General features: G+C 45.8%; 6 protein-coding genes and 1 pseudogene across 11 annotated transcripts; 4 read left to right on the top strand and 3 right to left on the bottom strand.

Moving 5' to 3' along the window:
* Positions 1-16,452: 16,452 nt before the first annotated feature.
* Positions 16,453-335,987, top strand: Msra (methionine sulfoxide reductase A). 6 transcript variants are annotated; one of them, XM_074055267.1, is made up of 7 exons: positions 16,456-16,665; positions 143,097-143,165; positions 169,599-169,718; positions 222,198-222,302; positions 245,971-246,077; positions 335,202-335,352; positions 335,671-335,979. In XM_074055267.1, the coding sequence occupies exons 1-7, from the start codon at positions 16,530-16,532 to the stop codon at positions 335,703-335,705; spliced, it is 723 nt and encodes a 240-aa protein (XP_073911368.1). In that variant the 5' UTR covers positions 16,456-16,529; the 3' UTR covers positions 335,706-335,979. The 6 variants fall into 6 exon arrangements, with proteins under 6 accessions (XP_073911370.1, XP_073911372.1, XP_073911368.1 ...); XM_074055270.1 differs by lacking the exon at positions 16,456-16,665 and adding an exon at positions 44,793-45,548; XM_074055269.1 differs by lacking the exon at positions 169,599-169,718 and having other exon boundaries at positions 16,453-16,665; positions 335,671-335,982.
* LOC109687676 (large ribosomal subunit protein uL22m pseudogene) lies at positions 236,230-237,637 on the top strand (annotated as a pseudogene).
* A 167-nt stretch (positions 335,988-336,154) lies between the features above and the next one.
* Prss55 (serine protease 55) lies at positions 336,155-401,468 on the top strand. Its single transcript, XM_074055272.1, has 6 exons — positions 336,155-336,370; positions 346,358-346,442; positions 393,161-393,353; positions 396,115-396,365; positions 397,386-397,528; positions 399,991-401,468. The coding sequence occupies exons 2-6, from the start codon at positions 346,364-346,366 to the stop codon at positions 400,315-400,317; spliced, it is 993 nt and encodes a 330-aa protein (XP_073911373.1). The 5' UTR covers positions 336,155-336,370; positions 346,358-346,363; the 3' UTR covers positions 400,318-401,468.
* Positions 366,573-375,947, bottom strand: Prss51 (serine protease 51). Its single transcript, XM_020154304.2, has 5 exons — positions 375,887-375,947; positions 369,187-369,373; positions 368,304-368,563; positions 367,279-367,421; positions 366,573-367,105 (listed from the first exon to the last, which is right to left on the bottom strand). The coding sequence occupies exons 1-5, from the start codon at positions 375,945-375,947 to the stop codon at positions 366,809-366,811; spliced, it is 948 nt and encodes a 315-aa protein (XP_020009893.2). The 3' UTR covers positions 366,573-366,808.
* Positions 401,469-448,890: 47,422 nt separating the features above from the next.
* Positions 448,891-460,780, bottom strand: Rp1l1 (RP1 like 1). Its single transcript, XM_074053329.1, has 3 exons — positions 460,167-460,780; positions 454,964-455,105; positions 448,891-453,308 (listed from the first exon to the last, which is right to left on the bottom strand). Exons 1-3 carry the CDS (start codon positions 460,773-460,775, stop codon positions 449,119-449,121), a joined length of 4,941 nt encoding a protein of 1,646 aa, XP_073909430.1. The 5' UTR covers positions 460,776-460,780; the 3' UTR covers positions 448,891-449,118.
* Positions 460,781-498,942: 38,162 nt separating this feature from the next.
* C14H8orf74 (chromosome 14 C8orf74 homolog) lies at positions 498,943-519,244 on the top strand. Its single transcript, XM_020185452.2, has 4 exons — positions 498,943-498,990; positions 499,940-500,132; positions 516,408-516,817; positions 519,008-519,244. Exons 1-4 carry the CDS (start codon positions 498,943-498,945, stop codon positions 519,242-519,244), a joined length of 888 nt encoding a protein of 295 aa, XP_020041041.2.
* An 18,984-nt stretch (positions 519,245-538,228) lies between these two features.
* On the bottom strand, positions 538,229-544,854 carry Sox7 (SRY-box transcription factor 7). Its single transcript, XM_020185456.2, has 2 exons — positions 544,513-544,854; positions 538,229-540,829 (listed from the first exon to the last, which is right to left on the bottom strand). The coding sequence occupies exons 1-2, from the start codon at positions 544,748-544,750 to the stop codon at positions 539,907-539,909; spliced, it is 1,161 nt and encodes a 386-aa protein (XP_020041045.2). The 5' UTR covers positions 544,751-544,854; the 3' UTR covers positions 538,229-539,906.
* Positions 544,855-555,098: the final 10,244 nt, after the last annotated feature.

Here is a 555,098-nt window from a genome sequence, read left to right on the forward strand (position 1 = left end):
CTCCTGATACCATCACCTTGGGGGTTAGGATGTCAACAAGTATTTTGAGGGTACACAGCATTTAGACTAAGGTGTTCAGCGCATAGTCTCCCAAATTCATGTACTTCTCACATGCAAAATTCATTCATTTCCTCTCAATAGCTCCCGAAGCCTTCCGTTGACCCAGTATCAAGTCTGAATACCACCAAAATCAGATATGGGTGAGACTTGACTATGACCAATTCTGAGGCAAATTCCCCTCCACCTGTGAACCTGTGAAATCAAGCATGTTAGTTGGTTCCAAATTACAGTGTGGACTGGACACAGGACAACCATTCCTATTCTGAAGAGAGAAATAGGAAAGAAGAAAGGGGTAGCAGGTCTTCAGCAAGTCCAAACATTAAGGCTTGCGATGATTTTCTGTGAGTTGAGGCTCTGCTCTCCAGACCACCGAGGTAGATGTCCTGCCTCTGCAGCTTTCCCAGGCATGGGTGGTGTCCCCAAGGTTCTAGACAGTCCTGCCCCATGGATCCTGCCTATAACTTTGCTGAGCTCAGTCCTCACTACAGCTCTTATGTGTTGGAGGCACTTGCCCTCAGCTTTCCTGGACTAGAATTGCATGGCTTTAACATTCTGAGGGTGAGGGGGCAATCCTGTTCCCATGGATACACAGGGCACTAACCTAGTGGGGACTCTGTGGTAGCCCTCTTCCTTGGTCTTAAGTGGGGCTTCATCCTTTGAAATCTAGTTGGAGTAGCCACATCTCTATGGTCTGTGCAAATTGTGCTTTGATGGAGATGGCACTGTGTTAATGTCACCAAAGTTTATTGCCTGTGCCTCTGGAGGAGAGGCCAACACAGCCCACAGCATATGGGGGTCAGCCCACTATATTGGGAAGCAGAGAGTGGAGCCTTGACATTGTTCTGCACGTTAAGGTCCTTGCATGCTTAGCCTGTGATGTGGGTTGAGAGGGACAGACTGGGCTGGAGAAGTTGCTCAAGCAATAAGAGCATCTGCCTAGCAAGTGTAGGCCCTGAGTTCAAACTCCAGTGCTGCCAAAAAGAATGAGAAAGAGAAATACCAAGAAATAGAGGGGACAGACCTACTAGTCTCCAAAAATGTCTGGAAAAGGTGAGGTGGACTGGCCAGCTGTCTGAGGTGTCTTTCATGAACTCTTTTGTTCTGTTCATGAGGGCTCTCCCTTATGATCAGTCAGAGGTCTCGCCTTCCAAGACCATCACCCTGGGTGGGGGGATAAGATTTCAAAGTATAAGTTTTGGGGGACAGAGACATTCGGAGCATATATACATTTACAAACCAATCTTAATGTGGCATACATCTTCATTTCTGTTGAGTAACACAGGTTAGCCACAGAGGGCCCTGTTCTCAGAAAGGTCCCATGCTTGGTTTAACATTACCATCTTGAAATTCTTAGTTATTTTTTTAAAATAGATCCCATATTTTCATCGTATGCTGGGCACACACATTTTATAGTCAGTCCTGAATAAATACCTAGGGACAGACTTGTGGGTCATAAGAAAAATATAGTTTTAACTTTGTAAGATGCTTACAAAACATTCTTCAAAGTGGTCACACTATTTTGCATCCCTGTCAGCAATGTACAAGCATTCCAGTTGCTCTGTGTCCTCATCAGGTTCCAGTGCTTTCTGCCATGGTGATCTCTTCACACTTTTCTAGAGGAAGGATTAGTATGTGTCTTAACGCTTATCTGTGAAAAACCCCTTCCTATCCACCACTGTCCCCCATTTCTCCTTTGCATTTTGACTTGCATATGCTGATTAGAGACTGACAAACTCTTGGGAACAGGAAAAGCAGAATGCATGGAATAGTGGAGTTACATAACTGTGGTCTCTTAAGAGACATTGCCATGTTGTCTGGAATGTACGGATGTAGTTGGGGATTTAGGTAAAATGTTTTTCAAGCTAATAGACTGAGAGAATTAAACTACTTTTTAATCCATGACCAACAGCAACTCTAAAAAATAAAGGTATTTGAGTTCTGCTGTTAGCTGTGTATTTGGCATTGAGGCTGTTTTTCTTTTAATTTAATAAAAATAAACATGGAGTTGAAAAAATGTCCTCTTTTCAAGTACACCTTCACCAACAATGCAGCCAATGCCACTCTGGTTTCTACATTCTTTGCTGCAGAATCATATTCGTTAGAACAAAGACATTCTGAAATTCTGGTATTTCACATATAATTTTTGCCCTCATATAAAAAAGCTATCTTGCTCTAGAAGGAAATTAGACAGATCTGATAGACCGTGCTCTTCATTTGCTGTGGTCACATTGTGATTTTGTAGATGTTTCCAAAAAGCAATCAAAATACAATTTGTGAGATGAATTGTTTCCGCATAACAAAAGATGAATACTACATTTTCCTCTATTTTCCATGATTTCTTAAAATACTATAATAGAAATATTTCTATCCCTTAAGTGTCCTGGCAAATACAGCACTCTGGCTTTCACTTTTGGATTCATTTTAAGGGCAGGAAGCTATTGTAAAATAACAATAAATGAACTTCATTGAAACATGTAGATCTGAATAAAAACTGCAAAATTAACTGGAAAAAAAAAGACTTAAGTGGAGAGACATTACAGTCATGGATTGGAAGACTGAAGATGCGTGTTTACTCCAGTCTATGACATAGGCATAAAACAATTCCAATCAAAACCCCAGAGGATTTTGCGAAGAAATTGACAAACTCATGCAAAGATCTATCAACAAGAATAACATGAGAGAACAGCTCGAAAAATGTCAAAAAGATTTAACAAAGGAATTCTTACCTCATCAGTTATCAAACGTTTTATAGAAAGTACTTGGTCTTATTGGGAAATTTCTATTTTTTTGTTTATCTTACTGTCTGAGGTTTGGTAAAAACAATGATAAATGTTTGAGCAGCAAGTAATGAAATCAACTGATCAATTGATCTATCTATCTATCATCATCTATCTACCCACCATTCTATTTGTCTACCCACTGACCTATCTATCATCTATCTATCTATCCATCCATCCATCCATCTGTCCCTCCATCCATCTACTCATCTGTCTGTCCATCCATCTATCCATCCATCCATCTATCATCTATCTATCTACTGGTATATCTATCTATCCATCCATCTACCTTCCTGTCTGTCTATCTATCTATTTATTTATCCACTGATCTATCTACCCGTCTATCTGTCCATCTATCTATCTATCTATCTATCTATCTATCTATCTATCTATCTATCTATAAATACTTTTACTTCTGCACATTGCAATAAGGAAAAGTGAACCCTAGTTGACTTCTTGTTGGCTGAGACTTTTTTTTTCATAAGAGTCAGGTTCATTTCAATACTGTTCTTGTGTGAACATCAGTCCACACTTTAGGATAGTCCCTACTGATTTCCTGAAAGTGGCATGGAGCTTTTAATATTAATAAAGGGCTTAGTATCTTTCCATTAGTGGATTCCATATGATGCTAGGATGTTCAGACTGGTTCCAAGAGCAGATGGATACTGAGAGCATTTAAATAACAGAAAAATAAGTGTAATACTGATACCTCGAGTAACCGACAGATTCAGTGAATCACTAGAACTGTTTCCATAAAGCGTCCTTCATAATTTCTGGAGTCTCATTTTCATATTAACTGGAGTGAATTTTTTCTAAAATATAATTGGCTGGAAGATGAGAGGGGAAAATTGACTTATTGATGAAAGGGGAAACAATCACAACCCCCACAAAAGAATTAGGTTGCCTTTTAATTTTAAATTCCAGCTGATGAATAATGCTGGTATTTCCCTAGGGTGACTTTGACTGGGATTTCTACCCAGTCAGAGAGAGCCAGGGAAAAGAAGAGGCACATTTTTCTCACTTCACACCTGTGAAATCCTTTGTCCTTCCTCACAAGCCATCCGAGTGCTGGCTGGGTCCTGGGCTCAGTGCTCCTGTCAAGGGTAAAGAGAACGAGCGACAGCCAGCCCTGGACAAAGATGATGTAGCACAGTGACTTCAGCTATAGGGTGCTCACACAGACACACACTTGGCAGAAATACTTAGTTTTAGAATTATTCACACTACTGTGTGACTCCAGAGCTGTACTTCCTTTGAACTTCCCAGGTGCCTCTATCCAACCTCATTTCCAGGCCCTGCAGACCATGTTAGGATGGCTCCTTCCTGGTTATTCAGGTTACCTGAGTATACTTAGGCATGTGGAAGGATGTATACTTATTTCTTTGACGTATATTTACCACATCCCTTCTGAGCAGGAATGACCGCTTCCTTTCCTATGGCATTGGTTTTGATCGTTCCAGATTTACGCCTTCTGCCCTGACCTCCCGTGGTGTTTCAGACCTGTGCAGCCTGCTCCTGGTGGAGCATCAACGCTGTCCCAGGGGAAGGCTAACACGACTGGCTCCCAAACCAGTCTTCTTATGTCCTCTGCTCCCTTCTCTGCTCATTCCCTGTTTTCTATCTCAGTGAAAAGCACCTGGTGAATCTCAGTGAAATCTTCCCTCTCTAGGTTTAGAGGCCAGAAAGCTGGTAATCACCCTAAGCTCCTCTATATAGCAAATCTCTCTCTCTTTTATTACAGTGCTGGGGATGGAACCCGGGGCCTCATGAATGCTAGGCAAGCGCTCTACCATTGAGCTACATTCCCCGGCCTTATAGCTAATCTTTTACATTCAAGTTATAAAAACCTGTTTGTTTTGCTTGTTAGTGTTTCTCAGATCCTATCTCTACTTCTCCTTCTTCTTCTTCTTCTTTTTTTTTTTTTTTTCTCAGTACTGGGGTTTGAACTCAGGGTCTCCCATTCACTAGATAGGTGTTCTACTGCTAGAGCCATGATCCCAGCCTTGCTCCACCTTTTTAAAAAATTTAATTAATTTTTTTGAGACAGGTTCTCACTATGTATGTAGCCCAGGTTGGTCTCAAACTCACAATTTTCCTGCCTCAGCTTCCTAAGCCTGGAATTACAGGTGTGTACCACCATACCTGGCCTGCTTCTCCATCTTTATTACCACTTACTTCATCTGAAAACTCTCATACTGTCTATCCTGTCTGGAGAATAGTTACAGCTACCTAACAGGCTTTCTAGTTCTTGTGTGTCCTTTTAGCCTACTAACACCTTCCTTCCAGGATGGGCTTCTACAATGCAAGTGATTATGCCTGTCCCATTTAAAATGTCTCAGAGGCCCTGTTATCAGCAACACAGAGGGCTTATGCTATGAACACCCTCCACTTCGACTAGTGGGCTCCTCCCTACCGTTCCTTCTCTTTGTCCACTCTCTTGCTCAGTGAGTGAACAGAACCTGACCCTGCACTGTGCAGCCTGTCCTCCCTCCTGCAAGAGCTGGGTGGAGCTGGCATTTGACTAAGTTAGGTCTGCACCTGGGAGCTTATTTACCAACCCTGGGGTCCCTGTTCCCTGGTTATGACCCAGTTTAGGGTGCCATGACCTTGGGGTTGTACATTACACAAAGGTATGAATATTTTCAGCTTTTGCAGAAGGTAGGTGTGTTGTGACTTACACAACACACTTGCAACTCCATCTTCTTGTGAACTGAGTTTTAAAAACAATTTGATTTGATTTGGGTGGATGTTGCAACTATTTTCCTGGGAGGAAATAGTTGCCATTTCCAGGTGTTCAATCTGGGGTAGAAGAGATGTACTCAGAGGTTTTCTCTGTCTCTTCTAAGATTTTTCCCTGTGGGATTATCGTTTTGCCTGTGTTCCCTGAGAACGCAGTTTTTATCATCGGCTTTTATAGCCCCAAAGCCAGGGACACCTCTGGCACATGAGAGGATGTGCAATAAGGCTCCCCTTCTTATATAAACAATTTGTTTCTCTTACCCTATCATCCGCGGCCTATACTACGTTGCTCTTGATATTAAAGCGGTCCTGACTTTAGAACCATGAAGATTTCTCTTGGACTTTTAGTCCTTGCACACTACTTTGGTGCCACTTCATCATAACACACCTGTGAGTGACAAAGAGAAAATGACAGAAGCTGCAGGTACCAAACATGTCCGGATGATTCTGTAGGATGCTGTAGTTACAAGTGAAAGCCACCAGATGGCTTAAGGAAATGAATTTGTTTTCAGTGGAGATGTTTAGCTTAGAAATCTAGGACCAAAATAAAGAAAGAAAGAAAGAAAGAAAGAAAGCAGTGACTGGAGAGGAATCTTATTGAACTCCCCCACCCCCCTAATCAACAAAAGCCCTAGTATAACCTGATGTCTGAAAGGGGTTTGTAGAGGTTTTTCAGTCTTCATAGTGAGCACACTGAACCCTGTGTCATCCTTTACCTTCCAGTCTGTACATGCTTTAAGAATTACAGAATAATTACTGAAACTCAATTCAATTCTGCAAATATTTATTGAGTGCTTAAGTCTCAATTAAACCTTAAGAGCGACTTATTGGAGCATATGCCACACGAAATGCAGCTTGCTGGTCATGGAAAAGCGTATGGTAGGCTCAGAGTAAGAATGAATTTCTTTTTCCTTTGTGTACATGAGCGCTGGTCACCATCTCAAGGAGAAGTGCTGGAGGAAAAAAAATCATTGTGACCTAGAAAATTTCTGCATATTATCTGTAGGCAAAATGGGAAAAATCAAACAAAACAAAGCAAAAAACCTATAACTATGACATTTATAAAGGAAGATGTATTCTATGTGGTATTTGCACAGCAAAATCAGAGTTGAAATTAGTAGAGGAAAAAAGTTAATGAGGTGACTTAAAAGTAAACCTATGAAGAACATCTGATAGGATGCACACCACCGTGGAATATGCGCAAAATGAATGTTTTCATTTTTCTTGTGGATGCTTGGTGCTGTGTGGTATTTTTGGAAAGAGTCCATGCTTCTTTATCATTTTAGAATGTAAGAAAAGAAAGACAACCTAGTTAAAGACATTTGCATTCATTTACTTGACAAACATAGCGTGAGGCAGGTTTTGGTGAGGGGGAGAGACCTCAAAGGCAGATCCATAATTAGAGATCCTAGTTTTAAATTCTGTTAACATCAAGATAGTAAACTTCGTCAGCCTGTTTGGACAATTAAAAAAATTAGGCCAGTCTGTAGTGCCTGTTTTTAAAAAATATATATTAAAGAGGCCCTTTAGAAATATTCAATATCAAATCATTCTTTAAGTTTCTGAACAAAAGCTGAAGCCCATATAAAGGAATTCAGATAAGATTCCTCCATGTTGCTGAGGACATAATCCATTCTTAAAAATTTTGAGACAGGATCATGCTATGCAGTCAGTGTTGGCTTTGAACTTGAGATCCTCCTGCCTCTGCCGTCTGTGTGCTGGAATTGCAGGCATGTACCATCCTGCCTGGCTACATAACACATTTCATTATAACTATTGGATAGTAACTTAAGATATTATTTAGTAATGAGAATTTATTAATCTCCCCTCCCAAAATAGGGAATCTTTGGGCAGAGGGCATAGTTCAAGTGGTGGAGCACCTGCTTGTCAAGTGTGAGACCCTGAGTTCAAGCCCCATTAACACATGCACATACACACACATCCAAAAATAGGGAGCTAGCTTCTTTTCAAACAAAAAAAAAAATCGGACAATTAACTATTAAAAGCATTAATTTCTTTTAAAGGTGTGGAAAGAAATTTTTATTTGATAAGGTTAAAGTTTTTTATCTTTCTCTCAGGCTATGAATAAAGCAAAGGAGCTAAGAATCTAGATTAATAAGGTAACCCGGTATTTGTGATTAAAGGAAAAATACTGAACTGATTGAGATTATTTACTTAGTTTTCTTTTTTATTAATCTACAATTCATCTTCACACAATGTATTTTTTGTTAAATAAAGTTTTTACTTCCTGATTAGAAACATCATATGGAATCTAGGAAATTTTAAAGTAGAAAACAATAATGGAAAAATAACAATTCCACCCAATCCCATTAGAGAGAGGTAACCCTGTTGGCATTTTGAGTTACTTTTCTTTCATTCTTTTCCCCAGTAAATCTAATATGGCAGATATGTAAACGGATGTTGAGGGAAATTTCACTGTTTCCCTGGAGGTGGCCAAGAGGACCCAGAACTCAGGGCAGAGAGCCTTCAAGTACTCCACAGTCAAAAGAGTCTCCAGACAAGTGGGGTCCAACAGGTCACTCACTTTGTCAAGAAGCAGCCAACTCCCTCAGTGTATAGGAGCAAATGGTCTACCCTGTGTGGAAGCCTCCAGATCTCTTCCTCCAAGGCTAACAGGGCTAGACTTGCCCATGGTAGAGCAGGGGTGGGTGAAGGGGAAATCACACTTTCCCAGGGGAAAGGCCTGCTGATGCCCTGTGCCTGCAGGTCTGCTTTGTGCTCTGCCTAGCAGGGAAAAGGAGAATTGGGGGACACTAAGGTAAGGTGGAGAGAGGAGCTGTCCTACTGTTTGGCATGGTAAGCATGTATACACTCCTCCTGGACTGAGGGACACCTTGGAAGGAGGCTGAGCTGGATTCTGCTCGACTCCAGGACACTCATGAGCTCAGGTTTCCTAGGCCAAAGGATTCCTAGCAGCCCAAGGGGTTTTTTTTGGCAGTTATCCTCAGAGTCTGCAAGTGGCACCTGCTCCACAGTTCTATGGCCATGAACCTGGAATGCCAGCAGAGTAACCTACAGAGATGCTGCTGGTAGTCTAGTCATGGATATCTGGGCCTGTTTTTTTCATCGTTATTCCCAGCCTAAAAGAGCTTGACTTCAGAAAGGGGAGAAGAAAAAGGAAGGAAAAGTGGGTCCCTCGTCCTCTGTTTCTTTTGGGAGATGAGTGGGGTCTGTGCTGGGCTGGGAGAGAGAAGATGAGTGAAGTCTGAGTGTGGACCGGACTGACTGGAGACAGCAGAGCACTCAGGGAACCTCTGGACATCTTAAGGGTGAGAGGAACACTGACCTACTGCACTGTAAGGTAGGTTATGTTTTCTCAACTTCAAACTTTATCAAAAAATAGTTTCTCAAAGAAGAAAGTTCACTAACTGCATATTACATGGCCCAGATTCAGACTAATAAGCTTTATCATCTTTCTCTGAATTAAAAAAAATACATACTCTTAGTAAAGAAAATAATTAAGGAAGTGAAAATTATCTATATTTCTATCATCCAGAGTTAACGCCTGGATATATTATACTTTAAACCCCCCCCCACTCTCTCTTTTACACACACACACACACACACACACACACACACACACACTCCTAAAATAATGAAAGTAACTGCATTAACAAATGCAGAAAGGTGGACTACATTTATATTTTGAGGTAAAAATGTCCCCTAGAAAAATATGATGAACAGATTGACTTATCTTCATTTGGGAGTCAACTGGATTACCAATGATAATTAAGCTTTAAAGTAATTAACATAAAGCAGCTTTAAATGCGACAAGGCCATCCCATTCACCAGCTCACACAGCTTCCTGAGGACCCAGCATGTGTCTGGAAGGTATTGTCTTGTGCACTGAGAACCAGCCAGCCACAGTATCAAACCGGTGACTCTGGGTGAATTTGATGGTCTACCTGCTAACTGTCTGCCAGATGCCCCCTCAGCTTAAAAAGTTTGTGATTCAGTGAGTTTAGAGAACTTGTAATTTCTCTTTCTTGTCCCCTCCACTTCACAGAAGAGAAAATGAAGAGATGGTAAGTTACTAGTTGAAAGGTCATGAAACTAGTTAATCCAAACCAGATTATCATCCAGACCTCCTCTTGTGTACTCATTCACCTTGACATTTGTTCATTTAATCAACAAATGTACAGTGGCAGCTCAGTGCTTTGGGCTTGTCTTGACTTTATACTAAAGGTAACAATATAGTCACAGCTTTAAGCATTATGCAATTTAGTAAGGGTGATCACTTGGATTATTTTGTTTTGTACTCTTACATTTTTAGTAAGTGACTAGAGAAGAAAAGGATAATGTTGATGAATTACAGTCTTACAAAAACAAAATCTCCCTACATCACCAAAGGGTGGACTCTGTGATGCTTGCAGTCCTCCTGCCTCAGCCTCCCCAGGGCTGTAGGAGTCCTATTTGCATCTAAATGACTGAGCATCTTGGACAAGTGACTAAGAAGACTTAGTGATGCATGTGGTTGGTCAGGAGAGGCCATGACTGGTTGGCACAGTGGTTCAGTCAATGTCGATTAGATGCTTACTATGTGTCTGCAACTGAGTCAACACTCGGGACATGATCAGCAAATACAGACACAATCCCTGCCTGCAGAGTTTACTTCCTGCTGGAGGAGACAGATTTCAAATGAAAGTACAAATAAATGCCTATTATAATCATAGCTAGTGTTTGTGGAGGGCTTCCTGCTTGTCAGGTGCTATTCTAAGTGCTTTCCCATATTAACCTATTTAATCCTCACCAAGATAAAATGACAAATAGAAAAAAATATTTGGTGCTACTATGATTGTTTCCAATTGCATTTCTGATGGAGCTGCAAAGGGAAGGTTCATGGTGACATGATATCATTTGGGGAGACCTGACCTAGCATTGAGGGTGGAGGAGGCTGAGGAAGAGCTCCCCTCTGAACAAAGGGAAGGAGGGTTGCCAAAGGGTGCCCACTTGCAGTCAGGCAGGGTGTTCACCAGGTGGTAGGGAAGTGCCCAAAGCCTGTGGTTGGGGGCACTGGTGAACTGTTAGCAGTAAGCCAAGGTGTGAAAAAAAATTCACATTTATTAGAAGTCTACTCCCTCTTACACTCCAAAGTCAGTGCTGTCTGGAATGCTGTCCTTGGATTGTTCTCTTACCTGGTATCAGGGTGTTGACCCTGAGCCCCTAAGCTGGGCATTCAGAGATGGAGGGTATCAGCTGCACAGGGAGGGCGATTGAAGCCAAGGTACCCCCATGGTGTGGCAGCAGCATGGAGTTAGCCGTGTCAGATGTTCTGATGGTGGCAATTTGTGGTGGTGGAGGGGGGCATTGGTGACAGCTGAGGCAAGCTTAGAGTTGCCTGAGACCCTGCTGGGGAGGAAGGGTACCTCTCACTGGACACTCCCGAAGGCCCTGGGTTTGGGAAGTGTGTGTTGCACACAGGAAAGTTTCCTTTCGTATACTCTTACACCATCTTGCATGCTTCCTGCTGTCAAAATATTCGGCTTGTCACTGGCTGCATTGTCTGCTGAGCACTGCTGCTACTGCAATATTCCCCCTTGAGGTTTCATCTTCCAGCCGTGGCTTCATGTGATTTAACTTCTTTGCAGCTTTGGATAGGATTCAACAATGTGGTTGGTTTAGGAAGAGAAATTACTGAAAATCAGAGCTTAATTTAACATATAACAAACACCTGGGTATTAAAAAATCTTTAATTTCCAGTTGTAATTCTGAAAATGATAGCCATTATGGCAGAGAAGTTTTAACTCATCTAGGTTCTGGAATCCAGATTTTGAGGGTCCAACGGATTCTGTCTAGAGCTATTAAATTAGCCATCCATATCTGTGGGCTCCCTATTCACAAATACAATCAAATTCTGAGTGAAAATATTTGAAAAAATATGTGTCTGCAAGCTGGGTGTCAGTGGCTCACACCTGTAATCTGAACTACTTGGGAGGCTGAAATTGGGAGGATTGTGTTTCGAGGCCAGCCTATACAAGTAATTCTTAATACCCCATCTCCAAAACAACCAGAGCAAAATGGAGTGGAGGTGTGGCTCAAGTGGTAGAGTGCCTGCTTTGTAAGTGCAAGGCCCTGAGTTCAAACCCCAATCTTATACACACACACACACACACACACACACACACACACATACACGTCTATACTGAATAAGAACAGGTTTTCTTTTTGTCATTATCCCTAAGCTATATAGCGAGCCCATTTATTACACACAGTTTGACTAAGCAAGGTCAAAAAATAAGTAAAAATCAAAAGAAACTTCACAAACAAAAATTTTCAATTCCTGCATGCACTCATTAGCCAGTTCAGTGGATGTGGAGAAGCTCCCAGTCAGTCCTGCTTTATTGTCAGTTGTGTTTAAATCTTTTGTGTAATCTGCTGAGTGATTCCTGCCCTTAATTTTGTGAAAATCTACCTCTCCAAAAGCAAATGGTGCCCCAAATGCAAGGCCAAAGTTGATGTGCTTAATTAAAGTACTGAAGTGACCTTCTGAGATTTGTTGAAGGGCAGCCTGTCTACAGCAGAGGTTGGGAGATGGTGTAGGGAAAATGAATCAATCTTCCACAGTACAGGCTGAACTCCACTGCTCTGAGCATGCCTGGCTTTTCCTCAATGGTGGACTCCTTGGAACCACTTACTCGTGGATGATTTAAAGTGTGGGAGGAAGTTTATAGCTTCTGTATTAATACTATGACTTAGCATCAGTGGATTTTGGTGTCCGTGGCGGGTCTTGGAATCAATCTCTGAGAATACAGAGATGACTATGCTGTATTTTCTAGCTCTTGCACGGTTTTTGGATATTCCAAATCTCTTTATATTAGCAATGATGGCTTTCAATAAATGACAGTGAGGCAAGCTTTGTTTTGGATCCAGTGTACAAGGTGGAATGACAAAGGCAGTTGAGAACTGGCGATTTGCTCTGGAGGCTGCAGAGGTAGGTTTAGTGAGTGGGTCTGGGTTCAGCTAGAGAGGTGGTTTTCAAAGTTTGCTGCCTGCACCACCACCTGGGCATTTGATAGAAATACTGTTTTAGGCCTCACCCAAACTATTGAATCAGAAACTCTGGGTTGGAACCCAGAAATTTGTGTTGTAGCAAATCCTCCACAAGATTTGGATGCATGTTGGAGTTTGATAACCACTTAGCTACTCAAAACCATGGTGACTAAAACAAAATAGAAGTTCATTTCTTAACAGTTGTCTTAGTTTGCTCGAGCTACTGTAACAGAATACAATGGACTGGGCAGTTTCTAAACAACAGACACTTATTTCTCACAGTTTTGGAGGCAGGAGGTCCAAGATCAAGGTGGTGGTAGATTTGGTGTCAGCTAAAGCCTCACTTCCTGGCTTGTAGATAACTGTCTTCTTGCTGTGTCTTGACCTGGTGGAAGGGGTGAGGGAGCTCTTTGGGGCTCCTTTTATAAGGGCACTAATTCTGTTCACAAGGACTCCACCTTCATGACCTAATCACCTTCCAACTGTCACAGCCCCAAATACCATCACACTGAGGGTTAGGATTTCAATATAATGAACTTTGTGGAAACACAAATAGTCTACAGAACTAAGCAGTCAAGGAGTGGTGATATTGGAGAGCCTCTCTCATGCTGTCCCTTCAAAATGTGGCTTCCATCTCATGGGCTGCAGTGGCTACTGAGTTCTGGCTCTGACAACATGTCATCCAGTCTGAGAGGAGATAGGTCAGAAGCAGAATGTGCCCCCTGCTTCTAAGGTCATGACCTTGAAATTGCATACAGTACTCCCACTCATTCACCATCATCTTTAGTTTCATGGTCACACCTACTCATCTTTACCTGGGAGCTTAGGACCAATTACAACATGGTGGTTCTACCACTGACCAAAGAAGGGAAGAATGGATGTTGGGAGACAACTGGACATCTCTTAGGAAGGTCCCAAAAGGGGAGTTTTACTTTTTGCTCAAATCATTCCATTCTCTTTTCTATTCAGATACAAAAACTTCAAAATAAGCGTTTTAAGAACAAAGAAGTTTATCAAAGGGAGATCTAGTCAACCTATTTTTTGTAAAAGAATGGTTCTGAACTTGGGAATTAGGGTGGATTTGAATCATTCTTCTCTTTAGAAGCTGTTTGTTTGGGTACCACTTTGAGCCTAAGTGTCTTCATCTGTAAAACTGAAAATGGGTCAGAGTGAAAGTTAAGGACAATGCGTGTAAAGTTAATAGGTACTCAACAGTTACAATGATGGCTATTCTTATTCCTATTTCCCTTTTAAAATTCGGTAAAATAATCCATGCAATTAATGAAAAGCTTTAGACAGGTTTGTATCTTCTACTGATAGGCCATACATAAGGCCACTTGTTTTTAAGTAGGCAAATGTAAAGTGTCACTTAAGCTTTTTATTTATTCATTTATAAGGTGTCTCTCTACCTACTAAGTGGCTTTTTATGAAAAAAGGCCAAAAAGCCTTACCTCTGTTTGATTGTGCCAGGGTATCCCTGCAGCATTAATGGTTTAATAAAGATAAGAGCTAAACGCCTGTCACACAGTTGGTTCTTGAGCTCCTTCTCTGTGTTTTGGCATTCCTTTCTACAGTACTGACAGTCAGGATCCTCCATGTCCCAACCTGTAACTTCCAAGGTCATGGACTTGGTCTTCCTTCTCTGCACCCCACACTCCTTGTCCAGTTCTGTGCTATGGAGACCATGCAGGCCACATGTGTGGTACAGTGGCAGGCTCTGTGTGGGTTGTGTCCTCACTGCATGGTGGGCCTTGGAGAAGGCCTGACTTCTCAATGTGTGCCATCCTGTTGGTGCCCAGCATGGGGCATGAGGCATTAACTATCCACCAAACAACTGAAGCAGAGGGGCAATACCAAAAGCACATGAAAGCCACACAACAAAACACTGCTTAATATTTGTGACCAAAAAGCAAATATGTTCTCATAATTTAAATGTTATATCCTATCCTATACAACAATCAATTTCCCAATTCTTTCTAAATGAAAAATGTCTTCATGTAGTATTTGACTTCAAGGAACATCTTTTTCTTTCCTAGTGTTTTCTTTTTAGTAGTCCTGATATATACATGGATTTATGAAAAAAAATCAATTAGTGAAATAAAAGAAAGACTATCTCACCAGAGATGAGAGAAGTAGGTGGCGTTCTAAGAAAAGCAAGGGTTAGCAGTGAAAATGTCATCACTGGAGGAGGACTACTGAATTCTCTCCTAAAAACAACAAAACAAAACATTTCAACTATTGCAGCTATTTTGGTGAGCTAGGAAACCTGTTTTAGGAAAAGAAGCCTTGAAGTAAGTAAAGGTCTGTTTTTTAAAATATTTATTTTTATGATCATATAAGTAACATAGCCATTGGAACACTTGAGAGCACTTTATCATTAATGAAGAACATTTGAAAATGTTTAAAGAAAAAAAAAAAAGAAAATGTTTAAAGAGAACTTTAGTAGAATGACAGCACTCTGATCGACACATTTGCAAGCTCTGTTTATTCCCTCTTTTTCTTCAGTGGGTAAGTGGGACTAGTCCATGCATTTTACACATTCTTCATGCTACATATACACAAACTGGTCTGTTGTGCCTTTTCAGTGAACATCAAGTAAGTACTTCCCTTTAACATTATAAATTCTTCCCTTTAACATTATAAATTCTTCTGTTCTTAGTTGCAGAGTATTTCTAGCATGTTACACTTCACTCAACCACAAAACAAAAAGCAAACCAGTGTGTATCAATAATTTAGAAGAAATTTAAACTATTGCTATTGGCAGAATGATTTTTTTCAAATGCTTAACAGTAACTAGGCCCTCACAAGCATAGAACTCACACTTTGAATTGTTTTTTTTTTTTTTTCCTTCCAGGAAAGGGCTTGTCTCACTGCAAGATCAAACCAAAAGTAAAAACTGGGGCATGATTTGGTCCAGGGAAATCTACATTACAAAATAAATGTTTTAATCGTTTAATGTTGGATGTTAACATTCTAGACAGCAGGTAATCCACTTGTCCTTCTTACATTAATCAGCCCCACGTTAAAACAGAGCAGTAACTGAACCCAGGCAGGAGCTCAGCTCAAAGCCTCTCACTCCCTGGGTGCTCTTTGGAAGTTCCTTCCTTCCTATGAGACTGTCTGCCCACTTTGGCAGAGTATTTGTGTAAAAACAAAATTTCACATGTGGAACTGCAAAGTGACTCATCTGGCTCTTTATATTTAGGCTGGAAACTTGTCACAGGAATAAATGTTATCTCCTGTGATTTCAGAAAAAAAAGTGACTCAATATTACCACCAACATCACCTAAATTGTGCTGACGGAGGTATTTATGCCTAGCTCCTTCATCTTATGGCTTGTAAAATAGGTTGAAGGGCGCGTTTACACCTATGCAAACATCCATCCACCCACCCATCACGTACATGCAACCGTACACCTTCTATCATCTATCTATTGTGCTGAACACATAATCCCTAGTCTGTGCTTTCTGAGATGTGGGCTTTGCTTTTACTTTGGACCAACAGAAATTCATGTGATGATGTGTTACTACAAAGGCTCCAGGGACAACGGTCGGACATTTCCTAGGTCCTCTTCCGGCTCACAGCTTACACACTGAGGAACTGCTAAGGAGCTGGTGACTCGGCAGGAAACTTCGGAATCACACGACGCCAGCAGGCGAGGCTGGCCAGTTTTGGCTCCTGCCGCTTCACGTACTTGTCGGCAACCAGGACACTTGCTCTCCCGGGGAGAACTTTGTCCCCAGGCAGGCAGCCAAAGCCTGGGCAGGGGCTGGCCGGCGCGGCACCCCTGGGGAAGAACACGCCCTCGGTGACGGCCGCCCGCCCGGCCTTGGGCAATCGCGGCTCCAGGCGCCCGCCGTCCGCGGCTCCAGGCGCCCGCCCGCCCTCCCGGTGAGCGCCCGCCCCAAGCCCCGCTCCTCGCGCGGCCGCGCCGTCCCGCCCATGCTCTCGGCCACCAGGGGGGCTCGCCAGCTCTTCTGCAGCCTCCTTCCCAACCCGAGGATGGGCGACTCCGCCTCGAAGATCGTCAGCCCCCAAGAGGCCTTGCCGGGCCGGAAGGAGCCGACCCCCGTAGCAGGTAAAGAGCCGCACGCCGAGGGCGCGGGCGTCGCCGCGGCGCATGCGCGCCGGACCGGAAGGAAGCCGCGGGCGCCTCGGGCGGGGCGTGGGCCGGGCTCTGCGCAGGCGCACAGAGGCGCGGGCTCGCCGGGCGCGGGGCTCTGCGGGCGTTTCTCCCTTTGTTTAGCTTTTCACGTGTTAGTACAAAACAGAGGGTGCACGCCTGCAGTCCTACCTACTTGGGAGGCTGAGGTCGGGAGGATCGCGGTTCGAGGACAGCCCAGGCAAATAGTTCTACCCCTTTCCCCATCTCCAAAATAACCGGAGCAAAATGGGCTGGAGGTGTGGCTCAAGTAGTGGAGTGCCTGTGCAAAGTCCTGAGTCCAAACCCCAGTACTACAAAAAAAAAAAGTACAGTACCTGGCCGGACCCCCGCTTTGGGCAGGAAAGGTACGACGGGGGTGCCCTGCACCGAGGTGCTCTGCTTCCCTGTTCTTTTTTGGCAAGGTCACCTGCAGTGATGGTGCCACTTGGATTTTGAAGCTGAGTCTCAGGCCAGTGTCCCAGCTTCCCTTGTCCTTCAGGGATCGGGGCCATCAGTCGCATGGAGGTGTCATTTTAGAGCAGTGCTTCTCATGACTTTCAAACTGTCCGGTCATTCTGTTTTTGGAATGTACAATAAAGAGGAGATGCAAAGAAAATGGTCCCATGCTTGAATGCTCAGTAATGTCAGCTTGCTACAACAGTTTTCAAAAGCGCTTTCTTAGTTTCTGTCACGGACAGCACGAGTTCACCAGGACTAGGGCCATATTGAGCAACCCTAAGTCTGAACTCTGAAATGATCCAGAATACAAAACTTTTTCAGCACCCGTGGAAAATTCCAAACCAGATCTCATGCTATAGGTCACAGTCAAAATGCAGGTGCGTTAATGTAAGTATAAAACTTCCTGCAGGCTGTGTGCAAAAGGTGTGCATGAAGCATAAATGAATTTCGTGTTTAGCCCACTGTATCTCATTATGTGTATACTAATCTAAAATCTGAAAAAAACCCCAAATCTGAACTACCTCCAGTCCCAAGCATTTCTGATGAGTGGTATTCAACCTGTATTACCTCAGGGCAGTACTTCATAAAGTGTGTCTCCCCTCCCCCACTCCAGCACCATTAACATCAACAGAGGTGGTCATGGCTCCTCACACCTGGCTACTGAATCAGATTGTGGAACCCCAACAATCTGTCTTTGAAATAAGTTTTCCAGGTGATTCTAATGCCTGCTGTATTTTGTAAGCCACTGCCATGGAGGTATTGAGGCATTAAGTGATGTTTAATCTTTTACATATGGCTCAATGCCAAAGAAATCCTGGATTAAAGAATTATCTAACAATTCTTCTATTTTTCTCGTCCTTAAATAATGTTGAGTGGAGGCAGAGGTCATTTTGAGGGTTTTTCATATCACAGAATACTCAGTGTGAGATTAGAAAAGGTAGAGGTTTGGGGGGGTCTGAAGCAGTTTTGAAATGTGTGACCTTTTTCTCATTCATCTAATTATCAGTTTCTGTTTCCTGTCCCCTATCATTTTATCTAATCAAACTCAGTTCTAGAAGTTTATTTTTGACTCAAATTCAGAGACTGAGCATTGAAAAAAATTCCAGATTATTTAACAAATACAAACTACATAACCAGCTTATCTAAACTTCATAAATTTATCTTAAAGAATTATCTTTTAAAAGCCAGTATTCATAGACAAACATCTAAAGTAAGCTATCTAAATACTTAGTTGTTCCAATCTTCCTTTTTGCACACTACAGTGTCTTTGCTATGCCCTCCAGACACCAAAAAAATGAAGAATCTGAAACCTTTTTTCATTTAAAATGTTTCCCACATTATTTTTTAAAAATTAGCATATGTTAATTGTAAAAGGGGTTTCATTGTGATATTTCCATACATGCAATATAACGTATTTTGGTCATGTTTACTCCCCCCCATTATGCTCTTCTTTCATGTCCCCTCAAGCCCCCTTTTATAGTCATGTCTTTTTTTCTTCTTCTTTTTTTTTAGATTCTACATACAAGAGTTGTCTTTCTGAGTCTGGCTTATTTCATTTCACAGGATGATCCCCAGTTCCACTCATTTTCCTACAGATAACAAGATGATGTAATTTCCTTCTTCTTTATGGCTTCATAATACTCCATTGTGTATATATACTACATTTTCTTTATCCATTGTCAGTTGTTGGACATCTGAGCTGATATCTTGGCTATTGTGAATAGTGCTGCAATGAACATGGGCATACAGGTGTCTCTGTTTTGGATTTTATGCTCAGGAGTGGCATAGTGGGATCATATGGTAGCTCTGTTTTTGGTGTTTTGAGGAAACTCCATACTGACGTTCATAGTGGCTGCACTGGCACTAGTTTATATCTCCATCCATAGTGTGTAAGCGTTCCTTTTTCTTCATATCCTTGTCAGCATTTGTTGTTTGTTTTCTTTCCATTATCTTATTGAATAGTTTTGCTAGGTTTTTTAACTTGATCTTCTCCTTCTCCTATGCCCATGACTTTTAAATGATATCTGAGAGGTCTTCCCTCCCTTCTCTCCTCCCTCCCTCCCCTCCTTTCTGTCATTGTCTGAATGTTCTAATTCAGCTACCTTGTTTCAAAGTCCTGATATTCTCTTTTCACCTTTATCAGTCTGTTGTCAAAGCTTTCAACTGAGTTTTTTATTTGATTTATTGAGCTTTTTTCATTTCCAGAATAGGACTTTTAGGTCTTTATTGAATTCCTCTTTCATATCCTCTATTGTCTTCCTTATTTCATTGAGCTCTTTATTTGTATTCTCTTGGAATTAATTCAGGAGTTCATTCATGTCCTCTTTAATTTCATTGATCACTCTTATAATTACTCTGAGATTTCATCCACTTTGCTATCATTAGAGTCCATTATTAATGGAGTTGTTGACTTTTGGAGGAGTCATGTTGCTGTGTTTTTTCATTTTTCTTGTGTTTCTGTATAAAGATTTGAGCATCTGAGGCCAACTTACTGGTTGGAGGTTTTAACCACCCGTAATCTTTCAGTTGAAGCAGTCTCTGTCCGGACAAGAATGGATAGTGGCAGGGTTGATGTGCAGTTCCTCACCACTGGACTGGGGGTTGTAGCTCATATGCTTACAGCACTGTCCCAATCTCCAGCACCACTCAGGGAGGGAGAAGAAAATCAACCGCAGTCTCTTGTAGTGCCTAGTGTACAGATATGTGAGTTGAGGGCCAGGTCAAACAAAAGTCAGTTATTGACTGCAGAGCTGTATTCACTTGGACGCTTGTCTTCTTGTCTTCTTTGTGTATTGGGAGCTGCTGCTGGCTGTAGCTTTGTGACCTGTGGTTCAGGAAGGTTCCCACTTATTCTACTAGTCCGCCTGATTGTGTCCCTAGTGGAGGTAAATGTCCCCCAGATGTGTTGGAAAGTGGGGAGTGGAACAAACAGAGCACAGAAATCTGGACTGAAGGGAGAGAACTGAGGGACTCAGGCTTTCTGCCTGTCAGTCTTAGTGTTTTCAGACATGCCAGCAGTTAACCATGCTGTGGGAGGAAGGAGGCTAGGGAAATTGTATGATCCAGGGGACCTGGGCTCAGAGCTCACAGTCCTGCTTGGTAAAAAACTCCATGCAGCTGGGAAGCAGAGGCTGAGGAACCTGCCCATGACAGGCTCAGCTTGAATCTCTGTTCCTGCAGTGACCTTCAGGAGATGAGTCTCCTTTCTCTCTAGAGAGTGGGGCTGCAGGCCACTGTGCCCATCACTGCCTGGGTTCCTGCTACTTAAAATTCTCTGTGTGTCCACATTAGACTTTCTCTCTCTCCACACCCTGCTCAGGGCCTGACACTGTAGTGGGCTGTCCCCAGTTCCTGTGGCATGATTGTTCCTTGCTTCCAGGTCCCCAGAGTAGCTCAGTCTCAAATAATAGGTCCTCTTTCAAGATAGTGTCTGGCTATAACACTCTGAGATATGGGGAGTGACAAAATGTCTTTGTTCTCCAATGCTAGCTTGCTATGCTGGAGTAATCACTGTTACACCAAATCCCTACTTTTGAGTTTTAAGACTTGTGGGGCTGGGCACAGGTGGCTCATGCCTATAATCCAAGCTACTTGAGAGGCTGAGATCAGGAGAATTGAGGCTTGAGGCCAGCGCAGGCAAATAGTTCATGAGACCCCCCCATCTCTGAAATAACCAAAGCAAAATAGACTGGAATTGTGGTTCAAGCGTTTGCTTTGTAAGTGTGAAGTCCTGCATTCAAACCCCAGACCCACAAAAAAGAAAAGAAAACAAACGCACACACACAGAAAAAAACTTGTGAGAAGCATGGACTTATCCTGAGGCTGGGTCTGCCAGTTTGTCAATGTGTCACCAAGACTTCCTAACTTACTACCTTGTGGTTATGTCCTTGGCTCCCTGACTCCTTTTATTGGGAGCCAGGATTGTAGTTACTGTTTCCTACTTTCTGTCACCTTTCTGCTTTTCAGCTGTCCTGTCCTTCTTTTGTGATTCATGAAGCTCTTCCTTGTTTTCCCTCTTCAGAATATTCTTTGATACCCTGACTCTTCTCATTCACAGAGTAAAATGGAAGAAACTTCTAATATGCCATCTTTCCCTCTGTTCCCAAAAACTCTTAATAATCAGTTTTCCAAGCTAGTTCAAGATCAAGAATTAGTAGAACAAGATTTAGTTTAGCTTTATCTTAATCAAAGTCTTCCCAAGCAATTTCTTAGCATATAAATGGCACTTTTGGTGAAAGAACAACAAACATTGTAGGAGGAAGCCAACAGTTTCTTTTTATATCACATAATAACTACCTGCAAAATCTCAGGACCTGGTTCCCTCAAGGCTCTCTGTCTTTTCATATAGCTGTGTTTGTTTTTGTTTAGGGCCAAGCCTACAATGCCCATGTCTGGAGTGAGCTTTCTCTTGCTCCTGTTTCTCCTGAACCTAACTGGCCTAACTGGAGGTGATAGGAGATGCAGAAAGGACAAAGGATAGAAGACAGACATGAATAAAGTTGGGGCCAGGTGTGCTGGGCGCTCGGATGGAGGTGCACAACAGCCTCATTGCTTCTTTACTCTAATAACTCTTTTTTTTACTTTGCTTCCTTTCTCTGTCTTTATTCTTTAAGGCCTTACTCCTTTATAATTCTTTAAAACCTTGCTTCTAAAGTCTTTCTTTAAAACCTTGTTTCTTTTCTATTCTTTAAAATCTCTTTCCTTAGATTTGCACTGCTCCATGTTTTCTTTAGCATAATCTCTCTTAGAGTCTTTGCCCTCAGACTTGCACTGTTCCATCAGACTTGCACTGTCCCATGTTCACTCTTTAGCTTTCTTAAAGCCTCGGTGCTCAGACTTGCAAACAACCTCAGTCGCGCCTAAAAACTGCATATGCATAACTCTTAAAGTCCCAGTCCTTAGATTTGCACTGTTCTCTTTAGCTTTTCTTTAGCTTAGCTTTTCTAAAGCCTATGTATAAAGTTCTTGGTGCAGACTTGCACTGTCCCATGTTCTCTTTAATCTCTAGCATAAGTCGGCAGTCCACCAGCAGCATCATTCTCGAAAGCAGCCCACCAATCAATCCATCCCCCATCAAAAATCCCTGCGACCTCCTTCAGTGAGTCTTCTATATCCAGTGGTAAACAAGGAGGTGGAGCAACAGCTGGTGGGATGGGGTGTGACACTGTAACAATAGAAACCTGTGATCTTCCTCTCTGAACATAAACAACTTAGGAAAAGCAGCTGAGCTGCGTTCTGCCTTGCTCTCTTCTGTGGTTGGGGCTGTGCCAAACTCAGCCTGTCATTGAGCACAACTGTGCTTATGACAAGTTCTCATAGGCTTCTCATAATCCACTCCCTACACATGTCCTTATTGTTTAGCTGTTGTAACTTTTTTCCTCCAAAGTATTTACATTTTAGACTGTGGTGTTTCCACTCTCCAGTCCTGGGAGTACTCTTGCCTTGAAGGGTTGCTGAGAACTCTGACTCGTCCATTATGGAAAGCAATGCCATTTACTTGCTGCTTGAAAAGGGCCCCAGTGAATCAAGGAAAAGTTGATGGGGGCAAAGAATATGATTTATTTAATAATACAGAAAAAAAGATGGTGGTCCTGAAAGACCATCTTAACTCAGCACAAATCTCATGTTTGTTTTATTTTTAGGCAAGGAAGAAGGGAGGCTAGTTTAAGTTAGGAAACGATAACTGTAGACCTCTGGGCCTCTCTCCATTAGTTTGGAGTAGATAACTGTAGACCTCTGGGCCTCTCTCCATTAGTTTGGAGTAGATAACTGTAGACCTCTGGGCCTCTCTCCATTAGTTTGGAGTAGGATGTTGTAACCTGTTGACTGGCAGTCTGTTGATTTGGCACACAATCACAGGGTCATGATACCCCCTATATATATTGAAAATATCTTAGTTATTCTTACTTTGGTGTCATCAGACTTGAAAGCAGGAGGAGAGAGATCAGGGAAGTTTGGATAAATCCATCTTGTGCTGCTTGTTTCAGACAAACATTCCTTAAGTGATTAACAAGGGCTGTATGTGTAGGGAGGCAAAACTTCTAGAAAAGAATAGTGGGCTAAGTTTTCTATGAATTATCAGCACAGCCACAACCATAACACACACACACATCAGAGGTGTTGTCTGCAGCAAATCCATTGGGAGACTAATAATACATTACTTAGTTGTGTGACCTACAAAATTAATGATAAAGTCAACTAATAAAAGTAACTAAAAGCAAGCGAAACTAGAGGGTTTATTTAGGGTTTCTCTTGGTTTCAGACCCAGGAACAAGCATTCTTATCTTTAGTGGGTTTCAGTGACTTCAAGCTTGAAAGTTACAAACTTCATGTTATTATTTTGAACATTGAATTCTTTTTGTTCTCAAAATTTATCCTACCTAGCAGCTCCTCACTTCTCTCTGTCAGCTATATATCTTTGTTGTTATCTACACCTGACTCTTTCAAAAGCTCTGTCCCTAAAGTGTCATCTTCTGGAAGATAAGACCTACCTGTTGAGTGACATTGCTCAGCCTAGTACCAGATATGCACTATTACCAAATGCTTTTGGTGCTAAGGGTTATCCTGTTGGTCTTAATCTTTCCTTCTTTGCTTCTTAAGAAAAACTCTATCCTTTTTATCAGCTGCAACCCAGTATAGATTTTCACTAAAAGAAGGTAAGATTCAAATCCTCACACCTTTTTAATGTTTAATTTCTCCCAAGCTACCTAAAGTGGATCAAAACATAAATAGGTGGCTTTGGTGATTGGTTATTATTTTTACATTGTCTTGTAGGTACTAGCTAGTGCAGTCAGATAAGAAAGACAATCAGACGTACAAAAGAAAGGGAAAAGATCAGAAGTTCTTAAATACATATAGGAATATAGCAAGTGGTAAAGGTGATTTCTCAGATCTGTGGAGAATAGATGAAATATGCAGGAAATGATGGTGGGACAAAAAATGTTGAATCCATACTTTGCATCATAAACCAAGTTAATTTCCAAACAGACATATAATGACAATAATAGCTCATTCTTACTGAGTGTACTATGTGCCTGGAACTGTACTAACATTTACTAACATGTTCAATTTTCACTGTAACCTGAGGAAGCAGTAACTATTATTATTCCCATTTATGGGTGTGGAAACTGAGGCCCAGGGAGGTTAGGGAACTTATCTAAGGTGACATAACTGATAATGGGGATGGGGTTGGGTGTGCACCTGGGCAGATTGACTCTAGAGTTTCCAGATGTAACCACTGTACTTTTTTCTAATTAGTTCAATGTAAAAAATGAGACAATTTAAGCAAAAGAAAAGAATTCCTTTATAACCTTGATGTGAAAAATCTGAACATAGTTCTACCATATGATCCAGCAATACCACTCTTGGGAATATACCCAAAAGAATGTGACTCAGATTACTCCAGAGGCACCTGCACACCCATGTTTATTGCAGCACTATTCACAATAGCCAAGTTATGGAAACAGCCAAGATGCCCCAGCACTGACGAATGGATTAAGAAAATGTGGTATCTATACACAATGGAATTTTATGCAGCTATGAAGAAGAATGAAATGTTATCATTCGCAGGTAAATGGATGGAATTGGAGAACATCATTCTGAGTGAGATTAGCCTGGCCCAAAAGACCAAAAATCTTATGTTCTCCCTCATATGTGGATGTTAGATCAAGGGCAAACACAGCAAGGGGATTGGACTTTGATCACATGATAAAGTGAGAGCACACAAGGGAGGGGTGAGGATAGGTAAGACACCAAAAAAACTAGATAGCATTTGTTGCCCTCAATGCAAAGAAACTAATGCAGATACTTTAAAGCAACTGAGGCCAATAGGAGAAGGGGACCAGGAACTAGAGAAAAGGTTAGTTTGAGAAGAATTAACTTAGAAGGTAACACACATGCACAGGAAATCAATGCCAGTCAACTCCCTGAATAGCTATCCTATCTCAACTAGCAAAAACCCTTGGTCCTTCCTATTATTGCTTATACTCTCTCTACAACAAAATTAGAGATAAGGGCAAAATAGTTTCTGCCCTAATAGCGAGGGGTTGGGAGGGTAAGGGAGGGGGTGGGGGGAAGGGGGGAGAAATGACCCAAACATTGTATGCACATATGAATGAAAAAAAAAACAACCTTGGTGTGAGGAAAGCCTTTGCAACTATGATTTGAAAACCAGAAGATGTAAAAGATTGATAAATTAAGTCACACCAAACCTAAAAGTTTGCATGTAGCAAAAATCATATAACCAATGTCAAAAGACAGCCTGTGATACATATGTGCGCACATATGGGGAAGAACTGATCTCCCTAGTACAAAAGAGACATCTGGGAATTAGTAAGAAAGACACCAGCATCCACTAGAAATCCAGGCAAAGGTTTAGGACAGATTTTATGGCAAAGGAAGTACAGTTGGCTCTTAAACATATAAAAGAGTGCTCGACTTCACTCACAATGAGGAGACTGCAAGTACCATTTTTCATTTTTCCGATTGGCAAAAGTCCAGAAGTTTGATGATGCACTCTTTTGGTGAATTCTTAGGGAAACTTGCACTCTTGTATATTGTTGACAAGAGTATACAACTTAGCAGTATCTGTCAAGGATTTAAACGTGTACACCTTTAGATGCAGGAATACACTTACACACATGCCAAGTGATGATGGTAGTAAGCTTCATTTGCAGTAGCCAAAGACTAGAATCAGCCCAAACGCCCACCAATAAGGGGCTAGTTAAATAAGCGATGGTCCACCTCACAATGGAGTACATATCTTTAAGAGCAGGTGTGGAAAAGCAAGGTCAGGACGGCACAGATATGCGCTAACTTTTGTGCAGATAATAATGCCTATGTATAAGGAAACCGAAAGCCGAGCTCAGAGACCAGGAGCTGGGGGTGGGGTGCTGGGCAAAGAGATGAGGATGGCTGGGATACATAGACTTTTTTACAACTTCTGATTTTTCTGATGTGACTACATTATTGAGTTAAATAACTCCACATTGCTGTTTTTAGTCTAATTGACCATTTTATCATCCTTTGTCATACTTAATTTCAAGTTTTTTTTTTAAAATTTGCTCTCTTTTTCTTGTCAAGTATTACTTCCCCCCCAACTTACTTTTGTAATCAAAATCTACATTTTGGCGTGATTTAAAAATCTAAATTTAGAGGGTGAAATTGTAATAAGTTAATCCAAGCCATTTTACATTTCATAAATATTCATTTTTATTGAAGCATCAATTGTGGTGGCATCATTTATACAAAGAAAAGACCTTTGGGGACAAATTCCTTCCTCTATTATGTAGAAAGTATTATGTGTTATTTCTTTTACAATGAGTGATGTACATAGATTTTTTTAAAAAGAAAATGATAGGAAATAGTTTTTCTTTAAAAAATTTTCCCCAGTGTGTGATTAATTTCTAAATTGTAAGACACAAAGCTGTTATTTTTCCTCTTTGCATCCTGCCCAAAGCTCTTAGAATGTTTTATTCTCTCTTCCAGAAGCTTCTGTTTCCCTGACTTCCCTGGGAGGAGACATTCCGTCCCTCCCAGCGTCTGATCCTTGTCTCCCTCCCCAGCGCTGTGTTGTCATCCCCCGTGGAGCCCATCTTCTGCCTGACACAGTGCAGTGTTCTGCCTCGGCAGTGACTCACGTGATTGTGCCCATGTGCATATTCTGATCTTTTTATTCATTCCCTCATTAAATATCTATTAAATGGCTACTTAGGTAAAGCATTGTTTTCCGTATCTTTCCTTATCTTATTCCTTGCTCAAAATTTGCCTGAATTCCATGTCTCCCACGAACCCATCCCTCTTCTCTCAAGCTGAAGTGATTCCTTTCTTCTCTACTGACCCAATCTGTGTCTTACAGTAATGTGATAATGATCTTCTAGAGGGAAAAGCCATGTCCTCTTTGAAGAGAACCCTGTGTTCACTTCATAAAGGGCTCTGCCCACACTAGGCACTCAGTGATGGTTTATTGATATTGGGTAGGGTATGGTCAGTGCCTAAAAACAAAGACCAAAAAGGTGGTCTTTCTGTGTGTCATCATGTGGGCACTGTGACACACAGAAACCAACATAGTTAAACCCTTTGTCCATGGGGCATGTGCTCTCAGTCATTGTTCCAGTGGTGGTGATGGGTTTGTGTCAGTTTCTTCAGACTTTCCCCCATCACTCTTGTGACCTGTAGGAAGCTTTGCTTCTGGCCAGATTGGAGGCGGGTCTCCTCTGTCTGAACCCTAAGCAGAGACTTGCTGAGACTGTGCAGCAGTGGTGGGGAGAGGGTCCCAAGCTTAGTATCATTCAGGCAGGGCCTTGGCCTGCACCTGACGTCCAGGAGTCCCCAGGAGCTCTGCCTAGGGCACAGCAGGGAAGGAGGGCAGGAGGAAAGAGATGGCTGTGACTAACTCTGGGAGGCTGGGTAGGTGAGGAGACACCAGGCTGGTGCATGGGCTTTAGGGAGTGAGTGGGTGCCAGGCCCTCGCAAGGATGGAGTGAAGACCTCTTTGCTGAGGTGCTCTGGTCTTTCCACTGGTCTTGGCAGCCTCCAGCATCTACCCCTGCTGCCTTGGGAGATGACCAGGTCCCTTTCTGCAAAAGAAAAGCCATGGAACCTCTGGTAATATCTGAAAGATGAATCTGGCAAGAAGTGGTTTCAAGGTGTCAATGTGTGCATGATGAATGAAAGCCGTGGATCTTCTACATGCATCTTTCTTCCCGTCATAAACTCGTAGTTGGTCTGAGAGCATCACAATTGTCTGTTTTGCGAATGGGTACTATCTAAGCTGTGAACTACTCAAGGGTTGAAGTGTCTTATTCTTTGTGTGTGGAAGAGTAGGCAGACAACACACACTTGTTGAATGACTGTAGCAAATTACCTTGTGAGGTAGGAGCCCCTCAGAGCAGATAAAAAATTTGCTCTCTTTTTCTTGTCAAGAAAAATATGCATGTGACGTATTGTAGCACATAGCAGACAGTTGAGAAGTGTTGGCATGAGTAGTGGGGAGAATAGTGCAGTGAAGAATACTGAATGAGTGGGTTTGGGGACTTTGGTCTGTCATTGCTTGCTGGTTTGCATGTTACTGGTTTACCCCATCACATCTTAAAACTACATTAACTAAGAATTTCCACAACCAAGTGTAAGTGTGCGTGATAAGGACTAGAGATGCCACTTGTCCTGTACAACCATGGTGGTCTCCTTAACCTGCACTTGCTCTTCTTCCCTCACTCAGAAATCCAGCCCAGGATTGACTGCATGGGGCTGAGTTTTTGCCATGCTGTCCAGAGCTTGTCAGGTTTCCAGTGAGCACAGGGGTGCCGTCATATAGCAAATCAGCAATTTCAGCTTGTATCCATAGCCTTGCCACTTTTTAAGTGAAAAGAGGTTAAAAGGATGGGAGTGTGATTGTGGCCTTTGCTGGCATCGTCCCCCTTTGCTGTTCTCCCTTGTTCTTCTGGATAGCTGGCTTCTTTCATGACTTCAGTCACTCTTGTCTGTCCGTAGTTCCTGAAACCTTTCGCACATCTTGTGAAAGTTCTGTTTTCCATTTCCAAACACTGACAGGATGTGTAGGTCTGTCACAACCCTTCACCCAGTTCTATGATGCAATGTGCCATTTCCTCTTCAAATAACTGGCTGTTCATTTTAACATCCCTGTCTTTGTCACTGGCACTGCCTCCTATTTCTCTTTAGGGAGAAGAAGGTAGATTCCCTTTCCTATATTTGAAGCTCAGTGATAGTTACATTTCTCCCTTGTGTCTTCTGAACTCTTAGCCTGGATACAGCACTCACTGTCACCACCAGAGTCTTAGATTCCAACTGTATGTCCTCCTGATGTCTATCCAAACACTTGCCTTTTGGTGAGCTACATGACTGTGTTGACTCATAATGCCAAATTCTTGATTTTTGGGTCACCCGGAATCTTTTCTGTAAGCTGGACCTGTCACAAAGGGTGACATAAAGTTATTGTATAGCACAAGAAAGACATGATTCCTTCTATTTCTGTAGGCGTTTCTATGGTGTTTCTCAGCAGGATTTATTTCTGACCTATTACCTTGTTGAATAAATTTATTAAGTTTGCTCTGTAATCTAACAAATATTGGTAATAGTGAAACTGAAGGAAATGCCACAATTTGATGACTATATTACCATTATTTTTTAAAGTGAAGAATAAAATTTAAGAACATTTTACAATGAGTTGTTTAAAAAATGTTACCATGGGAAAGTAATATTAGTGTTGAATTATACTTTGTAAAATTTTCATATTTTATCTTTGATTTTTAAAAAAAGTATTTGTATATACTTTCAGGTAATTTATAGTTTGCTCAGGTTAGATACAATGTGAAAAGTTCAAAAGCATTGTTCAGATGAAGCCACAAATTATTCTATGGCCTACTGAAAAAATGTGATGTTTTGATAGATTGTACCCAAAAGGAAGAGTTGTGAAAATGAAATACTTTGAGGGGGTTCATAGCTTTCCAGTTGGAGGAAAAGAAATCCCAAGTAAAGAATTCTGAGTGCACTGTTGGTAGCGGATGAGAAGGAACTCATGTTAGAGTTTGCCAAAGAGTAGCCGGATGGCAAATAAGGGCCCCAAGAAAACACTGTGTGGTTGAAGCCTGCATTGCCTTTCTTCTTAAGTATGGTTGTAAGAGTTGCATCATGTAGCAGCCAGCCTCTGCAGGAACTTCTGCCAGCCTGGAGTGCCAGCTTACCACTTGGCATTACCTACATCGAGATGAGTGCCCTGCTGCCGGGGCTCTCATGCCCAGCTGGGACCGTGAGGGATGCTGATGATGGGTGCAGGTCTAGGTTGCCTTGGACAGCCCCATTCAGGTGACTGGGAAATTATAGACTCCTCGAGTGGAAACCTCACCCAACTGCCAGTTTGCTGAATGAAAGAGAGGTTTTGAAGAACCCATGGCAGATAACTTAAAAAAATAAGTTCAAATATATAGATTTTTCTTCTTCAGGATCATGTTCCTACTAGGAAGCTATGTGGATTTATTCCAATATGTGAGAGAAAAAGGAGTAATTTTTTCTGGTGAAGATTAAAAGTTTTAAAAACCTGCTTGCTACGTATAGATCCACTTTGGTGAAATGTCTTGGTACAATGTTGGATACTCCCAATCGGATTATCATTATTTGTACTGTTCAGATGAGTTGTTTATGTATTCCAAACAGTAGTTCTTTGTCAAATATGGGTTTGCATATTTTCTCCTAGTCTGTGGCTTGCCTTTTTATCTTTGTAATAAGGTCTTTTTACTGAGCAAAAGTTTTTAGTTTTGATGAGTTCCATTTGATCTGGTTTTCCTTTTGTGGTTCATACTTTTTGTTTCAAGTCCAAGAACTCTCTCTTGCTGTGATACTGAAGATTTTATCCTATGCATTTTTTTCTAAAAGTTTTCTACTTGTAATTTTATGTTTAAGGCTGTTGATCCATACTGAGTTGATTGATTTTTGTTTCAGGGTAAAGTTGAGGTTGGGACTCATTTTGTTAGGCAAATCACTGTACCCTGGAGAAGGATCCCAAGTCCATGGGGACAGCCAAGATCCTCACTCACTATACTGACCTCCAGAAATATGAGTCCAAACACTACCCATGGAATCTTGGTATCAGAGTCACCCAGGAAAGCATTGCCTGTCACATGGAGAAGAGACTGAGCAAGATCAGCTTCAATAGTGTGGGGTCCCCCAGGGACCCATGCAGGGCAATTTGCTTATGGGCACCCTTCTCATGCTGCAGTCAAAGGACCCTATTCCCTGTCTCCCCCCCAGAGAGGACAGATATAGCAGTGGGGTTGGCCAGGTGCCATGGGATGCCCTTACTCAAGCAAAACAAAAGCATATACACTGAGATTGCAACGGGAAGGATACTCTCACCCAAGGCATGAGCCTGGCACAGTTGGTGTGAGCTCGTTATCTGTTGGTAAGAAGCATTTTGGGTTCAAGGTTTGTTCTTAGGTAGTTGAGTAGGTGTATGAGACTGCCTTTCCCAACAATTTTCCTAGATAAACTCTGACCTAAGTCCTTAAGATAGGAAATAGGCAAAGGTGCTGCTTTGGTCCCGGGGAAGTAAGCCATTGTGGTTTGTGCTTTTTGGTTATCAACTGGTAACCAATATTATGAAGATATTATGACCTGCATCTCTACATTCATGTTTTATTCCAGCTTGCTTGATCTACCCTCTATCCAAGGCTTTATGACAGTACTATTTTCTTCTTTCTGCTACAGTTCCTTTCACCCTCACCACCTCTCTCAGTGATGTCTTCTCTTATTCTCCCACCAAATTTGACCTTTTCCTGTGAACTCTCCTACTCACTTTCTTTACTCTCATTTGGCATACAACTGTATTGCCAAATATTTATTATTTCTAATTTTTAAGTTTTTGAGACAGAGTCTTGCTGTGTAACACAGGCTGGCCTGGAGCTACCAAGGACTTACTGTTTAATTTTACCCTAGTGACTTAACTTTAAATGTATGCGTATGTTTTTTTTTCTAATAGCATCACAAGTTTGGTGAGGGCTTATTTATTTATTTGGGTCTCCTGCATGCCTACACATGTTTATAGTACACAATAACTATTAGTTAAATGAATGAAAGAATGATTGAGCTTATATTTGGTGTAACAGTATGTTTGGATGTTGTCTGTTCAATAAAATCCTTTTAGCATGGTACAGGTCAATAAATATTAATATTAATGAATCTCAATAAATGGATACTTTATTCTTAACCTACCTTCCAGAGCAAACTATCCATCTTTAGAAATTTGATTATGGCTGCTTGTGTGTGCCCAATGGCTGACTTCCCAAATAGTTATTAGAGGAGATCTGAGCTTTTAGCTTCCACATCACAATTTGCGTTGAATATTTATGAAAGGGATGTCTTTCCACAAATATGTAAAAATATTTGCGAGTGAAGGAAATGGCTCCCAGTTCGACAGAAGAAAATATCAGAAAAAGATCCTCAGTTATCTGCCCTTTCCCCAAGGTTGTGTTAACATAAAAAAGACATTGTTTTATGATCTAGAATCAAGAGGTGATTTTATGATTTAACAAGTTCCATGCAGAACTTCTGTAAGGTTATCAGCACCAACATAAGTGCTCCAGAGACCACCTAGCAATATTACTCTCTGGATTTATTTATTGTGTTTGCTGCACTCCTTCGGTATCATTCATGCTCTTCTCCCGAGGGTACCACTTTCCTCTCTTGAGCTATGGAAACTCATTTACGCTGTGGCATGTGATTCTTGGAAATGAGTGCTTGTTTATTATCTCTCGCTACAGGACTTTTCATGACCGTAGGTAGAGGTTTGCTGCCTCTGTATGAAAAGCTGGCTTTTACAGGTGGATTGTCTAGTGGGGGACCAGTTGGTCTGGGGGAAACACAGGCGCTGCACCTTTGGATAGTGGGTCTGAACTGCGCTGCATGTGGTAACTAAGTTGCATGCCCTTGGGTGAATTTGCCTTAGTTTTGTCATTTATAAAACGAAGACAGTGGCACCTACCTCACCTGGGCATTTCTGGAACAGAAGAGATGATGAGAAATGAGACCTACCATGGCACCTGGCTCCTGGAGTGTGCACAGAGCATCTCTTTTGCAGTGTGATGTGTCCAGGGACATTTAGAGGACAGCTTATTGCCGTGTTGTTGCTTCCTGTTCTGTAAACATGGCTGACGGATGTGTCATATCCCCATGCTCACTGAAGGGCTGTGGTGTGAGACAGGGAGGCAGCAAAGCCACAGACTGACACTGACCTTGACCTCAGTCTTCCTTTCAGAAGAACGGGTCCCTGGACGTGCCTGTGAGTCAGGATGGTTGATGACTATTTACGCCCATGCCCTTTTCTCATCTTTTGGGAAAAGAAAGCCCCTCAAAGTGTCTTTGGTGGCCAGCATGAACATGCATTTCCTCAGCATTTCCCCACTTTCCAGAGATGATCTTCTCATCGCTCCAGTAGGGTTTCTCTGAGTGAATGGCTGTGGAGGAGATTTGTTCTCAGACACCAGTCCCCCAAGTTCCTGCACTTAGCTTACCACGTTGTCTGGGTGTCAAGGTAGTCCAGGTGAACTATTGTCCTAGGTAGGTGAGTGGTGATCAGATCCCAGAGGCTGCTCAGGCTGGGGCTAGGAAATGCCTATGTGCAGGTGTCACAATGCAGCTTGAAGCACAAGGTAGCAGGGCAGGGCAGGGCCAGGTGCCAGTCAATACAGACCCAGTCAGGGCTGCACACAAGGTCCTGGTCAAGGGTGACCACATAGCAACATCAGAGTTGACCAGTAAGCATTGGAGGAGAACAAGTGGGAAAGGAGGCCTGTCTGGATGATTCCTTTGAAGCTCCTGCCAACCTTCAGTGACCCAACCTGGCATCCTACAGCTGGTTTATCCAAGCTACTTGCCGTGGCCCATGTGCTAGGAGTCCAAAGCAATGCTTGAGATTGGAACACAATCTGGACTGTGCGTGCATGTTGTGACACCTATGTTCTCACACTTGCTTCTGCTCCAGGCTCTTCTACCTTCAGATTCTATCTCGTCTTCACACTAAATTGACCCTTTTAGTAAGACCTCACCCATGAGACGTGTGCGAATGTCCCTGACTTCCTGAAGCCTGGGCCAGCGGTGATGGAGAAGGTAGCACAGCCGAGAGATAGCTTGTCCTGGCCATTCCTGCTCCCAGGGCCTGCAGTCTGCCCTCTGCTCTCTGCTCTTGCCGCCTCCTGGTGCTGCCCAACTTACAGGAGAAAAACCTCTCACCCTGCTCAGCCCTTCTGTGAAATGTAAATCTGTTGTCTACACAGAAGATTCTCCACTGGGATCTTGCCAATGTCCATGCTGTCAGAGTCTCACCTTCAAAACTCTGTCAGGTTATTTTCTCAGACCAAGACCAAGGATTCAGTTTTGTAATATTGGTGCTTGAACATATGCCCAACTAAGAGGGAGATTGGGAGAGGGGATGGGCTGTGACTGTGCTTGGAAGGCCACTCTGTAATACTCCATGGTGTCGTGTACTCCCTTAATTTTGCCATACATACATATACATTTTATTCCACCCCCATCCTGTCCTGTCACTAGGCAATGACATCTTTAAAGACAAAGACTGTGTCATCATCACCATCTTGTTTATTCCTGGAAGACCTACAACGTACCTTGAACATTGTAGAAATTCAATAAATATTTGCTGAACAAGCAGATGTGCTCAGCATGGTTGGAATGGATGATAAAAAATGAATAATCCTATTCTTAAGAAGTTTCTAAAGTATTCAGAAAGACAAAAATACCACAGATGAGAATTAAGCCTGGAACCTCGTGACACTGACTAATAGATGTATTTATCCAGAATTTGAAACAGGTCCTGTCTGGGGAATGGGTACCAATGGGAGCGGGGGAGGATAAATGTATAGGATCAAGGAAGGAGAAAATGGCTGATGTACTTTGTAAATGTCTATGAAAATAGAACAATGAAACCTGTTGAAATTGTTTTAAGAATGGGGGCAGAGAGATGAGGGAGAATGATGGAGGAGGTGGATCTAATTAAGACACATTGTAAACACGTATGTAAATGTCACAATGAACCACCATGAACCACCTCTGTACAACTAATATATGCTGATAAAATGTAAAAAAGTTAGTAGGTATTACTATTTTTATGGATATTGGCACAAAAAAAATAGAAGACCAATTTGTTTAAAAAAATTAAACTTTCCTTTTGCTTTAAAAATAAAAAGAATTTGGAAGCACTTAGCCACATTCACATCCTTTGTTGTAGACATAGTGTTTAAATAAAATTGTGACTCTAATCCAGCTTATCAGTCATTCTGATACATTCTTTCCCATATGAAAGATAAAAGTGTAAAGCCATATTTTAGAGACTTTTAAGTGCACCAAAGATTATGAATTTCATCTTAGCAACATCAAATAACAATTAGTATTGATAAATTACTTTGAATTTAGGAAAATCTAAAAGTCAGGTGAGTTTTGTTTTCTGACTAACGTTCCAATGCAGAGACATTTCCAACAGGGTATTCAGATAAAATATTGTTTTTGGATATGTGACACATTTCCTTGTATTTCAAAAATCTCATGGGTATTTTAAGGGAAATTTAATCCATCTGATTTTGATCCAAATATAATTTACTCACAATAATGGAGAAATATTTGATATCCAGACAAATCTATTGATGCTCTTAAAGCTTTTCTCCTGGGAAATAAGAAATCACATTTTTCCAAGAGTGAATCACAAACCTACCAAGTCTGATTTTGCTGCCTATTTAACAAAGCCTGAATGCAGAATCAAACTGGGCAGTTCCAGATAGGTTATTTTTGTTTTTAATTTTTAAGTCTTTCTTCTTAACCATGCAAAGGTTATTTTCTTTGAGTAGTTTTCTTTCCCCTTTTTTTTCTTCTTATTCTAATAGTTTTATCTGCTATACTTTGTTTTAATTGCTAAACAATGATTTTGGAAGATTTAAGGTAATAAAACAATTTTGATGTCTGTGGATTAGTGGTGTCTGCGTTCAAGATGTTTCAGACCCGTCAGAGGCTTGGAAATAGCATTTAAATGTGTCACTTAATTTTAGTTTTAAAATATATTCTCTGAGAATTAGCTACCAATCCTAAATGAGTATTTTGAATTTAAAAGAGGGGATTTAGGCCAGGGTACGGCCAAATTTTGTATTCCCCAAAACACAAAACTCATTTACAAATAAAATAAAGGTCTTCATATCAATATTATGTTTTGGAAATGGAAACTATAAGAACTTGGGATGGTCAGATGATCTTGGGGTGGCCATTGGGAATTGGGGGCCAGGCCCTACCTAGCTGCTCTGGGTGCCCCCTGAGCTCTCTCAGTTTCCCTCTGCACTTGTCCCCATTTCTGGGTGCAGACTTCTAGTCTCTAAGGATGGAGGTGTTCCAGCTGTTCTCTTCCTCAGAGTGGGTTTTGCATCTCGAGCCTTGACCTTGGCCTGGTTCCTTAAGGACCACCTTCTCTCCCATAAGCCCTCTGGTCAGCAGCCTGAGCTGGAGCTTTGCTGTTGCCCCACAGCACTTTGCTGCCCTCTGCTGCCCACAGCAAATGACAATGAACCCTGCAGGCTCTGCTGGGATCTCAATAATCTTCCTTTAATTCATCAAACCAATCATAGCCATATACCTCTTCTTAAAATATTTCACACGAGAGGCTCAATTGTGGTGTGAGATACACAGACAGCCCTGCCACTTAGCATTATGACCTTGAACAAGTTTTATGTATGACCTTGGGTAAGTTACTCAAATTCTCTCAGTGCTTCAGTTGCCTAGCCTGAAAAATGGAGTTGATGATGCTTGTACGAGGCAGTCATTATTATAACAAGAATGCAATCAAATAAAAGGAGGAGTGGTTAGAACAGTGCTAAATAAATACCAGATATTGTTATATTTACTGCCCTTCTTTTTAGGATTTGCTGTAGACCAGCATTTCCCAAGGTGTAGGACTCATAGTGATACTAGATAGTTCAAGGGCATGCCATTAAACAACACTTGCCCACAGTGAGAAAATAATTCCTTTTTCAACTATCTTTCAGCTCTTCTGATTATAGCAAGGTGAAAGCATCTGGCTGGTGCTAGGATGTTTTTAACTTCTCTCCCACGCTTGCTGATTTCTCTTTGTCAATGAGATTGGCCTTGAGCTTGGAGACAGCTCCAAGCTTTGTGAATTTAATAGCATCCTTTTGATGTTGTTGTTAAAAGTTTTTTCTATTTCTGGCAAATAATACTTATATTTAACAGAAAGTTTCCTTTAAAAATAATCTAGGCAAAAGAAGTGTTTAAAGAATATTAAGTGATAATAAATTGTGCCATAGTTTTAGATAATGCAAACATCACCAACATGGTGCCCAAAGGTCTGAAGTCCAAGAACACTTTGTAACAGAGCAGGTACTGCAGGCGGCCGTGCTGGGTCCTCAGGGAGCCTGCAATGCTTTCTGCTCTCTTTGTGGGCCTCTGTTCTATCCAGACTGTCCCACTGATAGTGGAACATTCCATGTCCCTTTGGGCTTTGTTTTCAAGAATGCCCACTCCCTGTTCTACCTTCTGACTTTCATTCATCCTCAAGACTTGCATTTAAACCAAACACCTCTATGTTCTTGAGGCGTTCCTGCTCCTCACTCCAGTCCTCTCTCCTTCCTCCAGACTTTCTCCTGCTCTTTGCTGTCTCAGGAATGTGGCATCTTTTTTTTTTTAGATGTGATGTATAATATTTCCTGTGTCTGTAGCTGGCAAAAAAAGGACCAGCACTACTGCTGTGTATCTACTGCAAGGCTGTTCCAGTGTCCTGGAGGAAGTCAATGTTAGGAAGTATTTGATATTAATTGTTGTGCGTCCCTGCCTCGAGCTGTCACTTATATACCATGAACTTGCCCTGCTGAGTGTAGTTTGATTACTCTTCCTAAGTTCGTTCTGTTGTGAAGCCATCGACACTGTCCAGTTCAGAAGACTTCATCACCTGCAGAGTCAATCTGCTCCCCACCCCCAGCATCTGTCTCTTTCGTTTTCTCTGATTGAAGAAATGTCATCGAAAAGTATGCTGTCTTTTTTCTCTCTGACTTCTTTCACCCAGTCTAATGTTCCTGCAGTTCCACTGATGTTGTTGCACATGTTAGTGGTTTGCTTCTTTTTATTGCTTAGTGACAAGAGATAGACCACAACAATGGACATTTGGATTGTTTCAGTTTTGGGCTATTATGAATAATTCTTCTATGAATATTCACGTACTGGTATTTTTGTTGGAGATGCACTTTCATTTCTCATGAGGAAACTTAGGAGTGGAGTTGGTTGGTTCCTATGATAAAGGCAGGCTTAAATTTTTAAGAATTACCAATCATTGTGCATTCCCAGCAGCTATGTGTGAGCATTCCAGCGTCTCCCTGTGCTCTTCAGCACTTGGTATTGTCTGTTTTTATTTATATGGTGGTGATGAGGGATGAGCTAAGGACGGCCCTTAGAGTTTCAGGTTTAACAGGCAGATGTTTGGTGCTGTTGTTGAATGGGAGGCTGAGTGAGGCGTGAGTGTTTTGTGTTTCTGGGAAATCAAACCCCAGGACCTTGTATATGCTAACTGTGTCCTCTACTGGTGAGCCACAGCCCCAGTGCCCTGAGTATTTTTTTTTGGTGGCACTGGGGTTTGAACTGAGAGCCTCATGCTTGCTAGGCAGGTGCTCTTACTGCTTGGGCCACTCTGCCAGCCCGTGAGCACTTTTAAGAGAAATTAAGAGCTCCCCTTTGCGCCAGGTTGAGTTTGAGTTGTTAAGTAGGTGGTTGGATGTATGAGGTCACCTGTGTTCATCCCATCTTCCTGTGTTCACTAAATAATGGGAGCTGGGGTGGGTGCTTCAATTTTCTATATTCTAGATATGTGTCTGATGATGTGGGCAAGTCACATAACTTCTTCCGATGCGGTTTCCTCATCTGTAAGGTAAAATAATACCTGTATTCCTGCAAAACTTGGACAAGGACTGAAAGATAAGGAATGCAAAAGGGCCTTTTATCATACCTGTTATTAGTAATGCATAGTCCCTTGTGTTTACTTCATTTTTGGGTCTGTCGTGGCTTCTAACTCTCTGATTTGCACATAGCAGGTGCTCAGTAAATACTGACTCAGTAGCAGGTAAGCATCAGGGAGAAAACCATAGGGACAGAAGAGAGGGATGTGATGGGGCTGAGCCAGCAAGTGGGTCAGCACTGACGCTCTGCTGGCCTCCTGAGATTCTGAGCACCAGTAGGGAGCAAGGTGCATCCTGGGAAGAGATGGTTTGGTGACGCACAGAGGGGAGCTGGCTGTGCATATTCTGATTTCACTAGGACCTGGCAGCAAGGGAGGAAAGACAAAAATGACTGGATGCTCAACGAGGCCTGGCAGACCAGAACAGCAAGAGGTGTCCCGGGAGTCAGAACGACAAGAGCTGGCAGGGGGAGCTGGGTATGGATGGAGCCAAGAATGTGGACTTTGCTGGGGTGGATCCAAGAAGCCAAGACAGACAGTCAGGGGCTAAGACCTGCTGGGTGGATTTCTGTAGCAGCTTCAAAAGGACAAAGGTTAAGCTAATGTTTAACATTTCCTCTATGGTAAGAGGTTAAGATGGGCTTTTGACTTCAGTTAGGGATGTAATCATTTACAGTCCTTTTAAATATTGAAGAGATGGACTGCAAAATTTTAAAAGATTCAGTTCCTGTAACATAAATCTCACCTTTTTTTAGTAGGAGGGTGGCAGTCCTGGGGTTTGAACACCAGGCCTTGTGTTTGGTAGGCAGGTGCTATACTACCAGAGCCACATTCCCGGCCCTTTTTGCTTTAGTTATTTTTTCTAAGAGGGTCTTGTGATTTTTTTCCTAGGCAGGCTTGGACTCTGATCCTCCAATTTATACCTCCATGTAACTGGGATGACAGCCATGAGCCACCATATCCAACTTTATTGGTTGAGCTGGGGGGTTCTCATGAACCTCTAACCACGATCCTTCTGATCTCTGCCTCCCAAGTAGCTAGGATTATAGACATGAGCCACTGCACTTAGCTAAAACTCACCATTTTATAGTATATAATCCAGTGGTGTTTAGTATGTTCATTTGGTTGTGCAACTGGCACCACTAAACATTTTCACTACTCTGAAAAAGAGACCCTGGCCCCATTAGCGACCACTCCTCATTCTTCACTCTGCCAGCCTCTGGCAACCACTAAGACATTTCTGTCTGCAGATTTGTCTGCTCTGAACCTTTCATGTAAAGAGAGTTATGTAATAGGTGAACTTTCAAAATTTCATCCATGTTGTAGCATGTATCAGTGCTTCCTTCCTTTTTATTGTTGAGTAATATTCCATTATATGTTTATGTCACTTTTTTTAATTCATTCATAAGTTAAAACATTTGGATTATTTTCACTTTTGGCTATTATAAATCATCTTGCCATAAACATCTGCATACAAGTTTTTGTGTAGACATATGTTTTAATATCTCTTGGTGTTACAACCAGGAATAGAACTGTCAGGTCACATGTAATTTTATATTTAATTTTTTGAGGAAGAAACCAACAGTTTTCCACAGGAACTATATCACTTTATATTTCCACCAGCAATGGATGAAGGTGCCAAGTTTTCCATATCCTATGCAACTCTCAAACTTTTCCTTTTTTTTTTAGATTATAGTCATCCTATTGGGTGTGAAGTGGTATTTTATGGTAGTTTTAATTTGCATTTTTTAATGACTGAGATGATATTGATGAATTGATTTTTTTGTGCTTTTGACTATCAGTGGATCTTCTTTGGAGAAATGTCTATTCAAGTTATTTATACTTTTTAAAACTGGATTGTCTTTAAGACTGGAAGTTTAAGAGTTCTTCATATATTTTGTCTGCTAGCCATTTATCAGATACATGATTTGAAAATACTTTTCCCATTCTGTAGCTTGTCTTTTCATTTTCATTTTACAAAATTTTTAATTTTGATGGAATTCAGTTTTTCTGTTTTTTTCTTTGGTTGTTTGTTCGGTAGGTATCTGATTTAAGAAACTGTTATCTAATCAAAGTCTGAAGATATACACTGTGTTTTCTTCTAAGCTCTTTGTGGTTTTAGCTCTTCTATATAAGTCTTCGATCCACTTCGAGTTAAGTTTTGTCTGTGGTTTGAGGTATGGATCCAAATACTTTCTTTCACGTATGGATATCCACTTGTCCTAGCACCATGTGAAAAAAGGAGTTTTCTTACTTTTTCAAATTTTCTTGCCATCTTTGTCAAAACCAATTGATTATTGAATTTTTTTTTTAATTTGGACTCTCAGTTTTACTCCATTGATCTGTATGTCTGTTCTTATCTGAGTACCCCATTGTCAGGATTAGTGCAACTTTGTGGTAAGTTATGAAATTGGAAAGTGTGACTCCTCCACCTTTGTTCTTCTTTTTAATTATTTTGACTGTTCTAAGTCTTTGCTTTTCCATAAACATTTTCATATGAAATTTAGGATTGCTGTGCCAATTTCTGCAAAGACGTCAGCTGGGATTTTGATAGGTATTGTGTTGAATCTGTAGATCAATTTGGAGAGTAGGGTCATCTTAACCGTTAATTCCTCAATTCATGAACATGGGGTGCCTTTCTACTTACATAAGTTGGCTTTAATTTCTTTCAGTAATGTTTTATACTTTTCACTGCACAAGTCTTATAATTCTTTGGCCAAATTTATTTATTTTCTTATGTGGTGCTGGGACTCAAACCCAGAGCTTGTACATACTAAGCATGTACTCTACCATTGAGATAGATCTCCAACCCTATTCTTAAGTATTTTACTTTTTTATTCCATTATAAGTATAATGATTTTCTTAATTTTTCAGGTTGTTTATTGCTAGTATGTAGAAATGCAACTGTGTATTGATTTTGTATCTGAACTCATTTATTAGTTCTAATGCTTTTTGAGTATATTCTAGAAGATTTCTATGTGTAAGAGCACATCATCCACAAACAGAGGTAGTTTCACTTCTTCCTTCCCAATCAAGATGCCCCTTCCCACCTTATCCTGCCTAATTGCCTGTCTAGACCTGCAGTGGTGTTGAGTTAGAGAGGCGAGGGCAGACTTCATCATCTCGCTCTTGGCTTCAAGCTTTCGTGTAAGGTGTGACGATTGCTGCTGTTGGTCATAGATGCCCTTTGTTAGGTTGGGGAGGGCCCCTCTAGTCTGAGTTTAAGTGTTTCAGTCCTTTTCTTTTTTTAAAATTGTGAAGACTATTGGATTTTGTTAATACTTTTCTTTTTGTATCTCCATAGAGATTCTAATAAATCCTTTCCTTTATTCTAATAAAAGAAATCTGTCCTTTATTCTAATAATATGGAATAGTATATTGATTTATTTTTATATGTCAAGCTGACCTTGTACAACTAGGATAAATCCTGCTTGGTCATAGTTTGTAATCCTTTTTATATGTTACTGGATTCTGTTACTATTATGTTCAGAACTTTTGCAACTATATTTACAAGGGATATTGGTTTGGTGTTATTTTTATTTTATTATTCTTTGAAAAAATTGATGTAAGGTTATGTATATGTATGTGTATATATATTTATGATGTACAACATGGTATTTTGAAATAGGTATACATCGTGGAATGGCTAAGGCAAGCTGATTAACATATACATTGGGTTTGAGGTGTGGCTCAAGCGGTAGAGCACTTGCCTAGTAAGAGCAAAACACTGATTTCAACCCTCAGTACCACCAAAAAAATATAAGACAAAAAAGCCCATATATTTTACCTAATGTACTTATTTCATGTGTGTGGTAAAAACACTGGAATACTACTCTCATAGCAATTTTTAGGTACACAGTATATTGTTATTAACTACATTCCCTATATGGCTAACTTTTACCTGGGCTGGCCTGGAACTGAAATCCTCTTGATCTTCACCTCCTGAGCAGCTGGGATTACAGGGTTGAACCACCATGCCTGGCTAATCGCTGCCTTTTAATTGGAGTGCTTAACTAACTTAAGTCTAATGTGATTGCTGATGCAGTGGGATTTACTTCTGCTACTTTGCTATCATCTTTTTCCTCACCTGTGGTTGTAGTTGACATTGCCAGGGATCAAACCTGGGGCCTTGCTCTTGCTAGGCAAGTGCTCTCCCACTGAGTTATCCCTCTAGTCCCTGTATTGTGATTTTCCATTTTTCTTTGTCTTTTTTTGTTCTTTCTTTTTCCATTACTGCCTTCTTTTGTGGTGAAGAAATCTTTTCTAACATTTTAATTCCCTTGTCATTTATTTACTATATATACTTGAACTTGATGACTGCTCTAGGGATTGCAGTTAACATTTTTAATTATAACCATCTAATTCAGATTAGTGCCAGCTTAATTCTGATAGTACACAAACCTTTGCTCCTGCCTAGCTCTCTTTCACTCCTCCTTTATCCTCTTACTGTCACAAATTACATCATTATAGATCATGTGGCCATCAACAGGTATTTATTTATAATAGCAGCTTTATGCTGTTATCATTTAATCAGACAGAAAAGTTTTAAAAAGAGTGTTTATACCATCTTTAATATTCACTTATGTAGTTACTTTTACTTGTTTATTTCTTCTTTTAGCTTTGAGTTACTGTCTAGTGCCCTTCCACTTCAGTAAAGTTTCTTTACTTTTTCTTATATGGCAGGTCTTCTAGTGACAAACTGTATGTTTTTGTTTATCTAGGAATGTCTTAATATTTTTTTCATTTTCAAAAACCAGTATTGCTGATAGAGCTCTTGATTGACAGCTTCTGTTCCCTTTCAGTGCATTGAATGAGTTATCCCACTGCTTTTTGGCCTCCATGGTTTCCAAGGAGAAGTCAGCTGTTAGTCTTATTGAGTCTTCCTTGTTCTCAATGAGTCACTTCTCTCACTGCTTTTAAGATTCTCTCTTTGTCTTTGGCTATCAACAGTTTGATTATGAATTTACAATCCACTGAGGTCCTGTCCATATGTCATCATTCCTATTTGAAAGGATATCATGAAGCAATTATTTTAGTGCTTTAATTCAACTTTCAAGATATCTCTGTAGTATTTCCCTAATCTGTCAACTTTATGATATAGTAATATGTGTTTTTGCTTTTCACTATCACAATTCATAGTTTTATAGAACTTCAGATTGATATTTATGTGATCAGTTCTCATAATTCATTCACTTAATAGGTTTCAGAAACATCTGCATATGGAAGACTTTATTAGGGCTTTCAGTTTCCTTAGATGAGTGACACATGGTCTGGTGTACCATGATGACACATTTGGTTGACAACTAACAGCTATGTAATGAGGATGAAGGGGTGCTGTGTGTATAAACTGGATGTTCTGTGAACACTGGAGAAAGTCACTGGTTTTTACATTTGGGAGATGAGAAAACTGGTTATCCTATACATTAAGCAATTTAAGATGTTGAGGTTATCTAAACTACAAAGTGGGGGATCCAAGGACAGGAACTCACAATTCTGGGTTCTTTCTATGAAACCATGATGATTCTAGTGTGTGGCTATTTCCCATTTGAAATCATCAGTGATAAAAGTGATTTCTTAAAGCAGGTGAACATGAAGTATAGACTGACTATTTTGCTTCAAAAAGTGTATATGCCACAAATAAAAATAAACAGTGGTTTTTGAGCTTATTAAATTATACTTGTAAGAATTTAGTAAACAATTGACTATTTAGAAAGTTCAGGTGTCAAAATATAAAAGATTATTTTACTAAATCAATCCTAAGTTTTTTTTCCTTTCCCTTTTTGAAATTGATATTTCTCTTCTCCTTCATTTCCACTAAAACTTTGGATAGATATAGTTTATATTACAGTTTCCTGAAAAAATAAGAGCTACTGATCAATCAGAATTGTGCTCATCCCTATAGAATAAAGCATGACTGATTTGTGCATAGAGTTTTAATTTTAATCTGCAAGCCTCCTTTTCTATTCTCCCATGATTCTTTGCAGCAGGACAAGGAAAGGCAAGTCTTATAAAAAGAAATACAGTATGTGGTGCTTATTAAAGTTACATACATCTCCTCTCACAGGAGAATTCTGATTTACTGCAGGTTGTGCATATGTCGCATATGGACATTTCTGGGGAACAGATTCCTCATCGCTGAGCAGTGAGTGGCTTCTGGTCCTCCATTATTGCTCCGGGAACATGTTAGTAATGATTATGAAAGATAAGATACCATGAAATCTGTAAGGTAATTTGGCAGAAGTCGATGCTGTTGGTGCCAGGATTTGGGTACCGTACCACAGTTTCCTGTTTTCAAATGTATTAATTGATCCGCACAGGACATCTTTTGGAGACAAGAATTCAGACAGACTGGCACAGCCTGGACCTCCGCCAAGACTGCTCGGAAGGTTGCCATACTGGGAGCAAAGGAGTGAGAGAGAGAAAGAGGGAGAGAGAGGCAGAGGGAGAGCTGGGGAAAGAAAAAAAGGCAAGACTTGGCACAGCTCAGTCAAATCAGCTTCTTTTGTCTGCTTTCTCGGCTTGAGCTTCAGGAAAGAAAACCGTCCTGGGGTACAGAAAAACTCAGAACTTTTTGGTTTTCAAACTTAGAAGCCTTTTTAAGTCTCTTAGGCTATTTGAAAGTGTTGGTACATACAATGACGTTTAGTCACCAGTATTAAGGGGAATAAAAGCCTTTTTCAAAACAAGGCTTCCACAGTGTCCATGCATTTGGGAAATACAGTATTTGATTTTTTTTGCATATAAGATTATACCATGAGAGACAGGATTAATATAGAAGATGGCAAGGCAAATTTCTAATTAGAGAGAATTTTAATTTTCTACAAAATAAAACTTGCTCATCAGTACAAACCTGCTTTCAAATCAAATCAGACATCCTTCGGAATGTGTTCAGAACGTAAGTTTTTATAGACTTTATTTTATATTTTTCCCATTTGTAGATATGAAGTGATCAAGTAGCCTTTCTAAGATTTTCTGCAACCCAGCCAGGAAGTCAGAGTAAAAGTTGGTTTATCCATGTGTTTAAGACAACGTTTTCTTAAAGCAACAGCTTTTATTTCTGCTGCTTCATGCTGTCCTAAACTACATTCCCCATCAATTAGTGACAACACTGAAGACCAGAAAGGCAAGCTGAAGACACCAGACTTCGCTTGAAGGGCAAACAAGAAATGTGAGCTTGGTCATTAATTTTTTTGTGTGTCTTTGCTCTGAACCATTTTTGGGAGGTGGGTGGGGAGGTGGGTGGGTAGGTGTCTATGTTTAAAGATGTATGTGATTAGTGAATTCTCATTGTGAGGAGGAAATGATAAAGGTAATTTTTATGATGTTGGCAGAAATGGCTGGGAGCAGGAGAGGACAGAAATTTAAATCTTTTGGAGAGGGAGTAGTGAGCAGTGTCTGAAATAGTTGGAGAAAAATTCGATTATTTTTTAGTTGATTAGATTTTATAATTCAATGATTACAATAGCCTGGCTCTCTCAAAATGTTTCCAGTAAAAGGAAAATCTAGAAAGTTAATCGATTTTCTTTTTAATTCTACCTGATGTTGTACTTTAGCTATGTACTTTCTATCTAATTTCTTAACAATAAACACTTCCTATCAGGCCTGGTTGTGGTTGGATTGTGATAGTTATGATCATAACAATCAGCATTATTGTAGGAGAGGTTAACTGTAAGGCACGTTTTTTGTGGACCTCCCTTATTGTCAGTAAGTATTGTATTTCTAAAAAAGAGGGTGTGCATTGTAGGATTACATGATGACTTCCTGCGATCCTGTGTTTTCTTTTTGATCATCTGTCCTGAGAGGATAGTGGAAAATTGTATTTTTCACAGAAGTACTAATCATTTTGGGCAGTATCAAAGACTGCTTCCGGACCTCTGCTTTTTGTTTTGAGTATGTAATTTGGTTTCATTTGATTTGTTAATCCTTGGACAAAAACAAATTGTTTATTGCTTTCTATTAACGCGCGACTTAAATGATCAATTGTTTAAGATGGTTTTTATAAAATTATAGGGACACACCAGCAATCCTGAAAATGGCACTTAATGTACAAATACGATATTAATATATATGAAATCTAAGATAGGTGTTTGAATAGTTAAGCTGAACTATTTTCTTTTACTTTTTTACTGATCAACATTTTGATCTTCAATAAAATGAAGTCACTTAGTGTCTATGTGGGTTGCCAAAAAGACAATCTTTGTTTTGTAAGCTCCTTTATCTGCTACCTCGCTGATACTCCTAAAATGGACGCCAAGCCATGAAAGACAGGCTGCTGGCCCCTGGGAAAGTAGTGTTTGCATGACCACAGTCTTCATTTTTCAATTGAACATGGTATCATTCACGACCACACTGAAAACAGCAACATATGAAACAGAAAGAAAGTTCAGGAAATAAGCTCAAATTAGAGCTACATTTTAATACTGACCGTTTTATTACCGTTTATATTTTCTTCTTAACAATTTAACATAACCTTTTGTCATTTCGAATTGTCAAATGTAGAGTTTAGTTTATTTAAGAGCATTTTTTTCTTCAAGTTAAAAGAATTATTTGCTAGCTTATTTCTTAACTTTTTTGCAGCGGACTCAGTAAGAACAAACTTATATCCAAATTATTTTATGTGCAATTAATTTCAAACAGTATAATCAAAGGTAGGCAAATTAAAAACAAAGAAATTAGAGTATGCCTTAAGAAATATTAAATTTTTTGATACTGGTAAAACTACATTTTCATAGTGTAATTAACTTAAGAATTGGTAAATGCTAGCTTTTTTACCCAGTAAAGATTTTTTTACCTATACATTCTCTCTGGCCTACTTGTTACATATCTTAAAACGAAAAAGTTCCCTATTAGGATGTTCATTGTGAACTGGCTGTAAAAGACACTTTGTGCACAACTTTTTTTTTAAAGGTCTGATTAAAAAAATCATGTTGATTACATTTTTCAGAAACAAACAGTTGGGCTTAATATATGTTTCTTTCTTTTTGATCTTTCATACTACAGACACATCAACATTTGTTATTAGCTATTTCTATAGTCCTATTAATATTTTATTTCTTAAGGTAGCTAATTACTAGTAGTTTGACTGTAAATGAACCATATCTCAATCACATACTCATTGTTTATTGCCTTGTATAATATTTTGAAGTAGAATTATTAAGACAGGAATGGATTAGTATTTAACTGCTACTTGATGCTTATTATTAAGTCTGATTTCAGTGGAGATACCTGAACTTAGAAGCACATTATTCTATAAACTCATGCAAACCTCTCCGGGGACTTCAGTCCAGCATTTTATAATTATTCACTCATTTATTCATTTATTCAACAAATGTCTGTGGAGCACCCACTTAAGTATGCTAATATTTTACTGATGAAATTATTTTGGGTGACAGGGAAGGAAGTTACATACATGGATGGAAGAGAGAATAGATTTACAATAAAGCTCAAAAGGCCCATATAGAAAAGAGCAGGACCGTTATGAGATTTATTTCACTAGATTAAAGGATGTTAACTTTGACTGCACAATATACACATTCTAAAGTGCTGTTATAAAAAAAAGTCAGGAGGTTAGGTGTAGTCTACACAGCTATAGAAATTTTGTTTTGCCTCTATTTTGGTTGCCATATCTCTTTGGCCAAAGCGCCTTAGTGGTTCAAGTCTCTGAATTGTGGTGTGAACAATTCAAATTGCAAGGAAGAGATTAAATAGGGAAGGTCAATTTACCTGTGTTAAAGTAGGTGTCATTTAACTTTCGAAGATGCGATTGTAAAATAAAACACAGGCGTCGCCTATGAAAGGGTTTTTGTTGTTATCGTTGTTTGTTTCCTTTGTTTTCTGTCCTGAGACAGAGGACAAGATGGCCAATTTGGCATCACTAAACTAGCGTGGCCTCTGAAAGTAAGTTTGCTAGGGGGCGGTGTACTGCAAAGGGACCAATCAGGTCACCTTCTGTATTTAACAGGGACTTTCCTTTTCTCCCTTCCTCTCTTGCTTCCTTCCTTCCTCCCTCCCTCCATCCCTCCCACCTCCCTCTCTTCCTCCCTCCATCCCTTTCTTTCTTTCTTTCATTCTTTCCTTTTTCCTTCCTTCTTCCCTCACTCCCTCTTTTCTTCTCCTTCTTCCTCTCCTCCTCCTCCTTCTACTTCTTTTTCAAGCACGGAACTTAGTGACCCAACTTTATCCCTCGTGTTCCCTAGCGTAAATAAAGAGGAGGTATGGGCTCTGAAGAGGAGGCCAACGTCACATGCATTAGGAAGACGGCCTCGGAGGCTGCGGTGGTGGCCACTGGAATGGCCGTGGGAAAGGGTTCCACACAGGTGTGCACTGGCTTCCAGAGGGCTTGCTCTGACCAGGCAGAAGATATCACGAGGAATCCTTGTCTTGCAGGGTGTGGGGAGAGGATAAGAGTGACTCAAAAATCTGTCTCCGCTTCCACTGTTACCTATCTAATCCCAGCACCACTGCCACGGACCAAAGAATACTTATAAAATAGTGGCCATTTAACAATGTTCATTGAAGGAATAAAGCATGTTAGGAACCTGATTCTTACCTTCCCATTTCTCCCCCCATGGCTGAAAAACAAAAATTATTGTGCTTATTTTTATTCCGTGTTGCTGGTTATGGGTTTAGAGAGGGTGGAGCGTAGAGTCCCATTCATCCTGACTGTGTTAGAGTCCCCTGAGATCGCCTTTGGAGACAATGTAAAGTAAGGGCTTGACTGATCCACAATGCCTGGACCACCTTTTTCCTCTCCAGCAGGCCCTCCCTTGTTTTGCATTCTTCCTGTTCTCATTTTCCTAAAGGATCCCATCGCTGTACCATAGGACTTTGTGGTGTGGCCTAGGTAGGGGGCAGACCAAGTAGGTTGCCAGGTGAGTTTAAAGTGTTCTTATGAGAATGGGAAGAAGAACTGGTGAGAGAAAGTAGAGGAGAGCTGAGAGTGCAGCTCCGTTGCCAGCCTCAGGCCTGTGAGGAGCTCCTGAGGCCCAGGGCAGAGGTACAATCTGCGTTTAGACTGGATATCAGCAACAGCCCACACCAAGAATTTATAAGGCTTCATTGAGTTATGTAAAAGGATTGTTGAAGCCAGGTTGTGTAGAATGGCATCTTTCCAGGTCTTTCTCCAGGGTGCTGCAAGGCTCAGGAGAGGGAAAAGCAGAATCAGGACCACTGAGTGGCAAGTAAAGGTTCAGATCCATTTTCCTGTGCAAGGCCTCGTTCTGCCAGAGCCCCATGGTGCCAGTGGTGGCCCCAGGGTGAGTCCAGGCTTGGAACTGGAAGAGCTGAGAGAGAAGAGGGTCAAAGGGTGGCATTCCAGTATGGGACCACAGGCCCAGGTGGAGGTGTGTGTGGGGGGAGATGTGACTGGGGAGTTCTAGAGCATGTGGTGACCTTTGCCCCAGTGCTCTCATGGGAACACTGCCTTTGAAACAAGCAGTCCTTTGCCATCACCGGGCAGAGAGAATGGGTCTTGGAGTCTCACAAGCTGGGGTGGGAAGCTTGGCCCCACTCTTTAGCAGTGGGCCTTTGGTCAAGTTACGAACACCCAGTTTCTTCATCTGTGCACAGGGGCCAAGATATCACCCACAAAGGCCATTGGGAGGAGAAATAGGAAATATATGCAAAACACTCGGCGTAGTGTCGGGTATATAGGGAGTACTGGATAAATGGTAAATGTTGTTAATTAGTTAAATTTTCTAATTAAAAAAATTTACAATGTGTGGTAGAATGTGCATTGTATAAAATTGACCATTTTACCCATTTTTAAGTGCAGCTCATTGGTATTAAGCACATCCACATCGAAATGTTCCCATACCACCGGTTAGCCCAGAAATTGTTTCATTTGACAAAACTAACTCTGTACCATTAGCAAGGACTCCCCATTCCTCTCTTCTGGAAACCAGCATTATGTGTTCTTGTCTCTTGACAAGTAGAACCATACAGTGTTCATTCTTTTGTTACTGTCTTATGTCACCTAATGTAGTACCTTCACACATTACCCATGCTATATCCTGTGTCAGAATTCCCTACCTTTTTAAGACTTAATGATATTCTGTGGTGCCTGTATTCTACATTTTGTTTATCCATTCATCTGTTGATGAACACCTTCCACCTTTTGTCTATTGTAAATAATGCTGCCATGGCCTGGGTGTGCAAATATCTCTTTGACACCCTGCTTTCAGTTCTTTGGGGGCATATAACTAGAAGTGGAATTGTTGGATTAATAGTCAGTTTTTAGAGATCATGGCTGATTGCAATATTTGGAAACATGCATTTGAAATCATGAATGTTGAATTTGACCTTCTAGGACAGATGATGGTCGAATGGGAGGTCTTGACTGGGAGTTCCTGATGTCTATCTAGCTTTTTATGGAGAAATACAAACACTATGTTGAATCATTTCAACTTTATTTTATATTGTAGAGTCTGCATGCGTGTTAATTGGGGCAATATTTGTATCACTCCCATGAAGCAATATTTATGCATTGCCTTAGGATATACTAGTCAGATTTAATTTTTAATACCAAGTGATTTCTTCTGCATTCTTACACCATTCCTGGAGCCATTCTTTTAGGGAGGGTCTTCTGGCAACAGATCTTTTAATTCTCCTGCATCTGGAAATGTCTTGACTCCCCCTTCATTCCTGAAGGATATCTTTGCAGGGTATAGAATTATAGACAACGGTTCCTTTCTTCTAGTACTTGAAGCACTTGAAGTTGTGCCCTTTCTTCTGCTTGTGGTTTCTAAAGGCAAATCTTTTGTTCTTTCATTTGTTTCACCCTTGTAGGTAAAGATTTAATTTCTCTCACTACTTTCAAAGTTCTTCTTGTTGTTGGTTTTCAAGGAGTTTCATTAATCTGTGTCTTGTCGTGTATTCCTCTGGGTTTATTCTGTTATAAGCTCACTCACCTTCTTGAACATGTAGCTTTATGTCTTTTGCTAAATTTGGGAACTTTTCAGCCATATTTCTTCAAGTACTTCTCCAGGTCTGCCTTCCTTCTCCTTTCCTTCCAGGCTTTGGAGGGTGTGGATGTTAGACCTTTGTTGCAGTCCTACCTGTGCTGTACATTGATCACATTTTAGTCTGTTTTCTCATTCTTGTTCAAATTGGGTAGCTTTTGTTGTTTGAGTCTTCAGGTTCACTAATTTCTTCCTCTGTCATCTTTATTCTGCTGGTGATCCTACCCACTGAGTTTTAATGTCAGTTTACACTGCATTTTATTTGATCTTGTTGAGACTTTCTGTCATTTCCATTTGTTTCCTAAGTGTTTGTAATTATTTATTGAAGCATATCTGTGGTGGCTACTTTAAAATCTAACCTCAGCATGCTGTCATCTTGGCGTTGGTATCTAGTCATCATCTTTTCTCATTTTAATTTTCTTGTTTCTTGATAGGACAAGATTATATCCTAGACATTTGGGTACTATGTTATGAGTCTCTGAGTCTTTTCTAAGCCTTCTGTTTGAACAAATGCCTCTGACACAGCCATCCTGGAAGGGTATCCTCTCATTACTATGAGGTGGTGAAGAAGTCCTACCCTATGTACAATCTGGTGTGGGAGGGTGCCTGGCTACTGGTAGGTATGTGAGGACAGGCTCCCCTAGGTAGTACTATTGTTTTTATGGTTACTTTTGTACTTGGTGCCATAACCTGGACAGGGCCTGGTCTGTGTATGTCTTAAGTTTAGCTTATATTTATTGGTGTGTCTATTGATAACTAAACTCTCAAAATAGGGACTGAGCCCACTTTCACCTAGCTTCCCTGAGATTAGTGTGTATTTAACACCAGTATGCTGAATAAAAGGTCCTTTTTTTGGTGGTGGTGGGTGAAATTAGGGATTGAACTCAGCACTTTACATTTGTAAAGCAGGTGCGCTACTATCTTGAACCACCCCTTCATCCCTGAATAAAGATGATAAGAGACAAAATGACAGTTTCTACTTTATTAACTTTGAAATTTTATTTTTTAAAAATAAATAAATAAGACAAAATACATAAATAAAACAGAAAAGCCTGTGGGGCAAGATTTCCACTTTCCTCCTTATTAACACACTGATTTTATCAGATGTTTATAATTTATTTTTAGAAGGTCACTGTATTAGAAATACTAGTCAGAAGAAATAAATTTGACTGGATGCTGTAAGAATTTCAGTGATGTGAAACCAGGCACAGTGGCTCATGCCTGTACTCCTAGCTACTCACAGGCAGAGATTGGAAGGATTAAATATTGAGGTCAGCCAAGCAAAAAGTTAGGGAGACTCCCTCCCATCTCAATCAATAAAAAGTTGAGTGTGTTGGTGCACACCTATCATCTCAGCTCTGTGGGAGGCATAAATGGGAGGATTGTGGTTCAGGCTGGTCCAAGTATAAACAAGAGACCCTATTAGAAAAATAAATAAAGCAAAAAGGGCTGGAGGTGTGGCTTAAGTGGTACAGCACCTGCCTAGCAAGTGTGAGGTGCTGAGTTAAAACTTAGTACTGCTTCCTGACCCTCCCCCCCCAAAAAAAAAAAAGAATTTCTGTGATGAAGTGTTTCATTTTACTTGCTAATTTATGCCTGTGGCTTCAGATGCTTTTTTTGTGGTACTGGGTTTGAACTCAGTTGCTAGGCAGCGCTCTGCCGTGACCCCAGCCCTCAGTGCCTAACACACATCCTAAAGATGACGTGTTTATCGTTAGATGCACAGGTTTTCAGGTTTCACTGGGCATCTATCCATGGTGGTGACAGCACTGGATCCCTTTAATAACTGAGTGGTCTTGGGAAAACCCTCAAACTCTAATGGTAGACTTTTCCTGTCAGCAAAATGTCTGTCTTGATACCTGTATCCAAGGGGTTGTCAAGAATATTAAATGAGGTATGGCGCCTGGCAGCAATTTAGCTGATGGGTATGACACAAACGTGAGAGATAATTATCTAGTTTAGCTACCCCACGCACGTGGTGGTGATGGAAAACGATAATGTCCCTAATTCTGTGTGCTTTCCAGCCGCGCATGCCAATAGACTATGGGTTATACTTGTATATTTTTAAAATGCTTTACCATTTTTTAATTAGAAAAACTTTCAAACAGTGAAGTACTGAGAAAGCCTGGATGAGTACCCATTTTCTCATTATCCAGAATTAACATATTGCCATATTTATTTGCCTCAAATCTTTTATTTTTTTTAAAGTAAAAAAATTAGAGATACAACTAAAAGTTTATTCTCTTATCCCTGAAATTGGTGAATATTTTCATGTCTATTTTTGTAGCATTTACTATATATATAAACCATGTAACTATTACTTTACATGATTTAAAACTTGTATGATTTTGTGTGTGTGTGTGTGTGTGTACATGGTTCTGGGGTCTGAACTCAGGGACTCATGCTTGCTAGCTAGGCACTATCACTGAGCCACACACCTACCCTTTTGTGCTTTAGTTATTTTTTTGGATAAAGTCTTGCATTTTTGCTGGGACTCAGACTGTATCCTCCTACCTATGCTTCCTGCATATTACAGGTGTGCGGCACCATGTCTAGCACGTTGGTTGAGAAGGGACTCACTAACTTTTTGCTGGGGCTGGTCTTGAACCTTGATCTTCCTGATCTCTACCTCCTGAGTAGCTGGGATTACAGGTGTGCCCCAACCTAAAACTTACATGATCTTAAAATGGTTTTGAATTGCTGTTTTCCTTTTTGCAAAGCAGACTGTTGCTAACCTGGGGCAAAGGCTATAGAGTAAGCACTCCATTGTAGAGAGTCATTCTGTGCACGGACCTTGAGGTCTTTGCCTGTTGCTGAGAGTGCTGTCACAGCCCTCCCTCACCTGTGCATGTATGGGATCTCTCGGGGAGGGCCTGGACATGGAGTCGAGTCAGCTTTACTCCTTAACGCTGTGTCCTTCCAAGCAGCCATCTCTGCGCTAGAGGAATCAAAGCTCTCAGCCCACCCCACCTTCACCAATACCCGCTAGTGTATGTCTTGAACGTTTTTGCCCGTCTGACAGCCAGGAAATACTCTGCTGTTCCTTCTTAGCAAGACGGGCATCTATCTGCGTTGGCAATTTAGATTTCCGTTCCCTCCATACCCTCTGCATAATTTTCTTTATTCTTATTAATTTGTAGCATATTTTATACTAATCTTTTCTCATATGAGTTGAATATGTCTTCTCAGTCTTTGTTTTCCGTTTTCCTCGTGGTGACTTTTGACGTATACTGTGATATATGTCTGGAAAATTGGAAAGCTTTTGTTTTTCATTTTCCAGGATGGTTTTCACGATATAAATGCACCAGACTTTTATCCCCTTCACTAACATCGAGGGGATGTGTTTCTTATTTTTCATACAGACATTTGGTCAATTTGTTGAAATCCTGGGTAGATCCTTAGTTCCAAGGAGCCATTTACTGACTCAATGACTATTGTGAAGTTTTATTTTGCTATTTGTAGAGACTCTTACAACCCACCAATAATATGGGCACGTTCCCAAACAGGAGCTTTCTGGCCTATAGAAAGAATGTTCTTTTGATCTGATTACTGTGATTTCTATACAGTGAATGCTCTCGGTGAAGTAAGTGCTTTCTCCTTTCCCTCACTGGTAGTCCTGCTAACAAAATAACTTAATTGAGAAAAGCAAACTGTTGGGGCAAGAAGAGTTGAGTTGTGGCTGAGGCTCCCTGCTTCTCTTTTGTTGTGCAATCAAGTAGCACTTATTCCCCAACTTTCTGCCATCCCGCCCAAACAAAACCCACCTAATCTTCCAAATCACTTTGCAAAACAAAAGAATCCACAAGAGACACAGACCAGGCAGGGGCTGGTGCTGTGTGCTGCACACAGCACTCCCTCTTCTCTTCCTGCTGAGGACTACAGCATATAAGGGGTCTCTTCTACACTGTCTTCACTGTACCGACAAGAACTCTGGTTATTCAGGTCACCTGGCACCACAACCAATCTGGTGATAGTTTGCTGCAGTCAGAAGTAATGTTCCAAGGAGAGATGGACAACCGGTGGGGGGGCTGGCCTATAAGGGAGCCTCAGAACTGGATGTGGCAGGCTGACCTTTCCCAAAGGCAGTGGCCCATGCCTGGCTCAGGACATACTGGCCTTCTTACACTTGCTTACTACTCACTGGGATGAGTGAGCCTCCTGATAGGAACCAGGGATGTGCCCTTTCATGGCTGAGCCTTGGCCATTCTTCCTTCACTTACTGAATTCTTCCTAGGACTCAGCATCTCTAACCAGTCCCTCACTGTCACGGTTTGATGGGAAATCTTTGTAAAGACTGAAAATAATACTGTTTGACTACAAATTCTGTTTTCTCCATGCTACCTAAGCTCTCTGAGACAGATAGACAGACACTACAGGTGAGACAGTTGCCGCTCAGAGAAGTGGAGTGCCTGGACTTGTGAGTGACAAGACTAGGGCTTAGACCAGCCCCCTGCTTCTAGCTCCCTTGTTCCTGCCATTGTGTTATCCTTGCTTACTCTGTGAAGGGGGTCACCAGAATGGCTATCACTCCATACATACCATATCACTCCATATCACTTGGGACTGTTTCTTTAGGTAGATCCTTGGCTCTCCATCCTACCACCCACCCACCCATCCATCCATCCATCCATCCATCCAATAAGTCAGTTAATTTTCTGTTGGAGCTGCCTTCACACAGCTTGTATAGCAGAGTGGGGAAGGACCACAACCAAAGGAATACACTCCAGTGTGTGACAATCGGGACAGCAGAGGGAAAAGAGCCGGGTTTTAGGGGATGCTCTCCCTCAGGTTCTTTTGCCTGCTCTACACAGAGGGAGAATAGAGATTCAGATAGTTTAGCGAACATCACTTTCAGAAAATGAGACTTGATTAAAAAAAAAAAAGTAACACGGAATACTAGAGCTTAAAAAAGGTTCCAGAATTTCAGAATTTTAGAATCTTAGAGGTCATTTAGTTGGCCTCTTTGCAGTAAACCAATGAGAATCTTCTTTCTTGGCTTCTGGAGACACAGCTCCTGGCATCTGTGGGCAGCAGCTTCTGTGACAAACAATGCCTGGTGCAGGGGTGCGGAATGAGCTTCCTGTGCCTCTGACTCAGAGCATCTGTCCCCACTCAGTCCTCCTCCCGCGTCCCTTTTAACACTTTGGGATCACAGACCAGTCAGTGGTGGTGAGCTTTGGCCATTTCTAGAGATAAGCATTTAAAAAGAAGAAAAAGGAAAAAAAAGAAAAAAGCCCCACGTGCTGTTTAAATAAAGAAAAATGCATTTTACTTCCAAGAGAGCTTTTGCCATTTTCCCAATTCTTACTCTCCTTCCGAGAGCTTATTATGGAGTGAGGGTGACAGTAGCTTACTGTGGTGAGCGTGCCTTATCTGGGCCAGGGGATGAATTGGAGCCCTGCTAAAGGCCAGAGTTGCGGGCAGAACTGCACCTAGATTACCCCAGGTGGTTGCCACGCAATTCTCCTCTTTTAAAGCCCTCCAGAGAGCATCCCTAATCTCCTCTGGCTCCTTTTCCACTGCTTAATAACCTTCGCTGTCAGGAGATTCTTCCTTGTATTTAACCCGGTTCTCCCCTGCCACAGTTCAATCCATTTCTCTTGTCCTTGGTGACGACGGAATAGCGGGTCATTATCTTCTTGATGACATCCTTGATGTTCTGCAAGGCAGTCAGGAGGCTTCCCTAGGCCTCCACTTCTGTAAGTGAGCTAAATACATTCTTTTCCTCCCTCACCTCTTTTCTCAAGGGTCCTATTTGGAAAAAATCAATCTCCCTGGATCCAAATATCCCATCAGAGCCAGTTTTAAGAGAGCCATTGGTTCCATTTTTACTCAAAGAACAGATCTTTTTATGTTTTCAATTAAACTGCAGTTTGTTGACCTAGATGTGAGGGCCATTCTGGAGGCAGAGGAGGTGTGACAAGAGACTGCCTCCCTTACTCAGGAGGAGGAGCCCCAGTGCCTCTCACCAGGGATGTCCTGTGACATATGGATTGGAGCTGCTGGCTTCTGTTTTCCATGGAAGCATTTTTTTTCCCTCTGATTTACATTTTGCTGCATATAGAATTTCCATTGATCTCATTCACAGACATTTATAGTACTTCCAGGCTATCAAGGCCTCTCTCATTTTTTTGGGGAGCAGGGGTTCAGACCCAGGGCTTCACAGATGCCAGGCAAGGGCCGCTCCCCATTCTTGATTCATCTTAGAAATGCCACAAGGAAAGCTGGCAGGTAAATTTTGCTCTGTAAGTGACTAGTGAACTGCTTCCTGTCAGGTTCTGCTCAATTCTCACGAGCGGTGTGATTAGGTTTTTGTGTCTCCCCAGCCCTTATCAGAAACGCCTGACTGCCTGATCCATCGTAAACTTCATGTCTGTTGGTTGTCATATGAGTTGCTGGGGGAATTTGCTTCATTTTATTTTATCTTATTGTATTAGTTTTTAGTTCTCTATCCCTCCACTCCTCTCACTTAAACACAAAAGCAGCACAGAGCTTTCGCCTGGCTGCTGGCATAGGCAGCCCTCCTACCTCGGCTGCCAAGCTTTTAGCAGATGAAATAAAAGTCTATTTATAACTGGTCTCCGATGGGTTTCCTCCCTACCTGTGCTTGTGCTCCATCAGCAGGTGCACTGAGCAGATGGAGAGGGTTTGAATTTTTTCAGTTCTATGAGATCAACTCTCCAGGTTCAGACCAGTGCCTTCCCTTCTTCACTTAGTTTCTTCCTCTTGGCACCAAAACTGTTGAGCACAGCAAAACCGAAATTAAGTCCAGGAGATAAAATGCATTTGCGACTGCTTTTAAAATAAGCACTTTGGCAAAGAAGCCGCATTGCACACCATAAGCTAAATCAGGTTTAACCCTTTCCTTCCTGGCGCTGAATCTTGAATGGGATTTCGATTAAAAATGCTAAAACCATAAATGCTTCCTTAGTTTCTTGTGATGCACTTTTTAACATTTAAGCGTCTGGATTTTGAAACTATATTATACCATCTTTGAAGAAACACTTTGTAATGGCTTCTTTTATGTGGTAAAGAATTTTAATGAGGTAGTAGGGCTCCATGACTCACACCTATAATCCTGGATCCTAGGAGGTGGAGATTGGAACAATCATGGTTGAAGGCCAGCCCACAGCAGAATAATAATAATAATAATAAATAAATAAATAAAATAAAATAAAGAGAAAGTGGTTTTGGGTCCCTGTCTCAGCCAATGGCTACATGCAGTGGATATGCGCCTGTCATCCCAGCTACATGGCATGAATAGGATTCCTGTCCAGTCCAGCTCTGGTGTAAAGTGAGACCTTTTCTTAAAAATAACACAAAACGGCTGGGATGTGTGGCTCAAGTAGTAGAGTGCCTGCCTAGCAAAAAAATTATTTTTGATGAGATGAAGTCATTAATTTCATGAAGTTCATTTCACATCTTTTTTCATGGACAGTTGAATTGTCCAGGAAAGTGATGAAATAGTCCCCTGCAGTTGAAGGCCAGTCTGGACATGGTTTTCCTAGCTCTGAGCTTAGCATCATGAGTCAGTGAAAGGTCCTGTCTTCCACAGGTGTGCAGGTAGGTTATATAGAGCACACTCACTCTTAGTAGGGGTTTCATCTCTTGCTCTCAAGAGCCTCTGAGATTTCTTATCACCGACTCTCAGGTGGGAGGCCAGGTCTGATTGCAGCCACATATTCACACATGCCACGGACATTTTGAGCTCCTGGCCAGGAACAGCTTGCCTACTATGAGACTCAGATTCAGGCCTTTTGTTCCCTCTAGCACTGTCAAAATGACTGAATTAATACCTATTTGAAGTTGGGTTTGAAGCAAGCAAGATCTGGCCTACTTGAGGTATAAACACCAGACTATAATACAAGCAGTCTTTATTTTCCCTGTTTTATTCAATTTTTACTTACTTCTAGATGATTTTTTTTGAGGGGGAGGGTGTTGATGATGCAGATTTGTGGATTATTTGTAGCCTGTGTCTTGGTTTATTGGCCATCAAGATTCATATGGGGGCGTGTGTCTGAAGCCAAAAGAGTCTTGACCACATCAGCCTCACTGCTGGTAGCAGGGGGTGCAGTTTCATTGGGGACTGGTGCAAACAAGAGTCTGCTCTCACAAGCTCAGAGTCTGATGAGTGCATTGGAAGATTCCCCGAAATTGTTTTCTGGGTTTTTTTCACACTCTCATGTTTGGAGGATAGCTTAAATATTGTCCAGGAAAGTCACCCTTTGGTCCTCCCATCTCCTCAGCAGAGTCTGTGTCAAGTGCCTGTCTCCAGTCTGATGATGGAGGTCTCACTTTCTCACGGGTGCCTGACCTGGGCTCCCTTTGGAAAGCTATTTTCCTGAGCTGTGATGTTGTGATCTTTCTTCCTATTATTTTCATCTGCCGATCTTCCTTTTACCTTTGGGGTCATCTGGCACAAAATCTAATTTCCACATGTAAAGCCTTTCACGCAGTTCAAAAATGCCCCTTCTGTATTCAGCCATTTTTGTATGACATGGCGTAGTTCCTCAGCTTCCTCTAGACCTGCTCCAGCTTAGCCAGCCTTTTATTATGGCAAAAAAGGAAGGTAGCATTGTATCTAAGTGCAGTCAACATCACAGACCATCACTGTCCCTGTCGTCTGATTTCCAGCAGGATGGCAGGGAGTTGTTGCATCCCAGGACAGGAAGAATGTTCCAGGCTGTGATGAATTCATTTTGATCCTCTAGACCTGGCTTCAGCCATCTTTTGGTACCCCCTTACATGGCTGTGTGATTGGGCATGTGAATGTATGGAGAAGGATGTCGAAAGAGGTATTTAATGTCAACTTAGGGCTCATCTGGAATGTTTATGTGTCCTGGGTACATGAATCATTCCCTCCAGTCAAACCTGTACCTCTCCCTTCCCCTCATTGCTAGGCGACACCACTGCTTGTCTCTTCCCTGGGGCCACTTAATCTTGTCTCCTTTATAGAAGCCAAAACAATAGGATACTGGGTTCTCCAGGCATAGAAAATAGATCTCCCAGTTAGTCCATTTGCGATATGGCCATCTCTTTGCCTGTCTACTCCTGCAGCTGGTGGAACCATCACATGGGGTGACCATTAGTCAGGGCTTTGGGGATGTTGTCATATACATTAACATGTCCTGCCCTATTCCCAAGAGAAAGGGTCTCAGAGTGGGATGTTCAGTTTCTGGAGCCTGCTGGCTCAGAGAGGCTGTTCTGTGAGTGAATGAGTCAGACACTTTGATTCTACCTGTTGACACTGTTGTTTCAAAAGCCACCATGCTATGGGTGACAGTTTCCTCAGTTTGAGCCTCCCCCTGGGTGCCCTCTGAACTACAATGTTTGGGAGGCTGTAGCAGTAGGGTCTCTCAATTTTCTATGAATGTGTCACATTCCCAAGTTGTCTTAGATCTGTCTTTCTTACTACAGATATTAATGGATTTTTTTTTGCATGTTCACTTTGTGTCATGTGTTAGAGCTGGTTATAAGTGGGAAACAAAACATTCAATCCTCTGTCTTCAGAATAGTGGAGGAACAAGCAGTGATCAAATATATATATATATATATAGTGTGTGTGTGTGTGTGTGTGTGTGTAATACATCACAACAAATTATAAAGGAAGAGTTTAAGGTGCTATGGGAACATTTGTTGAGCTATGAGTACCTGCCAGACATTCTGCTGTGTACTGGATTATGCAGAGCAAAGACATTTTGAAGGAATAGAAGTTAATTAGATATCGTCTATCATCAGATAACTCAAAGGTTAGCTGCAGAGAAGCAGAAATAAGCAATGATGGCACAGTGTGAGTGGTCCTCTGAGAAGCAGCGTGATAGAGTTACCCAAACCCAGAAACGTAGGCATGTGTCAGTTTTGTAGACACACTGACTTTTGAGACAGATCTTGAGTGATAAGTAAAATTGCCTCAGGTATAGGAACTTGAAGGAAATATTCCAGGTGGGAGAAAAGCTTGAGTCAAGATGTAGTGACAAAACCTATAAAATATTCTGCATGACTAGAACATAGGCTGAGGGGCAGGGTGCTAGGGACAACATGGGACAGAGATGCTGGGGACTTTGCCTGAGGAAATTGGGGTGGGGTCCTTGCAATAGAGGCAGCCTCGGAAGTGGAGAAAGAATCACAGAGAAGACTATGAAAACTTCATTTGGAAATCTTATTGGAGCCAGGCGTGGTTGTGCACTCTCCTAATCCCAGTACTCAGGAGGTTAAGGCAACAGGATCTTGAGTTCCAGGCCAGTCTGTACCACATAGGGCTACTCCATCTGGAAAACTAACAAACAACCCAAGAAACAAAAAACCAAAAAACGACCCTCTCTCCAAAACTTAGATTAAATGGACGATTTTGCAAGTAAATTTAAAAAATACCAAAATTGCCCTGAAGGTAAGTAGAACAGATAAGGATCAAGAATAAGGAAAGAAGTAGAAAAAGCTTCTTAGGTAAAAACCTAGAATCTGAAGTGCCATTGGGACCATTGGGCTTTCAAGGTAAATTGTATGAACAGAGAACATGTAAGTTATTTCAGATCTTTCAGAACATGGAGAAAGAATGAAATTACTCTTGTTTGTGTCATTAAACTAATATAACTTGATAAAGACAGTCAAAATAAAAGCTTCAATAAAACATCAGCACATGGAGAGTTCAGTTTTTAGAGAGACTGTCTTCTGACTCCTTTGTATAGCTGGCCCTGGGTGTGTGCTTAGCAAACGCAACTTAGGCGAACCTCATGACCACCAGGGAAGCACAGTCACCATCACTAAGGGAGGCGATGCCAAGACAAGTGTGGACTGGCTGCTGCTCCCGCTGCTCAGGTTAGAGGCTAAGCATTAGAGAATGCTGTGATTTTGCAGTTGTTCTTGGTCAGATTCATCAGAGGTTTGTCTACTTTAATTAATTAATTAATTTATGTTTTTGCTCCTAGGGATGGAACCCAGGTGAGCGCTCTACCACTGAGCTACATCTCTAGCCCCTGTCTACTTATTTCTTAATTTCTTAGTTGTACTTGTGAATCTTTTCCTTATTTGCATGTTGCTTGTTCCCTGATTCATTGGTCACTTCTACCCAGGTCCCAGCTCTGCTCCTCTTTTAAAGAACCACTTACCACCACCATGTAGCGTTTATTCCAGCAACGCAAGGGCAGCTGGTAGTAGGAAAGCCAGTATTGTGAGGGAGCCTATTAATTCATCACAGAGAAAACTGTGGTCATCCTAATAGTCAAAAACCATTTGATTTAACCTCACCTACTTTTTCTTAAAAATAAACAGAAGATCTTTGGAAATGAGAAGTCAAAGGCCACTTGTCGCACATGATAGACAGCATTGATGACGAGTTGTTAGCAATGACACTGACTTGCTGGTGAACAAAAGCATTCTTACTAAAGTTATGACCCAATAAAAATACCTGCTATTCTCACATTTCTTTCACCTGGTTTTGCAAATTATAGCTAATGCCACTGAACAATATAAAGAGATAGGAAGTATAAATCTTTTTAAAAAATATGGATTTATATTTCACACCACTCTTTTTTTCTAGTAATTATTTTTTGTTATTGTTTTTGAGACAGGGTCTTACTATGTAGCCTAGACTGGCTTTGAACTCTTCATCTTCCTGCCTCAGTTACAGGCTTATACCACCACACTTAGCTTAAGTAGTACAAATCTTTTTTTGGCTGCACTGGGGTTTGAACTCAGGGCTGCACACTTGTGAGGCAGGTGCTCTTACCTCTTGAGCCACTCTGCCAGCAATAGTACAAATCTTAATGCTGTGCATCAAAGAAGGAATGAGCTGTCTTTGCAACTGCAACCAATGACACTAAAAGCCAAGTTGGATTATGGTATAAATCCCCCAAATAGTTCATTAGTTTCCCATAGTGAGAAGCTATCATGAGTACCTGCTGTGTGCTGAGTGCTGTGTGGGCTCTGGAGGTGCTGAGATCAAAATGAGGTGCCTACCCTCTAAGTTATCTGCAGGTTGGTGTAGGGGAGGTGAGATAAGTAGACAAATCATCTTGATGTCATGTGATAGCATGGGCTTGGGATGCCACTGGAGCCTAGAATAGAGTCTGCTAAAATGAAAGCATACATTTGAGAATTTAAAAAAATAACATTCCATTTGTTCTGGACTGAGGTAGAGGATTTCACAGAGGTGAGATAGTTGGTTTCCCCAGTGGAGTAATATGAGAGCATGCTGAAAGTGTGCCCTGCCCCTACTTCCTCTGGGTAAATAAACTTGAAATGCTACTTGGAAAGCAATTTCTTTGCCTTACCATTTCTAGGAGTTTTTTCTTAAAATGCATTCCTTTGCAGAATCTCACAAGCCAACTGAATCACCAGGCTGATTTTCAAGGGAAAAGCCGATGACAGAGAATGGGACAAAGATGGAGAAATCTGGGGAGAGGTTGGGAAAAGAGGCCTCTTGGGTCTCCAGGGAGAGCACTGGGCACCTCAGGAGAATTGCTAAGACAGAGAGGAGAGAGACCCCAGAAGGGGCAGCAAAGATGGTCTGAAAACTTCACGTCTTTCTCTTGGTGGGGTCTGTGGGGACCCAGATCTTGGACACAATATGCTTGGAAAGGGGAGTGGGGGCTGTTTTTTTCCTGTGGAAGTGTGAACTTTGGGAAGGAGGAGGAGGAGACTGGCTGTAAATAGGTGCGAGTTTCTGTGTTCTGGGTACTAGGATGAATCTAAGCTGCTGTGATCAGTCATTCCACAGTACAGATGTGAATGAAATAGATGGATGTGCATGGTTACACACAACCATACAAAGGTACTGGGGCTCTTTTCTTGTGGTAGCTGTGAGGGCTACTTGCTAGTAGTGAAACTTTAATTTTCAGTATATTGGACTGTTTTCTGTGATGAGACAATTGAGAATTTGCCAGAATAAAGCTCAAATTTACCCTAATTTTCAGTCACGAGTGAAACTCTGATTGCCTTGATGAGAAAAGGTCCACGGTCCCTGCTTCCTTATTTGAAGCCACACAAATGTGACATTGCCGTGACCAGGGGCACCAAGCGTGGAGTGCAAGCACCAACATACCAAGCCCAGTGCCACTCTGAGTAGCTGCTTAGTTTTCATCAATCAGGAGTGACACAGACACCGAGCCAAAGGTGTCTGCAGGAGGTTACTGAGTTTCTGGTTGTAATAAATCCATTGGATTTTAGCAAACCTTGAGCAGATGCTGTGGTTTTTCTGAGTCTGCATTCCCGCATTGGAGTACTGGACTTACTTCGTTACCTAGATACCCTGGCGGGGATGGTCAGTCTCCCAGCGTGCATCCCTGATTGCAGGAAGGACGTTAGTAGCTGTGCACCATGAACTATGAGAACTAGGGGGAAACAAAATTATGTAAATCACGTTTCCGGCTCTGTATAAAGTCTCTTAGATGACAAATGTCCACAGAAGACATATCTTTACCTTATGTGGCTTGTGAACTCACTGAGGAAATGCTGTGGGCCTAATCGTGTCTCTCCTCAAAGATCCTTAGTGGCTCCCCATGGCCCCATAATGAAGTCCAAACTCATCAGCCCAGTGTCTGAAGTTCTTCATAGCCCAGCCGCAGGGCATATCGATGTCCTCATCTCCCGCTGCTCCTCCCCCCACACTCTCTGCTCTGTCTTTCATCCTTTCTTAGTATGTCATACTTTCTTCTACCCCTGGGCCTTTGCACCTTCTGTTTTCTGGGCGGACCTTGCCCTATCTCATTTTCACAGGCCAGTTACCTTCTCCATATTCCTCAAAATCAGCTGTTAGCCTTCCGTGTGAAACTCTTTCTTGATCTTCTTCCCTCTCTCCTCCCCAAGGCAGAGTTGCTGTCTGAGTTGGTGCTAGACCATCTTTGGATTCAGGGCTCTTTTGGGGAAAGGCCATTTTTTCCTGGAATATTGGAAGGCAGGAATCCTCAACATCCCTGGCCTAGCTCCAGCTGGTCCAGTCCCTTCTAAGAGGATCTTGGTTCGGAAAGCTCTGGAGGAGAGAACCCTATTCCCAGGGACTTTGGGAGTCCCTGGTGAGCATGTGAGACCTGTGGTGTGCCTTTCAGCCTCCTGATCATCTGCACAGATCATATTCTGCCTCTTTAGGCATAGTTACATCCACATAAGCACTGAGTGAATTAAAGCTATTAACTTCATGGAGATCCATTAGCTTGGATACTATTTCTGGCATATTTTACTATTGCTATATAATTTGTCCATAAAATGTAAGTCTTCATCATAAAATATGAATGGGTCTTGGTTGGAGGAAAAGGATTTTTGATGAACAAGATGCTGACAGGTCACCATAGCCCTTTGCCTTTTGGAGAGAAAACTATTCAAAAAGCGTTGTGACAAAGAAAATATCAGAAAATAGGTGTGCACTTGATTCTTGGAGTGATCCAAGTGGTAGTGAAGATAAGTGGTTGAGGGATGACTTCCCAAATCGGGCCTGTAGTAGAATACTGAGAACAATGAAGTTTGGGGTTCTCGCTGCATAACAGACAAAGGCACTTGGGGTCCTGGCAGAAATGCACTGGGGAGGGGTGCTTGGAAAAAGTTGAAAGAAGGCACTACTGACAAATGGCTTAAGAAAAACCACCAAGGGATGGCAGAGCCTCCAGGAGCTGGCTATAGCTTTGCCACTCCTAGGCCCAAAGAGGCAGTGAAGGGAGCAGTTATAGAATGAACTGAGGCTACTGGAGAGGGTTGCCCGCCAGGAATTGTGCCCTTCAACAGAGGAATTCAACTACTGTCAAATTGTGGCTAAGAGCTGGGGATATATTCCCAACCAGTCCTTTGGCTGTCCAGTCTCCCACAACTGTCTCCCACTGGCCAGAGAGCAAGAGAGAGCATGGTGGTACATGTAGCCCACCCAGGGCACAGGTCAGAGGGAGGGAGGTTCTCAAAGAGCAGAGAGTGACCTGCAGAAGGACTGATTAGGCACAAGTAAAAGTGATACTCAGCAACCTTGAGGGCTTGGTGGTGGGTAGAAACAGTGAATTTTTAACTGTACCAAATCAGAGGGCTGGGAATTCTCCCGAGGCGAGCAAACACTGCTTTCTCAGTTATTTGGAAGAGGTACCATGCAAAGACTGTAATTTGCTCCCTGGTGTCTGGCTTTAGACACTAGCACCATGGAATGTGTACAGGCAGAACGGGACCTGCCTGGAACAAAATGGGGGAGGTATGGGCCCAATGAGGATCTTGACACAGAAAAATTTGTTGCTGGCGAGTGATTTCCAGATTTTTCTGTGAGGTAGGAGTAAGCAGTGACATGACAGATGGGATCTTGAGGAAAGTGAAGAAGGCTTGAGGAAGATGAGGTGGAGATCCAGAGAGGGGGGCACATTGGAGGCTGGGAGAAGGACATTTAGGTTGACTGGTGGCTGGAGGCCATGACTGTCATGACACCTACCTAGTGACTGTGGTGTCCTCTGGCCATATGCAGTAAGCTGGGGTGAAGGAAAAACTGAGATGCTTGAAGAAATCCAGGATTGGGATTTTTGTGGGACAGGTGTTTTTAAAAGGGAAAAGAGATTTGGAAGTTGGGGCAGAAGTGATTTGAAAGTGGTTTAAGTGTTTGGGCTGGACCACCATCTTCCAGGAATTTGCCAAAATGACAAACACAGAAGGAAGTGAGGCATCTACTTTGTGTTCTTTAGGTCTATTAGAAATACTCAGTTGTGTCTTTGGCCACCATGGGCATATTAACCTACCAAAAAGGTGGCACTATGACATTAAAGGAATGGGTACTGTTGTAAAGGGAAGTCCCCCCTCCCATTGCCATGGCAAAGCCCCAAGAGCCAGTGGTGTTACCCAGCATGCTGCAGATGCTGTTAACAAACAAGTTATGGGTAAGATTCTTGCCAAGAAAATTAATGTATGTATCAAGCGTATTAAGTACCTAAGAACTGAGATCGCTTCCTGAAACTGGAAAGTGATCCGAGAAAGGAGGAAGCCTAAGAGAAAGGAACCTGGGTTCCAGGGGAGCACCAGCCTGATCCACCCAGAGCAGTCCACTGCCAGTGGAGAGCTCCTAAGCCGCTGGAGAGTGGCACCTGTGAACTCATGGCAGGATAGGTGTGAAAAAGGAAAAGATGGCTGGACTGTAAAGAAAAAAGCACAGTTGAAGTGATGAATCGTGAGGTGATTCTGATGAGGAGACACGGAGCACAGAGGAGGGCCAAGGGAGGACAAGTTCAACATGGCAGGGAGCAGGTGTGGTTGCAGGGAGTGTGTGAGGCTGCATCAGAGAACGGTTTGTGGGCCTCTGGACTGTAGGTGCTTTGGGGGCTCTGGTTTGGGTAAGGCTGCAGCTCTGGGTGGTAAAAGCAACATGGATCAGAAGACATGGGTGGGATTTACAGGCCAGGAGGTTTCCAGGCCTTCCTTGAAGACATTGAGACCACAACAAATGATGCTAGAATTTGGGATGGAGTAGTGGATGGGGAGACAAGTAGCAAATGTATGGACATTGTCAAGGAGGTCATAGGGTAAGACAATAACTGAGTAGAGGATTGCGTGATGGCCTGGCCCACAAATGACTTCTCTCTAACGAGGCAGGGGGGATGGTTTTCCCTGTTTTGATTTCACTGGGGTAAATCAGATCTGTGTTCTGTAAGTACAGAATTCATGCTTTTCATTGGGCATGGTATTGCAACGGGGAAGGGGGGAGGCATCTGCCATACGTGTGAACCTTATGAGAAATCTAAAAAACTCACTACTTGTTCCTCTGATTCGACTTCAATATTAAATAAGTCTTCCTTTATGAGACATTAGTCAGTAAATAGAAGAGGAGGTATGGTTAAATAAAGTTATTTTCATCATTGCAATTATAATGTCTTACCATTTCAAACCAAATATCCACTTATCTTTCTTGAAATTTTGCAAGAAATCTATTATTCAAGGATGCAGACATGATTTTTCGGGGGGGGGATGGAGTTAAACATTTTTATGGATTAGATATGAATTCAGTAAAAATAATTGAATTAAATTGGATGACATGAATAATTCATGACATGTAATTTCACATCAGTTCTCGTATAAAAGTAAATCTATTGGTTTATGTGCTTGGAAAATGTATTTTATTATTTAGAGAGGTAGTGAACATTTATTATTTTGGAAGATAATTCTCCTTGTGATTAAATCGAGATATTAAATTGTGATTGAAAGAAAGCATTCGATTCAAACTAAGAGCCTTTTGATCAACTCAGCACTTCCATCAACTTGGCGAAGCACTTATAGCTGGGTGTTGATCACTAGTGACTTCAGAAGGTACATTGGCTAGCCTTCCAGATCTTAAGATAAGTCCAATAGTTGTGCCAGAACATTCTAGGGAGCACAAAGGCTGCCAGATGCTTCCTTGGAGGAGCGAAAGGCAGCTTTCTGACTAGCTCTGTCCTCTGGAACTGAACTCTGAGGCTCCCTGTCGCCTGCTTCCCTGGGTGAGGCTGAGTACCTCTCCTTTGATGGCTCATCTCAAAATCCTTGCCAGGAGAGAGTGTAAAATTGAGTCACTGTGTTGACTGTCAGTGGGCAGAGAACTGGCCCTTCCACGTTTCTCACCATGGTCTGACTGTGGAACTGGGTGCTGCTTGGGACGGAAAACCCAATCGTGTGCAGTTCTCTTAGCATGAAAGATTATTAATTCTGTGACATCACACTCATTTTTTCAAAAGCATAGACTGTGTGCAGACCAGGGTCCAAGGGACAGGGCTTGGGGAGATTCTCTTGGGGTGGCATGGTGGCACCAACAAAGTCTTGGTAGCAAAGGGAACTTCACATAGTCAAAGTCTTGGTCTAAGCTTTGAGGAGGCAGACTTGGCTCCACAGAGGAGGACTTGAGAGAAGAGTATGGTTCAGGGGACTAACCTGTGCTGTGGAACTTGGGGAGAAGGCATTGATTTGGTCCTGCTCGCTGTTCCGGAGGGAGGGTGTGAAGTATGGAGGGAGACGAGCACTGTCATGACCAGGTTTGTCACCAGGCTAAGGGGAAAAGCAGAGGGGGAAGCACTGCGCCAAATGATAGAAACATTCTGTGCTGCTGTCACAGCCATCGGGGACTCTCAGTGAAGGCGCTTCCTCTTTAACTTTTGGGTGGTTCACAGTACCAGTGTGTCCATAGAAGTGATGCACAGAAGATGACAGTATTTTGACCTCCGCTGTCATTTAACTGTGACCAGAATTTCCTTGGCAGAAATAGACGCCAGTGTTTGTTGTGACGGTGTACACCAGCGCATCATCTTCCATTAGGCTGCTTGGCCATTTTCTACCAAGACAAAACTAGCAGCTCCTTCAGAAGGCCTCACAACAATTTTTATCATTTCGCATTCATCACAGGCATGGAGGGAAAAAGTTTCCTATAGAATTCAGCGAAATTTTGGAGCAAGTCTCTGTCTTTGCCCATCTCCAAAGGCAAACAACAGAAAACCCTGGAAATCATGTTACCTCTATACCTAGAAGACTATCCCCTCAGTAGGAGTTCAGGTTCTTATATTTAAAAGTTATAATTAGTAAACACTGCCTGGTGAGAGAAGTTGTGTCTTAGATCCAAGTTGTCAAATCTATACAAAGAGGAGGAAAAAGGCAGGGCAGAATAGGCTTAGTGTTTTAGTCTCTTTTTCCCTTTTAAATTCTGTATTGCTTAGATAAATAATCCATGTTTGCTATGAACCAATACTGTCCCTACTGCAAATGCAGAAAAAGTAAAAATTACCTCCAGTCCCATCCTCTGGAGTTAACCACAGGTGATAGTTCAGTGAACTAGTTGCCAGACATCCCTGTAAATGTGTCCTTAGCTACTCTTAGTTTACAAATTGACTTTGTCCTCTCTGAACTATTGTGATTGTCTAGATTTTTAAAATGTTTTTATTCCTCAAGTTTCTAAAGTTAGGGATTATGTTTAATTCTGCTTCTTCTCTTTATAAGGCTTGGCCTATTTTGAAACGAATGAAATAAATGTGGAATATATAATGGAATGGATTCTGAGCCATTTGTACCACCCTTGTTTGGATGCCCCCTGTCCCCTGTTGAACTTGGTTTGGAGCTCGTGCTGTGTTGGTGGTCGCTCTGGTCATTACATTTGTTCCACAAGAGGAGCTATTGCTAGACTAGAATCAGCCAGATGCCCCATGTGACCAAATGGTGTATATGAAATGGTTTCCAGGCTCTTTCCTGCAGCTTACTCCCTAATACCCAAATGACCAATGAATATTGTATACTGGGATTCAGGCATTTGTTCTATTTATTTTTAAAAGCGAATGTATTACTTTAGTTAACTTGATTAAAATTCAAAAGGTTGTCACGAAGTAGAAGGAGTAGGTAATTTAAAAATGCCAGAGTTTGAGTCAGTACAGGAAATCCAGATATGAAAAGGTAATCTTTTTATTCCTGTGGTGTGGACATTTAAGACTTACTGAATTTCAGGGTTCTTTTTTTCTTTTTTTCAACATTCTGGAAGTGTGTTGTTGCCCTCATGGGAACGGTCTCTCTGCATTGATGAGTGTGCTGTCTGCTCAGTCTTTTCTTGGGATGTTCCTAAACCATAGCAGGCCATGAACCCACCTGTGGACCGTAGTGTATCTGGGGAGAGGAGGACGGTAGATACACACTCACTGTAGCCAGATGGTTTTGAGGAAGTGTCTAAAGTTCCTTTTTTAGCATCACAATGCTGATAAAACATTGACACATTCAGGGTCATGTGGCATCACTGGGTTTTCCAGTTGGGATTTTGATCATCTTTTAGGCTCACTGAATATCCCTGAGGCCTGTTAATCTATGGTTCTCCGGAGTTGGAACCTTTGAGGTTGTGCAGCTCACTCAAGGTATAGATAAGCTCAGTACCTGCCTTCTGCCAGGCGCTGGAGGAGGGGAGCCCTCATGCCAGTGCCCCGAGTCTCTGAGTCTCTAGAATGTGAACAGGTGGCTGCTTTGCACCTGGTTCCTGTAGACCTGCTGCAAAGGGTCTTTGCTACTTGACTGTTCTTTCTCATCTGTCTTTCATCCAACAAATGTTTGCTGCACATTTACTCTGTAGTGGACCTGTGATAGCAAGTCACATCACTAGAATGCCTTTTCCCTCTTGTGTCTGGGTGACCAAGGCAACGTTTTTTAGAGACAATTGGACACAAATTTGCTGTAGTTTCTCCCCGGTCATGGACACCGTTTGGCATTATTGTTCCTCTTGTCATTGTCATTAGTTGCAGTGGTGGTAGTGTGACACTGTAGAGACAGAAATGTAAGCAGGTACAGGCTTCAGAGGGAAAAAATTTGACTCCTCTACTTGGAAAATGTACTTGACCTTAAAAATGAGAATTAAAGTACACATGTATCTTTCAGGGTTATTTAGAAAGTTAAATAAAATAATACATGTGTAAAGTGATGAGGTAAAGAAACTTCTTGGTTTACCCTTGAACTGATGCCCCCCTCCCCAACCTAGCCCTATAGCCTGTGTTCAGGGGACGCATGAGTATTGAGATGCAGAACTCTGGGGAGCAGGAGAAAGGTCAGCAGAGGGAAGGAAGCCCAGTGCCAATACAGAATTGGAGAACAGACTTCACTGGGTTGGACTGTACCCATCAGAAGGGTGGAAATGTTGTCAGTTGCAGCATTAAGTTTTCTTTCTTCATTCTTCTGTCCTGGAGTCACAGGAGGCTCAAAAGCAAAGGACCAGGAATTGGGAAAAACAAAGATATTCTGTGTTTGGAATGGCTGAGTTGAGTCTATGCCCAAACCTGCTCATCCTGGTGAAGCTCAGTATCTTTGAGTTGCAGATTCCACACCGGGTAAATTGTTGTATTGCTGCATTTCCCTTGCCCTCCTCTCTGTAGTGATGCGTACATAGCTGTAACATGTGATCTATAATTCATGGTGGCAGTATGGGTTTTCTAACGTGCGTGTGTGTACATCCCCACCCATCCAAATTGATGTGGGTGATGGATGTTGGAGGGTGCATTTCTGGTCATCACAATGACTGGGGAGCATTACTGGCATACCAGGAATGTTCTCATTCAGCAGAGTGCAGGTCAGACCCCCCCAAGCAGAGAGTGTTGCACCCCAATGCCAGGAGCACCCCCAGCAGGAAACGCTGTCAATCTGCAGTGTGGAAGAATCCCAGCCACCCAGAGCTGCTCATAATTCTACCATAAAGGATAACAACTGTCAGAAAAAGTCAGGACCCTGTGCCTGGGATGATGGTATTACTTGATGGAAATATTGACTGAGTCTTGATCCCCACTGTGAGATTCTAGATATGTCAAATTCCAACATATATTCGTGTATGTATATATGCATGTTATTCCAGATTTTAGGGCATTTCTCTCATTGTTCTTTTTTCTATCAGCATGGGTGAAATAATGGTTGTTACTGTTTGGATTATTTCCCCTAGACATTTTTTTTTCATTGGGAAGCTATTAGAGAAAAATTAGGTTAGCTTTATGGACAAGGCATTTTGCCAGAAAAATAATCTTAGCGTCACTCTGCACACACAGAGACGGCACACACAAAGAAACTTTGGAGAGCTCCTTTGACATGACGCAGGGAGACCGACAGCATCAATAATAGCACAGGGTCGACTCTCTCTTTCTATGCCTTTGAAGGCATAGAAAGCAAACGACAGTTCCAGTGGTAGCTAAGATACATTTTTGCAGTGGCTAGAAAGAAACTGGCATTCTTAGCAGAGTCCAGCAAATTGTCTTCGAGCCTTTGAAGGCACACAGAAAGCTAATGACACCTCAGAGGAATAGCCTTCTCAGGTTTTAGCTGCCAGCGATGCAAAAGCCAGGGTGTAAAACCTTTCTTATAGGGCCTTTAAGAATCCTCCGCGTGCTTTTATTAGCAGGCTGAGTGTGGATATAGAAATGTAATGGTCTGTGGCACTAGCTCAGCTTGTTTTTGAAAATTACAGAACTATAAAAGTTATCGGAGAGGACACGCATTCTTGCTCCTTCTTTTGTCCCATTTGTTTCTTATTTATTTGCTTCTCCATGGAATAATGGAGCACCCATCACGTGCTGAGCTCTGTAGATACAAAGGGGAGCCGATGTTGATATTCTGGTCCTGAAGCTTGTCCTGCAGCAAAGGAGAAACGTGTACATTGCACACCCACGATGCAAAGAGTGATGCAAACGCAGCACAAATTCAATGGCAATTCAGCCACGGAAGAAATTACTTCTGACTGATAGGATCAGAGACAGCAACACAGAGGAAAGAGGAGAGATGGTATTTAACTGTTTCCGAGACTGTAGGATCTGGGCAGGCAGCAATTAGCTGGTAGGGGGTGAAGACTGCTGGAGGGGAGACCCTCCATGCTGCTGGGACAGCATTTGTAAGGTCAGGCAGCTGAGGTCAGGTGGTTGCTGTTGTGTCCTTCTGAGGCTTCAGAGCAGAAACCTGGGTTTATTGACTGTTCTGAATGGTCTGGAACTCTAGTCCCCACACAGAAATTCCTGTGGAGCTTATTCTCAGAAGATCCCAGAGAGATCCTGCCCAGTGTCAACATCAACCTGCAGCACTTGGTCAATCTGTCACCCTGTGTTTTCCTGAACTGGACAGAACACCAGGGTGCCCAGAGCAAGACGGACATGAACATCATTTTTCTAAGAAGTATAATCCCCAAGTTTCCTCTTAAGCAACTATAATAACATCTCTTACTTTATGTAATTTTCTTTTAATGGAAAACCCAGTCTTACTAAATGAAGCCAATGTCTGGTAGAGAAGATGTGAGCTCTGCTTATAAACCTTTTATGTGATTTCTGATTGAGGTTTTTGGTCTCTTAATTGATTAATAAAGGGGAAGACTGATATGTGTTATCATCCATCGTGGGTCATAGAGTAAAACTGTTCCTATCTTGCTAATAAAGTGTACAAGGTCGATTACTAGTTTTCATTCACCCGAGTTTGCTTTCAACAAAGCGTCATTGGCTCTGATCATTCTGTAAATAGGGAGTTGCACGGGAGGAAGCCAGACCTCCCCTTCACAAAATAAATCTGGACTCTGCTGGAAGCTCTGACATTAATAGTGCCATATCCTTGCTCTGCTACTGTCCTGCCAGGTCACTCCCTGATGTGTTTGTGGCTGGATTCCCTGTAGCATTTTTGGTCCTGCTTGGGCCAAACCTAGGGTCTGACTGCCGTGACATCTTAGTTTGGGCTGCTTTAGAATACCATAGATTGAGAAGCTTAGAAAAGCTTAGAAAGCAGACATTTACAGTTCTGGAGTCTGGAAGTTCAAGAGCAGGGCACTTGTGGGGCTTCAGTGTCTGGTGAGGGCCTAATGTCAGTTTTTCAGATGGCCACCTTCTTGCTGAGCAGAGAGGAGGCTCTCTTCTTACAAAGGCACTACTAATCCCATCTTGAGGGCTCCATCCTTGTGACCTAAGCCCCACCACCACCAGCACTCCTAATACCGTCACTTTGAAGATTTTGGCTTTAACATTTGAATTTTGAGGGAAGTCAACATTCAGTCCATAGAAAGTAACCCATCCAAGTACAAAACCATTCTGCCAAGCAATGAGCCCCATGGTCTTATCCAAAACATGAAGGGCTCCTGCTCCAGTAGCCTGACTTAGCAATGTGGATAGACTTCCAGAACATGTAAAAATGCAACAACAGTCCTACAAGACAAATAATAGTAATGAACACACTGCTGGTAAGCTGTTGAGTGCCCACTGTGTGCCAGATCCTGTGCTACACTCAGAAAGGTTTAGTCATAAGGTAGATAGGGTGCAGAGTGAGGATACAAAGACGGGTCTTTTGACTTTTAGTCTGGATGGATCTCACACTTTGGGGGAACAGGTCTTGCCATTTGCATACAGACACTTGGGCTAGGAGGCTTTTGGAAAGACATTTGGCATGACACTTTGGGAAGATACCTAGGGTCCCTGGATGCACTGTAATCAAGGTTACATTTTTTTCTTTTTTTGAGACAAGGTCTTTCTGGGTAGCTCAGGTTGGCTTTGAACTCCCAATCCTCTTGCTTTAGCCTCCCAAGTGCTGGGGTTATAGGTGTGCACCTCCATGCCTGGCTAAGGTGTATATTCTGAAGCATGTCTTTCTGTGGGTTATCAGGGAGGCAGTAAGGCTTGTTGGAGGTGGGTGGGATGGGGGAAATGTTGATTAAGCATCAGCTGTGTGTTGCTGAGTGCTATACATTGTCGGGTACTAAACCCTCATGACGGCTTCCTAATATTTGTATTACTGACAGGTGTCAGGAAGAGGACAGTCCACGGGGTTGCCCTGGCTCCTGGGCTCCCTACCAGGAAAGTGCTTGGTCCAGAGCCAGGCCCTGCTCCTGCCAGAGTCATGCGGTGGTGTTGGGCCTCATCACCTGGGTACTACCATGGACATGCTTGGTTCCCCTGCCAGTTCAAACCTAAGCTCCACTGCCTACCAGCTGTGTGGCCCATCGGGTGTGAACCTGTCCACACTCGAGCTTTAGCATCTGTAGAGACAGGAAAGACACCTGTGTTATGGGGCCAGTGTTCAGCTTAAAACCAGATGACTGATGTAAGGGGCCAGGCACATGGCCTGGTGAGTGCTCAGAAAATGGGAATGACTATTGTAATAGTGACTTTTGAGGCTAACTCTTACCTGGATACATATCCCGACCCATCAGTCTACCTGTTCAGATCCTGACATAGAAGAACTTCTGTCAGTGTGAACTATCAAGTGCCTTTTCCTGACCATCTGGCTTCCTTCGTTTATTCTTCCCCTCTCTTTACATCGTCAGTGTGGGCTTGCTGGAATCATGCCGCCCATAAGAGCTGCTCAGCCCAACTGGTTGGTACAAAAAAGTGGAAATTTTGTGTCAGTGTTGTGCTCATGTCCAGTGACAGTATAGCCTAGCCATGCTGCTGTCACTCACACACCAGCACTGTCAGTGTTGTCTTCTGCTCATGGACTTTTGGGCTTCAAGAATTCATTGTCCTGCACAGGCTCTGGTCTTAATGTACACATGGCCTGTGGCCATGTCATGGTGAGTGGACTGTCATGACTGTGTGCTTTGTGTCAGGGTGTTCAAAGCTTGGCAATGACCCCCAGAAAAGCCTAACTTGTTCAGGAGGAAAAAACTTTCCCTCTGGCAGAATACAGCAGCTAAACCAAATGCTTGGTTGAAATGTGTCTGCAATGAACCCACTCCAACTCTTTGTTTAAAAATGTCATTACAGGTTCTGTTCAAATCCTGGTTTACAAGCTGTGCTCTGACTACAGTGTAGGCTTTCTAAGAAATCCACCCTGAAGAAATCTTGCTGGTGGGCTGTGAAAGTTACTGCTGTTGCCAAGGGAACCAATGGAGGAACTTTAATGTATAAATCTCACAAATACATTTAAATTTTGTGTAACATCTGACCTCAGCTTTGCTTTAAGGTAGAGAAGAAAATGGAGTAGAATTACATCAGTCAAAGATCAATGAGGTAGGCAACCTCATTTTTAGGGCTTGATACTTAAACTTCAGTGTTGGTATTTCACTCTTTCAGTGCAAAATTCTCTTTTTCTTTTTAAGAGCCCTAGATGAGTATTCCCTGCAGTGTTTTCCCTCTCAGGCCCTGCTCTCGGCTATGACAGTATCCATGACTTGTGTTCCCCCCCACCTCCCCTATTTCAGAGCGAGGCTGACTGAGGCTGTGGTTCTGTGTTTTAACCACTGAGACAGAAATCTCTAAGGTGACAGAATAAATTCCAGTTTATTTGGTATTCTGTTCTCCCTAAAAATTTTTTTTTTTGCTCTGTTGTGTGTTAGACAGGAAGAATTAATGTCATGTAGTGAAGAACAGTGGACAGAATATTTCCAACAGTTAATATTACTTATCAGGCAGTTTTTATATTGGAATGTAACTAATGCCTGGAATTATACTGGCATGTAACTACACTTATCACCTTTAAATTTATACTGTGATAAGATACAGATGTGGCTCATGATTGCAGCACAGAATATGCCCGCATCTGAATAAGAGTTGACAGCAATCTTCTGTGGTTTTGTATGACCTTGTGCCAAATATACTTAGGCTGTACCATAAGAAATTGCCACTTTTTGTAAGCTGAGAGGGCCAGCTATTGGCAGTTTGGTGTGGTTTAACCCAACACACGTGTGGTATACTGAAACTAGCAGACATCATTCTGGAATTTCCTCCCTGACATGTTGCACAGGCCTAAAGCCATGTGGGATTTAACGTTTCATCTAATAATCACAGAAGTGAAGAGCCAGGTGGATCCTCAGGAGTTGTACAGTGGTGCTGCCAGGTCCTGGGAAGTGAGGCTGTGACCTATGCCTGTGGCTTCCTGGACACTCTGTACCACGTTCCCCTACTGGGTTTAGATTTTAGGCCATCAAAGTAAACATCACCTCTGATGTCCCTAGCTTAGAAGAAAACAGCTACCTGGTAGAGTCCTGTGGTTAGACTGGGCCTCGGGCTCTAGGCAGTGGGGAGTTCTGCAGTGCCTGGGGGAACAGTGGGGAAGGGGCCAAGCAGCATGGAAGTAAAGGGTGCCTGCAGCTGGGAAGGAGGTGTAGGCAGCGCCCTGGGAGGGCCAGCCCCAGAGGCTGCATGTGAGAACCAGGCCTGGTCAGGAGAGGTGACTTCAGGCCTGAGGTTCTACACAGGGCTGCTTGGCCAGAAGGCAGCCTGCACTGTGGACTGGGGAGGTTAACACCCATCCGTCTCACTAGGCTTCAGGAAGCTAGTCTGGGGGAGAAAGGGCTCAGGTTCGTGCCCTCTGTTTCCTGTCCTCTCTGAAGGTTCACCTATGACTACATTTTTATCTCCGTGGAAGGTCCACCCTGCTGGCTGCCCACTGCAGAAATGGAGCAGCCCATCGGAAGTAACTCTGTCCTTGCTCACATGGGCCAGGAAGGCCGTTTGCCCTTCACCCTATGGATGGATCAAGTACAGATTTCTGTGGAATTCCACAGAAACGGAAACCTTAATGCATGTTGGCCTGAGACCAAAGCTTGCTTCCATCACAAATCCTTCATGTACATTGAAGACCACACATGTGTAACAGACAGAAGAAACCTGTCCTTGTGGCTGGGATTCTGGGTAGCTTGTGTAGTGAACCATCCTTACTTTCTTCTCTTTCTGACACCAGCTTTCAAAAAGCAGCATTTCTGCCTCTACTTTCCAACTTACCTTACACATGTGTTTCTGCAATGGTGTAAAGGAGTTGCTTGTGGTTTTGTTTAATTTAGGACTTATGTGCTGCCTGCCAACATCCATGACAAACACGTGAAAGATGCTTTTGACATTTAGAAGCTGTTATCTGCCTTCTTTGACAGAAAAAAAATGGTTGCCTCAAATATACAGTTGGAGCTAGCATTTACTCCATTATTCTGGGCCTAGCTGATTCTAAGAGGATTGTGTTATACTAGGGAATAAAAAAATTCAGTGCAAAAATCACTTCAAAATAGCTGAACTAACCCACTAGAAAGATTTGACCATAAACTTGTGGGAATCAGTCCTGGGAAAGCAGTTCATGTGTTTTCCAAACTGTTCTGAAGTGGGAGGACCTATTTCTCAATGGACATCTTATTTGGAACCCGTATTAGTCATCTTTCTGTCACTATAAAAAAATATCTGAGATAATGAACTTACGAAGGGAAAGGGTTTTTTTGTTTTTTTTGGCTCATGATTTTAGATGACTTAGTGCATGACAGGGAGACCCTGTCATTGCTTTGAGGCCTCTGGTGGGGTGCTGGAGTGTGATGGCAGGAGCCCATCATGGAAGGAACTGCCCACCTCATGGCCAGGAAGCAAAAGAGGAAGAGGGGACCAGGACCCCACAATCCCCTCAAGGGTATGCCCTAGTGACAGAATGATCCCCCACTAGGCTCCTCCTCCTAAGCTTCCAACACCTCCCCAAAGCATCACTGTGGGTGCCTTAACACATGGGCCTTTAGGGTGACATTTAAATCCAGACTGTAGCAGAACCCTGTGCATAAAACAGATGGGAGTCTTGTGTGACAACTGGGGAGGCATGAGGAGCCCGGGGCCTGGATGGCGCAGCCTGATCTGCCCTTGCTTTTTTTCTTTTTTTAAAGTAACTTTCTGCCCAGAAATTTGAAACCTATTATGTTAATATATTCACTACTTAGATATATTATCCTCAAGTAAATGTCAAGTTTTATAATTTTAGAGGCGTATGTTTATTCAATGTTTTATTTCACCCTGAAGGGGGAAAACAGCCAAGGCCTAATTATGCCCCTCGTTCTAATTTTTCTTTAAAAGAAACTGAGATCAGAGAGGTTAGTGACATGACTAAGGCCACACTGCTGATGTGCAGGGCAGCAGGGATTTGCAGTGTGGTCTGAGTCTTATTCAGTGCTCATGCACTGGGCCACGAGATGAAAGCTGGCTTCTTGGAGCTGCCTGACATTTCTGGAATGTTCTGTTGAGTGGTGGTAAATGGGGGGTGTGCAGAGGCTGACCAGGCTATACTTCTGAGCGACATAGACAGAGGTACAGGGTTTGAACGCAGAGCTCTTTGAGATCAGTTCATGAAGTTAGCAGGTGCAGCACGGGGACCAGAGCTGCCCAGGAGGACCGGGAGCCCAGTACAGGGTGCAGATGTGAAGGGAGGGTGCGCAGGGGGCTGGGTGGGGAGGGGGCTCAGCACAAGGACACAGCCTTCCTGCAACCTCAATCCTGAACAGCCTGCAGTCTGTGGGACGCAGGGGCCACCGGCTTCTGGCTTCCAAAGTGCTGCCTTTGTCCCTTTTCCAGGATAAGAAATTAGAAGGTTGCTTTCATGTTGCTCCTTCTCAAATATGTCACTTTTTCAGTGACATTCTTTTATTCAATATAGTGGTTAATTTGAATTGTAGGAATATTGTGTATTTCTCCATGGGACTAGACTACGCCATTTGCATTTTGAATGTAGTGAGGCTGTCACCTCCCCCACTCCCTAACATCCTTTGAAAGAGAGGTTGCCCACTGATTAATTCCATAACTTTCTCTGGGTAAAAGTCATCCGTGATGCCCTGCTCGCCCCCTCCCCTACCCCTGACCACCTATCTTAGTACAGCTGCGGCAGAACCAGGCACGGGGGAAATACATCTTTGACTGCAGTTCCATGAGCAGCAGCAGTCACAGTGACAGAGCCAGGTGGCCAAGAGCTCCCCTAGGTTCCTTGTGCAGACAGAGGCTGATTGTCGTCTGTCCTGACCTCTAAGAATGGACCTCCTTGTTGGGGCGTCCACTAGACCATTCTGTCCTTTTGAGACCCAAAGAGTCCATCATTTTAGAGGGTTTCATTACCACCACAATTAGAAGGTGCAACGTGAGTTCTCTGTACTTGAATAGATAATGCAGGAGAATACTCAGGTTTGAGCTTATGTCCTGTTAATTTCTCACTGTTGACATTTATTTCGTCAGAAAGAATCTAGAACGTTGGAATGGTAATTGGGCCAGATCCGCTAGTATATATGAAGCACATGTGATCTGTGAATGGTAAAACAATATTCTGCATACTTCTTATTTTGAATTTTGGAACGACACAGGTACTCATAAGTGTGTCCCTAGTATAAAATATACTGAGCAGTTGTGTTCCCTCAAGCTGTGTGAAGAGCCCCTGGTTTCTGTTGATTTTTGCAGGGAGAGTGGATTCCTCTTCTTACACACTGGTGGGTTCATGCCTGAGGCACCTGTAAAAAAGGACGTGAGCAGGAGAAAAGCAGATGGATTTCCCTAGCACAAGTTTTAGGTGACATAGGAACCTCCAGAAGTGAGGACCAAAGTCCAGGGAAGCCTGTGTGCTGTTGTGTGTAGGTGTGATGGGAAGTGGGTGGCCGTGGAGAAGTGAGAGGACAGAGAGGGAGTGAGCTAACAGTGGAAAGCTGGGGTCCTAGCAGATCCTGCTCTGTGGCCAGTGTCTGCAGAGATGAGGATGCTGCTTCTCCTTGGGTACAGGGAGGGCGGGGGACAAGGGTGGGGGAAGGTAGAGGGACCATCCTCTCCTGCTGTCTTCTCAGATCCAAGGGACCATATATGGTGTCCCATGTTGCAACCCCATCATTTATGTAGGTCTTTGAAGATTTACTTTTTTTTTTTTTTTTTTTTACTTCATTTTCAGATTTCGGGCATTTTATCCTAAATATTTGGCTTTAGCCTCATCTCCCTCTCAGCTGTGCTATTTGACAATCCATAATAAGCTCAGGTGGCAGTGTGCTCAGGGCCTGACATTAAAAGCAAAACAAATGAACACGCAAATGGAACCCCCAAGCGAGCTGTCTTGTAATACACAGTTTCCTGATTTCTCTGTTTGATGATGGACTTTTCCTGTGTCAGGGGCGAGCGCACCTTCTCCATCAGACACTCCCAGTATGCAGAAAGCATGGGGCAAGGTCTTCTGAGTGAAGCATGACTTAATTTCTTAAGATGAAAACGTATTCTACTTCTCTGCTTTAAAAAACAGGAGCAGGGAACATAAAACTATTTAGTAAATGCTAAAAATAAAAACTAAGATTGAGGACGAAAATAAAGAAGAGGAAAGAGATGGATCAAGACAACACACACACACAGAGGCTTAACAGAAATGAAGGAAAAATGGAAGACCCGGAGGAGAGGAGACAGTAGGAACCCTACACTCAGGGTTGAGTATGTGCAGGGCTGAAAAACTGAGTTTTCTGGGGGCCAGGCAGGTACTAAGAGGTGGCAGGTAAAGCTGGAGAATGTCAGAGGGACTGTCCTGAAGCAAAACACTGTGCCAACCTAAGGAAGTTATGTGTCTCCCACTAGCCACAAACTAGGCCTCTGGGTTCCGAGTACCCACAGGAACCAGAGTTCATACTCGCCTGGAGCTCACTGCGTGCCCAGCCTTACGCTGTGTGCCTTACCCTTAATGACACAGTCCTCACAACATCCCCAGTGTAATGATCCCATGTCAGAGATGAAGAAGCTGGACTGGGACAAGCTCTGAGTTCAATCTTCTGTTCAGCCCCTTCCCCAACCCCGCCAAAATACATACCCCACAAAATCTCAGAAACAAGGAAACAGGTACAACTCGTACAATATCAGAAACCTGGTAGGTGATGAGCTGAGATCTGAAACCAAGGCATCTGGCTCCAGGAGGGCAAATCCACACAAATATGACCTGCGCTGTCACCCACATAGGCCCGGCCCTCTCCTCACCCTCTTCCCCCTACTATGTGGAAGTGCAGAGGTCACCAGGCAGAGGTAAAGGGGACACAGCCAGACACTCCACGAAATGACATCCCAGCCTTCTGACTCGTTGTGCACATGACTTGTGTTATGATTTGAAAGCACTGAACACTATTTTATGTCTCCCCAAGGTACACAGATGGGGCCAGGGTGAAGGAATTCACCCTTGGCAAATGCTTGCTTTTAAAAAAAAATTGTTTGCCTGTTTGGCCTGGCATAAAGTTAAAGTGACAAAGCAGATTTTCCAGAGACAGTGAAAACTTGGCAGCTCTTTCTCTTCCAGATGGAAATGGTACTGCACGGTTATCATGGTCACCTTGTGCCTAGCAAGGAGAGGCAACCAGGAAGTGTTGAATAAGTGAATCACAAGAGAGGATATCCAACAATAAATGCCTTCATGGTTAGCAGAATGTTTTTATTGTGTTCTATTTTGCTAGTTAGCTCAGAAACTTCTCTAGGCAAGCAAGGTAGGTGTCATGATTCCCATTTCCCAGGTGGGGAAACTAAGACCCAGAGGGCTAAACTGCTAGCAGGTGAGGGAGCTGGTTCCTAAGGGTTTCTGGTTCTTTCCACTGGGCTGCACTGTCCTTCAATGACTGAAAAAAATGTGAAGCTCTGAATTTTTTCTTTTCTTTTTTGAAGGAGGTATATTACATATCTACAGTGTGCAAATTTCTTTCATCCTCCTTCTGATCTTTCTCTCCTTTTTAAGGACATTGGGGGCTGAGACTTACCTGTGTGTTTTTGTGTCACACAGCACATGGAGTCTGATGTTCAAATGTGGTAGATTGTTCCGAGGCTACTTTGCAAGATCGGTTTTAGAAAGGTTCACTTCCAAATGGCCATCATAATTTTAAAGTGCTTTTCGTGTAATGTAGATTCTCCCATAGTATAGTTTTGGATTTTATTTTGAGCAAATGCTGGGAAAGACATTATTTTAAAACCATGTTCTTCTTTTTTTTTAAATCCCAATTAAAAATGAAGCATCCTTGGGAACAAAGGATACCTTGCCGACCCCTCTCGGAGGTGTCATTGTCTTCCTCTCTCCTTCCTAGGAGGACCCTGTTTCCTGGAGTGAGCCGTAGGGTATTCCTCCAGGATGTGCTTTAATTCCGGCAGCCTAGGAATTAAGCACAATTTTATCAAAAGACTGATATGAAAGGGAGCTCCCTTCCCATAATTTTGTTTTGTCCCTTCTTTCCAGGAGAAAGAGGAGCTGAAATGTTTGCTCCATTCCCTCTGTGTATGTGTTTATCCCTCGCATTATCCAGACCCACTGACGGGGGAGCACTTAGAAGAAAGAGAGGACAGCTAATGCCTGTTGAAAGCAAGTGCTCGCACCTTAATTTTAAGACAGCACAGAGAGCCAAATGCTTTCAGCCAGGGCCCCTTCCTGCAGTAATCGGCCTGGTATGGCATCCCAGTTTGTTGTATAATTTCAGCCCCGTTACCATGGTAACCTGCTTTAGTGTAGCTGCGATTGTTAATCAGGATTTGTCGTTATTTCCCTTTCATCACGAGGCTCTATATCCTTATGGATTAAATCACAGTTCTCATTGACAATGGCATAGATCAAACATTATTGCCAGACATAAAACCCGTGGCGCTGCCTGTCATTTGCCCCCCATTACCAGAAGTGGTGAACACAGTCTGAAGTCCAACTTTTACAAGGAAATCGGGGCTCCTCTGGCTGCTAATGGCTACCTTCAGACAGGATTCCAACCCACTTTATTCTAAAATGGAGGCGGGCTTCATTTCATGGCATCTCCGCCCTGACTTTGCAAAGGCAAATTCAGGCAAGAATGTGACCCAGAATTTCTCCCATTCTTTCATCCGTGTTTTAATGCCAGGCATTTAACCAAACCCTGATGCTCCCAGCAGCCCAATGTTCCTTCCTTTCCAACCGATTTTCTGGATTCCTCTCTGGTGCTTTTCAAAAGGAAGACTTGCATCTGGAAGGGAGGCCAGGGCTACCCCAGCGTGAGGCTGCGCCCTGGTGAGCCCAGGGAGGCCTCTGGGGCTGCTGCCTTCCCAGTGTGGCCTGGGAAGGTGGCAACCCTACAGTTCAGTGATTGAACTCAGTAGCGTTCCTCCGTCTTTGGGAAAAGCAGTTGAAAGGAGCATGGGCCAGTGAAGGTGCCGGTGAAGTGCACAGTGTCAGCCAGGTCACACCTTCTGACCACTAGTTGCTTTTTCAGGAGCAAGATCCTTGCTATGGTTAGCAGCGCAGCCTCTGGCACCAGCCTGCCTCGGTTCCATGTCTGGCTCTGCCCCTTTCTCGCTGTGTGACTTTGACAAGTTTTTGAACCTCTCTGAGCTTCAGTATGTACAAACGGTGTAATAATAGCACGTACCTCCGAGTCATAGGATTAGAGAAGCCGTTATTTGTAAAGTGCTCAGCTAGTGACTTGGCACAGTGTGAACGCTGTATAGATGTTTGTAAATAAATGAAAAAGGAACAACATTGAAAAAGGAACAACACTGTTGCAACGGATATCTTCAAGATCTGATGATCCAAATACCAGTAAGGTGTGGAACCAGTGCTCCCCTCCCCCAGCCGGCTCCCCCCTTCCGCTCCCTTCCCGGCCCTCCCTCCTTGATCTCTGCAATGTGCCCAACCCCCAAGTATCATTCTGATTGGCTAAATTAATTCTGCAGCATCCTGCTGTGAATAATTATGTTGATCCAGTCTGTATTCTGATGCCTCCCCCCTTTGCCTAAATTATAATGTGACAATCCAGGCCCACAGCTGGCTCATCCGAGGTGGGCAGTTTGGGAATTGATGCATCTGAATGTGCTTCTGTTAACTCTCTGTCTTGATTGCTTAAGACAAGACATATGTAAACCCATGATTATTGCCGTTTTTTTTGGACTTTGCAAAGACTCTGCCTTCAAACGTAAAGCTGCCGGTTTGTTTTGGGGGAGGGGGACGTGCCGGAGTCCCCCTCTCTTTCCTCCCTCCCCCTCCCTGCCTTTCCCTTTCAGACAATAAATAGCTGTCAGGCTTATGTCAAGGATGAAATTATAGGTGCACACGAGGCCTTGATTACATTGTTTTGGAGCGATTGCTATTAGCATACTGAAATGAAGTCTAATTTTTCACTGACAGAGCCGAGTCAAACTCAAGTGACAGTGGCAGGGCGGACAGTGTGAGCAAAGAGCCATCCGGTAGAGATGGGCCCCTGTTCTGTATCAGGATCGGCTCTTTCATCTTTAAAACTAACAACACAAATAAAATAATTAATGCAAAGGATAGCTCTGCTCTGAGAGAGAGCGACCAACTGATACAGAGTGGGGGTGGCATGGATTAGATAAGGGGTTCCGTTTGCTTCAGGGGAAGCAGCAAGTACTGGGTACAGGAGTCTGGGCTTTAGCTGAGGCCGGAGTCGGCTGAGTTTTATGTTTTGTTCACTGTCTGCACAGTTTATTTCTACTGTCCAATGTAGCACGCCCTGTGCGTGTCCTCCACCTGCAGGGGCAGGGCACACACCCTCTTGGACTTTCCCTCTATCAGTTCTGAGGGTGTGAACATGTAGTGTGCTCACTTTCAAAAGTCCTTCATTAAAAAACAAAAAGTCGTTGCATGTGGTCTCCCTGAAATGCTTCAAAGGTAGATTGTGTTATTCTAATTGTCCCCGCCTGCAGTGGAAACTTAAAACCACACACATGCTTGTGTAAATGGACGTATGTCACATCTGTGTTGATGCACGTGTGTATGTGTAAAAATTTTGGGGTTGTGTCTTGAAAGGTTAGAAAGGTTAATCCCATTGTTTCATGGTTGCTATTATTATTGATTATCCTTATCATTAAAACAAAAACAGAGGAATTAATGCAGGTAGAAAGGAGTAGAGGGTGTTCTCAGATGTGAAATCTGTACAAGTTGAGAAGAGTTGGCAGACCATGTTTGTATTTGGAATGTCACCGTGTGATCACTCATGATCACTCGTGATCGCATATGACCGCAGCAGGGCACAGTGGGATTGGAGAGGGCCAGTGCTGTTTGCTTGAGGGGTTTCTCCCTGGCTGGTTAGGCAACAGAAGGGTAAGTTGAGGAAGAGGAGGGCTGGTCTGGGCTAACGGAGCAGGTGCACTGGAGGTATGCTTTGAAATGTGGGGAGAATGTTAAACCCAGCAATGGAAGTACAAGTCAGGAGAGACCTGCTGTGGCCAGTGACTATCACCCTGGTGACACCCTTGTGTCACTGGAGAATCTGATAGTAAAATGACTGCTGCCTGACATCCTTAGAGATGGAAAGTAGATTGGTGGTGGCGACCTGGGGGAAATGGGAAGTGATTGTGGGTCTGGGGGTTCCTGGGAGGTGACGAAAATGTTGTAAAAATGGAATGTGACATGCATTGTACAATTCTGGGAATAGCCTGAAACTGTTGGATCATTTACTTTAAATGGGTCTATTGTAGGATATGTGAATTATATTTCAATAAAGCAGTTATTGAAAAAAAAAAAGTACTGCTGGCTGGTTCCCACTCCAGCCCCATAGAGTCAGGCTGGGGAGTCCTGGCATTTTACAGAAGGTCTTTAAGTGATTGGACTGAGCCTGGAGTCACATTGGAGCCCTGGGGTGGCCTGGGTGGACAGAGGTGAGCACAGTGCCATGGATACGTGGCCTTTCCCTAGCCTGAGCGTCTGTGCATCTCCCAGCAAAGCCAAGCCTCTGGGGCTCAGCAGGCTCAGACTGCCCTTTCAAATCTCTTAAGGCTGATAGTGTAGAGGACGGTTTCTGGAAGCTGGGTGCTAGTTGGAGGCTATTTCGGGTTGAGGGGGCAAGTGACTCTGCCCTGGCACAGATGAGAGAGGGCAGAGATGAGTGGAAAGGAGGAGACAGGGAAGAGACACTGGGAACACAGAATCTTTATAACCTAGTATGGGAAGTGACACACCAACACTTGTGATGGATCCTGTCAGTCAGTTCAGCCACGGGGACCACACAAACATGAGAACCAGGAGGCAGGGACCTTAGGACCTGTCTGGAGAGGATCACTCCAGGAGGACTGGCCACTGCCTCCCCCAGTTCCTGGCACTGCACCAGAAATCATCACAGGGCAGTGTTCGGAGGGAGAGCCCAGCTTCGAGCTGCAGGGCTGGTGGAGCTTCCCTGTGCGGAAGCCCATGCTCTCTGGGGGGGCGGGGAGAGAACCATCATGTGCCAAAGAGGGATTTGCAGAGCCCCATCTCCCTGGACTGTCCCTTCTGGAAAGTTGCAGTCCCCCAACTCTGAACAGGGCATGACTCCTGACTGCTACAGTTGCCTTCAACACCAGGTCATAATTCGGAGCTCCAAAAGAAGGGCATGATGACCTCAGAGGGCTGGGAAGAGGAAGCAAGTCTTCCCTTGTCTGAGGCCCTGCTGCGGGTTCCTGTGCATTTTTGCCATGTCCCACGGTGACTTCCCTTGTGGGCGCTGCCATGGGCTGCCTGCGAGGGTCTGCACAGGCCTGGGCTGACCTCTGACCTGAGCCCAGTCAGGCTGAGTGCAGAAGGCAGCCAGCAGAAGTGACTGCCAGGCTCAGCAGCTTGGGTGTTCCATGCTCTGAGGCTTTTCAGAGGAAGGGCCTCAAATGAGATTCTACTTCTGGAAACACAGGGACGGGGTGTCCTTAAAGGCACTAAAAAGTGCTTTGAAATAATCCCCAGAAGTTCCGCTTAACACCTGATTTTAATTATACGGTTGGGGCTGGAGAGTTTTTGGGTTTTTTTTTCAATTGAGGAAGGGAAAATGTGGCTTTTTTATCTATATCTATCTGTCTGGCATTACTGGGGTTTGAACTCAGGGCTGAGAGCTTGCATACTCTATCACTTGAACAACACCCCAGCCAGCCTCAGACTGCAGTCCCCCTACCTATGCCTCCCAAGTAGCTGGGATCATAGATGTGCCTCACTGTGCCTGGCTTATTGATTAAGATGGCCTCAAACCACAATTCTATCTTTGCTTCCCAAGTAGCTGCAATTTCAGGCATCTACCACTGTGCCTGGTTTATTTGTTGAGATGGGGGTCTTGGTAACTTTTTGCCTGGGCTGGCCTGGACCCTCCATCAACCTGATCTGCAACTCTGGAGTAGCTGTAAATCCAGGTGTGAGCCACTGTATGTGCCCCAAAACGTTGCTTTAAAATCAAGACTAGGGGTTCAGTCCCATTTTAAAGGTCATGAGTTCTGGGTGCTTAGTTTGGTTGTAACCAGAGGCGAGATAATTGAAGATGGACCAAGTAGAGCAGGTGGAAGGACCAAAGTTGAGTCTCAGGGAGGGGACCCTGTATGAGGGCGGTGTGAGGACATGGGTCCCAGGCAAGTGCATTCGTGGTCAACTGTCACTTCCACCAACTTGTGTCTCTGCCCTGGTGGCTCCCAGGTCTCTTGTTTTCCTCCTGCTTTTTGAAGAGAAGGGCTCACCTTATCCCACCCCATCGTCACCTCTCCAATAATTGCTAATATCCCCTTTTCACAAGAGGGGCAGGAAACTGGGAGGATGATGTTTTATGGCATCCATAGGCTAAATCGTGTTTCTTACAGAACTGCCTTCCCCCTGGCTGCACACTGGCTTTCCATCCAGGTGGAGCTGTGGGCTTCTCCCTGGGAGAGGGTCACAGTTTCATTTACAGAGTGGTTTCCATGAAAGAGCACGTAAATAATAGGACAGCTGGCAGGACCACTAAGGGAGTCTGGAAATGACCCACACTTGGGGAGCACTGCCTTAGGTCACCTCACTTTGGCTGACACCCCTAGTCGGCGAGAGGGTGTGGTGCTCTGTTTGTGCACCATGAGAAATGGTGCTCAGAACTCTGATCAGTTGAGCTGTGGTTACCACTGTCACCTCTCAGGCGTGGTTAGGAGCATGTCACTCAGCCTCAGTTTCCACATCTCTGCAATGGAGCAGTTCCACCTGTTGTCCTCGCATCACTTAGGGCTGGCCACAGGCCTTTCTGTTAAATGGGGTTTCTCACCCAAAGGATTAGGGGTTTCCATATATGCAAGATGACTGAGCTTAAGCTATTCTACATTTCTATAGAAGTTTAGAAAGTATTTAAAAATACATTTAGAACAAGAGCAAGCAAATCATGTTTCACCTGTGGCTTCTGGATTTTCAGATGACTTACTGATCTCAAGGCCTCATTATTTTTTCACACAAAGTAGGAAAGAGTCATGGACTCCCTCCTCCCCTGCCATTTCTGGCTGGTTTCATTGCTTTCTCCTCCGTTCTTTTTTTTTTTTTTTTTTTTTTTTGAGCTCTAAGTGTTATCTTTATTTTAATTTTATTTTATTTATTTATTTATTTATTTATTTCTATTATTCATATGTGCATACAAGGCTTGGGTCATTTCTCCCCCCTGTCCCCACCCCCTCTCTCTCCCCCCTACCCCCTCAATATCCAGCAGAAACTATTTTGCCCTTATTTCTAATTTTGTTGTAGAGAGAGTATAAGCAATAATAGGAAGGAACAAGGGTTTTTGCTGGTTGAGATAAGGATAGCTGTACAGGGAGTTGACTCACATTGATTACCTGTGCGTGGGTGTTACCTTCTAGGTTAATTCTTTTTGATCTCACCTTTTCTCTAGTTCCTGGTCCCCTTTTCCTATTGGCCTCAGTTGCTTTAAGGTATCTGCTTTAGTTTCTCTGCGTTGAGGGCAACAAATGCTAGCTAATTTTTTAGGTGTCTTACCTATCCGCACCCCTCCCTTGTGTGCTCTCGCTTTTATCATGTGCTCAAAGTCCAATCCCCTTGTTGTGTTTGCCCTGATCTGATGTCCGCATATGAGTCTCCTCCATTCTTGAAGGCTCCTAAGTGAAGGCTGTTGGCTGTTTGCTCACTTTTCTTTTCTTTTGGTCTTTTTGAGGGCAGCAGCTGGGCAGCCACACAGTAGGGAGACAGATTGCCCCTTCTGCTGTCCTGGGAGGCCAGGGGACGGAGCAGGTGGTTACCAGGAGACCAAGTCCCTTCTTTCTTTCACCACAACTGCTTCTGAGTTCCCATGAAGGCAGAGCGCAAGACCAGGCAGGGGAAGACAGGGGGACTTCAAGGATGACCCCGCCACCACCCAGGACCCCAGGCCACACCCTGGCTCCTGCTGCGCCCTCTGGATTAGCAGATGGGGAGTGAGGATGGGGTCCCTGGCTTTAGCATTAACAGCAGTGTCGCAGAGGTGCAGAACTTTACAATTGGAGCCCATAATGTTTATGCCTATTCAAGTGGAGGAGATATTTTGTCTGGGAGATTAAGTTAAAAAGCACCGAGGGTTTTTTTTTTGCCAACTTTTGGAGGCTTTTGTCCATTTATAAGTAGTTGGTGCTGGGCCCACTGCTAAGTGCTGTGGATTTTACTGAATTTAGTTCCTCTGGGAAGGGAGGTGTTGGTCCTCTTGGACTGCCAGTACTCTGTGGGTCTGAGGACCCAGGTGCACGTTCGTGGAAAGGTTCATGCTGAGAGCCAATGGCAACTGCAAAGAAGCTCTCAGAGTAACCTGCAAGCGGGGACATGGCGCACAGGGTAGCTTTTAGGATGTCCTTTGTCCCTGTGGATTCTCAGCTCCTTTCAAATCAAAGGAAGTGGTGAGACAGAGATATCGCTAATTACAGCTGTGAAGAAAGTGAACCAGTGTGTCGGCTTGGAGCAGGACCTGGGCGACTTGAGAGAGAAAATTCATCTGTCATATTTGTACAAATCTGTGCACTTGGGCGATAATTACCATAGTCATTGTTTCCTATTGCTACACTATATTATCTACTCAATGATAATTAAACACGTAACTCTAAACATCAGCCCTAAGCAAATTACCTTTTATCAATTGAAACAAACCAATTAAAAATTTCAAAATGCAACCATGTAATCAACAGCTTAATTCATGATAATTATGACCAAAATTTCAATTAATGTGTTAATATATGACCTGAAATCTCCAGAAACAAACAACAAAAACAACCCAGCTTCACACAGCAATTATGGCCTGGTTTGATTGACAGGTATCTGTGAGTTTGTTTTTCTGTCTGACTTGGTCTAATGTCATTTGTATCGAGAAAAGCCAGCCTGTTTGCCTCTCTGTTCTGAAGTCACTGACTGGAACATGACTGTGATCTCTCGCTTTGTAGAAGGGACAGTGTGGCAGGAATAGATCCATACAGCAACCTGAACACCACTGGTGCCGGTGGAGCCCAGGCTGGTACATGCGGGTGCGTGGTGTTAGTTCATGGCACGCCCTCTGCTCTAGTGGGGAGCTCTAAATGAAGAGGACTGGTCATTTAGAAGATTTTCTGGTCCAATGGCTGGGATGTCTTCAGGGGCTGAGTACCTGCCTAGCAAGTGAGAGGCCCTGAGTTCAAACTCCCATCCTGATTTTTTCTTTTTTCTTTGGTACTGGGAATTGAACCCAGGGCCTTTTGCTTTCTAGGCAAGTGCTCTACCCTTTGAGTTGTGCCCCAGCCCTTTTGTTTTTATTATTATTTTTTTTGGTGGGACTAGGGTTTGAACTCAGGGCTTTGTGTTTGCAAAGCAGGTACTCCACTGCTTGAGCTACACCTCTAACCCCTTTATTTTGTTTTTGAGAAAGGTTCTCACTACTTTTACCCTGGCCGGCCTCCTGCTTCTGCCTCCATAGTAGCTGGGACTACAGACGTATGTCACCACACCTGCCCAAAGATTCCCTGGTCTTTTAATCTGATTTGAAAAGCTTGACAAAATGTCACACCATCAGTGTCCCATCATCTGAGTCTTATTTCCTAGATTTCTGGTGCTCAGCTTGTTGTGAGACTAGATTTTGTTTGAAAGAAAACTAAGGGCACGTGTCAAATAGTTCTTTATTTTAATTTGTACATGCCTCCACTCTGAAACATAGCTCACTTACCTGTCTGGCAATCTTATTGTACGCACTTAAGCTGTGAGCATTTTTTTGTGTGTGTTATATGTGTATTGAAGTGACAAATGTCCTAGAAAAACCAGCAAATGGGATTTCAACTTGAGAAGTATAGAGAACAGACTTATGTCAATATATGTACATGCAGGTGTAAAAACATTGCACACATAAACACATAGTATACATATATGTATACAAGTAAAATAAAGCAAAATAAAATTGGATCAGGTCATAAAAGTATAAACATATCAAATGTGAGGTCTACTAGACAAAGAATTTGTTTTTGTGACTCAAAGGAGCTATAATAAAGGGAGATCTTGTTTGTTTATGGTACTGGGGTTTGAACTCAGGTATTCACACTTGTCAGGCAGGTGCTGTACCACTAAGCCACACCTCCAAGCCAAGAGGGATATTTAAGACCAAGAACACAGGTGTGTCCACTTCATTTTTCCCAGTCCTCATCTCCCCAGCAGGAAGATGTGTCACTGGCCTAATCCTAAAGCCGTGACTGGCACAGTTGTCTCGGGCTGGGTATCTAAGCTGGTGACAGAGCTAATACCTCTCTTCAATTTTTAGATTCTGTGTATCTCCTGCTCAGTTAAAAAAAAAGTACCATTTAAAAAAATTATATTAAGATAGAGGTAACACTGTGCCTTCCGAAAGAGGTTGTTTCAAATGAGGAAACTGCCTCAAGTTCATTGCACTGTCACGGAAAAGGAGGAGACAACCCAGTGTCCATCGGTGGATGGGTGGATAAGCGCAATGGCATCTGTTCTGCAGCAGAATATTACTCAGCCTTGAACAGGACGCTACGTCGCTTTCGGACATGCTCCAGCATGGGTGAACTTGAAGACTGTGTTCGGAGAAATAAGCCAGAACAAATATTGTGTGATTCCATGATGTGATGCTCCTGGAGTGGCCAAGTCGGATCTGAATGGGGGTTACCAGTGGCAGGGGAGGTGAAACTGAGAGTTTTGGTTTTACAACATGAAAAAGTTCGAGAGATGGATTGTACAACACTGGGAATATTTATCATTACTGAGTGAAAGACTTAGAAATGGGAAAAGGCAAGTTTTATGTTGTGTGCATTTTACTACAATTTAAAGAAAAAGAAGGGAGGGAAAGCAGAAGACCACGATCTGGCCCAGCCAGGCCTTGGTCTGCAGCAGATGAACTGATGGAGGCTGGAGTGGGGAAGAGGGCACCTCTTGTTTTGGTGGGCTAGGGACATTGATGTGGTCACTTCCCTCTTAGCACGGGGGAGGGGACTGTCCATGATGGTGGACAACTGGCTGCTTCCTACAACCGTGTGCATCCAAATACAGACCAGGGCTGTGGCTCAAGTGTAGAGCGCCCGCCTGGCAAGCTCAAGGCCCTGAGTTCAAATCCCAGGCCCACAAAGAAAAAAAAGTCTTTACAAATACACAGACCAAATTCTAGAAAGAGACCCTGAATTTGGTTTTTGAATCTTGTATGTTCATTCTCAATCATTTTACTTAGGATAATTTAAAGAAAATTACTTATATGTTGAAAAATATTTTTTTCTTGGAGACAATGATCTATTTTTTCTGTGGCAATTAGGAGGGTTTTGTGATGTCTCTTTCTGACATCAGCAATTGAAAATTGCCAGGATGTTTAACATCATACGGAAAGAAGCCCACACGTAGTCAAGGTGAAGCCGAGGCTGGTATGACCACTGGCTGCCACAGAAACTGAAGGGAGGAGGATCCAACAGTCCGGGGTCCGACACCCATCCTATTGCTTCATTTGTGGACCCAGAATACAGGACAGGTAGGGCCAGAGCTGCCGGGGGTGATGAGTAGTCAGACACTTGCTAATTAAAGAGGGAAAGAGCGGTGCTGTAGCTGGAGAATGGTGCCTAGCAGCACCCACCAAAGCCACTTGTGACTGTCACCAAGGCTGCAGGAGCTGTGACCCCCCACTTACAAAGCAGTGGCGGGCATGATGGTATCCATACTTGCTTTGAGAAGGTGCAAACCTCACGGCCACATTTGTGTTTTGTAGAAACAATAGGTTTCTGTTTTAAATGGAACAATTTCATGTATTTCTTGTGAAATAACAAAGTATGGGTCAAACATGAATTGTTTGAAGATCATTTAAAGAAAATTACCCATGTTTTGAAATTTTTCCCTTGGAAATAGTGATCTATTTTTTTTATGGAAATGGGAACCCTAGCCTTCAGTGATTTGTAATGTTGATTTATAAAAAGCTTAATATTACCTATTTAAATAAGGTCCTGGAAAATTTAGTGTCAAGCCTAATTTTAATAGAGTTTGGTTCTTAGATGTGTGTGTATGCATTCGCATTATCTTTTTAAGAGAAGAACATTGACAGACTAAATTTTAAAAATCTTTTTATTGTAAGTTTGCCAAAGAGAGCTTTGGGAGACAATCTCAAATATTATATATATCTACGGGGTGCAGTGTGATAAATCAGAATAGGTGTATGATGGGTAAAAGTCAAGTCAAGGTCATTAGCGTCTCTTTAAACATTTATCCTCTCCTTGTGAACACTTAAAAATTAAAAAAAATATATACCTTGAATTTTAAAAAAGTAAGAGTCTTGAGTTAAAAAAAAATAAACTAAGTTTGTCTAGTGACAAAGGAACACATAGAGAAACGCTGAGCTTTGTTTCAGTGGGCTCGTGTAGGGATGTTGATGATGGAATTCTCAAGAAATTTAGTAGAGAGAAAAGAGGTAAACGGATTCATTGGTGACCAGAATTGCCACTGTGGTGGAAGGAGGGACACAGATATGGAAAGTGGGGGATGGGAGGGAGGACCTCACTTTTTTTTTCAGTACTGGGATTTGAACCCAGGGCCTTCACCTCGAGCTTCCACCAGTCCTTTTTTGTGAAGGGTTTTTATGAGATAGGGTCTCATGAACTGTTTGCCCAGGGTTGGCTTTGAACCATGATCCTCCTGATATCTGCTTCCTGAGTAGCTAGGATTACAGGTGTGAGCCACCGGCACCTGGCTGTGGTTTTGGATTTGAGTGGAAGGCATCAGTGTGAACTCGTGTTCAAATAACACACGTGTGCACACAGCTCCCAGCTGTGTCAGCCAACAAACTATGGAAGCCTCACTCATTCATCGATAAGTACTTACTGAGCTCTAACTGTATTCTAGGCACCTTTGTAGCATTGAGGATCGAGCAGGGACAATAAAGACCTCTGGCACCATGGACTTTCAGCTCAGTTGAAGGGGTGCTGGAGTGTCAGACTGCAAACATCAAGTTAGTTCTGGGCCACGTTAGGAGGCTCTGAGGCCTAGGGCAAGGGGGCGTGTGTGGAATGGGGGGCAGTTTGAAGTAGGATGGCCAGATGAGAAGAACAAAGACTTGGAAGTAATGAGGAAGAGTGCTGTGTAGATATGTAGGGTGCGTGAGAGAGAACATTCCTGGCAAAGGGGAGGTTAGTGCAAAGGTCCTGCGGTAGGACTGTATACAGAATGTTCAGGAAATAGCCAGTGTGGCTGGAGCAGGGTGAGGGAATTTAGGATGGTAGGGCACAAGTTCAAAGAGAAGGGTTAGGGATTTGGGTAGGGGAGAAGTAGGTGCCAGATTGTATATGAGACCTTGAGGTCATTATATGGATTTCGGATGCTATTCTGAAATAGGACTTTCCTGGAAGGCTGGACCAGAGGAGCGACACGATATGACTCCATGGCTTAAAATGCCTCTCTGGCTACTGTACTGATGCTTTGCTGGGATGGAGTCGGGAGGCCGGCTGGGACCCTAAGTAGGTATTCATGGGAGATGAGAGTGGCTTGGTCGCCATCATGGGTAAAGGTTGAATTCCAGCTGATGGGGCTCCTGAAGGAGTCAAAGAGACAGAAGTCTATGGTTGCCATCTGAGCCAGGGTGGGAAGAAGAGTGGTGGTGGTAGTGAGTGAGGGCTGAGGTTGTTGCAGGAGCAGCAGCGGCCAGTTTGGGGCATGTGGAGTTTGAGACATGCACTAGTGATCTCAGCTGGCTGCACAGGGATGGAAGTCATCAGTCCCCAGGGGCCTGGAGGTCAGGGGAAGAGTGACAGACGGTGTAAATGTGGGGCTTAGTTCCATCCCTGCAGCCACCCATGCGGCCAGCACCCCCTACAGGGGGAGAAAGATGAGGAAGAAAAGGCCACCCCTCCTTCTCTTCCCTGCCCCAGGCTGGACCAGGTGACTCCTAAGCCCTTCCCAGGTCTCAGGATGGGCAGAAGGCCCATCTCTTACTTCTGGCACTTTTTCTGCTGTTAACAGAAGCCACTGTACTTCACTTGATGGAGACTACAGTGACTACATTTCCTTCAGTCCTCTGGAGTTTGTCCCAGATACAAACAGAACAAACAGAGGCGCTCCCTCTGTGAGGACGAATGGATTGTCTCTGAAAACCTTCGTTGCCCACAGAAGCCTTGTCGACACGCTGTTTGGGTTTAAATGAGGAGGGGGCTGAGAGAAGTCAGTCTCAGTGTCTAACTGACCAGCGGTGCCCCCAGGACAGGGTGCTTTGTTTCTCTGCTTGTTTTTCCTGGGACACATTCCTGATTGGGGCTATTAATTTTTTCCATTTTTATTTTATTTTATTTTATTTTATTTTACTAGGGTGAGAGCTCAGGACTTCCCTCTGGCTAGGCAGGTGCTGTACACTTGAGCCACACCTCTGGCCCTTTTTGCTTTAGTTATTTTTCAGACAGGGCCTCACACTTCACACTTTTTGCCCAGGCTGGCCTTGGACAACAGTCCTCTTACAAACGGCCTCCCACGTAGCTGGGAGCACAGACGCACACCCCCACGCCTAGCTTGTTCTTTGAGAAGGGTCTTACAACTGTTTTTTTTTTTTTTTTTTGCCCTAGCTGGCCTCAAACCATGATTCTTCTATCTCTGCATCCTCAATAGCTAGGGTTACAGGTGTGAGCCACTATGCCCTGTCTTGTTTGATTTTTAATTGACATGTACTAATTATACATGTTTATAGGATACAATGTGATACTTCAGTGCAAGTATACATTGTGTAATAATCAGGGTAGTTAGCTCACCCAGCACATCAAGCACTTACTGTTTCGTTGTGATGTAACATTCAGAGCCCTCCTTTCTAGCTACTTTGCATACAATACTGCAGAACCTTATTCTTCCTTTCTATTCTTACTTCTTACCCATTCCCTCTTCCCTCTCCAGCCTCTGGTAACCACCATCTGCTCGCTTCTTCTGTGAGTCAGTCTTCTTTCGTGGATGCCATGTAGCATGAGATGATCAGGAGTTCGTCTGTCTGTGCCTTGCTTATTTCACATAACACAGATGTCCCCCAGGTCCATCCAAGTTGTTGAAAATGACAGAATGTCTTCTTTTTCATGGCTGAGTAATATTCTATTGTGCATATGTACCACAGTTAAAAAAATCCATTCATCAGCTTGGGCACTTAGACTGAGTTTTTGTCTTGGCTCTGTGAAGAGTGCGCAGTGAACATGGGGGTATCTCTTCAACATAGTTGTTTCATCTTCTTTGGGTATTTATTCAGGAGAGGAATTACTGGGACATATGGAAGTTCTATCAGGTACTTCTGTACTATTTTCTCTAATTACTGTAATAAGTTAAGTTCCCACCGACACTTTATAAGAGTTCCCTTTTCTCCACATCCTCACCAGGCACCTGGTTTTGTTGTTTTGTTTTGTTTTTCAGTGCTGGAGCTGGAACCCCGGGGCCTCAAGCATGCTAGGCCAGTGCTCTGCCGCACCCCAGGTCTTTTCCTTAGTAACCACTGGGAGCGAGGTGATAATCACTGTGATTTTGATTTGCATTTCCATGGTGATCACAGATGTTGAACATGTTTTAATATGTCTGCTGAAGGTGTTATATGTCTTCTTTTGCCCTTATTTATTTGGCATTACTGGGATTTGAACTCAGGGCATCAGTTGTGCTTGCTAAGCAGTCACTCTGCCATTTGAGCCATGTCCCCAGCCCTTTTTGCTTTCTTTATTTTTCAGGTAGGGTGTCATGTTTATGACTGGGCCAGCCTGGACCACAGTCCTCTTATTTATGAGTCCCATGTAGCTGGGATAGTGGACATGTGCTACCATACCCAGCTTCTTGTTTGAGATGGGAGTCTCATGAACTTTTGAACCTCAGTCTTCCCATCTCCACCTCCCCAGTAGCTAGGATTGCAGGTGGAGCCACCATGCCTAACCTTTTTGTCCATTTTTAAATGAAATGATTTTTTTCTTATCCTTTCTTTCTTTTGTACTATTTAGTTGTTTGGGTTCCTAATATTTTCTAGATATTAACCCTTATCAGATATGTAGTTTGCAAGTATTTTCTCTCATTCTGTAGAACGTGTCTTTGCTCTGTTGACTGTTTCCTTTGCTGTGCAGAAGCTTTTAAGCCTGATGTAATCCCATTTGTCTGTTTTTGCTTTTGCTGTCTGTGTCTTTGAATTCTTATCTAAAAAAACAGCAAACCCTGTCCAGTTCAATCTTGTGAAGCATTCTCCCATGGCTTCGTCTAGTAATCTCATGTCTTGTGTTTAAGTCTTTAATTCACTTTGAATTGGTGTCTTTTCTACAGTAAAAGACAGGGTCTAGTTTAATTGTCCTTTGCATGTGGTTATCCAGTTTTCCCAGCATCAGTCACTGAAGAGGCGGTCTTTCCCCCAATGTGTATTCTTGACACCTCTGTCCAAAATCAGTTGGCTGTAGGTGAGTGGACTTATTTCTGGGCTGTCCGTTCTGCTCTATTGGTCCATGTGTCTGTTTGTATCCCACTGCCATGCTGCTTTGCTTACTATAGCTGTGCAGAATAGTTGAGCTCAGGTGCTGTGATGCCTCCAGCTGCCTAAGTGTGGAGGATTGCTTTGGCTTTTTGGGTCTTTTGTGGTTCCATATGAATTTTGAGATTGTTTTTCCTATTTCTGTGAGTCATGTCATTGATATTAAATGTGTAGGTTGATTTGGGATATTTTAATAATATTAGTTGATTCATGGACATTTTCACAATATTAACTCTTGCCATCCATGAACATGGGATATCTTTCCTTTTATCTGTGTATTATGGCTTTCATTGTAGAGGTCTTCAGCCTCCTTGGTTAAATTTATTTCTATTATTGAATTATTTTTGTAGTTATTATAAATGAGATTGCTTTCTTGATTATTCTTCAGATAGTTCACTGTGGAAATACAGAAGTACTGCTAATTTTGTATGTTGATTTTGTATCCTGCAACCTTACCAGATTCATTTATTAATTTTAACAGTTTTTTTTTGTGGAATATTTAGGGTTTTCTGTATGAATAATCACGTCATTTGCAAACAGGGACAAATTGACGTACTCCTTTCTGATTCGAATGCCTTTATGTCTTTCTCTTGTCTGATTGCTCTGGCTAGGACTTTCAGTTCTATGTTGGATAGAGTTGATACAATGAACACTCTTACCTTGTGACATATTGGTTCTTAGTGGGCTTTTTCCTCTTAAACTTGGAAGAAAATGCTTATAATGTTTTTCCTAGAAAAGTATCTTTATAATTTGAAATATTTTTAAATTTTAAAGAAATTTTAAAAGAAAAATCATTATTATAATTCTTAGCAGGGTGTTGAAATCAAGCACTTTTCTTCTCTTCATTCTTTAAAGTTTGTCAACAGAAAATGTGCAAAGAAGTTCACTGGAAATGCTCTTTGAGCCCAGCCTTGCTACAGTAGAAGTGGGTTTAAAGTAATATTTTAAAACCCAAATCAGGTGACTAGACATATACTGAGGATGCGCCAATAGCTCATCCTAGTGGTTTTATTTTCCATTTCATGAATTTAGCAGGGGTGCGGAGTGTTCCTAATTAGCTAGCCTCCAGGCAGCCTTTTTCCTCCACAGGGTTAGTTAGAAAGGATAGGTTTGATTTTTTAAAATGTGAATGTAATAAGTCACTTGAATTCCAAATAAATAAATTTTAAAATTCACTTATGTTCTGGAATAAATGGAAGTAATTAGGACTGCATTAGTGCAGCATTAATTAACATTGCTAATTCTCGGTATGTAATTATGCCAAATAATAATAACGCTAATAAAATGTAAATACGAATGAATAAGCGAGCACCTCCCCCTTCTCTTTATCAAGCCACCATATTACAGCATCAGATTGGAGCCCGCCAGCTTCCAGAAACCCACTTTCTAAGTACAGGCTGTGTGAATTCTAATGAAAACGTGAACCCAGTGCTATAAATCTCCTTTGCTGCCTGATTCAATGAGGGGCTGCCCAGCAAGGAAATAACTCCATTCCGCAGAGCATTGCTGCAAATATTTATATAATTAAATATCATCTGTGTCCCCGTTTAATTCCTGGTGGCTTCCCCCCTGGCTGTTTCCTTGGGCGGGAATGGCCCAATAAAGTTGTGTGGTGCTGATGGATCATCTTCATTAGGTCCTTGGGTGATGAATCCCCAAGCAATGCTGATGTGATTTACCATGGACAGCCCCAAACCTCTTGCAGAAGCCCTAAGTAGGGCAGGCGTTATGCAGCTTTAAACTGGTTTCTTTGAAAAAGGGGGCAAAATAAAGTTGTTTTTAGGAAACAATTTTTTTTCTCCCTGGAAAACCCCCTTTACAGCATGTCAACAAGCTGGTGACACTGAAAATTCTTTTTGATGAAGAAGAGGTGAGTGAAGAGAGAACACGGGGTTCAGAGACTGGGGTTCTGCTTGTAGCGTATACTTGACGCCAGCCAGAGCTTCCTTTGGTCTCCGTGCCTGTGTCTGGGAAGCAAGGTAGCTGGATTATGGCTTTCCAAGAGTTTTTCAGCAAGAATCTGAGGACAGAAGAGTTCAGACTTTGGAGCCTGTAGACCTGTGTGTCAGTCTTGGTCCTGGTCCCATAGCTATGGGTACTGCTTATCCATCCATCTCTCATGGCCTCAGGCTCTCCATCTTTAAAATAGGAACCTGCCACTCATTGGGCTCACTTGTTTACAGGGTGCTCAGGAGGTTTAAACAGGAAGACGTATTAGAAGCACATTCAGAGAGCGTGGCCTGCAGCCCATATCCATGGGACAGGGCGAAGGATGTCCACTGTCCCCTCCTGCCCGAGGTTCCTTGAGGCAAGGCATGTAGCACTTTGATGCAGGGTCTTAGGACTTCTGATGTGTAGTGGTTGAAGAATAAACAAAGCAGCAGAGTTGGGCTGGAAACAGAGAAGTGGTCTGCAGTTGTTCCCACAACTCTGAGCCCAGGCTCTTGTTTATTCTTGTTTTGGAGAGACCTTGGCGGGGGGTGCCATATGGTCATGGTGCAGCCTGCTGTCACTATGAGTATCTGCAACCACTGAGGGCCACTAGGACTTCTCCTTTAGTACACTCATGCTTGATTTCAGTGGGGGTCTTTCCTGCTGAACTGGTAGTGTGATAATGGACATCAGTGGCTGGTTACCATGAGGGACAGGAGGCCTTGTCACACTCTGGCAAAAGGGAAACCTGTAGCCCTGTTGGTGGGCCTAGAGAATCAAGGTAAGGCAGACTGAAAGGATGGGTCTCTTTTCCTGGATCCAGCAGTGTGAGTCTTTCTAGTGGACTTGGAGTACCAGGTGTATTCCTGGTATTCCAGCTCATGAGTGGATCCAACCCAGCGGCTACCATTGCTCCAGGAAGAGTCACTCTCTTGGTATTTTGTCATTTCATTGGCTCCAGATGTCCCTAGTGTTTCTGGAGTTCTTCCCTGCCTTTCTGCACTCAGGGACATTGGGAGCAGGGATGGGAGTGGAATTGGAACAGGGCAGGGACTTCTGAAGAACAGAGAAGCAGGAATGCAAAACCTAACAGCCTCCTCAGTCAAGGTCATTTGAACTAAATAGCAGTAGAGGAAGAGGTTCAGGAGATCCAGAGAGCCTGACAGAGGGCCCAGCATGAGCGCACAGAAGCATGAATACGCCTATGAGCCAATGACATCCAACAGCAAGAGCAGCTTATGCTCTCTCGACAGCTTAGTATGTCTTACGCATTGTGCTAACAACTTGATACACACCTCACTTAATTTCCACCACTTCCCATGATGGAGGCACGACACATTTGTAGATGGGGAGACTAAGTCTTAAAGAGTGTTAATGATTCTTTCATGGTCACACAGATCATAGACAGAGGAACTGACTGATGTTTTCCCACTTAGCTGCAACAGAGTTGTGTATAATGAGAGTTCGTATAACTTGGTGCCTACCCAGGGCCCCATTTCCAAGTCATGTGTTGAAATCCCCACCCCCAAAGTGATGGTAATTGGAGGTGAGGCTTTGGGAGGTGACTAGGTCATTCATGAGGGTCGACCCTCATGAATGAGATTAGTGCCCTTGTGACAGGGAGTCTAGAGATCTCCCAGTCTCTGTGTGCTGTGTGATGACACAGTAAGAGGTGGTGGTCTGTAACCTAGAAGAGGGATTTCACAAACTGGCCACAAAATGGCCCCTGACCTTGGACTTCCAGTCAATAGAACTGTAAGAGATACACTTCAGCTGTTTATAAACCATCCAGTCTTTGGCAGTTTGTTACAGTAGTCTGAATGGCCTAAGACTGTGTCTTGGAGTCGGACATGGTGTGCTATGAACCTCGGGTAGTACCTTAGCTGTGTCAGCTCGCCTCTGCCATCATCTCAGAGCCTCTTTGACAGGGCTGTTGTGAGATGAGGCCATGTGTGTGAAGCTGCTTCGTGCACTGTTTACCTTTTGTGACTTCTGGTCCCATTTCAGAAGCCGTGAGACCAGTGATTATTGAGTGAAAACTGCTTCTGCTGCCATTGACCTTGGTTGGTGGTACATTGTGTCTTGTAGAGTCATAGAGAAGAATTACTGTTTTGGTGATATACCTTAAAATCAGACAAAGCAGTGCATACCTGGATGTCAGAGGATTAACTGTAAAATCACTATGGCATGGGGTAGAAACAACTCTATTGCATGATAGGGATGTCTGAGATGAAAGGTACATCTGCTTATTAATAAGAAAGAGGCACAAAGAGGCACCATGTAGGAGCCAGAGGCACCATCAAGGGACAAAGTAGGCCTGGGTAAACACGTTAGATGGACCACAGACCCTGCACAGATGGACACTGCTTGCTGGAGTGGCAGTGAATGGCCCACTGGACAAGAGGCAGGACGCAGAACCAACAAGACCGATATGGCACATCCACCCCGCCTGGGTCAGTGTTGGCAGCTGCCACAACACTGGGTGCCTTAAAGAATCAGCCTTTCTGTTCTCTGTACTTGAGCCCACAGGGGGACGAATATTGCCAGGTCCACCCCTGGAAATATTTTTTAAAAAATCTCTCTGTGTTCTCTTGTTCTTGACTTGACTCTTTACATCCTTCTCTTAAGTTTTTTTTTTTAAATTCCACTCTCTTCTTAAGAAATCCTGTGTTTCTTCTTAAAGCCATACACCACAGCTAAACTTTTATCACAGAACAGTGCTGTTAACTGGACTTAAAGAGCAAAGCGACCCTATGTGTGGTGTGTGGTGGTGTTTTTGTCACTCGTCGCTCACAGTTTGATGCAAGCCCAGTGATGGTACCTATTGCTTTTGATTAGAATGTTAACATTCACCTTCCCCTAACTCCTTCCCAGGGGATCAGTCCTTCCATGGACTGCGCACAGCTGGGGGCCTCCTGGGATCTTGGCACAAGATCCCTTCCCTTAACTGTGGTTGGGTTCCCCATGCCAGAGCTGTTTAGCACAACCAGAGATGCCTGGTGTTGACTTCTGGAGCTTTTGGAAAGCTTTGTGCTGATTTTAACTTCTTCCCCTAGCTCTCTCCAGGACTCCCCAGTAGGCTAACCAAAAATTCAATATTTAATAAGCAACCCAATATCACAGAGAATGGGGAAGCTGTTGGGATTACAGACTTGTAAACCTAATAGATTTTTTTACTTTTAATGTTAATAAAATACTACATTTAAAAGCAGAGCACCATACCTGGAACATAGAAGGACTTTAAAAAATACTAGTTTTTCTTCCCTCTAGAATAGCTATCCTCAACCCAGCTGCACACAAGAAACATCCTAGATACGTTAAAACCACTACTGATGCCTGGGCTCCATCCTGGACCAATTAGATCAGAATCTCAGGTCCAGGTGTTGGGAACTTTCAAAAGTGTGCAGCCTAGGTGGTAAGTTTTTGCTTGGAGAAGAATGCAGCTGGCCTCCTTTTTGCTTTGTTCTTTTCAAGCTGCTTACTTCCAATTATGGTTAATATTGTTACCAAATGAGTTCATTTTGCATTAAACTTAATGAAAACTCACACCTCTCTCTCCACTTTCTCTGGCTTAAGCAGTGTTTTTTTTTTTTTTTTTTAAACTGGGTTGCAATTAAAAAAAGCCCAAACTCACATAAGAACAGAATCTTTGAACTGTGCTTGAATAAGACTTTAGAACATGGGTCCTGGCAAACCCAGTTAGGTTTACCCGTAGGCAAGAGGGTAGGAGCTGGGTGGATGGTGTGAGCAGGGAAATGAGTGGCAGTTTGGATATGGTGGCTTTAGTTTCCTAATGACACTTCACAAAGTTCTACAGGTCTTTACAGGCTATCTGTGTTCTGAGTCCCAAATTAGGACATACAGTCTTCGGGGCCTCACACTTGCTAGGCAACCACTCTACTACCTGAGCCATGCTCCCAGTCCTTTTGCTTTCATTTTTCAGATAGGGTCTCTTGCTTTTACCTAAGTCCAGCCTCAGACTTTGCTCCTCCTACCTCTCTTGCCAGAGTGGCTGTGATTATAGGCATATACCACCATGTCCTTCAGGGCATAGAGCCTTCATAGTGCAATAGCATACACGAGGTTGTTGCATCTGAACCTTGGTTTCCTTGTCTGTAGATTGGAGGTGCTGAGGAGTCCCTCCTAGGATTGCAGGGAGGGTGGAGTTTGGATGGTTGCACCCAAAACCATCCTAAGTTTAGAAGAAAATTTATGAAATAACTGAGAGTAGGTACCACGACCATCTCCCTCTGTAGCCAAAGAAACCAATGCCCAGAGAAGCTAAACAGCTTGCCCTAGACCCCAGAGTGGGTGCATGGAGTGGCTGGGATTTGAACCTGGTCCCTGATTCTGGACTCTGTGTGTAAGCCACTTTTGCTTCATCTCAGGCACAGGATGAACCCTCGGGAAAGGGAGGAGCCTGGGGCAGGGGCAGTCAGAGGTGTGTGAGTCAAGGTGAACCTCCCACTCAGAAGAGGGAGACAGTTACACAGGTGGTGTGGGGTGGTCAGTAGGGTGGGGGTCGCAGGCTTTTGGAGAATGAGCTCAGAATATTATTAGTTAAGGTTGAAGTGAACAGGCGGTACATTTGGGAGTAGTGGTGTGTGCATTTGAGTGTTTGCGTGTGTGTTTAAATGCTAGAGAGTTACATGGCAGTTACCCCTGCCTCATTCTTAGGCTTGGCATTCACAGGCTGGAGATTTGAGTTTTCTCTCTGGCATCTCTTATTGACTCCACCCAGTCACTCTTGATCAGACTTCCAGCCAGGATGAAATTTTTCTGGCCACTCAGTGGTGACAGGTTTGCCTGTTTCCAAGTGTGTGTGAGCAGCTCTGCCTGCCTGGCTTTCACAGGTCAGCAGAGCCCACGGATCTACCCTAAATCTCAATCCTGGATACACATCAAGTCATTTAACCAGGTAGTTCCAATTCTTCCTGCCCTCCCTGCCATCCCCTGTTTCAGTGGGTTCCCAGGGTTGAGAGATACCTGCTTGTATCTAAATCAGTCTTGCAATAGCCGGAGAAAAGTGAGCAAACCAGATACTCTGTCTTTGGGTTAAGCATGTATTTTCCTTCCCTCTTTCCATCTTCTCCATCCCCTCCCCGCAGCCCTCCCTGGAAATAAGTGCACCACACAACATGGCTGGGCTCCCAAGGTGGCCAAGTTCAGCGCGTTCTGATGCGAGGATGTGAACTTGAACATGGAGGTTGGTGCCCAGAGGCACCCGAGACGCCATGTCCATTCCTTTGTGCTGGGAACCACGGGCAGACCAGTCAAATAATGATCTTGGAAATGAAATAGTCAATGGACTATGTTATTAACATATAAAAGACTTCTGGGAAAATCACTTTTAAGTATGACAAGGCCTCAAAATGTGTTTGGTCTGACACAGGGAAAATGATTTGGGGGGTTGTTTATCAGCAGTGCCAGAGGAAGGCTTATTTCCTCCCTTTAAATCTGGCTGAATATGCATGTGTGCCTGGCATGAGAATAGCAGCCATGCCAGCCAGGAGATTAGCTGAGCTTTCGCTGCAGTGTTCCAGCATGGAAATTCCCAGGACCAGGAGGCAGGGGAGATGTGTGTTGCTCCCTACCTCCTAACCTTTGTGCTATGTCTTAGGTGGCTGCAGGAACAAAGGACCAAGGACCCCTCACAATGTTAAAAGTATGGATAGTTGGGTCCTTGTGTGGCTGCTGGTCCACTTGCTCTAGGTGTGAGATCAACAGAAGGATGCCCAGAACTCAATGAATAATTATAAAGTCCATGCAACTACCCCTCCCCCAAGGGAAAGAATGCTGCCAGTGCCTCGGAGGCCCCCTGGGGGCCCCGATGTCATTCAAGAGAATGCCATGTCACACAGGTGTGTGGACAGCCATCTCTGACCTTTGTGAGGCGCTAAGGATTCCGGAACCCTTCTGTCTGGATTGGAATCTTACCTTTGTTACATATTAGCTTCGTGAGCTTGGGCAAGTCCCCAATGCTCCTTGTGCCTCAGTTTTCCTACCCGCTATTGGAAATGAGACAATGAAAGTAGGATCGTTTGAACGTTAAGTACCTTGACACATGTACAGTGACAAGCACGTTTGTGTTGTTAGGACCCGGAATCCTATTCCCCCGAGAGACAGAGAGCCAGGCGTGAATGCAATCTACAAAGCAGAGTTTATTGGGCTGGCTAGCCAGGGTCGAGCTCCCACACGGACACGCAGGACCGGTTAGGAAAAACACGACCCTGAGCCTCTTTAGGGGAAATCTTATATAGACCGCGGTGGCGTGCATATTTTCGTTATCAACATTGGGCAAGCAGGCAGAGCACATCTTGCGCGTACCTCACATCTTGTACGTACTTCACATCTTGCATGTACCCCCCCGCTCACATTCCCCACATTCTATATGCCCTAACTGAGCCCTGCCGCATTGCTTAACTTATCTACATGGGGTGTTTGGTACTGGTTTCTCCAACAAGGGGGTTGGGGCCCGCTGAGACCTCCTATTCCTTTCAGTGTTAACTACTACGACTGCTTCTTTTAACATCATTAATAAGCTTGGTTCTATATACTCTCGTTATTTTACATGTGGAGTTCCCAATTTGGCAGTAATATCAATGGTATAGATTTCTGTGTTATTCTGGTCCTCTGTGTCACTGGGGTAATGTCCCCTCTGGCCGCCACAGATATCACTGGGTAAGTCCCTTGCATATGCAAGGATCCTCCTTTAGCTTCCCTGCAGAATGACACAATGTGGCCCCACATATTTTTATGTGACTCCTAGAGTGTGAATGTGATGATGAGAAGGTGGAGGAGAGAAGGAATGTCAATTAAATATTTAAGCAGTGCTGCTTAACCCTAGAGGGAAACTCTGTGAGAAAAGGTACTTGTATCCCATTGTCAGAGATCAGAAAATGAGGCTCAGAGAAGTGAGGCCACTGGCTGGTGTCACACAGCTAGTAGGGGGTTCCCCTGGGCTTGGCACCTACTTTTCTCCGATCCTGGACCTGGGCTTACATTCCTGCTCCCCCAAGAAGGAGCCCTTTCCCAGATTCCTGAAAAGTAACAAACCACCTAGGCTTGGCTGGAATAAATTAAAAACTTGGAAGAGCTCAACCTGTTGAATATGCTAAGAATGTATCTATATTCCTGGTAAGGTTTCCAGTCACAGGTAATACCAACTGACTTCAAGACAGTGTTCAAGCCTTCTCTCATGCTGACTGGAGATAGCACCATCTTCCAAATGCTCAAATTGAGACAGATGTGAAAACCTAGATGGACTTCAGGTGCCGATGTCGTGAAGACTGGTGGAATCCTGAGTGTGGCTGTGCTTAGGGACTGAAGTGTCCACTGTTTTTTTGTTTTGTTTTGTTTTGCGGTACTGGGGTTTGAACTCAGGGCCTACAACTTGAACCATTCTTCCAGTCTCCTTATTTTGTGATGGGGTTTTTCAAGATAGGGTCTCACAAAGTATTGATACCCAGGCTGGCTTTGAACCGTGATCCTCCTGATCTCTGCCTCCTGAGTAGCTAGGATTACGAGTATGAGCCACCGGTACCTGGCTTCTTAATGAGCCTCACTGGCCAACTGATGAACGTATACAGTAGTGGAACCTGCAGAGCCCCAAGCACATGCCTCACCCTGCATGGCTGCATACGGGGACTTGGCAGCAGGGTTGGCACCTGGATGTACATTTTCCAATTTTTGTCCATCTTTCTGTCTTGTGTTATTGTCACTTTAATTTATTACTGTTCACTTACTTTAAAGCTACTTACCCTGTGCTCTATATGAAATTAACTCAAAATGGATCATAAACCAAAATAAAATCTGCAAAATTCTTGACAGAATCATTGGAACAAATCTTTGTGCAAGCAAATAATTCTTAGAAAGGACACAAAAGTGAGAAAATATAAATAAAAAAAGAGAGCTTGGACTTCATAAAAATGGAAAGTGTGTTTTTCAAAAGATGTTGAGGAAGATGAAAAGCAACTCTTGCATATATTTATGTTATTGTGAACGATAGCTGAAGTTTTTTCAATTTCTCATCATTAGTACATAAATTCATCTGATTTTTGTATGTTGACCTTGTACCTGAGAGCTATTAAACTCACTTATTTGCTCTAGTAACTTTTTTGTCCATTCTTGGGTTAAAGATTGAATGTTTGTACGCTCCAAAATTCATATGTTAAAATCCTACCCCCCATGTGATGGTGTTAGGAGGTGGGTGCAGGGATTAGTGCCCTATGAACAAGACCTCAGAGAGCTCCCTCACCAGTCCTACCATGTGAGGACACAGTGAAAAGACAGCCATGTGTGTCAGACCCCAAATCTGCTGGTGCCTTGATCTTGGGCATACTTTGAAAATAAATTTCAGTTCGTTATAGTAACCCCAATGGACTGACACAGGTAATCGTGGCTTCTGTGAGTACTGATGGTTTAGCTTCTTCTTTTGTGACTCAAATGCACTTTGTTTCCTTTCTTTACCTCACTGTGCTGGCTGGGACCTCTGGCATGATGTCACGTGGGAATGGGGGGAGTGGACCTCCTGTCCTGACTTGTGATCGTCTTCCCCTGCTAAGAAAGATGTCCCCTGCTAGGCTTTTTGAGTCATGCTCTCGCTGCTACTTCTGGCATGTCAAGGAGAAAGGTTACAGTCTCCAGCTGACTTTGCCCCTATATCTGGGATGCTCTGCTAATGGGGAGACAGGGGGGAGCTAGCTGTATCATCTAGTTAGAGGGCTGCCAGCTGAGAGTCCATTTTAATGTGCTCTAGAAATATTTGTTCTCTCTCTGATGTGGGTCATTCCCCTACCCATCCCTGTCCTTTCCTCCCTGACCCTAAAAAAACTGTGAGTGCCAACATTTTAAGAGAGTGACACCAATTTAAACCTTACTTTTTTGCAAATAGAACTTTAAGAAAATGAATAGCTCTGACACTTCCTTGTCTATGTAATAGAGATTTCTAACAATGCCCCCCGACCCCCCCCCCCAGTTGCTGTGAAAGAAAACCAGGGCCTTCCGTCTTTGTTGATAAGACATCAAGGAATGAAGAAATTATTATTAATGAATAAAACTGCAAGAAAAAAATAATATGTTTTAATCTGTCAGCGTTGCTTTTCCCTCAGTGGCCAAAATCACTGCATGTTTGCTAGCAGGGACCACCATGGCAAACCACCCGTCCGGAATCACCGAGTTAGTCACACAAGACGATGTGGCCAGAAAAGGCGAACTCATCAGCTCAACCATGTGGAGCCTTTGAAAGTCATCTTAAAAATGGCTTTGCAACTTGTTTAGCTGGTAGTGGAATTCGTACATGATATCAGTCATTTTGATGGCGTTATAATTCCGTTAACAACTACTCGAAGTCAGAGGGCTCTTGCTAGTGTTTAGATTTGCCAAAGTCTGTGATGTCTGATAGGCCGTTTATGTGTCTCTTATCAGGAGCGACAATGCCACATCTCAAATAGGCAGTGGCATCGGACGAACTGCGGTTACAGACTATGTCAATAAGTATAGCAATAAAATGATGATTTAACAATAAGATAAACAATAATAAATAAAAGCTAACAAACTCCCTCCCAGATCTGCACGTGGCCCATGGAGGACCCTCCCTTGGGGCTGGGGTGGGAGAAATGGATGTATGCAGGGCTGTGAATGGATTCTTCCTCCATGCTGTGCTTGTGCCCCAGGGCACAGGGGGAGGGGTTGCTGGTGTTTGTCACCCTGTACTGGAGGTGACGCTGGCTGCCAAAGGAGCTCATGGCTTCCAGAGAAGTAAAGATATGCATGCCACTGGGGAGGACCTGGGAGAACTGACTGAGGTTGGAGGGGCTCTTGGAAGGATGCGGCTGCAGGGCTTAACTGCTCTGGTTGACTCTGAAGCCCCAAGCAGGGAGAGTCCAGCTGGGATGATCTGGGGAGGCAGGAAAGGCAGTAAAGGCCAAGGAGGAACACTGGTTGGATGGTGGGGTTTGAACTGAGGGTTGGGAAGTGTGCCAGAGAGGAAGCGGTTGGCGGGGAGGGTAGACTTAAAGCTCAGATTGAGAGACTACAGCACTAGCCCAACCGGTGGTGGTGCTGGAAGACAGATGGACTTAGAGAGAGGCCTGGGCCCGAAGTCTTAGGGCAGGAAGAGCTGACTCACCAGTGAGGGGAGGGAGGCAAAGCCATCAAGCAGCCAAAGGATGGTGGCCACGGCAAACCACCTCTTCTAGTGGGGCCTCTGTTCATTTTTTGGGACCTACATATCCAGAACCTGCAGGTGCATCTCAGTGGTAGAGCACTTGCCTAACATGTCCAAGGTCCTAGTTCCATCCTCAGCACCATGAACAATGAAATGAAATAAAAAGAATAAAAAAGGGCCTGCAATGTGCCAGGCCAAGGTATTGTGCTGTGAAGATGAGCAAGGGTCCTGAGGTGGTTATGTGGAGAAGGGGACCAACTGAATGATCCCTGGTGTCACACCAAGTAGAAATGACCACAACAAAGACAGGAGGAAAGTGAGCTGACCTTCAAGCTGAGTCTCTTAAGAGCCTGGAAGGTGAAGGGGTGAATGGGCGAGGGGAAGGGGTAGGAAGGCCCTTCTAGGGTGGAAAGAAAGTGTGTATAAAGCCCCTGAAAATAGCATCCTTCTGGAGAGTTCCTTTTTTCTCACAGCAATTGCTGTCTCTCACGGGCCTCTTTTCTGTTCAAATCCTTCCAGTATAATTTTTTTTTTTTTAATCTTAGTACCCATGGTTCCAATAGGTGGTTTTTAGTTCTTCAAAAAGAAGGCAGTGAGATGCCAGGATGCGTCTGAGCAGAAGGCTCTCCGTGTTTGCCACAAAAGGCTGAAAGCCACGGTCAGTGTCACAACACCCAGTCCTATGAGTCAAGAGATCACCGTGGTGAAGAATCCGAGGGTGTAGACTGGACATCATGACACGGATGACAAATTCATCCAGCTATGGAGAGGGTCGTGTGTCAGTGGCAGGTTCACCTTGTGACTGTGGGGCCACATGGTCTCTCTTCAATCCCTGAACCTTGAAAAATCAGCTCCCTCTGTCTGGCTCCTGGCACTGCCCACAAATCAGGGCTACGACTCCATTTCCCTGACACCCCAAGTGTACGCTGTGCCCTCCGTGGGCCCCATGCCCGGGAATCTTCCTGCTTGTCTCTCTCTGGGCTCGCAGCCAGGCTCAACTTTTCAAGATGTACTCCAAGGCCTGCCTGGATCCGCTCAATCTGCAGCCTTACTGTCACTGTTTTCTTGTCACTCCTTTGGTTTTTCCTGCAGTCATCTGTGTTCCTAGTCTGTCCCATTTTAGGTATTTGCATTTGAAAGTGACTGTATTTCCATTTAACCCACACAAAGCAGTCTTTGTCTCCTCTAAAGCAGCATACCTGGGTGGCCTGTGAGCTGCAAGCAGGGCTGGCTGTCCCACGGCCTGTGGGCTTGATTGCCTGAGCTCAGAGTCCAAACCAGGGGGCCTGAGGAGACAAGAAGGGAGGTCCCCTGACCACATGAGTATCTAGGAAAGGTCTGGGGAGAGGAGTAAAGGAGTGGCCTTACTGCTCTGCCCTTAGGAAAAGGGATAGGGGGGTGGGTAACTTGGTAAGGATAGTGGTGGGGGTGGGGCGGAGAACGATGGAAACCTGTACCCAGCCCTGAAAAGGGGACAGGAATGAGGACAACAGATGGCGTCTTGAAAGGAGGAAGTGATGGCCTTCCAGGTGAGCAGAGGGTCTGCGAGGGGTGGTTTCAGCTGGAAGAACCCAGGAGAGTGGCAGGTGACAGACAGTGTGTTTGCCAGACTGCAATGTGCTCTCCTGCAGCTCTTCCTCTTGGCTCCATCATGGTGTCCTCCAGCCCCGACTGCCCCTTCCCCTGACGCCTTCCCAGCTCACTGTCCTCTGGTTCCCTCCCTTCCAGGAGTAAGTAGGAGTGCCCGGCACTCACGAGACACCACTGTGACCGCACTGCCTCCTCCCTGAAGCCGTCCCATCCGGTGTTGGTCATTCCTTTTCTTTGACTTCCTCTGGTCATTTCTGCTACACAATTTACCACGCTGCATTCCCTGGGTCAAGTTTATTAATCTTATCTCCCCAACTTGAATGTACACTGTTACCAAATCATTATGCTTCCAGTCCTCCAAATACCAGAAATGTAATATAAGATTAACAAAAGTTGGTTAATCAATGCCTGGGATTCTTGATTAAAGAGAAAATTTAGTTTAAAGAATTTAAAAGAAAATATACTGGGTGAAAAATACCCACAGCTGGGTCTGGTTTAAATGACTGCCTTGAATCCCTTACACAGAGGATAGTGTCTCCTTAACATTTGTATTTCTGGCACCTAGCAAGGAGCCTGACTTATTGTCAGGTTTGTTGAATGAATATCTGACTCACTTTACTTAAGCTTTTCCCTTTGAAGATATTTTGGTTCCATCTAGATCCAGTCTTTGTACATGGGTAAACAAAATGGCTGAAGTTTCTTCAAAATATATGATGCGTTTAAGAAGGCATTTTGCATTCCGCTTTTACCTAGGTAGCTACCACTGGATTTCCTACTTTGAATATTTACTTCTGGACTTATCACTCCATCAGGTTTGTTTATTTTTTATTCATCTCTCACAATAAATGGAGGTAGATGGGCAAGGCTGCATCATTTTCTCCCATTCCATTTCATCTTTTACAACATTTAGTCCTCATGGAGGGCTTTTCCTGAGTCATCAGTGCTGGGCAAATGGACTGGAACAGCCCGAGTTGAAAGGTAATTACTTACTCTGCTGCTGATAGTCCAGATGAGAATAGGACTTATTAGATCTGTAATAATGGAAATCTGTGTTTAATGCAGATCTTTTAAGCAGTTTGAAATGATCTCGAATTCATCTCTCTTTGCCATATGTTAAAATGTCACATTATGGTTTTAAAATTCAGGATGAGAAGGGAAGTTTCAGGAGAAGCCTGCTCGTGGAAAAGTTCTCAAATCTTATTTTTTTTAAAATCTGAAGCAAATCAAGCTTCTTGTAAGCCTGCGCTCATCCCGAGGGCACGGTGGTACCAGGAGGAATAGGCCTCAGGTCACAAGGATCCAGGATGGAGGCACTGAGGGGAAGCAAGTGTGGTGGCCTCTGGGTGTAGCAGGAGGCTTTCCAGGGTCCCAGGTCTTGGGCGTGGTGGCCGCATCCGGTTCAACCTTCTTTCCCTTGGGCTTCAAGGTGGACTCCTGACTGAGTGCTCCCGCTCATGTGTCATGGACCTGGCTCTCGTGTCAGCTGGGGCAGATGTCAGCGTCTCCACAAAGATCAAGTTATAGAAATGTGATTTCAGAGACTTCTGCAAAACGGCCACCTTCTTCATACTCCAGGCCTGACATTCAGTCAGTGATATTCAGTGACTTTCTCAAGTTCATGGCAGTTAACACTGGATTGGGGCAGCACAGAATCTAGTTGGCTCCTGCCACACTTTCAGAAGTGTGTTCCAGTGGGGACTTCTAATCAAGCCATAGTTGTGCTTTCAAATTACTTCCATTCCCCTGTGTCTGTCTTCTTGCCTGGGAAGTGGTTCTGACTAATTTGACTTCCTCTCTCTTGTCTGGAGTCCTCCTCAAGACTTTTGTCCAGAGTCTTGTCTGGAGACTTTAAAATTTTTGTGTGTGTGGTGATGGGAATTGAACTGAAGGACTTGTGCATATCAGGCAAGTGCTCTGACACTGGGCTGCACCCCTAGCCCCACTGGAGACTTCTTGATGGGGGCTATAATCCACCTCTCCATTTCATCAACGAAGTAAGGTCATGATGGAACCCTGCAGGGGTGTGAGGATGAGAAATGGTGCTACAGACTTGGTTAGTTTGTCATGTCTCGCTCTGCTCTTTGGTTCCATGAGTCTCAACCATCTTTGCAAACAGTGGATGTCTTGAGTGGTACCTTATAGCATGGAAGAACTTGGTGCCCATGAAATGTGCCAAGCCTGTACTTCTTGTGCTTTGGAAAACTCTTCACAGAATTCATGACAAAGACTGCTTGATGCTGATTCATTGGTGAGGGACTGGTTTGTATCCCACAACTCTAAATTATTACCCACTTCAACAATGCAATAAATTCAACGCATCTGGCCCTGGTGAGACCCTGGTGGATGGGTGAGGGTACCAAGTAGGATCCTTCAAGCTTAAGAGGTTCATTGTACATTTGTTCCTTAATTGTTTTTTTAAAATTTTTTTCTGAGTTTTGGTACTTTTTGTTGGTAAATTTTCTTGGAGTGCTAGGTGCATAGAGCTCCACAAATATATTATGATCAACTTCTATTTTGGGAAAAAACTTTAATGGCTATAGAAATAGCTATTTTACATGGCACATCAAAATTGACCCAAAAGGTGCTTTTAGGTATCTACCACAAATTTTGGTGACAAAATGTACACCACTAGGGGGAAATTTAAGATCTTTTTTGGTAACAGAGTTCCTAATTTGTGTCTGGTATTTGCTGATGTTTTATTTATTGGTGAACCTTTGATAGTTGTAGATCTATGGGAAGACTTAAGGTTTCTTAAAAAACAATCTTGAAAAGAAGAAAAGCAAGTTGAAAGTTCATGCTACCTACATTGGATTGGTTCCATTTGAACATAAGTCTATCAATAGTTGAGGTAGACCAGGGACCCTTCTGAGTCCCCAGCTGAGAAAGCAAAAACAAAGAGGTGAAGTGACCTTTCCAGAAATTCTTAGCTAGGTGTAGATCAAACTACTCTAGGTCTGGACTTTGGTCACCTGTAGGTACAGACTCTGGCTACCTCTAGATCTGGACCCTGGCCACCTCTCAGTCTGGACACCAGCCACCTCACCTCTAGACTTGCATCCTTTTTACCATTTTACCCAGCTCTTTTGTTTCAGAAACAAATTTTTACATCGGATTATCTCCTAATGAGTACATCTATTCCCAAGACTGGAAAACTTTTTAATTCTATCAGAGCAAGAACCCTTATTTATAAAGAAGCTGGCTAATTATCCATGACAGTTTAAATGTCTGCATTGTCCTTGAGCTGAGAGTGGGAAAACTGAAAGACTCAGGGGTTTGTATACTTCCTGGTAGGTTTTGCTTAGTTTCACATCCTGTGACAGTAAAAAGCAAATGAATCTTAGCTGTTCAACAACAGTCCCATTTCAAACAGGAAAGTAATTTTAAAATCCTGCCAGGCCACTAATTTTGTATCATACACAATACCAGAGTTAGCAATGTAGTGATAAAGATATGATAAACGTATTTTTTGGGGGGGTGAATGAATACCTTAGGGGCTGAAAGCATGGATACCAGTGACAGTAACTGTTACTTTCTTCATTTGAAATCCAGAATGACCCAGATTGAAAAGCAGGCTATGATGTTAAGTCATAGGAAGCTCTCGAGTCTCCAAGGTTGACTCAGTTGAGATGCTATGGGATGTGTCTCTACAGAAAGAGCCATGGGAGACCCCTCTTGTCTGAGGTTGGGAAGAAGACAATGATGCAGAATCTGGTTTTCTGTTTGAACTGGAAGAACCTGACTTTTAGTATTTACACCTGGTTGTCAGTTTCTGGATGCTCTGCTGATTCCTGGGCATTCGAAAAAGTTAAAACTCCCTCTTTGTCATGATCTTCCACTTGCAGTGTCCAGTTGACTGTGATAACGTCAGTGCCCCATCCTATGTCATGGGTGCCTCACAGGTCGGTGTTATCTTTCAATAACTGTTACCTTTGCCTCTGAAGCAAGGTGGTCATAAGTCAGGATCACCATCTATTATTTAAAATATAGCAAAAGTCTCCAGTTTCTTGTAGGAACTACAAGTATTTGGATCTGCACAGTGTTAGGTCCCAAAGATGGAAGACGGAGGTTCAGCTTCTCTCTGGGAAGTGACTCTGTGGGACTCTGGGCTCCGAGAGTTGGACTTCTCAGAATGAGCACCATGGCTATTTCAGCTCTCACAGACTGTTTTAATCATGACGCATGTGTTGTCCGTGTTCTCCAGTTGTTCTGAGAAGGAAGGTTTTGCCTTGGCATGGGTTTGTCTGTGTATGGGTGTGGCATGTCTGTTTTTGTAGAGTGGATGCTGTCTGCCTGCTGATTAGCATGGCATTGTCTTCACTTGTAGGTTGATATGCCAGGTCTGAAAATACCAACCCCCCTGCTGATGGGGCACATTAGTTAGGAACACGGGCTCTGGAGTTAAACAGACCTGGGTTCAAGCCCTGGTTCCAAATCCCATTTGAGCTAGTTTTTCATTTATAAGAAATTTATTCTGCTTTGTGGGCTCACATGAGATTTAATGAAATATCAATGGTAAAACCCTTGGTACTGTCACTTACTCATGGCTTCCTGGCTCTCTGGCCCACTACTGTCCCAAGAAAGGTTTTTATGTATGGTACTGTTGACCCCTTAAGTTGTTCTTGACAACTTAGTTGAAGACAAGACGTTTCCTGTAAACTCACAAAACATTTCTGACGCTAAAGGTATGCATTTTCCACATTAAGCAATTCTCCAAATCTCTTCAGACACCAACGGGGTATCCACTGATTCAATTCAGCTCTGGTAGAACTACCCAGGCTTAGTGTCAGTCTTTATTGGTAAAGAGCTCAGCTCCCACCACACTTCAGATGCCAAATGCAAGTCCTAGGTTGTCTACCTGCACTTCCGTGTGATGGGAGCTCCCGTGAATTCCTCTTCAGGTTCCAAATTTGCTAGCATGGCTTATAGAACTCAGAGAACACTTTACTTATATGTATCAGTTTATTGTAAAGGATGTAACTCAGAACAGCTAAATGGAAAATGTGATGGGTGACATATGGGGGAGGGGTCACCTGTCCCCTGTATGGAGCACTATCCTCTCCCCCCCACTTCCTCTTGCCACCACACCTTGATGTGTTCACTGACCCAGAAGTTCTCTGCACCTAGTTGCTTAGGGTTTTTATGGGGATTTCATCACTTAGGCATGGTTCATTCAATCATTGGCCTCTCCCCTCCCTGGAGGTCAGGGGAGTTTAACCCTCTTATCACTTGGTTGGTTCCCTGGCAGGCACAGTCCTCCAAGAGTCACCTTATTAGCATAAACTCCGTGATGATGGTTGAGAGGGATTGTTATAAATAATAAAAGATGAATTTACCTATATCACTCAGAAATTCTGAGGCTTCGACGGACTCTTGCCAGGGCCGGGACCAAATATATATTTCTTATTATGTCACAGTTGTATATATTTAACATATTTAGTATCAGACACTGTTGGAAATTATGTTCGAATGCTTTGAAGAAAAGGTCAGGAAGGCAGCTGTTTTCAGGAAACAGTTGAGATGTGCCCTAAAATGCTCTATCTGCTCCTTCACTCCTTCCAAATATTGCCAAGTTGTTGAAACCTACTGCATCCCTCCTTGTTAGCTGACTTCCTGACTTCTTGCCTATGACCTCAACCTTGATACCTTTCCATTCTAGTTCTCCTCTCTGGGCTTCCTTATCACATTACAGTTAATCCAGCACATATGACTGAACACGAGGCACTGTCCTAGATGCTGGGGAGAGGTGAGGACAAGATTGGATAGTGTCTGCACCTCCAATAATGAGCATGCACTTGGGTGTGGGCAGGGCAGAGCCAGCAAGCTCAGAATAGCTTTTAATCTCAACTACTGTCAAATACTACAAGGTAAACTAAATTAGAAGTATGTGGAGGCAGAAGAAAATGCCGTTGTACAAAGGCTGGTCAAGGAAGAGCTAAGACTTGAGTAGAAACATCAATAAGTTTTCTACAGGAAGAATGTTCAGGCATTCTTTGCACTTGAGTGTAAGTGCAAAGACTTCATGGGGTAACATGGCAACATGTTCAAAAGACAGCACACTGTAAGGCTGGGGAGGAGGTAACAATGGGAAAGGAAAATGAGGTCAGAAACCAATCAGGGACAGACCATAGGGGAGGGTTAGACTTTAGGCCAAGATGCAGGCTGTGGAATGGATCCTAAACATGGATGATAGGTGCAAGAGACTTGGAAGCTGAGAAAACATGACTGGGTTTGCATGTAAGATCATTACTCGGATTGCTCATTGGAGAATGGGTGGGGGCGGGGGAGCCCAGAGAAAGGCTAAGAGTAGAATTGGGAGGTTGTTCCCTGGTGAGGAAATTAGATGAATGAGCTGGGTAGTGATGGAGGTGGTGAGAAGCGGTCCTGATCCAGACATATCGTGAAAGTTGAGGCAGTGGGACCTCCTGGTGTCAGGTAAAGGTGTCTTGCTGAAAGCATCAGTGCTCCAGGGGCCTCTCCTCTACTGGTGGTCCTGTGGTGAACACCCTTCCTCCATGATCCTGGGCTGCTGCCTCACTGTGGGGTGGATGTGTCTCCTGGGTCAGGGAGAGTGTGTGAGAAACAGGAGGAGATATTTTCTCCTCAAATGTAGCCATGTGAGTGAAATGTCAGGCTGGGGCGGGGAAAGGAGATACATTTGCTTGGCACCTGAACCCATCTGTGGGTTCCATCTGGAGCTCTCTCCTAAGCTTCTACCCCAACATTTTGAGGCTGGGGTGTGGACGGGGAGGTGTGAGAGGCTTTGGTGACTCTGCTGTTTTATCTTCTAAGCTGTGGCAGCTAGTTAGGCTTCCAGGTTCCTGATCCCAGTTTCCTCATTTGACTTATAAAATGACTAAGAATATCCAACGTGAGAGGCCAGGAAGCCACCTGTCAAGGTCAAGGATACAAAGAGAGCTGTATTACTTATCTGTTGCCTGGTAAATTATTCTCGAACTTGGCATTTAAAGATAGTACACGTCTATGAACTCAGTTTCTGGAAGTCAGGGCTTCATTGGGCCCTCTGCCTCAGGGTCTCTCGCAAGGCCACACTAAAGCATTGTCAAGGTGGAGGCTCTACTGGCACCTCCACGCTCTCTTGTGTGGCCCTTGGTGGGATCCAGCTTTAGGCTACGGGTCTTAGCTCCTTGTTGTTGCTTATGGCCGTCCTCAGTTCTCTGCCACACAGGCCTTCCCAACTTGGCCACTCGCTTCATCAGAGCTTGCAGAAAAGTGTGTCTGCTTAGCAATATGAGAATTCCAGTCTTTTGTGACTTAATCACAGAAATGGAATTCCACCGGATTCTATTAGAGGCAGGTTACTTGGGGAAGGAAGGATTCTGCAGGGGTGTGAGTACCAAGAGGTGAGCAAATTTGGGGTCAGCCTAGAGGCTGCCTGCACAACTGTAAATCATGAATTTTCTTAGAGCATAGTATTAGAGCAGAAAAGACTTTGGTGATCACACTAGAGCCTCCTCCATTTTTACAGACGAAGAACGTGAAACTCAAAGAGGTGACATGAGTTACCCAAAGCCACAGCGACTCTGAGGTAGAACTGGGCCTTTTGCCTTCAACCCAACAGACCATAAGTGGGTTTTATTCAGCCTTCCCCAAGCTGGAAGATTGTGGATTTTAAGTTCCCAGTTTACCCCCTCAAGGGATTTTATTCCCTTGGACATTTTCACTGCACTCTGCCTCTATGTGGTGATCCCAGGTCTCAATCTAAGTAACTCATCTTGTCCTTTGTTTGAGACCCAGGATATTGAGGCTCTGCCTAAGCTTGAGAAGCTGAAATCTGTGTTTTCTATTTTCCCCTTTACACCAACATGTCTTTGACGCATAAAATACGGCAAGTCTTTAAAACAACATGCTTCATGATCCAATTAGACAGCTCACCTGCCTCTAGCATTTGCCTTCATAGCCTCATCTAGGGCTAGAGCTTACTGTGTTTAAGAACCCTCATTTTATAGCTCATCTAAGTCTTGTGTTTGCTTTTATTTCCTGAGGTCTGTTTGGCTTTCTAGACTAGGCACAACCTTGACCCCTCTGTTCTTGGCCCGGGGGGGTTGTCACATACAGTACAGACGGGTTAGTCATGCTCAGGACTAGTACATGTGGGGATTAACAGCAGACAGATCTGCAGCATGTCACCATGTACTTAGGGTCTCTGCTGCCAGGGATGAAACATGAGTAATAGGTCAGAAAGTGAAAGGTTTGCAAAGTGGCTGTGTTGCCGTCTGGGACCTATTATTCATTGAGGCAGGAAGGATCCCACAACCGAGGTCAGTGTTTGGGAGACTATTGTAGCCACAGTCAAGGGCAGACCAAAGGTCTGGAAGCTTGATGCAGTTGTGGTCAGGGCAAAAATAAAAAATGGTTTAAAATGTAGAAATCCAGATTGAGTAGAACAGCAACAGTGATGAGTAGAGAGCAGGAAGTGGCCAAGCTGTGGCTAGGCTAGCTGTTTTTCCTTTCCTCTTCGTCTTTCGCTTCTCTCTTCTTTTTAAAGAACTCTTTCCTAAAGACCCAGGCTTAGATAGACATGGTGTCCTTTCTGCTGGCTGGAGGGGAGGGAAGTGTGGCACCAGGGAAGCAAACTGAGGCTGGTGTGGGTAGCATTGGGGGCTGAGGAGGGTGACATTCCTCACTGATCTCTTACACGTGTGGTCTCCGGAAGAATTCCTAGCTTCTCAACTGAGGCCAATAGGAAAAGGGGACCAGGGACTAGAGAAAAGGTGAGATCAAAAAGAATTAACCTAGAAGGTAACACACACACACAGGAAATCAATGTGAGTCAATGCCCTGTATAGCTATCCTTATCTCAACCAGCAAAAACCCTTGTTCCTTCCTATTATTGCTTATACTCTCTCTACAACAAAATTAGAGATAAGGGCAAAATAGTTTCTGCTGGGTATTGGCGGGGGGAGAGGGAGGGGGCGGAGTGGGTGGTAAGGGAGGGGGTGGGGGCAGGGGGGAGAAATGAACCAAGCCTTGTATGCACATATAAATAATAAAAGAAAAATGAAAAAAAAAAATAAAAAAGAATTCCTAGCTTCTCAGTCCCTCCAGACATTCAAGACTCCAGAGCTCTTTCCAAGAAGCAAAGACAATCAGTTTCCTATCCATGGGGATATCAGGCTTGATGACTTTCTTCCTCCAGACATGGGTGGTTGTCCTACTATGTTATATGCAGTGAAAGTGGCAGAGATCCCTGTCTTTCCTGGCTGGGGTCAAATGCTTGGTTTACATTGGATTCTTCCCCCCCCCCTCCGTACTGGAGTTTGAGCTCAACGTCTCACACTTGCTAGGCAAGTGCTTTGCCACTTAATCCATGTTCCCATCCCTTTTTGTTTTAATTTGTTTTGAGGTAAGGTCTCATACTTTTTCCTAGGGCCAGCTTCAGATTGAGAGCCTCCTATCTCTGTCTCCTAAGTAGCTGGGATTACAGATATGCTTTACCATACCTGGCCCTTCTTTCTTATTGTTTTTAAATGGTCTCCTGGCTAACTCTTTTAGAAACTCATATGACATTTTTCAAGATAAAGACATGTTTAAAACAACCAGAGAGATTCCTCTCTGGTTCATTTTCTTCATCTAATCCATATGGTAGCCTTGGAAGACAGGGAGAGTAGGCAGGACCCAATTTGATAGATAAAGAGATCTAGATTCAGGAAAGTTAAGCAATACACCAAGGGACACACAGCTGTCAGTCATGTGACTAATTACTGCATGCAACCAGAATTCATACTGAGATCTTCCCACTCCAAATCTAATGCTCAAATTGAACTGAAGATAGCCTGATTTTTATCCCCTATTCTGTGAAAGAAGAGAAAGCAAGGGTGAGCGAAGGGAAAGAAATCAATGATGTTGAATAAAAGATGCGAATAAACAGTTTGCAGATGTAGCCTTATGATCTCCCTTGCAGGGCTGAGACCTAGTTCTTAACTGTTCATTCCTCACACCAACATTTCCCATGAAATCCTCTATCTCAAGGTTAAAGGGCTGCCCCCCTTGTCCCCTGCAGAGCCCATGTAGATCTCATCTTCAGAGATGGCTGGACCTGTAGTGAGGGTGAATCCTCCTGGGACATTTGGTTGTAGAGGGAGAGCTGGCCTCAGGGACCATTCGTCAGCAGGCATTACTGTCATTTGAATTCATCATGAATGCCCAAGTCCCAGAAATCTTACCCAGTATCTGGAAGGTGCCACCAGCTGAGAACCAGGGGTCCCCCCCCAAGATTTTACCTAAGCACGGGGGCAAGTTGGTCAAATGATCTGATGAGCGGCGGAACTGATACTCTAAAGACACCATTGGGGGAACTCACTGGCACTGGGGACAAAGTCTAACCCCTACTAACCGTGGAAGGCCAAATGCTTGTGGACATGTGTCTTTGCAAGTCACTGAGAAGAGGGACTTGAATTAAGAAGGGAGAGAAACAAAGGAAGCAGAGAATTGTGTGTCAGCTCAAGGCTGGCCCTTGATTCCTTTTCTGCCTCAGCTACTAAGGACACCTTTCCCCAAATCCTAGACTGGAGGCTGAACCACCATTCCCCTCTTCTCTGCATCTTGGAGTCCAGTGTTCCTACTCCCCCTTTCAAGGCTGAATCCTAAAGCTAGGACCAAGTACTTTCATGTGGATTGTCCCCTCCCAATTCTCACACTGGCTCTGTAGGATAGAGATTATTTCCATTCATTTTTTCAGATAAGGACATTGGAGCTCAGAGGCATGTGTTTCTTGTTCAAAGGCAAGGGGACTGGAACCTGCCAGAGCTGCACACTCCCTGCTTGAGCTTTTTCTGCATCACAGTACACTTGGATCTTACTGACACTCCCCTTGTTCTGCATTTGTTGTAGCCACAACAGTGAGAGGTGAGCCAGGTTTGACTTCTGAGCTCCTGGCCCTTCTCACGGAGCCCTGTTGTTGTGGTCTCTTTACTGAAATAGAGGCTTCCCCCAACATCACATTCTCATCTTCTTCTCATGCCTGGTCTAGGACAGGGGCTGGCAAACAACTTTTATAAAGGTCCAGATGGTAAATATTTTAAGCTTTGCAGGCCATACGGTCTCTGTCACAGCTCCTCAAGTCTGCCATTGTGGAGTGAAAGCAGCAATAGACAATATATAAATGAATGAGTGTGGCTGTGTTCCAATAAAACTTTATTTAATGACACTTGAATTTGAATCCATAGATATGCATGTGTCACGAAACATTTTTCTGACTGTTTTTCAACCATTAAAAAAAATGGAAAAACCACTTTTAGCTCATGAACCGTATTGAAAACAGGGGGCATGCTGGATTTGGCTAGCTGGCCAGAGTTTTGTCAACCCCTGTTATAGAAGTGATTGGGAAGAACCATTTACCTTTGGGTAAAATTGTCACTGTGTTCTTCTGGAAACTCATCTATTTAAAACTTTAAGTGCAGGTGAAAGGCTTTGTCATCTCCAAGAGATATGGGGAGGCTGTGGCTGGGATGAGAGGGGTGGAGGAGGTGACACCAGGCAGATAGCTGCCACTGTGTGAAATAAGGTCAGACCTGCTGTGTTGCCATTGTCTCTTCTGTGAAAATGTTAGATTTAAATCCTGTATGTCATTTATCTTTGAGTGCTGTATAGAGAGAAAGGTCTTGCTTTGGTTTTTGTAAAAATACCAGGCTTAGATCCTTTTGTGTGAGCTGTCATCAGCCATTCTGAGGGCTGATCCTGTAAATTTGTGCTTTTTAGTGTTGGCAGAGGGATTGCTTTGTTTCTGAACAATTTCGTGGAGCGTTTCTTTCAACAGGGACTTAAATCAAGTTTCAACCCTAGCTCTACTTTTCATCAACTAGATTTTAAAGACATGGGTTTGTGCCATTCTTCTGCAGAGGATGACGTTAGAGCCCTTCTTTGGCATGAGAGCTTCAGCAGAGTCAGCAGCTGGCCATCTTCATTTGGCCATGAAGACACATGGCTGAGCCCTGTCCACATTTGGTCTCCCGGTGATCCATGGTGACCAGCCTAGACTTGACTGGTGATCTCTGAAGTGCCTTGAAGGGCTTGCTTTGTGTCCACTCTTGGGTGCATCCTGGAGTAAAAACTCCTAAAAAATATTATTCCTATTTGTGGAATTTAGAAAGAAAATGGAGACTCAAAAGGAACTTGGTTTTCATTACTGCCCAGGCTGGCTTCTACTCCCTCCTCCCTACTCTGTTGTGCTCTAGGAATGCTGCAGCTATGATACTGTGTCATAGATAGCATGTCACCCTTCTCAAAGACTGTGCCTCAGCCCAAAGGAACACTTATTGCATATGTTTCTGTACAAGCTAGAGAAGAAATCCAAGAGGGAAAAATTAGGTAGAGTATCCATTGTAATAACAAGGTGCAACTTCTTTGTATTTCTTCCTAAAATGTTTGCTCACACTAAGTTTTAGTAGCAAATAGTAGTTGCTTGTTATGATTGCTTTTAAATTAAGCTTAGAAGGTCCTTAAACACCAGTTCCCTGTACGCATGGACTTCTACCCTGGCTGTTTCTGTATTCCGAGGGAGTTTCATAGTGGTTCTATCATACTAAAGAAATAGAACTATTACTTATTTAATCCTTATGCATTTAGACTGCAAACTTCTGGAATTCCATTGGAATGAATGGGTTAGCATTGTGGAACTTTGAGAATTATACTCTGGGAAGGGAGATCTTTCCAGTTTGTTTTATAGACTCTGAGAATCTGCAAGCTCACATTTTAAACAAGTAGAGAATATTGATATGTTTAGGATTTCTTACAAGATTTTACAGATACTTATTTTGCAATAGTTTAAGACCCATCAGAAGTTATAAAAGTAGGTCAGAGTTCCAATGTGCCTTTCAACCAGCTTCCTCCAATGGTACCATCTTACATAATCTCAGTGCATTGCCAAAGTAGAAAATTCACACTGGTGTAATGCTCAATGTAGGCTTTATTTGGATTTTACTAGTTACTGCATACATTTGTTTTTGGTGCATGGGTCTGTGAAATTTTACCACTTGTGTAGATTTGTGCGACAAATGCTGTGATCAGCATACAGAGCTGTTTACTGCCCCAAGAAACATCCTCACATTACCCTGTAGTAGTCATCATGTGCTTCTTGTAAGGTTTCATTCAGACCATATCATTAGAATGTGAAAATATAAATATAAAAATATAGATTTTTAAGAAAATGACTAGTTTCCAATTGATTTTCACAATGGTCCATATCAAGTGAGTGAGATAGAAAGGATGGAGAACCATATGGAGTTTGTGAGCAATTCCTCAATCATGTCAAATTTATCATTTGGTTAAGTTACATGGTAAGTGTTCATGTTTATTTTGTTTCATTTGAATATCAAGTTGTTCTGGCATCATTTGTTGAAAAGACTATCCTTTCTTGGTTGAATTACCATAGTACCTTTTTTCAAAATTTAATTTTGTACTCCATTCTGTCTCACTCATCTATAGGGCTCTCCTTATGCCAACACCACACTGTCTTAACTGCTTATAGCCTTATAGTGAATCTTGAAATCAGGTGGTATAAATCCTCCAGATTTATTCCAAAATTAATTTCATTGTTTTGGCTTATTTGATTTTCCATATAAACTTACAGTCAATTAGTATCTACAAAAAACTTCCCATTTAAAAAACTAGCATCATGTTAAACTGGATTATTTTGAGAAGAATTAACAACTTAAGAATAGCGAGTCTTCCAATCTATGAACATGGTATATCTCTCTATTTATTGAGTTCTCCTTTAATTTCTGCCAACAATGTTATAGTTTTCAGGACACAGGTCTTACCTATAGTCTATTTAAAAATATTCCTATTTCATGTTATATGATGCCATTGTAAATAGTATTGCTTTTTCTAAGAAATTCAATTTCCATTTATTTGTTGCTATGATGTAGGATATTTTATTTTTGCATATTGATCTAATATTCTATTATCTTGATAAGTTTGCTAAATAGTAGCAATAGCTGTTTTCCTTAGGATTTAAAAAATTGTGCAATTATGTCTTCGCCTATAAAGAAAGTTTTTCTTCTTTCTTTTTCTTCATGACTTTTATTTCTTTTGCTTGCCTTTTTGAACTAGCTAGGGTCTCTACTACAATGATGAATAGAAGAGGGAGTGCACACCCTCCCCTCGTTCCTAATTTAGGGCTGAAAATATTAATTCTTTTGCATTAAGTGTGATGCCAGCTGTCAGTTTTTGACAGATATCCTTTATTTTATTTTATTTTATTTTTAATTAGCATATATTAATTGTAAGAAGGGGTTTCATTGTGATATTTCCATACATGCTGTAATACACTTTGAGCAAATTCGGCTCATCTATTACTTTTTGGTAGATATCCTTTATCTGATTCTCTTCCTACTTTACTAAGAACTTTTAAAAATCATGAATAAATGCTGAATTGTGTCAAATGCTTTTTAAGCAACTGTTGAAATGACGAGATTTTCTTCTTTTTTCAGTGTATTAATGTGATAAGTTGTATTTGCTGAGCTTTTTGAATTTTTTTTTCTTTTATTCATATGTGCATACAATGTTTGGGTCATTTCTCCCCCCTTCCCCCCGCCCCCTCCCTCCCCGCCCCCCGCCCCCCTCGACTAACTTCCTTAGCTCAACCCCACTTGGCCGCAACTCTTGCTTTTTATATGTTCCTGAATCCAATATTCAACATTACTGAAGGATTTTTCTGTTTATGTTCATAAGGAACAGTTATCCAGTTTTTTTGCATCTTTTCCTTGTTTGGCATCAGGGCAATGTTGCTCTTATAAGATGAGCTGGAAAAAATTTTTTCGTCCTCCGGTTTTTTGAAGGAGTTTACATAGGATTGGTTTTTATCACTGCCTTAAATGTATTTAGAATTTCTCATTGAAAATATGTCTAGAGTTTTTTATATCCTGTATTACTTTTGGTAACTTCTCTCCCTCTCTTTCTCTCTCTCTCTCTCTCTTTTTTTTTTTTTGTACAGAGTCTCACTACTTAGTCTAGGGTGGCCTTAAATGCACTATGTAGCCCAGGCTATCTTTGAATTTGTGATCCCCCTGCTTTACCCTTTTTGAGTGCTGGGATTACAGGTGTGCACCACCACACCTGGCTTAGTAATTTGTATCTCTTGAGGTATGTGAGTTATTAATTTGTTGTTACTCAGCTCCAGATATACCCCTCGTATAAGCTCTGAGATAAACAAAGGAATTTCTTTAGTATTTCTTGTTTTACATTAGCACGGTGTGAAATGTTCTTAGTAAGACACATCAGAGGACATTGCTGAAGGGAGTCTCTGGTGCATTTCTGGTGGGGTAAGGATCGGTGGTGTGAGCATGAGGACCTTTGGCATAGCCTGCCCCAGCCGTAGGCCTAGAATGTAGTCTCCCCATCTTTACAGTGTCAGCTTGGTGATAATTTTCCACAGCCCTCTCAACAGAATCGGAACTCCTGGGCTGCTCAGTCTTGTGATGTCCCTGCCCATGGCAGTTCCCAGAGTCTTACAGATGCTCTAAGGCCTCCCATCCCCATCAGGACCTGAACCCTTGCCGCACAAGCACAGTAATGTCACTGGTTGCTGATGGCCTGCCTTCTAGCAGGTGGCCTGTTGCTGACCCAGCCTCTCCAGATCAGCTCTGGCTGTCCAGTGGTAGAAGCCCTCCTTGTGGGTCTGAATCTGTCTGAGCCTGTGCATCCCTGGTCCTCTCCTTCAGTCCTAGGTAGCATAGGGAGGTTCCTTAGATCATGGAGTGACTCTTATATCATAGGTAGATGTTAGACTGGAGGTTAGACTTCCCTTCTTTAGCCTCCTGGGTGATTTCTATCTCCTGATTGGACCCAGACTGCTGCTATGTGGTTTTCTTGTGAGTCCTGTTGGAGTTGAGACCTTTGTACTTTGGTTTTTGTCCTCGTTTTCAAGGAGAGTGGGAGATACCCATCAGCTGTGTATTCAACTGATATTATTTTCTGTTCTCCTCACTCCTCCCTTCCTCATGTGTTCTCACCTGGGACTTAACTAAAAGGAATGGGAGGAAGAGCAAATGTGGCGAGTGATGCTTCTGCTGTCACTGGTCTTGTGGACAGGGTTTCCAACATCTCTGACGTGATCGGTTCCAGATTCAGTCTTCCAGGGTTTTGTGGCAGTTAGCAGAGAGGTTTAGAATTTCTTGAGGTACTATTTAGCTGCTTAGGACAGAGGTACAATGGCCTTAAGCTATTTAGTGGATGAAATATCCACTAATACATAGCTTACTTTAATATCAGCAACAATTAAAATTTTATTGATTTTGATTCTCATATCCAAGAGGGAATAAATATATTTCTTAAAGGTATCACTGTGAGTAGAAATAACCCAACCATCTTTTTACTTTCATCAGTCAAAGAAAAAAGTCTCCAAATTCAACTTAACACCAGCCAATCAAACAAAAACCCACCCAAAATACAGAAAATTCTCTCCATTGTAGTTAGGTCTTTGGCATGAATTTAAATTGAACTTCCCGGGGAATTTTGGAAAAACATTTTCCTTCATTGTTTTTGTAAGCCCTACAAAGCAGAGATAGAACTTCCCAAAACAAAACAGCAGGAAAAGCAAGTAACAATCCCCTGGACAATGCATATGAATAAAAATTGCCAGAATTATTCAAAAGTGCTAAAAGCCTTGCTTTGATATTTTATACACTACCCCTAGACTTTGGCGGCTCAAAAATGCCTGTTTTAGCGATGCCAGCACACCAGGGAACAAGTTTGTGGAGAAAATAAATTACATAGAGATTGTCTCCAACTTAGAAATGGGTCATGTTCCAGGGGTTGAGTTATAAATCAGTTGCCTGGAAATAATTTTTTTCCTGTGGAAATTAGCTTTATAAAAGATGATTTGCTTTCTTGGTTTATATCATTCATTTTTCCTTGCAAAAGTTGAATTGTTTTACTTTTATTAGAACACATTAGTATATTCATTTTCTATTGTTACATAATCAATATTCCAAAACTTATAGCTTAAAAAAATCCCCTATTATCTCCTGGTTTTCTTGTGTCAGGAACTGGGCATGGCCTTGCCAGGTACCACCGGTAGGAGGCCCTCCTGAGGCTGCTGGGAAGGTGTCAGCTCTTCTGGGACTCACCCACATGGTGGTTGGCATGTGTCTTACCACATGGGCCTCTTCACAGGGTGCTCAGACATGGTAGCATGTTCTCCCACAATGAATCATCCAAGGGAGAACAAGAGTGCCTCTAAGATGGCCACCAGAGCCTACAACCTGCTCTCAGAATTGTTCTTCCATCACTTGATGGTGTTCTGTCCAACAGAAGTGCATCAGTAAGTCCATCCCACGTTCAAAGGGGAAGGGATCAAACACCACCTCTTGCCAGAAAATTTGTGTCTGTATATTAAGGCTTGGGGAGGATCTGTTCTCAGCTCACTGAACCCTGCCAACGCTGAGCCCTGAGATGAGATCTTACCCCAGAAGGCACCTGGGTTGGAGCTTCCTGGGAGACCCTGGGCCAGGACCACCTAACCAGGACCATACCCCATCCTGGCATGAAATTGGAGCTGTGATTCGGAACTGTGCCTTGAATGTGAAGGGTAGTAGTTATGCAGCAAGGCTTTTCTTCCTCAGCTTGGGAGGCAATGTTTTTCCACAAGGCTGAGATTTCTTTCTATAGTCAGGTTAGTAGCTGGGAAGCTTGAGAAAGTAGGGAAATAGTTCTTGAGCAAGATACAAGTTGACAGTATGAAGGGGGTCTTCTTGATGCTATGGGATAGAATGTAGGACGCATTTTCCCACCGCAGCAGTAGTTCATAAGTGGGGGCCAAAATCCCGGGACAGAGTTATATTCGAGACTCATTGCAGGCTGAGTAGACCCTTGTGGGCCAGCTCACCATGCTATTTACCAGCGTGTTCATGGGAAATGGATTCTGTGTCCCAGACGTCCCTCTTATAAACCTGCTTTTGAATTGTGGCTCGTTTTAAAGTTGGGGCTTGTCTGTGTTACATTAGGTCTTCCTCAGAAACCTTCCCCACAATACCTTTTGAGCTATCAGCCTTTTGGGAAGGAAGAGTGACAGAAAATAGTGATTACTGTAATTTACTCTTAGCACTAAGAGCCCGGCAGACCTATCAAGACATAACTCTACTCAAAATCAAATTTTCTGCAGGGCCTATGCTGAAGTCCCTTTATAGCTGAGGTTGGACAGGTCACAGTGGCCTTCTCCATCTTCAAGGCTCTAGAGTCTCAATCAGGTACTTCCAAAAACATTTGATCAGATTTCACAGAGGAGAACCATGTTGACTTGGCTTTAGTCACAACTCCATGGAAGCTATTACCTTCCTTAGAAACAGATACCATCCAGGCTCCCAAGGGCACACCGTGGAAGTCTCCTGCCTTTGCCTCTCCTGTGTCAGACAGGACTCTCATTTCATTCAGCGATGCTCCAGCCAGTCTTTAGGGAATTCATCCAGGAAGCAGCCTGTCCCTTGAGTATCAAAGGGTTTGCTTGAGCATACATTCAAGGAAGGTGGCAGATTGCACTCTGCCCTCATTTTTGACCCTTCATGAAGTCAGATGTCCAGAAGGATGTGTGAAGCTACCTATGTTCATTAACTCCCCCAAAATTCAGGTATTTTGGTTTGCATAGAAAGACAAGTACTTAAAAGTCATAAAATTCTAACTGGTGTCATTGTAGAACCATAGTTGAGGATTTTGTTAATATGGACTGGGTCCTCCAATTTCCCTTGATTAACCAAGAAGCTAACCTGCTGTTTCAGAAGGCCAGGTCCCTAGAAGACATTTTCAGAGCAGCTGATTTACATATGCCATCTCTCTAGTAAGAGTTGGATTTTAAAAAGCCATTGACTTATTGAAAACCAATTGAGGTTTTACAGTGAAAACTTAATTTTGGGGGAAATATGGAATGTCTAAACTGCTTTTAAAATTAAGAATGATGCACATCTAAAATAGATTTTAAAATACTTTTACCTTGTGTTATGGAGGAGAATCACAAGGAAGGCAGAAATAGAAAAAAATGAGAGTCAGAAGGGACAAAGCAATGATTGAAGTAAGTTCTAGATTCCCCCCTCTCTTTCCTCTAGAATAAAGAAGGGAAGTCTGGAAACACCTTTATTTTTCATAATCTTTTAATTCTTATTAAAATTTAGAATGATTGAGCCTCTTAGAGTCCTCCCCCCCTTAATTAGAGGACCATTGATACCTTCTCTGGAGGCCGCAGGCCAGCTTTCCAGGGGAAAGAGGGTCTCTTGATGCCTAAGGATACTTTAAATTACCTGGCATTTTAAAGCCAGGTTGCAGATTTTCTGTCCTGGGATCATTTGGGCCTTTGTCCTGGGACTTGGTGCAGGTAGAGCATCTGGCAGGTCCCAGATCAGTGACTGCTGCCTGCAGCTGACGGCCACTCCTGCATCTCCACATGGCCCTCTGCCTGGGGTGCTCACCAGGGTAGTGGACACTAGGACATTAAAAAATATTTGTTATTTTATGTAAAATATTTGCTACTTATTTAAAAGTACATCACATGGAACAGAGCTCAAAATTAGCAAGAGTTTTTTTTTTGTGTGTGTGTAAAAAAACAATTTTGTACACAAGTGAAAAATTGTATTCTGTATTTTGGAAGCCGGAATTGTATCTTGTATAACGTGGTGAAGGTGGTCTTTGATGAATCCGGGGAATGTTCCATTTCCTAATCTACATTTCATTTCCCTTAGAAGCTTTTCTCTCTTCTCCTGACCCCAACAATCAACAATAATTTAAGGATTTGGAAGCCTTTCTTTTTAGACAGATGCCATCCTGAGCAAAATCAACATCTATGTTCACATCCATGATGAGTTCTCTTTCTTGCTTTGTAAAGTTATATATTTAGCTGTATCTGAGTTGTTCCTAATACAAAAAAACAGAAAGGAAACAATTTTGCTGGAAGGTCTGTAATAACATATTCCAGACTCTTTTTTCAATTAGGAACTTTTAAAATCAGAATTCCTTTTTCAACAGGGCAGACTTTGGCCCACAGCGCGCCATAGCTAATGCTGACAGGATGTCGGGGGAAGGTAGGTGTCTACCCGGAACAGATTGCTCAGGGAGGGTGGGCCGGTCAGGCTCAGCTGAGCACCGGGCCCATCATTTATCACTGTCAGAGAGGATGGGGTGGGAGTGGGGGGTGAGGGAATTGCTGCACCATTCCTGCTCAGCTGCTGACTGACAGCTGACAGCACTGGGCTGTGACCTCCAGGCAGCCCAGGTGCTGTTGAGGAACAGTGTGCTACCTGCTTAAGGCTGCACAAGGAAAAAATAAGACTTGTCTGTGTGTGTTCTCTACCTCTTCTCCATGGTGTGGCGTGGAGCTGTTTGCACAAGCAGATTTCAGGGCATGCCAATGGCACATAGTTAGGGCCCTAGGAGATATGTGACTAAGGATGCCACCCTGGGTCACGAGCCTTAGCTGCCTTCCTAGGACTTGGCTACTCTACACAAGGCTTATTTTAATATGGCCAAACAGACATATGCAGGGGAGAAAGTAAATAACTTTGGTTCATCTATGTATCAGGGGATAGAGCAACCCAAGCCAGCAAAGGTAGGTCCCCATAAGTCTTTGAAGAACAACATTTTTAAAAACAATAATAAAAGGTATGATTTTTCTGTGTTCCTTTTTAAAAGGTATGTTTAATGTTCATCTTAAAACTCTAAAATATTTTAGAGTCAATAGGAAACTTACATGCTTATGTAAAAGAGATTCACATCGGTTTACTCATATATTCAGTACCACTGTTGTGCACAGTGATAGTCACAAGGATGTCACATGCACTGGGCTGAAATACAAATCTTCACCCTTAAACTAACCCAGTTTTAAATGCAGTTTCTGCTTTCAAGACTGTCTAATTTTGATCGTCATCAGGAATTATTTGTGTTAATGGGAAGGCGTTTCATGAAAGTCAGGTAGAAATCTTCTATCACTTAATACAACACGCTTTCCCCAATGTGCGAGTTAGACCTGCTTCTTAAATGCGTGGTGACTAAAACAAGTATTACAGAGGTGAAAAGAGACTCTTCTTTAAACAAGATGAATGATGGTGGAGTGCTTTCACTGTGGAAATGTGGCGTGAACTGGGAGTTCAGATTCACTGGGGACAGTGGCAGAGCAGGATGCTTTAAGTGCAAGGCAAACTGTGGACACAGGAGCCAGGGTGCATAGACCTGGAAGGGAACAGGGGCGGTGCCAGCTGATGACGGATGAAGAGAGGGTGAGCATTGCAATTTTCCCTTTGTGTCACCAACACGAAGCACAGGCCTGTCACAGAGCCAGTGATCCATGAATTTCCTGACTGTGATGTTATAGCCAGAAAATGGGTCCCTGTCTGTGCTTTGACTTACTGCTCTCAGCCCCCTTGGTCAACCTTTTTCATCCTTTCCACGTGTACCTACTTCATGAATTTGTGAACTGATAAATTTATGAGCCCTGCCCAGGTCAGCAACTGGCCCCACCAGAGAGGGGTGAATAGCTCAGCCACACAGCAGCTTCCTCTGGACACCCTTGAGCAGCTGTGTGCTTGCTGCACAGGGTGAGCTCAGGGTGAGCCCAGTGTCTGGGTACTCAGCACCCAGGGGGAAAAGGGTCCTGCTGAGTCCCCTTGGGAAGAAGTAGTGAATAAGCTGGCTAATGGTTATCTTTACATCAGAGATGTCTGTCTTCTCTTACTCACTTTACTCAAGGAAAATGCAATTTAGACACAGAGAAAAACATTTAGATTTTTACAGCTGATGGGGACTAGCTTTCTTCTTTTTTAGGAATTGCTTTTTGTTGTTGTTGTTTACTGATTATAAAAGGAATATTCACTTAGGAAAAATTTTGGAGTCCATGTAAGTATAAAGAAAGAAGAAAAATCACCCAAAACCAGCATATAACAGCAGCCATGGTTACAGTTTTACCATGTTTTCCTCTAGTCATTTTCCTGCACCCTTATTCTTTTTTTTTTTTTTTACTTTTTCTTTTGTTATTCATATGTGCATACAAGGCTTGGTTCATTTCTCCCCCCTGCCCCCACCCCCTCCCTTACCACCCACTCCGCCCCCTCCTTCTCCCCCCCCATCAATACCCAGCAGAAACTATTTTGCCCTTATTTCTAATTTTGTTGTAGAGAGAGTATAAGCAATAATAGGAAGGACCAAGGGTTTTTGCTGGTTGAGATAAGGATAGCTATACAGGGCATTGACTCACATTGATTTCCTGTGCGTGGGTGTTACCTTCTAGGTTAATTCTTTTTGATCTCACCTTTTCTCTAGTACCTGTTCCCCTTTTCGTATTGGCCTCAATTGCTTTTAAGGTATCTGCTTTAGTTTCTCTGCGTTGAGGGCAACAAATGCTAGCTAGTTTTTTAGGTGTCTTACCTATCCTCACCCCTCCCTTGTGTGCTCTCGCTTTTATCATGTGCTCATAGTCCAGTCCCCTTGTTGTGTTTGCCCTTGATCTAATGTCCACATATGAGGGAGAACATACGATTTTTGGTCTTTTGGGCCAGGCTAACCTCACTCAGAATGATGTTCTCCAATTCCATCCATTTACCAGCAAATGATAACATTTCATTCTTCTTCATGGCTGCATAAAATTCCATTGTGTATAGATACCACATTTTCTTAATCCATTCGTCAGTGGTGGGGCATCTTGGCTGTTTCCATAACTTGGCTGTTGTGAATAGTGCCGCAATAAACATGGGTGTGCAGTGCCTCTGGAGTAACCTGTGTCACAGTCTTTTGGGAATATCCCCAAGAGTGGTATTGCTGGATCAAATGGTAGATCGATGTCTAGCTTTTTAAGTAGCCTCCAAATTTTTTTCCAGAGTGATTGTACTAGTCTACATTCCCACCAACAGGGTAAGAGGGTTCCTTTTTCCCCCGCATCCTCGCCAACACCTGTTGTTGGTGGTGTTGCTGATGATGGCTGTTCTAACAGGGGTGAGGTGGAATCTTAGCATGGTTTTAATTTGCATTTCCTTTATCTGCACCCTTATTCTTAAGTGAGTACCATGCTTTTTCTTTTTCTTTTTTTTGTATCTTACTCCCCTTGTCCTCTACTCTACTCTGTATTTTGACCACTTCTTCATGGAAAATCCATGGGAAATCACTTCTTATAATATTTTAGAAACTACTATATGACCTTCCATCTTAGAACTGTGTCATGGTTTACTTTTTTCACCTTAAAATGCTTTAGCCCCGAACCATAGGAAGAGTAAGAGGCCACCGCAGAATAGAAGCATAGGGTGTGCACGACTCAGGGCATAGGTATCTCTCTTCCCGCATTGTACCTGTCCCATTCCTGAATAACAGTCAAGCCACCCTTGATGCTGTTGAGGGTACCTGGGGTCAGTGTCCTTGAGGGACCTGCCACTGGAGATGGAAGAGGCTGGTCCAAGATTAGGTCTTGGGGGCTACTTGGGAACCCTACTTAGTTCTAGTCTGACTTATACTTTGGGATTCCTTGAATTTTGACCTGGAGAAAGAGCTTCAAAGAATCAGATAGTGGGAGGGATTGTGAGATTGTATTTTGTTTGGGGGATTAGCAGATTTTTATTACCATATCAGAGGACTAAATACTCCATACTGATCACCACTGATCAGTTCTTAGCAGCTATGTGGATAGTTGGTGATAACACATATTGAGTCAGGGCAAGAGCTCCCCAGTGTGAAGACTGAGTCAGGTTTTGGAGTTACCAACATGACTGGGAAGGGCTTGTACTTCTAGCTGACCTGCAGCTCTATGGGCTTGTTAATCCTAGGCCAGAGGCCTGACTTTGGGGGTATTAAGTGTGTGTGTGGGGTCCCCAACAAACCAAGCTCTGCCACCTTACATATGAGTCCAATCAGAGACATGATGGTGAAGCAAGGAAGGAATTTATTATTCAGTGTGGCCACACTGGGAAGCATCCTAAGGGAGCTAGCATCATAAATCGTGTCTTTGGGGGTACCAACAAGAGCTTCTGGATTATATAAGAAAGGAACAAAAGCAGGGGACAAGTAGATTAGTATGTGTAGACCAAGAGGTCATGGCCCAACTGTGGTCTGCTTGATTATTATCTCAGGTCTGGTTCTGCAAAGTCCTGCTGGTTTGGAGGAAGTCATTACTACTTGAGTGAGATGATTTGGTTCCCGACATGAGACTGTTGTTTCTGTTGAGTGAGAGACCAGCCCAGTTCCTGTCATGGAGTAATTGTTCCCTCTTAGGGGGACAGTCTCATCAAGGAGTGATCTGCCTGCAAGGTTCACTGTTCCTAGAATCTTGAAAATATCTGACTTATGTTTATCTTGGTCAACCTTGAAGGAGGACAAGATAGGATAGGTAAATTTAAGGCTAATCAACCTTGTATTATCTGTTCTTAGATAGATACTCCTTAAATAATTAACATGTCTATGTGCAGAGTTGGGGAGGAATTGGATCCAAAGTTTAAAGTAGCAAAGGAGACAGATACAAAATAGAGGCAGAGATGTCAAGTTTTTATCCTGCTTTTAGTTACCCATCAGACATCTACAGGCCAAAGTGAAGAGTTAGTGCTTTGTAGCAAAAGCAACCTCTAGGTCCTTGTTACAGACTTAGTCTGATACAAAGCTCTTCCAGCCTTGGGATGATTCTGTGTCCAGTGGCTGACAAGGTCTCCCTGGATAGCAGCCATTGTTCCTAGAATCTCCACTGGCGGCTCATTCACGAGGAGCTTGGACCTATGGAGCAGAATGAAGGTCTGGAACCCCCTCTTCTGTCCCCCACTTCCCTGTCATTTGGCAACCTGTTTAGCCACAAGACGAGATTTTTAGCAATCATGCTTGGGGTACAGGATAGGGAGCTTATGGCTGGGTGACTTCTATCTGGATTGGAATTATTACAGGTGCATTATCAAGCAGTTTTACTGTACAGTAGGAAGGAAAAAGTCATGAATTTGAAGCAATGAGAGACAAAACAAAATAAAAGGCTTTATCAGTGTCATCTTCTAAAGCTTTTAAACGTGCTCCCCAAATCCTCTTCCCAATCTCTAGGAACGTTGACTCTGACCCAGTCTTGTTCTAATGAGCCATTCTGTTCCGGATGCGCTCAGCTTTTATCATAGATGAAAATCTGTTCCTCGTCCTCACATGCCCTTGATGGAGGACAAGTCATCTCCAATAGCAGAGCTGTTCTCCTGGAGCATGTGGCTTTGGAATGTGCCCCCAACGAGCAGAGAGCCCAGCAGGCCAGACTGGAGGCATCTATGCTGCAGTGGCTGAGCACAGTTGTCCCTGTGTGTCAGACCCTCTTGACTCCATTTCAGACCTTGAGGGTGATCAGTAGTTAGGATCCAGTCACGGAATGGATTTTCTGTTTAGTGAGTTTGGTTGTTTATGAAAAGAAACATGCCACTAATTGTGAACCAAAATTTTATAAATGTTGGTATTTATAAATGCCAGTGCTTCTCCCAAATCTTATTTAACCTAGATAATATGTTTAAAGGACTTCTGGTTTTTGACTCCCAAATACTTGTCAATGGGCAATGCCTCTAGAAACCCAGCCTTGGTTTCTAGGAATAGAACTGCCATTAGAAAACTCATCATCCTCTCATTATAGAATGGAAGGTCTCCTTCAGATTCCGTTTTACTCCAGTGTCCCTAAAGGCGTCACCTTATCTGACATTTTCCTTTCTGAGGTTTTTGTGACTGTAATCAACTGCAGTCCAAAAATATTAAACGAAAAATTCCTGAAATAAACAATTCACAAGTTTTCAATTGTGTGGTCTTCTGAGTAGCATGATAAAATGTTGCACCGTCATACTCTGTCTTGCCCTGGACATATATCTTCTCTTCATCCGATGTATCCACATTGTATATGCTTCCCTCCTGTTAGCCACTTAGCAGCCATCTTGGTTATCAGATTGACTGTTGCAGTACCAGAATGCTTGTGTTCAAGTAATCCTTATTTTATTTAATAATGGCCTCAACGTGCATGAATAGTGATGCAAAGGAGGCACCAGGGAATAAAACATGAAAGGACAGATTAACTCTGGTACTATATAGAAATACTGCAGGGCATGTAGGAAAAAAATAGTACTTATTGAGTTTATTGCTATCCACAGTTTTGGGTATCCACTTGAACTATATCCCACATGGAAAAGGGAGGCACCATTGTATAGAGTTTGAGAGATTTGGGGAGGGGGTTATTGTGATTTGTTATGTAAAAATGAGAAGGAAATGATGTTTTTCTTTGTTCCATCTTTCTGTTTTATCCACTTAGACTAGGAATGACAAAATGCTTATGCCCTGTCTCTAAATGATGAGTTATGTTAAGATAGGATTCTGTGGTCACATTGGGGAATAGTGGATGGATGTTGAGGTTTATTAGTGATGTCTGCCAGGAGCATGGTTTCCCGACTCTGATGATGTGAAGTCCCAAGTGCATACATTGATGATAAAACTGTCCTAACAACTACTTCGTGTTTGCCATGTGCTGGGCTCTACATATCTAACTCATTCAATTCTCAAGACAACCTGTAAAGTAGGTCCAAGTAAGGAAACATGTAATGAAGAGATTCTTACAGATGAAGAGTAGAAGCACAAAAATGTCAAGTGACTGAGCCAAAGTCATACAGCAAGGACCTGGAAGAGGTTGTGCATCAGGCAATGTTCTAGAACCCAGGCCCAGTCTGATCTCTTGCTTGATAATGCTGTGCTGCTGCCACGGACTGATGTAAGACTCAGCTGTATTTCAGAAGAAAATGCAAAGTTGGGTTTATAGGACCTGCTATCTTTGGGCTTCCAGCTCTGGAATAAAAGGCAAGATGGAGAAATTAATCAGTGAGAAGGGAGAAGCCCACAAACTTCCTCCTTCCTCTCCAGGGCAGGGCTGTTCTAGTCCTTCCCCCGCTGCTAGCACTGCTGCCTTCCTGGAGGAGAGGAGGTGAATGGGGAGGGAGGAAGAATGGACATTTGAGGGTAGTACAGGAGCTCTCTGGTTTCTAGGCCACATGGCTGGGGGACTATTCTGGTGGCCATTTTCAGTGTTGATTTTTCTATGAAGGACACATATACATATAAAGGTATATTACATCTAGTCATATGCCACATGACAATGTGTGAGTCACCACAGGTCACATATCTGATGGTTGTCCCCTAAGAGCACATTGCCTAGTGATGTCCTACCTGACTTAGTTTGTACGTGCACGCTATGAGTTTTGCATGTCCACAAAAATCGCTCGAAAACCCATCTCTTAGAATGTGTCCCATCCTTAAGTGACACGCACACAGTATATCTATACACACACATACATATGCATATATGTATTTACTGAATCAAATAAGATACATCTTTCATAATGGCTAAAGAGAGACCATTTACTTCATTAACTCAACAGATCCTTATTGAACACCTTTCTTGTGTCACTACACACTGGGATTGTAGGATGGGGAGCCCTGGGAGGTGGCTGCTGCCCTCCTGAGCTTACAGTCCCTCAGAGATACAGTCCTTGTTCAAGTTGTGACATGGGTGTGGAGTGCAGCCTTGGTGAGTGTAGCAGAAGAAAGACTTCAGGGTGGCTGTGATAGAGGAATGAAGGACATGAGTGACCAGGCTATGCAGGTCCTTGAAGGCCATGCTAAGGAGCTTGACTGCAGCTTAGAAGGAATGGAGAGCCAGGGACAGTGGAGGAGGGCATTTGGGGGTTTTGCTGTATAATTAGATTTTTTTTCATATTGAAAGATCATTGTGGCTACATTGGGAAGAATGGACTAGGGGAAGGATACAAAGTGCTAGAAGGCAATCATAGGAGTTCAGACAAGGAAGTCAGGAGAGGTGGGTGGTGAAGGGAGAAGGGGGATTCTGAAGTGTGTAGAGGAGATGTTGGCTAGATTTGGGGATAGGTTAGATGTGGGTGGTGAATGAAGAAGAAGAGGCAAGTGAGAGAACAGTGGACCTATTTCCAAAGGGAGAAGTGTGGGCAAAGAATCAGGCTTGGAGTGGACGGCCATCTCCTCTGTTGGCTGAGGTGCCCGGAGGAGATGCCAAGTGGGCAACACTTTCTGTAATAAATGTACCCTATGCCATCTGGGCTATTGATAGCCTTGACTGTCCTGGGAAAACATCTCCAGAGGGGGAAAAACTGTAAACTGTCTACAGTTTTGTTGAAGTGTTTAAAGTTTAAACATTTTCATCTTAGACAATAAGGATCTAAGGATGACAAAAGGAAATGAAAGAATATCTCACATAAACGCCCTGCTTTCACTTTTCCATCTTTCCTGCCCGTCTTTTCTGACTACCCTCATATTTCAACCTGCCGTCCTTGTAATCTACTTGAAAGGTAAGGGATTTGTTTTCCCTTCCTAATATCCCAAGTATTTTCATGTATTTCTACATAGCTCACAATGTGGAATTTAAAATTTGTTGCATTGTAGTCCACGCACTTGATAAACGGTAAGGGGTAATTTTTAAGCATTTGGTTGGTTTTAAGAGTTCATTGTTACAAGTAAGATTTTAAATAAATATTGTTTTGTGTCCAGTTTATTTCCTCCTGCATTTTTTCCTTAGATTAAATTCTTACTAGTGGGGTTAGTGGGTTAAAGGAATGAATTTCTGACTCCACGTGGGTAAAGGTACATTTGAAAGTCACTGGGATAGGGGCTGGAGTGGGGGGGGGGAGGAGCGACAGCTCTAGAGCAGGACTGTGACCGTCACAATACAGCTCATTTTATTTCTTGGAATTCAGTAACCAGTGGTTCTAATCATATGAGGGAGTGACCCCCTTGGGACCTCCATCCATAAGTCTGTGAATTGTGTGCCATGATGGCTGAGGGCCCCAGGAAGGCTGCTGAGCTGCTCAGCTTGCTCTCTGACCTTGGGCTGGCTCCTTCCCTTCTCTTAGGATGGTGCCTTGGTTACTGGAGAACTGTTGGAAGCCCTAGAACCAAACTGATGGAGTCCCTAAGGGTTGTGCGGATAGCCAGAACCTCCTCAGCCCACAGTCTAAGGCACTTGTGCGGTGCTGCAGCGGCTGACAAGGTTCCTGTGGTTTGGATGGGGGCTGAAGGCCTCCATGACATGGCTTTGATCTTAACACATTCTTAACGCCATTGCCTCTCAGTGTAAACCTCCCTACACCTGGCCTTGACTGAAGATCCTCTGGCTCTTATTCTGGCTCGTTCTCACCTTCACCCTGCAAACCCTCCATCTCCTTTGAGACTACCTGAGTAGTCTTGTGCCACATACCCAATCCCTAACTTCCCCCTCTGCTGCCAGCCCCTGCAGTACTTCAGGCCACATGCCAAGACTTGGCACTGAATTATGAGCCTTTTGTCGTGTTCATTTTTGGAACGTTTACCTCTTAAAGATCACTGTTCTCTCCTCCAGGGCAGGAACCATGGTCATACACTTCCCATGTCCCTCAGGGCCTTGCTTCAGTGCTGAGCCCTTTGCTAGATAGAGCTCAGTACACATAGTAAATCACAGTGACACTCCAGGATGTGGTGTGGATTCCTCTCTGTGTGTTCCCGATGCAAATGCTCATATTCAGAAACTGTCAAGGATGGAGTATACTCCAGTGTTCTCTGTTATTTGGGGATCGTGAGAACAAGTTGCACTGGAAACCCAGTGACCCCTGGGAGCAGCGTTTGAATTGTATGAAATGACATGTCCTGTTACTAATTCTTTAAAAATTGGACTTTTTACTTCTTGCTCAAATACTGATTGTCTCCATGTGCTGATTGTTTACAAGAGTCATCAGGGGGAAGTCACCCCCAGTTTGGCCTGGAAGTTGGGGCTTTTCTTGTGCTCCAGTGAAGGGGCAAGTATAGTGGGGGCCCTCTGGCTAGGGGTTAGGGACGTTCCAGCTCTTTTGCAAATGAGCATGAGCCTTGTCATGCTCATTTGCAAAAGAACACTCCTGAGTTAGACAATGTCCAGACTCCCCTGTAACAGGGTTAAAAACCAGACCATTGAACTCTAGGATAGGCCTTGGCACATTTCTAACTCCAAACAAGAAATCGTCTCATCGACACATTTAATGACAAGTGTTAGTATGTGTGTAGAACTTTACACTTAAAATTGCATTTCTTTCTTTCTTTTTCTAGCCAAACATCATGTCAATGGCAACAGAACGGTTGAACCTTTCCCAGAGGGAACACAGATGGCTGTATTTGGTAAGATATCAAACTCAGAAAGAAAACCCAAATTCTGAACAAAGCTCGCTGCCAACTTTCTTAGCTTTAGCAAGTGTCCTCAGGGCTTCAAAATCTGGGCTCTTCTAGATATTTACAAGTCATTACAGCCAAGAAAACTCTTGAGTTCTTAGTAATTTCTGGGAATGCTTATTCTGTAGAATCTAGTGTAGTTTCTTTTCTCACTTTGACAGCTCAAATATCAAACTGTGTATTTGGTGTTTCTTTCGTCCACACTGTGAATTAACCTGCTAATTTAGGGTTTGAGTTTTTCTTTGCTAAGAGGGATTTTTTTTTTCTCCACATGGATTTATAACTTTGTCAAAGGCTGGGATCCAAGTACTTTGGAGTTGTTATTCTACAAAAATCAACCTAATTGGGTGATCTCTTTCTTCTTCATCAATTGAGCACATTCCTTATGAGAAAAGGTTCATTAAAAATGTCTCAAGCAGAGTGAAGTACAGTCCTTGATTGCATACCTACAATATACAATTATCAGTTAAATTCCAAGCATTTTGGTGAAGAAATCTTTCTGTTTTGGGCGGAGGGAGTGCAGTATTGGGGTTTGAACTCAGTGCTTCACAGTTGCTGGCAGACACTCTACCACTCGAGCCACACCTCCAGCCCTTTTTGCTGTGCTTATTTTGGAAATAGGATCTTGCTTTTTGCCCAGGGTGGCCTGGACCACAGTCCTCCTATCTAATGCTTTCAGCAGCCACTGGGCTGACAGCCTATCACTGCACCCAGCTATTCGTTGTGATGGGGGTCTCACTAACTTTATGCTGGGGCTGTCCTCAAACCTTGATCCTCTAGATCACAGCCTTCCAAGTAGCTAGGATTACAGGTGTGAGCCACCAGCACCCAGTACCCAGCACATGGCAAGATGTCCTTCTTAATTCAAGTTTCCTAGGTCCATAGCTAATGTCACCTAAACTTCTTCTAGAATGTCTCTGCATCTGGAATGTTCTTTGCCTGGCTTCCTTCTCACTCCCTCCCTCCTCTCCTTCTCCATTTCCTTTCCCCCATCAAGTTCCTCTCTGCTCCCCCAACCCCCCACTTTCTGTCTCCTCCCCTTCTCTCTAACAATGCCTTGGGGCCCTCTCAGGCATGACCAACCTCTGTCCTCCAGAATTCCAGTTGCAGAAGCACTGTCTCCCTAGCTCATTTCCTTCAGCTTTAGACTGCCTTGATTCTTCCCATCCTCGAAACTCCAAGTCACCTGACTTCATGCCTCCTCCCTCTCTGGTTTTGCTGGAGTCTCCTAGAAGGGCACAAACCTGCCTTGAGGCATTGATTTGTATTTGACCCGGAGATTGGCTTCAGAACAACCTGGTCCCTAAATGAGCATATTCAAGATAGAATGTTCTCATAATCCCAGAAATGGAACCAAAACTAGTAACCAGTGAAGGCTAACTGCTGGGGAATTATGAAACAAGGACCTAATTCTACCTAACTGTTAGTAAATTTGCTCTGATACTGATTGTGTCCGTGTGCTGATTGCTAAGAGTCCTTAGGGGAGTCACCCCCAGTTCAGCCCACCTGTGATTAGAAATCATTATTCTTAGGCATTAAAATGGAGAACTTTCCTATCCAATCAGCATCTGCTACCATTGGACAGCAAGTGTCACACCTGTCAATGTTCAAAGGATCCTTTAAATGATTTTTTAAAAAGTCTCTCAGATTTGGCAACTCCAGGCATCTTAGTAACTAGGTTCTGCGTCATTATATTTTGAATCTGGAATGTCCCCCTAAAGCTCCTGGGTTGATGACTTGGTCCTCAGCTGGTGCAGCCATTGGGAGGTGATGGAACCTTTAGGACGTGGCTTAGTTGGAAGAAGTGAGGTCATTGAGATGTGTTTGAAGGGGATATTGGGGCCTCACCCCTCCGCCCCTCCTTCTCATGCTCTGCTTATGGGCCACCAGGGGGTAAGTAGCTTTGCTCTACTGTGCACTCTGAGCCTCCCTACAGGTCCAAAATGACAGGGTCAAGCAACCCTGAAATCATGAGCCAAAATAAACATTTCCTCTTTTTATGTTGATTATCTTGGGTATTTTGTTACTGCAATGGAAAACTAACATGTCTTGTTGGTAACATGAAATGGCACTGGCCTGTCTTGCAGGACTGGCAGAAACTTCCTTTTTAGAAACCAGACCCAGCACCAAATGGGCTGATGACATGGTTTGACTTTAGGATTGAAAATATCAGGGAATAAAGCTTTGTGGCACGATTTTTTTTTGTTTTTTGGTTACCAGTTTAGTTTATAGATGTTTACTAAAACAAATTCTAACCTGACTCTGGGCAAGCAACTTCTCCTCTCCCAGTCTCAATTTTCTGGTGGGTGAGCATTGGGCCTTTCCATTTCTGGGCCTTTTTCTCTGCCTCTTCCCTACTTAGGACCAAGGCTCATGTGGCAGAGATGGTGGGAGACCATGGTGACTGGCGAACATTCAACATTGTAGTTTAAAAGAGAGGAATTATGTGCAGAGTTTGTACAAGTTGACAATATAGAAAGGGGAGAATCATACGGATCGTAAGATAGAATGTGTTTGACATCTAAGAATTCTTCCTTTAGAATTGTGGACTGGTTCTTCCAAATGCTTAAGTTAAGGTCATCATTTAGTTAGGTTTATGCAAGCATTTCATATTAATGTTTTCCAAATCCTTCTCCTTTTAGATCACTTCTCCATCTGGCCCACGGTGGACTGGGGGAGTGGGTGGCTTTTGGGGAAGGCTTCTGTCATTCTGGGTTGGGTACAACTGCACTGAAAAGGTCACACTATGACAGTGCTTGACTCTTTGACATATATTGGGCACTTCATTCTGCCAGCACCTTTTGCAAGGCTGGTGGGTTATGTAACCCTCTTCTTAGTGAGGTCATGTGACTTATCCACGGCCATTCGGCCAGGGGAGCTAGATGTTGAGATCACGTCTACTTGCCTCAGAGTTCACATTCTAGTTTGTGATGTCTCCTTTCTCTGCACTGGTAAGGAGCCCTGGTAGGGCCTGATAGATTCAGAAACGCCTTCATCTGGATCCATACACAAAAGCATGATTTCCAGCCAAGCCAATTTAGCAAATTGATTTGTAAACGCCTGTGCATTCCCAGAGTGCTCTGAAGGACTCTTGAGATGCAGTTTTTGCTGGGAAAATGCTGCTTGGAGCGAGACCCCTATGATTACTGTTTTTCCCTCCCTTGATTTTAGTAGCAAGTATTAATACACAGGAGCACATCTCACATCTACTTGACCGCGAGTTAACCAGAACGGCAATGCTACTTCTTCCTTGTCCAAACTCATTCTTCAGTCTTGGAGGTCTTAATAGCTTATGCTAAGATAGTATCACCGATTGCAATTATCTAATGGTTAGTTAGTGGAATGTGCCTTTTGGATGCTGTCTACATAGGAGCTGTTAAGTTGGATCCGCTCTGCAGGTGGCCACTGAGCTGCTGTTAGGTTCTTAGGTTGTCACGTAGAGTGGAAGCATTGATAGCGTGAGGGAGCGAGGCCCATTCCAGTGTGAAAGCTATACCAATGTGCTATTGTATCAGTGATCAGAGAATATATGGATGGTTCCTTAAAACGGCTCCTGGCATACAGTCCTTACAGATTATTTTTAACTCAAGACATTCATTTTTTTTGAAGACTGTCTTTTGTAGTTGTCAGAGAGCTTTTTTTTCCAGGTCTTGTTTTTTCTGCCACCCGAGTCCTTGGCTCCTTTGTTGCGCTTTCCCTCTGCTGCCCTCTGGACAATGCTAACAAGGCTTTGGGTTGTGTCCACCAGGTGGGCACCTCCTCTCTGCCTGTGATTCTTCCTTTCAAGTCAGCGGGAGCCCTTTCCTCACAGCTGCCGAAGCAGAACCGAACATTTTGCAATTACTTAATGTCTTTGTTCCTGGTGGCTGAGAGTGCTCCACGGCCATCATCCCTTTAATCCTTACAACAGCCCTGTGAAGTGGGCGTTATTGTGCTCCTTTATAGCAGAGAAACTGAGGCACCCAAAGATGAAAGAAATCCGGTCAAGTAGGGGGAACGCTTTCTTCAGTAGGCCATCTTTCGCCACCATGCTGTGCCTCTCAGGAAGGTTCTCTGTAGCTCCCAATATCTTAATGAAAGTGACATCCCTCGGCAGTGGGCCACTCTGTCCAGCAGAAAGCCAGTCTGAAGTCTCCCCACGGAGGGGCTTCTTCAACTTGGAATTGCTACTCATTTTATTAAAAATACTCCATAGACAAGATTGATTGTTTCGAAAATAAAATAAAAGCTTATTAATTGAAAAGGGTGGACAGTGAAGGGCAGGGAATCCAATCATCAGTTGTGGAATTTGGGGCATAATTTAAAAAAATATTAAAAAATTTAAAGTATAATCCTTGAACATAAATTTGTCATTAAAACTAGCATACTTTTGAGAGTGAAAAGGGTGTATTAAGAACCCTGGGTTCAGTCCCCAGTACTGAAAAAAAAAAAGATTGAAATAATGTCGCTTCGTGATGAAAGGGTAAGCATCACCCCAAGAATCATAAATACACATAGTGAAGTAAAAATGGAAAAACAATGAACATCTATGAATGAATTAAATGCACGAAAACTGCGACACTGTAGACTTTCACCAGCAGCACTCCTACTTACACCGACTTTGAAGATTTTACTAGGAGAGTCATTCTTTTTGAATGACTTGAAACTACAAGTTAATTCGTGCTCATAAAGCCTGGTTAATGGCACCTCGATACAAGTAGGGAAGTGACCTGCTTATATGCTTGCAATTTTCCTACTGCACTGATGCGGCCCAGCCATGTGAGGAAATGACCTCGCCATCTCTCAAAGTATTCAAACGGTGGAGCTTTCGTTTCTAACCCGTGGGTAAGGGGGGCTAAATAGCTTCTAAGATCCTTTATTTTCAATTTATGAGCTTTTACTGCGTTTCAGAATACTAAGCTTATTTTGTTTCAGGAAAAAATTATTTTTAACTCAAAACACTTTTCCCCTGTCACTTAAAAACATTCAGGCTGTTTGGTGAGAGGTAAAATCCGGCAAGCAGGCCATGGATGTTCAGGAATTTGTGTCAAGCAACATAGCTGGGTCCCTCAGTGAAGTGTTCGGGTGTCCTGGTTGTTCAGGCCCCGGCTATCCTGACAGTGCCTCTGGGACTGTCGCCCTTTGGAAAGCCTGTTTTCTGTGTTGGGTTCTCTGGGCACCTTCAGTAAAGCGGGGAGGGCAGACACCAGACCAAGACACCAAGGGACATGCCGATGTCCTTGTCACACACTGTTGGCAGCCCTGGGCCAAGCCTGTGTGAGACTTTCCTGAGTAATCATGTAGAACTGAGCACTGGGGGAGGAGTGGGGAGCAGTCATTAGAGATGCACCCCACTCCTGGGGTCGCTCACCCTCAGCTCCTCAAGAGAGAATGAGGTCAGTGTTTGTCAGATGAACCGATCACAAGAACGATTTCTTCCCCGACTTGAATCGGAGGTGATTTTTGATACAGCCCCAGTTACTTGTCTGCCAGCCAAGAACACAGGCGTGGAAGCAGCAGGCAATATGTCAGACTTCAGTGGAAAATGTACTGGTGTCTCGTTGGCTCACAGCCAACATTACATCGGTAAATGATCGAATCCCAGCGTGGCACATTTTCCCCTGAACCTCGACTGGAAGCTACTGAAGCCCGTCTGGAGCGGCAGCCACACGTTCCCAAGAAGAGTGACTCTGAATTGCGTTCATGATTACCTGGACCATCATGTGCACACGACTCGCAGACTGCAGGCTGCAAACTTGTGCAAGGTTGTAAGCTGGGGAAGCACGGGGGAGTGGATGGGGTGCACGGAACTAGGGCCTCACAGGGTCATTTGAAGCACCTGAAGGCACAGTGGCCTAGTCACTGGAGAGTATTTTAAGGCACATTTGTTTTATGTATCTTTTTCATGTGTGCGATTATCTTGACTTTGGTCCTCTTGGGTGTGGAGGGGCCGGGTGACACAGGAGAGGAAAGAGCCCTGAGACCAGTGTTGAAAAGCCTGCGCTTAGTGCAGCACGGCTGAGTGCAGAAAAGCCTGTTCTGCAGTGTGGCCTGGGAGGGCGTGGCCACACTTGCCTGGTGCTGACCCTGAGAAGAGCAGTGTGGACTCAGAGCTTGTCTGCGGGTGATGGACTTAAAGAGTGTGGAAGGCGGACATCGGTGGGATTTATTTTATTTTATTTTTTTCATGGAAAATGTTTTTTTTTTTCTTTTTTTTTCTCTTATTATTCATATGTGCATACAAGGCTTGGGTCATTTCTCCCCCCTGCCCCCACCCCCTCCCTTACCACCCACTCCGCCCCCTCCCGCTCCCCCCCCCAATACCCAGCAGAAACTATTTTGCCCTTATCTCTAATTTTGTTGTAGAGAGAGTATAAGCAATAATAGGAAGGAACAAGGGGTTTTGCTGGTTGAGATAAGGATAGCTATACAGGGCATTGACTCACATTGATTTCCTGTGCGTGGGTGTTACCTTCTAGGTTAATTCTTTTTGATCTAACCTTTTCTCTAGTACCTGTTCCCCTTTTCCTATTGGCCTCAGTTGCTTTAAGGTATCTGCTTTAGTTTCTCTGCGTTGAGGGCAACAAATGCTAGCTAATTTTTTAGGTGTCTTACCTATCCTCACCCCTCCCTTGTGTGCTCTCGCTTTATCATGTGATCAAAGTCCAATCCCATTGTTGTGTTTGCCCTTGATCTAATGTCCACATATGAGGGAGAACATACGATTTTTGGTCTTTTGGGCCAGGCTAACCTCACTCAGAATGATGTTCTCCAATTCCATCCATTTACCAGCGAATGATCATTCATCGGTGGGATTTATTTTCCATGCATGGAGGATGGAACTGAACTGCTATAGGCAAGAGAAAATTAACTAACATCTCCTAAGGTGACCTTCACTTGTGTAGAGAGCACTTGTCCATCAACCTCAAGCACGGGGAATACAGTAAGAACCAGACAAAAGCCCTCCCCATGGAACAGGTAGGGGTGGAGTCCATAAAGAATCAAGCATGCCCAGGGGTCCTCGGAGCCAGAGAAAGCTCTGTGTGACATTGGACAAGCTCCTTGTCCCCTATGCGCCATTCCTCATTGTGAAGCGTGGGTTAAACTGCACGCCTCACAGGGTAGTGGTGGGTCACATTGTCATCAGAGGTTGTCAGCAGAGGCTGGCAAGAAGGGGATATGAGGTCCCACTGCTCATATCAGGGGGCAGCTGAGTTCAATGAGCTGTGGTCAAGGCCCTAGAGAGTGACCCTCACATATATATATGTGAAAATTCTAGAATATATGCGTGTCTATTCTCTATATATCTCATTTCTGTGGATAACTGCTTAAGTCATATTAATGAGACACTATTTTTTAACTATTTGCTTCAATCAAGATCAAAATGGCGTGCTCAAATTGCAATTGGTTGATGTAAATATTTAGTCTTTTTAATCTATAAATTCACCTTTCTCCTTCCCTATGTGTGTGTGTCTCTCTCTTTTCCTTAAAATTCTGTTAAAAAAATTGTGCTGTTCCCTTCATTCTGAATTGAATGATCGTGTCTTTCTCTTCTCTGTATTTTCTACAACTGGGAGTTAGAAGCCGATCAGAGGCCATGATGGTGGTGTGTAAGCCATTCGGGAGGCATCTAATAACAGTGATGTTATCAGCCATTAATAGTCATTACCTCGCTCTTATTTGACTACAGGCTGCAAGATGCAGTTAGCCCTCTGTATCCATGAGCTTCACATCCACAGATTTGGATAGAAAATACTTTTAAAAATTGCATCTGCACTGAACACGTAGAGATTTTTTTTCTGGTCCATATTCTCTAAACGGTACATTGTAACAACTGCTTAGTACTTGCATTGCATTACATGTTATGAATAATCTAGAAGGACTTACATTATACTCAAGGGTGTGCATAGGAACTTGAGTGTCTGAGTTTTAGTGTCTCCAGTGTTTGTGGAGCACTGCATTCAGTACCCTGTGGCTACCAAGGGAGTATCATATCCTAATTCCAGTATTTCCTTTTAGTTGTGAGCTTGAATATTTCTATGAAAAGAAACTTCCCTCTATGACTATTTGGTGACCATGAGATCCGGTTTGACTAGGAAAACAGGATAAATGCTTATTTTTTGTGTGTCTACTATTTTGCTTTGTGTGTCTGGACATGGGTTAGAAGTGTATTCATGAGTCAGATTCTTAAGTCAAAGGTCATTTAACAAGTGATGGAAGCCTCTTTAATTGGACCCAGCTTATGTGGGTCTCGGGAAGAGAGCAAGTTGATTTTAGAACAGTTTGGGCAGACGTGAGGAACCATAGTCACAGCAGCCAGCCAGCCCTATCCAGCTGGGTAAATCGAGCAGCAGTTGTGTATCAGTGGCAGAGGCAGGGCCACCATACATCCCCTCAGTACTTCTCCCTCATTCCCCAGCAGAACTTGTGACCAAAGAACATGTTGCCAAAGGGTTTCCATTCCTGACCTCAGTGGCCCAGGATTAGAACCAACTCCACACCAGGCCTGAGCGCTGGAGCAGATCTTGCTTCTAGCTGTGGAATGCGTTCAAAATGCTGAAATGAGGAAAATGGACAAGTGGCCCAGAAATTCCCATGCCTTCTCAGGAATGCTGCCCGCTTCAAAGATGAACCTCTGGGCTCATCCACCTGGCATGCTTTCTCATGTCTTGGCTCAGCATGGCGAGTGGGGCTGAGGGTGCCAGACCCTGCTGACTTTTTAATCTCATCCATCTCTCCCACATGCACTTTTATAAGTTCTTTCAAATTCTCCTTGTGGAATGACGCTGCAGATAAATAAATAAAATAATTTCCATGAATGAAATTTCCTAGGTCAAGTATAATGTACAGCTTTTTTTTTTAAGGCAATCAAAATCAAACAGTAGCTGCTCTAATTTTCCAGAAGAATTGGAAATGTTACCAGTGAAGCCCTAGGAAGTGGGATTTGTTGCAGCAAAGATCTCTATAAGACTTGAAAGAGATGTGTTGTCACTCAGAGATTCGTAGGAAAAATGTCACAGGCAAAAGGAATGCAAGTGCAAGGGCCCTGTGGCGGGAGTGGTCTGGACAGGAGGCCTGTGTGGGTGGAGAGTGGTAGACAAGGATGAAGTCAGAGATTAAGAGGGAGTCACACCATGGGGACATTGTGGGTGACTATGAGGACTTTGGCCTTTGTTTTGTGTGCTACAGGAAATTTTTAAGGAATTTTGGCAGAGGAGTAATTTAATATGACGCATTTCTAAAAGAATCACTTAGCTGCCATGTTGAGGGCAGAATGTTCTGGATGGGGGAGAACCCGGAGGAGGCCGGACCTCTGCTCTCACTGAGTGCCTGAGGATCTTCCTCTAGTGTTAGACGCTACGGTTGGAGAAGGTTTTCATCCCTCTGTTTTAGGAATTTAAATGGCCCTTTCAGGTAACACATTAGTTTAGCCATTATCAAAAAGTCAAAAGATAACAACTGTTGGTGAGAATTCCTATGGTTGGCGGAAATGTAAACATAGCCACTATGAAAAGCAGTATGGAGAGAGGTTCCTCAAGATAAAAAAAAAAAAAAAAATTAAAAAATAGAACTACCATTTTACCCTGCAATTCTGGTTCTGAGTAATAAAACAAAAAAACCCAAAAAACCCAAAAAAACCTGAAACCACTGTCTCCAACAGCCATCTACATTCCTGTGTTCACTGCCAAAGTACGGGCTCAACTAACCGTTCATCAGCGGATGAGGGGATAATTAAAGTGTGGTCCTGAATGCACTACTTAGCTTGACAATGGAGGAAAACCTGTCCTTTGTGACCACGTGGATGAAACTGGAGGGCTTTATGCTCGTTCAGTAGCCAGGCACAGAAGGACAAGTGCCACTAGGGCCTCACTCATCCATGAAATCTGAAGAGGTAAACCTCATAGATGCAGAGAGTAGAATGGTGGTTACTAGGAAAGAAACTGCTGGAAAGCTGACGTACTTAGAAGGAGGTAAAGTTATAGAGAGAGACTCGCAAAAACTTTAGCCTTTCCTTTGAAACTCTAGGAGGGGCACATCTTAGGCGTAACCCCAGGATGAAGGGTACATCCTCATGTTAGGAGGAAAACCAAAACAAACCTATTGTAAAATTTAAAGCCACACTTCCTCAGGATCAAGGTGACCTGCCAGTAATGAAATTGCTTGCCAGAACGAAATTCAACATCTTTAAGAGGAAAACATGCAATCCAGTCTCTACTGTATATTATTTACAGTGTTTATCATACAATGAAAATTATCCATCAGACATGTGAAGATATAAGACGTGATTACTGAGTAATGAATAGAAGTCAGTAGAAGCAGAAACAGATAAATCTGGTGTTGAAGTTAGCAGACAATGACTTAAAACATGCTATAAGTATATTACAGGAAGTATGGATGAAATAGGTGAGGAGATAGATATTGACAAATGCAAACTATTAAAAGAATGAGGTAGAAGTTCTGAGACTGCAAAAAATGTAGCATCTGAAAAAAGTTACTGAGTGAACTCAGCAGGAGATTGGCCACTGCGGAAGAAGGGATCTGTAAAGGTGAAAGAAATCACCCCAAGTGGAGCACATAGAAAAGTACTCAGTGATTGTGAGATAATATCAAGTGGTCCAAATATGTGTAACTAGGATGTGAGAAGAAGCCCAAAGAGTCACTGGGGCAGGAAAGATATTTGAGAAAATAATGGTGAAAAAATAATTAGGAGGGTTAAGGTGAACGCCAATCTAAAAGGTGAAAGGCAAGGAGCAAATCAGGACCATGATGCTTTGGGTGGGGAGAAAAATGAGTACAAAACATGGACGTCCATCCTGCTCAAATCCCAGCTGTCCTCCCGGAAATCATTACAGTGGGCATGCTGGGATCTCTCTCTGACAAGGCAGGTGTGAAAGTGTGAGGCGAGGTTTCCAGAGACCAGGTTGAAGGCAACTGCTACAACCCGGACACCTTCTCTTTACTTCCTTCCTCTGCAATTGTATTCTGTGTTCACAAAAGACCTTGACTTTCCCATCTAAACCACAGCCTCGATCATTACCAGCCCCAAACTGAAAGAGACCAAAACATGAAACCTTTCCTCAAGGGCGAAGAGGAAAAGAGACCTTGGCTCCACCAGAGTGGCAGTGGACACGGAGGCCAGTGGATGGGACTGGGTCCCTCTGCCAACCTGTCACTTCTCTAAGAGATCTGATTACCTCCCCAACAGGCTGTTTCTCACAGTATAGCCATGATCACATCATTCCCTGGCCAGGGAAAGCTTGTCCCCAGAAAGATCTCTCCAGTCCCCCCTGACCGTTAAGACCCTGTTGAACCAGAGTCCAGCTCACACTACTAGCTGTTTTTTGTTTTTTTTTTTTTTAAACACTGCTTTTCACCTAACCCATGTTGGGGGCTCATCACTGCATCTGTTACTCTAAACTACTTTACATCCTTTCAGGTCTTCAGTTGCAACCCTGCTCAGCGACTTCTCCCCAGTCCTTACCCAATCCATCCTTGTGCCTTTGTTTATCAGCAAAGGTTTCTCACCTTGAATTATGATTAGATATTGAGTGACTTTGTCATCCTCTTCAGTCTTCTAAGCTTTCTGATGCTAGCCGCTGGGTCTTGTATAGCCAGGGCCTAGTCTGAAGCATAGATCCTTAATGTAAATATTTGTTAGATAAATGGATAAGTGATATTCTGCACACTGGTAGTGAAAATAGGGGAAAATTCCATACATTCAGTTACTTCATTTACAGAGTTGAGTAAGAAATCATTTAAAAAATTCTAGCTTGAGGAAAAGAAGGTTCGACTAGAGGAGTACATACATGTAGAGAGACTTTCAGAGAAGTCTTAAGGGAATTTCTGGAAATTTCTGAGGGAAGTAGCTGCTGATAGGCAGTATGGACAGCTTTTTTCCTTTTGTTTTTTTCTAGCTTGTTATTGGTGTATGGAAACACTACTGATTTTTTTTTTTTGCACCCTGCTTTTATGTCCTGCAAGTTTACTGAATTTGGTATTTGTTGACCATCGACTTGATGCCAAGCAATCCTGAAAGAAAGACATTTCCAGTGAAGAAAATAGCCACGAACTAGGAAAGTGAAAGAGGAAGCATTACATCCATGTTAGAAAGAAATGAAGTGTGATTGAATGTGTGGCCCCCAGTGGGAAGATGGGAAGGTTTACATTTCCTCAGAGTCACTGGACAAGTGGCCAAGGGGAGAGCTTGTGACGCTGTGTGAGTTACATAGCTGCATCTGAGATGCTGTGGTTCCAGGCATGAGATTTCAGCTAAGCTCGTGACAGAACTCCATAGCTTCTGGTGTTTTTCTTCCCCAATCCTAGTTCCTGGCCAGGTCCCTAGATACCACATCAGTGTTGCTCTGTCACTTACCATCTCAGACCAGCTGTCTCGTTTGGGTCTCAGCTTCATAACCTGAAAATGAAAGGCCAGGATTTTCACTGGCAGCCCTCTGACTGTCCCCTTCCTCCTATGATATTTGGCTGCTTCCCTCAAAAGCTAGGAAGCGGGGCACACGTGGCTGCAGATTGTTCTGGGTGCCTTTCAAGAAACGTTCTCCATCTGGGTCCACTTTCCCACACCCATAGGTCCTGCATTTTCTCTCTGGAGGGAGCTGGAACTGAAAGCTTTCAACTGTGTTGGTCAACACACAGCAAATGTCATGGTGATTTGTTCCTTGAGATTTCATAGATGTTTCCCCAAAGGGGAAACCAAGTTGCCAGGACTTAGAGAAGGCAGAACCCATGACAGACACATCTGGGAAATAGGAAATAGGTAAAGGATGCCTCCTCATGAAACCGCATGCTAATTTTGTGTTCCTAAGCCCCTTCTTGTCTGGCCCAGATCGGCTGCTGCACTTTCTGGTCAAGCCCCGTTAAAGCCCCACAATTCACTCTCAGCCAGCCTCATGTCCTCTGAAGGAGTGCACTTTTCTGGAGTTGAGGTGTTATGTCTGTTGACATCTAGTCCAGGTAGCAGTCACATGCTATCCAGTGACCTAGAGAATGCTGCTCTGTGTGGTGAGCTGGTTAGAGTGACCTGGGCTTCCTTGTCGCATGGGTGGTCTGTTCAGCAGAATGCATGGCCTCCTTGGTCCATCCCTGGGGAGGAGCTGTGGTCCTGCTCTCTTTTAAGGTTTGCAGACACATCAGGGCACATTCTGAGGAAAGTAGGTATCAAGCAGACCCAACAAGGTGTGTAATGATGAGCAGGGGCAGGAACTTGTACTTCACCTGCAGAAGGGGAGCTCCAAGTGGTTGGTTCCCAGAGCTATTTGCATGTGGCCCAAGGATTAACAGGTTGCCACGAGGAAGAGGGGCTAACTTTATCTTTTGTTATCTCAAGGGAGAGGATGAGAGCGAAGGAGGAATATTCCAGGTAGAAGGAGCTCTGTAGCTATCCTTGTATCTGTAGAGGTCTTAGGAGGGTGATTTGAGCTTTGACCAGGTAACAGCTGTTGTCTGAACCTTAGCAGGGCACAAAAGCGAGGTGAGAGAAAAACCCTTCCAGGCCCTGGTTCTGGAGCCTTCTCAGTGACCAGAGGCCTGGTGTTTTGAGACAACTTTCCCAGGGGACGGCTATAGCAATGCTTGTAAAAACCCGGGGCTGCCACAGGCACAGGGGCACACACACATGCACATCTGGGTTTATTGTAAATTACAGGAGAGATGGAGAATACCTAATCAAATTAAAGCAGCATTAGGAATGGATGTGGACAGAAAGCAATTAGTTGTCATCAAATATTGAAAATATCAATCAGACCCTAATTGCTACATGGGTTTCCTTATTAGCAGAAAGTATTTTTACATTTTGTAGTTTTTCAAGCCAGAATAGGGATAAAGGAGTATCTTGTTGAATTTTTGGCATGCTATAGGTTTGTGTAAAAGTAAAGCCAGCGTGGCTTCATCTCCATTTCTACTATATGTTGATCTTCTGTGACAGTGAACCCTAGCATTTTAGAGCTGAACTCCCGCCCCTTCTTATGCTGGATGGCTGACCTGCAGTGAATTACCCTGGCCACACAGTCAGCGTCTGTCACTAGGTCTGTAGTGTTTGCTAAGCGGCCTTCTCAGGTTTAGTTCCCACATCTCCTTAGTTCCTCTTCTGTCAAGGATGCATGCCTATCCATTGTGGCTGGATTTTTGTGTCAGTTTGTCACCCTGCCCATCTGGGTGTCATTCTTGTGTCTTTCAAGAGGACAGAAAGCCAGGGAAGGAAAGCCCTGGACACATGTTGTGCGTGGCACATTGTCTGTGCTGACGAATGTGTGTACTCCACCCAGAGTCGCTGAAAGGCTGTGGCAGAAAACGCCATTCTGATGGAGCGCTCTGTAAACTCTCTCTCTTCCGAGATCCACATAAGCTGGGTTGCATTTACCAGGTGTAACTGACTTCTCTGTAATGAATAGTTGACACACCAGTACATCCACCCCCTACTCTGGCTGTGCCATTCCTATGACAAGCTGGGGTCCTTCTGCTCTACCAGATAGAAATCACAGGGAGATGAGGGGCAGATCTTCCAGTTATTATGGGCCCTTGCAGGTGTTTGCAGATGGCATAGATGACAGTGGCAATGGCAGGGAGCCCTGGGCCTTTGACAGCTAGGTGGTGGCATGGGGGTCAGCCTTGAGGTTCAGGCCCAAGGCCCCTGACAGATAGGGCCGTAGCACAAGGTTAGGGGCCCTAGTTGCAGCACCTGTGAAAGAAAGGACCCCTCTGCCAGCACATCCTGACCTCCCACCATTGTTTGCTTTCTCTGTTCCCTCTGATACTGTCTGTTGCCAACCACTCCTGCCCCTGCCACTCCTGCCCCTGCCACTTCTGCCCCTGCCACTCCTGTTGGTTTTGCCAGGGCCACTCAGCTTCCTAGCCATACTACTGTACTGTCCTGTGGCCCGGGTAGCTGCCTCCCTGCCACCACTGCTGCTTCTTGTCTTTTTCTTTCTGTTACCAGCAAGGGCAGGCCCCTACTGCCTGTTTTGTTACCCAGTTTGCTTGAAGGTGGCACAGCATCTCAAGTCCTGTCCTGGGAGGCTCAAGGGGAATTACAGCTTTGGATTCTAGGTGTGCCTGGCTCAAATTATGTGCTGCCTTGGCGCTCTCTTTGGGCATGTGATCTAACCTTTCTGAATCTTCCTTTTCAACTCCTTAAAGAAGGATAGCAATGTCTTCCTTGTAGGGTTGTCAGGACAGTCCATAAGTATGAAAACGCATTGCAGCAGCGCCTCCTGGCAGGCATTCGACAAGTATAAACTCATTTAATCTTTCCCTTCCTCACCTTGCTTCCTGTCACATCAGGAAAAGGATGCCAGTTTATTGACTGATTGTAGGAATAATTTTATTTGCTCACTGATCACAATGATAAAGTCACAGTTTTATAAGGGGAGGAGAAGAAGAAAAGAGGAGACTCAGTTTCAATTCCCATTAAAATTCATTCCCACAAGTCATCAGATCATTTAGTGGTGAAGCAAATGTTAAAGATGGTTTTACTCATTTTCCGGATGACAAACATGCCAGCATGTGACTCTGAGGCACACAACTCTCAGTGCCTCTGGTTGAGACTAATGTTCCTTGCAGGTTTGAGGTGACAGAGACCCGACTGGTGACTGGAGAGGAGACAACAAGAAAGCAGACATATTCTGGTTTAGAAATGGCTGATGGAGAGGGGACATCTGAGTTGGGCAGTTACCAGGTTACCACAGGATATCATGACACCTCAGAGACAAAGGGTGACAGGAGAAGCAGTTCTGACCATGGGTGACAGAGAGGGAGTTTAGAGGGTCTGTGTCTGTATGTTGTGAGGGAAAGTGGAACCAATAGGAAAATGAGGAACAGGATGGAAACCAGCACTTACTGAGTACCTACTGTGTGCTTGACACTTTCTGTGTGTTGTCTGTGGAATGTCCCCAAGGATTCTGAGGACAGCATCCTTTCTTTTTTTTTTTTTTTTTTCCTTTTTCTTTTATTATTCATATGTGCATACAAGGCTTGGGTCATTTCTCCCCCCTGCCCCCGCCCCCTCCCTTACCACCCACTCCGCCCCCTCCCTCTCCCCCCCCTCAATACCCAGCAGAAACTATTTTGCCCTTACTTCTAATTTTGTTGTAGAGAGAGTATAAGCAATAATAGGAAGGAACAAGGGGTTTTGCTGGTGGAGATAAGGATAGCTATACAGGGCATTGACTCACACTGATTTCCTGTGCATGGGTGTTACCTTCTAGGTTAATTCTTTTTGATCTCACCTTTTCTCTAGTTCCTGGTCCCCTTCTCCTGTTGGCCTCAGTTGCTTTTAAGGTATCTGCTTTAGTTTCTCTGCGTTAAGGGCAACAAATGCTACCTAGTTTTTTAGGTGTCTTACCTATCCTCACCCCTCCCTTGTGTGCTCTCGCTTTTATCATGTGCTCATAGTCCAATCCCCTTGTTGTGTTTGCCCTTGATCTAATGTCCACATATGAGGGAGAACATATGATTTTTGGTCTTTTGGGCCAGGCTAACCTCACTCAGAATGATGTTCTCCAATTCCATCCATTTACCAGCAAATGATAACATTTCGTTCTTCTTCATGGCTGCATAAAATTCCATTGTGTATAGATACCACATTTTCTTAATCCATTCGTCAGTGCTGGGGCATCTTGGCTGTTTCCATAACTTGGCTATTGTGAATAGTGCCGCAATAAACATGGGTGTGCAGGTGCCTCTGGAGTAACCTGTGTCACAGTCTTTTGGGTATATCCCCAAGAGTGGTATTGCTGGATCAAATGGTAGGTCGATGTCTAGCTTTTTAAGTAGCCTCCAAATTTTTTTCCAGAGTGGTTGTACTAGTTTACATTCCCACCAACAGTGTAAGAGGGTTCCTTTTTCCCCGCATCCTCGCCAACACCTGTTGTTGGTGGTGTTGCTAATGATGGCTGTTCTAACAGGGGTGAGGTGGAATCTTAGCGTGGTTTTAATTTGCATTTCCTTTATTGCTAGAGATGGTGAGCATTTTTTCATGTGTTTTCTGGCCATTTGAATTTCTTCTTTTGAGAAAGTTCTGTTTAGCTCACTTGCCCATTTCTTTATTGGTTCATTAGTTTTGGGAGAATTTGGTTTTTTAAGTTCCCTGTATATTCTGGCTATCAGTCCTTTGTCTGATGTATAATTGGCAAATATTTTCTCCCACTCTGTGGGTGTTCTCTTCAGTTTAGAGACCATTTCTTTTGATGAACAGAAGCTTTTTAGTTTTATGAGGTCCCATTTATCTATGCTATCTCTTAGTTGCTGTGCTGCTGGGGTTTCATTGAGAAAGTTCTTACCTATACCTACTAACTCCAGAGTATTTCCTACTCTTTCTTGTATCAACTTTAGAGTTTGGGGTCTGATATTAAGATCCTTGATCCATTTTGAGTTAATCTTGGTATAGGGTGATATACATGGATCTAGTTTCAGTTTTTTGCAGACCTCTAACCAGTTTTCCCAGCAGTTTTTGTTGAAGAGGCTGCTATTTCTCCATCGTATATTTTTAGCTCCTTTGTCAAAGACAAGTTGCTCATAGTTGTGTGGCTTCATATCTGGATCCTCTATTCTGTTCCACTGGTCTTCATGTCTGTTTTTGTGCCAGTACCAACAGCATCCTTTCTATTCCTGCCTCAGAAATAGGGAAAGAAGGTCCAGAGCACACAGGGGGCTCCCCTCAGGCCTCAGGGAGTAAGTGCTGCAGCATGGTAAGTCTGACCAGAATATTCCACATTCAGTATTCTAAATCCACACTACAACAACCCTGGGATTTGGGAATGGGAAGAAGAGGTGAAGCACGAGCTGCTTCTCTTTCTGTGTCCAGTGCTATGTTTCCCTGGGTACTCATGAGCTTCCACTTTCTAAGCCTTAAGGGAGGGGCTAAATGTCCCATAAATTTGTGCTGTGGTTTCTTAAACCCTCCATCACGAACCCCATTATAATGAGGAAGATGGTCTGTTCAATTTTCAAAGCATTCCCACCCAATTCAACAGGAGCCTCAAACATGCAGGGGCTGAGACAGGTGATGAAGGCAAACAAACTCCAGTGAGGTATATCCCAAGTTCAGTGTCCACTGGGTAGAGAGGGGCTTAAAGGAGGAGGCCCATGAGGCTGATTATACAAATGCCTGATGAAGAGGGCTTGGATGTGATTTGGGGTTCCCAGAAGAGAGACTTTGTGTCAGGTTAGTATTCTGGAAAGACTTGAGGGGAAGAAGGTAGTGTCTGAAATTATTCTGGGAGGATGGGCACCTAGCCCCGAACTAAGCAAAACAAAACTAACAGATGTAAAAGAGAATTTGAAAAATTCACAAACATAGGAGGATATTTTAGTAAGCATCAGATAGCTTAATGTGCCAGAAAATTTAATGGACTTAGATCCATTTATCAGCAAGCTTGTACACAAATGTCTGTAAAACCCTGTACTCAATCACTATACAGAAAGTACTTTGATAGTTTTCAAGTGCACAACAGGACACTTACAAAAACTGTGCTGTGGTTTATAAGGTAAGTCACAACAACTTCGAAAGAATGTGGTAAAGTCTAAAGTTTCTAACACAATACACTAAAGTGAAAATCAAAATGAAAAGATAGTGTAAGAAACAGGCCACATCTTTTAAAAAATATTCACTCTGAGTAACTCATATGTTAAGAAGAAAATAAAATGGAAGTTATACTAGAAAAGAATAGACTCTATTATACATCTAAATGTGTAGGTTGTATCTGAAGCAAAGTTTAGTGGTAAATGTGTAGCCTGAAAGGTATGTACTAGAAAATAAGAACATTTGAAAATAACACTAGAAAATTAGTAAGCAGATAATTCTTATTAAGAAGGTAGGAAAAGAACAGACCAAAAAGTGAGCCACAAAACAAGCTAACAGTAAAGAAAGCAGAAATCGAAAAAAAAAGTTAATAAAGAGAATCAGTGTAATCCAAGGTTTAGTCTGCTAAGAAAGCCTCTAAAAACAGAAAGATAAACAGAAAAATATGAATAAGCAGATAACGATGAAACAGCATTCCCTACTTCCTCTCTTCTTCATCCCCAAAGATCAAGGTCAGCTGTCTCAGAAAATTTTATTATAGCTTCAGGGAAGAAATAATCCTTTCTAATGCAGTATTACAAAGGGGTAAAAAAAGAAGAAGAAAGGCTAGCCGATCCCTTTTAAGAAGCCAGTATAACCTTGATATCAATTCTGGATAAGAACAGTATAGGGAAATAACATCCTGACAAGTCTTCCTTATGAACATAAATAAAAGATTAGAAATAAAATAGCAAAAGAAATTCAGCATTGAATGCTTAAATTAGGAAAGATTTATTGTAGAATGGTTTAGAAAATCTATTGATGTTCGATACTACCTTAAGAGGTAGAGCAATGATCTGATCATCTCAAATGTTAATATTTAAAACTATGCATAATTAAAAAAAAACCTCAAACTATGAGTTGAAGGAGAGGTTCTCAGTCTGATAAAGTCTCCAGTGATTCCAGACTTACTGGAGCATCCTCAGTAAAGTTAGGTGAGACAAGGATTCTCACTGTCACCCTGATTATTCAGCATTGTATGAATGTCTGAGCCAACGCAATGAGATAAAGGAAGAAGAGTAATACTGGATAGCAAGATATAAAACTGTCATTTGCATAAAATGTGATTTTCTATGTCGAAAATCAAAGAGAACCCAGAGACAGCCATTAGAACTAATAAGAGACTTCTCAAAGTTTTCTCACTGTAAGAAGAGTATACTAAAATCAATGATGCTTTTCTACTTCAGCAGGAACCAATAAGGAAATGTAATCTACAAAATGCTATTTGTAACAGCAACACAAATCAGGGGATATGTAGAACTATATCTAATAAAACGTATCAGACCTTTGTGGAGAAATTTATATCTTGGCATTAAATCCTGGGAAGATTTGGACAAGTGGAGAGTGATATTATGTTCATTGACAGAAGACTCAATATTATTAATGACAAAATATTTTCAAATTAATCTATAAATTCAAAGTAATTCTAGTCAAAATCTTAAATGGGTATTCTTATGGAACTTGACAAGCTGATATTAAACTAAATTTGAAATAGTAATGGGCCAAGAATAGCAAAGAAATTTTTGAAGAAGAATAAGATAAGAAGAGTTACTCAGATATTGACTCATTAAACCAAAGCGGTTACAACCCCTGGTCTTTTTATAAATCTGTTTCAACCATAATGTTCTCCACTCCAGCTATGATCTTAGAGCTAACTGTAATCTTCTCTTTCTCTCAAACCCTGCTTCTCATCTGTCAGGAAATCTTTCTGGCTGTGTCTTCAAAATACATCCAGAGTCTGCTCATGGTTCCTGACTTCCTCTGCCACCACTGGTCTCCACGGCCACAGTTTTCTAATCATTCCCAACATTTTTGGCTGGTCCACAAAGGGCAGCCAAAGAAATGCTTGTAAAACAGAAGTTATATCATCCCCTCTTCTGCCTGGCACTCAGCAATGGCTGACCATTTTACTCAGAGTAAAATACAGAGTCCTTATGCCATGGTACAAGGCTGTACCAACTCTGGTTTACCTGGTCTGGGCCTACTTCTTTGCCCTGTTCACTCCACTCAAGCCACACTGGCTTCCTTCCTGCCCTTCAGCACAGCAGACACATTGCTGATATCTTTATAAAACTGTTTTTCTGCCCTTTACTCAGATATCTGAGTGGGTGACCGCCTTGCTGCCTCGGACTTTGAAGTCGTCATCTCTTTGGGGCCCACCCTGACACCATGTTGAAAATTTCTCCCTCCAGTCACTCCTGATCTCTTTGATCCTGCTTTATTTTCCTTACTTTTTATAGTTCTTTTTGCTTTCTTTGTTGCTACATCACCTACCTATTTATTTTTAGTGTTTCTTATCTGTTTTTCTGACTAAAGTATATGCCCCCCAAAAGGGTAGAATCTTGTCTGTTTTGTTCATTCATGTATACCAAGTGCCTAGAGTACATCTTGGCTTATAGCAGGTACTATAGGAATATTTGTTGAATAAATGAATAAAAAACAGTACTGGTGCAGGAAGAAACAAATGAATGGAACATAATAGAGATCCCAGAAATAGGACCACTCATTTTTCTTTTTTTTCTTTTTATTTTTTTATTATTCATATGTGCATGCAATGCTTGGGTCATTTCTCCCCCCTGCCCCCACCCCCTCCCTTATCACCCACTCTACCCCCTCCCTCTCCCCCCAACCTCCTCGATACCCAGCAGAAACTATTTTGCCCTTATTTCTAATTTTGTTGTAGAGAGAGTATAAGCAATAATAGGAAGGAACAAGGGTTTTTGCTAGTTGAGATAAGGATAGCTATACAGGGCATTGACTCACATTGATTTCCTGTGCGTGTGTGTTACCTTCTATGTTAATTCTTTTTGATCTAACCTTTTCTCTAGTTCCTGGTCCCCTTTTCCTATTGGCCTCAGTTGCTTTAAGGTATCTGCTTTAGTTTCTCTGCATTAAGGGCAACAAATGCTAGCTAGTTTTTTAGGTGTCTTACCTATCCTCACCCCTTCCTTGTGTGCTCTCACTTTTATCTTGTGATCAAAGTTCAATCCCCTTGTTGTGTTTGCCCTTGATCTAATGTCCGAATATGAGGGAGAACATACGATTTTTGGTCTTTTGGGCCAGGCTAACCTCACTCAGAATGATGTTCTCCAATTCCATCCATTTACCAGCGAATGATAACATTTCGTTTTTCTTCATGGATGCGTAAAATTCCATTGTGTATAAATACCACATTATCTTAATCCACTCGTCAGTAGTGGGGCATCTTGGCTGTTTCCATAACTTGGCTATTGTGAATAGTGCTGCAATAAACATGGGTGTGCAGGTGCCTCTGGAGTAACCTGTGAACAGGACCACTCATAATGATGTATGGTAAAGGTGACATTACAGAGAAGTGGGGAAAGAGTGGGTTATTTAATAAAAAAAAAATTTACTTGGGACACTTGACTTTCCCTACAGAAAAAATCAGTAACTTGAATGCCTACCTCCCACCGTATCTGGACTTACTTCCAGATAGGCTAGCAACTAAAATGAAGAATAAGACTTTAAAAACTTCTAAAAACAAAGGATATCATCTTTATAAACTCTAAGTCTGGAAGGAGTTATAATGCAAGATACAAAAAGCACCTACAATAAGGGAAAAGATAGATTCAATCCAATTAAAATTTAAAACATGTGTTTGACAGTAGACATAACTAAAGGTAAAGGAAAAATCAGACACAAGATGATACCTGCAAACATATAATTGCAAAAATTAGAATTCAGAACACATTACAAATTACAACAAATAAACAAGAAAAATATAATAACCTCTATAAAAATAGACAAAGGTCAATAGACAAAGAATAATTTACAAAAGAGCAAACACACAATAAACAATGTGGAAAGATGCTCAACCTTACTGGTAATTAGGCAAGCAAATACCAAAATCATAATAAGATTCCACTTTTAACCTATCCAAATGGCAAATAACTGGTAACAACAGCTGTTTTCAAGGTTGTGGCACAACACAGATCTCTATGGGACATTTGCTATGGGACAATTGCACCTGACCAGCTCCATCCATCTGTCACTGTACACAAGGAGCCCAGAGTCCCTAGGCAACAGCTGTAGAATGCAATTCAACAGGTCATGCTCATGTCCCCTGATGGAAGTGCATCCTTTTGGGGACCAGGAACTCCAACCCTATAAGGCCAAGAGTTGAGTGGACAGGAAGAACAAAGCTACCAGATGGGTGACTGGGAATGATGGCAGATGGAGCCAATCTTGTTTCCACCTCTTGCTTCCCAAGCACATGTGTTCTTCTTTTGGGAACAAGATGTGTGACTATCTTTGGGGCCTTGGATTGAGTGCATATTCCATGTCCTAAAGGCTGGCAGCCCTCCTGGAGTTCTGCCTCTGAATGGGTGCTGCAGCTGTGAGCAGTGAGGACGAGTCAATGCTTCTTCAGGCTACACAGCAGCTTCTGGATGCTGTGCAGTAGAATAAAATGGTAGTGGCACAGGCCACTGCTGCATCTCCTGGGCTGTGAAGTGAATCATCTGGTTTGACTGGATCGCATGTGGGACAGTCATTGGATGACACTCAGAAGGCAGGAAAGTCAACCGCATTCCAGGAACATGTCTGTTACTGTGAGACCATGTCACTGACTCTTTCAGCATGGATGTGGTTCCATGTTACGCCCTTGCTACTTTGTGGTTCCCCAAGGAACGGTGCTATATGAGGTGTTTAAGGGCAGTCTCTGTTACTGGCAGATGGGTGTGGAGTGGTGGCAGCAGCTAAATGAGACTTGATGAGCGAGAGTTCATGCTCTTGGGCCCATTTAAACTTTCTGTTTCTGCCACGGTGGCCACTTTGTTCCTGTGTCCATCATTGCCAGTTCTGAGGTGACCGATGAAAGAGTTTGGCTGATATCCATTGGCTGGTCAGTGGCCTCTACTTTGTTGAAGCTACAAAGTCGCACCGCTTTCATGGTAGATGCCCTCTGGATGGCATTAGCACATGGTACAGGATTTCATACCCCCTCTCCTCTGACCATCTCGGTTTCCCTGTTCCTGATCGTCCAGTCTTTTGTTTTGTCTCTGGGCCTGACTCGTTGACCAAGCCACTTGCTCATGAGTCATTTGTGGTCTAAACATGGGCTGCTTCTTCTACTTGAGGTAGAAAACTGGTCCCCTGCCTGAAGGTCCCCTGTTGGGAGGATTTTCCCTTCACTGTCTTTCACAGTCACTCTGGAGTGATAGCTTCATGTGTCTCAGTAAGCATATTTACTAGCAAGAAGCAATTCACTTGTAAACAGGAACATGGTACAGCTGTGTGTGGCCCAAACAAGGCAAATGCTTGTGATCCTTTTTCCTCCTCTCCCCTCTCTCCCTCCCTCCCCCTCCTCCTTTCCTCAGCCCTTCTTTCCTTTTTGCCCCAGCTGGCATTGAACTTTGATCTCTACCTCCCAAGTACCTGGGGTTACATGCATGGGCTACCACACCTGGCCTGGATTTTTGCTGTCTTGAAAAATGTATATATTTTTCATTTTTAGCATTTTTATTAGCAGGTATTAGTTTATAGGGGGTTTCACTGTGACAGTTCCATATATGCTTACAATGTTCCTCAGTTTGGTTCATCCCCCTCCTATATTTTTCATTTTTAAAGGAATAGGAACCTATTATAGAAATTTTGAAAAATGAACAAAAATATTCTCACCACTGTAATGCAATCATGGCTATAACTTTAGTACATTTCCTTCTAGTCTATTTCAGCTTTATAATAGAAACATGCTTATGTTTATGTTTTTCTTTTTAATTTAGCCTTAGCATTGAATTTCATTATTTTGCTCTATCATGTCTTTAAGCTGTTAACCTATTTTTAGTTGGTAGATTTCTCCTCACAGTTTAGGAAGTGGAATACTTTTGTATAATCTATAGATTTACACATATCATTTTTGGTTATTGTTTTTGCTTTTCTTTTGGTGGTACTGGGATTTGAACTCAGGGCCAGGCACTCTGTCACTTGATCCAGTCCACAAGTTTCTTTTCGGTTATTGTTGTTGCTTTGAATTTTTAAAGTAGAATATTAATGAGCATCAAGAATATCAATGAAGCCAGGCACTGGTGGCTCACGCCTGTCATCCTAGCTACTTGGAAGTCTGAGATCTGGAGCAGTTTGAGGCCAGTCCAGGCAAATAGTCTGAGCAATCCCATCTGCAAAATAACCAGAGCAAAATGAATTGGAGGTGTGGCTCAAGTGGTAGGGCACCTGCTTTGCAAGTGAGAAGGCCTGAGTTCAAACTCCAGTCTCACCAACAAAACTAAAAAGGTATGTCAATGGACTAAGTTTTCGTACAGCTGCCATTAAATATAGCAGATGTAGAGCGTGTGGGAGTGGTAGGCTTACATTAATTTACCGACTCTTCAAACCAAGGGCTCAGTTATGTAGGACTTAGTAAAGCCTCACAGAACCCGAGTGAGGCAGCACTTTTCTGTCTGGAAACAGGCCATAGGCTGGCAGGTTAATGCACATGTTAGACGCTGATGATAGAAAATAGGCTCCTTTATTTGGAGCCCCAAATACAACCCAGCATTTTCAGTGTGCACGGGGCTGTTCTTGGAGGATGGATCTTGATTTTCCTCAGATGGTCAAAGCGATCCATCCAGTAACCCAGGGCGTAAACAAACACAAGTTTAGTTAATTCAATGGAACACAATTTTTGTGAGTTTGTTGTTTTTGTTATTCCTTCCCTACCTCCCACCCCCTCGTAGATTATATTCAATAGTAGAATTCAGAAAAATAGACTTGGGGTGAGCAGTGCTTTATCACGTGCATATTCACAGTGACTTTTAAACAAATGTAAAGTTGAACACATCTGAAATGTTCATTGTAAATACTGCATCGATCTATGGTGACTTTGGAAGTTTTCCCATTCGAATAAATAATGCAGTGATACATTTCTTTCTTAAAATGTTTTTTAAAATGTTGACCATAAGCTGAGTGAGCTAGCTCACACCTGTAATCCTGGCCACTCAGGAGGCAGTGATCAGGAGGATCATAGTTCAGGGCAGGTCTGGGCCAAGCGTTTTTGAGACCCATCTCAACCAGTGATAGGCACACACCTGTCATCCCAGCTATGCAGGAAGCCTAAACAGGAGGATCGTGATCCAGCCTGGCCCCTGCATAAATGTGAGACCCTATTAAAAAGACAACTAAAGTAAAAAGGGCCGAGGGCATGGACCAAATGGTAGAGCCCCTGCCTTGCAAGCTGAAGACCCCAAATTCAAACCCAAGTGCCAAAAAAAAAAAAAAAAAAGAGTAAGACCAAGAAGCTGATAATTAGATACATTTCTACTAATTGAAATTATGAATTGAATATGAAAATATCCATAAAATAGTTATCCTTTTATTATTGGAAAAGTTGTGGATTTGCGAATTCCACTAAAGTCTAGGCTTTCTGCATTTTGTGCAGTGAAGACAAAGAGACATACTATGTAAACGATCTTTTTTTCTCTTGGCAGTACCAGGGTTTGAACTTAGGCCTCACGCTTGCTAGGCAGGCTCTTTACCACGTGAGCCACTCTGCCAGCCCTTTTTTGTGTTGGATATTTTCAAGATAGGATCTCTAAATCTATTTGCCTGGGCTGGCCTCGAACTGCAATCCTCCTTATCTCTGCCACCTGAGCAGTTCGGATTACAGGTGTGAGCCATTGGCACCCAGCTCCAATGCAAATAATCTTAAAATTATTTTTAAATGCGAAAAATTCTCTTTGCAAGACTAAACCATTAGTCACTTTTGATTACTGGATGATAGGAGCAACTTCTTCCTAGCTAACAGGCACTGTACGGTGCAGTGTCCGTCTTGTCTTGGACGAGTGACCTAGGGTTTCTTATGTTTCTTGCAGGAATGGGCTGCTTCTGGGGGGCTGAGAGGAAGTTCTGGACCTTGAGAGGAGTGTATTCCACTCAAGTGGGCTTCTCAGGAGGATACACGGTCAACCCTACTTACAAGGAAGTCTGCTCAGGTAGGAAGAATTCGCTCTGTCATATTACTGAGACAAACAAGGGAGGGCTTGTCCCTGCTGGTGGGTGACAAGAGCTTTAAAATGGATATACATTTTTAAGCTAATTTCCTCAGTTTTTTTTTAAACAATTTCTATAAATACACCTGTTTGTCTCTCACTTTATATTTTTAGAAGAAAATGAACTTCCGGTGGAAGGTATTGTTTAGCTTTGGTTGGGGAACCACCACCCTAATGGTCATGTTTTTAGCTTACGCAGCATGGAAGGCTGGGCTCATCTTGGTGGTTCTTCTGCTGGTCTCACATGGACTGGTTCAGGTGGCTATAGTCACCTGGTGGGATGCCCTGGGGCCAGCTGGTCTCAGATGTCCTCCTTCCCTCATAGGTCTGGCAGTTGGCGTTAAATGGGGATGTCAGACATACTGGCTGGGGCTAATTCCCGGGGTCATGGATGAAGAACCAGGAGCAGCAAGAGAGAATGAGCCCTGTTCTCTGTACATGCCAGTTTTACTGTTGTCCCACTGGCCAAAGCAAGTGACATGGTCTAGCCCAGAGACAGTATGGGAGTACTGTCCTCTGTAGGGGTACAGGGACCCAGAGGGGTGTGAAGAGCTCAGGGCCACCACTGGCAATCTCACTGGGCCCAACATTTCATGCAGCAGGTGTGCTTTCTGGAGGGAAACTCGTGGCAAGCTGTGCTACAAGGCAGGGATCAGCCAATGACTGCCCCAGGCCAAAGCCTGCTCTTTGCCTGGTCTAAAAGTAAAGTTTTTTTGAAACACAGCCATGCCCATTTTTTGTTTTGTTTTTACATATCTTCTGTGAATATTTTTATGTCCTAACAGTGCTATATGGGTTGTAAAACCTGAAATATTTATTATCTGGCTTCTTATAGAAAGAAATGCTCTGACTGCTGTTCCAGGCAGAGGAAAGGCAAATCTTAACTCAAATACCAGATTCCTGTCTGGACTGGTTTCTGGTCTTCAAGAGTTTCCTTACTTTCCTGCCAGCTCAGATAGCATTTAAGACTTAATTCTTAACAGAGTATTTTGTTCACCATCTTAAGAGGTCTTGTTAGGGAGGGTCTACGAGACCCATAACTACATTGACACAAATGGTAGCTCAAACTATGTAAACAGTTTTGTCTTTTTAAAATAAAGACTTGAGGGCCAGGCATGGCGGTACACATCTGTAATCCCTACACTTGGAAGCTGAGGCAGGAGGATCTTGAGTTTGAGACCAGCCTGGGTTCTATAGAGAGTTCCAGTCTAGCCTGAGCCACATGGCAAGACCTTGTCTCAAAAAACTCAAAAAAGCCGGGCACCAGTGGCTCACTTCTGTAATCCTAGCTACTGAGGCAGAGATCAGGAGGATCACAGTTCAAAGCCAGCCTGGGAAAATAGTGCCTGAGACCCTATCTCAAAAAATACCCCACACGAAAGGGGATAGTATACTGCCCAAACCAAAAAAATTAAAAATTAAAAACAAGGCTTGATGGACTGGTGGAGTGGCTCAAGCAGTAAAAGCGCCTGCCTAGCAAGCATGAGGCCCTGAGTTCAAACCCCAGTGCCACACAAAAAAAAGTAACACCCCCAAAAGCAAGGTTTGAGGGGGCGTTATTTGTGCTCAGTTCTCTGACAGCATTAGGAATTCTGGGGGCGGCAGGAGGAGAATGAACAATGAGCATGTTGATTTGTTGCTATAATATGAATTCTGATTTTGAAATAAAACTTCACGGTGTAGCAGTTAAGGTGTTTAAAAAAAATCTGAGTTCTTGATTTTCTTATAGAGAAGGGCTGAAATACTCTGGTTTAGGGAGTGCAGAATATCAAATAAATACTTTAATGGTTAATACATATTTTTTGCTTCTGTTTTAAAGTGAAACAAATGCTTACGCAGAGCTCTAAACAGAGCGAGTCAGATGAACCCTGGAGCTTGCCCAGGTGTGTCCTCTTGAGTCTCAGGAGTGGAAAGGAGCCGATTCCTTCCCGTAGCTCCAGACTTGGCTTAGTGGCCTATGAGAAAAAGGTTGTCAGAAGCCCTCCAGCTGTCTGCTGCTCATACTGTCATCCTCATCCCACAAAATGGCAATAGCCAGTCAGAATATTATGATTGCAGGCTTGCCCAGACCCTTTCCCATCCTTCTTTACTTAATAAAAGCAACATGGTAATTGCCACGCGTTGACTGCAGAAGAAACACTTTCTGTCTTTGCTTTTTCCCCGAAGTCCCACAAGGCATGTCCACGTTTGTCTTTTACAGGCGTGCTGAGGCTCAGGCAGCATAAGTAACAGCCAGGGTGACATGTAGCTGGAATTCCTACCCCATGGCTCTCAGCTCAAAGCTTATGCCATTGACCATGGTGTAGATCTCCCAAGTGCCTCTGCAGCCCAGCTCTCTTCCTGGACCATTCACACTTCCTTCCTTCAAGTCACACATTCTCTTTCAGGTCTGTCCCTCTACTACACTTTTAAATATATTGGTGTGCTTTTAAGTGACCAAGGAATTTGTTTCATCTTTCTGATGTTAAGATGGAAAGAGGACCAAACCTTTAAGATACAGTTGGTGCAGATAGCTGGTGCCAGAGGTCTATAGCAATGGGTGAAGACGGAAACCATGGGGTTGGTGAAGAACTCTGTTCCATCCCAACACTCCTGCTAACTTGGTGGTAGCCCAGGAAAGAGTGGTTGTCATGGAAACTGCTTCCTGCCTAGAAAGAGATAGTTATTGGGTCTAACCCAGACACAGAAGGAAATAATTTCTTTCTCTGGGATTTTTTTTGTTGTTATTCTGATCACAAAAGGGGAAAACAAAAAGGCAGAAAGAGACTGTGATAGGAAGGTCCATGGGGCACAGGAGTGGTAGAGGCCTCAGATCCCCAGGAAGAGTGGGAAGGGAGACAAATAAGGTCCCCAGCTAGAGGAATTATGGTAACTAATCAATGAAAGGCTTGTGACAGAAGGAAGGGGTGGGGGAGACAGAGCAGGTCACACCTGTCCAAAGCCCCTTGTCCTTCAGGCCTTGCTGTGCACATCGCCCCAGAGGGTCCAACGGGATAGAAGAACAAAGCAAACCACCCAGGCTGTGTGCGCTGGAGTTTCTTGTGAGAGAAATATGACTCTAGACCCTCCCCTTTGCATCCATCTCAGAATTCCTTACTTGTTTGAGTTAAGTTTGACAAACTTTGATCACAGTCCATGAATATTTTGTAAGGGTTTTTATTTATTGACTTTGATTTTTTTCATGAAAAGACACTAAGGGCCTGAATTGGGTACAAACTCCTTCTCTCCTGTGGTAGTACATTTGAGCTTAAGGCACTGTTTTTGGTTCTTGGGGCAGGTGCCAGAATTATAGGAAAGGCACAGGGCTCACTGGCCACTGCTCCCTCAATGTCTTGTGTGACAAGAAAAGTCAGCATTTCCGCAAGCCTTGTCTCCACAGAGATCTGTGGCCACAGCTTCTGAAGGGGATGCGTGAACAAGCAAGTGTGTGTGTGTGTGTGAGTGTGAGTGTGAGTGAGTGCAAGAGCTGTGTGTCCACAGAAGATGTGTCTTCATGTCTACATGGCATTTCTAGGTGGAGGTTGAAAGCCAGAGACTTTGAAATCTGAGCCAGAGTTGTAAACAGGTGCATAGAAAAGATATGCTCCTGATAACAGTTAGGAGCTGTGACCCCAGCAGTGACACACAAGTAGAGCTGACCATGGCATCTGAGCTTATAAAAGAGATCTCCAATGGGGCGATGGCATGTCAGTCCATCTCTGTCCACTGCATGCGGCTTGAGCCTGCTGATCTAGAAGGTACGGGGTGCTGGCGGGTCTTTAAGCACTTGAAATAAGGTGGCCAATTGTGGAGAAGGACAAGAAAGACTCATACTGAAGCAGAGCGGACAGAGGCAGGTGCCTGGGAGAGAGATGGGTTCTCATGTCTGCAGCTTCAGAGGCCCTGACTGTGTAAGAGGAAATGTGGCCTTAGCAGGGGGGTGGCCGGCCAGTGAGCCCAGAGCAGGGAGATCCTGGTGGAACCCTCTTGGGTGTTCCCCTGTGGAGATTATTTACAGGAAGAAAATACATGAGACTAAATGAGTCAGGCAGGTAGTTGTAATGCTCATTTCAAATTTGACAAAGTGACACTCTGAGATTTATGTCTCAGTCTATTGTGAGTTTAGTCTGCCTGGGTCATTCTCTCCAAATTGATTGGAATTGAGTGATGGAAATGAAATTGAAGCCTGCAAAGCTGAGAGGCAGACCTGCATGATTTCCCAAAGGTTGTGATTGCCTCCTCATGTTTCCCAGGAGACTTCCTGTTCCTCACATGTGACTAATTTCATTTAAACCCCTCTGAGAGCCCCCCGCCCTTAATCAGGCACCTCTCCTTGGATGTGTGGTGGCATTGCTCACAGCCAGTAGATCTCTTTCTGGTCAGTGTTTCTGTCACATTCTTGTCTGCCTTCAACAGATGTGCTGAGAAGTGATTTAATGGGAGGCAGAGATCGGGAGGATTGCAGTTCAAAGCCAGCCCAGGCACAAAGTTAGTGAGAAACCCCATCTCAATAAACAGACCAGACATGGTAGATCATGTTCAGTAATACCAGCTACATGGGAGGGATAGGAAGGAGAATCACAGTAAAAGGATGGCCCTGGGCAAAAGTATGAGACCCTATCTGAAAAATAACTAAACCAACAAAGGGCTGGGGACATGGCTCAAGTGGTAGAGCACTTGCCTAGTGAGTGTGAGGCCCTGAGTTCAAACCCTAGTACAACCAAAAAAAAAGGGATTGAAGACTGAAAGTCTTTAGTGGCCACCACTCTGTCCCCAAAACCATTTGCAAGGATTCAGTCATTTGTGTTCCCCACTGGTGCAGTGTCCGCCTAGCACTGGAGAACCCAGACTTGGAGTAGGCTGTCTAGCTGTGAGGAGTCTCCCCTCCACAGAAGCATTCCTGAATAAATTCTGTATGCCACCTATTGGAAATGTCCCGTATGTAAGATGACACCGAGGACTAGGGAAATCTCGCTCATGAAGTGAGGTTGAATAACCCTAGTCCCTGCCTTCCAGAATTCTTTTCTTTGTGGTCAAATGAAAGCTTGATCTTTTCCATTAGTTTTAAGGAGTGGTGCTGGCCCTACTTTTCTCATCACACACGCACACACACGCACGCACACGCACACACATGCGTACACACCCCCTCTCCAACAGTTGTTATGCAAACCAACTGATTCCCTGTCATGCTGTAGCTTTACCACACTGATTCTAGAAGTAATTGAGCTATTCAGCGTCCTGAATGCCCTGATAGGGAATTATTCTTACATTTTTATAATAATGACTGTACAGATGAAAATATGAAAAGACATTCTGTGATGGAAAGCCGTCTGGGTTAATTTCAGTACATTAGCCTAATACACAGCTACCCCATCGCTGGCAAGAAAACCCAAGATGTTCATTCACTGGCTAATATCTTTTTGAATTTTGCTTACAGATGTTCAGAACAATTCCATGTTTATTAGTCTATTCAAGAGCTTTTAGAAAACTGCACAGCAACTGGCACTGAAACTAGAAGCGTGAAAGGGACCAACAAATTTTCCCCCTCGTGGGACTCACACAGTCACCCAGACAATCTGAGATCCGGACACTGTTCATTGACAGACTACTCCTGGGGTTTGTCAGGCAATCTGTCCCACAGAGGCCCCCAGCCCGAGCCTGGGCCTGGGAGGAGCAGAGCCCGGGGGTCCTTGGTGACTTCCCAGTGGTGTGGATGCACAGGACTTCTCCCCACAACCTCCCAGCCTCAGTTTCCTCTTGTGTAGGAGCCATGCTATTTTACAAAGGCAGCATAGTTGCATTTGGGTTCTTATTTAAAAATAAAATTATTTCAAATTGGAAGTATTCTAGGAATCTGGGGCACACGATTTCTACCACCCTTGTCCTTGGCTACATGACGCATGGTTTGGCAGGCCAGGCTCAGCCTGGAACCCGTGTTCTTCTCATCCTTTTCTGGGTTCTTCCCAGGTCAGACCCACCAGACTGTGTCATTATTTCCTTGATGCTCAGGTCTAGGCATGGAATAACCATTTCCCCATTAGTATGAAGCAGTCAGTGTGCCCTTTTAGTTGGCTGGGATTTCTGAAGTGTTTGGGTGGAGGCGCGTGTCTGTGTATCTTATGTGAAATTAATGGCCCCCTTTCCTCTTCAAAGGAGGGATGTGCTCTGCTATTAGCAGGTCTTATCAGGCAGTGGAGAACTCCTGCTCAATTCCTCACAGACTACATTAACTCTCTTTTCAGTGCATAGTCAGTCTTATTGTACTCACTTCAATGTCAGTCAAATAAATTACTAAGTTATTGACATATGCTTGAAAATGCAAGAATCCTGATGTTCAGTTCCTGCTACAAGTAATTTGATCACTTTTTGTTCCTCTTACTTGAAACATAGAATTGAGCCTTGAACTTGCAGCAGGCAGAATAAACCTGCTTCTCTCTCTCAAACCGACAGGAAGAAAGGAGGCCCTGAGGCCAGGGACCCTTGACTCACAGACACACAAGCACAGCTCCCCATCCCACCCATCCCTGCCCCATGTACACAGCTATTAGTTTTATTAGTTTACTGAATGGAGCTGTGACCTATAGAGCAAGCACAGGCAATTGGGGAAGCTGCTGGGTTTATCTTTTCTTCTTGACAAATTCTCCCCCACCCAAAGGACTGACAGCCACAGCCCTGGAGCATAGGTTATGGGGCTGTCACAGCCGTTCAGGCTCCTAGCACAGTGGTTTTCAAACTGAGTGACCCCAGAAACACCAGGCTCCAGAAATCTGCTGATGGGGTTCCACCAGCAATGAAGTATTTGCCCTAATAACAAGGACTGCAGTTGCTTTTACCTACATTGTATGTTGGAGTCCTGATTTGACGCTCACAGAGATGACTCTGTTTGTTGAAGAAACCAAAGCCAAGGAGAGGTCATTCGAGAGAAAGATTGGAGTGAAAGAAAGGAGTGAAAGTTTGCTTGCCTCCTGGGCCATGGTGGTGTTGAACCTTAACAGAATTTAAATGCTCGTGTTAATTCTGCCCCTTTAGGTGAGGCTGGCAACCAGGGACTCGAAGTAGTGGTGGCCTTTGGGTTTGTAATGTTACCGGTTCAGATGGTCACCACATTTGTCAATTAGTCCTTGCTCAGCATCTCTCTAGGCTGGATTGTTCCACCCAAAATTGAAGACAGCAGTCTCTCTGATCTGTGGGGGTTATGTTCCAAGACCCCTGTGGATACCCCAAACTGCGGGTGGTACCGAGCCCCACCTGTACTAGGCTTTTCCTTATATACCTATGAAATAGTCAAATTTATAAATTAGGCACAGCAAGAGATTAACCATGATAACTAAAAATAAAATAGAATAATTACAACAATTTACTGTTGTAAAGTTACGTGACTGTACTCTCTCTGTCTCTGAAACCAGGGACAAGAGGGGACGGCTGAATTGGGTTTCCCAGTAGCTAGTTCGTGTGACTGGTGGTGTCCTAGGCCCTTCTGCTGCAGCTGGGAGCAGAGCTGAGGCCTGACAATGACAAGAGCTTGCAGGAAGCTCTGGACTTGGGAATGAGAAGGAAGTCATTAGACAAGGGAGTGGTGTCTTCATTTTCTCTCTCACTCTTTCAAAGCTTCTGCAAATGGGATGCCAGCACTTCTTGGGGTGATTCCTGTACCAATCAGGGCCTGAACACCTGTCCCAAAGACTCTCTCCCACATCTTCAGTTTTCAGTACTCAAGTCCACATTCACTTGAGATTGCTGAATTCAGAGCATGTCCTTGTCATTACACTTGTCCCTTGTCCATGGACTCTGATATTACAACCGTGGAGGGCTCTTCCACAGCCTCCACACGGAAGCACGTGGTCTCTCTTACTCACGTAGGTATGGAACCACTGTGCCAGAAGGTTTCAGAGTCCCCCAGATTAAAATGAAATTCACCTGCTTGACCTGTACACTTTGCTAGAAATACTTAGAGTTTGCCCAAATATTTAAACTCATCTTAGCTATTAGGAAGGAAGAGGATTTCCCCATAGCTTCAAAGATCCGGAGGCTGGCCAACACCAAACGTGAGGCACCAGGTCACCACTGTCCCTGGATGACACGAGGAAGCTTCGCTGCCTTTCCTCCCTCCTCGGGTCGGTGGGCCAGTGTTGATCCTTTGTCAGTTAAGGGCAAGGGGTGAATGAATTGTGGTTTATGGATTCTCTGAAGAGCACAGCGTGTGCTATGCATTCTTCATATGACCTTGACATTTTAATATTCTCTGGTTTGTTTGGCTGGTCAACCTGCCTCTCTCCTTGAACAACTTAAATTACTGCTGGGGGACAGGTGTGGTGGTCAAGGGTCAACAGACTGATAGTCCCTGAGGAGTTAAGTGTGTCAATATTTCAGCATATCTGTTGGTAAATTTCAAATAGGCTATTCAAATGAGGGTGATCCCAGTGGAAAGAAAGAATAACGAAAGCGCCCTTTTACCCTTGCAGCACTAGAAACAGGCTATGCTCTTATCCTCCCAGGATTATAGTCTCAGGCCTTAGAAGGGAGGTGAAGAGGAATTTGCCCTGGCAAGCAGTTCTTAAAATGCAATTTCAAAAGTTATTCATGACTGTGTCTACACTGAGATTTTCGCATCACATATGAGAAAATAATCTTAGGGAGAGGGGAGAACTTCTCCAGAAATTTTATGCAATTGGCTGAGTCTTAATTACTTCCTAATGACTAGTGATTTTTACAGCCTTAGAATAAGGTTTTTTTTTTTCTCTAAGTTACATTAAAATAAATATCTGTGTCAATGACTACCCCATCTGCAGATCACAGCAAGAGGGTCTCACATGAGGTACCCAGGCAGGAGCAGAGAGGCTCCTCAGCTGGCAAATAAGGTGACCTAGTAAATCCCAGCCTCTGAGATTTTAAATAAAGCTGTTAATTTCTTTTAGAATTTTGGTCTGTGAAACATGGCCGGTGGTTGGAGTCATTTATATGGTTCTGGTCTAGAGAAACGTGGGATTTCTTTTTCCTTTGTTGAAGGTGCTTAGAGTTCACACGTCTCCATGAGTTTTTAAACTTTTGTCAAGCATTACAATCTTAAAAATTTTTGCACACATCCTGGTATGTGTGCAATGAGGACTGTGTGGTCCTCATTATTCCAGCCTCGAGGTGCCTCTTGGGAACCCTCAGGGAGCTTGCTCTACAGAGCAGCTGAGGCCCAGGACACCTGCCCTCCAGACTGAAATGCAGGGAGACAGGAGGCCTTCCACGGCTCCTCACACAGCACCTCTGACTGGGTCTGAGCACCAGATCCTATTGGACAGTCACAGGACCATCAGGGAAGCCATGCAGAGAGAAAATGCTAGAAGGCCATCTTCTTAGAGCTGTGCCCAGCCTCTGGAGCTGCCCACAGAGCAGACAATTCCCAAAACATGCAGATCTCAGTGACTTGTACCCTGTCCAAGTTCAACCTCCTTCTAGACCTTGCTGTGTTTATTTTCTACCCCTCAGCCCTGGGGATAAGAACCTGTGAGCCACTGTAACACCAATGCCACTGTCACCAGACCTGCCTTGCTCTGGAAAAGTGGGTTGACAAAAAGTCATAGGTGCCTGAACTTGAATGTCTTTCTGCCAAAGGGGAAAAAAAAAAATCTGTCACCTTGTTTAAGGCTTGTGAGGTTGTATTAGATAGCCTAAAAATACTCCAGGGAAAATCACCTGTCTACTTCCAATAGAGGTTATAAAAATGGCAAAGCCACATGCTGGAGTCTGAGGTTACAGGGATGATGTATGGGGAATTTAGGTTTTCTTTTTTCAATAAAGTTTTAAATGAATAAACTTTTATTTTTGCAGCACTTGTAAGTTCACAGCAAAACCGAGCACAAAATAGAGGTCCTATGTATCTCCTGCTCCCCCCAACACACACCTGCAAGCACCCCATTATCACATCCTGCCCATAGGGCTGCACGTGTTACCGTGTCACCGTGTCAACGCCTACCCGGACACATCCCAGTCTCCATGAGGCTCGCTCTTGGTGCTGCCCATTCTGTGGGTTTGGGCAGGTGTGGTAATGGTGCATCTCCATGCTATAGCATTGTATGGAATGGTTTCAAGCCCTGGAAAACCTCTGCTCTGCCTGTCACCCAACTCCCCCTGCCCTCGGCAGCTACTGAGTTCATTGCTGTCCTCATGGATGTGCCTTTTTCCAGAATATCATATACTTGGAATCTTCCAGTAGGCAGCCTTTTCAAATTGGCTTCTTTCATTTAGCAATATATATTTAGAGTTCCTTGTGTCTTCTCATGGTTTGAGAACACATTTCTTTTCAGTGCTGAATAATATTCCATTGTCTGAGTGTGGCACAGTGTGTTTATCCATTCCCCTACTGGAAGACATCTTGTTTTCTTCCAAGTTTTGGCAACGGTGAATGAAGCTGCTATAAACACAGGAAGCTGGAGATTAATGCAGGAACTTGGGGAGGGGGCATCCCCGAGACTGGTCAAGGCAGAGTTCCTCCCAAGAGAATTCCATTTGGCTCATGCCAGGCCCTTGGGGATTTAGCCACCAAAGGCCATTTATATTACATTCTGCACTTGAGCTTGGGGGAGGGTCACAGAGGGAACAAGAATTCAGATAGCACCTCTGTGGTAAATCCCCATGAAGGGTCTCTTTCCATTCTCTCAGAGCCCGTGGGGTTCAGTTGGGCAGACGGCTTTCTCTGTCTGCCATTTCTGGAGGCTGAAGCTCCTTGGAGTCCTGGCCTTCACAGGAGGCTCAGAGGCCTCTGTTCGTCCCTGTCCCCTTCCCTGATGGCTGCTGAGGCAGGGTTTGAAGAAACTTCCAGAGCTCTGGAGCTGGCTTTCCTTCTGTGCTTCTTATTCTCACCTGACTTGGCTTCCGCACATGTCTGTCTTTCCTCCTGGCTTCTAAAAGGCTAAAGATGTGTTTTGCCCCGAATGTGAGTTCTGTGGAGCAGGAAAGTCGTGTGCTTTGCTGATGGGCTGGGTTCTCAGCCAGGGGAGGCGAGGCTGGAGCTCAGACAGATGGGCGGTGGTTGGTCGGGGGAGGCTTGGTTTCCCTCAAGGTGACCAGAAGCAGATGGAAGTCATTATTGGACTCCCATGACCCCACTGGGCAGCCTGGAGGTGAGATGACAGGCCTCTCAGCTCTGTGTACAGCAGCGTGGTTAAATGTGGAATGTCCTTTCCCTGAACAATGTGACTTTAGGGACCTTGGTCTCAATGCAGCAGGCAACTTGATACCATCACTGTGTACTCTGCTCTGTTTGTAGCTACACGTCTTTTTCAGGGGTTTTGAATTACTGCATCTCTACAGCCTAGAATTTGAGGACAGTGTTTAGTAAGTACATTGTGGGCTAGTGTGGTGGTGTATGCGTATAATCACAGCTACTTGGGAGGCAGAGGTAGGAGGATCACAGTCTGAGGCCAGCTCAGGCAGAAACATGAGACCCAATCTCAAAAAGAAACTAAAAAAAAAAAAAAAAAAAAGGACTTTTAGCTCAAGTGATAGAGTGCTTGCTAGCAAGTGTGAGGCTCTGAGTTCAATCCCCAGTACTTCTAAAAAAAAAAAAAAGAAAAAGAAAAAAGTTCAATTGTATCTCCATCCTTGGGCTGGCTTCTCAAGGCTGCAATGAGGAGTAGAGTTCTATTTGAAGGAGACTTGGCTCAGTCAGGTCTAAAACTTTGCTCTGGAGTTCAGGATGTAATCTTTCTCTCCAACTGGATTTCTCTTTGTCAGCTATCTCTTCCAGGCAGGTAGGTCAGAGGTTGGAGGTGAGTTTTAAGTTTACCACTCACCCATTCTGATGGCCTTTAAATACAAAATTGGGAAACTAAAAGACTGGTTACTGTTTTTTAGTGCTTCTGCATTAGAATGGGGCCACCATTTGCAGAGGCAAAGTCAGGACAAGGTCAAAACCTCATCCTTGGCTCTCTTCTCTGCATACCTGGTCACTTTCCTTCATCTCACTGTATTAGCATAGCATCAAGCCCTGCAGCAGAATTTTCCACGTGATTCTTCCCAAATGTCTCCCGGTGACTGGAACGATGCTCTCGTAAATACTCAGTGGACACAGGAAGGAAAGAGGGAAGGAGAGTGAAGCAGAAATCTCACACACAGTATGGGGCACAGAAGCAGCTTGCTTCGGACGGGAGAGGAAGTGAGGCCCTGAACACCTGGCCTCTCCAGGAAGTCCTTCCTGGACCATGACTCTGACTATGAATAAATCTCCCATACCAATCTGCGGGTGAACTCCCCTCCCTCTGTGCAAGTTCTGTTTGGAGAGCATCCCAGAAACTCTTTGGCTGCCTTTACCCAGCTTCTGGAGCTCTCTAGAAGGTTCCCATGGTAATTTTGCACTGATATAGCCAACCAGAGCTGAGGTTTAAACTTCCCTTGTTGTCCTTCCCAGTAAGTGGTCACAGGTCCAAGGCCACTTCTGTCAGAGCCATAAGAATTTCTCTAGATTTCACAAGATCAGTGGCAGTAGGTGGATGAGACCACCTTCTTTCCTCTTCTTAAGTAGATGACAGTCCATTACTGGCCATCTGAGGCAAAGGCACTTTGCTCTTGACCTCTGCTCTTTGCATTTTCGAAACAGACTTGTCTGTTCCTCATAGTCGGCTTTCCTTGTGGTGTTTTCTGGTTCTTCAGTTAGTCAGGAAGAATCACTCAACGCCTGGTCTTGGTACAAGTGTCCCCAGGTTGTCCCAAACTTCCCGGCCACATCTTTGGGCATCACCCATGCAGTCACTAACAACTACGCCCAACCCACAGCAACTGTGCTCTGTGTCATGAAAACACAGAGGTGAAAAGAAACAGTCCCACCTTCAAGGAAACACAACCCTGCATGAGGGGACTTTTCTGGAAATAAGTCCTGCTTCCCAACTGGCTTTTGAATAGGTTTAGGTGTTTTGATTTTCTAGTGGGGGTAGGTTGTACATCTTACCAACAGCTGAGTGCTTTTCATTGTACCGTCTTGTACCTCCTTGGTCTCTTCTAGAAAGACACAGAATAGCCATAGCCGTTAAATGAGGACTCTGGACAAAGACAATTGAGGTGCCAGTTCTTCCTCTGCCACTTAATAATGATGTGGACTTGGACGAGTCAGTTAATTTTCCTGTACCTCGGTTTGTTCATCTTCAAAATAGGCATGCTAGCCAGGAGCCCCTCTTCCCATTCTGCTGTCACGAGAACTGATGAAGCTGCTATGCTACCTGTAAAGGATTTAGAATTAGGCCTGGCATACCTAATTAGGCCTCTCCTGGGCTTTGTAGTCTCCTCTGCTGCCAGGTGTCCCAAGTTTCCCTCTGCCTGCCTCATTCCACCTGGAGGCCCTCGCTGGGGATGGCTCTGTTGTTTGTGGCCCCAGCTGGATACATGCCTTCTGTTAAATAGAAGTCCCAGACAGGGGACCAGGGCCTGCTCCTGGAGGTTCTTCACCACACAGCAGCCCTAGACATGAAAACACAATGGAACCATTTAAGTTTGTTTCCCAGTTTGGACTGGAAATAGACACCGTGAAGACAAAATGGATGCATAGCGACTATAGAATATGCCCAAAGAAATGGCAAAGAAGTGGGAGGAACAGGCAGTGGAGCACAGGTGAGCCAACATGGCGTGGGGGGTGCCCTGTAATTTGGACCAGCTGCAGCAGAATATTGGAGAAGTGATGTAACACCCCCTGTTCTTGGGCCAGTGCTACAGCATGGAATCTTGGTTAGTAAGGAAAGTGGAGAGAAAGCTGGATGGAACAGAAAGGGAACATAAGCAGGAGAGGAGAGAACAGAACACTCCACTCCAGCTCTACTGGACACACACGAGTGAGGCAGCTCAGTGTCACAAGCACAGATGGGCTGGTCATGTAGCCTGAAGTTAGGGCAACAGATGGACAATTCACTGCACAAATTGGCTACCCAGGGACCACAAATGCCAGCTAGGAAATCCAAGGACATATCAGGTTGTCCCAATGGTAGAGGTAGAGATAGGGTGCCCCTGATCTGAGAAGGGAACTGATGGGGGGAACAATGAAGGGAAATTCAATGAGGGAACAAAGAAAATTTTTGTGTGTGTGTGTGTGTGTTATGTTTCTTTGTTAGGAAGATTTGCCATCTTTATTCTATCTTTGTAAGACCTAACTTTAGTTATGTCACTTCTGAATGTTGTAATTGTAGGACAGTCACAACACTGGCAGAGCAATAACATCTGGACATTTGATAGAATGCAAAAGGCATCTGAAATAAAATTTCTTAACACTGAATGGTAAGTACAAAATGCAAAATCATAACTTTCTTAGAAATGGTTCCGTTTTCAAAATAAAGGGTAAAATAGAAAAAAACCTCATCATGCAAAAAGCCAAATAGAATTAAACTCAATCAAAAATCATTCTCCCTGACAATATTAGGTCTCTGTTCTAATGCTTTGATGTATTGATACCCTTTTCATTTAATGCCCACACGGGTAAATTGTCAAGTCTTGAACTTGCTAACTATTTAATATTTTATGTACATTTAGTATTTGTACATATTCACCTTAGGAGAGCGCTTTGAAAATATTCTAAAAATTATTCACCTGCTAATTGAAAGTCACTGGGCTCAGAGCCAGATACGCAGCAGGCACAGACTTGTTTCTGTCTCCATGAAGGTATGTCACATACAAAGCCAGCCTCCTCCTCTGGCTTAGTAATTTGAAGAGCTTTGCTGTGTGTTTACTTGTTTACTTGTTCTTCCTCTTCTCTCAGGTGATTAAGGGTTCACTATATCTTTCCTTACTTGAAAAAGTATTTCTTCACAAACTTTGGTTATGTATGTCTTCTTTCCATGGAAAGCGTACCTTATTTTAACAAGCCAACATCTCAGTATTGTGATACTGTTTATCACACTAGAGAAGTGAAACCTTTCACATTCATACTGTGAGTGGGAGAGTGCCAAAGCTTTGATGACCCATGAATTTTCTTCTTTTTTTTTTTTGCAGCACTGGGGTTTGAACTTGAGGCCTTATGCTTGCTAGGCAGGCACTCTACCACTTAAGCCACTCCACCACCCTCTTCCACTGGTGAATTTTAGTTCACCTTCTCAAGCTGTTCCTGTGTGCATCAAGTTTTTGCTGAAACTGTCTTCTTGTTTCCAGCATCCAGTAGCAATTCACCTCATAAAATGTTACATAAGCCAGGAAGGCAGTTGTGGCTTAGGTGCCTGCCTAGCAAGCGTGAGGCCCTGAGTTCAAACCCTAGTACCACAAAAGGCATATACGTGTGTGTGTGTGTGTGTGTGTGTGTATAATGTCATATCATTAGTTGTCCAAAACATTCTTATTGAATGACATTTAGGCTGAGTGTCCCTTATCCAAAATGCTTGGGACCAGAAGATTTATGTTTCACACACACCTTGTACACATAGCCTGAGGTACTTTTATACAATATTTTAAGCAATTTTGTGTATTAAGCAAAGTTCCATGGTGTGGAATTTTCCACTTGAGGTGTCACGGTAGCAGTAAAAGAGTTCTGGATTTTAGGGTGTTTTGGATTCTGGATTAGGGATAACCAACCTTATTAAAATTATGTGCACATGGTTTCAAATAATTGCTGGCTGCACCGGATTCTAAGTCTTCAGAAGCCCAGCACGTCTCCCAATGTTTTCTGTTCTGTCACTCTTCCAGATAGGTTTCGACCTGTTTGTTGGGACTGTGGCTGCCTAGAGTACAGCAGGGAGCTGGCTGTCAGCTGGGCCTGAGCTGCTGGGATGGGCAGGAGTGAACAGGTGGCATAACTGAGGACCCAGCCAGGGGCATCCAAGGTGAAGAAGGGAGAGGGTGGATGGGATGAAGGCTGCCTTCTGGTGTGTGGGGTTACTAAGGTTAGATGACTAGTTGATGAGAAACCTTTAGTCCTAATGAATCGGTTGGAGATACAACCCTGCATACCTCGGCCAAGCAAGTAGCATGGGAATAAACTGAGAGGCTGGGGTGGAGGGCTCTGGGAAGTCAGGCTTGCCCCTGTGGGAAGAGCCCAAGAGGAGAGGGTCAGGTTGGTCCACACAAAGATAAGAAGCTTAAACCCTTTTCTCCGTATGTACTGCCACTGGCGCTGGAGCCAGGCTGGGGTTTTGGCAACACCTAAGTGGTCACTAAGATTAGGTTGTGACAAACTGAGGCTTGTGTCTTTGATTCAGGAAAGTGGGAGGGTGGAGGGTCAGTGTTCACTTTTAATCTCTGTCTTTTTGTATGCCTTGTCTGGATATCCGGGGAGGATTTTACCCAATTAAGTCCTCCATGTTAGGAGAGAATGGTCCATATTCCAGAAAGCAGACCAGAGGCTAAGACACCACATAGCTGGGTGGCAGAGGGCCCAGTCATATACCAAGTGGTGGGGAGAGAAGAGAGGCCAGGGTGTGGGGTGGTCTGGAGTGGACCCTCAGTTAAGGTTGATCCTGGTGCACCCAGGGTGCCAACTCTGTATGGTTTTTCAGTGGGATGAGCACGGCTGGGCCTTCTGAACAGCCTCAGTTCTGGGCCCTCACAAAACGTGATGGCCACTGGAGACAGTGATTCATGCCATAATCAGAGCCAGAGTGCCTTAGTCTCTTTTCACAAATGGAAACTCAGGAAAGTTGACAGCCTGCCATGGTTAGGCAGCTAGGGACTAGATTAGAGTCCTCACTTTTATACTGACATGTTAGGGTACACGTACACATATTTAAAGTATACATTATGATAAGTTTTGACAGATGTAGACACTTTAAAACCATTACCACAATCAAGGTAGTGAACAGATTCATTACCCCAGCGCTTCTCATGGACCTGGTAATCCCTCCGCAGTGTCCAGGCAACTGCTGAACCTCTAAGTAAATTTGTATTTTGTAGAATTTTATCTGGAATCATACAGTGAGTATCTAAGACTGGCTTCTTTCATTGGACTTCATTGCTTTGAGGTTTATCTCTATGTTCTTGTACGTATCAATAGTTCATTCCTTTTAAATTGCTGAGTAGTATTCTGTTGTATGGAGATCCATAGATCTGTTGATGAGCATTTGTTTTCAATTTTGTGCAACTACAAATATTGCTGCCATAAACGTTCACGTACTTGTCTCTGGATAAATATGTGTTTTCATTTCTGATAGAAAAATACCTAGAAATTAAACATTGCTGGGTCATATGATAGGTGCATATTCAACTTTTTAAGGAATTGCTAAACTGTTTCCAAAGGAGTCATGCCATTTTACGTTCCCTTCCACAGTGCATCAGAATTCCAGTTGTTCCACATCCTCACCAACACCTGGTCTGGTCCTCCTCCTTGACTTTACCCACTCCAGTGCTTCTAAGTACCTCAGGTTATGGTCTTCACTTGCATTTCCCTGGTGTCTGATATGGAATAATGTTACGTGTTTATTTGCCATCTACACATCTTTTTTCAAAAAGTGTTCAGATCTCTTGTGTTCTTTTTTAATGGGTTGATTATTTTCTTATTCTAGAATTTTAAGAGTTCTTTCTACATTCTCAATTCAAGTCTTATATTGATTTGCAAATACTTTCTTCAAGTCTTTGACTTGTTTTTGCATTCTTTGAAGAACAGAAGGTTTAGATTTTGACAAAAGCCATTCTAACAATTTATTCATTTATGGATCATACTAAACCTTAACATACATTCCCAAAGATTTTTACTTTTTCCTCAGAAGTTCTGTACTTTAAGATGTATATTTGTGTCTCTGCACCATTTTGAACTGATTTTTGCCCATGGGGTAAGTCTTTTGACATATGTACAATATACTAAAAGGCATGTGTTCTCTTTATCTACGGATGGGGGTGGGGCCTCCTAACAATACCATTAGATTTAAATGCAAAGATCAACCATACATTAGATATGTATGTCACTCAGAAAATAACTAAAACATGCTGCCCAGTTTTCATAATACACTTAATGAAAGAATAATAAGGTCATTCAGGGCAATCAGTGTTTTGTTATATTCCTGATTATATTCTTGATTATACTTTGTTACATTTCTTGATATGAACATAGAAGAAATAAGAAGTGTGCCTCTTCCTTCTTTAATGGGGACCAGCCTAGCCCTGGGCTGCAGCGTGAAGCCTTGTCAACAGTAGTGATTGTGCACTGTTTACCCCCAGCCCGTCCTGGCTGTGGTAATTATGGCCCTTTAGATTTCCTGGAGAGGACGTAGTGTTTAATGACGTAATTATGTCTCTGGATGGCTATCCCAAACAGTGTGGAGTGCTCTCTCTGCCGTTCATGACAACAGCTGAGAGAAGTTTTCTTTGGGTTCTTACTGTGCAGTTCCAGTGGGAGGAGAAGCTGTAGTGCCTCAAGGGTGCAGCTCGTGAACAGCTTTGGAGTCAGTTTTAGAAAGACACAATAGGGCGGTGTAGACATACCTGTTTTTTTTTTTTTTCTTTTTCCTGTGCTTATCCTTGTAATTATCAGAGCAGGAGGAATTCTGGCACAATCCCTTTGACTGTGACATCTAAGTCAGCTTCCAAGCTGCACTCATCCAGTGAGGAGCTAGTTTCATCCCTGGGACTTCCTGATGGGTCCCAGCATTCCACTTGCCACTCTGCTCCTGGCCCTAGGGTGTGCTTGCTTTCTGACCAGCAGTACGGGTACGTGGAAACTGAAATTGGACCCAGCAGTCAGAGTTTGCCTCCTGACACCTATGTTAGGGGACCAGGGATGAGTCAGGTAGCATCTCCCATCACTATATCCTATCCACACGAGAAGAGTATGGTTTAGTGTTGTTGCAGGCATGCTGGGAGAACATGCTCTAGTCATGGATGGTGTCGCTAACAATGGGCTGAGGGCCATTGGTCAGTCCTTCATCCTTTCATACAGAAGAAAGCATTTGCACGTGTTCTGTTGCACTGAGTGTTCCCTCCTCAGGTGATCCTCCCTGTCCCCAGCCTCCACCTCCCATTCCCTTGGCACCTTTCCCTGTGGCACTTAGTACATCACAGTGACCCTTTCCCACCCCGTGGAATAGGCATGTCCTCAGGACCAAGGCCTCTTACCCATCTTTATAGCCCTGGTACCTTTTAATAAACGTTTGATGAATACACAACCAAACGAATAACTTCGAGGATGAGGGGCAGCCCTGTGTTAAAGGAGGAGATGGGCGTGGGTGTGAATAGTTGCACTGCACTGTGGTATTCAATTTTAAAGACAAAATGGGAATACTTCATTCTCATCTAACAAAATCACTTTTATTGGCACTCAAGACATTTGGGTAGAAAGTACATTGCTGAAAATGACTTTCAAAATGAGTTGAGGTGATAAGAGAGACTTTGTTCCTTGATTCTAGCCATCACTCATCTCTTAGCCTTCGTTCCCCTCTCCTCCCTGGGTTGGGAACCATCCCTCGTTGTGCATGTTCACAGCTCCAGCCTTCTCTTTTCTGACCCTAGTTTTTTGTGTGACATCTGTCTCCTTCCTCCCCATCATTTAGAACAGGAAGCGCTCAGTAAACTGCAAACAAATTCCACACCAAAGTAATCACAAAGCCATTCAGCCTGGTTTCAAAAATGTTAAGGTCACAAGTTCTTTTGCCATCAGGGTACTATGATAGAGCACTGTGACCCAATAATTCTTTTTGAGCAAGGCTACAGACTGATTTCCTTCCTTCCCTCTCTCCCTCCCTCCCTTCCTCTCTCCTTCTTTCTTCTTCCTTCCTTCATTTCCTTCTATTGTTTTTTTCCTTTAGTGGTACTCAGGTTTGAAGTCAGGGCCTTGGGCCAGGTACTCCACTACTTGAGCTACACCTCCAGTCCTTCTTGCTTTTAGGCTATTTTCTAGATAGGGCCTAGGCCCAGGTTGGCTTAGACGTAATCCTCCTACTTATGTCTCTTGCCCAGCTAAGACCACAGGCATGCACCATCACACCCGGTTTATTTGTTAAGATGGGATTTTCGCTAACTTATTGCCCAGGCTGGTCTTGAACCTGGATCCTCCTTATCTCTGAGTTGCTGGTATTGTAGGTGTGAAGTTACTGCATCCACCCCTGATTTTCTTAATAGGCCACATTGAGCCATTAAGAGGATCTCCATATACTTGGCAGAACTAACCTATCGACAAGAATTATTTCACATTCTGCCCCCCCCCCCGCCCCACCCTGCCCCGGCCAGAATTCAGATATAATTTAACTTCTTGCCAGTTTTTTAGCAGTAACCTTCTCCCACCTCCTGGGGCCCTTGTTTTTAGTTTTCTGGAAAAGATGCTGATTGGAGCTCAATAGCTCTGAACAGATAAGACATCCACAAACCCACTTGCAGGTGTTTTCTCGCTCAGTCATTTGTCTCCAGGTCTGAATGCATCTCCAATGCCTGTACTGGCAGTTGCGCACAGAGTTCCAGCCCATGTGGATGCATTGTTACCAATGAAATGCAACTGGCTGCCACATGTTGTGTTCAGATAACGGGCAAGGGTAGAACTCACCTGAACGATTGTGCTCGCAAAGATACCACAGAGTAAGCTATTCTTGGGTTTCTGAATCGTTTAAATGGTTCCATTGTAAGATATCCCTTTTTTGTCTAATCTCCAGTGGGAAAATAAAGACTTAAAGGAATTTCTTTTCTTAAAGAAACAGAACTCAGAAATATGTCATGATGTGGACCAATTTATTTAAAAAACAACCACGCTCTCATTGATTACTGGATCACTTTTGTGGGGCTGGGAGAGGACTGTTAAATCTTTGTGTTTTCTGCTTTGTAAGGCATATATTTATGTGGACAACAGGGAAGTGTTACCTACAGGGAGCCAGCAGGGTGCAGTGACAAAGGCATGAAATTTGGAGGCAGACAACTTGAGTATCAACCTTGCTGCTGCCACCTACTCTCTATGTGATTGTGGAAATTTGTCTTCTCAGCTACCTTGTGGGTTTGTGCTGGAAATCAAGGAGGATGATGTAGATGTAAAGGAGAAAGATTTAGCTCCCATAGAATTTATTTATTCTTGCAGGAAGTGAAGTTTTACATGGGGGGGGGGTTGGTCTTAATGCCATATTAGCAGAAAATTTTGTTTTGATATGTATCTGTCTTCAAAAGTTTTAACTTACATATAAGATTTTACTACAAGTAATAAAGTTCTGCCTAGGAATAATTTTTTTGGGGGGAGAGGAAATACTGGGGTTTGAACTCAGGGCCTCACGCTTGCTAGACAGGCACTCTACCACTTGAGCCACTCTGCCAGCTCTTTTTTGTGTTGGCCATTTTTGAGATGGACTCTTGCTTTATGTCCAGGCCAGCCTGGATCATGATCTTTCTATTTGTGTAACTGGAATGACAGGCACATTCAACCATTACCAGATATTGGTTGAAAGGGAGTCTCATGAACTTTTTTTGCCTAGCTTGGCCTCAAACCACAATCCTCCAGATCTCTGCCTCCCAAGTAGCTAGGATCACAGGCTTGTGCTGCCACCCATCCTGAATAATGAAGCACTGAACTGCAAAATTCTATATAAAGAAAGGCAACATTAGATCTCTTTTGGCAGGGGTCATATTTTATTCATTTTCCACATGTATTCTTTTGAAGAAACAGAAGAAATAATCTAGAATCTACTAGTTGCCTTATTCATGTAATAGAACTTTTAATCCAAGTTTAATTGAATTAAAAGGGAAAAGTCAAGAAAGTTATAGATTGGTGATTGACAGATTGATTCTAATCACATATGAGATAGTCTCATGGACTGAAAGACAAGCAAAGAGACAGTCACCAGGAACAAAGTAGGGCCAGTTAACCCGCGTCAAAGGAGCTGAAGCTCAAATGTTTGTATGGGATGCTGGATAAGGGAATCACGTGTTGAGCGTGTCTGGGATCCTCTGAAGTATTAACACAATGTATGTCATTAGCTCATCCATATATGAAGATCTGGGGTGTGGCTTGATCCCACCATCTTTGGGGTTTTTTTTAAAAGGAGAGAATTGGTCAGCAGGCCAAAGGGGCTGCCATGGAGGAATCTGTGCAGCAGGCCCAGGCATTTAAGTGTGAGGGAGGACCAGCCATCTTCCCACAGCCTGGCTGCACTGCACGGTGGGGGTGGGGGGGCTGGCAGGCATTTTGTTCCATCCCTGGATCAGTGCTTTCTTTTCTTTCAACCCCCAGCTGCTTCGCATGCAGTTTTGTTCTGGCAGTAAATAAGTTTACACTCATTTATGAGTTCTCTCTGTGCTTTCAGTATTCCATTCGAAGAATAAAAGTTTTTATAGGAAGAACTCTCAAAACTTAATGAGGAAACAATTTTTAATAAGTAGGCAAAGGACTTGAATAGATATGTCAGCAAAGAAGATATACAGATGGCAGATAAGAATTTTTTGAAATGTTCAATATCAATATAGAAATGTAAATTAACACTCACTGAGAGACCAACATAATCTATTGGAATGACTCAGTTAAACATACTGTCAGTACTAAGTATTGTCCGTACGAAATACTCTCAGCACCAAGTGCTAAGGAGAATGTAGAGTGATTGGAACACATGGTGCTGGTGGGGATTTTTGAAAACCATTTGGAAACCTCTTGTACAATTTAGTGTACATTTACCATTGATGTACTGATTCCATTCCTGGGCATTTACCAAAGAGAGATGAAATCTTAGGTTTATATAAAAACCCATACAGGAAGGTTTACAGCAACCTTTTTTTTTTTTTTTTTTAATAATAGCCCCAAACTAGAAACAATCCAAATGTCCTCAATGGGGTACGTGTAAACTAATTGTAGTACCTCATTCAGCAAACATTACTTGGCAAAAAAATGAATGAGCCACAGATACAAAAATGAATGAACTTTAAAATAATTGTAATCAAATCAAGTTTTACATAAAAAAAGCAAGAAAAAAGCATACATTTTGCATGATTCAATTCGTAAGAATTCCAGATTTTAACTCATCTATAGAGATGGCAGTGGTTGCATAGGTGCAGATGCAGGGCTGGGGAGTAGGGGAAGGAGGAACTGCAGAGGACGATGGGAAAACATCTGGGGTGACAGACTGCCACATCCATCAGCTAGGTTGTGTGGAGACTTCAAGGACAAGTACATATGCTAAAACTTCTTACCCTGGCCATTTCAAATACGTGCAATTTATCGTATGCCTATTGTATGTGGCTTCTAGTTCACGTTTTTAATTCCCCATCTAGCTATTTATTAATGTAGAAGAAATTGTAGAACCAAAAATAAAAAAAAAAATCACTGTTTGGCAAGCTCTAATGAAACAGTTTCCTCAAGCGTTATCCGTCCTGCTGAAACCAGTAGGCTAAAAATTGTTGGGGACAGGTGAGGTGACTATGGTCACCCAAATCCACTGGTGAGTCTTGGCATCACTGCCAAGTATGACAGAGCATGTGGTTCGTAATACACTGAAACAGTGGTCTATTGTGTGACGACACACACTATTCCTCTGATGTGAGGAAAGATGGAATATGCAGTACCAGCCAGGAAGAATTATTGTTAAAATAGTTCACATTAAACAATGTGAAAACGTTAGATCCTACATCCAGTTTCTAGGACACAAGAGGGACAGAGAAACATCTTACATGACATGTGACACCTGGAAGCAAGTGGGCCAGGCTAGAATGTGGCTGGTTTCTCAAACATGTGAACGTAGTTTTCAGAGGCCCCATTCTTGATTGCATAACACTGAAGGGACAGAACAACCAACCACGATGTGTGGACTAGGGGATGCAGAGTGAACAGAGAAAAAACTTCTCTGAAAGACCTTTGTTGGCAGTGGTCAGGGAAATTTGAATCTGGACGGAATTAGATGTACTAAGGAGAAAGTGTTCATATTGCTGAGTGATTTCAGAGTATTGAATTTATATATAAAAATAGCCTTATTTTTAAGTTGCATGGAATAATTTTAATCCTTGTTTTCAATTGTGAATGAAAATATTGAGGGGTGAAATGATGTAAGGTGTTTGTTATAAAGTACTACAAAATAAGGGAAAGAGAAAGGAGGAAGGAGAAGGGTTGATGGAGTGAATGCTGGCAGGTCTGTTTCTGGGGGTGGGGGGCCTGCATGGTCCTTATTTTACTTTTGGTTTTGCTCTGTGCATGCTTGAAAACTTTCACAGCAAAAATTCTTTCTTTATAACTATCTTTGTAGGAATTATGCAAGCTATAAAACAAGAGTAAATAGACACAGTTTTAGGCCTGGTTTGCTGTGCATTTTACATGCAAGAAACACCTGCCCATAAATTCAATTAGAAGTGTTTTATGTCTATTAAAAATTCAGATTTATCAGGCAGTCTATTTGCATTACAAAGGGGACTGTTTCTTTTATAAAATAGTTCACCAGGAATTCCATTAAATTCCACTAAATGGTTTATTTAATTTTCATGAAGATCCTTTTTCTAAATTTTTCAGTTTAGCTCTTTTTCCCCTTTAGTCTCTTTTCTTCCCCAGCCAACGGTGCTAGGTCCCTTCATGACTCCAAAACTTTATATATCTAATATAAAGAGAGAGAGAGCCTGACAGGTCACAGATCTCGACTGGAGACCAGGGAAAAACTGCTGATGTAGTTCCAGTCCAAATGCCTGCAGGCTCTAGATCCTGGAAAAGCTTGTGCTTTATTTAGAATTCAAAGGCAGGAAAAACAAATCAATGTCCTAGCTCAATCAGTCAGGCGGGAGAAGACCTCTCTTACTCAACCTTTTTTTTCTGATCTGCCTTTGACTGTTGGATGAGACTCAGTCACAATCTGCTTTACTCTGTCTACTGACTCAAATATTAATCTCATCCAAAAACACTTTCACATACACATCCAGAATAATTTTTGACCAAATATCTGGGCACCCCACAGCCCAGTCAAATTAACCAGCATTTTTATTCATGTTTTAAGACCAACTTCAAATAGACATTCTACACTAAAGTGTCTGATTGTCTGTGCCACATGGATACACATGTCACTTTTTATTCTAGGCTGTAAATTGCCTGATGCTCTGGCTTTGCCTCATTCATCTTTCTTTCAGTCACTGAAGTCTAACCTAGGGCCTAGTGAAGAACAGTATAGATAAATAAATGTCTGTGAGGAGAGAGTGAATGCAGCAATGATTGCAGTCCAAAAGATTGAGGAGAAACTCCACAAGTCAGAAAATGACATGATTGAGAAAAAACTCCACAAGTCTAATTAATGTTCTAAACTTAAATTAGACTCTGGTAAGAGGATGGGTTTCAGACTGATATAAGTAATCATGAAGGAGGATGCACCATTACTAAAAGGAGATCCAATAAAGTTATCAAGTTCACTCTTAAAGACAATTCATATAGAGATTCGAGAGCATAGTATGATTAAGTTACCACTCAGTAGAATCTGTTTAAATTTTGTCTTAGTTGAAGTTATAGTGAATTATTTTATCAAATGTTATATGCATGTGATTGAAAATCAGTTAGTATTCAGAATGAAAACAATATTCCTCTTCCTTATTCTACCCTACCTTAAAATCTGCTCCCAGAAGTCTTCTCTATTTTAGCTGCTGCTGCTTCTAGCACCGTCCACACCTTTGAATACTGCATCTGTACTGCTGCTTTTTCATTTGCCGCTTTAGGCATTAATTACTTCCTCCCCTAATGGTTGTACAATTTTGGACAAGGTATTTGATTTTACTGTGCCTATTTTTATCTTTTATAAAATGGGGGAATGCTATTGTCCTATTCCACACACTCTTGTAAGGATTAAATGAAGTGCTTCGTATATGCTAAGAGTCGTGTAAGTTTTATGATCAGCAAGAATAGCAGTGATTATAATTATTATGATCAATTATAAAAACTTAGCTTTCTTATTCCACTCCCGCTATCTCATCTTTCCTTGTTCTTCTTATGTAACTGTATTGCAACATTTCAGTAAATCAATAAAACAATATTTATATTCTTATGACCATGTAAACGTATTCTCAACTGAAATAGGTAAATATACAGCCTTATGCTGGCTCCACTTACAGTTATCCTTTTTACTTTATGATGGTAGGACAGTGATATTTCAGTCAGAAGCTACACATTTGGTTGAGTTCATAGTTGAATTGTGGATTTTGACGTTTTCCTTGGCTACTGGTAAGTGACACAATACTCTTGTGTATGAGCGCAGTGAACTGCCCTTCGGTCATGTCATCACGGGAGGAGCAGCTGTGCTCTGAGTGTGCTGTGCTGTGGAGATGCGTTGTTTGGTGGCTCGGTGTATTAAATGCATTTTGATCTATGATATTTTCAATTATATATTGGGATGTAACCTCATCATAACTTCAGAAGCATCTGCACTGTATATGTTATGATTTGTTTGCAGAAAACGCAAACCATTCAAATTATTTTAAACAGAGTCCCAGTAGAATTGGGGGCTTTCAAGTATGACTGGGAGCCAACAGTTGGGTTTGGCAGCTTGCTATCTGTGGATGAGGTAGCAGTTACCCTAACAGGTCCACCTGAGCCTCATGAAAGGAAGCTGTTTTATAGGAGGTAAGGGCTGAAGAGAGCTGTACTTTGCAGGAGTCTGTGGAAGGAAGCCCTGGGAGCCAGGAGGTAAAAACAAAACAAACAAAAAACCTTCTTCCTCCATGTCCTTCTGGTGCCCTCTACTGACAAGATTTAGCATTGGGCCATCTGGGAAAGGAGAATATTCATAGGGCCCAGCTCCATTATCATGGAGCAGGGGGAGAAGGGTGGATTTGGAGCTGAGGGGCAATTAATTACTACATGGCACATCTGTAAATCTAAAAGTCTTCTAACATGCTATTATAGTTAAATTCCAAATGCTAAGTCAAAGGCTTGAGTGTATGTGGTTGGAGAGGGGAGCATGTAAGTTGTTTTCAAATACTTAAAAGAACTGCCATACAGGGAAAGAAATCATTATGTGTTATGCGAGGTGTCAGCAGTAGGGAACAGGATGGGAGGCATATTTTGGAATACCAGGAGGAATGTGGACGCTTATATCTAAATGTTTCCATTATCTGACATTAAGAATGGTGAAGCAGAAGCTAGAGTAATTCTTTGTCAGGCTTTAGGACTTTACCCAGGATAGAATGGCCCCTAAGATCCATTCTAATCTGGAGAAACTATGAACCTATCTATGTTACCTCAGGTAAGGCATGACTGTACATCTCGTGGTCAACATACCTATTTATGTATATGTATCATCCCATCCACCCATCCATCCATCCATCTATTTATCCATCCATCCATGCATCCATCCATCCGTCCATCCATCCATTCACCCACCCTCCCATCTACCCATCCACCCATCCATCCATCCATCCACCCCGCTACCTACCCATCCATCCATCCATCTATCCACCCACCCACCCATCCATCCATCTATCCATCCATCCATCCATCCATCCATCCAACCATCCATCCATCCATCCATACATACATACATTGTCTTTTGAGTTGCTTTAAGACTCATTGAAATTATTTCACTCAGTTAAAACTCATGTCACTTGGACCTGTGTTTTTGGATTGGCTTCTGAGAGCTATGACATTAATATTAAAATTAAGCAAAGGCATTATGTATGAATGCATTGTTTTTATTCAGTTTAAATATTGGAATAAATTTTTATTTTCTGTCTTTTATAGTCCAGGTATCCTTTTTCTAAAATTTTCTCATAATATGCCAAAAAACAGGAATAATAAAAGTGAAGACACTGAGGAAAACCACGTATAAGGAACACATTCCAGTGAGAAGACACATGGCACAGAAAACTAAGTGACTCCAAGGCATTTTCATGTCATCAGGTCTGAAGTTTCAGTACCAAAACCTGTAATTGTCTAGTGGAGAGCTGAGACAAGTACCTGGGTCTTCTGTACTCCCACCCCTAACTCTTATTTCCTTGGGAGAGGGCTAATAGTTCAGTTTTACTGTTTGAAAATGGTTGTGCTTTCTCCTCTGACTCTTGGGAATTTCTAAGAATTAGAATTCTGAAACAGAAATGAAATGGTGGAAAGCCATTCTTCTGCATGGCCTGTTTATTTTTGGTGGCGAAATAAGTAATGAAACCAATAACAATAATAGTGAGTAGAAGAGGTGGACCCCAGATGTCTCGACTCTGGAGTCTTCATTATTTGTCACTATACAGTGGTGTACCCCAGTTTGTTAGGACATGTGTGAGCATGCAGGTGTCATGGGAAATTTGGAGCTAGTCTACTCATTTATGAGGTCTGTAACACAAAGCAGAAACTGTCCATTCATGAAGAAAGTTGGGCCCACAGAATAACATAAATTGCATGGTTCACAAAGCCAGAGTTGCACATCTGGGATTTTCTCATGATCAAGAGAAATTTTAAGACCTTTATGGTGGTGGTGGCGGCTGTGCTGTTGCTTTACAGACAGTCCTTTTTCTAGTCAGTAACTCAGAGTACTGAGTGACTCTATGACAGTGCCTACTGTAAGCAGCTGCAGGGGACCAGAGGAGGGGGTGATGGGTGATGGGGGGATTGATGGCGGGGGGCTGCTGTGTAAGTGCATGCCACCCATCCCGGCAGTGAGTTGGGTAATCATATGTAATCCACCCAACAGAGGACTGCCTTGTAATTGTTCCAACGCCCTTTAATGTCTTGCGATTCCCTTTGTCTCAGCACTTCTGGTTGCGTCCTGAAAACTGTCAGGCTTCCGTGTTTCTGTAAGGACCTGACAATTCCAGCCTCACAATGCAGCTCAAATTGGACCAGCTGCGCCTCAATGGAGCAGGCTGCCCATCTCCAAGGCATTAAGCCCAAAATTATTTCGAAAATTGAAGCCTTTGACTTGCTCTGGATTAATGTGATTAAGCAGGGCTTGCTTTAATTTGTAGCCATCTCTTCCTTCATTAATAACATGTCATCAATTGGAGCAGTGCGAGTGTGCATGAGGCAACAGAAAGTTAGGTCGATTGCAATTTGTAAACGAAGTCTTTCATATTTCAGTCACAACGGCTACAAGGCTCTAGTTGGGGCGGCCTGAGATCTGCTTATTATTCTTCATTTTTTATGGAAAGCTAATGAGCAAATGAACCCTCCCTCTTTCTCCCCCTGTGTCCCCTCACCCCCAGGTCTACATTCGATTTACAGCTTCCTTTAAGTAATAAAGAAAGGATTTTTTTTTTCATCTGAATTGTATCAGCTGGTAAAATTTGGAAGAAATACCCTTCAGGGTTAAGAAAGGTAGAATTAAAAGGGATTTGATTTTTTTTTCCTCTGTGTAATTGAAAGTGTATCACCATTATGATGATTATAAATAATCTGTTAGCTTTTCTAAATAAGAAAGTATTACCTCATTACTTGAGACCTAGGTTTTTATAATAACAGCAACAAATTATAGTGGAAGAAATTAGGGCGTGTTTTAAAAATTTCTTAAATAATTTTTTAAATTCCATGCAATTATTCTTATGAAGTTTGTCCTGGCAAACTGAAGATGGTAATAATTCTGTGTCTTTCTCTCCTTAGCATAATTTAGTTAATGAAAGTATATTTCTAAATATTTTTCTGAGATTGTTTGATTTTCTTTCTATGATATAGAGTTAAATGACATAGGTCCAGGAGTCAACAGCCCTGACCTTGACCACTTTTTGTCGTCAAAGAACTATGAGAAAGTGATCTTGGGACGGTCACACCTCTTTGTGTCTAAATTTTCTTCTCTCTAAAATTAGGAAATTAAAAAGGAAACTCAAAAAAAACCCTGTAGTCCCCCATTCTATGGTTCAAACTCCCGTGTCTTATCAGATTTACAAAGGATGATTTGCTGAGTCTGATTCCAATGTTGGCTTCTTGCTTTTTCCCTTTACAAAGTGGACATAAGAGTGACCATGCTGGGTGCCAGGGGATCACGCTTGTAATCCTAGCTACTAGAGAGGCCAAGATCAGGAGCTCCTGCTTTGCGAGTGCAAAGCCCTGAGTTCAAGCCCCAGACCCACAAAATAAATACATGCATAAATATATATAAACATTATATGGCCATCTTATTTATAGTTCTTTGGCTACCAATTGGCATTTTTAAAATTATTGTTGTGCTGGGGTTACATGGTGACATTTATATGGTATTTTTTTTGCATTAAGAACTCTTTATAATAAGTATGTGAGGTAATATATTTACTGATTAGCTTGATTTAATCATTCCACAATTTAAACATATATTAAAACATGTTGTATATCACAACTATATAATTTTATTCATCAATAAAAATTAAAAGAAAAGTTGCCCACATGTTTTGCTTAGACTCGGATATTCAGTCACAGGGCCACACTAACTGCCAGGGGAAGCAGGCTGTGCAGTGAGGCTGGGCTCCTGCAGAAGAAGAAGAGAATTTGGGGGGAAGAGCTGGCAGAGTCCATCACATCTCTGAGTCCTTCCCAGTGACACGTGCTTCCTTCTGGAAGACAGGCTGAGGTTCTCCCTGTGAGTACCACATTTCATGGAGCTTTCCACGGTTCCCACTGGTCTTTTCAAGTTAACTTCAAAGGATTATGGCATCTCTCAGCTCCCAGTTGACTTCTGGCTTGGTCCATGAGGTCTATGGAGCTGCAAGTCTCAAGGGAACCATTTGGGGGGTGGGCAGACTGGGCAGTGATGCCATTCTCCTTAAACATGCTTAGTAACCAGAGAGATTTTCCCCTTACCGGGGAATTCAACATTCCCCCTCTTTGGAGGTTGAGTTATTTTTGCAAAGGGCACGGAGGTCATGGATTATATGGGGATCTAGCTGTTCTCTTCTTATTTCCTGGTGGGATTTTTTTCCATGCTCTATTACTGAATGACCATCTTGGGTATCTGTTGGCGACACTCCAGGGATAATAATTCTTTACCTTCATGGATGGGGTGATAATGAAAGCATGCATTGCCTTTCTCCCATGTAGTTACTAACAGAACTCTGTTAAGTGAGTTAATTAATGTAAGACAGCTAGCTCTCCAGACACATGTAAGGGGTGAAAAGGAGGGGGTAGTATGAACATCCATTTTTGAAAGACGTTCTCAGAGGCTTAAGAAATCAGTAACACCAAAGCTAAGTCCTACTGAGAACTCATTGAAACGTCTCTTCTTTTGAGGAAAGCATTCCTGCCCCTAGAAGCTGGGGTCCAATGTCCCGAGTGCCCTTCTCCCACCTGCTCATGATGGTCTACCTGAACACCCATTTTGTGGATTTGTGGCTGGTTTATGTCTCTCACTAGATCAAATGCTTTTGTTTTCCTACTTGCTAGACATCCCCAGACTTAACCAAGGTTGGAATGCATAAGATTGCTATTTTGTAATTTAAAAGATGGCTGAGTATTAGCAGTTTCATACAGTTGAGCATAATACCTAGAAGTCACGGATATTTTGTTGGTTATTGAGTTATATGTGACTTCTGATATGTGACTCTTTTTTCTGGGTCCCACACTGTGTTTAGCAACTATGATGCCATCGGTGATGTCATGTATGCTAATGTCTGATGCAGCTCTGAGTGTGCTCCTTCAGCTGTTTCAAGTGCTTATGACTCAGATTCTTAGGGGAACAGAGTCCTTAAGACTCTCAGGCTAGTGTTGGCTGCAGGGTAACTCCCACAATGCACAAACAGGAGGCACTTGATGTTTTCAGATGTGTGTCTGGAATTCTCTTGCATTAAATTATAGATGAACACCACAAGTCTCATAATTGAGAAACACTAATGATTCAATCATGATCACAGAGTCTGACAGAACTAGCACATCTGCTCGGCAGCACCCCTTCCCCTGGGGCACAGTTGCCTTTGACTTGTTAAGGATGTCAGTATGATTTGACAGTAGGTTTTCTTGCTCTAGGCTTTGTGTGTGTGTGTGTGTGTGTGAGAGAGAGAGAGAGAGAGAGAGAGAGAGAGAGAGAGAGAGAGAGAGATCTGGTCTCATTGGGAGAAATACCACCAAATTTGGAATCAGACCTGATTTTGGATCCAGCTACAGGCATGTGACCTTGGCATAGCCGTTTAACTTTTTACTATTTTATTTGCTTCTTTTTACTGGAAAAAAAAAAAAACCTGCTTCACACCACTGATGTGAGGATTTAATGAGATCCAGTATGTAGTTATTTAGAATACTTTTGGCTGCAAGCAACAGATAATCTCAACTTACATTGGCTTAAGAATAGTAATGTGGATTTTTTTACATAACTAGAAGTCAAGAAATTCCAAGTTAGTTAATTCAGTCTCTCAAGCAAATCATAAGCGTCCTCAGCTCTGGTAGTGTCCCTCACTGGCCCTGGGTGGCTTCCACAGCTCTGTGCATCAAGTCCTCAACATCAATATCCATTGTCAAGAAAAGAGGGTCAATGTTCCATTTTTGTGTCCTTTTGTTAGAGGGAAAGAGTGTTTTAGAAGTTCCTCAAAAGGCATCTCCTTATATCTGTTGAGCAGAAATGAAAAAACATGTGCACGTCTAAGCTGAACTCTGAGAAAAGGAATAAAATGGCCAGTAAAAGAACAGTCACGCCATCCCCTGATACCTCAGAGGGACCCAGCCTGCCCATAATTACCAACTACCTGACTGCTAAACTGAACTGGTCTTTTATAAGCAAGGAAAATGTTGGGGGCAGATTGCTGCTGGGCAGACAGCCAACAGTGTCAGCAAAAACATGTGCCAGTGCTTGGCTGACCACACTGGATGGTGATGTAAGTCTGTGTTTAGATGACTACATGTAAGTGGATGGTCACTGGTGTGTATCTAAAACCCTTCGCTATAGTTTTCATTTCATGCACACATAGGTCAACCTTCTTCTTCCATAATCCTATTTCAGTTGAAGGTATAGGACTAAAACAATCTCCATTAAAAATAAAATTAAAAATGTAACAGGATTTTGATACTTAGAAACATCAATTTGGATAAAAAGTGTCTTTCTGAGACTTTGCAAGAAGAAGAAATAGCTGCATAGATCTTCAGACATTCTATCCAATCACTATACAAAAGTTAAAATAAAAAGAAAACAAAAAACCTTTCTCATTATAAATGCCAGCTCACAAGAGACATGCTACCATTCAGTGGTCTAATTTACCTTACTTATGGTAAACTTGATATCAAGATTGATTTGCTCATGGGGACTCACAGATTTTTAAAAAAAGATTGCTAAGCATATTTTCACTTTCTGAAGGAAACAACCATAAAATCATGACTTTGTTTTACTGTAAAATGAGTATAAAATCAACCCTATAAATTAAATGTTTTTCTTTCCCATCACTGAGGAATAAATTATATGTATTGCTAACACACACACACACACAGATACTTATTGTCTGTTGAATGGCATTCCAGACTTATCTGTGCAGGTGTGACGAAGGGACAGAGGTCCCTAAGACATAATTTTATTGTAATTCATGTAACTTGTCATCTAGGACAGTTGAGAAGATAATTCAGATTTGAAGCAAAAAGTGCTGAGGGCCTTAAGGCAGATCCCGGTGGACAGAAAGCTCTGAGGATTCATAAGAGTGCAATGTGATTTCTGGCTGGGGTCAGGAAAGTGTCACCCTAGAGCTGAGCAGATGAGGGTGGTGGGGAGGAGGGTAGGTCCAGGTTGAGACACTGGGTGACCCTGAGGAGGAGGAGAGATAGGAAGGACTGGCAGCAAAGGGAGATGGGACCGAATCATGTAGCACCGAGCACACCTGTTATCTATCGAGCACACCTGTTATCTATAGTCGTGAATAATTCCCCTCACGACCAAAAAGATAAGAAAAATGCATCAGTTGCCTTCCGTCTGCCAGGTTTCTCCATGAATCCCAGTTTGTCTCAAACTCTGAGAACAACACATTTGGAATTCAGTTAAGGTGCAGCTGTGGATTAGGTGCTACACAGAAGGCTCAGACCTCAGATGTGGGGGTTCAAAGGCAGAGTGCAATCCAGGGTGGACCCAGAGTCTTCCCACCAGCTAACCCAGGCTGGTCTTTCTGCCTTGATGCGTGGGAAGTGCAGAACACGTCTGGGGTCAAATCCTCTGTCTAAACTGACATAATTAAGACCACAGAGGTTAGAAGACATGGAGAGCCATCCAAACAGTCTCCTTTGTGGCACTTGTGTTTGTTCCAGTCTCTCTGTCCCCTCTCCCAGTAACTTCAATCGAACCTTCTAGAGGGTGGACAGCAGGAAAGGGAAGTGGAGCTAGATGTTGTACATACAAGAGTCAGCAGAACCCTGAACCTAGAATGATGGAGAAGGTGTCAAGCGCTGCCTTCTACAGTGAGGTTTTAGACCACTTGTCTAAGACAGTTTTCTTGGAAGGAGTTGATGAATGGGGCGTCCTCCGCACCCAAACCCTTTGGGGAGCCCACAAAGTGGCTTTGTTGTGACCTCAGGCCACGTGAAGAAGACCATAGTCAGACTAGGTCTACCTGGGCTTTAGCTAAGGTGTGTGTATTCTACATTTGCACCCTGTGGTAGAATGCCACCTGTTTTATTTTAGTATCTCTTTTAAGAGGACCACCTGGTAGGACAAGGTAGAGCCTACCCAGAAAAGCCTGTGGGTCAGATTGCCTGGTACCAGAGGTTGGGGTCAAATAGGGAAAGTTGTAAGCAGCCACCTGGGGCAGAATGGAGAGGGCTTCCCCACCTCAAGAGAGCAGTGGCCAGAGGCTCTCAGAGGGAGGCTTCTCCCACCTCAGAAGTCCACAAAATTACCCAGTGAAGGAAAAAACCCATGGCGGTGTATCTGCTACAGTCCGAGGGAACCCATGTGTCATATGTGCAGAGCAGGGCAGGTCACTTACCACAGGCTGGTGGCTTTAACAACAGACATTTCCTCACAGTTCTGGAGGCTGGAAGTCCAAAATCAGGGTGCCGTCAGGGTGGTTTCTTCTGAAGCCTCTGCACTTGGATCGTAGAGGCTATCTTCTCTTTTCTTCACATGGCCGTCCATGTGTGCTCGTGTGTGTGTGTGTGTGTGTGTGTGTGTGTGTGTGTGTGTGTCCAAGTGTCCTAATCTCCTCTTTTTATGACACTAGCCATATTGGATTAGAGCCAAATGACCTCATTTTAATTAATCACCTCTTTAATGACCCTATCTCTGAAGACATTCCCATTCTGAGGTCCTGTGGTGGGCTAACATATAAAGTTAGCATGGAGGCACAGGACAGCCCATAAACTCTACCATGCAAGTGTCATCCACCATGTTGGCTCTGCTCTTTCTCTGCTGTCTCCTCTGACTCTGGGCCCAGTTCTGGACAGGCAAAAGGGAGAGAGAAAGTGAGTAAAGCAGTGGAGAAACCAGCCACATCCCCCTCCCACTCTGAGCTTCCTGGAGAAGCAGCAGGAAGAGGAGTTGAAATGTTCTCAGAAGGGCCTCACCAGCCACCAACAGTCAACTCCCAGGTCAAGGTCTGATTTTTAATTATCCAGTCCTCCCTTGAAGGCATCACCATTGCTTGTTTCTACTTCATTTTAAGGTTTCCTGACAGAGACCTTCCAGTGTACAACCTCCAAGCCATGTTTTGTTATTTACAAGGCTTCTGGAGGGTAAATTTTAATAGAATGGGAGGAAAAGGTTTAAATCATTCTCCCCAGTCCCTTTTTTCCCAGTACCAGAACCCAGTTCAGGGCCTATGTGCTTGTAACACTTTACCACTTGAGCCACGCCTTCAGCCCTTTCTTCTTTAGTCTTCAGGTAGGGTCTTGATTTTACCCAGGGTCGCCTCAGGTGGTCCTCCTACCTCCACCTCCTTGTACATACCAAGATTACAGGCACGGACCATCTTATCTGCCCCCCATGACCTTGGTTATTTTCAGTTCTCCTTAAGGGAATGTAGTATACTAAAATGTAGCTGTGTTTTTGTATGTATTATTAAATGCCCAAGTGAGGTGTCAGGAATAACTTGTTCTTAAAATGAAAAATAAAAGTTAACACCCAGAGTGGGGGTTTTTGTATGAATAGGTAGAAGATAGTTTAGGGATACTATAGGTGATTTTTTTTTAAGGAAAATTAGATAGTCAATCCATGAAAATGATTATGTAAAGTGAATTTAAATCACAAAGACTGGTAAAAATGAATGTGTCAACTTCAGAGCTAGAGCTTTGTCCACAATGGTGGAGCCTTTGGCATGTCCTTCCCTTGTGGCGTCCTCTTGCCTTTGTCCCGAAGTGGCCATTCTTTGAACGCACCATTTCTTGCTCTTTTGCTTTTCTTTGTAGTTTTACCGCATGCTCATGCTATCTGAAAGCAGCACAGTATTAGTTTTCCCAGTGTGGATCATTTTATAAGTGCTACCACACTATACGTATTCTTGCATGAATTACTTTTCCACTCATCATTCTGTTCCTGAGATTTATCCGTACTGAGCTGTGTAGCTGTAGTTGAACAGTCCCATGTGATCTTTAAGGTAGGATAGCCCTATTACAGGACATACTTTTTTTTTTTGCTGATTCTGTGGTCCCAAATGACATCTCATTGTGGTTTTAACTTGCATTTTCTTGATTACAATTTTCATGAATTTGTTGGCCATTTGTATTTTACTTCTGTGAAATTCCTATTTTATCTGTTGCTAATTATTCTACTGAGATTTTGTGCTTTTCTTCTCAATTTTAAAACATCCTATATGTGTTCTGGATGCTAGTTCTTTGATAGCTTTATGTATAGCAAATATTTTTCTGATCTTTGTTGGCTTTCCTTTAAATTTTTCTTTATTACATGTTTTGATGATCAGAAATTCTTAATTTTTAAGTGGCTGAATTAATTGACCTTTTTCTTTATGGTTTATACATTTTGTATCTTGCCTAGAAAATATTTCCCTGAGTATCATAATATATTCCTTTCTGTTGACTTTTAAAAGACTAACATAGTTTTGCATTTTACATTAAAATTTTATGTAAATAGAATTGCTTTTTGTTTATTGTGTAAGGATCTAATTTTGGTTTTTTTTCTTTTTTTTTTTGGTGGCACCAGGGTTTGAACTCAGGGCCTTGTGCTTACTAGGCAGGCTCTCCACCACTTGAGCCACTCCGCCAGCCCTTTTCTAATTTTATTTTTGTCTTGAAGAGTAATGCATTTCTCTAGGGATCTACCATATAACTTCTGTCATATACTAGGTTTTCATCCTTGCTGGGTCTCTCTCTGGGTTCCCTTGTTCTGTTCCTTAGCTCTGCCTGCCTATCTATCTATCTATCTATCTATCATCTATCACTGCACCAAAGCACTGTCTGGATTATTAGTTATATATTTGGTAAGGCAAATCTTTTTCAAGGAATTCTTCAGGAAAACCATGACCATTCTTAGCCCTTTGATCTTCCACACACATTTTAGAATTGGCTTTCATGAAAATTCCTGGTCATGATTTTGATTGCATTTGGGAATAAATCTAAATTCCACGACATTTTAGTTTTTAAACACATTGCTGGATTCTTCTTGCTATGAATTTTAGTTTGGAGTTTGAAGTTTGGTTCATTAATGAGATTGGCCTATGATATTCCTTTTTTATACTGTCCTTGTCTGGTTTTTATATTAAATTATACCAGCTTTAAAGAATGTGTTTGAAATGTTATTCCTTTTTTCTGTCATTTTGGAGAGTTTGTGGAGTGATGAAAATGTTTAAAATTGGCAGTGGTGATAGTTACCCAACTCTAAATATACTAAAAACCATCGAGGTGTGCACTTTAAATGGGTGAATTATATGGTATGTGAAATCTCTCAATAAATTTGTTACCAAAGGGACAGGGAATGTTATCTACTGAAATCACTTATAAATTACATTTGTAAGTACCAATTCTTATTATCCCCCCGCCTCATACTTTTCCTTCCTTCCCTGCCTTTCACATTGGAAGTGTTAAGTGACAAAGTTTAACTTTTTAATAAAAAATGGTCATTTTAATAAAAATAAGTGGAGACCTGACACAAACATCACCTTCCAGTTTCTACCCTCAGAAACAATCGTGTACCAGAAGCTTTGGCCACACAACAGTTTGACGATTCTTGCTTACCAGTACACACCATTTAGACCACAGGATTGTGCGAAGGCAGAATCTGAAACAACCCAAGTGTGATGAACGTAAGAGCAAGCACACCACATACGACCTGCCTCAGTACAGTGCTGGGAATAAGAAATGGTCTTTCAGAGACTGTTTCTAACATGTATGACAGGGGAAAATTGTATCAAAGTTACACAATGACCAGGCTGTCTGGAGTGGTTCCTCTGTGGGAATTCTACTTTATTCTCTGTGCCAGAAACCTTGACCCCACCCTGTCTGTGAAGCAGGAGCCCGCTTTGTAAAGGGGCGCTGATCAAGACCGCAGCCATTATTGAGCTGGGATCCAAGCATCTGAAGCTTATCACCAAGTACAATAGTGAAGGCTTCTTAGCCACTTTTCTAATTATATTTTCCCTGCTTTTTAGATAAAGGGACAAAGAAATATGGGACTTACTTTTCAGGGTTTTCAGGCTGCTCTGAAGTGCTCTCTGTGAGGTGGAGGGATGGAGTTTTGCTCTGTTGTGGTGCTGTGAACAGAGTGCAACCCAGCCCTTCTCCTGTGTACAATAGCACGTAGATGTCAGAGAAGCGCTGGGAGGTGAAATAATTCACTTGTCCTTTCTAATGAATAGCAATAATTTATAATTTGTACTAATCAAAAACCTTTCATCCACAAAAACCAACAAGCTTTGCAAACACCATCCTCTCGTCAACCTCTCCAGCAAGTATCAGGCAAGTACAATTGTCCATAATTTACAGAGAGGCCACGATGGGGAACATGGTGCATAAGTCGTTGCAGGCTTATCTGCACCTTGAAATTCATATTTTGAAAGTCACTTTGAGCTTACTTTCATTTGCTACTTTGGTACTTGAGGAATGTAATTTATACTGACTTTTGTAAAGTGTATCTGCAAAGACGAAAGCTAAAAACCCATTCATCTAGATGTTTTCTGTTATGAGCAAACCCAGCGAGCTCATATTTGCCAGCATAATTGTAATTTTGGGGACAGGTGTCCATTCCCTGCCCTCTTCATGTCCAATCTGATTGTGTCTGCAGTCCCACATGATGGAAACAGCCGTGATGACACAGGACTTGATGCAGGGCTGGTGTTGTTCTCTGACCGTAAGTGAGGGGGAGACCCTTGTCATCAACATCCCTACCCCCAGACCCTGTTCCCACCCAGATGAGCCATGCAGGGATGCCAAAGTCATCTTAAAATGATGCAGTTCTTATATCAACTCACATTCTGGCCACCAAATCTATGCTCTTGGTCCCTGGGATTCAGAACAGACTCCCTAACAAAAAGGTGGGCTTGAAAAGGTGGGCTGCTCCCCTGTGTCTCATCAGCAACTCTCTGTAGTTTATTGTGGTTAAGACTTGGATTTAATTTGACTAGCCTCCTTACCCTCCCTCTGCTGAAATAAAAAAAAGTGGAGCCCAGTGCTGCTCCTTAGAAAGTGCACTGGGCTTGCAGCCTACTTTTGAAGACAAAGGAAAGAAAATCCCGTTCTTGCTTCAGAAGCTTCTTTAAACCTCGTCCAGCAGGGTTTCCTGAGAGCCTGGCCAGGCAAAGTGCTAGGTGCAGGCACATCATCCAGGCGTACGTGTATACACACTCAGACATTCACTCACATACACTCACACGTCCCTATACACACCCACACTGCCTCACACGTACTCACACACACGTTCACACACTCACATATGTTCCCACATACTCCCTCACGCACACTACTCCAACTCTTACATCCACTCACACACTCATGTACACTCGCACTCACACTCACACACGCACTCATAGCGTGCTCTTTGCTTGAAGGTTTCTTACAGAAATTACTATTCCGCTAAATCACACAAGACACTCAGATATTCTCTTAGATTTCAGAGACACACAATGAACCTTACAGTTTGTCATACAAAGACTGCACCCTGTCACTAGCTGACCTCAGAACCATCCTGTCTCTGTTAGGAGGAGTGCCAGGCTCCTGTCCAGCAGCTGGAGCCAGTCTTTCACGTTGATTACCAATGTGAGCAGACACCACTCAATTCCCATACCACATACCATCCTAAGTGACAATTGGGATGATGTAGATAGTAGAAATGTCTTAATCTGTTGCTGGTTTTCTTGGATAATAATTAGTCAATTAGGAAAATCAATTAAATGGAAAGTGAACTATTTTGAAATGGTTACAGAAAACTTAATTTTTTATTTAAATAAACCTAAGTTCTTATGATGTCTTTGCCTTGACTGTGATCCTCCACCTGGTCTGTCTGCCCCTTCTTCTCAGCAGTACATGGTGAAGAGGGCAGACTCTGCTGCTGGACTATGTGCCTCCCTTCTGGCTTATTGGGAACATTAAGTAAGTTGATATGTATGCCACTTAGCCCTGTGTCCACACACAATAAACACTGTTTGACACTATTACTGTCATTTTTGATGCCTGTGCAATCAAGTGAGAACAGTCTTTTTGGACTGGGGTATGAAGTCAGGGCTTTGCGATTGCTAGGCAGGTGCTCTACCACTTGAACCATGCCTCCAGTACTTTTTGTTCTGGTTATTTTGGGGACAGGGTCTCACTTTTTGCCCAGGCCAGCCTGGATCACAATCTTTCTATTTTATGCCTCCATAGTAGCAGGGACAATAAGCATATACCACCATGCCCAGCCTTTTCTGTTGACATGGGGTGTTGAGAACTGTTTGCCCAGGGTGCCTGGAACTGCAATCCTCCCAGTCTCAGCCTCCTAAATAGCTAGGATTACAGGTGTATGTAAGTGGTGCCCAGCCTCAAGCAAGAATTTAAAGATACTGTTGCAGCAGTCTGATCACGGAATTTATCTAGATTTTTGTCATTTCCTCTTCTACAATTTTTCTTTGATTGTGGTAAAATACACATAACATAAAATTTACCAACTTGGGCATTTTTGTAGTTTAGTAGTGTAGTTGATCCCATTATTCTTGCCTTTATTTTCTATCGGTTTGGTTATTTGTGGTCAACTGTGGCTTCAAAATATTAAATGGAAAATCTCTTTGTCCAGCGTAGCCACACTTACTGGGTGGTTAGTTATCAGGTGAGCTATCACGTATCAGTGTCACGGTGCTTATGTTCATGCATTCCTTATTTTACTTAATGATGGCCCCAACACAAGAGTAGTGATACTAGCAATCTTATTAGAGATATTTTAGAATTGTTATCTTATTGCTGATTTTAATCTCCTGCTGTGCCCAATTTATAAATTACGTTTAATCATAGGCATGTGTATTGGAAAAAAATAGTATGTGTAAGGTTTGGTACTATTTGTGGTTTCAGGCATCAACTGGGAGTCTTGGAATGTGTGCCCAGCAGAGAAGGGGTGACTGCTCTATTAAATTCATCCACATTGCTATGCAGCCATCACTGCCATCCATCTCCAGAGCTCTTGTAAAAAGAAAACTTGCAAAACGGAAACTCTGCACCCATTCAACACTCACTCCTCATTCCTCTCTCTCTCAGCAACCAGCACTCAGCACCCCCAATCTTTTCTAGTAGTCTTGCCCATACTTAATTTGACGGTATTTTTAAAATAACTGCCTTTCATTGAGTTTTTGTAAAGCAGTTAAGTTTTAATAGAAACAATGTTTTATTACTTTTTCTACTTTCATTTCTTCTATATGTGGTGTTTAATTAAATGTTCTAATTACAAGATAAAGTACAATTGGTCTGAGCACACCTAACTTTGTAGACAGGTCAGAGCAGAACGGTGCAGGCACTGCGGGCAATCAAGTACCCTGTTTGCAGAACAGCTCACATAAGTCAACATACCTGTTCGTGGTCTTTCCTCTCTGTGTCACAGTACTCATCATTTTCATCATCTGAAATACCCTCAACTCCCAACTCTAAATTGTATCCACTTTTTTTAGATGCTCCTTCTCTCTAGAAACTTCCCTGTCCTCTTCCTTTCCAAATTTCTGTGCCTCTCCATAGTACCTGACCCTTTGTATTTCATGTTGTTAGTGTTCTTGTGAGCAACCCAGGAGCAAGGTTGGCATGTCATGTGTGTTTGGACTTCTTCTGTCATCAGCTTTCTCCTGTGCTTGGAGCAAGACTCAAGGCTCACTTTTATTACACTCCTGCTTTGTCAGGTTGGGACAGTGTTTAGAGTGCTTTATAGTTAACAGAACCTGTGTGTGTATGCATGCACGTGTGTATAATGTACTCCTTGCAGTGTGCCTTTCTGGCATTTTTATTAAAACTGCTGTGTGGGCAAGGGACCTGAGAGTCAGAGAAGTTGAGTAAGTCACCTGAGTCACATATTCTGACTGCAGCGCCAATGGCCTTGGCACAATTTCCAGTACTTCATTGTTGAAATCATTTGGTGTGTTCCTTGGGGCATGTCTTTGGGTTCTTAAATTAATTACTATCTGTCATCAAAGACCTACTAATCAAGGCTAAAAGATTCCCAATACCAATCCAAAAACAGCTGAGTTGGGGTCTATAGGAAGCCATTGGTAGCAGTGATTTAGTGGTTACCATTAACTCCAGTGTTCATGGAGAGAGAGCATGAGATGAGGGAATAAATGACCATGGAGCTTGGGCTCAAAACTGTTGGACTTTGCCACCTACTGAATGGCATGAATTAAGCAAATCATCTAACCTCGCTGAGGCTTGGTTTCTTCTGTAAAATGGATATTGTAATGTAGGAAACTACTATGAGTATTTAAGATAACACATATGAAAGTATTCTGTGCTCTACCAAAGGACTGCATTAGTCTGTAGTATCCTCTTCACCCCACAATACTGAGTAACGCAGAGTTTAAGTCCATATAGAACAAAGTACCTTAAGTCCAAAATTAGGACTATGCTGTTAGTTACAATGGTAGCCCCTTTGATATATACGTTGTTTCAATGGGATGTATTTGGTAATAGCGTCCTGAATTTTCCCTTAGATGTTAAAATAATTACAAGCAAAGGCCTGTAGCCTAATGAGTGTAACAACACTCATTTTTGTTCTGGACCACCTGAATGACCTTCAACTGTGAAGTTGCCAGGAATGAGAGACTCAGGGTCAGTGGAGGCTGTGATAGAACTCAGTGTCAGGATCACTGAATCATCCCTTCCTGTCTTCTCCCACTGTCCCTCTTATGTGCCTTTTTTGGCCTGGACCTGTGATTCTCCTGATCTCTGCCTCCCAAATAGCTGGGATTTTAGGAATGTGCTACCAATCCAACCCTTAAGAATGGTTTTTGAAGAATATGAAAAAATATTGGACTCAGTTTTCAAGACCTCTCCTGTCATCATGATTTAGGGGTTCTCTAGCTATTTTCTAATTCTGGATTGGAGCCCATACATTTTTTGGGGAAACCTACCCTTGACAGCTTACCCAGGAAAGCCCACTGGAGAGCAGCACCTGCTGCTCTGGCCATGTTAACCCAAATCCAAAACACCTGAATGGTGCTGGCTGCTCACAGTGAAGTTCCACTGTGGCATGGCCCATCACTCTGAGTATATGGTAATAATCTCAGGTAGATTGAGTCACTAGTAATGGTACCTAGATTTGATTGTGCCCAGCAAGTTCCCAAGGTGCTTTGCATTGTAAGTGTGGTGAATGCTCACAGCTGTACTCTAAGATGGACAGGACAAGCCTTAGAATTCCTACTTTACAGAGAGCAGCATGTGCCTAAGAGAAGTGAAGTGGCTTCTCTGGTAGCTGTGCCTCAAGTTCAGGTCCTCTGACTCCATGAGTGCCCACTGAACTGTCTACAGTGCCTGAAACCTAGAGCCTTCTCAGAAGCCGTAGTGGGAGACCGAATAGACCCCAAAAGGCACCATCACCATGTGTAAGAGGTAGACTTTGACTCCATAAAGGCAGAAATTTCCAGCAATTAAGACATTCCTGCAGTGGCATGCATGACTTGGTGAAGTGTGTGTACCCTTTCTTGCAAGGGCCACTGGGGTGCTGCAGTGGGGTAAAGTACAATACAGCATTTGGCCCGATGGCCTTCCAGGACACTTACAATTCTGAGATTTTGTTTTAAAAAAATCTGCCAGTTTCCACTCTTGGGTGTAGCCTAAGTTCGTGGTTCCCTTTCTCAGCTCTGCATCAGAAGCACCCATGGAGCTCATCAGAATGTGCTGTGTCAGAATTCCACTGGGTGTCGAGGGGCAGGTGTGAGGGTGTGTGCCAAGAGCGAGTCTAGTCATAGAGGCCATGAACGCCTCTTCTCATGTAGCCTGCCACTGACGAGGCAAGCACAGCCCTTGTTTCACGGTGGTGGTATAATGTCATAGCTGCAAGGAGTCCGTCCAACTTTCTTGGCACAGTCCCTTGTTAGTACTCATCAGGCCTTTGATAAAGCTGTACGCCACCTTGGCCACAAGGGTACCGTGGTCTGTAGTTGGCTGACTTGTTTTGCCAATATGTCATCATGCCTGACTGTCCCATGGCAGGGTAGGAGTTGGTGCTCATCTGGAGAATAGACATTAACCTGCCCCACACACTGATCCTTCTTCGCTTCCTGTTCTGTAAAGCCCAGATCAATGAGGTGAAGGCCGCCTCTAGAATCAGCAGGTTACCCTCAAGCAGAAACTAGTGAGCTGCTCGCTTCCGTACTAGGGACCCCCCTTTACCTGCCAGTTTCCAGGGTAGAGGAGGAAACCTCTAGTAGCACCAAGAATTAAGAAACTGCTTTCTTAGGGAATTTTCTTGATCAAATATTCAACTGCATTTTATAGCACTCCTCTGAGAGAATATTTTCTGAACAATGTGTCCATATAAAATATACACCAGAGAATTATAAATTCCCTACCATGTCTCCCCACAGTGGGCCAAAAAAAAAAACCAAAAAACAAAAAAAGCGATTACTCTAACAGTATTTTTTTTTCTACTTTTCAACCAATAGGATGCTTTTTTAGGCTTACATTTCTCATTGGACACTTTAAGTGACTGATGAGACAAAAGAAAAAAAGCCAAGATAAAATGACAGTATAGACACTCCTCAAATCCTATAATGAACTCCACAGGGCATCCAATTTTGGTGTATTAGGATTTTTTTTATAATGAGTACATTGTTGGAAATCACATTTTGTATCGGCGGGAGCTGGAGATGAAACTGAGCTGACACCTTACCTCTTTGTAGTTAATTAGCAAGAGAAAAGTAGTGTTTTGAATCCTGTATGGGAAAGGGGAATATTATTCACCCGCCCTCTCCCTTCTTCTCCCTTCAAACACCTGGATCTTTTTGTGTGCTCTTTGATTTGGTTTAGCAGTTTGGATGAGTCTGGTTGCAGGGAAAGAATGAGGGGCATTGAAGAATGGTTATTATTTAATGAAAAAAGTCATGGTAGCTCACTTCTCCCCTCCATATGGCCTGTAGAATAAATAAGATAGATAATCAGGTCTTTCTGTTTTAAAAAGCAGTTCCTTATCTACGTCTGTACCATAGGCAATACCTGCGAGACAAGTTGTTTGTTGTCACTGTATTAACATTTGTCACCCCAATACTTGGAACAGTGTGTAAGACATAGCAGGCATTTGATTAGTGTTTGTAAATCAATGAATAAATAAAATGTCACGGAGACCTATGCAGTACAGTGTTACCATTGCCTTAGCTTGTCTGATTTCTTTCCCTGACTGGTAACTATACCCATTTGAGACCATGTAGTGGGGTTCATGTAGGTTTTAGAGGTTGAGAGTAGAGGGTCAGAGCAGAGCATGTGTGTGGTTCCACTTGGGGACTGGTCATTAGGCAGATGAGCACTCTGGCATGTGTATGGACCACTGTCTGGGTGAAGGCCAAGAAAGTGTTGGGAAAATCCAGTGCAGGACATCCTCTGATCCATGGGTATTCAGAATGCGTACATGTGTACTCATTAACGCCACGTTAACGCCTAGGGCTGGGGATGCAGAGAAGAAACCCTGTCATGGTTCTTTTCCTCCAGGACCTTACTGTGTATGTGGGAGATTATTCTTGCTTAAGCAAGGGCTTCAAAACAGTGAACACTCCCCAAGGGGTTAAGACCCCAGCAGACCGGAAGGAAACATCAGTGCTTCAGTCCCTCTATGTGCAAGTACCTCATCTTTCCTCTTCCCAGCCACTCCATGAGTGACCTTGGGAGACATGTGAGGTCTCCTCCTGGGCGAGAAGCCCAACTCTGAGCAGAGCCTACGCCACTGGATTATATTACCTATCCTGCCCCCTTGCAGGTCTCAAACTCAAGGCTTCCTGGAGGAGGCAGGACTTCAGTGAGTCTTGGGAACAGGGAAAGGCCTGGATTGCAAATGGCCAGAAGGGAGTTGTGAGGGCTGGGGACAATAGGAACTGGAGCAGATGAAGAGGGAGCCTGGATTGGGGAAGGTGTGGGGAAATGAGGTTGGGATCACACCAGTGCTCCTGAGGACAGGAGCAGAGGCTATGGGACAGGGCAGGGAGTGGAGCAGGCAGGCAGTAGGGAGCGGGGCACTTTAGATTCTGCTAAGTTACAGGGTCCTCTATGTCCCTGAGTCATCACAGCAGGGTTCAAGCCCAGTCTTCCTTACTTCACATTTGACTTTGGATAAATTCCTTTTCTTCTGTGACTTGGTTTCCCCCTCCAAAAAATGGGAATAATATTACCTGTCTCAGGATGTCTGTGATCCACGCATGAGCTTAGAACAGTGCATGGCGATCAGTAAACACCATGTGGTGGCCATCTGTGTGTGCTTTTATTACTGCGAGGTAAAAATCACCCTGAGGGTAGAGAAAGGTCTTGTATGTCCCCATGCTCCCACCTCCTCGATTGTACCATAGGCCTTTGTAAATTCTTCCTCCTTTCTCTATTTTCTCCTCCCCTTTTCCTCCCTTTCCTCCCCTCCCTTCTAGATTTCCTCCCTGTCTTAAGGCCTCAAGGCTCCCTATGCCTCCTGACCATGGAGACAGTAACATTGGGTACAGGAGAGTGGAGATTCCATGGGCTTTCTTGGTTGCCGGGGTTCGGACTTTCACTACTATTGAGAATCACTTCGGGGAGCTTCCCAGACTCAAAATTTTTGAAATAATAGATATGGCCTTAATCTAACATTATTAGTGATGCTATTATTAATAACGTCATGTTGGTTGAATTTTTATATGTGGATATGTCAAATTACTCTAAATGCTTCCCATGAATTATTGATCTACCCATCAGAACAGCAGCCCCTCCCATAAATATTATCAATGTTCCCATTTTGCAGATAAGGAATCCAAAGGCTAGAGAGGAAAGAGAGACCACATAGCTGCCAAATGACCAGGATTCCTGCCTGGGCACTTGGGTTCCCAAGCTGAGCTCCTAAGCACTCCCTCTGTTTAGAAGGCACCCGACCATCTGTGCCTAGAATACAACCAATGCCTTTTCTTGGATGCTTTGTCTCAGAAGGAATGGCCACCCACAATTGACCCCTTTATGTTTGTTCACCTTCCTCTGGGCCTATGGAGCCAGGCAGCAGAGTGAGATGCTCAGAGAGGGCATGCATCCTTTTTCTTTTTCCTCTCAAGATATTTTTGTACGGCAGTGTTAAAGCACCTGCAACACTGCTGAGAATTGTTAACAAGCATGTTTGCACATCACATCTATCATGCTATTTGCAGGATGTAATGTGAAGACGCAGCCTGAAATATTTTTAAGATATGGCCTTTTATCTCTAGAAACCCAAGACAGTGTTTGCAGATTGGCCTCTGGAATGAAATTAGCCTGGCACGCTGGCACGTTCCTGCAAAGCCTGGGCATTTCCATAAGTGCTTCTGAGTCCCGTAATCCTTTTGATCATTTGCACTGTGTATTTTGACACAGGTTCTTTTACTGTGGAGAAATAAAGTAAAGAAACTGAAAGGTGAGTCTGGTGAGGGCATCTCTGCACTGTTTGTCAATGCAAATGGAGCTTGAACTTGAATGATAGTAGTTTCTCTCTTAAACTGCCAGGCTTCTTTAAACCTCTCAACAAATAATGTCTGTGGTGATAAGGTCTGAAAGTGTTTGCTGGTGAGTTGGAAGTCTTTGCAGATCTCCATTGCTGTCACAAAAGAAGAGTCTGATCCTGTGAACTATTTTTACAGCTTGAGTGTCAATTACTTCACAGCTGTGCTTTCTCATCTGGGCACTATCTGGGTGACATTTGCTCTCTCTTGGTGACCTCAGTTTCCTCCATCTCAAAGCCTTGGCTGGGGCCATAGAATGGGGACAGACTTCCTCTCTGATTGAAACCTGGTTGGTTATGACTTACCAGCTGTGTGATGTGTGTGAGGAAACTTACGGAGAGACTTGGTTTCCTCATCTGTGAAAGGGGACCGTATCTTTCTTGCAACATTTGATGTAAGCAATATTTGTACCCCTGTGTTCATAGTAGCATTTCATAGTAGCTAAAATGTGGAAGCAAGCCAAGTGTCCAATGATGGATGAATGGATAAACAAAATATGTACACACACACACACACATATTTTTTTCTTTTTTTATTGTTTTATTATTCATATGTGCATACAAGGCTTGGGTCATTTCTCCCCCCTGCCCCCACCCCCTCCCTTACCACCCACTCCGCCCCCTCCTTCTCCCCCCCACCCCTTCAATACCCAGCATAAACTATTTTGCCCTTATCTCTAATTTTGTTGAAGAGAGAGTATAAGCAATAATAGGAAGGACCAAGGGTTTTTGCTAGTTGAGATAAGGATAGCTATACAGGGAGTTGACTCACATTAATTTCCTGTGCGTGTGTGTTACCTTCTAGGTTAATTCTTTTTGATCTAACCTTTTCTCTAGTTCATGGTCCCCTTTTCTTATTGGCCTCAGTTGCTTTTAAGGTATCTGCTTTAGTTTCTCTGCGTTAAGGGCAACAAATGCTAGCTAATTTTTTAGGCATACACACACATATGCAATGAAATAACACTCAACCTTTAAAAAGAAGGAAATTCTGATACTTTCTACAACATGGATGAACCTTGAGAATGTTACACCAGGGAAATAAGCCACTCACAAGAAGACACATACATTATGGCTCCACTTATATGAGGTCCCTAGGGCAGACAAATTCATGGAGACAGACAGTTGATGGGGGTTGCCAGGAGCTACGGAAAGGAGGTGGAGAGTTAGTGTTCCATGCGTGTAGAGTTTCAGTTTTCTAAGATGGAGAATTCTGGAAATGAATAGTGGTGATGGTTGCACAGCTACAAATGTACTTAACACCACTCACCTGTGCACTTTAGCAGTGGTCAAAATTTAAGTGGTATGTGTATTTTTTGCATGCATTTTATCAGAATAAAAAATGGAAAAAATGCTGTGAGCATTGAATGGTATCAGTAGGTGAAGTGCTTGCCATCCTGTTGGGAAGTAACAGCTTTCCCGAAGCTGAGAAGAAGGTATCTTAGAGCTTATGTGATACACATGTCATCCTGTGACTGTCCCTTAATTCATTTCTTTTCTGTTGGACTTTTGTGTTTCTTACAGCCCACCACCACTGGAATAACGATGGAGTGAATTTTTTGTGCATTCACATATCTTTTCCATTATTTGGGATTGTACATGAGATACATTTCCTGGATCACTTCATCAAGGTGAATGAGCATTTTTGTCACCTAGCCAGTGGCTGGTCACAAGGACTTGTGAATTTACCCTTTCACCAGCCGAGTGAGGGCACCAGTTCCATTGTCCCTCACCAACACCGGCATACTTTTAAGCTGTTCCTATTACAAAATGTGGTAAATAAGAAATGGCATGTTGATGTTTGAATAGGCACTTATTTGTTTTTATTTGATCATTAAAAATGTTGAGTGTTTTGCACGTCTTCATTTATGCTTATTTCTTCCTGTGTGAATAGCCTGCTGACGCCTGCGGCTTTTATATCTTGTGTGGGTTCAATGTCTTTCATGCCACATAATCTGTCATATTTAGTATATATTTTGTTATCATTTTTAATATGCAGAGTCTTAATGGTTTTGTAGCTACATCATTCATTCAAACATTTCAAATGACCAAGTAAAATTTACAGTGGATCAGGGCTTCAGTGTGGCTCAAGCAATAATATACCTACCTAGCAAATGCAAAACACTGAGTTCAAATCCCAGTACCACACACATGCACTAAGATTTGTAGTGGACCAAAGGTGGCTTTACCCCAGGACGATTCTTGTACTGGCTGTAGCTTCTTCTTAAGCTTTTCACTATCATTCTTTTCCTGAAATCTGCTTAGATGCTAACTTAAATGACTAGATATTTAAATAAAAATTATGTGGGTTGGCTAATAATAAAACATAAACAATAATCAATGAATAGCTCAGTGCAAAAAAAGACATGACAAAGGTTAGAGCAAATTAAAAAATTAAATTCGCTAATAAACATGAAACTTATTTTTACCTCACTAATAATTAAACTTGTTCCAAATGAAACAATAGAATCCTACCCTCCAGCTGTAAATTGCTAAGGATTAAGTACAGCGTAATAGTGAGTGAGCCAGGCCCTCAAATATGCTGTCGACAGCAGGAGGAAATTGTGTCAACTTTACCAAAAAGCAGTTTGGCACTAGGCATTAAGAAACTTTTAAATGTTTACACACACTGATTTTGAAATTCCACTTACACAACTATGACTTGAGACAGCCTCTGAAGTGTGGGAAAATATTTACGACCAGGGATTGAAAATAGGATCCAGTCTAAATGCCCAATGACAAGGAATAATTGAATTAGTAATTGGACAATCATTTGATGGAGTGCTATGTAGTCATTCTAAGTGATGTTCTCTAAAAGTTTCAGTGGCATGGGGACATACAATATACCATAAATGGGAAAAGCATGCTGCAGTGACTACAATTGAACAAATTGCATGTGTGTGCACACATAGGAATCTGTTACGCATCCAGAAAGAGATGCATAAAAAATATCCATAGTGCATGTGTGCCGGGAGCATGGGTGATTTTTAGGTTCTTTTTTTTTTTGTTATTCCCCCACATTTCTCATTCTCTAAACATCACATCACTCGCAAGTACTGCTTCTACAACCACAAATCATAATTAGAAATATTAAAGACAATGCATAGATTTCTTTCTTTTCCTGGACTCACGTTCTTGATGTTCACCTTGCTCACTCTCCTTTGATGCATTTAGTGAAATCCTGGACAATATGTCAAAGGGTGTTTTTTTTCAGGTTGGGTTCCAGAAGTTCACTAGTTTTTCTGGCTTGTGAATAGAGGGGCTTCTGTCTTCCGTGCCTATAGCATTGGATAGTTGTGAGAAACCAACATGGGAACGCTTCTGCAAGTTGAGGTGCAAGTTCAAACTGTCCTCATGTTTCATGATTTGTTATGAGGACCATCAGAACTCACTAAAAGCAGCTGCACTCCTGGTTTGATTTTTCACAGGGAAAGAACACATTTCTACAGTCAGCTAGAGAGACAGCGGACAGCATCAGGGAGGGCTCCCTGGCTTCTGTTTTCCTCTCCCATGGAGACTGGACATGTTAGCTTCCTGGCACCCAGACGTGACCGTACCCAGAGAGCAGACCATCAATGAAAACTGCTTAAGCTTTGGTGTGTGTGTGGTTTTTTTTTTTTTTTGTGGTCCTACCCCATTGTGTGGGCAAGATGGATGGAGTGACTGCCCATAGGGATGAACTTGCCTAACTCACACCCAGAGCCCCTGCCCCAACTCACATGGTTGTCCCTTGCAGCATGGCCAGCCCCAACCCTGAGGCTGCCGGTATAGCTGGCCCCATCCTAACATTCAGTGTGGTCAGCCCCATTTCTACCCAGCATCTCATAGATTCTCTCCCAGGAGCCAAGGGCAAAGACCAGAGCTCCTTTTGGTCAAGGCCAAATTCTTCACTATACATAAGGTGACTGAAAAGCGATAGAAAACAAACACAATAATAGAGACGGTGTTAGTATGGAGAGGCCTATTATTTTTCCCAGGTTCCAATACTGTGCAATAAGGAATGGATTAAATTCCACATCGGCAAGTGGTACTGCTTTGGGACCACCTCTGAGAGTAAGCCCACTTCCAGTGGGTCCTACCAAGAGACATTTGCTGCACTGGATACTTACCACAGAGAAGAACTAGGTTGAGCAAAAACACTTACCTCCCTGCTGGGCCTTTGAATCTAACCCTGGCCTCTGTGTTCACAGCATAGCAAATATGTCTCTCCACTAACGAATTGATCTAACACAAGTGAGTTCTCAGTCTGTTTTTACCAGCTTCTCTCTCTGGCACCACCTCGCTGTGCAGTGTGGCTGAGCCTACGGCACATAGCGTGGGGCGATGGCAAAAATAGATTGGCTCAGTCTCCTTTGTAGGGTTTCCAATCTTGAGCGCCATTGCAGGCAGTATCTGTAAGATTTCGTAAGAGTGAGATTAGAAAAGCGAAAATACAAGTTTATTTCTTGTGCACTTAGAAAAAATATGAGAAAATGAAGAAGCCATTGTCCTAAGAGGTTCCCTAGAATCTGGTTAACTATATGCTTTTACAAAGAAAAAAAAAAATCAGCAACAGGGACTGAGGATGAGTCTGTCAGCTGAAGTCCAGTCATGCCTCTGCTCTTTCTTCAGCAGGAAGAATTTCAGTTGTGGTCTGTGGTTTTTTGAGAACAAGTAACTTGCAATAAATTGATGTTGTTAGTAATTTGTGATTGTATGTTCTGTTTCTTTCAAGAAAAAACTGGCCATGCAGAAGTTGTCCGGGTTGTGTACCAGCCAGAACACATCAGCTTTGAGGAACTGCTCAAGGTCTTCTGGGAGAATCACGACCCGACCCAAGGTACAGTGATGAGTGAGCCCGTATTTAATTATCTTACTAATTACAGCTGGGATAATTAGTGTTTGAGCTGTATGGAAGAGATGAACCTTGAAATCACACAGGAGCTCAAGAATATGATTGCAGACATTTATTGATGGAGAAGAGGAGGGGTTGGGGAGGAAAAGGGGTGAGAGAATAAAGGCACAGCCACATTCGGCACCCCTCCCCCCTTACAGCTGTCAGGGGTGGGAAAATTCCCACAGAGAAAGATGCCAGACAATGGAGTTCCGTTCACCTTTGATTATTGCATTATTCCTCCTTAATGCAGTCTTTTGTCTACAAAATTAAAGTGTCTTTCCAGCAGCTCCAAAGTTTTCCTGATTTATGGTTCCTTTATTTCCCTGAGTTTAGCCTTTCTCATCTTTTGACGTTATCAGTTTTTGGGTTTTTTTTTTTTTTTTAAATGTCTGTGGGTGATTTAAAAAAAATAAAGATAAAATGCAGCTTTCAGCAGGTCCATGATGCTTGGGTTATTTAAATATTGCATTTGTCTTCCTTGTAATTTGTTTTGCAGAAATATTAGTATATTTGGACTACAAACAATGGTGGCCAGAAATTTTATTTGAATGCACATGCAAGCAAAAAATTCCATGTTGGCAAATATTATTAGAATAACCAATAATGAAGCAATTATTATGAAACTTAAAGACTGCAAAGTCCTCTCTAATAGATGTGGTTTTTCGCAAACCCTTGTCAGTTAGCCTCAGTCTACTTAAAGCTATTTTCTCTTTGGTGTTGGGTTTTTGTGTTGTGGCTTTGCCATGCTGTTTCTTGATGAGTGGGTATGTCTTTCCCAAAGCTGTATTGTGCTCATGGCAGAATCTTAACATGATCCCATCAGCACAGGTTGGCAGGTCCTGAGAACCACCCAATACCAGGGTGATTTTCAGAGCGCAAAGGTCAGAGTGAAGGCAAGAACTGCAGAGAGATCGCTGGAGCAAGTCTGGGATGCAGGCAGATCTGCTGGGGTAGCTGAAGGCAGAGGTCTGGGCTAGGAAGGAGGTCAGGGCGGTGTTGTCATGGTAACATGATTTGGTTTGCCCTGGCAGTGGGTCCCTGAAGGGAAAGAGAGGAGGTATGGGATTAGGGTAGTCTAGGATATCTGGGACAAGAGCACTGAAATGAGAAGGTGTAGTTGTCACCCCATTTGGATTACTGGACTGTCATAGCACACAAGGGAAGCAGGCCTGAAGGCATGAACAGGAAGCTTGACTGGTATTCATCACAATAGGGTGGTGTGGCCAGGAGCTCATGCAAGGAAGTCTTCCAGCAGAGGGGGTGACACTCAGCCATTGGCTGGCAAGGCCAATGGTCAAGGTTGGATGCTGAGAGCTCCAGAATTATCAGTGGAAAACCATATCAGGAGCCCAGAGAAGCCTGAAGCCATGCAGGAGACACTCTTCCCACAGGCCAAATCTGTGACCTGTGACCTAGCCTTGTAACACCATGTCTTGGTAGGATTTCCCAAGGCTTTACCCAAGCAGTATTTCAGACAGTGTAGAAGTCTGTCATCTGTCTTCACCTCTCTTAACTTCTTGCCTTTTATCAAGTCTTTATTAGCTCGTACCAGTTAATAGGTTGCAGTACTGGCATCTGAACCTCAGAGGGAATTTTACCTTAAAAAGAACCTTGAAGAACCCCTTGCTCTCCCCGACCCCACATATCACAATTGTCTCAGCTGTGCCCCAGTCCTCACTCAATAACCTCATTTAAGTTCTTGATTTACTGCCTACATTACTTTCCTGGGTCACCATAACAAAGTGCCACGGACTGGACTGCTACGACAGCAGGCATTTACTTCCTCAGTCTGCTCCTTGACCTGAAGCCCAAGGTCAAGGTGTCCAGCAGGTTTTACTTCTTCTGAGGACTCTATCCTTGGCTTATTGATGGCAGTCTTCTCTGTTTGGCCTTTTATGGTCTTTCTTCTAGGTGTGTCTATATCCTAAGATCTCCTAATAAGGACACCAGTGATATTGACCCTATTTTGCCTTAATTACCAACATTAAAAACTTCATCAAACTACAAATGTAGTCACATTCTGTAGTTCTGGGGGTTAGGATGTCAACACATGAATGGGAGGGGCACAACTGGGCCCAGAACACTGTCCACTAACGTGATGGCCTCATCAGCTATTCTTCCAGAGGTGTTTCCAGTGTCCTTCGCAGACTCATAAACTGGAGATTTTAGAGGTCATCTGGTTAAACATTCCAGACAGAGTCAGAAATGCTTCTTATATTATTATCAGAATTATTTGGGGGGCAATGAGCTCAGTATAATGGGCCCTGCTAACAGCCTCTTTTTGCCTTGTAAGGTTTCCCCGTGACCCTTCTAGAGACCAGTTGGCTTCACAAGAAATGAGTTCATGACATAAGCCTGGCCAGTCACAATATATTGTCTTGTTGCCCACAGTGTTTGACCCAAGGAAGGATATGACGCCCAAGCAGAACCAATTGCATTCCTTCCTTGGTGCTGTTTTATGAGAAGAAAAGACTTTTCCTATTTCAGGGACACCAAGGTGGAGGTGCTCTGTGAATGGAAAGAGCCTGTCTATAGGGGAAGGAAGATGGCAGACATACTGAGAGATGAGAGACTGAGGGAGGGACACTCCAGGTTGCTATGAGGGCCACCTGAGGCTTGTCCTTCAACTCTGAGAGCTGTCCTTATAGCTTTCCAAGCTATGATGGGGCCAGGTAACCTAATTTGCTGTTCTTTAGCTAGTTGTTAAATTTCTGTTATTTGCAACAATAAAAATCCTAACTCATCCACTCATTTAACTTAATCTCCGTGTTCCTTGTATGAGTAACTATTAGTTAGCCATGCTCATTTGGCTTTATAAATCAGAGGTCTAAATCGCCTTGTTAATATTCAGATGGTGGGAGTGGGGTGTGGGGAGAGGGGCTTAACTAAAAAGTGTTCTTTGAGACCTATTGGTCCTGATTAGTGGTTTTCTTGGTAATTCACAAGTAATAAACAGGGTTTAGAGACCCCTCCTTATATCTCTGAACTGTTACGGAAGACAAATCATTCTTAAGGATATTGACCTTGTACTTCTTCTGCTGGCCAGGCACTCTGGTAGGGGTGCTAAATGACCAAGTGGTCTGAAATACAGAGGCATATCCAGCCTTTTGGCTAATGCGCAAGGAAAATGTATTCTTACAAGAAGAGTCAAATTCCAATGTGCTGAGATCAAATGAACCTACAGATTAATGTGTATAAGACTCAAGGCCAAAAAATTCCTATGAAATCACCGAAACAAGTTTGTGCTAACACTGGAACATTAAAGCAAAAACACAAGTTCAGAAGAACAGTGGAATCAATGGATTTCATATTCCCAGGGATGCCCGAAGATGCAAAACCTGTGGTCATGTGTAATTTCTCCAAGGTCAGAATTTGAAGACAGTCAACAGCAGAGAGAGCTGGGCTGTGAGTGAACTTGGCCACCTCTTGTCACATTTCCCAGTAAAATAGACCTGTAAGGAAAGCCACTAAAGAATAGATAAGGGTAGTGAAGATGTGTAAGATGGCCATTCTTATGCCATAAGAGATCTTTCAGAAGAGGGCGGTGTGCTGGGTTTGGGCGACTCTGATCTGTGAGGCAATGGCCCACTCAGGTTTCTTCTCAGAAACAAGAATTAGGGATTCCTAAAACCACTCAAGAAACGCTATTGCCTGTGCCAGTACTGCTTATCAGCGAGAAAACAAAACTTGAGTAGAAGTTGAGAAGACTTGACCTTTGATGTGAAGACGTGCCCAGGAAACACGTGTTTCTCCCCAGAAAGATGACTTCAGAGAGACATTTAATTAGCATGTCGGAAGACTTTAGTACCTTATTGATGAAGTCATTAGGTATTTGAAGGGGCTGCTTATATTTTTGGGTTATAATTTATTACATTTTGAGGGAGTAGCAGTATCCTAGAAAGATATTTGCAAATGTGGGATTCTTGCTAATGTCAGGGGTCTTACCATAGTAGAAATAACAGGAATTTAACCTTAAATTCTCTTTTCAATTAAATCAGACCTTCTCAAACAGAAAATCCTGTGTGTTCTTCGCTGCTTTAAGGAACTAAGCAGCTCTCACAATATCTGCCCCAGTGGGTAGGACAAAGTCTCAGACATCGCCCCGCATTTTGAAGGGAGCATAGCTGGTAAGAGGATTGGAAAGTGTAGGTGTTTCGAGGTGCTCATTCCCTAGACACAGTGAGCCCAGAGACAGTGGTGCTCAGTGATCAGCTGCACATGGAGTGGAGCCAAGAGCATCACTGCACATTTGTCAAATAGTCTTTTACCTTAACCTACCAGTTACCACAAAACCTCCCCTTTTGCCAAAAACCAAAAACCACTTAACTATCACTTTAAGGCAGTGTATCCAGTATGGGCTTTCCATCTTACTCCTGGGGTAAAGGTAGTTCTCCAGGCCTCTGAGGATAGAATGGGGTGTGCCCATTCCTGACCATATCCCCAGACTCCCAAAGTCCCCAGGCAATGCGTCAGAGCCGGACATTGAGGAGACTTGGATTCTGGGCCCAGTTTGGATCCTTCCCAACTTTGAGATGTTTGCCAGGATCCTCAATCAGAACCTCTGTTTTTAACACCCAGAAAGACATACTATCTATCCTGTCCGTTTCACAGACTGTCATGAGAATTAAAACTAACGTGAGGCTGGGAAGGGACCATGCAAGGGCCAGGGATTGTCATGTCTTTCTCAGCACAGTAGAATTTCCTCGGATTCTTTGAAGTTTACTTTTATAGTCATGTTCCCCTTGATTTCTTTCTGTGTGGAACTATTGTGCTCACCATCTACAAGGTCCTCTCTTGTGTGAGTGGGGAAGAGTTCAGCTTTATGTTGTAGGCTCTGCAATGCTGCTGGTGCTAAGGATGGCAGCGACTGGTGGATCCTTGGGCAGGAATTGAAAGAACTGGACCTCTCATGCCTGGTCTCTATCCTTCTAACTGGCATGTGTTAGATGTGTACAGATGACACAGTTTGGCCCCCCATTACTGCATGGGACACAGGAAACAGACTGTGGACCCTGAGCTAAGCCACAGTACACAAGACAGAGATTTCAGCTTTGTCTGCCTTCAGCTCATAAAGCTGACTTCCCAATTATAAGCCATTTTACTCTCCTCCATCCTGAGGATGACAGTGACATTTATTAAGTACCTCTTATGGACCAGTCTTAGTGATAGATGCTTTATATCTCTCATTTCACTTAATCCCGGCCACAGCCCTATGAAGTAGGATCCTTATCCTCATTTAGCAGAAGAGAACAAATGAGGCTCCAAAAGACTTTCAGGCTTACTTGATGCTGATGGTGGTGTTTGGTCCCCACTCTGTCTGAAGTTCAAGTCTGTTTCCTTCCTGACACTAAAGAGCAAGCTTCCTTACTAGGAGAACTTCTTTGAGGGATAATCATGTTGTTGAAGGAGCCTCTATAGTTGTCCCTTACTGTCCTTTTTAAAGTAAATATAGTAAAATGTTACCATGAATTTAATTCCACTTTAACTTAATAGCCTATTTTATTCAGCACCACAGCCTCAAGTACTTCTGGGAAATAGGATTGCTCACACACACAGTGCTTACCATAGCCAGGAGGTCATGCCAGCCCACAGTGGGTTGGTGGACCTCTTGTGGTGGCTGCAGACCCTCCCAGGGGGCTGTGGCCAGGAACAGCTCCAGGGAGCTACACTCCTTCAGGGTTATTGGCCTGTCTGCACAGGTCTTTGGCCAAGATTGCTAGTTGACCCCAAATCTCTTTCCTCATTTGAGTAGTTTGGAATTTTAGCCAGATAAGCAGCCACCAATAAAGACTCAAGTTTCCCTACTCCTTAGAGCTAAGTGTGTGTTAGAATTATGACAGCTGAGATGTGCGTGGAAATAATAGGGCTCTAGGTTCTGTGTACTTCTAGGAAGAGTGTTCTCTTTATTTTCCTCCCTCCACATAAATGGGTGTGTGACTGCAGTGGGGTGCCATCTTGCACTTCAGGGATGGTGGAGCTGTAAGACAGAAGGATTGAGTCACCATCTCAGGCTACAGTCTTTATACCACAACGGTCTTATTTAAAATGCTGTTATTTTTGGTTCATTTTAGGATTTTTTTCCTCCTTTCTACAATAGCTCAACCTATATTCTAACTAACACAGCTCAACTGTAAACTGATGACCAACTCCAGTTACCCGTCTGAAAGCCTTAATCCCCTGGCTAAAACATCTTTAATCAAAACTATGATGAGAATGCAGATTGGGGTTGGGGAAGCTCTGGCTTTGAGCCAGGCCAGCCATGTACCAGCTGAGTGGACATGTCATTGCTCCTGGCTCCCTGACCATAGGGGCCCCGAGTAGCCTGCTAACTGGCCCTTGTGCTTTTCCCGATTCATCGTCTAGAGCCACCTGTTAACAAAACAAAATAAATGTCCCTCTCCTGCTTACAACCCTTTGCTGGCTGCCCATTTTCTTTGGGATGACTTACAGACTCGTCATAATAGCAATGTGGCCTGAGATTAACAGATGGGTGCTTCTCTCTCCAACCTTGCCATGGGTCCCTCCCTCCCTCTGCTCACTGCATCTCAGTTGCTGTGACCTTCCTTTTTCCTCAGCTCCTCATAGACACAGCACTTTCCTACCTTAGGGCCTGGACCTACTGCTTAGCTCTTTATGGGACCACTCCTTCTTGTCCCCTTAGGTCTCTGCTTATGATGGTTTCCTCCAAGAGCTCTTTCTTGACCCACCCAAGTTCAGTAGGGTTCCCCACCTGCCCTTACCCTAACATGGCTCTCTTCTGCTGAACCGTCTGTCTTTCTACACTTACCACAGCAGAATTATTGGTCAGTTTACTTGTTTATTTGTTATTCTGTTTTTTCTCCTCTAGAAGGTTGGCTTCATATGGAATGTTTTCTTATTGAACAAGTTCAGGGGCCTCAGTTCTGCATCTGTGAAACAGCTCCTACCCTGCAAGAATGGGTCAGGATGTAGGAAAGAATTGGAGTTGCTGTGCAGAGCCCAGTGCCTGCACACAGCAGGCACTTGCCATATGAAGTCGTCCCTCCACACCCATGAGGACTGGGTCCAGGCACCTCTGTGGATACCAAAATCTGTAGATATTCAAGTCCCTTCTAGGAGTTGAGGTAGTATTTGTAAGACCCTTGCATGTAATGACATGGGATGTGCATAACTGAAGCCCATCCTCCTGTATACTTTAAATCATCTTTGGATGCCTTGTAGTTTCTCATGAGGTGTAAATACTGGGTAAATAGCTGTTATACTGCACTGTTTGGGGAATAATGACAAGAAGAAGGCTGTACAGTTCAGTCCAGACTTATTTTTTGTGAGTAATTTCTGTCCATGGTGGCTGAATCCAGAGAGGCAGAGTCTATGGATTGAATCCAGAGGGCAGGTTGTTGTAGCCCTCTTGTAGCAACACTTGTGCTGACCATGGAAGAGCCACCTCACCTAGCTCCTGTTTGTTTGTCTTGCTTTTTCATGAGTCCCAGAATCTCTCTACTTTTTCTCCATCATTCTCCCCAGCTCATGTTCTGACTCCTCCTGGTGGCTCCCTCTTCTTTGTCCATACCGTTTATCCTCATTCAACTCCTCCTCCCATCTTGTCCCCTACTCTGACAGTGAGACCCAGTTGTCCTCAGAACTTGGGCTGGGTTGCCCAGAGGGCTGCCCTGTCCATTCTGTTAGACTTCGTGGGGCCCCAGAACCACACACCCTGGCCCTCAGAGTCATGAATGGGATCATGAAGGGCTCCTCCAGTCGGTGCTCTTGAACCCACATGCCTCTCTTTGTCTGCCACTCACTAGGAAACCGCTCACCTCCAACAGGAGGTCCCCAGGGAATCAGGGTGGAATTGGTCTTGTCCGTCTTCGGCAGTTTGCCCTTCAGCCTCTTTCCAGGTTCATGGCAGAGCAGCGAGGCCCCGTACTGTCTACTGGGAAACATTAATTGCAGGAAGAAAAATCCTATTTTCCTTCTGCTTCCCATCAAGTAGGCAATTAAGTGCTGGTGTTCATATATTTGAACTTGCCAAATTAATATCTGAACTTCATTGTGCTGACCCTTTCAAGTTAGTTTTTTTTTAAAAATAAGTCACCAGTTTTGAAGGACTATCCTTTTTTTAGCCTGCATACAAGGAATCTATCATCTGCAAGTAATTAGACAGTGGGAATTATATTGTATTGCTAATGAGCAGATGTGCATGCTTATAGTGGAGGAACAGCTGCACACATATAAAATGCAGAAACGGCCCAGATCCAGCATTAGGGATTCTGCAAGAGATTCCATTCTTTTAAGAATTTCAGAAACATAGAAAAATGAGACAAAGAATGTAACTGTTATTTTTCTTTATTAATTGTTCTTTCACTCATCCTTTTCCTTGCATGTACATAGTGTCTTTGCTATTTGCACTTCAAATCTCTCATACACACACACACACACACACACACAAAATTGCCCTTCTGGTAGAGGCAATTTATAAAGGGTTTGGTGACTCCAAACTGAAGGAAGGACTTGCTAGGTGTCATTTCTGGGGCAGGCCTTGTTCTTAGGTGCTTGTGTATACTCAATCCCATTTGATCCTTAAAGATGCATGTGAAAATGAGACCCATTTGTCAGATGAACAAACTAACCCAGAGAAGCAAAATCACTCAGCACAAGCCAGTTAGCAAATTCTGTGACAGAACTGGAATTCATTTCTTGGGCTCAATTCCAAGCCCGTGCTCTTTCCCTTCCTCAGCATGTGGACCCACGTTGCTAAGCAATGCTTTCAGAGAACAGAAACCATGGCCCACCATGACTGGAAACAGAAATACATTATCCAGTGCCATGAACTCCTATGGTGTCCATTATAGTTTTATGAATCCTGTTAAAGATTAGCAAGATGAAGATGTTCAGATAATCAGGCTTTTGAAAACTTTCAGCCAGGAAGAATTTCATATATTTTAGATCATAATGGCTAAGTCATTTAGAATTTGAAAAATTTGCCTCTCAGCAATAAAAAATGAAGTCAAAAGAATTACTATACTTCATATAAAAGAATCCCAAATTAGATAAGGGAAAAATATTATAACATAGGAATTAGAATTTCTAGGCTCCAGAAATGACAGGCTGGGTCATTCAGACCAGGTTGGTCAATGGAAATTACTCAGAATATTGGGAAAAAATATTTAAAACACATAGAAATTATCACATCAAAACACTGACAAAATTAAGAGGAATTACCAGGTTAAAACGGAAGGAAACAGGAACTGAGACAGGCAAGAAGAGAACTAGAGACACCTGTGCTCTCGGGGAATTTACCAGCACCAGAAAATCTGAGCTTTCTTTTATTAAGAATAACAGGGTGTGGCGTGACCAACAGTTAGAGCCCTTGATGTGATGGACATACATGGACATAATAAAACTCTATGCCCACCAAGGAGTGGCCTGTCTTCTCAATCAAACATGGAACACGTACTAGGCCAGAGAAGGCTCAGTCCATTGCAAAAGGTTTTAAATCACATAGATTGTGATTCTTTTACCACTGTGCAATTTTTCCAGAAATCAGTAGCAAAAATATATCTAGAAAAATCCCCTTGTGTTAGAAAATTTTAAAATTTCCAAATATTCAGGTTACCAAGGAGAAATCATCCAGGAGATTAAAAAATATTTGACTCAAATAATAATTAAAATATTACACAACAAAACCCATAAGGCATAGCTAAACCAATTGTTAGAGGGAAACACAGAACCTTAAATTCATCTGTGAGAAGTGAGGAAAGGTTGAGCCAAGTATCCATCTCAAGAACTGAGAAAATCAACAACCAAAAATAAACTTCAATGGTGAAAAAGAAAGAAAGACTAAAGAGCAGAAATCAGTGACACAGAAAACAAGCAAGCAGTGGAGATGTTCCAGAAAGCCCAGAGTTGGGATTTTAAAATATCTATAAAATTGATATAATGTTGGTCAGTTGGTCAACAAGAAGGTGAGAAGGCACAATCATCCAGTGTCATGAGAAAAATGGGATATTGACAGATACTGGCAGGGCATTTTAAGTAACCTTCTGTTAATAAATTTGAAAAGTTAGATAAAATAAATTCCATAAAATATAGTTTAACAAGACTAAATAAACTTGTGATCATTGAAGAAATTGAATCAGTATTTGAAAAGTTTCTTAGAAGGAAACTCCTAAGTTGAGATGACTCAATGAGTTCTACCAGCATTAAAGAAGAAACAATTGCAGTTTTCTACCATGACTTTCAGAGACTAAAGAGAAATACAGCTCATTTTATAACCCTTGCATAATCTTGATACCCAAACCTGAAGATAAAAGAATGTTGAAGTACAATCTTCCTTGGGAACATATATACAGGAATGCTGAACAGATTGTTCACAAACTGAATTTAGTAATACATACAAAGATAATCCATCATGACCGAGTTGGTTCCATTTAAACCAAACATGGTTTAGCATTTCAATATTAACCACACTAGCAGATTAAAAGAAAATATATGATATTTGGAATAGATGCAGAAAAGGTTTTGAACACAATTCAGTATTCATAAATGATAAAAACATACAGGAGTGAGTCTGTGCAAAAGCTTACTGCAAGCATTAAGTATAATGTGAAACACTGAGAAAATACAACAGTGTTATTGCAACTTCTAATCTGAATTATACTGGGGGGGTCCCTAGTTCAAACTTAGTCAAGGTAAGAAGGAAATTGAGTAACAACTGAAAATATTTATATTTCCCCAAATCTACAATATTTTCCATCCTCCCTTGTAGTGAAAAGTGACTGAGTTCTGTTCAATGAAATGAGGCAGAAAGGACATCTGCTACTTTCAGGCCTGACTCACAAAAACCTCCTGCCTGACCTTTGAGCTCCGAGTGTGAGTCCTGCTGAGGGAAACAAACCTTGAAGAAACACACTAGGGATGCTTATGCTTCCGTCAGCCTTGGCCTTTGAGGAGTCATGGAGCAGAAAGGAGTTACCAGTTCCTTTTTATTAATGGACTTTGTATGATCAAGAAATAAGCTTCTATCATGTTCGGCCAAGGGGATTTCAGAGTTTATTTACCAGGAATCAATATCTTGAAGTGGAGCACTACTGAAAAAAAATCTATCTTAGTTGTTGTGCAGCTTGAAGGTCCAATAAAGGGTTTGCAAACATGTCAATTTTGCAATTTCATCTGTACCCAAGTATTTTATAAATGCAGTACATAAATTCTGCTGTTGTTATTGTTGTTGTTGTTATTCCTCTTCTTCTTCTCCTCCTCCTCTTCTTCTTCTTCTTCTTCTTCTTCTTTTCCTCTTCCTCTCTCCTTCTTTCTTCCCTCTCCTTTTCCTTCTTCATTTTAAGAGGTGATTCAAGAGTTAATATGGAAATACAAATGTCTAAGAAAAGCAAAGTCATTCTTAAAGAAGAATAAAAAGTGGGGAGGACTTTTTCTTCCATATATCACAATTTGTTGTAAAGCTATCACTATTAAGCCTTTGTGAATTTGTTGCAGTAGAACAGAGAATCCACAGGTGCATGGAGATGACAGGTGACCCAGTTGGCATGTCAGAATACTAAGGAAAGGAGGACTTTTAAATCAATAGTGATGATCTTCTTATGGGAAAAAATTCAATTGAATTTCTACCTCACATCATATGCAAAAAAAAAAAAAATTCCAAGTAGATTTAAGACCTAAAAGTGACAGGCAACATACAGAACTTCAAATGACTGGAATCTGGGAATTATTTCCTACCCAAGACACAAAAAACACTTGACCACAAAGGGAAAAATATTTGATAAATTCAACTATAGTAAAATCACAAATTTGGTTCATCAAAAATCATTGTAAAGAAAATGCCAAAAGCATAGAGTTTATGTTTGATAAAGGATTTATACCCAGAATATTCAAAAAAAGGTTTTTTTAAAATATGTGGAATACATTTTATTTTATTTTATTTATTTATTTTAATGATTGCATCTTTTGTTTATACCTTTTTTTGGCAGTTGCATTGTTGTTTATTGTTTTTTTTTTTTATTATTCATATGTGCATACAAGGCTTGGGTCATTTCTCCCCCCTGCCTCTACCCCCTCCCTTACCACCCACTCCGCCCCCTCCCTCTCCCCCCTACCCCCTCAATACCCAGCAGAAAGATTCAAGCCACATATAATTTCATTTATATAATTAACTTCAAAACAGGCCAAACTAAACTAGAAGGTGCTGTCACAGGAGGGAACATGAGGGACCTGCAATGCTTCATTTCTTGACATTGGTGGTGGTTGCCTGAGTGTTCACTTTATAATTAAAAGTAATTATAATATTATACTGTATGTGCTATATACAGTATTAAAGTGGACACTAATGGATTATTGCTTGTGTAGTTTGGTACATTTATGTTTTGTATACTTGTCTGTACTGGACCTGAGTACGGTCAGGCTAGCATATTGATTACTACTTTTGCTAATGATATGAGTGTGGTTGTGTATATGTGCCCGCTGAATACTGATCTGTAAACCACTGTGACATCTGTTGTTCTGTAGTGGGTGCTTTGGCTGACTCCTTGCTATAAAGCTTTAAGATTTGCACTGGAAATGGTGATGTAGAAATTTTAACATTTTGAAGGGCTGGGAATATGGCTCAAGTGACAGAGCACCTGCCTTGCAAGCTCAAAGCACTGAATTCAGACTCCAGTGTTGCCAAAATTTTAATACATTGAAAGTTTTCTTATACTTTTGCTATTTGACCAAACTTGAGAGTTTGGAGCATAAACAGACACAGAGTCCCAGAAGACTGTCTGGGAGACACATAATGACTTAAAATATTTCCTTTGTCCATAACCATAACTTTCCTTCTATAACAAACAATCCACACGAAGAACTTTTTTACCTTTTAGGATAAAATCACCGTCTTTTCAAAATAATTGATTTATGGTTGCAGAAGTAATGTGTGCTCATTACTGAAAATCAAAACCTTTCTCTTTGCTTTTAGATATGGAGTGAATACTTGGCATCTTTGTTATATTGTAATATTTATTCATCTCTCTTGAGATGCATTGTAATTTTATGAAAGAAGAGGCAAGCATTGTGAAAATGATAGTTAGTGACCCCAGGGCATTTCCTTTTAGAAGAGAGTCACTAATACCGTTCATAGTTAACTATATTCCACTTGAATTTTTTACTTAAATATTTATTATTTGCAAATTGGAATAATGGAGTGCTTATGACCATGGGAGTTAGAATTAGATGGTTCCAGATGGAGCACTGGCCTTAGACAGGTATCCAGCATCTGAGTGTTAGCCTCATCCTCTGAGAAATAGTAATTCTCCAAGTATTTGCAAAATTGGATGGAAAACATAGTAATGCAAGATGCCTGGCACATAGTGAGGGTTCTAGGATCCTTAGCTCTTTTGATGACCAACTTCCTCCTTTCCTTCCTTCCTTCCTTCCTTCCTTCGTTCCTTCTCTCTCTTCTCCCTTTCTTACATTTAATAAAACTAGAACTATGCATTCATTTATTCTGTGCTTTAAATTTAAAATGAGCTGTCAGTTAAAATTGACAGAATTAATTTTTCAGTCAGGTAAAATGAGATTATTCCATATTCATAGGTTTTGTCTCAGACACCTGAGATAAAGGCCAGGTGTGGCAGAAAGAGACATGTGGGTGGATTGTAAGGAGGAGGCAGGCTCACTACCTGTTGGAAGACTTCTGGGCTCTGTGGTGTCCTTTCCCATGGAGACCCTATGTACCAGAAGCAGGCAGGAGGCAATGCTGAAGCTGGCTGTGTGAGCTGTCCACTGTTGCCAGTCATCTCCAGATGAGAGGCAAACTGGTTGAAAAGTTTGAATTCTTAAGTTAGCTTCCCTAGATTCAGAGCCTGAGGCAGGAATTCCGTGCGTGTGACTTACTAAGCACATGCTCTCAGAGGCAAACAAACAAACAAAACTGAAAGGGAATGAGGAAAGTAAGACGGGGAAGGAGAAGAAGGTGAGCAAGGACGTGGTCTTAGGTCAGGCCTTGGCCTGATGCATAATGGGAAGAGGGAGGTGCTGGGGCTGGCCAGTGAAATATAAGTGATGCTGTTGTTTCCAGTCATCTGGCTGGAATCCCTTTGCTCTACCCAGATTGGAATCATAGGTAGGCAAAGAGAAGCTTCCAGTGCTGGCATTCCTGGGCCTTGGGTGTCCAAGGCCTACAGAATAGGCTGGCAGACCCGGAAGCTTGCAGACCTGGAGAGAGAAGGACCTATTGCTCCAGTCATTAGAAACCAGAGATTTACAACTGCAGACATTCAGGTTGGAGGCTTTAACCACCAGTGGCCTCAGCACTTGGCAGCTATTGTAATCCTCATCTTCTAGCAGCAATGGGTGGTAGCAGCAGACAGCATTGAATAGCAGCAGTGGCACCTTCTGCATTACAGGTCTCATATAGGCCTCAGGTGCTGGGCCTCAGCCCTACAGCCGCAAGTGTTACAGGTCTCAGGCCTAGAGCACCAGATTCTTGGTTCTGAACAGCAACAACTCTTACAGCCCCTGGTCGGCCCTTGACAGTGGCTTGTGTTGCACTTTCAGACCCCAAGTGTCTGAGACCCTTGGCTCTTAAGGCTTAACAGCTCTCTGGAACTCTTCCAGCAGCCAGGCCCACAGTTTCTCATCTTTAGCTCTTCAAGTCCCTTATCCTCATTTCTGCTCTGGCTGTTCTTTGTAGTTCTTTAGCTTCCCTCTCATAGCTGTTGCTATTATCATTTCTGCTGCCACTTCTTCAGCAAGAAGTGCTGGGAGAGCTGGGTGCTTCATGGATAAGGACACTGAAGAACTGGGGGAAGGTGGCCTTGGGGCGTCTTTCATCACACAATGTTTTACCATAATCATATATCACACAAGTGCTTCTCTTGACATTTCTCAAAAATGTAGAAGAAGAATAAAATTGTTTATACTCCACAACTGCCTGGAGAGTCTCAGAGACCAGCCAAAATTTACCACTGTTGAAGACAAATAAAAAAATACCACAAAGATAAGATGTGGCATTTGGCAAAATTGATGCAAGGAATGTCTGTTGACCAAGCTTTGGCTCAACTGGACTTCAATGATTAAAAAAAAAAAAAAAAAAGTGGGCCCAATTGAAAGCTGTTGAGAATGGGAAGTGGGAGGTAAAGGAGTGAGGGAGAGTAATGGAAGGGGTTGAACGGACCAAAGTAAAATATACCCACAGCGGGGATACAGTGAGAAAACCCCTTGAACATTGGCTTAAAATATTAATAACGAAAAGCAGGACTGTAAAATAGGTACAGGGATGGGGGGGTGCTAGTGGAAGGGGGAGGGTGGATGAAGGAGATTAAGGTGATGGTATATCGTTGATGGACTTCATATACCTATATGAAATAGAACAAAGAAACCTCTTGCACTTGCTTTAAGTGGGACAGGGAGGGGATTAAAGGGGAGAGACAGTGGGAGTGACACAAATAATGTACAATATAGACTTAATCGGAATTGTCACTATGAATCCCTCCAGTATAATGAATATATCCTAACAAAAATTTATAAATAAATAAATAAATAAAGGGGGCCGAAATAATTAAAGAGGTCTCTTAGAAGCACAAGATATGGCAGTGAGAGAACACAATGTTGAATTCAGATTCAATTTATATATAGCTGAGTCCATCTCAAAGTGAGGCCAAGGTCTGAAATGCCACAGCAGAGGTTGCTGTGGCATCGTGGAGGATGTGGATTGCCATTTTTTGTGAAGCTGGTGGAAGGACCCCCACCTCCATCTGAGGTACTTACCATGACAGTCTTCCAACTTGAAGGAGTACACTCAGCAGCTTCGCAACCAGACCCTCATTCACTCTGTGATGGATTCAGACTCCATGGTGTATATATGCTGCCATTTTTAAAAATTGTATATATGTTGATTTTAATTCATGCGTACTCGAAATCTGCTCTTTTAGTCTTTCATTATGTCTCTTAAAATGCTATTTTACCATGAAACAAAAGAGACTTGTATTTTCTGGTGCAAATCTCCATCTCTTCAATTCAGGGATAAAAGAAATGAAGCCATACTGGGGAACCCCTGAAATTAGTGGATACAAACACATAGATGGACATCAAAGGCCCCCGAGACTCTTGGAGCTATTGGTCTCCACACATCCGGAAGCTTTCACCTTCTTCATGTTGCTTCATTTAGCTGCCTTGACAACAGAGACTCTATAAGTGATGATATCAAAATTTGAGATCCATTAATACAGAGGATTGGGTCTCATCTGGGGACAGTTTTGCTCCCCTAAGGAAAATTTAGCAGTGGATATATTTTTGCTTTACATAATTGGGTGGACTCTGCTTGGTGGGCATCAGTGGGTGGAATCCAAGAATGTCATTGTGTTAACTTACAATGCATAGGACAACCTCAGACAAACACTCACCAGCTCAAGTTCTCAGCAGTGCCAAGATTAAAAGATCTTCATTAGGTTAAGACACCTTAGCAAAGAGCATCCCTGGCAGTCGCCCTTTGTATTTTAGCAGTGTAGTTGTTCAACAGTGTCATTAAAAACACATTTTATTTCAAGTGTATTAATTGATTTCATAGCTTTTCCCTCCATCTTAAACAAAGTCCAGTGTGCTTCTTCACCCAAAGGACATGGCTAACACTGTCCTTTGCTGATAACTTGTCACCTCCTGATAGGCAAAAGGTGACTGAGGTTGCCGCTTAACTAATGTCACACAAAGATTCGTATTTCCGTGTAACTTCCTGGGGTGCTGTGATTCAAAACTCAGGAATTCAGTTAGAATTTAGACTATTTTTATTCTAAATCCAATGGAGTGTTTGAAGGCAGGTCTTGCCTTCAGTTTTCTCTTTAATGAATAAGAGAATGGAGAATGCCTTCTCTGTGCATCAGCTTTCATAAGGCTGAAAGGAAAATCAACAAGTTGAAACTTATCATAAATATTGTGAAATGTTTTAGTGGAATGGAATTTCAGACTTCTGTCACTTTCCTGCATTATTTTTACTTTGCTCTGAGAATGAGGAATGTGAAGATTTTGTCCTGGGCTTTGTTCCCAAGAGGAGAGGGCATGGACATCAGGTGTACAGTTCTGCAGGTGGTAGACGGCTGGTGTGATGGGAAGACCACTGCTTCAAACTGCGCAACCCAAAGCAAGCAGGAAGCCTTTATCAAGCAGCCCCCAAATGAGGGCCCTGCGGAAGGCCTGGATGTTCACCTGGTTTTTTCACCACACACCCAGAGGTGTGGCGAGGGAAAGGACATGAGTGAAGGAATGACAGGAAAGAGAGGGAAAGCAGAAGACTGCCTGGCTTCAGAAATGAAGGAGGCACCAGTAAAACATGGACGGCTCCTAGTAACCAGGAGCAAGTGGCACAGCCACTTGATAAAGATGAGGAAGGTGGGGACAGTCACAGAGAACGCAATCAGGTTGAGAACTGAGGGACCAGGTAGCCTAGGTGTGTAAAAGTCCAAGGGAATGTGGCAACATGACTGAAGCCTGAAAGAGACTGGATTGGTGATAGAGATGTGTGACTTCTCAGCATAGGGAAGGGCGCAATTCCACTGGAGGGTCATGACAGGAATGGGTAACCAAAGACCCAGTCCAGCTTTATCGACAGGGAAGAGGATGAGGGAGAGAAGCAAATGGCAACAGAGCTGTCAGGACACCATGAAAGAGTTTAGGTGTTCACTGCTAGAGCCAGGGGTCAGGCACAGTTAAGGGAAAAAACACTGTTAGCTCTCCGACAGCTGAGTGGTTATGTAGAATGGGGACAAAAGGGTAAAAATAGACACAAGTCACTGGTTGGTTAATGACAGTGATTTAAAAATATTTGTCACCATCCAGCTGTCATTTGTATAAATTTTTAATGTGAGTTATTTTACTGAAATAAAACTTCAGAGTCCATTATTTTAACAGAGTCCATAGGAAAAGCAAAATAATACCAAAGCCCCTGTGGAAATGCATTTTCAGCTTAGGTCCCCATGTGTATTGTTTGAATTATACATGATTTTAAGCATGAGCTAGAAGATATAAAGAATATGTTTCCCCGCAAAGATTTCTTCTTATCAAATGCAAGGGGAACCGAGTTTAACCACCTTTCAGAAACAACTGAAAAGATGAACTAGGTGTATGGAACAAGGGTTCACAAAACAGTCATTATTAGACAAACAAATCCCACAACTGCAACATCTTATTTTCTGGGAAAACTTTCTGGGCTGCTGAGCAGGAAGGAGGAAGCTAGGTCAAGTCCATTGTCTCTATGAGTTGAGGAAGAGGTGGGTGTCTAGAGATGCAGGCCAAGGTAGAATTCACAATGATAAATGGCAAGTAGAGCGCTCATACTTGATGGTAGCGATGTAAAATGTTATAGCCACTTTGGAAAACAGCTTGGAAGTTTCTTAAAAGGCTAAATGTAATCTCATCAACTCCTCTAATTCTAAGTTTTTATCCAAGAGAAATGAAAGCATACATCCATACTAAAACTCATACATGAATATTTATAGTGGGTTTATTTCCAATAGCCCAGAGCTGAAAACATCTCAAATGTCCATCAATAAGCCAATTCGTAAAAAAAGAAAATTATTCTGTATCTAATTAAAGGCACCCTGCTCAGCAACAGAAATGAATGGACCATTGATCCGTGAACCAACACGGTTAAGTTTCAAAATACTTTGGTCTGAAAGAAACTCAAAAGAATACATACGTTCTGTATGATTCCATTTTTATAACCTTTTGGAAAATGCCAATTAATCTATAATGACAGAACATAAGTCAGTCTTTGCTTAGAAGTTTGGAAGATGGAATCAGACAGAGTGTGAAGGAGGTACAGAAACTTTAGGGTGTTCTTTTTCTTGAGTGCAGTGATGTTCTCATGGTATATATACTTGTCACAACTAATCAGATTGTACCCTCTAACACATACAATTAAATTGTTTGTCAATTATATCTCAATAACATTGCTTTTCAAAAGATCTAACTAAATCCTTCCTGGTAAGGATGATGACAGAGACCAGAAAGGTCAAGAGGCATGAGTTCTGAATGAATCTGCATTTGACCTTGATGATTCTATCTTGCTTCTGTGCCTTCTTTTCTATTTGATAATAAGTTCTAGATATTTTCTGAGATTGGGATCAAGCTTGTTAGTTTTTATTTAATGAAATCCTAGAAAATTTCATAGACTGGGAGTGGTCTCTGAATTTTGTTGACTAGGAAATTTTGTAATTAAGTAGTATGTTGAAAAAAAATCTCTTCCTTGAATATGTTCATTAGAAATCTTAAGGCAATGGGAGGGAGATGTTCACTGAGCTCCATATGAGATTTTGGACAACCCTGTGAGCTCTGTGCAGGAAACTGAAGGTCAAGATTGGTTTAACTGGTAAACAGCAGGGCTGGAATTAGACCCAGAAATTTTGCAAGACAAAACCCATACTTATTGCTGTTCTCCACACAACAACCGTGGGCCAGCACCCAGTTATTTTTCTTTGTTCTTATTTATTTTTTGATTGTTCACAGTGCTGGGAATTCAACCCAGGCCTTTGCTTATGCTGGATAAGCTGCTACTAAATTACGTCACCAGCCTAGCATCCAGTTTTTCTTAGCAGCAGTTTACAGAAGAGAAGAATGTGGAGTTCATCCTGGAGGGAGTCTCTTAGTACCTGCAGCCAGCATGGCTAGTCCTGACTAATGAGATTGCTCCCTGAAGTCCCCAGGAGAGAGTCTGTGACTTCAGCCCCTTATTAATGTGTCCTTGCTTGCCCTGAGTTTCACAATCAGGTGGCCACTCGGGGAACTGGAAAAATAGTCACCGGCAACAGCTCGAGCATGAACTTCCCTTTAAGGTTCCCACATTCACTCACATTCCCCACGTCTCCCGTCATCGTGTCTATGACAGGTCGGTACCCAAAGATGCACTGAGGTTTAGAAGGCCCTTTGAGCAGATGTGATTTCATTCACCTTTGCACTTCATTGTAGATTAAGTGTTTCTCTGTTTTCCAGTGCTTTTTCTAGCTCCACTGAGAGGAAGCGACATCTTAAAGCAGCCTCGGAATGGCTTGTCCCTTGAAAATCATCTCAGGAGAAGGTGAATGGAGAAACCTCAGACAGTTGGTGGATGCCACGAGCTCAGTTCTCGGCAAGGCAGCCCCAAAGCCCGGTCTTCATTAATCAGTGCAGAGTGTTCAGGAAGAATGTTAACACAGGATGTGATTTCTAAGCCCATGTTTCCTTTTCACCTTCCCCAGCAAGCCCTGGACGTGAAGACAGCAAATAATGGGAATGATTTATCTGCTTACTTTTCCCACAGCCAAGTGGAGGGTACAGTGAGCTTTGCAACACTTGTGGAGCTGGGGTAATTGACGATGACGACTCCCAGGGTGGTGGCTCCCTGGAGACAGATCTGTCCATGTGTCTGGTTCTTGGTGGGACTCGTCAGGATAACCTGTGTGGCTTCACACTTAACTGACCAGCTTCCTTTCCTACTAGGTCCCTTGGCAAGATCAGTCCTGTCTCTGCACAGTCCTCAGAATATATGAAGCCTGTTCTCGTTTCTGTGCCCCAGGCCATGATATACTCCCCCAGCCTGACACACCCTATACAGGGGCACTCTGTTCACTATTTTTGATTGTTTTGCTGGAACATCTTGTGTATTCATTTTCAAAGGAGAAAGATCTTGTGTCAGACAGATCAAGGTTTAGATCATAGGACAGCCATTTACCTGCTGTGTGACCTCAGGCAGGATTCAATGAGAAGCAGGTGCTGGCAGAGACCAAGCACAGTGAGGTACAGTGGTGAGCTCATTGCTGTTCTTTTCCCTCCCTCTTTTTTCCCCCTAAGATCAAGGATTATAACCTAATTCTTCTGGAGCTTTCGTGGTGTTGAGTATACAGTTGGCATTGTCTGAATGCTTTTTGTTGCAAAGAACATGTTTGTAGAAGAAAAAAAGACATAGGGGTTATTTCATCTTTCAATGACATTTTTGTGTCCTTTTTCAAGGCAAATTTTGGCTAATTTTGCCCTTTGGGGACCAGCATCATAAGGGCTGTTTAGGTCAATTGGTGGTAGTCAGCATTTCATTTGTTCTGTGACTCAGTGGGCAGGCAGGATCACTTCTTGTATTTCCGACAGCTACTGGATGTTGGTTTTCTCATCTGGGTTTTCAGTCTGTTGAGCATCAGGTATTGTTTCTCTGTGAACTGTCTTTGTCATCTGGACTCTGAGCTTGGTGATGAAGGGCTCATCCATCCTGAGAAGCCAGACACCAGACTCTGCAAGCAGTACCAACTCCTCCCAAGTTCCTCAGGCACCATTCTGCCCCATAATTCACTCTTAGCTTGTTCTTCTGCCTTCTGGGGAATCTGCCCACTTGCTGCTCCTTCAAGACCAGAGTCACATCCTCTTTGCAGCCTTTCAGTCTCAGGCCCCTTTCCCACTGCCGAGGGGGCAGTGGAGCCCACTGGATTTCTCTAACCTGCACAGATTTTTCCCATAATGCCTTTAACATTGATAATGCGTATTGGTCTCTATTTTCCCTTTCTGTCCCAGGAGTATGACTTGTTGAAAAATAATGCTCTGTTTTTATTTCTGAATCCCAGTACCTAGTCCCTTGCCTGAGATGGAGAGGATGGATGGATCAATGGAAGAGAGGGAGACAGGTACTAAGAAGGACTTTCCAGCCATTGTAAATGCTAATTTTGTCTTCTTTCCCTCTTTACAGTATTCCACTGGGTGTGTGTTCAGGGAATACAAGATAATGTTCATAGGTTGTCTGAATGGCTCAAGTGGTAGAGCACCTGCCTAGCAAGCATGAGACCCTGAGTTCAAACCCCAGTACCACAGACACATAAAAATAATGTCCATAGGCCTAAATTTCCTAAACTTGAGATCAGAGACCAGAAGGGAGGATGTAGTATTGGAAACAACAGGGGTAGGAAAATTCAATCCAAGAGTGCTTTCCTTCCCTTGGGTTCTTTTCCATTGAAATGGAGAACTAGACTGAAGATTAGCAGTGTCCAAATTTAACCAGGAAGGCAATTCTGCTAAAAAATGTAACAAATAATTAAAATTAAACGGTGTTTTTCTAACCATATAAGACAAATTTTGATCCACTGTTTGGATTTATCTCTGCAACCTCTGCCATGTGGGTATCTGAAAGTTGGAAACCAATAATAATCCTTTACAAGGAAAGAAGAAAAAAAGTCTTCTAAAGTATCTTGTGTGATGTCGTTCAGTATTTTTATGTCAAACAAGTTGTTCTGATGTGTTCCCAGATTAGTAAGACTTGTAAAAAAAAATAAATAAAAGTTCTTAACATCTGCATAATAATTTACAGTCAACAAAGTACTTTCTAGGGTTCATCTCTTTTACTCCTTGCAACAAACCTCTCCTGAGACCCTCATCATCCCTGTTTTACAAATGAAGTTTGAGGCTGAGAAACACTAGGTAATTTGTGTGAAGCAAGTGGGTGACAGAGTCAGACCCAAAACACGGTCTGATTGCTCAAAGTGCTAGGCCTCCTGCAAGAGGCTTAGCAAACAGCTGTTCCTCACCTGTGAGTTATTATTGGGGTTCTAACAGAAACCAATGGAGGTTGAAAGACTAGATAAAGTTGAATGCTGCTAAGTGTCTATAACTACAGTGTATTCACACTGACAAAAACAGAAAATCCCCCCCAGGGAGGTGCACTGGGAAGACTGACTTCCTCATCACAGCATTGGAAGTTTAGACATCTTGCTGGGGGATAAATAAGGAAACTTGAGAGTATCCAGCAAACTTTAAACCCTTGCCATTCAAAGTGTGATCTGGTGACCTGAGTGCAGGAGAAATGTAGGTTCTCAGCCTATGGACCCTCTGGACCACAGCCTGCATCTTAGCCAGACCCCCGGGTGGCTTGCATGCACAGTCATGTTTGAAAATACACTGTGCTCTTTAGGGAAGGTGGATTCCCTGCTGGGGCCATTTGGAGCCCTTGTCAAAATGGAAACTGATTCATGAGTTATGCAATAAACTGTGTGAAGTTCCTTTTGACCGTGACACAGGGCTCTACAAAGGATTTCCTATATGCCTGTGGCTGTTTCTCCTGGTGACTATGGTCAGTTAGAAACTGACCACCATCCCCTCCATAACCTGTCACAACAGGGTGAAGTGCTCTTTCTAACATTAAGCCCCAGGATTTCCTTTGACCAACTATATGACCTTTTCATTGGTATGGACTCTTCCTAAGTGCTACTCACTATGGCAGGTGCCTGTTTCTTTGCCTGCCAAGTGAGGAATAACTCCTTCCACACAGGGTGTCTCGTTAGGATCTGAGGAAGTAATGTGTATCACAGTACTTTACATGTGGTAATTGAGATAGATTATTCTTTAAATAGTTGCATATAAAATGTTTATTTATGGGGCATCTAGTATGATCCAAGACTTGTGGTAAATGTACCTAAGTTCAAAGATATTTGAAAGATATTTGTTAAAACAGATAAATCAAAACTGATATATTTCATGCTTGTTTCAAGAAAGTGATGTCAAGATAAAATTAAAGCAAGCACTTGGGAACACATCAGTCATAGATACTGAAAAAGTGCCTATATGCCCTGGCATTTGCCCAGGTGGATACCAACACAGTTGCACCGTCAACCTCTAAATTCTCCCTCTTCTCCACTCCCAGGCATGCGCCAAGGCAATGACCACGGCACCCAGTACCGCTCGGCCATCTATGCGACCTCTGCCACACAGATGGAGGCAGCCTTGAGGTCCAAGGAGGACTACCAGAAGGTAGGGGCTCCCAGGTTCCCACCACTGGGCTGCTGGGATTCTAGCCAGTCTGTATCCATTTACATATCTTAAGGAACTTGTCAACGCCAGGAGTAAAACCATTGTACCCAAGAAATGTATGCAACGAGATTTTAAGAATGGGTCCTTGTGTATTTCTCTTTAAGATCAGCTCATCTAGATGAGTGAGTAGCTTGTTAAAATACAGTCTTTCTCTATCTCTGTAGCTGTCTCTGTCCTTTTATCTTCACCTCTCTCTGTATGAATCTCTAACCAACAGATTTACTGTCTCAAGGTTCTGGAGTCTAAAATCGAAGTGCTGCAGGGTGGGCTCTTCCTAAGGGCTGTGAGGGAAAGACCTCTGTCCTTGGTTTGCAGATGACCTCCTCTCTGGGTGCATTCTTCCCTTTCTATGACTTTCCGAATTTCCAGTTTTTATAATGACTCCAGTCCTAATCCTAATGACTTCACCTAACTTGATTGCTTCTGTGAAAACCCTATCTTCAAATAAGGTCACATTCTGAGCGCTCAAGGCTCCAAGATTCCATGAGGGTGACAATTTAACGCACAATACACTCTCTCTTGCCGGTAAAAGTAAACTTGATTATAATAAAAAATACGTACATTATATCATGAAATAATTATTTCCACTTTAACTTGTGCAACATTTTTAAAAAATCTTCTCCAGTAGAGATTTTCTTTTTTTAAAAAAAGACTAGAATTGCTTTTATTTTTAGAGCTTTGTGCTAATGCTTAAACTTTAATTATTATATTTTCTGATGTGTATCGACATTTATCAATAGAGCTATTATGTACTATAATGCTGATCTGTTTGAGAATTATGTAAAGCAGCAGACATGGAACAGCTCCCATGCTGGCACAGAGGAGACAGTGAGGAAGAGGAGGGACAAGAGAGCACCTGCTAATGAGCAATTAGCAGGCATGCAGTTTATGGTCAGCTGACTCTGATAAACAGACTAGGCTGAGGGAGATGCTGAGAGGCCTGCACTTCCCTGCTCCAAGGCTGAGATATCTACTTGGTTAGTAACAGTAGGCAGCCTGCAGCACAGCCTCCAGTGGCTTCTCCTATGTGAAATCCCCCCTCCTTGAGCATGGGCTGGATTTAGTGACTCACTTCTATTCAATGGAAGAAGTGATAAGATGTCACTTCTGAGATTAGATTGTGACTTCCATTTTGGGAGCTTCCCTGCCTGTTTTTCTCTGGGATCACTTGTTCTAGGGAGGCCAGCTGTCATGTTGTGAGGCAGCCCTGCTTAAAGGCTCAGTGGCAAAGGACAAAGACCTGCCAAGAGCTGCATGAGTGAGTGAGCTTAGAAGCCCTTCAACCCCAGTCAAGTCTTCAGATGAGACCACAATCCCAGCTGACAATTTGATTACAATATCATGAAAGACCTTAAGCCAGCAGTACCCAGCAAACTGTGCTATGAAAACTGTGTGAGATAATAAGTGTTTGTTGCTTTAATCTGCTCAGTTTTGGAGTAGAGTCCATTTATATTTCCATTCTAAAAAGCTTCTACCTATAAATTCTCCTTTCTTCTATCCCTTTTACATCTTGACTTTTCTAACTGTGGTAGGCATGCTTGGGCAAGTAAGTGTGGTTATACATAGAGCTCTAACATCAAGTTGTCAATTCACATGTCATCTGTGTGACTTGTCACATGCCTGACTCATAGAAAGCCATATATCTTATTTAACTCAAGTGAACCAAGGGGAACAGGTTCACTTTGAGCAAAGATCCTCAAAGACACAAAGCTGTGACAGCAGAATAACTGGAGTTAAGGAGAAATAAGACCAGGTACAGGGAGGTAAGTTGGGCAACGGTGCAGGACTCCAGAGCATAAATGCCAGAAGCTTTGTCTAGAAGGGCAGAAATTTGAATGGAATGAAAAGATATTTAGGAAGTAGGACTCATAGAACTTAGACTTTGATTGGAAGTGGAGAGCCAATGAGAGGGAGGGATCCGGAGGGACTTGCAGGTGCCTGGGTAGTGATGATCTGTTCAAAGGCACAGAGGAGTAGAAGTAGACATGTGTGGAAGGCAGGCTGAAAATATGGAGTTTGATGCACCCATGATGTGGGCATCCAAGTGGTTGCTGGGAGGAGGCATGGGTTCCTTGAGGAACCCATGAGGATTGTGACTTCTAACTGGGTTAATGAATGTGAAACACAGGGCGTAGAGCACAGTAAGTGCTCAGTAAATGGGAACCCTTATTATTAGTGGGAGCTATCAAGGGATGCTTGGTGAATGAAACCCTAGATTCTAATAAGGCCACTTAGGAAAAGTGATAAACGATGAGAGAAGCAGGTATAAATTGGGTCCTGAGAAACATGAACATTTGAGAGATGGATAGAGGATGCTGTGCTGCCATGAGTCCCAACCCCGAGCAAGAATTTAAAAAGTAGGCCTATTTCTGTTTAATGCTACTGCATTGCACTGGAAAGGCAATGTTTGCAATGAATACTGAAAGTCACTCATGATTCATGCTGTATATAAATTACCTAATGCAATGATTCGATCTTACACAGCACTAACAACACTAACAGTGGAAGGATATTAACTTCCCTCTAGATTATCTCAAAATGAGATGATATCATGGTGTTTATAATAAAGATTTTGAGTTCAAAATGTCAGTGCCCTCCATGTGATGAAAAGCCTTATACCTCATTTTCCACTTTTACCCCAATATGGTTTCTTAATCTTAGCTTTAAGTAGAACCCATGTTGATTTTAGAAAGCTGATATCCAAGCTGATGGTGGTGTACACCTGTAATCCCACTGGGGAAATTGGGAGGATCATGGCATGAGGCCAGTCTAACCAAAAAAAAAAAAAAAAAAGTGAGATCCCATCTCAACACAAGCTAGGCGTGGTGGTTCACACCAGCCATCTGATACTCCAGAGGCATAGGTAGAAGGATCAAGGTCCAAGGTTGACCACAGGCGAAAACCACGAGACCTTATCTGAAAAATACCTAAAGCAAAAAGGGCTGGGGGGATGGCTCAAGTGGTGGAGCGTCCACCGAGCAGAACAACTGAGTATTTATTGAATACTAATGACTGTTTTCAAGCATTTTATGTAAATGATGTCATCTATAGATAAGTATTTACTTATCTATCCATCTACATAGATACAATAGATAAGCTTAGACATAGGTGTGTATCTCTCCATATCTTTATATAAAATTATAAGCATTCATGTATTTCTCAGGCATTGCTTCTACTTTTTGAAACTTGTATGAATTTCTAACTGTTCATTCCATTAGCATAATTGATAATATACATACCAAAAAAGGGGGAAATCAATGATTTGCCTGTGAAAGAAGGCAAAAGAAGTGGATAAAGACTTTTCTACCATGAAGAAGTTTGATCTTTTCTTTGAGATTTACCTTAAAAATTGTGATGTGTTTTCTAGTGGATTTCTCAATTTAGGTTAAGCTGACTGGTTCCCCTGGGTTGGCTTTCCAGTGCTTTTTGTCTAGGATGACCTTGAACAAGTTCCTAAAACAGCAATGGCATTAATCCAAGGGGAGTCATCGCTTAACACTAGCAGATTAGGGTCTAGAACTGCATAATCTTATCAAACACATTTAGATTTATGTCTAGGAGCAGGGACATTGAGCAGACAACTCGTTTCATCTTTTTTATATGTCCTGTTTTCCCATAAACGGTTGGCACTTCTGCCCCTGTCACTCCATTCTGGGGATTCTTCTTCTCTGAGCCTGGTGAGACCCCGTGCACTAACTATAACATTGACTTAGGTTACTAATTTGATAGTCTTTCCTAGTTTGCCCCCAGTGACCCCTAGTAACCAGCTTCTTCAGCAGCTTCCTTCTATGCGGAGTTTAGAGTGACAGTATTGCTTACCACAGAGCAGCCATTTGAACATAAAATTAGCTGATTTTATCACAGGGACCAATTGTTGAGCTAATTAGATGTGCAGTACTGCTGAGGAGCCAGAAACCCAAAGTGATTTTCCATCTAAACTGTGGTTTTCTGCAAAGTTGGCTGGGCTGTAGGTCCCAGGCTCACAAGCAGCCTGAAGAAAGGAAAGGTGGCTGAAGAAGTTTGCTCATTTCAAAGCAGATGGAGGGGAGGAAAGCATAAGGAGGAGAATCAGATCTTCAGGAGTGAAACTTGAACTTCACACTAGGTTTTCTATCCTTGCTGGGGCTGGGTTCTGCTTTCAGAACTTGACAAGTGCTTCAGGTCTTTGGTGAGCTGAGGACTTTGCATAAAATATGAGGAGGGGGTGTCTTTGTCTTTTGGGGTATCTTTGTAATCTTTTTCTGATTGTTTTCCTCAAATAATTTTATGATAGGATCATTTGCTTTGTGGCATTAACTGAAGGGGATAGTCAAATATATTTCTATTTTAGGATTATCAAATGTGGACAGTTCATAAGCAAGCCTGTCATGACCACAACTTCTACTATCCTGAACTGAATCAGGGCCTCTGGGAATGATGGGGTCTGGAGGGGTCCACATGGGATTCTTTCATCCTGAAAATGTGACTCTTACTTAGGAGTTGACCATTTATAGATTATGGACTTTGAAATTTGAAAGATAATTAACAAATAGAAAGATAGTTCTTCTGGCTACCTGACCTTGCTCCTTCCCAACTCCTCAAGATTCACGAACAGAAAATGCTTTTCCTCTGAACATTTCTTTTAGTAAAAGAGAGAAGAAAAGCAGGATTTTCCTTTGTGTACATTTTATAACATATTAAGTCTTAGTAATAATAATAAGAAAATCTTTCTGGAGTGAGTGCTAAATTACTCACTATCTTTCAAATATAGACCAGTATTTATATTAATCTCTGTTTATTCATCTAGCCCTTCATTAATCTACCTATATATCCTCCCACCCATCCACCTGTTTATTCACCCATCTGTCCATCCATCCATCTGTAGCTTCAATATATAACTATAATCTTTAAATATTTTTATAGTTTTATCTTGAATTTCAATTATCTAGTAATTTATCACCTATATCTTTGTATATATTTCAGTAGTGTCATTTTTCTTAAAAGTACCCCAAATAAGTGATACAAACAGTACGTAATGATTGCTGCAAAACTGCAATCAGTTTTTATAATCAAAGTTCAGCTTTAATTAATTTTCTTCCCACTTAGATTGCAGCCAGATATTCAGTGACTCCACATGTTCTCCATCTAAGCCCTGACAAGTTGTGGCTTGACTGCTGTGTGTGAGGGGGGCGGAGATAGAGAGAGACAGAGACAGACACACAGAGAGAAAGAGAGAACAGTTTCCATCACCAAATAACCTACCTGTGCTGCCAATTAGGTTTTAGCTCTTTCTCCCTCACATGGTTTAAATACCATCTCTGTGCCAATGATGTCAAGTTTATGTTCCAGACCCACCCACGCAGAGTCCAGATCCTTCCTTGTTATTTCCACTTATTTGTCACTGTAATACATCCTAAACTGAAGGCTTTCTTCACCCTGCCCCCGAAACAAAACCATGGCTTCCTTCTCCCACCTGCCCTCTGACAGCCTTCCTCAGGATTCACCCCAGATTCTTCTCTTTCGCTCCTTCCTCACCAATAGTCAATCAGATTAATCTGGACCTTACTTGAAAAATACATCTCTAATGTGCCTGCTTCTCTTTCATTGTCATAGTCACTGTCAGCATTTAGGCTACCATTGCTAGTTCCTGGACCATTTAACTTACTTCTCCACTACTGTGACCACCCACACAGGGCAACTGGGTGGTCCTTGTAAATATAATTCAGATCACTTCCTTTCTGTATCAGTTGTCCCTCGGCTTCCCTGCTGCATTTGGAATTAAATCCAAAGTCCTCAGCATGGTCTACAAGGTCCCACACAATCACTGTGCCATCTTCCCATCAGAATAGCTAAGTATCATGACATAGCTAAGATGCAAAGCTCTGAACACTGAGGACTCACGACAAGAACCACAGATTGACATTGTAAGGAATGGTTCTTGACTTCCTTATATCTCAAAGTTAATTCCTGCATGGAACCAGTGTTGCCACAGTGAGACCAAAGGTTGCGGGATTGCTCCTTGGTTTAAGATAGGTTGTATATATAAGAGAATGACTGTCTCCATTAATTACAGTGTCCTTGACCCCAAACCCTATCTTATAAACTCTCTTGACACAGGAAATGGCTAAAGGTTACAATCATGCCATGATATTTGGTAAGATTAAGTAGGAGGCTGGTACATCAAACTGTCTTCTTCTTCTTCTAATTTGTTAAATCTCTTGACTTGTCCCTTTATTTGTCCCTGGCAACTGCTAAAACAAATGACCACAGACCTGGTGGCTTAAAACAATAGGAATTTATTCCCTCACTGTTCTGGAGGCCAGAAGTCCAAAATCTGTTTCATTGGACCAAAATCAAGGTACTGGCTAGGCCAAGCTTCCTCCAGAAGCTCTAGGATTAAGCACCTCATTCTAGCCTCTACCTCTGCAGTCGTGTTGCCTCCTCCTCTTCTGTGTGTCTAATCTCTTTCTGCCTCTCTCTTATAAGAACACTTGTGGTTGGATTTAGGGCCCACTCAGGTAATCCAGATAATCTCCCCATCTCAAGATTCTTAATCAACTGCCAGGCATGGTGGTTCACACTGTAATCCCAGGATTCAAGAGGTTCCAGCTGGATTGCAAGTTTGAGGCCATCTTGGGCTACATAGTGAGACCCTGTCTCAAAACACAAAAACAAAAAACCACAGAAAAAGATCCTTAATTGCATCTGTGAAATCTTTTCCATATAAAGTAAGACTTACAGGTTTTAGAGATTGGGACATGGAAATGGAGCAGGGAGAACTACTCTCCAGACTATCACTGTCTCCATGGCCTGGTTTCCCACCTGCCACTGTCATAGGTCCTCCCCAGTGTGGGAGATGAAATTGGGACCTTCTTCACAGGTTGTTCGGTAGAGGCAGGCCAGGTTCATCATGTGAAACCTACCTGGCTCTCCAAACGCCAGGCTCTGCACTGGGACACTGTCAGTTCCTGGAGGGGCACACTTGCTGTCTTCTCTTGGGGTTTATATAATTTGCACAAACATATTTGCTTTCAAACATTTTTACCCTCAAAAAAGACCCAACTTTCCCCCTATAAAAGAGCACGCCAATGATAACAGCTAAAAAACATTCTAAGAGCTAGAAGGACATTTGGGAAAGAAGTGTGTGTGCATGCACATATACTCAAAATAAAATTTGGATGTTGGAAAGTGTCTACTACTTTCCTAGTCAGGTATTGTCTTTGGGTCCTGAGTTAATTTGTCTGGATAAAAAATGTTTTCATAGAGATTTGTTACAAGAATTAAGTGAGATTTTGTATGTAAGTATGTATACGTGTATATATCTGTCTATCTAGCTATCTGTCCATCCACCTATCCACCCACCTACCTATCTACCTATTTCTCTACTCTGGTGTGCAGTATGCATTAATCAAAACTGAGTCCCCTAGTTTTCAGTCCAGAAAATGGTTTTAATAATGCCAACCAATTAAGAGAAATTAAACACACTCAATGAATATCCAGTCATGCTAGAACTGTCATGACCTTTCAGGGCCTGCTATCTCCCTGACAGGAGGTGCACATGCATCCTTCCATGCATCTATAGGCTGAAAATGTCCTTCTCTCTTTACCCTCCCTCGCCTTCCTCAGAAAATTGACAAATTAATTACGTTATCAAATATTCTGTCTATAGTCATTAGTTACCAGACCCCCATTACAATTGTTTTTAACAAAGCTATCTGAAGAAAGATCTTATGAAATTAGTTATAACCAACTGGACCACGTATGGTCCCCAAAGCTTACATGTCACAAAGGTCTTTCCTGTTATTGGAAAGTTCAGTGCTGGTGAATACCTCTGTTCTTGCATTCGGCAAAAGAATTCAGGCAAGATGCAAAAATGTAGTAAAAATAATAGTAAAATTTGTAAGGATGAAAGTGGAAAAAAAAGGGGGAAAAGAGGGAGAAACATTTTCTGCTCCCCGTGCAAGAAATGGGAGAAAACACTCAAAATGGTGGGCCCCGTGTCTTAGTCTTGTACTTTCTGACCTGGAGAAATACGTGTGATCGTTACAACATTGGATCTGGGAGGCTAGGATGGGTGCTAAAGCAGGGAGGTGTCATCAGGCCTCCTCAAATCACAGGGACAAGGACTTCTATCTGCTAGACATCTCTTTCATTCTTTTTTGTCCCTCCCCTCATCCAAGGAGCCTTGGAGCTTGTTAACATCTCCCTGGAATGTAGACAGCCCTGTTCTTGTGTCTTCAACATCTAAAAGGGGATGGGAGAGGGTGGCCAGCTGCTCTGGCTTTTCAGCTTTTACTTCCTTGCCAATGGCTGAGTCTGGTCCTTTAGATTTTTATTACAATGATATAATTTCCGTGTCTCCTCATCTACCTGTCCTGCCTCACTGTAGAGCACTTCCTAGGTCCTGTTCTAACACTGTGTGCACTACATAAACTCCCCGGGGACTCCTGATCACCTTTGTGTCCTAAGTGCCTAGTATTGTGCTTGGTTCCTAGCACGTTGTCAGCAAATATGTGTTGACCTGAACTGGGAAGACGTAGCAGAGAAGAAGCCCACTGTGTTGCCCCTCACTGCACACTGAATATTTGTGTCCCTCCAATTCATATGTCAAAGCCTCCCCCGTCCCCAGTGTGATGGAATTTGGAAATGGTAATTAGGCTTGGAGGAGGTCATGAGGGTAGAACGCCCATGGTAGCACTAGTGTCCTTCTAAGAAGAGACACCGCAGCTCCCTCTGTCTCTCTCTACTCCCATGCACAAAGGAGTTATGTGAACCCACACCTAACCATACACAGCCAAGAGAAGGGGCCTCAGAATAAAACCTACCTAGCCAGAACCTTGATCTTGGACTTCTCAGTGTCAACAGCTATGAGAAACAGATGTCTGTTGTTAGAGTCCCCAGTCTGTCGTAAATTGTCATGGTGGCTGGAATTGACTGAGATAGCATTGCTTTGTGTGCTCAGTCCATGGAGGGGTGGCAAGAGTCATATAGCCTTGGATGAGAACACTCAGCTGCCACCCTGGCTCTGCCTTTACCCACCCTGACCTTGGACAGTCTTTTATGGAGGTCTCTGCAGCCCTATTTCCTTGTTTGTAAAATGCAGAAAACACAGTGTATTTTTTCATAAATCTTAATGGCTCTCAGGGCTTCTCCCATGTTATGCCAAATGACCTTCACACTAACATAAGGTCACAGGGCAGGATCTATTCTCCTATGTGCCCTAGGAGGAAATTAGAGCTAGGAGCATTGCATTCACCATTCTTAAGATGACCCCGATTGTAAATTCAGAGAGTTTCGGTCATTCAGCTATGAATTCCATATACTTTTCACCCATGCTGTGTGGAGGGACTTAGCAATTTGTCCAGCATTTTATGAATAACAGGGTGACTTCAGAGACAAGGCTGCCTGCAATAGTTGAGTTCCTCAAATTTCAAACCATTGTTAAAATGAAGGATCGGGGAGTCTCTCTGTGGTGAAAATGGCAGGGTTGTTTCTGTTTCTTTGTTCCCAGGGAAATGGGTAGGTTGCATGCTAGAAGGGTCCCTTCCTAGTCTATTGTGTTTACTATGCTGCAATGTTAAAATCCAACACTGAAAAATCACTCATTTGCATTGAAGACCCTGTGTAGATTAGATGTGGGTAAATAGAGTTGACATTTTATGATTTGGGGATTTAGACAGCTTTTCTTTTGCCTTTAAAAAAAATCACTTGTGCTATTGTTTAAAGCATGAAGTTATGGTTTAAAATATACATGGAAAGTTCCTGAATAACTCATTCATTTACCTTAGTCAAAGAGAAAAATCCCTGTTTAGTTGCCCAGCACTTGAGATAAAATTCCTGTTAGACCCTCATAGAGTTTTGAGGTTGAAATTGTGGGTATTCTCATGAACTCTAAATAAGAACTTGTGTGAAATAAATATTTTTAAATGCCCGTTTATGGGAGGCAGGCATCCATATTTTGAGGTATGCAGCCATAGAGAGCTGGATCTTTAGCCTTAATAGTTGGCTTGCATTTTCATTTCCACTTATTATCGTGTGAGGCTCCCTGTGTATGAGTACAGATTGCCCTTTCTTGCACTGTATTTAGAAATCTCTGCATTACCCCTGGGCATTTGTTCATTAATAGGGGGTGGGGAGAGGAAAGGCTTGTAATAATGGGCTTTGCATATTAAACTGTGTGCGTCCACATTCCGGCCCCAATGAAAAAAATCTGGTTTGTGTTACTGCCCTCTGGTGGTTGTAGGTCTCCACTGCAGTGTCAGGAAAGCTGTCCTGCCGGGTTGGGAGTTTGGGGGTTGGGAAGCTGAGCCTGCAGTGGCAGCTTCAGGGAGTTGAGCAGGCATGGGTGTCATCGACTGGCAGTCTTTTAAACACATTCACTGCTTTCTATTCAAGTAGCACCCTAGGATTCCATGTACTGGCTAGATTGGTGATAGACAAAAGCATGCTTGGAGACGTTGCATTCCAGTGGAGGCACAGACACACACACAAATCACACGACCAACACTGGACTACATTTGAATGAATCCACGCTCTCTGTGCACCGAACCCTTACTCATGTTTCATGCGCAGCATGGAAAAGTCCAGTGGTTCCCAACATGACATATGAACCCCTTGTGGTACACGAGATGATTGTAGGGTATATGTAGATGAACACTTTACATTTGAATTACTATGTATTTATTTTAATATGCATTAGGAAAACTGCCAGGAGTGTTTGACGATTTCATGAACCTTATTGCTTAGGTGAAGTTCAGAAAACAGTACCTACATGCACAGCTGCGATTTTTTTTTTTTTTTTTTTTGTGGGGATCATCTTCTGGTAGCCTGTAGGGAGGTATCAGAATGATTTGGAGCAACACGGCCATAGACTTGCTTGACGTATGACCTTGAACTCTTAACCTGTCTAGGCCTGGGTTTCCTGATTTTTTGAACAGTGGTGGCCTCTTATGGAGTTATATGTTCTGGCATGCCATGTCTGTAATGTGCCTGTCACAGAACAGGTGCTGGGTCAATGACATATTCTTCCTGTTACCTCCACACACCACAGGGCACTTTTCAGAGCCTCCCTCCCCCATGCTCCCATCATGCTTTGCTTGCAACACTCTCTTCATCAGACCCATTATAAAAGTTTCTGTGCCTCTTCTCCCCCTAGATGGTGAATTGGATCTTCCCTGCTTTGCACTCCGTGTGGTACCTGACATAAAACAGGCACTCTGGGAATTAGACCCCAGTGCAAAGTAACTGTAAGTGGCATTTGCCCATCCCCCCACGCATTCAGTGCCTAACGAGTCAGATTAGGACAGCACCTTCTTCCCCTCCGATTCATGGTTCACCCATCCAGGTAATAGAGCAGGGTTGGGTCCCATGCGTGGGCTGCAAGCAGGGACGGAAAAAAGGCTACAATGCCTGCCTGCTCTTAATATCACCTCTTATCTTACCAATTAATATTTAGGTTTAGTAGATATGTGCACACAGGCTCTTCCATTTCAGCGAAGAGAAAAATGGAGGGTAGTGGAACTATCTTAAAACGACATTTCGGGTAGATGGGATCTATTTTAGGGACAACAAAAAGGCCTTTGTTGCTCAGGCAGGTAGATTTATAAGCCTTGCCTTGGTTTGGTCTGTATAAATTGCCTTCGGAACGATATGATCAGAGACTCCACCGAGAGGAGGAGGGGGACGCAGGAGCCCTTTCATTTTCCTGGCAAAAGCGTGAAGCAGGGTTTGTTGTCGCCCACAGAGTCAGCGCGTTTGCCTTTTAAATTCTCCTTGATTTGTCTCAGCTCCGCGTGGTTCTGCGTTTTTCCCGACTCACCCAGACCGAGCTTCCCCGCCCGTTCCTAAACGGCCGCAGATCGCCCGCTCGCGTCCCTGCCGCGGAGGCGATGTTCATTTAAGGCTGGGCGAGATCAGAGCTTTCATGTTCGCCCCGAAAGCCGGAGAGCCTGGAGCACCTCAGGAGCGGAGATGAAAGGACATTTGTGTTTGTGCCTGTGTGTTTAGAGCTTAAAGGACAGGGAAAAGCAAGAAAATAGACGTTACCGCGCCGCGCTTACTTCAAAACATGACTTACTCCCTCCGCTGGGACCATTTAACTCCGAAGGCGCCGCCCCTCCCCCGGCGCCCCCACCGCGCTCCCTGCCCCCACCCCATCCATCGCCGCCCATGTGACATCTGTTCTCGGCACCGCCGAGCCGTCTTCCCGTTGCCATGGCAGCCGGCGGAGCGAGCCCGCTCATTGGCTCCGAGCGGAGGAGGAAGAAAAGGCCCGCGGTGTCGGGGTCGCGCGCCCAGCTCCTGCCACCGCGGTGCGGTCAGCTGCGCGTGGCCACGGTCACGCGGCGCGGCACCGCGGGGGGCCGCAGGGCGGGCGGGACGGGGGCAAGGTCAAGGTCATTAGCTTCTCCCTCAAGTGGGAAGCTTGTGAAGGACAAAGCAGAGAGTCCACAGGAAAATGGGCTGCCTTTTCCTTCACCTTAAACTCCTCGAGCTTTGCCTTCTTTGTAGTGTTTGGGTTTGAAATTGGGCAGAGTGACCCTTTCTACTCTCTGCCCTTGGGTGGCGAGAGGTCGTGCCCGAGTGAAGCCATCAGAGTCCTTTTGCTTTGACCTTTACTCTGCCACTCTAAAGCGCAAAGAGGACAGCCAGCCTCCTATTGCAGAAACCCACACTTGAATCTGCTGGTTTTGAAAATCTTCCTACCACTGGAGTCGCCTCTGAATTTACCCATGCGGCTGGAATCACTGTTCTAGCCTCAGAGCTGTAGGTTACTCCAGTCCTGATCCTCTGGCCAGGTGAACCATGACCCCAGTGCCTGAACTTTCACTTGGCCAAAGGGAGATGAAAAAGTCTCCCTGGGGATCTGCTGCTGCCTCCTGCAGGGTCCCTTCTCCTGGGGATTTGAGGTGCCCCTGATAAGCTATGGAGCCTATGCACCAGCATTGCATGGAGTCCTCAGCTAGGCACCAATTGGCTGGTGACCTGGCCCCTCTGGGGCAACACTGAGCACAGATCAGCAGAAAGAGTGGGAAGAAAGAGCCTGACCAAACATCCACTCTGCTCATCACACATCACCCTTCTCTATCTAATCTCTGCCTTGCTGGAGACCAAAGGTGATACCTCCCAAGGTCACACAACGAGTAAGCGAAAGACCTAAATAGTTGAGCCTGGGATACACCCTGTTCTCTGCTTCCAAACTCTGTACATGCTCGTTTCATCATCTCACATGGCCAGGTAGATTCTGCCCAGACATTTCATGTCCTTGCTGACCAATGAATAGGGAAAAAGTCCTATAATGAAACTTTCATTTCTCCTCATTCTTTGTTGTGCCTGTTTTACATCCTCCAAGAGCACATCACTAGCGTTTAACCTGTCACATTTGGAGGCTAATGATTGAGGAATGTCTGTGGCAGAAACACATTTACAAATACAAAAACCTTGCAAAATAGCAAGATCTAATAGTTAAGAATAATAGGGTGAGAAATAAAAGGGATCTAGTTTGGGGGATATTGTGGCAAAGGTACTTAGTTGAATTAAACACTAATATTTTTATACATTCACACAAAGGGTGCAGGGTGGTTTCAGGAATCCACAGAGTTTAACACTCAAGCACTTGTGATAGGAAAATATACATGATATAAAAAATGTCCAATCCTGTTTGGCCTGCTTATGAAGTTATCAGTGAAAATTGCTATATGGTTGTTTTGCTCTTTTGTTGCAGACTGGGCTCAATGTCTAATGCAAATGAGCGGAGTGAGTGGGATGGAAGAGATAGTATTGGGCCACTTGGAGAAGCTGTGATGCTCTTGCTGAGGTGGGTGGTCCTTACTGGGGTTCAACCTTTCATTGCCCTGTGTAGTCTTTTGTTGGAAGTCCCAAAATTGTGCCTCATGAGATAAATTAGAAATCTATTTTACAGTAGACACACAGGTTATCGTGTGTGTGTGTGTACATATTTGCTTAAAATCAGAGCATTTCTAGGCAGTCCTAGGGAATTGAAAGGCCTTTACAAGTAGTTTATTGCTTAAACTCAAGAGACTCTGCAATCACAATTTGGAGCAAAATGGAAATTAACATCTTTCTAAAGACAGGCTTAGAAATTCTGTTCCACTAAATCATTTCCCTTCTCTGATAGCAGGGCTGAGTCAGACCTGGAGTCAGGCCACCATTCACAGGCACAGCCATGAAAGAAGGGTAGAGATCACCAAAAGCAAGATCAATCTGTCCCTGCTGCGTTGGGGGTACAGGTTTCACAGGTGAGATTACCTGCATTCTAAAGTAAGCTTACAAACCCTGCAACATCTGGGCACTGTCAAATGAAATTGCTGCCACTGGTGAGCCAGCAGATCCATGAGCCTAGGTCACATCCAAAATGACCAAAATATCTGTCTGCTATTCAGCCATAGAGCAGCATTCAGTCCTATGTATGTTAATCTATGGTCAACATTCTTTTCTGCTTCTGGAAGCTGGTTAATTTTTCTGGCTGATACTAAATATTGGTAGGTTCTCCTTGATAATATGCGCTGGTTCATATTTTACTTTCCTTCTCCCCATCTTCCTCAGCCACACCAGGGCTCAGTGTAACTCCTCTCTACTTACCAGACACAGCCATCTTGGGGAACATGTTATTAAAGCATAATTAGTATGCAGCAAGGTGCCCTTCTCTCGCTAAATCAGTTTGTAAAGTGGTCGTCACAAACGCACGTACCCTTTGTTATGACAGCAGGGCTACATGTTTCTGGAGCAAGACTAATAAGACTTGGAAGTAGAGAGGGAAATTAGTCAGCCCAGCCAAGCAGGGGTTAGGGAAATTGATTAGAAAAAATAATAAGAGAAATAAAGTGAAGGCTCAAAGAGTAGCAAATGAATAGTGTGCTCTTCTATAGGAGAAAAGGCAATAGGAGGGGTGAGGGATCCAGCAGGACAAAGAAAGAAAATGTGAGCCATTCTGTGTACCTGGTATGTGGAACAGGAATGTGGAATGGTAGACCTAGAGAAAGAAATAATAGCAGAAAGTAAAAAGTGGTCAACACAAATTGTGTTTTGGTAGGGAAACGAACCGTGTTTTAGAATTGAGAGGACAATGGGAAGAAATCCCAGAAGCACTGCCTGCCTGTGTACTGAAAGCATCTGACACCCTTTGCTGGACTTTTGTGATGTTTCGGTGACTCATCCAACTTTTAAGATATAATTTGCTAATCCACAAAATGGAGCTAGCAACCCTGGCCCTGCTTGCTCTCACTGTGGACTGTTGTGAGGATCAAGGGAGATTACCAGCGTGAGAGGACTGTAATCTAGAAAATGCTCTACAAACGCAGGCTTTAGCAGAATTGGGGTTGTGGAGAGCAAATGATGCAAGTTCCCAGTCCTTGGACAGCTGCATTTTCTAGCTGATGAAAGATCTGACACTTTCCTCTTTCGTATTTTTTCATTCTCTGGGCTCGTTGCTTTGTTCTTAGGAACCAAGATGACTTTATGGCAGAGATGAAGTTGAAGGAGGCTGATTGATGAAACTGGAGTTGATCTCTTCTGCATCACCAACAATTGCCATTGAAGCCTTGCTTCTCCAGCCTCTGAGATTAAGTGACAATCTGTAACTCCAGGAACCTTCACAAGGGACAGCATTGCATTAGAGGTTGTCAAAGTCTCCTATTACTGCCACTTTCTTGGAGCATGGAGACAGCCCTTTTCTGTAACTTTGCAGCTTAACTCTGAGTTGAGTTTATGTTGTGAACTGCCTTGATTGTACAATTCGGGACTGAGCCAGTCACTTCCCATGGGGTCTGTGTAGAAGTCAGCGTGTACAGCTCCAGTCACATGGGTTCAATACCTACCCATTCCCTGCATTCAGGTTTTGTAGTGGTTGGTGTTTTCCCATAAAGCAGTAGAGCTTTCAACTGCAGGATTCTGGCCTAGGAGGGGACACAGGGACTCTATGTTCTGCCCTCTTGTCATCTACTAAGGCCTTCTCCCACCTCAGCTCTCCCTTCAAATCCAGGCAGATCCTAAAGGCAGCTCTGCTGGCCTGAAAAACCCATACTATGGATGAGAATAGGAGCAGTAGCCAGAGAGGCCAGGAAAGAGACAGCACAGGGAAGACACAGCCCCCAGAGACCAGGAATCTACAGTGGCCAGTTCAAGCCGAGCTCTGGGCTGTACTCAGTTCTCCTGAGCCAATGCCAGAGTGCCTGGCCCTTTCCAGGTCAACAGTACCAAGTCGTTGAGCTAAATTTCTATGACCAGAAAGGAGTTCTAGCCCACGTTCACTTACCATGCCTTGCCTGGAAGCCATTAAATCGGAAATTATTATATCTACAGTGCTGTGATGGAGAGTGTTTCAGTTCAGTCCACAAAACTTTTCCCAAAGACCTGCATGTTTGCAGAGGTGGTGGCGTAGAAACCTGTAGGCAGAAACAAAATCTACAAACGTGCATGCGTGACCTCGAGAGTTTGGAAGAGCAATTTGCATCAGTTTCTCCATCACGTGGTCTCTACTTGTCCTCATGTAAAGAGAAATTCTTGTGAGATAAGAGAAATGTTATTTCTTGAAGAAAAACATAGAAAGCCAGCAAATTGTATTGGTGTGGTCAAGGCCTTCCTCTGTGAGATGGTGTTTTCAACTGAGGCCAAGCAGGGAGCCACAGTTCTGTAGGGTTCTGTGGCTTCCAGAGCCCCACTCTGTCCTACTGGATTAGAATCTTTAGGAGTGGGGCCAAGGGATGTGAAGTTTGTAGAACTCCCCAAGCGATTTTGATGCTGAACTCACTTTGGGAACCTCAGAGTAGTGGACTAACACTTAGTCTTAGGTGCAAACCAACCTAGTTACCTGTTTGAGCCTGAATAAGTAAGTTATGCCATGAGCCTCAGTCTGTTAATCTCTAAAATGGGTGCGAGCCTATGTACCTTTGAGAATTAATGTGTAGAATAAATTCAGTAACATGGCCAAGTCCCCAGTCTGCAATGCTAGCTGCCTGCCCTCCTCTGCATGCTCTTCCCACCTCAGCCCGTTATTAATCAGTTTATAGAAAGCTTCAGAGACTTCAGCATTTGGCACAAAGAGGCAAATGACTTACCCAAAGGACTTGACCTTAAACTCAGCTGGTGATGGGGAAGGTCAGGACAATGCTAACTAAGGAGTATTTCTAATTCTGTTCCTCAACAATGTGTTTCCTCCCTCATGGGGACCTGTGTGTCAACCCCTGGTTAAGGACCTCAGGGGAGAGTTAACCACAACGTTTGCTTAGTAATCAGCTATGCAAAAGGGAATGCATTGGCCTGTTTGTTCTGACCTTTTGGAGAACTTTAGGGTCTTGTCTTTCCGTTGTCCTGTAGGTATAACCTTGAGCAGTGATTCCAGGCTTTTTGGCTTCAGGACTTCTTTAAACTCTTTAAAAATTATTGAAGTTCCGCTCTCCCCCTTGAACTTTGTTTGACATTTACCATATTAGAAACTGAAAGTGAGGAGTTTCTAAAACCCAAGCGCACATGCCATTAGTCATTGGAGTGATGATATCACAGTAGCTTCTGAGAAACTCCACCTGCCCTCATGAGAAAATAGGAGTCTTATTATTACAAAAACAGCTATGACATTGTGGACCCTGGAAAGGATCTTAGGGTCCTTGAGGCACACTGACCTGTCAATCTTGAGTTCACAGATATGTCCACCATGTTGTTCTGATGTAGGATGGCAGAATCTTACAGCAAGGAAACAATAAAAATGAGACAGGACCACATCTCATGAATAAGACAGCAAAACTGTAATGGGACATCAGCCTGAGCTGGCTGACTTCAGCTCAAGTCAAAGGGAGACGGTCATGATGGAGACAGGATCAAGCTACTGGTCACTTGAACCAAGGAAGCAGCAAGCTTTTATTGAGTTTCAGGGTTGGGCCAAAGTTTGGTAATTGTCCATTGGTCCTGGGCACAGTTTCAAAGGGTGTTTTTCCTTCTTGTATGCAAGCATTCTGCTCTTAAGGTTTGGAGGCTAATGGGTAGTGATGACCCAGAGCTGCTGAGTCTCTTCCGTAGCTGGCATCGTCAGCTTGCCTAAGCATCCTGGCCTTGTGATTTGATCTGGACCTTCAGCTTCAATGGGCAATAGGCCAAGTTCACCCTGTGTTATAGTCTTGGACAAAACGCTTCCCAAATGATCAACTTATCTACATGCAGAGCTGAGTAGAGTCTGACTCAAAGACTGAGGCAGCAAAGGGACAGACATGATATGAAGACAGAGATGTCACGCCTTCCATCCCGTTTTAGTCCTCCATCAAATAGATATAGGTTCTGCTAAAGAGTCAGCGCTTTTAGCAAAAGCAGCCTTCAAGTTTCTGCCAAGTAATCTAGGCAACTGTTATCATAACCACATGTCAGAGGTGTTATCTGTGACACTAGTGGAAAACTAATAATGTATTGCTCAGCTGTATCACCTCCAAAATTAGTGGTTTTCCCATTAACTAAGAGCAAATGCTGTGATTTTACTTTGACTGAGTGTCTGACATCTGAGTTGAATCTGGGGACTTATTGAGGGCATTTTGTGGGACAAAGTTTTTTCCTCAGTAATAACTCCCCTTTGTCTTGGTTTATCATCTGTGTAGCCTTGTTGAATGAATCTCACCAGTTTTAGCCTGGGTTAGTCATAAGGGGCTCCTAGTCTGTAAACACCCAGGCCTTGTGGCTGAATCTGGAGTTTCATGAGAGAGCTGCTGAAAACATGCTTTTAATGAGTGACAGGTTAAGGGTCCAGAGATTATTTGCCTTTCAGTCCCCTTGTGGTAGTCCCTGCCTATCTCAGATCTATCTCAGAAACACAGGAGTCAAGACTGACGTCATTGAATTATCCACTGACACATCAGGAAAAGGTGGGTAGAGAAGAGCTCAGAGCCCAGTCCTGTTCCCTGGCTACCAGATAAGGAACCTGAGGCCAGAGAAGTAAAGCAGTGAAACCAAACTCATGCAGCCTGAGTGCCAAGCCGCATTTATAACTTAGAGCTTCAGCGCCCTGGGTGTGCTTCACGTCTCAGGCTAGCATCTTAGGGCACAGGCTTTAGTGAAAGATAGCTCAGTTCTAGTCCTAGATCTGCTACTGTGCAAGTTTGGGCAAGTTTCTCAACTTCCTCATATATAAAATGTGGATTTTGATAAATATTGGCTTTATAGTACTGCTGAGAAAAATTAAATTAGATAATGTATGGAAAAGGCCTGGCATCTTGCATAAGCATCACACACACACACACACACACACACGCACACTTTCACTTCCAAACTAACTCTTAGAGGGTACATTAGTAGTTTTATAGCAATCACAACTTCAACAAATTACTACCAGCTTTTCCCCAGCTTGTGGGCTCAACTGTTCCCCTTTCCAGCAACCTGCAGGGCTGGCTTAGCAACGTTACAGCACGAGGAGATTCCAGGATTCATGGAAAACACCTCTCTGTCTGCCTTCCCAACAGGCTGAAGGCAGAGCTAACACAGGACATAATTAGTTCCATGTCAGACCCAACAATCCGTGCTGTGTGTCATGCAGGAGTGATCCGTGTTTTCAAGGTGGCAAGAAATGTCCTAATGAGCCAACGAATAGTATTATTACAGTTGAGTAATTCGAAGCCTGATGTATGATGATTAAAATGTGTTTCTAGCATATGTTTTTCCTTTTCTTTCTTCTTCCAAAGTGGAACGTGTGCGTCTGGTGCACCATCCACCTCCGAGTCACATCCCCAATCCACTCCTTAACTGTCTACTAATCACTTCGTGGTAGGTGATGGGAGGCAACCCGGTTCTCCTCACTCCACAAAAAAACTGTAGCACTTTGTTCTTTGGGTTGTGACTCTCCCCCTGTGGCCCTTGCACACAGCCAATAGATTGCTGCTGCAACCTCTTTAATATTGTTAAAATGGTGTTTGTGAATTTGAAGAGTTCACAAGCAAATGGCAGCGATTTTTAAAATAAAGTCCTATAAATAGCCACAGTTCTATGTACCTGGCTGATGAGGTAATCTGCACTGTATGGGTGCTGCTATCTCAGATCCTGTTCAGACATACCTGATATCAATAATGCACAAATAAATTGATTCGTCCTTCGTCTTGCTGAGTGTCTCTGGGAGTGCCCCCCACGGCTCTTGCTTACCAAAAGATCACTTTGAAGACAGAGCACTCTAGTCCTAGTCAGCATCATCTTGCTGAGCAATGACCTGTGATCCTTATCTCTGAGCCACAGGAACAGAGCCTTTCCTCCTTGCTGGGGATGGAGCACATGTCACCTCAAAGATGCTATGGTAAGAGGGCCTGAGTCCTGTTGTTGCAATTGAGGCAAGAGCCTTCACCTGTCTGGTTCTTCTTCACTCCTCTGTTCGGTCATCCTTCGGCAGTTCTCCAGCTCCACTTTTGGTCCACAGAATGGTGCTTGGCTCTCTCCAGCCTCAGGCACACGAGGCCAGACTTACCCAATGTGTGGTGTTACGATGAGGTAACTGCACTGGTGGTCAGTGATTCTCCAGCAGGAGCTCAGGTTCCCATGTCTTAGTTCCCCGAGGCGTTCTCCATTTCTGTGTGAGGTGGTGGTGACTCTGAAGACCTTCGTCCACTCTCGGGCCTATGACTGACTGAGTGACTGTCATAGACATGTTTGTTTTTCTTAGTGAGTCAGTTATCTTGCTGCCTAACAAACTTTCCCAAACGTAGCAGTTTAGAAAAAAAGAAAAAATGATGATTTTTCACGATTCTGCACATTTCTTGGGTTGTTCTGCTGATTTTGACCAGGCTCATTCATACGATTACATTTGGAGGCTGGGCTCAGTTGGGATGTGTGGCTCTCTGACCCCTCCCTCTGCACATGGTCTTTCCTCCTCGTGGATGTCAGCCCTCAGCCTGGGCTGGGCTGAGTCCTTAGGGGTTGAAGGGGAGCACCATAGTGAACCCAGCTACAGGGGCTTATCACATATCTGCTTCCTTTGTGGATGCTCCTCAAGCACTGAAAGTCACATGTTCAAGGCCACGGTTAATGGAGAGAAGATTGTAACATTAAAACCAGGAGGCATGAACCTGGTGTGATTACATACACCTGTAATCTCAGCACTTGGGAGGCTGAGGCAGGAGGATTGTAAGTTCAAGGCCAACCTAGGCTACATAGTGAGACCCTGTCTCAAAACAAAACACCAGGAGTCATGATTCATTTAGGCTATTAGTGCATCAGTCCTCACTACTACCCACTGTCCCCCTACCCGAGGCAATTGCTTGCTTAGCCTGAGAGTCAAGAGATGTGTTTTCTTTCCTTTTTTTTAAATTTTGGTGTACTGGGGTTTGAACTCAAGACCTTATGCTTACCAGGCAGGCACTCTAGTGCTTGAGCCACTCTGCCAGCCCAAGAGATGTGTTTTCCGTGTCAGATCTATTCCTAAGCCATTATATCACCACAGGCTCCATTATCCTCATGAGAAGGTAAGCTCTTGGGCCAAGTGATCCAAGATCCCCCATCTGCACACACACCACACACACACAATTTCCATCTCCCACCCGACATGGAAATCAAATGTGACTGGGATTATCCTAAAAGAGGTCAAGAACCATACAAACTCAATACGTTATTACAAATAATCTTTATGAAGAATTCTAGTAACTATATTTTCAAAGGCCCTGCAGTGAGATTGCAAACCGCCTATGAAAACACAGCACGATTTAACGTAATCACGTTGTACGAAGCACCTTCTTGCTGCTCTAAGTTCACACTGAAAAATCTTGGCTAGACACTGTGTGTTTGCCTGAAGCTAGGTCCTTATGGGGACTTAGAGATCAAATCGGCCATTTTTGTACAGCCTTTGTTTAAAGTGAAGGCCTTTTCCCTAATTCGGGTGTTTGGTACTCTCTCCATCTGTAGTCAGCCTACTCTGGTGTAATTGTAATTCAACTCTTCTCCCTTGGTGGTGGTTTTGTTTATAAGGTGGAGTCACTGTGTTTTGTTTGTCCACATGCATATGGGAGGGCAGCTCAAATGTGACCTCTTGCTCAGTGTCTCATATCTGCAGTCCTCTAGGGGTACCAGGACACTCAAACACCCCTTCCTTCCATGGTGGGCAAGGGCTTAGTGACTCAGGCTCCTGTCCTCAGTAAATGGAGTGCCACCCCACGCCCCACCCCTTCCTCTGCTTATTCTTTTTTTTTTTAGTGGTCCCAGGGTTTAGAACCCAGAGTTTCATGTTTGCTTGGCAGGTGCTCTTACCACTTTGAGCTGCTCCTCCAACCCTTTTTTTTTGTGATTTTTTTTTTTTTTCGAGATAGGTCTCAAGAACTATTTGCCTGGGGCTGGCTTCTAACCCCAGTCCTCCTGATCTGTGCCTCCAGAGTAGCTAGGGTGCAGGTATGAGCCACAGGCACCTCACTCTCGGCTTATTCTTAAAAACTAGTCCCAAGAAGGTATAATTCAGAATCACTCTCACCTCTGTGTTGATGCTTTTATACTCTGGGTGGACTCCATGCTCCTTTTTGTGGCTTAGAGGTCACTCCTAATGTGACTGCTGGTTCCCACCCTCTTGAGCCCACACTGCCTCCACCACAAAATTCATTCAGAGTCCACCTGAGCTAATGAGTCACATGCTTGTTTGGAAGTTTTCTGTGATGGAAACAAACAGTGGCATTCAAGTCAGAGCTTTCTATAGCAAAGGGCTGGTTACCGTCATGTGCATTTGGCAGACTCAGATGGGCGTGGGAGAGTGAAAAGCTTTATAGTGGGAAGAGGCTGGGCTTCGGGCACATAACACTTAAGAGGCATCCTGCAGGATCCATTATGGTTGCGTGTTTGGTTATTACTGGTGAGACATAAGTTGGAAACTGGGGCAAAAATTAGGGAACCTGTTAGTTACTAAGTCCTGGCTATTTGGGGCTGATTGCTATAGGGGTTCTTGTGTGGCGTCCTTGACGGGTTGCCATAGATAGTAGATTGGCTTCCCAGGCTGGTCACATGGATGGTAGGGTTCCTTCCTGGCTGGTCACCAGGAATGGTAGGGTGGCTTCCTAGGTTGGTCACCATGAACAATAGGATAGCCTCCTGTGCTAGTCACCATGGACAGTAGGGTGGCCTCCTGGGCTGATCACCGTGGATGGCAGGGTGGCCTCCTGGGCTGGATGTGCAGGTCCTGGGTCAGAGTTCTATTTTCACAGTCAGGTGGAGGCCATTGGTGACCTCAGTCTCCCTCCAGGAGAGAGCTAGTGTTTGTTCCTTTTCCCTGTTCTCAAAGTCTATCTTTCCAGACTCCATGTTCTGGCCTAAGCCTCTTCCAAGTGTCCTTATGGGACATGGGACATGTGTATTCATCAGGACACTATCCCCCTTTATTAATGTCACCGGTTCATGTCCCCAGTCCACATGTGAGGGCAGGGATTCTGTCTTGTTGGCCATTGTATCTCCTGTCCCTCAATCTCACTGCGGCCCTTGATCTTACAACAAATGCTGGTTAAACAAATGACTGACAAATAGCAGACACAGCCCCGTGTGTCTCCCCCTTTCACCTGTTGTCCTCGTTTGTCCCCACTTTGTAGCTCTGTATACTAGAGACCCTGCTTGTACAACTCAAGTGGCACTTGTGGTTTTTCTCTCAAGTCAATTTTCCTCCTTGTGATGCTTTCATTTTCTAAAGTCCCACCCCTCTCTCAAATGCTCTCCCTTGTCCCCTCCAGCTATGTTGTCAGCAGTGGGTCTCCTTCATCTTTCTCTCTTTACTCTCTTCTCCACACTTGATCTAGCTTGGACTCTGAGCTCAGCCTCCTGCCTGGTCACTAAGTTCCAGACTCACCTCTCAAATCCATCCTTCGCCATCTGAAGGTTCCATTTCAGTTAGGACTTGATGTGGGAAAAACCCCTTGGTGACCTTAGCCAGCATGGAGTGCTGAACGATATTTCAGAAAACGCTTTGTCCAAACTGCTCCTCGACGTGGCCCAGATGCTCCAATCAGATGGTTCCAATGACCATTTTGACCATTTCTAGCCACGCCTTCCCCTTCCCTCCTCCACACTGTCTTAACCACCACAACAGCTCAGGTGATTCCCAAGCATGTCCTTGTGCCTCTGATGGCAGTTTTTCATCCATCCTGTGCTGCAGTCACCCGTATAGACAGCTGCTGTTTCCCTGAGCAAAGTTCACTGAAATACACATGCGCACACATATGGAGTGAGTGAATGCGTGATGCGGCTACTGTATGCACAGGAAGTGGGTTCATTTCTGGGTGGATGAACTACTCTCAACCCGTAGTTAAGAGTTTGCCTGTGAATCACAAGACTAAGTAGACAGAGTAGTTGAGTATTATGTCTGGGCCATCAGTGTTTATTAACCCTTCCCTTTGTAGTTCAAGTACATTGCTTGTTTTGAGTAAGTGCCAGGCCCTCTTCCTGGGAGATTCCCTTTCTGTGCCCTGTACCAGTGAGCATGGTCAAATGCCTGTGTGCTGCCTTATATGGTCTTTCTGGTAGAAGTTTCGTTCACAGTACCAAGGCGAAGTGCTGGAGGAGGGAAGTTTTTCTGAGGGCAAGGTACGTAGGGATTCATGGCTGTGTCCACCAACCTCAGAGACCATCATGATGGAGAAGAAGGCAGTTGCCGACCGTGGTTCACACTATCTGAACCAGCCTACCAACTCGGTGTTGCAGTTCTTGAATTTTCCAAACCGATGAAGAGAAAACATCCAGGGAATGCAGTACTGTGTAGAACAGCAGCCTAGGAGAACAGAGTGGAAAGAATGCTTTCAAAATCTGAATAGTCGTGTGCAATGCATCAATCCATTCTGGAACATGATTATCTAATGCAAATTATACATGGTAATCATAAATTAAAACAATTACAAATAAAGCAGAATACATTTATTGTCTAAATTGTCCAAGTTTATATTTACAGATTACTTTTGGTGGCATCAGCATTTCTGCCACCAGCAGGTTCACCTTTGCTCTGGTTGAGTTGCAAAGCTAGCGTTCTGGGTGGCTGAATGACTATGTGTGCTTCTGGCGCCATGCGCTGTTTTCTGCCTGCATGGTCTCCCTCACCATGATTTTATCATCGTCTTCATAGGCCTTTATGTGTCCTGCTCCCCAGCCTATAATAGCTTCCTCCCTCTCTTTCTTGTCTTTATTCTTTAGAGCGTAATTAAAGCCTTGACTCTTCTATGATGCCTCCCCAACTCCTGCAGGGTCACATGGCATCCTGAACATCTGAGAATGGGTACCATGACTTCATAATGTACCTGAGCACAGGTCTCTCTCTTCTGTGCACATCCACTTGCTAACTCCCCAAGACAAGGAGGGGCCTGCCTGAGTTGCTTTTATGATCTCCCTCTACCCTGTGCCTAAGCTCTTATTCAAAAGCTGGGAATAGTTAATGAAATTGGTCAAATTACGTTGAGACTTTAGGGCTTATTTCCAAGAGAACTTTTGTCTTCCCATGCTTCTCTTTCAGGCAGCATGCAGCCCCACTGTGTTAGTCCATTCTTCATTATTATAGTAAAGCACCTGAGGCAGGCTACTTTATAAAGAAAAGAGGTTTATTTTGGCCCATAGTTTTGGAGACTGAAGTCCAAGCAGCATGGTGCAGGCTGCATCACAGTAGTACTAGACTATGTGTGTATCTCTGTGTGGCCTCTATCCCTCTCCTTATAAAGCCACCAGAATTCAATCATGGGGTCTCCACACTAATCAACTAATCTAACCTAATCATTTCCAAAAGATCTGGTTCTCATCACCATAGTTGGATAAATTTCTATCCTCTTCCAGCATAAACAGAAGACATTATATTCAAACCATGGTACCCACCCTATTTAGTCTGTGACTGGTGACTTTTGAGTTCTCTGTTGGGGGGCTCTTAGCTTCTGGAATGCATTCTCACACGGCCCCCTCACTAAACAGACTCAACATTCCAGAGAGGGGAGAGCACCCAAATGACATCAGTCTTTCCTCCAGCTGCCCAGGAAGCTTTTGACTTTGAGGGAAATTTTCGGATCCTAACAGTCCAGGGGAACATGGACCCAGGCTGTCACTATCACATTTAATGAGTCTGTGCAGTTGTTGCCTTCCCTGAGAGCTGAGCTGACTTATGAAGCTGACTTTATTGTTCAGGAGCCAGATTGCTAAGAATTCTAAATAGAACAGCAGCAAATGTGGGAGTTTGGAGGAGGGAAAAAAGTGAACTGCATGAAATAGCTTCCTGTTTCCTGATTCATCAGGCATCAACTATCTTGTGCTGGGTGACCCATCTCGAAGACATTTAGATACTCAGCCCCACGACCTACTACCCAGAGGGTTGAGATGGAGGTCTTGTGGAGTTCAGTTAGGGCCCTGTCCCTAACTCTAAAATGGTCATTATATGTAAAAACAGAGAGATAAGAAGACATCAAAAGAATATATAAAAGGCTGTGTGCATGCATACACGTGCATTAGGTACCTCTGGGGAAAATGCATTTGCTAGTATGTAAATGAACAAATCTAGCATTGGAATGAGTTCTTTGCTATGCTTTGGGAGAGAAGTTCAGCATAGGGCAGGGTAGTGGGTTGAGGAGGCGGAATGAGTCCACTGTGGCTGTATGGCTTATAGCATATCACTTTAATTTTGGTGCAACAGTGATCTGAAGAGTTGGCTTATCAATGCATAGGAGATTACAGTTGCAATTTGCTGGTTAGTCTCCATTCTTTGAATGCTTTCCTGAAGTGCCATTTTGTCTCGGTAAAATGCTCCCTAAAAATACTCAAATATTTTTAGTTGTGGAGTACAAATCAGAATGAGCTGCACATTTCCCTGGTGAGCAGAAGTGATGAGTTTGTGTTCATTAACTCAAGGCCATCTGCTGCAGACACACTGCAGTCTGTGAATCAAACGTGCATCAAACTCCAGGGATCAGAAAGCACGCCAGACCCAGTGTTTTGGAGAGTCAACAGCAACCAGGGGGAGGAAGAGGCCCCGGCTATTTTTCTTTTATTTTTTAAAAAAACAGCTCTGTCTTGTAGTACATCGGAGCCCTGCACGCTGCTCAGCTGGCGGGCCGTATTACCTCTTCTTCATGCCCCATTTGAATCGTCTTTGGGGTGTGCTTTCACTGGTGAACGACGGTCCCTTTCTCTGCATTTTTCTGTAACTGTCAAGCCAGAGCGCGCATATGCACTCACACACGTTCTTGCCTTTAGACAAAGAATTTGGACCGTTCAGCCATGCTCACGGTAACTGGCACATTGGGGAACATTCTTGGGAGAACTAACTCTCTTCTGCAGAGAGCTGATGTCTTGAGGAGAAAGCTTCTTGCTGTCTTACTAAGGAAGAAACCTTCAGTAGTGAACTTTCTGGTTAGTGCACTCGCCAAAATAGAAGTAAATAAAATAGATCACTGCTGATCCATTACTAATGACCACCCGTTACTAATGACCACAAGTCTCCATCTCGGAGCATTTGGAAAAGGACCCAAGAAAGGAATGGGAGCCTTCTGGGAGGCGCCTCCTGCCTCAGAGCCTATGATTCCCTAATTGGAAACTGGGGGCTTGTGTTTTCATGTCAGTGGTCAGCCCTATAGGGCAGGGTGGTTGACTTTTCAGATTTTATGTGATTTCCTGGGTAGCCAAGTTACCATCCTTCTATCTGCTATTCCACTTAAGACACACATGCACGGCTGGTGGAAGATGACATCCACAGGGCTAAAGATGAGAGCCAGAACTTGGTCCCTATACCAAATCACTGCCCTCTGCCTACCCTTCTATGTTCTAAGATGCCACGTAGATGTCAACATTCTTTTGATCTGCACACAGGACAATAATAAGTGTAAAGGAGTAGCTAATTTTCCATGTCTTGTAACATGTTGTAGAAATTTAGTTCTTCAGAAAACACAAAGAAAAAGCAAAGGACTTTTAGATGCAAACAACTTTTTTATGAAAGGAAAGCAGGCTAAATGACACATAAAATGATATTCCCAGGCACGAGGAAGAGAGCTAACATGACCTCTTCTTTTCACAATGGGCTAACTTGAGGAAGTAGACGTTGTTCAGTGCACTGCATTGCAGCGTGCCTTTACTCAGCCTTCCTGGCCCCAGCTGTGATGGCTGATTTTAGTGTTTGCTAATATGGTAAGTGAGCAACAGCACTTGGTTTTGGTTTGTGATTCTTTGACTAACTCTAGGGTTAAAATCTATTGTCTATATTTTGTTTCTAACCCCTGGACAAAGATTTTCTTGTACTTTGGATAACTCACCTTCCAGGATGCAGAGACGTTAGCTCGCTGAAGCCTTGCTAAGCCGTTAACTGAATTGCAGTGTGTTTGCTTTGCACTTCATCTCTAGTCTGCAAAATCCACCTGTATCATGTGCTAAACACACAAATGGGAGACGCACAGCAAGAATGAGTCAGTGAGAGTAGCAGATGAGTGCTTAAGGATGTTTAGGAACAGAATTTTGTTTTATTTTTTGGTATTTAATGAATACATGTTTATTGAAGAAAACAGATAAGCATAAAGAAGAGAGTAAAAAGTTCCTTTGACAAGCATATTTTTAAATATTTTTGTGTGTATTTCCAATTCCTTTCTTTATGAGAATAAATACCTTAAACAATAGTATCATACTTTCTATGCACTCTGTTTTATAATATACCTTTTCCAGTGTTTTAGGAGTGTCTTTTCATACCTTCCATGCTACTTTACTGTGTTATTTTTATCACTGGAGAGTGTCCATTGAATGGATATACCATAATTTATTTAACTGATTCACTATTGCTTGACATTTGGGTTGTTGCAGCATTGTCTGCTCATAAACGCTGTTTCCATGATCATATTGTAGTTGAACATTTGAATCACCCGTGATTAGCTCCCTAGAATAAGTTTCCAGAAGGGGATTGGCTACAATACAGGCTCACAAAACTTTTATGACTTTTGACGTGTGTATCGATAGCATCACGTGCTTTCTTCATTGCACCATTTACATTGCTGTGTGATAACTGGTTATTTATTGTCATCTTTGTATATCTTTAGTATTTCAGGTCTGGGTCTTGTGCACCTCCTTCATCTGCCTGCAACATCAAGATTCCTCCAGCCCCTCCAGTACCCCCTTCCCTACCCAGGACAGTTCCTGGCACAGAGTTTGTAGCGGCTTGTATGGGTGGAGGTGCTAAGAACTAATACATGCTTGAAAACACATAGTGGCCATGGAAGGAGGGAGAGGAATTAGGGAGAAAGTCATGGTCAGAGACACTGGGCTTTAGTATAAGCTTATCACTGATAGGTATGGGATCTGTCAAGCACACTGTCACTTCTTTGATTTTCAGTTTCTAACCAAAGCAAATGAGGTGATTGAAATGGATTGTCCTGTCATAGGGTGTTGCCAGGTCCGGGAGTTCTAGAATCTTTGATTCTGAGTACTGTGTGAAGAATAGAAAAGGCTGGTTTGGGCAGAATGTTCTGTCACAGACAAAGGAAGTGCCGGAATCTGAGGAGGAGGCTTCCCTGAAGCACCAGCTCCCTCAGAGAAGGATGGGAGGTCTCCCACTCTGGCGTGGGCGCCCTGGGAGCCCGGCTGTCTGGTGGCCCCTAGAAACAGGCAGTAGCTGAAAGTCCTGACAGCTGGGTTCCAGCTGCAGACACCAGATGGTCCCTCAGAAGGCAGGTGATCAGTATGTGATCTTGGGGAAGGGCCCCAAAGCAGGTAATGGGCAGAGGTCTAGCGAGGTTGAAGCGTGCATTGGGGACGCCCAGCCATCATGGGACAAGAGTTCAGAAGTGGGACCTTGGAGATTCCTTGGAATTTAGTGATAACATGCATGACCTGGTTCCATGGGAACTGGGTCCTGGAGTCTCAGCACAGACAAACTGGCATCCAAGTTTGAAGAAGGGCCTGTCCACGTGAAAGCTAAAAGGATCCCAGGTCTTTTGTTTGGGGTCCCACAGTCAGGATGGGCCCAGCAGCCCAACTGGAGTAGGTCAGCCTATTCCTTGTTTATCTGGGGAGCCAGGAAGAAACAGTCCCTGCCCAGTGGGAAGGGGACGGCCACAGAATCTGGGTCTAAACACTCACTAGCATTAACTCTTTTGTTGTCAGTTCAACACATTCCTCCTCTTACAATTTCCTGCACCCTAGTGGCTGTCTGCAGAAGCAATTCCAGACTCAGGTTCAGTCTGACAAAGTGGTGCTTTCCATGCAGAAGCACATTAAATGTGGTCCTACTCATTCATGTTGACAGCCAGTGATGCCAGTGCCTGGGTCCATCACCTCACAGAGGTTGCACAACAGCCTCATTCTAACTCTGTAATTCTGTTTTCTTTTATGAGCTGGGATGAGTTTTTCAGAAGAAGCTTCCATTCTTGGTTTGCCCAGCAGGAAATGCTGAATGCTTTCCTTTTACATACCAACTCATCAGGGTAAAAAAATGGTTTCCTGTCATCCTTAAAATGTAACCAGTTATTAAAATGTAACTCCTGGATTTATATGTATTTGATGGGTTTCTATTATAATCATTGTCATTACTGAAATTTATATTTCCTGTCTTTGGCCGCTTGGAGCATCTTCACATTGGCTCCTGGGTCCTTTTGGTGTAACCTTGGGAGCTTTCATAACTTCCTCCTATCCAGTGTATGAAGATCTTCTAGGCTCTGCTCATCTTTTTTTTGCCTCAGACCTTGAACCAGGCATTTCTCCAAGGAACCTGATTTCTCCTAATCAGAAAGGGCAAGACTGTGGTCTGGTTAGTATGAATGCTTACTGCTGTTGTTCTGCTCATCGTTTCAAGATTTTCTTCAGTGGACAGAACATGTGTGTGTGTGTGTGCGTGTGTGTATGTGTTTGTAAGTGACTTCAAACTGATGTTTCAGACTCAGATTCTGAACTATGTAGTTTTTACTTAGTTAATTTTATATTGCATTAGTGTCTCCTTTCTTCAAAACCAAGAATCCTGGTTCATAAAGACACGGCACCAGTGATGCATGCCTATAATCCTACCTGCTTGGGAAGCTGAGATAGGGAGGATTGAGATTCAAGATCAGCCTTGGCTAGCCAAGCAATACTCAGTCAAAAGAACAATGCTGGAGGTATCACAATACCTGACTTCAAACTATATTACAAAGCAATAATGATAAAAAACAGCATGGTACTGGCACAAAAACAGACATGAAGACCAGTGGAACAGAATAGAGGACCCAGATATGAAGCCACACAACTATAACCAACTTGTCTTTGACAAAGGAGCTAAAAATATACGATGGAGAAAAAGCAGCCTCTTCAACAAATACTGCTGGGAAAACTGGTTAGCAGCCTGCAAAAAACTGAAACTAGATCCATGTATATCACCCTATACCAAGATTAACTCAAAATGGATCAAGGATCTTAATATCAGACCCCAAACTCTTAAGTTGATACAGGAAAGAGTAGGAAATACTCTGGAGTTAGTAGGTATAGGTAAGAACTTTCTCAATGAAACCCCAGCAGCACAGCAACTAAGAGATAGCATAGATAAATGGGACCTCATAAAACTAAAAAGCTTCTGTTCATCAAAAGAAATGGTCTCTAAACTGAAGAGAACACCCACAGAGTGGGAGAAAATATTTGCCAGCTACACATCAGACAAAGGCCTGATAGCCAGAATATATAGGGAACTTAAAAAACTAAATTCTCCCAAAACTAATGAACCAATAAAGAAATGGGCAAGTGAACTAAACAGAACTTTCTCAAAAGAAGAAATTCAAATGGCTAGAAAACACATGAAAAAATGCTCACCATCTCTAGCAATAAAGGAAATGCAAATTAAAACCACACTAAGATTCCACCTCACCTCTGTTAGAATAGCCATCATCAGCAACACCACCAACAACAGGTGTTGGTGAGGATGCGGGGAAAAAGGAACCCTCTTACACTGTTGGTGGGAATGTAAACTAGTACAACCACTCTGGAAAAAAACTTGGAGGCTACTTAAAAAGCTAAACATTGATCTACCATTTGATCCAGCAATACCACTCTTGGGGATATATCCAAAAGACTGCAACACAGGTTACTCCAGAGGCACCTGCACACCCATGTTTATTGCGGCACTATTCACAATAGCCAAGTTATGGAAACAGCCAAGATGCCCCACCACTGATGAATGGATTAAGAAAATGTGGTATCTATACACAATGGAATTCTATGCAGCCATGAAGAAGAACGAAATGTTATCATTCACCAGTAAATGGATGGAATTGGAGAATATCATTCTGAGTGAGGTTAGCCTGGCCCAAAAGACCAAAAATCGTATGTTCTCCCTCATATGTGGACATTAGATCAAGGGCAAACACAACAAGGGGATTGGACTTTGAGCACATGATAAAAGCAAGAGCACACAAGGGAGGGGTGAGGATAGGTAAGACACCTAAAAAATTAGCTAGCATTTGTTGCCCTTAACGCAGAGAAACTAAAGCAGATACCTTAAAAGCAATTGAGGCCAATATGAAAAGGGGACCAGGAACTAGAGAAAAGGTTAGATCAAAAAGAATTAACCTAGAAGGTAACACCCACGCACAGGAAATCAATGTGAGTCAATGCCCTGTATAGCTATCCTTATCTCAACCAGCAAAAACCCTTGTTCCTTCCTATTATTGCTTATACTCTCTCTACAACAAAATTAGAAATAAGGGCAAAATAGTTTCTGCTGGGTATTGAGGGGGTGGGGGGAGAGGAAGGGAGCGGAGTGGGTGGTAAGGGAGGGGGTGGGGGCATGGGGAGGAAATGACCCAAGCCTTGTATGCACATATGAATAATAAAACAATAAAAATAAGAATAATAATAATAAAAAAGAAAAAAAAGAAAGACCAGCCTTGGCAAATAGTTTGGGGCTGAGAACCCATCTCCAAAATAAGCAGAGCAAAATGACTGGAAGTGTGGCTCAAGCAATAAAGCACCTGCTTTTTTTTTTGCAAGTGTGAAGCCCTGAGTTCAAACCCCAGTCCAAAAAATAAAAAAGACATAGAATTAGAATCAGAGTATCCCATAATTATCACAATAGTCTCTGAATAACAATAGTAACAATATTACCATCAACAACAATGATGACCGAAAACAGTTGACTGTTACTTATCTTTCTATTCTCTTTCTTCCATTTTATTGGATTGTATGTGCATTAACAGGTCATCCAGCTGATGTATGGGGCACCTGTCCCTTTTAACTCTTGCTTAGTCATAGTCCTATGGGTGGCCACAGGGTCACCACTCACTGCCCTTAGACTGATGCCCTTCGTTCATCTTCGAGTTGCCTGAAGCTTATTCTCTAGTAGATTCTGCAGTGAGGGTTCATCTCACAGAAATTACGTTCTCTGAACTCTTACATACTGGTAACAGTTTGTGACTGGTATACTTGCAGTTACTTTTGCTGGGTATAAAACCTGAGTTTATGCTTTTTTCTTGCAGATCATAAATATGAATATTTTGAGTATCAGTAATATAAAAAAAGTCCAATTTTTTCTAGCATATAACCTTGCTGTCCAAAAACCACATGATAGTGTGATTTTCTTTCCTTTGTAAGTCTTGGACTGTTTTTGCTAAGTTGCTCAAAGGATGTTTTTCTTTCTTTTTCAAGTCCAGTAGTTTTGGAAGATGGTGTGTTGGGTATGTGATGTGCTTTTTCAATGTGCCATTGTACATCTTTTTGTCTTAATGTCAGGAGAATTGTCTTTAGTCATACATTTCAATGTTTTTCTTCCTTGCCTTGGTTTTCTTTTATAGAGCCCGACTCTCATTCCCTGTTCATTGGATCTTCTTTACCTGTCTTCAGTGCTTGACCCTTCCTCATTTCTTTTTTATTTTTAAAAACAGATAGACTTTTCACCTTCCACTTCCTTTAAGGCATCCTTTGTTTTACTTACTAGCTTTTGTGTTCCTTAGTTTAACTTGACTTTCTAAAACTATTTTAAAATGTTATTTCAGATCTTTCTTATATCACTTTCTTCAGATGTTCAGCTCATTTTGAAATAATATGCTATGATTTCAATAGTTTTCTGGCACTCCTTCCTTATCTATTGGGATGCTCTTCTGTTCCCCCCTGTGTATTTTTAAATTTTGTATAATAGCTCTGTCTGGGATTTGACCTGAATGTAGACTACCACAGACTGGCCCCTTTTCCCAACCAGGTCCTCCCAAGAGGAAGGCAGTCTCACAAAAGGGCCTTTTTATAAAATTCGGGTTTTATGTGAACTCAGTGCTCCTGATTTTTTGACTCACCCGGCTTTTCTGACTTTGTGGCACTGTTTAGCTACTACTGTTTCATGTAGTGTAAATGCCACACAGCTTGCTTTCAAGACTTCCTTCTCTGCTCCCCTCTGCACCCTTCTCTGGCTGTCGGCATTCCTTTATGTCTGTAGTTTCTGTCTGCTCACTTGCACTCTGCTTGTAAGAAGTCCATGGTCAGGATGGGTGGGCTGCTCCCAGCCTGCCCTTTGTTGGCCAGTGAATGCTGGTGGGGGTTTGGTGCTTGTCCCAGGTCTATCACAAGCCCTTCTTCACTCTGCTTTCTCCAACAGAGCCACCAGTCAAACACAGTCTGCTGGCTGTCAGTGGCTTTGTCCATTGGCTTGTATTTCAGGGTTATGGATACCTTGCCACCACTTTTATTATGAATGATGTCTGCGAGTTGTGGGTTTTGCATTTAGCTTCTCCCTATGCTTATTCTATGAGGCACTAGGAAGATGTCACTGTAGCTGCCATGTGCCCAGGCCTCCCCCCCACCCCCCACCACCGTGGGATTTTAAGCTGACGGGAGGTAGGGTTTGTTGTAAATGTCTTGCAGCAGTTCATGTATCAGCTTATGTGGGACATGGACTCCATAAATGTGGAATGACATGAAACCTACCACGGATTAGGACTCCAACCCATAAGCATATCCTGTTTCCCAAGAGAATGCCTGTTCCTTTTGTGGCAGGAATGCAGGATTTGGGACTGGTGGGTGTGTGTGTGTGGGGGGGGCTATCTCTTTCCTCTAGCAGGGGACATGGCTCTCTGCTGCTTAGTAGGTGGAGATAATGAGATGAAAATGTTGTACTGGCTTTTCAAACTCACAGCCTGCCACTCTGACCCTCGACCAAGGGGAGGGTAAATGGGCAAGCCTGTGACTCTGTCTGTTCCAGTACTTTCTACAGCAGCAAAAAGTTAATCTGCTTCTTTCCTTAGGTCCCTAATTAAAGCAGTTTTCAAACCAATAAACAGCCTCACCCCAGCTAATAGAGTTGGACAACTCCTTGGTGGCCCCTTCCTTTGTCCTCCCAGGCTCGTAGCTCTGGGTTAAGTTCCTGCTGCCCCACAGCAGGCCGCCCACTGAACCTTTAATGAGCACAAGAGTATTGTTTCTTGGAGACATAATTACAAGAGATACTTAATGCAACCTTCCCTGAGATAACAGGCCTTTTGAAATGCAGTGTGTTGGGGATGTAGCCAAGATCAGTGCCTGCCTTCTATGTCACCAGTCGTGTTAATAGCACCCAAGCTCTGCCATGGCCAAAAGCTCTGGAAAATGTTTCTGAATTCATTAAACTTTTGCTCAAGAGGCTTGTGCCTGGGACTTATGGGTCCACGTTTCTTCTTCCAGTTTCCCACTTGGGAACTCACTTTTATACAGTGGTGGCTCTGGGCAAAATGGTGAAATGATCCCTTCCTCTTGGGATTCCCCCATTTCTGGGGGACAGCACAGCCTCGTTTGGGGTTGTAGAAGCCTGTGCTTGCATTTCACTAGGATTCCTGAAACTCTGGATGCAAGTAAAAATCACTCCCGAGAGACACATCCCAGGACTCTTTTCATGCCTGCCTCCTCAGGAACCCTTGACCTTCTTTGGAACTTCTGGTGGAAGATTTGACTCTTTGCTTATGGATACCCGGAAGCCAAGCTATCTATGTAAAGTAACTCTGAAGAAAACCACTTTGTTAAGTAAATATGACTTTTGCAGTGTGAAAAATATCTCCCTAATGTAGCACTTTTAAAATGTCAACTTTTAAATACCACAATGTTACCCTTTGAGGCAGAGCAGTGTTTTTTGCCTTCTTCCCACTATCTTCCCTTCCATTTTCTGAAAGGAGAAATAGTTTCCTGCACCTGAACTCCATGGTTTCTTTCCCTCCTCTCTTGTATTGTTTCATTTTTGCCTCCTGGAAGCAGAGAAAAAATGCTGGACTTGGGACTAAGAAAAACCTGGGTTCCCATTCCAACTTTGCCCTAACTTGCTGTGAGACTAACAAGTTAGTTACTCTCCCTGAGCCTCAGCTTTCTTACCAATAAAATGGGTATAAAATCCCTCCATCACTTTACATTCAGGGACACTTGCCAGTCACATCCTCTAATGTATTTATTAATATAATAATAAATACATATGTCTATAAAACACTGAGAACCTGGCATGACATAAATGCTTAAAAAATAATTGTCTTTAATTGAGAGCATTCTGAGCAATGACAATGAGAGCTGCAGCCAAAGAGAAATATTTTGTGATACTTGATCAAGTGGCTAAGTATTCAAGGGTAGAGATTCATTCCTTTCCCCTTCTGTGTTGGTAAGGACATGCTTCTCAGTGCAAAGTTACTACGGCCACTAAAACAAACTAGGCACACCTACCATAAGCAAAAATCCCCAGACCCAAAAGTGGGCTTGGATCTTTAGCAGTGTGGATGGTGAATGGGTAGGGACTCCCAAGACATCTCTGCCTCATCCTGTGCAGGGTTTGGCTGGCCACAACTGTTTCATGCTCCTACATGTGCCTGGCCCTTTCCATAGGTGTGACTCTGTCACACTGTCCCTCTAGAGTCCAGGACCACACAGGGGCCCTCCTTCCCCCCATTTCCACCTAAGGGGAGGGCAGCTCATGTGGGGCCCTCCTGTTTTCCCTCCTGGCCTCAGTCCCTTCCCTCAAGGCCTAACCACAATTCCCTCTCCTCCCCCTGCCCCACAACGCTTGTGTGCTCTGGTTCCCACCACTGCCCTCCCTCCCCAGTACACTTAAATGTCACTTGTGATTCAACAGAAGGACATGCTGTTTTTGCAGCATCTTGGGGAAAAACATTTTTTTGATACATTTGGTGTGAAGAGCACTCACAAGAAATGTATTCAGGGACCTTGCCAGCCATGTCCTCTGGTGTAGTTCACATGGGTAGCTGGGGATAAAACCAGCACGCCATTTTCCCCAGAAATGGCCCTCTCCCATTTCTCCTATAACTTTATTCTCTGCCTTTGACTCCTTTGTCTTCCATTGGGCAGCATTTGAAGCAGAGAAATTGCAGTTCATCTTCCAGCTAGGGAGCTGCCTTGATCTAGCCCTCCTCATACCTTTGGGCCAGGTTCTTGGGAGACCTGGCAGGGAATATGACCATCAATGAACGGAAGGCTGGAGACACTCTGTTCTCACCTGACTATGGGGCTAAGGAAGAGTGTGGGACAAATGTGTTGCACCTGTTCCAAATTCACCTGCATGGACACAGATCCTCCTTAAGCAGCTAGGAGCTCAGACTTCTCTCAGTCCTCCACCTGCCTCTTTCCTCCAGGCTCTATCATGCTCCACCCTCTCTCACACTCTAAGGCTCCCTTAGATTGTTCTTTGGGGCAGGAGCCAGGTCTGAGTATCTGTGTGTCCCACAGTGCCAGGGCCCAGTCTTGTAGATGCTGATTGCTGAAAGGAACACTCATGTCACTCACTTCACCTAGGGTACAAGCAGGAAGCAAAGGGAAGGGAAGAGGCCACTTTCCCCAGGCTGCCACTTGGCCATGCTCTGCTGAGGAGATAGCACATGTGCTTGTTTTTTTTTTTTTTTTTTTTTTTTGAGTTACTAGGGCTTAAACTCAGAGTCTTCACCTTGAGGCACTCCACCAGCCTTATTTTTGTGAAGTGTTTTTGGAGGTAGGGTAGTGAGGAACAATTTGCCCAGGCTGGCTTTGAACCATGATCCTCCTGAGTAGCTAGGATTACTGGTGTGAGCCACTGGCCCCTGGCTCTTTTAAAACTCATAGACCCTTTGCTCATTACTCAAGGTCCAGATGAGCAGTTATGCTATGAATTGGAATTTTAATTAGCTTGTTGTTTGGCCCAAATACCTGATTGCAATAATGACCAGCCTTCCCTGCCCATTCCGGTTACTCCCGAATTAGGCTGTGTGCTCGGAAGTTTGTTAGCTTGGAGTCTATGAACAGTCAGTCCATGCAGGATTCTTGCTGCTAATTTTCTGCATCATCCACGCAAGTTCCTCGGGCCTCAGCTGTGCTAGATTTAAGGCCAGTCCAGGCAAAAATTTCTTGAAATTCACATCTCAACCAATAAAATCTCAGCATGGTCCCTTGTGCCTCCCAGCTGCATGGGAAGCATAAATAGGAGGATCGTGGTCCCGGCCTAAACCGTGAGACCCTACTCAAACATACTTAACCAAAAAAGATTGGGGATGTGACTCAAGGGGTAGAGCACCTGCCTGGCAAGGGCAAGGCCCTGAGTTCAAACCCAGCATTGCAAAAACCAACCAACCAAATAAAACAAAAAAGAAAAAAACTTCCCCACTTGCCTTCGAGCCACTGTAAGAATTTATGGAATGAAAAATTGCTCAAATTTCACACACTAAAAAAACAAGAGTTTTTTTCTAATGAGTTATTTTGACAGTCCACTCAACAGGAGGCTGACAGGAGAGGTTGGTGGGTGAGTGACCCTCTTTAAAAGTGTTCAGTGTGCGCTGACTTCAAAAGCGCTGTAGCTGATGGGTGAATGTGGTGGAGCTCAGGCCTTCCCTGGTGGACATACTGATGCCTTGTGTGCTCTGGGCCCGCAATGCAGGTGGCAGTGGAGGTCACCATCCTGACCTTGTGGTGGGGCAGAGACATGGGTGTGGTCAATTTCTTGCGTGCACATTTTTCCCAGATGCCAGGTTTATCTTCCCCACACTGTCACATTGTTGTTCACTGAACCTGCCTTCAAATTCAGCTGGGAGATGGGCTCTTTATTTAACACTGCCGTTTGCACCTCTCTGTTGAATAACACACTTGAGATTCTCCTTATCTGCTTTTTCCTCACCTTTGAATTTCTCAGGGAGGCTGAGCTTTGCCAAACAGATCTGAAGCAAATTTAGAAGCTCTTTCCTGTGCTGACTTCTAAGGGCCTTCCTTGGTTTTCTAAAAAACAACCAAAAAGAAAAAGAAAAAAAAAGTCGAGACTGAAAGAAGCAAACTTTCAGCTAATTATCATCCTTTTCCCCCTGAGCTCAGAGCACTGTTCCTAATTTCCTGACCAGCTTGCGCCCCTCCCCCGCTCCCTCCGAGCATCTGTGGCGGTTTCAAATTGAGCTGCCTACCTGCTGCTCTGAATTTCCAACATACCATACCAGTTGGTTTGCCAAACAGCGAACTGCCAGCCATCTGCCATCCAAAGTCATAGTTTACATTGTTTCATCTTAAAATAACGCCTCCGGAATAGCAAGCCACTCTATGCATGAGGTTTTAAAGTTGACAATCAGCCAGAATTAAAAACAAATACCAAATGAGCATAAAAAAAGAACACGGTGAAGGGGGAGGACTGGCATTTGACAGAGAATTTATTTTTCAGCATTTTTACCTGATTTTCTACCAAAATAGCCATGCCAATTTAATTTTATCTGCAACAGCAGGAACTACTTATAGACTGAGAACATTAACTTTTTCCTTGCCTGGCTCTGGAAAGAAGATCAAGGTCCACCAGCTTGGACCAGTTTTCTGGATTCAGGGAGATCAGATCTCCCCCAAGAAGGCGATCTCAACCCCTTCTGGCCAGGCTTCCTTCCTTGCGGTGACTCAGAGCCAGCTAAGACAGGAGAAGGTGGAACGCTTTGTCCAAGGTCACCTGCTAGCTCATGTGCAAGTGGTGCTGTGAAGTCCCGGTTCCCGGGCTTGGCCTCGGCTGCCACTCTTGCCTCACTTACATTCCCTGAGCCACTTGCAGTGCAGGGCCCTTCAATCCCCCTGAGTTTCTGAGGTCGAACTGTAGCAGCCTCCAGGACAGGCGATCAAGAAGGGATGTCCACCTGCAGTGCTTGGGAGACACCTGGGGCCCTGCAATATTGGCCTGTCACCCCAGGGGAAGAGCCACTATTGTATCTGGTTGGCTTTCTAGAGCAGATGGGCTCAGAGGAGAGTTGGGTTGGTTTTTTTTTAAGGGAGAAAGAGAAGAGGCTTCATGTTCCTTTTAGGGAAGCTGTTCCAGGCAAAAGCAGCTTGGGATAAGGTGTGAAATTTGAGTGGGCAGAGGAAGCAAAGGCCTCTAAATTTACACCCAAGACACCTGCCTACAGTGTGGAGCACTGCCCCCTGGGTGCGCCTGTCTGAGCTAGGAGGATGCAAACCCTGACCAGACAGGCCACTGGGTGATCAGAGTCAGAACTCAGGTAGCTTCTCTGGACTTCTACGAGCTGGCAGTGGAGACAGTGACACGCTGTACCCCATTTGTCCTTGGCTCAGTGGGTCTTGATGTGAGTGTCAGCGATGGGAACTGTGATAGTTTGAGGGCTTGGTTGAGGACTGTGACATGTCCTCCTTGAAGCCTTCTGGCCCCAGTGTAGATCAGGGCCCTCCTCTGTATCTCTAACGGCCCCTGCCACACCAGGCCTTCAGTGTTGGGCCACTGGTCTCTCTCCTGGGTGCCTCGTGGTCAAGGGTCATCTTACTCCTTGTGTAGCTTATGCAGTGACACAGGACTGAGTTGCTTCAGCCCAGGGCCCAGTGTCACATCTCTGAGAAGCCCGAAGTCATCTGCAGTGGTCGCTGTGTTCTTTGCTTCCTGACTATAGATTAGTGAGAGATTTCTCATAAGCCAGTCATCACACGAGTGTGTTGCATATGTTCTTCACTAATATAATTTAATTCAGTTTATTAAAATAACCTCATGAAGTGATGTGCCACCTGAGGCACAGGGTGCTGATTTTGCTCCAGCCATACCTGTGTGAATAGCAGAGGCGGCTGGCCTCACTGGACCATAGCATGTAGTACTGGGGACAGTCAGCCGGGCTCTGATGCCCACAGCCCACCTGGGAGAGGGAGACCAGGATGAGGATAGCCACTGAGGAAGCCATTCTACGCAGCCAGAAAAAACTTAAGGTGTGGAGGCTGCAGTGAAGTCTCTGTTGAGTTGTCCGTAGTAGAGAAAGGGTGTGCTCACTTATTCCAGGGGACAGGAAAGGGTGCATTCAATTACTCAAGATGACAAGAGAAGTAGACGGTGGAGAACCCCGGCCCACAGGAGTGAGTGCCCATGCCAGGCAGAATCAGGCAGCAGCGGTGAATGACCATTGTCATGAAGCCTGGTGGAAAATCAGAGCAGAGCATGGAACGGGCTTGCGTTACATATCCATCCCAACTCCAAAATCCATTCGTTCCCCGTTCTCAGATTAGTACATAAACCAATGGTGCTCGTGATGGTGCATTTTAAAGCTCAAACAGTCCCGACTCATTTTTACAGAGCAATTCATTTTCAGGCCTCCTCCTGCCCATCCTTGAAAACCTAGTTAGAAGAATGCAACCTAAAGCAAAGCAGAACAAAGCACAACTAAACTTGCATGCAACACGGACAGCAGTACTTTCATTTCATTTGCTAAGAGGCATTTCTTTTGCAAAGTCAGGATAGGGGAGAAAGTGCAAACCTCCCCAGGGCCATAAGTGCTGATCTGGAGGAACCAAGGGGCTGAAAAGTGGCACCTGTGCTCAGGGCCAGAGCCAGGGTGACACGGCCTTACCCTGGTTGTTTCTAGTGATGAAACCTTTAAAGCTGCCTAGCTATCAGCAAAAATGCTGTTTGCAAAATACACTGTTATATAATAAAAAATAAAAGCCCTTTTATAAAGCAGTTGGAGGGCAGTATCTGACCCTGAGTTAACACGGCTACTAAGGGAACCACATAGATAGCGCGACCCTATTGAAATAAGTTTCCCATCTCAAGACTGCCCTTGGCAGGAGGAATCTCTCCCTGCCTGGAACCGTGATCCCCACCCTCCCTTCTCTGCCTCCTGAGTAGCTAGGATTCCAGGTGTGAGCATCACCTCTTATGTATCAGTGTCTTGGTGTTTGCCACCCACGGATGACTGTCCCTGTCTGTAACTGCTTTTTTCTTCTGCCTGGGAGATGGGACAGTAATCTCACAGCCGGAAAATCGGAGCAAGGCTCAGATCTGCCATGGAGGGCCCAGCATCCCCCAGGTGTGAAGAAACAAAGGGCATAAGGTCGTAAAGCTCAAAGCAAGCATCAGCTTCAGTCCAGGATTCCCAATGAGCTTGAGAGGAATTCCACGTTCAGTTTTTTGGGGAAAAGTATACATTTAGGAGTGGCTGAGTACTTAATTATTAAGATAAGATTCATAACTGTTAATATTACTTTATTAATATGCTTTATAGTATTAAAAACTAATGTGACCTCTTAAATACTGAATGTGGCTATTTTCATTAAACAATTCTTTTGAAAAGGAAAAAATATAGAGTCCTATCTTCCTCTCAACTACAAATAATCTCAACTAGTTGGGTATAGCATGGTTGTGACACTACTGCCACCTAACGGTAGAGATCCCTAATTGCAGATAAAGTACTCAAAAGACAACGAAAATTCAAAACTAGATATAATCTCAGCAAAACGAAATGTCATCTACAGATTGATGTCGTACATCGCTCTCATACCAATTGCAAGATTTGTGTCTGTTGGCTTTACTTGCTGTGTGACTGTACTGCTTCACTCATTAAAAGTCTATCTGAAAAGGTTAGACCAAAAAAAAAAAAAGAATTAACCTAGAAGGTAACACCCACGCACGGGAAATCAATGTGAGTCAATGCCCTGTATAGCTATCCTTATCTCAACCAGCAAAAACCCTTGTTCCTTCCTATTATTGCTTATACTCTCTCTACAACAAAATTAGAAATAAGAGCAAAATAGTTTCTGCTGGGTATTGAGGGTGGGGGAGAGGGAGGGGGCGGAGTGGGTGGTAAGGGAGGGGGTGGGGGCAGTGGGGAGAAATGAACCAAGCCTTGTATGCACATATGAATAATAAAAGAAAAATGAAAGAAAAAAAAAGTCTATCTGAAATTAAGAAGACAGTGCAAAAGGATCATAGAAACCTACAACACATCAAAACTTGATTTTAGGGTGAAAACTGTTACTAAAAATGGAACATAGACTATAAATAACTGCTAACATGATAGTTAAGGCCACCAGCCATTGTCCTATTTGAGCATTTTTGGTAGCTGAATAATTTAGTTCACTTCATTAGGGCCAATTGCTCACAAAAAAGTTTTTGAAAATAGTTATAGGAACAAATATATATGTGAGTTATTCCTCAGTTTTCTGGTTTTTTAAACACCCTTTTATAAATCATAGCAGGTAGAAGACGAATAATCGTTCATTTGGTTTCCTCTGTTGCTATGAAACCGAGTCCTAACATCTAATCTTTGTGGGATACTTAGTGTGTATGTTCTGTTCCCATTGAAGAAGAAACCTATTTCTGTGAAGATGTCATTGGAATTTTGAAGGGAGAATCTGCATATTGCTTTCAGTAGGATGGCAGGCACATACTGCCATGTCCAGCTTTTTTTATTGGTTGGGATGAGGACTCATCAAGCCTGGTCTGGAACCATGACCCCCCCATCTCTGCTTTCTGACTAGCTAGGATTACAGTGTGAGCCACTGTGTAATCAGCTTGAACAGACTTCTTCAAATGACGAAGTACAAGTGGCAAAAAAAAAAAAAAAGAAAAAATGTTCACCATCCTTAGATAAATGCAAATCAAAACTACATTTAGGTTTCATCTCACCCTAGTCAGAATGGCTATCAAGAAAACAACAAATCCTGGTGAGGATGCAGGGATAAAGGAACTCTTGTTCACTGCTGGTGGAAATGTAAATTGGTCCAGCCACTAATCTCCATGGAAACCAATATGTAGGTTCCTCAAAAAAATTAAAAATAGAACTTCCATATGATCAAGCAATACCACTTCTGAGTGTATACTCAAAAAGAATCAAAGTCAGCTTACCGCAGAGATACCTGTGTTGTTTACTATGGCACTTTTACACTAGCCAAACTATAGGTTCAGCCTAGATGCCCACCAATGGATGAGTGGATAAAGAAAGAGTTATATAGCCACAGTGGAGCTTTGCTTGGCCACTAAGAAGGAAGAAATCATGTCGTTTGCTGGAGAATGGATGGAACTAGAGATCCTCACGTTAAGTGAAATAAACCAGTTCCACAAAGACAAATATCACGTTTTCTGTAATTTGTAGAGGCTAGGGGAAAACAAAAATCCAAAGACATGAAAGTACATGGAGGACTAGTAGGAAAGTGGGAAGGGCAGGGAAAGAAGGGAGGAAGGAAGAGGAATAAGAGTGAGCTATAAAGGAGAAAATACAGTCAAAGTGTATAATATGCATGTATGGAAACATCACGATAACCCCCTACTTTATACAATTTTTTTATTCACTTTTACTATCATATTAATGTTGAACTTGGGGACATTGTGACATTTGCCAAAGCTCTTACAATGTATCATAACCGAATTCATCCCCCTCCATCTTTCTTCTTTATCCTCCCTCCCCCTAGTCCTGGAACAGTTTCAGCAGGTCTCATTTTCCCATTTTCATACATGAGCACATAGTATTTCTGACACATTCGCCCTCCGCCACCCTTTCCTTATATCCTCCCCCTCCCACTGGAACCAACCCCCCATGTACAATTTATTTATGCCAATAAAAAGAGAAACTGGATGTTGTATCCTCAGTAACAGATAAGGTCACCTTGATAAACTTGTGTTCTTTTTTTTGCTTTTTACTCTATGATAACCAGCATTGTAACATGTTTGATACTTGCACAATGTTTTCATGTGATTCTCATTCTTCTAACGACTAGATCTTTAGTATCTTTGCTTGACAACTATTTTATTCATGGAAACGAAATGGCTTTCCCACAATCACACTGTAAGTTGCAAAGGTGGGAAGCTAATGTAAGACTGTCTGTCTCTAAATTTCATGCTTCCTCCACCACAGAGCACTGCTTCCCAAAAGCAGAATTGCAAATGGAGATCTTTGTTATGGCGACCTTTTATACGGTGAGAGAACATACACGTGGCCAAAGCACAGCATGTTAAGTGGCTAAGTAGAGAATAACCCAACGTCTGAGGGTTCTGAGGAAAGAGATTTCATATTTACCTAGCTTTTAATGAAGTGTCCATCACCATCCATTCATTTATTCATTTAACAATATCAGACAGGAGTAGCCACAATACCATTCAGAGGGCAAAGGCCTGGTCCATAGCCTTGTTCTGACTCCTTTTCTCGTTTCTATTGACCACCTCCTGTCCCCAGTATGTCCTGAGAATAACATGGCTGCCACCAGGGACAAGGAGGAAGTCCTACTGTTTGAGAAGTCTTAATGGTCAGTCACTTGGATTTTTTTTCTCTCACAAAATGAGTCAGTCAGCATGAGGACATCTAGTGAAGCAGATATGAGAAAAGGTTGTTCTGGGACATGTGTCACCTATCCTCCATGGCTGGACATGAGAGAATGTATCTGAAGTCTGATCCAAGTCTGTCCTTCACAATCTGAATCCATCCCTTGCTGAGGGTGCTCACCCGGGGACATTTTCAAACCATGTTCACCCACTGCTTCCGCTCAGCAACCCAATGAACACACAGAGCTCTCTCTGTCATGAGAGGTGATTGATCAAAACTTAATTCGTGGGTTATTTTTAGAGTATATTATTTTGGGACAAGATCAGGAAGAAAATAAATGCCAGAAGGCATTTGAAAGTCAGAACGGAAGTAATTTGCCAGCTCAACCTCCAGAAATGGTATAACTTTAACATTAGGGGGGCTCACATAGTGTGAGGGAAGTCCACTTCCACGGACTTGTTCATGCTGGACCCAGATGTCTTCAGACCCCAAGCTTGTTTCCCACTTCCCCTGACCTCACCTAGGGCAAATGCAAGAGTGACAAGCCTTCCCTTACACTATGGGGGTGACATAATTGTGTCTTGTTCTCAGTTTTTTTTTGCCTGGGCAAAAATAAAAAGCACCCAAGATAAATGTTCTTACCAGTTGGGAAACGGGGAAGAGGTTGGTCATCTGTGGTTATGGTGTGGGAATCTTTGGTGTAGTGTGAACAGCTTTGCCAGAGTCCCTTTCCTCTGCCCACCTTCTTGAACTCTACTGTAAGCTCCTTTGTTTGCTTTGCTGTCTCTGTACCTCCCTCCTTTGTGGTCCAAGGTCGCATAGTTCCCACCCAGCATGTGTGTGTCCATGTCTATCTTCTCCCCCACTCCCGAGAGTGGGGAGGCGTGTGCAGGTTTTTGTCTTCAGACTCTGGACCCCATAGGACAAGTGGCTTGATGAGGGTGTTTAAGATCTGTTCAAGTTTGGTGCTCCGACTCTCCAATTCTGTACCTTTGTAAGGTCCCCCAGATCTTCATGCTTCCTCTTCCTTCTTCATCATTGTGATGCCAACCTGGAAGAGGCCCAGGCAGAACCGGCATCTTGATGCCATAGAACCTCAAGAATTTGAGGCAACTGTCATGGTGCTTAGTGACAGATTGAGCCTGGAGTAACAGCATGTCATAGCAGACCTGTGGCCTGTGGTGGGGCCCTGTCTGCTCTTTCGGCAGCCCACAGCCCCCACCTTTCCCCTCAAACACTGCTGGGCTTTCTCACTGGTATCATAGACCCGCTGGGCAGCTCGTGCCATGCGAGCCAGAGGGGTCCAATTAGGAATTAAGAAAGAGCCCATTCCAATCACAGGCCTCATTGAACTGAAAGTGTTCAGAGTCATGTTGCAAGTGAACTCTGGGGAGATTATTTTCACTGCGCTTTCGAAGAAGAGAAGCAAATTCCTTGTGCCTGTGGAGGGGTCGAAGTTGTAATACGCTCACGTGTGTGCCTGCCCTTTATTTCCCACTTCCCTACCATAATGTGCCAGATAAGTAAGGCAGGGGCTGTTTTCCCTATTTCCAAACTGAGTCTCAAATAATCTGATTTACACAACCATTGTGCTTTCTGGACAGAAAGAATCCAGTTGAAATGACTCTACTCCCACCTCAATCTCCTCTCTCTCTCTCCCCCTCCACCATGTGAACAAAGGAAGTAAACCTACAATGAGACAAAACTAAGATAGGCAAAACCATAATGAATGACACTGAAGAATGTGAAGTTTAGGAGTGCTGCAGGGATTTGCAAGAGGAGGTTGGAGTGTCAGGGAATAACAACTAAAATAATAGCTAGAACCAGTTTTGAACGTTTAAGAGTTGAGGTGGGGCTGACAATGTAGCTCAGTGCTAAAGTGCTTGCGCTGTGGTATGTGCAAGGCCCTGAGTTCAATCTCCAAGCACTGCAAAGAAAGAAAAGGTTGAAGTGGAAAACTAATACCAGTTTATAAACCCCAATAAAACCAAAACCTAAAACAAGGATTTTTTTTCCGTAGGGCTAAGAGCTGAGCGATTGTTCACAAGCATGATCTTATTTACTCCCCCATCTAGTCCACGAAGTAAGTAATAGCAATATTGTCATTTTTCAGGTAGTTAGCCAAGGTCAGAAAGATTAGATAAACTGACCCACAGTGGCGCAGTTAGTCAAGAGCCGTGGCTCCAACCCATGCCTGTGTAACTGTCGCCTTGGGCTCCACGTTGTACCGCTGCCCGGATGGGTTTCGTGGAGGTAGCAGAGCAGGAATCAGGCTTGACCTGGGCATGGGCTGGCCTGTATGGGGAGAGGAACAGGTGTCCAGCCAGGAAGCCAGGATGACCGGAACACAGGGGCAGGACATCATGAAGCCTGTGAAACCCAGAGGACACAGGAGGGAGGCACATGTCGGGTTCAAAGGGCAGTGGGGATGAATTGGGATGAGGTGAGAACAGGCCCAATTATAAGGGGTCTTGAAAGCCAGGCTGAGGGCCGTGGCCTGATGGGACAGCCCATGGGCCTTTGCAGGGCTCTGCACAGGGACAGGTGAGAAGGAGGTGTCTGTAAGGACCGGTGATGTCAAGGGTTGGCTATGGGTCAGTGTGACGGCTGCCGTAGATAAGCCTGGGCCAGCCCCGAGGGCAGATGCGGGGCTTGCTCACTGCGTATGGCACAGCCTGCTTCTGGCTTCCTTGTGAACACAGGAAACCAGGAAATGTGGTGGAGACATCTCCCCTGCTATGGGGCTGATTGATGGAGAAGTCAAGTGCCTTCTGTTCCGCAAGGAGAACTGATGGGCTTTTGTTCTCCAGGCCAAATTCCTAGGATCCTTTTGGTCCCCAAACAGTTTGCCTATGGAGTTTTGAGAGGAAAGTACAGAAGTGAGCTCACAGAATGTGATTTGGGGCTTATGGATGGAGATACTACAGGGGAAACAGGATGATCCTAACTCAAGGCCTTAAGGGGTCGGACTGCTGACTGCCTACATGGAACAGGAGGACCGCTGTGAGGGCCTCCTCACTGTTAGAGATGTGAAAAGGACGGCCACCAGTTCGACACACTGCATGTCAGGCCTCAGCGAGAGGCTTTACCCAGAAGTCCTGCAGAAACTCAGAGGAAGACATTGTACAAGAGTCTGATTTCACAGATCAGCAAAGTAAGTCTCAGAAACGCTAGATAACCTGCCCAAGGTCTTACAGCTCGTAAGTGACAGTGCAGGGACCATGGAGGCCTTTCTGTGTCCTTCCCACTGATGTGAGCAGGTGCTGTTGCTTTGAGCCACTTCCCCTTTGAAGTGCATTTACAAAAGACAAGAGGCTTTTGGCCCTCACTTGCAGACACGTTACCTGCTTCTCCCCTTTCTACTTTTCCTCTCTCTTGTGTCGTCCAACCTCTCCATCTCCAGTACATGTAGACCAAAACCAGGCTAGTGTCTGCTCCTTAGCAGTTGGGCCTGTGGTTAGACTAAACCAGATCCAGAACCATTGGTGTCTACACCAGTTAGGGACAGTGGGAAGAGACCGTTGGTCTTTGATGTGGATGAAGAGCTTTCCTTTCAGAGGCCGTCCCACAGTTCTATTTGCAGAACTGAATTCATGTGTGTATGTTGCTGTCTTCTTGCTCACTGGAGTGATGTTCTATGTGCCTGAGGCCCGGCTGCCTCAGGAAGAGCAAGGACCAAGGCCAGGTGCACAAGAGTCATGGCCATGTACCAAGCAAGGAGTCAGGCTCTGAGGGAGATCCTTGCTAACCAGCACCGAGTCCCTGGACTTTGGCTTTTTCAGCACGGCAACCCATTGTTTCACAGTCATCAAGCTCCCTTCCGCCCTTTCACCCAAAGGAAGTGACATCACTAAGGAAAGAGGGAGAATGCATAGGTTTACCTGGCGGTGACTGAAGCCCTTTGACAACCAACATCTTGCTTGGGTGGGTCAAGGCTGAGTAGTCGGACTTGACACCCATGCCCGGCCATGCTAGTCTGTTCTGTTCTGGGCATGCAAGGCTGCCCTGCCTTGGCCCATCTGTGGAAGGGAATTTCCCTTCCTTTCTTTGCCCTGGAGTGAAGTTGCATTTTAGGCCAATAAAGTCACCACTTCGTGGAGGCTACTGTGTGGACTTCCAGATGGAGATGGGCAGGGTAGTTCTAACGTGGGTTCTATTACCCACTGTGTGCCCCTGCTCTGTCAACTTCAGGACTTCCTCTGGGTGGCCTGGGAAGATGCGTCTTCTGGTGTCTGACCTGATTTTGTTCAGGTTTCTCTGAATGAATTCCCTTTGTGGGTTGCAGACTTAACATTTCTGAAGGTCTAAGCAGCCCGTTGCTATTTAGGGGATAGACAATCTATTCCTTAAATGAATCACTTGGCAAACATCAGTGCCACTTGTGCATGTGAGATCACATAGCCTATGTCAATCAGTTTTCTGTTACTATAACAAAATACCAGAGATAATACATTTAAGAAGATGAAAGGTTTGGTTGGCTTGCAGTTTTGGAAGTTTCAGCCCATGGTCAATGGACCCCATTGCTTTTAGGCCTGTGGCGGGGCAGCATGTCACAGCAGGAGCAGATGGAGAAGCAAACTGTTCACCTCATGGTGGCCAAGAAATGAAGAGGAAGAGACCAGCATCCCACAGTTCCCTTTGAGGTCATGTCCCCAGTAACCATAAGAACTCTACTAGGCCCCACCTCCTAAAAGGCTCCAACACCTCCCCGTAGGGCCATGGACCAGGACCAAGCCTTTGACACATGGGCCTTTGAGGGGCACTTACCCAAACTGTAGCATTCCTCTTAGGGCACTCGGTGTTTCTGGCAGAGGAACCTACTGTCCCTTACTTCTACATTCCAAACCAGGAACAGCAAAAACCACTTGGATCACTTAGCTACCAGGCTTCTTATATTTGTAAATTAAGACAATGCCTACATAGGGACAGGATAGCTCAAGGTCATGGTCTCTGCTGTCATTGTTTCTGGACTAGAACCTCAGCTCTTTCTTACTATGTGCTCTTGGGCATGGAGCATGATTTCCCTACCTTGCTTCAGTCTCCCAATCTGCACAGGACCTGCCTCCTGGGACTTAACAAATAGTCAATGTCATTCCACACAAAGCTCTTAGAATAGTGCCCGACACAGAAGTGCTCAATAAATGTTAGAAACTTCAAAAACCAAAGGAACCCTACCTTGTCAGAGTTTTTAAACTGGTTCTAGTTGTCTTATTCAACGCTCAGAACTATAAACATTCAGGGGCCACCTACAACAAACTGGCATACGCTAAGTGATGGATTTACAAAGACAACTGAGCTGAAGTCCTGTTTCTTAGAGACCTTTGCCTAATGGAGGCAAGCATTCCTGTGCAAAGCCACAGCAAGCAGACAGGCCTTTCTTCCCCTTATCACGGCATGTAAGTCAGGAATAATGAGATCTTGCTTGAAACTTTTTTCTAAGTATGGAGGAGAAGAGGAAGTCAAGAGGACCAAGCCTAAACCCAGATTTGCTCATTATGTGAATAAGGGTCAGCCATTCGGGCTCCCTCCTCTGTCATGTTCAGACATGCCTGAACTTCTGCCTGCTGTTCCCTGTGCAGCACTGTACAAGGACCATGGCGGCCCTTCATACTGAACTGGATCACAGTTCTTTTTTGGAACAATTCTCTTGCTATACTTGTGGGCCCAGCCAGAGGGCAAAACCCAGGCCAGTTTGCCTGCATGGTTTTACATTAATTACACTTGACACGCTTGGCTGGCAACCTCCCCCACCGGAAGGTGGCCTGCATCCCTGTGGAGGGGATTTCTGCCAGCATCTACGTGGGACCTCTGACTTGAAGCCCAGCATGCACCGTTAGGAACCAGATCCTTTTCATGACTCCCAGCTTTCTTTCCCACTGCAGACCACGGTTCTTCCCTCATCTCAGCAAATGTGCGTTACCACAGCAGCGACCAGCTCTTTAGAAGGTGTAGCTACTCTTATAGCCATATCCCGTGGATGGGTGGGTGGGTGGGTGGGTGAGCAAGTGAGTGGGCAGGTGAGTAAGAAAAGGACACGTAGGATGAGTGTGGAGATTTTTACCAGAAATGCACTCCGTAATTCCAATTTTTGATTTTGCCTTTGCCTCTGCCTAGCCAGATGTAGCACCAAAATGGCAAAGCCTGCGACAGGAGCCGGGAGAGAGCAGCGAGTGTCTTCCAGAACACTAGAGCTGCCTGCTCTCAGGATCCCAGGTCAGATTGGTGCCTCTGCTAGGTCTCTCTGGCTGCTTTGTAATGGCAGGTTCCTAGGCGAACTCCTGCTGGCAATGCCAGTTCAAAGGAAAGGCACGAGTAGCTCAGTGGTGGATATGGCGATAGGTGCATCCTTAGGGCCAGCCAGGAACCAGTTTACAGTCTCTGGCCCAATAGGAGGAAGCACTGGTGCTTCTGATCCAGGAGGGTCTCAGTTCGAGCTCAGTGGCAGCTGTGTGCGACCCCCACACAGGGAGATCTTGTTCCAGCACAGAAGTTTCTAATCAGTGACGCCTGCTCAGGGTACAATGCCCTAGGTGGCTGGGCCAGCAGACGTCTTTATCAGTCACTGAAGGCTGGCAGCACAGGCAGAAGGGTAGAAAAAGAACAATGTATAGGGTCACTGTCACAGCTCTGCCACAGCTGGCTGGGTAGCTCCTCCCCTCTGAGCCTTGTCATAAGAAAACTGGAGATCGAGTTAGATCAATCCTGGGTCTCCATGGCACCAATAGCCTGTGTTCTGTCACATTCTTAGGATCTACAGGGAGGGTTGGTCACCCTGTGAGGGTCACTGAGTAGGCAGCTGTCCCAAAGGAATGTCTCCTGGCAGTCAGACACCATGGTATCCTGGAAACTAGAAGGGCTGGTTGCTAACACACCTGTCATGATCTTGCAGTATCTGAGAGTCACAGAGGAGTTTCCTGCAGGGTAGCATCTCCAGTGGCCTTGCACAGTTGGTAACCTTGAGCATGAACAAGATGGAGGCGACTGGGCCGATGTGGCCATAGAACCTGCTGGCCGCATGTCCTGCCTTATATGACATTCCCCTCACCAGCCCGAAGCCCCTCCCTCGCTGGGCCACTTGCTGGCCTTGCTCCCACTCTGTGTTCTTGATGGCACCAGCACCATCCAGAACTTGTTAAGAATGCAAATGCTTGGGCTGGAGTTGTGGATCAAGTGATAAAGCACTTGCTCGAGGACCTGAGTTAAAACCCTAGTACCATCAAAAAGTAAACATGCAGATTCTGCAGCCCCATCCCAGAATTTCTGACTCAGAAACCCTGGGCTGAGTCCCAGCAGTCTGTTTAAAAACCCCGCAAGGGTTCTGTGGCAAGCTGAAGTTTGAAAACCACTGCAGCGATGCCCCCACCTGCCACTGTCTGCCCTTCTCTCTCATTTAAACCCACATCTTAGTATTAGACAACTGCACCATAGCCTGCCTACCTCACAGCCCCCTCTCCCAGTCTCTGTGCACCTGCACACACACTGGTTTTTACACGGGCAGCATCACTTCCCAGACACCTTTGTGTTCATTGCCTCTTTTCTCACCTCACATAACCTTCCTGTTTGTCACTTTCCACTTTCATCAACTGCAGAACACCTCCCTCACTGACCTACTTTACGTCTTTGCCCTGTCCCTGGACATTTGGTGACTTGCTGCTTTCCAATCTTGGATCAGTCCCCTGCCTGTCCAGGGTGAGGTCAGCTTCTGAGACATTCCACATGACCTCCTGTCAGCCCAATGTCCGACTTTCCCTGCAAGCCCTGGAGGCTGTTGGAAAGATTACTTAATGAAGGGAAAAAAAAGCCAACCCAGAGCAGATCCTAAATCTTCAGTGATGTCTGCTAGCCAGCCGATCCCTGAGTCACTTCTCATTTCACTCACAGGTGGCCCCAGCAGAGGGGGACCTGAGGGTGGGGCTTGAGTCTGTGACCTCCCCTTGCCAGGCCTGCCGTCTGGTCATTTCCTGAGCATCCTGGTCTCCCAGCAGGAAGACCCCCTCCTTCCTCTCCAGCCCCTCCACCTTCTCCCTCTCTCCATCCTGTGCCCCCTGCTGTCTTCCCAATCCACTGCTTTACCTGCACGCCCCCTAGTGGTAGCCCCTTTGTTTCCACAAGATCAATCATTCTCGAGCCATAAATACGGCTGTATCTTTTTCAATGATTTTGTTAGGCTAAATTCCTAGATATGGGATTACTAGTCCTGAGGTGATCCTCAGGGAACCCTTGTCTTCAGTGGCCATCTGCATGTGTGCCCTATCAGTGTATTCACATTGCTTTGGGGATAAAATCCCAACTTTGTGACATGACTCGTGGATCATAAACTCAGCTCTGATCCCTACAAGGAATTTCCTAGGACAGAAATATTGGTTGGACCAAAAAACAAGAGAGCTGGGCCTGTAATTAATGGAGAGAATACTCAACCTGAGCACAATCATATTCCTTTTCAAGACTAAGATGGGGGGGTTGGTTTTGTTTGTTTGTTTTTCATCTTTATGTCTCAGAAAATTGACGAAATGTTTGACACACAATAATTCAATCCATTTTTGGATGATGAATGGAAGACCAGATGGAAGAATGGATGCAGGATTGGATAGAAGGAAGGAAGGATGACCAGATGAATGGACGAATGAGTGGAAGGAAGAAAGGATGGATAAATGGACAGATGGATGGATGGATGTTCTTCATCTATTCCTATGCCCCTATGGCCCCTAAAGGAAAGCTTGGACAGCATCTAAGCCAGTGGTCTTTCCCAAATCTCTCCTCTATTTGTGATCCTCTTCTTCCTTCTAACTCCTACTCTTTCATTTTCATCTTTGTAATTTTACAATTATTTGTAAATAATTTTTCTCTTTTCATTTCTCTCTGTCCCACCCTGTTCCTAATAGAAATCAGTCCGTTGTACTCTTCTCACTTACTTCACCCAGACAGAAGAGGCTCATTTCTACAACCTCAAAAAGGAAGCAGCCCAGGGAGTAGAATCCCCAGAACACTCTGGAAGAGCTGGGAGGAAGATGGTCTCAAGGCTTAGAATCTAAAGCTGGACGTTCCCTAATGGTCCCTTCCCTGTAAACTTCCACTACCTTTCATGCAGGAGTCAAGTCTATCTGCTATCAGGCCAGCCTGGTGAGGGTGAGAGCACATAGGCTCCCAGCCTTTGTTGTTGGCATTCTTTCTGGACTTGCTGGATTGAACCACAGGGTGGAACACTTCTCCCCTCCTTCAATGTTTAGGGTAATAGATTCTGCCCCACTCACAGTACTGAAGCAGAGTCAAGACAACCCTCAGGAAGAAAGACCCTTGCTTTCCTTAGAGATCTAGGAACCATGGCAGGGACCCATGGAGTAATGACCACTGATGGGAAAGAGCAGCAGGGTCTGTCTGCTCCTGGGGTCTCCCCGGGCACCTGCCTCTTGTGGGATCCTAGGGAATTAGAGGTGTGTTAAGAGCAGACTTTCAGGTGACAAATACGAATAGGTCACTGTTGGAAAAAGTACTATGTGATTAGAGAATAGCAATGTTAAGCCATTTCATCCTGGGTGGCATGGGGTCCTCCTGCCCACTCACTCAGGTGAGGAAACTGAGGCCCAGTGACGTTAAGAGGCTTCCCAGTTGTGCTGCCCCCAGTGGCTTTTGAACTGGGTGAGGTCGTTGCTCCTCCTTTGGCTGTGAAGGAATTCTGGGCTCTACTTTAGCTTGGGCAGGTGGGCCACCTGTTTCTTTCTTCTGGCTGCTGCTCAAAGCCTTGAGCAGTGCCAGAGGCTCAGGAGCCTTTGGCCCAGGAGAGTCCCCCTCCCCACCCCAGCACTGAGGTTTTCCTTGGACTTTAGGAGGTCAGACAGTCCATAGCCTTGACCTACTTTATCTCATCTCCTGACACACACAGGTTTGAGAAGATGCTGGTATCCAGGGCCTCCCTTGCACTGTGTTTAGTGCCCAGAGTCACTGGTGGCAGCTGGTGCGAGGGCCCTCCTGACCCTGCAGGGAGGCCCACCTTGAGTGCTCCATTTGCAAAATGGCCAGAGGCTGTCATTCTACACCTGCCTCTCATTTGGAGCTTCGATCTAGAGTCATAAAGGTAGTGCCAGGAGGGAGCTCTGCCAAAGTGTCTCATGAAAATCTGGCCAACGGGTCTTTGGGGTCCACTAGCTCCAGCCTCAGGCAGAAAGCACATCAGCCTTGCTTTCAGATACACAGGTGGCAATGGGTTGGAATGGGCTAAAGAGATCATTCAAAGGCAAGAATGGTTTCTGGACTCTTCTCCCCACTAATGGAAGCCCAGGCTATGCTTAGAAGTGGCCCTGCTCTACCTCCAGCTAGCCTTGGTGCACCCTCAGACCACCCAGTGTCTGCCCCCGACCATGGACCCTTCCTGGCCCACCTCGCGTCACTCTCCTCACACTCCCTTGCCCACTTCTTTTCAGGTCTTCAGCTCCAAAAGTGTTTTCTTCTGTAGAAAGCGTCCATCTTCTCCTGCAGTGCTGGTATGAGAACAGAAAGACCAGACTTGTCCTTTGGAAAGAATGAGAGGCGGGGGGGCGGTTTTCCTAGAACTCTGGAAGTTCACGAGAGTACCTTGTTCACCCACATGACTTTTCAGGGGCAACATCACAGGCCGGGAGATGGCTGGGGTCGTAGAGCCAGTTGATGGCAAAGTGAAGACTGTGAGTAAAGGTGCTGCCAGCTCTGCTACCTGTGAGGCTGGACGGAGGAGGGCAGGATGTGCGTGCAAAGGGGGCTCTGGGTGTCCAGCAGGGCCTGTGACGGGAAGAGGGCCCAGTGAATCTTGTACAAGTTCAATTTTAAAGTGTATGCATTGGGGGCAGTTTTATGGCCTATTCTAACTCAAGCTGCTTCTGGGCTCTACTGAAGTCACCTCAACTTATTTCTTGTAGCTGACAAGGTCCCTGAAACTCTTTGGTGAAATTATAGCTCCTTAATTTAGCTGCCTGTCAGTTTTTTCCAGGTGGTTTTGGGTTGACAGTGAGTTTGACATTTGTGAAAATGTTTTGGAAACCATATCCGACACCTTGAAGTTACGAGGAATCTCAAGTACATTTATTCCAGGATGTATGCTTGGCATCATTTTTCTGGCCACCCCAGGTCAGATCTGTGTGGATTGTGATAATCTACATAGACAAAGCACAGTGATGGCTTGTGAAATTGCAGCTACTTGTGAGCGTGGCAGCCTCTGTGAATCTCCCCCCTGCTCACTTCCCCTCACTGCCATGACCTCTGCTTCATTTGAGCAAAGCCAAGAGGAGAGTACTTTTATTTTGTTTGTCAACGTATTATGGGACGTCAGGGGTGGGAAGAACTTTAGGGGCTGTCTTCATATACTCACCCCTCTCCTTTCCCCGGGGCTTAGAAGCTGGACAATGTTTGTACAGCTTCAATTTCAACCACGTTCATACTGCTAATGCCTGCAGAGAGGAAATTCACTCCCAAACCCATGACTCCGTTAAGCCATGCACTAAAATGCTGAGACATTCACCTGCCAGTCGTATAGTGCATAGCTATGAGCCCTGAGCTCGAATCTTAAATTAGAAGTGCCTGACAATGGGCTGTGCCATCCTGAGCAACTCATGACAACCCGTCTGTGCCCTTAGGGAAGGGGAGAGGAAGCAGTCACCCCCTTGAAATAGCACATCCCCCTCCCCTAGCCTGCTTGCTCTGCCACCTGAAAATCAATTCAGGGCATTACCAGGCAGCCTGCCGTGCCAGGAATGCAGACAATGAGAATCTAACTCCTGCTCTCCCAACAAATACTTCAAGAACACCATGCAAAAGCCCTAATGTCTAATGGGCTGCTCTTTGGTACCTCTCCCCTTACCTCCCAGCAGAAGGAAAGAGGGCAGGGTCGCACACATCTGATCTCTCTCCTCTCTCTCTTTCCTTCCCTCCTTTCTCCCCTCTCCCCTTTCTTGACTCCTCTCCCCTCTCCCCTCTGCTGCACATGGGGTAACCCATGGAGGTTTTAAACTCCCCCAGCCTCATTCTGACACTTAACACTCAGGTGTTTACAGGGTGTGGCCAGGCTGAGAACCACTGGACAAGCTAGAGGGACTCACCTTTGAGTCCTATTTAGGGAACTGTAAAAGAAAAAAAGAATAGAATTATTCATGATGTTTGTTAAAGAGGGTAAGGGAAGGAGCTGGTGGAGTCTTGGACTAGAGAAGAGGGACCACGCTCAAGTCTGAACGCAGCAAGAACAAATGAGAATTCACAGCCCAGGAGCAGGTGGGAGGGGGGCAGGTGAATGAAAATTACTAAGAAGAAACATCAGGAATAAAGGGAGGATTCTGGCTGAACCCACCACAAGACTCTAATGAAAGCAGGCAGAGTAGCCAGACATCACGTGGGGAGCAAGGAGTGGGAAGTCCCATCAGATATGGAGGGTGATTGGATATCGAGGTTGGGGGCTCTGGGTAAACCAACTAAGCAGCAGTTTTGCTAAAACTGGACAATTCAAAGATGAATGCAGAAGCCCAAAAATTGGGCTTTGTTGAGAAGAGAGTTCAGAGGCGCCTAAGTGGACAGAGTCCATGTCAGAGAGTGGGTGACATGTGGTGAAGAGTATGTCCTGGGTTCAGGTCAGAGGGAAGGAAAGGGTGAGAGATAGAACAATTTTAAAAGATTCTTCTGCTGTTGGGAGATCTGGGGGTCCTGGCACCCAGGGTTCAGGGATTAGTGTGGATGTATGGATGTGGGCATTGGAAGACCCTTGATGGGCTATTCAGGTGGACTTTTCCAGGAGGGGGTGAAATCAAGGTCTGAAGCCAGGGGTGAGAGGAAGAGGAGCGACTGATGTTGGAGTTATTGGCATTGAAGTTGTATGTGCTCCGTGAGTGCATTGTGAGTGTTGTCACTTGCTGAGGGAAGGTGTCCTGTCAAAGTAGGTGAAGGACAGAACAGCAACAACTCTGGAGAGCAAAAGAAGAGAGGCTTGCAAAAGTGGTTAAGAGGAAGTAATGGGGACAAGGCTACATTGTAGACATGAGGACCAGCCACATGGTCTGGATATGGAGAGTCTTTGTGTGCTTGGGGGATGACCTTGTGTTTCCTGATACAAACTGGGTGGCCCTGCAGTTACCTGGTTGATGGCATGGAGGCAGATGACAATGCTGGGTTAATCTGGCCCACTGTCCACCTAGACCTGATACATCTGTGAGGACTGCTGAGCTCTGGGGTGTCTCCCCAGCAACTGTCCCCTTCCCCACCCACCACCAGGAGCTATGACCTCCTGCAAGTGCTTAACCCAGGATAGAAAGCAGAGTGAAACCTGTAGTTAAATCCTGTCACTCTGCATCTGACCATTGTCGTGTGACCATCTGGAAGACTTATGAGAGACTTTTCAAGGCACAGTGATAATTACAACAAAATGAAGCCTTGCAGTTTGGTGGGTCCCCATCACCACACTTTCTATCTACATCATAATTTGACCCTTCCCAGAGGCATTCATTCCATTTTGAAGGTGAAGAAATTGAAGATATAAAATTGCATTTTAAAAACAGCACAGTGAATTTTGCTGCAAGGCTTCAAAGGTGAGTTCTGCTCATTTGCAGATGTCCTGGTTCTTCACAGGCAAGAACGGAGGGCAGCATTTCTTGAATGCACCAACGTCAGACCCCATATGAATGGCATTTTTATGACAACAGTGAGCTCATTTGGCATGATGTTTACATTTCCCCCTAAACCTTCACATTGTGTGCACTGCACCCTGACTTAACCCACTTAGGAAAGGGTTTGATTTGTCAGCAGGTATCAGTAGGGTGACCTGAAGCCACACATGGTAAGCTTTACACCCTGGGCAATGTAGACCAAAAAATGAGCAGACTTCTTCAGCTTGGTCCTGGGTGGAGGCAGAGGTGACAATGTGTGTGAAGTGTTCTACAAACCATCTGGGACCAGAGGACTATCACAGGGAGCTGTGGCATTCTTCATGATTATGCCAAAGTCATATCTTTACTTAAATCTCTATTAAAATACTCTCCGTCACTTACTGAAAACTGTGGACATTTTATTACTAATATATTGAGTAGTGAGTCCAAGAGGATTTGTCAGGGGTTGCATAAGGTCAACAGTGTCATGACACAGTTGGCTTTCCTGGGTGAGCTCCACACACTGGCCATCCCAGCCATGGCTGAGCCCAAGTTAGAAGCTGGTTCTTCTACAAGACCATGTCTTGTAGTGGGAGCTCTGCTCCCACTGTCCCAGCCTACCCTCCCTTTAAGTCCAAGAAGAATAATTATTGTCCTTATTTGCTCATGGCCTCATTTGTCCCATGTGAAAGGAAGAGATGGGATTGTGAGAAGGCAGACAGTGATGTTTTTAAAAGATTGACTGTGGCTTCCCAAGGACATTTCCCAGGGTGCTATTCTTGTGGTGCACAGCTCCTGACCCAGGGGAGTGTCTGAAACATTTCCAGAGAGAACACGGCTCTACAGTGCCATAAGCTGGTGTGTGCTGAGCAGACAGACATCTCCTCCCTCTTACATTTCAGCAGCCTAGTTGCCAAGGCTTCCTTAGCACCTGCTGTTGCCTGGCTCTTGCAAATGAGAAAGGACTGTGGGGACCAACCCCTCATCACAGTCTACAATGAGGTCAGCTGGGAATGAAAGGTAGCTTCCCAGAAGCCATACCTCTGGTCAGTGTCAGGGATGAGTGTAATCCCAGACCTGCCCCTGCCCCAGTCCCCACTTCTGACCTGCTCTTGGCCCTGAGCTCTACTTTTTGTCACCATGTGTCTCCCCCCACCAGGTCTGGTCCATGATGCTCTTTTTGCTATGGGTAAATGTACTCTATAATTAAAAATGAACTTGGTGTCAAAGTGTGCCATTGTGAATACCCTTTGTCCTCAAGGCAGCAGTGGAACCTGTGGCCATCACTGTCCCCCTCAGCCCTCAATTTTTTTATCGACCATATTAAGAAGGTTAAATTAACTGACCTCAAAGGCACTTTCCCATCTTAAGAAGATGTCCTGCCATGTCTACACCCTGAGGTAGGCAATGAGACCAGGACCACCTTGACTAATCCTAGCTGCCCCCTGAGGACTGAGAGAATGTGGAGGACCAGAAAGCTGCACCCCATCCCCCAAAGTGTTTCTCTTCCATGTGGGTAAAGGAGACAAAGCCCTTCCTCTTTGACAGCACACCAGGCTGTGAGTTCCTCACCAAGTGTGGGGACGTTTTCACTGCATTATTTTTCCATAGTGAACTTTTCAGACTCGAGTCCAAAGTTATTACAGCAAATCCTGCTATCCAGCAGAGAGGGATTTCTTGGCTTTTAGTGAAAGTGGGCTGTGTTCTAGGTAAAAAGATGCCACCTTCAAGGCAGCTGGCACAGGAATTCTGTGCCTAACATGGAGTCACCTTGTGATCTAATGACACTCTGGACACTGTGAGCCCCATGTGGTGACCAGAGCCTCACTGTGGTTGGTGATGACAACCTGGCAGTCATGTGAACAGAATGTGTGGCTTATGGCTGGTCTGGATAGGCTCTGTGCATTTGATTACGACACAGGAATCATGAGCATTCAGGACTGGCTAGCATGCAGATGTCCTGTGTAGTCTCTGACCTGCATGCAGGCAGCTGGCGCCTCTCGTTACGTAGTCAATGCATGAGCACTGCCAGGCACAGCTATGTGGCTAGTAAGTAAGCTCACATTGACTTGCATTGGGAGAGTTTTGTGACTAGCCCTGGTGTGCCACAAATGCATAGTTACATGGTCTTTGCGTGTGGATGCAAAGAGAGCTAGCATGAAGATGCCACGTGTGTGGTTATGTGGTCTGTAGGCAGTGTGATGGGTGGATAACCACGTGACCAGCTCACAGGACTTCCACTCTTTGGTGAGGCTGATGGCCAATGAGAGATCCTAAGACCACACAACCAGCGTTAGCATTGGGTTTCTAGGGAGCTGGGGGCAAGTATTGACCAGATGGCTCTGCAACCTGTATATTCATAACACTTAAATAGTTTATCGTTGTCTTTGTCTTCCTTCTTACGATGAATTTTTCTCATTGATCCTTCTAAACCGAAAAAGGCTGCTCAATGTTTCTGTTGCAGAGAAACCAAAGTTAATGTTAGGTGTCTGTGCTTTGGACAACTGGAGCCACATGGTCCCCAAAAGTGATAGTTGGTATTTTCAAAGAAGCTATCTCCGGCTACCAGACCCTCTGCCAACACAGGGCATTAGTTGTATGTAGTCAGCCCTCCAGCCCCACCCCTTCTTTGTGTAATTTTCATTAACAATGAAAATTTGCTTAGCATATCAGGACTTACAAGATGATTGCCGTGTTTTGTCATTTGACTGGCACATTTTTAGAGAGTAGGTTGAGGCCAAAAAAGCAGAGGAAACATTTAGATATATTTTTGAGCAGGGATAACATGACCAGAAGAATATTTTTAAAAAAATTATCCTACTAGGCCAGGTGAATGGAGCAGAGGAGGCAGACACCAGAGGTCAAGGCCAATTCTAAGGCAGCGAAATTCCAGACAGCACCATGAATGGTCCTTTCAGCTTAGAGTGGGCGTGGTTATGGTCACCGCTCCTCCCCTCATGATGAGATGTTGAGAAAGGCCACATGTCCACTGGCCTGGGGTCCATCCTGACTACAGAAGTTACCTTTTGACATGGGACAATTGAAGCCCAGTGAAAACATACCTGTATACTTCTGAATGCTTTTCTGTTTATTTTTGCCTACTTCCCTTAAAATATGCTGAAGTCCTTGGGGCTACTGAGAGCCTGTCTTCTGCAAGCTCCAGAGGCAAATGTCTTTAATAAAATATAAAGTGATACTTCTAAGCTCACAGCCCCAAGTGAAATCAGAAATGGCATCTCACAGAGACTCCTGCTTCTGTCTGTCAGTCTTTGCACGGCCCTCCAGGTAGGGTCAAGCTCAAGGGCATGCTGTCTTGCCCCTCTTGTCTGGTGTAGTTCCTGTTGAAAACGTCTATCTCTGCGTGACTGTGCCCCACAATGACCTCCCACAAGTGCCCGTATGGAACCTTGGGCTTCTCACTATTGCTCCTACTCAGGCCTCATTCCTCACCTTTTATGGCATCGTGGTGTTTTACCTACTGACTTTCTGGGACTGATGCCGCTACCGATGGCCTGTGTCCTTCACACAGCACACGCATCCAAGAGGAAGCCACACACGCACCTCCAATGCCAGCTCTTCAGGTGCATCCCTTCCTCCACCTCAAAGTTCTCTCTCTGCCCCTAAATGACACATCCAGGAGCAAGAGCTCTGGAAGAAGATTCTGCATTTCATTGAAAGATGTGACAGTTCAACAACTTCTCATTTTCCTATGTTTGGAACTTCAGTGCCAGAAGAGGCTGTATCATTATAGAAGAGCAGAACCAGAGAAATGTCACTGCAAAAATGGAACTAAAATGGGTTTTTGAAGACTATGCACCGAGATCTCGCATCGTGGTCACCTGAGTGTGCCCTGCCTGTTATAGCTCTCTGGGTTGACGGCACACTCTGTCAGGTTCCTTAGGGATGTGGATTTCAGTGTGGGCTGAAAATAATTTCTGAACTAGAACTTTCTACTAGGATGACTCAGTTTTGACTGCTGAATGACCTTGTCTTTTTACCCAAAGGCACTAACCTTAGAAATACCTCCACCCTTATCTTCTGTTCTGTTTCCACTCCTAACATAATGTCTGCATTTAGAGCCTCATCTTGTTAAGAGAGTGACACCACCCAAACCCAGTGAGGATGAGGACCTGGGCTGTGGCTCCCGGTCTGAGACTGAAATAGCGACCATTCACATGGCAGCTGTGGCCATCACCTGTAGTCTCTCTGACCGAGATTGAGAGCCCTCGGGCAGAGCCTTCCAGGAGTCTCCTGGCCAAAGTTGTTCAGTCTGACGACTGTGCTCCCACGCATGGCCTCTTGGGGGCTGCTGCCTTAGGTTGGCATCCAAACAGCAACACTCTGAGCACGCACTGCGTGCCAGGCTCTATCTTTTATGCTTGAAAACCTGTGTAGGGGTTGTGCTCCATCCCCAGACAGCTTGGAGGCTGTCCTATTCAGCCGTGTAGTCAAATCTGTGCTCCTATTTTAGCAGCTGCGTAGGACTCTGACCTTCGGGTGTGTGTTCTACATTGTTTCCTGGCCCGGCCTTCTCCAAGAATGGCATCCACCTTGTCTCGTTTTATTTTCATAAGCCACCTCTCACTGTGAAATACAGTGCAACTATTAAAAAAAAAAAAAAAGCCAACAGCCAAATATCTTTGATGTCTACTCCTCAAGGGCCCGAACACTGACCCTGGTTCTTTGTAGCAGCTCAGTAAATGTCTCTTGGATTGAGCCGATTGAAATAAAAGCAGTCAGAGGGCAAAACCTGCTGACTGACATCATCCATCCACAGGGCTGGGACATGGAAACACAGAGGCAAGGAGATCAGCAGGGCCCAGGGTGAAAGGAGCACTAGGGAGACGCCCCTGGGGTTCAGTGTTCTTTTTCTGGGCCCTCCCTCTCTGGTCCAGGCTCCAGTGTACTTCTCATGAAGGTCCTGGAGGACAGCGTCCCTGTCTTTCCCAGTCTTTATCTAGGCCCTCTGTTAGTTCTGAATTTGAATTAAGGAGAACTCTGCCAGTGAAAATTACTGTGTCTTCTACCTACTTTATGTTCTATTGTTTTAGCTTTGCATTAGAAAATATTGCACATTGAACATGAAGATGTTTTGGAGTATTGGGTATCTGGAGTGAATATAAATGAAAACATTTTCTTTGAAGAACATTCTGGTTTTTTTCTTAGTGTTTAGGACTTTTTATTCCTGTTGTTCTAAGTTACCAAAAAGAAATAAAGAAGCAAGGCTGTTGTCACAGCTCACTGACTGGCAGAAGTGGGGGTGAGGCCTCTGTTCCTTCTAGGGTTAACTCAGCCTTGAACTTCAGCATCATAAAAGGTAGAGAAAACTCAGCTCAAAATAATGAAGGTTGACAGTTATGTTGTGCCTTTAATCATAGAAAACTGACAAATTTATAATTTTGTGTAAAACTCCACTTTGGAGTCAGTTAAAATGTTGATCTCCACTGTCCAGTGACCTCCCCAACTCTGAGAAGCTGACTTCTTCTCATGCAGTCCAGGAATGTCTCTTATACAATTTAGCAGTCAGGTGGCTGGCACCAACATGAAGGATTCTGGGGTATCCTGGCCTTGCTTCGCCAGTGTCAAACAGCTATATTTTAGAGGAGCCTGTTTCTTCATAATGAGAAGGCTAAATTTCACCTCACACAGCTCCAGCCACTGGTCCTCGGGTCAACTGTAAACAGCACAGGTCCTCTGCCCCTTTCATCACAGAGGCCTGCAGGTCTGGAGGGTCCTTTGGAGCCTCTGTTTTGGCTAGCTGACATCCTTTTCTCTTCCATGAGTCTCCAGATGCTTGGCTCTGGGATTCCTTTGCCCCGAGGCATTCTGATTTGTCAATGCCAGCAGGAAAGTGAAGTGCCCAGCCCCGGATATGGGTGTTTTGCCCACGCAGCCTTGTGCCCCTGCCCTCAGTTCTGGGGAGACGCTGCCTGGTGCCAGCAATTCCTCCAGCAGCTGTGCAGCCAAAAATAAGTCCTCAGCTGCTAAGGACTGATCTTTCCGCTCCCCTTCTCCTCGGAAGCAGAGTCCAGCAGTCTGCCAGCTGGAACTAGGAGATTGGGGAGTTTTTCCACTCAGCTGAAAGGAAACGCAGTGCGAGGTTTTTCGTTTCTTTTTTAACCTTATTATGCCAAAGGAGTTGTCTTGTTCTTAAGGACAAAAAATATCACCATGGCCTCTGAATTTGCTTTGAAAATAGCACTGGAAATAAGGGGCTGCGTTGAGCCTCTCCCCTCTCTGGCAGGAGCTGCTATCAGGAGAGGCAGATGCGGCTCCACTTGAGCGGAGGGATGGCTCTGGGAAGAAACCCGAGGCCTCAGTTGTGCTCAGCAGATCTGCTGCCAACCTTGGATTGATAAACTGCCTATTTGCACAGAGGACAGGAGCAGCTGCCTAAACTGTGGAATTTTCCAAGGGCTGCAAAACTTTCAAATGGGAGCTTGAAGTCATCCATTCCTTTATTTAGCAAATATTTATCGGCACCTGCTGTGTGCCAGGTTCTGGGCTGCAAAGGTGAATAGAGGACAAACCCTGTCCTCAAGTGCCTCATTGTCCAGGGGAAGAAATGGATGAGAGGAGACAAGCACGTGTGCTGAGCACTCTGTTGGGGTCCCTACTCACTAGATCATAGCGGGTGGGCACTAGTTGGAAGTGGACGGGTCTGAGGTGCTGCAGCAGTGGTAAGCATCAGTGTTGCTGTTGTTGCCAGCAGGCTGCAGAACTATTACCATGAAGGTGACATCTGAGCTGCTTTAGATGCACAGGGTGGAGCACAGAAGAGAGGATTTTCTTGACAAAAAGCCAAGGGAGCAATGGGAAAGGATGTGAGGACTACAGTGACAGGGACCGGGAGCCATTTCAGTGTCTCTAAAGCGCTCTGTGTGTGTGTGTGTGTGTGTGTGTGTGTGTTTGGTTTCCAGAGGAGTGGAAAACTCTAACTAGCAGAGATTTGCATTATGGGATCACTCTGGAGAATTGATGGAGGCTAAACTAGCATGAGTGGGGCTGCGGTACAAAGAGAAATGATGACAGAGCCTCCCTGGAGAAGAGAGCAGGAGGAGGCAGAAACAAGTCAAAGGTCTCCATGACCCGTGGCCTATTCAGCCTGTGTGTGTGCCTGTGCGTTTGAAAGGGTGGACATGGGATGAGTGAGGGAGGCTGGAGCTGAGAGCATCAAGTTTTTCCCTTGTGTGGCTGATGAGAGGCAAAACAGGAGCAGGACCAGGTGTGTGAGAAGAGATAAAGAAATATGTTGATCCATGCTGACTTCAAATGATGTGCCTACTTTCGGAGGCTGCTGCCTGGAAGCAATGATGAGCTGGTTGAGAGAAGTAGGGTGTGCAGTGTTGGCCTTTTCACCAGGAGTCACATTGCTTCGGTGGCAGTGGAAAAGAAGGGTAAGAGGTGGGATTAGAAGGGACAGCAGGATCCTTCTCTCTAACATAGATGATCAGTTTGCCATAGATGGACAAAACTGGACAACCATGGTCAGTTGATTTTCGACAAGAGTACCAAGATCATATAACGGGTAAAGGACAGATTTTCAACGTATGGTGCTGAGACAATTGGCCATCCAGTTCTGAATGAAGGCAAAAACAAAAACAAGGACGCTGGGCTCTTATCTTACAGTGCATGCAACAACTAACCCAAAATGAATCTAACACCTAGACTTAAACTGAAATCATCAACCTCTTCAGAGAAAACACACAGGAAAATCTTCACTGGGTTTGCAATGGACTTAATGAAATTGGATTTAGCAGTTTGGGAGTGATGCCCAAAGCACAGCGATGCAAGATAAGTAAATCGACTTCATCAAAAGCAAAACTCAGAGGACCATCAAAAGAGCAAAAAGACATGGGAGAAATGTATTTTCAAGAAAAGAAGGGAGGAAGGGAGAGAGGGAGGGAAGAAGGAAGGAAGGGAGTGAAGGAAGGAAGCGAGGAAGGAAGGGAAAGGAGGGAAGGAAGGGAGAGGAAGGCAGGAAGGAAGGAGGGAAAGGAAGGGAGGAAGGAGGGAAAGGAAGGGAGGAAGGAGAGAAAGGAAGGGAGGAAGGAGGGAGGGAGGGAAGAAGGAAGGAAGGAAGAAAGGAGAAAAGAGGCAAAGCAGATAAACAAGTGCCCTATCAGCACATGAATGGATGCTTCAAATCATTAGCCATTAGGAAAATGCAAATCAAAAGCACACTGAGGAACTTTCATGCCCAATAGCGTGGGTATATTAAAAATAGAGAATAGCAGGTGATAGGGAGGATATGCAGACATTGGAGCCCTGTGCATTGCTGGGGGTGGGGCGTGTGTATAAAATGGTGCCGGTCCTGCACCTTTGTGGAAAACAGTTGGGTGGGAGTCTCAAAAAGTTAAATGTAGAGTTATTGTATCTTACAGCAATTCTACTCCTATAAATAAACCCAAAAGAATTGAAAGTAGGGACTCAGATTCTTGTCCACTAATATTCACAGCAGCATCACTGTGCTCAAAAGATGGAAACAACCCAACTGCCTATGAACAATTAGTGAATATATATATATATATATATATACCCATGGTTTCTAAATACCATGGAATACTAGTCAGCCTGAAAAAGGAATGAAATTCTAATATATGCTATAAAATGAGTGAACCTTGAAGGCATGATTAATGAAATTAGACACAAAGAGACAAATACTGCATTGATTACACGAGGTGCCCAGAATAGCAAATTCATAGACGGAAAGTAGAATGCAGATTTCCAAGGGCTTTGGAAAGGGAGAGTTATTGTTTAATGAGTAGAGTCTCTGGAATGATGGGAAGATTCTGGAAGCGGATAGTGGTGATGGTTGCCCAATATTGTGAATGTACTTAATGCTTCAAGGGGTCAATATATATATATATACCATAATAAAAAGCAGAGAGGGCAGACCTTGGGAGGCTCTGTCTCAGATTCCCAGCTCTCCCATAGGGAGTGCATTTGGAGTGTGGGCGTGGCTAAGGGCTGCTGCGCACACCCTGAGCTCTTCCCATTACCCAGGCTGGACTCTGGATTCATTCCCTCCCATCCTTGAGCATCCAGCTGAGAAGGCATTGCCTCTAAACTGGGGAGGAGCTCTAGTGTGGTGAGTCTGCCCCTGCCAGCTCCCCTCTGAGCTGGATGGAGAGAGTCCTGATGGGCAGTGCTTCCTCTAGAGGCATAGCTGCTTCCTGGGTGAAAGGTCTTTCCTCCACTCCACGTGCACTTCTTCTCACCATTCTTCCTCAGGGTGGGGAGACCTGAAACTGCATTTTGTACTCAATCATTCCAAAGGAGCAAGCACTTGGTACTCCCAGCTCACACCACCTCCCAGCCCAGGATGCTCAGTGCAGAAGCTGGAACCCCAGGGACACCAAACATTTACTTCCAAATATGGCTGCTAATTGGGGAAGAGACACAGGGAGGCAGTGAAGGAGTGACAGCAGCAGAAACCCTGTCCCAACATAGGTATGGTCATGTTTGTGTTGGGAAATGACCTTTGTACAAAAGGCTCAATTGCAGACGGCCAGTAGAGTGATGCTTTTCAGTGGCATTTGTAGTGAGTTTGTTTTGTACTTATGGAATCGGTAGGGAATTTCCCAGATTTCAGGTTTACACACAAAATTGTATTTCCCAGCCCTGCATGGTCCTGACATTGGTGAGGAGCATGGTTCCTATTGTTATTTAGAGAGGTTTATTTCTGAGGGGTGAAGAGAACACCCTACCTACCAGGTCTCTGTCCTAGGATCCCATGGCCAGAGCAGGTTCCTTCAAATAATAGAGGTGTTTGTGTGTCTGAGAAACCAGAAGATAAGTCATCAGGTCCACACATCACAGCCAGTGTGCTCCCACAAATGAGAACCACACACTAAGACGTCCGGGTTGGCTTGAGGAAGGCCCTCTGAAGGCATCAGCAAAGCTTCTGAAACCCAAAACAAAAGGAAAAGTAGTCAGCAGAGAGGGAAAGCAGATGTGAAGAATCTAGAGGCCAGGTGCCTTATTCCATGACATCCCCAAGAAAAATGCCACACACATACCCAGCTTACAAGAGCAAGTCCCATGTTGCCGTGTGAAAGCCTTGTGTTGCACTGGCTGGAAGCTGGAATGATGGGATCTCTACTCCTGCAGAAGGGCCCTGTGGGTGCCAAGATGACCTGGCCCCAAGGAAGACTAAAGCTGTGCCTGGCTAAGACAGCTTGGGCAAGGAGGAGCCCCATGGGGCCCTGGCAGTGCTTGTCGGGGACTGGAGTAGGCTCTGACCCTCTAGAGGAAGGCGGGCCATTGACTAACAGCATGAGCCCCGTGTGCTGGTGGCCCTGCATGTTGCACAAACTTGGGTGTTCACCGAGGCCTGACATACTAGAACTGGTTGAGGACACAGATGGGAAGAGGTAGCAGAGCTGACGGGTTCAGAGCTCAGAGCCCCAGCCCTGGTTTTGCACACTGCAGCCCTATGGTCCATCACCCCAGAGAGCCTTGTCTTCCCATCTGGTGAATAGGGATGAGTCACACCTGCCACAGAGGATCCTTTGAAGGTCAGAGAAAACAAGCCAGAAATGCTCATGACTTATGAGCACTTTAACACACAAGAAATACTTAAACTCATGCTTGGCGGGCAGGGGGGCAGATATAATTCACTTTGGAAAGATTTCTCACTAGAGGTCATTATAATATTTTCAAGCCCCATCTGGTGGTCGTGATGTCTGGCTCCAACCGTCACCTTAGCCTTGCCCACGCAGAGGGGCACCGGTTCTGGTTCCCTGGTTCCGACAGGGTCAAGAAGTTCTGGCTGTTTTCTTCCTCCACAGACGGGACAAGATTTCACTCTCTCACTGTCACACCTCCAGCAGGGTTGCTGTGGAATATTTCCTTCCCCACAGGGGATCCTACAAGTCTCCTCAGCCTGTGACAGTGACAATTGACTGAAACCTGCAGCTAGGGAAGGAGGAAAGCAGCATTCCTGCACCCTCCCCTCAAGGAGGTGAGGAACAGGGGTCTGTCACCCTCCGTGGCACAGCTTCCAAGTGAACAGTTGGCATTCCTGAGGGGCCAGGCAGCACGCCCTGAGCTAGGCCACCCTGGCAGGCGGGCTGCTCCCTCCCTTACCTAAGATCTGCCATCAGCAGCTGTTTCTGACAGGTGTCCAGGCTCACCACAGCAGATGGTGACCAAAATGGGCTGGTTGGCAGGCTGTGTCTTAGCACCGCCCCCTCGCACATGCTGATGTGTGTGCAAACTCGTGGCCCGGCCCTCGCCCTGTTCCCAGGGCACCTGCCTCAGCTGCAGGTGTGGCCAGGGCACTTTCCGGGGCCACACATGGTTCCCCTGGGCCCCCACTTCAGCTTGTGACCCTTCGGCATTTGGCAGTGAATCTAGCAGGCCCTGGTTACCAGGTACCGCTCTCTCCCTGTCGTAATGTGACTCTAGTCTCTTGTCTGGTGCATCTGATGCAGAGTGACCGCGTAGCCACGGCTCTCCACCGGCAGCTTTGGCCTTGGCCCAGGCATGCTCACCAGGGCCCAGCTGTGATCCACCTCGGCTGCCAGGCCTCCAGAGACAGGGGCTGAGCTGCCCTTTGCTTCCTCCATCTGTCTCCCTCAGTGTGGTCCTGTGTACAAGGGACCAAAGACACTCCGGGGAGCCACTCCGCTGGTGATCAGATCTGAAATGTACTGCAAGCCTGGTCTCTTCATAAAATAGCAAGCCGTGTCCATGCCTGGTGCCACAGGACGTGGGCACAGCTCAGGTGGGGGAGCAGGGAGGAGAAGCGGCCTGGCCTCCTGAATGCCCCTTTATCTTCTGCAAACACTTACCCCAGCAGAGAGCTGCCCCAGTGGGCCCACCCCACCCCCTGGCATCAGGCACTGCCACCCACAGCCCTGCAGGAGCCCCACCCACACCATATTCGGGCTGCTCATTCCAAATAACCAGCCAGCCAAGGCAGCCAGATGAGGGTGACATCTGGCCGAGACCAGAGCCAAGTCTCTGCTGCTTTGTCCCTGGAAGGGAGGAGATGGGCTCCTGGTGCCAGATTCTTAAAGAGCAAGTGAGGGGGAGCGAATAAACCCATGTGCTTCATGCCTGTGGGTTTTCCTCCTTCTACCCAGTGCCCCAGCTGTCTCTGTCCTGTCCCTAGAACCTGGACAGCTAAGCAGCCCCAATTCTTCCCTACTTCAGAGCAGACCTTGCAATGGAATTGCCCAAAGTGCTGCAGGAGATGCTGGGAAGGGGGGTGAGTGGAGCGGTGTGGAAGGAACGCTGAGGAAAACGCACACGTGCACACAGACACACAAGCACACACTGGGCTGCAAAGCACAGAGGAGTTGGGGAGAGGAGGTTTTCACTCAGTGTCTCCCATGAAACCCTTGGCAGCGAATGTATTTTTAGGGACCTAAATATAGCCGGAATGAGATCATTGGAACCAGGTATGGGTTTCCTGCTTTCCCAGTACGAGATCGATGTTTATGACCTTTCCTTCATCTGACTCTTTGTGGAAGGATAGATGGCCTGGTGCCTGTGGGCCGGCCTGGACCTAGTAACAAGACTGTGTCAAGCAGGGGCAGAGGCGAGACCGTGTGTGCATGTGTGTGTGTGTGTGTGTGTGTGTGTGTGTGTGTGTGCGCGCGCGTTCCCAGCCAGTCACTGAGAGAAAGTCAAACACAACAGGCCAAGAATGATGAAGGTCATTGCAACTCTTAGCTGTTTGCCCTTGTGCAAGTTACTGAACATCTCTGACCTTTTCTTATTTATCTGGAAAATGAGAATAATCGTTTCTTGGAGAAGGTTCTGTGAACTTTTTTCCTCTTTTTTATTAGCATATATTGATTGCACAAATTGTGATATTTCTGTGATATATAATGTACTTGAATCAAATCACCCCCTCTATTACTCTTTTTTTGTCCCTCCTCCTCGCTTTAAACAATTTGAATGGGTTTTGTATTTCTATTTTCATAAATGCATATGAAACACTTGTTCTGCACTCACCCCTCACCCCCTCTCCTTTCACCCTTGTTCTGTGAACTTCAAACCAATACCTCTACAAGAGAACATTGTCATTTCCACTTTAGAGGTGAACAAATTCAAGTGCAGAGGCTCAGTGACTCAGCCAAGGTCGTGCAGGTGAGCAGGGAGTCCCATCAGGCACTCAAAGCACAGAATGGAAGAGGGGCGTGGGCTGCCCAAGAACGGGCGGGCTTACAGGTATCTGGGCTTCTGGCGGTGTGGTCCAGGACATGCAGAAAAACCATCTTCACATTGACCTCTGATATCTTATGCTTCCCTCCCAGACACAAAACGGTGGTGCTTTTTCACACATGAAAAATGTTTGTCCTTTGATTCTTTGAAAAGTTCAGGGATTTTCCTGTCTCCAAAAACTTTGTGGTTTGGCTACTCTCCTTGAAATGCACACAGCTGGAGGAACAGCGATAAGGTTCAAGCTAGGGAGGGCCTTGAGTTTTGCCTTGTTGAAGTTAGTGATTTCTCTGTGCCATTGCAAATGTGACAAACAAGAGTTGTATATTTCACAGCACAGAGATTGATGGAGAAGCCCCAGGTCTTCAAAGTCAGCCTTTATCAGCTCCTTGTCCACAGTCAGAGAGAGGCATGGATTTTAGGGTGGTGACATGATTCAGCAGGACCACTTGCAGGGTCACAGACAGTTCAGACAGAGGTCAATGGTGGTTGAACCTGAAAGAGCCCATGGGGTTGGGATAGATTCCTGGACTACTCAGAGTGAACTGCCTAAATTTGCTTGACAGCTGATTTGCTGTGGGACATCTGACAGGGGATAGTTGATGACAGCTATGAGATGTGTGTCTTGGAGCTAGGCAGCTGACAAGGCTGTGTGCACACAGTAGGACAGGGAAGACACACAACTTTGGGAGATGGAGAATGGTGACTCTGGGTCTGGCTATGCCTGACATTCTAGGGGAATTCAGTAGCCAGGGAAGAGAAGGGCCGCCTGGACCACAGGAACCAGTGGGAGAGATAGCATGGCCACTATTGACCTAAGTAGCATGGTACCTGTAGTGTAGGACGGCTTGTGCTTTTATACAAATTATCACCTATTCCTTATATGTTCATTTTAACACCTGTCCTGCACCCTATGGTAATTGCATCATAAAGCCTGATGAGGTATCATTATTGAGAATTCTACCTGGGTCACTTCGAGAATTGTAAAAAAGAACCAATACATTGAAACTTATCAGATTTTCAATAAAGAAAGAAATTGAGACACTGTAAAGCTTTGACACTAAAATCTAATTTTGTCTTAAGGGTAATCACAGTGGTGAGACTGTGTCACCACACAGAACTCTCTTATTGGTGGGAAGCACAAGCCAGGAGGGATGGACTCATCTCTGGGAGAAGGTCACAAGGACCAAGGTTCTTAGGATGGTTAACCAGGATCACTCTCATTTTGCATCTTTAGAGACAGGAATATGTAATAACAATGTTTAGCTGAAGTTAATCTCCTCCATCACACTGAAGGATCATGTAAGGACAGTCAGCCCTCTGTGTCCCTGAGTGCCATGTCCTTGGGTTCTGGATCCAGCCAGCCAGCTAATTGCAGATGGAAAATATTTTCAAAGATTGCTTCTGTAGTGAACATACATACACATTTTTCTTGTCATTATTCCCTAAACCATACGATATGACAAATAGTCACATTGTATTAGGTGAGTAATGTAGAGATGGCAAAGTGTACAGGAGGATGTTTGTAGGCTATGAAAATATGAGACCATTTTATATAGGGGACTGGAGAGTCCTTGAATTTGGGTATCTTTGAGGGATCCTTGAACCAGTATGCAGCAGATGCAGTGGGTACTATGTATTGACACATGGGGGTCACGGAATACCTTTTGTTAAGAAGGTGAACACAGTGAATGATTGAGAATATGGGCTCTGGAGTCAGACCACTGGGCGTCCAACCCTGTCTTCCCCCTTCTGTGAGCTGTGTCCCCTTTAACAAAATGGGTCAAGCTAATATTGCTTCCATCAGAGGGGCAGTGCCAGTGTATGCAAGGCAAGCTGGGCAGATCCAGTGTTCAAGCACTGGTGGGTGTTAGTCCCTCCCCTGCCCACACCCCAGCATGCACGTTCTAGTCCTTGTTCCCCAGAGGCACAGGATTTTTCTCTGGGGTCTTAATAGACATCAGTGGATGTGTCTGAAGGCCTGTGTCCAGCTCTTCCTGTTCCTGTGTGTTTCATACTTATGTGTGGTTGAATGCTTAGATAGGTGTCCCCAACACTCTGGAGTGGAATGTCTGACCAAAAGGCTGTGTCTACAGAGTACCACAAGTCTGGATGACACGTAAAAAGTCACTCATTTGGGCTTGCTGAAACTTGGGAAAGGCTGGGATAAAGATTTCATGTTCCTACTGTCTCTGGGCATAATCCCTACCATTTTATAGGGATGGTACAATCTTGCAAAGATTGTAACATCACAGAAATAACTAGCACAGTTTGAGCAGCAGTGCTGAAATAGAATCCATGGACTATATGACTTCAAATATAAAATTTCCTGTATTCCCCAGAACAGCACAGACAGGAAGGTATCTATCCCCATTCCACAGAAGAGAAAGCCAAGCTTCAAAGTCAGATGCTCAGGCTCATGCGGTTTGGCTCAGACCCCTCTGGCCCTAACCTCCATACAAACGTGACCCATTTAAGAACTTCACTTGCTAGGCAGGTGCTCAACCACTTTAGCCACTCCACCAGCCCTTTTTGTGTTGGGTATTTTTGAGATAGGATCTTGAGAACTATTTGCCTGGGCTGGCTTTGAACCTTGATCCTCCTAATCTTGCCTCCCAAGTATCTAGGATTACAGGTGTGAGCCACCAACGCCTGGCTTAGGAGAAACTTTTGACATTTAGAGGTACAAAATGCCACTCTAAGTATATCATGCCATAGTGGCAACTGCAGTTAGCATGAATTTTTATTGTCTTCACTGGAAAGCATGCCAATTAGATGCAAATTGAAATTGTATAATTAGCTTATGTTCCTGCCCTCTTCTCTGGAGGGCGTTCCAGTTCTTCAACTGCTTCTGAACCTTGAAGAAAATGAAAATTATGCTTTGACAAAGAACACTCATGGCCTGTTTGGACCCCTGATTTACTTTCTTTCCTCCCTCCTTTTTCCCTCCTTCTTTCTCTCTCATCCTTCTTCCTTTCAAAAACCACCCCCCCAAAAAAAAACCCCACTGCCTTTCAGCACTAAGAGACCCCTCCATGCTGTCTCCACTCAGGCTTCTGTTCCTTTTGATATTCTGTTGGCAATCAGAAAAACCAGAGAGGCAAGAGTTTTCTGATGACACCTGTTTAGAAGTGGTGGTGCTGTCACCTAAAACTAGAAAGCAAATTTATGTGGTTCAACAGCAGCTACTAAGCCTTGACTCTTGTAGGCCCTGCTCCCTGTCCTCATGCCGTATTGATGTTTGGCTTCAGAGCAACTGGACAAAAGCTGCCTCTTTCTTTCTTTAGCCTCATCATAGACTCACACCCACGTGAGGCTGGAAGGTAAATCATGACGGCAAGCTGTATCTTAAGTGAATTTTCTCTTATTGCTCATCTTTTGTTTTATAGTCCTGGTTTTAGTTTCCTTGGATAATAATTTTTTTTAAAGAAATGAATCATTTCTTTCTTAGCCCTTGCCATTGTAGTGTGAGGTTATCTGTACTGTAGCCCAAGGGGGAATTCCTGCTCACAGGCTGGCCAGTCTGTTTGCAGTTGACAGGTGTAACCTAGCCCAGGGCAGAGGAGTCTCAAAGGAGGTTTTAATTTCTTAATTTTGAAATAAGCACAACTTTTATTATCTTAATCAGTGAATGAAAATGCAATAAAGTTGCTTAGCTTCATTTTTTATACTCAGTGTAAGAGGATTTAAGGAAATTGCAATTGCTTTTTAAGTTCGTGTTGAAAGTTTAATTTTCTGTGCTCAAGAATATTCTGCCAGCAGTTCTGCAGAGAGTTAAATAAAACTTTCACATTGCCCTAGACAGGAAAAGGGTATGTACTATACACTGAGTGCTTTCATGTCGTCTTTGGACTTGACTTTCATCACACTTCATAAGCTCAGATATAGGAACACCCACTTAAAATCTCACCAGAAGCCTTCTAATGCGAACTGCATTCCTTCAGAATATATGAAACTTTAAGCAAAAGCTGTATTGAGGGATATTTTTGACTCAATAAAAAGGGTATTACTAATGATAATGAGAGGTCTTTATAAAGTCATGATGAAAATATTTTAATCATTTACCTGAATAATTAATTTTGCACTCAAAGGTCAATGTATTACATGTAGTCTTTCTCACATATTTCTTGATTCATCCAAATTGAAACCAACATCTATTAAACCCCAATTGCCAGAAATATATGCTGTTAATTCTAGTTCCCTCATACCTTGAAGGGGAACACAAGTGTTTTCTAAAGTAAACTGAAAAATGCAAGTTGGCTTAAGTAGAGATGTGTGTGTATAGTTAAGATGATAACTAGCTAGCTAGCTAGATTTTGCATAATGTAATATGTCATTTTATAGGTCTAGAACCAAAAAGCTCAGTGAGCACTACTAGAGTCTTGGGGCTGAGGTCATGGCTCAAGTGGTAGAGCACTTGCCTTGCATGTGTGAGGCCCTGAGTTCAAACCCAGGTACCTACAAACAAAAAATAGTCACGGGGCTAGGGTTATACATTAGAAATCAAAATATAATTTTGGAATATTTACAGAGCTCTCAAAAATTCAACAATGAAAACCAACCAATTAAAAATGAACAAAATTGTTGAACAGATATGCCACCAAAGAAGATATATAGAAGGTAAATGAGTACATTAAAAGGTATCTACTGTCATTAGTCATTGGGGAAATGCAAGTTAAAGCCATTTTGAGATGCCACTATTCAGTTATGATGACTTCATTAAAAAATAATGGCAGTCCAGAGTGGGCAACGATGCAGAACAATGAGAACGCTCATACATTGCGGGTGGGAATGCAAAACAGTGCCACCATTTTGGAAAGCTGTTTGGAAACTTCTTATCAAGTTTCTTATACATTTACCTCACGTGACCCTGAAGTCCCGCTCCTAGATTTGACCTAGGAGAAATAGAACTTGTGTGGCAGCTGTTTTCATAATAACAAAACCCTAGAGGCAATTGAATGTCCTTGATCAGGACAGGGATAAGCAAGCTGAGAAGGCCCTATTGGGGCTCAGAAAGTGATATCCCAGAGTATGGTGCATTGGCATGCAGAGTGCTTTAGAACAAAAGGAACTGGAAGGCACAGTCCTTGTCTCATAACCAGGGACTTTCTAACCTTCTCTTTTCCCCTGCCCCTGTCACAGGGAGGGCTCTCTCTGAAGTTCCCTTATCTGACAAAGAAACTGTATCTAAAAGAAAGGCCATTCTCTTAAGCACCCTTCCTAGGAATCTCATCAAAGACCCAGGAAAGATTTGTCACCAGAGAAGAGACTAAAGGTCTCTAGCCCAGACAGGCTTTCATCTGTTCTTCTGAGGGCAGCGCAGAGAGGTGACCTGGGAGATTTTTGTCTGCTTAGTTTATCCACAGTGAAGTTCTGCACCTCACCATACTGCAACCTGTCACTACCCCTCACTTCCCATCACGGGGACAAAATACCTGAAATAATTAACTTCAAAAGAAAAGGTTTATTTTGTTTCCTGGTGTCAGAGGCTTCTGAAATGATTTGTTGGCCCATTGTTTTGGAGCCTGTGGTGAGACCAAATACAATGTAGTGTGCATGTGGGAGAGAAAACTCATCTCATGGTAGAGGAAGGGAGGAGGGAGGGAGAGAAGAGAGCACCAGGGGTCCCAATAACCGCACAGGGCTGACAGAAACTTTGTCCCACGCCACTGTCTGCTCTTTTGGTCCACTCATTTCTCTAAGAATCATTTACTATGCCTCTAATATTATCTAGCCCTCTCCCCATGAAAGGGATATTAAAACCTCAACTGTCTCACCCTTTCTTTGAGTTTCACATTTTACCTGGCTGCTATGAATAGGTGCATGTTAAATGCACCTGTGTGCTTTGTCTCCTGTTAATCTGCCTACTGTCAGTGAATTTGAGGAGCCTTCAGAGGCGGACTGGAGATCCCTGCTCCTCAGCCCCCATCCGTCAGCCCATATGGCTGACTTTAAGGCAAATAAAGAGCAAAAAGTAAGGCAGAGTGGAGAACCATTATAGCACTGAAGTTAAGTGTGCCCCACCCCCCACAGACACACAGAGCCCCTTGGCAAGGAATGGAGCACTTGTGGCTTGAAGGCCAATTGAGTACAGACTTCAGTGGCAATGCATGAAAAGGAATACAAACTTTATAAACTCAGTTCAAGAACATCACTAAACCAATGTGCAACAATAACTGCTCCCTGTGGAGAGACTGATCTGATTTTAAAGTTGCTATAGTATTTTACTTAAGATGTCCAGTTTTTAAGAAAAAAAGTTATGAGACAAAGAAACACAAAAGTACAATTTCTTAAACAAAGACTTTAAGTTGGCTGTCATAAATATGCTGAAAGAAAGGAAACCATGTCCAGAGAATTAAAAGCAAGCATAGGAACAATATCTCACTAAAAAAAATAACAATCAATAAGGAGATGGAAATGATGAAAAAAAAAGAACTAGATAGAAATTCTGGAACTGAGCAGAACTGAGAAGAAATTCTAGGCCACCATCTTAAATGAAAAACTTCCCTCAAGTGCTGAATTGGCAGAAAAAGGGACCAAACTTCACCTCCTGGTGGATGGGAAGCAAACAAGAGAGGAAGGGCCTGGGGTCCAAATTTGCCTTCCAAGGACATTCCCCCAATGACCTGACTTCCTCCCACTAGGCCCCTCTCCTAAAGGATCCACCACCTCCCCAAGGATGGCAACCAAGCCTTCAACTCCTGGGCCTTTGGGGGACATTCAAGATCCAAACAATAGCCATATGCCAGACACTAAATTGCCAACTTTAGGGGAGTGAGATTCATATGATTCATAACTCAATAAAATAGTTATGGGAGGGCGGTTTAGAAAAGGCTCTAGAAGACAGGGTTCAAAGAGAAGGAAGTTTAAGAGGGACAGTGTCCTCTGATTTAACCTCGTTTTACAGTTGAAGAAACCGAGGCCTAGGTGGGTGAAACAAACATACCAGTGCTTAAGACACACTAGACATTTCTTTGAGTGTTCCACAGTTAGGGTGACTGACCATCCCAGTTTTCCCAAGATTGTCCTCGCTTTCACACCCAAAGTCCTGCATCCCAAGAAGCCCCCTAGTCCTCTGCACACCAGCACAGTTGGTCACTCTGTGTACTGTTCAAATTGGGCCTGGTCTTCTTTCCAGCTGCTCTGAGTTGCTCAGATTTTTTGTTGTGAATAAGGGAGAAATGGTAGTGTTCAAAAAAGCTCCTTAGCCTTGCTGAATTCAGCGTTCTGAACTTAATGCAGCTGGCATGTTGCTTTAAGTTCCTTTCTATTCAATCTTTTGGGATGAAGGATCTTTCCTTTAATGAAATCTGCATTTTATCCCCAAGGTGAAACCCAATGTCCTCGGCTTTTCTGAAAGTGAAAAGTGGTTTCCTTTGTGTTCTAAATGCTAAGAATGCAACAAAAACAGAAGATTCTATTAATTGATTGCAGATTATAACCCCTCAGAGATACACACAGAGGAGAGAGAGAGAGAGAGATTTTCAGAGAGAGAGATTTCTCCTGCAACTAAAAGCCATAAAAAGAAAGTTTGTCCCAGAAAAAATCATTTGACTTCCTTCTCACAACCAAACCTCAAAGGAAAGATGAAATCAGGAGAAATCCTCAATCCTAAACAGTCATGTGGGTGGAGGTGGAGGTGGAGGGAGCACGGCCTATCTGGACCATGAGCTACTGGAGCCACCTCCTCCCTTCCCCCTCCTCCCCCTCCTTCTTCTCCTCCTCCTTTTCTGCCTATGCCCTGCAGGAAGCTACAGCTCATCCCTCCTTCCAGCTGGCCAGGGCCCAGCCCTGAATCTCTCCCCCACCCAGGCCCAGGAATGCTTGGCTTTTGGAAGGTTTGGGGAGATGGGGCAAACCTGGAAGTAATGGGGAAACAGAGGAAGGTCACTCCCTCTTCTGGTCCCTACCTTCACTGTAAGCCAGCTGGTGAGCCTCAGAGGCACCTTTGCTTGGGTTTAGGTGACCTCTTTACTGCTACCAAGTGTCCTTTCATGCAATTGTGATTGCAGGGGATGGGGAACAGACAGTACATGTCTGGGTTACCTAAATGGGGCACACAAATAGACCACAGCTGGAGCCTCCAGAGGCCTCCATCTCTGCACCCCTCTTTGTTCTCTGGCCCCCAGTCCCTATCTTCTTGGGACCCCTCACCCTGACCCTACCCTTCCAGTTTATCCTTGATGGTGTCATGGCTTGTCCTCCTTCCTCTCCAGACCTTCCAGAACTCAGATGTGCCAGCTTGGCACATTTGCCCTCCCCGCCTTTGGACATGGGTTCCTTCTTCTCAGAGCAGACCTTTAGTGCCCTCAGGACTACCACGTGAACATCTACCTCCTAAGGATGCATCTTCCTCACCCTCAAAGAGCTCTTTGCACCTCCCACATTCAGGAACATTCCCTCAGTCAAAGTCTGACCTCCTAATGGACAGGGGTCCTCTTTTCTGCTCAGTGGGTGCTTTCTGAGTCGTGCTGGACTGGAATTATGGACCCTGTCCCAGCAAGCTCCCAGACCCCAGTTACTCTCCTTTGGTCACATTTTAGCTAAGGAGTGGACTCTTGGGCTAATACAGCTTCATCATATGACCTGGGTTCTCCCTAAGCCACAGCTCCTGGACCACTGGGAATTTTCTCTTCCTCAGTCCTGCGGCGTCCCCCCAGCACTAAGCACAACAGACTCCTTGGGCACCAAGCCCATCCCTGTGTTTGCTGGCAGCTCTGCAGAGCCCCCGAGGTTGGGGTTGTCTTGGTGTCTGTCATTGTCCTGCCAGCATGGTGCACTTTAACCATTACTAAGGGTAGCTGGGCAACAGTGGAGAGCTGCAGAGACCACAGGCTCGGGGGACAGCACATGTCTTCCGTGGCCTTTCAGCGTTGCACCCAAACCAGGGAAAAGCAAATGAGGAGATGAGATACTCTGTTTAGGGGCTCTGCTCCCTGATTGCTGTCTTCCTTCCCCAGGCCCTAACTAGGGAGCTATCACTAGCAGGAACACTGTCAGTCACTGGCAAAGGGAGGAAAGGGTACCTTGACAGCTTCTGCCTGGGAACTGGAAGTCACTTTCACTCGCAGTTTATTGGCCAAAGCAAGTCATGTGGGCAGACTGACTTCATTTTGGTGACCACTACAGTCTACCACACTGGTCCCATGGGGCACAGCTTCTCACATTGTAAGGCATACATTGGTCACCTGAGGGCCATTTAAAAATGCAGAGTCCCATTAAGTAGGTCTGGAGAGGGGCCCAGAGGTTGCATTTTGAGCAAGCAGTGGCCACTGTCCACACTCTGAGGAGCTTTGAAGACTTACTGGTCACGTGAGCAAGCTCAACTCCTCCCCCACCCCTTCTCCACAGAGAAACAACCAGTAGATCCGTCATCATTTTGCATTGCAAACCAAGAGGCATATCCTTGTGGGTCAGAAGACACTGATTTACCTCAAGGGTGAAGGGGACACAGAGGAATGGATAATGAAAGCCATTAACTGTGTGACAAAACTGCAGCTGGGGAAGGACACAGCACAGGAACACAGCAATGTCCCAAGTCCGAAATTTGCATAAGCAGGTCTTCTAAATGTATCAAATTAGATCTAATTGTGCCACCTCCTTTTCCACTTTCCCTCTGTCAGTCCACAAGGCCAGGAAGGGTCAGTGAGCTCTCTGACTGGGCCTTGCAAGGGTGTCAGCCCCATCAGAGCACTCTCCTGTCATTGTCACGTAGGTGAAGGGAGCTTTTGCTCCTCCACCTTTCCTCCTTCTTTGCCAATACTATTGATTGACTCACAAGGGACAGCTCCATCCTTCCAGAACCAGAGCTCCTGTGGATTTGGGGTCCCTGGGGTTGCAGACAAGTGACTTACCATGGGCAGGCTATCCTGTGCCCTGGCACTCCTGCTGTGTGCCCCAGACATGCAGGCATCTCTGCTTAGCCCAGGATAGTTGGTATTCTTTCTGGTGGTTTTATTTAAAAGTCATACCAGTCATTTCATAGCTTTTCTCTGACATTTTGGTCAGTAAGAAGCTGCCCAGGAAGTAATGGTGCTGACCTGGGCATTGGCACTGGCTGGGCTTACTAAATCTGCATGGTGTGTGTGCATGTGTGTGAGCAGGTCAGAAACATAGCCCAGAATTACATAGAAGGACCTGAAGTGGTCACCCCATCAGAGAGAGAAGGTGAGAAACCAATCAGGTGATGTGCCTGGTACAAGCTCCCTGCTGCAACTAGAGGGCAGACTGAGAAATAGCTTCCACGCCCCTCCTTCCTGTCCTGCGGGATCTTTTCTTCTAATGCAGACCTGGATATTTCAGGTTGAGCTCTTAGAAGTCAAATCCCAATTTCCTATGGGCTCAGAATCCTAACTTGGACTTTTGTTCTAGGAAATGAATTTCATATCATTGAAATGTTTTTAAAAATGATAAAATAAAATGAAATGCACATATACATTTTATAAATAATAACCAAAAAACCCCAACAGTTAAGCCTAAGCCTAAATTCTCTTGGTGGGTAGAGGAGATGGGGTTTGCTTGGATCATACTTCACGAGGCTTGCAAAGATAGGAAACCACTGCATTTTGAACTGTAGGTTTCCTCTTCCTTTCCTGGTGACTTTCCCTCTAGCAAGCATGGCTGGCTCTCCTAGCCAAGGGAAATCTTCAAATTGTGATCAAAATGAGGGCTATTTGTCTTAAAAAATGCTTACGGATAATTGGATGAACCTGCACATTTCAGGACCCTTGTGAGTGGTGGCTGCTAGGGGATGGGCAGCTGCTGTGATGTCTTTGGATTGGGAGGCCCCACCTTAAGGCTCTGATACCAGAGTCATGTTAGACTCCAGAAGGTCACAGAAGCCTATGGAATTATGAGCAAATATTTGATAGTGAATTTGATAGTGAGGAGCATACACAGTTCTCTTTAGATTCTCAAGCCAAACCCTTGTCCCAAGATGTTAAGAACCACTATCGTGCCTTCAAATGGCTCTTCTTTATAATGACATACTTTCTGAAAAGTAAAATGAGTCTATAGGTCAATCCAAGGTGTGGTGATGTGTGCCTGTAATCCCAGAACTCAGGAGGCTGAGACAGGAGGATCACAGTTTGAGGCCAGATTGGGCTACATAGTGAGATTCTACCTCAAATCCAAAAGCAAACCAAAACGGTGAGGTTTGAATGTGTCACGCAACATCCTCAGAGGCACTTGTGTGCACACGGATGTGGTACACACTCCCATAATTGTGCCTATGAAGTCCCCTCCTGTCTTGCAGGTGTGCCCACACGCACACACGTGTCTCCAGAGTCAAGCCCCTGCTCTGTAGCGCTCTGGTGCAAGATTGCTTTTAGTTTTTTGGACTGGGGTTGAACTCAGGGCTTCACGCTTGCAAAGTAGGCGCTCTACCACTTGAGCCACAACTCCAGTCCATTTTGCACTGGTTATTTTGAAGATGGGGTCTTGTGAATTATTTGCCCGGGCTGGCCTTGAAACTTGATCCTCCTGAGCTCAGCCTCCCTAGTAGCTAGGATTACAGGTGTGAGCCTCTGGCAATCTGGCCAGTGCAAGGTTCTTGTGGGATTCTAGCAAACTTTTGCGCCTCTAGCATGCTTAGTTCCCTGGGGGCTTACTTCCCCTGAAGTCCCCCATTCTGGGGATAGCCTTTATGGGAAAGAGCATGGGGTCCAGAGCCAGGGAAGCCTGGGTCCTTGTCCCAACTCACCAAGAAGTCCCTGGCACGTAATCTTGAGCAAGAGTCTTCACTGCTTTGTGTTTCCTTGTGGGTAACATCACAACACGGCCCCACCCCCAGCCCTGCAGGATGGCTAGTGTAGCAAAAGACACAAGACACTAAGACTTGTGTCCACTGTCCTGGGGCCCTGCATCCCCCTCCTCTGGCATCCACTAGAAAATGCTCTCTGAGCCTGGCATTTCAGATGCCAACTCCGCCTTCCTGGCACTCCGCTTTGTCTTCTGATGCCTTCTGACATCAGGTGTGACTCAGGAAACCTGTGGAATTAAGTGGAGGGTAAGTAGCCCTCACGGGGGCTTCTTACAAGTGCTCCATCTTTATAATAAAGCACCGGTCTGTGGGGTCAGCCGAGGTGGGCAAGAGAAGGAAAAGTAGAGCACATGTCAGGAGGGAGACCCTTCACTATTGTTCCTTTCGTCGTTCTTAGAGAACTCAGCATCTTAGCAGGGGACTGTGGACACAGACAGAGCAGGAACTACGCAAGTGTCTGTTGTAGGGTGTGCTTGCTTTGTCCCAGTGTATTCTTAATATTATTATTTTGGTGGTATTGAGGTTTGAATTCGGGGCCTCGTGCTTGCTGAAGGAGATTCTACAACTTAGCCTGCCTCCTGCCATTTTGCATTTTTTTTTTCCACATAGGGTCTTGCACTTGTGCTTGAGGTGGGCCTCAGACTGAGATTGCCTCCCCCTCACAAGTACTAGGATTCCAGGCAGGCACCGCCACACCTGACATGTTTTTTAGATAAGATCTTAGTAACTTTTAATGGGACTGGTCTCCAGCCGTAATCTACCTCTGCCTCTTGGGTAGTTGGGATTACAGGTGTGAGCCATCAGATCCAGTGTATTATTTGATGGCCAAAACAACTATGAAAAGAAGACCAACTGCATAAGTAACATTTGACACATACCTAAGTGGAATATTATTCAGCCTTAAAAAAGGAGATGAATATGGATGGCCTCATGCTAAGTAAAATATACCCATCCCCAGAGACTTGTTTTCACTTACGTGACGTCCCTACAGTGGTCCAATTCATATAGACTGGAAGTTGAAGGGGGCTGCCGGAGGCTGGGAGAGGATGAGCGTACGACTTATTGGGGATAGAGTTTCGGTTGAGATGATCAGCAAGTTCTGCAGGTGGACGGTGGGAATGGAGCACATCTGCAAATCCACATAACCCCACCAAACTGAACTCTTAAAAACGGTTAAGCAATTATAAGCAAATATTTGGTTGTGTGTTTCTATGGGAACAAGTTTATGTTGTGATGGCCTGTGAAGTACAGGCCACGTGTACTGAGTTCCAGGGACGTGAGCAGGTGTGGCGGGGGCAGTCTGATTCAAATCTAGGGTGATCCATAGCTAGACCTCTGGCATATTTTTGAATAACGAGCTCCCTTGTCTAAGGGAAGAAAAGTCAGGAGATGGGCCCTGGCCTTGCTCCACTGCTTACTAATGAGGGCCTTCAGACAAGGCTCCCCTTCCTAGGCTTCACTGTCCTCAAATGTGAAACAAGAATCACGATGATACGCCGAACTCATCACTGCTAGGCTTCCATGGAACAGAGTGTGTGGAAGCCCGTTGAGAACCCTGCCCTTGGAGACAGGCACTGGGGACTGGGGCTCAGCACACACTTCAAGCAGCACCTGCTGGTGCTCCACGTGTCTGGGCTGCTGTGAGCACCTGTGCCCATCTGTAAGCATGACCTGGCCACTTCCTAGTCTCTGCAGTGGGGCTGGGTCTGAGACCGCCTGTTGGGGCCTGGGGTGATGAGGCCTGGAGGAAGGGAGCTCTACCTCAGCCTGTCAAGGCCACCTCCCTTTCGTAGAGGTGCTGAGATGTAGAAGTGGGAGGGCTGACTGGGGATGCCTTCAGGAGGGACGGCAGGATGGGCAAGCCAGCTTTCGCCCATCATGGGGACTTGGGGGCACATACAACAGAGTGCTATGCACCTCTGTGCCTGTCACATCCTTGGGTTAGAGTGATTAGCTGGGGGTTGTGCCCATTTGACAGACAGAAAAGCTACTTCCGACACGAAAATGAAAAGAGTAAGAGTCTGATCACTGATCACTTCCATTAGGTGACCTTTCAGAGATGTCCTGAGCCAGGACATGGGTTATCTTAGGACATCATTTACAGCCCCTTAAAAAAAAAAGCCTAAAACCAAAATATCCACAAAAGCCTTGAGATAGCTGTTTCAGGGTCAGTAAGAGTGGAAGATGGGCACATGGATGGGGTGAGGCCAGGTGGCTCCTCTGTGGACCTGGTCCTGGCAGAAGCACATGCCCAAGAAAGGGCTCAGGCTGGTGGGCCTAGCCCTGGGGCTGTCAGGGAGGAGTCAGACCCAGGGCTTTGACCAGCAAGGAGGCTTCATGCCTTGCAGATCTGAGCCAACCCAGCAACCTTCTTGCCAGTACTGTCCCCATACCAGGGGACAGCCCCAAGGCTCCTGCAATCTCCCGCTGCTCTCGCCTGGTTCATGGAGCTTTAGGAGGGGAGTGCCTGCCATCTTGTGGTGGAGCCTGGTACTGCCACCTTTCCACTATTCCCCAAGGATGCTACCCGTGACCTGGATGGTTTGTGAGGGTGGGAGAGGCACTGAGAGGGCCCCGTTCCTTCAGCCTTGCTGAGGGAAGCTTCTGGAGGCCTCCTGCGCTAACAGGGACAGCCATTTGTGAAGGAGAGGAGGCAGACCAGCAGTGTGTGAGGAGAGACCAGGGGCTGTCCACCCTCAATGAAAGCAGAGCCTAGCCAACCTGGGAGGCCTGGGCCTAAAGGGGGACAGAACAGCCGTTCAAACCTTTGACCACAATGGGGAAGCATTTGAGGTCAAACAGGAGACCCCTCCTGAGGGCAGGAGGGAGGGAGGTGAGTGTCCCCGTGGCAGGACAGCTGCAGAGGGAGCGCTGGGCTCTCTGAGGGTGGAGAGAGATCTCATAGCTCTCGGCTGTAGACTTAGGAAGGAGTGGATTTCACTTGCGTTCTAAGTCTGGAACCTCGCGGAACAAGCTTTTACTTGGTATTGGATACAGATTGCAGAGATGATTTAAATCAATCATAGACGTTCTCTGGTTCTCTTAACTTGCCTTGGGCCACAAATGTCAAGTCCTGACCTTGGCTTTTTCTTTTCTACAAGCACTCCTGAAGCAGCTGGCACACCCCTGACCTCACACTGATCACCCCACCCGAATTTCCCTTCCCACCAAGCCCTAAGTCCAGAGCCTTCCCTCGGTGGGCACACCTTCCCAGGCAGACATGGGGGATGACTTATGGGCCTGTGTTGTCACTGCACGCTGGGGACATTGGCCCATCCACTCACAATGGGGTCACTTTTGATTCTGAATCTAGCCAGATCCAGGACCACTCCCAGGATCTAATCCACACGGAGGTTCTGTTTTCTGAACATGATTCCAGTACCAGGTTAGCAGGGATTCAGTCATGCAAATGGAAAGTGTTCAAAGTATTTCAAGCAGAAAGAATTTTACAAAGGGAATTCAACATTCACAGAAACACTAGAAGGGCTGTTAGAGGAAGGTGGGGGACCGGAGGAAACATCGCTAGGTTTCAGGACACCAAGAAGTTACAGAAATCACTATCATCATCATTGCCCGAAGGTTTTAGTTGTCTGCACCCTAACAGCAAGTGACCGTCAGGAGGTGACCAGGAGGAGCTGGTGAGATTGCAGGTGTGTGCTCTTCAGATACCTGTCCCATCCTCACAGCTCCACCTTGCCAACGGCCTCTCCTTGCACTCAGCTACCGGTTTCACTCATTGGCACAATGGACAGTGGGCCCTTGCTGGCAGTAGAACCTGGGAAGGGTGGTAGCCCAGCTTTCTGCCTTTGCTGTCCCTAGGCCAAGGGAGGGTGACAGGGACCAAGGCACACAATCTGACACTCGCTTTTGAACATGAGTGATAATAATAGAAATTCCTTCCTGTGGCTGTTGTGAGGCTAAAATTAACAGGTGTGAAATCTTTGCTCAGAGCATGGCATATGGTAAGTCTTCAATAATTGCTAGTTTACAAAAAAAAAAATAAAGTCAAAACTGACATTAGAATGGTTCCTTATTTTCATTCTAACCCCTGCAAGAAAACTGGATGCCTCTGAGCTGTCTGGTCCAATCGTCAGCCTTGGAGAGGCTGTGTTCCTTACTGTTCCCAACATGCATGGCTTTAGGATCCTGAATCAGCCTCATTCTGGCTCAGGGGGCTGAGCAGAAATTCAGGGAAAGGTGAAAGGGTTGAAGCAGTGACTCATACTGAGTACAAATATTGGATTCACTGTGCCTGGCAGACCAGGGGCTTGGATTTCCTCTCAGACAGACCACCAGACAGTCTGGTCAGCACCCTCCTACCCCAGGTGCCAGGCTTGGCTCTGCAGCTCTGTGCCAAATGCAGTCAGTTCTGGGGCTGAATCTCTGTCACCTTATGCTCAAATACTCAAGCAGCCTGCAACAAGAAAGAATGGGGGCATGGCTGAAATTCAACAGGGAAAAGAATCAGCTAAAATCCATAGGGAGCACCGTCTACTTCCTAATCTGTCTCCTGCCCCAAATAGCTCTGCTGTCCTCCCCCAACTAGTGTTGATGGCTTCCTCCCCTGGTAGCAGATGCCTCCAGGACTTCAGCTGGGCCATGGAGGGTGGCGATGGGCTAACACGGGTTCTCAGGCCATGTCCTTCCCTGCCCTGGCTCCCCAGGCTCCTCGCCAGAGCTCAGAGCACAGACCCCACAGATGCCCAGCTCCCCAGAGACACAGAGAGGACCCTCTTTCAGCCCGAGTGTGCCAGGGCAGCAGGGGAAGCCCCTGCCCAAGGTGCAGCCCACTGCCCATCTCTCCCAACACGGCCCTGCCTGACTCCTTGCAGGGAGCTTAGCCTTCCTTACTCAAGGCAACCGGGGAGCCTGCTCAGTGGCTGTTTCCCTAAGGATCTTTGGGGCTAGTTTCTGGCAGACACTCAGGGTACAAACCTGAGCCCCAGCACCAGTTGGGGAGCAGTGGGTGGGGATTAAGTTACAGAGTCCAAAACCTGACAGCAAACTCATTTCAAATCCAGTCTACCCTGGCAGAGGGAAGCAAGTACCTACTGAAAATCCCCCAGCTGGGAAGGTAGAGCTAACACATGAAGCCAGAAATCTCCTGCCTGCCACCCCGCGCTGCTCCCCAGGAGCTGCCATGGAGTCCTAAAATCAATCAGTCAGTCAATCCATCTTTCTTTGTCCACAGGTTCTTTCAGAGCATGGCTTTGGCCCCATCACCACTGACGTCCGGGAGAGACAGACTTTCTACTATGCGGAAGACTACCACCAGCAATACCTGAGCAAGAACCCAGATGGCTACTGCGGCCTTGGGGGCACAGGAGTTTCCTGTCCTTTGGGTATTAAAAAATAATTTCTCCATGGCAGAGAAATTAGTATTTTGCACGGTGGACCCTGGAGGCGCCAGTGAAAACACTGTCACCAAATAGGATGATGTTTCTGTGATTCACATCAGTGGCTTTTTGAAGTCCACATAGCATAAAGGCATTAATAAAAATCTGGCTTGCATTGAGCTTCGATTTTTAGGAAGTGCAATGGCGAGTTGATAAAAATGTAATTTGTTTTTGAATAAGCTAGGATGGGAGTCAAGCATGAAATTTTCTGGATTATTTAGGGTCTAAATGGCAATAATGAAAACCCTGTTTCTGTCCTTCTAGGACTGTGGGTGCTGGCCAAGGAAGCTAAGGAATGAATCTGGGAGATGGCTGGACAGGGCCATGGGGACATTGGGATCCTTGGTCTGTGTCCTACCCACCTCATATGCCCTCCTGCCCCCAGTGCCTTACAGTTCACAAGCATTCACAGCTTCAATTAATCATTTACTGAAATGCTTTGCTCTGCTGAGCACAGATGTGTGTAAAGGTCTTTCTCTCCCTTCCCAATCCTCTTTGTGCAAAGAAAAAATGTGAGTCACCTTAATGAATTCTAATGCTTTGCCTGTAGCTATGAGAAATGCTTGTTCTAATAAAAATCTACAGTTCAATAATACAAACTGCCTGGTGTCTCCTTGTCTTCTCCTTGTTTAGGAAGGGTATTTGCAAGAGCTCTAAGACAGGTAGGGAGGTAAAAAGGTTCATAATAATTTTACTTTCAATGAAAAATATTATGACTAAAAAATCTGGAAAATCTGTACACCTCTAGATCCTTGCAACTTTAGTAGTAACAGTCATTTTTCAAGTGCCTGCCACATCTGTCCTGTCAGGGACAATTGTACTTAGAACAGACACCTTCCATCACTGCCCTGAAGAACCTTCTATTTAAGACAAGGAGTTGGGGCCATCAGCCATAAGCACGTGCAGATGAATATATAAGCTGGTTTCAGGCCCTGATGGACGCTGGGAAAATGAGCAGGATGAGGTAAGGCGCTGGGCCTGGACTGTGCAGCTACACGCAGGACTGTCTCAGCCAGGTGGGCCAGGGATGGCTTCTTCGCAGTGGTGAACTTGGGAGTGAATGGTCTAAATAGTCCAGATGTCTGCAGGTGGCAGCACACTGAGAACTCATGCGTGGGGTCAGTTGTACCGACTGACACATGGCTATCAGCACTGCCCTTTGCAGGTGAAGAGAAAGCTTTCCAAGAGAAAAACTGGAAGTACAGCTGGTCAGGGAAGAATTGAGAGACAGAAAGGTCGGTGGGGCCTGAGGAATGCAGGAGAAGCCACTGGGGAGAGAGCGGGGCAAGGTGGGCATAGCCAGCTCACAGGGGATCCATTAGGGAATTTCAAACCAGTCTCTCTCATTTTCTAACCTGGGCACAGGGATGGATTTTGGTGTTGCTGACTTGTGAGGGCATGGGCCTTGGGTGGAGATGAACAGATTTTCCTGGCATCCTAGTGGAGATGGGAAGGAGGCAGCTCCTGGTGAGGGCCTGGAGTTGGAAGGGATCTGAGATGGAGAAAATTAACATTTGTCAGCAAAGAGATGACATCTGAGGCCATGGAACCAGTTGAATGCATTTAGGGAGAGAATGGGGCGGGGCTGGGAGTTGAGTAGTGAACACCTGCTCCCCGTGTCCAGAGGTCTGGTTGTAGGAGGAACAAAAGAATTTGGAAAGTGACGGGCAAGGTTAGCCACTTTTCCAGGAAAGTGTAGATGTGTGTCACATCTTGAGTGCGGCAAAGCTTGGACCACCATGTATGATCTGTACAGAACAAAATGATAAATGACCAGGAGGCCAGGTTCCCTGGGAAAAGACCTTGAACCATTTCAAGGGTTCCTTGAACCTTTCCCTAAACCTTCTGCTGAAGGAAGTGGGGTCTTTACCAACCTAGCTCTGCCTGGGGAAGTGGGCTGGACCCCCAAGTCTCCTTGGAGCTATGGCAGACTGCCTCTAAAATGCCACCAGGGCTCACTGTTTAGGGTGGAGGTTATAAGGACAGAGAGGTCGTTCTAAGACTGGGTCACAGGGGTAGGAGGTGTCTGAATCATAAGCCTGAAGCTATTTCCCCAGTCCCAGGATGCATCATGTGTATTAACCATGTTTCTAGTTCTGTAAACTTGACGCTTTAACATCAACATATGTGGACATGCCTCATCTCATTCAACCCCATGATCTGCCTGAATCTCCTTGACCTGACCTTCTGCCTCCCTCCTCTTCCTAGCAGAGCCCTCTGCCTGAAGGTGTGTTTTCCAGATACAAATAACTAATCCAGAGTTCACACCCCCAGCCACATCCTGTATGGGGCTCTTTGAATCCTGGTGACTCTCCACTTGCTCTCGTCACCTCAGGTCTGGTACCCAATAACTAGGAACAGCCCCTAAATCCAGAGCCCACTGAAATATTCACACCAGCCAATCCTGAAGCTGCTTAGCCTGCTTGTGCTGCCTCATTCACTCCTTCCTAGAAACCACAATAAAGACTCTTGTCCCGTCTTCTCCTGGCCCCTGCTGAGTCCAAGTGTTTTTCCAGGTGGCCCTTCCATTAATGGCACACTCCCTTCTCTGGGACCTGTGAGTGACAAACTATCTTCTTAGTGGCAGCCATCTCTGGATTTGTTGACCTTATTATATGTTACTAAAAATAAGACCTATTCAAATGTAGAATTTAAAGTTTACTAATATGGTATCTTGAAACTCATGAACTCAATATGGCTTTCCATGTAATTAACTAAATAAGTTTATTTAATTTTCTTTAACAGTGGTTTATAGTTTCCAGTGTCCAGGTCTTGCACATTGTTTATTAGCTATGTCCCCAAGTCATTCATGTTTTATGGATTTGTTAATGTATTGTTTTTACATAAATTCAATTTCTGTTCAGAATTCTGTAAGTACAATTATACCAATACAATCGACTTTTGCACATTGATCCAGAAGAGATCCAGTAGACTGCCACCATGCTAACTTGTTATTTAACTCTAGTCTCTTTTTTTTTGTGGATTCCATGGAATTTTCTATATAGGTAGCAAGGTCATTGTCACATAGAGACTTTTACTTCTTCAAGTCTCTACCCCTCTCCCTGCTGTTTCATGGCATCTCCACAATTTTGATAGGTTGTGTTTTCATTTCCACTTAGTTCAAAATACTTTTTCATTTTTCTTTTGAGTTCCTCTTTGACTTACAGGTTGTTTAGGACATGTTGTTTGGTTTCCAAATGTTTGTGGATGTGTTATCAACTTTTAATTTCATTCCATTGTTGTCAAAAAATGTCTGTCTTGAAGGCTTTTGAATTTATTAAGACTTCTTTTATGGGCCAGAATGTGAGCTACTGTGGTAAGAGTTTCGTGGGCACGAGAGACCAATGCATATTTTGCTCTTGTTGGTGGAATAAATGCCAGTAAGTCACGTTGGTGGTGGCGTCACTCAGGTCTTCTCTCTCCTTAGCAGTGTTCTGTCCACTTGGTCTCTCAATTAAGGGAGATACGTTGAAATCTCCAGCCATAATTGTGCATTTGTCTATTTCTTTGTACAGTTTTGTTAGCCTCCTTCATATATTTGGAAATTCTGGCACCAGTGCATACATGGTAAATATTTTCATATCCTCTTGATGAATTCATCCTTTATGCAGGGAACCTCTTTATCCCTAGTAATATTCTTTGCTTTGAAATCCTCTCTATCTTATATTAATATGGTCACCTTGACTTTCTTTAGAAGGTTTTCACAGGGTGTGTAATTCTCCATCTTTTTACATTTATTGACTTGTGTCCTTTTTGTTCATTTCCTTGTTTGTTCTGTGGTACTGGTGTTTGAATTCAGGGTTTTGCACTTCGTAGGCGGGCACTCTACTGCTTGAGCCATGCCTCCGGCCTAATTTGTGTCTTGGTAGGTAATGTGAGCTCGTATGCAGCGTGGAGTTGAACTCCGCTTTTTGGGTCAATCTAATGGCCTTTAATTGGGTTGTTTATGCTATTTACAGTTGATGTCATTTAGTTTAAATGTCTCCTTTGTTGGTTTCTTGGATTTCTTTGTTGTACTGTTTTAGTGGTTGCTTTAAGGTATATAAGTATGTATCTTTAACTTATCACTATCTACTTCAACTGACAGAGCCTCATTTATTGTGTACTTAAAAATAGTATACTTCAGTTTCGCTCTTCCTTGTCCTTATGCTATTTTTAGCATATATTTATTCTATATTCATAAACTCCATGATACATTGTTATTTTTGTTTCAAATAGCCAATTATTTTTTAAATATATTAAGTAATAAGAAGAATTGTTTTACGTGTATATATAGTAAACATTTCCACTGTTTATTCTTTTGGTTAATTCATATCCTATTCCCTTGGATATATATATGTAGGTGGTACTAGAGTTTGAACTCAGAGCCTTACACTTGAGACAGTTCTCCAGTCCTTTTTTGTTTTAAGTTATCATCATCATCATAATTTTAGAACTGGGTCTCACTTTTTCCTCAGGCTGGCCTTTGCACGAGATCCTCCTACTTCTGCCTCCTAAGTAGTTGGGATTATAGGCATGAATCACCACACCTGGCCCTAATATTCTTTATAGTGTGGTTTTGCTAGTGATGGGTTTTCTGTTTCTATATGTTTGAGAAAGTCTTTATTCCACTTTTGTTTATCAAACATGTTTTTCTGAATATGATGTTCCCAGTTGACATCTTTTCCTTTCAGTAGTTAAAAAATGCTGCTCCATTTTCCTTTTCCTTCCCTTTTGACTTGCATAGTTTTCAATGAAAAGTCTGTTATCTTTGTTCCTCTGTACACAATGGATCTGTATTTTTTTCACACAACTACCTGCTTTTATGATTTTTCCTTAATCAAATAATTTGATTATGTTGGGTAACATTGTGTTGTCAAAATAATACATCCAATTCCTAGTCTCTGGTACCTGTGTGACCTTATTTGGAAACAGGATCTTTGCAAATGTAATAAGGTTAAGATGGGGTTATACTGGACTACAATGGGCTGTAATCTATGACGGAGGCCCCTATAAAATGAGAGAAATTTGGACACACAAACATATGCAGAGGACTATATGTTATAAAGACAGAGACATACAGAAAGAATGCCTTGTGGAGATGGGGTAGAGATTGGAGTGATGCAACTATAAGCCAAGGAACACCTAGGACTGCTGGCAACCACCAGAGTCCACGAGAAGGCAAGAAAGGATCCTTTCCTGAGCCTTCAGAGAGTGTGGTCCTGGTGCGTCCTGGTTCTGGCCCTCTGGCCATAACTGTGAATGAGTAAATGTGTGCTACTGTGAGCCCCAGTTTATGGTAGCTTGTTACACTGACCCTTGGAAACTAATACAATTATGATGTGCTCTGATGTCGTGTTCTTCATATTTCTGATACTTGGATTTTATTGAGCTTCCTGAATCTATGCATTTATTGTTTTTATCAAGCTTGGAAGCTTTCTGCTACTAAAATCTCTAAATATTTTTTTTTTTTGGAAACCTAATGGACCCATTGATACCCTGGTTAATTTTTTCAGCCTTTTTGTCTCCAACTTTTCCATGGGATAGTTACAGTTTTTCTGTCTCTATGTCTTCAAAAACACCATCTTTCCTTTTGCAATATTTAATCTGCCATTACTCCCATCCAATGGGAGTTTTTTTCATTTTATAATTTTTTTGGTGGGACTGGCATTTGATTTTTTTCATCTTAGATATTGTGGTTTTCATCTCTTAATTTTCTCATCTTCTGATGTTTGATTAGAGGCTTTGCTACATTTTCTACATCTCTACAGACATGTTCAACCTTATCTTCACCTTCTTGGATACAGTTAGTACATTAATAATATTTGTTTAAGTGCCCTTGTCTACTAATTCACTTCTGGAGCTCTTTGATTTGCTGATTACTTTCATTGTGGGTTTTATTTGATCACTTTATGCATACTTGGTCATTTTTGATGGACGTGTGAGACATTGTGAATTTTGTGTGTTGGACTACTAAATATTTTTTTATTCCTATGAGTATTCTTGAAATTTATTCTGCAACACAGTTATGTTGCTTGGAAACCATTCGATTCCTTAAGGGAATGTTTTTAAGCTTTCTTAGGTGGGACCAGAGAAGCTTTTAATCTAGGATTGATAGATTGATACCTATTAAGAGCACCCCACCCCATGCTGTCTGAATTCTAAGGATTTCCACCCCGTTTAGTGGAAGCAATAACTACTCCTGGCCCTACCTCCTAGCTGGGCCCCTAGCTCCTGGGAGCTCTGACACTTGTTCCCTCCAGTCCTTTGCGTGGTATTTCCCCAGTCTCAGGGAAGTCCTTCTTATCTTCAAGGTAGAACAGGCAGTGCCTTGAGAACACTTTCAGGGAACTCACCAAGATGTTTTCATCTCTTTTATGACTGGAAGAAAAAAAAGGCAAAAAATGTTTTAATATATGCTAACATATGCATCTTTACAGCACTGCATTGTAAAATGTGTGGATATGTGGGTGATGGGTCCACAGAACTGTGATGTGCCTTGCAGGTAGATAAGTGAAGCTCCTTGGTGAAGAGTAAGGTGGGCGGTTTCTCTCCACAAGTGGGAACTGAAGAGATGTCCTTGGGGAGTTGTCTAGTGGATCTGGTTTTCTGGGAATCAAGTCAAGGGAAAGGCCTGAGCCCTGAGTTTGGCAAAGAGGACCAGGATGGCCTGAGAACAAAGGTGGTCAGAAAAGCCATTCCAGGTGGGGTGTGGAGGAGGCATTTTAGGTAGGCAGATGGGTACCTGCACTTGAGTTTCCTTGTCTTTAAAAAGGAGCCAGGGTTACTGTCTTGCAGGAGAGGTGTATGTGGAGGTCTGCGTAAAGGACAACCCTTTCTGCAAGGGTTTATTACTGGAGAGACAAGAAGAGTCTGAATAATGGAAACAAGGACTGTGAGAAAGGGATGGCATTAGGGTCACAGAATGACAAGACGGGGCAAGACCATGGGGCCATCTCACCAGCTTTCCCACAGAAAGAAATTGGCATCAAAGACGTCAGGACACCGAGTTGAAGGAGGCCACAGATAGGGACTCATCTACCACCCATGATGCCACAGAGTGAAGAAAATAAAATCTAAGATTTCAGCTACTGTGATCCTGAAAGAGGTTAGGAGGGCCTGGGTGGCGCTGAACATCAAAGCCAGTATCTGGCACATGGTATTAAATGTGGATGACAGTGACAGTACTTCTCCCACTGGGTTATTAATGACACTACTTGTGAGGTCCTTAGCCCTGAGTGCTGCATGTGGTAAGGCTTGTAGTTTATTAATTTACGGAGCAATTTTTGCAAAATGAAGTTTGACCTACTCCTCGGTCTTGTCTTTCCTCGTTAGGGAACTGGTTGATTTGGTTTGACCTATTTGGGCCCTGTTTGGGACACTTGTCTTTCTTATCTGATTTCAGGACCTTCATTCCCCTTTGTCCCAACTCAGAGGTTAGATGGAGATTCAGAATTCCATGTGAATGCTCAAAAAAAAAAAATTAAAGGAAGCATCTCAACGTGGAAACTACCTCTAACATTCTTAGATGGTTTCAGCTCTTCATTCTAAACAGTAGCAAGTGTGTCATCAAATCCCGTTTGAAAGCACAAGTCAAGGGCCTGCCCTTAGCCCTCTGTTCAGACAGAATCAGTGAAACTGGAGCTGAGTCTTTGTCATCTTGTGCTCAAATACTCTAGCTGGGTTGTAACAAGAGAGAATTAGGGCACAGCTCAGATACAGAAGTAGAAAAAGAAACAGGCTAAAATCCATAGGGAAAACTTTCTATTTCTTTATGTCTCCTGTCCCAAATAGCTCAGCTGTCCTCCCCCAGTTTGTGTTTATGTATTCTCTGGCAGCACAAGCCACCAGACTGTCAGTCCTAAACTGGGTTAAATAGACACAGTCCTTCCAGCTACATCATTCTGTGTCCTTACACCCTCTGCACGTCCCTGACCTGCCTTATGTGGTATCTCAAGGTGGTTGCTGGTCCCCAGAACCATAAGGGCTCAGGGAATTTGCTGTCCAGCTCCCAGACTCTTGGGCCTTGTAATTCAAAGGAAACAGAAAGTTGTCCTTGACTGTCCTCAGCTTATTTTGCCTCTTTCCAATTCCACATCCTCTTATTCTCCTTTCACCCTAGCACTGATGAAATAACTTCAGAAGACAATTGTCCATTTGTCTCAGTAGCCAGAAAGCCACAGTGTTCTTTTGGAATGTCCACTGCATTAGGGCCTGTTTCAACCCAACAAAATCCAGGTCAGGGCTCCCCAGGGCAATTGTAAGAGTCTTGCTGTATTGAATAGAGAATAGGTGTTTGTATCAAACAAAGCTTACTTCAAATTCCAAGGAACAGAAACCAACAGAAATTAGTGGATTGCCCAGTGTGACACACTGAGGGGCAGAGTCCAGTCCCCACTTGCCCCTGGGCCATCCTACTTCAGTGCATAGCATAGCTTCACTTAAACTTATAATACCCAGGAGATAAGGGTCACTGAAAGACAGACTGAAAACCCAGCCACCATCCAGCTAAACTTGTCCACAGAGGACAACGGGGATTTTCAGGGTGCAAGATGGGAACATGTGGAAACTATTATTTTTCTAAATATGCAATGCTGACTACTTAAAATAATTAGAATTTAAAAATCTTAAATTACTAACTACACAAAGAAGTAAGAAAACACAACTACACAATCTAGGCAGTAACATTGCCAGTAAGGATTAAAACAGAAAGCCAATAATATGCTACTCACACGTTTTAAAAATAAGACCAAAGAAAGGTTGAAAGTACAATAATAGGAAAGAAATGATGTAAACCCTACTAATTCCAGTGTAGATGTTTGTTTGTGAACAGAGAGGGAACTAAGACTCAGATATTGGGAGGAGACAAGAGCTTAGACTAACCATTGTTAAAAGGTTACATAGATGGAAGCAGCATGGACAGAATGAATGAAAAGATTCAGAACTTCAGAAAAGAACTGTAAATGATAGAAGTCAATGGGCTTTGTAGAACTTGAAAAATGTAATGTCTGTAATTAGCCAATTGGGTGGCCCACACCACTGATTAGACAGCAGAAAACAGGATTCATTAATTGGAAGACAGGTCAATTTCCAAAAAACAAAAAAGGAAGCATGCACAGCTTAAGAGATAAGTGGGACACACTCCTAAGATCTGTCACATATCACGATAGCTTAGGAAAGGGAAGAGAAAGAAAATGAGAAAATCAATATTCAACAAATACTGAATGAGCAGTTTTTAAAACATCTAAGTATCAATTGCTCAGAGAACCCCAAGCAAGAGAGACACAAAGAAAACCACCACTAGGCTTATCATAGTCAAACTGGCAGGAAACCAAAGACAGGAGGAAAAAGACACATCCCCTTCAAGAAAGCAACAATAAAATGATGGCCAACTTTCTAACAGAAATAATGGGAATGAGAAAATAATATAATGACATCTTTTAAGTGATGAGAGAAACTTAAGGGACTATTTAGAGTTCTAGTACAGAAAAGTAAGCTTCAGAAATGACAGTTAAAGCTAGGTGAAGTGCCACAGTCCTGTAATCCCAGCACTCAGGAAGTGGAGGTAGGAGGATCATAAGTTCAAGGCCAGCCAGGGCTACAAACTAAGATCCTGTCTCAAAAAATAAGCAAAAACTGAAGGGAAAATAAGAATATTTAGAGCAAACGAATTTGTTGTCAACAGGCTTTCATTAAAGGACTAATGAAGAGGGGTACTTCTGGAAAAAAAGGTATCCTAGATGAAAATAGGACCTGCAGAATGGAAAGAAAATAAAAGATAAGTGTGAGGGAAAAGATAAATAAATTGTGATTGTATGAAGACATGACTATCATGTCTTCTGGGATTTAAAATATTCAGAGAAGTAAAAATGCATAGCATTAACACCAAGGCTGGTGGTTGGTAAATGAAAATCAAAGATTCTAAACTTCTGACGATATCAAGGAGGTGATAAGGTAATGCATTTTATTAGAACGAAATAAATCAATGATGTTTGTTTTAGTCACTAAAATAATAAAATAGGGTCAGGTGGGTAGTGCATACAGTATCTACTATATTATTCCAATTATAAGGTCTAGAACAGGTCTGGAACAAGTGTCTGAAAGTTTGACCACATACATTGCACATTGTGATGGAGGCAGAGCCCCACCGCCTGACACCCCCAGTGCTGAATCGAACTGTGCTGCTCATGACCTCTGAGAGGCAAAACAGCCTTTATTAGGACTCAGGACCAGATGGTAGCTATGGAAACAAAGGCAAGTGTGATGGTTGAACTTGATTGTCAACCTGGCTGGCTTGAGAGATGCCTAAGGTTAGTACAGCTCACCTCTAGGTGTGTCTGTGAGGGTGTTTCCAGAGAACTGAGGGGCAGTAACTGAGGGAGAAAGACTTGTCTTGAATGTGAGCACCACCAACCAATAGCCTGGGGCCCAAATGGAATAAAAGTGGACAAGGGAAAGCCAGGTAGCAAGTGCAAGCGCCACTCTTCCTGAGTGACAGTGACATCAGACTCTGGGTTCTCCAACATGGACTCAAACAGCAACTCTCTAGGGAGCTTCTGTGGGTTGCCTCATTGGTTTGCTTGTTCTGCGGCTTCCAGCTTCTTAGACTGAGCAGCTAGCTGGTTCTCTGCCTCTCCAGCCTTCAAACAGCCATTGTTGAACTGCCTAACCTCTAGTTGTGTGAGCCAATCCAATAAATCCCCTTTCATAAGTTTATATATTATATATATAGAATTCATTATGCTGGTCCTATTCCTCTAGAGAACCCTTATTCAGTAGGTGAAGTTTCAGAGAACTTTCTGGAAACCAAATTAGCTGACCTCAAGATGAAGCTATAGATAAAGACAGAGAGGAGTTGAAAGTCTTATTCCATGACCCTTTGGAAGACAAAGGCAGTTGAGGAAAGATGCCTGTTTTTAGGAGAAGAATGAGTGGCCTCGTGCCTCAGAGGTCCCTCCCCATTTCCTTCCAGCTAGAGATGTTCCATCGAACCCTTGGAAAGGACTCAACCTGCTTCCAAGTTCCAGGTGAACTGTCGTCTGTGCAGCCAGCCCCAGGTATGTTCCATGTCTGTTTATAGTTGTATGATTAGTTCAAGTGCAACTCATCTGATAAATCACTCTTCCCAACTTGCACTCATCTTCATCTTTATTTCACAAACTGAGAAACACACTTGGTTTTGGAGACAATAAGGTGTTTAATCACCAAGGCAATAGAAGCATCACAAAGTACAGGAATAAGAAGGCCCCAGGCGAGAGAAGCAAGAGGCACCCGGAGTCTGACTCATGTGCGTAAGGCTTCCCTGCTTGCGTGGTCTCCTTGTTAATCCACAGCAGATAATTCGACACCTTGGTGTATATTCCTGGGAACTCCTTAACGCCACAGCTCACACCCCAGCTAACGATGCCAATCTGGTACCATTTGTCTTTGTTCTTCTTTTTGTCACAAACCAGAGGCCCCCCACTGTCACCCTAGGAGAGAAAAGTTGTTCAGGAGTGGAAATAGTCTCAAGTTACTCCTATAGCCTATAAGGTGCCAGTAGCTGGCACAAGGCAAAAGGCACTTACAATGCCTTTTGATGGCACACCTCTTTTTTTTAAGTGATAAAACAAATATTTATTTAGAATAAGAAAATAAGTAATAACATACAGATTTTAAAAAGTTGACATATACCACATACATCATAAAACTAACAAAACATAACTTTTGGTTTGTTGTCAGAAAGACATCTTTTTATTAAAATTGTTGTGCTGGAAGTGCCACAGGAAACTCCCTGTGTAGCTATCTTAAACAAGAAAAAAATGTCATTATTTTTCTTCTACAAAATCAGAGAACAGGAAGGTGGAACAGGTCCTGTCTGGGGGATTGGTACCAGTGGGAGGGAAGAGGAGGTGGGAAAGGGGTGTGAATGTGGTGCAAATACTGTGTACACATGTATGTAAATGGAAAAATGAGACCTGTTGAAACTATCCCAGGAATAGGGGGAGACGGGGATAAAGGAGAATGGTGGAGGGGATGAACTTAAGTATGATATATTTGATAAATTGTAAGAACTTTTGTTGATGGCTTTTTATTCAGCTCTCCAGTCACATGACTGTGGCTGTTGGAAAGATGGCAAACCAAACTGATGCCCTGAATGGGACAATTGGGTCGGAAAACGAATCTCCATCATCACCATCTATTCTTGTGTGTTAATTTTGATGTACCAAGGAGTGGTTTTGCCACTTTATTGTTTGTCAGAAATCTTCAAATCTTTCCCCTGCTTTTTCTCCTCAAATCCATTTTCTACCAGCTCACTTTTTTTCTTTCTGTATTGTTCACAATAGCAAAACATAAAACAAAGGCAAAATCTCTGATGCCTCATAATAGGTCATTGGTTAAGTATACTAGGTTCACAAACTGATTCATACCAAACGCAAACAAAGGCCAACATTGTGTTAAAATGTTACATTGTGGTTTAAAGCATTACATTGTAAACAATTTACAGATTTTAAAACATCATAGAAAAAGTTGCCAATTAGCACAAGTAAGCAGAGCAGACATAATTGACATGGAAATTGAAGAATATGGTAACTTTCACGCCACCAAACTGTTGGGATTGTTTTTTAAGTTCTAGTAAAGAGTAATGTATAATCATTAAGGAAAAAAATCAAAAATAAAAAAACTTAAAAATACTCATAATTATATAAGTACACATACATAAACACAAACGATTGTGGATGAAAAGAATATTTCCAGAACAAAACCACCTGTGTACAGCGCTTTCCCTTTGGGGAGTGCACCTGGGGAAAAGTAAGAGGTAAACTTCCTCTAGCTACACACTTTGAACTTTCTTCACCAGCCATTCAAATAGATAAGTGAAAACCACTTCTAATTCTGCCTCTGCAGGGGCGGCTTCTATTAATATCTCCTTGTATGCATACACCATTTTTGTTTTATAGAAATAGGATCAGGATGTACGTATTGTTTCATGGTTTGCAAAGCTCTATTTTGAAAATGTTATGTGACACTCAAAATGTACCTCCCAATGGTCTGCTAAAAATCCAAATCCAATGCAAAAAATTATTTAAAAGGGATATGCGTTTATTTGATATTTTTTTAAAAACCAGGTTGTTATCACAGATGAATTGCCTTATTAACTCCCTTTGAACCAAAGTGTTATTTGCCAAATACCCTGAAGTCACTGGACTGTTAAAAAAAAAAAAAAAGAGAAGTTATAACCACTTCTCTGGAGATGAGGGACCTTTGTGACCAATGTCACACAGAACAGTGGGTCTTACATTTCTGGAGCCAAACAGGCATTGGTTCAGACCCAGTGTGAATATTTAGCAGAGTGAATGCATTTTCTTAAGAGCATTAAGGCTCAGTTTTTACTTTCATAACAACTGTACCTCTCCTGCAAGATGGCCAAGTGAATGGAAGGAATCCTGACACGTGGCTCTCGCTCTCCATGTATTGGACCAGGTAAATCTGGGCTGGCCAGCCTGGGTTCCTAGATTTGGAGAACCCAAAAGATAGTTCTACTGCCAGGAGTCAGTATGCCTCTGTTCTAATTCCAGGTCTGTAATTTTTACAGTGCTGGTGGGTGTGTTCTTAACAAGACTTCTAGCATCTCTAATCCTCAGTTTCCCCACCTGAAATGACCCCCTCGTGGAGCTTATTCACAATGCTTTCATACACTTGTGGCAGCAGTGTGCATACTATTGGGGATGGAACAGGTGTAAGAAATAATGGTGAAGAAAGCAATATAGATGACATTTGCTAAGACCTAATCCAGGGCTCGTTGTTCATTAACTCATTTAATTCTAATGGCCCTAGAAGGTAGGAATCCTTAGTCTTCCTATCTTATAACTGAAGTAATTGGAAAAGACACAAGCAGAGGGTTAAGGCCCTTGCCCAGGTCACACAGGCAGTAAGTACAAGAGCTGAGGAAAGCTAGGTCATCCACTTGTGAGACTGTGCCCCTGCCTTCTCATCCTCTACTTTGACAGCAGAACATCTGTTCTTATTACAGAGCATCTGCACTGGGTTGAATAGTATCCTCCCAAAATTCAGGTCCATGTGGGGCTTCAGAATATGACCTAGTTTAGAAATAGGATTTTTTTTTCTAGCTTAATTTTATTTATTTATTTATTTTTATTCATATGTGCATATAATGTTTGGGTCATTTCTCCCCCCTCCCCCCAACCCCTCCCTCACCACCCACCCTGCCCCCTCCCTCTCCCCCCACCCCCTCAATACCCGGCAGAAACTATTTTGCCCTTATCTCTAATTTTGTTGAAGAGAGAGTATAAGCAATAATAGGAAGGAACAAGTGTTTTTGCTAGTTGAGATAAGGATAGCTATACAGGATATTGACTCACATTGATTTCCTGTGCGTGTGTGTTACCTTCTAGGTTAATTCTTTTCGATCTAACCTTTTCTCTAGTTCCTGGTCCCCTTCTCCTATTGGCCTCAGTTGCTTTTAAGGTATCTGCTTTAGTTTCTCTGCATTAAGGGCAACAAATGCTAGCTAGTTTTTTAGGTGTCTTACCTATCCTCACCCCTCCCTTGTGTGCTCTCGCTTTTATCATGTGCTCAAAGTCCAATCCCATTGTTGTGTTTGCCCTTGATCTAATGTCCACATATGAGGGAGAACATATGATTTTTGGTCTTTTGGGCCAGGCTAACCTCACTCAGAATGGTGTTCTCCAATTCCATCCATTTACCAGCGAATGATAACATTTCGTTCTTCTTCATGGCTGCATAAAATTCCATTGTGTATAGATACCACATTTTCTTGATCCATTCGTCGGTGGCGGGGCATCTTGGCTGTTTCCATAACTTGGCTATTGTGAATAGTGCCACAATAAACATGGGTATGCAGGTGCCTCTGGAGTAACCTGTGTCACAGTCTTTTGGGTATATCCCCAAGAGTGGTATTGCTGGATCAAATGGTAGATCAATGTTTAGCTTTTTAAGTAGCCTCCAAATTTTTAGAAATAGGGTCTTCATGGATGTAATTAGTTACAGTAAAATGATGTCATACTGAATTAAAATGGGCCCTCATCCAAAGGCTGGTGTCCTTGTAAGAAAACAGAGGTGCATCACACATGGGAGAGAAGACTGTATGAAGACCCAGGCAGAGGTTGGGGTGAGGCATCAACAAGCCAAGGAGCCACTGCCAAGGGCTAGGAGAGGTAGGGAAGGCTCCTCCCTCAAGCCTGGGGAAGGAACGTGATCCTGCTCACATCTGGGTTTCGGGCTTGTGCGGGAACTGTGAGAGAATTATTTCTGTTGTTTTAAGCCACCCGGTTTGTGGTCATTTGTTATGGTGGCCCCATAACAAATAAATGAATAAAAGATACTGCTGTGGTATCTTACCCAGAGGAGAGAAGGGGGGTCAGTCACCCTCCCCAAGCAGAGCACAAGCCCTTACCTGGCAGGCATCCTTTCCACCTGCAGAATTCCCAGCACACAGCATGTTCTTGGTGACAAGAGGCAATTCACGGGAACACTTATTCCAGTCAATTAGCTCAAGGTTGACTTTCTGGAGATTTATAGGTAAAGTACTCCCAGGACCTGACCCAGAAAAGAAGCAAATGGAGAGGGGGCCTGAGCCTAAAGTGGTTCATTGGGTTGAGCTCAAGCACACTCCCACATTACCTCAATGACTAGGGGACCTCTCGATGGCCTAGAGAACAATCCAAATTTAGACTGAGTGGGGAGGGGGAAGGACATAGACGGGATTCTCAAGACCCCCAAGAATCCAGAGCCCCAGGACTGAATCCATGATCAATCTCAGGCAGAGTCCACAGACTTTCCACCTTGCAGAAGTTCCAGGCTCCAGCTGAGATTCTGATTGATGTTTTGTTCAAGTTCACAAGAATGTCAGGAGAATCCAATCACTAGGGAGGAGGTGAACCCAGTGCTCTAGAACATTCACTCCCCAAGACTCTGTGTCCCTCTCTTGGGGTATTGCTGTAGCACCAGCGTCTAGAAGACTTCCTAGAGCATAGCAGAGGCTTACCAATTATGTGTCAAATGACGCAGAATTCTAAGTTGAGAAGGTGATGTTTTTTTTTTTTATTTGAAAAGCTTCTGAGGCGGATTTGCAGCCAGCTCTGAGCTTAAGGGTCACACTAGAATAAATGCTTTACCATTTGGGTGTGCTGCCTGTGATGTATTCTCCTGCTCCATTGATTATGGGCAAGACACATTTACTAAGAACAAAGATGAAAGGAATCATTTTGGGAGACTGGCTGGGAAGTGGGTTGCAGGTCAATTGTACAACAAAAATTCATGCTCAGATTTAACCCCCACTTGGCCTGGACCTGGGGTTTTCAAATGTTTTAGTCTCTGAGCCCTCTGCCACAGGAGAGCAGAGCTGCCACCATTACTTGGAATAGAGCTATTGCCTTTCTAGCTATGTGGACTTTCTGGAAGGCAGTCTACAGAGCTGTCCATTTATTCCTCCAAGTCACTCCTTTGCTTCAGAAAACTTCTGCCTAGATTATCTAAAGATAAGGCCTTGTCTACAATTCATGCTCCAAAACACGTTCCACAACGTGCTATGGGATCCCAGGGGGCCCCGGAAGGATGGCTCTCCAGTGGTCTGAGGCCAAGTCTTATCAAGGGCCTTTAGTGAGAATTAGTAGATCCCCAGATCTACCAGGAAGAATTCCCAGAGCCAACAGAGATTCTAGAGTTTGCTTCCCATTCAAGACACCAACCAGGTACCACCCTACCCTGGCCAACCCCAGTTAACTCACTGACATCAGTAACACCCCATCCGGTCACCCAGCAGGTACTCCATCTTTCCATGTTGGTGACCTCTGTAAGGCAGATGGGTATCCTGCTGACACTCAATTTTAACGGAGTTTTGAGCAAGATCAAAGCTATGTCATTATCAAGCATCAACTCATCAAAGTAAGGGTGCATAATTAACTTGTCCACTTTCAACTTCTTCACATTCTGGCTATTTCTGTTGTCAATGCCGTGTATGATCTCCAAGTTAGTTCTTATTTCAAAATAAAAGGAGAACAAAGGTAAGTATTGGAAAGGCAAAAGATGAGCCCTATGAGAAAATAATTCTACCTATCTGTGACTGCGATATGAAGAAGTGAGGGGAAACGAGCATCTAGGCCTAGGGCAGGCCATAGGGAAAGGAAAGGGCCCCAACTGGGCAGCTGGTGACACATCTAAATTCTAGGCAAGTCCTTAGCTCATCAGGTCTTGGACCCATGATCTCCTACTTGGGCACGCCAATGTCTGAGAAGCCGTGCTACTCAAGTTACTGATGGGCTTGACTCCAATTTTCAAGAAGGGCTAGACTGGCCATAGAACAAGCTTAGGACACCCAATAAGATGTGAAAGGAGGAAAGCAGCTCACCTCCCACATGCCAGGTGGAATCCTCAGCCTAGCAAACCTGCAGTTGGCCACTTAGTGTTGTGGTCCATGGCTGAAAACCCATGTTGAGGCCCCAAGGACACCTTGGGCAAATATTCTACTACACAGGTTGAAGAAAGATTCAGTTGCAATACTTACTGGTTGATTGTTGGGAAGCAGTGGGATGCAGTTAGAATCCACCACTCATTGAGGATGGTTCCTCCACAGAGATGAATGCCTTTGTGAAGAATGCCCACCTGCCATGGAAACTCTGTAATGTTTGCAGGTTTCCCTCCTATAATTCCGCCAATCTCTATATCCTCAGATTTGGCACTTCTTCTTTGGCCACATGTTACTAAAAGATAGGAGGAAGAGAGAGGAAAATGGTAGGACCCAATATAGTCCTAGCACTTGGCTTGGAAGGAACTCAAATACAAGGTTCTCCTCTCCCCCACACAGTGCTCAGCAGGTTAACCCCAGTGGGATGAGCAAATGCAGAGAAATGCTTTGGTCCTCACCAGCACTTGCTTCTCGAAGTCTTCTCCCTATGTGGCCTTGGAGGAAGAAGACTCAGCCATGAATCCTGGCCAGATCTTGCTATTATCTACAAGTCAAGAAGCTGAGGCAGGAATGCTCCTTTATCTCATCTGTGTCTCACTGTCCTCTGAAAAGCAGGCCCTTGATCTAATGTCTTGGCTCCCATCATATGAACGGCTCTGGATGCATGTTTTCCTGGCCCTTCCCATATAGGGACATCTGACAGACATCAGAACTTTGACAGGCAAAGGGAAATCTTCTATTCCCAACATGTTCCCCAGTCCTCCCCTGAATTTCCTACCACAATCAGCAGTATCCACCTTGATCCACTTTTAATTCTAGGACTCCTGCCTTGAGAGAAATAAGGTTTTGACATTTCCTACATTAACAGGGCTGTTGCGACATCTTTTGATGCCTTTCTAGTATTATTGAGTAAAGACAAAAGTAATTATTTAAAAAATCCCTAAAATGTTGAGTACTCACTGTTTTCCAGGCTCTGTCCTGTTTTATGTAAATTCTCACACAACACCCAGGAGATAAGTGAAGTTACTCTTGCCCCACTTTAAAGGCAGAAAAACAAAGGGAAGTTGAAGGTTGAGCATCTGGTCCAGGCCTAACAGTGAGTATACAACTGAGCTAAGCTCAGAGTGCAGGAAGGCTATTGGTAATGTTGTTCACACATCCCTCATAGGGAAGTATGAGAGACACCTATTCATCCCACTATCATCTCCATCCACACCACCCACCACCCACACATCACCAGAGCCACACTCCCACCACACACCACTGTCTCCACAACCCCACCACATAACCAACACACCCCACGATCACACAACACACAACATACAACTCCACCACACAGCCCTATCACCACACCCTACCACACAGCTCCACTTCCACACAACACACAGTCCTACTACATAACACAACCACCACACAACTCCACCACCATATATCCCCCATCACATAGCCTACACTACACAACTCCATCATCACCTGCCCTACATTGTACCATACACCCCACCACATAAATCCTATCACTGGCCTAATCACCATACAATGTTACCACCATACCCTCTACCGTACAATTCCACCACCACTATGCAAATCACAACTCCATCACTACATACCCTACACTACACACCCTACATCACCCACCCCACCATATAACCCACACGTGCAACCTCCTACCACACAACGATCACCACACATCCCTACACCACACAACCACACACCACATCTCATCATCGCCATAAACACTTCAGCACCACCACTGCACATCACCAGGCCTGCCACTGCTTCTCTCTGCCTTTCCATTTCTCTTCCAACATCACTGGCCTTCTTTCAACTCCTTCCTATCTCAGGGCCCATCCTGTGCCTACTTCCTGACCTGCCCATTTAATTCCTGTGTATCTCTCACATCTTAGCTCAGTTATAAAGTCAAGTTAGAAATCTCCCTTGCCTTCTAAGATCATATCAGGTGCTCTCAGTATTGCTTCCTTATACACTTTGCCCTTGCATCAAAACATTAGCAACAGTTAGTAATTAAACACTTGTGAAACTGTTAGTTAAGTCTATTTCCCTCACTAGAGTGTAATCTCTATGAGGCCAAGAGCCATAGGTGACTAATCTTAATATCTATACATCACTCCCATATCACGCTGGCATATGGGAGGAACTCAATGCATGCTTATTGAATTAATGGATGGGTGGGTGGGTGGATGGAAGGATGAATGAGTGGGTGCATAGGTGTATGTATGTATGTATGTATTTTTAGATGAATGAATGGATGGATGATGGATGGGAGGATGGATACATGGAAGGACAGATGAATGGGTGGGTGGATAGATGGATGTATAGATGGATGGGTGGATGAATAGATGAATGGAATGGAAGGGTGGATGGATAGATGAATGAGTAGATAGGTGGATAGATGGATGGATGGAATGGAATGGAATGGACAGGTGCATGGACGAATAGATGGAAGAGCACTAAAGATCTTAACATCAATGATAAAATTTCCTTGGCCAACCAGGTGGTCAAGGTGATCAAGGAATTGAGGAACCTCAGATTAAAGACATCTGCCCTTTGAGTTCCTAAATCAAGACCCTGCGGTAAGAGGAGGTAAGTTGTCTATAAAGGTGTCACCTCATCTGAAGATGTGAAAAGTGATTAGTAGCTGATTGGCCCTTCCCAGTGGAAGGCCACACATTGCAAGGCACTGCAGCCTGATCACAGATGGAAGTGCTTGGTTTTTTTAGGTCCAACAAGGGAAACTTGGAATTACTATACAGTAAAGCAATGGTGGTCTCTGGAGGAAATTTTTAAAAACTTAATTAAAATGATAATTTGTAATATTTAAACAAAATTACTGATAATTAGAAGTCAGATTGGATTCCTAATTAGAAGGTCTTATTAGCCCCCACTTTGCTTTTGAAACATAATGACAGCTGCTACCTACTTTGTATCTCCTGTGAGTCAGTGTCCGCATTGCACGAGCATGTGAGAAAGTGACTCCTAATAATCCCAACAACCCTCTGTGATGTATTTCATCATCCCCCTTTACAGGTGAACATCACCCTCTGAGAGATCACATTATTGCTCACATCATTCAGCTCTGAATTGGTGGAGAGGGACTTTTCAGTCAGGTATCTAAGGCCCAACTGGCCTCCCCTTGCTTGTAGCTCTCACAGTGTGCCTCTCAGCAAAGTGTCTGCTCCACCCTTGATAATATTAGACTGAAATTATGGCATGTGTTTTGGATGATTGCTTGCTAAGGTGAACTTGAAAGAGGTGGAGTCAGTCTATCCAAACTTTGATCAGCAGGTCCATGCCCACCTGGAAGAAAAGCTTCAGAGTGAGGCAGAGAGAAGGTTTCACCTGGAGAGCCAAGTCTGATGGGAGGGAGGTGGCTGTCTGCAGTTCTCTGTGAGGTCAAGTCTGAGGGCTCATCTGAGTTCAGCAGAAGAGCTCCAAGATCTTCCAGCAATTCCTCCTGAAGGTGAGGTTTCAGACATGCCTGTTCGAATGGCTGTCATGTGAGCTACAAGAGATACCTCTCAAACATAAATGTCAAAGGTCATATGAAGCCTTCGGGGGAAAGTGCCTAACCATGAATGCTGCAGATCTCTGGATGGACAGAGATCTTGCCAGATGGGAACTCTGGGCCTGATACATCAATGTCACTGTCAAGAAGGGATAGGAAGAAAGTTTTGCTGTGAAGTGATGACTGCTAAGCTCTCCATTTTATTAACTGCAGCCCTTGAGTGGGCATCAGTCTGAGGCCTCAAGGTATAGGGACCTCATGAACCAACAGACAGCATCCAGGGGCACGTTGAGAAGCTGAGTCTTAGAAGGAGTATTCAAGAAAAAGAGATCAGATGGCCCCAGACACCTGCAGGATTTTCCTGAAGATGAGAGACAGCCCTTCCAGAGCCAGCATCAGTGTGTGGAAAGTGTAGGTTGGCATGAAAAATCTTACTAAGGTAGGAAAGTGCTGCCATACTGTTTCACTCCACCTTGTCAGAAATTGCACAGAATGGAGGCTGACTTGGACACTCTGAGATTTGTGGGTGTAAAATTTGGGGGATTCTTTGGGAGACCAAAGAATCTGTAGATTCTTAGATATCAAAATGAACTTTGGGAAACTTCCCAATAGTAGAAGAGCTTAACCTCTAGGATTTTCAGTTTTCTCATCCATAAAATGATGGGAATCAATTGAACCATCTCCAAGGTTCTTTCCAAGTGCATGCTTTAGTTCAAAATGGCGAGGAACAGTATTTTTACTAAAATCACTTTAATACAAAGCATAACTATCTTTATTTAAATTCTTGTGTATAAACCTTGGAGCAGTTTTTACCTCTTCATTCTTTATTTCCCCATAAGAGGTATAGGTTTTCTATTACAACATTTTAAACACTCTCTGGGTATTGATATCAGACTGCCAATGGTCATGCAAACTATATGTGAATTTATTTACATGAAAAGTCATATGTAAGTAGAGAGTATTCTGCCATATTTTTATATGCTTAATAGCTCAGCTGTGTTGGAAGTGACATAGAATTGGGCTGACCTGGAAACTGTGAAGCCTGTGGTTGTGAATTCCAAAAGAGTTCCTGGGATCCCAGGGGGCTTATATATTCTGCAGCTGGAGAAACAAATGAACCCTTGGATCCACCAGACCACAGAGAAGGAAGGATGAGAGGTGTTCTCTCTTGCAGGTCCTACTGGAATGAAGTACCTTTAGGCTCTAGATTTTTTTCCCCCGATTCAAATCCATGGCTTGCCTCCACGTAGATTAAGACAGGGTGATCTCATTTCAAGTTTTAAAAATCCTAAATGGCTTCTCTTTGCTTTGCACTATCAAGGTGTTTCAGAACTTCTCTTCTTCCCAGTGGTTACCCCAGTACGTTGGTGACCTTGAGAGAAAAGAGAAGTGCTAATAGGGAGACAGAACTTGAGTCTGCAATGGGCCCTGTGGCTTTGCTGGAGAAAATCTCTGGGTCTGCCCTACTTTGGAGACACCTGGGGAAGGAGGTGGGATTTGAGGCCCAAAGTTCTGAATCGGCCCTGTCATTTGCAAGCTGTGTGACTTGGCACCACTGTTTTACCCTGTCTGGACTTAATGTCCTCATCTTTCATTCAAAGCTAAATAGCAACCTTGCCTTTGCCTGCTTTTCCATGAAATGCTAATTTAGAGGGATGGATGCCATTTGGCTTCACCAAGGAGGAAGAGATCTGAGACTCAGTCCAGGCCATCTCTTGGCAAACTTTTGGCTGGGACAAGGCAGCTTCTCCTGCTCTCCTTCTCAGACTCTTCTTGAATCCTTGTCTTCTTCCAAGCCCACGGCCCAATCCTCAGTCCCCATTTCTCTCCTCACTCTGGCTGAAGGGTCTCATCCCAGGCCAGGGCTTCAAGCATCGTCTTTATACTGATGGTTCTCAGGGATTTATTTATCCCTCAAAGACCCTGCTGCTGCGCATCCCCTCACATAGCAACTGCCCACTCAGTGTCTCCTGAGAATGTCTAAGAGGCAACTTGAACCAAATGTGGCCCAAAATAAATCACTCACTAAGCTGTACCACCCTACACCTGCCTCCTTACTTTGCACTGCTCAGAAATGGTGCTCACATCCAGAGGGCTACTTAGACCAGGAAAACATCTAGGAGTTGACCTTGACTTCTCCTCTTTCCCTGACTCCTCATATCCAGTGCATCAGCATGTTCAGTCATCTTCTTTCCAAACCATGGCCAGCTCTCTTCATTCACATTGCTGCAAACCCATCCATGCCATCATCCTCTCTTCCCCGTAACTCATCCCCTCCTACTCTTTATCCTCCAAGCAGCCAGAGCACTTTTCTAAGCGCCCTCCCTTCCTAATCTCCTATTACATTCTCTGGTGGCTTCCCTGTGTATCCAGAAAACAACACAAAACAAAACAAAGTCCTTAGTGTACTTTTATAAGGGTTGCCTGTCTGGGCCCACTGACCTCTCTGAGCCCATCTTTATGCAGTAACCATTCTCACTCACTCAGCCTCAGCTATACCTGCCTGTCTGCCTCTGCAGCAAATTGATCTCTTTCCCTGCAGAGGGGCTTTGCACTTGCTGGCACTTATGCTTGCAAATATGACTCCTCATCAGACAAGCCTCAGCCCAAGTCTCATCATCACAGAAAGGCCTCTGTGACTGCCTTGAGTGGGTCAGTTCTGTCAGCTACCCCTAGACCTTCTGCCACACTAGACTGTTCTGGCTGCTTCACACCATTCAATAGGAACCAAAGCCAACCTAATTAGCTTACTCATTTATGGTTAAGATTTCTTCCTCCTCATCAAGGAGTGCAAGTGTTTACACAGAGCCAAATATGTCCTTCTCTGCTATAAACTCAGCTTCTAAAACCGTGACAGGAGTTAGATATTTGTCCACAAGCCAGTTGACTGACCAGGAAACAGTGCTGCATGCATTGTCGGCACCTGGGGTAGGAACCCATCATGAGTACTGATGTCTTTCTTCGTTCTAGTACTGGGGTTTGATGGCTTTCTATTAGACCAGGCAAGCTTGCAGAACCTTTTGGAAGATTTTCAGAGGGATAGAAGCAGGAAGAGACCCTCTGAGGACCAGACTGCCCCGTGTGACCAGTGAACGTCACTCCATTGACAGCTGGGTGCCTTTCTTGAATCATGTACTGAGACTGCTCATTTGCTCTGGAACACACACACTCTCTCTCTCTCTCTCTCTCTCTCTCACACACACACATACACACACACACACACACACACATACACACACACACATGCACACACATACTATACCACACAACAGGCTCCTCCACAGGTGTGTAGGTTGTGGGAGCCAGTGTGATAGAAGCCAGCTGCCTTCTGTACACCTGGGGTGCCTGTGTAAATGCAGATCTCCAGATGCCCCCACCCCACAGCTACACAGTTGTCATTCCTGGGAACTGGCCTTTGAGGCCAGTTCACTGAGGATGGCAAGAGCACTTGTGAGGCATAGCCACAAGGACTCCACAGAGACTTACCTGCCAGGGAACTGTGTGCCCAGGGCAGCATCAGGGCAACTGCCAGTAGGAGCTCAGCTCTTCCATTCCTCCATCTTTCCATGGGCCTGGTCTTCACATCAATGATGGAGCACTTCACCAGCTCACAGCTCAGCCTGACCACCGAGATCACAATGGGCCCTGGGTGGAGCCAGTGTGGCCCAAAGCTGCCATGTGGCCTCTTGAGTCCTCCAGGGGGCAGATGACAAGGTGGATGGGGATTTGACAGAATGGGAGACTCCCTCTGTAGTGGTACTCCTACCAATTCATGAATGTGTCAAGACAAAATGGTTGAAAGCCATCTCCAGGTGTGGCCTTAGTTAGTGAGAGTATTGCTGAGGTTTCTGGTCCAACAGGTCATGCTACCAGCAGGACCTCAGAGGAGTCATGGCACTTGGAGCCTCCCACTACTCATTTGCAAAATGGGAGAAGCCCTCTCCAAAGTTTCTCAGTGGGGATATTCCTGGATGCCTTAAGTGATGAAGGGTAGACTCCCTTCAAGGGCTCAGGCAGGGCTGCCATGGAAGGGTGGGCAAGGGGCTGCATCCTGCATCCTGAGGTGGAGCCCCACCCTGCCCACTCTTGGGCTAACAGAGGGTCCCACTCTGTGGCTCAAGGGAGCAGGGCCTCACTTAGATGCCCTAGGAGCTGGGCCTCTGTGGGGTCTTGACTCTGAGATCCAGGACAGGAGCCTGGGGATCCAGGTGAGGGAAGGGCATGTTGAGAGCCTATGTCAGCCCATCACCTCCCTCTATGGCCCTGGTAGCATCTGTTGCTAAGGGAAGAAAATCATCAACATGAGTTTGGGGAGGAGAGCAGTGCTGTTTGGGGGCAGGAGATGGATTAGGAAGTAGACATTGCTCCCCACAGATTTTAGCCATTTCTTTTCCCTGTTGGATTTCAGCTGTGCCCCCGTTCTTTCTTGTTTGAGACCAGTAGATTACTGTGTGCAATTTCACAGATGTCTACTTCCAGACTTCATGACTCCATGACTCCATTTGGGACGGGTACAAGGTGAGGGCCCTGGACCTGTGTTTCCATAAGAGAATTCCCTGCTGTTCACACCACATCAGTCTCCTGAGATGAAACCCCCAGGTTGGTGAGAAGCGTAGTCTGGACCTAGAGCTCAGCATTCCTTCCCTTGCCTTTTTCATGACTCTGAATCCTATCCAGCTCTCTGAGGTGGGATTAAGGAGGCCGATGATTCTGAAAATGGCAGGCCTGGGTTAAGCAATATGGGGCTGAGCATATCAATTAGGGAAGGTTCCAGAAGGAGCTAGAATTCCACTCTGAGAGTGCACATGAAGATATTTTTTGAAGGCCCTAAGCATGTGTAGCAATTCAGCGAAAGAGAATCAGACTAGCAGCAGTAATGAGCCTGTCACCAGAAAGCCAGTCCCCTGGCCTCAATGCCAATTTACAATTTACAAAAACATGAGACCAAGGTTTCGAGGAAAAGAAATAAGGTTTATTACTCATCAGATGGAGAGGAGGACAGGAAAAGTCAACCTGTTAAAACTCTGTCATTCTACTTCTGAGAGAAAACGTCTGCTTTTTAAAGGGGATTCAGGGATACAGTTTGACTACAAGAGACATGTCCACCATGGCTTCTGACCTTGGTTCTGCAGGTGTCCGGAGCCACATCTCTGAAGCTGTATGTCCTGGCTGACAGGTTTTATTGCTCTGGTGGCCAGACAGAGATAGAGATAAGGGGTAGAACGTGGCCTGGTTTAATTGAAGAGTAAAGGGAGTTAACCTTGGACTCTCCAGCACGAAGACAGAGAGGGAAAAGATGTCAGTTTGCAAGCAGAGGAAACTGGTCAGCTGACTACACCAAAAGTTTTTGCCATTTGTAGTCCTGGTTACAAACCACAGACCAAGGACAGAATCAGGACCCAGGAAAACAGCAGGTATAGCAAAGGAACAGCAGGTGGGAGCCCAGTCAGGGAGAGTTCCAGCCTCTGGCAGCATGGTGACCTAACCAGGAAAAGGACAGGAAAGCAATACTGCAGACCCTTCACTTCCTGCCCTTGTACCTTTGTAATCAATCATCTATTAGAAGAAATGCAGTGGCTTTTGTAATAGAACACATGGGAGAAGAAGTAAGGTCAGGGGCTGCAGTTGGCTACATGCAGCAGAAGTTCACAGAAAACAAAACAAAACCCAAAACCCCAACATCTCAGGACTTTAAAATTTCAACTCCAAGGCATAATCTAAGAACCTGGGAAGCTTCTACAACTGGCTCTAAAAGAATCATTTTTCTATTGTATTAAAACTCAGACCCAGTCTTGCTCTGCAGATGGCAGAATTACAGCACTTTGAACTAACAGCCTCTTTAGGTGCTGATATGAAGGGCCGTTAATTGGGGAGGAAGGAGAACATTGAAACTCAAGAGTCTAGATTCACACCTCTAATTGGCTCACCATTCTGGATAATACCTCTAGATTACTGTTTCCTTTTTGTTTTTGAATTCTTGTGGGCATAGCTTATGCATTTTAAAGGATGTCTGTTGAATTTTAGCCATTATTCATAGATGTTTCCTAAAAGGGAGAGTTTTTTAAAAAAAATCTTATAGAGCAAATAATCTCAGAAGTAGTTCCTTTTTGTTTCCTTTAGCAAATGTGAGAAGGATATCAGAAAATGAAAATAGTCAGAAAATATGAGTATTAGTTCTAGATTTTTAACCTTAGCAACTCTTTCCCTTTGTTAAGACTCAGTTTCTGGGAGGGGGGATAAAGGAGAAAGATGGAGGGGAGAATTCAACTATGATATATTGTAAGAACTTTTGTCAAGGTCACAGTGTACCCCCAGTACAACAATAATGTAATTTAAAAAGAGACTCAGTTTCCTTAAGTTCAGATTGGTCTCCAACAATGGTTTTCAAATAATTCACATTTCCTATCCCACTATTGGGTCATATCACCCAACTTAGCGGGCTGAAGCTAGCACCTAGCAAGCAATGTATTCTTTCATAACTGGAGTCCAGGTGTGTGTGTGTACTAGGCCATGGTGTAGGATCTACTTTTACTATAGGTTACACAGGCTACCTACCACTGCAGCTCAGATCAGTGCTGTTGTTCAGAGCCTTCAAGGCTCTGTCCTCTAGGGGCCATAGATGGGAAGCATGAAGGGCTTCCCTCAGGTCCATCCACAGGCCTCTTCCCCAGACTTTGCTTCTGGTCTTGCAATCTTGCTCTTCCAAGTTTCCAAGCAACTGGCCAAGCTATTCCCCTCTGCATGCCTGAGAGGCCTTACTTCATGACACCTGTCTCCAAATAAGGCAATAACCAAGTGTCCTGTTCAACGATCAACATACCAAGGGGCCTTCCCCCTACCACATCATTCAAGGTCAACCCTGAATGGGTCTCTGCAGACCCAGAACTGAGATGTTCCTCTGCCATCAGCTGGCATAAGGCCTGTCCTCAAGCCATGATAAAGGCTGAGAGAGAAGCTTTGTAGTGACAGAGGCTAGTGCCTGGCACTAGCCTCTTCCCCTCCTTCTCCCAGGGTTTCTCCCTGGGAAACCCACTCTGAGTGACTGACCAATGCAGGGAGTGTCAAATTGTAGCTCCTCCCCTCATCAGGACAACTCTGGAAGATAGTCCCAGCTCCTGTGCAGTGGGTGGACCACAGAGCTGTCCTGCCACTCTGGTTTGATCCTTATTCCTGTCCTCATCTGTGCTCATCCCAAGGGCACACTGATAACTCTCCTGCACAGCTGAGATTTCCAGGGGCCCCAACTTGGACATTTTCAAGGTCTTTCTTCTACAGTAGTTATTAGGAGGGCTCTTCTGGCTACTGCTGTCCTTTGTGTACCCAGGAACCAGGACAATGACCAGGTTCTACCAAGGAGCCATTGTACCCACCAAGTCAGATGTGGGCCAGAGTGCTAAAAGGAGCCATATTGGCCTTTCAGGTCCCTAGTGTCATTATCAATGCAGATGGCTTTTCCAAAACTCTATAAAGGTCTGGGTCTTCACTACTGCCCTGGCGACAAGGGGGTGGCACAGGAAGGGGTGAAGAATGGAGCCCATAATTCAATCCATGGGGGAAATGTGAGAGGAAATAAAAGGTCTGGGAGGACCTGATTTAGCTTGGCCATGGGGAGGTGAGTGGTAAGGAAGTGCTGTCTGAGGTGAGGTGCAGCTCACAGGCAGGAGCTGGCCTGAAGAAGGTTAGTGGGAAGACAGCTCAGCCCAAGGCCAAGTGTATGGGAAGGCTCTGTGGCAGAAGAGAACTTAGAAATTCATTGTTCCTTCTGCTCAGTTTTTCTGTAAACCAGTAACAGCTCCCATCAAGTCTATTTATTTAAAAACATGTATAAATTAAAAAACTAAAATGAAAAAAAAAAGAATCTTTGTGATCAAGCTAGGCAAAGATTTCTTAATTGCAACCCAAAAAGCACAAATGAAAACAATTGGTAATTGAATTTCATCAAAATTATGAACCTTTGTGTATCAAAAGTCATGGGGATATTTTTGGGTCAATAGATAATAGTCACTGTCTTAATTGTGATCATGAGTGATACATATGTCAAAACCTACCTGCTTTTACATTAAAATGTATACAAGGAATTGTGCATCAATTATGCTTTAATAGAGCTGTTAATGTTCTATTTCAAAAAGAAAACATAAATGAGCTATTAAACCATTGAAAACTTCGTTTAATGCAGAGACCCTGGGCCTTGCTTCCAGGTCTCAGGATCCGTGATTCTGATAGTCAGAAATCTGTGTTTCAACAGGCTTCCAGATAATTCAAAAGCACATTTTGAAACAGCACCACCCTATGCCCTGGGCAGCAGGATTTAAAGTACCTCAAGTGTGATGAGAGCACCCAAGGACTGGTGGGGCAAGCAGAAGAATCAGGAAGTCTGGGACAAGGACAGGGATCCCATCTCAGTGGCACAAGAGAAAAAGAGGTCCCTTGTCTCTCCATCCAGGGATTAAGGGCACCTAGAGCAGCAGAGATTTGGTGGCATGGGGGATCCCAGCTCCTCTCAACATGGAATGTTTAGTGAGTGTCATAGCCTATGATACCCCAAAGGGGACAGTCCTGATTTAATGTTATTCTCAGAGGTTCCAAGACACGGAACTGTGTTGGTGTGATGGCTGACTTTATAAGTCAACATGGTGAGGCCCTGGTCCCCAGCTGTTTTGTCCAACAACAGTCTGGATATTGGAGTGATTAATGTTTACATCAGCCAACTCTGACCAAAGCAGATTACCCTCCATATGCAGTGGGCCTCACTGAATCAGGAGACAGTCCTAAGAGGATGGAAGATCCTGGAAGAAGAAGACATTTTACCTCCAGACAGCCTTTGGACTCCAGCTTACAGCACCAGATCTTTTCTGAGTCTCAGCTTGCCACCCTGAGCTAAAGATTCCAGACTAGCCAGCCCCACAACTGCGTGGACAATGTCTGCAAATAAATCTCTCAAAAGACAGTTAAACTATTTATTTTAACATATTTGTCTATAAATAAAATGAAATGCAAATATATGCATACATACACATGTTTATATAATGAAATTAATTGCTGGGGGACCTGTGAGAAGAACAAGTTTGGCTGTGATACATATGTTCAAAGTCATGACTGTACCATCTACATTTCTGTATCCTTCCAGTGCTTAACACATTCAACTTTCACAAGGTATCTGAATGAATGAATGAATGAATGAATAAATGTTTTTACCTCCTGTTGGGCCACATGATTTGTTGTCTCCCTTGTATCTACTGCAGGTAGACTTAACCAAGAAATGACCCAGAAAAGCCTGAACCACCAGGCCCTGACCCTGCGATGTAGCACTGGTCTTCAAACATGGTCTCCCCATTTTTCTAAAAATAAATTCTTATCCTTTGTGTGCCAGTCTGGCACACATGCTATTCTGTTCCCTCTCAATGGAAAGGCCTGTCCTTGGATGTTTTTTCTCCATTCTTATGAGTGATGACTTTGGCCACTAACCAGTGATCCATATGTACACAGACAGATAGTGCTACTTCTCAAGCCACCTTGTTGTCCTGAATTACTTTTTGGATCTGTTAAGGAGAGGGAAGGAATGGTGTGGTCTCTAACTGCCAATTCATAAACCCCCAACTTTCAGCTTCCAACTGGATGGGAGTCCTCTGATGGCTAATCCACCCACTTTCATTTGTGCCCATCACAGGGACTTTTGTCCCTTAGGTGGGAGCTCCCTGAGTATGGGTTGGTGTTGGGCACTGAACTGACAGAAGCAAAGCTGGTTCATGGCTGGGTGACACTGTGTACTAGGAGAGAAAGAAAAGAAGTTAAGAATGTCAAAGCTGGGCTTGGTGGCTCAGGCCCATAATCCTAGCTACTCAGTAGGTCGAGATTGGGAGAATTGAGATTCAAGGCCACCCCAGGGAAACACTTAGCAAGATCCCATCTCAACCCATAAGCCTGTTATCCTCGCTATTCAGAGAACATACATAAGGAAGATGGTGGTCCAGTCTGGCCTGGACACAAACATAGACCAGGTTCAAAAAAACAGTTAAAAGATAAAGACATGGCTCAAGTGGGAGAGCACCTGGCTAGCAAGTACAAGGTCCTGAGTTCTAATCTCAATACCACCAAAAAGAAAAACGTCGGCATAAGGAAAGGCTTAAAAGTTCCTGTGATCAAGCCTCCTTCATGGATAAGGAAACCAAGTTCCAGAAACATGAAGCAATTTCCCAAGGCTCATTTTCCAAGCTCTTCTGAAGCCTTCCTTACCCTTCTTGTTGGAGGATATAGTGTCTTCCTCTAGAATCCTGTATGTATCACCTGTTCCCTTCTAGCACTGTGCTTGGTGCTCCATTAGACTATAAGGTTTGAGAGAATTGAGTCCCTGACTAACTCCCAGGGTCTGGTGTGAGGCCACACACGCCATGGTAGAGACTCCGTCCATGCTTGTAGAAGAATGAGAGAAGGGAATGGAGAGAAAAGAGAAGGAAAACAGGTAGGTCTAACGTTCAGCAATTTGACTTATCACAAGTAAACACAGTAGCAAGCATCATTTGAGACCCTAAGCCTAGCAATACAGGGTACCGTGGAAAATGAATCAGGGAGCTTCCTGGGGCTCTTGAGAGGGTGAAGGCTCTTCCCTCCTTTTGCGTCACTTCTTGGATCCATGGAATAAACTGAGGCACAGACACAAATAGACCAGGCCTCCCCCTGGAGCCAGAGCTCAGGCCCCAGCTGAAGACACCCACTTGGAAGAGCCGCCGAGACCTCCAGTTAGCACAGACCATGGGTGCTCCACTGTCTCCCTACAAACAAGAAAAGGAGGAAGCACAGTTTGCAAGAAGCTAGCAGAGCCTCCCACAAGAGGGCATGGAATGGGGCCTGTCAGTGTGGGCAAGGGGCCTTCCTCCCAGTTTTCTGCTGGGAACCCAGAAAATGGGGTGGTTATGGGGAGGAAGGGTTTGACAGAGGCTGTTACCTGGCAGTTGCCTTTGGTGTGTGGTTCCTGCCAGGCACAAAGCATGGTCGTGGAGAGCCGCCTTACTCTCTTGGCACATTCTCTCTGGTTAATCTGAATCACCCTCAGCTTCTTCAGGTGCAGGCTTAAGCCATTGTGTGGGCCTGGAAATGTGAGGAAGCCTTTGTAAGAAGGAGCATGGTGGTGGCCACCTATAGTGACCAGTTCATACACGATCAGAGTGGATGTCCCGAAGGGCTGCAATGTCCAGCAAGTCTAATTCCCAGGTCACCTTGTGTGGATGACCTAGCACAAGGCCCCACTCACTCTCCTCTCAGCAACCCCAATTTTGGCAGAGTCCCTCTGCCAACGTGTCTCTCTGGAAGATGCTCTCTCCTTCCAGAAACAGCTCATAGAAGCCCAAGCCCAGCCCTTCCAGGGGAACCTGCTTGGAGCTTTCTCTGTGGCCTCACCCTCTCCATAGCCATGCTTTGTCCCTGTGCAGTTTAGGACAGCCCAACCTCCGAATAAGTAGTGTCCCATGTCTTTGCCAAGCCAAATGGAGAAACCAGGAAGAGGACACACCTGGATGGTTAAAGTCTTCTCCCCATCCCACTCCTTCCCTCTCAGAAGTACTCTCTGGCTGACTACTCTGGTACTCTCCAAGGAAAGGGTGGAGTCCTTGGTGGGCACTAGTCTGGAGAATGGAATTGCTGGCTTGGCATTATCAAGGGAGGAGGGGCATGGACATTGGAAACTAGCCCCCAAAGGAAGAATCCCAACAATTTTTTGAAGGATCCATAAAAATAACCATTGCTCTTTTGATTTTTGAGATTTGTCTGTCTCAGGCTTTTAATGAGGACTTTATCTGTATAATTTCATTAATTTAATCTTCATAGCTTATTTGAGGGAGACATTGCTATTATTCTACAGATTAGAAAAGATGAAGGTGAGGAAGGTAAAAGATCCTGCCCAAAATTCAGTCCTGATTCTTCCACCTCCAAAGCATCCAACCTAAATATGGGGTCCCAAGGAAAGGCACATACCATACCCACTAGCCGATACCCACTCTGCCATCCAGCATCGGTCCCAGGTTTCCTCTTTCTCTGGCAGGCAGATGGGCATTTTGAAGTTGGTAAATTTCACTGGAGTGGCGAGCAGGAGTAGGCAGAGGTCACTGTCGAGGTGGGGTGGCTTGAAATCTTTGTGAATAATGATCTTCTGCACTTGTTTTCTCTCCAAGTAGATGTTGCTTAATACTTTTGTTCCCATGACCACAGTGACATTTACCACTGCTCTTTCTAAACTGAAGAATTAATGTAAAAACACTATTGATGCTATCAATAGCCCTGGGGCATTTTGCATCTGTAGAGCACATTTGTAAATGGTAGAGTTTGCCTCTAAATACTGACAAGCTCAGGGTCATACATGTGCTTCAGTGGCCTCAGGAGTGACTAGAGATCAGGTGGGTTGGAGTCAGGGACCAGCCCCAGGCGAATCTCTGAGCCAGTGAACCATCAGCCTAGGAAAACTTCCACCCAACAAAGGTGGAATAAATCTGCCTGAGAGAAGACGATGTGAGCTCCTTAGCAACGGAAAGCTTGGCTATCTCATTGACTGCTGTATCCCCAACACTTGGAAAAGCACCCAGTAGGTGCTCAATGATTGTGTGCACAATGAGTGAACTCAGTGTGCAGAAGAGACACCTGTACTGTTTTTCCAATACTGGGTACACAGCCGTGAGTAGCCACCTTGAATAAGAGAGGAGACTGTAAGTAGAGAGCAGACTTTTGGTCCAAAGCCAACTGGCGCATACTGGACACAGAACCTCTGCTTTAAAAGTCTTGCGCCCAAACGCACTTAGCAACCAGCCCAGACAACATTTGAGTGAGAGGCAATGTAAATAAAAACAATGCCCCAAACACTTACAGCGTTCTTGGGAAGCAATGTGCAGCTGTCAGAACCCACCACCGATGTATGATGGAGCCTCCACACAAGTGTTTCTGAAACATCTGGACACTCGCTTGCCATGGGAACTCCCCATTCTGGACTTCAAGCAGCTCGCGGAATGGCAGCCATGATGAGTTTGGGAAAGCAGGTCTGTAGCCACACTGAACTGTTTCTGAAAGAGAAGGGAAGGGACCATTGCCCCATGAGCGCTCAGAGGAATCCTCATCTCACATTCCCAGCTAAGACCCGTGCTGACGCTGTGTGAAGTCAGATGAGTTGGCCCAGGGGATGGATCTCAGAAAACACCAACAGATCAGTGTTTATTCTGCACATTAAAAAAAGAACTGTGAGACCCAGGAAGGCAGTACAGAGCCCCAGCAGAAAGCGTAAGGGGTTAATGGAGCCATCCCAGAGACACACAGAGTCCATTCAAGAGACAGAAGCCATGCGGTAAACTGAACACGAGATATGGCAGGAAGGCACACACTGTAGCTTCAGGGTAACCAGAAAGGGCAGAGGACTCTAAGAAGACCACAGGGCTAGGGAGGAGTGCCTAAGGAAGGAGCAAACTTATAGGGAAGCCCCTTTGCACAATGGGACTCAGTAGTGAAGAAGTGTGTTTGCAGCCCAATAGAAGCCAAAGAATTTGCTGGGCTCCTCAGGTTGATTAAAGAGAAGAGATAGAGCCACTGAGTTTCTGTCCAACTCTCAAGCTTTACTTGAGCGATGTTTTGACAGATCTGCAGGCAGCAACAGGTGCCACCCCTTACAGCATGAGACCATGCAAAGGCTAAGACAGGACAGGGGAATCATCCAGAATGGAGGGAGGACAGGGAACTCCCTGAGGAAAGAGGGGTGGGTGGTGCTGTTCAGTAGCTCCCACTGAGTCTCTGGGTCTGACAGCTTTCCCAGGTGGCAGTGCTTGAGGTTTTTATGGATGCAGGCTTTATTTTGTCCATGGCTGGCGGATGCTGGCTGCATTTTCATGGCGTAGGCAAAGCAGGCAGGCTCTAGATGACTAAAACTCTGCTTATCTGGACTATGTCTAAAACAACTGAATGTGTGGAAATCAAGTTGGGCCCCTGTAGGCTTTTAAAGAAGTGTCAACCTGCTGTGAGAAACAAACAACCCAGGGTCCAACAGAGGCCACCTTCGTTTATCTATGTAAGAGGAGTCGTTGAACAGCAGGCAAGGGCTTGAGTTCACCAGGGCGTGTGTGGGTAGAGTGAGCACCACCAGATGTCCCCACATGCACTTCTGACAACCACACAACAGGGGCAAGGAGAAGTGAATGAAAGTACATGGGACAGCATCAGGAAGAGAGGGAGGTGCCTCGAGCACCTTCTACTGACCAAGTCGCTGCAAAGAAAAATACACACAAAGCCCAGTTCTTTTATTGCAGGGCAAGTAATAAAGGGTGGATTTGGGGCTGAGAGGCCATAAACTTGAGAGATCCAATTTACAAGGTGTGTAGGGAGTTAGTGGGGGACAGTGGAGGAGGACACACAAGGTACACATAATAGACAAAGTCCCAGTAGCCACCATTTTTGGGAATTCTAAAAATGATCAACTCAGGAAATTGAGCATCAATGAAAAGGGACTTCCATAGAAATTATAAGTCTATATTCTTTTTTTTTTCAAAGAGGAAAGTGGTAGAAAAAAAGTAACAAAATTTACCTGATAGAACTCTATTGCTTTGTTGGAATAGTAAAACACCTGTAAACGACTGTGGCTTATGTATACACTCGTGCTCACATGATGACATGACGTATACATATATCCATCTTTGATGCAGTCTGAAATTGACCAAAATAAAATTTTTAAAGAAAAAAAATCTATGCTGAAATTAGGAGAACCAAACTCATACTGCAAATGTGGAGGACTTTCAGAGGATGACATTATTTTATCAAGATGTAAGAGATACTGAGAGTCAAAATGTAACATTGTTGTTCTAGAGTTCCTCACAATGCAGAGTTCTGGAAACAAAACGAAAAAAGAATCCACAGGTTTCTATGGAATCTAAAGGAATAGATTCCCTTGCCCCCAAAGCAAGGTAAGTTATGTAATCCTCCCAACCAAAAGGGCATGTAAAGTGCTTAATTTAAGTGATAAAGTAAAAATTTTAGATTTGTTGGAAGGCGGCATGTCTTTAGGTGTACTTGGACAGTGTTATGGGGAAAACAAATCAAGCATTCACAATTAGTACTGAACTCCAAGTGTCCTGAACATCCGTATTTCCACACCCCAGAGGGTAAATGTCCATGGCTCAGGCTGGCAATGAGAAGGACAAGGAGAATCTTTTCTAGGCTGCTGGTCTTCTTGTGGTTCTGGCCAGAGAGAACAGTTTGACCATAACAGCACCTCATCCCTTTAACTTGGTTTCTTAATGGCTAAGACAAGGAGGCAACTAAACGTTGTGGCAGGCACTAGCACCACCCTTGCAGAGAAAGCCATGGGGCTGACTTGGGAAATAAAAGAGGCTTGGAGTTCCTCATGATCAGCATGAAAGGGGAAGAACCCCTGAAAACCACAGATTCCCTGCTTCTGAAAAGACAGTTCTTTATCCATGCCCCCACACCCGCCTTCAGAGAGGAAGTATTGCAACGAAATATTCCCAGACTGTGACTGGTCACCATCCCAGCTCCCCTTCCACTCTCTTAGGCAGATGATTTGAGGTGATAAATGATCAACGTCCAGCTCTTCAGGGAAAGAGAAAAGATGGAGACGAGGCTCAAGTAAAAGGGAGAGACAGCAATGAGTGTCTACCTAGACCGCGTGGAACAAAAGGTGAGTCCAAGGTAACCGGCCCTGAGTTAAAAACAAGCAACCTAAACAAAGAAAAATCATGCAACACTACTACAGAAAAAGAAGCAATGGAAAAGAATACATGGATAATAAACAAATAGACTTGGATAACAACGAGGAGAGTGGCAAAGGAGAGCTGGTACTGTGCAAGGACAACAAAGAAAACATGGAGCATCATGGATTAAAAGCTCATAAGAAGAATCAGCAAAATAAACAGGACAGCAGAAGCAAAGAAAAATAAGAGAAAATAATAGAATTGAGGAATTGCCTTCTTGCTGAGGATAATTAAAAGTGTGCACTATGTGACGTCACCTGTTTGAAAGCACTCAGTGAGTCAGCGCAGAGATACAGGAAGATCTAGGAAGAGAAGGAAAGCCAGAGAGGTGAGCCCAGCAATGGGAGCATCACCTGGGCAGTGGGCAGCCTTACAGTGGGAGGACTCCAGGCCCTGACCATGGCGAGGGCCTCGTGCACTCCTGTGGCTTTGTTAGCCTGATTGATGGTCACACCCTAGAAGTAAGAGTGCATCAGAAGTCACCTGGGCCACAAGGACACATGTGGAGTAATGAACCCAAATGTCACCTCTTCAAGAGGCACTACAACATCCCAGGCAATAATGACAGGTGGTGCAGAAGCCTACTTGCATGTGCACGTGCACACACACACACCACATAGTCACTCACACCCACTCTCACTCACATACACACACACTCTCTTACACCTGCACATATGCACCCAGGGTACAGTTGCACCCCCCCACAGCCTGAGCATCTGGGATGTGAAGAAGTGAGTATCCATGCAGTGTAATATTATTATTATTATTATTGTTATTGTTATTGGTGGTGGGGGTACCAGGGTTTGAACTCAGGGCCTTGCCCTTGACAGGCGCTTACCACTTGAGCCATACCTCTAGCTCTTTTTGCTTTTAGTTATTTTTCTGTAGGAACTTGTGTTTTGCTCAGGCTGACTTCAGACTGCAAGTCTCCTACCTATGCCTCCTATGTATCCGGGAACACAAGTGCATGCCACCACACCCAGCTTATCTGTTGAGATGAGGTCTTACTTTTTTCCTAGGTTGGTCCCATCTCTACCTCCCAAGTAGCTGGGATTATAAGTGTGAGTCATCTGGCAGGCCTTGCAGTGCAGTTATTAATGTCAACATTATTACATGGGTCGCAGCTAGCAGAGGTAATCTGAGATCTTCAATGTAGCTTATAGAATTGGTTTTTGGTTAAAAATTCTTTTAAAAAATATATTAAACAGGGGAAAAGGCAACAAAGAAAGGAAAAGGAAAGGTCTGGGAGATGCACAAATGGAAAACAAGCAGTGAGATGCTCGATTCAAACCCACATATATTAGTAGTAACAAAGTTCAGCATAACAAAGTATAAAAATACAGAAAAATTAAAAGTATGTCAATGAGTAAAACTGATCAAACATGGCCATTACACTAGCCATCCTAACCTAACCAAGGCGATGTGGAAAGCACATAGGATAGGAAAGGAAGAAATAAAACTGCCATTTTTCACAAATGGCATAGATAGGATTATAGAAAATCCATCAGAATGTACATACAAATCACTGGATTAATAGATGAATTAGTAAGGTTATTAGATAAAAGATTAATAAAAATTTACATACCAGCAACAAATGACAGGAAAATAAAATGTAAAAAATAATATTTATATTAGTTTCAAAATCCTAAAATAGTGGGAAATCATGATGTGTGCAAAAACCTTTTAATTCTTTATCTTACTGAGCAAAGTATGGAAGGATAGATTACACTCATGGGTCAGAGGCTCAATATTATAATGATATAAAATTCCACAGGTTGTCCATTAACCAAATGCAATCCCCATCCAAATGCCAGCAGTCTTATTTGTGAAATTTGGCAACCTTATTCTTCACATATTTACCATTTCTTGGTGTCTGGTGCCTTCAAGTTCCTCTATTCTAGTTCTTCATACAATACAATAGGTGCTGTGAACTAGTCCCCCTGCTATATTGTAGAATACTAATTTCCCATCTATTGGGTATCCCAAATCTGACTTCCCTCCATCCCCTGCCCTTGACACTTCCCAGCCTCTAGAGATCTCTGTTCTGCTGTCTCCTCCTTTGAGATTTTTACCCTCCACATGTGAGTGAGAACATTTGGTGTTTGTTCCTGTGTCTGCCTCATTTCACTTACTGTCCTCCACTTCCATCTATTTTGCCACAAATGACTTGATCCTCTGTTTATATTGTACATGAAATTGATACCAAGTGGGTTGTAAATCTAAAGGTAAGAGATGAAAAAATTCCAGAAAATAACAGGAACATATTTTTACCAACTAAAGGTGGGAAAATATAAATCTAAGCAGTGAATTCATAAAAAGTCTGGAAAAATAATAAGCTAGTATGTTTTGAGTTCTTAAGTGTATTTACTCTTCTCCAGAGCTTTCTAATCCTATTTTACAGGTGGAGAAAGAGAAAACACACATGCAGAGGAAACATAACCAGAGCACAGTCTAACCTAAGAGCTCGCTCTGTGCTGTCTTTCAACTGGCCTGATTGTGTTCATTACCTCAGATGAAAAGCCCTTCTAAAGGATGAAATTATGTGATTTTTCAAGAAAATGGATGGAACTGGAGATCATTGTGTTGAGAAGAATAAGCCAAGTTCAAAAAGCCAAATGTCATGTGTTTTCACTTAAGTGAGAAATCTAGACCTAAAACAATGGTGATGGTGGTGGAATATGCACATAGAGTGTAGACTTTCTAGTGGGGGTCAGCAGGGAAGGGGGAGGAGGGGTGAATGTGGTTAAAGTGCATTACATATGTATATGAACAGAGCACCCTGGAAACTCACTAAATTCAGTATGAAAAGGGGAGGAGACGAGAGGTTAAGGGAGGATAACAGAGGGAGTGACCATGATCAAAGGGCATGTACGCACCTATGGAGATATCACAGTGAAGCCCCTTGTGCAACTAATGTATGCTAATTTAAAAAAGCCCTGCTAAATACATCAAATAAAACAAGATCCATAAGTAAAAGCAATGATAATTTTTTACTTATGTAAAAAATAATATCTATTGGTACAAAATAAAGTTGGAAGGTGAGAGTATTAAATAGGAAAAAAGATTTTAAGAGTTGGAAGACAAAGAGCTAATGTCATTACAATTCAGAGAGGTTTGCACCTCAATAAGAAAGGTGGAGCGGACCGGGTCACTCTCAAAAAAACAAGCAGAAGATGTAGAACAAGTGTGAGTCCAAGGGCAAGGGTGGTCTTGTGGCCAGACATGTCAGAAATGGCAGATTAAATAAAGTGAAACTGCTCTGTGATCTGTAAGATAAGTCGGAACCTTTGGTATGTGGCCAGTCACTGTCATTCTACAGAAAGAACACAGAGTGGAACATTTCCAACTCTTTTTTTTACCACAGGACTTGTTCCTGTGGGACTTTTCACATGACTGAAGGGACACAGAACAAACTTTACCTTAACCCACCTACTTCTTACCATTGCCCTAGACCAACTCCCATTGGAAGAGATAAGGTGTTCTAAATTAAATATGGCCTATTCCACCCCGTCCCATTCCTCTATCTCTCCTAGGGAGTTGAGCCCAGAAGGATCCTCAACATTTCTACGAAGAGGGGCTGGAACCAGGAGCAGCTCAGCCAGGTGCTGACCCTGCTCCAAGTTCTCCTGTGCAAATTCTGGGCACAGACCCTGGGGGACAGACCTCAGTACGTCTACTTTGATGAATCACTTGCAATCCCCTCATTTCCTGAGCTCTAGCTCAGCACCCTCCCCGTCCCAGGGCTCTTGGTATACTCAGGGATCCAGGGATGAGGTGGCAGGCCTTTCCCCACCTGCTCTGGGCTAGCCTGACACCAACCTGGGTCATCCTGGCTGTGTCCGTTGGATGCCATGAGCAGTGCAATTAGAAGAAGGAACATCTTCCAGGCCAGACTTGCCCAACTTTACCTCCAGCCCAGACTGAAACAAGGCCAGCTGCAGCTGCTCCAGACTGGTGTCACAAATGCATAGCAGGACTGGGGCATTGACATCACAGTAAGTGCCGGGTTAGGGAGGAGGAGCAGGACAGGTTAGCCTGGCTCAGCCAAGTCCCAGAGTCCTTCCTGATTAGTGCCTTCAGCAGCTGTGGTTGAAGGGTCACCTTGGAAGGGCCATGTCAGTCCATGTGCTCCCCTTCTGCCCTTGACTCTGAGCAGTTCCAGGAGCCAGCGACTCTTCTGTGCACTCTGGCATTAAAGAGCTTTGGGTATTAGGGCGACATTTTATATTCTCACCCAAGTCTTGTGCACCTTGTCAAGAGTTTCAATGTTGTTATGAGATTTGTTGGATGGAAAGGGATAGAATGAAAGTGGGTCATATGGTAACATTTGCATTAAAAGATTATTCTGGTCAGGTGCAGTGGCACACACTGTTAATCCTAGCTACTTGGGAGGTGGAGATCGGGAGGATCAAGCTTCAAGGCTACTCCAAGTAAATAATCAGATCCCATCTCAACCAATAAGCTGAGGGTGGAAATACCCACCTGTGGTCTGTGCTACTCAGGAGACATATGTACAAGGATTGAGATCCAAGACTAGCTTAGGAAGAAAACACAAGCCTTATCTAAAAAAAGTAATAATAAGAGCACCTGCCTAGCAAAGGTGAGGCCCTGAGTTCAAACACTAGTAAGGCCTAAAAAAACCATTACTCTGGGTATAAATGGAGGTTATTTTGGGGAGATGAAACCAAAAAAGAACATGTCATATAGGAAATGTAGAGTCATTCTAATGACCCAGGTGAGAATGCTATTGGCCCATGTTTGAAAAGAGATGTCAGGCTGCTGAGCAGTAAAGACGAGAGGCTGGTCACAGAGGCACAGTGATGGTGGCCCTGTGTAGAGGCAGATCCAAAAGCTTGGGGGCAGAAATGTAACCTGCAGTGGTATTGGCCTGTGAGGTCACTGGATAGAGGCGATGCCAGGGACAGTGTGCAAAGACTGAGGGAAGACTGAACTTTAGGAGCTGTCCACATGCTTGGTCACTGGGAGGAGGCAGAGCTGGAAAAGGAGGCTGGTGATTGCCAGAGAGCTGGAGGAAAATGAGAGGTGTTGAGTAGAAAATGGGAAGAGAAGGCTCCAAGGAGGTGAGGCCTCTCCTGACTGAGGGTGGCCTTTCTATGGGTTTTCTGAGTCTGCCAGCTCCTCCCACTACCTGTAAGAGGCTCTCTCCCTCATCTATCACCCCTTCCTCCTCATCCACATCCTCATCAGCACTTAAGATATGCTTGCCATTCCTCTCTTCTTAAAACCCTCAAAATAAGCAACCCCAAGTGCTCCCTCTTTGGACTTACTTCAAGACCACCACCCTAGCTTCTCTCTTTCATAAACAAAGTCCTTGTCATTCAGTGAATGAATACATGATGATTGAAGGAAATACTCACTGCCTGAAACAGAGATATCTACAAGGCCCCCAGGTTATCTCAGGATCCCCAATTTTCTGCAAGGCTCCCTCCCTCCTTTCTTCATGTGGGATGTAGTCCCAGTCACCTCATCAGTGAGGCTACCCTGCCCCAACCTGCCTCCCTGTTGCCTGATCTCTATCTGCTGATTTCGATCTTATGCCAATCCAACATAGTCAGTGTTCTCAGCATTTGTTCACTGTCTGTCTCTCCCACTCAACTACAACTTCGATGAGAGCAGAGACTTCTCTTTCTGCTCTATATTCCCAGTCCTTGGAATGGTGCCTGGTACATATTAAGCCCTTGGTATTTATTAAGTTGGAATGAGTGTTTGACAGGAGAAGTCTGGAAGCTCCCACTCAAGTTGGAGATTGACTGTGAATGACCTTGAGGTGTTCTAGTCTTGGCCCAGCCAATGGCTTATATTGCCTTGAGCAAGTCATTTAAAGTCCATGAGTGTCCCTTCCCCTCATAGATTTCTGGGAGCATTAACTGAAACCATGTGAGAATTAGAAATGATTATATTTCTAAAAGCACACTGTGCCTTCAGAATTGGGCAAACATGGGTTTGGAACCTGACTTGGTTATCAGTAACCTGTGATTACAGATTGCCCTACAACTTGTCTGAGGCCTTGCCCTGCTCCATGAAATGAGGAAGGGGCTGACCTGACCTGAATTGAGAGTGTATTCTACAGATTAAGGGTGGATGTAGCTCGGTGGTAGAGCACTTGCCTAGCATGCATGAAGCCCTGGGTTCGATCCCTAGCTCCACACACACTAGAAGTAACAGCAAATGCGAACTCCTTGCCTGCAAGAAGTCATCAGAGGAGATCCCAAGATGGCAGCTAGAGGGAGGAAGCAGAAAGCGAGCCTCCTATAGTGAAATCTTGGAGAGACGCTGGAGACACACTTTGCAGGAAAACCATGGAGAAGAGGCAAAATTTTGACCCCTCCACACCTCCAGCTGGCACAGAGTATCTCCACTTCACATTAAACAAAGAAACAAGGAGGGCCCCCAGGCCGCCAGTCACCTGCGCCCAGACAGCTTGGGAAGACGCAGACCAGGTGAGCTTCCCGGTACTGTGGTACTCCCACAGACAAGCCTGGGCCAGAGCAGCATAGCCCCCTGGACAGACCAACCTCCACCCAGGGAAAAAAAGAGAAACTGAGTAATAAGCAATAAGAACAATAAAGACAAGTGGGAAAGAAGGTGGGGCGCACTGAATGCCAAAGACTGGAGGAAGTGAATCCTTCCCGGAACTGTAAATAAACAAGCTGGGCTGGCAGGAGAGGCTCTGGTGGGAGCGGGGGCACACGCCCAGCAACCAGGTGGAGGAAAGCTTGTGAGAGTGTCGGAGAGAGGAAAACTCCACAGGAGAGGAGGGAAGACCCACTTCCCACATGAGCTGTAAACAAACATGGCGGCTGGCAGGAGCAGCAGCACCACCCAGTAATCAGGAGCAGGAAAGCCTGTAAAAGTGGCGGTGGGAGGAAAACTGCACAGGAAAGGGGGGAAGACCCACTTCCCACATGAACTGTAAATAAACACGCAGGCCTGAGAAAGTGGATGCAGTGTCACCTTCCCCAGTGCTTGGAAAGGGGAAAACTCTGAGTAAACACAGCCTGCAGGGCTAGGTGACTGCTAAGCTCACCCCAGAGATCTGTATAAATAATGCCTCCAGCAACAGCGGGCTGACAGCAGCGGGCAGGCAAGCCACAGCCGCATATACCATTCTCAGAACTGTCTCCAGACTCTTTTTTTTTTTTCCTTTTCTCCCTACCTTTGATGAGAGAACAACCTAATTACACCTGCATGCTGAAAAACTTACTGAAACTGTATTGCATTTGAACTTGGGACACTTGGTGGGGTTTTTTTTGTTTTTTGTTTTTTGGGTTTTTTTTGTGTGTGTGTGTGCAGTTTTGTTCTACTTTATGTGTCCCCTTTGATGAGACAACTACAGAACAACATCTGAGGCACCATCTCCAGGATTGGAGACTGAGACAGACACCCAAATTATTAAGACTGAAACTTCATTGCATTTGAACTTGGAGGTTTTCTGGTTTTTTAAAATTTTCTATTTTTCATTTTGTTTTATTTTATTTTTATATACATAAGTATATTTCTTTCATTTACTTATTTTTTATTTTTATTCTTATCTTTATTTTTTTAATTTTTTATTTTCAATCCTCTCTCTGTCTCTCTAATGTCTGTTCAGCTTACTGTCGATGAGTACACTAAAGCTCCCTGTTTATACCTTTGAAACTTTCTTGTCTGATTCCTTGTTTTGTTTTCTCCTTCTTGTCTGTTTATTAGTTTTTTCATTTTCTTTAACTTCTTGCTTTCCATCTCCTCTCACCTTTCCACTCTAAATATTACCATGGTTATTATTACAAGCTAGAAAATACTTAATTGCACACAGTACAGGGACAGTAACAACACCAAAGACAATGATGGGAAGACAGAAAAAACAGGGAAACCAGTTTCCCCACAGCAAAAAATTAGTACAGGAACCAGAGAGGAATGAAGAAAACAGATACTCAGATCCAGACTCCAACAAAATGAAGATAAACTATACCAAAGAACCCAATGAAGGCCACAAGAATAATTTAAAAGAAGACATACTACAGGTACTCAATGAGAATTTTGTAGAGATGATACTGGATAGGGTCAACCAAAATGTACAGGAGACACTCAAGAAATTCCAAGACAACAAAAATAGAGAATTTGAAAAAGCAAAAGAAGAAATAAAGGAAACCATAGAAGCACTGTATAAACACCAAAGTGAAACAGAGAACATGATGAATAAATGGATAAATGAACTCAGGACAAAAATGGACAACATTAAAGAGGAAACCACCCAGGATATGGAAAACCTCAGAAAAAAGAACAAAACAGAACTGCAAAACAAAACGGAAGGCCAATCCAGCAGAACAGAACAAACAGAAGACAGAATCTCAGAACTTGAAGATGAAATGGTAATTAAAGGAAAAACCAAAGAACTATTAATTAAACAACTCAAGACCTGTGAAAAGAAAATGCAAGAACTCACCGACTCCATCAAAAGACCAAACTTGAGAATCATGGGCATCTAAGAAGGAGAAGAGGTGCAAGCAAAGGGAATGCATAATATATTCAACAAAATAATAACAGGAAATTTCCCAAATCTAGAGAAAGATAGTCCCATACAAATGCAAGAGGCCTCCAGGACACCAAACAGACCAGATCAAAATAGAACTACCCTACGACATATCATGATTAAAACAACAAGTTCAGAAACTAAGGAAAGAATATTGAAGGCTGTAAGAGAGAAAAAACAAGTAACATACAAAGGTAAACCCATCAAAATCACAGCAGACTTCTCAACAGAAACATTAAAAGCAAGAAGAGCGTGGGGTGAGATCTTCCGGGCACTGAATGAAAATAACTTCAACCCCAGGATACTCTACCCAGCAAAACTATCATTCAAAATAGATGGAACAATAAAAGTCTTCCATGATAAGCAGAAACTAAAACAATATGTGACCACAAAGCCACCATTACAAAAGATTCTGCAAGGGATCCTGCACACAGGAAGTGACACCCAACTTAACCATGAAAAGGCAGGCAGCACCAAACCACAGGATAAGAAAAAGCAAGACAGTAGAGAGTAACCTCAACTTAGGTGCACACAATCAAACCTTCAAACAACTAAGACAACTAAATGACAGGAATCACCACACACCTATCAGTACTAACGCTTAATGTTAATGGACTTAATTCACCCATCAAAAGGCACCGCTTGACGAAATGGATTAAAAAGGAAGATCCAACAATTTCTTGCTCACAGGACCCATCTCACCGACAGAAATAAGCATAGGCTTAGGATGAAAGGCTGGAAGAAGATTTACCAAGCCAATGGCCCCCGAAAACAGGCAGGAATAGCAATACTTATCTCTGACAAAGTAGACTTCAAACCTACATTGATCAAATGAGATAAAGAAGGACATTCCATACTAATAAAAGGGGAAATAGACCAAAAGGAAATAATAATCTCAACCTGTATGCACCCAATGTCAACGCACCCAATTTCATCAAACATACCCTGAAAGACCTAAAAGCATATATAAACGCCAACACAGTGGTTGTGGGAGACTTTAACACCCCATTATCATCAATAGATAGGTCATCCAAACAAAAAATAAATACAAGATCTAAAATATGCAATAGTTCAAATGGACATAGTTGATGTCTACAGAATATTTCATCCAACTTCTATACAATATACATTCTTCTCAGCAGCCCATGGAACCTTCTCCAAAATAGATCATATCCTAGGGCACAAAACAAGTCTCAGCAAATATAAGAAAAGAGAAATAATACCATGCATACTATCTGATCACAATGCAGTAAAAGTAGAACTCAACAACAAAAGTAAAGACAAAAAACATGCAAACAGCTGGAAACTAAATAACTCATTACTTAATGAAGAATGGATCATCGATGAAATAAAAGAGGAAATTAAAAAGTTCCTGGAAGTCAATGAAAATGAAAACACAACCTACTGGAACCTATGGGACATAGCTAAGGCAGTCCTGAGACGAAAGTTTATAGCCATGAGAAAGATCCCAAATCAATGACCTAATGATACATCTCAAACTCCTAGAAAAACAAGAACAAGCAAATCCCAAAACAAATAGAGGGAGAGAAATAATAAAAATAAGAGCTGAAATCAATGAAATAGAAACTAAAAAAACCATACGAAGAATTAATGAAACAAAAAGTTGGTTCTTTGAAAAAATAAACAAGATCGATAGACTCCTGGCAAACCTGACTAAAATGAGGAGAGAAAAAACCCAAATTAGTAGAATTAGGAATGCAAAAGGGGAGATAACAACAAACACCATGGAAGTCCAGGAAATCATCAGAGATTACTTTGAGAACCTATATTCAAATAAATTTGAAAATCTAAAAGAAATGGACAGATTTCTAGATACATATGATCATCCAAAACTGAACCAAGAGGATAATAATCACCTGAATAGACCTATAACACAAAATGAAATTGAAGCAGCAATCAAGAGTCTCCCCAAAAAGAAAAGTCCAGGACCTGATGGATTCTCTGCTGAATTCTATCAGACCTTTAAAGAAGAACTGATACCAACCCTCCTTAAACTGTTCCATGAAATAGAAAGGGAAGGAAAACTGCCAAACACATTTTATGAAGCCAGTATTACACTTATCCCAAAACCAGGCAAAGACACCTCCAAAAAGGAGAACTATAGGCCAATCTCCTTAATGAACACTGACGCAAAAATCCTCAACAAAATAATGGCAAACCGAATTCAACAACACATCAAAAAGATTATTCACCATGACCAAGTAGGCTTCATCCCAGGAATGCAGGGGTGGTTCAACATACAAAAATCAATAAATGTAATAAACCACATTAACAGAAGCAAAGACAAAAACCACTTGATCATCTCAATAGATGCAGAAAAAGCCTTTGTCATGATAAAAGCTCTAAGAAAACTAGGAATAGAAGGAAAGTTCCTCAACATTATAAAAGCTATATATGACAAACCTACAGCCAGCATTATACTTAACAGAGAAAAACTGAAACCATTCCCTCTAAAATCAGGAACCAGACAAGGATGCCCACTATCTCCACTCCTATTCAACACAGTACTGGAATTCCTAGCCAGAGCAATTAGGCAAGAAGAAGGAATAAAAGGAATACAAATAGGTAAAGAAACTGTCAAAATATCCCTATTTGCAGACGACATGATCCTATACCTTAAAGACCCAAAAAACTCTACTCAGAAGCTTCTAGACATCATCAATAGCTACAGCAAGGTAGCAGGATATAAAATCAACATAGAAAAATCATTAGCATTTCTATACACTAACAATGAGCAAACTGAAAAAGAATGTATGAAAACAATTTCATTTACAATAGCCTCAAAAAAAAAAATCAAATACCTAGGTGTAAACCTAACAAAAGATGTGAAAGACCTCTACAAGGAAAACTATAGACTTCTGAAGAAAGAGATTGAGGAAGACTATAGAAAGTGGAGAGATCTCCCATGCTCATGGATTGGTACAATCAACATAGTAAAAATGTCGATACTCCCAAAAGTAATCTACATGTTTAATGCAATTCCCATCAAAATTCCAATGACATTCATTAAAGAGATCAAAAACTCTACCGTGAAATTTATATGGAAACACAAGAGGCCACGAATAGCCAAGGCAATACTCAGTCAAAAGAACAATGCAGGAGGTATCACAATACCTGACTTCAAACTATATTACAAAGCAATAACAATAAAAACAGCATGGTACTGGCACAAAAACAGACATGAAGACCAGTGGAACAGAATAGAGGACCCAGATATGAAGCCACACAACTATAACCAACTTGTCTTTGACAAAGGAGCTAAAAATATACAATGGAGAAAAAGCAGCCTCTTCAACAAAAACTGCTGGGAAAACTGGTTAGCAGTCTGCAAAAAACTGAAACTAGATCCATGTATATCACCCTATACCAAGATTAACTCAAAATGGATCAAGGATCTTAATATCAGACCACAAACTCTAAAGTTGATACAGGAAAGAGTAGGAAATACTCCAGAGGTAGTAGGTATAGGTAAGAACTTTTTCAATGAAACCCCAGCAGCACAGCAACTAAGAGATAGCATAGATAAATGGGACCTCATAAAACTAAAAAGCTTCTGCTCATCAAAAGAAATGGTCTCTAAACTGAAAAGAACACCCACAGAGTGGGAGAAAATATTTGCCAGCTACACATCAGACAAAGGACTGATAGCCAGAATATACAGGGAACTTAAAAAACTAAATTCTCCCAAAACTAATGAAACAATAAAGAAATGGGCAAGTGAACTAAACAGAACTTTCTCAAAAGAAGAAATTCAAATGGCCAAAAAACACATGAAAAAATGCTCACCATCTCTAGCAATAAAGGAAATGCAAATTAAAACCACACTAAGATTCCACCTCACCCCTGTTAGAATAGCCATCATCAGCAACACCACCAACAACAGGTGTTGGCGAGGATGCGGGAAAAAGGAACCCTCTTACACTGTTGGTGGGAATGTAGACTAGTACAACCACTCTGGAAAAAAATTTGGAGGCTACTTAAAAATCTAAACATTGATCTACCATTTGATCCAGCAATACCACTCTTGGGGATATACCCAAAAGACTGTGACACAGGTTACTCCAGAGGCACCTGCACACCCATGTTTATTGCGGCACTATTCACAATAGCCAAGTTATGGAAACAGCCAAGATGCCCCACCACTGATGAGTGGATGAAGAAAATGTGGTATCTATACACAATGGAATTTTATGCAGCCATGAAGAAGAACGAAATGTTATCATTTGCTGGTAAATGGATGGAATTGGAGAACATCATTCTGAGTGAGGTTAGCCTGGCCCAAAAGACCAAAAATCGTATGTTCTCCCTCATATGTGGACATCAGATCAAGGGCAAACACAACAAGGGGATTGGACTATGAGCACATGATAAAAGCGAGAGCACACAAGGAAGGAGTGAGGATAGGTAAGACACCAAAAAAACTAGCTAGCATTTGTTGCCCTTAACGCAGAGAAACTAAAGCAGATACCTTAAAAGCAACTGAGGCCAATAGGAGAAGGGGACCAGGAACTAGAGAAAAGGTTAGATCAAAAAGAATTAACCTAGAAGGTAACACCCACGCACAGGAAATCAATGTGAGTCAATGCCCTGTATAGCTATCCTTATCTCAACCAGCAAACACCCTTGTTCCTTCCTATTATTGCTTATACTCTCTCTACAACAAAATTAGAAATAAGGGCAAAATAGTTTCTGCTGGGTATTGAGGGGGTGGGGGGGAGAGGGAGGGGGTGGAGTGGGTGGTAAGGGAGGGGGTGGGGGGAGAGGGGAGAAATGACCCAAGCCTTGTATGCACATATGAATAATAAAACAATAAAAAAAAAGTCTTCAGAGTGAATCAGCACCTCCTTCCTGTACCAAAGGTGCCTAATCTGGAAACAGAGAGGGTGGCAAATTGACCTCTGAGACATGGTTAAGACAAGTCAGAGACTATGACCTGTCACTGATTCCAAATGCAAAGTTGGTAGTTAGGTAGTGACCTGGGCTGCAGAAGGTCTACACCATTGTCCTGGCAAATGTGTGGCCTCATGCAAAGATAAGGAAAGTGAAGCTCTGAGAAGCTAGGGAACCCCAAGCCCTGGCATGAAAGTGGTAGAAGCTGGATTTGAAGGTGGGAGGACCCCTGAGCCCACACCATAATGCAGGCCACCTCCTCAATGTCACAATGTACTGTGAACACAGGGACAGTTCTAGGAACAGCAAGTCCCAAGGTGAATGCTGGAGAGGAGACAAGATGCATCATTCCACAATCTGTGGCCTTGGCCCTTGCTAGATGCTGGTGAGGTCCTCCTGTCTATAAGTAACTTCATAGGCCAGTGATAATAGAGGATTGGTGTGATTACAGATAATGGCTGCCCAAACTACTCCACTGGAAGAGCTTCAGGGGCCAGTCCCTGGCTCAGAAGGAAGCAGTTAAGACCCACTGGTTATGGATGGGGTGAGACTCTAAGGAGTGTGTGAACTGTGACAGTCCTACCTGGTATCTGCTTCCTTAGGTGACTTGTTCAGCTCATTACAGTGAACCACTGTAATTGGGAACCCTTGAGGCTTCATCTAGTAGACCTTCCCACTGGCCGTAAGGACAGCCCTATGACAAAGGTGCTGGGAATGAAATGGGGGATGGGACTACTGTTTTAAATAAGAGCAACTCACAGATCAGAATCAAGCCTAGTTTACCACCCTCCACTGTCCTTTCTCACACCATGCAGTGGGAAGACTTGTTCTGTTCACACAAAAACGCTCCTAAGTCATTGAGTCTAAACCCAGCCTCAGTTTCCCCTTGTCCCCTTGGCATGTGACTCCAACTCAACATTCAGCTACCCTCCTGCCAGACCAGGGGCAGGTGCAGGTTAACATGAGCCAGCCCATGCATCAACTCACTGTCCTATGGGTCTGGTGGCTCAGGAGGGGCTACCTCTGTACCAAGGTTGCTTTTAGCTCTCTCAGTCCCAAGTGTCTGGTGTACATCCCTCTCTTTCTCCTCCTGAGGTCTCCTTCCTTCCAGGAAGTCCTATGAGATATATTCTAGGACCACCCAAGCAGCTCTCTCCCTGTGCAAGCCCCACTGGGTCACAAGACAAGCCATGGATTCAGGGGAGTCCTTACCCAGCATTCCTCCTGGAGTCAAAGCAGTCAGCCAGCTCTTGCCCTCCAGATTTCCCAGGTGTGTGCCAGACTCCAATACCCAGGGACAACCACACTGCTGTCATCTGGAAGAAGCTGTGGAAGTGCTTAAACCCAGTTCCTGGTCCCACCCAGCCACCCCAGTCCCCTCGATCAGGATCTGCAGGTTAAGCCTAGAAATGGGCACTCGGGTTGTCAGATTGAATACAGGACACCAGTTAAACAGGAATTTAAGAGCACAGTGAAGTTTTTAGCGTAGGTATGTTTCAAACATTGCATAAGGTACACTTACATTAAAAAAATTATCATTAGCCAGAAATTCAGATTTAAGGAGGCATCCTGCTACATCTGGTATTCCTAACCTACACTGACCTGGCTCCTCAGGCTGCACGTCAAAGTCAGCACCATTGGCCAGCACTTGAATGACGTCAGTAAGATAATGCCACGGTTCCTGGTGACCTCATCCTGTGCCCTCTACCTCCTTGACTTTCTGCAGATTCCTTCTGAGCACTGAAGTTGAAGTTGCTCTCTCTGCATAAGGCCTCAGGCTTGCCCAATGCTAGGGCAGTCCTTCCCCATTTTAGTAGACAGGGATGGTGCCCTGCGGGAGTATGCAGGGCACAGTCTGTAGCTGGGTTCCATCTGTCTGTCTCTCTACCTTTTGGGGCATGGTGCAATCCATCATTGGAGGAACTTTGCAGAATGAGGCTGGACAGAGAAGAATATATTTGTGAGAGGGATGTAGACTCCCAAGGGGGTCTTCAGAAGAAAAATGACCTTTCTCCAGCTGAGCTGAGACTTTGCAAAGTTACTTCTGTAGCATCCATTTACAGAGGACAAAGTCATCATCCCTGCCTGCCTGTCCTTGGGATTAGCTGTCTGCATCCATTCCCCAGCCAGACCCAGGGCTGGGTCTCCGCTCTTCCTCACCCCATCCCCAGTGCCAACAGAAACTTAGCAAAGGAGGAAGTCAGCCAGGGAGCACCTGAGTGGTGAGGACAGCTGGCTCCAGGGAGCCATCTGACGGGAGAAAAAGAAGATCAAGTATCCTGGACTGGCTTCTTCCAGAAACAGCCAGAGCCATACCTTTGGTGCAGTGAGGAGGGGGGGCCACCTCTTGGTCACATGATCTCACTTTGAGCTCCCCAGCATCCTTTTCTTGAGGCAATGTTGGATCCTTTTGCTGCAGGTGAGAAACCAGAGGGCACAACTGGGCTGGGTGGACACGCAGGCTGACCACAGTCTGGGAACTGAAATGAGCACGTAATTCCCTTCCAACCACTGGGCCTGGCAATGGCCAGACGGACCATGCTCAGAGGACCTTGGTGAGTCTGTTCAAATCAGTGCAGGAAGAGGTGAAACTTAAATAGTAAGGTCCAAATCCCACTGAGCAGCTGACATCAGTGAAGCCACGGGCTGGCCATCTCCACGAGCCTGATCATTGCATCTTTTGGAGTAGACAGGCCCATCAGGGGACTGGAGAACCACGTGGAATAAATCGAGAAGATGGTGGGACTGTTCTCACCCTCTGAACAGGGACTGAGGCGAGGCCGTGACCCCTAAACAAAGCCTGTGAGATCCATTCTGGGACTGAGCTGAGAAAGGGGAGAGGGCCCTGGATCACACAGGGCATCAGTGGAAGAAGCCTCTGGGCCTCTGGGGCTCTTCTCCATTCTCTAAGTCCCAACCTGGCAGCCAATCCTCTGGCCTTATCTGGCCTGAATGACAGGTTCTGTAGCGGGGGAGGCACATGACCGTCAAGAAGCATTGGGTATGACTAGAGCTGAAAACCAGGTACCCTGGAGGGCAGGGTGAAGGCAGAGAGGCCAGGTCAGTAGGAAAGAAACTCAGGTAAGAAAGCCTTCCAGTGAGGCCCTCAGTGAACCTTCTCAGAAACCAAATGACCGGAAAGAAGCCTGCATGATCTCAGCCTGAGTTCTCAGCCCAAGCCCATTGTGACATCAGTAGCCAGGCTGGCCTTAAGGAGGCTGCACAGTCATTCCCCTCGGCCTGGCCTCCCTACCCTCCCAGCACACAGCATTCCCCATGGCCGTGCTCCTGTTCTCAGTCCTGCTGCTCGCTGCCCACACAGTGAGGGCAGATGTTGGTATGTGGACTCCTTTCCTACTGGCCAGAGCAGCTGACCCAGGCAGGGCTGGGCAGGACACCTGTCCTCCTCGCTTCCTGTCATCCAACCTGTGGTGAGCATTAGGGGCAAGGGCGAGAGTGGATGCCAGCTCACGAATTAGCAAACTGGCCACCAGGAGACCACCTTAAGAGTGCACAGAGCTCTAGCTTGGTGTTCTCCCAACCCCCCCCCCACCCAAGAAAAAGCTGTTTCTTCATCTTCTCCTCTGCTCCCTGGCCCAAAGTCTGACCTTTAGCTTTGGTTTGGAATCTTGAGATTTATCCAGGAAGGAATAATGGCCTGCCCAGAGCTTGTTCCCAGAATTCTCTGAACATTAGTCATTGACTCAGAAGGTGAGGAGCTTTCAATGACAGATAGAGTAGAAGTGTGTTTAGCATGGTTAAGTTCAAGGGCACTTCTGTTCTTGTAGACAGCCCCTCACAGCTTCCTGATAGGTCATCTCCCTTTCCAAGGGGGTGGCCGAGGCTGGAAGGAAGCTGGGTTGCTTAGCAGCAGCAGTCAGCCACACCCCCATCTAACATTCACACCACCACAATGGCTTTCTTCTCTTCACTCATGTGTGGATGCAGAACTCAGAGCCTCATGGAGGTTGAGCGTTCTCCCAGAGTCCTCCTCAGGGGTATTTGTCTGACTTGCTCCAGGCTGATTGCAGCACCCAGTCTTTCTTCCCTCATGCTGTACACTGCCTCTTGTGCAGAGCACAGCTTGTCTACCTGGCCTTCTTCCTTAGGGTCAGCTGCACAGAGAGGGAGACAGGGCCCAAAATGCATGATTGCCAAAGCATTTCTCACCCTCTCTGCTGCCATTGCTGCAATCTAACAGTCCATGTGATTCTGCATTGGTGTTGTGGGGTGTTCTCAGGACCAAGAAAATTGAGAATGGAGCCTCACTGGTGAAAAATAGATATGAGAAATTCTTTTTTTTTCATTTTTCTTTTATTATTCATATGTGCATACAAGGCTTGGTTCATTTCTTCCCCCTGCCCACACCCCCTCCCCTCTTCATTAAGTAATGAGTTATTTAGTTTCCAGCTGTTTGCATGTTTTTTGTCTTTACTTTTGTTGTTGAGTTCTACTTTTACTGCATTGTGGTCAGATAGTATGCACGGTATTATTTCTATTTTCTTATATTTGCTGAGGCTTGCTTTGTGCCCTAGGATATGATCTATTTTGGAGAAGGTTCCATGGGCTGCTGAGAAGAATGTATATTGTGTACAGGTTGGATGAAATGTTCTGTAGACATCTACTAGGTCCACTTGATCTATTGCATATTTTAGATCTTGGATTTCTTTATTGATTTTTTTGTTTGGATGACCTATCTATTGATGATAATGGAGTGTTAAAGTCTCCCACAACCACTGTGTTGGCGTTTATATATGCTTTTAGGTCTTTCAGGGTATGTTTGATGAAATTGGGTGCGTTGACATTGGGTGTGTACAGGTTGAGATTATTATTTCCTTTTGGTCTATTTCCCCTTTTATTAGTATGAAATGTCCTTCTTTATCTCGTTTGATCAATGTAGGTTTGAAGTCTACTTTGTCAGAGATAAGTATTGCTATTTCTGCCTGTTTTCGGGGGCCATTGGCTTGGTAAATCTTCTTCCAGCCTTTCATCCTAAGCATATGCTTATTTCTGTCGGTGAGATGAGTCTCCTGTAAGCAACAAATTGTTGGATCTTCTTTTTTAATCCATTTTGTCAAACGGTGTCTTTTGATGGGTGAATTAAGTCCATTAACATTAAGCATTAGTACTGATAGGTATGTGGTGATTCCTGCCATTTAGTTGTCTTAGTTGTTTGAAGGTTTGATTGTGTGCACCTAACTTGATGTTACTCTCTACTGTCTTGCTTTTTCTTATCCTGTGGTTTGGTGCTGCCTGCCTTTTCATGGTTAAGTTGGGTGTCACTTTCTGTGTGCAGGATCCCTTGAAGAATCTTTTGTAATGGTGGCTTTGTGGTCTGTGGTCACATATTGTTTTAGTTTCTGCTTATCATGGAAGACTTTTATTGCTCCATCTATTTTGAATGATAGCTTTGCTGGGTAGAGTATCCTGGGGTTGAAGTTATTTTCATTCAGTGCCCGGAAGATCTCACCCCACGCTTTTCTTGCTTTTAATGTTTCTGTTGAGAAGTCTGCTGTGATTTTGATGGGTTTACCTTTGTATGTTACTTGTTTTTTCTCAGATATGAGAAATTCTGACAGCTAACATGGCTGAAGGATTTTCTCTGTGCCAAGCACTTTGTTGGGCATTTCAACATCTGTTATCTCATTTCATCCATCCATCAATTTTATAGGGTGGGATTATCTTCTGCCTATTTCAGGAATGAAGAAAGAGGGGATAAGCAGGCCAAGTAGCTTCAACAATTTGCTTAATAAGTAAGTAGCAGAACCAGGATTCAGCCTTTATGGTCTGCCCCAGAGTCTGCCCTTTAAAGGTCTGTGGTCTGTAGCTGTGTCTCAGAGAAGGGGGACCCATAGCAGTCACCCATCAGCCACACTTGTACATCTGGATTTTTAACATGAGAAAAATCACAAGTTTCAAATATAATTTTCAGCCTGACTTTTTCACTCAAGTTTACATCGCAAGCCCTCTCCCACATCATCAAAAATTATCCAGGAGCATAATTTTTATGGCTGAGAAGTAGTTCAGGATACAATTTAACTATGACACTATTAAACCCTAACATCAGGCTGTTTTGAGATTGTTACAGTTGTAAGAATCACTGTAGTGAAATCTGGTATAAACATCACTGAGGTGATCATCTGTTTTAAACATCACTGCAGTGAGCATCTTCCAACACTCAGGTTTGTTCTCAAAGATACATTTCCACAATGGCATCCTTGAAGCAGAGGATCACTCATAGTTGTTGATTGCTGCTCTGTGCCAGGTATAGTTCCAGGCCCAGCAAGACAGGCGTGCTATTGTCTCCACCTGACATTCTTCAATCAGAGGGCCAGGAGGGATCACAATAACCTGATGGCATGCTAACGCAATGAATAAACCTCAGATGGTGTAGCCAGGACAGGACAGGTTGTGCAGAAAGACACAGGTCTGAAGAAGTGTACCTTAGGCAGAGGCCTGAACCAAGTGAGGGAGTGAGCCATGCAACCATGGAGAGAACAGTCTAGGCAGAGAGCAGTACTGAGTGACAAATTGCCTGGCTTCAGATCTCAGTTGGGCCATTGACAAGTTCTGTTACTCTCTGTGTCTCACTTGTCCTAACTGTCAAATGGGGATGAAGAGAGTCATACCTTCCTCAGTGACCCGGTCTTTGCAAAGTGCTTGTCACAGAGCCTGGTACATAGTAAGCACTATAGTTATGTCTGGAAGAGGAAGTTAACGCTCCCAAATCCAGAAGACAGCTGAAGACTCTTGACACCTATTGCTAAGTTCTCCAATGATTTTAACCAAAAATGATCACCACTGGGTCAGTCAAACTTACACTGCAAAACCCTAAAGCTGCCTTGAGCTGATGGTGGAAAGTTAATATCAGGAGAGAGACAAGAGGTGTTCTTGAGCTCCCCAGCAATCAGGGCCTCCAGGAGCTTCCAGCACTTTCCATGTCACCCTGGTCTCTTCATTTCTAGATCTGCTGTAACAAACTAGCTTAAGCCACAAGTTTCTTACTTTACCATTCTACTAGGGTAGAAATCTAACATGGGACTCCCTGAGTAAATTCAAGGGTTGGAGGCACTGTGGTCTTGTGGACACACAGAGTGAGAACCATCGCCCTCCATGGACCCTGTGTTTCCATCTTTGGAGCCACCAGAGAGTTGGTGACATCTCTCTGTGCCTTTCTTCCTGACTGATTTTACTTCTGCCTCCCTCAGCTACTCATCAGGGCCCCTGTGGTACACTGAACCCACTTAGTGAGACATTTCAGATCAGCTAGTGAATTCCATCTCAAAGTCCCTGCTGCCTTCTGAGGGAAAATATTTAATATCCCAGGACATGGTCAGTAGAACTGACACATCTGTGGGGGTCCTTATTCTGCCTACCACAGTATTTCCCTCCAGTTTATCTGGCAGAAACAAGGGAAAGTGGCCAGCCCGAGATCCTGTGCTGGGTGAAGGCAGAGCCAGTCCTTCCCACCTGAGCTCTGTGGGCTTCCTCTTGTCAGAGGGGAACCTCTGGGTCAGCCCCAATGTCCTTGACTTCAGAACAGGGTTGGGAGCCTCTGCTCATAAGCACCTGCTCCCAGTGCTGCCCTGGCTTGAGTGGGTGTGGACTGACTATCTCATGCTTTCCTTTCCACTCTTCCATTCCAACAGGGTGTGGTGAAAGACCCATCTTCGATGGAAGGACTCGGTATTCCAGGGTCATAGGGGGACTGGAGGCTGAGGTAGGGGAGTTTCCATGGCAGGTGAGTATTCAGGCAAAAAATGAGCACTTCTGCGGTGGCTCGATCCTCAGCACCTGGTGGATTCTCACTGCGGCTCACTGCCTGAGTTCTGAGGAGGTCAAGTAAGTACCAAGTGCCTCAGTGACAGATGGTCAGCTGACTATGACAGTGACACACTCAGCCAGACCTGATCGGTGAGAAGGGGTCCTAGTGCAGTCCTGGAGACCTTGATGTAGCTGACCAGAGGCTGCACCAAGTCCACGACTATGGTTACCCTAAGGTCACACACTGTCCTCTCCAGGAGCACCTGTGGTCTGCTGGAGACTGGTAGCATGGTCCATAGCCTCTCCTAGGACATTCAAGTGCTCCTACCAAGGTATCTTAACTTTGAACATAGGATTTCCTGGCCTATCCATTCCCACCACCTTGAGCTTTCTCTGATGGGTGAACATCCAGCATTTACTCATCACTAGCCATGTGCCTGGGACCCCGCTAGGACTTCACCCGTCCTAACTCCTCTAACAGTACAACCTCCATATGAAGCCGATAGAATGAGTGGCTTCATGTTATAGATAAGGAAACTGAGATCAGATAACATTAGATAGCTCAACAACATGCACGCCAATGGATGAAGGCGGGGTTCGAAGCCCAGCTCCACCCTGCATTCTGCTTCACCCCCTGGAGAAGGTTGGGAGATACTCAGAAAGGCTGACTTTACTTATTTGTTTATTTTTCATTATTGATCATTTTTATTTGAAAGCTTAGCAATAAATATTAGAAATAGAAGTTTGCTGTTAAACTATTGTGAAACTTTTTATTAGTGCATATTAATTACACAAAATAATGGATTTCATCATGACATTTTCATATATGTATAAAATGTACTCCAATGACATTCACCCCCATCACCTTCTCTCGTTCTCCTCCCACTGGTCCCAACACCCTCCAGACAGTCCTATGTTCACATCTTTTTTCAAATCTGCATTCTGCACATGAGAGGAAACACATTCATCTTTATGAATTCTGCTTATTTCACATAACGTGATCTCCAGTTTCATCCATTTTCCTGAAAGTGACATAATTCCAGTCTTCTTTATAGCTGAATAGTATTCCAGTGTGTATATGTACCACATTTTCTTTATTCATTCATCAGTTGACGGGCACATAGGCTGATTCCACAATTCGGCTGTTGTGCATAGTGCCACAATACAGATGGGTGCGTAGGTGTCTCTATTGTATGCTGACTTGGCTTCCTTTGTGCATAGCCCCAAGAGTGGCATAGCAGGATCTTGTGCTATTTTTAGTTTTTTGAGGAGCCTCCATACTGATTTCCACAGGGGCTGTACTAGGGTACATTTTTCGCCAAGAGTATGTAAGAGTCCCTTTTCCCCAAGTCCTCAGCAGCATTCATTGCTGTTTGTTTTCTTGATGGCAGCCCTTCTGACTGAGTGAGATGGAATCTCTGATGGCTTTGATTTGCACCTCTGATGGCTAAAGGTGCTTTTTGTCATATTTTCATTGGCCCTTTGCACTTCTTCTTTGGAGAACTGTCTGTTCAACTCACTTGCCCATTTATTGGTTAGATTATTTATTTTTTATGTTTAATTTTTGAGTTCTTATAATTCTGGATTGCAGTCCCCTGGCAGATAAATACCTGGCAAAGATTTTCTCCCATTCTGTGGGCTGTCTTTTCACTCTGGTAACTATTTCCTTTGCTGTACAGAAGCTTTGCAATTTGCTGCAATTCCATTTGTCAATTTTTTCTCTTATTTCCTGAGCTATTGGAGTCCTATTCAGAAAGTCACTGCCTGTACCTTTATCTTCAAGTGTTTTCCCATAATAGTCTCAAGGTTTTAAGTCTTATGTTAAGGTCTTTGATCAGTTTTGGGTTGATTTTTGTACTAGGTGAGAGACAGGAATTTAGTTTCGGTCTTCTACGTGTGGATATCCAGTTTTCCCAACACTATTTGTTGAAGAGGCTGTCTTTTCTCCAACATATGTCCGGGACACCTTTGTCAAGGATCAGGGGACTGTGTGGGTTTATTTCTGAGTCCTCTTTTCCATTGGTCTGCATGTCAGTTTTTGCGCCAGTGCCATGCTTTAAAGGATTAATAAAAAAAAAAAGGGAGATTTCTGGGTGTGGTGACACATGCCTCTAAGTCCAGTTATTGGATAGGCTAAGGAGGTAGGATCCTGTTTGTGGCCATCCTGGGCAACTTAGCAAGACCCTGTTTCAAAATAAAGCAAAAGGAGGTGGGGATAAAGCTCAATGGTAGAACACTTGCTTTGCAAACAAGAGGTCCTTGGTTCAAACTCCACTGACACACACACACCAGGAAAATTTCATCCTGGTAAAATCGAGGACACATGAGCCCTGCTCTCATGGACTACTTAGAGACTGTCTATTGGAAAGTTCTTGGTCATCCTGCGTGGAGGGTGTCCTTTATTACTGCAGGTCTTGTCTGGCTAGCCAGTGGCAGGTCCAGATGAAACTCTGTTCTACTTGTCAGTAGATGTACTGACATGTGAACAGTATTGTGATGACTGGTGTGTATATAGCATCTCACCCATCTGGTGGCAGCCCTTATCTGTGCCCAGTGATCTTTTGTGGGCTCTGCACACTGCCTAGAGCTAAGCTCTGCCTCCTCTGTTCCACACAAGTGTCTTGTTCAGTCTTGGGACCCCAAGGGCACAGGTCTGCTCCCTGACTATTTGCCCTCTTTCTGTACTTTGTAAGTATTCACATCTTCCAAGCAACAGGCCCAACACCCAGAAGTCTAAGGTCCCTAGGAGTCCTAGGGTTTTCAGCACAGTGACTTCTATGCACCCCTATAATCTCTTTCTCCTTCTCTTCTTTCTCCCTTTCTGGTTCTGTGCCACCAGCCCAACAGAACTGAGTGTCATAGTGGGGACCAATGACTTAACCAGCTCATCCATGGCAATAAAGAAGGTTACCAGCATAGTTCTTCACAAAGCCTTCAACAGGGTCAACATGGACAATGACATCGCCTTACTGCTGGTGGCCTCGCCTATCCAGTTCAATGGCCTGACAAGACCCATCTGCTTTCCCCCGCAGACCAGCCCTTCCACCTGGCACGAATGCTGGGTGGCAGGATGGGGCCAGACCAACTCAGGTACATGACTGCCCTGGGCCTCATGAGAGCTACTGGGGCAAAAGCCACCAAACTGGAAGAAGGAACAGAGTGCTGAGGAGGGCAGAGGAGAAAAGACATTGTCCCCTGCCCCCCACCTGGCTTCTACAGACTTTCACAGTGCCCACTCTGGGCCATGGGCTAGGCTTCTGAAAGTCTGGAGTGTCACCCAGAGACTTAGAAATGAATTTGTTTCTTGTTATTCATTAGGTTGTCACTTGGCCAAAATAGGAGAAAGTGTATAGGGCAGAAGAGAAGGTATGGGGAAGCCCCGCTGGATAGTTCCCAAAGAAAACCCAACCAAAACCAAAGGCACAGCACTGTCTCAGGTCTGAACAAGACCCCGGATCATGGGGACTGCACGCACAGCCAGAGACGGGTGGAACAGGTTTCTGGCTCCAGGCTATGCTCAGAAATTAGCATGGAGGAGGAGGCAATGGCAGAATGTGAGATTTAAAAAGCACTCAAGATGAATAATTATGACATCTCTGTGTGGTCAGTGTTGATGAGAAGGAGAGAAGTCCAGACAAGTTCCTGGCACCTAGAGACCCATGACACCTATTTCCTGTGATTCCCCTCTAAGGACAGATAGCCAGCCTGCCCATGCTGCAGGACCTAATCTTTTGTCACTGGGGTCTTATGTGGGGGGAGTGCTGTGCTCAGGTAACAAACAGTAGAAACAAAGCAGGACTCTGCCAGGAAGCTGCGTTCCCCAAAGTTGAGTCTGAAGGGATGGCTAGTGTCAAGCTGGAAGAGGACTAAGGCTGGGGACTACTTCCAGTAGGTGGAGGTTGCTTAGGGATGCTTGGGTGGTGGGTGATAAGCTTAAGGTGTGATTGCCTGAACACAGTGGAGGGTGAGGCCCTGAGGAATGTGAAAGATGGCAGATGGGACTGATGGATCCAGATGTGCAGAGGAATCTCTAAGCCATAGCCAGCTCCATCATCTACAGGGACTCCTGCATCCTGATGGCTTTTCTAATGTGCTTTTTCTCTGGGCCAGCTGACAAAAACTCTGGGAAGACTGACCTGATGAAAGTGCCAATGGCCATAACAGATTGGAACAAATGTGCGAAGGTGTTTTCAAAGCTTACCAAAAATATGTTGTGTGCTGGATTCGAGAACAAGAGCTATGACGCCTGCCAGGTGACCGGGGCACCTCCCTCAGCTTACAGACCCCACCCTATTTGCTGCCAGGTGACGAGGGGCACCCCCCAGCTTACAGGCTGCGCCCTAGATGCTGCCAGAGCAAGGGGATCTTCTCTCCCCAAGAAGAAACAGTGAGGAGTCTGGAAAATGTATGGAAGTTGGGGCTTTGGCCCTGGGGATTGGGTCCTGGGATGCAGAGCCTGGGAGGCTGTGTGGGCCCATCTGGGAGTCAATATGAAAAAACCTTGCATAAATATTTCTGGTCTGTTTCAGGAACATAGGTGAACAGGACTCCACAGCTTCTCCCACTTTTGAGATTTCTTAAAAAACAAAGCCAAGGAGGATTTGGGACCTGTACAAGGACTCATTTTTATCCATTTATTTAGCAACCTGGGTTAAGCATACTAGACCTTAGGGGTCCATGAATGAGACCTGGCTCCTCATCTAAGGGAACCCAGAGTCTCCCAGCAGGCAGTAGAGTCACCAACTGTGATAGTTAAGTGTCACAGGTAGTTAAGCTTGGTAACAATATTACATTTCTGGACAATCCACTAAACAGACCTCATCCTAAATGCTTTACAGACCTTCCCAGCCCATCTGGCAATAACCTTAGAACACCAGTGCTATTATCTCCACTTTAACAAAATTGTGGAAACTGAGGCTTAGAAGTTGTATGCCTCAAGAGGGCTCCTATCCTATTACGCAGGGAAATAAATAGTGAAAGCAACATTTAAAAAAGATTTTTTATAACATTTATGCCTCCATAAAATGAAGATTATGAAGTCAGTGTTCACAGGAGGGGTTCACAGGAGGGGCTATTTGAGTGCAAATTCTGTTGATTTGGCTCTTGTCCCGTAACTCTGAATGAGCTAGCACCATGAAAAGAACAGAGGTACCCAGATACCATGGGTGTGAGAGCAGTGTTTTGTACTGGAGAAGGTCATTTTGGTTTGGGTGCCACTTGCCAGGTGTCCTTGAGCAGGGGAGAGCTTTTATTCCGTGGATAGCCAGTGAAAGTCTGTGTGCCTCTGCTGGGTGGTAAGTTCCAACAGTGAAGCTGGAACACACTCTAACACACTTGTCATTGTCCCCTGCATTGCCTCTGTTACCTGAAGCCCAGGACCCCGAGGTCAGTCCTCACTAGTCACATCCACTGTCCCTCCATGACCAGTCCCCATCAGTTCCCGTCCATCTCCTTCTCGATCCCAGTCTTCTGCCCTGCTCTGGACATGTTTTTCCTCCTCCCTTTAACCAGTCTTCCTGCCCCTGCTGGACTCCCCTCAGCAACCCCAACTCAACCGGTCAGGTTCCTGCTCACTCCACAAGCCACACACTTGGAGGTTGGTTGTGACAGTCCTCTCCCTTCCCAGAGCCAGCCTCCCCCTGCACCACTTCTATGGCTTGCTCACACATCATATCTGTATCTGTATTTGCATCGATATCTCCTCTGTTAGACCAGGAGGGCTTCTATCCCCAAAGCTTGGTGGTGCGTTTTTTCCTCAGTGAGAGGGCAGTCATCAAACCTCTTCCAGCCCTGAGCTTTCTAATTACAAAATGGGAAGCAACACACCTGCTCAAAGAGACAGTGGGACCAATGAAGGGTCATCATAAAGCTCCTTTACTCCAGCCACCATGGTAGGATCACAGGAAGGAAGACCACTCTCCACCAAAGAAAGACCGCTGGCAAGGTTGAAACTGTTCGGTACCTTTGGTGAGGGAAGAGTGTAACAAAAGTGGAAGGAACTCAGATTTGGGCGTTAGGAAATCCTGACTTCCAGCTCTGGCTGGGCTACATATAGCCTTTATCAAAGCCCTTCTCCCTCCTTGAGACCAATGTTTCTTCGATTAAAAGGGACAAAAGTAGCCATGTATGCTGGGGGCACTTATGGTAGGGACTTAGAACATAGGCTGCACATAATTGAATAACCACATGAGGGATAGACCCATGAAGGGGGCGCATTCCCCTCACAAATACCCACACCAGAGAATTAAAAAGGAATGCCATCCCCCACCAGCCTCTGAAATAACACCAAAGGAAACCCAATTCATAACCCTAGCAAAGCTTCTTGTGTCCCCTTTTCTTTCCTGCCCTTTCCAGAGCCTCTGGTGTGAGAAGATCCCTGGCACTAAGTTCCCCTCCTCTCTCTGTTTTCCTGCTCCCCTCTCTCAGGGCTGCAAGGGAGGGAGCTCTCCCACAAGTCCTTTCTCTTCCTCCTCCCACTGTGGTCATGGCCCATCGATGGTCCTGTGTGCTACACCCACTCCCAGAGTCACTTGCAAGCTGCGTGGTTCTCCAATGGGGCTGGGATGGGTAGACATTGGTCGGCAGTGATGTGAATTCTTTTTGGAGTAGGTGAGGGGGATGAACTCCCTCCTAGACAGTAATGAGCCACACCAGCCTCAGTAGACAGTTCACAATGAGACTCACCACTGAACTGAACTGTGTTCTCTGCCCACAGGGGGACAGTGGGGGGCCACTCGTCTGCACCACAGAGCCTGGCAATAGGTGGTACCAGGTGGGCATCATCAGCTGGGGCAGGAGTTGTGGACAGAAAAACACCCCAGGAATATACACCTTGTTGTCGAACTACAAGGTCTGGATCCAGAATGTGACTCAGATGGAAATGAGGCCCCTTACCTTCGAGGAAATGAAGACCTCGCCCAAACAGAAGAATACAATGGGGCCCATGACCTCAGGATGCCCAGAACTAGGAAGCCCCCAACACATGCTTCTGCTCTGCCTTCTGTCCTGCCTATTGCTCACAGCCATTTCCAACTGGGAATAAAACAGGTGCTAATCTCTACCCAAAGGTGACTATGTGAGAATGTGAAGAGGACCTGGCTGCAGATCCGGGCCAAGGGTGAGGGCTGAGGCTGAGGATAGAAAGAGGAGGACTTGAAAGTCAGGCTGGTGTGCCTGGACAGGGCATCCGAGGTGCTCAGGAACTTCTGAGAAAGGATTTCTAGGGCTTGCTGCTCCCGGAGCACCAGGGGAATGGGACCACTGGGGGAGGAGGGCCACTGGGGCAACAGGAAACATAAGAAGCTTCCCTACCCAATCTCTTTCTAAAGAAGTGTCAGCTATGTTGTGTGTCATGGGAAGAGCCCAAGCTTCTGTTTAAAGGTTTGCATTCCCTAACCTGTCTCTGTATCTATGGTGGAGAGCCAGGGACCCCAAGCTTAGAGAAAGAGTTGCATGGTCAGGCTCGGTCTCGGTGAGCAGAGGTGGGAACTGAACTCTAGGAGCTTGTTGCCAATGGCAGTGTACTTGCACCAGCCATCCTGTGTGCAGGAGGGCGTCGAGGGCCTGGGGATCCTGCAGAGGGGACGCTACAGTGGGCCTCAGTACAATGCAGACCCCTCAGGGGAGCCATGGAAGAGCAAGTGAAAGGAAAACCACACGTTCCTGACTTGGTCTGAGGGTAAATGGAAGGGAAAACTGGGAACAAATTGAGAGCCAGGGGAAAAGAGGGCAGACCTGTCTGTTCCAAAAGAGAGGACTCCCAAAATAGGAATGCCACATAAAGGGAACTTAAGGAGTGTGGTAGTGAATTATATGTGTCAACTTAGTGTCCTTGCATGAGCCTAATGTTTCAGTGAATGAACTCTGAGTGTGCAGATTGCCCTCCCTGATATGGGTGGGCCTCATCCAGTCAGTTTAAGGTCTGAATAGAACAAAAAGACTGGCCTCCCTGGTAAGAAGGAATTCTCCAGCAAACTGCCTTCAGACTTCCTCTGCACCATCTGCTCTCCCAGGTCTCAGCCCGCCAGCCCACACTGCACACCCCATAATCAGATGGACTACTTCCTTATAATAAATCTTTTCTCGCTATAACACATCCTATCTGTTCTGTTTCTGAAGAACCCTGGCCAATACAGGGAGCCACGTCTTCAGGGCAGCGAAGAGGCTGCTGAGATACCTGAGATAGAAATTGCAAGTCCAACACTGTTGAACTGTCAATAGACTTGTGATCAGTCATGCCATGTGATAGTCACGTATGTCCCATCCCCTCCCAGATCATGCCCAGCCTTCCTCCCCTGGTTACTGAGCTTCCTCAAGGGCCCTAATGGACACACAGAGACACTTGTCACACATTGAGGGGAAATAACAGTAGCATCTGTCAACATCCCACAGACTACCACTGTTAAGCCCAAACACTAACGACTTAATAAATTTGATCATTGGTATTTCTTACAGCCTAGGAGTGCTGTGCAAACAATATCCAAGACACTAAGGGTGAACCAGCAAAGTTTGGGAGCCTCTGACCTAGCGGGTACTGCTGATATTAATATTTTGTATTGAACAACAAGACTTGGTGGCCATGGTGGTTTTGTGGTGCAGCAGTGTGAGAGTGGTCCAGATGTCACCTTAAAGTTCACCTCCCTGGAAGTGAGGGCAGAGGTGTAAATTGACTGTTTCATCTACTCTGTCCCCAGTGTTCTGGTTTATTTGGGGAATCCCCTTTGCCACTCCTAGTTTATGATCAAGTTTCTCTTAGATCCATGTCTTACATCAAGTAGCCCCTACCTCTGACTCCAGAGGTCACAAGGAACCCAACCTGGCCAATTACAGGAAGCATTTCTGCTGGCCATGAGAGTCACCCTGGGCTACGAGAACCTGCACTTAAGCATCTCTAAAGTGAGCAGATGTCTGTCTGCTGGACAGTGTTGAATGAAAGACCAGAACTACTGGGGCCTCCGGGGAAGAGGACCTCCCTGAGCACAAAGCCAAATCATGAGGACAAATGTCCCATAACAGCTCTGTAGCCCTAGAGCCCAACATGCAGATTACTTTTCTTCAATTAATCCTCTTCGCCTTCAGGATAGTTTTAGCTTTATAAACAAAGTGCGAAGGTGTTACAAAGTTTTATACAGCAATTGACCCCTATTACCAACATCTCACAGGAGGGCATTTGTTACACTTAAGACAGATGGACTACATTTAGATACACTGTTATTAACTAAAGTCCACTGTTGACTTGGGTCTCATTGATTTTCACAGAACTTCTGTTTCAGTTCAGGATGCCATGGGACATCCAATTGTCTTCAGGCTCCTCTTGGCTGTCGCAGGCTCTCAGATTTTCCAGGATTTGATGACCTTGCCAGTTTTGGGCACCCTGATCAGGCATTTTGTAGGGTTCTCTATTAGCGTTTGGGGTGTGTGTGTGCGTGTGGGTGTGTGATTAGACTGGAGTTGTGGGCTTGAAAAGGAAGATGACAGAGCTAACGTCATTCTCATCACATCATATGGGGAGTACATGCCACCAGCAGGACATAGGACCATCAGTGCTGGCCTGGGTCACCTGGCTAAGGAAGTACCAGTTTCTCCACATGGAGCTCCCCTCTCTGCCTCCCTTCCTCACACCTTGCACCCTTTGAAAGGAAACCACAGTGTGCGGCCCACGTTAAGAGTAGGGACACAGGGTAGAAGACTGACATCATTTACCTGTCATTTTCCCCAGAAAGTTGTATCCCCTCTCCCATTTATTACTTTACTCAGTCATTTCTTTAAATAGGTATGGACTCATGAATATTTATTGTTTACTTTGAGTTATAATTCAGTGTTCAGGAGCTCTCTATTTCCTTTTTTTTTTTTTTTTTGGCTGTACTGGGATTTAAACTCAGGACCTCATGCTTGTTAGGCACTCCACCACCCTGCCAGTCAAGGAGCTCTCTCAGTTGGTTCTCAGGCCACATCAGTGTGGTATTTTGCCTTATTTTGAACACTTCTTTACTTCTGGCACTACAAGAAGCACTGAATTTCTACTATGAGCCAATGAAATTCTCTTTGTTAGTGTTTGACATCTGTGACTGCAACTGGATATATTCTGACTGACCTACAGGGGACACCCTCGGGCACACTGACAACAGTGTGGCAAGACTTATGGACACGCAGCAAGCCCATCGCCGGCCCTAGGTCTTACCTGCTCTGTGTCAGGAGATCCTTGGAGCATCTTGGGGGTGGAACTTCCAGTGCCACTGATGGACAGCCAGGGAAGGGGAGGACAAGGAACAGAGAAGGAGGAGTTCACGTTTTAATGAGTTCAAGCTCTCTGTGGAACACTCAGTGGAGATGTTTAGCAGGTATTCAACATACAGTTTGGAGCCCAAGTGTATCTATGACTAGCCTGGGAAATAACAGATTTTAGAGTCGTTCACATGGCTCTGCCATAACAAGCGGCAGAATGTCCAGTGAGATTCCGGAGTACATCTCTTACCAGTGTCAGATTTTCCTAACAACTTCAAATATGCAAACAACCAAAAAGCAGAAGCCATGTGTGACCAAGTCAGCAGCTGCTAGTTGCACTGGCTAGGTCCTTCATGGTCACAATGTAACAAGCTCCAGCCAGGCTTTGACATGTGAGGTCTCTAAACCATGGCTGTGGGAACATGGCTTATGCAAGAAAGAGCTATTTCAGTCAGAAATCTGCAGAAATCAGAAAATATTTGCATATTTTCCAGAGAATCGTGCCTAGAAACCCACAGATTGTGTGTGTGCCACAAAGAACATTTAAGCAAACCTGGTACATCCTGCTAAATCATTCCACAGAAAAGGATAGTCCAGTGAAAAGTATCTTGAGAACATCCCACAAGGTCCGAATTTCCCTAAAACAAATCCACATGGTGACTCTTCTTGGCCAGGTATCCCCTGCAAAGAGAAAGAATGGATCACAGGCCCTTTCCTTCCCAGTCATGGAACAGATTGCTGAAGGAGAGTGAGGATGAAAAGAAATAGGGTGAAGACAGAGTCCCAAAAAAAAAAAGTTAACACTTGAAAGAGTGTCGGAAGAGAGATGGAAAAGCACAAGAAGAAATGGCACTTGGGCAGAGAGGATGAAAGGCAGGGAAATGTGGTGGCCTGGAAGGCGGAAGGAGGGAGTAGTCAGCCACTGGCCATCAAATGCTGCTGAGAGGCCAGAGAGGCCGAGCAGGACAAATATCTACTGCACTCAGCAAGGAAGTCATTGATGGTGTGTTCCATAGCATGGGGGACTGGAGCCAGTGCTGGTCAGCAACTCAAGAACTGTGCATGGGAGGATGAGAGAGAACAGAGCAGCAATGCAGGCAGAGGTTGGGCACAGAGTGGTTTTCCCTTCCGAGAGGGTCACGGTTAAACACTCCTGTGACTGTATCGGTGGGAAGGGCAGCTGGCGGTCTCAGGGAGGCAAAGGGAATAGAGCAAGGCTGAGGTATTGGGCCAGGAAACTGATTCAGAACAAAAGGAAGAGCACAGGTCCACAGCTGCGCTGGGTTTGGCTATGTAAATGATATGGCCACAAGAATCACCCATTTATTAAACAAACAGCATGGGGGCAGGGGTAGTGGGGAGGGAGAAGCGGTCTGTTTGTATCTCCTGCCTATCCATGCATTCAGCCAGCCAGCCCCTATTCCTCCAGGGGGCCAGAGCACTGTTGCTCCCTCCTGTGGCTCCCAGGTGTCCAGGATTCAGAAAAGAAAGTACAAAGCCTGCCAAATGTGGATTGGTTTCCCACTATAAATGTCACATCCACTCCCCATCTCCTACACAAATGTCACTGCCTCTTCCAGCTGCCCAGTGTCACAGCCTTCAAAGTGCCGGACTTGGCACTTTGTCCCTGCCCTGTGGCAACGGCAGCCTCAGATGCAGATGCAGCAGATGGCTATTCACTCCAGGTCACCTGCTTCCTAAGAAGTTGATTTGTCGAAGTTTCTTGCAGGAAGACCCTTCTCAGCAAGTCACTTATTTGGAAAACAATTGTGAGACCTGGTTAAAAGTACCTTCCCACCTACCTCATTACCCCTGCAACCTATTGTTCAGAAGGGAAAACTGAGTCTCATAGAAGCAAAGGCCGTCACCAGTAAGTATAGTAACAGGATTAGTGGCAGGGGGATGGGGGGCCTGTGGAAGCCCCGAGAACACCCTAGGGACCCACTTAGTGGCTTGAGTTCTAATTCAGCCTCTCATTGGCTGCTAATATCTCAGGCCGACTATTTGGTTTGGTCACTTCAATCACATGTTTGAGTGGCTCTGACCAGGTGTGTGTGACAAACAGCTGATACTTGCATAATGCTTCTTGTATGCCAGACACTCTTGTGAACACCTGTGTGTATGTTGAGATCTCCACAAATCCTCAGAGTAGCCTATGAAGCAGGCATAACTATGATGTCTGGCTTAGGGGTTGAGGATACCAAGGCCCAAGGAAGTAGACTTGCCATGGACACAGCTCTGCAGAGGGAGCCTGGCATTTGCATTTGCTCCCAGACCAGCTGCAGTCATCAATGACATGGTTGACAACAAGATTTGCTGCCTACATCTGTGTGGGGTGGGCGGGGGATAAGGTGTTGGGTGGAAAGCAAACTTGGGGCCATGAGAGGGCAAGACAATCTGCACAAGGGTGCATGGTCACGTGGAGAAGAGAGACTAGGGTGATGAAGATGGGCGCAGGTGGCTCTAACCTGGAGACCAGCTGCTTCCTGCCTTTTTCACTGATGCCCAGCCCCCACCCACATCGGGCAATGTACAATATACTGTAACAGGCTTTTCACAGTAACAGTCAGCCAGCAGTGTGGGGAACCTGCAAGGATGGACCAAGAGCTGCTCATGTGACTCTGAGGCTGTGTGTCACCTGAGGGCTGCCTCAAGTCCTGCCCCAATGTGCTGTTGCCTTCAGGATAAATGCAATTCTGACTCCAGACATTCCCAGGCCTTTCAAGGGAATCTTGCAGGGAGATAAAAACAAGATGAAACTGGATGTGCACATAAACTCTGTCGCAGGTCCTCTGGCCTTGTCTCTGTCCCGAGATGCACAGTTCATCACATCCTTCATCAGATTCGTCTCTTCTTCTAGGCCCTGGCTGCCTGCCCTTCCTCCCCTTCCTGCCTCTCCTCTGTGGGCACACTGCCCTCCCAGTCCTTTTCTCTCCTCCCAAGTGTCTTCCTACCCTTTCTTTTGCATGTCACATCAGATAATTTTGCTTTCCCCTAGGCTAGTGTTGCACATATTTCCTTGGCAATGTCACAGAAGCCAGGTACAGCAATCCAGGCTCTTCTCAGGTCCCCGTGTCTCCTCCTTTCCTCTCTGGCTGGGGCTACTCATCACCTCATTGTTAGCCCTCAGTCTCCTGAGGTCTCACTCAGTGTCTGTTTTCAGCCAGGAAGCCCCACCCCGCACAGCTGAATTCCCGTTACTCTCTCAACAGGGTGCGCAGGACCTCTTTTCCTCCCGGGTTCACCCAGCCTCGTCCTGCAGCTGTGCTTCCCAGGGGTAGAAGGTAGGGATAGTGGCAGGAGGAATGGATTGCAAAGGAGTTCAAGAGAAGTTTGGGAACAGATGGGAAGGTTCAGTATTTTGGTCACTATGAATGCATATATCAAAACTCACCATGTATGTGTAGCATATTGTATTAAGTTAAACCTTGACAGAGCTGTGAAGATGTGGGGTATGACATCAGTGACTCTCCTCCATCCTAGATTAAGTGCTTCACTGTGTTCTGAGAACTTGTCTGGAAATCTGACCTTGGGCATTGGGAAGATCACCAGATCCCAGGTCAGAGTCACAGAATGGAAACCTGGAGGAGCCCATGGAATGATCTGGTCCAACACATAATCTTACATGAGACACCTGAAACCCAAAGTAGCAGTGACTTGTCCAAGGCCACCCAACTACTTGGGGCAGGATATGGTTTGAACTCTGGTGTCCTGATTCAGTCTGCAAACTCCAGGATGGCAAGTGTCTCTAGGAAGGTTTGCAGCTACTATAAGTTGCCAGTCATATCCCAGAAAGCCAGAGTACCACAGCAAAGATAGGCCTGCTCTGCTTTCTGTGGTTGCTGGTGCTGCTGTTTGTGGCTCAGCAGGACCTGGGCACCAGGGTCACAGCACTGACCTCATGCTCTGCAGACAGACTCAGCCAGCAGGAAGCATGGCAGCCTGACCCTTTTTATTATTATTATTATTATTCATATGTGCATACAATGCTTGGGTCATTTCTCCCCCCTCCCCCCACCCCCTCCCTTACCACCCACCCCGTCCCCTCCCTCTCCCCCCACCCCCTCGATACCCAGCAGAAACTATTTTGTCCTTATTTCTAATTTTGTTGTAGAGAGAGTATAAGCAATAATAGGAAGGAACAAGGGTTTTTGCTGGTTGAGATAAGGATAGCTATACAGGGCATTGACTCACATTGATTTCCTGTGCATGGGTGTTACCTTCTAGGTTAATTCTTTTTGATCTCACCTTTTCTCTAGTTCCTGGTCCCCTTTTCCTATTGGCCTCAGTTGCTTTTAAGGTAACTACTTTAGTTTCTCTGCGTTAAGGGCAACAAATGCTAGCTAGTTTTTTAGGTGTCTTACCTATCCTCACCCCTCCCTTGTGTGCTCTCGCTTTTATCATGTGCTCAAAGTCCAATCCCCTTGTTGTGTTTGCCCTTGATCTAATGTCCACATATGAGGGAGAACATACAATTTTTGGTCTTTTGGGCCAGGCTAACCTCACTCAGAATGGTGTTCTCCAATTCCATCCATTTATCAGCAAATGATAACATTTCGTTCTTCTTCATGGTTGCATAAAATTCCATTGTGTATAGATACCACATTTTCTTAATCCATTCATCGGTGGTGGGAAATCTTGGCTGTTTCCATAACTTGGCTATTGTGAATAGTGCCACAATAAACAAGGGTGAGCAGGTGCCTCTGGAGTAACCTGTGTCACAGTCTTTTGGGTATATCCCCAAGAGTGGTATTGCTGGATCAAATGGTAGATCAATGTTTAGATTTTTAAGTAGCCTCCAAATTTTTTTCCAGAGTGGTTGTACTAGTTTACATTCCCACCAACAGTGTAAGAGGGTTCCTTTTTCCCGCATCCTCGCCAACACCTGTTGTTGGTGGTGTTGCTGATGATGGCTATTCTAACAGGGGTGAGGTGGAATCTTAGTGTGGTTTTAATTTGCATTTCCTTTATTGCTAGAGATGGTGAGCATTTTTTCATGTGTTTTTTGGCCATTTGAATTTCTTCTTTTGAGAAAGTTCTGTTTAGCTCACTTGCCCATTTCTTTATTGGTTCATTAGTTTTGGGAGAATTTAGTTTTTTAAGTTCCCTATATATTCTGGTTATCAGTCCTTTGTCTGATGTGTAGCTGGCAAATATTTTCTCCCATTCTGTGGGTGTTCTTTTCAGTTTAGAGACCATTTCTTTTGATGAACAGAAGCTTTTTAGTTTTATGAGGTCCCATTTATCTATGCTATCTCTTAGTTGCTGTGCTGCTGGGGTTTCATTGAGAAAGTTCTTACCTATACCTACTAACTCCAGAGTATTTTCTACTCTTTCCTGTATCAACTTTAGAGTTTGGGGTCTGATATTAAGATCCTTGATCCATTTTGAGTTAATATTGGTATAGAGTGATATACATGGATCTAGTTTCAGTTTTTTTGCAGACTGCTAACCAGTTTTCCCAGTAGTTTTTGTTGAAGAGGCTCTTTTCTCCATTGTATATTTTTAGCTCCTTTGTCAAAGACAAGTTGGTTATAGTTGTGTGGCTTCATATCTGGGTCCTTTATTCTGTTCCACTGGTCTTCATGTCTGTTTTTGTGCCAGTACCATGCTGTTTTTATTGTAATAAACTTTGTAATATAGTTTGAAGTCAGGTATTGTGATACCTCCAGCATTGTCCTTTTGACTGAGTATTGCCTTGGTTATTCTTGGTCTCTTGTGTTTCCATATAAATTTCACGGTAGATTTTTGATCTCTTTAATGAATGTCATTGGAATTTTGATGGGAATTGCATTAAACATGTAGATTACTTTTGGAAGTATCGACATTTTTACTAGGTTGATTCTACCAATCCATGAGCATGGGAGATCTCTCCACTTTCTATAGTCTTCCTCAATCTCTTTCTTCAGAAGTGTATAGTTTTCCTTGTAGAGGTCATTCACATCTTTTGTTAGGTTTACACCTAGGTATTTGATTTTGTTTGAGGCTATTGTAAATGGAATTGTTTTCATATATTCTTTCTCAGTTTGTTCATTGTTAGTGTATAGAAATGCTAATGATTTTTCTATGTTGGTTTTATATCCTGCTACCTTGCTGTAGGTATTGATGGTGTCTAGGAGCTTTTGAGTAGAGTTTTTTGGGTCTTTAAGGTATAGAATCATGTCGTCTGCAAATAGGGATATTTTGACAGTTTCTTTACCTATTTGTATTCCTTTTATTCCTTCTTCTTGCCTAATTGCTCTGGCTAGGAATTCCAGTACTATGTTGAATAGGAGTGGAGATAGTGGGCATCCTTGTCTGGTTCCTGATTTTAGAGGGAATGGTTTCAGTTTTTCTCCATTAAGTATAATGCTGGCTGTAGGTTTGTCATACATAGCTTTTATAATGTTGAGGTACTTTCCTTCTATTCCTAGTTTTCTTAGAGCTTTTATCATGAAATGGTGTTGGATCTTATCAAAGGCTTTTTCTGCATCTATTGAGATGATCAAGTGGTTTTTGTCTTTGCTTCTGTTAATGTGGTTTATTACATTTATTGATTTTCGTATGTTGAACCACCCCTGCATTCCTGGGATGAAGCCTACTTGGTCATGGTGAATAATCTTTTTGATGTGTTGTTGAATTTGGTTTGCCATTATTTTGTTGAGGATTTTTGCGTCAGTGTTCATTAAGGAGATTGGCCTATAGTTCTCCTTTTTGGAGGTGTCTTGCCTGGTTTTGGGATAAGTGTAATACTGGCTTCATAAAATATGTTAGGCAGTTTTCCTTCCCTTTCTATTTTGTGCATCCTGACTTTTCAGGCTACCCATTGGGGAAATGACCAAGACTTTTGGTTGTTTTAAAGATCTAATTTATCACAAAACAATACTTTTGAAAAACATAGTTAATCTAAACAACGAAATTTATAAATGAACCTTCAAAATGCAAGCTCAAACTTTTATAACAATAAAAGATTCAATTCACATAAAATTCCTGCTTTATCACTATGGTAAGTACTCACTCCCCACATCTGTACTTATCTCTTCATGGGACAGAAGAAGCTCTTTGCAGAGGTCCATGTTCCAGGATTTTCCTGGACAATACAAACTTCAATCACCAAGAAACAAGGTCCCCAGGCCACCAAGCCCCAGCTTGGCAAGTACAGATAACTCACATTAGAACATGGATTTCAAATGTGAGAACATTAGAGTGTTATGAACACTGTGTGACTCCTGAGTTGTCATTTGATTGTGACTGCACAGATTTATGCATTATTCATTGTCATGAGAAAGAAAAATTCACAAAGCTCCTTGGTGTGCCAAATGAGGACAATCACAGCATGGATGGGTGAGTAGGAGGCAATGGTGATGCAGGTAAGTGAAGAAGGGAGCCAGGTATGAGGTATATAATCAGAACTGAACACCTGTCAGGGCACAGCTGGGTGACAAGACCTCAGGGTTGGGATTGGCCCTGGGAACCTGGGTTACCAGTGCTGTGGTTTGGACATGATTTGCTCCCACTGAAACTCACATTGGAGGAGGGGCTTGGTGGGAGGCCTGAGGGTCCTGTTGCAGGCTTTTCTCAGGTGAATTCCACTTCCACAGGGTCAGTTATCATGGTACTGGCACAAAAAGAGACGTGAAGACCAGTGGAACAGAACAGAGGACCCGGATATAAGCCACACAACTGTAACCAACTTGTCCTTGACAAAGGAGCTAAAAATATACGATGGAGAAAAAGCAGCCTCTTCAACAAAAACTGCTGGGAAAACTGGTTAGCAGTCTGCAAAAGCTGAAACTAGATCCATGTATATCACCCTATACCAAGATTAACTCAAAATGGATCAAGGATCTTAATATCAGACCCCAAACTCTAAAGTTGATTCAGGAAAAAGTAGGAAATTCTCTGGAGTTAGTAGGTGTAGGTAAGAACTTTCTCAATGAAACCCCAGCAGCACAGCAACTAAGAGATAGCATAGATAAATGGGACCTCATAAAACTAAAAAGCTTCTGTTCATCAAAAGAAATGGTCTCTAAACTGAAGAGAACACCCACAGAGTGGGAGAAAATATTTGCCAACTACACATCAGACAAAGGACTGATAACCAAAATATATAGGGAACTTAAAAAACTAAATTCTCCCAAAAATTAATGAACCAATGAAGAAATGGGCAAGTGAACTAAACAGAACTTTCTCAAAAGAAGAAATTCAAATGGCCAAAAAACACATGAAAAAATGCTCACCATCTCTAGCAATAAAGGAAATGCAAATTAAAACCACACTAAGATTCCACCTCACCCCTGTTAGAATAGCCATCATCAGCAACACCACCAACAACAGGTGTTGGCGAGGATGCAGGAGAAAGGAACCCTCTTACACTGTTGGTGGGAATGTAAACTAGTACAACCACTCTGGAAAAAAATTTGGAGTCTACTTAAAAAGCTAGACATTGATCTACCATTTGATCCAGCAATACCACTCTTGGGGATATACCCAAAAGACTGCGACACAGGTTACTCCAGAGGCACCTGCACACCCATGTTTATTGCGGCACTATTCACAATAGCCAAGTTATGGAAACAGCCAAGATGCCCCACCACTGACGAATGGATTTAAGAAAATGTGGTATCTATACACAATGGAATTTTATGCAGCCATGAAGAAGAATGAAATGTTATCATTCGCTGGTAAATGGATGGAATTGGAGAACATCATTCTGAGTGAGGTTAGCCTGGCCCAAAAGACCAAAAATCGTATGTTCTCCCTCATATGTGGACATCAGATCAAGGGCAAACACAACAATGGGATTGTACTTTGATCACATGATAAAGCGAGAGCACACAAGGGAGGGGTGAGGATAGGTAAGACACCTAAAAAATTAGTTAGCATTTGTTGCCCTCAACGCAGAGAAACTAAAGCAGATACCTTAAAGCAACTGAGGCCAATAGGAAAAGGGGATCAGGAACTAGAGAAAAGGTGAGATCAAAAAGAATTAACCTAGAAGGTAACACCCATGCACAGGAAATTAATGTGAGTCAACTCCCTGTATAGCTATCCTTATCTCAACCCGCAAAACCCCTTGTTCCTTCCTATTATTGCTTAAACTCTGTCTTCAACAAAATTAGAGATAAGGGCAAAATAGTTTCTGCCTGGTAGTGAGGGGGAAAGGAGTGAGAGGGAGGGGTGGGGAGGGGGGAGGTAAGGAAGGGGTGGGGGGAAGGGAGTAGAAATGACCCAAACATTGTATGCACATATGAATAAAAGAAAAAAAAGGATGTCTCCAAATCTAAAAAAAAAAAAAAAAAGACATGGGATGCAGAATTTTGAGTTCTAACCTACCATAGAACTGTGGAGAAGATCAGTATGACAGCCAACAGGAACAATAAAACAGCATACACCTGGGAAGGAATACAGTGATACATCATCACAGTATTCACAATGAAGAAATGTCTATTTCCTGACCTTTTATTTCAATAAAGTAGGCATAAGTACGTGGTCCTCACTAGGATTTGCATCTGGTGGGAACAAGAGATTTACACGCAGAAAATGTGTGTAAGAGTGTATGCTGTTGAATGCAGTTACATCATACAGCAACTAAGTATCTCAAGAAAACACAAATCTTTGTGGATTGGTGTGTATTCATTCATCAAACGTTTGCAGCATACTTTCTTAGCCATGAGGATGGGGCAGCAAGAAGAATGCATGCCCTCAAAGGCCAACATGCTAGCGGCGAGACAGCTAAAGCAAGCAAACAGATGTCACTATCTGTAACAGGTGGCGATAGCATGGGGAAGAAAAAGGGAAGGCTGGGCGTGGGAGGATGGTTACTTGTTAGTGTTCATAAGAGAAGAGCTCACTGAGTGGGAAACCTGGAGGGAATCCAGGGGCAGACTGTGCTATGTGGGAAGAGAGCATAGCGGATGGTATCAGGTGCTTTTGCGAAGTAGAGCATCACAGAGCTTTGTAGGATAATAGGACTTCCTTAGGTCCAAAGGGGAGCCACTCAGATGGGGCCGGCCAGGGTGGGGATGTAATTCCCAGATTTGACCACCAGGTGGCAGCATAGGTACAGGCAGAAGTCCTTCCAGGTGTGTCTGAGAAGAAAGTTCTCTGTTCCTCCCAGTGAAGGGTTCCGGGACAGGCTTCAAGGTGACTTCAGGGAGCAACAGACACGACCTTGAAGGGGGAGAGAGGAGAGGATGTTCTTGTCTGACTGCTGGTTGGAGTTTGTGAGAGCCACTTAGGCCCCACCCTTGGTGGCTGCCTCTGCAGGGCCTTAAGAAAGCCCTGCATCTTAAGCCATCTGGACCTGCGTCTCAGCCCAGTGACCATCCTTGCAGCCCCAAAGTTTCTCCCTGAGATGGGATAGAGGGTGCACAGCCAGAAGCTCCCCTTTCTGAAGTTCTCCAAGCTGCAGTTTTCCTTCCTGCGAGAGGGAGATCGTGCATGGTCTCTTTGCAACCTGATTCTCAGTCTTTCTGCTCTGAGACAGAATGCAGAGAGACACCTGCAGGGTTATTGCAAAGGTCCATCATCCCAGAGAATTGCTAAGGTCACAGTGCCACTGTGGAGTTAGGAACCCAGCCCCTGATTCTCTGCAAAGGCGTTGAATATAGGGCTCGGCTGGGCAAGGGCTCAGGTGCACAGCTCCCAGGCTCTGGTTTGGCACCAGTTGGTGGCAGTCCCGAGCTGTGTGTTTTTTGCTCATTTGGTTTGTTGTGGTTGTTGTTTTGAGACACAGTCTTGCTATGTAACCCAGGCTGGCCTCAAACTTGCTATCCATAACCCTCCCAAGTGCTACGATTAGAGATATCCAGGGTGTTCTAGGTCCTGGGACTTTTGCTAAAACTTCCAGTATCCATGCAGTTTCCAGGACTCTGACAGCTGGTGCCACTTTTTTGGCCATATTAGAGGCTGTTGGGTGTACGGACTCAACCCCTCTCCTTCTGAGGCAGGATTTCCTACAGTTCCCACTGCCCTCCTCTTCCTGCCTACCCCCATGACACTGTTCAGCGACAGCTGTATTTTCTCCGAATCCTTGTTGCTCTGGAATACATTATCTGCATTTCTGCTGCATAAGCTTAGGTTTCCATTCAATACCTGTGTTGACCACATGGAAATGTCTAGAGGACATGTGTGTGTGTGTGTGTGTGTGTGTGTGTGTGTGTGTGAGCCTGTGTTGGAATGCACGCGTTTGTATGGGGAGGATGGGAACAAGTGCAGGAAAGGCATCTGTCACATTCAGATGACCCTCTATAAATCAGTTGTTCCCACAAGATCTTTTGCTGCCCCAGGAGTCAAAATGAGCTCTGCTTTCCTTCAAGGTCACTTTGGAATTCCCTACCACTGCCACTTCTCATATGTCTTCCTATTTCAGTGCATGCTTATACGGTCCTGAAAGCAGGGGCTTTGAGCACCATCCAAGCCCCCTTCCTTCTGGGAGGCATTGGAAGGATATCCTTTAAAAGCCATCTGTACTCAACAAGCTACAAAGGTCATGGCTCATCGCTGAAGGTCAAAAGGTGCAGGAAGCAATCTGATGCAGGACTTCTTGCTGTTGCCTTCTTGTGTGCCTTCTTCCCAGCTAAGACAGTGACGTCCCGAGGTGGAAACCCTGGGCTTTAAGGTGCGCTCGCTCACTCACTCACTCGCTCACTCAGTCGTTCACTCTCTTTGCACTACATTGAATGTGTAGCAGTTGTGTTCTCTATGCTGGGAAAGGTGGCAAGCTGCTCAGTGGCTGTCTTGTGAGAGCTTGATACTGGCCATGTCACACTCCTGCAAATGCAGTGCCATTGGAACCATGAACTGAGGCCCATGTGTCCCTGATGAATGAGATTAAGCTGCCCTAGGACCGTGTGCGCGGGTCACCTTGCTCACATCAGGGGCACTCCATGCAGGGCTTCACTTCCCAACCCTGGGCACACGAACCACTGTGCCATGGGAACACTGTCAGGAACAGCCAGGGACCATGGGACAGGGCCTCCTCCCCTCATCCTGCCCTGAGACTGCCTCTTGAAGACTAGGAAGAATTCTGTCCCATCCTTCCAGGGGGACAGCAAAAGACTGCACTATTCCTTGCCCCACACTGGCCTCCCTGAAAGCTCTCTGGGCCCTTTGCATCCCATGTGTCTGTTTGATGTGAACCAATATACCATTTCCCAAAGCAGAACCCTGTGAAGCCCCAGCTTCACTTGTTCCAGGGATGTCACCCATATGCCTGCCTGTCAGACCAGCAGGCATATGGGTGACATCAGCACAGAGCTGTTGGGTGGTAACGGGTGCTGTGGAAGATTCCAGAGGTCCCTGGGGACAAAGTTGACCATCCTCAATAAGCCTTAAATGGCACAGTGTGAAGGGGAGACTCCTCAGCCTGGAAGAGGCGGCACTGGGAGCCCCCATGGAGAACCTCTGTGTCATTCCCAGAGTAAGACTGACGGACGCCCACCAGGTTGGAATGCTTAGAGACTGAAATTGTGGGGGAGTGTTGATAATGACAAAGCTGAGGGTGGCTGGAGGCTCCTGGGAGCATCTTCTTTACTCTACTATTGGGCTAAAAAGCCAAATTTGGACATGACCCCAGAACACAGGCAACAAGGCAGAAATAGACAAACAGAACTGTATCAAGGTAAAAAGCTTCTGCAGAGCGAAGGAAAATGCCAACAAAGGAAAAAGACAACTTACAGAATGGGAGGAAATATTTGCAAACCATACATCTGATAAAGGCTTAACATCCAAAATATTTAGGGAACGAAACTCAACAGCAAGAAAACAAGCAGATCTTTAAAATGGCCTAAAGAGCCGGTGCCAGTGGCTCACGCCTGCAATCCCAGCTACTCAGTGGGCAGAGATCAGGAGGATTGAAGTTCCAAGCCAGCCCCTGACAAATAGTTTGCAAGACTCTATCTTGAAAACATCCAACACAAAACAGCGCTGGCGGAGTGGCTCAAGAAGTAGAGCACCTGCCTAGCAAGCGTGAAACCCTGAGTTCAAACCCCAGTCCTGCCAAATAAATAAATGAATAAGTCAAAAGACCTGAACAGACATTTCTCAAAAGAAAACATACAAATGGCCAACAGGTGTTTGAAAAAAAAAAAAAAACTCAACGTCACTAACCATCAGGGAAATGAAGATCAAAACCACAATGAGATGTCACATCCCTCCTGTTAGAGTGACTGCTAGTGACGATAATGCACATTGTTGAGAATGTGGGCAAGGACCCCTGGTACACCGTTGGTGGAAATGTGAACAGTACAACTGTGGTTCCTCAAAAAATCAAAACCAGAGCTGCCATGTGGGAGGTGGGGCATGGCTCAAGTGACAGAACACCAGCCTAGCAAGTTCCAGGCCCTGAGTTCAAACCCCGATACCATTAAAAAAAAGAACTGCCCAGTGATCCAGATATACCTCTTTAGAGGGACTGAGTGACTGGAGCTGTGCGGCTGGCTGGCAGCATCAGGACACAATCTGCGGGCTCCCCCTGCCAAACCGGGAGGGCCATCACCCAAACTTGTCCTCGGAACTACTAGGGAGGTGTGTTAACTAAACACCTGAGAAAAGCAACTTAAAAGAGGAATTAGTTTTGTTCATGGTTTCAGAGGTGTCAGTCCGTTATGGCAGGGAGGGCATGGTAAAGCTTGGTAAAGTTTATACCACAGTGGCCAAGAGGCACAGAAAAGGGGGTGCTGAGGGCAAGTACACACGCTCAGTGACCTACTTCCTCAACCAGGCCCACCTCCCATCTTCCACTACCTTCCAATGATGCTATCATAATATGAATCCATCAGGGATCAATCCACTCATTAGGTCAGAGCCTGCATGAACTAATCGTCTCAGGAAACTTCCTCACAGATACACCCAGAGGTGGGCCTCACTAACCTCCTAGGTGCTTCTCAATCCAATCAAGCTGACAAACAAGATTAACCGTCACAGGAGGCTTTTGAAAATATGGATGCCCAAGTCCACTCTGAGTCACAGGGGCGACTCCGTCATGGTCTGAGGCAACCTTCATGGGTTCATCCAGGCTTCGTGGTAGCACAATTTATCTGGGTTTTAACAGAACAGTGACTCCCCAAACCCCAACACGAAAGGATCGAGCCTGTAAGGATGTAAGTAGCTGCTGGGAGGCCATGTCCACTATCTCAGGGAGGCCACCTCCCCAGGTCTGATGAAAATGGGAAATTCCTCCAGCCCTTTTCAAAACAGACACAGAATCCAAGTCCACTTTGCTGTGGTCTAGAACTGGCCCCTCTGTGATGGGATGTCCCAGAGGTTTGGCACAGTCACTGGCCTCTTTGGTTTTGGTGGTATTTCTGGTATTTGAAACAAGGCTCTGTCTGACCTCAGCAGTCACTTGCTGTGTTAGGCCTTGGCCTTGACTGCTGTGCGTGCTTAACAAGAATCATACTGGATGGATGGGAGGAACCGTGGAATGGTGTGTTTGGGGTTGGATTTTTACTTTTCATCTTGAGTGAGTTCTAATTCACCAAAAGCTAGGAAATAATGTACACAGGGTCTCAGGAGCCCTTCCTATAGCCCCTCCCATGGTAAAAATAGAACTCCAGTACAACACCAAAACCAAGAAGTGACAATGGTACAGCCCACAAAACCCTCAGATTTCACATTCACTCCCATGTGTGTGTAGATGCATGCAGCCCTGTGCCATTTTGTCGTGTGTGTGAATTTGTGTGACCACAAAATACAAACTACAGAAGTGTGCCATCTTCCGCACATTTCCTTGTGCTGTCCCCTTAGCCTCACCCATTGCCCCTTTCCTCACCCCTGACAACCCTTACTAGCTCCCCATCTCTAGAATTTTCATACTTTGACAATGTTAGGGAAATAAAACCATACAGTGTATAACCTTTCAGGATTGCAATTCCCTGGAGAGCACATATAAGAATTTATCATTTGTTTGGCTGAATAGCATTCCGTGGATAAACCTCGGGGGCCCACCCCTCACCTATCAAAGGGCATCTGGGGTGTTGCCATTTGGGGCTATTGCAAATACAGCCGTGTGCACATTCATATACAGGTTTTCACAGGCACCGACTTTCCGCTCCAACAGTGTCCAGCACTGCAAATGCTGGGCCATGTGCTGACTGCATGTTCTGATATGTGAGAAGCTGCCGAAGTGTTTTTGCAGAGTGGCTGCCAGTGCTGGTTTGTAACACCCACGTGCACCAGGGCTACACAGTGCAGCTCTCAAAGTCACATAAAGGCAGTCCCAGGGCTGCAGGGACTTCAGCAGGCAGAGCTGAGGGCTTCACTCTTCCACATATGGCAGGCAGGACTCTGTTTTCCAAGGGTGACTCCTGGGAAGTCTTTCTGAGTCATTCTCCAGTTGCTGAAGCAGGCTGTTGCCTCAGCCTGTCCAGCCCACTGAGGTGCCTGCCATCTTCTCCACGTGACAACAAGAGCATTCACTGTGTGCAGGCGTCATTAGCAGTGGCAACAGCACCTGAGTTCAGTTATGAGCTCTGTGGCCTGGGACAATGTCCCTCCCGGCCCCCGACTGCTGACTCCTGTCTACTGGGGGCTGAGGGTTTTCTAGAGAACAGAGCCTCTTGTCATCACTGAAGCCCCCACACTCTGACCTTCACCCTGGAATGTGTAGACCAGGTAGCATCTTTCCCAGAGGTGCTTCTCTGGGCTGCCTCTGTGTTCTGGAACAATTGTACCATGTCTGTGTCAGCCATGCACGAGGAGCCCCAGAGCACAGTGTCTGCAGCTAGGAACCTTAGCAGGACTTCCTTGAACCCATTTCCTGGAATGCAAGGAGGAGCAGAATGTTGGGCTTCCCTCCAGATAGGGCTCCTGTGCCTCCACCGGCCCTTCCCATAGCCATTTGCGCTGCATTCGCCCCGGATCCAGCTGCACTGACCGGGTGAGAGTGCACACTCCAGGGCTGGCTCTACCTGGTAGTGAAACCCAGCACCACACTCCCTCATCCCCAGAACATTCCCTCACAGAGGAATTGGGAAATTTCCCACGAATCCCATCACTCCCACCCCCTCCAGACTCCTGGACCTTAGGAGCTAGCCAGAGGCCAAAAAAAAGAAAACAAAAGAATTCCCTACCCTCCCCAGAACTCACACAAAGGAGCAGGCTTGTGGGAAGAGGAAAGCCCCCCGGCAGGGGGAGCTGGGGGCTCCCCTCATTGTTCTCCCTACCCCAGTCTGTGATGACAATCCCAGCACAGGTTGCAGCCCCCTCCCCTGCAGCCCGTGCCCCTCCTCTTTCCACCTTGGGCCCCTGAGAAAGACGCCTTGAGGCAGATGTCCCCCGGCCCAGGAATGGTTCCCACAGGGGGAGGAAGTGAGGGCCCACAAAGGGCCTGGCTTTTCCCTGCGGAAGCTTTGCAGTGACAGACTGCCCAAGGATGAGGTTCAGGGGAGGCTGGGCCCAGGGGACAGCCCTGGAGAGGAGCTGCCTCTCCGGAGGAAAGCAGGGCATTGTGAGCTCTTGTTTACTGGGCAACAGGCCCTGACCTTGCTGCTTGTCAACAGCCTGGATGCTCCCTCCTCCCCACGCTCCTGTATTGTTGTGGAACAGGTCCATTCATAAGTTTATTTGGGGGTGGCTGGGTTTTGCTTCCAGCCCTGCCCCCAACTGGCTCACTTTCAGCATTGTAACCTGGATATCCTTCCCCTTTGCCAGGAGCCAGCTTCCTATCCAGCAGGTTAACCCTTGGAGGAACAGGAGTGAAAATGGGCTCCTCACCCCCAGGACAGGCCAGCAGCCTGACAGCCAGGTCCCCCCTTCCCAGAATTTGCTGGGAACAGAAGTACAGGGTGGGAAGAACCATGTGGGGCTTACTGCTGAGGACATGGGGGCCAGGGGCAGGATTCAAGGGCAAGAGGCTGGACTTATCCTCAAAATGGGCTGACCAGCAGCAGCCCAAGGATGCACTTACGCTTCCAAAGGACCATGGACACACGGTGGGGAGGCTGGGGTTGGGGAGGCTGCCAGCATGGAAAGGTCTGGAAGTTACATGGAAAGTGCTCCAGCGGGAATGGGGTTTCCAATGCATCAGAGCCATTTATTCTGAGAAACTCAAGGGTAGGACAAGGAGCAGGGTAGAAGTTACTGGAAGCCTAGGCCACATCATAAAGGATAATCCTGATGTCCAAAGCAGATACACCAGGGAGAGCAGTGAGCTCCCATCACCAGAAGTGGCCAGGGAGACCAGATCAGGGTGACAGATGCTCACTCTGGGCCCAACTCAGGCCGCCCAGGGAGACCAGGGCAGAGCCAGGACAAGGAGCAGGGCCTCTGGACCCCTGGAGTAACCCCTCCCATGCCCACATTCACCCAGAGGCCTGCTGCCCTGTGAGGCGCCCTCAAGGCAGGCCATAGCTGGAGGGGAGTCCAGCAAGGTCAGGCTCCTTCAGTGCTGACGTCCAGGCTCCGAGAACCGTCCAGTTGTTCTTACTTCCTAATGTCCGGCACATTTAGAGCCATCCTCCCTTCATCTGGCCCCTCACCTCTCCTACCTTCTCTCTTTGCAAGTCTGTCTCCAGCTCGGTAAATCCATGGGCTTCCTGGGACCCCTGGCTCCTTAGTGTCAGAAACCACTTCGCACTGCTGGAGGTGCCTACCTCCTGCCGCTCCTGGTCTCCCCGAGTCCACCTAGTAACTTCTCACAGCTCACCTGCTCCAGAAGCTGCTCTGCCAGATCAGAGTCTCCCAGGGGCTCTTGCCTTTTACCCTACAGCAGCCACAGCTGTCCTTCACCCCACTCCTGCCCTCTGGGACTATGGCAGGGTACGGGGAGGATGAAGTCCTGCCCTGAGACAGCCCTCAAGCCAATAGCATCCTCCACGTGGTCCACAGCAGCCAGCACCACCTATATCCCCATCCTCTGTGGCACATCCTGAGTTGTCCATGCGGGAGGGATGTGTTGGTCTGCTCAGGTCACCATAAGAAATACTGTTGCCTAAGCAATGGGAATTCATTTCCTTGAGGTTCTGGAGGTTGAAAGTCTGAGACATGGCTAGGATGGTTCCTCCTGAGGCCTCTTTTCTTGGCTTATAGATGGCCATCTTCTCCCCATAAATTCACACGGTCTCCCTTTGGGTCTTAATCTCCTTTTCTTAGGAGGACACCAGTCATAGTGGGTTAGGATCCATCCTAATGATCTAACTCATATTAATCACCTCTTTGAAGATCGCATCTCCAAATCCAGTCACCCTGAGATACTGATTTCAACATAATAACGTGGGTGTGTGGCACCCCCTAAAAAGGATTTGGGGTGCTCTTTCTCTAAGATCACCTGATTCTATGAATAGTCAAATCACCTGAGAAATAGACCAATAAATAAAGAGAAGGACAGGGGGGCCCAAGATGGAAGAGCAGGCTCTGGGCTGAGGCCTGGTGACTCCCATAATTCACAGGAGAAGCCCCACCCCAGATGTCTCTTCAGAGCAACTCGTTGGCACTTGGGGCAGCCTGCAGCCCATCCATGGCCTCCATGGACGCTGTGTTACAGTCTCAGTCAGGCCTGGACACAAGGACAATGACATTTGTGATGCAGACAGAAATAAGACGCATGGAGGATGGGTCCACTTTGAGGTGTATGTTAGGAGGAGTTGCCCAGCTGGGACTTTGAGGGACCCATGGGTTGGGAAGTTTAGGGGTTCGGATGTCTAGAAAGGCTGCTAATCTTGCACCTATCAGGCAAGGCCTTCTTATGAATGCTGAGCCTTCTGGTGGAAATCAACACTCCCCCAAATGCCCTTGCTCTGGATGTGTGTGTGTGTGTGCATCCCTGTGACCTGCATGCATCTGGTTGTGTTTGCACACGTGTACAACCGTGTGCACTGCAAGTGACTGAGTGCTGGATGAAGTGAAGACAGGGCCTGGCCTCAGCAGGTGGGGTGGTTGCAACGCAGGCTACAGATTCATTGCTGGGAAGTGGTACCCTTAAGATACCAGGCACCAGGTCCACCCAGGAGCAGCAGGTAAGGCACCTGACTCTCCCTGTAGCCCATCCCTTCTTTCAAGTCCTCTTTTGTTTCTCTCTAGGAAGCCCCCTGCTGTAAGGTGACAGGGACAGTCCGTATTTGAGAGAGTAAGGGCCAGTAGGCCATCCTAGGAAGCCCCTACTCAGCACCAGGGCACAGCCCTAAGTCCATCATGTGATTCTCACAGTGGCAATGAAGTGGGGAGGGCAGTATTGTCCCCAGTGTGCAGCTTGGCTGGGTACTCAGGGCTGGAATCACGGCTCAGCCACCTTGTGATTGTGTGACTTTGGGCTCAGTGAACCTCTCTGAAGTCCAGTGTCCTCAAGTGTTGAATGGGGACATGCATACCTGTTTGAAAGGCTCTCATGGGGCTTAGGGAGATAAAGCACGTGAACCAGGAAGGACAGCTCATCGTGGGTGTGTCAGCCCCTCCATCTCCTCCCCACTTCAGATAGAGCAAGGAGCTGCCTGGGCAGCAGACAGATCTGGGACAAGGAAGAGGAGCAGACTGCCCGTCCTCACGCTCAGCCTGTCTACAGGGATCTCTGCTCAATGTCCTACCCCAACGTTGGCTCTCACCTGACCCAGCAAGGTCTGAGACTCATAGGAAGTTGGGGTTGCTGTATACTTTCTTTTCCATTTTTCATGTCCAGTGGCTCCCAAACTAGCAAAACTCTAGATCAGTTAAGAGAGCAGAGAGGGTCAGTAAACTGGGCACTTTTCAGAATGCACAGTTGGGCAGAGTCCCACAGCCTTACAGAGCCTCTGCTCCCCAGATAGCTACCTACAGGAGTTCCAGGGGATGCCAGGAGCCCACCCCTGATTCCCCTATCTTTTGTGTCTCCTTCGGTCATGCACCTGGGCACTCACTATTGACTGAGTCCTGACAAGGATAGCAACAGTCCACTATGATCTCTGTCCTCTGGAGTTGCCAGCTCACAGGCCCCTCCCCTCAGCTATAAGCAACTGAGTAAGTAACAAAAAAAAAGAAAAAGGTGGGGGGTGGGGGACAAACAGTAAGAAACAACTGCAGGTTGCTGGAACTCCACATCCTTCCCAAAGCACTTCTCCAATGTTAACTTGGAATCAGAAGGCAACTGAGTCAGGATCTAGCCCCAGCTTCCTATCGGAGAGGAGAGGAGAGGAAAGAACTTGTCAACCACAAAGCCATAGAGACTCAAAAGAGAAGGTACAGCTTTCCTTTGGCAAGTTGATTCCTGTGTTTGGGGCAGGGGCATGGCAAAGACTGTCTCCTTCACCAAACTTCAGTTGGGCCCCTTTGCACACTTTTCTCAACTTGGCGTCCTCCTTAGGTTCTGTGTTTGTCCTACAGAGTCCAGTTTCAATAAGAATCTGGACAAGTGAGCTTACAGGTGCTCTTCCCACCCTTGTATCTGTTCACTCTCAAGAGCTGATCAAATACCTCATCCCCTATTCCCCCAGGCAATGTTGGTCTCCCTGGTCTGCCTTCCACAGGAGTCCTCTTTGTTTGGTCTAGCCAGAATCCTCCATCTTGAAGTTTCCATCCACCAACCTACTACCCGCTCTGGCTACACATCCCTCCTATTCTTGCACTTGGAGTTGAGTGGGATCTCTCATCCCTGTTTTGACATTCTTGACCCCTATTGGGATAGTCCTGAGTAAAGTCTTCCCTATAGTTTTCACAAGTGTCACAGTCATTTTTTCTATAATAGGTAATGAACTCAAACAGAACCCAAGTGTCTGGTTCTGTCTGGGTCTCTGTAGCACACAGGTATTTGCTCATGAGTTTTACAAGGTGGACCATTTGTGTAGGGCTGGTCATACCTTCTCCAAATAGAGGATCCTTTCCATGAGGCACATGGAGAAATTTGGGGAACTGGGAGACCCCTGGGAGTTGTAGACAAAGGCAGCATGGCAATCTAGAAATGGGCTGAGGGTGCTCCTTCCCAATCAGAGTCCAAGGGAATCCTGGTGAAGAGGGACAGAAGAACTTCACAGTTGTTTTGCACAGTTATTTCAACAGTTTTCATTGTGGGAGGAGGAAAAAATAAGAAGTCACAGCTTGGTGGGGAATGCAATTTTAAAAATAAGTCTTGGGGCCAATGTGTTTAATGCCCGCCCCGTGGGGATCCTTGGCCCATAACTCAGGAGTACAATGGCTTTTCTTGTTATGAATGAGTGTGAAGTGGCAGCAGAGGAAATAGGAAGCCCCCAATGCAAGCTGAATGGACCTGTGAACAGGGATAATAAAAGTTGTCCTGGATTTCCGTTACCACCAGGTGCTTCCGACTGGACTTCATTCATTCAGGCTTGGGGATGGTCGATTCTGCCAAATTTTCTCCCACCCGACCCCTCCCCCTTGCTCCATGCCCCTGACCTCACCCCAGACACTAGAGGCCACTTGTGCCTGTGCTCTTGGAACCTGGACATGTTCTGATCCCCATGGCCTCAACTCTGTGGCATTTGTTCTAGAGCAAAGGAGATGACAAGGTTACCAGATTACCAGACCACCAGAAGTCTGCCCCTCCTTCCAGCTTTCCTTAGGGGAAGCTCATGAGAGGTACACATGGAGACAGGTGGGCTACAGCTATGGGTGACCGAGACATAGGGTCCAGAAGGCTCCCAGCAATGGGAAAGGTTAGGGTTAGAGGCTGAGAAGAACCATCCATTCACATCCCAACAGTTGGAGTCAGGAGCCTGGAGTCCACCTCTAAGTTGCCCTTGACCTTGAATGAGTCACTCACATCTCCAGCCAGGTCCCTTACTTCTCAGAGGAGAAGATAGTGTCACCTAGTACTGTTTTCCACAATCTGAAACCAGCCGATAACCCAGGAGAGGCTGCTGTGGGTTTCTGCACACGAACAAAGTGGGTCACCCAGATGAATGAAGCTGGCTCGGTGACAGAAGGCAGGGATGGATGGGGACTGGAGGGAATGCAGCGCATTGCCCTCTTCCCCAGGAGTCCACACTCAACATGCCCTGGCCATGGAAGGCATATCTGACCACCGCCGCTGAGGGCCTTTGTGCTATCTGATGCTGGGGAAGCTGCGGGATAAGATGTCGCTGCTGTCTCAGTGAGGTAAACCATACTAACTGAATGAATGAAAGATCTCTGCCTGGATCAGGCTTGGGACCAGGAGGCCAAGGGAGACGAGAAGTATAGTAGGAAAAAGTGCCAAGCTGGTGTTCAAAAAGGGAGCCATCATGGGCTATTGTGGTCTTAGTGAGCGAGCCCTTTCCCTGTGGCTCTCGGTCTCCTCACCTGCAAGGGAGAATTAAATTAGGTGTTCTCTTGTGCTATTTCAGCTTGTGTACTGACTCATTCTAAACTGCTCCAGCCACTTGCACCCTCCACAGGCCATAGAATTAGGGCTGTTTTGATGCCACCCTTCTCCTGGAAGAAGAGGAGACAAGAAGCAGGGACTGCCTCCGAGTGAACGGGAATTCTGTCGGCTCCCTATTCAATCCCAGAACCTTTTGTGGCAAGACCCTCCTGTGAGGTCCACCATCCAGGAGCCAGCTTGGCTTGTCCCAAATAAACTCTTGGTGTCATTATCCTCAAGTCAAAGTTAAAAGAAATGGAGGCTCAGAGAGTTTAATTTATTTGCCCAGGACACACAGATAGAAACAGAGGTAAAACCCAGTCCCAGTTCTGGGGACCCTCTCTTGCATCACCAGGGACTTGATTTATTTTCCTTTGAAAGCAGTGACAAGTGCCTCATGAGACCTCCCTTTCTGTTCTCTTGTGAATGGCCCTGTATCCTCCCCCATGTCCCAGCTCCTTTTCTCCCTTAAACAATGGAAGCCTCACTTGGGTCATCCAAAGGTCACAGTTCATTGCATGGGCCCAGTCTGGGCTCAGTGGAGAAGGTCTCTACCATCTTGCTCCATCAATGACAGCAAGTGGCCCCAGGGACCAACAATCTTCAGGTATGGGGTCCCAACTGGGACTGACATGCTGTGAGCCCATTTTGCTGAGGGTGCTGTAGAAATAACCATCCACCCCTTGAACTTGAACGGTGGTTATTAGAACTAGCAATAGTGGGAAAGGGAAATGCTGAGCATGAGTGGGCTGTCTGCCCCGCCAAGAGGATGATGGAAATAATTCTTAGCGTGTGCATGGGGCTGAGCACGAGCGATTGCAATGCTCAATAAGTGACAGTTATAGCCACCAACTCGTGCTGTGGTCTGCATCGAGGAGAATGTGCTTGGCTCCATTCCCAAGCATAGAGGGGTACATCCTGGCTCCAAGCAGGTGGGGAAAGGGAGCTGTGCCAGCACCCAGCACTTGGCAATGAGCCAAAGATGCCACCCACAGGTACTTCACTGGGCAGTGGGAGGGGGATATTTAGTGGGAAGATCCTTGATTCCGGAGTCCCACAGGCCTGACTCAAGGAGGTCCCGTGGGTCCCTGCTTGCTGGTTGTGCCACCCCAGCAAGTTATTCATTCCCATGGACCCCCAGGCTCCTCGTTTGCAAAATAGGATTGATCATAAGGGAAGATTTCTCAAGGGAGCCTCCTGTGATTGACCCTGAAGGCCTGGCAAGCTTTGGAGAAATGGAGGAGGGGCGGGACCATGAGAATGGAGAGTTCGGGGACTGGGGGAGGGGGAGAAGCCCTATCCAGCAGACAGCATGTATGGGGAACTGGTTGGGTGGGCTTGGCTGCCAGACAAGGGTGGGCCTTTCTCTGTAAGCAAGAGGGACAGCTGCAGGTTTGAGGCCAAGGAGGCCGCCTGCCCTGAGTGTTTGGCCTGAGTTAGAAGTGATCTCATGTATCGAGGGTCCTGTGAAATCTGGAGAGCCCCAGAGCCCACTCTTAGCCCCAGAAACAATAGCGTGTGTGTGGGGAGCCCAGGCTGTGTCATGTTTTTGCATGCCTCTTTTGCAGATCTGTGTGGTGTAGACATGAACTTGGCAAGCTGGGGTTTCTTTGCCCCCATTATTCCCACCACACAGTTGAGGTCAAAGAAAGTGGGGACTGGCAAAAAAAAAAAAAAAAAAGCCACTGGAAAATTCTTCCCTGTGAATTTGCAGAGAGAGAAGAGAGGAGCTGGCAGTGTCCTCTTGGTCAAGAGAGGTGGAAGGCTTGGAACTTTTAAAGCTGGGGACTACAGGTTGACAGGGCAGAAGCCAGAGCAGAGGGCAAAGGTTGCCTTGGTCAAGGCCCAGAAGTATCCATGGACCTGGGGATGGGACAAGAGGGTGCTGGGAGGAGAGCAAACCCAGAACCCAGCAGGCAGAGTTCAACATCTGTCCTTAACATGGAATTGAGGTGTGAAATGAAGTCTTCATCGAGCTCTTCATGGACTATTGCCCTGGTGGGGCATCACAAGGCAGTGTGAGAACTGGCATGTGTGTGACTATGGTTGCTGTCCTCAGGAAAACACAAGGCTGGCAGGGACACTGCAGTCCAGTCTATGCTCAGCAGAAGCAAGGAAGGCCACAGAGGTGTGGGGTTCCTGGCCAGGTGTGCTGAAAGGGAAGAAAGAATGGGAGCAGATGTCACACTCCATCCAAGGGCAGAAGTTAGTTGCTCTCTCTTCCATGCCACAGAATGCGTGTGGTCACGAAAGAGATGGAAGCCAAAGTCCAGAAAATCACCTATTTCCAGAGGGAGCTGTGTGGACAAGGGTTGTTTTTGCTTCTGGCTCTTTGGCTACACCATGTCTTTATTATTCTATGTTCATAATCGAAGATGGCTAATTTCTCCTAGGGAGAGCTACGGGCAAGCTGTGCCCACGACATCTTGAGAATTAAGGGGCAGAGATTTTTTTTAACTTTAAGAACTTACTAATAGGGGCACAGATTTCCATCTGACCACCAGCAGCTGAACAATGGCATTTAACAGGAGTTTGAAAGTTGCCAGCTCTTTCCTCCTGTGGTGAACCCCACAGACGAGGCTCCTGAGGGCAGGACTCTTGGCGCGTGGGCCCCAGGCATGTGTTTGTAAGAGAGAGATTTGGGTGTTGTGGACATAGGGAGGTGATCAGGGTTGTGAGGAGTCAGTTCCATGAGGCCCATGGTTAGTGTTCTGAGCTCTAGGATTGGTTCTCTTGGCCTGAGGACTCCCTCGCTCTGAGTTGTCCTTGTTGGCTTTGGCTGTGCCTCCTTCTAGCCCCAGGTTGTCAGGAAGGTAGAGCTGCCAGGTAAGTCAATGGCCTAGGTGAGAACTCTCCAGTAGACAGGGAGTGGAGGAGCAGCCAGCCAGCTACTCCCAACCCCTGCCACATTCACACTTCGGCTGCTGGATCAAGAAACCAAGGAGGAAGGCACTTTTGGGGGCAGGCGAGCAGGGTCAGGAAAGCTGACATGGGAGCTCCTCAGCAAGCCCTAGACAGGCCTCTCTCTGTCTGTCCCTCAAAGGGTCTGTGGCCTAGGATAGTATGTAAGGTATGGAGGGGTTGGGGAGAAGGCTAAACATGGAGCACCCTGTTCTCACTTCAGCCCTTCAACTCACTCACTCTGTGAACTTGCATGAGTCACACACTCCTTTGGAGACCTAGTTTTTAGACTGGCGCTATCTCTAAGATCCTTGTTAGCTCTGAAAAGCAAATTCCTGCCCCTTGAAAACTCAAGGCTCTAGTGCAACCCCTTTGCCCTCAGATTTTAGAACTTAATGCTTCAGGCCAGCCTCCTCTGTCCCTCCTGGCTCTGGGATGACCCTTCTGGCTCAGGCAACACCCCCAGGCTACCCTCTGGCCTTGAAGACTTTTCCTGTTCTCTCTTCCCAAACACAGACTTAGACATGGAGGAAGCCATGGGCCTCGAATAGGTCACCCCTGAAAGTTTACACCCATCACCATAGGGCTCTTCCAATATAACTCTCCACTAACAATGAACCCTACTTTTCACTTAACCCTAAAAATCAAATGTTGAGTGCTTCCTTTCAGACAGAGGAAAGATTCAGAGGTCAGCAAGACTTTCAATGACCTCCAGACCATCATACATGGGTGACAGACCATGCCTCCTTGCTAAAAGTTGGATTACTCTGTGATGACTTGACACCCAGGCAGGCCAGCTAGCTGGATATGTGTGGAGTAAGGGTGACAGAAACCATGCATTGTTGGAAGTCTGGACTGACTTCATCCAGTCTTGCAATTGTGAAAGGGCAGAGCTCAGTCAGATACGCTATAAAACATAGCAGTTTCTGCTGTCCCTTCTTCTGTGATCAGACACTGCCACTTTTGCAGAGGACACAGTGAGTGAAGGGTTAGTCACGTTATAAAGACACCCAACCTTTTGCCAGGTGGGATCCAAGGTCTAGGTTGGCCAAGCTTTCCCCATTGAGTGATAGGACCTGCAGTCCTCTTTCCAACCTCAGTACTGGTAATGACAGCACAGGGCTCCGCACAAGTCATCAGAAGTTCACCCAGATAGCCATACCCAGCTCTCAAGGGACAGGCCTATAAATAGCACTGGGCTTTGTGCATGGTTCCCTCTGGGCCACCATGTCCAAGGTGGTGTGTGCAGCCCCGGGCACAGTGAATGGGGATTGTTACAGAAATGACTTGCACTGTACTTTGCTGAATTGCTTGGGTCTGCGCCAGCCCCTTCCCCAGGCAATGCCCTCTTGGCTATTGTGTCAATTATGGCTGATGTTATCTCGCTTGTTTATCCAGTTGCTGTATAGATTGACTCTCTGAATGTCAGGGTTTGGCTGTTTCCATAACAGGAAGCTGCTTGCTGTCTTACTGTATTAAGAAACTCCAGTCCACACAATAGAATTTCAACAAAACCCTAAACACTCCATTAGCCGGGGGAGCCTCATTGAATCAGCTCTTATTGTTTCATTTATAGTCTGAATCCTGTATTTACAGTCAGAGGTGCATGTGTGTGTGTGTGTGTGTGTGTGTGTGTGTGTGTAACGAGTTCAAGCCTGGCTTTTCACTTTCCACGTTCCCCATCCAAACCTCGGCATAAGTTAGGGAGTCAGGATTCCCCAGACACAGACCCACTGAAGCTGGAGGAGGGCAGGCAGGCCCAGGCCCTAGGGAGCTTTTTCCTGGTCCCTCACGACTTGTCTTCAGTTGCAGGAAACTGGAGTTTCTGTTTTCACACTGAGGCAGTCAGACAGTAGAACAAAACGCACCAGGCAACGTGGAGCCCTGGCGCCAAGACCCCTAAGGAGGAAGCAGAAGATCAAAGGGAGCCACTGGGCAACTCTTTCTGTCTGTCACTAATATTTGTTATCTTCTGAGGTGGCTTCCATGCCCCAGTGTTTTCAAGAAGCCCATAGGCACCTGGTTAAATATTGGGGATTTTTTTTTGTTTGTTTGGATGTTATCTGGTTCTCTCTGTCTCATCCTCAGCTTATCAAGGAACTTAGAGAAGAAATTCCATAAAAGAGTCTTATCTCTACAAAGAGCCATCTCCTTCAGGAAAGTCTTGGCTGTCAGAGCTGCCAGGGAGCCCTGGTGCAGGCCTTCCAGCCCAGGGCAAGAGCCCGAGGCACAGCCAGCTTGAGAGATTCAGGCTGAAGTCTACATGGAAAATGAGCTTGGATCTCTCAGGAGTATGGTACCCAGCTACTTTTAAGCCCTGAAAATATCATAAACACACAGAGATTTAAGCATTCTTTTTGTTTGTTCTTTTGGCAGTACTGGGGTTTGAACTCAGGGCTTCACACTTGCTGGCAGATGCTCTACCACTCAAGCCACGCCCCTAGCCCTTTATGTTTTATGGTTTCATTGTTTTTTGGTAGGGTCTCACATTTTCATCCTGACCAGCTTTGGACCACAGTCCTCTTGCCTATGCCCTCTGCATAGCTGGGATTCTGCAGACATATGCCTCCATGCCCTGCTTGCTTGTTGAGATGGTCGGAGGCCCAGTCTAGCCTTTAACCATGATCCTTTCAATCTCTGCCTCCCCTGTGCTGGCAGAATTTTGGCATTCTTGCCTGATATAATCAATTAAGCCAAAGACACAACTTGTCAAATCATCCCTGGGGAGGGACAGATGACACTCCTATATTCAGATTTGCACACAGTTAGCAAAACAAGTGGCAGGACTCCAGATAGCAGAGTGAGCTGTGTTAGACATCCACCACTGGGACCCTTCTCCCCTTCTTAGGAGGGCGACAGGTCCACTTGGAGGGAGACTGGCAGAAGCTAGGGGATCCCACAGGGAGCTGGGAGATAGTGCTGGTCCAGCCCCTTTCTTCACCTTATAGTGAGAAGAGGGTGAGGATGTCAAGCAAAGTCCTGGAGGCCAAAGGAGGCCACAATGAGGGGCAAATAAAGCAGGATTTCCTTTGAAAGCCCAGGCAGGAACAGAGTGGCACCCATGGAGCAGAAGGAGAGTGAACACTGAGATTCCATCACCATGTGCATGGGAGCCTCCAATCACGTCCAGGAGAGAATGCAGGTTTCCTGGGGAGATATTTCAAGTTACATACAGCATGGGAGTCTGTGATCTTGACCTCTTAAATTATGTGAAATATTCAGAGGGACAGATTCTTACAATAAGCTTTGTAAAGCCATCCACTCTGCTTATAAAAACCTGGCCTGGTGAAATATGGACACCAGCCAATCCACAGTTAAACAGACAGAAACAATATCTTGCTTTAGAATTATCTGGCAAATCTGAATACTCTTGTATCTCAAGGCCGGTAGAATTCAAAGGGACAGATAGAAAAACGACACTAGAGTGTGATAGTCTTCCCCAGTATCCACAGAGGACTGGTCCCAGGGTCCCCCACGGGTACCAGAACACAGATGCTCAAGTACCTTATATAAAGTGCGTAGTCTCTGTCTGTAACTTATGCAATCTGGTAGACTTTAAACCATCTCTTAACATTTTAAATCATCATTTATTTATTTTGGTGGTACTGGGACTTGAACTCATGGCCTTATGCTTGCTAGGCAGATGCTCCACTGCTTAAGCCACAACCCCAGATAGGTCTCAGACATTTTCCCCAGGCCCAACCGCACACTGTGATCTCTCGTATCTATGCCTTGGAGTTACAGGCATGTCACTACAGCCAGATGTTTGTTGAGATGGAGTCTTGCTAACTTTTTCCCACGGCTGGCCTTGAACTGCAATCCTCCTGATCTCTGCCTCCTGAGTAGCTGGGATTGCAGGCACCAGCCACAGTGTCCTGATATAGATTGTTTAGAATATCTGACACAGTGTAAATGCTGTGTAAGTAGTTGTTAAACTGTACTGCTTAAGGAATAATGACAAGAAAATTGTCCACGTGCTCAGTACAGAGGCAGCCTAACTATATGATCTGCAATTGGTTGAATCCTTGGATTCTGAACTTGCTGAAGGATTCTTACTGAACTGAAGGCTGGCTGGCTGTTTCTGGGTGAAAAACCCTGCTTTTGTGACAATGCTGAACATCTGACAGAGCATTCTGTCATCAGACCTTGGTCCACTTTCTTCTGCATTCCCTGCAGACAGAGCCTCCATGGGAAGCTCCATGCGCTGTGAGCTGTAATGCAAGCTACTTAGCAGTAGGGGGCACTGTTTACCTAAAATCAAAGCATGAACCCAGTGGGGAGAGAGCCAGGATTGTGATGCTCCAAGAAATCATCTAATTGGTTCTCAGGTCTCCTCAGAGCCATGTCTAAGCAGCCCTATAGATGAGAGAAAGAGAGAGAGAGAGAGAGAGAGAGAGAGAGAGAGACTATCAGCCTACAAAGAGCTCCCCTTCCTTACCCAGGAACTGGGCCTGCTAGTCATCCTCCTGCTGAAGAAACGCTTACACCAACTTGCGTCCATTGTGTTGCATTTCCTCTCGTTCTGTTCGACTGACTTTGAACCTTGCTTCACACTGCAGCAGATTGGATTACTTCCTCAAGAAGCCTTCCCTCCATTATTTGTGTTTACCCTGTGACTGTCTCTGAACTGGAGGACAGGGCAGGGAAAGGCAGTACAAACTGGCAGATTAAACTCAACATTGTCTGAGACTTCAAGATAAAGGAAGCTCTTACAAACAGTGAATAAAGACATTTCTATAAAACGCATGCAAAACTCCAAATCTCTCTTCCCAGGTCATACTTTTGTAACAGTGACCCCCAAACACCCACACATTCACAACATCACTCTCTAAATATCAACCAGATTAACCCATGTGGAGGGTTTGTGTTGGGGTTTGGCCTTGGTGCATATGAAGTGGAGTTTATGGTGACGTCAACAGAGGTGACGCCCTGGGACCCTTTGTTCCTAGACAATGCATCCTAGCAATGTGTTCACAGGGACACATTTTTGTGAAATTTGCAAAAGTAAGATGTTTTCATTACAAATTCATTAAGACTGTTTTTTGTTTCACTCTGACCATCTCTGTTGTACTTTCGTTGTTGCTGGGTGAGACTGGGGTGGGGGTGGCTGAGGGCATTTTTAGAATTTCACTAAGGGGACGTTGCCTTGCAGGATTATTTAGTTAGGTTCAGTGTGTGTGTGTGTGTGTGTGTGTGTGTGTGTGTGTGTGTGTGACTTTTGTGGAGGTCAAGCTTTGCTTACTATGCTGGGGTGGCAGTGGTTCCCAGGCTCACCCCAGAGCCCAGCAAGGGTGCCTTAGTGGGTACTTACTGAGGCTTCAGCACAGGAGTAATTACCAAGTGGGAAAGAAATTAGATCAAAGTGTGCAGGGTCCAGAGCGTGTCTGGATTACTTTTCTGGTTTCTGAAGATATTTGTGGCATTTTCAGCTTTTAGCAATGCTCTATTTGAGCAAAACTATGGGGAAATGAAAAGATCAGTGGCCGCCAGGTATAGGGAGAAGAGAAGGCAGAGCACAGAGCATGTGTAGGGCAGTGAAATTACTCTGTGTGACACTCATGTGTCATGGTGGGTACCTGTCATATATCTGTCCAAACCCAATACATGAAGAGTGAACTCTAGCATAAACTGTGAGGTGGGGGGGGTAGTGATAAATCAGTGTAAGTTCATCAGTTATAGCAAACACACCAGTCTGGAGGGGATGCTGCAATATGGGACAAGGAATGTATGGGAAGTCTCTGCACTTTCAGCTCAACCTTGTTGTGCCGTTACCAATGAAGTTACTTAAAAATATGGCATTTGTTGTCATTGACTTGCTCATTCCAAGTGAATATTAATGTTTGAGCCTAATAATGCATTTGCAATCTTGTATCCTGTCTCTTTAAAGGGACTTCAAGTGATTGGGGTCCCACAAAAGTTGGGTGTGGTCTTCCCTGTTTGTATGTTGCATGGCCTTGTGAATGTTGCTTTTCCATTCAGATTATGGACGTCCTGTGGTAAAAACGTGTCTATCACTTCCTGTGCTCAGTACATGCACGGAGTTAATGGATTCCTCTGGTTTTCTTACAGTGACTTATTTGTTGAATTGCTGTTTGTGCCGGGGACGAGAGGGTGTTGGGCAGAGTGTGGAGAATTCAGTCCTGAGATGACTGAATGACTGGTCACTCGCAGGTGTCTTGAGCTAAAGCAAAGACAATCACAAGAAGCATTTAGTTTTCCACATCAAGAGAGAATAGCAGATATAAACCAGTGGCTTCACAATCTGGTTTGTGCTACAGTGAGCAAGATAAGGACTTTCTGCCCTAGTGAGGCCAGGCACTTCCACAACACATGGTCATCACAGCCTGGGACCTCAGAGAAACTGCCTCAAGATTGGGTGATTGTTATGCTTCTAGGAGTTGCTGAGTCTACTCCTTCTGGAACACAGAATTAGTGGACTTTTATTTTGTTTTCTCTAATTTCCTGTTTGACTTGAATAGAATAAATGAAGTTTTCCAGCAATGAAGACTTGGCTGGGCACAATGGCTCATGCCTATAATTTCAACTATTCTAGAGGTGAAGAACAGGAGGATCACAGTTCAAGGCCAGCCCCCACAAAAAGTTAGTAAGGCTCCATCTCAATCAAAAAACTAAGCATGGTAGCATGTGCCTGTCATCCTAGCTATGTGGGGGGCAAGAGTAGGAGGATCGAGGTCTGAAGCTGGTCCTGGACCAAAACACAGGAAAATAACTAAAAGCAAAAGCTAGGAGCATGGTTCAAGTGGTAGAGCACCTACCTAGCAAGTGCAAGGCCCTGAGTTCAGACCCCGGTACCACGAAATCAAAGGATTCATGAAGATGAATTTTTCTTCTCAGAACATTGTAACTCTGATGAAGAAGGACTGAATCAGACTCAGAATTCACCTACCTGGCAAGCCAGTCTTTGGGGGACTTTCTGAATGAGAGTGTCATAACTTCGATGGCCAGCAGGGGGCGAGACACACCACCCGCAGGAGGAAAGTAGCCCCACAGCTGGTTCTTTCTCTCCACCAGGCCAGCTGGGCTTCTGTGTCTGCAAGTCCAGACCAGAGTCCCCACAGAGGAGGCAGCAAAGAGCCTGAGGCCAGAACTTTGGAAGCAGACTGCTCTGGGGCCTTGGTATTGGGGCATCCCCCATCCTGAGTAGCCACTCTGGGCCTACAAGCCTCCCCTGGAAGACTCAGGAAAGATGCTCCAAAGAAGAGGACAAGCTCTGGAGGATGCCTCACTTACCTTCCACTCTGCTGGCTCCTCCCAAGGCCCTGATACAATATAGGACCCCCAATTATATTCAAAACTCAGATCAACCTAGATCAGTGTTTTAGTACATCTATGCCAAATATTGCATGGGATATATTGCATATTTTTACAGCGTTCTTCGTTTATTTTAACACTCAAATCTCACTTAGTCATAGGTATTTACTTATATTTGCTGCATTGGTGCTGCTCAGCTCTCCTTGGGCTCTGGAATATTCTAGCCCAGTACAGACCAAAAGTGAATACCTTCTCCCTTCCCCCAACCCTTGCTTCACACACTCTGGGTAGGAGCTATTGGGCCAGCCCTAATCTAAACCCATTGCTTCAGAAAGGGCCCAAACTGTTTGACATGGCTGTTCCACCTGTGTTTGTCCCCATTGCTGATAAGGACAGTCCCTAAAGCACTTCATCCCCTTGGCCTTCTTTGGTCATCTCACTAGAACAGGCATGCCCGTGCTTCACAATGCTGGACCATGGTATCCACAGGCTCCAACCGGCGCAGGTCATTGGTCTTAACGGAGACACTTGGAGATGCTCAGTGTGCTTCTTGATGTCACAGCTGGAAAGTGGGGACTCAGGCCCAGAGTCTCCCACCTCATCCCATCCATGCTTCAAGAGCAGAACACCCCAAAGAAAACAGGGCTATGTACTAGGAATTCCACTACCTTAGCACACCAGACGGCTGGGATTGGTCCTGCCGGGATGATTGTGTGGCAGGACACCTGGCGTCCACAGCCTGGGCGACAGCCTGGGCAGCAGCCACACTTTCCTGTACGGCCGCAGCAGTGTGTAGGATGCTGATAAGGGAACAATGCAGTAAAGAAAAAGTGGCAACAGTGGGACAATGAGCGGCGGGTGGGGACTCTCCCAGGCTGGTGGATTAAGGAAGGATTTGCAGGTCCCAGGGGCCAGGCTGGAGACAGCTTTGTGGCCGGCAGCTGGGGGGCGCCCAGTGCTCCTCTCCCCAGGCTTCTGCCCCCTCTGAAACAGACTCCAGGGACCACCTCTCTCCACAGTTGCCTTCTCCAGCAGACAGGCAGGAAGGCAACTGCTCCCAGGTTCCCCTGGCCTCCAACCCTCTCCTGCTCCCCATCTCTCAAATGCTCCCAGGTTCCCCTGGCCTCCAACCCTCTCCTGCTCCCCATCTCTCAAAGCTGAGTAGGAGGCTCTTTATCCCCACTGGGAGCAAGGCTGGGACACCCAGAACTCCATGCAGGCCTGCCAGTCACTCAGGTAGGCTAACCCTTGGGAGCAGTGGGGAGAGCAGACTCCTTCAGGCTTGGCCCAGCACAAAGTCAAGTTAGCCCACGGCTGAGTGTCCTGTAGACAGGGCCCCCGTAGGAGCTGCCTCTTTGCAGATAACACTGGTCTCTGGGTGTCAAAAGTTCTGTCATTTGTCTAGGGCTCAAGGGATAAATGAGTGGTGGATGCATTATCACAGTCTCCCCTGGCACAACTGGAGCCACAGAGGGCTGGCCTGGGGAAAGGAGGAGCGTTGAAGGACTGTTTGTCTGTAGTGCACAGTACTGGAGTTCATTGCTAAGCTCCACTTTCAACTGACAAGAATTTAGAGCCATTTGTGAGATTGTAACAGCGTAACAAGACAAATAAAACCAGGAAGAATTGAGGGGAAAGGAAGCAGGGAAGGATGCACAGTGGCGCCAGGGTGAGGCCCAGTCTACAGAAGGGCCCACCATGAGACCCACACCGGGCTAGGAAAGCCACAGCCAGCAGCTGTCTTGAGAGAAGCACGCCATCTGTCACATGTCTTTGGGAGGAGCAAAAGCCCAAAGTGCTATGTCTGATATAAAACCAGTGTCATCAAGGAGAGAAGACAGCATGGGTAGTCTCACTGTGACCATGCTGGCCGTTCCAGAGCCATTTCTGGGAGCTTCTTGACATCAGACAGGGGTGGAAACAAGCACTGGCTAGCAAAGGCCCAGGAGGGGTCAGTGTGGCCTGACCCATGGATCTATTTGGGTGTCAGGGAGGGCAGATTGCAGTGTGCCTGGGGGAGGCTCTGTACAGCCCCAGTCACTCTCAGGCCACCTGACTGCCCATCTGCCTCTAGTGAGGTGTCAGGTAGTGTGGGATTTGCTGGGACAAGCATGTGTGTGGCCTCTGTGTTACACTGTGTGCCATAGTGGGGTTGCTACCCTCAGTCTGCATTGTGAGTGAGGCCTATCAGACTTAGACACATTGACTATGACATTTGCTGGCAGGAGACGGGGGACCATGGCTCTCAATGGCCTCCAACTCCATGTCCCCCGGATGCCAAGAGCCATTAACGGGACCTTGCAGAGAGCTGTGTTTCGCATACCAGGACAAATTATGATCCTAACACGGAGCTGTTGTGTCAGTGTAAGACTCGGCACCTACCCAGTTGGGACCAAGCTGGCTGCCTCTCCCTTTGTGACCCCCATCAAGAGCTCAGGGCTGTACTGGGTCAGTTCCCGGCAGTCCCCTCCCCCATGCAATCAAGGACAGAGCCCTGAGCCCCTGTTACAGACTGTTTTGTCAGCATTTGGCACCCAATCACGGAGGTGACACCAATTACTTGTGTCACAGCTTCTGGGGAAGACGGAGATGCATGAAAGCCAGCTTGGGGCCATCCATCAAGGCCTGAGGGGGCTCAGGACCTGTCATGGTGACAGGGAATTGAGGGAAGCTGGAATCTCTCAGGACAGCTGGTTGGCAAAGTGCATTTTATCATCAGAACTGATGTCCCCACAGGCACACAGGCCAGACTGTGGGAAGGGTCCTTTGGGGGCCAGGATCAGGTGCACCACATCATCCCTTGTCCCTATACCTGCCCTGCGCTGGTCTAGCTAAACCTTCACTGTCACCCAGACCTCTGCACTGTGAACTATTCTGTCCCCTTCCCTGCAGGTCCATGCCCGCTCCCAACTCCTCCTGTCAGAGCCCCTCTTCCTTTCAGAAGCCAATCACAGGCTGCCTCTCATCTGAGACATCCCCCTCCCCACTTCCCCCCATTGGAAGGTGGTGACCTCCAGGAGTGTTCTGTATATTCTAGGCCAAACGATTTTCAACTTGTCACAGTAATAACCACTTGAGGCAGTATTCACTGTGATGCGTCCACCCCATCTAGCTCATCATCGAGTTCCCACAACCATTTAGCAGGCCCGAAGGGGACCAATGTTGATAGGTGGGTAAACTGAGGCTCTGTGAGATTACTAACTTGCCCCAAGTCATTCTGTTGGTGCATAGAGTGTGACAGTAGAGCAAAGCAGGCACAAGGGAAGGGATGACAGAGAGATCTGCTAGCTGGTCCCTCTAGATCTGCTTCTGTGTGGATGGGGGCCCCTGAAGCACCTCAAGAGGTTCTGGGCTTCAGTGGAACCTGCCAGGGGAGAGGGAAGCTCTCAGACTGCCCTCCCCCCTGCAATGCCTTTACTGTTAACCCCATGGCACATAGTTCTCGGGCATCCAATCCTCCTCCATCAAGTAGTATAGTGGCCTTACCTTGCTTCTTTCCTGTACTATTATAAAGGCTGAAGGAAACCAGGCAGGGCTTTGTAAAATGTACAGAGCAACTGGAGTGGGAACTCTGAGCCATGGAGAAAGAGTGTTTCAGCCAAGGTCAAGGCAGGCTGCAGGAGGTGCTCACAGAACCACAACACAGAGCACTCTGCTTAAGGGAGGACAACGGGCAGCATAGGGAGGTGATACGGCCCCATACTTCAGAGTTGGGAGGGGCTTTGGGAATGCTGCAGGTCCAGAGGGGTGGAGGGCATCCAGCTCATCAGGAAAGAGCTATCCCCAAAACCCATGTCCCTGAGCTGCCTGCAGCCCCCTGAGGGGTCTTCCTAAGAGGCAACTGTAAGTGAGAGTAGACTCCTTTGTCTTCAGGGGAGGTCCATCAGGAAGAAGCCACTTTCACGGTGGTGATGGCGGGAGTGGCTCAGTTCACACACCCTGGTGTTTGCCTGGCAGAGGCCTGCAGAGCATTGAATGCTACCTAGTCTGCTTCACTGCAAGGACATGGAGGCCTGGTGAGCAGCCTGACCAAGCTTGGTCTCACGCCTGGGTTAGAGGGGGCTCCAATGCCATGCCCTGATCTCTCCACCTGGCTGTCACCACACCTGGTGCCTCCTCATGTCACAGATCTGCCGACCAGGAGTGATCTGGCCTCGTGTGGGCCAACAACTCAGCTGCTTGACCCTAACTTCCCTCCCTCTTCCTCCAACTCTGAGTTGACCCACCACAGGTCACCCTCAAACTCCAAGACACGTGCTGCGTCCAATGCACCCAAGTCTGGGGCTCCCCAGACTTAGCACCCTACCTACTGCCCTCGTGCTATCCCCCTAACTGTGAGGGAATGCGAAACACAGCCATCAGCACTTTTAGTTAAAGTGACCCTGTTGTGTTAATTAATTAAACCCCTTGTCGCTGAATGGGAGGTGCGGAATTATTCCCGTCTACAGCTGGGGAGGGGCTGTGGCTGTGAGCTCCATCCATGTCTTAGGAGGAAAGTGGAAGCAAAGGTTGGGGTCCCAAGGAAGAAACATGGCACCTCCCTCTTCCCACCTCTCAGTGGCCACACACCTGAATAAAACACCTGGGATGGCAGACCCCAAAAGGTTTCCCGCCCCATCCTTCCCACTGCTCAGCAGGCTGCAGAAGAGGGCTGCAGGGAGGGCTGCCCAAGCTTCGGCAGAACGCCTGGAAGGGCTGGGGGAGGGCGGCAGAGAAAATGCACATCCGCTCAGGGAGAGCGTAATGGGAAGATTTCAGTGTGATGTATGGGTCCAGGACGTTATTAATGGTTTGCTGATTTTTACCTTTAAAACCTTTGGGCAGATTATTTATTATGTCCTTGGCGTGCCTATGATCTATGGAGGGGGCACTAATCTTCGAGCACGGCCCCCCATGTTCCTCCTTCTCTACAGTGTCTAATTAGGCTGGTGATGCTGCCCATCTCCACCCCACACCCGAGCAGGGAGGAGGCCAGATCTGAGGCTCATATTCTTGCCCCAAGGAGCCTGCAAATCAGACAGCCTGTTTCCTAAGCTTGATCTGCATGGGCTTGTGTGTGACCTTGGCAAGGGGTATGACCTCTCCGGGCCTCTGTTTCTTGCTCATCTCTCAAAGGAGGCTGCTGGAATACAACAGCTCCAGGATCACAGAGATAGAAAGCAGGGCATCCTGGGGCCCTGCTGGTGCGGATGTCTCAAGCATCTGTGTCACAGGGACAACTGGAGAATGGCAGTGAATGTCCAAAGGGTCATTGTCACCAGCCCTAGAAGGCAGGCGTTGCTGAGTAAGGTGGGCAACACTTATGGCTCCTCTGCCACAGCTGCTAACCACAGATGGGGGAAGAGGGACTCGTGAGGTCAAAGGGGAAAGGGACTGATCTTCCCTGGAAGAAACACTTCAGATCACCTGCTGGCTGGGAACAGTGGGACAAGAAGCCAGGTGCAGTGAGGAAGGCCATCATGGTTGGCAGAGTTTGCGGCCTCTGGCAGAAACGTCTGGAAGAGAGAAGTCTGCGCCCTTCCTGGTGAACCAGACCCCTCCCCCAGGAGCCCTGAGAGTCCTGGGAATCTGTCTCACCTGGCCGTTTCCCCTCTAAAGGCCAAGCGTACCTGACGGTAACCCTCGCCCCTCATAGATTCTCAGTCGCTCCTTTCTGTGTTTGGGGACCTGGTGGGTCTTTGGCTAGCACCAGACCTTGAGCTGCCAGCTGACTGGCTGAAGCCTGTCCTCCCTGGGGCTCAGGAAGAGGCTACAGCAGTGCCCCCCACCCGCTTACCACCCCCCAGCCAAGCTCGTCTCACTTCTGGTGAAGGGCCTAAAAAGGTCCCCCATTTCCTGCTCCCAACTCCCCTTCCAACACATTTCCACTTTCAAGAGTGGGCTCTGTCTGGTCACTGCCCAGGGTTCATCAGAGCCCCCTCTTCAACAGGGCAGCACTTTTGCGACTCCCAGATCTCCCTGCTCCACGCATAGCACCCACAGATCCTCCAGCCCTCCATGCATGCAAACGTGTGTGCACACAAAAACACATGCCCCCAATATGCACGCAGACATGCAAATGCGTACCGGCTGTCTGCACTTTCTCCCCATTGGGGTCACCCCCGTCCCACAGCCCCTCATCCCAGCCTCCACCATTACTGCCGACACGCCAGCCCCAGCCTCACTTGCTGAAAGGACCATCTGTACCCCCAGTCATTTGTCCAGACACTCAGATGACCAACTGTTCAGCTGCTGTGGTCAGGGTCACTGTGAAGCCACTTCCGCTGCACCTCAGTTTCTCAGCTACTACCCCAGTTTTCTGCTGTCTCCATAAGCCATGGGTACACAGAGCAGGGCCACTGTCATTCCACGGATCCATCAGGAGGATGGATCCCAGGGTGGGGGATCAGTAAATCCCAGTAAATCCCAGGGTGGGGACCGTAGAATCCCAAGCAGGTGCACACAGAAGGGAGCACATCTAGGGCTGTGCCTTCTAGTCTGCATCCTCAACTGATGCCGCATGGCCTGGCACAGACCAGCTGCTGAGACCAGGACCAATTGGCCAGTGTCCACCAGCATCATCCTAGGAGGGAAGGTACTCTGGACCCAGGAAGGAGCACTCAGTTTGTCCTATAGAAATTTGCCACCCTCAACCTGGAAATTCAGAACCTCTGTGAGTCTGAGCCCCATATGTACTGGGGGAACTTGGGTGCCCTTGGAAGACTGAAGCAGAAAAGGGGAAGAGAGCTAACTGCTCCTTGATGCAGAACAGAGATGCAGTGGAGCATTGGCTCTACCAGGGTGGCTAGCATTGTCTGGAGTCACCTGTCCTGCTGGGCCTGTCTCTCCTGGGGCAGGGATAGGCTCGTGTGCTGAGGTGGAGCAAAGAGGGATGTGGGGCTCAGACTTGTCCCGGAAACTGAGTCAGGGGCCAGTGTTTAGTCTTCCCATCTTCCTGTCCATGCACTCAGTAAGTGTCTGTCCCTGGGTTTGCCCTGAACTTGCAAGATTGCTTTAAAAAGTCACCCAGTCCACCTTTTGCCTGGAGGCAGGGTGCTCCCAAGCCAGGCTGGAATGTGGAACTCGGTGCTGTACAAAGAGTCAGAAACCAGATGAGGGAGGCTCAGCCTCTTCGCCATGTGCCTTAGAAGACACCCTGCTCCCCAGCTTCAGCCTCTTCCGCGGTGCAAGGGAGGAGGAGCCACACACAAGGCATTTGGGGTGGCTCTAGCCCTGACCCAGGAGGAGGCTTGTTCCACGGAGAGCAAAGCCCCAGACCCCAGCCAGGGAGTGGCCTTGACAATTGGGCACAGACAAGAGCTGGGTACTCCACCCAGCAGAAGCCTACAGTGGAGGCCTATGTGAGCCCATGACAGCACGCGACACACAGCACAGGCCTGTAAGCCAGAGCAGGGTCAGCCTGTAGTTTCTGGGCCAAGGAGGTGACAGTTTCCTCCAGTGAAAGCCCAGTCAGAGTCTTAGGTGCTGACTCAGGAAGGGACAAGGTGCTCTCCGGAGCACCAAGAGCCCAGGTCAGTGAGAGCCTGAAGATGGTGGATTGGAAAGGTACCAGGTACTCCCAGAGCTCAGCTTGGACCCACATATCTTCTTGGGGAATGAGCTTATTCTAGCTGTGAAATGTTAGGGCGTAAAGCAAGAGGGAGAGGTTCAGGGAGAAAGGGCAGGTGAAGTGAAGGAAATGGAGCCAGACTGTAAAATCTTGGGGCTGCCCCTAAATCTTTCCACCCTTGGCCTTGGCTCCAGGAGCCTGTGGTGAGGTCCGCTGGTGGTTATAGGCAAAAGCAACATGGCATGGTGCCGGAAGAGATGAAGCTGAGTGGCCAAATCTGTTTTGGGAAGACCCCTTGGGAAGCAGTGGAGGTGACAGTGAGGACATGCTGCTGGGCCTGGGGCAGCGTTTACTGGTGGGTGCACTGTGGGCAGATGGGTCACCAGGAGACCAGCACAGGTCACAGAGTTTGAGTCACTCTGCTTGGGGTGGCTTGGTCCTCAAAAGTGAATGCGCTCAGGGTCCTAGTGGCCCAGGTTCTGGGTGACTCCCCTTTACACAGAGCCCAGGGGCCTAGGCCTCTGGACGTGGGGTGGGGAGAGAGCCAGGGAGGGAGGGAGAGTGGCCTTACCCACCTAATTGCCTCTCAGGAGACTAGGTAGAGAGAGAGGTTGACTCTGGCTGACCCACGCTGCCCCCTGGGGCAGACTATGTAACAAGAGGGAAGGTGACAACTGTGTGTGCATGAATGTGTGTGGCTGTGTGTGTGTGTGCATGTCTGTGTGTATGGGTGTGCGTGAATGTGCTCTTGTTTGTGTGCACGTGGGTACGCATCTGAATGTGTGTGCGTTGGGTGGAACTGGGGCTGGTGAGCTGTGTTCAGCCTCCCAAGGAGGTCCAGTCCCAGTGGAGGGGGGAGGAGGTGGGAGTTGACTGTGGAATGCAGGCAGCGGGAGATGGGAGGTGAGGAGTTAAGCTGGTTTTCCTCTGGTGCTTGTTGAAAGGCACATTCTAGTCCCTTCCTTGGACACCTGGCTGGCTTTCATGCCCATTAAAAGGAATGACAAAGGGTTGGCAGAGTGGCTTAAGAGGTAGAGCACCTCATGCTAGCAAGCATGAGGCTCTGAGTTCAAACCCCAGTGCCACCCCCCCCCAAAAAAAAAGAAAGAAAGACAAAACACTTGGCCCGTGATTTGTGGCCACCTGGAGCCCCTTGGCTCTCCGTGTTGAGAAGAGCCTGAGCACAAGTCACCTCTCCTCTGGCCACAGTAGAGGTCCTAGTGGAAACACAGTCCATGTCTGGGAAACTCAGGTGTGGGATTTAGGTGAAGAAGAAGGTAGGCCATGTAGGAGAGAGTGGCCTGGACGAGCAGGGAGCAGATTTCCTATTTGCTACATTTCTCTGCAGGGTTTCTTGTGCCTCTAGATGAGGGATACTAAGGAGGCATGGAAAAGGCCTGGGGTCTGGTCTCTGCCACATCCCAGGTGTGAGATCACTCCTCCAAGATGAGCTGGGAGAAGGATGTTGGGCTGACTTAGGGAACAGCCAGCCTCAACTCTGCGTCTGACCAGTGAAGCCAGTCTCCTGTGTAGGCCCTGGACACAGGGCTTTGGTTCTCAGCCACTAAAAGCTGGTCCTTATAGGCTGGTTCCTCCCCGGACCACTCAAGGCACAACCTCACCAGTTGGGAAGGTTTTTCACTGCTGCCCAAACTGTAAGTATTGGGGAGCATTTGGCTGGTAGACAACTTGAGTTTTGATTCAGGAGCTGGCTAAGGCCACAGAAATGCCACCTTATCAGGAGATGCTGCGTGGTAGAGGCAGAGACGCACAGTCACCTGAGTGAAAGGGGTGGGGAGGAGAAACCAAGAGCCACACCTTAGCTGTGGCCATGAAACGCCTTATCTCCAAGGAAGAAGAAAGGTCGGAGTTGTCCATTAACAGCAGGTTTTTTAAATATAAAGGGCAGACATTTTGGGGGGCTTAAAATGGATGAGTTCATCACTAAGAGGAGGATCCCACGGACAGATAAGTTTTTACTTTAACTTTTGGCTTCGGGAAACCGGTTGTTGCCAGCTCTGACGTCTTTGCAGAATAGAGCATTACTGAGTACAGAATCCCGTCCAATTTACTTTCCCACGACTTCACTATTTTGCAGTAAATTCGCTCCACAAAAATGTGGGCAACCTTCAGCTAAGTTATTTACTCAAGGGGCCCAAATTAAAATGAAAAAAGAAAAAAGATACAGTGGAAAAGAAGGTGGACTTCAGCTTGCAATACCTGAGCTTAAATCCTGGCTTTGCTACTAACTAGCCGCGTGCGGTTGGGCAAGTTTAAGGGCCTCTTCTACCTCTGGTTTCTTTGTTTATGAAACGGTCATAATGGTGCCTGCTTGACAGATGGACTTGTGTCTGTGAAGGGTCCAAGCTGGTACCTGATGCATTGTAGGAAACGAATGCACAGTAGTTAAAACATCCACATTTCCGCAGCATCCATGTAATGAAGTCTTCTTTCGGCTCACCTGCTTCTCCACAGAGCAGTGAGGAAAACAAGACTAAGCCCATTTCACAGGTGTTGAAACTGAGGTGCTATCTCTGGACTTCAGCCTAGGTCCTCCAGCCCAAGCCTTTCTCTCTCCACTGCACTCTCTCAACTAGAGGTCGATGATGCATTCCAGTGAAATCCAGGTCAGTAGGTAGTAGGGTCGGCTGTCCCTCAGCATTTAGGAAGAGAGCAGGAAGTGAACAGAGGCATTGCAATGTCTCTGGGGATTGACTGGGGACCTCAAATCATAGAAGAGGATCATGCTGGATGCTTCATGACACCTTGTAGTAACAAGAGCTGGATGTCACCATATTCAGAACATGCTCAATGCAGCCTACCCCACTGGGGCTGCTGGGGAAATCTGCTTCTTCGTCCTGATTGACAAGTGGCTCCCAGGTTGTAGTCCTCACCAGCCCTTCAGCTAACATCAGTGTCAGTTGATGCTGATTAATTGTTGGAAACCAACACCGTATCCAGCCATGCTCTGCACTGAAATAGTTTAAAAGCTTATGCATAGGTTTCTGTCCATGTTTGTTGTAAAACAAAAACAAAAGGAAAAAAACCTTAAAGAGTCACCTCCGTAGAAATTTTAAAACACGTCAAATTTTATTAAAAGTGTCTCCACAGTCTGTGGCATAAATGACTATGCACAAGCAGCTCTGCCTACACCCAACTTTTGCTCCATGGAGTCACATTTAATCAGCCAGTGGCCCGCCCCTGTTCTTGTGGCATAGACTTCCATTTTCATAAGCCATCCCACAAAATGGTCCTTATGAGGGAGAAGTGAGAAGCAGCCAAAGATATTCTGCCCCATCCAGGAGCTCTCTACCGAGACCAAGGCCTGCTGGGCAGGGATGTGGACGGGGCATTTTTTTCTACTCCCAGAACATTGAATAAGTTTACTTCGGATGTGACAGCCATGTTAAAGTTGACAAGTTTAATTCTTAACCACACCATGTAAACTTAGCCATTTGAGTGTTTTTAGAGTGAGTCCCACCAAACACTTTGGGAGTCTTCCTTTTCCACCACCACATCAGAGGGCATTGTTTAAAATATATATATAGGATTTTTTTTAAATGACAAAGGGCACATGCAAATCAATTCATTAAAAAATAAAGCTAGAACCTCAGTAGAAAAATGGGTAAAAGGCATATATATAATTTATATGCAAATGTTTTTAAAACCAAAAAAAAATTAATTTCATGAGTGATTAAATATGTCTAAAATAGTACCACATTTAAAAGAGCCAGATGCAGTGGCTCACACCTGTAATCTCAGTTATTTGGGAGATCTGGAGGATCGAGGTTCCAGGCTAGCCCAAGTAAAATATTAGGGAGATTGCACTTCAGCAAACAAACTGGGCATGGCAGTATATGTCTGTAATCCTGAATATGAAGAGGTGTAGGTAGGAGGATTGTAGTCTGAGGCTAGCTTGGACAAAAAGTACAAGACATTTGAAAAATTACTAAAGCAAAAGGGCTGGGGGCGTGGCTCAAGTATTTGCCCAACAATGGTGAGGCTCTGAGTTCAAACTCAATCCCATCAAAATAAATGAAAATGAGGTATTATTTTCTCCTGTAAAAAGTTAGCAAATGATGTCTCACTTTTAAGGACAACACCAAGCACTGCTGAGCACGAGGTGGGCCAGGTAGGACTGACCTTTGGAAGAACAATCTAGCTTTAAAAATGTTGATATCCTTTGAGCCATGTCAGGGAATCTAACCTAAAGAAATAATCAGAAGCTCAAGGAAAAAAAGTTTGAAGAATAAAACCTAATGGTCAACAATTATTATTCTCATAATAGAACATTGTTCATGGCTTAACAGACAGGCTTAGCAAGCTTTTGAGACAAATAGAAGAAATTCTTACACATTTAAGTTTTTAGAAAAGCATCGTGTAAATGTTATGTATATATATAAAGGACAGCCTCAGCTACAGACGTGCTGAGAAAACGGCGGGAAGGAAACTCACCGAATTACTTCCAGAGGCTGTCTCTGATTATAGGATGACATGACAAGCAATTGCTTCTCCTTCTCCCCGTGTTTTGCATTCTCTGTTGCTCCATTACAAAACACAGACTTTGAGGCTGAGTACAAATTCTCCAATGACCCTAAATTTATCTGCTTTTCCCAATTATCCATGTCTGCAAAGTCACCAAATATATTTCAGCCTATCAAAAAAGCACCTCAAAGCCAAGTGAAGTTTGTGCCCAGAGAAGTCAAGGAGAAAAGTTACGAGATAGATCAATAGGAAAGAGGAGGAGAGGACACTTGGTAGCAAAAAGCCAACACAGACAGAAACTCCTGGAACATTTCCAGTCGTTCCATCCTCTAGGGATCTGTAGACAGACAGAGGGGCCAGCTGGCCACCCAACACCTTCAGAGCCATGCTGGCTGACCTCAGGGACAGCATGGTGTGGGTTGTGTCCTCGGCAATTCCTTGATCTTTGTCCAAGTTCGCTGAGCATCGCTCAGATTTGTAGATAAAATATTATAACAGCTCCCAGGCTCATGATTGTCCTGCTGCTTGATGTCTAGAAATCTAAGTCATCTTGGCCGAAACCCTGTGCCCTGCTCCTAGCCTAGGTGTGGTCGAAGCTTCAGCTGCCCTCTCATCTCCTAAGTCACAGCTTCCACCCGTCCCCTGCTCTGGAGTCCTTGGGCCTTCTTCTTGCTCAGAGCTGGAAGTTTCTGGGTACATGGCAGTGATTTTTCTCTCTGCTTGTGTGGCCCCATCAGCCCTGGCTCCTCTGCAGTCAAGGTCACCATTTAAATGACCACCTGATCCTTTCTGACAAACCTGCGAGTAGTTGCCCAAGGATGATGTACTGGACAAGCAACGTGATGTGTGAAGTGTTTGGGAGCTAAGCATTTGATGGGGGGTGTCCCCACCTGGGGCAGGGGACAGCATGTGCCTCCCTTCTTGGTCAAGGCTGCTGTTTTCAGAAGCCTCCCCTCTTTGGCCCTCTCCTGGACTAACCTGAAAACCACTTTCCTTCCCACTTTGGTTTCCTTCTTCTGACTCTGGCTGTTCCTCTCCTCCAACTTCTCGTGCCTCTTGGGTGTCAGCTCCATCACCCTGTCCTGCAGCCTGCAGAGTATTCCCACCCCCAGAGCCCTGTCGCAGGGTTCCTTCCTTCTCGGTCTCACCCTCCTCCTCCACCTGCCTCACTTCCTCCAGGGTGCTGGCAACACAGGTGTGGGTTTTCCTTCCTCCCTTGTGAGTAGCTGCATCTTCCTCCCTCTCCTGGTAGTCTGTCCCTCCACCTCACAGAACTCAGGAGCTTTGTCTCCACTGGGCCTCTGGCTCCCATCCTCCTCCTTTCCTTCCTCACCTACCCTAGGCCCTGGGCTAAGCCCCAGTTCCAGCCCTCCATTGACTCGCTGGACGGTCCCTGCCCTCAAGGGGTCCTCCTGAGTGCCTTTCTTTTTGGGGACCATCTCCACTGCCTCTCCATCTGTGCATTCTCCTTTCTTCTGCTGCAGAATTTGCTGAAGGTCAAAGGCCTTTCTGATAGGGGCACGGCCAGTCCCTGTAGTGTCCTTTGGGGACAGGAGGGTCACTTTCTTCCTCACACAGGCCTTGCAGGGACAGAGCTCATCCCCCATGGCCTCCTCATCCAGCCTAGTTTCCAGGGCTGTACCAAGGGTGGGCCAGTCCTCCAGGGTGAGGGAGAGGGACCCCAGGCCATGAGTCTGCTCTGGGAAGGCCGAGAGGTTGTGCAGGGTCCGGAGGCGGTGCCGGCGCTGTTCTGTCTGCAAGGAGGTCTGTCCCTGGAGGCCTCCCCTGGGTGGCCCCAGGACCCTTCTACCTACCCAACTCTGGATCTTCCGGAGCTCTTTCTCAGTGCTTCCTTGGAGCCGCTGGCCCACGTCCTGCTCCAGCTCAGCCACCATCTGATCCAGGAGGCTGTTGTCTTGCAGGCTCCAGCGGGCTCGGAGCTCAGCCATGGCCCTGGCCAGGTGGCCCATGAAGGCCTTTTCCATCTTCTTCAGCAACTTGGACACCCAGGTGGAATCAGGGTCCAGAGGTGTTCTGCAGGCCATGGACGTGTTCTTCTCCTCACTTCCTGGGCTGGACTTGGCCTGGGCTTGCTCATGGCCTATTACAGCTGCTCTGGGCTCTTCCAACCCAGGTTCCAAACTGGGGCCACTTGGACTCTCACTTAGCCTCCTGCTGAGATGCCCAGGGTCCTCTGCAGGCCTCTCTGTCCTTCCCAGGGAGCATGGTCCTGCAGAGGCAGGGGCTTTTCCTGCTTCCTCTTCCGACACTCCCTTGTCTTCACATGAACCCTCCCCATCCTTGGAGCCAGCCTCTGGCACTTCCTGCCCACTGACTTCTGCCCCTTCTGGAGGGTCTTCCTCCTCCACACCTTCTTCTTGTGGCCTCTCTCTCTCTGTTTCTTCTAATTGTTTCTTCTCTTCCTGCATTGTATTTTCAACTAATTGTTCCAGATTACTGCCCGATGGCTGTTTCCTGCTTCCCCTTTCTGCCTCCTCCCTGCTGGTGGCACAAGCCCACGCTTGGGAGCTAGAGGAGGCTGGGGAACAGCTTGGCTGTGGAGGTTCCACATCCTCTGAATGCCCTGAGGTTCTAGAATTGGGCCTTTGGGAAGAAGAGATTTTTAGAGGCAGCTCCATCTTCTCGGGGACTAGGATACTGTCCATGACACAGGGCACACTCCCCTCCTCCCCAGAGCCTCCAGAACCACTGCTGACGTCCACACCAGAGGAGGAGGTGGGGGTGAAACCCTCAGTCACTGGTAGAGCCTGCTGTGGAGTAAGTGCCCTGAGACCCAAGTCCAGCTGGCCTTGCCTAAGGCTACACCCCGGCCACAGGGTCTGGGAGATGTTTAGCAGCTCCTGGTACCAAGGGGAGTGTTGGAGCCTTGCTTTGTCCCCCAGAGACCCAAGATCCTCCTCAGAGAAGTGGAGCCTGGCGAGGCAGGTGATAAGGGCCCCGGCTGAATGGCTGAGCCTCGTGGCCACAGCACTGGACACCTCTGGCAGGCTGCTGGGCCGGCCAGGCTTGCAACCCATCAGGGCCTTCATGAGCTGTGTGGAGGTGGAAACCCTGCCTGGAAGTGCACGCAAGTTCCCACCACAGCCCCCAGTTACCCTTTTACCTGCTCCCACCTCTGCAGGGGCAATGGACACTTCACCAGGCTCTGCATCTTGGTGGGAACCAGTTTCTGATTTGGGCTCTGCATCAGCAGTCCCCAGGAGGGCTCCAGCTATCTCTGGGTGCTCATCTGTGTCCCCTTCCAGAGGCTGACATCTGGTCTGAGCTGGCTCCCCTAGACTTTTTAGAAAATGATTGTGACTAAAGTCCTTGGAGCCTTCCTGGCCATCACTGAGTACATTTGTGGTCTCAGCCACCATTTCATATGTCATGAGTACTGGCTCTTCTGGGATGTTACCCAGCCATTCTCGGACTACTGTGTCTGGTGAGCTATGGGGCAGAGCAGTGGGCATCACGTCACTGTCTTCTTCCTGTTCCTCCAGGCCTCCCCTGGCATCAGGGTACATCCCCAGCAGCACTTTCCCAGGCCTGGCACCATCAACAGCCTTTTGGTGGCCACTGAAGCTGCTACGGCCACTCACAGGGGGCTTCTTGGCACAGGATGGGTCTGCAGGGGGAGTGGGGCAATGGCTGCTGCACACCCAGCAGTCCTCAGACAAGCGTCCCTGTGGGATCTGAGTGTGACCACTAGGGATACTGAGGGCAGGGAATTCTGTCCTGTATGCATGGTAGCAGCCTTGGTGGGCTCCTGGCTCCCCTTCCTCAGAATCCCCCACTGGCTCTACAGAGCGAGTGCTGGGGTGGTAGAACCTAGGACTACTGTCTGAGTGACTCATCTGTGTGATGACTCTGCTGGCCACTGGCAGGTCTCGGGAGTCAAAAGAGCTAGGAGAGGGCAGTCTCAGGTCCTGGGAGTCCTGTTTCCTATTGCTGGGTGAGTTCTGAGAAAATCGCGGTACTGGGCCACCTGGGCAGGCCCTTCCTCTGTCTGGAGGCCTTGGTGTTTGTGGGGCTGCAGTTGAGTCTAGAGGGCAGTGGGTGTCCCTGCAGTAGTGACACTGCCTGGCATGGTCATTTTGGGTCACCTGTGGGAGGTTAGGGAGATTGGGTGGGGACATGGCACTGGCTGGCCTTTGCTGCTTTTTTCTTCCCTGCTGAGATGGGGCACAGAGAGGAGGTGGGGCAGAGCCTCCCTCTGTGTCCCAAGAACCAGAATGTCCCAGACCAAAGAGAAGCCTTGTCAGAGGCCCATCCCTGGCCTGGTGGCACCCAGCACCCTGTCCACACTTCTCTCCCTGAAGGTCTTCGTTGCTCAAAGATGAAGGACTCAGGGCAGGAGCACAGGAACTGTCACACTGGATGGCCTTTCCCTGGGAAGTCACAGCCCTTGCCTGGCTCAGGCAACTCAGGGGCTGGCTACCCAACTTGCAAGACTGCTCATGAGACCTGAGATTGGCCGGTGAGTCAGAAAGGACCTTTTCTATACCCCAGGTCCCAGATCCCAGGTAGCTACAGTGTCCCCAGCCTCCAGGCCCTGCTCCCCCTGGGCATGGGCTTTGGCCAGCTTCCTGTGAAGCCCAGCTCTGGAAAGCAGCCATGGAAGCTGAACATGGGCTGTTGGTGGCCACACCACCCTCTGGGGTCCTAGGGTCACAAGAGTCTGGTTCTGAGCCTTCAGGACTCCCAGTTCTCAAGGCTGGGCTGACACTGTCCTTGCCATGTCTTTTCCTGCCTTTGGGCCCTTGTCTCCAGTGGGCCATGCAGCGAACTGGTCCTGATCTTCTCTGAGGAGCTGGCCCCTCTCCCTGGGTGGTACACATGGGATTCCTCCAGATCTCATAGCTGGGCCCTGGCCACCAGTCTCTATCAGAAACTCCTTGGTATCCTGCATCTAAAGGACCCAATCCCCCTGTCCCAGGCTCTGAGAAGCCCCAAGAGTGGCCTTCCTTTCTGCAGCAGAGAGGGTTGGCCTCTCCCAGGACTGGAGGCCCTCCACTGGTTGCCGTGAGGATGCCAGCACACCCCACCCTCTGGGACCACAGCAGGGCATCCTCGCCCAGGAGCTGGAAGCGGACTTTCATCTCCACAGACAGGCTGCCATCCTCATTCATGTGGACCTTCTTCTCCATGTTGTCACCAGCCACTAAGGTGCCAGTGGGGGCAGATGTGTCCTGAGGTTGCCCATCAGGGGCTGGCCCCACCCAGGCACAATGCCCAGACTCTGGGTGGTCACTGAGACCAGACCTCTCTGACAGCAAAGAAAACTGCTGTGGTTTGCCACTGGACCTGGACCTTGAATGGATCACGCTCTGCTTGGCCTTCGGCCCCCAGCAACCTGGTACACAGAGAAGAGAAGGCCAGGCAGTGAGTGCCAAGGAGCATCTGGGAAAGACCATAGTCATTCTAGAACGACAATCAGCAGAGCTGCTCAGAGCCCACAGAGCCTATCACTAAGGACTAAGTCTGAATCTAACCTCCACGCTGCCAGCTACCAGCTGAAGAACTTGGGCAGAGCTCTCTCCTGAACTGAGAGAGACCCATTATAGTATTTGGTTTGGTAGGTTTGCTTTGAAAATGTATGACCACAAAGAATGCCTGCTGCATGTGAACATCATTGCATTCAATGCTACATGTAACATCTGCGCATGAAACTTGTATGCAATGTAATACAGAACACTTGCAGCACAGTAACGCTTATTGCATACAATGCTTGCTACGTAGAAAGTGTGTTGCATGTAATGTGTGCTGTATATAAAGCTTAGTGCATGCCATGCTTGTTGCATTAACACTTCTGTATTTAATGCTTGCTACATGTAATGTCATGCTAGCTTCATATAAAGCTTGCTGGTAGCCATCAGCCCAAACAGGTTCTGGAGATGCAGTGGAGCTTCAGGTGACGCAGTGCTGAGTGAGCTCACTCACTGTACGCCCCTCACCCTCTCCATCCCAGGAGGCAAGCTCAATGAGCCCCCGCCTGTGGACCTGATTGTTAACTATGAAATGCGCTCAGATTATTTATGGTGATTGATCATCCCCACACACATCAAGATCTCGGGTTGATAAATGATTGCTGGGAAGGACCTGAATACTGTGTATTCAGGTCCTGATAGTCCAGCCTCCACTCCAGCTTGGTCGCTTTCTGGGGACAGAAAGTGACCCTGGGAGAAAATGGAGCCCTCAGTGTTTCTCATTTCATCTCCTGAGTTATGCTTAGTGGGAGATGCAGGATCTATGGAGGCTGAGCCTGTGGCCTGCAGGACAGAACCTTTGTGTTCAACTTGGCAGAAGTGAGTCTAGGGCCTCCTCTAGGCATGGACATGGCCAATGTCTTTGTGCCTCCAGCCCCTGATGTGCTGCAGTCACTGACTCCATCGCTGGCCATGTTTTCCTAATGGATTCTCACAAAGGATAGTACTTTATTTACTCACCAAAATTCACCCGTTTTCATTCCAATGATTTTGCTTTAATTTTCTTTCTGCCTTTGCTAAATTGTGCCGTTTAAAAATGTATTTGTTAATGACAAAGCTTTGGCTGTGGCTCAGAGCAGGCTTTTTGGATGGATGAATGTTTGGATGGTTGTCTGGACGATCCACGACCACAGCATGTTTCAGTCCCGTGACCTGCTGCAGGCCACCAGACAATCATGACACTCAAGGGCGCAAATGCCACAGGCTCACTGCCTCCACGACTCCATGTCCATCGTGGCTGTTAGTAATTTCAGACCTTAGAAACTTCAAGTCCAAGATTCCCCAATCCTCCTTGCCTGTAAGTCCCACACTCTCTCTATCCCCATCCGATGCTCCACCTGGTGAAGACTAATGGTGAGCATAAGGGGGAGGAAGCACAGAGATCCCAAATGCCTGGAAAACCTAAGAATTGGGGCCAAAGGTATGGTTCCTGCATACCTTTGTTGTCCGGAAAGAATATCTGCTCAGCACCGTGGAACACCACCCACTACAAGTCAGTCTGGGAACCCCAGAACCAGCTTACCACTTTTGTTCCGTGAAGTCAGTCCAGATAAAGTTCTGGTCCTGTTTCTTTCAGCTTCTTCCATCGCCAGAGGTCTGAAAGCCTCATTCCCAGTGCAAACTAGCACAGAGGGGCTGTGTAGCAAAGCCTGCAGACAGTCCACCTGGAGGATGCCAACATAGGGTCAGGAACCTGGCCTGCAGAACCCCTCTACCCAGAAAGGACCATGGGAGCAGGACTCCAATCTCTCTATCCCTTCCTGACTTCTGCACATCTCATCCCAGGTTCCCACTCTCTGTGTCACATTTATCAGTAGCCAAGGACCAAGGACCCTTGTGTGATCTCACTTTCCCTAAAGCTCTCCCTACACCAGCTATGAGTGCAGGTCACTCTGGATGGAGAAAAGGGCAGAGCTTTTAGATTGTTCCTAGTCCAATGACCCCCCGCCTCCAGAGTACATGTTTCCTCAGGCAGCTGCAGCTGAAAGCTCCCCACCCCCATGTGGACCCCTGATTCGCTGCCCCACCATTTTCCCAGGGGAAAGTCTTCACTGGTGTCTGACCTGTGTTTTGCAGTACAATCTGAGTCCTTTGCCTCTGCTTCATCCAAATGGAGCAGCAAGGGCAAAGCACAGCTCTCCCAGGGAGCCCTTCCCTGCCTGACTCCAACTATGGTGTCTGGGTCCCTGCCCACTCCTGGCTCAGAGCAGGGCAGACGACGTCACAGGTAGATTCTGTTCCAGGAAACAGGCCCCTGTTCTTAGAAGGTACCACCTGGGTCCAGAGGCCCAGCATACCTAAGGTCTGAACTATTGCTAGTATTAACTGGCATTTGCAGTGTTGGGGGATTTATTTCCATCTTTAAAGTGCAGAGTATGTTGTTTTTCACTTTCTCAAATTAGAAGGGTACACTCATTGTCAAGGAAATGACATACAACTTTGTTGTACTCCAGCTCTTTCAGCTTAGTTGGTTAGAAGTGTTCTTGACGCCTAGGTACGTTCCTCTTTGGTTTTGATTTCTAGTGCAGCTGAAAATACAAACATGAGTCTAGTCTATAATTTCTTGCTGTAGCCTTGCCTACTTGAATCAGGCTCTCCAGGAAGAAAGACAGATCAAGGTCTAAATGATGCTCCCATCACTAGGAGAGCTAGAATCCAGGATCTATGAAAAAAAAAGAGCATTACTGAGTACCCATTCATCAGAGGACCCAAAGTTAGTTGTCAAGACACAGGCCCCCCCTGGGGAAAAATGAGGTCATCTGCTTACAGAAACTCTGATATCTCTGCCATAGTCTATGTGAAAATATCCTGGTATCTTTTTCTCCTTTTAAGTTTTATGCCCACTCCCTGCTCATTAAACCCACTAAATTGTGAGCTAACTGAGGAAGGGGCCTGTCCTTCTTTGTCTGTATACTCGCTATGGTGCGTGCACGTGGAAAATGCTCAATAATTCACTCACATCCTTGCATTGTGACCTCAAGCCATTTTGCTGGCTCTGTCACTTGCCAGCCATGCAACTGTAAGTGCCTCACTTTTCTTATCTATTCAAAAAGGATGATAGTATAGTTCCCTGACAAGAGTGTGTGGTGGGTACCATGCCCTAGACCAGTCCATGTCTAAAACATCCTCTTCCTGGGGCACTCTGCAGAGGTGCCCAGCTCAGAAAGGTGGAATTTCATTTCCTGATCTCCCTAGCAATGAGGATTCTCAGCATGAAATTGGTTCCACTAATGGAATGTACATGCCTAAGGGAAGAAGCATGGTAATAAGCAGAGGTAAGAAGCATGTTTTGTTGGCCAAAGCAAAAAAGTGAAAAGTACAGAGATGAATGTGCAGCTGAGATGATAAAAGCCACACTTGTCCACATCAACAGATAGTGGTGACACCTCGCCTTCCACGTGTGACACCTTCACTTGTGTCACAGCAAGGGTGGGGTGATACTGAACACAATTATTCCAGTGATGGCCACCCAGTAATATACCCCCTTGATTGTGGCACAGGTGTGTCCCTGATGGGTCAACTCAGTGATGTGCTGGGACTCTTTCCCCAGAGCCAAGCCTAGGCTCCTCCAGCTTGCCAATGAATCTTGAAGCATCAAAAGCTTTCTGAGCAGAATTCCTTCTTGTGTAAGGTATCAAAAAGGGAACCACAGTTCCCCTGAACCATGGTTGGAAGTGTACAACATCTGAGACAGTTGTGAGCAACAGGCCTTCGGGGTGGGAATCTGGGATTAATTATCTGAGCTGGTTAGATTTGAAGGTAGTGATAAACTGGTGATGATGGAACACTGGTGACCCATGGCACAGAGTGACAAAATAAGTTCTTAAATGATCCCCTGGAATAGTGGAAGCAGTGCTTACTGAGATGACTTTGGCTTCATAATGGGCTCTCAGAATGACAATAACAACTCCAAGGACTAAACAGAGGACTGGCCGCTCTGACCTAAAAACATGGCCGGCTCTACATCTAAACTCTCCATTCTAGAACAGCCAGGGGACTTGGAGCTTCTCAGCTATTGCCAAAGAATCTCTTTTCTCATGTAGCCAAAACTCAGATGCAGGAGTGGATTCTGCTGGGTGCTGAGATACAGCTGATCTGGGTGTTATGTGATCCACCGAGCATAAAGAGGTGTTGGAGTGGCAACTCAGCCATCAGGCAGAGGTGGTATGCACTGGATCAGGCTTCAGAAGCTGAAACTTCAGCAGGTGGCTTCCGCTTCCAGTACACCTGTGTTTGTTGTGTTGTGACCTCTTCTCTGCACATACCTGTGACCCCCTGGGGCCAGTTGGCTGAGGAAGATCAAATGGCAGAAGGTCCTCTAGCCATTTATGGGAAGTGGTTAATGGCTCAATCTAACAGGAACTTGGAAGGACTGGGACTAGAGGGTTGGTGGCAAGGAATTCTGTAGAAGAATCTACAAAGGGCTCTCCCAGGACTGGCTAGAGAGTGAGAACATTTGTGTCCCAGTTGAGTGTTCACCAAAAGGTGATGGTCATGTAGCTGAGTCTACATGGTACTGGTACTGGTAGCCAGTCAGTGGATGCCAGTCATCATCGCTCTCTAACTACCACAGCGCACACTCAGTCAGCTCATGAATGGAGAGTCAAAGTAGCACAAACTAGCAGTGTCAAGCCTTCTCCATGTGGGTCTGGCTACTGAGTCTTCCCAGGACCTGCTCAGGGAACACTGAGACTAATGCTCAACTCAAGAATTGCATTGTACCTTGTAGGACTCAGCCAACTACCTGGTGGGAAGCTAATAACATTGAACCCCTCTATCAAGGAGCTTGTCAGCAATTTGCATTCACCAGAATAGATACTTATTTTGGATCGAGATTTTACTCCTTGCTCAAAATTCTTCTCTCCATATCACCATCCATGGATTTAAGGAATACCTCTCTCATCATGACATGATCCATGAAGATTGCTTTCATCCAAAGCACTGATTTTATAGCAAAAGGTGTGAGGCACTAGCCATTGCCCATGGAACTCATTATGCAGACACATTGCCCATCACCCCAAACAGTCATAACTCATAGAACAGTGGAATATTCTCTGGAAGACTCTATTTGGGAGCTAGTTCAGAGGCATCACTTTATGATGGTGAGCTATCTGATGGTCAACTGATATGCAGTGCTGCTTCTTCATGGACTACAGACATGAGAGTGGTTTGGGTCACCATTATACCTACAGCCTGCACGTATTTTGCTTCCCATCCCAGCAGCTTTGGGTTCTGCTGGTTTGGAGACATAAGAATCCAAGGGATAATATTCTTCCAGGAGATACCCAAGGACTCCATGGAGCTGGAAGGTGCGATAGTCTACTGGCTATATGGAACACCTCCCAGCAATGAGGTAACAGGCAGCGAGAGGGTTTCTGTGTTGGAAGGGGAGATTGGATCTGATTGTCAAGGGGAAATAGGGTTATGGTTACACACTGGGGACAGGGAACATGTTGGGGATCTCAGATGCCAAATGTGGTAAAAGTTAACACAAGATCACAACAGCCCAGTATAGGGAAGACCTCTAAGGGCTCATATTCTCAGAATTATGGCTCAGTCACTTTGCCAGGTATGTGACCATAATCAGCAGAGGTGCTGGTGGAAGAAAGGCAGAAGGAACACAGGATGGAAGGCGGAAGGAAATTTGAAACAATAGCCTTGTGGAGGATGTCTCATTTTCTTCACAGCTCTGCTAGGTGTATTCTATATTAACTGATTTTCTATGTTTTGCTCTTGATTTCTTTTACTACTTTATATAAGATATTTTGTGTGGACTTTGATAGATCTAACAAGAAGGCTATCAAGGTGGGATTGTGACTAGTTCAGTCACAATGAGTGAACAGGCAGATGGCACAATGAGTGAATACTTGTTTTGCAGGAGGGAGAGCTTTGGTCTTAGGGTGGTGTATCTCAGTGCTAAGTAACTGCAGGATTAGTTTGTGTGGAGACAGAATTAGGTCACTCACCCTCCATCCTCCATGCTGTCCACCCTTGGTGGAGACTTGTGTTCTGCAGAAACCAGAAAGGCACAAGGTACATTCACTAGCCTTCTTTGCTTGTAAGGCTGGGTGTGGACTGGGCTCTCCATCCATTGGGTGCAAGTTTGGGAAGGTGGCAGTTCTGCAGACACCATCTCTTCCTGCCTCTGACTGATGTCACATGTGGGTATCTGGAGGCAATGGCAGGCTGAGGTGGCAGTGGCAAATTTGACCCTCCAACAATCATGGGAGTCAAGACATGGCTGTGGCAGTTTGTTGACCGTGGCTTCCTACACTTGGCTGCAGCCACCATTGAAGTGTTTTCGAACTTAATACTTGTAGTGGTTGCCAACAAAGGCAGTAGCTTCCTGCAGGAGGTGGGAGCCACTCTTGCAGACTCTGCATTCTAACGATGTGGAAACCCCTAAGGCCTTTTCTGCTTAAGGTACTTGAGTAGTGTCTGCTTCCTGCATTGAACTCTCATGAAATAGGCTATTGAGAAGATGGGATAAGAAAACAAGAGTGTCCAAAGCACGGTGCCCTGCAAGTACTAAGTGCTCACTAAATGGGACCTAAAAGTAGGAGTAGCAATTGCCTGTTTGATTAGTTGACTTAACCAAATGTCCCCGCCCTCTTCATCTCTAATTACTAGCAGAGCAATCAAGTATACCTCTCCCTTCTATCTAAGTCTTTTGACCAAGGAGCCAAAAGCCTTGTTTAAGGAAATATCAGACCTGGTTAACCTACCTTTTTCCCACTGACGGTGTACACCTGCTTCACAGGAAAGTGCAGAAGGTCAGAGGCCCTGCTGAGGAAGGCTGTCAGGTTCCTAGTGTTCTTGTGACTGAGAACCATTGTCTGCTGGGTTCTGGGGTCTCCATTCTTCACCAGCGTTATCCTCCTTGGGGTTGTAGTATCCTTCAAGGAAGAAGGTGTTCCTGGTGCCTCACGCCCACCTTCAAAACCCCTTGTCTGCAGAGTGAAGGGTCTTCTTCCTGGTGGCCAGCCTGGCCCACTGGGCACCTTAGGGATCTTCTTATCGGAGCAGAGGTAGCAACCCCCATCTTGCAGCTGGTCCAGGGCGCTGAGGCCATGCAGGCCCCGAGGGGTAGTGACTGAGCGCACCCCAAAGGAGAGAGGCATACGCTGTGACAGTTCATCCATCAGGGCGCTGAAGGTCTTGAAGGTGCGTTGGTGAACGGCCAGGCGAACCCCAGCAAACTGGGGATCCCCTTGCTTGAAAAAAGTAATCTTCTTGGCTGGCGTGACCTTGGCAACAGAGGGAGTGCCAGCCACAGGAGGTGGGAAGCACTGCCGGTGGCTTGGGGCCTGGCCATCCCTCAGGCTGTTGTTCATGACACAGAGACACGGGCAGCTGTAACGGGCAAAGGAAGAGGAGGGTGTATTTCCTATCTCTCCCCTTCTTTATAGAGATGCTCCCTGTCACCCCAAACTAGCTCCACCCAACTATGCAGAGACAGCTTAATCCATCTGGGTGAAAGGCTTAACATTGGACAGAACTGAGTTCAAACTCCAGCCCCACCACTTACCACCCATGTGGCCCAGAAGGGTAATGGAGGAATCTGGGCTGAGTGGCCCCCATCTGTAGACTGCAGCTCAGTCACTCAGCATAAGATTATAATAATTACATGAATTTATGCATAGAAGGTATAAAGCAAGTGTCTAAAGTGTTTACACCTTTCCAAGGTGTATGTCTGACCCTCTTCTGCCAACTCTGAATGCTCCTGAGGAGGTGGGTAGACAGAGAGAAGACCCTAACACGTAACTCCTTGACCCATGGAGTCAGGAGACCTGGGCAATGTGTTCCCCTCTCCTGAGGCCTCCCTGCATGGCCTAGTGAATTTCCCTTAAGTGAGCAGAAGCACTGTTCCCAAACCCCTCAGGGACAGGGGAGTGGACAAGGAGACTTGGGGCTCTGTAACCCCACTAGGGTACACCACTCCATGTCCTGTGTCTCCTTCATTAGTGTTCTTTTGATGTAAAAAGAATGCTTCCTCTCACATACCCCAAAATCTTTCAAGATGCATGATGAACTCTAAAGATGAATATCTCAGCCCACTGCCACCAACATGGAGCCTGGGAGGTCAGATCAGCCCCAGTAGGGTCAAGGCCATTGGCCCCTCCCCCCCATCCATTCCTACCCCTACTGCCCCAGTGGTGTGCCCCCATTGCTCCAGACAAGACTCATGTAAAAGGCTTCTACGTGCTCTTCCTGTCCCAGGTCAACAGGCTGCATTCTGTGGACCTGCCTGCCAGGTTTTCCTGAAACCCAGCTTTCAACTGAACACTGTGACTCCAAACCATCAGTGGTTTCTTGGTGTCTGCAGAAAAAGCCCCAGCCGTTTATCCCACAATTCAAGAGCTTCTGCCACTTGTCCCCATTTCCTCACCTCTTCTTTCCCACACTACACTTTGCACCCTGCCGTGGCTGTCCTCTTTGTGGAGCCCTCCCAGGTCCCCCATTCCTAGAGCAACCCCCAGTGCAACGTCTCTGGCAGTTCCTCTCCTCTCAACAGGCTGCATCATTTCTGGCCCATTCCACCAAGGCTTGGGAAGCAGACCCTGTCCTCTCCAGGGTGCCCAGTCCTGCTAGTGGCACAGAATGGGGCCCAGGAAACACATACCAATGAATAATGCCAAGAGTTCACAGGGCCTCCTGCTGGAGCCAGGTCCATCCAGCTGGCACCTGAGCAGGGAGGTCACGTGAGCAGGCTTCCCAGCTCACAGGCACTCAAAGCTGTAATGGGACCCTCATTAATGTGCACACTGGGGCCACACAGTCATCCCTCTGCAGCCCTTGATGCCTGCTCCTTGTCATCAGAAACACATCTCCTCCCTCACCTCCCCTCTCCCTCTAAACCCCCTTTTTCTACAGGAAAAGAACTCACCTCTCATTTTCAAAGTCTTGCTGCAAAAAAAGGCCATATAATCCTCTCCCATCTCGGACACAGCTATATAATCAGCTTCTTCAGGATCCTCCCTCCCCACTAATCCTTGCAAGCTGCTCTCATTAGTCCTCCACTGATGTCCCTGCAGCTGCACAAGTTGTCCCTCCCCAGGGCCTGCCCTGGGGACAGCTTTTCTCCCCACTGATTTTCACTTGTGACCATGAATGTCTTCCCGGGTCTTGCTGAGGGATCCAGAGGGGGAGAAAGAATCACACTGTCCCTAGCACCACTGTGTCCCCGGCGTCACTGTGTCCCCAGCGTCACCATGTCCCATCATCCCCAGCTTCCAGGGCTTCGGCTCCTGCAGGTTGACCTGTGCGCAGAGACTCTTCATAGAGACCTATGGGCCGGCAGATCCGCAGGGTGCCCAAGGGAACCCTGGAACTAATGCCAAGACCCTCTGAGTTGTGCAGAGAGCCAGGTAAGAGTAAGCATGGCCACTCAAGTGCCTGACTGCCCCTTTCGTCCAGCGTTCTAGAGTATAACTGCTTTCTGCACAGGAATTCCTAATCTCTGCCTGCTGAAGTTGTTTTGTGTGTGTGTAGTGGGGGGTGGGACTGGGGTTTTGAATTCAGTGCTTCATGTTTGCTTGAGCCCCTCCTCCAGTCCATTTTGCTCTGGTTATTTTGGAGATGGGGTATTGAACTCTTTATCCTGGCTGGCCTCAAACTGTGATCCTCTCAATCTCAGCCTCCTAAGTAGCAGCAGCTAGGGTTACAGGTGTGAGCGGCCAGTGCCCAGCTCCGATTGGAGTTTGGAAATAAAGAGATCATGTAACATGCAGGATTCTGGTGTTTAAGATTGGGCTGACAGCAGGGACCCGTGACAGTGGCCAAGCATGTGGCCTGCGGGATCAGGAACTCCTGATCATCCTCCTGACAACGTTCTGCAGACAACTTTAGTGCCACACACACTCATCAGAAAGAATTTCAGGCCCAGGAGAAGGAGCTGGAGGAGCGAGGCCACTTGGCCTGGGAGACACAGACACCACATTGCACATCCCAAGAAGAGAGAGTGGTGGCCCCCAGCCTCATCCACCCAGACGGAGAAGGACAGTATCATCTCTGTGGAGTAGCCAACAAGTATGACTTTCTCCTGTAGCCATGGGGACGGAAGACCAAACAGGGAAGCTTTTCTTAGTCTTCTTAGACTCGGCTTGACAAATCCGAGGTCCTTTGCCTTCAACATCACCTGGCCCCACCCAGTTATTTATTCACTCACTGGAGTATCCGACAAGGGTTTTTGAGCATCTGCTGTGTTTCAGACTCTGCACTGAGTGGCAGGGATACCAGATTAGCAAGACAGATCTCCCCTGCAAAAGCTTCACATTCTAGTGTCACAAGGAGACGCTAATGCACAGAATGCAATAAATGCTCTGATTATACAGACTTACATATACTATGTCCCCAAGGTGTGACCAATAGCACAGACAAAGTCAAGGCAGGAAAGACTTCTTGGAGGAGGTGACATGTCCTTTTAGCTGAGGCTAAAAGGACAGCTCAGGGATTGACCAGAGGAGGCGATTAGGACAGGTGTGATAAGTAGACATGGTCTTGGTGCCACCTGTCCTGGGCTGTGGTAGCTGAGTGACAGGAGGGGAGGGAAAGGCTCAAGACTCCTCCTGTGCCAGGATCTGAAACATTCAGATGGCGCACACTGCCCTGGGACCAAGCTCTTGCCACTCCTGCCCTGGAGTTCACCCCCTACAAGTGGACTTCACCTCTCAGCTTTGATATGAGTTGGGTGCCTTTTGCATGGAGTGGACAAAGCTTGAGTCTGGGGGGGAGGAGCAGAGGCAGCCTGCCCTTCATGGGTCAGACGCTAGATCTGAGTTAGGAAGGAGCTTGGACTGGGCATGGGGGTGAGATCCCTGCCAGATCTCCTCAGTGTGCCCACGGACCACAGGGAACAACCTCCCATTCCTAAGATGGGGGACAAAGGATTAGATGTCCTTTGTGGCCATGCAGGGAAGATGCTGGGCTGGCCTGGAGAGGGGACGCCCTATACCTGTGGGCTCTTCTTCCTTCCCTGAATCATGAACCAGGTGCCCTGTGATCATGGACCGCCTTGCAGCACAGGGAAGAGAGCTCTCCCTCCCCTCATGCTTATGGGGACATGAGCCCTGCAAAGGAGGTGAGACCTGGCCCTCTAGGAACGAGGGAAGAAGGGGTGCTGAGTAGGAGGATGGCAGGGTTGGCTCCCAGTTCCGCTCTCCTCCCAGCCACAATTGCATGTACTGATGTGGAGACATTTACATCAGGGGAGGGACTCAACAAGGGTGGGGCTCTTGCACAGCCAAGCCCATGACTGAGCTGTAAGGGAGACTCCCACCCAGCTCCCATGGACAGGGCCCTTCAGGGAAGACTGAGACTAGACAGATTCCAGGAGGCTCCACCATGCCTTTCTGAGCCACCCAGGAGCACAGGACCACACGGGACCCAGGGTCCAGCTGGAAAGCTGGGGCAGGTGGCCTTGGGAGTACAGAGGGACCCTCCACACTGGTGTTGGAGAGTCCCAAGGAACCCCAGGGCCTGCAACGCCCACCAGGGCAAGAGGAGGCCAGTGTCCTTGGGAAGAGGCAGAGCCAGGAGCAATGGAAAGGGCGGGAAGGGCGAGGGGATTTCAGGAGGAAGCGGGAAGGAAAGTAGAGGCTTCCAACTGTGGGCGGCTGGGGGCGGAGGAAGCAGAGAAAAACAGATTAAGGGGTGAAGGGAGAAAAAATAGAAGTCACAGGAAATACTCCAAAAGGTGACAGCCCCATGGAGGAACTGGGCAGGGCTAGCTGGGGGAGGAAATGGGTTAGCTGGGGGGTGATTCTGGAAGTGGGGTAGGCCAGGCAAGAGCTGGAGGTGGAGCAGACAGCAAACCAGGCAGATTCAGGAAGTTAGTACATGCTGAGAGAAGTTTGCAGGCAGGTGGGAGGCTGCAGTTAACCAGGAGGGAGGGAGATGGTGCTGAGGGCTGATGGGTACCACACATGAACAGCTGGAAGAAGCCACAGGTGACAGGAAGAGTACATGTGGCCTCCGGAAAGAGCCAGAGCCCCTGTCACTCAGTAGAGAGCTAAGTCCTTCCTAGGGTCCCCACTGCTACTCAGATCTACACAGACACAGGGCAGCAGACAGTCATTTTTACATCATCTCCCAGTGGCTCAAATTTGCCATGGTTCTAAGAAGCATCAGGATTTAATGAACCAATAAGAGAGAAAGGAAAAATGGCTACTAATTGCAGAGATATTAAAATGGGGTGGCAGCAGGGGTGGGGGAAGACCGTGTGTGTTAAAGTCAGTGAAATACAAGCTGACATGAGCCAAGCATCAGTCGTACACGTATCCATGATGGAATGCAGAATGGTGTAGCCACTAAAGATAACAGAGGGCAGGTTCTAAAAACAATCAGTAGAGGCCCCAGCGTGTGGGACATATCTGTGATCCCAGTTAATCTGGAGGCAAAGGTAGGAGGCTCTCAAGTAGGAGGCTAGCCCTGGGCAAAAGCATGAGACCCTATCTGAAAAAAAAAAAAACTAAAGCCAAAAGGGCTTGGGGTATGGCTTAAGTGACAGAGTGCCTGTCTAGCAAGCATAAGGTCCTGGGTTCAAACCCCAGTGCCGCCACAAAAAGTGTGGCCTGTAGCGTTCCAGTTTGGAAAGATGGAAAAGTTCTGGAGATGATGGTGTGGTTGCACAGCAGTGCAAATGTACTTATTGTCACTAAACAGGGAATTTTAAAGAGGTTCAAATGGTAAATTTTAAGTTATGTGCATTTGCTGCTGTAAAAAAGGTAAAATGAAATAATAAAAAATTTAAATAAAAAAAAGAGAGGCTGTCCAGGTGTTTTGGTGCATGCCTATAATCCCAGCACTCAGGAGGTGGGGAAAGGAAGATCATAAGTTCTAGGCCAGCCTGGGCTACATAAGGGGACCATGTCTTAAAAGCAGGGGGCAGGGAGAGGAGCCTGAGATGAACTGTCCTTAAGAAGGCTGGTTTGCTGGAGGAGGTCTCTCCCGAAGCCAGGTCCGGTAAAGGCCACACTGTCCACGAGGCACAGTAGGTGTCACTGGTGTTCAGGGCTCCGAGCATTAGATTCAAGGAGAGAACAAGAGAGTGAGTGGGAACCTTTCAGTTAGCAAGTGGATACTGATCTTCTACGAGCTAGACATTGGTAAGCAGAGAATGAGGCACAGCGTGGTGAGGCAGGCTCCCACCCACAGATTTGGTCATCCAGGGAAGAAGACAGAACTCCTACACCTGGGTCCTTGACGTTTGGCACATGAGGGACCCAGCTGCTTCTGGAGAACCTCAGGCTCCTGAGCCTACTTTGGCTCTGCCTGGAGCTGGCTGGTGGCTTTGGGCAAGCTGCTTGACTTCTCTGTGTTTCCATTACCTTAACCATAAAACAGGTCCTGAAGTCAAGGCCACCGAGCTTCCATGACAGGAGTTTGTAGGTAAGGCTTGTAGGATTGTCCTGAATCCAGGAGACATCCTGAGAAAGTATCGAAGGCTTTAGTTCTTAGAGATGTCCTTTCAAAATCATGAGGACACCATGGACAGTGACAGTCCCTCCCATTCTTATGTGCACAAGGTGCTGCAGACGGTTTCAGGGACATGGGCCTAAGGAGGCCACCCACGACAGATGCTCCCGGAGGTCCTGAAGCTGAGGCTAGGAGCCTCTGTTTAGTCCTAAGTGAGGAGAACACAGGGGATGAGGGACAATAGAAAGATGTGATGTGCGGTGCTGACCTGAAGGTGTGACTTAGAAGGAAAGAAGTGTTTTCTATGAGCACAGACTCTTATTCAGTCTGTAGCCACCAGGAAAAGTTTCCCCCATGATGGTTCCCTTTCTGTCTGGTGATAAGGACACATCTGTGACAACTCAGGAAAAGAGACCTCAGACTGGAAGAAGCCTGATATTGACACAGGAAGTGGAATCCTTGGAAACTGTCAAAAAGCAAAACAAAAGCCAGTGTCACCGCACCTTTCTGCTCCCCCACCCCCCACCCTGACCCAAGACACATCTGCTGACATTCTCCGGGCAACTTATCTGCAGGGCAAGCTGGCAGCTGGCAGGGCCTGGCCTCATGGGACTCAACCACCAAGACCAAGTGGATGTAGATATGGATGTGCAACCTTGTCTGAGCTCCCGGCAGTCAGGAAGTGGATCTGGTCTGTCCCTGTCCCCTGTGCTTGGCACACCACGAGTGCCTGACAAATGTTTGCAGAGTAAACGATGCTCAGGAACCATGCAATGGTGAGAAGGGAGTAAGTACCGCCGTGAAGAGTAGGACAGGAAGACAACAGGGAGCATGGCAGCTCTCTTACCCCATCGGGGGCCACCTGCATGGAAGGAAACACACAGACAGCCAAGGAACGAGCTGCAGAGGGTCCAGGATGTCACAGACAGGGCACACACCCCAGGCTGCCCCTGGCCCTGAGTGCTGAGAAAACTATTACAGCTCCAGGGGCCAAGAAACCAACAGAGGGTTGGAATGAAGGAGGCCAAGATGCAAAGGTAAATGAGGAGGAGACAGGGAGAAGCTGGAGAGGAGGAAGGGACCAGGTTTCTTTGGGGTGGCCCAGAGCAGGGCAGAAATGAGAATTAATGGTGACCAGGACTTTCCTAGGACACTGGAGCAAATGTTGGTCCAAACCAGGAAACAGATTTGAACACTGAAGAGCTCCTAAGGAGACAGCGGGGCTGCTGGGTCAGGAATGCCTTTGGTTGCCGACAATGGTGACCGTCCCCTCCTAATGGCTTAGCCATGGCGGAGGTTTATTGTCCTCACACATAAAAGAAATCCAGAGACAGAGGTGGTGAGTCTGGTGGTGAGGTCCTCTCAAGCCTGCAGGACAGGGAGAAGGGGGTAGATGATGACCTCAGAGAAAGGAGTGATGGGCCAGGCCACAGCACTGCCCAGGGAGACTCTGGTGGGAGGGGCAGCCACCCAAGGCAAGTGTCCAAATGTGTCACACAGTGAGGGCCAGAGGAAACCACTTTTCACCAGTGAAAAAAACATATAAATCAGATTAACAAGGCTCAGCATCCCTGGACCTGAAAAGGGCCTTTGACAGAAGGTGACAGGATTTGTGTGTGTCACACAATGGCCAACATAGGATCCGGGAGACTGACGTCAGCACAGCTCCTTTGGTTAGCAGTGTGCTGCCATGCATGGCAGAGCTAGGTGTCATGCCCAGAGTTCTTGTCACGGGCACAAACCACTCAGCCAACAACCCCCAAAGAACATGAAGTGCCCCAACGTGTCTCTCTCCGTGACCACGGGGAAGATGTCACAGGGTTTATTCATAGAGCCAGAATCATCAAATTGTACACATTAGATATGTGCATTTCTGTGTCATTTATGCAAACAATGAAGTAAAGCTATTTTTAAGAAGTTGGCAAGATGGTAACATATGAACACTGTTAAAAAAAAAGAAGTCCAAAGTGTCTGTAAGTACATCAGGGGCAAAAAACCGTGGAGACCAGGCCAGGTATAGTGGCTCATGTCTATAATCCCAGACACCTAAGGGGCAAAGGTAGGAGAATCACAGTCTCAGGGTGGTGGTAAGCAAAAGCCTAAGACCCTATCTGAAAAAATAAAGCAAAAAGAGCTCATGGAGTGGCTCAAGTGCTAAAGTACTTACCTAGCAAGACCAAGGCCCTGAGTTCAAACCCCCAGTGCTGCCAAAAAAAAAAGAAAAAGACAAGAAAGAAAGAGAAGAAAAGAATGGTGAAGACTAGGCCTGGGGCAGAAGAAGCTGTTAGTTACTAAAGATGACTCAAAGTGGCTACAGAGAGAACCAAAGTGCCACAGACCCCAGGCTTGGCAGATTCCGACTTCGGAAGGGAGGTCAGAGTGGCTGGTGCAGGACCCCATCCTGGCTGTGCAGAAGAAGACAGGGCAGCTCCTGGAGGCTCTGACTCCCCAGCTCTACCTTCAAGGATCTAGATTCTTGATTCCAAGTAACTTTTTTTAGTATTTCCATTCTTGCTGCATTTTCTTTTGTTTTTTATTTCAAAGCTTCCCAATTCTTAGCTAGTGTTGAAATCCACTGTGCTAACACACAGGACACAGCTGGGGGGCACTGTGTGCTGTATCCCATGAGGTTAAGTGCAGAGGCAACCAAGGATCCAAAAGAAGGGGTGATCCTCACAGAGTTTGGGTGAGGCCTCTGGTGGGGCCCAAGGGGATGGGTAGGTGTGCGTCCACAGAGCGAGGCTGAGGGCCAGGAGACCAGTCATGACCTGGCCAGTAGGGCCTTGCTGAGTGGAACGAATACCTGATGCCCAGGTTTGGGGCACAGGGCTTGTCTGAAAGCAGCCACCACAGTTGGGAGCCACAGTTGACTTCAGAGGGAGTATGGTGTTGTGTATGGTGATCAGCCACCAGGCATGGTGGAGCATGCCTGTAATCCCAGCTACGCAGGAGATGGAGATAGGAGATTGCTCCAGGCAAGCTTGGGCAAAGGTAGCAAGATCCTGCCTCAAAAACAAAATACAAAAGGGCGGTGGGCCCGGCTCAAGTGGTACAGCGCTTGCCTCGCCTGTGTGAGGCCCTGAGTTCAATCCCCAGCACCATGGAAAGAAAATGAAATGGTGATCAGCCAAGATCAGCTAGTGGGATGGGATGGCAGGGTCTGCAGGGGGCAAGACCCAGGTGGGAAGGCTGTCACACAGCGAAACCTACACACACGCACACGTGCAATGGGAAGCGGCACTTCTTCAAAATACGTGGGTAAAGCCCTTTTAGTTTACAAAGTGATTATAAATACTATCTCTACAATCCCTCTGAGAAGGGAGGAGGCCCGGAGGCCGGGAAATCCCCTTAAACAGGGGAGGAACCGGCCACTTGGCAAAGTGCCACCATTTTTCCCTGCACCCTGGCCTCTGCATCCTACATGGATGGCAGAGACAAGGCCAGACTCACTCAGACACTGCTTCTGCCTCTTCCTCAGCCCACCTCAGGGCACAGTGAGGGCTGCCTGCAGGCAGCAGAGGGGAAACCATCCCTGGTGGGTGAACACCTGAGGCCGATGGGCTCCAAACAGTGCTGCACCAAGGGGACACAGCGTCTGGATTCCAAACAGGAAGGGGCCCAGCTTGGAGCAGATTGGAATGGTTCCACTGAAGCAAAATGAGCCACTCGCGGCCCACTTTCTCTGACAGCGCGGCAGCCTCCGAGCAGAGGACTCATTTCCTCGAGAATGTTTTTGTCATTTTGTCATCATGCTTTTCACAGTGGCTGAGGTGCCTGAGAGGCCACCAGAGGACAGGTCCCGGTGAGGAAGGAAAGAGACGGAGGTGGGGCAGACCCCATCCGAGGAGGAGGAGAAGGAGGAGGCCGAGGGAGGCCTGGGACAGTCCTGTCCTCACAGTCCCATTGCTGACCTTCCGAGTGACCTAAAGCAACCTGGAGCCACCATGGGTGTCAAAGCAGAGGGAATGCCTGTTGTCCCTGCTTGGGGTTAGTCACACTGGGTAACACGCCATGGCCTTCTCTGGGACAGAGACCATGCTAGAGCATTCTACTTCAGCCTTTCCTCCTTGGGGAGAAATGGATGCGAGCAGCTGTCTGTCGGCTATGTATGCACAAGAGACCGGAGAGAGACCGAGCCTGGCCCTTGCTGGGCACCCACCCGACCTTCAGAGCTCTGTCCCCGTCCTCCTGCACAGTGGGGACGAGTGTTTCCCAGGGGGACCAGGCGAGTTATGAAGCACCTTCCACATGGCAGGCCAAGAAGAACAACTAATCTGTCTTTAAGTTTAGCTGGATGGTAAACTGCCAGTTGCAGGCTGTTCAATCCAGATTGTCCATTCTGCCACCTAAAATCCAGGGCAGGGGCTGCCCTAACTTGTCCCATGTCCTCCTCCCCTGAATTCCTGCTTCTCTCCTCCCCTGCCGACTTACAGCCTGAACGATTGCTATCTGTGCACTGGCTTATTTCTCCCACTAGACCAGGAGGCAGTCAAGCATAGAATCAAGATCACCGTGGGTATAGCACAGTGCACAGCACATTGTAGGTGCTCAGGAAATGTTTGTTGAATGGCTGAATGAGTAAACAGATGAACAAACATTGGACAAAATGGCTTCTGCTTTTTAGCCTACTCAGAGAAGCCCACAGCCCCCAAGACAGGCAAAGCGTCAGGTGCCCTGCAGACATTGTTCTAGTCTAGAGTCAACCCAGAGCGCTGGGAGGGGTTCCGAGCCTCCAGGACACAGCCCCAGTCACCCTGGAGAATCCTCTAGACTTGTGCCAAGTCCGTGGTAACTCAGTACCCACTGCTTGGTGGGGCATGGGTCAGGAGTTTTCACACCATTGTGGGTTACCCTGCCCTGCTCCAGGAGGGATGCTAGCTTCCCTCCTCCTCCACCCTCCCTGCGTGTTGCAAATGAAGAAACTGTTCACAGGTGTTCAAGACATTAGACACTCAGCCACCTACCTGCCTGTGGAGAAGGGTGGCTGCGATCCTGGCCATCCGTGGGCTAGGGGACACTCTAACAGGAAATGAGAATCAGGGATGACCATCTATCATCCTATTAATTACCAGGATTGATTCGGCTCATCTGGCTGGATGATCTGCTGTCCCCTTCTTTCCTCACTGTTCCCACCTGAAGCCGTGTGCTGTTGAAGACAGTGACTTTCCCTGGCAGAGGATCGTTCTTTGGTCAAGTGTATACAAGCAGCTAAGCTCCCTGGCTAGAGCCTCCCACCAACCTCTCAAGGCCCAACAGCAGCCACTGCTACTGCCAGATCAACTGGAGCTCCCACACAGCACCTGCCAGACCTGGGGACCCCAGTCTGACTGAGCTAACCTGCCTCCAAGAGTCCCCCTCCTCCAGGGACACAGGCAGCCATGGTCTCCCAGGCTCCATGAGACCCTCTACACCTGGCAGTAGAAGCCCATCTCCCCTAGAAAAGTATCCAGGACCGAAGGCTCAGTCAAGCTCCTTGTTCATGCTTTTCCTGCAGTCCAGCCTTGCAGGGGCATGTGCAGTGTTGGGAGCTTTTGTCTCTTTGCTACATTAACAAGGGCTGCAAAAAAATAAATGCAGAGTAAGTGAAGTGCCGGGAAAAAGCAAAGTCTGGGGACTTGGAAGACTGGGTCTCCATCTAACTCTGCCATGAGGTCACACCTGTTCTTGATGACGTCACTAACTCCCTGGGACCTGGTTTCCCATCCGAAAAGGGGAAGAGAAAGTGGAGGTTCGGGGTTCTCCAGGTGACACTTGGGCTTCAGTAATCCCAAGAAGGGACCCTATGGGCATCTAGAAATGTCCCTGGGATAAGCCGTTTTTTGTAACTATAATGAAATACCTGATGTTTGATCACTTTATGAAAAAAGAGGTTTATTTTGGCTCACAGTTTTACAGGCCCAAGGTTGAGGGACCCCATCTGGTGACAGGGCCCCAGGGCAGTATAGCACATCCCCTGAGAGAGAGGGAACAGGTGTGTCTCCTCTGGTGTCTCGCCCTCTTCTTGTGAAGCCACCAGCGTTCAATCATGGGGCTCCACCGTGGTGACCTTACCTACAAATCACCTCCCAAAGACTCCACCTCTGACACCACAGCTGGATTAGGTTTCCTCTTTATACTTTAAATGGGGATTCCACTTCGGCACATGAACCTTTAGGAGACACACTCAAAACATATCCAAACTGTAGCGCCCTTCCACCCCCTCGTAAATCTCTAGCCTTCTCCACCTTACCTAAGCCACCCCTAGAGACCAACGCCGCCATATTTTCCATCCTCTCCTGGGTGTCCCAAAGGAACATAGAGATCCTTTCATAATGAGCTCCTGCATCCACAAATACCTTCTCTTGGTGGATTTTGTTTTCATTTGTTCTTGTTTTTATCGTAAGACAGGGTCTCCCTATGCAGCCTCAGCTGGCTTCAAACTTGCCATCCTCCTCTCTCCCAGGTGCTGGGGTTTACAGGCATGCACCACCATGCCCAGCCACAAATACTACTGAATACCTTGCCAAGTTCTGGGCATTGAACGGAGGAAGGCAGGGAAGTTCCTCATTGTCTCGCTCTCCAGGCGACTAGGAAACCCAGAAAGGAAAGCCTTTGATCTAAGCAACTCTGGGAGCTTCCCATCCTCTCTGCTCCTGTCTTTAATTCTCCTCCTGGCTTGGTGGGTGCTCTTGGAGTCCCCGGAGGCAGGTGGCAGGAGCTGTGGGACACCTGTGGAGGTGAGGAAGGATGTGGGGCTTCTTTCTCTGTACAATTCCTGCAACTTTTTAGACAGTTTGCAACTACTTGGAAATAAGCACTAGTTTCTCTCTCTTTTTTTTTTTTTTCTTTTTTCCTCTTTAGCTCCCTCTCCTCCCATTCCTGCGATAGTTTCAACAGGTCTCATTTTTCCATTTATAAGCGTTAGTTTTTTAAAAGTACGGATGGTGGGGACTTGGGTTAGCTACAGGCTCCCAGCAGGAGCCAGCAAACCTGGAAGACCCCAAGTCAGGCCACGGCATTGACCGTGGACCATATCCGGGGGAGACTGGGAGAGTGCTGTGTGATGAGGCTTGGGCTGTGGCTACTCGCTGCCCTCCCCCCATCTCTATTAACATCTCTGTTTTGGCCTGCCTTTTGCAAACCCCATAAAGGATGTTTGGGTATAGATGGGTGCTTCGCCTCCCGAACCTCGGTTTCCTCATCTGCAAACAAGTTATTTGGAGTCAGCACAAGGGCTCCAGGACACCCCATGTCTTGGTCATCTGGAGCAGGTTATCTGTGCTTCACCAGCATAAAGCTATCTTTGTGAGCACAGGTTTAGAGTCAGCCAGAACCCCTCAAAGTCCCCGTGCAGGCCTTGGATAAGTGGTCACCTATCTGGACATGGAGGCATCCTCTGTGAATGGATGAAAAGCCTGGGGCCACAGGAAATACAGTAGCTTCAACTGCTCTCGCTTCCTCCCTTTGTCTCCGCATTACAAACAAGCCCATTCCCCAAAACCGCATCTGATAATCCAGAGAGGGAGGTCAGCGGTCAAGCAATCAGAGAGGTTCTTAGCTGGGATTAGTTAGCTCTGAACACCGGGGCTGCAGGTTAGAACCAACTCCACCACACTGTTGCTGGGGCTGTCTGCACTTGGGTGCCACCAGGAGGCTGCCAGTCTCCCAGATGGAGCTGGAGCAACCAGGATGAGGTTCAGCCTATCCACCTGGCTCCCTGAAATGCCCCCCTGAGACTGGACCAGCCTTAAGCCTCAGTGACCTGAGGCCAAGACAGTGGGCCCTGCATGGAGACCCGCTTTGCAGTGTACAAAGGTCTCCAGCTGACCCTGTAGCAACCTCACAAAGGGGCAGACAGGTAGAGCTCTAAAGGGAAAGAACGTGCAGCCAGATTTCAGAGAGGCCTGCCCAGCCCAGGGCGGGCAGAGAGAGCAGAGTCTACCATGCCCCTGCCCAAGGCCTCCCTGGCAGAACCTCACATGCCCGCTCTCCAGGCTCAGTCACAAACCAGCACAGTGCCAGGGCCCATTTGTCCCTGAACCTAGCATGTGATCTTTCTCAATAGTTACCCAATGCTCTCAAATCAAGCCAATTAGGCAAAAGATGTACTGATACCTGCTGTGTGTGTGACGATATGTAAGGACCAAAAAACTCCTCTAAGCCATTTTGAGTTTTGGGTGTTAAACGGAGATGTGTGTATTATAATAAAAACATAGTTGACTGGGTATGATGACACATGCCTGTAGTCCCAGCACTTGCGAGGCTGAGGAAGGAGGATTAAGAGTCTGAGGCCAGCCTGGCTTACATAACAAGACCCGAACATTGCTAAAAGGACTCCCAATTTACCACCATGTGACCTGCTGGCTATGGACTCAGTGCTCTCCTTAGTTGTGGCTGACCTTTCCTATGATGAGTTAATGTAACTGGTATTTGTGGTTGCTTATCTCTCATGCAGGCGTTTATTTCCCTAAGTTGGTGGAGGAGGGGAAAAAGAGGGGGGAAGTAGGAAGAGAGAGAGGAAAAGTGGATTAGGTTCAAGATCAAAAGATGCTCAGAGATCCAAAAGGAAACAGAAACCCCTGGGGGTGGGGAATTTTCAGGCCTCTGTATCCTCCCGATAAGGAGCCCTTCTTGGGATGGCCTCTCCCTCCTGCTGGTGGTCCCCTGGGATCAGGTCCCCTCTGCTGCCAGAGCAGGCACCACAGGAGCAGTGGCCGAGAGGCAGAGCAGCCTAGCAGGTCCAGCCACACGCAGAGGAAGCGCACCCCAAGGCCCGGCAAGAAAGAGCAAGTGGAGGTGCCCTGTGTCCGCGATGCCAGCCCCGTCTGGGTAGCTGCTGATCTGGCTTACGTCAATGGCACGTGCGAACCTGACGCTGTGGACTAAACTTGCCATGCACAGGAGAGGCAGTCAGTCACATTCCACTCACCCACAGCCACAGGCGGCTCCCTCCAAGGGCTGAGCCAGGAGTAAAGCAGTGCGACTTCCCTTACTGATGCAAGTGTGCAGAAAAGCACGAAATAGCCACTTCCCATGGAGGCTGGGACTGAAGCAGGACTTGGAAAAAATGAAAGAGAGAATTGCAGCCATTGGTCTCCTTGGTTTTTTAATTCTCACAAAACTGGTGTAAAATTTCTACTCAAATTGTTTGAAGATTGGAGCTGTTGGGGCCAGTGCTAAGGGTAAGCATTGGCTGCTCGGCTGCTCAGTCAGGAGCCCCAGCTGGGCGGCTGGGATCCGTGGTGCTGTCACCTCTGCCTGTGCAGCAGGTGCGAGTTGCTCCTGCTGAGGCCCCGTGCTCACCCTCAGGTCGGTCCACACAGCGCAGCGCCAGCCTCGTGGGAAAGGTTTGCGCGTCAGAGAAGGGGTGAGGGAGAGGTCGTCCCAGGATGGCCAAGCATTGCATAACTCAGACTCTCTTAAAGCACTCCTGTCCTGGCTCTTAACCTGTTCCACTGCTTTCCCTTTGCCTCTTGCTGATGTCTTAAATTTATTTCACGAACCGTGTTATCGGCAGACTTTACGGTGGGCCTGTTTTATGATGTCGAGGAGAGCTTAACTGAACCGTGCTTAGGCTACCTTTGCACTAAGGTCCCCCCTACAGCAAATCTGAGAGATGACTGGCATTTAATTCACCAAGATGGAGTGAAAAGCACTTCCAGTAGCAGACAGCATGAGCAAACGCCCTGAGGCACTTTGCTCCTTTTAGGGGATTCCGATGGCAGACTTGTGCATGGGATGTGTTCAGTACAGGGTTCCCAGTGGTCAGAATTTTTGTTTGTTTGCCTTTTGGTTCTGCCTTGTTCTAATTAAAAACAAAACAAAAACTGAATCTACCTTGGAATGACACCCATCACAGGACAGAGTTTGAAAAGTGCCCAGAAAGATGTTAGAGTGAGTTGATAGAGTTACACTGGTCCAAGAAGGTAGACCCACGTGGTATCAATGGCTCAAGTTCTCTCCTCTTGTCCTAATCATGAAACTGTTCTGATAGTGAGGCTCTATGGGCCCCACGTGGTCCAAGAAGGAGCCATATACATCATCCATGAACTTTCCAGGCAACAGAAGTCTCACTCCATAAAATACCAAGATTCTTTCCCCATGCTGGAAGCCATTCTAAGTTGTGTTTGCAAAGTTTGTAAGAAGTAGGAGAGTGTTCTATAATATTCTAAGACTGTGTTATAATATCAACCTATAAAATAAGAAACATTTTTCATACACACCACAATGGGAAAAACACTGTGGCACATTAACCCCAGGCCACGTTCTTGCTTCCTTTTATGCTGTCTTATAAATGGAAGAGCTGGGGCCATATGACCAATTTTCACCAATGACACATAGACAGACAAGACCTGTGTCACTGCTATGCTGAGGCAGTTGGGACCAGAACCCAACACTAACATTGCTGGGACCCAGAGTCCCCTTCTATGGGACAGCAGCTCCCAAGGATTGCCAGGACCAGCAGTGACCCTGTATCAGTGAGAAAGAAACCTGTGTGGACTAAGCCAAGGGGGGGTTGTTGGAGACTGATTGTTACGGCAGTGAAACCTGTGCACACTATGGTCCATGCAAACACAAGAACAGCCAAAATAACCATGCAGATTTTAAAAGACGTGAGGAGAAAGTCCAAAGTTTTTCCAGTGGTTTTCTCAGATGGTAGTAACTATGGGCTTAAAAAAATGTTAACCTTTAACTTTTTTGCATCTATTCAATATTACTATAGCATAATATCAACCATATAACTAAGCAACTTCATTCTCAAATACTTATCTCAGAGAAGTGAAAACCTAGGTTCATCCAGAAACCTGTGCACAAGTGTTCATAGAAGATTTTTTTTTTTGCCAAAGACCCCAGATGTGCTTCAGAGAATAGACATTTAAACCAACAGGGTATGTCCATGCTGTGGGATATGACTCCATTGTAGCCAGAAGGCTGTAAAGCAATCATGTCATGGAATATTAGTCAGCAAGGAAAAGGAACAAACCATTGAACAGCAAATTGGACCTCAAATGCTACAGCTCCTGTGATTCCATACACATAACATACCTGAAAAGATTATACAAAAGGCTAGTTCCATGGTTGCCAGTGTCTAAAGAAGGGGTGAAGTGGGAGAGGAAGTGGGCATGGCTTAGATCTAAAAGGGCTATGGCGATTTCTGTACCTTTTCTGACCAAGGTCAGGGTCCTGTGATAGTGGATGGTAGTTTTATGAGGTGTTGCCACTGGGAGAAGCTAGGGGAGGGGTACAGGGATCCCTCTATGTTGTTTCTTATGCATCTGTGGTCATGTCTTGGAAGGAGGATGAAGAGAAGGAGGAGAACAATTGCATATCAATCTGTAATTATCTCAGAATAAAAGGTATAATTACTTAAAAGCAGAGTTTGGACAAAAAGTCTCAAGAGTGAGAGTGACCCTTTTTTGTTTGTTTGTTTGCTCACAAGAGTTCTGTATATATTGGAGGCTATAATATTTCCAGTTAATAAAACCACATTTCTAAAGTACCTTCTCAGATGGAATGGGTTAATGAGTTTAAACACAAGTCATTTGAAGGATCATCTAAGAAACTCTTAAAAGGTTGTTAAAACCTTTCTCCCTTGCTCCTTTCTCCTTCCAGATGCCTGGAACCTGTATGTAATGGCTGGCATTACAGACACCATTTTGAAATCACAATGGAATCCAGTACTATAGATGAAAGACAAAAGGAACTCGGATGCCAATGACCTTGGCGATGCCATACCATCCAGACTGCTTCTGAGTTTCTCGTTTGAGCCCCTGACATTTGATTTTTCCATTAGAGGCAGTCAACCTAATCCCACACCTCTCACCACATTTCTCTCTGTTCTGATTCCCCAGCCCAATCCCGAGGTCTCCACCACTGCAGAGGGGAGATGATGCATTGACTTGGGTTTTAGTTGTACCTAAGAGGGAATGAGTAAGTTTATAGGATTGAAACGGTTGACAATGGCTGGACTTATTAACACTAGCAAGTTCTGGAGCGGCCAGGCGGAGTGGTGCAGGCCTGTGATCCCAGCAATCAGGAGACTAAGGCAGGAGGATGTTGAGTTCTAGGCCAGCCTGGGCTGCACAGTGAGACCCTGTCTCAGAAAACAAACAAAAAAGGAAAGTTTTTTGGGGAAAAAAACCCCAACACTTATGTAGAATAAAAATAAGTGAGAAGTTGAAAGCGAGGGAAAAGAGTAAAAAGACAGAATTATGAAAAGAAAGCCAGGCGGTGGCCACACCACCTGTAATTAAAGCTAATTGGGAGGGTAAGAGCAAGAAGAGCTTGGTTAGAGGCCAGCTGGGGCAAATAGTTTGTAAGACCACATCTCAGTCAATAGTTGGGCGTGGTGGAGAGTGTCTGTCAGCCCAGCAACATAGGAAAGTCTGAAATAGGAGAATTAGAGTGCAGGCAAGCCTGGGCAAAAAGTGAGAGCCTGTTTCCAAAATAACCAAGCAAAAAGGGCTGGAGACATGGCTCGAGCAGTAGAGCATCCGCCTAGCAAGTGCAAGGCCCTGAGTTCAAATCCCAGATTATGAGAAAAAGTTTTATAAGCTTGAAGGAAAAGTAGATGAAGAAGACCTTGCTGTGGAATTACCTCCGTGGGATGTTTCAGGGAGGTTTTAGTAAACAAACAGGTTTTAATTTTTAAAAAAATGTCAGAATGGTGCCTCTTTGCTAGTGACAGCCCCTGCCATGGACTACCAGGCAGCCCAGCCGTATTGGGTTACAGGAGCCCTGAACTAGATGATCAGTAACTTCACTGAGAGGAAGAAGAAAGCTGGGGGCTTTCAGGAAGAGAGCAGAACAACTGCAAAACTGTGATAAACCTTGAAAAACACGAAACCACCTTCAGAGGAAGAGCAGTCAGCAAGGTTCTTTCTCCTTCTTTAAAGGCGGGACTTCGCATAAGTCACAATGGAGATTTGAGTCACACAGGCCAGGACAATTTGGGGTGTTTTCCCCCTCTTATTCGTTACATAATTAGAGATAAACTAACACGGACCTGAAGAGGACTCACGGCCACGTTGCTCAATGACAGCGTGCATTTGAATCACCCGGTACAGGCCTTCCTCTGCTGACCACCTGACCACCCTCAGCCCACCTTCTCCCTGGGATGGCTGGCCTGCCACGGGCCACCCGAGCACCCGAGCACAGTGAAGACAGCTGGGTTCTTGGCTTCTCAGAAAGAGCGGAAAGCATTTATAATCATGTCTTGGAAAGAGGAGGAGGAAGAGAACCAAGATGCAGATGAAGAGGAGGAGGAGAAGGAGGAGAAAGGGGAATAGAGAGGAGGAACAAGAGGAGGAGGAGGAGGAAGGAGGAGGAGGAAAGAGGAGGATGAGAAGGAAGGAGGGAGGAGGAAAGAGGAGGACAAGGAAGGACGAGGAGGAGAAAGGGGAATAGAGAGGAGGAACAAGAGGAGGAGGAGGAGGAAGGAGGGAGGAGGAAAGAGGAGGAGAAGGAGGAAGGAGGAGGAGGAAAGAGGAGGATGAGAAGGAAGGAGGGAGGAGGAAAGAGGAGAAGGAAGGACAAGGAGGAGAAGGAAGGACGAGGAGGAGAAGGAAGGAGGAGGAGGGAGGAGGATGAAGGAGGAGGAGGGAGGAGGATGGAGGAGGAGGAGGGAGGAGGGAGGAGGAGGAGGAGGGAGGAGGATGGAGGAGGAGGAGGGAGGAGGATGGAGGAGGAGGAGGGAGGAGGATGAAGGAGGAGGAGGGAGGAGGATGGAGGAGGAGGAGGAAAGAGGAGGATGAGAAGGAAGGATGGAGGAGGAAAGAGGAGAAGGAAGGACAAGGAGGAGAAGGAAGGACAAGGAGGAGAAGGAAGGACGAGGAGGAGAAGGAAGGACGAGGAGGATGAAGGAGGAGGAGGGAGGAGGATGGAGGAGGAGGAGGGAGGAGGATGGAGGAGGAGGAGGGAGGAGGATGGAGGAGGAGGAGGGAGGAGGATGGAGGAGGAGGAGGGAGGAGGATGGAGGAGGAGGAGGGAGGAGGAGGGAGGAGGAGGAGGGAGGAGGAGGGAGGAGGAGGAGGAGGAGAAAGAAGCTGTCTTCCTACCTGTCTCTTTCCAGGTAACAGGGAGTCCAGAACAGGCTGGAATGTGGTCTTACCTGCCCACACGATGAAAGCCAACCCGGTTGTAGGAAGCAGAAGGTCCTGGCCCAGCCAACGACCTGATGGGGGCACTGAAAAAACACTCCTTCCTCCTGACGCCTCACAGGTTCCTCTCACCTGGGCAGGTGGTGGTGTGTGCAGTAAGGCATCCAAGTTCCAGAAACGTGTTGATGGATCCATGGAAATTCCGAGAATGGAGGCCATAGGATGTTACAAAACTGACTTATAAGGCCAGGAGCAGTAGAACAGGTGCAGTCTGCACCGTGCTGGCAGACGTGGCCAGGGGCGGGAAGAGGGAGATTGCAGAGGGAGGAGCAGAACCTTCCAGCATCTGTCAGCAGAGGGGTGTGCTCCCAGGGAGAGTCCTGGGCCATGACAAAGGCCATGTTGGGTCCTGAGAGCATGCAGCCCAATTCTACCCTCTGGGACAGCTCCACTCTGCTCCTGCCCCCATCTAGCTTAAACCAAACTTCATCCAAGTACCTCAGGGTTCCTGAGGACAGCCGTTAGGTGACCCGGGTGCTGGTCTTTCTGGGGCAGTGCGGATTTAGGGACTCTAGACTTGTTTCTTCTCCAGAAAATGAGGAAGTGGACCAGGTGGTCCTGCCCATACTGAAAGCCTGCCTGAAGCTGTGGCTTCCAGAGTGCAGAGCCTTTTGTTCAACTTCTGGACTTCCCTCCATCCCTGGACCACCTGGTTCCTCAAAACCGTACAGCCAGCCACAGGGCCTGACTCCCTGCCTTGCACACAAATGCCACTGAGAGTCACAGATCATACCTCAGTCACAACACCCATGGGCAGAGCCCTGGAGCCAGCCCTTCCTCTCTCCATCCTTAGTGAATCTGACCTCCTCTCTGGACCTTCCCACAGATAAACACAAACAAAACTCCATGCGTTTCACCAGCTGTAGTTGTCTACTTTCCCTTGCTCTCATGAAATATCCAAGGCAGGGTACTTTAGAAGGAAGAGGATAATTTAGCCGAATTTTGGATGCTGAAAGCCCAAGATTGGCATCCCTGTTGGTTAGGTCTCTGGCGAGGGCCTCGTGGTAGATGGCATCACAGTGGCAGGAGTGCCAGAGTGATTACCAGAAGCCAGAGTGTGAGGAGGGGCCAGGCTTGCTCTTCAAACCAACCTTCCTGTGAGACCTAACCAGGGTCCCACGAGAACCACATTAATTCCTTCCAGGAGTATAGCCATAATGACCTAATTATTTCCCACTAGGCTCCTCTTCTTAGAGCTCCATCCCCTCCCACATCACCACACTGGGGACCAAACTTTCAACACAGGAGCCTTGGGGATCACACTCAAACCACATCCAGCCACAGCACCAGCTTTCCCTGGGGATGCCATGAAGCTGGTGACCAGGGGCAGGCCTGATGCTGCAGCTGTAACTCTCAAGCCAGCCCTCCATGAGTGCCCACCCAGGCTGCCCTCAGTGTCCCGCCTCACCGCTGATGTCTTATGTTCCCATTCATTCTCTCAGATAGGACACTTCTTTACAACTCTGCCTGAATACAGGGCTGCTGTTGCCAATAAAGTGAACAATCCATCCAAGGAGTCACTTAGTGTGTGCAACTTATCAAGCAGTTCCTCTGAATTTTGTACCATTTATTGGACATGGTTTCACACAGTCTGAGTGACCCCATACTCTTACCTCATGCTCTCTCAGATTTCTGTAATCTTTCAAACTGTTTTGGGAATGAGGAAACAAACAAAAACAATAGGAAATCATAAAAACGTAAGTGAATTTCTATGAGTTTCTGCCAAACCATGGTTTCTACACTCCAGTCCTTGGCACCAAATAGACCCTCATCAGTGGAGGTTCAGGTCGGCAGTGAAGATCTCCCAAATGCCACCCCTAAAAGGGGTCCAGCCCCATCCAGTCAACAACCAGTCCACACTCTGTTTCAAAAGCACAGGCAGGAGACAGAGTCACTGTGGTGGGTGCATCCTGCCAGGAAAGAGGGCTTCTGGGAAGGTCAGGAGGCGTGTGACTGAGAGCATTCAGTGTCCCCGTGGACCTGGAGGTTCAGCAATGAGACACCTATAAATGTCACAGCTGGTGCTAAGGAGCCCAGTCCCTGCAAGTCTACCAGCCAGGCGGAAGGCCATGTTCTTATGTCAGCCACCGAGGAGCCAGGGGCCACTCGCCAGGTTCCACAGGCACTGGCCCACAGGCACTCACGCCATGGAGGCTGGAGTTCCCGGCTGTGCCTTGGCTTTTCCCTACCTCCTCTTCTCTCTGCCCCTCACAGAAATCCTTGATCTTCAAGACCCCATGGCTAACCTCGCCCCAGCTCCATTCCTGCTCTCAGCAGAGGCTGGGCAAACCTCCAACTTGGCACCAAGTCTCCAAGACAGAAGCCGCCCCTGAACCTTGAAGCCTGGAGGCCAGAGGGAGTTCACCAAGGACCTGGCTGAGCTGGGCAAAGCAGAGGCCATGAGGCTGCTGAGGAAGCTGCTGGCTGAGGAGCACAAGCATCCGCGTGGGCTCATAGATGAGTTCCTGTGCCAACCTAACCTCACACACCCGCGCAGCCTGTGGACATGCTGTTCTCTTCTCCCCCTACCTTATGCAGAGCAAGCAGAGGCTCAGAGGTTTAAGCACTGAGGCTCCCACAGTGGCTTAGGTGGGAAGCTGGAAACCAAACCACAGACCCAGGGCTGTGTTTCAGGATCACTGGATGCTTTGTTCCTCTGTTCTCTGGTGACCTAAGAAGTGGTGCCCATGAGGAGGGTCAGAGCCAGCCCCGTGAAAGTCTAGGGCCCACGTCTAGGGTGGCTCATGTGGACAGCACCTGGACTCAGTAGTTCTAAACCATTTGGCCCCTGGCTGGCTATGGGACTTCTGACAAGTAACTTCCATTCAAAACAAGAACAATCCTGCTCTCTCAGAGTGCTAAGAAGGCTACAGACTGAGGTGACTAACAGATGAGTGTGTGTGGAAGGCCTACTGTGTGTATGCCTTGCATCTTCTCAGGAGACAGCCCCCAGTCATCAGCCTCTTAGGGACTGCTCCAGCAGAAGGAAACTGTGCTCAGGCCACACCTTGCAAGGCAGTGCGTATCCAGCAATGGTCCACAGGGCTGTGGTGAACTGGGGCAACAGTAGAGGGCTATCCTGCCCTTGTGAGTTCCTGCAAAATTAGCTCAGCGACCCAAGCATCATGGGGCTGAGTGGCCATGGGCTGAGCCTTCTGAAATCATGAGCCAAAGACACCCTTCCTCCCTTAAATTGTTTGTATCAGTTATTTTGGTCACAGCGATGAAAAGCTGACTAATCCGCCACTCCCATTCTACTCTCTCTTTGTGTGAGCCCTGTAAGTAGCTTGTACAAGTGGAATCAGGTAGTATTTGTCTTTTAACACTGGCTTATTTTACTTAGAATAGTCTTGTTGTGGACTTTCTTCATTTTCAAGGTTGAATAATATTCCATTGTATGGACAGACTAAATTTTGTTTCAGTTCATCCCTGATGGACATTGGCTTGTTTGCACCTTGGGCTATTGTGACCAGTGCTGCTATGAACACGAGTGTGCCAATCTCTGTTTGTGACCCTGCTTTCAACTCTTTTGGGTGAAAGTGGGCTTGCTGAGTGACACGGCAGTTCTGAGTTTTATTTTCTGAGAAGCCTCCTTGCTTTGGGTAGAGTTGACACATATTACAACCTCATCACTGAACCCAAGGTTCCAGTTTCCCCACATTCTCCCAAACATACATATTTTCTGCTTTCTGATGGCTACTATTGTTTTTCGGTATAGGTTCGAGGCCCCTCCCAGAGGTCCACAGGCAGATAGGTCCCACATAAACAGACCGGAGACTCAGAGCTCTGAGTCCAGCAGTCATGGCCTCCTACCCCTCCCTGGGTCTATGCACACTTCCGGGCTTTTAAAGCAAGCATTGGTAAGACAGGGAAAGGCCTGGGAATGGGCCTTCTGAGGCCCTTGGTTCTCCATCTCCTCTGAAGTGGCCTCCATATCTTTGCCACTAAAATGGAACTTCAGTCGGGCGCCAGTGGCTCATGCCTATAATCTTAGCTATCCAAAAGGCAGAGATCAGGAGGATCTCAGTTCGAAGCCAGCCCTGGGCAATTAGTTCACAAGACCCTATCTCAGAAAAACTCAACACAAAAGAGCTGGTAGAGTGGCTCAAGTGGAAGAGCATCTGCCTAGCAAGCATTAGGTCCTGAGTTCAAACTCTGCCCAAAATAAAGTAAAATGCAGCTTCAATAAACAGATCAAGGAGGCTCCTTGGACTCCTGAGCTGGCTGAGACTCTGGCCGGGAACTTGCCTAGAGAAATCCCTTTTGCTAAGTGTTGACAAATGCCACACACCCAGGCAATAGGACATAGCGTTCTGCCTTCCCAGCAGCTGCCTCCTCACTCCTGCCCACACCTTCCCAAAGACGCTCCCACAGTGTCACCTCACAACTTTCCCACGATGCTTCACGGGATCCAGGATGGGGTCCTTGGGCCAGGAATGATGCCCCTGGGCCTGAGGGGTAAAGGCAAGGATGACTGTGGCCGTCCCCTCTTCAGTCCTACTTCCTCTTGGAACTGCCAGGCCATAGCCTAGACAGGAATGAAAGCCTGGGAGTTGCTCCTTGGAAAGCCCTGGCTTCACCTCATGGGACTAACAAGGCTCTTAGAGGAGGAAGAATGAGATTCAAACAACCCACAGACCAGACTTCCTTAGAACGCCAGCAAACCCCCTTCCTCTCACCACCTCCCATCACCCACCCTGTGGTACTCGGGACCTTCAAGCTTCTCCCTGCCACCACCACTCAGGTACTTATCAAGAGGCCACCCTAGGTGCCAGGACTCTGCTAGGCTCAGGAGAAAGCATGACACACCATAGCAACACAGTCTAGGGCTCCGCCTGAGACACACCTGTGGCCAGCGGGTCCAGCAGGCTGTGGTCTCACCCTGACCCACTGGGCCCTGACTGGCCCACCAAGAAGGAGGCTGGTGTGCTGTGGACAGTTGTTCTTGGCCTCCAGGACACTCAGCATCCTCACAAGGGTTCGCCAGTGCCTGTGTAGCAGCTGGCGGAAGTTCTGCTGGGCTCCTTGCTGGCTGTGCTTCCCACACCAGGAAGACCTTGCAACATGTGGGAGTATCGAGTGCAGGTCTCTACCTACACTTAAGAACACGAGTCCCATTGGACAGAGGCATTGGAGGGTGGCAGATACGGTTGGTCGCCTCCCCTCCAGCCATCCCCGCACCACTCCTTGTGGGCTGACAGAGGCCTGTTTGGGTGGTCATGTGCTCCCTAGGCATTTCAGTCCCCAGGATTGAACGTGGACCAGCCTTCGCCAATTATGCGATTCTACTTCCCCTTGTTTTGGGGCCTGTGATGGAACCCTGGCCAATGAGAAGATTCCAAGAAGTGTTTTCACCCATTAAAAGGGCGTAAGTCAGGGACTAAGATGGTGACATCTCCTCTTGCTTTTAGACATTGTGCTCTGTGTATGAAATTCTTGGTGTTGCTGCAGCCACCGTGTGATCACGAGAGAAAGCCAAGGGAACTGCAGAGCCTTTAGTGAGTTAATCAACCCCCAACCTGCCTCTGGAATTTTTGTTAGATGAGCCAACAAATCCCATCTTCTTAAATCTGTTTTTAGTTGGGAACTCTTTTTCTTGGAGCTAGAGCATCCTAACTGTGACCTGAAGTGCGGTGTTGACCAGAGGGGCCAACAGGACAGAGTGTATCAGCCAGGACCCTAAATACAATCGTGCATTCTCAACGTCTGTAATAATGAGCTGTCACGCGACCAAGGTTGGCACACGAGATGCGCCTTCGGGGAGTCCTGGGACGGTACACATGAGAAGTTAAAAGAACAAGACTCTGTAGTTCTGTATGTTTCGTAACACGCTTTTATGCAGGTCATTTCACCTAATCTTTACAAAAATAACTACTATTACCCTCATTTTACAGGCGAGTCAAAGCTGAAGGGCCACCTTAAGGTGTTAATAGTTATGTGGCATTTTATAGTTCACAAAGTGCTCTAAAATAATTTATCTAATTGTTACCTTGAGATAATAGGCTAGTCTAGAAGGTAAACATTTATAAGTTAGGACGCAGGTTCAGAAGGATCGATGCACTTGGCCAAGCCCCACAAAACTCCACGGCTGCTCTTCCTGTACCCGCAGACCTCAGGCCTAGGCCCTCAGCATCCCCGGGGCTTTTGAGAAATGCAAATTGCCATCCAGCCCAGGCTCCCGAGTGGGAAACTCTGGGATGGAGCACAGCAGTGTTAGGCATCCCAAGACCTCCAAGTGATTCTGCTGCATCCTGGAGTTTGAAAAGCACTTCTTTGCACCCTGGATGCCTTCTGATTGGTCCAAAACTCCCTGGATAGGTTAGATACAGGTTTTGATCAAGGATTAAGTACTCTCTAGTACAGCAAACTGATGCTAAAGTGAAAACAGCATGTTTTCACCGTACGAACATAGCCATGATGATAAAAAGCCAGGCCCATGCTGCTGGTCCAAGCTCGTACTGGATGCACTGTAAACAAAGGCTGTGTTGAAGTTAAAAGGGAACCATTTTAGGATCCATTGGCACTGTGAGCAGACACACTTGTGTTGCATGTCTCCTACTAGATTCTTGGAACTCAGTGTCCCAGTTCGCGCATGGCACAGGTGCAATATGCGGGTATTCCCAGATATGCTGGGGAGCTCGCGAAACCACAATGAGGCAGCAGAGAGGGGAAACTCCTCCTGTCACCTGCCACGCACCAGGCACGCTACAAGGTGATGCCAGCTCAGCTGAAGTGTTCATTCCATGTTACCTTCGAGAAAGATCGAATGGTTCATGCAGCTAACGAGAGCAAAACACTCTTCAAATAAAGAGCTGCTCTTCTCCCAATTCTGAGCTCTCTGGACTACTCCACCGTGTAATTGAATATACTGTATCAGGAAATTAAGTCTTGACACCAACATCCTGTCTGCAGTCTTGAGACTCTCTAGCCCACTGCCCACGACCCTTCACCCTTCCTTCTGTACCCCTACTCTCTTCTCCTCATGCACCTACCTAACACCCCTGTGGCCAGGGACAGCTTCACACCCATTGTCAGTACCGTCCTGGTACCCAGCAGAGCTCTGAACAGATGCCCAGTGTTTATGTCTGGCATTTTCAGACTTCCATGTTGGAGGAAGGCCCCGATCTTTCAGGAATGGTGACATGAGAGAGAACAATGTCCTCCCCATGTGTTCCTAGTGCCTCAGACCATGGCTGGACAAATGAACCTAGTTCTGAGGCAGGGTGAGAACCCTCGTTGTTCCTGTGTGGTTGGGCTGTATCAGGCCAGCACCTCTAGCAAGCCAAAGTAGGGCTTACTCAACAGCGATTGTTGACAGATTGATTTACTGACTAATTTATATGACATACTTATCCAGTGACACAGGCCTCTTGGAGGGAGTTCAGAGAAAAATAACCTGGATGATTAAAGGATTGGAAAATGTGTTTTATGGGGGAAGGTTATAAGGACTGGGCTTATTTAACGTGGAGCTGGAAAAGCCAGGGAGCACTGCCTACATGGACCATGGAGTTGCAAAAACCCACGGATTAGTTTAGCCCCTCATTCGTTCTCCACTTAGGGCACCGAAGCGCAGAGAGCAGAGCACCATGTAGCCAGCTGGCGAGGGGCTGTGTGTGTGACGGGCCAGGGCTGCCCTGTAACACCAGCTTTGCCCTCTAACATGAGTGCCCCAACTCATGTGTGCACACACACACCAAAACACTAAAGGGGTGGGAGTGGTGGCCAGCCCTTGGCTTCCCCCTAGGTTAAGAGAGGAAAGCAGGCCTGTCCACTGTCACTCGATTTGTAAGAGGATTTCAGATTTCAAGATGTAACTAAGAGGATAAAGAGAGAATGGTTCCGGTCACACTCCTGTGGAGGACGTCCTCGCTGTCTGGCTGGATGCATCTCAGGCCTTCACGCCTTCCCAAACGGAGGGCCCCCGATGTCCCCCACGGCCTCCTCCAGGGACGCACCACAGGCAGGCCATGGCCTTCCACCCTTTCTCGTCACTACACAGCAGCTGGGCCGAGTGGGGACTTCCCCTCCGTGAGAACTTCGGCAGAGGGAAGTGGCCATGAGGTGTAACCTGGTGTGTGAGTGCAGCCACCATGCTGGGGACTGGTCTATGAGCCTACGCACGCTGACCATGTGCCCTTCTGCAAACCTCTCAACAGCCCCAAGCTGAGCCCTGGGGCAGGAGAATGGCTCTTGTCTGCCCATCCAAGAAGTGTCCTGACCACAAACAGAGAAGACCCAGGTTGATTTTGTGGTCCTTTCATGACATAGTCTCTCTGCACATCAGTTCCTTTGGTAAAAACAGCACAGATGCTAATCGCAAAGCCAGTAGAGAAAATTCAATGAGGCCACACCTAGCAGCCTCCAGCCCCATTTTCGAGACTCTCTGGTTCTTCAGAGACTTTTGCTTTGCATCTAGGTCCTCTGAGAAGCAAACTGGGCCCCTTCCCCAGAAGCAACCCCTGCCCAGCTGTCCTCACCCTGCAGTAGTCCAGCAAGGGGCATCCACCCCCTTTCCACTCCCAGAGCCCAAGGAGGTCCTCAAGAGAGATTTCCCCTTCGCTGGCTCCACACTGCATTGTTCACCCTCCAGGTCCAGGTGGGAGAACCAGGCAGGCTGTGATGCTAACAACGCATAAATCAACGAGCAGAAACCTGAAACTCAGCAGTGCTGTGTTTGAACATGACCTGCTCCCAACTGCCCGGCAGGCTGTGAGGAAGAGGTCCGACCTTGCACCACCCCCAGCATCCCATCCAGCAGCCCCCACAAGAAATGCAACCCCCATTTTCTGGGATTTCCCAGGGCCAAGACTCCCTGTGCACCCCTGTGATTGCCCCACCAATCACAGCAGCCACTGACTCACCACCTTCCAGGAAGCCCACAGGCATAGTTTGGTTCAGGAGCTCATAGTTTGAGCTCAGGAACTCAGGGACTATCCTCAGGGGAAGGTCAAGCCCAGGTGGAGGCTTCTGCCTCTGTCCCCACAGCTGGTGTGTTCCCCTGGCCCTCTGGGCTGGCCTCCCCAGTTCCACAGCCAGAGCCCAGCCCCTGTGCTCAGCAGCTGCCCTCTTGCACTGAGAATCACCACCCTGGCAGCATCCCCAGAAGAGAGCTGGATTATGACAAGCCCAAAAGGATTAGCGGGATGCCAGCTGCAGGAAGAATTGTTACCTTTGACAAGTTATGGGCTGCTGGCCCTCTCTCTGCCCAAGGGGGCATTCGTGAAGATTTCAATGCAGCTGGGGGCTTGCAGGAAGCCCTCCAAGCACCAGGAGTCCCAACAATTCCAGCCATGAGGTGGCCATGGCCTGCAGTGAAGCAGACAGGAACACCAAGTCTGAAGTAGGGGACACCAGGAGAAAGTAGGCGACTACCACCACTCTGACGAAAGCAGGAAAGGAAAGAGGGTGACGCAACATCGGACAAGTATTACGGACATGGAGACCAGAGAGAGCGGGCTGACACGAAGACAGGCCATTGGCTGTTACTCTACCCTTGTTAATAACCAGCTTCCCCCCCCACACAATGGGCTCTCCTGATGAATTCCATCATTTTAGATGAAATCCATTGTGTTGGTTTATGCAACACTTGTGGGGAACTGTTGGAGCCTGGAATTCTCAAAACTACTCTCTTTGAGGATGAAAAGCTTTCTTTTTAAAGAATAGCCCCATTTAGGTGCAGAGCTGGCTGTGGAAGGGATGAACTGTGACCTCCAGCTTGGCACTTTCCTCACTGGAGGTAATCAGGTGAAAGCTAGTTGTGGGAACTTGGAGACAGGGAGGACAGCCATCGAGAGGCCAAGGCTCAGCCAACATGGATCCAACATGGAGCTGATTGGTTCTGCAAGCAGATGGCAGGAAGCTTTGCTTCCAGCTGTCAGATGCTCAGGTCAGCCCGCATGATAGGTGGGGATCGCCCGTCTGTGAAAGCCGAGGGATTTCACTTATTAGATGGGAAGGGGGATGAAAAATCAAACAGGAACAGGGAGAAGGGTGCCAGGAAGCAATAGGATCCAGCATCTGAGAACCAAGAATGAGGGTTTTGAGTGTAGGGAGTGGTCCTGCCGAGAGCTACTGAGACACCGAGGAGGAGGATGCTGGGGAATGGTGGGCTTGTGACAGCCCAGAGAGCCTAGGACCTGGGTGAGCTGTCCCAGTAGGGAAAGAAGGCAGAGAGCAGGCTTGGGAGAAAGAATAGGAGGAAATAGAGACCTACTGTGATCCATGGTTCAGCAAAGCTGACCAGCAAAAGGCAGAAGAGAGGTAAGATGATAGCCAGAGTGGGCAGCTGGTGCAAGACTGAAGATGCAGGGAACAAAAGGGTCCTACAAAAGTGGCAGGAGGAGGTCACAGCTAGCTCCTGGGACCTAGGACTGGCATTAAATTTTGCCACAGTCCATGGATGCACAGAGCACGTACTACAGCAGGTTTCTGCATCACCTGTGGCTGCAGCTGGGATGGAGCAGCCGCTGGACAGGCTTTCTCCATGTGCCTTGTCCCTGTCTTTCCCAGCCACCAGAGGAAGCTCAAGACTGGGCAATGCCTTCCCTCGTGGGCATTGTACATTCTGTTGTCGACTTTCGTCCGCACACTTTGCTGCCTCCCCTGGGTCCTGTCTGGTAAGTGTCACTTTCATACTTCTGGCCTTTCCATAGAACGTGCTCTCTTCTTCCCTAACAGGAACCCAGCTTTCTGAATGTCGTCCCTGCCTCTGCCACCCTTGAGGGGCACTGCGTTAGCTCCGAGGCCTTCCCAGGAGTGGACTGCATTTCCACAAACCACAACTGCCAGAACCTTCTTCTTGGTGTTCTTATCTCCTCTTCCTTTAGGGACACCAGTCAGATTGCATTAGGGCCCATCCCAATAATTTCATTTACCTTAATTACATCTTTACAGACCTTGTCTCCAAATACACTCACATCCTGAAGGACCAAAGACTTCAACATATGAACTTGAAGAACCCAACTCATCCCGCAGCACACGAGGCCACACTCAGAACGCCACTTTCCGGCGTTTGCGTCTTCTGTATCCTGCTGTCATGCCCACCAACAACACAGTGCTTCCCTTGCAACTGCCCAGCAGAAGTGGCAGGGCTGCTGGGCTGTCATTTTGGAAGTGACTGGCCGTGGTAAGCTGCAAACCAACAGGATGTCAGTATCAAGATTACTGCCTTCCCAGGGCCTCTTTCCTCATCAATTCAACAAATACCAAGTCCTTATTATATAATGTCTGATACTGTTGTAGGATTGGGAGATTCTGAAAAAAGCATCTCAGGGGCAGATGTTCTGGGGTCTCCAGTCTCTCCATTCATCTCTCTGGCTCCCAAGCTCTCTCCTGTCCCTCCTCAGCCTCTGACCTCTGGCCACACCCACAGGAAAACTTTCTGCCTTGACCCAAACCCATTCATCCCAGAGCACCAACTCTCCAGACCTTGAGAGACAGCCCCTGACTTCCAAGGATTTGGCTGTGAATTTTGGCTTTAGGAAGGTGCAAAAGCAATGTGTGATCAGGAGAGACAACGCTATGGGGACCGGGATCTTCTCCTGGGTTTCAGCTGCAGGCTGCAGCTCCCTGTCAGTCCCTATCATGAGAATTCAAGCTCTTGCTCTTTGTCCTCTCTTTCCCCTTCTGCCAGGGAATTGTGCAGCAGGGAGTTCCTGGCCAGACGCCGGCCCCTCTGCCTTGGCCTCCTAGCCTCCCAGCCTCCAGAACCTGTGCGCTGGTAAATCTCTGTCCATTATCAACTTCTCGGGCTGTGGACTCTGTTACACCAGCACACTGTGGACGGAGACTGCAGCTCCTCCCTTGCCAACTGAGCCCTGTCTTTGTCCCCCCATTGGACATCTTGCCCACTTCTCCTGTAGGGCCACTGAGCCTCACTGTCTCCTGCCTCCTCTAGCCTTCCTCCACAGCCGTCTTCCCATACGAAGAGAGGCTCAGTGTCCATAAAACCTGACATTGACCCCTGGGGAGTGCCTAGCTCTAGCTCTACACCAACTTCCCAGGGCTCCCCGCAGCACTGAAGGTAGGGTCAGTACCACGGCTCTTCTAGACTCTTCTTGGCTATGACTTTGAGCCCCATCTTACTGATCTTTCTCTGTCAACCACTGCAGGAGCAGAGGTGATCCCCAACTTTCCCCTTAGGACTCACCTGCCAGCCCATTCTCTCTCTTCTCCCTGTCCTCAGTCCCCTGCTGGGTCTCAGGTGCACAGCACTTTCTCCAAGACTTCCCGGCCCCCTGGGTGCTCTGTTGTCGGGTTTCAGATGCTGGCCTGGTTGGCTTACCCTGCCTTGCCCTGGAAATCCCTGGAGCCAGGGTACGAACATTAAGGAGGGAAGCTACAAGCCACAGAGAATGGGACAGGTCCCTACTGGGGAGCCACCAAACCCTGCTCTTAGAAGGAGAGACACATGCCCAGGAAGTAGGTAGGGACAGATAGAACCAGGGCTGCAAAGGATGAAGCTAGGGACACTGCTAGCCAGCTGGGGCTGTGGTCCAGACACAGTGTCAGGCAGGGGGCACAGGTGCATCTGAAGACAGGACATTTAACGGAGGCCTGAGTGAGGTGAGCTGGCCAGGCTGCCCTGGGAGAATCACCTCAGGAAGGAAGTCAGACATAGGACAAAGCGTGGAGGAGAAGCTGGCCTGGTGCTCAGAAAGTCCACAGTAGAGACAGAGCTAAGTAGGATCTAGGAGGGATGGAGTCAGAATCGAGATCCCAGAAGTAGTCAGTGCCATGTCACATGAGGCCTCACCAGCCATGTTTGTGCCTCATGCTATCGACTGTAAGTGCTCAGTAGTCACTCTCGGGGAATGAATGAATGAATAAGAAACATGGTGAAAGTGTCTGTGTCCTAAAGATACCTCTCTGGACTATTTATGTCACCCATCCCAGCTCCAGAGGCCAGGGCTGGACCATCATAACCTGTAGCAAGGTCTGGGTTACAGCTGGTTCTTCCCTGGGGACACTGGATTCCCTGCCTGCCTCATGGGCTCAGACTCACAGAGACTAAATTTGTGTTCCCAAAAGTATACATGGCAGGATGGGGGAGGACACACAGGAGGGTTTATCCTCAATGGGGCATCCTTTATATTCATGAGAAGGTTCCCAGCCTCCCTTTCCCTCCACCCTCCCCCAGTTCTGGCAATGACTCCAGGATGACTGACTCGCTTTCTGAGGGTCCTGACAGGAAGCTGGACGTGCAGCTCATATGGGCGACCAGGGAGACATCCTGAAGCCTTGACGCCCCACTTCCTGGCTCTGGCAAATCACTTTGGTTCTGTGAACAAGAACTCCCCCCCGCCCTGCCTGGCCCACCTCTCGACCTCATCTGACCCTAGTGGGGGCTCAGAAATTCAATCCCAGAGGAGTTGGCTGAGTGGTAGTGTATTTGCCTAGAATACACAGGGCTCTGAGTTCCATCCCCAGCACCATACCGCTGAGAATTGAGAATTGAGTGCAGCTACATGGAACTCTAAACCCAAACACCAGCGGCTTAAACCATAATTGGCTAAAGCCAGAAGTGGGTGTTTCCTTCTTCTATCACATCATGGAAAGTCCAGAGGATAGCCGGTGGCAGGCGCAGCAGGCCTTGGCTGTTATCAGGGACCCTAGGACAGAATTCTCATTCAGATGCTTGCAACATGACTGCTGCTGCTCCAGCAATCATTTCTGCATTCTTGATTGGAAGAAAGAAAGGGATAAAGGGCAGGTGTCCTTTCCAAACCCTGGAAAAGCTATCAAAGATATAACCACTCCAATCTGAGAGAGGCCCTGACATGTTGGGGTTTAAAAAAAAAAAACCCATGCACATTGCTGTCACCAACAAAATTAGGTTCCATTGGTAAGGACTAGGAGAACAATGAATAGTGTCCCCACAGTCCACTCTTGAGCTGCATTCATGAGCAATGTTCACATTCATTTCCACTGAGGGATGGGTGGATGGATGGATGGATGGATGGATGATGGATGGATGGGTGGATGGGTGGATGGGTGGATGGATGGATGGATGATGGATGGATGGGTGGATGGGTGGATGGGTGGATGGGTGGATGGGTGGATGGATGATGGGTGGATGATGGACGGATGGTGGATAGATGGATGGATGGAAGATGGATGGATGGGTGGATGGGTGGATGGGTGGATGAGTGAATGGATGATGGATGGATGATAGATGGATGGTGGATAGATGGAAGATGGATGGATGGATGGTGGATAGATGGAAAATGGATGGATGGAAGATGGATGGATGGATGGATGGGTGGATGGGTGGATGAGTGGATGGATGATGGATGGATGATGGATGATGGATGATGGATGATGGATGGATGGTGGATGGATGGATGGATGATGGATGATGGATGATGGATAGATGATGGATGGTGGATGGATGGATGGATGGAAAATGAATGGATGGAAGATGGATGGATGGATGATGGATGATGGATGCTGGATGGTGGATGGATGGAAGATGGATGGATGGAAGATGGATGGATGGATGGGTGGATGGATGGATGGATGATGGATGGGTGGATGGAGAGAGATACATAGATACCTGGATAGGTAGGTTATTGGTAGATAAATGATTTATTGATTATAGAGATAGATAGAATGATTAAAATGATAGATTAATAGATATAGATTAGATATTGATAGATTATATATTAATAGAGGTAAATACATAGAATGATAGATTGATAGATGATATAGATAGACAGGTGTGAGATAACAGATAGATACATAAATAGATAATGAAAGAAGAGGTGGGGGAGAGAAACAGATAATTAAAAATTTTATTTTAAGGTATTGGCTCACGTGGGTTGAAACCCCAAGTCTGCAGGGCAGGCACAGCTGGAAGCTCAGACAGGTATTGTTGCTGTGGTTGAGGTGAATTTCTTCTTTTTCAGGAAACCTCCATTTTGCTCATAAACCCTTCTACTGATTGGATGAGGCCCGCCAGCAATTGGGAGTAATTTCCCTCATTCCCAGGGAACTGGCTGCAGATGTCAGCCAGATCTACAAAGTACCTTCCCGGCAGCACCTAGCTTACAGTTTGACTAAACGCCTGGATTCTGTGGCCTGGCCAAATTGTCACATATACCTGACCAATAGGCAGGTAACAGGAAGCAGAGGAAGCAGCACTATGTGGGGCCAGAGGCTTGAGTTCAAGTCCTGACTGATAACCTGACTAGGGATGCCCTCCTTGCTTCTCTGGGCCTCACTCCTTTTTCTGGAGAGTTCTGGGCTTGGACGAGAGGGTCTCTGTGCTCCAGGCCAGGTGGGATATTTGTGGACATTGGGACAGTACCACGTACCCTTGTGTATCTCTAGTGTCCCAGCTCCTGTCTTAGTATGGGCCTGACAGTGATAACAATGAAGATGATAAAACAGTGCTGATGACAGTGGTAATAAATGATAAAAGAAACAAGTCATGACCAAGTCTGCCTTGAACCAAGCGCAGTAAAACCCATAGCTCTCTGTGTGCTGCATCCTGAAGCAAGCAGTTAGGCTGACCCCACTTCAGTTCCAAGTAGCCTCTGAGGTCCCAGTGTCCAGGCCCTCCAAATAAAATGTCAGAACGCCCAGCAACAAGTGGTATGTCCACTAAGATCAGAGTCCCAGCCGGGTGCCAGTGGCTCACCCCTGTAATCCCAGCTACTTGGGAGGCAGAGATCAGGAGGATCATGGTTCGAAGCCAGCCTGGGCAAATCATTCGCGAGACCCTATCTCAGGTGAAGTCCCTGAGTTCAAGCCCTGGTACCACCAAAAAAGAAAAAGATCAGAGTCCCAGCAAGAATTCTGTGATATTAGGACTCAGTACAGTAGTTTATGCATACTCAGAAGGTAGAGATCAGGAGGATTGTGGTTCAAAGCCAGCCCAGGCAAAAAGTCAGTGAGACCCATCTCAATTAAAAAAAGCATGGAGATTCATATCTGTAATCCCAGCTATATGGGTGGCATGAGTAGGCAGACCGGGCAAAAAAATAGTGAGAACTATCTGAAAAATAACTAAAGCAAAAAAGGACTGGAGTTGTGACTCAAGTTGTAGAGCACTAGCACAAGGACCTGGGTTCAATCCTCTGCACAGACAAAAACAGAACAACAAAAAATGTCCTCCTATATCAAATGGGAAAGGTACTAATTACACCTACCTCACAGAACTGCTGCAAAGACTACAAGAAGATGCTGTGTCTGAAACTCCCAGATTACTTATGAACTCCCAACTGTGCCGTGTGGCTTGGTAAATCTATGAGGTTTTTGTCATTGTTCATTCTGTTTTTATGACCAAACAGGCCTTAGAATAGGTAGACTGAGGCTCACATATACGTTCCAATAACTGGATGGGGAAAACATATCAGATCCACAAAGGTCCAGGCTGCGGGGCCACAGAGCACGGGAAAATGGGGCTGGCCAAAATGGGTGGAGAACCAGGGAAGCTCAGTCCCCGGTTCTCGGTAACTGGGTTCCCTCTCAGTCTCACTTTGTGACGCTGATTATTCAACTTACAGACATTTGCCCGGTGCCAGGCACCATGCAGGCCTGCAAGAGGCACCGGGCCCCAGAGGCAAGAAAGCCATTGTCCACACCTTCGTGGGACAAGCAGGTGAGGCAGAAGTGACGAATCTGGTAGACTCATAACACGTGATGTCACAAGAGCTGTGGCAGAGCCCATCATAGCACTCGGGAAGCTGAGCGTGCCTACTACGTGCCAGGCGCGCACGGCGGTGAATTAAATAGTCACACCTGGCACGACATGCCCGCCTGGTCTTCGGGTCAGGCGCTGAAAGAGAGAATGGAGAAGGCTGAGAGAGAACCGCAGGTGCAAAGTGCTCCTGGTGTTTAGAGGGCACCTGCTGGGGTTCAGGACAGCGTCCCCGAGAAAGAGCTGCCCATGGGCAGAGTGTTCCAGGGTTGCCAAGAGCCAGGCAAAGAAAGGCGAGGCTGCCAGGCCAGTGGCCAGAGCAACCGGGTAGGCTGGAGAAGAAAGAAGGGTCTGGATGGTGCTGGGGCCTCAGAAGCCAGGAGAGAGCTTCGGCCTGGGTCAGAGCAGCCACAGAAAGCTGTGCAGCAAGACGCTGACATTGTCCCCTTTCATCCATGTGCACTGGTGTATGGAGCCAGAGAGAGGAACAGCTGACACCAAACGGAGTTCAGAGATCCGAGGGCAGCAGAGGCAGAACCTGGCAGTGACCCACAAGCACCCTCACCCATCCCGGTCCACGTCGGCTTTGTTTGCATCTGTCTGGCCACGCTGGGGAGAAGGGGCAGCTGGGGTGTGCGGCTGGCAAGGTCTAGGCAAGGAATGGTGATGTTCTTAGGTGGTGGCAAGGTGGGTAGAGGAAGGACGGACCCAGAGGTGGCTGGGAAGGTGGGACTGGAGTAGACAAGAATGACCTAGGCAGGTAGAGGGACACCTGGCCAGCTGAGGAGAAGAGAAATGTGGATGGCTTCCTAGAAGAGGGAGGTGCAGGCTGAGCATCACGGTGTCAGCCAGTGCACTTAGGAAGGGGGTGGGGGGCTCTCCTGTTGGGGCTCTGGACAGGGGCAGCGAGGCAGGGACAGCTGTGTTTGTCCCCCAAGTGACCCATGGGCACCAGGGGCTCCCAGGATTGAGGAAGGGAAGCTGGGCAGGAGAGAGACTCAGGTACTGCACTTGCAGTGGCCCTGCAGAGCTGTTTTCTGTACCCCAAAGCAAAGTCATGATGCCAGAGATGGAATGGTGGGTGGCACTAGCAGTGAAGGTGGGGCAGGTGCTGGGGAGGATGAGGTAGTTGTGGAGCAGAGACTGAGACAAGAGGAAAAGGACCAAGGTCCCCTGGCAGGCTCAGGGGACAGTCCATAGCAGGCTGGGTAGCAGCGAGTGACCTAACAAAGCCACCTGCTGAGCCAGGGTTCTGGGATCTGGGGTCAGTCCTGCTCAGGTCTCCTAGCAACTGGATGCAGGGCCATGGCACTCCTGACACCCCAGGGTGTGAAGGAAGTCTTCCAGTTTCAGGTGAGGAGAATATAGGTTTTTAAGAGGAATTTGCTGCCAGTGCTCCCACCATGGGGGTGCTGGAAGAGGCTGGTAGACAGTGCCTCTTCCAGGGCGTACCTGGACTTCCGCCTCTGTCCTCACATACCACCCCTGTGACCCCACTGGACTCCTGTGGCTAGAATTCAGCCCCTGCAGCTTGTGGCTGTTTTTTAGCCTGCACGAGAATATGGGGGACAGCCCTTGGTGTGGCAGAACCCACCTGGGCCCTGTGAGTCCTCCATAGTTGGATGCTGGGGAGTGTGGGGAGCAGCTCCTGCTGATTGTGGGGCTGCCTGGGGCAGGCAGAGGACAGTGACATGGAAGAGGAGTGACATTAGAAACTGGTGACAGAGCTCTGGGCTCCTTTGGTCACCAGGTCCAACGCTGGTCCCCTCAGGGTCCCACCAGCCAAAGCTGTTCTCCCCAGGGGGTAACAGTCCTACATTACCCCCTCCTCTTAAGTGTCATTTCCTTCTCCTACATGACCTGGTCACCTATAGGAATCCTTCTGGAAGGGTGAAAATGATTCTTACCTGTACATGGTAAGTCTTTTCCTCTTAGCCTGCCAGAGTACTTGAATTTCCACCAAGTGAGTGTTTCCTCACCCAGCCTGTTCTCCATCAGTCATTTACACTTTAGTATGAATTTCCTTATCAGCTCAAGAGAGCAGCTCGTTGAGAGGAGTCTCAGAGAAAAATTGAATTTTGTTTTAGGGAAGAGAGAGGAGGGACCATGAGGCCCTTTGGAGGTACACAAACCTGGGCTGCAGTGATAGCATAGTTCTCAGAAAAAGTCCCCAGTAAAGGAGGGCTAGCTGCCTAGAAACCAAAGTTTAATCCTGTCCAGGTGAACCCACGTTTCCTGGTTACCCCAGGGGCTCCAGCATGGCCCCCCGGTAGCATCTTATTTCTCCTCTTGTGCCCAACAGAAACCCCAAGGCCGGGAGCACCTGCGGAGGCTCCTGAACTGGGAGGCGTTTGACGAGCTGAGGGACACACGTAGCAGCATTCTGCTGGACACGCTGTACGAGACTGTCATCTTCGCCGTGGGCAAAGGCTTCCCGTGGGCCGAGGTGGTCCAGGCGGTCAAGTTCACCGAAGAGCTGCTCAAAGAAACCAAAGGTAAGTGGACCTGGGTAGGAGTCGGTGAAGCTGGGGTCACACAGGAGTCCTGAGCCGCCAGCCCAGCAGCCCTGGAAGGAGCTGTCCCTCACCGGCACTTAGTCTCCTTGGGGGCTGGACAGGAGCCCGTGCAGATATCCATGTGTCCTTGCTGACTCTTCCCGGGTCTGTCCGGCTGCCAACTTCATACCACTAAGCTGGGCCCCTGGCAGCTAGGGTGTTGATTTTGTTCTGTTTGTTCTGCTTTCACTTAACCCCAATCAAGCATGTCACCCCTGCTACCCTGAGGCAATCGGCTGGTCCCTTAGGAGTGAGGCACAGGTGAGGCATCTGCATGGAGATCCCTGTCTCCCCACCTGTGCGGCTTTCAAGAGAAGGGGGCCAAGACACAAGGGTCAGATGACATCTGTCCACCTCGCTGGCTGTGAAAAGGAGAAAAGCGAGCACCGTCCATGGAGCACTCATCAGCAGCTGCGATCACAGGAGTTCTTGCCTCCGTGAGAGCTGCCCAGAGGTGCCACAGCTCAGAGAGTCCCCAACAAGGTGCGGCACCTGTCTAAGGACCTCCCTCACGGTGTCTTATGGTGACCAAGGGAAAAGGATACTTGGCAGTGAAGAAGCACAGACGCCTCCTTAAACAAGTGATCCTGGTGACATCATTAGCAAGAGGTCACCAGCATCCTTCAAGGAGGACACCAGTACAGACTTGGTCTCTCATCTATCGGGAGAAGCCAAATGGGATGGTGCTCAGTGTCACCATCCTATAAACCTCAGACGCTCGAAGCCATGACAGCACAGCAAAACCAGGGGACGGTCAGACCAATGGAAGAGGCTGAGGAGTTGTGACCACCTGACACGTCAGGTGGCCCAGGTTGGGTCTCTTTGCTATGGAGGTTGCTGGAGGAAAGGGTGAAACTAGAGCAGGGTTGGGATTAGATGGTGATGGTGTGACAAGGTGAGCGCTGGACTTGGACAGTCAGGTTAGGACTTTGCTTGAGGAGATGCCAACAAAATGACCCTGGGGTGGGGTGGCCATCATGAGGACACTTATCCTAAGCAGACTTGGGGAATATCTCCAAGTATCCATGCAACTTTTCTGCTTTCCACGTATTTTATTTTGAAATTATCTCTAAAAAAGTCCAATAAACTGGACGCCGGTGGCTCACACCTATAGTCCTAGCTACTTGGGAGGCTAAGACTGGGAGAACTGAGGTTCGAGGCCAGCCTTGGCAAATAGTTCATAGGCCCCCATCTCCAAAATAAACACAGCAAAATGGACTTGGAGGTGTGACTCAAGTGGTAGAGCACCTGCTTAACAAGTGTGAAATCCTGAGTTCAAAGCCCCAGTCCCACCAAAAAAAAAAAAGTCCGATAAGATTTTTACAATACATGGGTCGTGAGAGGTCCCTCTCTGGCTTTCTAGTCAAGGACACAGGCTGCTTGATGCTCCATCCCCAATGCACAGTGCCCTGTCCCAATGCACGGACTCGGAGGCCCAATGTCTGTCCCGAGGTGCGTGAGCTCATTCAGTGCTGTCACCTCAGCATCATCGCAGCTCGCTATCACCACAGCACCTCCATCCTCTGCAGAGTCCCTTGCTGCAGGCTGCTTTCCAGGGGCAGAATGCCCCATTGCACCCTGTGGGGGCCAGTCAGGGTTCCCATGGCCACCCTGGTCCTTGGTCAACCTTTCCAACCTCCTGCCCACGCTCCCTGCTGCCCCATCCCCCTGCTATGTGCCCACCAGGGGTCTCAGCTAAGGGCTTGGGCAGGACTTGGCACTGTCCTGGAGAGCCTCCACCCCTCCCTCCCCAGCCCCACTGCCCAGACCTTTCCTGGTATCCCTCTGGGTCCCACCTCCCGCCACAAGCATGCACCAGAGTTGAGTCCGCCAGCTCCGCGGTGGCCCATGTCCAGAGCAAACACTGAGACATGGGAAGCAGCACATCAGCCCAGCAGGTGGGAGCCTCGGGTCTCAGAGCCTTCTGAAGGCTGTGACCTGAGAAGCTGTGGGTGACAGTGTGAGCCCATCTCCCAGCCCAGATGGGTGGCCTGGGGGCTTTCTGTGATGGAGGTGGCGGGTGGCACCTTGCTGACCCAGAATGGCCAGGTCTCTCAGACTCCCTAGACCCCAGAGTTGGAAGCAGCCTGGTGAGCAGCAGGCCTCCCACCCCTCCTGCGGGGAACCCCTCACCAGGTCCACGAGGCTCCTGCAGAAACAATCCCTTCCTTTGCACAGCCCCTCTCCTTACTAGGAAGTCCTTCCTTTGGTCTAGCCTGTGCCTGCTTGTACACCTTTTAAAAGTCTGTCTTCTGGAAGCAGGTGTGGGTCCTGAAGATATTTATCAGGCTTTAGACACTGTGATGATTTCATCTTCACCTTGGGACGCTGTGTCACTAGAACCTGCTGTCATTGTTAATCTGCCCCTTTCCATGGACCCCTCCACCCCACCTCCTTTCCACTGCCCCCTTTCTTCTTCCCACTCCAAGCCATCCTTGTGTTTGTGAATATTGTTCTTAAAATATGCCTCCAGATCAAACCACCTGTGATCTGGTAAGTGATAGGATCAGGAATTTTATCACCTCCTCTGTACTGGTTGTGATGCTCCTGCTTATACAGCCTGGGAGTGCACTGACTTTATAGCATCGGGTACACTGATTTCACACTGGGCTGGCAGTGCACTAAACCACTGAATCATCTTCCCGCCCTGCCTCACGCAATGTGTGTGCAGGCTTTACGGTCATCCCCACCGACACCATCCGGTTCACGTGGCTCCTCTTTTCTTCCCCTGGTCTTCTCCATCTTGTTCCTGGGCCATCCAGCTCACAGGCTCCTCTCTTGCTTCATCTGATATCTTGTGACATACACTCATCACAAATTCCAAAGAGGATCAAGCTCCTGTGTGGGCTCCCCTCACCTGGAGCCTAACTGGCTGAGACTCTGGCAACAGATGGAAGAGGCAGACCCCAGCTCGTCCCTTCCTGGATGTGTGGTCTCAGGCAACTCGCGTCACCTCTGACCCTCCGTTTACACATCTGGAAATGAGAAGCAAGAGCGCCCATTTCCAGGGACTGTTGCAAAGGTGAAGTGCATTCTGGGTGTGCAGCCCCCAGCATGGTGCTGGTGCCATGGGATCAATGCTTAGTGAGTGGTGGCCTTAACTTCTGGAAGGAGATGGCAGGAAAAAGACAGGAGTGGGTTTGTGATTCAGAAATGTGGCGTGGACAGGTGTGAGCCACATGGATCAGGCACACGTGTACAGGAGTTGAATGAACCTTTTGAGGACCAGCCCTGGGGGCAGTGGACATCGGGCCAGGCCCTTTTCCTCAGTGGCTACATGGATGCAGTGGCTGGCTGGCCTGGCCCAGCAGCCGCAGGCAGGTGGGCAGATGAAGAGAACAGCAGAGTCATCCCAGAAGACGGGGAAGAGGGAAGCTGCACCAGTGTCGCTTCCTGGAGCTGCACGTGCCAGTCAGGGTGATGGGCAGCTGGCCCAGGTGGCACCCTCAGCAGCAGCAGGTACATGCTGCCACAACACACTGCAACCATGGGACACTCAACGTGAACCAGCTCCGAGATCCCTCAGGGGCAGAGGCCAAATTGAGCTGCTGCTTCCTTGGCACCCCAGACTCTTCTTCATCCTGACTGCTCTTTGTCTGTGATCACTTCGGTCTCAGGCTGGGCTCTCAAGATTTCTGGAGTCCGGGTCCCAATCTTAGATCTGCTCTTTCTTTGCTGTGTGACCTTGGGCAATACCCTCAACATCTCTGTGCTTCATGAGAACTCACCTATAATATGAGAGCTCATGGGGCTGACGTGTTCATTTGCAGAAAACTAGTAAATGTGCAGTGGAATAAAATGTTATCACACTGTCCCAACCTGGGTTTCAGGTGCCCACCCAGACCCACTGTCAGAATTGCAGCCTCTCTATTGGACCCACCACACATCTGCAGGTGCAGGCAGCCCCACAGCTCTGGCTGTCCCCACCTTTGCTAGTGGTTCTGCTCCAGTTCTGCCCAATACAGCCCCAATCTGGACCGCCATCTTCCCTCCCCAACTAGTCATATCTCAGCCACACCACCCAGGTGTGGACTGGGTTTGGATCATAATCCCAAAGGTTGAAATGTCACCAACTAAAAACTAAGGTAATTGTGTACACCCAGCTTTGAACTAGGGGCATTTGAAGTTCCACAATAGGCAGCCTCTGACTTTCGATGCTTATCCAGTTGCTCAAGGAGCCGAGATCTCGGGACAAGTTCTCTCTCCCAGATGCAGATGTGTAAGAGGGACATCTCTTCAGCGTCTACACACGCAGGCGCAACACTGACACACAAAGCTGACAGTGTCACCATGCACATTTGCGGACTCGCTCACAAAAACAAGGCATCAAATGAACTGGAACTCTCAAAGTCTTCACCCAATTTGCACCTCCAGTATTGGAAATGACACAAGGATGGAATACATAGCACGGTGAACTGTAAAACCAAATCTTCAAAAGCATGGTGGGAACTAAAAAAAGAAGAAGGAGGAGAAGAAAAATTTAAGAACTGAAAGAAAAAGTGTACGAGCTGGACGACTTCACAATTGCTGGCTATGTTCTGAATCCCTTGCATCCCAGAGCGTGGCCAGTCTGTTCTTTGAGAACACAGCTCCCCTCAGGGAATTCGTTCTCACTCTTTTTCTACAAGGCACTGCTTTTTTTGAAATTCTTCTGGGATTCGAGGGTCTACGTTTTCCCACCTTCTGTACTGCATCTCGGGCACACGGGAACCTATCCCGCACACACCCACGTTCAGACCACGACCTGGCGATCGAACAGCCACACCCTGGCATGGTTTCTTATCCTCCCTGCACATAATTATTTTTGAACCAGTTGGTAACTTCTCTGGCTTTTTCAGGCAAACGTGGCTTTAATTCATTAAAAGCTTCTGGAATTTCATTAGCTGGAAGGAATGCCAATGCAGACAAAGGACGCATTGTAAATGCAAGTTGTCACTGTTGCCCAATTGTCGGGTGGCCAACTCACTCATCTGTATTTTCTGCTAAATGCACTGCACTGGATGAAAACACTAACTTTACTGGTAACACCTTGAAGTTCAACTTTAGAAGCCCTGATGGTGCCTGATCCAGACCTGTCATGATTTGGGAATTCAACTGAAATCCATTTTCTTCGGCAAAGTCCACCAGATCTCCAAATAAGTATTCATAAAGTGATTTGCTTTTTTCCAGTAATTAATATGTAATCCAGTAATTAATAGCAAATAAGTTCTAGAATTTTGGGATCCAACAGCAGCATGAATTGTGTATTTTTGATTTTTTAGAAGTGGAGACTGTTTTAAAGTGCTACCCACATTCTAGCCACAATGAAGTATGTGTGAGATTTTGTGGCTGTCTTTTTCTTCCTTGGAGATGAGCTCTCTCATGATGCCGAGGCTGGTCTTGAACCCTGGATCAACTCATCCTCCTGCCTCAGCCTCCCAAGTAGGTGGGACCACAGGTGCAGGTCCCCACACCTCACACCTAGCGGCTAGTTTTTCTGTGTTAGACTTGGTAGTAAGTAGAAATGTGTGTTGTTTGACAGTCAGATACAGAAGTTTTTTGTGACTGGAAGACCCACGTGTCAGCCTTGTCCTTGGTTCAGAGGGTTGCAGAGCTCCCTGAGTTCTTTGTATTTTCTGAAGGACATTTTTGGAAGATAAGCATGACACCATGCTTGAAGGGGCAAAAGTGATACACAACTGAATAATTCGGTCACTGTCCAGCACACAACTCAAAGAGCATTGATCCCTTCCCCAAAGCCTGGCTGTGGACACTTCCTATGCAGCTGTGTGTCCGTGGAGCTTGGAATGGACATTCCTCACTCCAACCTCTGGTTGGCCACTCTCTCCAGTCCTGGCCTCTTCTTTCCAAGGCCCGAGACACCTCTGCCTGCATTTCTGCAGCCATGACCCCTCCAGGACCCCACAGATGAGTGCATGCTCGCTGCCAGTCCTTCCCACCATGTCATCACTCATCTTCTCAAGCCTCCTTTCCTCTCTATTCAAACTCCTTCTCAAGGCACCTCATGTGAACAGCAAGGAAGGTTGGACCATGGAGGGACCTCAACACCCAGAGAGGCTCTGTGCCTGTTCATTTTTTTCTCTGTGTTCCCTCAGTGCCAGACAAAGGCATGGCACATAGTAGGTACTGAATGAAGCAATGAGTGAAGGGAGGAATGGACAGATCTTGGTGCCCATGGGCAGAGGTGCTTAGGGTGCAGAGAATAAGGTCGGGGCCAGCCTTGTTCAGGTCACTGCACAGTTTGTTTGCAGCTTAGATGGTCTTAGAGGCAGTGTAGGTTGGATGATGCATCACATCTGCAGGTGGGAGGTCTGGGTTAAAATCTACCTCTTCTCTGTTACTGCTAATCTTGAAGGCATTGGTGCACCTCTGAGCCTCTGCTCTTCATCTATAAATGAGTTCCAACTGATAGGTAGTTGGCAGGACTCAGTGCGACAAGATGCGTACAGTACACAGCATGGTAAGTGGTGTCTAGCAAGCTGGGTCAGTGTTAGCATCCCGTGTCCCCTACCCTGGAGGTGAGACAAGCTGGACCACAGTGCTCATGGTCCAGGATGAGGAGCTGGGCATGATTGCTATTCTTCCCTTCATCTGCAGGTGGAGCTAGGTCATGGACCAGCAGAAGGGAGGCCTGGGCAACCTCCAGGCTCCCTCTCATCCAACCGTCCTAACACTGTGAGCCACCCGTGGCACACATGTATGGACATATTGCTACCTACCTGCCCTCTTTAGGGCACTTGTGCAGCAAGGGGCAGCAGAGCTGGCAGAGGCAGCAGGTCAGGTCCCAGATGTTCTCCAGCTCTCCCCATCTGTATCCCACCCTGCCCTCCTCCAGAGCTCTGTCGCACCTATCCCAGGCTGTAGACAGCAGGGCTACAGGCCAGCTCCACTGGAGTTTCTGTTCCCACTGATATCCATGCTGGCTGCTGCTCTTCCTGACAGGTGGCTTCTCCAGGGACACTTTGTTGTGTCTAATCTGAGCTAAGGATGGTTGAGCTCTATTTGTATGCCAGATAATGGACACAGTAGACTACATGTAAGGAGGGTCATGTTTGCACAACAGTGATTCAGAGCTCGGCCAGGACAGCTGCCAGCTCAGCTTATCTCCTTGCCCGATCGAGCCTGGCACAGGGAGGGAAGGCATGGCCCTTTATTCAAAAGCATAAGCTTATTCCATCCTGGCAAAGGGCACCCAGAATCTTCAGGCTTCAACTCCAGGCCAGAAAAAAGAGTTTTTTACTTGGCACCTTTTCGCCCAGCCTTCGGGAAGCCCTGGGCACATCAGATCTTGGGGCTGAAAGTGAAATCACTGACCATGGCACTAAGGGACAGAATTCTTCCAATGCAGGGCATCGTTGAGGGAGGCAATCGCAGGAAGGAGGAGACTTCACATTCTTTACCTAGGTGGAGAGGCTCAGGAAAGAGAACACAGAGATGTGGGTGCTCAGGAGGCCCTGCACTGGGAGAGGGGTGGAAGGAACAGCTTGCCTTGTCACAGGCCCCACTCGGTAGAAGGTTATGCCCCACACTTCCTGCTCACTTGCGTGATCCTCCCCACTCCACCTCCACCACTGTGCTGCTTTGTCCTCTTGTCACAATCCACACAAGGTGCGCATTGGTGGACGTTTGATCTATCTGGGCACATGGACTAGGAACATCCCCCATCCTGCTTCTGGCCACCAAATCCTGGGATGAAGAAGAAGCCAGCCTTGAGGACCAGTTGGTGGAGGCCAGGCAAAGTGTGTCATGGCCCTGGTATCTGCAGTTCCACCCATGGCCACTCCTGATTCTCCAGGAAATGTCACCCAGGCTGCCACACAGTGGGAAGGGAGCCACCTGCCCGCCCCCAGAAGCCGGCCCTGGAGGAAGCAGTGACTCACCAGCTCTACATGGCTCTTCTCCCAGGATGCTCCTGGTCATGCCTAGAGTTTGTGCCACCAGCCCCTTGCACCCCACCACATATCAAGGAGCCTCCAGCACCCTGGGGCCAGCCCAGCAGAGTAGGTGCCACCTCCCACAGCTTGGGACAGACCTCCTTCCAGTTGGACAGAACGCCTCTCAGTCCAGGCCAGGAGGTCTTTGAATGCATCTTTCTTGTTGAGGTTTTCAAAGAGGCGATTAACTGTGGGCCTGAGAGGATGTTTCTCAGGACAGATGGGCAGTTGTCACTTCAGACGTTCTTCCCTGGGTGCACGAATCGGCTCGGCCACCACAGCACCACGGACTGAGATTCAACAACAGACGTGGATTTCCTCACAGTTCTGAAGGCTGGCTGAATCTGAAACACGGTGTCACACGGCTGGCTCCTCCCGAGGTCTCTGTCCTAGGCTTGTGGGTGGCATCTCCTCCCTGTGTCTTCACCTGTTCTCCCTCTGTGCATGTCCACATCATCCCTCTTGTGTTGGAAGACTTCCTCTAACCCTAATTACCTCTTTAAAGCTCCATCTCCAAATGTAGTCACATGGGGATTAAGACTTCAGCATATGAATTCGGCATGGGGGTGGGGGCACATTCAGCCCATAACGCAGGAGGTCACAGCTCACCAGATAGGACTATGTCAGTAAGTTGGCCAGAAATTCAGACCATGCCTAGAAACCATTCCCAAGCCATCCACTCTGTAGACAGTGGCCCCACCTCAGTCTGTTTGTCACATGGCACTCATAATCTTCCCTCTAGCCTGGTGTCACAGATGGTATCTCAGGTGAGACACTGAGGCCCAGAGAGGTTAAGTAACTTTCCCAAGGTGGCACCCAGAGTGAGTGGCACTGGGATTTGAACCCAGGTCTAACAGCTGAACACACCTTTCAACCTTGTATCATGACCTGTATGTGGGGTGCTTGCAGACCGGAGAGGTTGGCAGCCCAGGATTGGACCCTGCCCAAGGAAAGAGCACTTGGGAGAGCCAAGTGTCTCATCTGGGAGCTGCATTCCTTGCCAGGCCACATGGAGTTAAAGGAAAGCCCCCGTGGGTCAAGATGATGAGCTGTAACCCATCAGCTGAGGTGCCCAGGCCCAGACACGTTACTTGTATGTGGGCAGATCTGCAGGTTTCCTCCAGGCCACACCTCTGGCACTGTGATATAGCCTCTTGCTCACCTATTACTTCTCATGTCCTTCTTCCACCAGCTAGATGTGGGGGGTCAGTCTCAGGTCCCCAGAGTCAGAAGGACGAGGTATTATTTGAAGAAGCTAATTCAGGCTGGGTACAGTGCCTTATTCTCATCACCAGGTGACAATAAGGATGACAAGGCTGAAGAGTCAGAGCTCCCCTCCCAGGCTGGTGAAAGCCCAGTGGCACCCACAGTGCCCCACCATGGCTGTGGACTGTCTGTTCCACGGAAATCCTTACAGCGTCTTAGAGTCAAAAAGCACCCACAAGGCCACCTGATCCAAGGCCCCCCCTCCCCACAACAACATGCTTTCAGGAACCCTCCTTCTGGCTCTGGGCACATAGTCAGGCCTTTGGTGAATGTCTCCTAACACTTCAGATGAACCAGCAGCTGTTAGTTCTGGAATATTCTTCTCACTGTTGAACTGAGTCGGTCTCTTCCAGTGTTTGGCCTGGTACCTTACACTGCCCCACCACTCACACATGCTCCGGCAGGCGTCACCAGCGTGCAGTATCCAAAAAAGTCACCCCCTTTCCTGGTCACATGGCTTGCCAAAGGATTGGTCTTCAGCTACTCTGCAGCCCCATATCTGGGGGTCCAGCCAACTCTCAGCTACCCTTGCCCCTCTGCTGCTAGGTAAGAAAGATCCTCCCCACAATGCTCAGCGCCCATGCCTCACCCTCCTACACAGTCAACAGAGCTGCCAGGTAACCATCAAGAAGGGCTGGAATGGAGGCCGCTCCATGCCAGGACTCATGGCCTTACGGTTGTGCCTCTGGAGAGCCAGGTTGATTCCAGATTACCATACAGCTCCCCAGAGCGAGCCAGCAGAGGCCTGAGGAAGATGACGACGACAATGTTATAAATTGTTTATTGTGTGCGGAATGCTACAGGAAGCACTGTATGCACACTGTCATCTTACAACGCGAGGCGAGGGGTCTTTATTTTACAGACAAGAACACTGAGGACCACAGAGCAAAGTAACCTGTGCAGGTGATGACAGACTGAGGCCAGATGGAAGCCACACCTGTGTGAACCCCAAGCCTCAGCTCCAGGCACTGCAGAGCAGCTGAATCCTAAGAGTAGCTTCCAGCATCAAAGCTGTCCTCAGCTCAGTGGTGGCCTCTCCATTACTGTGGCCGGTGGCTGAGATCTATGTGTAGCTGTCTGTCTAGGTGGTTCTGTAGTCCAAGAGTGGCCAGGGACAGGCCACACGTGTGTTGAGCATATCACAAACCATCCTGAGGTCATCAAGAGTGATATTACTGGTTCTCCTGCCAGGGATGCCAGGACAAAGGAGACGGTCCCCATCCCTTCCCTGTCCCCTCCCCACACTTAGCAGGCAGGTATGTCATTGGCAACCTGGGAAGGAGGTCCCTCAGATACAAGCAGGAGCCATGCAAGTGGATTTGAGCAATGGCGAAGAGCTCTGGGGGCTCTTACCCCAAACTCCTGCCTGTCCCCAGGCCAGTGGGCAACAGGCAGCCAGCCACAAAGTCCACTCCGAAAGGCAGCACCAGATTCACATCTCCAGCCTTGCCCTGCCCCGTCTTTCCCAGGCAGACTGTGCCCAGCCACCCTTCAAAGACATTTCTGATAACTAAGAAGCAGAAATCAGTCTCTTCCCCACGTTAGGAGTAGAAACAGGTAGGGACTCCTGTCCTTTCTCTGGGCCTCAACTTCCCCATCTGTGGATCTGCTCAGCATTTCTGCAAATGTTCTTGTTGGTCCAGAGAGATGATCTGCCCAGGAGATTTGCTTTCTCTCTACCCTCCTGACACTCTGCTGAGCCTATCCACAGGTTGAGACTCCCTTTAATTGCCTTGCACATAGTACATCAAAAGGCCTCAAGCCTGGCCTATGTGCTTTTGCTGTAATACCTATTGCAGAACATCCTTTGGAAAACTGAGCTAGAGTGTGAGGGATGACAAGCATTTGCAGCTAGGTGGTCAGGGACTTGAACTCAGATTCTGCTGCATACCAGCTGTGCGGCCCGGAGCAGATCTCTCCAGCCTCAGTTTCTGCCCAGGAAGAGGTGAAGGTGACTCCTCAAACTGGGAGGCGTGGGGAGCCTATGTGATCTAAGCATGTGTGGCACAGAGCTGGGGGAGCCCCTAGCTATGGCCTCCTGTGGTCACAGTGCTGGCTCTTGGTGGGGAGAAGACATTCAGCAGCACTTTCCCAAGAGTACAAAGCACCCGGGGTGCACAGGGACCCAAGATGAGGCTGAACAGAGGACAGGGGTAGCAGGCCTGTACTTCCAGCCTCCCAGGCCAGCCCCAGGTGTTCAGATTTGGGAAAAGTGGTCAACCAGGCCACATCCCAACCTGCTTCTTTCCCCTCAGAGCCAAGATGGGTGACCAGATTGGTTTGTCATGCCCCCCCATGAATCCTCCCCCACCATGCCCACCATGAAGGAGCATGCCCCCCTTCCCTAGGGCTGGGCTCATCTGCTACCGTGGAAGACGCCCACGCTCCCTGGTGCAGCCATCCCTTTTGGCCATCCCTGAAGTGTTGGCATTACCATCTGCAGAACCTCCCCCGCTCTTCCCTCCTCCACTCCTGGGCGCCCTGTCCCTTGCAGGTGCTGGCCTCCAGGGGCTTGGGGACTGTCTTCAGGAAGTTCCCAGCGGCCAATGCAAACGAAGCCTCTCCCTGTTATTGAAGAGCAATGTGCAGGCACAGATCTGTCAGCCTCTGGCAGAGTCTTCTCCTGGACTTAATCCCTCTACGCTGAGTCACTGGGGCAATTGGAGCCAAGACAGTGTCTTATAAGCCAGCATCGGGCCAGCTCTGTTGAACCCAGACTGGCCAAAGCAATGTCTTGGGGTGAAAGTTTGAGTTCAGTCAGGGCTTCTTTCTATTGAGCCGGAGCAAAGTCCACTGGTGTTTTCTTATCTCTTAGGCTAGGATGGCGACACAGAAACACCTGATGTGTTCGCTAGATTATTCAGTGTGACTGTGCCTCACAGACTTCTTGATTCAAGTCTTGACTCTGTGCGTGGCTGCTGGGGCTTAGCAGAGAAGACAGGGCTGGCCTGGGTGGAGGAGGCAGACATGCCCACCCACATGGAGGAGCAGGGACCCCACCCCATGTGCCACCAGGCCAGGTCCAGCTGCAGTGGAAGCTGGGCACCTTCCAGCAAGTTCTGCTCCCAAGAGGCCAGAGAAGTTCCAATGAGTCACCTTGGGAAGTTCACATACGGTTGCCTGCACACAGGCCTGAGATCCAGCTTTTATGATCAGAAACAACCATGTGGTCGTGGCTGCCCCCCATCCCCTCAGCAGTGGTCCCTGCCATCCTCCCCGAGGTCACCATCTTCCCTCTGAACCCACCTGCCCTCTCACTTCCTGCCTTGCCACCCTGAGGGCTCTGAAGCTTGAACACAGTTCTTAACTTGGAGGAACCTTATGAGTTTATGCACACTTCTGAGTGCAATTCCAAGGCTTCCAGGCGGTCCTGAAGGTTACCCATGGATGTCCGAGGGTCCCAGGGTACAGTCCAGCTCTTCTGTGTGGCCCATAGGCTCTTACTGAGCTCACCTGTCCATCCCAGGCCAGTCCCCCAGGATCTGCTTTGCCTCGCAGAAACTTACTACGAACCCTTGCACACAGCTATACACTCTCTGATCACCTATGTCCCTGCTATCCCTCCATCTGGTGGGGGGATCTCTTCCCATCATCCTGTCATAAATTCTTCCTCCTCCTCCCAATGGAGCCCCAGTGTCCTCAGCTTTAGGATTTCTCCCTGCCCACGTAGCCTGGCCAGGCCAGCATCTATCCATTTCACGTACTTCCCTTTCAGTGCCTCAGCATTTCTGTGCCCTTCACTTCCTGGGCCTGTCACACATTGCATGTGTTTTATTAAAGGGATCCTTGACTTTTGCTTAGGTAATTATGTGACAGCCACAAGTATCCTAAAAGAATCTGAGACTGTCCCATTTTGAACCATCCCTCCTCCAAAAGCAAACATAATTAAATCAAAATGCCCAGCAAGTCCAAGTGGCCCACCAGGGCAGGAAGGGACCCAGCAGCCCTGCAGTAGGTGGGGGTTGGAGGATTCAAGGGCAGAAGTGACTCCATCACAGGCTAGAGTGGGGGGACCAGGGAGTTTAACTCTGTCTTTCTGTTGGTTGCACTTTCTGCTGCTTAGGGGCCCCTGAACCACAGGCTGAGATCTCTGGGTTCTAATCCAAAATATCAGGCAGCATTTCCAAAGCAGCCACACCCTGCGAACCAGCACTCTCACCTTTTGAATGATTGGGGGGCTAAAGAGGAAGGGTCTGTTTCTTAGAAAGCTCCAGATGACTTTGGAACCCATGACTGAGAGTCAGAGTCTGGAGTTCCCACTCAGCATGGGTCACTCCCCACCACCAGCCCGGACATGGATGTGTAACACAAGAGAACCCAGAGAGGGAAATTCAGTGCAGAGGATCAGGACATCCTTGGAAAGGCTCTGACTCTGGAGGGCCACAAACCATTGAGAATGTGTGTGGCCGAGGAAAAGGAGCTAATGCAGCATGGGGAGAGAGACCCAAAGAACTTGGGTGACATACCAGATTTGCTCAGACAGCTGGTGGTGAAGTGGAGCTCCACAAGTGGGTACTCACCTGGCCTCTGACCCAGGCTGGTGCTCCGTGGGGGGACCATCGGCTCCTCAGAGTACAAGCTCTCCCGGCTAGAGCCCCAGAGTGCTGCTGCCGATCCTGCCATTTCACATGCTGTGCCACCCTGCTTGGAGCCAGAACAGGCTGGAAAAAGATGGTCTTCACTGTCCTGAGGGTGCTAGCTGCCAAAAGCTTCTGTCAGTGGGCCAAACCAGCATTGGCTCTTGGTGATGCTCCAGAGGCCTTGGTCCTTCCCTAGCACACAGCCTATAGCTCCTATACCTGGAGTCTCTCAGAAGCTAGCCATGCTTGCTTCCCACCTGCTTCAAACCCTGTTGAGACATCCTAGCACCTGCTCTGCCAAACCCACTTTGCACTTGTGACTTTTGTCAAACCCCACTCAGGTCTGCATCTTCTGCCCACCGCCCAGAAGTCACAGCCTGGCTTTTGAACATGGCCTTCGGGTCCCCCTACCTATCCACCTTGCCACTTGCTGCCATCCACCCTCACCTTTAGGGATATGTCTTGCTCCCCACCTGGCCAGGCTGCTATTCACTTGTGCCTGCCCTTTCTGTGCTGTGCAGAACCTCCCTGCCTGGTGCCTTGCTCCACTCCTCTCCAACTGGGCTGCAGCCATGCTGCCCTCACCAAGAGTACTGGTCACCTGAGTGCTCCTCTGGTCCTTTTAACTCATACTGCAGCCTCTTCTACTAGCACCTGTGTCTTCTGTCTCACACACTGTTAGGACCCAGCACAGCCTCCTAAGCTACAGGTGATGACAGATCACAGCCTCAGTAACAGCTTGACAAATTAACCAAGGAAGGAAGGAAGGAAAGGAGGGAGGGAGGGAGGGGGAGGGAAGGAAGGAAGGAAGGAAGGAAGGAAGGAAGGAAGGAAGGGAGGGAGGGAGGGAGGGGGGAAGGAAGGAAGGAAGGAAGGAAGGAAGGAAGGAAGGAAGGAGCAGCCAAGGAGACAAAGGCAGACAGCTCTTCGGCTCCTCTAGCATCAGCACCCATAGTTTCCAGCCCTGTAGCAGGCTCTACAAGAAGCATGAGGCACCTCATTCCCACTGGACCTCTGTTTTACATTTGAACAAATGAGTATCCCAGGTAGGAAGGGACAAAGTGTCTCAGTTCTCCACAGCAGGGCCCTTCTGAGACAGGAGCTCAGTCCCCAGCCCAGAGCCTGCATGTTGCCTGAAAGAAGGAACCTGCCCTGCCCAGGATCTGAGCCTGCTCAGGCCTCCCTCCCCAAGGGGGCAACCACAGGATCCATGCAACACTGCAGCAGATCCCAGAAAAGCTCAAAGGGGCGCTGTGGCCACTCATGTTTTTCCAAGGCAGTGCTGGAGCACTCTCGGTCCCCGGGCACTGGAGGTCAGTCTTCACAGTAAGCGTGGGGCTGGGGTGGGAGGACTCTCAACAGGACCCATGGGAGAGGTCAAATCACCCCTCCTGCAGTGAGCCAGCTGGGTCAAAGGAGACAGAAGGGTGTGTAGGCAAGCCACCCACCAGCCCTTTCAGGGAAAAGCTCAGCCCTGGCATCCAGCACTTTACTAGATGGAACTGGAACTCCAAGAGAGCATATTGGCAGTGTGTTCACCTGGTCAACCTCCCACTCTGCAGAGAGGACACTGCAGAGTGGGAGCAGGAAGAACAGCCAAGTTCTTGGTGCATTCAAGGATAGCATTTGTGTGAGCACAGGACCCTCTCACTGGGCCCATGTTTCCTTCTACCCCATCTTCCCATCTGATCTCTGTGCCTGATGTGTGTCACCAGGATGCGCACATCATTCAGCCATGACGCTTCACCGCCAAGATCCTGAAGGGGTCGGGGGACAGGAGGGGACAGTAGAAGACGGTTTCACCTCTGAGGAGCTTTGCGCTTGGTGCTACCCTCAGAGCTGACCCTTTGTATGTGGTCAAAAATATTTGCCCGACTCTGTACCACGAGTCACTTGTATAACAGTTGCCTGGATGTTTCTCTAATCACCAGCTCCACACTTACCAGAATCCCTTGTCTACGCCATCACCTTTCTAAAGAGTTTGAAATGGAAAAAATATGAAACACACCTAAAGAAAGTCTTCAATAAAACAGTTGGGCATGGTGGTTCATGCTTGTAATCCCAGCACTGAGGAGACTGAGAAAGGAAGATTGGCAGGTTAAGGCTACCCTGAGCTACATATGGAGACCCTGTCTCAAAAAACAAACAAAACAAACCTTTAGAAAAGGAATTAAAAGAAAAAAAAAAAACTCAGGTAAGGAATGGGATAATCATATAGGGGAAATGGGATAAATAAAATTGTCTCTGAGCTCCCAGAAGCCAAGGTCAAAAGGGAAATGAGACACTTCCCATAGCTTTGGAGAGGGATGGTGACAGAGAGGGGAAGCGAGGAGTGAGCCCGGAGGTCAGACCGCCCAGGTTCTGGGCCCATACTGATGGCACCAGCGCAGTTTCGCCCCGTTCACCCTCTGCTCCCGGTCCCTCTGTGCCCGCAGGCTGCTCCATCACCGAGGCTGTGACCATCCTGGGGAACAAGCTCGGGGATTACCAGAGCCAGTTCAACACCACGCGCCTGCTGGCCCTCTGTGACTACTTCCACAACACCTTCATCCGCCACTACAAACTCTACCAGTATGTCCTGGGCCAGGACCAGGAGGTCAACCTGACCGTCACCCACGTGGAGGTGCGCGCGCCGCCTCAGCCCCTCCCCCTGGCCGAGGGCACGGACGGGGACCTGTGGCGACACAAGCAGCAGGTGGCCGAGCTGAGCAGCGCAGAGGTGCAGAAGCGCGTCAATCTGCTGCTGCTGAAGGAGACGCTGCGCCTGGAGCAGGAGCACATGCTGCACGAGACCTTCGGCGACGACGGCGCGCGTGCGCAGCCGCGCCAGCCCCTGGGGCGAGAGGTGAGGCCCCGCCCACCGCCCCGAGCGCCCCTCCCACCCAGACGCTCCCGGGCTGGACTCCGGGCTGGACTCCGGACAGGCCGGCCCACCCTGCTGTCCGCGCAGGGATCTCGTGTCTCCCACGTGCTGTCGCGCAACATCCATGCGAGTGGAAATTCGTTGTCCCCGATTTAGTGATGAGACAGAGAGGCTCGGAGAACTTAATTTGTCCAAAGCCACCAAGCTTCCATGTGGTACAGTTTATAGAGTTGATCTGAGGCCTGCTGAGCCCAAAGTCTAAGTTCTTCCCATCGTGTTATTGATGGGTGGCCGATTCTACCAAGAGAGGCAGGAAAGCAGCGTGTGGCTCTAAGTGGGTTTTCCCAGTACCCCTCATCTGCCCGAAGAGGCAAATTCCGTGGTCGGAGAGGGGGACAGTGGAGAAGGGGACATGAGACAGCTCTGGGAGGGCAATGTGAGCAGGTGGCCCAGGGGACCAGAAAAGTCTGGCACGTGGAGATGAGAAACGGGGCTGCCCGCTAGTTGGGTCCTAAAGACTCCAGGGTGCTGGTGCCTCCAGCAAGCAGCTCTTCTGTACTGGTCAAGACTGGCCTTACCTCTGAAGAGACAAACACCCTTGCGCTATCCACCCCCCCCACACACACACACATGCCTATTGCAGCCTGGGGGTGGGGGTGAGCGCCTCAGGGTCAGTGTGTTTCAACTGGGATATTATTGTTTGGTTGGTTGTTTTGGATTTCTGAATTGTCAGCTGAAAAGGGAAGATTCCTTTAAAGTTCAAAGATATGTTGAAGAGCCTGGTGTGGTGGTGCACACCTGTAATCCCAGCACTAAAAAAGCTGAGCCAGGAGGATGGAGAATTGGAGGTCAGCCTGGGCTACATGGTGAGATACTATCTCAAAAATAGGCAGACCTATATGTTTGGAGAATCTCTAAAGACAATTAATACAGTAGAATGGATGACACTAATCCAAGGTTACGTCTCCAGATAAACGGAGCATGAGACAAACATCAAATGGGCCAAACACATCCATGCAAACAGCCTGTCTCCAGCCCCGTTCAGGGGGCCTTGCTATAGAATATGGGGCCAGGCTGCCTCACATCAGCTCCTGTTCCCCTCATATCCCACAGCTGCTCCCCCTGCACTCCCAGCTCCTCCCAGCTGCCTTCCAGCCTTGAGGCACTGCTGCTGGGCCCTCTAGGCAGAGCTCAGGGGCTAAAGCCCCTCCTCCACGTGTATACCTAGTGTCAAGCCTGAACTAGGGCTCGCAACACTATAGGACAAACAGAGCATATCCTCTGGACTACCAGGTGTCCCCAGAGATCTAGGGGAAGGACACACTTATTATTTTTTGTTTTTAAAGAGAGGCATACGTAAAATTTTGCACAGGATTTTAACTTAAAATATGAGATTACAAAGAAATTTATTACAGATAAGGGGATACCCCAAGTCTGTCCCCCAGTACTAGATACAACCTCTCCTCTGCTGGCTGGTGGCTCAGGCGGGGAACTTGGGGGACAGTTACATGGACAGTTCATGTGCCCAGGATGCCACGGTGTCATGAAAGTGGCAGAGGGCCTCTGTTTACGTGGCGTTTGGTGACTGAGTTTCCGTTTTTCCTGTGGCTGGCTGATCAGAGTACACCCCACTCTTTAAAGCCATTTCCTGTCCCCTCTGAAGAAACCTGCCACTAGGGCTTGGAGATAGGAGATTGGGTGGGTCAGCGGGGATCCAAATGAAGCTTGTAGTGACCACAACCTAGAGGCCATAAGAGGATGGCATTGGTTATGGGCCAGCATGAGGAACAAATGACACACTCAAGATGATCACCATTCTGGGCCTGAAGGGGAAAAGGAAGGAAGTAAAGTCTGGAACCCAAATCAAGAGCTGTAGTACTGGAGAGGGCTGGGGGACGGGAGGTATGGTCCTAAGTAAGAGCTGCCACCATGGCCGCCTCCAGCTGGTTGGTGGAGAGTAGAGCCTCTTTTTCCTTCCACCCTCAGCTCTAATGAGGAGACCTCCCACTAGCTGAACTTGACCTGAAGCCAGGATCAAAATGTCTGACTGCTGCAGCCTTTCCAGATGCTCAGACAGCAGAGGGTGGAGAAGGGCTCAACAGGACCAGGCTGGTGAGGGCTGAGGGGTGGGGGCTGGGTCCACAGCACTCACCTAGCCCTGTGTTCTTGCAGGCACTGGAGCGCCTTGTCAGCAAGGCTATCCACATCCAGATCGCCTGCCTGCAGGAGCTGCTGCAGTATGAGATTCAGGTGGCCTTTGACATTCTGGACCTAAGGCTGCAGAAGAAGACCCTCAGTCTCAACGCTCCTGTCCCCCTCCTTCCCTCTATCACTGGCCAGGTGACCCGAGAGGACTTGCCTAAGTCCAATAAAACCAACAAAGGAAAGAAAGCCAAAGCTAAGAAGTAGAAGGCCCCAAGATGACTGCGACGAGGGCTTAGCACCCTAGCTCAGAGGCTTCTAGCCATTAAAAGAAATAAAGCCATATCCATGCTCAGTCTGTCTTAGAAACGTCCTCTTCTGCCTGGAACCCAACCCAGAGGGATTGTATCAGGTGACGGGAGAGAGCTGGCCTGGCTGGCACAGGGCTTGCTCATGGTGGGGCTTAGGCATCACTCTGGCTGAACCTGAGCTCTGAACCATCCCTGACCAGCAGTGGGTGTCTGCAGGTAAAAGCGGAGGGACCCCAGACACCAGCCAGGCTACCATCCGGGGGACAAGAAGTCCTAGGTTCTCCTTACTTACTGTGGGATGTAGTGGGCTGGTCTTGAAGAACATCTCAGGAGAGAGGTGAGACGAGGTCTGCTTGTCCCAGGTGCCAAGGGTTGCAAGGTTCAAGCAGATCAAGTACCTAATCACAGCCACCCAGCAAGGCCCAAAGAACCAGGACCAGAGCCCAGTCCTCAGAGGCACTGTGACTGAGCTCTTTCCTAAGCACTGTGCCTCTTGTGTGAACAGCTGCACAACCCTGGAGCTGTTAGTTTGACAGGGGACTGTGGCACCCAAATCAGGGCAGTAAGGACCTTACCACACACTGTCTCTTCCCAAGCCAGTGAGAAAGAACCTGCTCCTCTGACCGACCGTGAAGCCAGCAGGCTAAGGGCACAACCAGTGTCCACAGGCCCTGGTTGTGTTAGTTGAACAGTGGCCCCATTGAGCAGAAGTGGATACTGGTCTCCTCTGGCCAGGCCGCCCTCCCAATGTCCCCCCAACCAGTGTTCCTTTGCCCACCTCTGGACCTCCGAGGTGTGTCCCCCAGGACTCTGGCTGTCCACACCCAGAGCTATGCACACTGTCCTTTCCAATAGACCTACTCCTCCCCAAGAGGGTGCTTGCCAATGGAAGCCCCCAATTACCCACCTGTCTGGGTAAATCCCCACCTTGTCTACTCATGAAGGGGTAGATGCTTCAGGGCTGCGCAAAAGCCTGTTCCTGCAACCCTGTGACCACACAGCACAGGGAACCCCCATCCCAGAGCTCTGTTCCCCAACGTGGGGAGCTCAGGCTTCAGCCACACAGCGGGTGCGACATTAAAGAACAGTGTGTAGTGAAGGAATAATGAATGAATGAATGAGCCAAGGATTAAATGGACAATATGAGAAACCCTGACTCGCCTTCCTCTGTCCCCAGAGTGTTGGCAAGTTCAGGAAACATCTCAGGTGCAAACACTCCCAGCTGTGGTGTCTTTTTTATGGCCAAGGGTACACCACAGTGATGGCAGAGGAGCCTGCCCTGCCCTGCCCTGCTCTGTGCTGGAAGGTTCTGCCCTCATAAGCTTCTACCATCCCCACATCCAGCTGGCTTCCATGACCAGGTGGCACGTGTTCAAGGACAAGCAGAGCAGGTCTGGGGGTCTGGTATCTGAGTGGCGAGGTTTCTGTGAGGAAACTAAGTAGCCAATGGAGGTGTTCGATTCCAGGGCCAGGGCCCTGAGCTGGCTAGGAAGCCTCCCTCCCTGCCAGCTCCTACCCAGACCTGTGGAAGTCGTCATTATGGTGTTTTTTAAATGCATGTGGCATGTGTACCTAGGTGGCATTTATGAACGGCAGGGGTTGAGTAGTCACAGGGATCAGAGAAGAGGACAGAAGCCACAAAGAACAAAGAGTAGATCAAGCCCTCCTCAGGCCTAGACTCTATCACTGTGGCAGTTGGAAAGTGGGTTTTACCTCAGCTAACGACACTGAGTGGTGGTCCTGAGGCCTGAGGAGGCAGCACTGAGCAGGCCCACCATGGGACAGTAGACTTCACATCTGAGCCCCATGAACTCGCAACGCTGAACCGAATCACTTTCACACACCACTGGGAGTCTGGACACCACCAGAGCCCAAGGGTGCAGTGACCATACATTCTGGTCTGCCTAGGACAGTCCTGGATGATGCCTGTTGTCCCATTGTGGGCCTGCTTTAGCATTTGTCCCAGATTTGCCTGCCGCTGTTTAATGGATGCCAGGTGACTTGTGTTAAAAGAAGACAGGACAGGTTGGAAGGCCTCCTCTTGTCCTCCTGGCTTCAGCCACAACTGTGTTGGTGGGGAGCGAACTTCATGGTGGGAGCCCTTGTGTGTGGTGTGTAGTGAGCGAGCTCTCATCTATACTTGAGGCTCGATGGGGAGACACCAAGCTGACCTCCTCCCAACCTTTCCTGGCTCAGTGGAACCCTCTTGGGTACAGTGTCCTGGACCTCCCTGAGACCAGAAGTATAGGCAGACACAAGCAACCAAGGACAGCCACACCTTGGGTGGTGCTGGGAGAAAGATCCAAAGCTGCTCCTGTTAGGGGCTTAGTCCTCAGCCCCTTGTGCCACACACAGCAAGGTACGGGAAGTCACCAGACCACCAGGCTCCAGGGCTGTGGGAAGGGTGGGAGAGATGAGCCAGGTGCATCTGCAAAGTTCTCGCTCCATGGTGTACATCTACGGCTCTCCACTTTCTTTGTCATTTACTATTGGGCTTTCATTTCTCAATAGACCTCTTTCGTGACAATGAGGCTGATAAAAGAAGAAAGAGCCCGAGTAGTGAAAACTGGATTATCTTGACTTTCCCTTTTCAAGAAAGTTAATGATGACATTATTATGTGCACAAAACAGTTATCTGCATTTATCATGCACCAAGAAAGCCACACAAGGTCACTGACATGAACAAGAAGGTGCCAGTCTGCTGCAGAAGCCCCAGATCTGTGCACAGGTTAGCAGGACTCAGAAGATCGTAGGGAATCTGAGTTAACACACACAGGGCAAATAAGCAAGTGGCAGTTCTGAAGTGATTTTGCTCTTTCTCTGTTATTTCTAACTTTTCTTGTACGTGATTTGAAAATACAGTGCGCTACTAGCTGCTTGGCCTCACTAAGGGAGAACTTCATCCTGTTAACCAGTTTTCCATGCCTGTGATCAGGTGTCGATAGAAAAATCAGTCAGATCCAGTAAGGGTGCACATTTTCTTCCCATCCAGGCAAAGTGGAGCTCTTGGAAATTCCTTCTGCCGCAGGCAGACACCTTTCAATATTGGTAATAATATCAGAAATTCACTTAAAAAGTTCAACATTGCTGGGTGCCAGTGGCTCACACCTCTAATCTTAGCTATTTGGGAGGCTGATATCAGGAGGATCAAGGTTTGAGGCCAGCCTCAACAAACAGTTTGAAAGACTCCATCTCCAAAATAACCAGAGCAAAATGTACTAGAGGAGTGGATCAAGTGGTAAAGCACCTGCTTTGCAAGTGTGAAGCCCTGAGTTCAAACTCTAGTCCCACAAAAACAAATTCAACATTACTTAAAGATAAAAGTAGTTGTTTTTGAGGTGATAATGTAAATATGAACATTCGTAGATCTTAGCATCTTGAAGAGAGTAACATTCTCAATAGATTAAAAAAGAAAAAACACCCAAACAAACTTAGGGAGCAGGAATTTACTTGGAATCACTTTCTGGGCACGCGGAAGCCATAAATACACTCGGAGCATAAAGTAGCAATGAGGTTGGAGGAGGGACAGAGCAGCAATGGGCAACCTAAAATGTCAGAGTGGGACACCTCCCTGAAGATGCTGTGCGTCAGACAGTTGACATTCATGAGTTTACTTCCCAAATATTAGTTGACCAATTTATTCAAGACCCTGTTAGACACTGGGAACTCTACAGTAAACAAGCCAGACAAGGTACCCCAATTTTGAGGTTAAATTCTAACACCGGACATCAACCACTGATTAAATAAAGAAGATACTGACAGAGATGCGTGAGTTTATGTACCACAACCAGGTACCTAACTCAAGTAATGCTGGGTGTCAGGAACTTCACTGCCAAGGCTTTCGAGGGCCTATTGTATGCCAGACACTGGGATCCATCTCATCAGTAGACAGAAAAAAAAGGCACCATCAGTGCCCCACAAAGCCTATAGTCTGGAGGTTTTATAGGGGCTCTCAGCCACAGTGCCTTCCTCCCTGGCCAAAGGGAGGAACCATCCCCAAGCAGACCAATCAAAAGAGTCCATTTCCATGGGCCACAATGATTGGAGCAGGCATGAGCACATGACCCAAATTGGACCGATCAAAATAATCCATCCTCACCCCACCTGCCACACCTCCAGCCACGATAATTGATGAGGGGATTTTTCTACTTAAAGCTGACAGGACTCACTTCCTCTGTATGTGAGGCTGTGAGGATTTTAGGAAGACAGAGCAGCCTGTGGCTGAGATTTTTCCAGCCTGAGAGAAGGAAGACAATAAGCCAAGAGAAGCAGGGAGAGAAAGGAGAGATTGAGAGATTGCTTCCTTAATCCAACCACCCTGCGGGCAGCTCCGCCCTGTCTTGCAGTGGTTTGGTTGTGTGAGCCAACATGCACACACCCATTATTTGACTGAGGTCAGTGAGATGGGAAGGGCAGAGAAGCCTTCAACCATGACAGATAAGGAAACTGAGGCTCACACAGGTGGAAAGATTGCTCAAGGTCATTTGACTAATACAGGGCGAAGCCTCGACAGGAGCAGCCAAACCTCCTACCTACGTAGGTGAGAGGTCTTGTCCCCCACTCCCACCTCACTGCCTCACACAGTGTGGCCCTATACCCAAGACCACCATGATGTCCACCTGAGTTATGGGCCCTGGGAATAAGCCACCCTTCAACAGTGGTCCACAGAGTCAGGTAGAAAGCAATTTGGAGACCAGGAGCCAGACCTTGCCTCTGGAACTTGCCCACACAAAGTCAAATGGGTGATTGGGAACAAAATAGAACACGATTTGCCATCATTGATCTCTCCTCAGAAAATGTCACCCCAATAGCAGTGTCCCCATCTTTTCACTCAATTGGGCATCTGCCATTCAAAGGCATGAGTCCAAGTTACTGACCACTGACATCTAACCATTACAGTTCCTCACAGTGTCACTTGTGAAATGTCCTCCAAAGAACCCAAAGGGCTTCCTGACATTTTCTGTAAAGTTCTGTGAAGCACTTATTTTACCTATCCAAAAGGCACATGTAGTTAATGTGCTGAGGTGATCCCTGTGTCCTTTCTAAGGCCCCTTTCTCTTCAGCCATTCTGAGAACATGGCTCCTAACCACAGCAACAAAGCACTGGGACCAGAGTGAGAACTGGACCAGACGTTTTCTAAACTTGACCCAGGCCTCTGATACAGTGTGTTTGTGGTATTCAGGCCCCAATAGTCCAAAAGTGCCTCTTAGGAGGCTGTCCTTCCTGTGGGTGTCAGATTTCCAGCAGAATCTGGAAATGTTGCTTCCGTTGACCCTCAAACAAAGAGGAAGTGGCACAGCTGAAACTGCCAGGAGCCTCTCATGTAAACTGGCCTCAGGGCTTCCTGAGGACTCCCAGTGTCTCAATGTTGTTGTAAGTAGGTTTAGGCCAGACCGGTCCCCAAAGGCTTTGGAAAAATTTTTGCAAAAGTGCAGAGCTATCGGTAAAAGTTGGACAAAACCACTGGAGACTCTGCAAAAAGCACTAACAGTCCGGCAACAACTGTATTGAGAACAGTACCAGTGGGCATGGTGGGTGTCTGTGTGGGGAGCTTGCTGGTGGTGGTGTCTTACAGCCCAGGCGGAACATGTCTCAGACACAGCCAACCACCTATAGCCTGTTATGACCAGGCAGCTTTATGAAGCAGACACCTCCTCGGGGCAGACTACAAGTCCCTCAGAGGTCCATCATCCCAGACGCCTCTTGTGAACCAGCTCCTGCTCTCTCTGGCTCTCCTCCAATTCGAGCCAAGGATCCAGAAAACCACTCCACTAAGTTCCAACCCACATCACATGGTCAACCGGAACTCATCTCAAGTCTGGCACTGTCTATTGCTTCCTGTCCTGGCCTTTTCTGATGTCACAGCATGGGCCCCACCCAGAGCCAGCATGGCATCCACAAGTGCAGTCCTGGAGGTGCAGGGGCCTTCCATCCCAGGACAACCCAGCTAATGGAAAATGGGAGACATCAACCATGTCTCCCTTTCATATCTCTGGTAAACAGGGCTCCTTGGGTGTTCAGAAGGTCCCAGGGCCAAGCACCATTCACCCACAATGGTGGACAATGTGGAGAGATGCTTCAAATTGGCTTTTCCTTCTTCTCTTTCTCTCTGTAGTCTTCATTCCTGCTCTCTGGGATCCCTTTCCAAGGAAACTCCATGTTGTAAGTGGTTTTGTCTTGGTTCTGCTTTCACATGGCTCCATCCTGATCCTCTCATAGATGGGTACCAGTTCTGTCTGCTTCTATTACCTCCTGTGCAAAGCAAGCCATTTCCAAACTCAGTAGTTTCAAGCAGAGTCACGTGAATGAACAGCTGTCTCTGTTCTATGTGGCATCCACTGGACTGAAGGACTCACCTCCAAGATGGCAGCCTCCATAGCAAAGATGGTGGCCTCCATAGCTGGCAAATTGGGACTGGGTGTAAACTGAGCCTGTTGACAGCAGCCATGGGCCTCTCCCTGTGGCTGCTGGGGTTCCCCACAATGTGGAGCTGAGTTCCAGCAGGAGGAAGCAGATGCTGTCATCCTCCTACTGGGGTCAGAGCTGACAGAGCACCACTTCCACTGTCTTCTGTTCCTGAAGCAGTGTCAGGCAGTGACAACACATTTCCACTCAACTTTAATCTGCAACATGGACGTGAACATTGGAGAAGGAAAGAGCCAAATAAACAGTTAATACAGCAAACAAATCAACTGAATGCCTCAGCTGCTCTCAACAGTAACCTGTCCTTCCCTTCATTCACCAGAAATTTTGGAATATGATATTAATTTGAGGCTAGAAGGCATTTTGACCTCAGAGTCATGAAATGCTCTGAATGAAAGGGGTCCTCCAGGTACAGCAATTCACTTTAGCCACCTCGTGGTCTAACTGAGGAAACAGAAAGGGGAAAGAAGGGACTTGCTTAAAATCACTGTCATGGATGCTGGCAAGGCCTGTGCTAGCCCATGGCTGGCCACCTCCGCCCTGGGGCGCTGGCTGAAGGCGCATGGGAACGGCTGTCTGCCCAAAGGGAATCTACCTTCCCAGTCCCTTTGGAATCTTTACCCCCAGAAAGGCTATTTGGATATGGTTGGGAGCAGTTATTAAAAACCCTTTAAAAACTGGACACAGGAGGGATCCTATGAGGGGCCGAGGGTGCCAGACAGGGAAGTTGCTCAGATCAAACTCCGATGGCCCCCTGTACAGCATGACCTGCTCTGTGTTTGTGCCAATGGTGGCCTACGTGAGTTGCCAGTTACGGACAGTGCGTTGCTTCCATATTTTGTGCACATTTGCGGAACCTCTAGTATGAGAGGTATGGAGAAGAGTGTGAAAATAATGCCATAAAAGTAATCTTCGGCTTATACTGAGTGCCTTCGAAACCGGGTCCCCAATTTCATCACCCACATTTTATGGGGAAGTAAACCAAGTCCACAGGAGTTGGGTAATTCAGTTCTGATTCCCTAACATGTCACCTGCCCAGACCAAACCTGGCCCGCCCACTCCTTTCCCTGAACCCCCACTGGTAGAGTCATCCAGACCCAAGGCCTCACACTCAGTCCTTGAGGAGATAATCCCAGACCCATAGAGGTGTGCTTGTCACAGAAGAGGCAGGTCCCGGGCATGGGAAGAACTCAGGACCACAAGAACAGAGGAGGGGAGCCTCTGAGACAGGACGCTGGGGAAAGCTGGGTAGGAGAGGGTGCCTGAGGTGCAAAGATGCTGCTGGAACAATTGTGGATGGTGGCTGAGTGCAGTGGTCCATTAAGATCAGTTGTTGGAAGGGATGAAGGCATGGCTTAAGTGGTAGAGCACCTGCCTAGCAAGCTCAAGGCCCTGAGATCAAATCCAGCACCTAAAAAAAAAAAAGACTGGTTGTTGGAATCTATCAGGGGCAGGATTTCTGAAGGAGTACTGGGCTTGGGGGCTCCTGTACTCCAAGTTCACAAAGGGAATCTGGGTGACCTGTCTTGAAGCCACGTGTGCATAGTAAGGCCAGCATGTTTTCCAAGGTGCTGTGTGGCCTCCAGCACATCTGTCTTGGTGCACAGACACAGGAGAATCACAGTCCAGCTGCAGAGGGGACACTCACAGGATGATGCTCCCAAAACTTCTTTGCAGTTTATAGAAAAGTGAGGCATCTCTAGGCCCAAGCACCTCAGGGCCTTGCCCCTCCCTCCCAGGAAGACAGGTTTCCGCCCTAAGCAAGACAGCACACGTCAGAGGCTAAGCCTGGCAGTCCTGGGCCCCGGGCTGATTCCCAGCACTCTGGGGCAGCCGGGCCAGGCTGCTGACTCACTCCATATCCCTCAGACGAGTCACTTCCCTCTAGGGCACCCAGCATGGAATTGAAAGTGGGCATCCCTGCGTCCCTGGATGCCCGGATCTGGGCCTGGATTCCCAGACGGGCCTTTCCGAGCAGGGCTGAGTGGCGCCTGACAGCAGGGGAGGGGGCAGAGGGTTATGGGAGTAGCCAGGCATGTGTCCTTTCAAAACTGATATCCAATGAAATGATAGAATTTACATCCAGAAAATGAAAACAATGGCTGCTTCATCTGACCACCCATCTCCCTGGCAAGAAAGCTCAGAAGCTCTTGGTGATAGGAAGTGCCCCATCCTGGGTAGGGTGCCACTCTGGTTGAAAACTGAAGAAGAAGGCAGGACCAGCAGGGATCCTCTAGCACAGGAGAAACGGCCTCCTACGTGCAGGGCATCTGGGGCTCCTTCAGCAAAGCCAGGGCATCACGGGGTCTGGTGACATGAGGTCTTGTAGAAGGGCCACTGCAGGATGCCCAGCTGCCATGAGGACCACACACTGATAAGAGAGACATTAGGCATATGTTTACTGTTTTAAAAGAAACTTCCCAAACCAATGTAATCCCAGTATTCTAAAAGAAGTTTCAAATGTTTGTGTGGGCACATACATAGATCAAGGGGGGAACATCTGGGAGGAACTTAGTGAAATATTTACAGAAGGTGATCTTTCACAGTGAGATCATAGGAATCCCTCATTTCTCCACTTCCAAATTTCCTACAAATACTTATCTAACATAGTTAATAAAGTAACCAATACAAGATTTTGTAATTGGGCTGGAAAAGGAAATGCACCGAAAGGCTGGATGTACTTTGAGCATCTTATTACTGCAGAACCTGTAGCCACCCCTGACTGGGTAAATCCTAGCGTAAGTATTAGTGTCAGTTCCCAGGATCTGCTCCAAGGGGAACAGTGGGGGAGCAGGATTTTGCAACCTGTGTGTGTGTGTGTGTCCACATGTGGCACAAACTTCCTTCCTCGCGGTGTTCTGGTGAGGACAGTATTACAAAGCATTTTTGTTCCTGAATGACGGCCTAGGGTAGGGTGTGGACACAGCCCGGGAAGTGGCTGGGATCCAGTGTAGAATTAAATTTTTCCAGAATCATCAAGATATCATCAATGATATCAGGAAATTATTTCTCACTGCTGACCGTCTCCTAAGCAATTCCCGTTGCTTCTATTTTATGACCATAGTGTGAACCTCTGGCATACAGCAGAATGACTTACAGATGGAAAAACGGAGCCACAGGCAGGCAAAGGCCCTGATCTGGGATGGAGCCCTGAGAGCTTTCAATCATCTATATAAATATAAATAGATACCTGCTCTGGGCCTGCCATGGAGCAGCCCCATGGAATCAAAGATCAATAAGATACCTCTCCCAGATAAATACATTCCCAGACTAGTAGGAGGAGAGAGACTCAAAATCAGAGATTGCATCAATATGCCACCAATGCCGTGTGAGAAAGATGTGGGAATATTCAGAAAATGGGGCCACATCAGCATGGGGCATGGATTTCCAGAAGGGGGGAACGTGTTGAAGAGGTTTTCTGATGGAGGGAACATTTGAAGTGAATCTTTACACGTAATAGGACTCTACCAAGTGAAGATGTGCAGAAGAGTATGTCAGCTGGGGGGGCGGGGAGGTGATGCAAAGGCACTGGGGTATGAGGAAAGAATTCTTATTTGGAAATTTACTGTGGGCACTGATTCAGATGAGAAGTTGGCCAGGTAGTTTGGGAATGAATAATAAAGGGCCCTCTGAAAAGTTTGAGCTTTGGTTTGTTGACAGTATTGGGTAAGCAAGTGTTTTTAAGCAAACCATTGCCTCTTTCAGATCTTATGGAAGCATCTTTCTGCCTGGGTGGGAGGGGGAGATCAGTGAGTGACCAGAGGAGGGTCTAGAAGGGACAGGTGAAGGAGGACAGAATCCAGGAATGAAGGGAATTTGGAGGTCCTGCTCCCATAGGACCTCCCACACAGGGTACCCCTGTGATAGGTCATGTGAGGATCTACAGGCTGAGCTCAGACGATGGAGGCCTCTTGTCCCATCCTGTCCAGCCTGACACTCAGAGAGGTGGAGAGGTGGCAGATCAGGCGGTGTGGGCAAGGCCAGGCAGCGCTCTGGGGAGGCGGGGCTGGGCTGGTGACGCATGGGAATGGGGCCAAGCCAGGTGTCTGGGGGCCTCATAGTGACGGAAGGCTGGGCAGCAGCCAGGCCGTGAAGAAGCAGGGCTGCTGAGTGGGAGGTGCTCTGGGCCTGGATGCAGCAGCTGTAGCTCCAGCCTAGCTGTGTGCAGCTGAGCCTCACCTGGCCTAGGCTCTGTGTAGGCCAGCCTAGACAAACACACACACACACACACACACACACCCCTCCCTAGAAACCACCGCAGGTTGAGGCCAGGGACAAAGAGAGCTAAACCCATGTTTCCTCGCTCCCTTTGTAGGACTCGAACGTGGGGCAATCTAGTCCCAGGAAACTATGACTTCTGCCTCCTTATTCACCATGGCCCAGAGAGAGTGTGTGACTGGCCGGAGGTCATGCACTAGGCGGGTGGCTGAGCTGGCCTGACTGAGCATTAGAGAAAAGGCACAGACCCCAATCTGCCTTCCACGCTGGAGACCCCAGGTTACTCAGTGGCCCTGTGCCATCAGCCCACATGTCAGCAGTCTTAGTGCCCGGGGACTTTCCACCTTCCTTCCTCTAGCAGCTTCAGGGCCAGGAGGCTGAGCCCCAATTGGGTCGAGGCCAAGAGCCAGCTGCTTCTCCCAGGCAGAGCCCAGCAGAGGCGAGTCAGGGTGAGGTCCCTCACCACCCAGGCCTGTGCCGTGAATGTTGTCCCCCTCTACCCAGTCCTGTGACTTTACGTGGTTTCAGCATCAGCTTCCCTGCCTGCAGAAGGGCACGATTACGCGCACATCCAGATGGCTGTGATGGGTATCGGAACCAGTGGATGTGACAATGCCCTGCACTTGTGACAGCACTATGAATGTGTATACAGGTGTCTGTTGATGCAGGTGAGAATGTGTCCCCGTGGGCCCAAGTGCATCTGTCCTGGGCAGTAGACAGCCCCCATGCAGATCTGTTATCACAGATCGATTCCTCATGGGGGGCTAGGTCAGGGTGTAGGGGTGAGGGGAGACCCTCCCACAGTTTGGGGGAACTGCAGGACAGCCCACAGGAGGGCAGTCTGGCCAGAGGCTTCCCTGGGAGCCCGGCCACCACTGTCGTGGCAGAACTTGCCTATAAGCGGGCCTCTGAGGCGGCCCTGCCTTTCCAGAGATAGGTTCTGCTCATCGTGGGAAGACCTCTGAGTGGCATGCCCCTCCCGGTGCCACCCCCGCCCTTCTCTGCAGCCTGTGCCCAGCCACTGTGACCTGGAGCATGGCCTGCTCCCAGGGCAGGAAGCAGGCACTGGGCGGGAAAACCGGAGGACGATTTTCCCCTATGAGAAGGGATGGGTGTTGGGGTCAGGGTCAGCCCAAGACCATAGGGAAGGGAAATGTCTCTTCTCTCCGGCGACCTACCCCCTTCTCCAGTGGGGACTGAGACACCGGGCTGCCCTTAGGAATGGCCAACAACCCTGCTGCTCCGGAGTCCATTTCCCAAGTCCAAGGGAGGGAGGAACCCTTGGCTCCCCTGTGGTCCCCTTTCTGGTAACACAAGGAAGGCAGAGAGGGTCCGGAACACCCCAGCCACACCACTGCCGCACAGCCCACAGACTCCTCTCCCGGAATGGGGCAGTGGCTGTCACCCTGACACCGCTTGACTCTGGAGAGGTTGGAAGGTGGGGCCGGAGACAACCGGGAGCCCCCGCGGGCCTGGAGCCGAGCGCGGGGGTGGCGGGGGTGGCGGGGGTGGCGGGGGTGGGGGGGTGGCGGGGGCGGCGGGGGGTGGCGGGGGCGGCGGGGGGTGGCGGGGGCGGCGGGCGGGACCCCGGGCGTGCAGGGCCCGCGCTTCCTGCGCTCGGCGGCGGCGGCGGGGAGGGAGGCGCAGCCCGCAGCTAATCTGGAGAAGCGATTTTCCTCCTCCGCCGCCCCTCCCTGGGCAGGGCTCTCGGCGGTGGCGGTGGCGGCGGGCGCGAAGGTGGCCGGCCAGGACTCCGCAGGGAGGGGCTGGCTTATCAGGCAGGAAACACTGGGCTCCGGCCATTTCCTCCCGCTCCTGGTCACAGCAGCTCCCAGGGGCAGGAAAACCTCGGCAGCCGCTGCTCCTCGGTCCTCCTCCGACCCTCGCCCTCCGCACCAGCCGCCCGGGAGGCGCAGCTGCCCGTGCTGTCCCCGCCTGCACCCCTGGCCTGCCGGCCGTCTTTCCCCACCGCAGTCGGTCACAGGGCCACACCAGCGGGGTCCCGCAGACAGGATGGCAGAAACACAACCGAGGGGAACTGGCTGCCAGGGACGTCGGGGGTGGGGTCTTTGGTGCCAGCCCCTGGCTCTTGCTGCCACCAGGTCCCTGGGCCCCAGGTGCACACTGGGTCTCAGCTTCTCTGGAGCCTCATTCCCAGTACAAGCTGCTGGGCTTCAAGAGGCACTGGAAAAAACTTCTCCAGAAGACTCTAACCATGGCCCTGTCCTCCCTCTGTACCCAGGCCCCTTCTTCCCACCACCCCACCTGAGCCACTTACTTACTGCTGCTGTCAGCTGTGACCCCTGAGGTGCTCAGTCCTGCAAAGAGTCCTGTCCTCACCCCGAAGCTTTGAGGACATGCCCTTCCCCCCAAGCTCCCCCCCCCTTCAACTGCTGCTCTCAGGAAAATCTTATTACCTCTCTGGGCTTCTCCGTCTCTTTATTCATCAAATCTGGGTGGGGAGAGGGTGGGACGACAGGGTGATAATGATCCCTTCCATCTCAACCAGGGAGTGATTATATTTTTTCAAGTCCAGGGATCTGGGATGAGACTCTCTTGTCTTTGTTCCAAGCCCCATGATCCTTCCAGGACAAATGCAGACATAGTCAGACCTTCGTGTTCTACCGACTCAACTAATCAAGACTGAAAATACTCTGAGGGGAACCGTGCCATTGCTGCTGACATGTGTACTAGGAGTTGATGCGGGGGACGGTCGCCTCTGCATTGAGCATGTACAGGCTTTTGTTCTTGTCACTGTTTCCCTAAACAATACAGAGTAACAACTATTTACACAGCATTACATTGTATTGGGTATTATAAGCCATCTAGAGGCAATTTAAAGTTCTGGGGAGGATGTGTACCAGTTGTATGTAAATACCACATCCTTTTATAAAAGGCACTGGAGCATCTGGGATTTGGGTATCCACAGGGGTCTGGAACAATCCTCATGAACACTGAGGCACGCCTGTGTTCTTTCTGCATCAGGTCTCCCCCGAGTGGACTGGGAAGGGTGATGGATGTACAAGACACCTCTCTTCTGCTTTCCAGCACAATTTAAGATGATGCGTACGTACCCTGACCTTCATGGAATGCTGACATGTGGGTCTGGGTTCCCGTCTTTCAGAAAGAGGAATAAAGAAGAGGAAAGGTCTCTGACTCTCCAGCATCAGGAAACTGGGGCTCCAGGGCTCTCTCAGTTTCTCTGATAAGAACCAACCGGTGTGAAGAGACAGACACTGGTGGAAACAAGTGGACACCTTCAGTCCCCTTCCCTCTGCAAGACCTTGCATGCTTGAAGCTACAGCCTTACCTCATAAGCCTTGTCACCAACACCTCTAAAACACAATAACCAGCCTCCTGGAGGCCCCTGGAGGCTGCTAAGATAGTTCATGCTTTAGAAGCCAGCACCTTTCTAGGAAAAGTACTTGCTATGTTTTAAGGTCCCCCACTTGTCACAAATCTGTTCCATCCCATAGCTCCTTGGAGTAATGGGAGTTGAGTGACCCCCATGAAGGGCAGTGAGCAGGGCTGAGGAACCCATCATCTGAGCCAACAGTGTGAACCTCTGAGAAACAACTACACCAACACCTTTCTGTAATATTCCAGAAGTGCCCACAGAATGCACCCTCCCATCCCCAGATGACATAGGACCCTCCTCTCCCATTCCCTCCCATCCACATAACCGCACAGCATTCAGGGTTTGGCAGAAACATGGTCCCCCAAAGGAGAGAAGGTGACCACCAACCTTCATGGATGGGGACTACCTGGCTAAGATGAGGACACATGGCTCTACATCTCCTCAGGGGACACCAAGCCAACCTGGGCTTCAGCTGAGGCCCCCCCAGACACTGCTTTTTTTCTTTCTGGAGGACTCTCAAATGGAAGAAAAACCCATCTGCCAAGAATGTCTAAGAGGTCATCCTCCATAAAGAAAGAAGAAAGGGCCTAAAAGGGCCTCAATGGCTCTTTTACTCCCAACAAGGAATCTCCTGGAGACCTTCTAAAATCCCCTGAGCCACCCTGTAGGGGTCCTTTCCCCCAGTTGCCTCAACGCAATCAGTCCCAACTTGACAGCCACCAAATACGTGCTCCAGGGTCCTCAAGCAGTACCAAGTGCCAAGCCTGAAGGAAACTGAAATTGCCTGGAGAAATCTGAACTACACCACGGCTCTTCTGTACATGTCTAAAACTTTGCAATTTCTGAAATGCCTCCAAATTCACTAAGTGACTCCTCAGGCAGAGAACAGGTGCACAGATTTCCATAAGCCCCAACCCAAATCCAGCCAGGGGAGGCCCAGACAGCCTCCTGTGAATGGAGCTCCTAATGGTGCAGAGGGAACCATGTGACCTAGAGTCACGGACTGATGGACAGGTCAGACCTTTCCAACTTGAACTGGAGCCAAGGCATAAGATCAGAGCCACTTTTGCACATCTCCAGAGGCAAGTGCTCAACAGGCCAGAAGCCAAGACAGAATGTGTGTCTACTCTGGGGTCTAGGGAAAGCAACACCCTGGAGTTGTCCATGGAAGCCGTGGTGAGTGCATAGTGAGTCCTTGCGCAGACAAAGACACCTGAAAAGCAAGGCCACCAGAGCCTCATCAGGTGTAAGTCAGGTACACAGTAATCAGGGATTTCCATTCCTCCCATTAAGAAAGAATTCGCTCATTCTGACAATTGAATTGAGACCTTTTGTGCCTCAACTATCAATTGAGACCCTCTGGGAAAGCGAAGAGTGATGGGAAACCATAAATACACTCCCGTGCATCCACTCACTAGGGCCCCACTGGGAATTCATCTAAGGACACAAACCAGTACATGTTCACTGCGCGCTGTTATTTATAATTGCAAGAAGAGGGAACAATTTAGTTATCAAATAGCACGAGGGTGGCCAGTAAAGTAACCTATGTCACCACGTACTGCGCAGGTGTGGGAACAGTAAGTGCGAAGGCAACGTCGATCTGCAAGTCTCTCGGAGGACGTGGAACGGATCGAGCCGTTTGCGGTGGGACGGGCGTGTACACGTCCAGCGTAGCCCATGCAACTGCGTCAGCGCACAGATCGGGCAGGGAGCGCCAAGTACCAAGAGCGCTGCGCGGAAAATGTTAAGTCAAGTGGGTAAGTTCTCTTTCTCTAAATAGTTTTCATAGTGGCTTTTTAAGTAGCGAGAAAATAGCCTTTAAAAAAAATAAAAGTTTAATAATGTAGGAAATTATTTCTTGAATATTAGTGGATAAAAATGTCTATCATAAAATATACACATATGTAAATGTGTAGACCACAAAAAAGCAGGTGGAAATATGTAAAAATTGCCTATAATGTTTCCAGTTTCCAAGTCGTGAACAATAGCTCACTTATTTTTACGTTTTGCTTTTTTGGGGGGCGTGGCACTGCGGCTTGCACTCAGGCCCTCATGATTGCTAGGCAGGAGCTGGTACCTCTTGAGCCACTCTGCCAGCCCCACTTATTTTTTTCTTTAAGATCCATTTCCTTCTAAAGTTTCTACAAAGACTATGTCTCTATTAAAAATTAAAATATAAATATCTATATACATACACATACACATAGAAGGCTGGATGGACAGGTGTGTACAGATCAGTGGATGGATGGATAGATGAAAACAGAAAGAAAGAAAGAAAGAAAGAAAGAAAGAAAGAAAGAAAGAAAGAAAGAAAGAAAGAAAGAAAGAAAGAAAGAAAGAAAGAGAAAGAAAGAAAGAAAGAAAGAAAGAAAAGAAAGAAAGAGAAAGAAAGAAGGAAGGAAGGAAAGAAAGAAAGAGAAAGTTGAGTGAAGAAGGAAGGGAAGGAAGGGATGAAAAGACAGAAGGTAATAATTTAGATGAGATGAATGGATGGACAGATGAAAGGTAGATATCCCTAGCTTCCTCCTTCTTCCTTCCCTCCTTCCTTCTTTCCTCATTCTCTTCTTCCTTCCCTCCTGCTCTCCTTTCTTCCTTCCTTCCCTTTTCTCTTCTCCTCCCTCCGTTCTTCCTTTTTTCTCCCTTCCTTCTTCCCTCTCTTTCTTCCTTCTTTCCTTCCTTTATCTCTTCACCAGGAAGAAATCAGGAGCACAAACTTCTCCAAAGGAAAGGCATGCAAGAGAAGCATTAGAGGCCACCTGCCTCAGCTCTTTCTGCTACTCAAGACAGATGGGAGAGGACTCTCTCCCCATGTCCTTGGGCCCATCTCCCTACCTGCTTCCCCTGCCCATACTCCAGCAGGAGCAGGTAAGCCCCCTCGATCTCATCAGACCCTGTCGCAGAGCCTGAGAGGGACACACACAAAGACCTTAGGGGCTGGACTCCCAGAGAGATGGGAGATAAGTTAGAAGGGGTCCAGAAGGGCTGGGGTCTTTCACTACCAGCAAGCTGAAGCAAACTCCTCTATGCATATGTTCATTTGTCTTGCAGCTGGTCTGAGCTCGCCTTGCTGGGGAGGATACAGGTGCTAGATGTCCACTGCTAGACAGTCACCACCGAAGTCCTGTGGGAGCTCAGGGAGAAGAGCGACTGGCTCTTCTGCCTGGCAGTGCTGGGGACATGTGACCACCACTAGGCAGGTGATGGTTGTGAGACCAGCATTGGTGACATGCTGATACATGGGAGTATTTTCAGAGGCCAGCAGGCTTCCTTGCAGTAAGTTACCCAGGGTGGGGAGGCAGTTTTAGAAGCTTCTGGCAAGAAAAGAGCCAGGAATTGGACACTTCCTGGGGGCTGAATAGGTGTTATGGGCTTGAACAGTTGGGAAGGAGCACTTTTTCATGAAGTCTATGAAAACAAGCAGCCACCTGAGCACATGACCACCCTGCACAGGTGAGGGCTGGAGCAGGAGCTTCCCTAGCTTCAGGGTGAGTCTCCCTCAGGGCAGGTGCTGAGCAGACACAGGGGTCTTAAGGCAAGGAGTGGCATGGGGACATCTGCATTTTGGAAGAATTATAACGTATCACCCTGTGTTTCTACCAGAGCATTTCCTGGGCTTGGAAGGCGGTGGATACCCAAAATAGGTAGCTGGGACCCTCAGAGACCTGGGCTTCCAGGTTTTTGTACTGAGAGCTGAGCGCTTGCTTGTCTGCTTCCAGCCCTCCACCAGGCAGGGACAAGGCCACCCCAATTGTGTCCTGGAACGAAACCTGCTCATGCGGCAATGTCAAGGGACACATCCGGGGCAGACATTGCCGGTCCAGTAGTGGGGAAGCCAATGACCCTGCAGTCCTGCCGGAGTCAGCCAGCCCCAGAAGTGGCCCTGAGCAGCAGGCTTTGATTTCCCACCAGCCTGACCCTACAACTTCTTAGTTCTCTCTCCTCCCTGGGCTGAACCCAGCATAGATTGACGAGCATGTGACTCCATCCCACAGTAAAGCACTGAGAAAAAGGCCCCAAGCTTCTAGCCGTGAGACAGTTGGGCTAAGACGCTGCCAAAAAACGTGTCTAACAGGTGCTGAAACCCAGATTCCCCCGTAAGCACAGTGAGCCCCGCGCCAGTTCCCATCCTGGGCCTCGGTGTCCCTGGCTGCGCAATGGGGTGGGTGGATGATGGGCCCCACCTGAGGCTGTGGATGAGAAACAGCCCATAAAACTTTCTGTAAAGCTCCCTGCATCTATAAAGGGCCATTAAAGTCATGACTAGAGCTTAGGCATAAAATTGAGCGATGAACAGAGGCCCACTGGGGCCCTCCCAAGACCAACTCCTTGGCCAGGGGGCCTGGAAAGGCACAAGGAACCCTTGATTTGAACAAGTCACAACTGCTTCCCATGGAGGGAGGCCAGGCAGAGGTGACCTGCTCAGAGACTGAGTAATTCTTGGCTTTTCCAGTCCTTTTTGGCTGGGAGATAATTCTGAGCCTCCCAGGTGGTGCAGCTCCTGAGTACCATGCTATGATCCCTGCCTCTCCACCAGGAGCCACGGCGTCCTGCAAGGGAGGTGCGTTGCCATACCAATCCACAAGCACTTAGAAAAGAGGGAAGGTGGGGTATTTTTTACCTTCATGCAGCCTGTAATCGCCCATGCCGCTTTACAAGTGCAAACTCATCTTGAGAAAACTGCTCTCCATGTAGGCTAAGGAATTTGTTTCTTCTTTTGGTGTTAATGATAATGACACTTTCCAATGTGTGAAGCTGGAATCTCTTTGACATAACTCATGAAATAAAATAAGCCATCCTTCTAAGATAACAACTTTTCAAAATAAAAAAGCTGATGCAGAAGGCATTTTGAGCTGTATTACAAATAGCAGTGGGTGGAGTAGCTATGCCCAGCTTGAAGACTTTTTCATTTTGCCAAACGCTGCTTGAAATGATAGAATGACCATGGTACAAAAACATTTATTTTAAATTAAACATTTTTGACAAGTCAATATCCACAACTGTTCCAAGCATGTGTAGTTTTCTTATGAAAAAAAATGCGACAGTTTAGCTTAATGTCTGTGACACTATTTTACGAGATTATTAAGACACATTCTGGCCTGAGCACCAGTCAATCAACCATTTACTATTTATTACCAAATGGCATATGTACTAATAACATAAAGATTAATCATATCTTATAAGTGGTTTTATAGTGAGACTTCTTAGAAGGAAAAAAAGCATCTGTCAACAATACAAAATACAAGGTGAAAATAACAGAGAATATATAAAAGACATTTCAAACAGGCAATCATATGCAGATTTCAAAAGACAAGTGTCCTTAGCTCACTGGTAGCTACGTTCCTTCACAGGAGGCTTGGGGGAGGGTGGAAATGTCTGGGGTGGGGCCAGGGCTCAGAAATGGCAGGGAAGTGGTTCTGATGTCTCTGCTGAGGATGGTGCTTGAAGAGGCAGCTGGCTTGTGTGGAAAACAAATTCCCCTCCCAGCCAGAGGCATTAAGTCAGGGTTTCAAGTCAGGGCCTCTATAAATTTGGGACCAATTCAGGGCAGAGGGAGAACAAGGAAGAAGAGATAAATGGCAGCAACGGGAGAGAAGGAGCCCTTGCGAGCTGGGAAGGATGATCTCTCTGCATCTATGGGGGGAACATGTGCTGCAGTTCTGCTCAGGAAATCACCCATCCAGATTGGAGGTCAGTGGCATCGCTCTGTGGCAGTCTTTTTAGGTCGCAGGCTCTTTGGGTCATTCAGAGCAGGGAGGTGGGAACAGTTGCCGTGCTGAAGAAGGGCATCCGAATTAAGCCACACAGACGTGCTCACATAGGGTCGCCTCTCCTAGACAGTAGATTCTCTTGAAGTGTGCGTAATAAAAAAGAATTCATCTAAAGAGAACATTTAATTTTTTTGAAAACAAAACAGTGTGAATTCAATCTCACTGTCAGCGACGGAGTCAACCCCACTGGTTAATTTCCCAATTCGGGATAGCTGTTTTTCTTCTCAAAGTAGAAGAGTCTTTTTGGATTTCTAGAATAATTGTGGGAGGGAGTTCAGAAAAGCAGAAAACCTGTGTCCTGGGGCTGTGCACGTGAAATTCTCACCAGGTGGTACATCACTGAGCTCATCGATAAGACATTCCCTGCTTTCCTTTGTCAGGCTTGGCAGGACCCTAACTTGAAGAACCATGGAGCGGAGCAGAAGGGGCTCAGCTGCTGAGTCTATCCTTGCTTTACACAAGGGTAGATGGCTGAACCAAGACTGATTCCCAGGCCCTGGATCCTGGAGCACCCAAAGTTCACCTGTGGCTACATCAGAAAAGGGTCCAAGAGCTGCTGGGTTGCCCACAGTTGGCTGCAGTGTCGGGGACAAGGAAGAGAGGGCAAGGAAAGTCCTATTGGAAATAGCATTTCAGCAACTGAGGGCCACACTCCTGGGTGGAGCCAGTGAAACTCATCTGAAGGAACAGAAGGGGTGCTGGACCGGAAGAGCCTATCCTGGGGCCACAGTTCTGAGTCTCCCTCCACTGAGGAGGCAGGAGGACAGTGATGGCGCTATGTAGTCTCTGCTCTGCTCAGTGCGTGGGAGGAAGAGGATAGCAGCCCTGGACCAGCTTCAAGCTTCCGGCTCTACGACACACTGTAGCTGTTGTAGTACGTAGCTGTAGCGTCAGCCAGGACGGAGATAAGGCTGGTCTCTGTGGGGCCCGGTGGGGTCCCCTGGGAGAGGGCGGTATGCCCACTGAGGGACCCAGCCCCCATGGCAGAGTCTGGGTGGCCAGGAGTGTTCAAATACTGGTCAAACTCATTACGATCCATGTCCCCCAGGAGTTCCACCTGGCTCAGCTGGTCCAGGGCATCAAAGCCAGGGTGCTCAGGTGGTGGGGAGAGCTGGCCTAGGTGAGCGTGGAGGTTGGAGTGGAGAGGATGGTAAGTGGCAGGGGAGTAATATGCAGGAGACGGAGGACAGCCGGGAACAGTGGGCATCATAGAGACCCCTGGGGACTGGCTGAGGGCCAGGGGGCCCAGGGAGTGGCTGCAATGGAGGGGACTGGAGGCAAACTCTTGAGAGTAAGGGGGTCCCGGCAGGTGGGGCAGGCGGCGAGGGTGGGCACGCTCCTCCTGGCAGGAGGAGGAGAAGAAGGTCTGCTCAGGCTCCAGCACGTCCAGGGGCGACATCTCCGGGGGCGTGGGCAGCCCGTAAGGATACGTGTCCACACTGCCGGGGGCGCTGCCCCCTCCAGCTGGGCCCTCCTGGTAGCAGCCCCGGAGGCCTGGCAGGTTGGCCCCCGGGGAGTACTCACCCCTGTCCTCCTTCTCCCTCAGCGGCCCCCGGCTGCCGCTGCTCTTCTCGGGCAGGGCGTTCTGGTCTCTGGAGAGGGAGCTCAGGAGAAAGGCAGGGTCCACGCGCTTGCAGAGGCGTTTGGCCTGCTTCTTCCTGCGTGGCCGGTACTTGTAATTGGGGTAGTCCTGCATGTGCTGAAGGCGCAGCCGCTCCGCCTCGTCCACGTAGGGCCTCTTCTGCGACAATGTCAATGCCTTCCACGACTTTCCTGCTCACACAAGCCAAAGAGGGCCACGGTCAGCACCCGCAATGCTGGTGCAACCGACTAGAAGTTGCACATCCCAGCATTGGGCACTCACACACCTGTTACCTTGTCCCTACCCCGCCCACAGTTCTCCCTCTCACAGCCACAAAGGACACAGCCACCTCCCATCCATGCTCCAGCCCAGATGCCACACACACCGTGAGGCTGAGCCACCCCCTCCCACTTGCATCCCACAAAGCCTCATCATGCAAAGTGCCCTGGAAATCATCACCTCTCATGCGGACCACCAGGTGACCACCCCCCAAATGACGGATTCACACTGGGCGGCCCACCTGACCCAATGTCAGCAGCAGGAAAGGATATCTCACTGCCACCACATCGATCGGGCTTTTTTTATCCTTCATGAGCCAATTCTATTCATTTGTGCGTTTTCATGAAAATTTCCTGCTTCTTAGGAAGTGACACTGTAATGTTTACTTAAGGCATACATCTCACAGCCCTGTGAGGGAACCCAGGTTCGAGCAATAGTTTCACAAATGCAGGTAAATTATAGGATTTACAAATGACTCTTTCTTACCTCTAATGGTCAAATAGTGCTCTGCTGTTTGAAGACCTTAACATGGCCAGATTTCTACCATCTGCCCACAATACATACCTGCACACGCACCTTCACACACATGCACATACGTGCACACACAAGCTACCACTTCCTGCTATCTCTCAGGACCCTTTGGCTGTGGTAGGACACCTGCCTTAACTCCCTGGGCCCCCATTTTCCCCACTGTAAAATAGTCTGTGCTGCTACCCAACTCAGGCATTGTGGTGTATGCCTGTAATCCCAGCACTCAGGAGGTTGAGGCAGGAGGATCCTGAGTTCCAGACCAGCTTGGGCTACATAGCAAGACTCTGCTCAAAATAACAAAAAGAAGTAAAGAAGGAAAGGAAAAGAAAGGAAAGGAAAGGAAGGGAAAGATCTCCTAGGGAGAAGGGACAAGAAAGAGTAAAGGGGGGTGTGTGACTATAATCAAAGTACACTATATACATGTATAAAAATGCCATAATGGAGCCCAATTAATATATGCTAGTAAAAATTTTAAAAAGAAGCACCTCGTATTTGTAATCCACTGATGCTAAAATAGTGCTTAATCTTGATTTTCTTATTGATGTTCCTTGCTTGTCTGTTGCTTTGCAAATCGCCTTAGTATCTCTCCTCCATCTTCAGTGTGCACTGCACATCTGGACCTCTTGAATTGTTACCTCATAGGGTAGGTTCAGGAGTCTGCTAATTTAACATGATCTCCCAAGAGTCTAATGTATCCTGAAATTTGAGACCCACTAGCCAAGACGACAAGGGCTCTCTGGCCAAGCCCTGTAAAGAAGGGGCATGTCTTCCACTGCGTACGTTCTGTACCAGGCCAAGGGCAGAGCCATGTGCATGTTAGTCCCCAGTGGTGGGCTCCATCAGCCAAGATATCAAAGTAGGCTGAGAGCCCAAGGAGGGCAACTATTAAAGGTGTTCTGTCACTTGTGTAGAAGTTATAACTACCCTGTGGACTTGTTAATTACTGTAATTAGCTGTCACTTAAAAGGGTGACTTGAAGAATTTCATGGACCCCAGATTCAGGCTGGACAGCAGTTCTCAGCTTGCGGTTGAGGTCAGGAGGCTCTTGCAAGAGGCCCATGCTCCAGATACAACCCACACTGTTTGTAGTCCCAGTATAAAACATAGCTCTAGTTTCTAAATGTACGTGGCTGATGTTGTGTTATTGATCAAATATGGATTTATTTTAAATGATACCAAATGTCTAAGTGTCTTGATACACTTTCTCATTCATAATATACTGAAAATACGAGTGCCTCCAGGTGACAGTTTCAATGTTAAAGTTTGGAAAGCTTGTAGTGGAAAAAGCTGGGACTGTCACATCCAGTCCTTCTCTCCCATAGGTCAGAAAGGGAAGGGCTAAGGAAGACCACAGGAGTGGAAGCAGCTCATCCTGCCACCCCTGTTAACAGGTCTACAAAGCCCCTATTTTAACAAGCAACAGGTTTTTTTCCCCCTAAGTGCCAGGGTCTGCAGAAGGAATCCATATCTTTCCTTCAAAATAAACTGTACTCTGTTTACAGTCCCAGGGGTTTGACCCCATCAGCTCACAAGAGGTCTTTGTCTAAGTCCCTGTACCTTTCCTTGCCCTCATCAGGCAGTCTACAGGCAGTCTCCCCAACCTTTGCCTCCCAGTCACCTTTGCCTGCAACCAAAATGTGGGCACACCCAGGGGCTTCCCGTCACCGCCCCCCCCAAGCTGTGCCTCACAATAGAGATCATGAGAAAAAAAAATTTAGGATTCACCAAAAAATGTTTTCATTTCTTTTAAAATCTGAAGAAAAATATGAACTTTTAAGTCAAAGAAAAAATTTTATTATTGTATACATTAGTATAGTTCTAATCGTGCTAACACAGTACAAAATATACCATTTTACTGCTTTCTACGTGAGGCCCGCAAGTGTATCCTGGGCACAACTCGCCAATAGGTAGGGCAGTGGACAAAAAGTGCTTGGAGCGCCATATTCCACCAGCTGCTTTTTCTGTGGGCCTGCACCCTTTAAGAGGATTGAGACCCTCTCTCCAGGCCCATGGCTTTAGCCAGCAGAAAGTCAGTCCTCCCTCCAAGGTTCCGCCATGGGAAGGAGCCCCGCGCTCCGACGGAAAAAGGAAGGCTTCCCTTGCCGGCCGGGTGGGGTCTGGTGACCACGCAGCACGTCTCTTGTCGCAGGGCCCGGCGCCCGCTGCGTGCACAATGCGCTTTGGAAGGTTTTCATTGGTTAAAATGAATAAGAAACACATCGAAGGCAAAGAGGCTGGCGGTAAGGCGGGGTTGGAAAGAGTTCGGCTCCAGACATGAGAGAGAAAAATCCCTACAGGAACTCGTTTTTTTCGGACGTGACCTAACAGCCTCACGCTGGCCTGGTTGGTCCCTGTCCCGTCCCGTCCCCAGTCTCTGCGGCGGTAGCACCCCAGCCCACAAGAAGCGCTGGGCTCCAGGACAGACCCGCGCTGATCGTCCTAAGACTCTCCATCAAGTTATTTAATTCCTGCGCAAGAGAAAGAGATTCACGAAGCGAGTCTATTTTCTGTTGAAGAAGTTAAGGCAGGAATTCGTCCCTGCAAGATCTCTCTTCTCATACATTCGTTAGCATTTCATGTGTGACGATCTCCCTCTAATTGTCCCAAACGTAGACTGTAGGGAATGATCACTTTCCCCCCTTCAGTCTTCCCAGAAAACTCCTGGCTGGATGTTTCCGGCCGGTTTACTGCCAAGCGTGCGGGCCTCCCGGGTCCCGGCTGCTGCCAGGTCGCGCCCGCTGCCTGGGTCCGGATCCCCGCTGCCTTCCCCGAGGAGGGGGCCTTCCGGGAACCCCCGGCTGGCCGTGCAGCTTCACTTTGGACCTCTCTAGCCAAGGTGTCCCTGCCCTGTCCCGGGCACCGCACGCGCCCACGCCCGCTTGGATGGCCAACTTTGCCTACACAGAAGGCACCCGCGCCCCCACGCGCGGCCGGTGGTGCCCGCGATCGGCGCGCTCTCACCCGCCCTGCCTGGCGCCCAGCCACCAGCCCTCGGCCCGCCGCTGCCCGCGCGCCCGGCCAGGCGACCTCGGGGCGCTGCCAAGCCGGCCGCCCGCACACTCACCCAGCATCTTGCTGAGTTCGGCGTTGTGCAGGTCCGGGTTCTGCACCGCCAGCCGTTTCCTCTCGTCCTTGGCCCACACCATGAAGGCGTTCATGGGCCGCCGGATACGGCTCTCCGAACCCTTGTCCCCCGGGGGCCGGGGTGCAGCCGGCGGCGACAGCCCATCCGACAGCTCGGCTTCCAGGGCGGGACACTCGAGTCCTTCGGGCCACGGGTAGGCTCCCAGCAGCGAGGCCATGGCCGCACGGGGGTCGCCTGGCTTCACCTCGCGGGGCCGGCGCTGACCTGGCCCGTGCTCGGGTCGAGGCGTCCAACTTGGCCGGCAGCCGCGGCCCTGCCCCTTATTTATCAGCTTCGGGCGGCCGGGTCCTCCAATGACTCTCCAAGGCGGTGCGGCCCCTCCCTCGGACTCCAGCGGGGGCCACCTCCCAGCGTCCCGGGCAGCAGGTCCCGGCTCCGACCTGCCGAGAGGGGGAGGGAGGGGGCCGGGCCTCTCCCCGCGCCCGCCCCCAGCCCGCCCTCCGCCTCGCGGGTCTGCGCGGGGATCCGCGCCCGGCCGCCTCTGGTCCCGCCCCGCCCGCTCCCGGCCGCAGGTGCGGTGCGGCAGAGCCACTAGGCGGGCGCGGCCCGCAGTCACCGCAGCCGGGTGCGGGAGTCTGATCCAAACCCTTGCCCTGGTGGGCCGTGGTCTCCCCCGGCCAGACTCATGGACTCCTCTCGCAAAACTGAACCCAAAGAGCTTTCGCTGGGATGACTCAGGCGCGAGAGACATTGACCTTGAATCCCCACAGATCAGCCAGGGAGTCGTTCTTAGGAGAGCACACTTACTACAGCTCTTCAAAAACGACCAGGGCTTCAATTATCTCGCCCCAACCAACTTGGGCCGTCCCAGAGGTGCCCTGGACCGGGCCTGGGGTCTGCATGCGCCTTGGGCTTTGTGCAGCGCCCACACCAGTCCTCCAGAACACTGCCAGCGTCCCCGGTTTCTCGCGCTGGGCCGTCTTTCCGGTTCTCTGATTTCTCCCCTCGTCCCCCACCCCGCCTCATTTTGCCGCGAGTTCTTACAAGGGAATTCCCTTCTATTTTCTCCGACTTCCAAGTAGAGTCGCTCCCCCATCCCTTGCCCTTCTTTGTCCCCCCACCTCTGGCTTCTGTGGGACCCAGGAGCTCCCCCAGGTCCACACACTCCCAAACCCCGTGGTACAATGGGACGCAGGCTGGGAGTTCATGGCTGTCTGTCCCTTCCTGGAGCTGACCACAGCTCCCATGCCACCTGCTGGGTATAACAGGGCTGTTCTGGAAGCTCTCTTACACCAGCTTCTGCACACAGTAGGCGCTCAAGAACTGCTGCATACGTGAATGAATAAATGAGTGAGCAAATATGACTTAGGCACACCCTACAGTATAAACCACGGCAGGCTGGACTAGATCCTGGAATTCAATCCACAAATATTTACTGAGCGTCACCCTTGTGCGGGGCTCAGCAGAGGTGACCCCGGCGGGAGGTAGCATTGTGGTGGGAGGACCATGGGGTTGGGAATCAGAGTCCTCCTCCGTGTTTGAGTGACTGAATGCGTGACACTGAGCAAGTCAGGTATCTCCTTAAGCCGCCCTTCCTAATCCTAAAATGGGGCGGATGATAAGGCTGACCTCACAGGGCCGTGGTGAAGATTCCGGGAGATACAGTGAAAGCGCACTGTGTGATCCCCATGTTAATACAACTGACTAAAGCCAGTAAATCCTGAGTCCCAGCGCAGTGACTGAGTTCACAGCCGCCTCCCGGGCAACGTGCACTGCCCTGGGGCCAACTGCGCAAGTGGATGGAGAAATGCAGCTTCTCTGTTTTTACGACCTAATTTAAACCTCTAGAGCCCCGGATAATTTTCGTCCGAGCAAGAGCTTTCAGCACAAAATATGTCTCAGGGTTTCCCCTCTCCTCCAGCCACGATCCAGCAGCAGCGCCCTAAGGCCCGTTTGCCCCATCTGCTGCTGCTCTTGAAGGTAGAGACAACCACCAGCCAAGGGCCTGGGGCCAGGCACAGCGCAGCGTGGCGCTGGCCTGGAAGAGGGGGTCCTGGAGCCCAAGGCGGAGAAGCAAGGCTGCGGGGCGCGGAGCATAAAGCGGGGCGGCAGTGTAGATGCGGATACACTCCTTACCCCGGGAAGCCCACGTCATTTACAGGGCCGGGACTCTCTGCCAGAAATGCTTCCAGAAAAAAATCACTAGGCCAGAGTGCTTCTCGTTGGGGCTGAGGGCTGCGCCCGGCCAGGGGACGTTAGCTGATCGGGGTCCCACAGTGGGGCTTAAGCGAAAGCTGAATGCTTTGGGCCCTACTCTTTCTGTAGCTCCGCTGGCTTTCAGGGAAGAGCACCCTCTTCTTGGCCGCAGGTGACCCCCCACTCGGACCTTTCCTTGCTGGCACTCTCCCAGAGGGATCCCGGAGCAGAGCGCATACACCCAGGGGCCGCACCCACGCGCGCGGTTAGGAAGCGGCTCCTCTGCTGTCAAATTGAACTCCAGAGATTAAGGCAAAAATAGAAAAACAGGGTGAGGGCTGAGAGAATACGTGTTGTAACTGAGATTTCCAATTGCTTAATTTCTTGCATTCGTCTGGAGGGAGTTGGCGAGCCTGGGCAATCCAGGAGCTCCTCTGTGGCTCCGATGCCACCCAGAGAGCGAGAATAGTCTGCACGCCGGAACCGGGACTGGTTCCCTCGCTCCTGTCCCTCGTCTTTTTCATCCAGGCCTTAATTCACCTGGGCAACTTTGTGTGATTGCGCTTTGCTGCGGGCGGTGTCAAGGGACAGGGTCTCTCTGACCCTGTCGCCTCTCTGGTCATTGAGAAAAGAGTTCCACTCAGACCCCAAGCGCCACCAAAGCCCGGCCTTCGGAGGGCTGACAGGAGCCCCTCCGGCGCGCGCAGGGGACCTTTTGCCAGTGGCCGGTGTTTGGTTCCGCGGTTCATCGCTCCAGGCTCTCCCAGTGAAATGTAAAGTGCCAAGCCTTGCTCCGCAAGCGAGCAGAGTCGAGGTGCAGGGGCTGCAGCGCCGGGTCCTTCGGAGAGGCTGACCCGTGGCGGGGTGGGATGCAGGTTCCTGCAGACAGAGAGAGCAGAGCTACAGAGGCGGGTCCCCGTCGGACGACGCGCGGCACCCTGGACCCGCGTATGCATCACGCAGCGTACCTTCAGGCGCACAGATGCGACTCCTATAGTCTTCCCGGGCAATGGAACTGCATTCTCTGCTCATCTCTTAAATGCTATCTTCTGTTTTCCTTTTCTTTTTCCTTTCTTCCATCTCTTCTTCCTTCTCCCTCCTTCCCTCCCTCTTCCTCTTTCTCCTTTCTTCCTTCATCCCTTCTCCTTCCCTCTTTCTTCTCTTCCTTACCCTTTTCCTCTCCCTTCTCCTTTCTTTCTTTTTAGCTCTGGCGTTCTCTGAACATTGTTTTCAGGAATGCAGAACCTGAAGTCAGAAAACCCCAAATCCAAATTTAACGCAATTTATGGGTGGTAATTCATTTATCCGATTTTGGCCTCACTTTCTTCACCTGTAAAATGAGGACGATACAGGGTATTGTTTCTGAAAGCGCCCTCCATACTTTAATGAACTGTGGGATATAAAAATCATGAGTGGTGAAGTTCTAAAAACTTAAAAATGATCAGGCCTTCAAATTTCCCCCTCAGGAGCTTTCCTTATTCTATTCCAAACTGAAGAATTTTCGTGGCCCTGGGGATATAGGAAGAAGGAGAAGGAAGAAGTCCCTTAGCCGGGTTCCCACCCAGCCTGGCCATCCAAGCCTGTGGAGTTGTGAGCCTGCACCAAGCTGGAGGAACTGGTCTCCTTTGGAGTCATGCGGCAGTGCCACGATTTGGTGCAAATGATTTGTTCTTTGTACCTCACACCAGACTGGGGGTAGCAATCATTTCAGTCACCATCTCTGTTCATACTGATTTGTCTGTATTCCATTGACAGTCTTTGCAAAGCAGGTTGCCATTTGCTGGTTCATTCCTGCCTTCAGAGCAGGCAGTCAGAGTTTAGTATTGGGTCCTTTCCCAGATGAACCAGGCAAATGGTGATGCTGAGACCCCATGCGGCTTGCCCTCCAGCCTTTGCCCCTTGTTCCTCCCTGCCCAGGGGAAGTGTGTCTCACCACCTTCTGTGACTCCCCTTGTCCTTTGCTGTCTCCAATCTGACCTCTGGCGTTTCAGCAGACCGCTCCTTAACCTCTTATCCTTGAGGCCTGCCCTGGACAAAGTAAGTGAAAGCAAGTGTGCTCATCCAGGTGGCCAGGGGTGAAGTGCAGCTGGAGAGCCAGGGGACCTGGCCATGCTCACCACCTCAGTCCTCTCCCCCATGTCTTCAGTGGTCTCCCTATCTGTGCTTGGTCTAGGACCAGCAGCCCCCATTTCCATGGAGGTTGCTGCATTTAGTTTCCTCTTTTTTAACGCACAGAATACTCTTCAAAATCACTTAGGAGAAATGCATCAAGTCCCTAATCTAAAATAATTTAAGGGGAGAGAAACTAACATCAGGGGTTTCTAATGTATCTCTAGGCTTAACTGAGCCACTGGAGCAGGCAGAACACTAGGACCCCTGAACAGAGTTTCAGAGGCTCGTGGGGTCAGTAGTTCTTCTATCGAGAACTCGGGGAAAGAGATGGAGTTTTCAGACTAGGTTGCTCCTGGGTGAGGATAGAGTGGAACCCATATAACATCAAACCCTTCCACAAGAGTGGATTAGTAGTAACACAATATTGGGGTACTGAAACCCAAGTTTCAGATTAGACACCCTGGTTCTTACAGCATCCCAGCTCTTCTGTCATTTGCCTGACTAATTGCATCTCCTGATGGGTGCCTGGAGACTCCACAGTGGGAGGATTGCTGACTTGGAGCCAGGATCCATAAGTCCAGTTGGACCTGCCACTACTGGCTGTGCAAATCTTAGCAAGTTACTTAACCGATTAACTCCTGGGGTTGAGAGCTTCCCTCAGGCCCCGTGAGATGGAGGATGTGACCATGTTTTGTGCCCTCTTCAGGGTGGCACTGAGCTAACCGAAATGCTCATTCTCTGACTGGTGTCTGTTGCTTAGGGACAGGACAGGGTCGAGTCAAGAACAAAATTTCTATGTTCTTTTGCTTTTGCTCCACTCCGAACGGTTGATAGCACTGTGAGCGATCCCTGATAGCAATCTCATCTTGGAGCATTCTGTCACCAGTCAATGATTCTGGTAAGAGAGGACACCTCTTGTTTGCTTATCTTACGAGATTGCTTTAATGGGTGGGTTTTAAACTACTATCATTTTGTTTTCTGTTTTCTAAATAAAACATTTATTAAAGTACAGCATACCTACACAGGTGGTGTGTGCTGGCTGTTTTACATAGTGGACACACCCATGTAAGTAGGACGCAGATTAGTAAATAAAATGTTCCCAGCCCTGCTGTTTTTAAGACCCCCACCACTGCTATATTGTAAGTTGCTTTAGAGCAAGGACTGAGTATCATTCTATTAAAAGATATAGTGTAATAAGAATTTGAATAAGGCCAACAGATCAGGAGTGAATTACAACTGAAAAGGCAGTTTATTACTCACAGTTCCCAAGGGGAAAGGACACACCATATGGGGGCCACAGAGGAAAGCTCAAGGGTCAGTCAGAGGGCAAAGGAGAAGCTCTAACTGTGGCACAGTTACCACAGGCAAAAGAAAGGCAGAGGCAGGATAAACAGGCTTTAGGACTGAGTAGTAGAATAACTTAAGCAGCTCTGGGGCGTGGGGTCACTCCCTAGCTATCTAGTACCTGGCCCTGGGATGGTTAGAACACATGGAGAGTGACCTGGAGTGTGACTGCCTTGAAGGAGGTGGTGGAGTTGGGCTCAGGATTGGGTGGTTTGCATATGAAAGACACACTGGCAATGAGTCCTCTATTAGTGCTAGGAATTGGTTAACTGGAGGGGCAGAGGGTCTGCAAGGCCCTCTGTATCATGAGGATCCAGAAAACAGAAGGCATGAATATGCATCTGTCTTTGGCATACCAGAACCTAAGATAATGATTTGCATACAGTAGCACTCAGTGAAAGGGGAAGAAGGAAACAGTGTACAGTGGGTTGACCAGCTGGGTAACGAGAAGTCTCCTTCAATTGCCTCACTTTCCATAAGCACTGAAGTGAGTTGTCCAGAGCAAATGAAGGAGTCATGAGGACAGATGACTTTTTATTTCTGCACTGCTTGCCTCAATGCAGAGACTGTGTTCAGCAGCTCCTGGATTCAGAAAGTAGGCTGCCTCTATAGTCTTGGATTTTATTTTTGCAGACTTCACTGCATGTCCACTTAGACCACCTGCCTAAATTGGTCCTTGAACAATTTGCTCCACAATTCTGCTAGGCTTGGCAGTAAATGGGTATGTGTGTGCTCCGGTTATCTACTGCTGTGCAATAAACCATCTCAAACTCAGTGGTCCAAACAATGATTATGCCCACCGACTCCATGGGTCAGGAATTTGGATAGTGCATGGTTGGCATGGCTTGAGTTTGCTTCCTGATGTCCAAAGTCTCAGAAGTCACTTGAATGGCTAGATTCACCTGGAGGCTTCTTTGCCTACATGCCTTGTACCAGGATTGGAATGACTCCTAGGTCAGACTACACTGGCACTGTTGACTAGAGATTCTTCAGGTGGCTTAGCCTTCCTTTTAGCTTGGTGGCCTGAGGTGCTCAACTCAGGGCTCCATGAACAATTATTCCCACAAACAAGGCAAAAGGTGTTCAGTCTTTTGGTCAGAAGAAACATGACATTATCCCCAGTCAACACTAAATCAGTTAAAGCAGTCCCACGTCTGGCTAGCTTTGGGGGAGGGAATGCAGACCCCAACTCTCAAAACATGGACTGTCAAAGAGTTGTTTTAAAACCACCTCAAGGGATGTGTGAGAGTGAGATGGCGGAAATAAGAATGGCAGAAGTTTGTAGCTCACAAAGGAGCCCAGAAACTCCTAACAGTCTTTCCCAGCCCAAGGTCAATGTCAAGGCAAAGAGTGTGTCACCCTCTTCTTCACACCTTCCTTCCACACACATTTAAAAGAAACAATACACAATGGTACTCCTCTAAAAGTGTTTTCAAAGTTACTCTAAAAACCTAATGGAAATATGATGATAATAATTTCTTTGTAAGATGGAGAACATGAGGCGCAGGTGTGTTCATAGCCATAAAGCAGTATGAATCATAGGTCTGGATACTGAAATTGTGTTTGAAAAAAAAAAGCTTAAGAAATCGTAGATCAACATTTGGAACTAAAACATTCAGGGTTTTATTGGAGGGGGTTTGTTGAGGGTGTTTTGAAAAGAATTTAATGGTAGGTAGAGAAAATTGACTCCTCAGTCCTTAAGTCATCTTTGGCTGAGAGTTGCCCTGTTTGCTGGACACTGAACCCAGTCAGCACAATGTTTGGAGAAGTACTGGTCTCAGAATGCTTAACCTGTGTAATGTAATTCTGAGGCACTCTTACACATCCCATCCTGTCCCATTTATTTCCAAATACCTTATAAGGTAAGCAGAAAAGTATGCTGTTATTACACTAATTTGTAGCTGAGAACTGAGGCTCACAGAAACTAAGCGACGGCTGGTGAGTGGTGGAATAGCATGATGACCATGGCCCTGCTTGGATACCATTCATCATGAGGTTCCCCACAGGACTCAGGTTCTGATGAAATGAGGCTGGGTCAAAATAAACAATATCATAAGTAAGAAAGTAACCTTTAAATTACAGAAACTCTCCTTGTGCCCAAGGTAGAGTAACTGGAATCATATTTATCCTCTACCTTAAACGACTACAAACCTGGGCAAGAAATATGAAACAAGAGTTTTCACTTTGAAGAAAGAAATTGAAGAAGACACTAGAAGGTGGAAAGTCCTCCCATATCTGATTTTCAGCAAAGGCACAAAAACATGCATTGGAGAAAAGACAGCCTCTTCAACAAATGGTGTTGGGAAAACTGTATATCCACATGTAGAAGACTGAACCAAGACCCCTATCTTTCACCCTGCACAAAGATTAATTCAAAATGGACTGAAGATCTAAGTGTAAGGCTTGAAGGATTGAGACTGCTGAAGGTAAACACAGGGAAGACCCTTGAAGATACAGGCATAGGCATTGCCTTTTTGAATTGGACTCCAATTGCTCAGGAAATAATGATGTATCGAATTACAAACCTTCTGCACTGCAAAGGAAACAACTACCAGAATCAAGAGACAAACCTACCGAATGGGAGAAAAATCTTTGTAGCTGTTCATTGGATAGAGGAATATCTAAAATACATAAAGAGCTCCAAAAACTCAACACCAAAAGAACAATTCAATTAATAAATGGGCAAATTAATTGGACAGTTCTCAAAAGAAGTACAAGTGGTTAATAAATACGTGAAGAAATTTTCAGCATCCTTAGCCATAAAGGAGATGCAAATCAAAACTACAGAGATTTCGTGTCACTCCAGTCAGAACAGCAATCATCAAGAAAACAAATAACAAATGTTGATGAGAATGTGGGGTGGGGGGAGCCCTTATACACGCTTGATGGGAACGCAAATCAGTGCAGCCACGATGGAAGTCTGTGTGGAGGTTCCTCAAAAAACCAAAAGTAGAACAACCATATGATCCTGCTATGCCACTCCTGGGCACTAGTCCAGAGGAATATAAGTCTGCATACAATAGAGATAGATGCACACCCATGTTTATGGCAGCACTAGTCACAATAGTCAATATGGAATCAGCCTAGGTATCCATCAACTGATGAATGGAAAAAGAAAATGTGGTACATATACATAATGGCATATTATTCAATCATAAAGAAGAATAGAATTATGTCATATGTAGGATAATGGATAGAACTGGAATAATGATGTTAAGTGAAATAAGCCAGACTGAGAAAGACAATATTTGAGTATTATTTCTCATATGTGGAATCTAGACCTTAAACAATGAATGACAAAGTATAAAATTCAGGGCAGATTATTTCAGTGGGTGAAAGCCAGTGGACACAGGGAGGGTAAAGAAGAGGGTGTATGTGGATGAATATGCTTGAAGTACTTAATACACACATATGAAAACAGAATAATGAAAGCTGTCAAAATTGTTTTAAAAGGTGAAGAGGGGAGAGGATAAGAAAGAGTAACAGAGGGAGTGAATTTTACCAAAGTCTGTTATACATATGCATGAGTGGAAATATCACAATGCAATGCTTTTAGAAAGTTTTTAGACATTGTACAACATACAGTGCAAGGACAGGAATCCTGGAGAGAAACACAGATGCGGAGCCCCATGAGCACCCTGCACACTGCTGATGCTTCCAGTCACAGCACAGGGCCTGGGAATCCACAGAGACTTAGGGGTTCACTGAGCTGAGGAGACTGAAGTCCCAGTTCAAGGAGGACAAAGCAAAGAGAAGAGGCCACCCAGAGGAGGGAGTCAGAGATGTGGAGCAGTCTCTCCTGGAGTATTTGCTGAGCACTGAGGTGCACACAAGTGTGTGGAAAGCACTGGGGCTGTAGAGAGAACCTTGGAGAAAGCAGGTAGGACTGTCGTCCATCCCCAGCATTCACAGGGACAGCCAGAGTAGATAGGCCTCCTAATATATGTGACATCAGGTAGTGTCCTCAAAGACTACTGCCTGTGGAAAACACCAATCAATGCAAACAGCTACAAATGACAGGGTAATGGAGCTAGCAGACAATGTTATAAGAGTTATTACAAATATACTCCACAAAGAAAGTAAGAACACAATGAAGAGAAGTCAAAATCTCAAATAAAAATTTGAGAGATCGGGGCTGGTGGAGTGGTTCAAATGGTGAGAGAGCCTACCTTGTGAGAATGAGGCTGAGTTCACACCCCAAGGCTGCAAAAAACTAACAAACAAACAAGAAACAGAGGGACAGGGAACATTACATAGAGAGGAACATAAATAAGGATTGCAGTAGACTTTGTGTTTGAAACTATGTGATCCAGAAGACAATGGAGTAACATTTTACAAAGTGCTAAAAGAAAAAAAAAATCCTCTCAACCTAGAATTATATACCCAATGTCTCTTGGGTACTTGATAAAGAAAAGAGGTTTATTTTGGCTTATGTTTTTGAAGACTTTAAAGTCCAAGCTTGGGCAGCCACCTCTGGGTAGGGCCCCATGCTGTGTCATAACAGGGCAGATGGCATCACAGGGCAGAGTGCCTGTAGAGTGGTAAGTGGCAGGTGCAAAAGAGGCCAAACAGGTGGAATGGCCATGAGTTACACCAACTCTTTGCAGTAATTACTCCGGTCCTTTTGAGACCTAACCCAATCCCAAGAAGCAAGCATTAATCTGTTCTAAAGGCAGTGCCCCCACCACTTACACTGGTGGCTCATGCCTGCAATCCTAGCTACTCAGGAGGCAGAGATCAGTAGGATTGTAGTTGAAGCCAGTACTAGTTTGAAAAACCTTTCTCAAAAAATCCCATCACACATGCAGAAAAAAGGGCTGGCGGAGTGGCTTAAGTGGTAAGAGCCAAGCATGAGGCCCTGAGTTTAAACCCCAGTGCTGCAAAAAAAAAAAAAAAAAAGTTTCTACCACCTA

Source organism: Castor canadensis, chromosome 14 (assembly GCF_047511655.1).
Source record: "Castor canadensis chromosome 14, mCasCan1.hap1v2, whole genome shotgun sequence".
Classification (NCBI taxonomy): Eukaryota; Metazoa; Chordata; class Mammalia; order Rodentia; family Castoridae; genus Castor; species Castor canadensis.

Coding starts and splice junctions, on each gene's coding strand:
- Sox7 (XM_020185456.2), bottom strand. CDS start 544,750: ATGGCCTCGCTGCTGGGAGCCTACCCGTGGCCCGAAGGACTCGAGTGT. Junction 540,830..544,512: donor CGAACTCAGCAAGATGCTGG/GTGAGTGTGCGG, acceptor TTGTGTGAGCAG/GAAAGTCGTGGAAGGCATTG.
- C14H8orf74 (XM_020185452.2), top strand. CDS start 498,943: ATGGCACTCCTGACACCCCAGGGTGTGAAGGAAGTCTTCCAGTTTCAG. Junction 500,133..516,407: donor GCTGCTCAAAGAAACCAAAG/GTAAGTGGACCT, acceptor CTGTGCCCGCAG/GCTGCTCCATCACCGAGGCT. Junction 516,818..519,007: donor GCCAGCCCCTGGGGCGAGAG/GTGAGGCCCCGC, acceptor GTGTTCTTGCAG/GCACTGGAGCGCCTTGTCAG.
- Rp1l1 (XM_074053329.1), bottom strand. CDS start 460,775: ATGAACAACAGCCTGAGGGATGGCCAGGCCCCAAGCCACCGGCAGTGC. Junction 455,106..460,166: donor ACACCGTCAGTGGGAAAAAG/GTAGGTTAACCA, acceptor GGCATCCTCCAG/GTGGACTGTCTGCAGGCTTT. Junction 453,309..454,963: donor GACTTCACGGAACAAAAGTG/GTAAGCTGGTTC, acceptor TCTGTGTACCAG/GTTGCTGGGGGCCGAAGGCC.
- Prss51 (XM_020154304.2), bottom strand. CDS start 375,947: ATGTTCCTTCTTCTAATTGCACTGCTCATGGCATCCAACGGACACAGC. Junction 367,422..368,303: donor GGTATCGGCTAGTGGGTATG/GTATGTGCCTTT, acceptor TCACATTTCCAG/GCCCACACAATGGCTTAAGC. Junction 367,106..367,278: donor ACACCAAAGGCAACTGCCAG/GTAACAGCCTCT, acceptor TCTTGTTTGTAG/GGAGACAGTGGAGCACCCAT.
- Msra (XM_074055266.1), top strand. CDS start 98,064: ATGGGGGTATCTCTTCAACATAGTTGTTTCATCTTCTTTGGGTATTTA. Junction 222,303..245,970: donor GAATCACGACCCGACCCAAG/GTACAGTGATGA, acceptor CTCCACTCCCAG/GCATGCGCCAAGGCAATGAC. Junction 246,078..335,201: donor CCAAGGAGGACTACCAGAAG/GTAGGGGCTCCC, acceptor CTTTGTCCACAG/GTTCTTTCAGAGCATGGCTT.
- Prss55 (XM_074055272.1), top strand. CDS start 346,364: ATGTTCCATCGAACCCTTGGAAAGGACTCAACCTGCTTCCAAGTTCCA. Junction 346,443..393,160: donor GTCTGTGCAGCCAGCCCCAG/GTATGTTCCATG, acceptor CCATTCCAACAG/GGTGTGGTGAAAGACCCATC. Junction 397,529..399,990: donor AGAGCTATGACGCCTGCCAG/GTGACCGGGGCA, acceptor CTCTGCCCACAG/GGGGACAGTGGGGGGCCACT.